The sequence below is a fragment of the Ostrinia nubilalis genome, chromosome 10, assembly GCF_963855985.1.
Source record: "Ostrinia nubilalis chromosome 10, ilOstNubi1.1, whole genome shotgun sequence".
NCBI lineage: Eukaryota > Metazoa > Arthropoda > Insecta > Lepidoptera > Crambidae > Ostrinia > Ostrinia nubilalis.
Window position 1 is genome coordinate 7,918,545 of NC_087097.1, and position 545,281 is coordinate 8,463,825.

Sequence of the window (545,281 nt, forward strand, 5' to 3'; positions counted from 1 at the left end):
TATAAGACTCCGGGTGATTTCTAACACTACAACGTCTATAACAGTTCTAAGTCGCTCCTGCTCGTTATTGTTTCTTCCACGTTTTACACGTAACCCAGTACTTGAGGATATTTGTAGCCTGCGCTGGCGACCTTCCAAAGCTGTGTTTTGCGAACTTTTCCACCATCGTCGGCTGGCGCCCGCAAAAACTACGAAACCAATCCCTGGGGAAAGTAGAGACCCAGTTTGGAAGTTAATTTTATGCTTGCATACATTTAGGGTTGATTTCGAATATGAATTCCATACATATTTTATAGTCGTCTCTATTTTTGGGTTTGGTATCTAATCTTGCGCTGCCGTGTTCAGTAAGTAAATAGTTCTTAGCATCATAAAACCTTTTGTTTCTCATGATGCTACTATACAAGTTGAATAGCATAGTAAAGCGTAAGGTCACTGGCAGAAGCTACATGCGACATGCTGAAGACAGGATAAAATCATGGGTAATAGGGGAGGCCTTACGTTCAAAAGTAGACCGCTCTAGGCATATGATGATGTTGATGATGATTTGCAATGTTTATTAGGAATTATTTATTGTTGGATAATCTGCAACTTGTGAAGTGAATAAAGGAATATCCTCATTGCTTATTAAGTACAGGTATTGCAAAACAAAATCATCAAATTTTAATTTATAGAAAAGTGCACATAATTAAAGACCCTGTTAACAGCGCAATAAATTATACGAACCAGAAAAACCATTCAAGTGCGGAACTAAGCGGCGCTATAAAAACGTAGCGTTTACAGCGGACGTGAAACCTCGCGGAACAAGACAAAGTAAGCTACAGCGCATACTCGTAGTACGCACGCCCAGCTAAGTATTTAGACATGTTAAAGCTCTGGCCACACTGTTGAATTTGGAAACACAATAATACATAGAATACTTGAAAATGCTACCTGATAGAATACTTGAAAATTTTTTGAAAATAATCTTGATACGATTTTGAATCATTTTTTCAGAACAAAGACGCAAGGAAAACGTTTCGTTTCCTTTGATTTCAAGATGATGTAGAGTCATCAGCACGTCATATTACCTTCTAGATTCTGTTAAAAAAACCTTATTACAACTTCTAAGATACTGCAGCGTTTAGCTCTATGTCATCAACAGCCCTTTAGCTCTATGTATTGCGGTCAAAATATAGGTAGCTATGGTCGCGCGTGAAAAATGCTTATCACCTAAGGGTATGAAAAATAGTTTAACATTCTCAGACCTACTTAATGTACATAATATATTTTATTTAAGAATCGGTCTAGCCCTTCCGGAGTGTCTTATTACAGACATTGCATTGTGACACGAGTATTTTATTATTAGACTAGCTGTGCCCGCCACTTCGTACGCATGAAAATATGTAGTTTGAAAAATGATAAATAAACTGCTCCGTCCCTATTGGCTGTAGGGTGATGTTATAAGGCCTTCCTCGATAAATGGGCTATACAACACAAAAAAAAATTCTAATCGGACCAGTAGTTCCTGAGATTAGCGAGTTCAATCAAAGTAACAAATTCTTCAGCTTTATAATATTAGTATACGTTCTATCTATAGTTTTCAGTGGTGCAGTCTGAGCACACCGCTACACCCACATGGAGGCAAGCTCTCATTACTGCAACAATTTGTCACGGACGCAACGAGCGTGCCCAACTTCACACTACCGCCGCTTCTTACACGTTACTTGATACGTATCCTGTTTACGTTACGAATGGAACGGACCCGTATTGATAAACGCCTAGAAAGTTGAGACCGATCTTAAATTAAGTACTCGTTAGAACGATTCGCTGCTTACATACTGTATGCTAACTTGTATTAAACCAATAGTTTACTAAACAAAAGTACATATTTACCTACCTAAATTATTCACTGAAACTCGTTAACAATGATTTGCGTCACACTGAAGTGGACTACAAGTCAGGAATGAAATGTTGACAAAATATTCACTCACTAAGTAGGTAGGTACAACACTGAATAAAAATCTTCAAGATTCTTAAACTGATTATTGCGATTATGAAAACCAAGACTTTACCAAAACCAAGGAAAAAAATGTGAGATTAGGGAAAGCGAGGTAAGAAGCTTTACTAACATTTAGTGACAAAGAAATTCGACCGAATCTACGTTGGGATTTTCTTTACTTTTGACATTATTATTTTCAGGAGCCTCTGAAACACTCAAAAAGTTATTTGACATGTGATCTAACGAACATAATTATTATTTAGGTACTAGCTTTTGCCCGCGGCTTCACCTGCGTAAAATTGAGTTTGTCACAGATCGTCATAAATTATAGCCTATGTTATTCTGGGTTATAAACAACAATACTGTAAAGTTTCATCAAAATCCGTTCAGTACTTTTTACGTGATAGAGTAACAAACATCAAGACATCCAGACATCCAAACTTCCGCATTTATCATATTAGTAGGATGAATAAAAGCACAAACCATCCGAAGGAGATCGCATCCTAAATACGGGTCTTCGTCTATTTAATTTAATCACAACATTTGGAGCAACCGTAACGCCGTAACAACGATAATTTGGCGAATAATTCTGGCGGAACAGCGATAGCGGGGGTCGATGTAATCGGTAATCGTATAACTCTGTTGTTTTAAGACGTTACCTAGATCACTGTGGATAAAACTCGATTAGAATAAACTAGATTTGCAGTTAGAAAATATTGAATTATGAATTTCCGAGCAAAAAATAAATGTATGCCTACACAGAAGTGTCTGTAGAGTTAGGCGTTGTCGGTATTGGCGATGATCGTACGTAGTACTTATAGTTCTGCTACTGCTGCTATTAGATATTACAGGAGCTTATTACAAAATGTTAAACGTTTGTTAAAACTTGTTCAAATTGACATTTAATTATGGAAATGACATTTTAAACCACTGTTCCATGCACTTACATGTTATTTTTTAATTCAATGGTTCAGATATTTTTTTTATTTGAAGGATACAAATAATATTTTAAAGACATTTTTACAGTAATGAATTCAAAATGGACGGCAGAAAAAGCAAAATGTTTACTTAAGTAAGCAAGTGTTCGGTCGTACAACTATTATACGCCAAAAGTTCCCTTTTCACAACAAAAACGGTCCGAAAGAGTCTTAACTTCGACTGAAGTAGATTAAACCCTCTGTTCCTAACTTAAACAAATAATTCCTAGACAATCTTATTGTACTGCAAAGGCTGGAGCGGCAAAAGTGCCGATCGCCCTGTCCATTTCTGCGGCAAAAAGATAAAACTCTTGGCTGCGCTACAATCGTGCAAATACATAAATTAAAGTTGACACGCTTTTAGTGAAGAAGTTTATGGAAAACTAGCCTTTTTAATTGAGATTGGATATTAATAAATAAGCAAGAATGTAGTTAGATAGTAGTGCCCACTTGCTTTGTTCGGTAATACGCGATCGAATACGCACTTTCTGCCACGAGAACAGTTTATAAAGTACTAGCGGCCCGCCTCGGCTTCGCACAGGTGCCATTGAATTTCTCGGCTTTTCTCTTCTATATTATGCATGTTTTATACTTATAAACCTTCCTCTTGAATCACTCTATTTATTAAAGAAAACCGCATCAAAATCCGTTGCGTAGTTTCAAAGATCTAAGCATACATAGAGACAGCAGCAAAAGTGACTTTGTTTTATACTATGTAGCGAAGTACTTTTGTATCATTGTAATAACTAAAATATATTTACTTGGTAAATATATAACCTGGTATAAATACTAAAAGTACAAAGTAAATAATAAAGTGAATGTGCAAACTTTCCACTTAATCAGACAACAAAGTATTCGTTTATGATAAAACCCTAACTTTAGTTTATACTGAACCATTTAAAAGTTTTTATTTTTACGCTCAGATGGTGATAAAAGCGTAAGATCAGGGATAATAACTCACAAGAATAAAGAAGGTAATGCTATTGGCTCTGTGCACGATTACAGCGCCAACTAGCGTCCACAACTTTGTGGGCTCTGTCACATTGACATTTAGGTCGTTTATTTGTGAAAAATATCGAAATAACAAATATTTTCGACTAATAAATTGTTGTGATACCACGATTTGGGTGGAAAAAAGGTTTTGAAATCATTTTGGTCATTCAAATCAAATGAGGTAAGTCCGAAAAGTGTGTTTAGCTTTGATTGTGTCAGGGTTTGTTTACTTCATTTATAGTTGTAGTTTTACAGTAAAACAAAAAGAAAAAGCTACTTTAACGGTTTCATTATACAGTGTGAGTCACGTTAAAGTGTACATATGAAAATGGATGAAACTAGACCTATTTTTATCGACAAAAAAGAGGTCAAAAAGTTTTTGAGATTTTTTTTAAATTTTTTATAGAATTTTTTTTCTTCCAATTACTTATTGTAAAGAAAACGTAATAACTTTTGAACTAAGCGGTATATCCTGAGAAAATAAAAACAGTAATAATGCTAAATAACAGGCAATACTAAAACAATACATAAAATACACAAAAAATGCCAACAAATAATAAAAAATTATACTTTTTGAAAAAAATCTGCTTAAAAATTCGTATTTTTTTGGTTATTTGATAAATTTCTCCAAAAAATGCCCCTATAACATATGGTTTTTATTACTTTTTATTATTCTCTATCGTATTACTTTTGTAAAACTAAAAATCGCATGTCTCTATCCCTATCACAACATTTGCTATGATCGTTTGAACAAAGGCCTGCCACCACATTTTTCTCCGCTACAGGTAGAGACAATTTTAATTTTAACTCAAATGCTTATTTTACTTCGAAATCTTTTGTTTTTATTTAAAATCTAACTTGTCTTTATCAAAATTACAAATCTAGAGTCACTTTCAGTTTCGTTGTTAACGAAGCGTTGAATGGCGCGCCCGGAGAGGCTTAGTTCAAACGATCATTGCAAACGTTGTGATAGGGATAGAGACATGCGATTTTTGGTTTTACGAAGGTAATACGATAGAAAATAATACAAAGTAATAAAAACCACCGGTTATAGGGGCATTTTTTGAAGAAAGGATAGTGCCAGGGTCTGGACCAAGTGCTGCCCAGAATCAACCCATAGTGCATTTTGTTCCTCAGGCCAATACTAATGTGTAAATCGAAGCGCACTGCAATCTATCCCTGGAGTTAAGAGAAAAAAAGAGTTTTGTTTTGAAATATTTACATACAAAATATCATCGATATATACGTACTACGCATAAGATTTCGCGATTTTGGCATTAAATAACACTAGCTATGTTGAACTTCACCATACTGCATCCGTACACCTTACTTTAGTGTGACTTAGACATTCTTTATAAGCGATCTAGCGCTATTGCAATATTTTAGTTAGTTGACAGAAATCATTATTTCCAAAATGAAGCAAGAAGTTTTAGTTCTCTATCCTTGCGAAAAATCAATTTATTGGTGTCTTACAATCGATTATTGAAGTTATTGTAAGCTAAAACTTCTTGCTCCATTTTGGAAATAATTAATTTCGGTCAACTAACCAAACTACTGCAACAGCGCTTGATCGCTTATAAATAATGTCGAAGTCGTACTAAAGTAAGGTGTACGGATACAGTATGGTTAAGTTCAACATAGCGAGTGTTATTTAATGCCAAAATCGCGAAATCTTATGCGTAGTAGGTATACATCGATGATATTTTGTATGTAAATAATTCCAAACAAAACTCTTTTTTTCTCTTAACTCCAGGGATAGATTTCAGTGCGCTCCGGTTTACAAATTAGTGTTAGCCTGAGGAACAAAATGCACTATAGTTTCATTCTGGGCAGCACTTGGTCCAACTTCCATACATGGATTGGCACTGTCCTTTATCAAATAACCAAAAAATCACGAATTTTTAAGCAGATTTTTTTTAAAAAGTTTAATTTTTTATTATTTTTTGGCTTTTTTGTGTATTTTATGTATTTTTTAGTATCGCCTGTTATTTATCATTATTACTGTTTTTATTTTATCAGAATATACCGCTTAGTTTAAAAGTTATTACGTTTTCTTTACAATAAGTAATTGGTAGAAAAAAAATTCTATAAAAAATTTAAAAAAAATCTCAAAAAATTTTTGACCTCTTTTTTGTCGATAAAAAAAAGTCTAGTTTCATCTATTTTCATATGTACACTTTAACGTGACTCACACTGTATAACAGTAAATATATTTAAACGTTCCTGTATCGCTAGTAATAAATTAAATATCGTTTTCAGATCGAAATGAGTATTGTTTTGAAGACCGGGTTTGTGAGTGTTACAATATCAAATTCCAACCACAAACCGTATTTAAAGGAAAGTTGTTGATATTGGCTGGACAAGTCCGAGATGTAGAAGAATTAAGAACAAAACAAGGGCAGAGTTCAATAATTCACGCTCTCATCATAAGGCAAACATCTGTGCACAACAACTACTGTGACTCATTTTTGTACTACCACGTTGTTGTCTAGTTATTTCCAAATTTTAAACGGCTATTAAACCAGCCCTATCGAAATACAGTCCACTCTTTTATTTAAGTTCCCAGTAGGATCCTTTTCATGCGATTAATTAATGATATTAAAATGTATTATGTAGAATCGCTTTGCCATTGACAGATACATCTGATGACAGAGCTTACATTATTTCTACTTTTGACCACCATGAGCGCTGCGATAGATTATGTTACCCCCACCTAGTACTTCGCACCCAGCGAATATTGATTAGCAAGTAATAAATATAAAGCTTTTTATAGACTACTTTATCGGCCAATCAGCCAGCCCTAACTTCAAAGTGTTATCACAGAATAATAATAAGTACTACGTACAGAAGTTTTACTTCGCGAAGGTATTTAAAAAAATGTATGCTCAATGTCATTAACAATATGGTGCAATTTAGCCTGTCTCAAGAGTCAAGCACCATTTTGTTGACAAACGTCAGTGATCGGCACTACGCCGAAGCTATAGGGCTGACTTCGGTAAAATGATGTGACATGAGGTGCCAAACTGCGGAAAATGGCGGAGGAAATACATGATTTAGCATGAATTATGATGAATAATGTTAACTACTTATTTACCTCTTAGTGTCTTGAGGCAAATTAAAAAAGTACATTCTGTGTTTTTATTATTATTTAGGCAGTTAAATACTGCACAGTTTTTAGTACACCATTTTCTTTATTTTCTTCCATCATACACAAGAATACGCGTGCGTGAGTCAATGTTCGCTCGTATGTGAGGCCTTGTCGAATAGTATCCTGTAGGTGGGCCATCGTGCGTGTTTTGTTTTCGATGTAAACTCGCGGAGATGAATAGGCCTGGTGTTATTGAAAGTGGTAGCTATTATTAAAATTTTAACTTGAGACTGTTTACAAACTGGAAGACGTAGTGTGACCAGGCCTCCCATTAGGTGGACTGATATGGTGAAGATCGCGAAAACACCTGGATGCGGACAGCACAGGACTGGTCGATGTGGAAATCCTTTGATTTTCAGCAGCAGCATTTCAGCCAAATGACGTCCCTGTTTCAGTAGATTTATATCAAACATTTTTACTTAAAAGATCGCCCTTAAATCTGCTGTAACTGAGATCGGGTCTCAGTTATCAACTCATTTTTAATTACAACAAACAGATAGCTCCCCTAAAAATATGTACAGTTTTCAGCACACTAGACTGTACATTCACTTGCATTATAGCACCTATTACAACCTCTTAAGGTGCTACAGTTAAGCTTGATGTTGTCGCCTGTACTTTGTTAAAATTAAACAAGCAATCTCACTGTGTACAGAACAGGCCCTGAATGGGTGCCGTGGAAATGGCCCATTGCCCCGAATGTACCAAGTTTAAACAATGATTAGAATCTGGATTTATAGTAATTTGCACTGTAATGCTAATGCTGGCGGTTTATGACCCTCTCCAAAATATGGCCCCGTTTTTAGGGTTCGATCGTCAAATCTGAAATCCATAAAGTTTTGCCGACTTTTTTATCCTTGAATAAATATTATAATTATTAATAAACAGTTTTTCAGATCTACTAGCACGTTTTTAGTTGCAAAACAACATTTTATTACTTACAATAACATAAAATGACACGAACTCAGCTTGATGTCTGTCTTTGTTACAACCATTTGTTATTCCATTGAAATACATTATTATAAAAAGTAGTTCCGGCAGTTAAGAGGTAAGATCCAGTTCCTCTGTGGTTAGGATTCCGGGTGAAACTCACTTCCACATTCGGCTTGATCATCACTTACCATCAGGTGAGATGCCACCACGAGCCTTGTGGTTAAAAAAATATTATTATTAGGCACTTTTTCGCTGCAAATTGACAGAAGCTTAAAACCCAGTTTTATGTTTATCCCAACTAATATTATAAATGCGAAAGTAACTCTGTCTGTCTGTCTGTCTGTCTGTCTGTTACGCTTTCCCGCTTAAACCTCGCAACCGATTTTGATGAAATTTGGCATAGAGATAGTTTGAGTCCCGGGAAAGAACATAGGATAGTTTTTATCCCGGTTTTTGAAACAGGGACGCGCGCGATAAAGTTTTTCTGTGACAGACAAAATTCCACGCGGGCGAAGCCGCGGGCGGAAAGCTAGTGAATAAATAATATTACAAACACACACACCTCGCATGAGGTTTTCAGTTGCGTTGTCGACGATCATTAGGTACACTTAGGTCACGTTCCAAGAAACAATTATTACCAATGATAAATATTTATGCTCTAAAATAACTAAAACTTAAATTAAGCACTGTTCATCACGAACTTGGCAGTTTTATTACTTGAAATAAATTGCTATTAATTTCATGAACTAAGGCATGCAATGAAATGCAGTCCCAAGTTTTATTGTATTTACTTTGCTTTTCATAACTTTGACTATAAAACTACAAGTGATGTACAGTCAGCGTCAAAATAATTCGTGACACCCAAAGTGGCCAAAAAATTGACAACACAACCTTAATCCAATTGTAATAAAGTCGTATTGCGAACTTTTTGGCTATTAATTTATTAACAATTTGATACTGACTGTACTTAATTATGTAGATTTTAATGTTATTTTCAGGATTGTAAGCTATCAAGGTTTGCTTATAAAATGTGTAGTAAATAATCTTGATATTGTACCTTTTTATCTACATAGTTTCGTTATACGTCATATAAATAATAAATCAATACATAATTACCAATTCCCAAATGACAGGACTACAACTAATCATAAGTGTTAGCGACGTCAAGAATAGTCGAGATTAATGTTGGCAGCATCATGTCAAATAGTTCAAATCAACTAATTAATCTGTTTCGTAATTAAGAAAATGAACATGAAATTTTCGCCAAAAAGGCAATACCGTAGCGAAAACCATCAGGCTCTCTCACTTACTCACTCGGTAGGCCTCTTTCTTGCATTGTCTGATCTCTCACTTCCACAAAATAGCTTCTCTTTCACACTTTTCTGGAAAATCTGGAATGTTCAGGAAAAAATAGAGAAGAAACGAGACGGAAATATCGGACCTCTCGCTTCGAACATTCTAGAGCGTGAGATAGCAATATGTTTTGTCCTTGTCTTGCACGGATGGTCCGTTGCGCGAGGCAATACCGTAAAGAGAGCCGTTTTAGGTTTTTTGTCAATAACTTCGCCAATTTTGGGAATTTTGTGATGAAACTTTTTGTATAATGTAGATAATTTAATTACGCATCTGTAGAAAATAAGAAACCATTGTAAAACTACCTGCCAGTTGGAGAAAATTAGCAAAATCTGTGGATTTCCCGAAGACAGGGATAGCAATAGCGTGTGAAAGCGGGACGGAGATAGCCGCTCCCCATAAATACGGAATGGACCGCTCCAGCTGGCATGTGTTGTTTTGTTCAGTTCAGAGAACAAGTGCTCCAAGCAACAAGTGATCTGAAGAAGCAAGAACTGAGAAAAGGAAGCGAATAATAAACGCGAGAAGTCTCAGCAAGTGAAATAGTGGTTTTATTCCTGCAAGTAGCACCTACTACGCCTGACATAGTAAGGGCAAGCTCTCAACGGCAGTCATCATCGTCCGGTCAGCGCTCTCGAACACACACAAACGCATACAGTCCACTGCAATCCACCACATTTTCCTGGTCCTTCGAGCCGGATCACCACATTTTCCTGGTCCTTCGAGTAGCCGGATTACGGGAATAGCGAAGATGCCTGTCACCAGGTCGGAGAAGCTACGAGGTGCCGCCGCCGCGGCTAGCGCCGCCGCCGCAGGGAGAATTACGTCGCCGCCGGTTCATGGAGGAAGTACTCCGACGGAAACCACGGATACTTCATCAACGCTGACCCCGTATCCCGCCGGGGGCGCGTCCTCACCGCGCATCGCCAGGGACCACGCCGCGCCGGCTGTTAGCACCCGGGTTATGGGAGAGCCCGGCGTGCATTTGGGAAGAGGGGAACCAGCACCGCGCTCCTACACAGAGGAGATAACCGCCGACGTCACGAAGCCACACGAAGCACTAAGGGCCCGTATCGCGGAAGCAGAGAAGAGACGTGCCGCCGCCGCCGCCGCCGCCGCCGCCGCAGCCGCCGCCGCCGCCTCCACGCCCACCGCGGCCAATGTTGCCGCCGCCACCGTCGCCGCCGCCAACGCCGCCGCCGCGACTCCCGCGACTACGGTGACCACCGTGCCGACTGTTGAAGGACAGTACGCGCCACCCACGCCGCAAGTGCATGAACAAACGCCGCGACTGTCACGAGTGAATCAGGACACGCGCTCCGTCCGCTCGTCAAGAAGAAGGGCAGAAATAGAGGCCAAATTAAGAGTGGCCCGCCAGGAACTGGAAGTTGCCAAAGCGGAATTGGAGTTGGCCCAATTGGATTCCGACATGGAAGAGGATCCAGAAGAAGTGCAGTACAGGCAAATGCAGGTCGAAAATTGGTTGGACCACTCGAACACCATCGCCGAGAGGGTCCCGCCGGAACTACAACCGATACCGCCGCCGCCGCCCGCCGCGCCGCTGCCGCCGCCGCCACAAGTTCTACCGCTGCCGCCGCCACCGCCGCCGCAAGTGTTGCCACCGCCGCCGCCACAGCCGCTACCTACGGAAGGGAGAACAGACATTCAAGAGTTAGCCATGGCCATCACCAAGCTGTCACAGAGGGCAGAGGGTGGCCTCACGAGACAACTGGTCGACCTCCCAAGTTTCAATGGCGCATGTGAAGAATGGCTCGCGTTCAGAAGGTCATATGAAGACACCGCGCGCTCCTTCACGCCGGCACAAAATTTGGCGCGACTACGAAGGTGTCTCCAGGGACACGCGAGGGAGGCAGTCAAGAGCCTCCTGTTCACCGCCGAGGATCCAGAAGAGCTGATGAAGAGCCTGGAGGTCCGGTTCGGCAGACCTGGAGCCATAGCCCTGGCGGAGTTAACCTTTGGCGTGCTATTGAGCCGCGCAAAACTGCACCCCCCAACTGCTACGGTTTTCAAATGATGTTTCAAAATGACAAAGTAGTCTTGTCTTAGATCTGAGACATAGCAGTTGACGGAGGTTGCACAGATCTGAGACAAAGCATAGGAGAGGTTAAAGAAGATGGAAAGGCTGCCAAGGGTCAACGAGTCATCAGGGGAGATCTGCATGTTTGCCAGCCGAGTCCGCAATGCCGTGGCTACCATCAGGGCACTCGGCAAGACAGAATATTTGTGCGCACCAGGGGCCGTGGAGTGTCTAATAGAGAAGATGCCGCCGACCATGAAATCTCGGTGGCTGATGTACCAACGCGAGCGCCGGACAGAGGGAAAACCAGCGCTCGAACTCATGTATGACTTCATGGAAGTTGAAGCAGATATTAACAGTGATTACGCTCCCCCGGAAGTGTCCTGGGACCAGAAGAGAAATATTATGTTCAAGAGGCCGGTTCACCATGTCCAACAAACAGAAGGACGCCGTGAAGAACCGAAGACTGACGCGAAGAAGTGCCCAGAGTGCCGTGAGGACCACTGGTTGTACGAATGTAAGAAATATAAGGAAGCCAGTGTTGAAGATAAGTGGGAAATGGCGAAGAAGGCAAGAATGTGCTTCAAATGCCTGCGCTTCAAGCACTCAAGGAACACGTGTCGGGCACAACCATGCAAGAAGTGCATGAGGTGGCATCACATCAGTCTTCACTCGGAGAAGCCCGCAGCGGCGAAAACTCAAGAGAAGCCCGCCGAAGGAGTTGTGTCGTCAGTGCACACCACGAGCTGCGGAAAGGCCTACTTGAAGATGACGCCGGTGAACCTCTACGGGCCCAAAGGGACAGCAAAAGTGCTCGCGCTCCTGGACGAAGGATCCACCGTCACGCTGCTGGATTCATCAGTGGCAAAGAAGATTGGGGCGCAAGGGAAGCCGGAAGCCATCACCATCGAGATGGTCGGGGGGAACGGTATACAGAAGAGCAACTCCCAGAAGATCAACATGAAGATCAAGGGGGTCCATTGCAGAAATAAATTCAACATGGAAGCGAGAACTATCGACAACTTGAAGCTGGTGAAACAAGGGGTCGAAGAAAGAATGCTTCAGAAGTGTAAACACTTACAGAAGATCAAGGACAAGCTGGTCTACGACAAGGAAGAACCACAACTACTGATCGGGCAAGATAACTGGGGGCTCATAGTCACACGGAGACTACGCAAAGGGAAGGCCTCCGAACCAGTTGCCTCCTTGACCAGCTTGGGATGGGTCTTACACGGATGCGACGCCGGAGGAAGTGTCCCTGTCAAGTTCGTGCACCACAGCAGGTTGATGGAAGACGAAACAGAAGCCCTGGTCCGCCGGCACTTCGAGATAGAGTCGCTCGGGGTGCAAGCACGTCGGCCATGTAATGACGCCGACAAAAGGGCACTCGACGTCCTGGAGAAGACCACGAAGAGGCTACCAAATGGACGGTTCGAGTCTGGGCTGCTGTGGAAAAATGAAAGGGAAACTCTACCGAACAACTACCATCAGGCACACCAGCGTCTCATCAACATGGAGAAGAAATTAGACAAGGACCCAGCACTAAAGACATATGAAGAACTCACCGGAGAAGAAAAGAATCCCCAAGTTGTTGCCACATTGAAGGTCATACCACAAGTCACTCCGGACCCGAAGAGATTCTCCGACTGGACTCGACTGCTACGCAGTACAGCGCGCATATTCCAGTTCATCGACCTGCTAAGAAAAAGAGTAGCGGAAAAAAGAAGTGTCCAGATCGTCAGGCACCGAAGATGGAAGAAAACACCGAGACACGTCCCCCGGGAGAAGAAAGAAGAAAAGGTCTTCTTAACGCTGGAAGATAAGTTCATACATAGGGCAGAAGAGGAGCTTATCAAGAGGAGCCAGCAGGAGAGCTTCTCCAAAGAACTTTGCTGCCTCGAAAAAGGGAGGCCATTGGAGAACTCGAGCCGACTAAAGAAGATTGACATATACCTGGATGGCCGCGGAATCCTAAAATTGAGGACGCGCACCAGGAAGATTGGTTCGGGAGAAGGACGAACCAACCCGATCATACTGGACGGGAAAAGTCAAATCTGCCGGCTCATCATAGGGTTCTATCACAAACGGTTCTACCATGGCAACTCCGCAACGATAATCAACGAAATAAGGCAGAAGTTCTGGGTACTCGGCTTGCGCAGCACCACAAGATAGATCACACATGGGTGTCAATGGTGCAGAGTCCACAAGGGAGAGCCTCAAATACCACCCACCGGAGACTTGCCGGCCGAACGATTGCAGCATCATCAACCACCCTTCACCTGCACAGCAGTAGATTACTTCGGCCCGATGCAAGTCACGATCGGGAGGAGAACTGAGAAGAGATGGGGAGCCCTGTTCACCTGCTTAACGACCCGAGCGATACACCTGGAGCTGGCTAATTCATTAAGCACCAGCTCCATGATCATGGCCCTGCGAAGAATGACTGCACGAAGAGGGACGCCGAAGATAATCTTCAGCGACAACGGGACTAACTTCGTGGGGGCCAATAGAGAATTGCAAGAGGCCGCCTCAAGGAAAGGAATCACATGGCGATTCATCCCACCTGGATGTCCGAATATGGGAGGCGCCTGGGAAAGAATGGTCCGCTCGGTAAAGACATCATTAATGACCGTTCTTAAAGAAAGATCCCCGCCAGAAGAGGTCCTGCACACGCTCCTCCTCGAAGTGGAGCATATCGTAAACTCACGTCCCCTTACCCACATCAGTATGGATCCCGAAGACGAAGAAAGCCTAACGCCGAACCACTTCCTCATCGGAAGATCCTGCGGAGCAATGGCGCCGGGCGTATTTGAAGACCACGATCTCATCGGGAAGGCGAACTGGAGGACAGCGCAGCGCTTGACGGACCACTTCTGGCAAAGGTGGCTGAAGGAATACCTGCCAACTTTGATGCCGAGGAAAATAGCCGGCCGGGAAACCGAAGACCCTCAAGTCGGCGACGTCGTATTAATAGTCGACGCGACGCTACCAAGAAACACTTGGCCACGAGGGGAAGTGCTGCGAGTGTATCCTGGACCGGACGGCAGAGTAAGAATCCTCGACGTGCGAACACCCGGAGGAGTGCTGCGGCGACCGACGCGACGAGTGGTAGTCCTGGTTCCTGCCAAGACGTCGCATCCGGAGGAAGGAGTGCTTCGCACTGCGGGGGAGAATGTTAGCGACGTCAAGAATAGTCGAGATTAATGTTGGCAGCATCATGTCAAATAGTTCAAATCAACTAATTAATCTGTTTCGTAATTAAGAAAATGAACATGAAATTTTCGCCAAAAAGGCAATACCGTAGCGAAAACCATCAGGCTCTCTCACTTACTCACTCGGTAGGCCTCTTTCTTGCATTGTCTGATCTCTCACTTCCACAAAATAGCTTCTCTTTCACACTTTTCTGGAAAATCTGGAATGTTCAGGAAAAAATAGAGAAGAAACGAGACGGAAATATCGGACCTCTCGCTTCGAACATTCTAGAGCGTGAGATAGCAATATGTTTTGTCCTTGTCTTGCACGGATGGTCCGTTGCGCGAGGCAATACCGTAAAGAGAGCCGTTTTAGGTTTTTTGTCAATAACTTCGCCAATTTTGGGAATTTTGTGATGAAACTTTTTGTATAATGTAGATAATTTAATTACGCATCTGTAGAAAATAAGAAACCATTGTAAAACTACCTGCCAGTTGGAGAAAATTAGCAAAATCTGTGGATTTCCCGAAGACAGGGATAGCAATAGCGTGTGAAAGCGGGACGGAGATAGCCGCTCCCCATAAATACGGAATGGACCGCTCCAGCTGGCATGTGTTGTTTTGTTCAGTTCAGAGAACAAGTGCTCCAAGCAACAAGTGATCTGAAGAAGCAAGAACTGAGAAAAGGAAGCGAATAATAAACGCGAGAAGTCTCAGCAAGTGAAATAGTGGTTTTATTCCTGCAAGTAGCACCTACTACGCCTGACATAGTAAGGGCAAGCTCTCAACGGCAGTCATCATCGTCCGGTCAGCGCTCTCGAACACACACAAACGCATACAGTCCACTGCAATCCACCACATTTTCCTGGTCCTTCGAGCCGGATCACCACAATAAGCTATGTCATAAGTTTCTTAAGTTCATAAGTGGTTGATAAAGCCTTTTGTGAATTAGTGATTTATGCTACATAAAATTTCAACCATGCATCCTTGTCAGAAAAATATCCTGTAAGAATGCATTATTCTAAGAATAAGTTATTTTTCCTCCTTATAATAATGATTTTAATAATGCACTAAAACTACACTCACTGTCCAATTCAGATGCAAATTCTGCCAAGATTCAAAAATCTCAGCAGCAGCTGTGAAAATAGTGAAATATAAAAAAGCCCTCCTTTATTGTAGGATCTACTTTTCCCAATGTAAATTAGGATGAAAATTCAAAAGAGCACTTAGTTTTAAACCGGAATCGGGTACTTGAAGTATTAATTGCTTTTCGTGGCTCATTGTGATTCAGGTCCGTGCGAGGAAGATGCAAATTGCGCTAAACTTTCCTACTGCTCTACTTTTCTAACGGGAATGTTAGAACTTCCAGGAAAAACAACGCTCGTGGAATAGAAGTGTCCTCATAGTTCACAATAAGTATTTTTTTATTTTCCGCAGCCAAGTGGCAGTTCAGTGGTAGTTTTTTATTTTGTTACCTAATTTCCATTTGCTAGAGTCAATTGAAATAGTAATAATAAAGAATTATGGACATTTTATTTACTGTAATTGAAATAATACTGAATTGGTGTTTTTAAGTTGGACTTGAAAAATTCGGCAATAAAGCACAGTGTTTTTCCATCGACTTATTTTTAAGGACTAAAACAACAATTAAGTAATATCGTAAAACTCTAGAAAAGCTTTTTTTCTACTTTTACTTCACTTCATAATCAGTTTTTACTCTCAAGACCGTTTATGTTTTGCTATTCTTTGTTATTCTTGCAACCATTTTCCACTCACCCTATCTCTATCTTTCGTCATCCCGTAATTACACTGCCTGCCTATGTCCTAAATACTAATAACAAATTAATAAACGGCCTCAATAACAAAATTGGTTCTATCATTCGATACGAAATGTCATTTAGTCCAAAAATTACCAATTTGCGAACAATTAGTACGAACTAATCAACATCGATGTCGTGATGAATTTTAACACTGGTCATGCGAGTTTCAATCATTAAAACGTTAACTGGTGCATAAAATCGATATAGTTTCCAATTAAGACTGAAATAGGCTCGGAATATACATCATAAATAGTCCAATCTGTATATTAATGTGTGATTAATTACTAATATGAATGATAGGAAGTATAAGAACCCTAACTATTAAATTCACCAAAAACAAGCAATAGCAAATATTAGGTAAAACAAGCAAACATTCACCAAAAACAAAAGGCAAATCGTAAAAAAAATATTTCCCATACAAAATTAACAATTAATATTATGTAACTATGGGAGTTTTACTGTCACATCATGTGATATTTTGCAACAGAAATGATAATAAAATAATAAGCCAAGGTCTTATCTTATTTCCCCCCAATCACTCAGAAGGCTACATTGTCATAATTATGCATCACAAAAACTCGTAATACACACACAGAGTTAATTAGTAAAATGCAACGCGCCTGCGAAATTGGTTTTGTGGATGTCAGCTGTATCGAACATTGCTCGTGCAGTGGAAGTAGGGACAGTATACACAAGCCCATGCAAAATTCTGCAAATATATGGGTCATCATACATAATTATCATTAACTATCTATTGCAGTCTACTGCCGGATTAAATTAAATTAAATATATCTTCCCCAAAACTCGCCATTTTACCTTGTCTTCATCTAATCGCATTCTTCTTTTGCCAAGACTGTCTGCTGCTTGCTGGACTGTCTCCACTCCACTCAAAAACTCGTTTATTCCAGAAGAAGAAATACTTTAGTATGATTATTCAGTCCGTTCGTTTCAGCCCAATGACGTCCACTGCTGGACATAGGCCTCCCCCAAGGATTTCCATAAGGACCAGTCCTTCGCTGCCCGCATCCAGGTACTTGGCGTGACCTTCACCAGATCGTCGGTCCACCTAGTGGGGGGCCTGCCCAGTGCCCAGACTACATCTTCCGCCCCGATGATTCTTCAGTATCAGATCAGTATCTCTATTGACTCCTGCAACCATTTAACCTGAGAATCTCAGTTACATTGCTTTATTAATCATGCAATGTTGCTAGAATTCCACGAATAAAACAAGTAGGTATCTTGGATATGTGTAACTTAGGCTTTTCTTGCTTGGTGTAAGAACCATAATAGTATCTTAAATATCTTAATAAATATCAAACATTACCAAGTCTTCTGTATTCTTCTATATTGTCCTGCTGGCTAATGAGAACGTAAATATTCCACTGAGCGCGCAATATTTTATTGATAGCCGACTGTACTGGCTTGACACGTTTTTATTTTAGCTTATTACTTTTACTGTTCCGCTATTTATTGAAATCTATTGACATTGTGGAAAATTCTGACCTACTTAAATGTGTATTAAAGATTTTTTTATGCAGCACAAAGCAGGTATACAGGGTGGACACGATAAGTGATCTCACTCGGTTATTTCTAAACTATAGGTACAAGATATCGAAAAACTGGTTACTGATCCTGAAAGTGCTTTACGAGCTCTTTCAAATGGTATCAGTAATAGGGTACAGAATAAAGTATCTATCCGAAAATTCAATGTTTCCAGCTTCCATACATTTAGTAAACCTACGTTTAGAATGTTTTATATGTACTGTGTAGTTTTATTTAAAAAAAAAACATGTGACCTTTCGGAACAACAATGTAAACCGTACTTAGTTATAACTTTGAATAACAAAACTAAAAATAATCCGAACATTTAACTCACTTACTGCCACCTTTCAAACAAAAAAATAATTTCACTCCACGACAGATCCCGCAGAGCGTCCGCTGTGCAAACCTCAATCTCGCAGCTCGTTATTTAAAATATTTATTTTAATAATGCGATAAAGCTTTGGGAGGAAAAGTGTAAGTGTTTTCCTTAAAACACCGCAGCCCGAGCTTTGCGGTTACAGGTAGGGGCAGGTATTTTTATACTTAGCAATTTTATCGCGAGTGCATTTTGCTATTATTTTAACCTAAGGCGTTTTGTGGATACTATTGAGTTATGATTTTCTTATAATTATTTTAATTACGGTAATCACTTACCATCAGGTGATCCGTCTGCTCGTTTGCCTCCTATCACATAAAAAAAAACTTACTTACTAAAAGGTCAGGTTAAGAATACAAAGTAGATTATTAAAAAAAAAAGTAGTAACTACTAGGGTTACAATTTCCAACCATGTGTCTTGATTCGCTGGTATACTTGAAGGGTTATTCAAAAATAGGGTCTTCACTCACTTTGATATTATGAAAATTTATAAAAATGGAGGAAACCAGAGAAAATGGGTCATCCTTGAATTTTTACACTATTACATAATTCTATCTATAGCTGGAACAAGTGAAGCTCTTTAAAGTTAACAATAGTTTGTAATATCTCAAATTTTTCCTCTTATAAAATAAAAACTACTTATTACATTAGTATGTATCATTAAATCATTGGGAAAATAATCAAAAACCAAGGTATTGTAAACTTTACGTAATCACAATCATAAATCATACCTATTTCATTAGCAATCCTTTCCCTACATTGTAGCTTCGCGACTCCCACGACAATCTGGCTTGTAATATAGTGAAATTGCATTCGTATATAACGTTCCATTCTCCCTAACGATATTAGGGATAATTCCCATGCAGGAAGAGCTAGCTTATTATATACGCAATAAACAATAAGGGTGATCGTCACGCACGTAAATTGATATTTCAGTAGGTGTACGCGACAAAAGTGCTCGTTTCCACGACACTATGCTGATGTGTTACGCTAAACTTCTGCTGTTTGCATCGCGATGGAATAGTGTGGACTAGCCTTTAAGGTACTGCTATTGATGCGTTATTTTTATTTAGTTTGGTTTGATTCACAAAAAAAAAAACAATTTCTTGGAGTAGAACCACAGTATCTGGGTTTAGAAAATTTTTGACACAACTTCATCGACACACTACCGTTTGCTATAAATCATACATTTTATTTTCTCAATTTTTGTAATGCTAGCTAGCTTATTACTCTTTTAACTAAAAAAATACAGTACACAATTATTATAGATGATGCTCAATTCGTATTTTTCTTCTACATAATAACAAGAACATAATAATACCGTCATTCTAAAAATTTCTACTTACTAGGTGCAGTAATTCGAAAAAATATTTAGCTTAGTGAGCACATATTTCAGCATACTCTCGAATTAGACAATTTTCCTCAAACAATAAGTTATTTCAATAAAAATCTAAGACAAAGAGGTAGGTCCATACAACTTTATCTTTTGATCGTAGCAACCCTCCGCTCCGTCGCCTATCCTCTTATTAAAATATATGTCCTGTAGAACCATGATATTGTGGTTCATCGCAAACTTATGGAAAATAGCGAAGCAACTGTACTCGTTCTACACTCAGCGGCACGGAATTTGGCCCAAGCCTAAACAACCAGATATGAGGCCAAATAGGTATTGTATACCTAAGTTTCGTGTGAAATGTTAACAGGACATTTGTTTTTGTTAATTTAAGAGGCTATATTCATAAAAAAATGCGTCTGTTTAACTTTTTTGACTCTAGAAACGTATTTCGTTGTTGGAGCGTAAAGAGTACGGATAAGTTTAAATTCGATATTGAATGTTGTAAGGGTTTGGCGTTTTGTTTTTTGTTTTTAAATTAATCTTAGGGTTATTCTCGATTCCATAATTTGAGAATAATGCCCATTACTCCAGCTCAAGTTGCTCAAATAGTGTTGCTTAGAAGTCAAGGGCGTATGCAGCGGGAGATGGCTGAAACTTTCAATTTATGGCATACAAACTTAAGATACACGTTAAAAAGGCATAACCAGGCCGCCTTTTACACAAGAAGACCAAGAAGTGGGGAATTAAGGTGTATGTCAGCGCGCGATGATCCGATTATCGTGCTTGCAATATCAAGAAATCGGGTTCTCACTACGTTTGAGATACGCCAGCGTTTACAAACAGCAAGCCCAGTGAATGTCAGTAAGCACACAATAAGAAGAATGATGGAGGATCATAACCTGCATACTCGAAGACCAGCTTGAGGACCAGAACTTCCCAGATACCTTCGCGAAGTGCGACTTACGTTTTCTAGAGAACATGCAAATTGGACGCAAGGCTGATGGAGTAAAGTTCTATGTATCGATGATTGCAGAGTCACCTTAAGAGCTCCAGACGGCCGTGGAAGTGTATAGAGAAGGTGCGGAGAAGAATTAATACGCAAACAGACAGTTTTCATAAAAAGTCTACTCCATTAGTCTAACGTACAATTTGCATGTTCTCTAGAAAACGTAAGTCGCACTTGGCGAAGGTATCGGAGAAGTTCTGATCCTCAAGCTGGTCTTCGAGTATGCAGGTTATGATCCTCCATCTTCCTTCTTATTGTGTGCTCACTGACATTCACTGGGCTTGCTGTTTGTAAACGCTGGCGAATGTCAAACGTAGTGAGAACCCGATTTCTAGATATTGCAAGCACGATTATCGGGTCATCGCGCGCTGACATACACCTTAACTCCCCACTTCTTGGTCTTCTTGTGTAAAAGGCGGTCTGGTCATGCCTTTTTAACGTGTATCTTAAGTTTGTATACCATAAATTGAAAGTTTCAGCCATCTCCCTCTGCATACGCCCTTGACTTCTAAGCAACATTATTTGAGCAACTTGAGCTGGAGTAATGGGCATTATTCTCAAATTATGAAATCGAGAATAACCTTAAGATTAATTTAAAAACAAAAAACAAAACGCCAAACCCTTACAACATTCAATATCAAATTTAAACTTACCCGTACTCTTTACGCTCCAACAACGAAATACGTTTCTAGAGTCAAAAAAGTTAAACAGACGCATTTTTTTTTTAAATTTAGCCTCTTAAATTAACAAAAACAAATGTCCTGTTAACATGTCACACGAAACTTAGGTATACAACACCTATTTGGCCTATTATCTGGGTGTTTAGGCTTGGGCCAAATTCCGTGCCGCTGAGTGTATTTGAAAGTATAAACGATCCAGTTGCTGTATAACCAGACGCAGGCTGCGCCTTGGTCGGGGAATTGCATTAATCGAATGACTTCCGTATGTTAATTCTATAAAATAAATAACACTTTATTACATTAATTTATAAATCAGCTGGTGCCTATTTCTTTAATTCAAGATCTTCAGTATACTCCCTTAACTGTGACTAGCTTCATGAAAAGGTTTTCAGGCGTGAATACCATCTACCTACATAAGAAGATTTTTCAAAATAGCTGAGACACTCTGCCATTCTAAATATTGCAATGTATCATCATCATCATAAACATGTATACCAAAAACTCAGCATTTTTGGCGTGACAAAAATACCAACAAACACTTTCTTTTACATTAAATAATTCTTACATGAAAGAATTTTCATACCTATCCAGCCAAAAGACATTAATGCACAAATGCTCCACGTGAAAGCCACTGCAATTTGCTAATTTTGATTTGCATGGGAACGCGCGTTTATTACTGCTATAATACATGTCTGTGGTTTTAATACAATTACTGCTGAGATAGGCATTTCCTGTACAGCACTTTCCCATTTGGGTAAAATTAAATGTCCGGTAAATTATAGCGTGCCGGACTTGATTAGTTCTTGACTGAAATGTCAACATGATATGTTACCATGGTCATGAAAGTAGTGAGATTTTCTTATAAGTTCGCGGGCCATCATTTATTGAGTAAGTAGCCAACTTTATGCGCAGTTCAAAAACTTGATTTTCTTGAGGTTTAATCTATTCAGCTTGGGCAGTTGCCGTTTACTTATATTTTTATGATCTCAAAAAATAACGCTAAAATACTTGAAAAAGTAAAAAGTACTTAGGTAAAAGTGTTTATTCAAAAAAAAACACTGAAGTACAATTTTAGATTGCGATCTTTGCGCTAACTATTAATAAACGATACCTGATATCGACCTTGACAGGACGTATTATAAAGTGTGTCAAATCTATCAAAGAAATACGTAATAAAATAAAGAAATAAAAAATTAAAATACGTAGGTTAATAAAATAAACTAATAAAGAAAAATAAGTTTCGTGTCTCCTTCAACACTTGACATTGGCAGAATCACTGCGGCAATATCCGCAGGATAGTCCAAAAAAATAAAATAAATAAGTTTCCCGATTGAATAAGTGCCGATGCGGGAATATTTCACGCGTCCTAGACTCCTCCGCAGAGCCAATCACCTTCCTCGGATCCAGACTAATAAACTAAAGATGATTAATGCTGTCTGAGAGTTTGATGAATATCAATACTCATTATTCTTGTTAGCTGTTCGCCAGTCTAACTTTGATTTCCATACTAATATTATTATAATTTGAACAAGAATATCATAATATTTAATATTATTAGCTTTATAAACTGTTTTAAATAACAATCAACTAACCGTTGATTGAAGTCTTTGCTTTTTAATAAAAAAATAAGAACTTGTTATTTTTTACTACTGTAGTTAAAATCATCATTTTTGGTATTGACTACAAAGTAGATAAGGCTGTAACTTTTTTATTTTATTGAATTTGAATATTAATTTTAAATTTTTTACAAAATATAAAAACGACGCCGGAAACAACGATCGACCTTCGTTAATTATTTCGAATTGATAAAACAATAAGTTGAACTAGAAGTATAATTTCGTCCACACGAGTATCGGGGGCGTAGCTCAGATGGTAGAGCGCTCGCTTAGCATGCGAGAGGTACCGGGATCGATACCCGGCGCCTCCAATCTTTTTTAATTTTTTTTATAAAACATTTTTATTAGAGAGATGGATTGAAGATTATTGAAATACGTATTCAAATGTAAAATAAATAATTTTGATATTTTTTTTGTAGTTACTATGTAGTTCTCAGAAGCAAAGTAGGCTGTGTAAATTAATAAAACCTCAGATAAAATAGATCTTATCTAATCGTTATCAATTTTCATGATGGTTGTCAAGTTAACTTAAAAATTGCCAAACCTCTTCGCCTTATTAATTTTTGACTACCTAACGTGCCCCTCAGAGTTAATAAAAATACAAATTAGATAAAATATTGCTTTATTTGTTAATTGTTGTACTATGTTACAAAAGTCCCTGTAATTAATGAAAAACTATGGAAAATGCTTGTTCGTAAGTCTTTAATCTCGTAGGAATAAGTATTGCACATAAAAATTTATTGTATACAAATTGAGAATGTTACTAGGTATGCAAAATCACTTGAAATCTATGTTACAGTTAAGCTTTTACATTTACAAATACATTAGTTTTTATTTCATTCAAAAATACCCAGTAGTTATGATTTTATAGGCATTCAAAGTTCGCTTAAATATTGAGTCCCGCCGACGGTCACGTGACCCCGCGTGACGTACATTCACAGCGTCCGCTCACTAGAAAACGGATATAAACATACTTAAATATTTTTTTTTTGTAAATACAAACTTATTATACATATTAACACCCAGACCCATCACAGAAATTAAAAATGAACCAAACCCAAACTTGATGCGATTGTGTCGTTTTATTGCGAATTACCTTCCAGCTCCATCATTAGACCCCGATTACTATATAGAATTAAAATACTCATCAATACAAAACGAACGAGCCCAAACTCGATGCATTTAAGTCGTTTTATTATAGAGTTCCTATGGCCACCTTCCAGCTCCATCATCAGATCAGCTCCATGTCATCATAATATTGCATGGTCATCCAAATCACATGTGTTTGCGAAATTTCAGCTTAATCGGTTGCCTGGAAGTGGGTCTTAATTCAGTTTGCAAGATTCCACCCATACAAATATGAGCCAGTCGTTGTAATATGACGTCACGCGCATAAAATGGCGGGCCGGCCGCCGCCCGCACTTTTAAAATTCAATATCTTGGAAACTAATTAACGTATCGAAATAATTCTTTCACGTGTATTTTTTATTTTTAACAGAGAATACAGAAAGCTAAAAAACAAAATTAGTGAACATTCTTCATTGACATAATTGATCACATTATCATTAGCTAGCTTAGGCAAATGCAGGTATACCAGTAATAGCTCTACCTAATATGAGGCTATGAATATCGTGGGTGCCTTCGTACGTGTTTACCGCTTCTAGGTTCATAACGTGTCTAATAACGTGATATTCATCAGCTATTCCATTTCCCCCCAACATATCGCGCGCGACTCTCGCCATATCTAACGCTTTACCACAGTTGTTTCTCTTGAGCATCGAAATCATTTCGGGGGCCGCTTTATCTTCGTCCTTCAATCGCCCCACCCGAAGGCACGCCTGGTAACCAATGTGAATCTCCGTCAGCATATCCGCCAGCTTCTTCTGTATCAATTGGTTAGAAGCGAGCGGTTTCCCAAATTGTTTTCTATCTAATGTGTACTGGCGGGCAATCCGCAAACACGACTCGGCCGATCCGAGGGAGCCCCAAGCGATCCCGTACCGCGCGTTATTGAGACATCCAAAAGGCCCCTTCAGACCGACTACGTTCGGCAATAAATTCTCCTCCGGTATAGCCACTTCGTCGAGCAATATCATCCCCGTTTCTGATGCCCGCAATGAAAATTTCCCATGGATTTTGGGCGTGTCCAAACCTTTCTTAACTTGAGATCTTTCCACGATAAAACCTCTGATTTTACCTTCCTCATCCTTTGCCCAGATGACCATTACGTCAGCAATTGGCGCGTTAGTAATCCAAGTTTTAGATCCGGATAGAATGTAGCTTTTTGATTTAGAATCGTACTTAGCTCTGGTGACTAGCCCTCCTGCATCGCTGCCAAAATTGGGTTCAGTGAGCCCAAAACATCCGACCAACTCGCCTTTAGCCATTTTAGGTAGAAATTTCTGCTTCTGCTCATCGCTGCCGTACATGTTAATTGCTCCCATTGCTAAGCTGCTCTGTACACTCATTGCCGATCTGAACGCTGAATCTACGCCATCTAGCTCTCTCGTAAGCAGGCCATACGTAACGTATGAAACTCCCGCGCATCCGTAGCCCTTAATGGTGCACCCAAGGACTCCCAACTCACCCATTTCTTTGTAAATTCCCCTGTCGAACTTTTCATGTCTGTTCGCTTCGATTATTCTCGGCAATAATTTCTCATTACAATAAGCCCTGAACGAGTCCCTGACCGCCTTTTCATCGTCCAGTAGCTGTCCTTCTAAATTCAATGGATCTTCCCAGTTGAACGCAACTTTGGCATTTCTTACGTTCGTAGTAGATAATGCTCTGATATTGTTGCTATTTTTGTACACAAATGAGAGAATTTTATTATTTAATGACACTGCCATGGTGTATCACTATCAATTGAGTCTGGTTGTTTGTGAACTTAAAACACAATCGCTCCTCTAATATTATCAGTTGTTTACGTAGTTATCACTCGTCCAAATACGTTGGTACATACATTCATGTACAAAGAATATTATGAACTAGATTTTGTGTGACCTTCAGGCACTTTTCCTTTTATTCTCACGGGATATTATGTCACAAATGTTAGAAACACTTTACGTGTGTGCGACTAACCTCACCAATGACCCAATGACAGCGGTCTAAAAGTATTTGCGGCTATGTTCACAGCACTACGTAATACCTTGTTTGTGCGATGATATCAATGTGGATTCAAAACTTGTGCGCCGATAGAATAAAGGTCAATTTCGCGTGTTATCTCTGACGGCGTATGATTTAAGTATGTTGCTATGTATTCGCGGCATTATCATTATAATAATATTCGTAGCAATGTAATGAAGATCCAATTCAATAAAGTAAAAAGATAAGGAAAATAAGTTAATGTATTTCTACGTGTTACCAAAGAGTGTCTTGAATCTTGATGTTCTTAGATTATGTTTCTTCCGAGTTCTCTTTCATGTGTTTTACTTATTTCATTTCCTAATTCGTAAATTACAGTAGTGTAACTTCCAAAATTAAATGCTTATAAATTTTTCTTTTCAGCATTTGAACATTTAATATCCTCATTAAAAACTAGCTCTGCAGTTTAATTTCGTGTAAAAATACCTCTAAACTTTTGTAGGTTGAAACAAAGTTTAAACAGCTTACTCGGTAGAGTATAGTTATTACATACTTACTTTGAAAGCGAACGGAACTTAGTTTTAAGTTTTGGTATAAACCATACTTGTTAAGTCTTGTAACTACATAGTTGTTTTTAGTGTGTATAGGTGTTTTATAAGCCGTATGTTGGAATTAAAGTGCTTAAATCATTATGTACTTATTACCCGACTGCGCCAGAAGGAGGGTTATGTTTTTCGAGTGTATGTATATACATGTATGTATGTATGTATGTATGTATGTATGTATTTTCTTTGGCACGGCCTACAGCCTAAACGGCTTGACCGATTTTCCATATGACTTACTCTATATTTAACTAAAAATATTGTTCATATTAAACTAAACAACACTGATATCTATGTTATCTTATCATATTGTGCCTCCGTAGATTTTTTTATGAAAGATTGCAACATTATTTTGCAATATACTAATAAAAACGTATGCAAACATAAATAAATGTACATTACTAAAAGTGAAATATTTCACGTTATTTCATTATTACGTTACTGAATATAATAAATATTCTTGAGTGGAACATAAACGGGCAACACGAAGAAACTTCAAACCGCATGCAGGTCCGACCCGCAACAAATTATACGTACATTACTTACACATGTAACGTTGGAAATGTCCGCAACAAAACTGGGTCATAGAATAGGTACACAGCCGGAGAACTTACATTATTTTTTATCGTGCCTACCGTACTAAATTTTAATAAAATACTGTAGGCATATCAACCTGTATCGATATGTTTTACTGAAAAAAACGTTTATGATTTTTAAATGGAATTCTACTTTTAGCACAGTCGACAGCACATTAGACTATATATATTTTTATTGTAAAATAGCCTGTATTACAAAGAAATAAGACGCCATTGTGTGTAGCTTAATGTGCTGCCATCTGCGTCTGAGAAATCTTTAAAGCAATTACTCCATAGCTCGAAAAGTATGAGATTTTCACAAAAGGCGCTTTATGCCCGTTTTCACCATCAATCCCTAATTTTTATTCCTGTTATATGTGTTTACCATAGGGGTCACTTAAAAATTAGGGATTGATGGTGAAAACGGGCATTACTGTTTTAATTTACTAGCGCAGTTTAACGTTTTTTCACTCGAAAAAATAATAAGTACTATGTACCTTTATAGCATTTGGGAATATACTGCAATATCTAAGAAGAATATACCAAATAGGTACACTGACTCTAATCAATGCAGGAAAAGTTCTTGCGGAAAACTGGTTAATTTTCCCAAAGGAAATTCCTCGACATTCCACGAAATTAAGAAACACTCGATTTGTTTTTGTTTTCAAACAGCAATTTTGTTCAAACTTTTGAATCACGTGTACAGGTACAGGGTTTTGTATTCTAGTCACATTTTCTGAAGCTGAGTTGCACCATCTTACTTTAACTTTAACACACGTCAAAAGTCAGTTCAACTCCGTACAAAAACACCGGTTATTAGCTATGGCTAGAGTAAGTTGGTGCAACTCAGCCTAAGGAGTTTCTTTCCTTAGGTGCTCTCGTATGTTAGAAGTTCAAACAATGAGTTCTGTTCTATTGTTATTCAATGCAGAACGAAACAAAAAATGCATGAAAAAGCGACACAGTGACCGAGGATTTAGCCAACGGACGGTATGTCCACTTATTTATGTCCTGGGGCAAATCCAACGCGTCATGAATGCGAACAAGGTTCCAACTGAAGCTGCAGTTTTTCTTTACAATGTTTTTTTAAAGCCTAACTAATTGGCTGCGAAGACACGCGGTGTTAGGAAAAGAAAAAGAAACAGTTGTCAGGAAGCGAGACAATGTTTATTTCTTTAGGTATTAGGCTCTTTAAATCCGAGGATAGTATTTTTTTTTCTGTAAGCACTCAAAATATTTATTATTTATAAGCGGGCAGACAAAATAAACAACATGATTGATACATGATTTAAAAAACTTACTTATACGTATGTTCCTACCTATAAGGTTACTTTCATATTTTTTATGCGTAAAAATTTTCAGTTTTGTTATTTTGCTATAGTAACAAAAGGGAAAACTATATTATCTTTGGTAACACCATAAAGTCGATGGGAAGACTTCGTTAGGTCTTATCTAAAATTAATCATTCTTCAAACCTGTGTAGCAAAATCTGATTATCTGCAATCACAGTGGATATTGTCACTTACCGCGTCTCCCTCAACAATGTAATACTAGAGGGATGTCTCTAGTGTTGCCATTTTGATGAATTTTCCCCTACATCTGGTTATTTACTCCCTTTCTACGAAAAAAAATAGTATTTACTGATTTTGCCTCTGACAGTTAATCACAAACCGTAAGCTACTTTATTTCTGGAAAAGACACTAACTTACAACATTTATTATGATTGTCATCCCTAACGATTAGGCCAAAATGTCAGCCGCACTTTTTTGTCTCAGGGTTTCTCTTGCAGCTCTTAAACTCGTACATTACAGGAAGACCTTATTTTAATTTAATCGTCTGAATTAGGGTTCATTCATCTAGGAAACATTCCAATAAATTGATAAAGTATTTTCGGGTAATATAGAACAAATAACTGGCAACACTGAATCTCTCCTATAAATTATTCACTTTCTATTTGCATGATAAACGACAGAGCTCGAAGGTGTCACACCTTTAATGGCACTCCTCAACTGTTAACCGTTACCTTTGTCCTGGTCCCTACTGATAAAGGAATACACATTAACCCGCCGACAGCCGACTTGGTGGTCGGCGGCTTTGTTCCAAAAGAATCATGGTCGGCGTCTGTTAGCCACCGACTTTTTTGGTTGATAGTTGGGCCCGATTCTAATTTTATTAAGAATCGACCGATACCAAATCGGTATAATTTGTGCACTTTCATACTCGTACCCATACCTACTGATTAACAGCTAGACCCAACTATTATATCGGCCGACATGAAGTCTGTAGTCTGCGACTAGGCTTACCCAGCGACTTTTGACAACTTGTGAATTCTGTCAAAATTGACAAAATGTCCCTTTTGACATGTCAAAAAATCTCTTTTGACATGTCAAAAAATCTCTTTTGACATGTCAAAAGTCGACGTCTCATGTCGACGGGTCGACGGGACCTGTAGACTAATACCTACTCTATCCTTTAGCACTTGTGGGCACACTCTTTAATGGCCCAGTGATTTTTCCCAGTCATATGCTAATGTCAGATTAGCATACATTTCGCTCGTACGTAGTGGCAAAAACGTTGATGGTATTAACAATGCGGTAGACGTAATTCTTTAAAGATTCGCTGAACCGAGGTTTCCATGTGGTAATGAAGAAATAAGTAATTAGAGGTACAGATGGTAAACGCTTTTAGACTTTATTTTCTAGCTTAAAGAGCTACATTAATGCTGCAGTTCATGCGAAGTTCTCATAAAATAATGTAGGATTAACTAATAGAAAATATAAAACAAAAAATGATTTTTTATATTCACCTTTTAAGGCTGAGGGCTCTAAAATGCAGTGCTTTATTTCTCAAAGTACGCATATGTAATTTATAAACAAACGCTTTCAATTTTCCCAACCCTCCCCTTCTAACACTCAAACAAACGCCAAGAGTGAAATATTTAAAAGTCTAACGGTCGCTGGCACATCTCTAACCGTGTGACGTTTCCAAATTAGGACATCACGGTAACTCCCCCGAAATATAAATGGAATTGTCGTGTAGCTCGCCGCGTTGAGATGCGAGATAATCTGAGTAGTTACACCCTGTCTACTAACTCAAGTTTTGTCGCCACCGGAGGCGGGAAGCGAGTTTCAATGACGGCTTCAAGTAGTTTATAAATATTTAATGCAATTTATGCGCTTTGAGGGAAGTTTGCGAAGCTGTTTTGATAGTAAAAGTGATGTTGGCAAACTGTGACTGAGATAGTTAGTTCGTTTTGGAACAGTTTCATTTTTGAAAAATAAGAACCTCGGATATCAAACAGTCCTCGAACAAAAGTCCGCTCAGAATTAAAATTTAATCATTGTATAATTATAATTTATTTCTTAGCATTTAGTTTCCAGACAGTTGTAGACACGTTATTTTAGCACCTCATGTCCATAGTTTTCCCAAAAGTTCAATACAAATAAAATTGCGACTATGGTGATAAAATGGTCGATGTGATAATATTCTTAGAGACGTCAAGGTGTACCTAACCTATTTCAAGAGACAAAAAACGAACTAAAATTAAAATTATATCTTCAAACAGCCAAAAATGACTTATGCATTATAAGAACTTCACTGAATACATGATGTTCTTTGAATGTATTATCTGCTAGTCCCTAATATTACTCGTAGTCCCTAATATTACTCGTAATATCTATTTTACAGATTTTACTTAACAATAAATTGACTTTACTCAACATAAATAAACGGAAAGTACTCAAGATTGAGCAAACGTCTTCCGAATAATAAAGTAATTTTGCATATGAGCTACTAAAAGTTATTTGGAAAGATAAATGACCTCTCTGCTGAGATCAATAAATCTTCATTAATTCTCTTATTCAGCTTTCGTAATTAATTCATTAACAAGTTCAACTCACAAAAGTACAATAGCTCCTTAAAGGCCGTTCTTGGGACTGCTTTTCTAATTTAGAAGTTGGACTGCGAAACAAACTGACTGTTTTAAAAATAATAATTAAATTTAATTGCTTTTACATTAATTCTTAGAACCTTTAGGTATTAGTAGCTTTGCAAAGGGATAGACATGAAAAACTGAATTTTACCTTTTTTTTATATTACAGGAGGCAAACGAGCAGACGGATCACCTAATGGTAAGTTTTTACCTGGAATATAAAAGTCTATTCTCTGGAATAACAGAATCAAGTTTATAAAAATCAAAACATACCAATACCTTAAGAAAGTCAAAACCCCAATAGGTAATTGAAGCATTTTCTTTTTCACATAAAATACAGTCAGAGTCAAATAATTCGTGAAACCCAAAGTAGCCAAAAAGTTCGCGTCACGCTTCTTTGTTACAATCACAATAAGGTTGTGTGTAACTTTTTGGCCTCTTTGGCTAGCACGAACTATTTGACGATGATACCTAGGTAATTAAGTTACTAATAGAGCAACCAGGGCAATAAACTACACTACAGATACAGTGCAGTGATACTATACTTACTTGTTTTTAACTACCACGTACAGGCAGATAACAAATGGGCACAATGCAAACTGCAAGCTTCCTCGGCTACTGTAACTCATACAATGCATTATGTGTTATGTGCGTGCACATTATCATTTGTTTTGCATTATGCTAGTTCCTGAATAGACAAAGGGAAAATATAATAATTTTAAATAACTTTACTCTAGTTCAACTAATTTACCTAATATATTTTTGTAAATACTTATTTACTTTTTGATATTAATTTAATTTATCGTGTATTTTGTTTCATTGCAGAAAAAATCAACGCCAATAGCCGAAGGAAGAGAAAAATAGAAAAAAAGAAAACGTGGAGTACCCCTTTGTATGACAGGTAATAAGAAAGTACCTAACTGACAATTTGAAATGTAAGCAATAAAACATGACATCAACATATTCATGAAACACCAGGCCAATGATGTACTATTTATCCAATGAGCACATCTCTCGCTTTTTTCCATCATCCAGCAATTTCCAGATTGTAATCAATTATCTTGGTCTGCGTCTCACAATGAAAAGCCCAATCGATAACCTTAAGAAATATGAAATAATGAAGCTTAATTTGTAACATAATAAATGCAGTCAAAAATATCCGGAGTAGGTATCATGTACATCCTAAAACGATTCGACTTATTTAAATCACAAACACATTCCGGCGCTATAACCAAACACGACACTACACAGCAAACACGGTTTTATTCAAAGCTTCATAAATTCAGAATTGTTTAGTCACCAGGTACACAGAATGGCTTTTGAAAAACATTTTCCATTGAATCCTCGATGCCGTTATGACGTGCCGCTGCGAACTTTTTGCGATGAAAAAGGCTGACCGTAGAGGGACGACTGTTGCGTTACACACAACGTCTGGGCATGCAACGTCGCATTGTCTGGAATTAATGAGTTTCAGGAACCGTTATACTAACATAGTGAAACGTTGGTGAAACGGTAGGATTTGAAGAAGAATCTTCGTTATTTAGATACAAGTTAGACATGAAATAACTGTGACCGCTGAAAACGTGATATTCTTTGAAATGTGACTAGGAGGTTTTTATAAGAGAAAAATAACTAAATTATGATTCTGTTGATATTCAAGCTGTGCATTATTATGTTCAAATACTTTTCAGTAAGTCACAAACTTGACGGAAATTATATCTCAAAAGTATTTAAAGCACAACACCAATCCAATTAACCTTTTGTCACTAAACTTTGTGGTTAACGATTTGCTTGTTTTTCTTCGTTATCTAATTAACAGGAGTCCATGACGTAGTGGAACAAAGGAGAAGACCACACATCGCCTCACTTCATAACCTCGCTCGGATCAAGCCCTTGTTTAGCGCCCGCCGAAATTGTTTCCAAATTAATATGCCGGCTTAAAACATCAGCATTTTCCCCGAAAACAAATGAACTTACACAAGTATAATTGAAGTATCTTACGCAACACCAACTGTTATTATTAATCGCGGATCCGCGTCTCGGAATAATGTTTATTCAAGCAAACACGATACGCCTTATGAAAACGGGGGAGAATTACTGTGACGACGTTTTCGTACTGATTTTCATTTCCCGCTGCGCTTTGGCGTTAATACCGAACGATCCAGAAGTTTTAATTGCAAACTCTTAATGAGGTAGGTGACAGGCTTAAAATAGGCCACTGCCTACTGGCACATAAACAAAATGAACGCAACGGTTTATTAAATCTGAAGAATTTAAGTAGGCACGAGTAGGTAAGAATTTTCATTTCGTAAATATTGGTTCCCATTTTAATATGAAATGAGTTTGCCTGGTGAACAAACAGGGCGAATTTAAAGGAGGCTCTTTTTTAAAAAGCTTAACATATCTTTTGATTATTTTTGTGCGAGATATTTTTTATGTAAAGTCAACAGAGATTAAAAGTTTTCGTTAAAAAATCGCAGTTATTACAACTAAATGGGATTTACAGTGCTTATTTAGATGTGCTGTAGGTACATAAATCGAATGATTCAAAATTGAGTTCTCGCACACTGTGAAAGGTTCATCATTCATCAGAGCAATTCTACGAAGAATTCTCGTGTCAATTTTGCATATCGACTGGTGAGATTCCGTGTAAACCCAAATTTTTGGGTCCAAAACAAAAAGTTTGCTCCGAAAGGCCCGCATTGTCCCGTCGTGCCCGAATCCGTTCCACTGCAGGCTTGTCTCATAAATAAAGCAGGGCTAAAACGTCGCCTGGTGAAACGGTCTATGCGTCCACCGCGAATAATTAGACAAATATTTGAACGAAACAGTGCTGTTTGGACAGCGAGTATGGGCGGGCGCACCGCTTTTGTCCGCCGTACTTGCGCGGTGACGACACGGCAAGACTTATGAATTCCAAATGCAGCCCTTGAATCCGTCCGTCCTCTTTAACGCAGGTTCATTTTGTTAGCTACTGTGATCTTGGCGTCTTTGTTTGATGACGTTTTTATTCACGTTGCAGCTTCTGTGATACTAATCTTCAATGGCAAATAGGTACTATAGCTAAATAAAGAGCAAAACAACAAGTGGAAAATAGCGTGAAAACTTTTATTTTCAAATACCAGCTTTTACAAGTTAAATTATACTTTATATGGCATATTCCTGCTGAGTAGGAGTAGGTAGCTTTTGCCAACTTTTTACTCGTATAACAAAAACATGAAATTATGAAATGCAGGCATGCATCATTGTTCCATTGTTGTTCCAAATATCGATTTTTTTCATTGATACTGAAATTCCAATGATATAAATTAGTGGAAATCAATGGATTGGATAAATAGAAGTCTCTACTTATGTAGAGCGTTGTTACTCATACAGAGCATCGATTATACCGTATTCGTTTAGGTACATAATAAATCAGCAGCTGGTCTAGTTAGTTAGATAATTAGATATTTAATCATGACTAGACCATTTTAATAAATTACAGATGAATAGGCCATTTTTCGTGATAATGGGATTAGTAACTTATTGTTTAACAAATTAACGATAATTGTTTTCACGTTTCATGACGCAGAAGCAAATTATTTCAGAAGTCAAATTTGTCTCTTAAACTAATTTTAATTTTCCAAGAGTTATTGAATTCGTACCAAACCCTTTGATTGTTATCAAACAAATGAGTGAAAAGTCGTTTAATATCTAAACCAAATTGACCTTTATCCTTCGGGTGTGTGAAGTCAAACAAAAGGCCTGGGTTTCGGGCCCGGAAGGCCACTAAGGGTGGGTTGCACCATCTAATTTTGACCGTAACTTTAACAATAACGGTGTTTTTGTATGGAGTTTGACAGATTTTTGACGTTTGTCAAAGTTAAAGTAAGATGGTGCAACCCAGCCTAAGAGTTATAACGAGCCCTCTCATAACTACAATTGTCGTTACGAGGGCAAAGGTTCCCGATTTGAATATTCTAAAGACCTACAATTGCCTTTGTAGAGCCTCTTATTAGTTATACGACGGCCATTAATTATCCAACCGTAATACTGATTTATTCATACGCAACTAAAATAATATTACATGGAGGCAATTTTCATTTTAAACCCTGCTCGAATGAGTTAAGGTTTCACCTGCTAAAGTTATTTCAAATGCTAAAATATTTTTCAAATGAGAGCATCCATTTTATCTTCCTTTAACCGTTTAATTAACGGATAGTAAGGTAAGTAAATTTAATTAACACACAACTTATTTCTATTACATACTTATATGCATTAGATTTTATAATAACTGTAATTATAACTGAAGGAATTGTAGCTTTTGTGGTAAATAAAAGAAATATTAAGGTTAATAACTTTCTATTCGGTTTAGAGCGCACACGAATCACAGAGTTCAAAATGGCAGTAACAATAGTGTCAACATGAAAAAACTAAACGGATTTCCGTATTGCCAACATACATAATAAAATGGTTGCGTTCCATTTATTCTAACACCCACCCCTGGAACGTAACCCCATTTTAGTTACACAATACAAATGCTTATCAGCGGTAGTACCCTTAGTTAAATTATCAGCAATCATGTTTTCACCTTTAACATAACAAAATTTAACATTTAAATTATTAACATGATCCTTCAGAAAATGATAACGAATGTCTATATGCTTAGACCTAGGTAAGTAACAGTCATTCATAGATAACTTGATCGCACTCTGGTTGTCACTGAAGATGACGAGAGGGCTGTGCGGCGGCTGGCCGAGCTCGCCGTGCAGCTGCTGCAGCCACAACGCTTCCTGCGTCGCGGAGGACATCGACATGTACTCGGCTTCGGCTGTCGACAAGGCAACAGTCTGCTGTTTATGTGACCGCCAAGAGATGGCGCCACCCTGTAACATAAAAATGTAACCTGTGCACGATTTTCGGTCGCACACATCTCCTGCCCAATCTGCATCACAATATCCTGTGATTTTCTCATTACCATCTTTGGTGTAAATCAATTTCAAATCTTTTGTGCCCTGTAGATATCGAAATATTCTCTTCACTGCAGTCCAATGCGTAGCCTTGGGATTGTTGTTGAATCTGCTCAGTGTGTTAACTGCAAATGATATATCTGGCCGGGTAACCTGAGCCAGATAAAGTAAGGAACCAATAGCTTGTTGATATGGACAGTTTATCAATGCTTCTTGTTCTTCATTTTCATTAAACTTCATACCAACTTCAATAGGTGTTTTCACAGGTTTGCAGTCCGACATTCTGAATCTTGCTAAAATTTCTTTAATATATTTCTCCTGATCTAATACAACATCACTTCCACACCTAGTGATGTGCATGCCCAAGCACTGGCTAGCTGGGCCTAGATCTTTCATTTCCAAGTGTTCTTTTAATTTTTCCTTAAATAACATCTTTGTAGACTCTTGAGCAGTAAATAAAATTAGATCATCAACCCAGACAGCTATAAATGTGTTCTGTTCTATATTGAAATAAACACATGGATCTGTTTTCGATTGTTGCATTCCCAACTCATGTAGGACTTTGTTAAGTTTGACATTCCAAAGCCTACTGGCCTGTTTTAGCCCATATATCGATTTATGTAAAATGCATACCTGAGATCCCTGTTTATACTGTTCTGGTTGCTCCATATAGATAGTTTTATCTATCTCTCCTTGCAAAAAGGCTGATACAGCATCCATTTGATCTATTTCCAGATTATATTTAGCTGCCAATGCAAACAAGTAGCGGATAGTGGTGTACCTGACAACTGGTGAGTATGTTTCTTCATAGTCTAATCCATTTCTCTGAGCATAGCCTTTTATTACAAGCCTAGCCTTGTAACTGATGATATTTCCACTCTGGTCGGTTTTCGTTTTGAATACCCACTTATAGGGTAGAGCCTTTTTCCCCGGTGGAAGGTCTGTCAAACTCCAGGTTTCATTTTTCATTAAAGAATTGTATTCTTTATCCATTGCCTTCTTCCATTCTGTGGCTTGAGGTGATGACAGAGCCTCTTCAACAGTCTGTGGATCAGATGAGTCAGTGTACAAACAAAAATAACTATTTTTGTCACTCTCTTTATTCCTTTGCCTCTGAGACCGCAATGATCTTACTGTGATGTTGCTGTTAACATCCTGCTGCCGTCTCACTGAACACGGTGGATGGTAAGTTTCATCAGAATCTCCAACATCAGTTTCATACTCACTTGAGTCTTCATGGACATCCGAGTCATTGGGCTCCGGAGTGAGTATTTCGGGATCAGAACTGTCTTTGCTGCTCTCTCTTTCCACTGTATCACAATCAACAGGGAGATTTGCATGTGTATTCACAGTTTCTATAAAAGTGACATCTCTACTTTTTACTATTTTCTTTGTTTCAGGGTCAAACAATCGGTAACCCTTCGAGTTTTCACAATAGCCAACTAGTATCATCCTTGATGATTTCTTGTCCCACTTTTGGCGTTTTTCTTTTGGAACATAGACCATAGCAACAGAGCCAAATATCTTCATGTGTGACAAGTTGGGTTTCCGTCCTTTCCAAATTTCAAAAGGAGTTTTACCTTTTAGTGCCTTTGTTGGTGACCGGTTGACAACATATGCTGCAGTCGCCACAGCTTCAGCCCACAAGCGCTTTTCCAAACCAGCATAAAATAGCATGCACCTCGCTCGCTCAACCAAGGTTCGGTTCATCCGTTCAGCGAGGCCGTTGTGCTGAGGCGTGTAGGGAGTGGACGTCTGGTGAACAATACCATGATTAGACAAAAACTTCTCAAAATTATGATTACAATATTCTTTGCCATTATCTGTGCGTACCTATAATTTTGATTTTGTGGTCCAATTCATTCTCTACCTTTGACTTGAAATCCTTAAAGGTGTCCAGAACATTCATTTTATCTTTGAGAAAGTACAAATGGACCTTTCGGGTAAAGTCGTCGATGAAAGTGATAAAGTATTTCATACCTCCATATGATATGTTCTCCATCGGGCCGCACAAATCAGAATGTATTAGTTCCAGTGGTCTTGTTGCTCTGGAACCAACATTTTTGAACGGCAGTCTGGCTTGTTTCCCTTCCAGACAGTGGGTACAGGTGACATTACTTACATTCTGAGTCAGAGTCACACCCTCAGCACAACCAGGCAGCTTCTTCACATCTGTAACATTCAGATGGCCCATACGTAAATGCCATAAGTAAACATTATTACAGTTTATGTCACTAGATGATAAGTGAGCCATTTCTCCGCTAGTGTCCATGATATACAAGTTATTATTTAATGTTGCAGTACATATGATGTCTCCTTTGATGTTTCTAATAAAACATCCTCTGTTATCAAATGTAACATTAAATCCACCTTTCACTATAGTGCTAACTGAGAGAAGATTAGCAGCTAGTCCAGGAACAAATAAAACATTTTTTACCTGAATTTTATGTTCCTTATTTACTTGAATATCTACACAACCAACTCCCTTGACAGCCAATGGTTCCCTGTTGGCAACTGTAATGTGTTTCACTGACGGCTCGGTGACATTGTACATCCAGTCTTCTCTACTTGTCATGTGCATGGATGCACCGGAGTCAATCAACCATTTATCACTGTTGTCACCAATGGTAGCTGAAAAAGCTGCAACAAAACTAGAAGTTTCTCCTTTACTACTTGTAGTTGATGGTTTCTTTGGCTGCTTACAAAACTTTGCAAAATGTCCTTGTTTGTTGCAATTAAAACATCTCGGTCCTTTTGATTTAGGTGGCTGCTCTTTGCTCTTCGTTTTCTTGGAGTTTGTATAGAATGCAGTAGATGTTGATATTTTTATTTCCTGAATAAGTTTGGATTTCACCGTGTCAGCACTAATTACTATACCAGAACTCTCCAGCCCCATGATCATGGGCTTATATTCATCAGACAGTCCAGCCAACATTAGGGTTCCGAGCCACTCATCGTTCACATCAAATCCTATGTTCCGCAGTTTGTGCGCTGTGGTCATTATCTTACTGACATAGGTTTCAACACTGTTACTCGATTCTAAAGTGGTGTTTATCAAGTCTTTAAGCAAACCAACTCTTCTTGTAAGGCCATTGTCATCAAAAGCTCTCTGTAAGCTATCCCACACCTGTTTTGCCGTTGAGCATTCCTGAACATGGACATAATTCTGGGGATCCAGTAGCAAAATTAGCTTGGCCTTCGCCTTGACATCCTTGGCAGCATCAACAGGTTTGTTATCAGGCGGTTCCACACAGCACCACAAATCCTCGTGCTCTAAATATGTTTTCATGCTGAATTTCCAGGTGGCAAAGTTCTCTCGCCTGATCAGCTTTTCGAGACTGAACATATTTGCACTCATCCTGACGCGTTTTCACCAGATTAAGCAAGCAAGCAAACGTTTTTCTGCAAACACGTTGTTGTACATAACCTCAATACGGACTTCAATTGGAATTTCACCGACTGATTGAAGATTTTCTGATTTCTTCCAGATTTACCACAACTACGCTCTGCTACCATGAAGGAATTGTAGCTTTTGTGGTAAATAAAAGAAATATTAAGGTTAATAACTTTCTATTCGGTTTAGAGCGCACACGAATCACAGAGTTCAAAATGGCAGTAACAATAGTGTCAACATGAAAAAACTAAACGGATTTCCGTATTGCCAACATACATAATAAAATGGTTGCGTTCCATTTATTCGAACAATAACGTAACGTTGTACTTATAATTAAATATAGTTTCACAGAAAAAAATACACTCAACATCAAATAAACCGCACCTTCCGCGACGTGAACTTTAAAGATTTTCTTCTGACACAATCATGGTGCCCCAACAATATTGGTGTTATTTGAAAGCCCAATAAATATCCTTAAAGAAAAACACATTTAATTTCTAAATAAATGATTATCATATACCATAAATGTGACTTGAAAAGAGACCTCACTTTGGGCTCACCTCTGGGATCAATTAGACCAAATTGTATGGTTATAAAACTAAATAATGATCACACGTGTCCTCTTTAACAGATGGATACCGATTAATCCCAACTTAACAGTTTTATAGCCATAAAAGTTGGCTCAAGCGTAATAGAATATTTTTTGAAGAAGTGACTCTGGATCCTTCTAAAGACACATTTTTGGGGTAAAAACCTTTCCTTTAATGAAATGAAGCTTAGAACTAGGCTTTTAAATGGTGTCAATATTGGTGGAAAGTGGGGATGCATACGTTTGAAAGTGCTTGTTGCGGGAGGTGCGATTTATTTGATGTTGAGTGTATTATGTCGAAGTTCATTTTATATTCGGATTTAAAAAAAACGCCATCTATGAAACTGAAAAAGAACTTTTCTGGCGCTGAAACGCTTTCACATTGTTTTACACTAAGGTTGTTGCTGTTTGCAAGTTAGTTCAGTGCCTTTATGTAAGATGGCTCTTGTGTAGACTGGTACTAATAAAATAGGTAAGTTTGTGATTTTTTATTTCGTCTTAATTTTTTTGCTTTTATTAGTACTAAAAGATTGTGCAATTATAATAAGTGCCCGTACAACAATAAAAACCACATACGCACTAACAATAAAGCTCAATAAAAGAAAAGCAAAAACATCAAGCATGTTGTTTGCGAACCAACTCAATTCATGAGCTGGATTTTTTATGAAATCTGCTCCTTTATTTCTTATAACATATTCTATCCAGTACATCGCTGTATCTAGAGCTGGCATCGGTCTATCTTTGAACCGTTTAGAAATTTCTTGTGCCTTGTTCTTATAAGAATCATCTTTTAGTACTTCATGGAGATTTTTCCTTAGCGTATCCTCATTTATGTCGCGGTACTGTAAGATTTTTCCGAAGCCTAACTTCTGGGCTTGGAGAAGATTGTTGTATTGATCGGCGTAGATAGGCACCCCTATGATAGGAACTCCGTGGAAGATGGCCTCTTGGGTCCCGATGAGACCCCCGTGTGATATGAACACTTTGACGTTTGGATGCGCTGTAACAAAAAATAAAAAAGTTTTTTTTAGCTTACAAAGCATATTACACTACTACACTACTACTACTACACTCGATATTTTAAATGGAATTCTGTCGCTTATTTAGTTGTTGTAGTTGTAGTTGTTGTAAATTGATTTCTTTCAGGATTCTTTACTTTTTGTAATATTTTTAATTAAGTATTTGCCACTAAAAACAGACAGACAGGCAAATTGAAGGCCCTTTTCCACTAGGTACACCCCCGTACAATGTCGTGAAACATTGTCTCTTTGTAAATACAAAGCTGACTCACACTTAAAATCACATGATTAGAAGAGCCATTCTTGTCGGTTTTGTAATAAACTACCTAGTTTACATAAGGACCTAAGTATACTCGTAATATACACATATTTACTTACATAAGTATACATCTAAGCTTACATACATAATAATCTGGGTAGGTACCGCCAATGCCGGTGCGATGCCAAGTCAATTTAATTATTTAAAACATAAAAGATGTTGTTAGGTGAGCTAATTAAGTAGGTAATAACTTAAGACAGAAGGTTCCTTAAGTAGGGACTGAAAAATTAACCGCCTTGATATTACATGGATCTTACAACTTTTTACGATAAAAGAACTTAGTTGCTTGACTTGGTTTTTTACAAGATATTTTTTATGGCATCAAACTTACATAAGACATCCTTTTGTGGGAACCATTTCCGTATCACCACGTTATTTGTTTTGATATCAAAATTATCATCTTCCCACTTCCAAAAAACTGTTTGCTTCAGCTCTGAGAATATTTTCACAAACGCAAGTTTCTTTTCAGGCGGCATTTCAGAGCTGCGGACATTTGAGCCGAAATTCACGTATACAACCCCATGCTTTGATTCGTCCAGGAGTTTTTGTAGATCCTGAAAAAAAAAATGTTTTTAGCGTTAAAATATCGAAGCTTGTAGGTAGGTACCTCTAAAACGACCCCATTTTGTTACTGTAATGAATTGATAGCACTTTATATACATACTAGCTTTTGCCCGCGGCTTCGCCCGCATGAATTTTTTATTTTATTATTTTATTTTTTATTTATACTTCAGCACACAAAGTAACAAATGCACTGTGGCGGACTTAATGCCGGATGGCATTCTCTGCCAGTCAACCACGGGTCATGCAGAAAGAGTAAGGCGGTGCAAAAAATTTACATTTTTGATAATAAACCTACTTACATAAGATTACATAAAATAAATAACATAATACAAATAAATATAATAGACATACACATAAATACATAAACATAATAATATTATAGATGTACACATCACTCATGTCTGAGATAGCGAGAAAATGGAGAAAAAAAGGTCATTCCTTGAAATGTTTGCGCAGAGCCTTTTTGAAAGTAAATTTGGAAGAAGGTTTGCGTAATTTGGCCGGAAGGCCGTTCCAGAGCCGTACAGCGGAGACTAAGAAAGAGTTGGAGATGAAGCCAGTGCTATGATGAGGGGTGGCAAGCTGAAGAGACTGACTAGAGCGAAGATTTCTATTGTGAGTGGAGTGGAGGTACTGAAATTTATCTTTTAAATAAGATAGAGAGTCGGGATTGAAAAGAATTGAATGAAGCATACAAAGTGAACGAAGATATCTACGCTGTCTGATAGGAAGCCAACCAAGCTGCGAGCGAAAAGGTGAGATGTGGTCAAACTTGCGGAGACCGAAGATAAATCTGATGCAGTTGTTCAAAAGGCGGTCCAGCTTGTTTAAAAGTTCCTGTGAGATGTCCGTACAGCATACATCACCATAGTCGAGGATAGGCAGGATCAGAGACTGAGCAAGTAAGATCTTAGTGCTGGAAGGGAGGAAATTTTTAAAGCGGTAGAGTGCCCGCATTGAGCCGATCACCTTCCTACTGACTTCCCTGACATGCTGGGACCAACTCAGAGTGCTGTCAATGAAGAGTCCGAGATTTTTTACGTATGGAGAGAAGTTAACGACAACTCCGTCAAAGACAACACTAGGGACCGATCCCAGATCCAGTTTAGCCAGTTGCCTGGAGCTCCCCAGCACTATCGCCTGACACTTGCCAGGATTGACCCTCACACCGAACTTCCCGGACCAATCGGCGATATTGTGTAGATCAGCATTTAGCCGCGAAACCGCATCAGATATCTCAGAAGGGTCAGCCTGCACGTAGAGTTGGAGGTCGTCAGCGTAGAGATGAAAGGATGAAGAAAGGTGAGAAGTAAGAATGTTGATGAAGACGGAAAAAAGGATAGGTGAGAGTATGCCCCCTTGAGGTACGCCGGTAGCAAGGTCCTTCCACTCCGAGTATGCTCGACCGAATCGCACCGCCTGTCTCCGACCGCGTAGATAGGATGAGAACCATTCCGCGGCCGGTGATGAGACTCCGAGGTGGAGTAGAATGGCAAGAAGGATGTCATGGTCGACCGTGTTGAAGGCGTTAGAGAAATCGATCAATACAAGAACGGTAACGCGTGACTCCTCCATGCCGGCTCTGACGTCATCAACAATTTTCAAGAGTGCAGTGGTAGTGCTGTGTCCCGGGCGGAAGCCAGACTGGAATTGGCTGAGGAGATGGTTTTCTAGAACAAATTTAGAGAATTGCTTGTGAGCAGCAGCTTCGAGGACTTTAGAGAGAAAGGGTAAAATGGAGATAGGACGAAATTGGTTTAATGCGGTAGGGTTGGAGAGTTTGGGTAAAGGGATGACATGGGCGAGTCGCCAAGTGGAAGGGAAACACCCACGATCAAATGAGGAGTTGATGATATGGTTGATAACAGGAAGTAAGTCGTCCAGGATAATGAGTATCATCGCTCTACTAACCTCATCCGGGCCAACAGCTGTTGATTTTATAGAGAGGATGAACTTTTTGGTCTCATCGACGGTGACAGGGGAGAATGAAAAGGAGCTTGGAGAAGAAATAGGAAGAGAGTTTAAGTAAGAGATCGTAGAGAGTTTGGTAGTGTCATGTGGGAGTGAAGGATGAGGAAGGGGCATTACTACAAGAAGCCTTACCAAGACCCAGTGATTTTAAGAATTTCCAGACGTCGGAGCTAGAAGAAGATAGCACACTATCATGAAAGTGACGGCGCTTCGCAGCTCTGGTCAAGTTGTTACAGCGGTTCCTGGCGTATTTGTACGCGTTCCACTTGTCAATAGAACGGTCACCCTTGAAGTTGCGGAATGCCCGGTCGCGCTTTGTCATAGCCGCACGAACCGTACTGGTAATCCAGGGGGCCGGCGGGCGTTTAACGCGAACGGATCGAAGCGGGGCATGCTCGTCAAAAAGCTGCAGTATAAGACTATTGAGCAAGCTGACCTGTGTGTCGACACAATCCGCGTGAGCGATCGCACCCCAATCGAGTGAAGATACGTCAGAGCGGAGTCTCTCGTGATTTATCCTGGCAAAGTTCCTAAGGAGTACTGTTTCAGGTTTATGTTTGGGCGTACGGAGCTTATAACAGAGGAAGATCAGGTCGTGGCGAGAAAAACCCGGTGCGAGCAACTGCCCATGCTTGGATGCGAGCTCCGGACAAGAAACAAGAATTAGATCTAACCAGGTGTCATTTTTAGTTCCGTTCAGTGGGTTTTGCGTGAAAGAGTAACAAACATGTTAATATCCAGACATCCATACAAACTTTCGCATTTTATAATATTAGTAGGATAAGATTACTGTCAATACTGACATATTACAGTCAAAAGGGCGCGTAATCCACGTCGTGAGTTGGTAGCTACTTACTCGCTGATAACCAGCTTCGTGACTTGACGACTTGTGTCATGCCACAAAAGCGGGCGCCTCAATAAAATTAAAAGTATGCTAGGTGCAAACTGTTACATGCAGAATAAAGTAATTTCTATTCTATTCTGTATTAAATATTATTACTGGGCTTATTTATTATACTCTTTTGTAGTTTTTATGTCGTCGTTTTTAAGATGCGTAATATTATGTCAGCGTTTACCTATAATACCTATTCTGTGGCGTTACGATATGACATTAATTAATTCTAAAGACGTATTGGAAACATGCAAAATCGTTATAAAACATTATAAAATAATTATCGCAGAACAGTAGTGTTCTAAATAAAGATCCATGAACAAAGCAGTCACATAATACACAACTCATTGGAGTTGATTGATAAATAGCTATCTATTAAACTAAACGCACTGGCAATTTAAACGATAACTCGCAATTTAAGAAGTTGCCGAGTCTTTGAAATTACATGTTGATTCAAAACGCCGTAAAAAAATTGTTTATAACATAAGATTATCATGATGATGCAAAAACACGTGCATAATGCCCTTCAAGATACAAAATTAAATAAATAAATTTTTACGCGGTGATGTGACCGCTTGGGATTTGATGGGCTAATAAAAATATAGTTTATTTCTTTACCTGAGGTAACTTGCTTGTGCTGCGTGTCAGATGTAATCCACCAACCTCCACAATATTCGGAAGGTAAGCAACCGGGCCGTCAAAACTGAAGTGACTGTTAATCAAGATCAACGCAGCATTTCTCTGCAGCTCATACAAACTTGGCACTGGTTGGGGTAAGTTAGGCAAGTACTTCTTCACAAATTCCTCCTGCTTCTCCAAATACCAGTACTTCCACCACACATACTCATAAACTGTGAAGTATAAGTTCCTGAGTCTCCCCCAGAAGCTGGTCGGGTCCTTAACATCCAAGAATTCTGATACGACAGTCGCCAGCTGCAAGGGATTTCGCGATACAATATTGTGCCTCATGCAGTTTCCATATGTTGTGATGAGCACTAGAGGAGCGTTGTACTTATGAGCTAATGTGAACATAGCTTCCTGGAAGAACTGCTCGCTTATCACTAGGTCGAATTTGTTGTCGTTTGCCAAGAAATGCTTCACTTGAGGCGACTGTAAGGTTACTTTTGTGTGACCCAACCCTCCACGCCATAAGATGATATCGTGGAATTCTTCTGCCGAGATATCCACCATGGTAAACACGTTTGGACGTTTCATCCCTGTAAAGATGATGTGGAAGTATTTAGCTGAATGTTTAAAACCATTATTTAAGAGGTACTACAGTTACAATTTGATTAATATTTGACAACATGAATAAATTTAATTTAAATTAATTTAATTACTGTGGTCAAATTATTTCAATTATGTTACATTCTGTCTGCAATTGAAATATTTTTTCTGGGTCATAAAAAATATTATATTTTATCTGAAAAATACAATCTGCATAAAAAAATACAAAGGCCATTGTCTTTTTATAAGTATTTATTCAACCTAAAGCCACTTCTAAATTAAAAACTGACAATTTTATATTTTGTTGTTCGTTAGAATTTCTTATAGTAGGTACAAAATAGTTTCCGTGGTTCATTAATATTAATCCATTTCTAACTTACCTGTTAATTCCCAGATTTCCTTGTCGTCCACCATTACCTGATGGTAATTAGTGAGGTTTACATCTGTTTTATGTCCAGTGATCACGGTTACATTGTGGCCTCTTTTAGCGAGTTCCAAACCAATTGGCTTCAACATAATATAATGAGATCTCGATGTAAACGGCACAACGTACAAGATATTGGCACACTCGCAACATATTGATAGAAAAATCACTCCTATGCAATACCACAACATGTTTTATTAATTAAAAAATCCTTTACAACTACTTCCCGGCAACTAACACAGTACCATTCCTCAACGCGAAGCAAACTGACTGGCCGCAGTTCAAACAATCATATATTATATGAAGCTATGTAAATATGTATAGGTACTTAGACTCGGATTTTTATTGCTTATGTAACTATGTTACATTATTAAGTACAGTTACAAAAAAAATAATAGTGTCCACGTTATATCCCAAGAGGTATAGCTATGAAATGGGCTAAAAAGTCACGATAAGCACTTTTAATCTACGATTATTAGGTATAAAATTTAACTGACGATACGATCTACAAGTACCTACCTATGTATGATTGTTATTTCCATGATTTAGTAATACATAATTAATTATTACAGATTTTTCCTTATTTTTTCTTTGAAAGGTAGGCAATATTATGTTAATAAACGTAAGATGTAAAAGCTAATTAAGTATCTATTATATCTACAAGCTACGAAGTTTACTTCGTAGACGTAGTTTACTAAATACTTCAGTCAAAACTAGTTTTTACTAGGGGAAACACGTTTTACCTAAAAACAGGTTTTAACTGTAACATAAACATCACGTTTTGAATTCACTTAGCAAGGACAAAGCCATGGTATTTCATGTTACTTATTTTGGCAAATTGATAGTGTCTAAGTTTTTATTTGAGTACAAGACAATTGATATTTACAAGAAACTTTTAAAATGTGATGAAAAAGCTCGTATGATAATTTAGCATAATGATTGTGATAATGATGAAAGGTGAGAAATAAAATTGTGTGTGCCTAATTTAATAATAAACCTAATATTTTAATATTTAAATAATTTAATAAGTAAACCTTTGAAAATCAGGTATATACTTCTTTCTCGAAAACTACGGGACGGATAGATACCTACAATTAATGTTAACCTACAATTATTTTAATGAAATATTATATGAAATGTGTTAATCGAAACAGAATAGTGATGGCACAACAGAATCGATTATTGTCGCGATTCAGAAATTGACAAATATTATATTTTAAATAATTTATTAAAATCAAAGCCACAAACAAGCAGATTACCAAGTAGGTATGTTTTATTGTACATACAATTTTAGACAACTTGGTTTGTACTTTGTAGGATGTTTTTGTAGCATAACAAAACAAGCATCGTTTTTACACACTCATAATAGCACAGCAACACAATATGAGTGAAGTTTTTTATATCGTCTAAATACAGATTGTATTATATAAATTTTGTTGATATTAGTATTTTAGTTTATTATTATAGTTTTGTATATCTTTCCTAGACTAGATTATTATGTCAATATTAGATAACTACTACTATATTTTGCTTCTCATTCAAGCTATGATTGTTTACATAGTATATTGACTGCCTACATTGTTTTCAAAGTAAACTATTCTGTCTGCTATGAGATGGTATTGGTTTTCTAATAACAAAATAAAGATTATAGATCTACTTAGCTTTTTCCCTTCTTCTTGGCTTCTGCGGTGGCTGAATTTCAGTCTTTCACAGAAGGTCTTTATCGCATGCGTTTCTAGATATAGGTACTTTCATGTCCTATTTCAGATATAAGGATACTGGAGTTTGCAAATAACCTTCTTGTAGAAAAACTCGTAGATTAAGTATGTTGACGCTGATTGTATTAGTAAATTACTTATAATCATCATCAATTCATTTCAGCCACAGGACGTCCTCTGCTTAACATAGGCCTCCCCCAGTGATTTCCACATAGCGCGACCTGCATCCAGCGCTTTCCTGCTACCTCCATGAGGTCGTCGGTCCACATTGTTTGTGGACGCCGGTCCTACGCTGCGTTTTCCGGTACGTACCGTGGCTTCCACACCTGAACCTTGCTGCCCCATCGGACATCAGTTTTTCGTTCTACGTGCCTTGCCCATTGCCATATTAGTTTACTTATATTAACTCAAACCTTCAACTTCTCATGAAATAAAACAACGCTGACTAATTTTGCTTTATTTTTCCATTTCTAAAATCTTTTTTGGGTTCAACAAAACCTTTTAAAACTCTCAATATCTTCAACGTCACAAATATGAACGAAAGTACAGTCAATAAGATAAAAGCATACACATCTAACATGTTGTATGCTATCCAGCTCATTTCTAGACCTGGATTCTTCATGTAATTTGCTCCTTTATTTCGGATGACGTATTTTATCCAATAAATTGCCGTGTCTAATGCACTCATAGGTCTATCTTTGAACCTGATAGACATTTCTTTAGCCTTTACTGTGAAGGATTCACTGGTTAATACTTCGTTAAGCGTCTTTTCAAGTGTATATTCGTTGATGTCATGGAACTGCAGTAGTTTTCCTAAGCCTGCGTGTTGTATTTGCAGTAAATTGTTGAACTGATCGCCGTATATGGGCACGCCTATTATGGGAACGCCATGGTAGAGGGCTTCTTGGGTTCCAATCAAACCCCCGTGAGATATGAACACCTTTACGTTGGGATGTGCTGAAAATATAAAAGGAAAGTTGTTAATAATATTTACCTATATTTTTTAGGTGCAAGTAAAAGAAGTAGTTTGAGCTAAAATCTTTCGTTTTCTATGACTAAATATACACTCAACATCAAATAAACCGCACCTTCTGCGACGCGAACTTTAAAGATTTTCTTCTGACACAATCATGGTACCCCAACAATATTGGTGTTATTTGAAAGCCCAATAAATATCCTTAAAGAAAAATACATTTCATTTCTAAATAAATGATTAACATTTACCATAAATGTGACTTGAAAATAGACCTAACTTTAGGTTCACCTCTGGGATCAATTAGACCAATTTTTATGGTTATAAAACCAAATAAAGATCTCGAGTGTCCTCTTTAACAGATGGATAGCGATTAATCCCAACTTAACAGTTTTATAGTCATAAAAAATGGCTATAGCGTAACTACCTATTTTTTGAAGAAGTGACTCTGGATCCTTGTAAAGACACATTTTTGGGGTAAATACCTTTCCTTTAATGAAATGAAGTTTAGAACTAGGCTTTCAAATGGTACCAATGTTGGTGGGAAGTGGGGATGCATACGTTTGATAAGTGCTTGTCGCGGGAGGTGCGATTTATTTGATGCCGAGTGTATATTTTCAAAGGTAGACTAAGGTAATGTCAAACAAAACGGACCTCTCGCGTTTTAACAACTCGTAAAAATTATGTCAACCTATTCATTAGTGGTATAATTTACTCTATTTTTGTCAAGTTATTACATAATAATACACAGTCTTCAGAAACAAGACAGTTAAAATAATTTTAGAGAAAAAACTCATCATCATTTCAGCCTCAGGATGCTTACTGCTGAACAAGGCCTCCCCCAATGATTTCCACATCGCCCGGTTGGTAGGGCTACGTAGCCTCCACTCCAGAAACTTGCGGCCCCATCGGGCATTCGAGCATCCAACAGTTCATTTTAAATGCATTATCAAGATTTCAGATAAACAATCATTGACAATTTTCTATCGATACCACATTTTAAACGCTATGCTTACCTAGCACTTCGTTCTGCGGCAACCATTTTCTTACTACGACGTTATCAGGCTTATCAATGAGCAGGTCGTCTTCCCATTTCCACAATACAGTCTGTTTTAGTCGTCTAAATACATTGAGGAACGCCTTTCTTTTTTCCTCAGGCAACATGGAGCTCTGAATGTTCGACCCAAAGGTCATGTACACCACACCATTGATTGACTCGTCCAAAATTTTCTGCAGGTCCTGTAAACATCAAGATGCCAAGTAAACCGTCTGGAATATGCCAAAACAATCTACAAATATTTTATTTGGGTGCACTGAGAGGCATAGGTACGTTTGATTCTAATGCTGCATAATTTTATTATATCGTCAAATTAAGTAACAATCGAAGCAAAAACAATTGGTTAAAATGTACCTATTTAAAAAAAAATGTTTGAGATGCAACTCTTTACACTAAAATTTTATGTTAGACTCACCTGAGGAAGTTTTGGGACTCTTGGAGACAAATGAACTCCTCCAATTTCAACAATATTAGGCAGATAAGCAGTGGGAGGATCAAAACTGAAGTGGCTGTTGATTAAAAACAATGACACATTCTGTTGTATTTCATACAGACTTGGCACTGGCTCTTTTAAATTTGGCACGTACTTCGTGGCCAGTTGATCCATCATTGGTAAATACCAGAACCTCCACCAAACGTATTCGTATACTGTGAAGTATAAATTCCTCAGTCGTCCAAAGAAACTCCCTGGTTCTGGCACCACTAAAAATTCTGACACTACAGTGGCTAGTTGTAATGGATTTCTAGTAGCAATGTTGTGCCGCATACAATTTCCGTATGATGTGATTAAAACTAAAGGCGCTTCGTACTTATGAGCTAGAATGTACATCGCTTCTTGAAAAAACTGTTCACTGATGACAACATCGAACTTGTGATCAGCTGACAAAAACTCTCTAACTTGTGTGGAGTTTAAAACTACTTCTGTAAGTGTTAGGCCACCGTTCCAGAGGAATCTGTTGTGCCTTTCTTCAGCTGATAGGTCTACTGAAGTGAAATGGCTCGGCCTTTTACCACCTGAAACGAGAAACAAAAAATCTAAAATTGGGAGTTTATGTTTATGAGTAAATAAAATAATCGGAGACACCCCATTCACTAAAACTAAGGCTGAGAAGCACGACCTAACTTTGACCCTAACTTTAACGATAGCCGGTCTTCTGATTCAAACTCGCACTTTCTTCAAATATTAACTTTATAGTCAAATATTTAGTCTAATCAAAATTCACCGTAACGGTAGTACAGATATTATCTCACTCTTTATCATTATCATAATACTTTTACTGTTTGGAGTAATATTTACAACTATCTAACCACAGATTAACTTGATTATTGGTGCAATTAATTGATCAAATATGGGTCAATTTTAATCGGTTTATCGCATTCTTAGCGTCGCACGTGTAATATAAATAAGTATTTAAACTAAATGATTTACATCATTAAGTACCCATCCATTACTCTAATTAAAAACACATTAACATTCTGAATCATATTTATACTCGTAGTTATAGATTGTATTATCTTGTGTTAACCAAAGACAATTTAAATCTAGTATTATCCAGATTACTTATACCTGCTTCAAAAGCATAATGCTAGAAAATGTAGGTACTAGGGCACTATTTAAGTTGTGAGCCTCGACAACATAACGTGTTGTTAGACGACATCTGATACTTTTAATGAAAAGTTTGACATTTTTGACTACAACCTTATTCAAAACTTTTTATCATTTGGGCACGTTTTGTATTATTAACATTGAATTGAAAATTATCTTGACTACAAGAACATGGAATTGACTTGCGGAAATTTTCGCGCGAAGATTTATTATGACTTTCGATGTGGTTAATCAATACAAAACTAAAGCGGTCAGCTAAATTTCACTCTTGGTGATAAAGATATGTCCTTTACCATTGTAAAACGCTAGTTTAAGAAGTATAATATTGTATGTCATTGGCTCACCAGTGAACTTTGCGAAAGTCGTCCAAAATGACTAATAGTGGCGGAAAAAATTGATGTTGTCAGAAAAATGGAAGAGAAACCTCGTCATGTGATATATCGTAGGATTGAGATAATCCTAGGCATTAATTCCACTAGCAGTAATAAAATATTGTATGACCATATTATGGTTAATCGGTTTTTTTCTCGCTGGATGTCACAAAATTTTTTAAACGCTCAATAGGACGCTTGTGTCGTTTAGTCCTTGGAAATGTTTGATAAATACGTTTAGGAAGCTTTAAAAGCCGTTTTTAAAATTGTGACAGTTGACGAATTAAGGATGTATGCATAATGATCCTGAAAATAAACAGCTATCGACTATGGAGGTGTTTTAAGATGAACCAATTCCAACAAAAGTCCCATGCGCTCGGAACACTTTGAAACTTACGGTCGCCTATTTTTCCGAAATATCCGATTATATAACAAAAACGTCACTAGAGAAATTTAGAATGGTTAATTCTTAATTGTAAACAGCCACTTTTTTCCAAAAGTCTTCAGTTTAATAAGGGAAACTGACCAGCATAGTCGTTTCGCCATTCGTGACGAAAATGTGAGCTTTTACGCGTCTCGTCAAACAACTGACTATTTGAACACTCAAAATATGAAATAAACAGGTCCAACGCTACAAAATTCTTGCTTGGAATCTAAACACTTCTTTTGGTACCCATTAGCCAGAAGCAACTGTCGGTGCGGTCAAAAACCATGCTTTGGAGGTGCCTCAAGCTGAGTGGAAAAAATGCTATGAAAAGTGTTTCGGACACATTAAAAAGTACATAAATCATGAAAGACAATACCAATAAACGCAACCAATACCATTTTAATAATAAAATACTTTGTTTTCATAGTTAGGCTCACAACTTAAATAGTGTCCCACGTACATGTCCCCACAGTCACCATAATATGTATACAGGATGGAATTTTGTAATGCCACCTGAAGGGAAAGTACTCTTAAAATTATAGATAGAAAATTTATACTTAAAGAAAACATTCCTTTATTTTTGAAAAGAAAGAGAACTGCATTCAAAGATTTCTGAAAATGTTTCGAAAAACACCTCTATACAATTTTCTGTAAATAATTAAAATAATTTAAGATTTCATGGTTTTCCTTTCATTTGATTTATCAAGTTTGTTAGAGAGATTTCATCCTTATACTTAACCCTAAAGATCGATGCAATAAAAATACAGGGTTAAATTTTTAACAGATTTAAGTTGGTTCGATTCCGGGGTGTAGCTAGAAAATTTTTGGAAATCTTTGAATGCAGTTCTATTTCTTTTAAAAAATAAAGGAATGTTTTCTTTGAGTAAAATTTTTTATCTACAGTACTAAGAGTACTTTCATTCCAGGTGGCATTACAAAATTCCACCCTGTGATGCTAATCTAAGTGGCACTGGCAATTGATTGACTAAAAGAGATTGTGATCAATCCTTTAGTACGGGACTATTCCCACTTCTCGTTCCCACCGCTGCAACTTCTGTGTAGCCAGGATCTACAGCTCGACCGCCAATAAACACCCAACCCAGGTATTTGACCGCAATCGCACCTGGTGTTAAGTGAGATGCAGTCTATGATAGACAGTTCTGGACAGGTTAGTCTAGAAGACACTTTGTGATCACACAAGAGAATCTTCACGTTACACCCTTTAATTAAAGCATTTCGAGCAACCAAGACCAGAGTCAGACAATTTCGTTGAGATCAAATTCTTTATTGTTTTCATTACTATATTAGATTTGAATACTTTTGCTTTTAAAAATAATGTGATAGTACATAGTTCGGACAACGACATAATCAAGCTGAAAATTGTGACATCATTTAAAGTGAATAATGAACTTTTACTATCTAGCTCGCATCAATACTTATGACTATAATTTGTATATTTTAAAGACTGTAAACCCTTGAAAAGGAGGGTGATAATAGTGACTGAGTTTCTTGCGCTGCTTCTTCTCAGCACTGGCCCATTTATTGTCCCGAAGCAATGGTAGGGTTAATACTGGGACGTGTAAAAGTGCTATTTAAAATCCTATTTGCAAAAAGAAATGAGTTTTACAGAGTTTTTTTTACTATTACTTATAATAGTACTATAGTCTGCAATAACAATATGATGTGCTGTCAAAATTACCGCAATAAAAATAATAGTTACGCAATGTTGATAAAAACGTATTTTGCAACGCAATTAAAATAAGATAATCATTATGCAGCCCAAATATTTACAGTGCAAATGGGTAATTAAATGTTTATTATGTAAACAAAATTAAACTTACTACACTTACTATCAACTGCTACATACTTATATTAACCGTTTTAACGCTAAGTAAAGACCACAAAGAATAACTTATAATTGTAATCCCCCCAAAAGTGACCATTCCTTAGAAGTTGTTTATATTCTAACAATCTTTAAAATCACCCTTAAACAAAAGACAACATTCTTTTGGCTATTCTGCAGTAAATTAGAGAGGATCATGTTCCTGCACTATCATCATCATCATCCATAGGACGTCCACTGCTGAACATAGGCCTTCCCCAAAGTCTTCCAAATTGCACGGTTCGTAGCGGCCTGCATCCAGCGCCTTCCTGCTACTTTTATCAGGTCGTCGGTCCATCTCCTGCAGTATAACTAGACTAAATGACCTAACGATGATGTTAAACTTACCCATGGCATCCCAAATTTTGTCGTCAACTAAAACTTGATGGTAATTTGACGGCGGATCCGCTTCTTTGAACACTGTTATGACTGTGACATTGTGGCCCCTTCTGGCCAATTCCAAGCCTATGGGCTTCAGCATTATGTACTGTGATTTCCCAATATACGCCATCAGGTACAAAATATTCGCTGACTGGCAGCATATTACTATATTTAAAAATACACACAACTTAAGCACGTCCCGATACATTATTTAACACTAAGCACTATTGTAAAACACTATCACAAATTCATATTATCGGTTAATTTATATCTGAACCAGTTATCTGGCTCAAGCGGTGCGGAGTAGAAGACAGCAAAACGCAGAATAGTTTTTTTTTCCTTAACACCTAGATTTTAATGACTTTTGTAATTATGATAACCTAAAGTGACCTCAGATGTACAGATCTCATTCCAGTTGAGCGTGGTTTAAGTAACGTTTAATAATATAAACGTTATATCGTGTGAAAATTCGATTGTGCGTTTAAATGTGTAACGTTTTGCTGCATGGCCCCAACAGGCGTTGCTAACGGATGCTTAATTTGAATTAATAAAACTTAATGTTTCCATCATATGATTTTCAGACGCTCATGTAGGAAAAATCTGTTGTCTGACACCTCAGAAAAATAGGATTTACCTAGTTTTTCCCACGTTGATATGTGAGTTAAAACAATACCTACGCGTGTACCTACAGGTAACTTATTTAGAGCTACAATAATTTATGTAGAGCTTACAAATATTTATTTTAATATATTTATTATATTATACCGAATTACTTACCTATACATAAGTTCCCTCCTACTCAGGGTTGCCAGGTCCAAAATCACAAAAGCCGGACTTTGTGCTTCATTTGGCCGGACATTTTACCCTAAAAGCCGGACATGTGACGGGGGGGGGGGGGGGGTTGCAATTAGTGTCAGTTCATGAGTGAGTACTATCATCATCGGTTACTATCCAACATCCTGATCAGTGCGCTTCATATGATTCTGTGGCTCGACTTTCGCCTGGCGCGGCAACCAAATAAAAAGCCGGACAGGCCGGACAAGGCAATATTTGGCCGGACAAGTCCCTAAAAAGCCAAACATGTCCGGCTAAAGCCGGACGCCTGGCAACCCTACTCCTACTGAGTACTTAGGTTTTTAAACAATATCAGATTTTTTTACTTTATTAAAACAATGAAGTCTAATGGTTCCGTATATTCAAGACAATAGAGAATCAGTCTAATTTTTTTTCTATGCAGTTTCCATCGTAACATAGGTAAAAAACTGGCTGTTCTGACTAAGCAATCGCCGGTAAGTAATTACTCGTTAGTTGACCTTTAAAAATTATCTGAAACTTACAAAAAGTTCAATGACAGGCGATATGGACACTGATATGCCTATAACCGCGTGGATATTTATATCGGTGACAGATATAATAAATTACCTACGCTTTTTTGATACGCGTTTTGAAATTGTTTAACGCACGTATAAAATGTTTTGATAATCCAACGATTATTTCACAATTTTTAATCCCAATTAATTTTATTTCGTGCTGCAATTTTTAAAATACAAGCAATATTATACCTAATCTATACTAACATTATATTATAAATGCGAAAGTAACTCTGTCTGCCTGTCTGTCTGTCTTGCTTTCACGCCTAAATCACTGAACTGAACTGATTTTGATGAAATTTGACGTAGAGATAGTTTGAGTCTCGGGAAAGGACATAGGATAGTTTTTATCCTGGTTTTTGGAACAGGGATGCGCGCAATAAAGTTTTTCTATGACAGACAAAATTACACTCGGGTGAAGCCGCGGGTGGAAAGCTAGTAAGAAATAAATCTAGATCTACATTAGCGAGCTCTATTATTTTGTGTTAAATTGCACGCATTAGGTAAACTGAAAGAGGCGTTGACTTCTCTATTACATCTCAATCTTACCCAAAATAGATTGTCTAATCTTACCAAATGGACTGTCAAACTTTATTAGCTGATAAATCGACGAAGATTTTGCTATATTTGGCCAATAGATACCTACCTATTTAGTTAGATACCAAATTACTAAAATAGACTTAGTCTGGGTTGCACCATCTTACTATAACTTTGACAAACGTCAAAAATCTGTCAAATTCCATACAAAAAACACCGGTTATCGTCAAAAGTTACGGTCAAAGTTAGGTGGTGCAACTCAGCCTTAATAATAAAATTCTAGGCTAAGTTCATAAATAAGCCGGTTGTATAAGAAGTCATAATATTGATGTTGCCTTGAACGAACATTCTAAATCAGTTTTGATTTCGCGACTTCCTTCAACGAAATGTTAGAATTGGTAAAAAAAGATAAAATATTTTTAAAGTAACCCATTTCTGAGATAACTTTGTAAGTAAAAATTGCGCCAGTTAAGCAGAGACCAATTTGGTACAATAAAATTTGCTTTTTAAGTTGATTGTACTTATTGTTTAATTTTTTGGTACCAAATAAATGCTTTTTTTTTTCTTTCTTTCTTTCTTACATTTCATATATTTCCTCTCATTTTTACCTATACCTGTTTGAGTTGCAGACAGTTTACATCAGAATTATGAGTATAAGAAATAAAACAAAATTATAGTGCGTATTAACACATTACATTTAATTGATACATTCGTTATATTTTTATAAAATATTAATATCATGGGTATCTATGACGTTTTAAACATAGATAAACTTACCTATTTTTATATCGAGGTTGTCAAAAATCAATTTAATATAAGTACATATACGTATAATAACAATTAATTTAAAATTATTACATTGGACGGATTTAGGCCAATATTATTAGAATTAAATTAGTAAAGCTATGACTTTTTACAAAATAACAAAAAGCAGCTTACTTACATCAAATTAACACTTGTTATTTTATTGTAATTTCACGTTAGACAACTTATCTCTAAAGCATACGATCAGTCTGCATTATGACTCTTTATTCGTATAAGTACTTAATAGAAAAATATGGCATAAGGCGTTTGATAAGTCAGTGTTATTAATTTCAAATATCTAATAATCTCGAATCTTCTCCAATACTTTATAGTTACTACTTCTCCGCTCTGAGTACAGCGGGGCTGATCCATTCTTGGTTTCGTACGAAAGAGGCGAGGGCCGTATTCCGTTTTCAATGTATTTCATGGACAAGGGATCTTTATAACCTCTGCTTTTAGTTACGGAATTTACTTCTCTTGATTCAATTATTTCCTTTGAACGGCCATCCCTTGAAGGAACAATTTTCTTGCTGACCGTTTCCACTGTGTCTGTGACACTGGGTCGTTCAGGGTCTCCCGATCTCGTTTGGTACCTATATGTCTCAGAATAGTTGTCGCTGCTATTACTGCCTCGGCGGATCGCAGGAGACTTTAACCTCGTCTCCAAACGAGACACGAAAGGACTAGTTTCTCTGTTTAATGAATCTGTTTTATACAACGGTATCTTTCGCTCCTCCGATATGCGATCTTTGTAATGCGGAGACGGTGTGCCATATCGTGAAGACAACCGGCTGCCATCGGATTCGTCATCGGCGTGTAGGGTCTGGTAGAGTTCAGGTGCCCGTTCTCGTAGACCCTTTAGGAATATTTTCTTCTTGTCAGCTTCCTCGTGGGATTTGTATCCATTCGTATGGCCATTCGTTATCGGTGTGGTCTTGCCGTATCTCGCACCAAAGAGCCCATCGCGTCTTCGTTCTGTTTCGCGAGACACTGCATCGGCAAGGTCTCGCTGACTCCTGTTGATTATAGATACGATTCCAGGACTCTTAAGTTGCTCTGGAGTCTCATCCAGACGGCTCAAGTGCGGGTTTGATTTATACATGGTTGAGTAGTTCCTGTTCATTCCTGAGACGTAACGCGGGTGTGTCTCCTGTTCGGGTGCTCCCATAGCAAAACTCTTACTCCTGTTGAGAGCCTTGTACGCCCGCGCCGGCTTAGCAGGTCCAGGCGGGTATCCGTTTATTTTACCGTCGGGTGAAGATGACACGTTGTTGGAAATATTCACTGCACTACTGGATCGTTTATTAGGTGTGAGTTTGTGCCAGTACTTGTTTGAACTGGGCTTTTCGGTGGTTTTCTCTTTGCGTTCGTGCAACTTCCTCGGCAGAGTCTGGGCGCTGCGCGCGTAGTCCTCCTCTGTTTCACTGTTCGGGTTCAGTCGGCTTGTGGAGTGACTGAACCGACCCAAAGTGCTCGAAAACTGGCCCCTGAAAAGTTAAAAATATCACTTAGTTTTTCGCTCATCTAATCACGTTATTGCTGGGTCGTTATGGCTAAATAACCTGGGCCCACGTACGCTCATTGTTCTCTATTGCTGTATCATAAAAACTTGTAATCTCGTCTTTTAGTAATTGGATTCAATGGGGAATCTCGTCCCACACACCTAACGACCGGGTTTTGTTTACGCGCATTAAGATACAGGTAGATATAACATGCCTTTGATCTACAACAATTTAGCATGCCGCAGCGGTGTTCATTTGCGTCTTGATTTATTGTAAAAACAGCTAGATGTGGGCGCGCAATAATTAGACGGGAACAGAAAAGATCGCTAGAAATACAAAATACAAATACGCCGTGCGTTTTAATCTGCAAAGATAATTGTATCATACTAATTTGCATGAGGCGACCGCCAGCTAAGTACACACCTGTTGTTCTCAACATTTCCTTGCAGTGAGTCACAGAGTCTGGTGACAACAAATGCTAGTTAATGAAAGAGCGATCTGAGTCAGTGGCTGGTCTAAATAAGGGCTTCTTTGTAAGAGATATTTATGCCTCTATAAGGAGTCGCCACGGACGGCCGGTTGCAAAAGGCAAGATATGCCGGAAGGTTGGTAGTAGGGCATGCATTATTCGTTCGATATTGGTATTCGAATATTTCGAATACTAAAATTTATGCTATTCGAATACTTCGAATAAAACGATTTTTTCGAATACTGCTTTTTTCAATATAATGTAAATTAAAAGAAACACTTTTTTGTCTATAATCATTTTAATAAGGATCAATTTGCTTAATACAATCATCTAACTTCAATAACTACTTGAAAAAAAAAACGCTGCTATCGAAGGTATTCGAAAAAATACTGTTCAAACGAATGAAGCCCCACATCGGTGATCTGATACCTGAACACCAATTTGGTTTCCGGGAAAGACACTCCACAACTGAACAGGTCCACAGCCTGCACACCATAAACATCGTCTCTGAAGCACTAGAAAAGAAATGATACTGCTCAGCTGCGTTCTTGGACATAGGTCAAGCCTTCGACAAGGTCTGGCATAAAGGGCTCTTGTACAAATTGAAACAGAACCTCCCATGCCCGTTCTACGAAATACTTAGGTTGTATTTGAAAGACATATGCTTTGAAGTCAGATCTGGAGACTCTGGTTCTGCCCTATGCAACATAACGTCCGGTATACCCCAGGGTAGTGCCTTGGGGCCCGTGCTATACCTATTGTTTACCGCAGACCTGCCAACAACTGCAAATACATTCACAGGAACCTTTGCTAACGAAAATGTAACAATGGCAACACACGACGATCCAGTGACGGCCTTACTCTCACTCAAATCTGTGCATGTTCATGTAACCTTCACTCTCAGAAGAAACTCCTGCCCACACCGGTTAAACTTAATGGTATCCAAATACCTCAGGCTGAGCCGCTGAGGACGTTAGGTATCTGGGCTTGCACTTGGACCGCAGGCTAACCTGGAGAAAGCATATAATATGGACAAAGAGGAAGCACCTAGATGCCAAACTAAAAAACATGATGTGGCTTATCGGAGTCCAGTCACAGCTGAACACCAGTAGTAAAATGATGGTCTACAAAACTATCCTTAAACCTATCTGGACCTACGGGATACAGCTGTGGGGAACAGCTGCCAACTCCAATCTCGACATAATCGAGCACTTTTAGACAAAAGCCGTACGTTTGATTTACCAAATGCCGTGGTATATCAGCAACAGGCTCATCTATCAGGACTTGCCATTGCCCTCAGTCAGAGAGGAAATAAAGAGCCACACATTCCGCTACAAGGATAAACTTTCAAATCATCCAAACTCATCAGTCCAACAACTTATGACCATTGAAGGCTTCCTATTCAGCAGACTGCAAAGAGTCAGGAGTATCCTTAGTAGATTTTAGGACAGTTGAGAAACCGGATGCCCACTGAGGGCAACTGAGTCACTGGACTCCTGCTGATTTATTACAAACAAAAAATCTTAGTACCACAGGAGATAACTACACCATAACACTAGCACCATTGGAAACCATATGCCTGGCACTTTAACCTTTTTCGCGAATATTGGTTGGCACTTGAAGGGATATCTGCGATTGCGCGCACTTGTCCATTCATCTAACCTTACCGCTAACTTCTTGCCTCCAGTTTTAATAGTTTTAAGTTTTATTAATAAGTTTGCGGTCAGATATTTTTAAAATTTTTTAATAGGAAAGGCGTATTCGTTTTGTTCGAAAAGACCGAATAATTACATAGAATGCTATTCGAATAATAAGTGTGGCGAATATCCGAATAATATGGATATCCGGATATCCGAATTGCATGCCCTAGTTGGTAGTTGCCGCTTGATTGATGTGACATATTGCGCGGTTTTGATTGGCATTAAGTTAACGATTTATCTTTGTCTTTACCTAGCCATAAGGCTAATAAAATAATGGCAATTCAATTATAATGTGATTGTGATAAAATGACAGACTACCCAAATGTGAGCGATTTCGGTTTATTGGGAATCTAGCCCAACAAAATACTACTTTTTACTACATTAGTGCTATTGCAAGTTCTTTTAATATGAACAAAGGATTGTATGTATTGCGCAATGAATAGGTATAAATGTTTAAATCAATATTGTGTATTTTTAATCATATTCTATGGTATATGAACTATGAATCCTATTTTCTTATAAGAACTAGTTTATCAACAAGAATTTCTAACATATAAGATAAGATCAGAAAAATATGGGTTAAATCTAAAGATGGAATAAACTCGCATATCGTTTAGAGGCAGTTGACAAATTAAAACATTAAATTTACTTAGTTATCGGACACTAATAATTATTCCCCTAACACGAAAAACTTACTTAATGTACCAAATGATATAGAATCATATTCAACAATCAATGTCTAAATATTGAGAAATATAGTAGGTGTATGTCTGTAATACTGGTAATACAACTTAGGGGCATCATCTGAACGCACCATATAAGTTTTGTTCAAATTATCTATTACACCCTGTATACCATTTTGTCTTTAATAAACTACACCAACAACACGCGTATCTTATACCAACAGAAACGAGCCATTCAATACACACAACATTATATCAACAGCACAATATTTATATTGAGCCCTAGAATATTACCTTAAGCTTATGATAATATTGGAACATGGAACATTAATTAAATTTTATGCCTCTAGCCTCAGTGTAGGCGGAGAACGGCTTCGTTGTACGACAAGATTCTATTTAAGGTCCATTCCGATTTTAATCACACTTCTATATCGATTAACGATTTGTACAACTTTAAAACGTAGTGCGAATGGTGTATTATCTTTTTTGGTATACAATAAAATGTTATGAGGATTGTGATCGGTGTGGGTGGAATATAAAGGAGCAATGTCAACTTACCGGTCTCGGTGGTCGCGGGCGTCGCCAGCGGCCGCGCGTCTCGAACTGCCCTCGTACTTGTGCTCGCGGCCGTAGATGCTGGGGGCGAAGGGGTCCTCCCCGAGGTAGTAGCGGTGTGGAGGCGCGACCGGCGGCGCCAAGTCTCCACTGTACTGCTTGTAAGTCCGCGAGGAGTGCTCCGGCGACGGCGAGCGCGAGTTCCGCCACCGCGCGCGCCTCTCCGCAGACGCCGAGCGAATCTTCCCCACCAACTTCCTGATCGAGTTCCCGATTGCCGAACCCATAGACTTCCGAGCCGGGGACGGGCGGCGACCGCTATCAGCGAAACGAGTTTTCTGATTTTGTTTCCGCTCGTCCCGATCGCGTCTACGAGGTGGGGTGCGATCCCTATCTGAACTGCCGCGACGCTCTCTCGGCGGGGAGTAATCGGGCGGAGGCTCTGTCGCTCCCTCTTCCCTGCTATCACGCGATCGCCCCGAATTCTCGTTGCGTGACGAACTTCTGTAACCACTGTCGTAACGATGCTCCTCAGACAATCGCTGCTTCAGATGACGTTTTCGCTCAGGTGCTACAGGTCTGTAGTCGTCCTCGACTGACGGCTCGCGGAAGGAGCGGTCGGCTTCTAGTGGACGGAATGGGGAACCACGTGGTGGGCTGTGCATTGTCGACGAAGATACGTAGGCGGAGTCGTCGCGCGAGGGCGGGTGACGGCGGCCGATCGGCGATGACCTCCCTTGAGGCGATTCGCGTTTCCCGTATACGTGTCTAGGGGAGGAGCCGTTTAGCCGGTCGTCGCTGGCATATGGCGAGCGCACCGTCGGAGGTGACGGCGATGAGCTTCGTGGTTCCGGCATCCTGGGTTTACTTGCACGTCTTTGGGACCAATCTGCTACTCCCTTAAAGTATCCCCCTGTCCTGTTCACTGAGGCTGGCACACGCTCGTCGGAGGGTGTCGACGATTTTGTTTTTCTTAAAACGCGGTCTCCGTACACTGGTGGCGGTGGCACTGAAGATGACGTTTTCCCGTAGTAGCCCTCGTCGTTTGCTGTTTTGTTCTTGACGTAAAACGTGGGTTCCGGGCGCTTTCCAATTTCTTCGGCAATGGAGTCGTGTGACGATCGGGAGTCGCTGCCGAAGTGGCTCTCGAGCCACTTGGACGTTTCCTTCTTGCGCGTTTCCTCTTCGATGTCGAAGTCGAGAGGGCGTTTCGTGTAGTCCTTGTCGTGGTCTGAAAGAAGGTCAACACTTAAGGTTTCGGGTATATTAAGTATATTATGGAAATGCGATCGACACGGGCGCCCGCGACGCGCCGCACGCTCGAGTGCCCGCGCGACAGCATCCTAGCGCACACTTGCTATGGCGTAACCGTTCAGTCAATAAGTTTGCCAAACCACTGAAGGTCAATGCGTTGTAAACATCGAGACATCTTTACTTAACCGCGGTGAGACAGTAGCAGAGCAAATTATTCACTGAATATTAATTTTTGGGTCACTATTGCTTTACGATGTGTCTGTATTATACTCATAGTATTATGTAACATACACACTGTATACTAAGCTATCTGAGAGGCTTGATTGTTGATTACTGATATTCAATACAATTTTTGCCTTTACTAAATTACGTAATCAGGTTATCCAGTTGCATGAGTGCCATTAGAACAGAATTTATAGGTCCGACGTATTTTTAGTTGTAAATGTTGAAATCGAGAGATGAGCACATGAAATCAGATGTGCAATAAAACAAGACAGACAAGTTGAGAAAGTTTATGTGAGCAGAAGTGGGTCCGGGCCATCGCTGCAATCATTAAACGACACACCCTTTTTTGCTCAATAAAATTAAAAACACACCAAATATACGAAATCCCAAGCAATAGGTGCTCCCGAAGCCGTGTTGTTGTGGCCAGCTTAGGTTCTTTTATTTTAATTTGTAGCCATCAGCATAACTTAGGATTTGTAAACTATAATTGGATGAGTATAAAAAGAAGATTACTTTCAAATAAAAATTAAACAACCGGAATGTGGTCTCGAATGTATATTTATCAAAGCAAGATTTGCTGGATGTTATAAATATTTATTTACAAATATGGAAGGACCTCTAGCAAAGAAGTCTTGTCTTTGGTGCGCTTTTATAATTTTATGGTGCATTTATTCATATAACAAAAAAAACTGTATTGGCAAACGTATTTTTCAATATTCTCATTGCCAAATCCTGAAACCTTCATAACTTTACTTCACGGCTACCCATAATTCGACAGTTACGTTTTCCATCGTATTTTAATTTGCCCTCATTAACAAAGGAATACCTTCAAATTATGGGTCTGACCATACAAAAGCCGATGTAAATAGAGGATTCCGACACGTCGTGCCAAAGGCGACCTCTCGGTTTGCGTAGGCCCAATGACTAGCCATAACTGGCGATGGACGCTAGTATGAAGTTGTATGTTTATGCTGGCCAGTTTGAATACGCCACAACAACAAAAACAGTTGAATTCTATTTTTTGAAATTAGAACAGCTCTAGCTTTAGGAAACGTACACCTCTAACAGATATACAAAAAACAGTTGAATTCTATTTTTTTTAATTAGAACAGCTCTAGGTTTAGGAAATGTTACAACTAACTCTGTTTACAAAAAACAGTTGAACTCTGTTATTTGAAATTAGAACAGCTCTAGGTTTTAGAAACGTCGAAAATACAGTACAAGCACCCTTTTATTATGAGAGAAAAAAAATGCTCTTGATGTTCTTGTTCTTAGCTTTTTTGGTCTAATTTGAGAGTTCGTCGAATCGTCCAAACTGGTTTGTCGCATTTTGCATAGTAAAATAAATGCGAAATTATGTGACTCCTTCTGTCTAATACCTTTTATTTGGTAGAGATATACAGATCCCTTATATTTCTAGCTAATCCTTAATAAAGTCAATTTTAAATGGATTAACAGACATGTCTGTTTTACCAATTGATTCTGGAGCCAATAGGTATGCGAATTAATTACAGGTGGCAGCCAGTTTCCTTATAAGACACCTCGCTTAGCGCCGTGGGCAGTAAGTACCTGTTCACCTGCAGTGTCTATGGTTAATAGGAGACTTAATTAAACAATTAGTTTGATTGGAAAAACACTAGTAACCTAACTGTAGTTTGTAGCTCTAACGAAGCGAATGAGTAATGACCAATGAAGAGTGAGAAACGAGTGTGATAGAACTTCATGAAAATGGTAAAAAAAATAATGAAAAATTCTACGTTCTAATAAAATTTTGCACTATTATCCGCATAAAATTTTTTTTTTGCCATCAAAATTGCACGATAACAAGATATAAGTAGGTACTTGTCCGTTTCAAAAAAGTAGCATGTTATAAGTTCTATCAGAACTTAGCTTGACCGCGAGAACTTTTAGGGAGACCATGGCAATCCTAAAGTTAAACGATTTAAAGTCGTTAGCTGAAAATTCATCATCATCATCATTACCTATTTCAGTAGTCTGACGTCCACTACTGAATATAATGCCTTCCCAAAGCCGATTGCAAAATGGTTTCGATGAAGGTAAATATCTAGTATCTTTTCTTCTAAAAATATTCCTAATTGAATGATTGAGAACGACCGTTTTATCGCAATCGATATGCAGAAATAAGCCCCAGCTACGAGTGTAGACTTGATATGACAACTATTGTGCATCTATTCAAGGCCCAAGTAAGTTTACAAGTTTGGACCCTGATTTATTTCATACTTGTTTGAATTACTGATAACGAAGTCTTTTTCAGGAATAGTAACCGAATAGAAGAAGAAATACCTACATAAATGACGTTATTGTGCTTTCCAAAATTAAGGCATATTATGATAGAGCCGGAAAACTGATTAAGAAGAAGCCTATTTTAAAAAAGCTTTGTGAATTGTCATCATGGTTTCATCATTTAGCCTTAATTTCTTAACAAAATGGTCATTCTGGTCAAGAAAGTTTGCAGTTATTACCAATTTAGGAAACCCTATATTGCGACTATCTTTACAGAGATAGTTGCGTTTGCTTAATTATGCCAGAGGATAGGCCTTAACGATTATTGAGAGCGACGCGGAAGGCATCAAGGCCGGCACTCAGCACTAAAATGGTCACATTCACGAGACCCATTAACATAATACTCGAATACTGACTAACATTTGAATATTTTAAATATCTCTTCTTATAGCGATGATACTGCGGTGTCAAATTTTCAAAACCCTTTGAATTTGATCAAACAAGACTAATGCTGAGTTGCACCAACTTACTTTAACTGTAACTTAACATAAATCGGTGTTTTTTGTATGGAGTTTGACAGATTTTTGATGTTTGCTCTAAGTTTTAGATAGTAGACGGGCAAAATGGAAATCATTGGAGGAGGCCTATGTTGGTTCAGCAGTAGGACGTCCTGTGGCTGAAATGATGATGATGATGATAAATAACTATCTAGGCCTATAAGCTGTGCTATAAGTAAGAATGCAAGTGACAATTTTCTTTAAATTAACTACTTAGTACCTACCTAAATACCTGTCCGAGTTCATCAAAATAACTTTTCAATAAAAAAATTACAATAAAAAGCTCTAAAAATTTGCCGGTGAATTATTGTAAAATCGCATCTAGGTAGGTACCTATGCTACTTACACGAAAATGAGAATATGAATGGATCTTATAATTGACCACTTCTACTGCACATAACACTTGATCGTGTAAAAGTAAAAATAGCGAGACAGTTTTATTTTTAAATTGTCTCGCAATTTTTATTACGTTCATGTTTTTTTATAAAATTAAAAATAAGTGGCGACATCTCTCGATTTCAATTAATATTAAGTGTCTTATCAACGCCATCTAGTGGCGAGTAGTAGAACCACCAGCTAAGTACAACATAGTGCTATAAAAAGCACAACAAAAAAAGCATATCAGAAACGATCTAGTTACACTACTCACCGCTGTGACGAAGACGGCGCTGTCGTCGCATGCGAACAGACAAACTATCCCAATCATCGTCCATGTTTGGTCTGCCTTCCCTCTCAGCTGTGAACAAATAATATAATTTTAGATAGGTACCTTATACTTAAAATATTCAGAATATTATTGAATGTATTGAAATTTAAAAAAAAAACTAAGCAGAACTTGCAAGAAAACGAAAACTACTTTTTACGACTGTTTAATACCGAAAAACAAAGTTAATAAAAAAGTATTATAACAATTTCGTAGATATTATAAATGAAATCATCTAAATAACACAGTTTCAAGGAAGAAGCGCTGTTATTTTTTATTCTATGATTATTACAAAGTAGGTATGTTGTATCTTCTTTGCCTCAAAGGACACCGATTCCTGTATTCTAGACTTCGAACCACCATTGAATATGGTTTCTGTATTATTTATCCATTTTATAGAGTACTAGCTTTTGCCCGCGGCTTCGGAAATTTATTTTGTCACAGATCGTCATAATTACAGCGTATATGTATTCTGGGTCATAAACAATAATACTCTAAAGTTTCATCAAAATCCGTTAAGTAGTTTTTGCGTGAAAGAGTAACAAACATGTTGACATCCAGAATTCCAGACATCCATACAAACTTTCGCGTTTAAATTATTAGTAAGGCCTCAGCCTCGAACTTAGCGGGCAGCGGGGCGGCGGCGGCGGCGGCGCGGGAGCGGCAGGATCTTATGCGTAAAATCAAATAGACCGGTTCTCGAAAACAGCGGCGCGGCAGCGGGGCGGCAGCGGGCAACGAGCGGGCAGCGGCGAGGGAGCGGGCAACGAGCGGGCAGCGCACTCCTTCTTTTGCCCACAATAAATCGAGGGTTAGGAATAAATTTGAATCGAAATAAAATTGTCGACGTTGTTCAGACATTTCGTTTGCGAATAAAAACAAATATCTCGACAACACAACCCCGAACACAACACTTCGCCGCTAAAGCGCCGCGCGAGCTGCCCGCTTGTTTCGAGAACGGGTCTGCTTTGCCCGCCCCGCTCCAGCGCCGCCGCCGCTCCCGCCCCGCTGCCCGCTAAGTTCGAGGCTGAGGCCTAAGAAGTAAGATTTTTCAGATAATACCTTCCTCAGTCCGGGTGCGGGAGTGCAGGTGAGTGGCGACCCGCACGCCTCCCGCCATCAGGTCGGTGCTCCGCTCGAGGTCCACCCGCTTCCTCCGCTCCGTTCCACCAGTCTCTTCCACCACGCTCTCGTTGCTGCGGAGTGATTTGGCCTGATGGAGAAAAAAAAATCTTTTAAGTAGCACAGCTATGGTAAGAGCAGTCTCCTGTCTCCAGTTCGATTATTGAAGTGTTTCAAGTTATCTAAAAAATAACTCTGGACGTCCCACGGGCTTCACTACAACTGTGGTGTACTCATAAAAAAAACTAATAAAACTCATTTTATTTTTAGGAGGCTTTTAAAAGGCACTTTTACTCGTCCCAGTATTCATCCTAGCACTAACCTAGCTTAATCTTAGTGCTTTTCCACCAAAACATGTGAGTTATTGGGGCCACTTAATATTATGAAAATTTATGAAAAAACAACACTGCATTTCGAAAGAAAGAAAGAAAGAAAAAATGTTTATTTGGTACTAAAATAATGATACACATTGACATTAAAAAGTGAAATAATACAATTGTTGTACCAAATTGGTCTCTGCTCAGTATGAGGCCATAACTAGAGATTGCAAATATTCGATAGTTTTCTATTTCGAATATTCGAATATTTTTTCAGTGATATTCGAATATTATTCGAATATTCGAATACTTTAAAAAAAAATAAAAAATACTCAAATTATCAATGTTTTATTGCTGGTTTTATTGCTTTAGGAACTATACTTCAACTATTTAACAATAATAGTTTTTAAATTAAAACAGTTATAAAATTCTCATCATCATCATCATTTCAGTCATAGGACGTCCACTGCTGAACATAGGCCTCTCCCAATGACTTCCACAATGACTGGTTGGCAGCGGCCTGTATCCAGAGCCTTCCCGCTACCTATATGAGGTCTTCGGTCCACCTTCGTGGGTGGACGTCCCACGCTGCGCTTTTTGGTACGTGGCCTCCACTTCAGAACCTTGCTGCCCCATCGGCCATCATTTCAGCGTACTATGTGATCTGCCCATTGCCACTTCAGCTTGCTAATCCATCGGGCTATGTCAGCGACTTTAGTTCGTTTACGGATCTCCTCATTTCTGATTCAATCTCGTAAAGAAACACTGAGCATAGCCCTCCCCATAGCACGCTGTGCAAGAGGCCACGTTTCCGAGCCGTGTGCCATCACTGGTAGAGGTAACACACACTGATTGAAGAATTTCGTCTTTAGGCACTGAGGTGTTTGGACGAAAAGATGTTGTATAGTTTCCCGAACGCTGCCCAGCCGAGTTGGATTTGACGATTTACCTTTTTCTCGAAATTTAATCTACCTAGCCGAATCGTTTGTCAGAGGAAGACATACTTGTCAACACAGCACAACAGTCTCGAGAATCGAGCTCCAACCGAAACATGGACGTTGGACCTAAGCTTCGTTTTGTCCATGTTCATCCGAAGGCCTGCCTGTTGAGAGACTCGATTAAGGTCTTCGAGCATTGTGCCGAGGTCTTCAAGCGATTCTGCCATGACCACAATATCGTCAGCAAACCGAAGCTGAGTGATATATTCGCTAATCCTTTCCATTCAAGGAGCTTGAAAGCGTCTTCCAATGCAGCGGTCAATGGTTTCGGAGATATAACATCTCGGTGCCTCACGCCTCGCTGCAGAGGAATCGCCCTCGTGCTCTGCTCCTGTACTTGGCTCGAAATGGTAGCGTTTCTGTACAGGCATTTCAGCATCTCGATATACCGATAGTCAATACGGCACCGCTAAAGAGACTGCAGCACTGCCTAAGTATCGATCGAATCAAAGGCCTTCTAATAGTCTAAGAAAAGCATCACCACGCTTCTATCCCATGCCTCTGGCGTTGTTCCTTAGAGTAAGACGGAACGAGTTTCGGTGTTCCACCCGCGTTCAGAAGCTCCTAGGTTATTCCGTCATCACCCGGTGCCTTGTTTTTCTTTAGCTGTTTGAGAGCCTTCCTAATCAATCTCGTATAGGCTGATATACGAGATGTTTTTGGTATAGTGTCGCGTTAACCTAGCTCTTGCATCTGTTGCTGAGTTATTAACAGGTTTGGAGGTACGTAGCTGTCCATAAATCTTTTCGATCTCACCCAGAACTTAACGTTACCGTCCACCGTCTTCAGCATCGTTAGCTGACTTTGCTCAATAAAGTTGTCTCTTTCAGGTAATTTGGAACCTTGGTTTCGCAAGACAACTTAGTGTTCACCAATGAAGTCGGAAGTATCAATGATTAGTTCTTTTAGTTGGTGATATGTATTTGATGCCTCCGACCACATTTGCAAACACTAAGTTGTCTTCGTTCTATCTTTTCTGTTTATTTTTGTAATATTCGAATATTCGAATACATGTTAATTCACTATTCGAATATTAAATTTGGAATCTAAATTCGAATATTCGAATATTCGAATATTCGATTGCAACCCCTAGCCATAACGTACTCGGGAGCACGTTACGGCCACTGGTATTCTGCAGAAACCATGAGAGAGGGGCACTTGGCCCACAGCGAATGTTACAACTCACAACATATTAAAATAAAGAAAGGAGAATAAGTAGGTGGGTACATTATTTGTGCTATTTTGCGCTATGGAGCATCTTATAATGAATATAATGTATAGTAATAATAATAAATATTTTATGAGAGAAAAGATATAATTATGTGTGTATAATCATTTAGATATTTATATTATATACGTTTAGGTAGGTACTTTAGATATCCTTTTGTAGAGATAATAGATGTAACTTTAACTTTACCTTGAAGGCTCTGACTGTGTCACTATTACGAATTGGTGGAGGAATGTTGTTCCAACATTTTGTTGCTAAGTACCTGAAGCTGCCACGAAAAGCAGCAGTCTTGTAAGGAGGACATATCAATCGATCTGTAATACGTGATTGGCGTTGCGTAAATTTCAATTTGTTAAACAAGTAGGGAGGACTTTCATAATTTATTACTCCAAAAAGAAGACTCGCGAAATGCATTACTCGTCGTGACTCCATGTTAAGAAGGTCACTTCTATTTAAATATGGCGTCACGTGTGCTCTGCGAGGGATCGAGAAACAATATCTGGCACAGGAGTTCTGGACGCGTTGAACAAGCTTCTTAGTCCGTCCTATAAGTTTACAAACAAATAATGTTTGTTTTATTACAAAAAAACTATACATAAAATACTATTACAGGTGTTGAATTAAGGAATAAGGCATATTATTAACACATTACATGAATATGAATAACTACGAAAATAGATATATATAAAATAACCACCATATTATGTTAAATTAAAGATGATGATAATAACTATCATAAATAGGTACAATGAATATTTATAGATTGTTCCTTACTTCTTCTTTAGATAGTTCTTCGTCGAAGAGTCTTTCTTGCTCCTTGGTGTGTCGGGTTTCAGTTACGATGGTCCCATCAGGCCGCAGGGCACGTAACTCCTCCTAAATTAATAAAAATAAAACTATTAATACACCAAAAAATGGTTGAGCTACAAGGAATCAGTGAAGAAAAAAAAGAAGAACATTTCGGTATCTACTTATTGTTTTATCTTAGATTGGTCTTCAGTAAAATTTTAGCTATGGTTAGATAAAAACGGTAAGTAACTATCTAATTTTCAAACCAGTTTTTAAATGGAAACCGTGTTAATTATACCTAGACGCTCAGTGTTCAGTGTCTAATTTTACATTTGGTTGGACTATTGTAATTAATAGCTGCGAACCGGCCAATCTGGAAATCATTCGGGTAGACCGATGCCGTGATATTCATCAGTGGGCATCCCATGGCTGAAGTAATCTTAAAGTTGACTTTTTGTAACATACCGTATCATCAGTGTTGATGGTGGTGTTGTAAGCAATAGTGTCCCTGATGACTTTGGGCGCGCGCGGCACGAGCGCCAACTGATGCTCCGTCTGCACCTTCAGAGCATCGCGGATGTCCTCCTCGGGTGTCTCATTCACAGCCGCAATCAACGCCTGCAACAAAAAGAGACAAAATATATTTTCACAGCTCACTAATAGAAACTCAAAATAGTAATAATACTGGCCGTAAAAACGAAAACACAATGACATGGCACAACCACGTCAACATGAGTTTTCATGACGTTAATAACAACAAACATGACCGAGACGGAGAGAACATTTTACAAGAAAGCAGCAAGTTACTGGGCCAATGTACCAGCAACGATCGACGGAGTACTCGGCGGTTTTGGCCACATATCAGACGCAGACCTCGACGGCTCGAAAGCCTTCCTAACTTACATTTTAAACCTCCCCAAACCGCCAAACACAAAACTGGCTTTGGATTGTGGTGCGGGCATAGGGCGAATTGCCAAAAACCTGCTGATCCCCAAATTTGAGAAGGTAGATTTGGTAGAACAAGACGAAAAGTTCGTTAGCACCGCAAAACAATTGATCGGCGAAGACAATGAGAAACTTGGAACAGTGTACCAAATCGGGCTCCAACAGTTCAAGCCGCAAAAAACTTACGACGTTATCTGGTGCCAATGGGTGCTCGGTCATCTGAACGATTACGATTTAATTGCTTTTTTGGAAAGATGCAGTGAGGCTTTGGCCGAAAACGGTGTTATTGTTATTAAGGAGAATATAACATCTTCTGACGAAATTGAATATGACGATGACGATTCGTCTGTGACACGCCCAGTCGGTTTGATGCAGAAAATATTTGAAGCAGCCAAATTAGAGATAATTAAGACTTCTGTTCAGGACAATTTCCCCGAAGAAATATATCCAGTGCATACATTTGCTTTAGTACCGATGGACTGAAACGGATGATGCAGGAAACATTATATGTATTTTGTAGATAGAGTTACTCGTTAAATAAAGGTATGAACATTGTTTCTGCTATCTTTGATCTTAAAACAAAGTTCTAAATATACATAAGCGTGACCATATGGCATACGTTACCTTCGGACATACACAGCACAATAGACGTCATGTTCTGAACGAGTGAATGTTTATCTTTGATGAAGTGGCGAATCGTGTGCAGAATTCGTGATTGTGTCGTTGAATAAAGTAGGATCTGGGACGTGCTGCGCCGGCGCAAATAAGATCACAAGTGCATTCACCGTTTTAGTAGGTACTGTAAGCTTATGAAATACTTACATCATGCTAAGATCTGAACTTTAGAGAATCTTACTGCGACAATTACTGTCGTAAGTTTAAATTATTATAATTGTTGTCTGTCTATTTCGTTTTGTCGGCATTTTCTCAGATAAGTACCTAAATGTTGTTTCATGTCGCATTTAAGAGCCATTTTACATTTTCGTGCGAATTTCTAAGATTTTGGAAGCATGAATTACTATCTTAAGCAACACCCAGAGATTATTTAATAACTGCGAAAGATAGGTCAATCCTTGGTGTTGACCATTAATGAAACGGATTTAGTAAAACTCTTTTGCTTAATTCACAGTGCCCCATCTCCCACAACCATTTTACGGAAAAATTGCCGCAGACTCATTTTCAAAGTCCTGTATCTATTATTTATGCTCATATAATAAGCTTAAAAATATATAGTAATCATCGGACATATATTCTTGTAGTCCATTAATGAAATAGATTCTTGAATTTCATTACCATTATTGAGTAAAATCTAAAAATAATTTGGCAAATTTGAAGATTAACGTCACATTTTGATCGTTGTTTTTGGTTTAAAAACACAGCAATAACTGCAATAAAAGTATCCCAAAATAAAGAATATTCATTGTAGAATTGATTTCTACAGTTATTGTTTAAATATTAGTAACCACTTTGTCAAAATATTGATGTGAATATCAGTATAAATTACAATACGCAAGCCGACATCGATTAGTATGGCGCGAGCGCCCGTCAAGGCAGGACCTGTGTCATTTTTCCCGCCGTGACGTTTACGTGCGTTCGTGTCGTGAAGCGGTGATTTGTACGGCGACCAAATGCATTTGATACTATGCCGAGAGGCTGTTTCGAGTCGGCCGGCCGAGCAGAAATTGAAATGATGAATTTTAATTTCTTTGACGGATCTGGGTGTAACTATGTATAATATGTAGGTACCATGTATTTAATTTAATAAATAAATTATAAAAAGTATATCCATTATGCTAGCACCCTTAACACAAGCATATTGGTTGCCTACTTTTGGACTAGATGGCGCTGTGAAATTGTCCAAAGATTTGTTTATTTATTTATCCGCTTTGAGTTTTGTTTCGTGAAGAAGAAAAAGAAGCGTTTTGTTTCGAGAGGGAAGCTTTGTTGTTAAATCTATACTAATAAAAGAGGAAAGATTTAATTGTTTGTTTGTTTGTTTGGAGGCAATAGGCTCCGAAAAAAAATTCTTTCACGATTTAGAATCCTAATTTTTTCTATGTAGGCTATAAAATATTTTCAAAAACTTTAGTCCAAAATCTTTGATAAAATTCGACGTTTAATAAATAAATTAGATAACATATTATTGATACTTTTTTTTCAGTACGATTTTAGTACTTGTTTTTCAGAAATTCTACGATTTAACTAAACTTCTTAAGTGTTTATATTTTATGCATAATTTATTAACTTCTAAAATATACATATATCTTATTGATAGATGACGTGCTTCGTATTTTATTAAAATTATTACCTGACTAGGTTAAAAAGGTGTGTAATGTTATTTTGGAGATAACTTGGTTCCATAGAAATATAGAGAGATGCTAAGTAATGCGCTGAGTTCGAAACTCAGTGTCGTATTAGAAATTCACACACACAAAGAAATCAAATTATGTGCTCATTATCCACTGCGGTATCAGTATTCAACGTTCGAATAATCTTTAGTACTATGCAAGCAATATAAACTGTTTACATAATGACTTCGCTACTGTCATCATTGCTTTCACAAGCAATATGTTCCAATTTGTCCCTTGTCACATTTCCCTTCAGTTTCTGTGATCTGTGCTTGTTTCTAAGTTGATATCAATGAAATATTCCTTAGTACTTTTGATTTAAATTATTTTTTTTATTTTGACACGTGTTTGAAAAATCAAGGTCAGATAACAATAAAACAACAAGTGAAAACGTAACATTGCATTGCAACTCGCAATTTCGCAATATTGATGAGAAGATTCCATTGGAAAGTCTGTATTCATTAATAGGATTCCCCTAACACCATCAAATTCAAGAGAATTCAAGAGAGTGCAGTTTCCCATCTCATGCTTATGGACCACGATTTAAAATAGTGTGGTTGCATAGAGCCTGCAACGGGCAACCGCGTGCGCAGCTGCTCATACTAATTTTCGATACAAAAGTAAGTGTTGGCGCCCTCACGAGTTTTAGCGGAGTTCTATATGGTAGCGGGAGTAGACTTAATAATGGAAATCTATGCTTCTCCGACGACCAGTTGTATGTGGAATACTCCAGAGTATGCGCACACAATAGCCTGGTGATTTTAGCACCTGAAGGAAAAACAAAAAAAACATTGTTTACAAAGAAATCTGCGGCAGGTGTAGTGTTTTAATTTTGTTTTAGAAAGATCTCATAATTTTGTAAGTATTCAAATATTTAAACATAATAATTTGTAGATTTTATGTCAAAAAATATAATCATTTAACAAAATTAATTTTCTTAGAATATTTTTATTCTATTAGAACCATTTTCCACTTCATCGCAGAAGAAGTCGCGGGCAAAAAGCTAGTATGAAATATGTAGTATTGCCCGCGGCTTCACCCGCTTGAAATTTAGTTTGTCACAGATCGTCATAAATTATAGCCTATACATTGTTATTCTGGTCGACGCCAGGGATGGATGAGCGTCGCTGTCGCTGGCGACAGGGTCTTCTGGTTCAGGGTTCATGGTGTAGGTCTCAGTCAAAATGAAATCCACTCGTAGAAATTAATAAACTCAGTGTATTCACGAAAATGATTACACACAGCACTAGAGTCGTATCGGAACTGAGTGAACCAAAGGTCTTGCGATAGGAACGTCCGACCCGAGTGATAGTTGAACACAGACTGCCTAGTACTGCTGTACTGTACTGTAAAGTTTCATCAAAATCTGTTCAGTAGTTTTTGCGTGAAAGTGTAACAAACACCCAGACATCCACACAAACTTTCGTATTTATAATATTAGTAAGACTAGTAAGAAGTAAGATAGTAAGATGAATTATTTTAGTTATTTGTTTACTTATAATAATATTTATTTATTTATTTCTTAGCTCTGTTTGATAATGGATCTGGAGGAGATGCAATTGTAAATAAGAAATTTTTGCCGGAGCAAAATAAAAATAATTATTTAAATTGATAACAATTTATTGTGGTTGACACAAAAAATTTAAAAAGAAAAAAAAAGGGATGGGTCGTTGGGCCGTTTGGTTGGTACAGACTAAAAATACTAGACTAAGATCAGCGCGCTAATATCACCACTCGGCTCAACCCCCTCCGCACCCGTCGGGCGCAGCAAGCGTCTGGCACTGCGGGACAGCCGGTGCCAAACACCTTACAGCCGGTGCCAAACAGAGCAGCCGGTACCATACACCTCCTGCTATGGAGGCAACGTCAGCAACAACAGACAGCAACAATAGACAGCAACAGCAGACAGTGCAGAGGCTCGCCACCGAGCACTGCTCAACCACACACAATCTTCCGTAATAAAATTCAGCACGTGGCAATGAGTCCACGAAATCACGGGGCTTTCGGATTTATTTCTGAATTCCCTTATTTTCGCTGAGGATGACGATGCGTGCCCTGCCCGTTTATTTGGGAATCGGCACGGTTCGGACCTCCTGGAATCGGGACACTAGGACACCACGCACACCGGAACCTCCACTCGCGAGCACGGACAACCCAGCAAAAAGGAAAGGACACTCCAAAAAGCGCCGGTCATCACCTGTGACTTGTGGTCCGAATCAAACCCAACAATAACAAACAATAAAAATGTTTCTTCATTTTTATTTTTTATTTCTATTTCTAATAAGTTATATTTGAGTCAACCAGCCTCTTATTGAATAATTTTGATATGAGAACTCACAAAACTGCTCCTCCGATTTAAATTTAATTAATTTATTTAACTTTTAGAAACAGAAGAAACGTCACTCATAGTATTCGGACCGTCTCCCGCGCGTTTCGTTTCGCTCAGAATATGTCAAATTTCTAGAACGTTCCGAACCCATGATCGATCAAGATACATTACAATGTTATTTTAATATAAACATTGAGGAAAATACTAGAAATAGCTAGAATTTAAATTAAAGAGCCTAAATATTAAGTTTTATAAAAATTTAGTGTTGAATATTTAATTTCATTATACATTTCTTCTATACTAAAAGAATGGAACGTAACGCATTGATCTGTCAAACGGAGACATTCAAAAAGTGAGGTTATTTATTGCTCCGTGTACCAAAACAATGTAATTAATTTTAATAGAAGTTAATCAAAACTCAGTGAATCACTAACAATGACACAATCAAGTGACAAAGGAAATACTGCGCACTTTGTAATATGTGACCTTACGGTCCGTTGGAATGTTTGTTTGTGGAAATCGGTAAGTATTCAATCTTGCCAAAAAAAGGTGTTACACAATGGCCACCTCCGTAACAAAACAATAGAACCCTATGGAGTTTGGGCTTGTGTGATTCGCCTTGATGTATAGTTCGTATCCAGGGTCCGATGATGGAGCTGTAAGGGGGCAGATTTTTTTTTTCACTATGTGACTGTCTTTATTTTGTACTTAATATATATTTTACATATTATACCTATTCGTGTTTCATTATGAATCGAAATATAAAAGACTTAATAAACTCTATTAAAAATTTAAATTAATTTATCAAGTTTGAATACCTCATTCTACCTTAAAATTAATAACTTAAATCAAGTCTTAATACGGTCACGGCTCAAGATTTTTTTGTCCATTTCAGCGTTCTTTTTACTCTTTTGACGTTGCGTTGACAGCTTTTACATAAATTCGCGCGGAATATTTTTGTGAAATGGCTCTTAATAGACAGTTTAATGAAAATTTTCTCTGAATGACCTACTCTTGTGTGAGACGTGTAATTTACAAAGGTATATTGTCGTACAGAGATAGATGGATTAGTACGAAAAATTTTATTGCCTTATTATAGCTTCAAAGCACGTGTCTGAACCACAGTTTACGAGGAAATTCAATGGGATTGAAAGCCGAAGCTTGCAATGATGGCGTATCGTCGATAATTAACGACAGAACGCTCGCTGATGTTCAATCAAAGAACAGTTAGTGATGGATATCGCACCGCAGTTGGTTATTAGGGCCGGGGCGTCAATCTTAGGCCGAGGCTGAGTCTCGCCCAGCAATTCAGAGGAACAGTTACAATCTAAAATTGATGGGGGTTCCAGCTTTTGTCTTGGAATGAGCCGACGTAACCGTTCCTAACATTTTAACGGTGGGCGGTTTAGATGGTGTTCCATAGTTAGTTGTCTTAATGCCTGCTCCAAAATGTACTAAATTCATAACATTATTACACTTCACTAATTAGGATTAAAGGTACAGTCCACTGTTAATAATATAAAACATAATACGCTGATGTAACCTGAAATAGATAAGCTACCATTTATGTCATTGGAATGCTACTTTAAAGATGCTACAATTGTTTGACCTCAACCGGACCTAGAAGGAAAAACGCAAGGAGAATCAAAAATGTCACGAGCTTACGTAACTTATATTCGATGTTATTTGTAGCGATGACCGAATCGAGATAAGAATGTCCCGTTTGGCATTTCGCACGATTGCAAAAACTTCGTTACCCTTTCTGAAAATAATATTTTTTGGGTGAATATCAAATGGTCAAAGGATACACAATAGTTCTTTATTTAATTGATTACAACTAGAGATTTATGCAAAATTTACGTTAATTAGACTTCAAAAACTTATTTAGGCCCGTTGCATTTGTAAGATTAAACAACTAAATCATGTCATTTCTTACATGATGTAAATTTTTCAGAAATTGAATTCTTAACTCGTTCTATGCCGGTAGGTATATTTATTATCTAATAAAACTTTGACACTAACTCGTCGACCTCGGCCTCTCAGACTTTGGTCCAGACAAAAATACGTTAAGACCTGTTGGACAGTAAAGATTCCAAGTTTGGGGTCGTCGCCCTCATAAGAACCAGAAGTTCATTTAAATCGCTGCAAGGTCGTATCTCAAGACAGATCTCAGCGGCATGTTTCATGTATTTTATCATTTCACTTTATTTATTCTTCAACTGGTCCAGTTCCAAGTTTCCAGTATCTAACAGAATTAAAAACAATTTTGCAACACGTTTCGCCCGAAACGTGATAGGTTTCGGTACATTTCAAATTGTCTTTGTTACGCAGTGTTTTTGTGGGCGAACGTGACTGGTATGAAAAGAGATCGTCTTTGCTCGTTTGTGGGTACTCTTCCACGGATCACGCATGCACCCTACTTTTGCTACCGTCGTGACGTGCGCGTGGGGTTCAGACCAGCAGAGACCTCGACTCCAGTTTTCTGTGTTTATGGTTAGGTCAACTGTTCCCTAGCGGTTTTTTTTTTCATATTGGTATTTTCATACGTAAAATAGGAGCCGAAAAAAGTTTAAGTATATCAAAATTGTTGGATCTGACCGAATTTAAATTTACCGCATTTTGGTTATTCTTGTCAAAATAACTTCAGACTCTATTAGCATCTACACACACAATAGTCTAGAAACCGAGTCACAATACCATTTTCTATGCACGATTACACGCCGAAAGAATTTTAGGCACTTATTTTATGTAGTGCTCTCCTGTTTTGACTGTAAACGATTTTACTTGAAAAATGTGAAACAAGTAAAAGTTTGCATGTTAAAAGTGTGTCGGCACTAGGGATTGCAATCGAATATTCGAATATTCGAATATTCGAATTTTAATTTCAAATTAATATTCGAATAGTAAATTAACATGTATTCGAATATTCGAATATTACAAAAATAAACAGAAAAGATAGAAAGAAGACAACTTAGTGTTTTAAATACATATCACCAACTAAAAGAACTAGTCATTGTTGCTTCCGAATGCATTTGTGAACACTAAGTTGTCTTGTTTCTATCTTTTCTGTTCATTTTTACGCAGTTGAGTTTTCTTTGTTTGTTTTTTCAATCATATTTTTATTATTCGCAACTTTGATACAAATAGTATAAAAGAGGCGATAGAGCGAAACCACGGTTCCAAATAATTTGAAAGAGACAACTCTATTGAGCAAAGTCAGCTGACTGATGCTGAAGACGGCGGTCTTACTCCATGGCACAACACCAGAGGCATGGGATAGAAGCGTGGTAGTGCTCTTTTTGGACTATGAGACGGCCTTTGTTTCGATCGAGACATAAGCAGTGCTGCAATCTCTCCGACTATCGGTTTATCGAGGTGCTGAAATGCCTGTACAGAAACGCTACCATGTCGGTCCGAGTACAGTACAATACCTCTGCGGCGAGGCGTGAGGTAGGGATATCTCCGAAACCGTTGACCGCTGCATTGGAAGACGCTTTCAAGCTCTTTGAATGGAAAGGATTCGGCATAATTACCTTTCAATAGCGAATACAACACTCAGCTTCGGTTTGCCGACGATATTGTATTGACGTTATTGTGACAAAACGAAGTTTAGGTCCAACGTCCATGTTTCGGTTGGAGCTCGATTCTGTTGACAAGTATGTCTTCCTCTGACAAACGATTCGGCTAGGAGATTAAATTTCGAGAAAAAGGAAAATCTAACTATGCGACATCTTTCCGTCCAAAATACCTCAGTGACTAAGATGAAATTCTTCAATCAGTGTGTGTTACCTTTACCAGTGATGGCACACGGCTCAGAAACGTGGCCTCTTACAATAGGCCTTATAAATTAATAAGCTCAAAATTGAACAGCGTGCTATGGGGAGGGCTATGCTCAGTGTTTCTTTAAGAGATCGAATCAGAAACGAGGAGATCCGTAAACGAACTAAAGACGCTGACATAGCCGACGGATCAGCAAGCTGAAGTGGCAATGGGCAAATCACATAGTACGCTGAAATGATGGCCGATGGGGCAGCAAGGTTCTGGAGTGGAGGCCACGTACCAAAAAGCGCAGCGTGGGACGTCCACCCACAAAGGTGGACCAAAGACCTCATATAGGTAGCGGGAAGGCGCTGGATACAGGCCGCTGCCAACCAGTCATTGTGGAAGTCATTGGGGGAGGCCTATGTTCAGCAGTGGACGTCCTATGGCTGAAATGATGATGATGATGAGAATTTTATAACTGTTTTAAAAACTATGTTGTTAAATAGTTCCTAAAGCAATAAAACCAGCAATAAAAACATTGAAATTTAAGTAATTTTTATTTTTTTTAAAGTATTCGAATATTCGAATAATATTCGAATATCACTGAAAAAATATTCGAATATTCGAAATAGAAAACTATCGAATATTTGCAATCCCTAGTCGGCACGATTCAATTGTCAACACAAAGAATCAAAGCCAAAATAAGACAAGTTACATGTTCTTCAGCCATATGAAACCATACTGTTCTATACGTTAAATAAATAAATATGTCGATATTTCAGTTTGTCCGTCCATCACTAACAACTGTCGGCGAACAGAGAGCACGTCCGCTGCGTTTGCGCATATAACGTCAAATTCCGCGACAGTACAGTCGGGTGAGACAGGAACAAATAAGTCTCTGAAGTTCTTACTTTGTAAGCAAACACAGAAACGATTAGTGAATGAGAAAATTTAGATTCTATCATACTGGAGTCAGAATTTAAACAAAAGGAAGAAAGACAAGCATTCTATCTATAGTTTAGTTAGAGGCTGCCTCTTAATTGAGGGATAGCTAATGTATTGTGTAGGTTAGGGGTATAGATTATTGAAAAAGCTCGTTGAGCCGAATCTACGCAGAACCAAAAAAGGACATACGCTTATGCATCTGAGTGTACGCAGCTGTGATGAATATCTTAATAACGCTGTTTCTTTTTGTTTTTGCGATCGGTCTGTTATTACAAGAGCGTGCGAATTTTTTTGTGAAAGGTAACGACGTGTCGATGTTCTTGTCTTTTCATAAATATGCAGGCTCATTTATCTGTTCAATCAGTTGCTGCTTTTGTTTTTCTAATAATAGCTTTTACGGCGTATTCCGTTTATTTTAGTGAAAGCAATACAACAGCACATTAAGTTAATCGGTTGATGGTGCGATTAATTTTAAGGTCATCCCAGTGTTTTTTTCGTAATTATGAAGTTAAAAACATGTAAAAACCTAATTTTAACAAAAGTATCGCAAACTTGCGCGCTCTCTCTTCGTTTCATTGCATATTAGAATTTCAGGTAAGTAAGCCTAACATCAAAAATATGTTTGTAAGTAGGTAATGTACTTTCATAAAAGCCCTTATATCCGCCACTGATGGCAAATTCAGTGCCAAGCACTTCAGGCTAAGTTAAACCTTCATAGCCCGTCATTATTGGGAATACTTTTATAATTTGTAGGTATACTAAAGTAAAAAAACCCTTTCCCCATAAATAAACACGTAAACGTCTTGTAATCGAGGTTGGTTAATTAAAACCAGAAATTAGTGGCAGATTTACGGCCGATATGAAAAGAGAAAATTGTGGAAAATTAACAAGGCCTTAAATGGAATTAAGCGCCTTTTCATCGCCATCTTGCATACAAATATCTTGGTAGAGCGAGCTAAGTTTTATAGAGACGATAATTTCTTGTTTCTACAAACGACATAGCATATCAGGCTTTACTTACATTTTTGTTCAAATATCGTACTTATTACAACGATATAAGATGCCACAGTATTTTTAACTTGATGTGCCGTCGTCTGTACTTAACACAGTGAGTTATAGTCGGTAATTGATTTGTAATTACCGTATTTTACGTATAATAAAGGCAAGCTACATAAAAATCGTAAATATTTATGCAATATTTTTTGCATATAAATATGAATAGAATAACTATTTACGATATTTAGCGAATTAGGTACGTGTTTATAATAAATAGTTTTTAGTATGTATCGTTTATCACAATAATTGGCACTAATTCAAATAATATTACAAACAAAAATAAATATTTACCTTAAGAAGGTGTTTTCCATTTTACACGCCTGTTTATTTTAATTCATCTTCACCTGTCTATAAAATTTTACAAGAAGTTTTTGAGAAGAACTTTAGTGCAGGTGTGAGGTATTTAAACATTATGTTAAGTATTTTTGCAATATGTTGTTTGCTATAATCCATGTTTCTAACTACTAAAATAAGTATAAAACTTAAATGAACATGGTTTACCAAAAGTAAGTACAATCGTGATAAAAAAAATACTAATGACAGAAATATGCTTTCTTATTCTGCACAAAATACGCGTAAACTCATTTTGGACTTGATGAAAGTTTGTTTATAACAACAATAAACTTATCTATTCAAAATAAAAGTAACTTCAATTATTAATTAAATTACATTGGTAATATTTGATTTATTATAGAATTCCAACATAGAAAGTGTGGAAAGGATTGCAATTACTCTACGATTTGCTCATTGTAATAACAAAATTACTAGACCTCGAACTTTCTAGGAAAGTACATAACAATGATATCCATTACAATAACCATGGACAGTAAATGTCTGGCCATTCTATTTCTACATAATATAGGCACACGTCCCAATATATTTCTTGTAACCCACCACTGCTTTGAGATAAAAGTACTAAAAGAAAAAGAAGCGCAATTACTGAGTTTCAGTGACTTTTTTCAGACGAGATTACGCAGTTACAACATTCTAAAGTTTAGAATCTAAACAGTTTCATCTTTTTTTTAAATAAATACCAACCTTTTTTTATTAAAAGTACCTAATAATTTAATTAGTTTGCTAGTCTGAAAAATTTTCACAGCAAAAGTTTTCATTACTTATTGCTGAAGTTGAAAAATGACTGCGAGTTCTGTGATATTATTTATTTTGTCTCTAGATTATTCAATGACATAATTAAATCTGTTCGTTTTCAATCACACAGTTGGCATTAATGAATGAACTTAAATAATCTCAAAAGTAGGGCATAATTAAAATGTTATTACGCAGGGTTGTAAAGTGATAGTTTATTAAGATTGTGTGAAAACTGGACCTAGGGCATGGTCATAAGACATTACAGATAGTTGTGAAAAGTGGAACGCTTCTGCGATAAATATTTTATTTGCTTTTCATGATGTGGTGTGGCCCAGCGTTGGTTTAGAGCTGTTAGAAAGTAGGGAATTTTATGAGCTTGTACTATTCAATGGAAGTCCTAGCTGTAGTAATATTTTTCTCAACAAACAAAATATAATTGAGGTAGTCAGTCAAATCCCATCAAAACGGTCAAATATGTTTCCGAACCTACGTACATTTTATGTTAGTGTCCGTGACTTCCACTTGGCATGGGGCACACTGAAAACCAGCGTCGTGGCCTTCCCCACTGTGGGCCACGGCATATGCTGAGTGGAGTCCCATTGCGATGGGCATCGCTGTCTGTTGCGACAGGATAGCACTGCTCAGTTCGCTTTTTATTTCCTTATAATATTTATGTGTTATTTCTGTCTTTTTTTTCCGTATACGTTCTCTGTCCTTAACTAAGTGATGTTCATCGTAATAAATGTTTCTTTCTTTTTTTACATCACTAAAATGTAAAAAAAACCTCATGTCTTTTACCAATTTTATTATGATGTGAATGTGTAGAATAAAAATTTCTTCAAAATTATTCGAGTATAAAGTAAATAAAAAACACCATAATAAGAATTGTAAAAACTATACATATTTTAGGACCCAATGTACGTATGCATGGAAGCTCTTGAAGTTTTTAGATTTTTTTGTGTTTTAAAATAACCATTTAAACACAAAGCAATTTAAGTTCAACTACACTCAGCGGCACGGAATTTGGCCCAAGCCTAAACACCCAGATGTGAGGCCAAATAGGTGTTGTATACCTAATTTTCGTGCGACATGTTAACAGAACATTTGTTTTTGTTAATTTAAGAGGCTAGATTAATAAAAAAGTGCGTCTGTTTAACTTTTTTGACTCTAGAAACGCATTTCGTTGTTGGAGCGTAAAGATTACGGGTAAGTTTAAATTCGATATTAAATGTTGTAAGGGTTTGGTGTTTTGTTTTTTGTTTTTAAATTAATCTTAAGGTTATTTTCAATTCCATAATTTGAGAATAATGCCCATTACTCCAGCTCAAGTTGCTCAAATAGTGTTGCTTAGAAGTCAAGTGCGTATGCAGCGGGAGATGGCTGAAACTTTCAATTTATGGCGTACAAACTTAAGATACACGTTAAAAAGGCATGACCAGACCGCCATTTACACAAGAAGACCAAGAAGTAAGGAATTAAGGTGTATGTCAGCGCGCGATGACCCGATTATCGTGCTTGTAATATCAAGAAATCCGGTTCTCACTACGTTTGAGATACGCCAGCGTTTAGAAACAGCAAGCCCAGTGAATATCAGTGAGCACACAATAAGAAGAAGGATGGAAGAACGTAACCTGCATACTCGAAGACCAGCTCTAGGACCAGAACTTCTCCGATACCATTGCGAAGTGCGACTTACGTTTTTTAGAGAACATGCAAATTGGACGTTAGACTAATGGAGTTAATCTCTTTATGAAAACTGTCTGTTCGCGTAGTAATTCTTCTCCGCACCTTCTCTATACACTTTCACGGCCGTCTGGAGCTCTTAAAGTGACTCTGCAATCATCGATCCATAGAACTTTACTCCATTAGCCTTGCGTCCAATTTGCATGTTCTCTAGAAAACGTCAGTCGCACTTCGCGAAGGTATCGGAGAAGTTCTGGTCCTCGAGCTGGTCTTCGAGTATGCAGGTTATGATCCTCCATCCTTCTTCTTATTGTGTGCTCACTGATATTCACTGGGCTTGCTGTTTCTAAACGCTGGCGTATCTCAAACGTAGTGAGAACCGGATTTCTTGATATTGCAAGCACGATAATCGGGTCATCGCGCGCTGACATACACCTTAATTCCCCACTTCTTGGTCTTCTTGTGTAAATGGCGGTCTGGTCATGCCTTTTTAACGTGTATCTTAAGTTTGTACGCCATAAATTGAAAGTTTCAGCCATCTCCCGCTACATACGCACTTGACTTCTAAGCAACACTATTTGAGCAACTTGAGCTGGAGTAATGGGCATTATTCTCAAATTATGGAATCGAGAATAACCCTAAGATTAATTTAAAAACAAAAAACAAAACACCAAACCCTTACAACATTTAATATCGAATTTAAACTTACCCGTAATCTTTACGCTCCAACAACGAAATGCGTTTCTAGAGTCAAAAAAGTTAAACAGACGCACTTTTTTATTAATCTAGCCTCTTAAATAAACAAAAACAAATGTTCTGTTAACATGTCACACGAAACTTAGGTATACGACACCTATTTGGCCTCATATCTGGTTGTTTAGGCTTGGGCCAAATTCCGTGCCGCTGAGTGTATGTAGTTAGTGATATGTTTACCGCTTAGCCTTGTCTATAGCATCGGTGACTATGTCCCGGCGATTAACCGACTTACAAAATAAGAGCAAATCCCAACTGAAGTCGGCAATAAAATGCACAGTAGGAGAGAACACGACAATCCACTTAGCTCCATGTGACAGCCAGCACTGAGTTACCGACTGTTGGATCAATGTCGTTGCCGACGATTGAAAAAACAACAGTGAAAAAAGTTTGTTAATTTAGTTAACCATTAAGGACCTGCCACACTGGATGCGATCTGCGGCCAGGTCAACAAAGTGAACGCAGCTCGCACCATATATGACATTGTCGGTCTGGGCAAAACAATTTGTCAGCGATCGTGACAAGGCAATCTGTCAACAATACGATTTGCGTTCTTTGCTCGTGCCCGCATGGTCCGATCGCAAAATGTATAGACCAATGTAGTTCATACATGATGCGGGCTGCGTTCACTTGACCGCAGACCGAAAAATGCATAGTGTGGCAAATCCTTTGCTTAATTAAATATTTTGAATTCGACGTAGGCCTCTATTAGTAAGGGAGGTAGGTGCGTGCGTGGTAAGGTGCGTAGTTTCCCAAAAAAGTTATCTCTGGTACTAATTTTTTATGCTGCTATTCATATTTTAATAAAATAATTTGTGTTCAAATCACAGCTCACAACACTTACAAAAACTCATATAAATATTCAGTTATTTATAAAACACATTGTAAACGAATATTTCCATGTCTCTACTAAAGAAAAACAATGCAAAATTCATTCGCATCGTAACTGATTCTCTGGCAAATGGCAAACCTGTTTAGTCCAAGAAACCTAATACTGAATACACTGTTGCATTTTATACAGGTTGTTCTAGATTTGAAAACTCTAGGCTGAATCAAAACTCTTTCTCACGAAGCCCAACACCAGGACCTTAAACCCAGTTTTTACAAGGTTTACTAAAGAAGGAACTTGTAGCTAAATAACAACGGCGATGACTTTTCCGCCATTTCTTCTTTCAGTCTCTTAATCGAACTATATTTTTTACAAACTTAGTTACCTACTATTTTACAAAAGCCATCAATACTACAAACGTAGCTACAACGACGGAAACATTTAACCCATAAATCGCTTAACTTGTAAACCATAAAACCTTCCATCTCCGCTTCCGATTGACATTAATCTTGCGGGCACCCTGTATAAAGCAGATGGCACGTTTCCGCACGTCGGACGGACGGTCATTATTTTATTAGGTGTCAACCCTCCGCGAGACTTGTCACGCTAACCGTAGACCAAGCAATTAAATGAAAAACTCACAGCAATAAATTACATCTTACAGAGAAATAGTGTGAATTTTAGATGGCAAAGACTTTTTAGTCGTATCCCAGACGCATTTATCTCGGGATAGGAATAAAATGTTGCCACAACGTTTTCTAAGCGAGAATAATTACGTCCTGTTGATGATTAATATTTTCACACTTTGTAGATAGCCATCTTGAAAGCTTCATTAAATGGGATTAGGTTGAAGTAATGTTATAGTTTGTAATAATAATAATCTTCAAATTTAATCTTCAATGCAGATATCTCTTATTTAAAAAAATACATTTTAATGTATGTACGGGTCTTAGTCTTTGTTTTGTTTTAATTTTCCACTTAAAAAATACTTAGGTACCTAGCTATTTAAGCACTAAAAACTTTAAAGACTCTCATGCCACAAAAATCACAATCAATAATTAGGTAGGTAGCCTAATAAGGCCCATTATTAAAACTCACTCGTCGTTTTCATAATAAGATTTATTACGACAGCTTTTTAAATCAGGAACAGTGAGTGTAAAAGATAGTGCCTATTAGCAACCGGACCTTATTAGGCGTCGCTATCTCACATCTAATACGCTATCTTATCTAACGATGTAAGTATTGGCTAGCTTCCCGCAACGTGCCGCAACACTAGATCCTCCTATCGATGTCGGTGGGGATGAGTAATACACACCACTACACCACGCGTACATAACATTAAAGTTAAATGGCGTACTTGCAAAATCTAATAGTTTCTCATAGGCCGCAAAGCCATTAAGTAAATAGATGCGTTATTAACGAGCCTTGTCGTGTTTAGGGTTAACAAAATAGCGAATGAAAATAAGTGGATTTTAAATGAGGAAGAAAATGTAATTGCTCAATTAAAATTTACATTTTAATGGTGTTCAATTTCAAAACAGCGATCAGCTGTTTACTCATTACATTGATGGACCCTGTATATAAATATTTACTTACTTGTAAAACATTATTTTTAAAAGACTCATTGGCATTTGCCAATCGGAATAAATTAGTTATGTCTAAAATTAAACACAATACAACACTATTTTTTAAATTATACTGCTCGCAAAAACTGGTCAAATGTGGAAATCCTACATTTAAAGTATATTTAGTTTATTCCTGTAATAATATTTTACGTCACACAAAGTAATGTAAATAAAGAAAATAATTATGTCCATCTAAAACGTATAAAAGTTAAAGTAATAAATATTGGAGGCTTGTTTGAATGGTTGGCAGCCCTAGTGTCTACCTAACATGTTAGCCCACGCCCGCCATTCGATAGTAAGCAGGATTTCATTCATATCCACAGGTTAAACGCGATATTCTAACTGATAGATACACCTTACCAACCACTAGATAAAATTGATGTTTCCTCTATAACGATTTCTCTTGAAAGTTAAATACGAAATAAAATATCTTGGTAATTTGCAATATTATGTGTACTTTATGACTCATTTAGCGTGAACGTTTCCTTTGCTCATCAGTCTCATGATTGTTTATGGTAACCATGTTTAACCTGCTCGTATACTAATATGGCAATGTTTGTATACAGTTTGTTTGTAGGAGATAATGTGTAGAACCACTGAAAAAATCTGACACACTGAAAAAGCTGTATTTACGACAATAAATAGTTTGATGTTTTGTATTAACATCACTTTAATCAGAGAAATAAAATTAATTTACCTTGACGTCTTAGTAAGAAACAAAAAGCGTATTCAAAAACTCCAAAAAAGTGCACTAATTAGTAGAAAAAAAAATTGATAAGAAAAACTGAGGAAAACATTGATGTTGACGGAGTCGGTACCAGACTGACAAAAGTGCTATGGTTAAGGTAAGGTATTTCGCACTGGCTCTAAAAAATTAAAAATCGGTCCGCGTTTTCGAATAATCGGGGAATACATAAAAAAAATATCATACCAAATTTAGATTTCCTTCTTTTTTGGACTCGGTTAATAAGAGAAAATGAACTTAACGACCATGCAACTAGGTATTCATCCATCGTGGAATGAATAAAATTCCTGGCCATCATCTGATAAACCCAACAATATACTTCGTGGCAATGGCCGGCCTTGCCAACTCAAGGCAGCGTTTAAATAAAAGGGCAGACTTTAATTTATGCGTGCATTGTAAGTCATTATTGATATATTGCAAGAATAAACACTGAAACTGGAGTTTGTCGTCAGACTTTCCAAAGTATTTAACCTTGTCTCAGAGCAAGGTACATTAAACCCAACTTACACTTAATACAAACAGAATACAGGTACTTAAATACTTAGTTAAAAATAATGACATACGAGTACGACGTTATTTGCATGTATGGCTAATTACACTAAATGGACTTTATTTTATTAATTTATAGATTTATAAAAAAAAAAAATATAAAATTACCCATAAAACATCATAAAGGGGTATTTATTAAGTAGGAAACCTCTGCTTTGTGATCTAAAAAGACAGATGGACAGTGAAGTGGTGATGTCTTAGTAATAGGGTCCCGTTTCTACCCTTTGGGTACGGAACCCTAAAAATAGAACAGTCATAAAATAAACCTATCCTATATGTTTGTAAATTGATTAATGTTGTCAACGCAACGCCTATCCAACCCAATAAAACAATGTAAAAACAAAAACAACTATCAAATCCGGCAACACTAGTGTTGTTCCATAACTCGTGCATACAACGTTATCGATAAATAGCGCCGTCGAGTAGTCATAAACACAATTAACAAAGAATCCAAAAAGCCCGGCGTTTCCTTGGAATGCCGGCACAGGTGGGGTCGGCCACGATTCTGATATCTAACTTGTGCATCGGCCTTGAGGAAGCCGCTTGCTGCTCGAGTAGGGCTACCATGCTCTAGTAGTAAATAGAACACTTTAAATAAATAAATATGATATACAAACACACCTTTATGACACCATGTTGTAGCATTGTCATCCAAAGTACGGTTACCAGTTTATTATATTATTTTTTGTTGCAAGATCGATTTTATGACAGAGACTGACAGAGAGTGTCACTTGATTAAAGATACGACAAAATTTCAACCACCAAAACAAATGAAGCTGTAAAAAGAGGAGTTTCAATTCTCAATTCAGTATTCAAAACAAAATGATAATGTTATTTCAAAACTGCGTTCTTTTAATAACCCACACAAGTCCCCAAAGGAGGTTAGTACTTAAATGTAGGTGTAATTGGCAAACTTAATGAGCTCATTAGCCAATGTATAAAATACAAACAATGCTGTTTTGAAGATGTAACCATAGTGTTCCATAATAGGTCGAAGCCGAGTTGCTTTACCTACCTATATTGTTCCCTTGATATTAAGTAATAAGTAGTACTTGTATACTTTTTTTTACAATTGACTTGACATTCATGACATTATAATATGTCAAAAAGAACTACATATTGTGTTGTGTTACAAGACTTACAAGATAGTAAGTTTCCACATGAAGCACGCCCTAACACTGGCCAATTAAAAAAAGGACTTAAAAAGAAGTCATAATAATCTATGACACTGCGCTGTGTGTTCTAAATTCAAAATGTTAAAAAACCTTTTTTTTTCTTTCTTGGCATTAAAAGAGTTCTAAATTCAAAAACTTTTTTAAAACCTAGTAGTAAGTAACCCTATGATGCGCGCGCTGACCTTTCCGCTCGACGCTGCAGCCCGCGTTATTTATGAGCAGCGAGCGCGTGATAAATCTTAGCATCGATGCCGCATCCGCGTTGTCCGCCGCAGTTTCAGCAGCCAGCGAAACGATTTGGCAATCGATTGTCGATACTTTTGTGAGTAATCGATTTTGACAGCATGCATAGAAAGCTCGGTTTGTCTAAGGTTAAGGATGTTTCTTGATAAAAATATCCGATAATTTTAATAAATACTAGTTAGCTATATTTTTTTTTTCAATTACTGAAAGACAAACATTTGGACACAATAAAAATAAGTAAAATGTAATGGCGGAGATTTTGGCTGACACTGTGTAGGTTTGTTGTCGACACGAAAAGAAGAAGAAGTAAAATGAAACTATTTTTTATTTATTTACTATAAACGACGCTTGAAACTGTAACGAAAATCAATCGATATGTGTCTAAAACTTGACTTCTTAGTACGTATCTAGTACCCCTACGTGGCGGTCGCCAAGATCTCCTATCACCCTTCAACTTTGTCCCGCTTGTGACAGCCCGAGTATCGACAATGAAACATTACCGCACCATTTGCGACCATGATTTATTGTTTCTAAACACGTACAGCCCTATTGAAACATGTACTAAGCTCCTCCTTCTTGCATTGACTTAGAGGTGAATACCGAAAACAAACTAAGGTATAGGGTACCTTACAATACAACTGGGAGTTCCACGATAGGGTGACATCGAACCAACGTGTTTAGAAAGGACCTGGCTAAAAGATACGTATCTGATTTATTAAAGCACGTACCGGTTATTAAATCATGCAAATGACCAGGAACCGTGTAGCTAACCTTTATTAGTGAATAGTGAAGTAACTTGTCCCAGTAAATTGCCGGAACGAAAAGCGATCTTTGTATTGTACAAAGAAGAAATTCCCTTGGCAGATTCTGTGCTTTGAACCTTTAGGATAACAGCGCAGATTTGAAAAGACCAGTGATCAATAAATAACTCAGTAAATTCTCGACTTCAATAAAATACAACTAACTTTAATACAGATGTTAAACGTAATTCAGAGATCCGTTAGACGTCCGTTCAGTATCCATAAAACATGTTTGAAAACGAATTTTCCATCTATTAATACCCATAAATAGAGATTTGAAAGTATAAGACAGCCTTGCAATGCAATCGCCTCTCATATTTATGAAGCTGAAACCGCCTCGACCGGTCACAGCGTTCCATAGACAAGCTATAAGTCAACTGATCTCGTTTGCAACGTGCAATTTTATCAAACTCGAATAGAAGGGAAACCTCTCATTACTAGTAGCCTACTTATGTTGCGAAGAAAAGAAAATGTTGGGATACGAAGCCGAATAGCAGGAGAAATTACTTGGCCGGACAAGGTGAGCCAGTCGCGGGTATGGCCCGTGAAAGTTATCGCTTACAAGGCACACCGCCGCTTTGATTGGCGAACAAAAACCAGTAATGCTTCCTTGCGATTATTCATAACGGCAATTGAAGTTAACTTGTATTAGCTCCGCCGCCTCGTGAAACACAAACAAGAACAATATTTACATATATTGTACTATTTTCGCCAATATTTATATGCTTGTTGAAAGCAATGATTATTGGAATATTAAATGGACGGTAACCTATGGAAATACTAATGATGTAATTAGGTATAATCAATTACGATGATAATAAGAAATAGGTAGAAGTTGCAGCAATTCTGATGTTTTACTCTCTTTACGAATTTTTTTTTGTTGTAAAGTTTCCAAATAGTAAACTTTTATTTCATTTATTTTTATAGGCATAATATAGTAATATTCCACAATCTGTTACAGATTCAACAAAACGCTCTTTAAATCTTGAATTAACGCGTCAAATTAATATTATTAAAACATTACCTACCAAATTATGCTTGCTGTCAGATCGCCATAACTGTGTGTCGTGATTGTTGATCAAAAACATTCCCACAGCGGCGACACAACAAAAACTGAAGAAGGCAAGTCCTTGACAATCGGCTGCCGATGACCGAGATGCAATAGATTAACTTTTTATTTCAAACACTCAACTTTCAATTTTACTATTTAAATTACATCACTTAAGCTTGGATGAGTGATGAAAGAATGAATTTTGACTGGCTGTTTAGATAGAGCCGAGTTAGGAAGACGATTCATCAATCAAATTGTTTTGCTGCACATTCTTTACTCGAGAGTTACTACTAATTATTTAAATAAGCACTGGTGACTTTTAAGTAGTAGCAAAAAAAACCTACCGACTATTTGTTTCCTTTTGATTTTAAAAGAATGGAACTTTTGCATTTCCAGCGATTCAAATATGAATTTATATTCGAAACGCAACGCGATTGAGCATCGGATACTCACGTACGTTCCAAGAACGCTTGGCAATGCAATTTGTTTGAGAATCTCATAGATAAGTCAAGCTTATAGACGCCTCGTTATGGGAACTTTTCACCATGCTATGCCACTTGCATTGTTAGCATCTGCAAAAAGATCTTAACGTATTTTCTCTAAGTGTTCGTTAAATTCTTCATAATTCATTTGCGTTAGAACGTGTATCAAGCCGTAGATTCTACTTCTGCGGTCTGAATCTTAAGGGTCAGACTTTATGTATGAGCCAATTTCCGTGGGACATGGCTCAATCAAACAGCCGGGTTAGAGCGGTTTTCGATTAATTTTGTCCTTACTAGGTACAACGATATGAATTTGCATGTCCACTATCCAGGTATAACAAGAGCGAACAATGATACTAATTAGAAATTGAGCAATGCACCTGACTTATAATTGCACTCTTGTAAAGATCTTCATCGAATTTTCACGCAGTTCTACAAAATCCAGATATTTGAGACATGGAATTTTGACAGGAGTTCCTGCAGAGTCACTGTATGCAAATAGTGCTTAAGTAGGTCGAAAGCTTCCTGCATGAGGCATCTGAATGGTGAAGTTATCTGTGAAAAGTCAAACCTCTGGTACCTTGTATATTTAATGTGACATTTGTATTCGATCGTATGCGCCTGGATTCCACTGGCCGCTACATTATTGCGATGGCATAAATAAAATGAAATTTTAGGCCTCCTACTTGTATGATGAATTTAACGATTTTATTACAGCTGGTAATCAAACTGGTTCGTATTTATGAATTTTCCAAGATCATAATGCTATAAAAAACAAGTTATGATCGAAGTATGATATAATAAAGGTCTTATAACTTCTCATAGTTTAATAGCAATTAACTGTTCTTTATATGATGATCTGGCAGTGATGATTGACAGCTAAGCAAAAATTAATATAATTAAATATCACGAGATGCATCATGCGCAACCTCTATTATTATAGGGCGACGTTCACACGCGCGTTTCTTTCTTCGCTTTCATAAATAATAATGTTCGAATATATGGAGCTTAAACGCATTAATAACTGTATAATTTCCATTTTATAAAAATAAATAAGGTCTTTTTTAATTTAACTAACCTAGACCTACTTATAGGGTATAGAAAAAGATTGTAACAGAATGAAATTATTTTCTCATTCTTAAGTAAAAGTAAAAAGCTAAATACTCGTACGTTATTTACTACAATAAGACACTACGTCATTCATTAAAGTAGTGTCAACTTTTTGCGCGAGACCAATATTATGAGGTTAACCTTTTTTGTCAAGTTAAGACACTGAATCTTATACAGTGGTAATTAGAGCTATTTTGCAGCATAAATGTGCCGTTGACTCCATAATAATTATTAACGTATATAGCAGCAAAACTAGCTATCAATTTGTCTTAGAAATTGCTCACATTTAAGAGTAGCGATTATACGCAAAAGCAGTCGATGCGCCAGCGTCTATAACGCTCATAACCGTTGTAAAGGAAACACAATTACTCTATATTACCGTTATGAAGCTAGCTAGTTCCTGTAAAAAATCTCGACAAAAGTTTTACAAATCCCGATAATTAGCTTACTACAAAAGTAAATAGAGCTTATAACAGCTTCATCAATAAATCCATTCTGAATTTCCCATAATTGTTAAACGTAGAAGGGCATCCAATCACGCATAGAAAACTATGAGACTGATTATGACATTACATTCAACGGCTAACATTTTTCTTCGTTTTTATTTTCAGTGTAAACAGTCACGAAATTATGTGCCATTGTCTTGGTGTCTATGTTGATTAACTAAGATTTCACGTAACAAAAGCACTTGACAGTTATACAGGGTGTTTGTTAATGAATTTACATATTGATGCTTTGTGTAGGCTTTTATTATATTGTAATCATCAAAATCCATTTAGCGTTATTCCAATATTGGCGTACATAGTAACGATGACATCATTCACAAAGTTCCTTGATTTTAATATAAAATATATTCTATACTAACACCTTAAGTTTTATGCGTATATTTTACTAGAATTGCATGTTTCAAAAACAAGGTTTATTACATTTACCTAAATTGAAAACCAATAAACATACAATATACAAATAAAAAAATCATTATGAACTTCCTGACCTAGTCAATCGTTTATATCCGTAGAACATAAACAAAATCGTTACAAAACCAATTGAAAATCATTTACTGTATAATAAAGTTCACACCCTGTATGATATGCTAATTACAAACGAACGGCGAATTCACAAGGAAGCTCTTTTAGAGTAGCTAACAGCACTTCCGATTATAAAACCTTGAGAGCAACTCGTGTGTTACCTATTCACCTATTGACGTTTTTTACGATTGTAAAGTGAATCGATTCGTATCATCGCATAATAACGGCATGGAGTAATTGAAAATAATTACTTGTTAATTAATTGATCAAATAATAAACTGTTTTATGAACAGATGTAAGTAATGATGTAAGCAAACTGTTTTTACTTGTTTACTTTCTTGAGTATAATTTTCTTTATTTATTGATCTAGTTAATCATTAAAGTTATCTAAGTAAGCTTGCTTATGGACCTTGGATCATCATAATGACTAGCTATACGATTGTAAAAGTACATTGTCAATTTAAAACGAGTATCGATTTCGCACTGAATGGGCTTTCGATTACAATCTGAGTTATCGAACCGTGTTCTAACGCGGCATCGATAAACTCCTGCTCATAATGACGCACTTCTATTCGATTTTTATTTATTTTGATAAGCTTATGATCAGCAGATCTTATGGCAGAACGAACAAACTTTCACTTTTCAATTGCGAAATCATTTATTTAAGAATATTAATTTGATACGTTGACAATTTGACGTTCGCGTACACGTAAATTAAATGAATTTGGATATCGCTGGTTACGTAAGTAAAAACAGTAAGTTTGAATTAGGTATGATTAAGTTTCATAAACAATCTGTGTTGAATTAAAATCTTTTAAACATCAGCTTTCTTTCTTCTTTTAAAGTTCAAGCATTATGACTTAAACTAGATTGCAACACCTTAAAGCTTATCATTAACAAGAACTCGCAGCATTTGAAAACCTGTGTCATAAAACGCTTTATTTATTCCACTGCGAATGACCTTTCAGAACAAGTTTGCTCAGTGATAAGCAATTAAGATGTCATTAAACCCTATCAAATGGAAAATGGCGGCATACGAGTACGATTGCAAATTGTAATGGATAATTAAATCTATCAACTTTCTTAACGGTTCACAAGTACACGTGAATGACATGCGCTACTTTTACGCTGTAATTCTTTACTAGTGCGAGCTTCATTTTGCATTCCCACGTGACAGGCTCTGACAATGGCGCGCGCGCAGGTTGCTCACCTTATAGGCTAGGAGACAGGTATAAGTTTCATCTACGCAGAGCGTAACCTTCAACCAACAATAGACATGCATACATTTAATCTGACTAATCGGATCTTGTTTCGTTTTGAAATCAATAACTAGTTTAATGCTTTTCGGTTTATTTGACGACATCATAATTATCTTGAGCAGTTATGGTGTGTAACTACTGAAATCGAATTCAATATTTCTGTAGGTACCTTATTTGTGTTAAATGTAACATAGTTTTTCGAAAACTGCAGTTTCCCAAAGACAGGACTTAGTACTTGAGCTTTCATAGTCTCCGATCCTATAGTACGATAAATTAACATTTTTACAATACCTACTAAGTTCATTATTTTAATTTCATTAATGTGTTATTTTACTGACTCAAAACCTGAGTTCGATATCTCTTTTAGCAGTCTATATGACCTTATGTCTCCCGTCTCCAGTCCTATAGCATTGTGTGATGCGCCCGCGCCGCCCCGGCCACTATCTAGCTGTGACGTCGCATAATTAGACTAGCGATCGCATCTGCCCATCTGCTGCGTAGAAGTCTTATAAGCTGAAAATGTAACAATTTTGACACAGAATACAATTGGACACATTACGTTACTCGATACAAGACAACAAATAGAACAATACATAACCTATAGTTCCAATAAAATAGTTTAAAACAATAGAACCATATAGAATAGATTATAAAACTTTTTCGATAAGTTAGAGCACTGAATTTTCAACGAATTTCGGTAGGTATAAGGTCGTGATCTTCACTCATTTTGAGTGAATTAATGTTAATCTAGACTTTTCATTTATTGACTTTATTTGCCTCTTCCTCTCGATGTCGGCTTCCTCAAAGTGAGAAAACGTATTCAGTATGAACACACCTTTAGGGTTAGTGCGTACATGAGCTAGACCTCAATCGACCGTGGGTGGCATTCAGTGAGGTCTGAAGACTGATTGACGAGAACACATTCTATGGGACTTTAATTGGCTCATTATAATCAAATGTCGAAGATGTCTAATTGTTAGAACTAACAATGGTCATTTGAGGTCACGTTGGTGAGCAACTTGAAAATTTCCCAGGGTCTTCCGCATTAAGCAAGTTCTGCTTTTGAAGACGTTAGGCAATTTAGTAAAGAGTTGTAGCGTACAAATATACAATAACTTTGAACCTTTACTTTATTTCGTAGTTACTAAACTAAGTAAGTATAATGAAAGATAGTTTTCCAAGTTTGGCCCTTCATGAGATCTGACAACTTTTTCACAGTGCGAGCCATATCTTGCAACGCTCGTTACGTTACGTCTTGGCAACATGTTACACGAAAACTTTTGTTTCATCTTAACACTCAATCACCTAATCACACATGAAGTGCAGATAAAAAATATCCGTAAATCAAAATCACTTGCACACTGTGTTATCTAAACAAGCCACACACGTTAGAATACATTAAAACTCGCCCATTGAGTAATCGTTCTCAATGAGTAAAGCCAAAACGGTGCAATGCATGACTAATGTGTGTAAATAGCCGCTATCTGCGCATCGGGGTGTGAGCGGCGTTTTTCCGAACACTGAGCCCGCTCGCTTTCGGACCCACTGTGCGTGGCGAAGGGATATGGGTTACCATTGCGTTTATTTGTATCACTCACTTAAAACGCTTAACCTGCTTTTGTTTACTAGACAATTAAACACGACCCACTCATTTATTAAAAATGCGTTAAAATTCTTGGCAGATTATAACGTCGTAACGTCAAGTATAGACTACAGAGAACGTTGTTTTAGTTACCTACATTTTCGTAATCGGTAACTATCTAGTAAAGAATAAAACACGTGATTTTTATTAGATAAACTTGAAAATTTTGCACGATCTATAAACAAAGAATATTGGAGCGGAGTAAAATACGGAATCTCGACACACAAAACATCGACGAATGCTAATACGGTACTACGAATTTTCGATACACGTTACCGTTAAAGATCGACTTGTATGCGTGCGCGCAGGTCTCGGAAACGTATGTAATCGAAGCATTTACGCGAAGTCCCGCGTATACGCCGAACAAAGAACTTTGGTAATCATAAACCTCGGATCCCTCGGTGCGCGAGTTCGACTCGAACTTGGCCGGTTTTTTTTATTTACAGATTTTAATACTTATAATTTAAAACGACCCAGCCTTTGTTTGATTAAAATAATATATTTTAATGCAGTGACCTAAAATCGAAGACTGGGTCAGTCAAATCATTGTTCAATTTAAAAATTTTGTAGCCCCTTTTTCTTCGCCTTCGTAACTCTATTGTCTAATATCCAGACAAAAACTAGCCTCAAATAATAAATTACAGTAATTGTGTAACAGTTATAATAGCAATTTCAATAAACTGTCGTCTAATGGGCCTTTCTAAATTACGGTAGATCTAATTATTTGCAAAACAATGAGCCTTGGTCATTTTCGGGTATCTTCAAGATCCGCATTTGTGCAACTGCAAAGAGGATTTAATGTAATCTCATTATACAAATGGGCCCATTCAAAGAGGATAATACCACTTGAATAAGATTTGAACAAATACAAATAACAGATTGCACGAATATCGGCTCTACAACGGTAAAGGTCGTTAAAGCGCTGCATAAAATTTTTAAATGCTGAAGTTTGGTGTCGAGGTCATTCGTCCTAAACAAATGTCAGACAAACTTGGTTTAGAATTCTGAAATGGATGCTTAGTAGTTCGCGTGACGAGCTACATCGTCTGCTGCAGTTGCAAATTCGAATCCCGCCGTGGGCGGATGATAATGTTTTTATAATCCTTTATCTACCTATGCAGTTGTTATTTCGAAAGGTTGCAAAAAAGTATAATTTAAATATGTTGGCAGCGCAAACTGTAACTTAAATGTGGTTATACATACAAAAGAGAAGATAGTAGCTGTGATAGTCAGAACAATTTACATAATGTATTAAAGTTGGTGTGTTAGCCAAAACAATTTATTTATTATTTATTGAAATTGTAATATGTAAAATCTTACACAAGAGAACGTAAACATGAAAATTGTTATGATGTGAAATGACGAACGAGCCTTTTGTGGGGAACATTTTCATTACAGAACGTAATGGAAAACCGCGTTTCACGCATGTGAACGTACACTGAGCATAACATAGATTATAATAACGGAAAGTTACAACGATACATACGGCTATAGCACTAAGGCATCATGTACAATTGTACATATTATAGGCATTTGTAACATTAATGTATAGTCTAAAATATTACCTATATGTATTATACACCGCACACCGAGTTACGACGAGTCTGGGTTCTTTCAGCAGAATACATTATTCCTTAATTTTATGAAGCAGAAAATAGAAATTATTTTCTATTAATAAATAAACTGTAGCCTTCACATCAACAGTTTGGAGACGACTTCTATGAAACTAATAGTTTAACACCGCTTTAAGTTTATGAAAATACACAGTAAACCCATAGAAGTGCACTTATTGCAATTTCTTGAATCTAAAAACGATATAAACATTTGAATGGTGATTGCAATTTGTTACGACATCTAGGAGATTTGTAGGCACCTTATCATTTTCATGTTATGCGCCATGAAAACCACATTAGTTTATACATGTATTTTTGTCGCAAAATCGCACCTATTGCAACTACGTTTGAGCACAAAGAGGGTTAGTGGCTTGAAGTGCTGTCGTCGACCTGAGATAGATTCAAGCTTTAGTATTAATTAAAATTAAAATTAAATTAAATAGACCAAGTTACTAAGCAAGTGAATATATAACGCTGCCTCCGTTAGAGTTAAACTGATCGAGAGATTCTTGGTTAGATTTCCAGGCAGGGTATACCCACTACTTCTTGTCTTCTTTGTTTGTATTTTTATCGTCTACTTCTTCCGTTGCATTGGTTTAGTTTTGTGTGTCATACAATGTGTATTTTGTCGAATACTATCAACAATTCTACATTTTTATCGCCTGCCCTAGGTGTTAAGTAACAAACAGAATGGAATGCAATCAACTATTCATAAATATCCAGATATTGCGTACTTTCGTATCTTAAAACATAGATTCGAATCTACATGTGAAACTATCTTGTTTTGATAGTTATCTACAATATACCAAAGTAATTGCTATGACGTAACACACTGTTACTCGAACAAATCTTTTTAATGGAACCAATCAGCCTCTTTCTCTCGTACAGTTAGAAGTATTAATTGATACATAGACCGAATTTAATATATTTGACCTGTACATTCTTCGGATTCTGGGGCTTTCATCGATAGGTCAGTGATGGTTTTATTTTGAGATGTGCCACTTTTGTAAATGTTTGTCGATGAATTGTGATGAAAAAATTAGTTTATCGCGGAGCTTTTAAGAATTAATGCTTGGTTACCGTTACGAACCATTCTAAATTTAACAAAACGTATCTTTAGTTTGATAAACCCCAAAGTCATCTAATAAAATAAAATTTACAAAAAGCTACAAACTTACGTAAAAAAATATGTGTATAAAAAGTGTAGATACCTAATAGCAAGTCGAACAAACAAAAGCATTCATCGATACAGGTATTTCGATATCGTACGTGATAAATACGGGGTTCCAACAAATTAAATATTTGGTTACAGTTAACCTAACAGTTGATTAGAGGTCAGTAACGTGTAACGGTATCACTGAGACGTGATTCTGTAATAGTATATTCGCAACGTGATGTTATGGAAAGCCCTAAGTAGCAATAGTATCGTATTTAATTGGTTTTTTGCTAAAAAAAACTTTTATAATTATCATGTTATGATAAAATACATTGCTGGTAATTCGCAGGATATTAGCTGCTCTAAGTATTACTTTATGATAGTCCATGCACCACATACATAATAGGTATGTATAGATAGATATGCACGTAGTTCACATCCTTTTGTTTTAGACACTCACATGTTTTGCGTCACCGCTCACCGTGGACAGTGAATGTTGTATTATTTGATCTAATTTCAACATTTCTTCTCAATCAATCAAGTAATTATCAAGTTTGTAATGTGTTTCATAACAAACAATTATCATAAAAATCTCCAATAAACTCGTTTAATCAAGCAATCTATGGTAAGAAATAATAAAACTCATGAGTAATTACTTTCTTCCGTTAATTATAGCTTTACAATAAATGCAACTAATAAATTTTGATAGCTCTATAATTTATTACGCTATCAAATCCGCACAAAAAGTTTGCATGTCTATTAAATTACATAATGAATGCGCTTTCTCTGACCTCCACTTTGTGCACGTTTCAATTAGCATCCGAAAAGTAAGTTGCCAACAAATTACTACGTATTCTTTTCTATTTACAAAAGCTTATGTAACTCCGGTTCGACGAAAACGTCTACATGCTATTTACATAAACCGCGAAACTGCTCTGTGCTAGTTTCGTGACCCTATTTGGACACTGATATATTTATAAACATTGAAGAAATGAATTAAGGCTTTTTAAATTTTCATGGTGAAATAGCGATTGAATTAAGTTATCTTAGCAGGAATGATACTAGAACCATCCAACTCTTGATATTGAACATCTATCGTGTTATAGAACCTTTAAGATGTTAAACCGATGTTGCCACAAACACAATATTCAGCAGTATGAAAATAAATAAGAATCCTATACAAATACAAATTAGCCATTAGCAAATAGATTTGTTGTGGTTCTTCAGAAAGCACAATGAAAGATACGTAGAAAAATAACATGTAAAGTAAATTAAGTTATTTTTTCCATAATTTCCGAGAAAGACATAGAACTTGAGAAACCTACAGTTCAGACCTTTCTATAGTACTTTCTCTGATATAACACGGTCACAAAAAATAACCATTGTGTGAGTTCACCTGTTCAGTTGACATGGTCAGATGGCATCATAGCGATTACAGACCGATGAAGAAGATCGAGGACTACAAAAACCAGGAAAGAAAACCATGTGAAAACAGCATTTCTCCATAATTCAATTGAAGTCTCTACGCACCAGTAATAAGGACTACTGTTTTTACTACAAGTTCAAAAACCTTTCGTCCAGCAACATTTTAAGTAACATGAATTACTATAACTTAACAAAATGAAATACCGTAACTTTAGATAATGATTCTGACTCGTGAGAATTCAATAATAACCGTCTATTACGAGTATGCTGGATTAACGGTACAAAACATGAAAGGCTTATGAACGAAAAATATATCAAATTGAGTAGCAAACTCAATCTGTCTGCCCATATCAAATGACCGGACTGAAAATAATAAAAGTACAATCAGCTTTGGGCCTTAATGACCACAAAACGTAGCCGTTCCGATCTATAATCGCTGTATCACAATTGCGTATTCGTTTTTAGCGTTTTGCTATGCGCCTGCGGTTGCCCCCCGCGTAGCAATTGTATAATGTTTTATGCCTGAGACAAATCCCAGTGCGCCGGACAAGGCGGTGAGAAGTGTGCATGTCATGATTTGTTGGAAAGTGTTGAGCATTGTAACTGGTTATGTGTGCAGTTTTGTTTTTTCTCTTGAGAATTACAGTGTCATGACTTGTCATTTGTTACATACGTTAAACGTTAGTAGGATCTACGTAAAGCCACATTAACTTTCGTCAGAGGAACTTCTAAGAAAGCCTATGCACATTATTTGAATGCATTTGTCCAACAAGTTAAAGATGATCAAAGACCCAATTCTACTCTAGCCCGCCAATCCCCCGTAAAACCAGCCGTTTAAATCAGCTTAGCGACAAAAACCTCACAAAAATTTCCGAACAAGGATGTCATCGGCGTAGAATCTAGTTGCGTACAAGCGAAACGAAAACAATACGGTTACGGTCTAACCACCGATACAGTCGCCGGCTGAAACAAAAGGCGTCGCGGTTACACCGTGAATGCTCGCTTGATTAGCCCCGCTTGAGATTAGGGAAATGGAGTAAGCTGGTTGGATTAAAGTATAACCATTTATTTTATAATACACCTGCTTTAGAAGTTTAGAACCATGTGAAACAATCTTTGGTAATTCTACATGTCCGGGATTACAGGGCTTATGTTACATAACTTCTGTAACAAAATGACCCGTCACCATCATCATTAGGTCATTTAGTCTCCAATTCAGGAGCACGACTATCTCAAATTTAACAGAGGCAAATAATGTATGTAGTAGCTCGCACTAAGCGTTTCGATGACTCTTTTATAATGCGAACAGCTAGGGACTGGAATTCGCTGCCTGCTGCTGTCTTTCCCGAAGACTATAATCCAGGCCTTTTCAAGGCGAGAGTCAATAGGCACTTACAGGGCAGATATGTACCATCCTAGACTGCATCCCACTTAACATCAGGTGCGATTGTGGTCAAATATCTGCCTTGTTATGCATAAAAAACATATTTGGTTATTTGGTTAATGGCCTACTGGCACAAAATAGGCCTATGTACGTATACGAGTCATTGTCCCTTAGTCGCTTTTTAGGTACCTACGATCTATGGGAAGAGTGGGGATGGTCCTATTTTACTCTACTGCAAGGCAAGAACAAGTCATCAAAACTAAATAACCTGTCAACCTTTTCAAATACCAAAATAAAAATATTGAATTAAACGTTTCAAAATAATGATACTATCAGCGCAAGTGTTACTGGATAGGAATGTATAATTAATGATGCGATGACAGTGAAAGTGACACTTGTTAATCAATCTGAAATGTCTTTCATGGTTAAGCATTCAGTTAACTCGTGATTGGAATCAGTGAAATGTTTACATTTAAAAAGTGTCAAGTGTAATCTTTAGTATCGTTTAAATTCCAACTTCCCATTTTGGAAATCTTCTCAATATGGAAATTATATTTTTAAAAGCATGCTGGAATTCTGTACATGAATGACAGAGGCGTGCGGTGCATTCTGTGCATTTATGCAATATAAATATACCTACTCACTTTCCTGGCAAAAATATTTTATCAAAATACGTTATTGTTAAAAACCAGCGACTTCAAAAAGCATCCATTTTATTTTCTATCTTTCAATTAAACTTATGCGATATATTGTTAGACTTAATTTTGCGCTAAACTATGGACAAGAACATCCACGGCTTAGTTCGAACACTCTTTTTTAACGCGTGATTAATGCGTAAGTAAGTTGTGTAAATAAATGATCTAATCTCTAATCTGTCACCTTAGCTTGAATAATTTGTGACACCAACCATAACGTTTGCTTCACTCCCATAACCAAGGCATAGCTGTAGGCAGTGGTCCAAATTAATTACATTTTGCTAAGGTTGGACACTATGGACAGTTAGCATGCATAATTACAAAATACCTATGTCTGGTATTATTTAGCTGTGGGCTAATATGGTTAAGTAACATAGACAAACGAATCGTGCTCGCGTAAGATTTATGATTCCGCTCCTTTTGATTGGCATATGATAAGGCATTATAATTATATGCAATAGGTACTAATACTAGTTCCTTGTGCATTGTGGTTGATTTGAAGCAGGAAGATTAGAGGGAATGTTTCCTTATATTGATAAGAGACACCGATAAATAAATAATAGTGAAAAAGGCCAATGCGTTATGCGACAGTTAATTTTTTATGCGAAGTACATTTGTATAAAATTGCGTTTATTGTGTGTAGCTTTCACTAAATAAATATACAATGTATGTATATCCACAAAGTTAGGAGATTCTATAATTCAGTGGCTATAGTTAATTTCATAACAGTAATTAAGATACTATCACGTTTTCAAATCACCTGCCTACAACCAAACAATGATTGCCTATCTCAAAATAAACAGCGATTTAATTTAACACACCGAAACAACTCTAGATTGGTAATTACCAATAGTAAATACTCTTATAATAGTTACGTAAATAGCTATTAAGTTAAAGGAATGAGTCAATAACGATTCACATACAAGCGGCCATTTGTTACATAACAAGATCGATGTCTGTCCAAGCCTGAACTGAATGTAGAAACAACGATACAACATTGTTTTATCGATAAATTGTCAACCCTAAGTATAGTATTATAAATTTCTTTATTTTTAAATTTAGTTTATGATAATAATGACTAAATAATAGTGTCAAAAACATTCATTCATTTGTAGCATAAAGGCTTTTATTTGGTATGAATTATAATTACTTTGTAATTTTACTCGGCAATATCAATGCTATTATTTACAAAATTACTACGAGTATTAACTAATACTTTCTCTCTATCTAAGTACAAAAATGTAGTAACAAAAAATAAAAAATATCGACGACACCGTTTATTCTTTCTTTTAAATCTATGTTGTGCTTTGAAAGTTAAGTTTTCTGTTGATTTTTCAATGTATTCAAAACTGACTTCGATACTGATAATCTAAATCTATATTTGGTATCGATATTATTTACTATTCGGCCATCTCTAGCAGCTGATAGTATCTCATTCAAGCACTCCTAACACCCACTGCGATGTCAATTCTATTGGAATCACTTTCACGTACGCCTACTTTTTGTAGAACAATATTGGTTTAAGCTTGTATTATGCAAAGTTGGACCTTTGTTCTTCGTCGCACAAAGATGTTACGGGCCATCAAGGATAACTATCAGTTAAGTAATGGATTAGCTAATCGTGTGAACATCCAATTAATCTGAATAGGTTAACTGATACGACATGACTGTGTTACTTAGGTATTTAGGGCAAGGAGGTATTTTTCTTAATTACTGTTTCATTGGTGAAATCAAAGCTTATTTTTTAATTTTTCTTAATTATTGTTTTTTTGGCGAAATCAATAGTTTAATTTAGTTATGTCTAGAATTTCCCTTCAGTGGTTAGATTATTTTTTATTATTCTTGCTGTAGACCCTGACATTTTTTATGGTAACAAGAGGAGAAAAAATTGCCCCTTTCTACATTCTACTTATAATAGCTCTAATTCTCGTCTCTACATTTTACAAAGTAGATCTTTTTATACTTTTAGGCAAATCTCTAACGACTAATAAGTACTTATTTGGACTAATCGCACTAAATAAATACAACATTTTACTTCATTGTACTTCAGAATCGTAAAACGTACAACAATACTACAATTTCCTTGAGGTTGAATCATATCTAGTTCAATTTAGCACCGTACTTTAAAGAACTCCGTATTATTGGAATGGCACCATACTAAAATGGCGATGTTTATCTTGTCTTATATTCAATATTATGGGAGCAGATTCCCATAACAAGCGACAGCATTATGGATACCGATAATGCGTTATCTTCTTGCTGTCAGTAGGGGGGCTAAGTCTTGAGATAATTTAGGAATGTACTGAGTTATAATGTTTGTGTCTTTACTTATTCCATTTCATGCTTATGCTTAAGCCATAGAACTATAGTTTAAAGCCTTGTGGTAAATTAAAGGCAAAAAACTTGTAAGTAATTAATAAAGTTTACAAAATTAACTTTACATAATTGCTTTGAACTTTAAAAGAGCCGATCATAATACCACATATTAATTAACTAAACATTTTACTATCACATGATACTCGTAATTGACTATTATTTAGTGTGAGATACTTTCCACTCAGATTACTTTCCCCATCCCAAGGTGAGTAAGAAAATAATATCGAAAGTCTAATGTATTTCCGTAAAACTCAAAGAAGTAAGTAAAAATAAGTTAATGTGTCAGAATTTTACTATTTGTTTGTCATAATTATAAGAGATGGAATAAATGCTAGACTCCCCGTAGACTTTTAGTCGGCCAATAGCACACAGTTTGGTCACGTTTGGTCGCCTTTTTATGAAGAATCGACAAAATTAAATACCAAAGCGGTGCGGTGTAATGTGCGCACTTCCATACTGACTGATTAACAGCCCGACCAAACAAACTATCAGCCGACAAAAAGTCTGCAGTTTACGGGAAGTTCTAACTATGTACTTCTAATTGAATTAAGCATGTAAGTTAAAGAAATAAACGTATTTGTATTTACCATTCGTTCTTTCGTTTCAGCCAAACGACGTTCACACCTGGTCAGAGGCCTCCCCCAAGGACAAAGGTGTCTACCATTAAAGAGAGGGAATAAGCTTTATACAATGTTTATATGGTCACCCTAATCCTGGCAGGTAATCATGAGCAGCCCGCAGGATGAGTATCAATAAGCACCTCGGGCCTTCGATACATCAGCGATACAATCTGCGCCGGAGTCGCCTCCAACTAAACAGTGCAATTACGTGATACCATTCGCGTAACAATCATTCGTGAGCATTACGCCGAATAATAGCGAAGAAGTAAACGGATTTAACCTTTATGATTACTAGAAGTTGTTACAAAAATGTATTAGGCTGAGTTGCACCACCTAACTTTGACGGTAACTACGAGTATAACGATAACCGATGTTTTTTGTATGGATTTTAACAGATTTTTGACGTTTGTTAAAGTAAAATAAAATGATGCTACCCAGCCTTAGTTATTAGCACATGCCATGCGGACTAACGAGTAGAAATTTCCTAAACAATTGATTGAAAATTGATATTCACGATCTAGATTCTTTTATCGAGGTATGGTATGGCATTTTATAGCCAAACGGCTTATGATTGGAATTTAGGCCCGATTTAACCAAACATTTATCAAAAATCAAAAATATTTATTCAGTTTAGACCACAAGTGGCACTTATGAACGTCAATAGAAAATAATAAAAAAAGAAAAGGTAGCCCTTATGGGGAACTTTACATATCCGAGAATAACTAGCACATTGACAGTTTCAGTACAGGAAATATGTGAAATGAAAATAACGAATAACTGACGATTTATTCTGAGATTAATATCCACCCTTAGTTAAGTTAGTAAATCGTTATTTTATGGCAGGTTGATGTGCTGTTAACTGTACAGTAAAGTACCATATAAGTTGAATTAACTCTGTAGCAACGGTTTAGAAATCTGACCTCACTCACAACTTAGTAATTTGATTGCAATTATCTTATTCCGGCAGATCGAATTACATAAAGTAACCTATGTACCTGCTCGTATCTCTTTCTTGTATGATTTCAATAAAAAACAAACAAATTGCTGAATCACATAATGTCAGTTAGGCATACGGTACATCGAAAACTTATGACTCACGTAAGTACCTACATTTCAAATTATCTGAAGAATAGCTTCTTTATTAGCAAAAAAACTAAACGAAATCCACAAAAAACCTTTCACAATGAAGAGTACGTATTTGTGATCTACATTGATTTGATATTGATTACAATTAATTGGCTAATTGAACTATGTGTTGTTACTTTAATTATTTTATCTAATACTTATTGGTACAGTGATACTTTTTATAGTTACTTTGCTTTGCTAGTTTTACAAAATAATAGCTTGTCAAGTGTTATAGGTATACTTACTATTTTAATACTGATGGTAGAGATTTAATGTGTTAAGGTTCAGTAAATTCTAACCTCAGATAATAATTCTAGAATCTTCTTCTTTAGGAAAAATTGCTTTTATCGTCATCTAAGACCACCCATTTTTATGCAATAAAGCACATTATCTTTCTATCTATCTCGATCAATGTCTCCATAAACACGGCAGCAAGAACTTGCTGTAATCCTGTTCCTAATGAGCTGTCCAAGAGAATATTTTAATCTTCCAGCTTGTTTATTAAAGTTTACGTAATCCAGTGACTTCCTCGGTCGGCGACCGGCGTCAAGGTTAGTGCCGCCAAATAACAAAATAACAAGCAATGAGAATAACAACTAATTTAACAACTAATTCCAGATCAATGAATGGAAATTATTTTTCGCCGCGCGTGGAAATGTTACGAGTTCGTTGTTCTGAATGAGCACGCTCGATAATTTAGGTTGTTTTTCTGATAATTGCTGCGAAATAAGCATCGATAGAGCCTTCTTGTATAAAAATTGTATCATACAATTGTAGTGTTGAGTCCTTAGAAAAGCATGGTTATCAATCCGTACCTAGGTAATTCCAATGTTGCCCACATGCTTGTCTTTCTCTAAATTTGATACGACGTAATAATTAAATTTATAGAGCTTCATTGACTAACTTAGAGCTTTTAAAGAAACTGAAACATTTACAGCCAACTAAATAATTTAGGGTTTCAGGACTAGAATGATAAGTTATTTAGAAAAGATCGTTTTCAAAATAAACATAACTTGTTTGAACCTTTATTTACAACTCTATCTAGCGACAACTACCCAAATTATAACAAACGTCTTCGAACAAGTTTCCTTCGTAATCCTAGAAAAGCATGACAATGTGTACGACTAATATCTCTAGGTTGCGGTCAAGTTCAAACCCGATTTATAATGAAGAAAATCATCATCTCCCATCGCAGCCTCATCTTCGAGGGGCGTAAAATCTCAACAGTTTTTATAGCTAGCGTTGCGTAACGTAATTTCGGTGGCTCGTTAGGTTAGTTCGATCTTATCGGTGTTTTTGCTGGTAGTCGTCTGTTCGCACCACGTTGTTGCGTCATCGTCCGTCACGATGCCCGACGGTCATTATCACGCTGATTCCACGTTAATGACGACCGTCATCGATGGAATGACGACGAATGAAAGTGCAGTGAAGCGGTGAGAAGTTTATTAGGACGTAAGTTGACGGTGAGTTGCTCATCAGTGTTGTAAGACACGGTTACTGTTTTGTATATTATTATGATGAAGTGTTGTAAAACATTGAACAAAAGAGCCACCACCAACAAAAGCGATTAAAGAGTCGCGAGCGCAAGATAAAATTGTAAAAAAAAAAATCTAACTTGAATTGACTACAAAGAAATAAGCAGACCAGTGCTCAAAGTGTACAATATCGTTACAGGAGTGTCTAACTAGATTGGTTAATAAATCACTAAGTACCTACTCTATTAAAATGGATGTATCAATTAAACAGCACTAGAATTTTTAACGGTGTTAAGGTTATGTATGTAGTACATACTAACCCTGTAAATATTGCGATTTCATTATTTGCATGCGTCTATAATTTGAAATTTATTATTTCCTCCGCGATTGCTTTAAATTGCTTGATTTTAGGTCAATTATTTACCTTATTAATTACCCGTTAGTTATCAATTACAATATCATGAAGGTCCGTACTTTTGCATAAATACCAAAACAAAACTTACTTATAACAAAACAGGTATTGCTTATTTTAAACCAAATAAGGGCCAAGTTGATCGAATATTCAAGATAATATTGTAGGTAGTTCACTTCACGATCATGCCATTCACGACTTGATTTAATGTAAATCAAAAGCAGGCCTTAATAATATTGTGTATGTAAGCATTTTACTAAGAACACTTTTGGGATCAATCAAAACGAATCCAGGTAATTAAGAACTTAAACTGGAAAGTTGGAGGTGCAGTTATGTATGATGAAGTTCAGGATTACAATTTTAATGTTACGAGACTTTTAACTGTACATTTTGGGTTCGTTCGTTCGTTTCAGCCGTTTTTCTTAATTTTCCAGCAATTACCTACCACTTAATAACAATGAAATTAAGGAATTAGTAAAAATGGCAGGAATTTCCTTTATCTCAACATCTGAATTCATGAATTTAAATTTAATCATAATTAGGCCAAAATCACCGTCAATGATTTCCATCAGCTACTCGTCTATACTTATAATAAATCTGTAGAGAGGTCAATTCTGTACCTACATGAAATACTATATTTTCAAAATAACTATCAGGGGGTGATTAGTGATCGATACTGATGCCAAAAATGCAATCAGTAAAATTTTTGTCTGTCTGTCTGTCTGTCTGTCCGCCTGTATGTTCCTTATAGAATCAAAAACTACTAGACGGATTTTAACGAAACTTGGTACAATTATTCTTCATACTCCTGGGCAGGTTATAGTATACTTAGGAATTCCCACGGGAACAGGAATTAGCGGGAAAATCCTTTTGTATGAAAAATCTAAACCGCTTAAGTTAGGCGCTTGAAATTTGGTATGTAGGTACCTTAGTAAACTTAAAGCTTAGTTACAACAAGGAATTCCCGAAATTCCCACGGGAACGGGAATTCGCAGGAAAATCCTTTTGTATGAAAAATCTAAACCGCTTAAGTTAGACGCTTGAAATTTGGCATATAGGTACCTTAGTAAATTTAAAGCTTAGTTACAACAAGGAATTCCCAAAATTCCCACGGGAACGGGAATTAGAGGGCAAATCCTTTTGTGTGAAAAATCTAAACCGCTCAAGTTAGACGCTCGAAATTTGGCTTGCAGGTACCTTAGTAAACTTAAAGCTTAGTTGCAACAGGATATTGCAAAATTCCCACGGGAACGGGAGTTAGCGGGAAAAAACATTTGTATGAAAAAATCTAAACCGCGTAAGATAGATGAAGGGGGTAAAACGGGATCCATGCGTACGAAGTCGCGGGCGGCCGCTAGTATAACATAAATTGCAACTATTTTAATAAGTAATTAACTAATTATCAACCCCTAGATTCGATCTGAATCATTGACCATGATTTTCTTCACGTCAAGTTAACACAATCTCTGTCAGAGTCCTAAATCTTTGATGATATAATCGAGTCCTACCTAACAAGAATCTTGGATGAGTTAATCTTTACATCACCATTAACATCTTAATTGGTTCCGTTTCTAATAAAACAGTTCCCATGATCAGCAAATCATCATCTCATCCGCTAACCTCGGTTTAGTAAACAGAAAGTGGTGAAATCCACCGGCATTTATGTTCAAACATGTTTTACTATTGCCTTGCAATTTCCAATGCATTGGTGAGTCATTGTTACGTAACACACCATGAAATTTTGCCGGTGCCATATTTGAATGGGAGTTTTATGAGTCGTTTGAATTGGAAATTATTTTCTGCTCACTGGAAAATTTTCAATCTTTATCGGTGTTATTTGATAGAGATTGAGGTATACAAAAGATGTAACTTGGTGACAAAGATTTAAATTACCAAAAAACTTACTTTCAAAGGTTTTCTTCTACTACTTTATCAAACAAAGCATAACTATCTAGAAAATTAGACTTAACGTTTAAAAATTGAATAAGTACACCTAACATCTTGGTAGTTGCTCTACATTTACGTTAATTCTCATGATCATCACTCAAACGAGATTCAAACCCACAACCGTAGCTTGCAAACTAGTTGCAAATCCTATACAAACTACTAGAACAGCCAGCCTTAATACATGTAGTAAATTTGGCGTAAGCGCAGTCAGTTATAAGTCGCCATTTGTTCTTATTAGCGGGAGCGACGACTATTTTCAGCCAGCATTAAGTTTTTTAGTCGTACCCACTGCAAACTGACCTCTGGTAGCCCATTCAGCCGTCGGTGGTGTAGTGTGCGTGGACGGGAAGCAGGGATCTTTTAATGGTTGTCGGGAACCCCCGCACCCGCCGCGGCCGGTCTGACGACTTCGCACCAAGAATGCAGCGGAGTTGCAAGTGGTTTGCTTTCGAAACAGCGTACAGAACTACAGACGTCGCAAAGATTTTGTTATTGCCCATTATTAGGTATTACAAAGCGTTTGTTTTGCGTTTACGATGACAACCGCCGTATATGGTCAGAATGCACCGTTGAAATTTAAATGCGTTTGGCGTTTATGGTTTTGGAAGTTTATGTTCTTGAATATAATGCAAAGGTTGTGGAAACTGAAATTAACGGTAAGTGAGTAGTAAAACATTTTGTGTAATACTTTAAAATTACTTAGGACTGATTTACTGCATGAATATCGATCATTGATGATACCTGTACTCACTTACATACTTCCTCCTAAATATATTATACATAAAAGTAATTGATAACAATATTATAAAACCCACTAAATCTACCGGAATGCAAGAACTATAGCAGGTAAATGATGTGCAACAGGTAGCAAGCTCTAAACATCTCCACAACTTCCTAGAAACTGTAGATAATTTACCAAAGGGTAGGACAGTTAACTTAGAGTAGACCATCCGGCCCTGCCGAGCGCAAATTACACGGCTGCAACTTATGACGGAACATTAGAAATACATTATCAGGAAACTATATTTTAGATTACTTAAAAGTTATAAAAGCTCACCTATTTAAAGTGTCGCAATTCTTAAACCAGAACTGAAATATAAATGTCACAAATAACTATTGTTAGCACCATTAAAGCACCGTTCACTAAAAGTGTGATAGTTTCGCACTAAAATGTTTCTCGGTCTTCAAAAAAGAGGAGTCCAGTGAGCGGCGCGGTGCGTTCGATCCGGACCGGCTGAGACGCGCTCTCACTGCGCTAGCTCGGCGTGCACTAACTCCTCAAGCAAGGACCGAGGCCGCACACTATCTCCTCGAATAACTTAAAGCTCCTGATAACGCACACCGAGCCATCATCTCGATATTGCGACCTAAGAAAATAAACCTTAAAATTCGCCGCTCGTATTGAAAATTTCAAACTTATTTTTAGTATGAGCGACCGTCGTTTTTTTGCCGCGGACGCGCGGTCGCCAGGCATGCGGTCGATTGATACAATCATGGCGAAAAGTAAAATGGATCTTAATAAACGACGCACCGCAAGTGCTCTAACTTAACCTTTTTATCGGGAGCTTTAGCTCGGCGGTGAGTTTAAATAAAGTGGTTTCTAAATATAAAACGCCGTATCTCGACACACCATTGGCAGGTGCGAGCCTACGCGTCTCGTTTTTTGCGAGCATCTTCCATTTTTTGTAGCGCTTTTTACTATTTTTTCAAGAGACAATTTTATAATTAAAGCTAGTGCGTTTATCGCTGTTTATCGTCGAGAGAAGTTTTACCGAGAAACTGCGGTCGCTGATATTTGTATCTATCCTATCCCACGGGGCTAGTGCTACAAAATAATAATTTGTTTTTGCCCCTCGCGTGCGTCGAGTTTATATTTTACAAACCGTGAACTTTTTTTAGGCGAGAGACGGGTGGAAATTACTCAAACGGAATACGCGGCAACAGACACGACAAGCGCTCTTGTGAATAATTAATGAAAAATAACTGTTCAAAATTATTACATCGAAAACCGATGTGAAGGAATTCCAGTTTGTTTACATTTGCTTTTCGCTACGGTCGATGCTGCACCGTGTCGTGATTGGATCATTTGCCTTTACAAATCGCAAACTATCGGGGAGGGTAATTACTTTTATTCAGGAAAGATTGTGTAAGGAATACTATGAACCTTAGGTAGAAAACGAGAGAATCTTACAAAGATTTCGTGGTAAGATTACGTATACATAAATTAATGAGTACTTATGTTAATTCGTGGAGAATTGGGTTGTCCAAGTGTAGAATAATAAAATGGCGGGCACAATTAAAGTTAACGTTCATTATCACCGTCCCACGGCCTGCGCGGGCGCACTTATGAAACGCAGCGAATGCACACTTTTGGGGTTTGTGGCGCAAGCTACAGGAAAAGTTACACAAAAGATGAACAGTGAACACGATTTTATTAGTTAAATATAGCTGTGCGAAGTAGTAAGGTCTACGTGGTTAGCAAGAGGTCTCTTCAAGTTTATAACCCTATGGGTTCAAGTCCCAGGATAGATTTAAAATACTTTATGCATTTTCCCCCAAGATATTTAAGATTTACTCCATCCGATTGTTCGAAAAATACTATTTTTATTTTAATGTCACATATTGGAAGCTTTTCAAATGATTACATCAGTTAGCAAATTCATCCATCTTATTTATGAAACAACGTCCTCATAAAAAGTTAAAACCAGCTTCCATAAAAAGCTTTATTGATAAAAGTTAGAAGAGCTTTTATAACGCGAAAAGCTTACAATTGTACCAAACGAAATGTTTAAGTCATATCACCTTTTATCTAATCTTCTATTATGTCACTAACCTTTATTTGTGTCACCCTCAGATCATAGAAGGGAATAAAGATAACCTACACTGAACTGTCCCACCAAACACATTGACAGGGGGCGGGCGCCACCATCGTTCAACTATATTATAGTTTCCAACATGGTAAGAATCGGAACCAGCGATCCGGTATTGACGGTGGCGCCCCCTGTCAATGACTTTAGATATGAAACGGGGGCGTGGCGCGTCAGCGCGTGACTCCGCGATACGACCAGAAACGAACATCGCTCGCGAAGCCAGGTTAGTCGCGATTCAGTCGTACTGAGGGAATGTTCTCTGATATTTTTTCATAATGCCGAACTGTTGTGTCGTTACGTGCAATAACAGAAGTGAAACGAAGAACTACAAGAACGATGGAGTCACTTACCACGTGTAAGTATTGCAAATCCATTGGTATTTTGCTTATAAATAAAAAAACTAAACATACCTATTTACGAACAAATTCAGTGCCGTTATCGCAATAGTTACTGCGATATCGCAATTAGTAGTGATAAAATTTTACACACGTTCTACATTGACGATTTAGTTCAGCAACCACTTTATGTCATGTTTGACTACTGCGCAATGTATTATAATTCTTTCGATATCCACTGAATTCCACTGTCTTGTGAAAATACCATGGTACGGCCGCATGTGCCGATCGTCGTAAAATAGTGGAGGGCTCGTGTTCTAATGCGGTTTCCTATTATCGATAAATAGAAGTAGATTAATATTTTCTACTTTTTTGTTTATAAATACGGTTTTTTGTGATCCATGACTAAAATTTAATTGCTTAAGTCTGATTTTTAATTCGACGGAATTTTGACAGCTGTCATTTTTGGACAATTTATTCAGATGTATTAAACCTTTTTTGCTTTGAATTTTTAGAATAAAGGTAATAAAAATATGAAATAGAATAACATCAAGTACAACTTAAAAGTATGAATTATTGTTTGTTTTGTGCATTCAATGTACCTACACTAATATTAATTAATGTACATTTTAGAGATTATACAGGGTATTAGGTAAATGGGTATATGAGGCAATGAGCCGACACTAGCCCGTGTTAACTTAAGCATATAAATGGTATGGTGAAGTCAGAAATTTGATATCATCATTTTATTTTTTTAAATTTTAATACAAAATAAAATTTATAAAATCAGATTTGTATGAAAATTAAAATAATTAAAATGATGATATCAATTTTCTGACTTCACCATAATTAAAAATCAGACTTTAAATTATAATAATATAATATTTAGTGAGAATATTTAATTTTTAGAATGTGCACAAATAAGTATACAATTAGTTTGTATGTCACTAACTTGTTCCTAGAATTTAATTTTTGTTTTGTAGTTTGGACATTAAAATAAGCTAACCTAAAGTTATTATGATCAAGGCTCGGGCGCTTGTTAATTTTTAAAACCATTATAGCCCTAAATTATTATTATTATTTATTATTATTAAATAAAATCGTTATCGTTCCTCGAAACCGGTATTCATAACTTTATTTTTCAGAACAAAGATTTCAAGAATTGATTAAACTACTTTGATCTTATTCCAGATTTCCAAAAAAATCGACTTTTAAAGAAAAATGGATGGACGCCACGGGCAGAGGTCCTAACTGGATTCCTGTCCAAAGAAGCGTGATATGTTCGGATCATTTTCAGGAAAAATGTTTTCAACCTCTTAATAAAAGCCGTAGACTTTTCGACTGGGCAATACCTACTTTGAAGATTTGTCATATTGTTTCATCGGTAAGTTTACCATTTATCAGGAGCTAGGAGTGTGCTTATTATTAAACAGTTTTATTTATTATTCTTCAATTATAACAAAGTTAGCTTTCGTATTCTGTAAAAATAAACAAATAAGTAAATTGTTGGTTTGTTGGTCGCATTGAAGTTGAAGAAATTTTTTTTTTTCTGTATCATTGTAATTTTTCCGATTTTATTTACCATAGTAAATGTATTAACATATTAAATATTTATTTATTACTCTTTCCATTATTTTTGTAATAGGATTAATTACTTATAATATTAATATCGACACTACACTGTTGCAACACTACGCCTCCTCATAGGGCCAATGAGTGTGAAAGAGAGATACGTAACGTACGTAAGCGTTGTCGCAGTCCCACTAATGCCCCATCGGCAGCGTCTTTGTCACAAGTCACAACTATAGTCATACGCAGAGAAGCGCTGGACGCAGGCCGCTACCAATCGAACAACATGGAAAGCATTGTGGGAGGCCTGTGCTGATCTCATGGTTTTGAAGTTACAGTTTTGTAACATTTATATTCGTAATTGTTACTTAGGGCATGAAGCTGAATCATTTTAATAAATATATTTTATTACATTTTACATAAATTTATCTGTTACATTTTATTCGTTTCAATATTATACTCTTATGTTTTTAGGATTGTTCAAAGCCTATGTCTACAGGCTCAAAGGCAAATCAGACTCCCGAATCAAACACTGATAATAATTTAGCGAGGAAAAATAACACAGTAAGTTTCGAAGCTTTTTAATAATGTAATAAATATATTTTATTACATTTTACATAAATTTATCTGTTACATTTTATTCGTTTCAATATTATACTCTTATGTTTTTAGGATTGTTCAAAGTCTATGTCTACAGGCTCAAAGGCAAATCAGACTCCCGAATCAAACACTGATAATAATTTAGCGAGGAATAATATCACAGTAAGTTTTGAAGCTTTTTAATCAATTTTTTAACGAATAAATTGACGGCATTTCAAATAAGTAGTTATTAATAAAAAAGAAAAGCATTTGATAGTCATACACTTCTAATTACTTTACTAAGTTATACGTTTTTTAGATTTTGAATTTACTTATTTTGTTTCAGCCGGACTTCACTTTCGTGACTTGCGATGATCAGGTACCATTTTAAACCTAGTTTTTATGTAGGTATGGTAGAAGTATAATTATGCTCTTTGACGACTTTGTGTAACTTATTAAAGCATTTTTCAGAGATTAATATTTTCGATGTAGAAAGTAGAACCTAAGGTTCTGTTGAGTTTGTTTTTATTGCGTTCAACTGTACACTTAAGTATTGTTGAATGTTTGAATTCATTACGGCTCTACTTGAGGCCCAAGTAAGGTAACTTGGACTTAATTAAGGATGAGGGAGATAAAATATATGAAAAATGGGCTTAAACTTGACAAAATGTATTTATTAACTTTTAGCAACTCGTAACCAAATACAGAACAACCGCCATGACAGTTAGAGAGAGAAGACGATATCTCTGTCTCACTCGCACCTAGACCATATTACATTGCACATTATTAACTTTTCATAACAGAGGGGGAATAAAGGTAAAGGGAAGCACAAAAGATCTGTCCCCAAACGATTTTACTCACTCGGAAATAAAACTAAAGTTCGTATTTTATTATATTACGATTTTAGTCTTTGAGACACCATACCATAATTTGTTGGTGATATGTATTTGATGCCTCTGACTGCATTTTATGTTTTAGTTCATTTTTACGCAGTTGGGTTTTTTGTTTAGGTATTCAATCATTATTTTAATAATTCAGTTTGTTAGAGTTGCGTAGGTATTTATTAATTTTTTTGTTTCAGCAACCGGACGATACTAGCGATATTTTTGAGACAGCCCTAAGATTTGAAATGCGACTGAAAATTGAAAAATATGAAAGCGTGATAAATAAACAGAGGACTAAAATTAGGACGCTTCAGAAGAAAAACCGCCGCTACCAGAAACGAATATCAGAACTTGAAGATAAAATGAAGAAACTCAATGAAAAAAAAGCAAAGAAATCCCTTCTATGATCCGAGGTGTCACCAAAGAATTTGACTGTCAAATATGCGGTGAACTTTCCAACCAACAATAATTAGTGCTTCAAATTATTCCAAACAACACCTAATTGTTACTAGACACGTGCAATTATGCTAAATAATTACATACATAAACAAACTTTTTAATATTTTATTGGTGCCTGTTTTATTAAAGTAGAATTAAATTAAATAGGTAAGGTAAGTTTAATAAGTCCTTTTAAAACATCATCTTACAAAGTTGACAGTTATTCAAACAAAATAACGCAGACATTCCATTTCTGAACCACTTCAACCGCTTCGCCTCAAATTTTGACAGTTCATGCACAGTGGTTGCGCACAATCATCTCTCCGACAAAGAAAAGAAGAAAGGCAATATAGCGATATCAAAAGAAAGCTAGACTACTGTGACAGTTTCCACGACACATCGGGGTCAGCCATTGTGGCAAGCTCATTGTGAACTCTTTAATTGCACGCATTCAATTAAATTGGTGCTAATTTGAACATTATAGCCGAGTAAGTTATTATAACAAAAAGTAGAAAACATAAGAAAATCACAGTAGTCTTGTAAGTTTACTTACGTTTAAGGCTTTTTAGGTTTATGTAAAGTTCGGTTGATGCAGTATTATCTTTAAGGTACTTAATATACGAGTGTATAAACATGCCAAAAGGTAAGTAGTGGTACTACGAATAATAGAGTCTAAAATAAGCCGCGGATAGACATTCAACTTAGGACAGACAAAGGGCTTCTCAAACAGTTTCTTAATATTTTACCAGTGAACCCAGAAAACATAATCTATACTTATAATAAATCTGTAGAGAGGTCAATTCTGTACATGAAATATATTTTCAAAATAACTATCAGGGGGTGATTAGTGATCGATACTGATGCCAAAAATGAAATCAGTAAAATTTTTGTCTGTCTGTCTGTCTGTCTGTCTGTCTGTCTGTCTGTCTGTCTGTCTGTCTGTCTGTCTGTCTGTCTGTATGTTCCTTATAGAAACAAAAACTACTCGACGGATTTTAACGAAACTTGGTACAATTATTCTTCATACTCCTGGGCAGGTTATAGGATACTTAGGAATTCCCACGGGAACGGGCATTAGCGGGAAAATCCTTTTGTATGAAAAATCTAAACCGCTTAAGTTAGACGCTTGAAATTTGGCAAGCAGGTACCTTAGTAAACTTAAAGCTTAGTTATAACAGGATATTGCAAAATTCCTACGGGAACGGGAATTAGCGAGAAAAAACATTTGTATGAAAAAATCTAAGCCACGTAAGATAGACGCTTGAAATTTGGCATGCAGGTACCTTAGTAAATTTAAAGCTTAGTTACAACAGGATATTGCAAAATTCTCACGGGAACGGGAGTTAGCGGGAAAAAACATTTGTATGAAAAAATCTAAACCGCGTAAGTTAGACGCTTGAAATTTGGCAAGCAGGTACCTTAGTAAACTTAAAGCTTAGTTATAACAGGATATTGCAAAATTCCTACGGGAACGGGAATTAGCGAGAAAAAACATTTGTATGAAAAAATCTAAGCCACGTAAGATAGACGCTTGAAATTTGGCATGCAGGTACCTTAGTAAATTTAAAGCTTAGTTACAACAGGATATTGCAAAATTCTCACGGGAACGGGAGTTAGCGGGAAAAAACATTTGTATGAAAAAATCTAAACCGCGTAAGTTAGACGCTTAAAATTTGGCATGCAGGTACCTTAGTAAACTTAAAGCTTAGTTACAACCGGATATTGCAAAATTCCCACGGGAACTGGAATTAGCGGGAAATTCCTTTTGTATGACTGACTCACTGACATACCCACGCACAGCCTAAACGGCTAAACGTAGGCACTTGAAAGGAGAATGCCCAAGTGACTATGGGAGTTGGTATCGCTATCAAATTCATTGTACATTAATCGAATAAAGCTTAATTTATAGTATGCATACAGGACTATTTGGCACAGTTATTTTTTTTTTAATAAAACTCCGGACTTTGAAGTCATTTTGGTTTAAGTGAAATGAATGGTGTCCATTGGCATAGCTACAGGTTTTACCTTAGAATACTTGTTTTATATTTGTGGATAGTTACCCTGCCTAAAAAAAAACCCTAGCTACGCCAAAGCTAGCGTTATTTGATAAGGATCAGATATAAACACAAAATAATCTTGCGTGCATACCAATGTTATTTATACCATTTTGCAAGGGGAAAGGGATTCGTGGTTAGCCCTGACTACTTAAGGACAGGAAAAAATCAAATGATACCGCGAGCTAACTACGAACAGTGCCATCTATTGACAACCGTGCGAACTACGTAGTGTCGTTACTCGGTGATAGGTGTTGCTGATTGCAGCTCATTGTTACAATACTTTTTATTAAAATCGGATTTTATTCCGGAGGTTTTACAATTTCTTACTACTTTCGCAAATCATTACAAATGAAGAAAGGAATTTACGGTGTGGTACCCTCAATGTACAATTAGATTTCGAGCGATACCACTTTTGGGCATTCTCCTTTATAAGGGACGTAGCTTAGGTACCGTAGAGGTGCACTAAGAAAGGAATTCCCGAAATTCCCACAGGAACAGGAATTACCGGGAAAATCCTTTTGTATGAAAAATCTAAACCGCTTAAGTTAGACGCTTGAAATTTGGCATGCAGGTCCCTTAATAAACTTAAAGCTTAGTTAAACAGGATATTGCGAAATTCCAACGGGAACGGGAGTTAGCGGGAAAAAACATTTGTATGAAAAAATCTAAACCGCGTAAGATAGATGAAGGGGGTAAAACGGGATCCACGCGTACGAAGTCGCGGGCGGCCGCTAGTACTTAATATTATCTTTCTAAGATTTCTTAACAGTTTTCTGTTTTAGTTTTATTAATTTTCAAAGTTGTCTCTACTATTCAGCAAAACACCAAAGACCAAACAGAGCATTTTCCTGTTTATTTGATTACAGATTCTATGATTACAGACCATTATTCTCCCTAAGAGAAATGATTTAGGTATTGACGTAGATCGATCTAGAGGTGGGCGCCGATATAAAATTGGCCGGCGGCGGCGCGCCGACTTTTTGACCTCGGCGGCGGCGGCGTCGGCGGCGTGACCTTGTTTGACCTTTGTTCATTAGGTATTTTTTTTAAATCCGGTTTTTTTAGTATCTGTCGTCAAGACTAATCAGGTGATTTGCAGTTGGTTGGGGTTTGAGCCACTAGAGCAATGGTTTACCCTAGTAAATTAGCTCTCTTGATCATATAGGTAGGTACCTACTTTGATATTTGGATAGCGGGTTTGGCTGAGATCAGGTTTTCGTGTACTTCCTAAAGGCGAGCGTAACAATGTGCCGATAAAAGTACTTTTAACATGTATTTTTGAGCTCTTTGGAGGCACATAGTAAATGTTGGATTAGCTGACTGTCGGTGGAATATTATATTCAGTTCTGTTTTATTTATATTGATGGTCTTTCAATGTCATCCTACGGTCCAGGATTTTAATGCAGGTTGATTGCAGCAATGTGTCGAGGTCCAGATTGGCCGGAGGATAAGTTTCACGTCTTAAATGATAATAATGGTGAGTCTTCGGGGCTTAATTACATGCGCCACTTGGTCAGCCAAGCAGCTGACTTTGCAACAGTCTAGTCACTTTAAGATCACAGTTACATTTGACGAATGCCGCAGCTTTCTGGTGTCTGGGCTACTTTACTAATAGATGTTATAGAGTATCGGACCAAGTACAGAGTCCTGGGGTACTCCAGCTCTGCAGCTAAAAAGAGAAGATTTTATTTATTTATACTTCAATGCCAAAAATATTAACATTAGGCGAACTTAATGCCATAAGGCATTCATTTTGTCACCGAGTTTGATTTAAAACTGCCTGTCACTGAGATAAGAATCCATCAGCAGGTAGTAGAAGTGTGCTAGAAGGTACTTTGTAATTTCATAGAGTAGTCCTTTATGATAAACCCAGCTGAAGCCGCAACGAAAGCAGACGTACAGGATTCTTTCTTTTCCAAACATTGTACTGATTATGGTTAATATGGTTTCTGCCATTTTATGATCGGGTATACTATATTACATGGGTCATACTTAGGCAAGGGAATAAACGAGCGAGAATGATCCTTTTCCATAATTTTAACAATACAAATGTCAGATTAATTGAGCGATAAGAGAATTCGTTAGGCGACTTGCCAGCCTTATGGATCATTTCCAAAGTTAAGAGACTTGCGAGGTTCTTCTAACTTAGTGTGGTCATTGTCAAGACCATGGACTTCATGGTGATCAGATCAAATGCAAGTGCTTTACGAGGGTCCATTTTAGCTATTTCTTTAGCTTAGCCATCTCTCTTAGCGTTAGTTCTTTCGTTTCAGCCGAAAGACGTCCTGCGCCGCTCGCATCCATGCACTTCTTGCGACCTTCCCCAAATCGTCGGTCCACCTAGTGGGAGGCCTGCCCACGCTACGTCTTCCGGCTCGTGGTCTCCACTCAAAAACTTTACTGCCCCAGCGGCCATCAGCTCTACGAGATATGTGCCCCGCCCACTGCCACTTGATTTTAGCGATTCTGTGGGCTATGTCAGTCACTTTGTCCTCCTGCGTCTTTCGTCCTCAATTAGCGTAGTAGGAATCAATCTTCTACTTTGAACTTGAGAAGGGTAAGCGGAAACATGGCGGTCAACTCCTCAGATAGTCAAGTACAAAAATGTCCAGAAGTAGCATACGAAAAGATGCAAAATGAGCCCTCTCAAATCACAATGGGAAGGTTATTAAGGTATAGGGTAGTAAGGGATTATCCGTGTCAATGGGTTTAATTAAATAAACCGGCTTGTCATGTAGCAAAAGTCTGAGATTTTTCTTGTCAGTTCGCACTCGCCACTCATGTATTATCGGACCTAATAAGCGAAGAACACTTTGAGGGAGGTACTTTGTTGCCTTCCAGAGGTTGTGGTTCCCATTTGCATTCCGAGACATATTTGCCAATCTCTGTGTGAATGATTCGCTTAAATTATAGTCCAATAGTGTGGGTTATCTGCCAGACGAAGGCGGGGATTTTTTTCTTGACAGCAAGAGGGACCGGCGCCTCTCGCGATCAATTATTTACTAGACCAAGCAGTAACTTGAATAATGTACTTGATTAACTGTTAATATAATTAGTATTAAGGTATTCAATCAAGTTATTAGTATATCAACGGCATTAAGTTCGCCTTGTGTACCAATTTATATGGCATTAAAGAATAAATATTATAGTTAGTTCTTCTGTTATAATATGGTTTACTGATGGGTCAAAAGTGGGTCCTAACGTAGGCTTTGGCGTGTATGGTGAGCAGCCGAAGCTAAGGCTATCTCAAAGCCTGGGTAAATTTGCCTCTATCTTTCAGGCAGAAGTCTACGCCATTATTGAATGTGCGGAAGCTAACCTGCGAAAAAATTATGCCAACCACATAATTTACATTAACTCAGACACTCAGGCCGCGCTGATGGCCTTAAACTCCATCTTAATCACCTCAAAGTTGGTAGAAAACTGCATGAGTCGACTGAATACCCTAGGAAAACGTAACAGAGTAACGCTGAGATGGGTTCCAGGTCACGCAGGAATCGTGAAACTGACCAGAGCGGGAGCGGAGGGAACACAATATGGTCCAGAACCCTTTTGTGGCATTTCCAAAAGTCTCGCTCGAATGACCCTGGAGAACATCTATTTAAACAAATCCTTTAAGGCATGGTCAGACACGCCAGGATTAACTCATTCCAAAGATCTTATATAAGCCTATGACCGAAAATGCTCTAAGCAGGTCATAGGACTGAGTAGGATCAAAATGCGCATCTTAGTTCGAGCCTTCACTGGACACTGCAGCTTAAACAAGCACTTGTCCACTATGAAAAAAAGAAAGAAAGAAAGAAAGAAAAAATATTTATTTGGTATCAAAGATATTACAATACAGATCAACAAAAGAGCAAAAAAAGAATTATTTGTACCAAATTGGTCTCTGCTCAGTATGAGGCCATAACGTACTCGGGAGCACGTTACGGCCACTGGTATTCTGCAGACACCATGAGAGAGGGGCACGTGGCCCACAGCGAACGTTACAACTCACAACATAACAAATAAAGAAAAGAGAAGAAAAGAATCAAGAGCGTGCAGGATGTGCCAAGAGGCAGATGAAACGCCACTACACATCCTCACGGACTGCGAACCTTTGATGCTCAAGCGGAGCTTACACCTGGGCAAACAAATCCTAAGCCAACAAGATGTAAAACATAATCGCCCCCCAAAAGATACTGCAATTCCTAATGGATGCAGGACTCGGAGGCGAACTGTAAGGAAAATAGCGGCGATCACAATAGATCGGTACCGGTCGCAGTTATACTAGGACTTTATTGAACTAGAATAGCCGCTCAACTCAATAAAAAATAGTTCTTCTGCGTCTGAAACACAAATTAGTACAGTATAGGAGAGGAATAAATTGCAAATAGTTTGTACAGTATCAGTATCGGCGCGCCGACAGCTGGTCGTCGGCGGCGGCGGCGTGAAAAAATTCGCGGCGGCGGCGGCGCGCCGGCGTGGCGCCCACCTCTAGATCGATCGCTTCCCCGACGACGGTAAGCGGCTAATGATCGTTATCGTATCGATCGTGGTGGGGATTTATTCTGGTTCTGGGTCGTAAATTATGTGGCTACTAGACCACTGTGGGTGTTGGGCCAACTTATTGCGGCCCTCCGGTTTTAGCACTCTGGAAGAATTTTTAAAAATGTTGACAAAAAAAGGTTAGACCATTTACTTTAGAATAAGTAGTAGAGTCTACATTTATTTCGTGTGTTAGTCTTAAGGAATTTATATTTGTTGAATGAGAGTCAATTATTGGTTAAATGGGAAGGAATGCCTCAAGGCACTAGGACCGCCAGTTATTTCTTTTAATGGGAAATAATTAAGAATATCTCACAGTCAAAGCTAATAGGTAATGTTGTTAAATTAATTGCATAACAAATTTTATTACTCAAGATATCAAAAAATAATTCATTACATACAATACTGGTCAACCTGTGTTACGATATCAAAATTCGTGCTGATATTATTGTACTCGCAGTAAGTTAGTAGGTAATTGCAGATTTTTATCCTTTGAACTGAAAGCGCTGTCATAACATATTACATATGTATAAAATTACGTCAATTATTCACCTCTAGACATATTTCACATCAGTTAGATCATTAACTTTACATAATTTAAATCAAGTTTAGAAAACCATAAATCATGTCGAGTTGAATCAACTAATCATTCCAATATACCGTTCCAAATCACATAAACTCACCGAAGACCAATTCAAATATTGGTTCACGTACGAAAACGGTTATGGATAATGTTTATTTGATTTGAAAAACACCTCAGCACATAGAATCTTGAACGTTTGGGTCTACAACACAAGTTTTTATGATCCAGTATCATAAAAAATATCACCACGTGTACAGACAATCATCAAGGTAAACAAAGCTATTTTGCAATTTATAGTTTGATGTGCTCTCGTCTGCACATTGTAATTTGAGATCGATTAAAATGGATCATGCTATTATTTAAAATTAGAATTTCCAGTGTACATGTTCAATTAAACATCTTTGCAGATGATATTACATTCGCTGATGTGCGCACACGCAACGACATCAGCAGGTGAGCCTATAATAATTCAAAAAAGCTCTAATGTAATACCAACATTATAAAATTACGAAATTTCATTGCACTAATGACGTCGAACTGATGCTTCGTGCGTTCTCTTTACGTTATAGCGACGCATAATGAAATAATAACCTGACCTAAGCCTCACAAATTAGGGTATTTATCATCGCAGAAATATTTCTTGGAACTGCTCCTAATACGAGGGAACACGTATTGGATAACGAGCATGGTAATGTGATACCAAGAAACAGTTTTGCCACGTTCGAATCGCACAACTACACATTATTCATTGTACATTATTTCAGCTAATTTGTTTTCTCGATCTGTTGGTTTAAGTCGTTTAGATAATAAACTTTGTAAGTTTTTTATGTATAGTTAATAGCGGCTCATTTAATTTTGTGTACTTGGAAAGAGCTGATTTTTTATATTTGAGATTCTCCAATAGTCAATTGGGAGATAAATCTACGGTTTTTTTGCCACTTGTCGACAATTAAAGTTACGTTCTTGCTTAAAATACTACTAAAGTTACTATTTAACCACTACCCTATGCCTTTGATGCCCCTACACGATAATTGGACGAGCTTAAATTAAGGGGAGTAAGTAAATAAAAAAAATCGTGCTTTGGGACGCTCTTTAGGGAAAGCTCTTTATGTCCAGGAGCAGTGAATTGGCATTAGCTGAAATATGATGATGAAGGGACCATCCCTCGCTCCTGTTACTCCATTGTATTTATTTGTAGTAGGTAGGTATACCATTAACAAATAAGTAAAATACAAAAATTACAAAATCATTATTCTTTGAACAAAACAGATACAAAATACATTGTTCTAACCCTGCAGATCATCGAAACGTTTCAAGTAGGCAGATCCGAGTAGTTGCGCACAAAATTGCCGCTTAGATCTCGGAAACGGCGATCGGCGCGTACGCACGGCACAAAGGAGCGGGCTGGACGCACAAACTATTGTACATCCTCACGGAATATATTGCCGGGGCACGCTTACGGGAGGCGTGGTTCTAGCACAGCACAGGTGAGCATTTTGCCGCTGCGTTTTTGTGAGATAATAATTTCGAGATTTCTGCTGCTTCCGCTTTGTGATATAATTTTAGATAAGGGATTAACTGTTTAACCCTTTTAAACTATAAAAAACCTTATGCTTTTTATTTAAAAGTTAACCAGACACAGACTTCTAGTGTACTAGAAATATCTTATTGCTTTAATATTAATATAGCATTTGAAGTGTCACACGCATACGGCATAAATAATTTGCCTTAGCCGTGCAGTGGTTTTCAGGTACTATTTTATTCAATGTTCATTCTTAACTAGGTACCAAAAGAATTAGATCCTGGCCATAATTTTAAATTCAAAGACCGCAAAACGTAAACACCACTAAACTAAAAACGATTAGCAATGTTCATGTTAACTACAGCAGTTAGCAAAACGGTTTTAATAGGCTCTACGCATCAAATTCAGCTGAATGCGACCCAGCGAGTCCGTGTCTGTGGTTGCAAGTCAGAGCCTATATTATTAAATAGACCATATCTTGCAATCTGTCGGTCCTGAATGGATAATAACGCAGGTCCAGTCGGCTTTTCTAACGCGAACGCGAGTCCGCCCCCTGCTAGCTAACCTGGCTTTGGAGGATTTGAACCAGGGATGTTATGGATATCCGTAACCGAAACGGAAACTTTCGGATATCCGAAATAAAAAACTATCCGTAACCGTAACCGGTTCAAAAGTTTCGGCTAGTTTCGGATGTAGGCAGTTTAAATTATTTTTTGTATAGCCATTATAAGTAAAGGCATCAGCCTGATTTACCTTTATAATGCCATCTAGTATAAATTTTTATTTTTTTATTTCTTTTTATTCGATGTAAAGTGTGCGGCCATGAATGAACCGTGTTGGACAACTATTGCATGTTGCATTCTAGTGCACAGATATCCGTAACCGAAACTTTCGGATATCCGAAATAAAAAAAATCAGTAACCGTAAGCGAAACCGGTAGGTATAATATTATTCCTATATCCGTAACCGTATCCATAACCGAAACTACATATCCATAACATCCCTAATTTGAACCCGGAGCTTTAACTTTAACTCTAATTGCTTACATGTTTTTGCGATTCGCCTCAATTCACGACTCGTACGCCAATGGGCGCACAGTAAAAAGTTTTATTGGAACAGGATTAGTTTAGGTCCAGGTTTAATTATATTTGATGGGAGGAAAAGACTGCTTTTAAAACGGAATTAAAGTGAGTTGAGATTAAAATTTAATAAAAATATACTAACTGGATGCATGCATATCAAGCTATTATTTTTATTGCACCATTCATGAAGTTTTATGAATGAAGTAGGTGTTGAATTAAACGAAAGATTTTATTGTAGACTGAGTCATTTTTAATAGCATCCGTGGCATTACCCGAAGATTAAAAGTAGGGGAAAGTAGTACGAGATGATCCCCTTAAGCGGGAATCGCTGTAAAATGCATATTTTTCAAGGTAAACTAAAAATAAAGACGATTACTACTAGTATATTTATCTTTCCAACTTTCCTAATACTCAAAACCAGAAATTAATTGAGGTTTCATTAAAATATTTCATTTTTTGCAAAACCTTACAAAGTGATCATCTTGTACACCCCTGTGGGTAAGATGATCCCCCAGGTAGGGGTAAGATGATTCCTATGATTCTATTCTATTCCTTTCTAATTGTATTCCTTTCTGAGTACCTAATTATGCGAAAAAACGTTTTAAAAATTAGAAAAGAAAAGCATTTACGAAATAAATATCGAAAATAACATTATTCTTCCTTAGCAGCTGCCAAAAAGCGTTTAAATAATTTAAACGCTTTTTGCCTCGAGCTTTGTTGTTTAAATCACAAATAAATTCACCAGCTTCATCACCCTCTACCCCAGCACATGCTTTATGGCCCCATTTTCCACATGAACAACATTTCATCCATCCTTCAACCTTTGGTATCGCTTGAAAACTTTTCTGTTCAGTTTAGCCACTCAGTATCATCTTCATCAGACTCAGGTGAGTTAAATGAAGTTCTCTTTCTTTTATTTGACGTCCCTTTACCTATTCCATTGCCTTTTTTGTTTTAATCTCCAGGGATCATCTCGTACATATAGGAAGGGATCATCTTGACCCAAGTCCAACTTTTTGTTAAATGTTTGCTAAAAAAATCTACAAGTACGCGGTTACGTTTTTATGGCCAAAATATTAAAATTAAACATAATAGAAAGCGTAACCAAAACAGTAAATAAATTTAACATTGTTTGAATAAAAGTAACATAAGCTCAAAGTCATGCCTATTTTAGATCAGAAGTACACAATTTTTCTTTTTTCTCGTCAAATTCGATGTATCGCTCACGCCACCATTACGATTTGACTGAGGCGGGGAGGTATCCAGAGCTATGTTTTACCAGTTAAAGAAACTAAATGACGTTAGTGGTTTCAGCACAATCGCGAAAGATCATCTTACCCCAAGGGATCAACTCGTACTACTTTCCCCTACTTCAGCTAGATCATACTTTTTCACTTAACAAAGCTTCAAATGTTAATGATACAAGTGAATAGACATTTCAATACAGCTAGATAAATGTATACATTTGTTTGGAATGATCATTAATTATTCACTTTTAATTAAAAAGTTACATCGATTAGAGCTTAATTGATAAAGTGACAGTCGCAAGGGCAAATGTAACATACATACAAGATTGATAACTGAAATATCACAGTTCACAATAAGTTCTTCAATTAACCACCATCCGTGTTGCAAGGTCTAGGGGTGTCGGATACGGACCATTCATCAAATCAAAATCAAAATCAAAATCAAAAAATATTTATTCAGTTTAGACCACAAGTGGCACTTATGAACGTCAATAGAAAATAATAAAAAAAAGAAAAGGTAGCCCTTATGGGGCACTTTACATGTCTCCTTATCTTTTGGGCCCTACCAGCGCTTCGAGACAAACATATGGCAAGTGCTGAGAAGAAACGCCGGAACAAACTCAGTCACCACTTATTGCCAGGAATTATCTAACGGTAAGAATAGTCAAATTTAAGTACATCAAATATGTGCAGACTGAACTGACCACGCATCCTTGTCATCAATATAGTCTCGAACCTTGTAGTACCCTTTGGACATAAGGGTATTTTTTATATGTATTTTAAATTTGTTTATTGGCAATTCGACAAGGTTGTGTGGTATTTTGTTAAATATGGTAATACATTTCCCCAAGAATGAATTACCTATCTTATGCAACCTGAATGATGGAACAGCAAGTTTATTCTTATGTCTTGTGTTAAATGAGTGGACGTCACTTTTCTTAGTAAATAAATGTATATGTTTACGGACATACATAATGTTATCAAATATGTATTGCGAAGCCACAGTCAATATATTGATTTCTTTAAAAACTTCTCTAAGCGAGTCACGTGGTTTAAGACCGTATATTGCTCGAACAGCTCTTTTCTGTAAAATGAAAATTGATTCTATGTCTGCTGCTGAGCCCCACAGTAAAAGACCATAAGACATAATACTATGAAAATAACTAAAATATACAAGCCTTGCTGTTTCAACATCAGTCAAGTTTCTGATCTTTCTCACCGCAAAGGCAGCTGAACTAAGTCTTCCCGCCAAGGCAGCAATATGGGGGCCCCATTGTAATTTACAGTCTAGGGTAATACCTAGAAAGACAGTAGAGTTTATCAGTTCAATGCGTTCATTATTTACTGTAATATTAGTATTAACTTGTTTGACATTAGGCATAGTGAATTTTAAACATTTAGTTTTTTTTGCGTTTAATAGCAAATTATTAGTTGTAAACCAGTCTAATACTTTGGAAAGAGCATTATTCACGTCGTCAAATATTTCCTGACGCCTGTCAGTTTTAAAAATTAAAGAAGTGTCATCAGCAAATAATACTATCTCACAAAGGTCCTTTGAATAAAAAGGTAGATCATTTATATAAATCAGAAAGAGCAATGGTCCCAGTATTGAGCCTTGGGGCACTCCCATTTTTAGGGGGGCGCCCGAAGAGTTAGTTCCGTGAATATTTACTTTTTGTAATCTGTACATAATATTACACACACACAATTTATTACAACACACATAATATTACTCTACACTGTTTTATCGATAAAATTCTAAATCCAAACTGCAGCTTCGCAAATGCAACGCAACGAACATCGATGACTTTGTTTTAAATGTTTAAAACGAAGTTTTTATTTATTATTTATTTATTAGTTATACACCAACAAAGTCGCATACAGTTCTTACATTTTAACATGGTTTTTAACCTAGTGTTTTGTGTAATGTAGCACAGTACAGCAAAATAGGATCTATTGTAACTACAACAGAAGCTTTTTTTATTTGTGTCTTCAGATTGGCACTTTGAACAATTTTTGTTAATTAAATTAATTAATAATTGCTGATGCATTCTGTTTGATGACTGACTCTATCTTGATGAATTAATCAATTTTTATGTTAAGGTGTTAAATTAAAAAGTAGTTAATTCAATTGACAGCAATATCAAAGTCACGGAATGCAACAAAATCGTGAGCATTGACTGACACTATCGATGGAAAGTATCGATATGGAATGAAAGCAGTATTTCGGCCATCCTTATTGTGCCGATTCGATAGATTCATCATCTTCACCTGAATGGTACACTAAATTGGCTCGGTCACGCGAATCACCTATTAATCTTATTTTTGCTTTTGTTCTTATCGACCGGAGCTGATGTGAACCGATTTTAGGCATGCTTAGCTATTTGCACTGTTGTATTAATAACTCTCTCTCTTTTATGAATGAGTACCATGACCTCTTTAAAATTAGTTAAATCATTTGAATTATTTTTTATAAAGTCATGTTTTGCAGTTATAGAGCAATTTTAATTCTACATTAACGTATTTATAATAATTGTTCTTCCCTATGCGATATTTATTTTTATTATTTGATACTTATAAGCAAAGGGCTCTCTTAATAAATAAAGAATAAATAGAAAGAATAATAATACATGCAATGACATGTTGATAATGTAAAGTCATCTCTTCAAAATCATTTGTGGTAAAATCAGTTATTAAGCCAGAACTCAAGCTATATGGAACAATGATTGTGGTCTAATTAAAGGCATAAATCAACATTTATTGGGTGGTAAGTTCTTGAAATTAATACCAATTCCCAATAAAATAGTTACGCAGTCACCAATAAAATGAGAAATCGTGCCTCTTAAGATTTGATAGTTCCTGTCGGTTACAAATCCTTAGACCTGGCCGGTGAGAGGGCAATTATCAAGTTTATTGTTATTTCCGAAGGTAATGAGTAATTAATCACGTAATAATAATTAACTTACTTTTTTATATTTGAAATTTTTTTAGATATCTCAAGTTCGAAAGTTTAAAAATTCGGGTTTAGTAGGAATCTCAATTTTAGGATAAATTTAGTTAGTATGATGAAATCGTTTCATTAACTAAATAAGCAACTTTCATGTTAACTTTTAGTTCACTAAAAGTATTTCTTTACCTACGCAAATAGTGGCCTTATCGGAATCTTAAAATAAAGGTCAAGGGGACTAGACGCTTCCTGTGTACATTTAATCCGAAACTATAAAAGCTTGATTCAGTTCATACAAAAAAATACCTGTAACTCAAATAACGAGGATTCAATTTTAATTTATCCACTATGTTCTATTGTGTGAAGTTATTAAGATACTTAATCATGTTTGTAGGTAGACTAATGTAGAGCAATAACAAAAAAAAAGCTACAGTTCAGTTTCCCATTCTAAAGAGTTGAAACTTTTAGCTGAAACTAACACCCGTATTCACAACCGATGCTTGCTTAAGTGAAGCAGCAAATCGTTGAATAGAGCTCTGTGATATGCATCCACGCGCACTGAGTGACCTTATAGTAATGTTTGTGAATTTGGGCGTTAATCATGTAAAGCTATAACTTAAATGCAATACATAGTTATAAGTCATTTCAAATCTATTTCACACAGTATTTGTAAGAGTTGAACCCTTCAGCTTTAACAACAGATACCGAAAGTTAACTTTAACTTTAATTACAACAAAGCGCGTGCGCAATGAAATGAGCCGTTAATACAGATTACGACTGTCTCCACTCCCACTAAAGCACCTATAAACATTGATTTATAGTCCAAATGTTGCATAACATTACACTAATACACTCTAGCTAGATTATATTATGTAGAAGAAAAGTGTAGAGAGGAGACGATAGCACATCGAGGTAAATACTATGGCATCGTAATCTAGTAGTAATAGAGGCTATTCTGCAACAAAAATACGATTAATGATACGTTCAATTTATCAAAGCTGAATAATCCTACAAGAAACCTATTTGCGATAAATCTAACTAAACCTGACTCGCCTTATGATAAACAAGTAATGCATAACTATCTTATTTATGACAAAACTGTATCACCTAAGTTACTACGACTCGAGTCTATAAATATTAGCCTACTAATAGACATCTGGACTAACACGCACAGAAAATTCATAATCTTTGACAGCGCGCAATGTACTAAAAAGTGGGGGATAATTTTTTGTAACATCACCTTGTAGAGGGTATATCTGAGATTGGATCTAAAGGTGATCACATGAATTCTTGGGCACACCGCTCGGGCTTGTAGATGCTATCTAAACATCTTAAATTATTGTCCGAAGCCTGGCTAGTGGCTACCATCTAGCTATACTAGCTGACTAGCAAATGACCCGACCACGCTTCTGGATGAGCCACATATTTCTTATCGATTTCAAATTTATTCAATGTTGTTCTTTAGCGATATTTTATTTTCAGCTCGTTAACATTTTCTGCTTGTGTTTTTAGACCGTAAATATAATAAATTGGCAGGGATGTTATGCATGCTATTTGCGGTTTGAACAACCTATCTTTGTTTTGTAACAGATTTGTGCTTATATTTTTATTTGAGCACCATTCATAACCATTTATGGTCTTATCTTTATGATAGTCTATCATTTTTATTACCAAAATAAGTTGGCGCATATTACCTAGAATGCCAAACGGCCGTTAGACTAATCAAAACCTGTCTCGACCATAGGTCAAGTGTCCACTATGACATCATTTTGACAAAAAGGTTATCCATGTTCATGCACTTCGCAAGTGTGAAACACATTCTGTGGTTCTTGGCATCTGCGTTGAAAGCTCGGCACACCTACCTAAATGCCGGCAAGATCAAATTACTGGCCAGCCCGCGAGTGCTTAGAACCTTCGTGCTCAAATTGCGGTAAATAAAAATAATAACATCTCGATAGTGTTTTTTTTTTTCAATACACTTTTGTAATGGCCAGTGGAATTTGTAGTTACGGAGGCGCATTCGATCTCATTTTGTTTTTTATTGACATGTTTTCTATGCAGGTTTGCGAACTATTGAGCAGTTCTTAAAAATACGAACCTCCTTAGATTAATCAAACCTAGATGGATAGTCTTCATACAAACGCATCGTCAAGAGTGAGGCAAAAATCTTATGTCATTAGTGTCAATTTTGTTGGGGAGTGTAGACAGTGAAGGCGATTTTCCCGAAAGTAGGGAAATTTTTAATACGTTTTTAATTATTTTATAATTAACAAAAACAAAACGCATCATGTACTTACTTATTTATTGAATTCAAAGAACCTACCTAATTACAATAAGATAAATCGACTTAAAAGTCTCGATTTCATAAAAAAGGAAGTGTATTTGTAGGGCGAACAATTGGGAAATAAATTTTCTTGTTACTGGTATCATTCCCGTATTTAATTTTTGAAAGCCAAATTCAAGCAAAATACGCGTCGAATTGTAGTACTTACTTATGAAATGTAACACTGGTCACTTTCTTTCGTTTTTCTGATGTATTTAGACACCCTTTCACAGCCCAAACCGTCATAATTAATTAAAATTCGTCGGACGTGTTTACCAATTTTTCACTTTGACAGTTCATGTGACGTTTACGGGTGAGCCATTCTGGGTCACTAAAAGCTGCCTCACCTTTCGTGCACTGACTATCTATCTAGGTTTTATTAATCTAAGCGAACCTCAAAGTACCTAAACAATAATAATACCTAATTGATTGATTGATTAGTTTTCTATAAATAATTAATTTAAACAGGCTTTAACGCGATACGCGGTTAGGTAATACTGAAAATTACTGTATCTGCCTGACATTCCTATAAATTGTCATTTCTGCGAAGAAAATCACAAAATAGGAGTGCAAAATTAGAAAAATGTTTAAATTGGAATTCAAAAAAGAAAAATCCAGTTCGTTCTTAGAGCAGGGAATAGTTATCCTCTCATTACTATAATGCCGCCTGCAGCAAATGTCTATATAAACAGAGGAAGGCATCCGCAAGGAATTATTAAGGCAGTTATGTAGCGTTCGAGAGAGGGGCTTAATTAGATCTTCAGCGGTCATTCAGCTACATTAGTTTTATGAATCTACTTTATAAATATAACGAGTCGTACAATGTATTCAATATTAGCAAGTATTAGCTCTATTCGCTTGGACTTAATTAGTTTGGTTCGATTGTAAGAAAAATAGTTAACAACAGGTACTGTCTCTATAAGCTCTGAAAATTATGAACTCTCATTTTGGAGATATAGGCAATAAGTTTATTAATTTACATCACCATCATTTTTGAAAATGACCTAAAAATTATGTTGGAATGATCTCTATTTATGTGTAAACTCTTTATGTATGAAATATGGTAATTCTTGTTAGTAATACTTATTTAAAACTAGCCCAACCCTAAAATTGGAAGACATTCCAATTACCAAACGAACGTGTCTATCGACCTATACAGAGCATACCAGCACCTCTAGGCTATGATACGATAATTAATTTCAGATCTGTTTATTAACTCGTTGTCAAGACCCAGGCAGACACAGGCACGGAACAGGTTCTAAGGCGAGTGTACCTAAGCTTAGATAATGATATAAACACACTAAGGAGTGGCGCGGGAAAATTTGATCAACCCAGCTTGCAAGGTGCTGCGCGCGAGTGATCGCAATGCCTTTGAAGTTAGAACGCAAACGCAACGGCAGCTTTGCAGCGCTTAAATCGCTTCAAGGTTACACAAATTCGACAATACACTCGGGGTGTTAGGTATAATATACCGGATATTATCCGGTCAAACAATCGTAACCTTGACTGATGCATTGTTGAACTTAAAGCAACATGATTTAGCACTTGAGTGTACTTGTTTGCATTGCGTAGTTACATCTCGTAAGCTCCGTATCAGAATACCTACTACTTATTTTTTTGCTGCTGTCTTTGTTGTCGCCATCGAGATTGAAATTAGATTTGAGATTTAGAGGATTACAAGCAAGATTACTCTATGATATTCTACATGATTGACAAGAAAGCGCTGGTAGCGCAAATATCCTTGCCCACTTGCGACACACCTGAGCCTCGCAAGAAAATATTTTTCCGCTACATAACAAATAAACAAAATATGAATTCTGAAGTTGCGTCTGCAAAAAGCTTAGCGTACACTATTGCCTAATTAAAGACTCTAATTACAAAAAAAAAAACAAATGAATTCTGAAGTTGCGTCTGCAAAAAGCGTGCACTACATACACGCAGCGCTTTCAGAGCGATGCAGCGCCCCGCGAGCCGCGTGGGCGAGGTGCCCGCGGCGTCCTATCTCCGTGAACAAATTATAATTTCAAAATCACCATCGATTTATGTGAGCGCTCATCTGAATAAAGCGCTGCCCCATTTTACGCTGTTTATCTTACTGTTGTTTCTCGATAAGAGTGTTTCGCATTTATGCGTCCGCCGTTCGGTTGTCAATTTGTAAGGTACGAGTGAGCATTATTTTATTTCTTATACTTTTTGCTATGGGTTAAACTGGACTCTATTGCGCGTCTCGGTTTGTTATTGTCGAGTAAATACAAAGTTTTGAAGCAAGAGATGATTTGAAACAAACGTTGCGAACTAAATCATGCTGTAGTACTTTCAAGGGTGCCTACTTCTATCTTATACAAGGTACTGTTAAATACTGTTTGATTTACTAGTACTATAGGGTATCACTTCCGCGATTTTAGCGTAACAATAGATAAAAAGAATGGAAAATCCATTACCATTCAATGTCATAAGTGTTGTTCACTGAGCCATGACTTATCTGTAAGAAAAAGATGCACTTGAAGTGCGTGCATCAAACAAAGGGAAACGGCAAGCTTGTTGTTACAGTTTTTAAATTACCGTACTAAATATCTTGTGTGAAATCATAACAACATTCTAGACGATTGAATCCTTTGTTAGAACAGATTTACTTTGAAAGTTCTACAAACAGTGCAACGCTTTGTCTAAATAAAGACAGATAAAATATCTAAATCTGTATTTTTTACCCGACTGCGCCAGAAGGAGGGTTATTTTTAGATTTGTTATCGCTGGCAGAAAATAAAAGACTGTGTTGATGAACAGAGGTTTCCTGTATTTCCAATAATTAAAGTAAGTTGAAAATTCACACATCGTACATGGTAGTGATAGCAATGAGCATCGCAATGGCGGGTCCTGTCATAGACCAAAGACCCAATTAGATTTGTAATCTATGACAGGACGCTGTTGTACTCTATAACTCACTTGATAATGCTACGGATATAACAGTCTTCCCCCAACAACATTTATTTCTGTTACAAAAATGTTAAGCTTTTATTTCAAGAACTAATAACTGTATCTAATCTAACATTATGCATTATCTAACATAACAAAACTAAGTATAGTACTTTCTTACTCTATTATAGGTTTAATTTAACAACTTTTCTTTTTATTCTAGTACTTCTTCGTAAAGGGACCGCTTCACTCTCTGTGTTATTTCTACCCTCATCATTAAGTAACGGTATCTGAGATTCATCTCTTCCTCCCAGAACAGAAGGTTGAGCAATACAATTATCACTGTGATCATCGCTAGTATTATCAAAATTTTGATTGTTTGCTTCAACATTAGCAGAATTATTATTAGTACTCTCAACTTTATCATTGGTTGCTTCAACCCTCTCTTCTGAGTTACAATCGGTTGGCTTATATATAAAACTACTGCTAGGGCAATTATCATTAGAAATATTATAGTCATAGTCATTTATTAGTCTAAATTGCTGTTTTGGTATCTGACTGCCGACTCCCCTTATCTGATTTATGTGTCTACGCCATCTCTCCCCAGAATCTAGTTCAACTGTATAGTGTAATGAGCCTAATTTATTCAAAATAGTACCAAATTTCCATTTTTCCCGATCACTGTAATTTCTAGCTATAACTCTGTCCCCTACCTGTAATTTTCTTAACACATTGTAATTATTTTGTCCATTATTGACGTTAGGTTTGGGTAACAATAATGACAACCGTGACCGGACTTTGTAGGAAAAAAGTAAATCAGCTGGAGATTTTTTTGTAGTAGTATGAGGGGTAATTCTGTACTGATGTAAAAAATGATTTAGTTTTTCGTGAATATTATTGTCGTTAGCTTTTAACGATCTTAACTTGTTTTTTAATATTTGAACATGTCGCTCTGCTTGCCCGTTTGTGGCTGGGTTATAAGGGGCCGATCTCTTATGAAATATTCCTCGCTGTTTTAAAAACGCAGCAAATTTTGGGTTTACGAATTGAGTTCCATTATCACTAACTAGAACTTTAGGATAGCCAAATCTAGAAAATATTTCATCTAAAGTTTTTATCGTGCTATCTGTATCGATTTTGTTAATTATGTAAATTTCTGGCCATTTCGAATAGGCATCAATTAATAAAAGGAAATATTTACCTAAAAATTTACCTGCAAAGTCAATATGAACTCGCTCAAATGGTTCTGAGGGATATTCCCAGTGGTGTTTCTCTACTTGTTTTGGGTTATTTTTTTGTTTGCAACAAGCTATACAGTTATCTACCATTAATTTAATATCATTATCTATCTCTGGCCACCAGCAAAAACTTCGAGCGAGGAGTATCATTTTGTTAATACCGAAATGGCCACTGTGTAAATCATGTAAAACTCTCTTCCTTAAATTCACCGGTATTACTACTCTTTGGCCCCTCATAATACATCCGCTTTGAACAGAAAATTCACTTTGGTCAATGTTGAATCTGTCTTTAGGAGATAGTTTTTTACCTAATAATAAATTTTCCAATAGTATTTTTAATTGCACATCATTACAAGTTTCAGCAGCTAATTCTTGTACTGTTATTGGTAGGGTTGTGATCTGATTTATTTCAATAATATCAGATTCTTCACATAAGTTTGTTTCTTTCATTTGAATTGGTAAACGTGACAACCCATCAGCATTACTATTTTCTTTAGAAGATTTATATTTTATCTCATAGTTAAAAGTTTGTAAAAATATGGCATAATGTTGCATTCGAATAGCCGACATGTGTGGTAATGGTTTGTTTGGAGCAAAAATTTGAACTAAAGGCTTATTGTCTGACAGCAAAGTGAATTTTCTGCCATATAAATATTGAAAAAATTTCTTGACTCCAAATATTATAGCATATGCTTCCTTATCAATTTGAGACCATTTTCTTTGTGTTTTACTTAATGTTTGTGATGCCATTTGTATTGGTCTTTCAGTGCCATCTGGCATGACATGTGATATAACTGCACCTACTCCTATTGGCGAAGCATCAGTTGCCAAAATAATTGGTAATTTTGTAGAATAGTGTACAAGAAAAGTGTCAGATTGCATTTCCTTTTTTATTTTTTTAAAAGCTATGTCACAGTCAATCGTCCACTCCCATTTTGTTTCAAGTCTGAGTAGTTTATGTAGTGGTTCAAGTGTTGTGGCTAGGTTCCCTAAAAATCGCCCATAATAATTTACTAACCCTAAAAACGATTTTAGTTCTGTAATGTTTTTGGGTGGTGGGGCTTTTTGTATCGCATCTATCTTAGAGGGTAACTTATGTATCCCTAGTTTACTTATTTTGTAACCGCAATATTCTATTTCTTTTTGTAAAAAGCTTGATTTAGTTAAATTAATCTTTAATCCATATTCTGCAAGTCTAGAAAACACTAATTCTAATCTCTCTAAATGAACTTTGTCATTTTCCGCAGTAATTTGAATGTCATCGATGAATACAGCTATCCCTGGTATACCTTTTAATATGTTTTCTATTTTCCTTTGCCATTTTGCAGGTGCACAGTTTAAACCATACATTAAGCGTGTACATTTATAAAGTCCTTTATGTGTGTTAAGAGTGAGATATTTTTGATCCTGTTCCCGGACTTTCCATTGTAGGTACGCACATTTTAAGTCAATTTTGGAGAATTTTTCCCCACCAGCAAGTCCCGAAAACAATTCCTCTGTAGTAGGCAGAGGGTGTTCATCAACTATTATTTGAGAATTTAAACTGACCTTAAAATCACCACAAATGCGAACCTCGCCATTTGGTTTTGGTACTGCAACAATAGGTGTGGCAAACTCACTATAATCAACCTTTAATAAAATACCTTGTCTTTCTAATCTATCTAGCTCTCTCCCTACTTTGTCTCGCAAGGCAAAAGGTACAGGCCTTGCTCTTAAAAATGTTGGCTTTGCTCCTTCTTTTAATTGAATTGACACAGGTTCTCCTTTTATTTCACCTAAACAAGAGTCATCAAATAATATGCTATATTTCTTTAATAAGCTGCCTAGTGCATGGTTGTTAGAGTCATTACTAAAATTTACTGAGTTTACCTTTAAGATATCAGTTATTCTACCTTGGAAAAAATGACGTAGCCACTGACGACCAAACAAAGGGGTGTTGTTGTCCACATCAGATACCACGAACAGCTTCAGGTTTCTCTGCTTTTCATTTTGTATCTCCACCTCTACGGTAGCAACTCCTACAACATGTAATAAATTATTAGAATAAGAACGCAACCTTATTTTTGTTTTTTCCAATTTAAGAAAAGGGAATTTTCTAAGAAACTCATTGTGTTCTATAATTGATACTGCAGCTCCACTGTCTAATTCCATATTAGTAGGTATTCCATTTATTTTTGTTTTAATAATGATTTTGTCAGAATCCACTTTATTAATACACTGTACCTGGTATTCTTCTTGTTCCTGTACTGCATTGCACTCTTTTGTCTCTCTTCTCAGTTTTAAACACGATCTCTTCAAATGTCCTTTCTTCTTGCAATAACTGCATTCCGCATCTAAATGTCGGCATTTATTTGCAAAGTGTGGCCCTCCACACCGATAGCAGACTAATGACTTACTTGTAGTAATCCTTGTGACTTTGTTTATTGTGTTAGAGGTTTCAGAGATTTTACGTGTTTCAGCCCCCACTGCAATTTGAAGTGCTGTCTCAAGGGTTAATTCCTTCACTTCAAGCAATTTTCCCTGCACACGTTTGTCTGCAATTCCGCAGGTAAACTGATTTCGTAATGCTGTTGTGAGGAATGGTCCGAATCCACATGTGGCCGCCATTTTACGTAAAGCTGCCAGGTATTCACGAGCCGATTCGCCTTCCTGTTGCTGTCTGTGATGGAATGTATAATATTCTGCAATTTCCAGGGGTTGAGGGTCAAAGTGATCTAGCAGTATCTTCTTAAGATTACTATACGTTTGTGTCCTTGGCTCCGCCGGCGACAACAAGTCGCACAACGTGTCATGTACCTCAGTACCAATATAGTGCAGAAAATAGGCCACTTTGATGTCTTCATCCTGAATTCCAAATATTGTATATGCTCCCTCTAACCTGTCCAACCACCTGCTGAATCTGGTTTGTTTCCCTTCATAAAATTCTATGAAATTAGGTGGTACGTGCGGACGATCTTGTGGGTTAACATTTTGGTTACCTTTTGATTTACTTTCTGCCATCCTCGTCGCCAGTTGTTATCGCTGGCAGAAAATAAAAGACTGTGTTGATGAACAGAGGTTTCCTGTATTTCCAATAATTAAAGTAAGTTGAAAATTCACACATCGTACATGGTAGTGATAGCAATGAGCATCGCAATGGCGGGTCCTGTCATAGACCAAAGACCCAATTAGATTTGTAATCTATGACAGGACGCTGTTGTACTCTATAACTCACTTGATAATGCTACGGATATAACAAGATTGATCTTGATTCTTAAGCTTTATAATGTCATTCTTATAATTTAGGTTTCAGACCGAGTTCAGAATGTATTGAAATAGTCTATGTGACATTTTGGCTTTTGTGGTAGATTGATATAACGCTGCTGGCTGCAGGTCGTCCTTGGTTTTTACACCATTTGTTTGTACAAATGTGTCAATAAAACCATTTTTTTTCTACACATATTTTTGCAAATCTATTATGTTATTGCTAAATAAATATTTCGCTAACAAATCACTTAATAACATTAGTAAGGGCTCATAATTTATTAATGGAAAAAACCGACATAGCGGCGCCAGCACATGCCATAATTTGGAATCTCGTCCAAGTTTTAAAATTTTATAACGACGCACTTTGCTAAAACGTATTTGATATTATCAGGTCTAATTTTATTAATAATTTTAGACTGGTTTTATTAATCTTAGATTACCATGACCTTCAGTTGCCTAACAATTGAAATGTCAAGGGCATTCATGGAGTGTTTGAGTAGTTCCTGAACTAGATCCTTATGATGTATACTTATTACTGTACTTAGTTTAAAAAAATGTTGATAAATCTATTCTGATTTAGTCAATCCGATGAGCAACAAGGAGGGTTGGTTTTCAAGTCCGAATCATTGACAACAGCCTTCTGTACATTTTACATAAAATTTTGCCTTACTGAAATCGCTGAAAGAGAACTCAAATGTAATTGAATTGATTTTAGTTAGACTCATCTACATTACAAACATTAGCTACTTTATTGTTATTCAAATCATCAGTCAATTCCATGCCAGAAAATCTATTGCACTTCAAACAATTGCTTAAGCCCCCGGTCTTTCGATTCTACCATTTAAGTGCTGCGTTTAACCGCTGGGTCACATAATTTCGCACTCGAATTCAAAATGCCAGCCACTTGCCTTCACCTCAGGGTACGACCTCCGCGTACGGAACTAAGCCACAGAGTACACACCAACTGCACTTGATACAATCATCTGGCCTACATTGATCGTCAGGTACAATATTTGGTGAGGCAATGACAGGAAAGTCGGTGTCAGGAGACGGAAACACTAAATGTATTAGCAACCACAAGCTTTTTTGGCAATCAAGGTATGTGTGAAGAATTTTTGTGGTCGCAATAGAAACGACTAGTGTGTAAGTCAGATCTTGAGAAATATTTTTTACTATATTTTTACATAGAGTCTCATAGATGTGCCTACGAAATACTACTATTTTAAGATATCAAGTCATTAGTTCAACCATTGTTTGTGAAAATATGAAAAAATAAAGTAATAAGCTCCGCACCTAATTACTAAAGTCTATAGAAAGTGGACGTGCCAAATACCAATTTATATATCTGACAGCTCATTTCCTATACCTTCGAAATGCTCTTGCAAAGCTATTGATTAATTACAAACTAAATTGGACACACGACACAGTATCTAAACATGATCGATTTTGAAACGTAATAATGTAGCAATAAGTTGTTACGATTACGTTCAAAACCAGCTATTACAGTGAATCAATGTATTGATGTAACGACGTTTTAGAGCACTCCTGTTAATACGATTGTAATAAAGGTACCGTTTTCAATTTCCTTATTGAATTCCAGAACCGTACAAACCAAACCCTCTGAGTAAACGAGTTTGAGAGCTGTGCATAGTAAGCGTTTAAAGACACGTATCATTTAGCAACGATAACACTTACTATTGAGAGTGATTAGGATTTGAGGTTAAGTATAGAGATAGCCTCGCTTAAAATGTATCCCGGTGCCACAGAAATTTTACCTTCCGAGGCGGCTCGTTCATATGTATTGCCTTATTATAAAACGCGTGCAGTTAAAAATACTTTATCTAAGTCTAGGAATAGCTCAACAATCTAGACGAGTTACGGGGAGGAACGCAATTCCCAGCCCTCCATTAGCGTCTATCATTCCCTATCTATGGCGAACGAAACCAACCTCTGACAATCAACGCGTCGTCACACCTTATGGCGAGCGATAAGTTCCGTCATGCATACTATGGAGTTAAAAGCATTCGTAAATTGCAAACAACTATTGACCTGACATTGGTTATAGAATTAATGGCTTATAGTTATGATACGTTATAGGTTTTAGTGGTTCTCTGCATGGAGATCGTGATTCATCCGCACTGAGGAGGCAATATACCTGCGTCTTACAAGTCATATAGTTGAAAGTGTTTGATACGGGTTCAACGCACTAAACTGTTTTCTAGATAGTCTGTTAATTTTGCTGTTTAGACATTGAAGAATTGGGGGAAATACACGTAAAAACTAATTTGCATTCAATGGATACGGTAGTATATTATATTGGATAAATGGTTGTCTCTACATGCTAAGTTAAGAGTACGAAAATTGATGTAACAGTAAAACAACCAACAAAATGTGCAGTCAAACGTTTGATGCAATTCAAACCTGAAAATGTTATCATGATTGATTCGACGAAATAAATAAGGCTATCTGTTACATATTAATCAAAATACAATGTTGTAATATCAGTAAATCAGCTGCTAATAACCTGAGTGTAATATGGTAATTATAAATACCGGTATTTTAACTGTCACTCTGTGGTTATGTTCTAAGTAACTTCTATGAATCGAACCACAGCATGAACAGTGGTAAGTCCAATTTGTGCTAAAATAAAGAAATGAATGACGAAACAAGTGACTTTACCTATGCATTCCAATTTGAAAATTCTATTATAAATTTCGAAAAAAGAGGAAATGTCTTGTCAGCCAGCTCTTATTGTGTTGCGTAGTTTTATAAAAAAAAAAGTACTCACGTCATGTGTAGTGTCTCCTCGGTGGAACCGTTCTTCGGTCTCCCGGACGTGATCGGTGACGTTTCTAGTGAGGACCCGATGGTCCTTGCTCTCCCGCACCTTCCCATCTGGGTTCGCCACCACGCGTGAGGAGACCAGCACCTTGGTGCCGGCTGGGGCGATCACACCGTCCAGGACCAAGCCATCGGGTTCTATTATAAAAATAATTATCATCATCATCGTCTCATTTTGTTAGCACTGCAGAAATTCTCTAATTTACAAGAAGCAAAAGGATTTGTCTTAAACACCCTCTATCCTGGACAAACTTAGGGGTGGCTGCGTGGTTCCCGTAAACGTCGTAAGATGCGACTAGAGAAATATATTTACCCAATTTTACGTCTTTTAAAAACTTGGTAAAACGTGTACATATTCGATTGCAAAATAAAATAACGTTAGGGTCATTGAAATACCTATTTTATTCCAAAATTACCAAAATCTATTGGCACTGACTCTATTTTTAGAAACCCAGTCAGTTAGCAAGAATCTGTAGTCTGTACCAATAAAAAGTTCATCATCATTCATCTTCGCGCTCCTACTAATTTTTAATTGCATTAGGCTCCCGGAAAACAAACCAAGAACCTTGCGTATAAATTACTTTTTGTTTCATATCTGTTACAAATTGCTTGTCGGACTTAAAATTACTAATGGCTTTTTAATGATGAAGATAACAACACACAGAAATAAGTATCACACATGATACAAAGCAATATTGACTAATGAGATGGAATGATCCATAAATAAAGGTAGAATTCGGTGTACAGTTAATGTTAACCATTTACATGATTGAACTGCTAATAACCAGTGTTTAACAGTTGAAGTTAATTAGCCGTCACGATTGTTTAATTAACTGAGCTTAGTAGGTAAATACAATATTAACTAAGTATAGATTTATCACATCAGCAGTGTAGTAATACTGTAATGATAAAACTCAACACAAACATTTGTAAGTTGCACCACCTTAACTTTAACCGTAACTGCAACTATAACCGGTGTTTTTGTATGGAGTTTGACAGGCTTTTCGCGTTTGTCATAGAGTACAAAAGTAAAGACTTTTTTTGTCGCGGAGGAAATGCTTTACGCACCGTCACCACTGCCGGGGGACAAGGTGGTGTGTGGGACTCCCGGTGCCCTGACAAAAGTAAAGATGGTGCAACCCCTAGTTAAAGTAAATTCGTCACAAACGTGAATAAACGCGTCAATTTTTCACGAGCAATATTGTAAAATGTGATGAATTTTCACATGCTTTTCCTTTGACTTACAGACCAAAAACTCAATGTAGATATTATTACCGTCTATCGGAGCTCCTATGGCACCGCCCACCGCACCAGAGATCGCAGCAGGCTCATCCTTAGAGACCGGATCATCGGGTACCCGGTGCTGAAAACATTAAAACTAGTTAAAAAAATCCCTCACTGTGTTGATGACTTGAAAGACGGTTTGTGATGACTGAAGAAAATCGGAATTTTGGAAGGAAATAAATATTTTTGATATACTTAGGTACCTAGGTTTAGTTTATAAAAAAAATGTGACATAGATTTAAACTATACTTTATACTTTTTAGAATACAAATATTTCTGGAGTTCAGCTAAATAAATATAGGTACCTAGGTATTCTTGGGAGTGTTAGGAGTGGGTTCAACACAATAGTCCAGTGTTCGACGGAAATTGAAGTTACCATGATTCAAGAGGACAAACCTGAATTTCAGGAACCATAAGTAGATGCAAATACATAAATAGTCTAAATTAATTTCGTAAGGCAGCAGATTTCAACAGAACCTCTAATAAATCTGATATTGCTTGCCTCAGTTTGCTGCAGATTGGTGGTGTGAGTATCCTCATTGACTGAAGTGGATATCTTGGGCCCGGAGTCCTTCAGGATCCTGCCATCTTCCAGAAGCAGCTCACGCTTGACCCGCGTCGCGATCTGACGAGTCGTCGTCACCTCGCTCGTCTTGCGAGTCACCCATTCTTCTGCAAAATAAAATAAAATATTAATAAGGAAAGCCAATTTATATCTAAATAATAATAATAATTACATAAGGACTTAATAAAATGAGGTCTCACCTTCTTTGGTTGTTGCTATCGTATCCCCAGGCTCTGCCTGCGAACAAAGAAAAATTTCATTGAAAAACTGAGTCATAATTATTTTTCCAGCGTGGAATAATGTCCAATGTGTAGGTACATAGGTTCCGAATTTTTAACCGACTTCATTATTTTACAAGAATTTTACTTTTCACTTCGTTTAGGAACCTAAATTCAGTTTGATAGTGATGACAAATAAGAAAATGGTGAAAACCTAATTAAAATTTATAAAAACAATTAATTTTTTTTTAATCTGAAAAACTTAATGTTTTCCGACCATCCAACAAAAATGTGACTAGGCTGTTTATTTTGCAATAACAACGCCATCTCTTACCGGGTAGTCAAATCTTTCAAGCGTGCTTTGAACGTGCTCTGACGGTTCGGACATGAAACGAAGTAGTACCCGCGGCCGCCGCTTGATGGCGCCATGATTACCGAGCGGGAAAACTGTCACCATGAAAATACATAAAACACTGCGCTAGGCGGGAAATTTTCACGTTATCACACGTTTGTAAAAAATATCCATTGCACTTTTTATACACTAATTTTTAGTTTTTTCATAAAGTATATTACACCTAACACACACACGCGTCACACATTTAACTGATAGTTATTGATATATTGATGTACTTCATAATATCGCAGGAAATAGTCATTAAATTGAAAATCGTGCGCTCTAACTCCTTGTTGGTAATTGACTAAAGGAAAATGAATAGTTGGCTGTAATATAAGTAATGATTGGTCGGATTATCATTGCGTTTTGGTTTGCGTTACTGTAATAACTCGATGAGTATTCTGATTGTATGCCGAGGCTTCCGCTGGGACCGTAAGTCCGACACAAAGCAAGGGTACGTAGTACAAAGAACTCTACATAAAACTTTATATACTCAAGAATATAAACAGTAATACTGTAAGACATATAAAAACTGACTGATTAATTTCTTGAAATCAATAACCTTAGGCAAGCAATTTTAACCGCCCACCGTTACGAGTTTTTTAAAAACGCCATTGGACACTATTCGTTTTATTTCCAAATATTTTCACTTTATTAACATATTTTCCTAGTCAATAAATCTGAGGAATTCAAAGTTATTATTACTAAATTCCACTGAGGCATGCATAAATCACATTTGTTATACAAACTGTAGGAAAGTTTTCCATTTTACGTGCGCTCCCGAGGGGGGAGAAAACCTAAACGTGATTGTTCGACCGATTCCGTTATGTAAGTGTATTAGTTGCCGGTTTACTATGTGGTTTTTATCGATTTACTGAATATTAAATGATTTATCGTTTCAAATCGATTTCAAATATTCATTTAGGTATTACAACTTCAACTAAGTGTTACTCTCAGTTATGGCCTGCACAAACTCACGCCCGTATTCACAACATTACTATGAGATCTCACAGTGCGCGTGGACGCACAGGGGTACACACGAACCAGTCACAGAACTCTATTCAACGCTGTGCGTTCGATTTGTTGCTTCACTTAAGCAAGCATCGTTTGTGAATACGGGCGTCAAAATACCTAAATCAAATAAATAAGCTAAGTAACTTACGATAATTTAAATCAATGATTGATATCCAAAAAAATAGGTAAATTACTCAGAAGCATTATAATAGTCATTAGTGTCTGTTCATAAGAAATATACGACTTAATAGCATACAATATTGCATAACATTGTATTAGTAAACTTACGAGTATAAAATTCAAATTAATAGCATAGCTACTCGCAAAAAAAAGTGCTTCGATTAATTAAAAAGGAAAATCCAGCAATTCCACAATCGTATAACCCTAAAAAGTCAGTCACCTGTTCCACTTGTCACATTGGAACACTCCTCACGCAGTCGTGAGTGACAAATTGTTGCGTTACATGGATTTATCGCCATGATGTCATGTGTTGACGTTATCGGATCAAGCGAGGCACATCTAACGCTAGGGATGCTGAGAATTTACTCTTACGCTACGAAGGTAACTTGCGTAACATTAATTTTGCGTATTATTAATTTACGCTGGTGTCACCACAGTTGTAGCAGTTGTAGCTGTTGTTATCAGAATCTACGCCTTTATTATTTTCATTTATAATTTTGATAACACTTTATAATCTAAAGATTTGACTGAAAAACTTGAGTGAGAGACTGCAAAACTTCATTGTAAAAGCGATTTTTAAAAGCTTAGGCTGGGTTCTTACTTTGTGGTATGGTACCTTACTTGAACTTTAACAAACGTTAAAAATCTGTCAAAATCCATACAAAAAACACCGTATATGTAGTTACGGTTAAAGTTATTTAGGTGGTGCTACCAAATGGTGTTACTCAGCCTAAATAGCAAACAATGAGTTACTTTTAAGACTTTTTATAATAGATATTTACTTTTTACTTAGGTATAAAATAGTGTAAACAAGTAAGTAAATCATTTTTACTTTTGACTTTTCCGACCATAAATGTGTACCTACATCACTATTGCCGCGAGAGGGCGCCGCAAAAACAGACGACTTGATCGATGGTTGATTGATTGGCATGATGTTCTCTGTGGTGTAGAGAAAAAACTTAACAATGACAAATTATAATCTTCATCTTTGTGTCATGAGCTAAACATCTTTTCTACCACTCAAAAAGCATTTTTGCGCGAAATTGTGAACAGCTGCGCCAGATAAAGTTTTTAATCAAAGGAATAATCTATATTTATAAAAGCGAAAGGTCACTGATTGATTTTTTTTTATGCATAACAAGGCAGTTATTTGACCACAATCGCACTCATCATTATTTGACTCACTCATCACGAAATCTCAGAAACAACAAGTGCTAGGAGTCTCAAATTTTGCCTGGGGGTTCCTTTTAGAATGAAGGTGCTCACTAAGAACGGATTTTACGAAACTCCATCCCTAAAACGGGGTCTAAGCGTACGAAATCGCGGGCGGCCGCTTGTTATTCAATATATTCAAGACTACCACAGTCTAAATAAACTGGTGAAGGTTTCAACAAATAGGTATATTTGCGCAGGTATGTTTACGGATCATTTATTCTGAATTGCTTCCGATCAAAAAATAATACTAATGTTGGATGCCTGATAAGATGTTTAATGCTCTATTGGTGCCTCTAAATTACAAAATTATTACATTATGCGCTCGGCACTGTAATTAAAAGCGCACATTGTACACAGTATGCCATCAAAAGGGCGCGACCTTGTAAGCGACACGAGGCCGGTCGTTGTACAAAGTAACTACTGCAAAGCGCGAATGCAGCGATTTAATTTGCATGTGGTAGCAGGCCTGTTCATCTCCGCGAGTTTACATCGAAAACAAAACACGCACGATGGCCCACCTACAGGATACTATTCGACAAGGCCTCACATACGAGCGAACATTGACTCACGCACGCGTATTCTTGTGTATGATGGAAGAAACAGAGAGAACAGAAGACACTGAGAGCTAAATAATTAGTTAATATTATTCATGATAATTCATGCTAAATCATGTATTTCCTCCGCCATTTTCCGCAGTTTGGCACCTCACGTCACATCATTTTACCGAAGTCAGCCCTATAGCTTCGGCGCAGTGCCGATCACTGACGTTTGTCAACAAAATGGTGCTTGACTCTTAAGACAGGCTAAATTACACCATATTGTTATTGACATTGAGCATACATTTTTTTAAATACCTTCGCGAAGTAAAACTTCTGTACGTAGTACTTATTATTATTCTGTGGTGGTAGTGACATTACTAGAATAAATACTCATAATACGAAAAAAAACTTTTGCTATCAGAGGTATGGAGGTCACATGCGGTCAAAACTCTTTGGCCAGGTCACTAAGAATTTTTTCTTTTTTCTCGTTCAGTTTCGATTGTCTTTTGTTTTTACTTGTAAATATCACTAACTAATTCAGTAATGTTATACCTAATATTTACAATATTTGATTAATCATTATCTATTAAAAAACCTGGACACAATATTATGTGACAGTCAACAGCACCTCAACAGTTTATTTCTTCTTACATTTTTGTTAATAAGTAGTATAATATTTTGAGATGCTACAGAATTATAGAGATTACCTGATGCTACGTCCACTTTCAAGAGTCATCATAAAGAAAGGAAATGCGGTAAATACACCCCAATATAAAGTAGGCACTAGCTTTACCCATCCAGCTTGATCGGAAGATGATGACAATGATAATGATCTTAATGGTACACAAGCCAAGACATGTCATATCAGTAATTACTAATTATGTTCCCTATACACAAAGGGCGCGCCCTTGCAAGCGACGCGAGGCCACTGCAAGCGATGCACACCGATGTGCATCGCTAATCGGGTCACGGCTATCGAACAATTGGCTCAGTTACAGATGAACACAATATACGACGTATCTGCATTATCTTAAAGCTGTTCACTCAGCCTTCACAACCGTGACCACTGAAAATCCGGCCTGAACTAACACAACTGTTTTAAAATTGGATTTTTTCATCCATACTACTTATTATTATTCTGTGTCTATAGCTAGAAGGATCGTGTGTTTTTTAATTTGTAAAGGACTTCGCTTTCGCAAACGAAACAAGGTTAAATTAAGCTTACATTGTTTGTAAACCATCATTGTAATCGTTCGTTAATATAAAATCACATAGTCCAAACCAATGGTCTGTTTTCCCTATACCCATGCAATAAGGGTCAAAATAGCCATCAGTGTACTTGGCAGTTATAGCCTGGGGCCAGTGCAAAAGCTTTCAATATTACCCGCCCAATTATGCGAGCTATTCAATTAATATCCCAATGTTAAGCGAAACAACGGACCTTGGCTATTAAACACCAGCGCCGCTTGCGGCGGAATCAGGAACTATCTATGTTGCACATCAATTTCGACCACACATCTAGGGCTACCACAAAATAATAATGTCCTGGACAATTTAACAGAGCAACTCAAAATTTCACTTCATATTCTGTAATCATTATGCGTAACGAACGCAAAAGAAGAGAACTACCGAAGAATTACCGCTGATACAACTATTTAATTCAGTTAATAGCAGGCCAACAATGATTCAAACTTTTCAAAATAATATTAGCTCGCTTCAGAATCCGCTGAACGAATTTAAAGTTGTGGATTGAATTAAACCACTGCATGTCTGTTTGCGCTCTACATTTCCAGCTCATAACATTATTTGTGGTTAACCTACATGGTGAGTCTGAAACAATGCGATGTTTTAGGACGGAGTTCACGTACAATACAATATTTAGACGTCCACTAATAGGGAGTATCGCCTTGTATGAACCGTTCACAATGGACGCTATCGGCCCATCTCGCCGGAGTCAGGCCTGATAGGGCCTTCGTCTACATGCTTGCTAGCAATATACACTGTTAAGGTGAAATTCTTGTCAAATAACTGTAAAATTATGTGAGAAAGGCAGAATAAAATATTACAAACACTCTTTAGAGCGTTTTGTAGTCATAAAAGAAGTGCCAAGGACATTACAGTATCAATATGTGGGAAAAATATTCTAGCGTGAACTACAAAAGGTGATGAAATAAGGTGAAAGTGCCTCTATATCTATTGATCATTTCCATTAGTTAACAGATGCTAATTTGCGAGCAAAATTAACGCATTCGTAGCGTAGTTAACATAAACGTAGATGCGTAGCGTTTAAAATCGACTACGAATCTGCTACGAGTTTGACGTGTGTCAATCACACGCGCTACATTCATCTACGAAAAATTATGATTGCATCAAACGTTTTTAAGATACCGTTTGTTACCACTTTGTAGTTAATAGATCGTATGATATCTTGTGAAGTAGTGGACAATAGGCCTAATTTAATACACCGGAGGCGGCGTTACAGCCCACAAACATCGGATCATGAGCTGACAAGCTTTTTTCATACAAGTCAATCGGGTACAGCAAACAATATAGAGTGACAAATGGATTTATGCAAGACATGACATAAGAATGAACTGACAGGTTTGGTGGGACGGATCTTCGGTCTGATCGCACATCACGCGTCAATAAGATGAATACATTGTAAAGAATAATGGATCGAGTATCCTTATCATGTATCTACAGCAAACACTTGGGGCAAACGTTTGAACCCATGTAAATGAACCTTTATGTATTGTTAAGTAAAGTCCGTCGGTGATCTTACTCTACAAATTCTGTCCAATCATTATTCGTCGCTTTGATGATATAATTTCTCGGAAAGTAACAAAATAAAACGATAAGGAATTTAACACTTATGTTTAACACTTACTGTTTACTACACAAAAAATAGATTGATGTGATGTAACAAATAATTAAATTACTTATTTTTTTGGCTCGGGTAAATTTTGCTAAAAAGATACTGATATTTTTTATTATTAATACATCATCGGTAGTGTAAGGCGATAATTAATGTGACACACCGAACGTATTTTTGTAACAGTAAAAAGTTGTTCGATTAACGAGCGTATCTCTTCCGTAAGTATTTGAAACGGCGATTTATTTTGCTTTTTTCTTCCAAAAAAACAAAGTGAAATGGCCGTACGTTCCAGTACCAGTCTAGGCCGAAAATAATATCATTTACAAAACTTGCCCCAAAGGTCGCGCACAAATATGGCCGGGTGGATGACCATAAAAGATAGCGGCAAAACGAAACTGAAATTAGCTCTGCCTTGACTGGCAAAGGTCGAGAACTTACTCCATTAACTCGAAGTCATGGGTATATTTCATTTCATAACTTTATTTAAGTATCAATCGGCACGAACCAGCGATCATAAGTATATAATTTTCTTATCAAGATAATTAATTTATGTGCCGAAGCTGAATAATATAATAACTATACATCAATAAGGGCTCTATTTCACCGGGACACCATGGCGGCGCAACCAGTCACCGCTACCAACAAAATGTATACAGCTTTGCGCAACCAAACGGACACCAGGTGAGTAACTCTCTATAGAGTTGTATACATTTTGTTGGTAGCCGGCGACATGTTGCGCCGCCATGGTGTCCCGGTGAAATATAGGGCTAATAATCATGTTAATCTTTGTGGCCCAATTATAGGACCTAGTCGAGTCAAAAAGCTTTTTTCTCACTAGATAATATTTCTTTAAGTATTAATTCCCTGTACGAAATATAAGTAGTTTTACAGGATTAATGAAAAATATGTACAAGCATGTACTTAGGTACTTGTACTACGGAACCCTTCAAGTATAGGTCTGATTCGAACTTGGTGTTTTAATGCTGCTAATTATAGCTTAAATAATCTATATAATCTAAATTATTAGAATCCAATTAGGGAAAAACAAATCGCCGATCAGTTTAATTGTATAAATAAAGTGTTCCATTTACAAGTATCAAGCCAATTTCTAGCTTCAAACTTTTCAGAGCGTATTAGTGACTTGTTTGTGGACAACAAATACTTTAATGAATAAGGAAATAATGATCAAAAGAAATCAATTCAATAATAACAGAATCGTTGACATCGTGGGTGGACGAACTGTTGGCAGTTCGTTTACATAGGTATTATTTTATTGTTATAATATTTCATACATGTTCATTTTTATTTCGTGATTATTATTTCAAACATCAATCATTAAAAAACAATGATTACGTCTCAACATATCCAAAGAGAAACTGTGGGCTAATTCAAATGCATTTGTCGAGAGTAGAAATCGTCTGTCAAATAATTTTCTAGTAATCAATTTTGAACTGATTGTTAAGGTAATACAGTTGAAAATTGAATATCAAAGCCAGACTACGCCTAATGTCAGATCAGCCGATGGTAGATGCCAAATTTCCAATATCGCGTACGAAGACGGAGAACTTTGTCAATATAGTGGTACATAAGGGTCATAATTAGTGGATGCCGACGATTTTCGCGCTGTCATCTCAACGACTGCCCACCCTTCTGATTAGAAAAGAAATCGTATCAGAATCACAATAACAATAGTGCAGAAGTGCCTAAAATAACTTCAAATCACATACAAAATGCTCGCGTTAATAACAACGTTTTATCAGTCTCATTAAACGAATCAGTATTAGTTTGACAATTACGATCTTAGCAGGCCCCCCGAGATATCTGCTTCTGCTCCTCTTACTTGCTCGCAATCAACTAAATGAGGTTGTGATAGGAACAACATTTACCTGTTAATTATGTAGGTACTTACGCCCCGTTGCCTAATTTAGATTTAAAATTGAGCGCGCTCATGCTAAAAATCATAGCAATAGGCATAAGTAGAAAATGAGCATGCTCAAGCTAAGTATCTCAATTCAGAAACCGAGTATCTATTAGTGAATAGTATGTTAGTTCAAGACATCACGTCTAATAGCAGATTCATGGAGAAGTATTAGGATATACCTCAGATCATAGAAAGAGAATAGATATGAAGTCGCGCGTAACTACAACGAGAACCAGTGTCCCCACATTTCCCCCACCACAGCTCCCACACACACATTCAACTGTGTAAAAACAAAGCGACTGAGAGTCTACGACAACATGTGCAACCGGCTTAAAAGTGCTGTGATTGGCCAGAAGGCGTGCCTTATGGCCAATCAATGGCCGCGTGACGTGACGCACACTTTGAAAAAAGCAATTAGAGAGAAGAAAGATAAAATGGAGTCGATAAGATATCGATACTTTAAATCCTCGGGGCAAGGCTCGAAATTGGTTTAAAAAATGCTTGTATGAAAACCTTTTTATTATTATACGTTATTATTATGTTCTTTAACGATTTTTGCATAAAGGAGTCAGTTCCATTTTGTATGGACGAAAAACTCAGAATCAATTATTGGGACTAAATGAAGTTACCTTATATTAATTTACCCCAACCAAAGCTCAATGTCGTTATCGATGGAGTATAGAAGTTATAGACTGACAAAGTTTGTATGAAAAGTCATGGGTTAAGTAGGTACTTGCGATTTTTACCAGTATTTACAATATTGGTAATATATTATTATTTACTTTAATAATAATAACAGGATCACTGTAATTATTATTAACTACTATCGCGCATTAACTTTTTAATTATGGCGAAATTCGTACCGCCTATGTTTATCAAAAATAATGCCTATATTAGGCTTTCAACTAGCTCTTATAGTAATTACATAGTTGACAGTTACAAATCCCTTCTACTATTGTTATTGTTTTTGTAAAAACTTAAAAATCGCAAGCAACTCATGATTTTTTCATTCAAAATTAGAAAATAGAAAATAATAATTTACTTCTATTTATCGATAATAGGAAACCGTATTAGAACACGAGCCCTGCACTATGTTACGACCGGCACATGCGGCCGTACTGTGTATTTTCACGCGTCAGTGGATATCGGAAGAAATAAAATACATTGCGCAGTAGTTACGCATGACATAAAGTGGTTGCTAACTAAATCGTCAATGTACAACGTGTTTGAATTTTTATCACCACTAATTTCGATATCGCAGTAAATGTCACGGCACTGAATTCGTTCGTAAAAATGTTTAGTTTTTTTTATTTATAAGCAAAATACCAATGGATTTGCAATACTTACATGTGGTAAATGACTTCATTGTTCCTGTAGTTCTTCGTTTCACTTATGTTATTGCACGTTACGACGCATTATCCAACAATATCGGAGAACATTTCCTCAGTACGACTGAATCGCGACTAACCTGGCGTCGCGGGCGATGTTCGTTTCTGGGCATATCGCGGAGACACGCGCCACGCCCCCGTTTCACATCTATTCCCTTCTATGATCTGAGGGATATACTTACCAAAGTACTAAAAAAAGAAAAACATGAAATATTTATTAATATTCCATTGCGTTTGTTATTGTTTATATTGGAAATGGTTTCTATTGCATAACAAAGCGGCGTCATTTCTAACCGCGCTCGAAACTGAGAGTTCTGAGGAGTAGTAACTGGCCCATTGACCGGCGGCCGACCCTTCGCGCAAGGCCGTTCACTTGCCGTACTCTACTGCTCCGTCATAGACCAGATATTGGTAGTACAGAATATACAGTCAATAAAAGATGCTTTAACTGGTAGAATACCAGTTGCGGCAATCCTTAACGCGTAAATTTTAACAATCCAAATTATGAGACAGTACGCGTCTGATTAGGACTATAACCACAGCTAGTAATTTCAAAACGTAAAATTCAAGTCTACAATGTACATTCCGTGAGTTCTGAAATCGAAATTAGACTTCCAAATTAACGAAATAATTATAGCCCCAAATAACTCTATGTTGGAACTCTACTTGTTACTTACGCGCAACTTATTTTTTAAATATCTGGTAATTTCAATCAACACGCCGGACTAACAGCAAAGAATATAGTATGTCATCAACCTCAAACGCTTCACTTTCACAATCCTCAGTATTGAGGAAAAGAGAACTAGTAATTACTTCAAAAAGCGATTATTTGATAACGAACTCTACATTAAGCACCGCTGTCAGGGTCTGCGGACTTTCTTGCCTAAGATCTACGTTATCCTATACCCTTCTGAATTTAGGTACTCTACTGCATTGAGAGGTGCACTAACCAAAGTACTACCCAACTCTAGCACTTTCGAGTACCCTGAACCGGCTTAAACGTACTTATGAATTCAATACTTCTAATCTCTACAAGTAAATTGGTCTTAGAATGATTAAATCTAAATCAAAACTAATGCAACCACTAGCAGAACGATGAAAATATTCGCATACAAAATTAAACGACTAAAGACTAAAAAGTAATCAAAGCTAAGAAAAAAGAATCTCACGATATAAACAATTAAATAAAATGCCTGTACAAATTATCCAGGAAAATAAAAATAATTACCTACAATTAATCGCACATGACGAATGATATAAATCAAATAAATTTCTCTTCGTGTTGCAAAGAATAAATCTAGAAATCAACCAATTACACTAATAATAGTAATGTACCTACTACATATTAATAGCAAAAAGACGAGTTTGCCAATCAAAATTGGGCATATCAAAAAGAAATAAAAATTACTGTTATTAGCGAATATTACATAATTTGATTGATTACATAAAAACCGCGTAAATACTTTAGCGAGGAACGAAGCATGATTTCATTTTAGCTATTCACTAGACTTGTAGAAATCATTAATAGATTAATAGATTTGCCGTAAATCATTCAGAGTTAATGACTTTGGAACTCATAAATATCATTTACCTACTCACAAGGAAAATCATTAGTTAAAAAAATACAAAAAAAAACAATGCATTCTCTGAAAGACAATCGAAATAATTGATCAATCTCCAGGAATCGGTTCAAATATTACAATGATCATACAGGTATGAATGATCATAAAGAAAAATAAACCTAATAAACAGTGGAAAGGATAGTCGTCGGACTTGAGTCCGACTCGACTCGTAAAGAAAGTGGTGCTATGTGGAGCGGTGACCGACCGTTTGACCCGGGCAAGGTCGCCGGTGTTTACCACGATGGGCCGAGTCGTGTCGTGTCCACTTGCTAAGACCCTGGCAGTACAAGCTACACACTTATAGTTGTTTATGTACAGACGATAGGACAGCATACCCCTACACTGTAGCATCTTACGCCCGTATTCACTAACATTACTATGAGGTCTCACAGTGCACGTGGATGCACAGGGTGACACAGGAATCAATCACAGAGCTCTATCCAACGCTGTGCGTTTGATTTGCCGCTTCACCTAGGCAAGCATCGTTTGTGAATACGGGCGTTATATGAATACATCACTGGTTTTTACGCCGAAATTAAAGATGGTACTGGATGAAACCAAATTATAGTTGATGATTACGAATTAAGATGATGAATCGATAATACAATGTAACATGCAGTTAATCAATTACACATTACTGATTTATTTGCGATAAATAAGTAGGTAAATACGTATCTGCTATTAATTTCAAAACTAACTAGTTTGCTCCGCATTAGTAAGTGATGATTACTAAAAATGTAGGTTAGTTGTTTATCAAACTAAATAAAATCTTGTTTGGACCAATTCTGATTAATTAAGTGAGATTGAAATGTTGGAAAAATTCATTAGCATTAATTTTAAAAAGCTGAACTATGACTAATGTTCTGGCCAATTTAAAAACAGTGTAAACTCTTGCATCATTATTACCAATAACTTATCAAGCAATGTATAAAAATAAGTAGAGCAGACCGGGTACATAGTCTTATACAATTTGGAAGCGGTTATGTACAGCACTCGTGGGCTTGTATATTAACTTAAAGTCCTCAAGTATGAATCATTGTCCATCTTATTATACGAAAACTCAATTACGAGTAGGTACATTAAGATCTGCCAAGCCGTATTGGACACAATAAAACGACCTTCCCTTTTCAGCGTTATCAAGCTGGCAAGGATCGTGCGCAAACGCATGGCGTCCAGCCCGCAACGGCAACAATGCTTTATAATGTGTTATTGTGCTCATATTATAAATAGACCCGATACGTGTCCGATCAAGCATGCTTTGTTTGATTCACGTAACGTATGCGTATGCGTGCAATGGTTACGTTTGCCCACCTCCTTTTTTTGTTTCAACATTTCCTGGTGGAGTCGATATGATCCTGTCCATTTTGTATGAAAAAGACACTAATTTGACAGCGCTTATTGTTTGTTAATTATGAAAAACTGTGAATAACGGACTTGTAAACATTTGGCTTTTTGAATAAATAAATAAAATAATATCAGTTAATAATGTTTTCAGAATAATTTTGTTTAGATCTCCAAAATATGACTACTTATACGGTGACCAAAAAAGTTCCTAAGCATACAAATTTAAAACAATCATAACTCGAAACATGGGGGTGATTCGGGAAGCCCTAGTGATGCTACGGCTTGACACTATTTAATCATTTTTGGGACATCCTGTATAATCATAGGTTCCTATTCAAAAGTTCTACAATGACCTACGCAGTCAATCAACATCGTTACACGTACTGAATGCTGTTATTAAATTGAAGTCATAGTATGGTAACTTGGTAACATATCTACAGTTGCTGAGCGACCGCGTCCAGTCGGGTCGGGTGACACGGCCGGTGAGTCAGGCAAGGCGATCCCACTTACAAGGCCCCAAACATACAGGGTGTATAATGATAGACGAAAAATTAAAATAGGTAAATCATTATTAAGATTCTTGGGTTCTGTTAAAAATAAAAGATAAATAACTAGTCTAGTAGTTAGCGAACTTGATGATATAAGAATCTTGATTTCGTTGTTCACTCGTAAATGTAGAGACGTCGCCATATCAATCTAAGATATCATCATAACTGTAGCATTCTATGTTGTTGGAATAGGTAATTTTTTAGCCTGATGTACTGGCAACTAAACAAACAGATTCCGAAGTGCCAAAATGATTGAGGCTTATAGGCTCTTCTTGAAAGAATACTCAAAACTGATTGACCTTCAAAATACGCAAATAGAAACAGAATATTTAAAATCATCTCAATCGCTTTGATTTGATCTGCGCAACACACCAAATGAAGTCCTTTCATGAATCTTAAAATATTTTTACAAATACGTTTGTAAAACCGCCGCGAAGGGGAATGACCACTTTGACGGAGATATGACATCTGTCTCAATAAAAATGCCACCAACTTCGAAGATATCGAATATCGATTGAAAACAGACACAAAAACTCGAGACAAAAACCAACAAGATTTAATGAAAAGCAATTATGTCGAGACCAATTTAAAATTTTAAGTAGCCAGAATTATAAATAAACATATCGATAATTTTGTTCGTGTAAAGGTAAATATTTTTAAAGATAGAGTGAAACTTGTAATAACAGAATGTCGCGGAGTAGCTCGTAAAGTAAATCTTAATTTAACGATAGCGACGAGATGTCGTTATCCATTGCTCTATATTCCAAGGGACAACAAGAGTGCTACTCGGATCTATCTCAATCCGAATCCAAGCTTTCGCTGATCGGTTCAGCCACGTGTTACTAGGAGCCCTTTGCCAGCAGCTTTTATAGGTATTATGACTTTCCTCATTATTACGGCTTACTACCATTTGAGCCCTGTCCCTTTTGGTGAAGAATTTTGAAATCAATTTATATCTACATAATCTAAATATCTCCCGACTCTATAATCTGAAGCAGTTTATTCCTTTTGGAATAGAAGAAACTGCTATACCAGGAAAAATCACAAATTCATGTTTGAACGTCTAGTTCATAATAACATTCATAATCATAATCATCACTTCATTTTAGCCTTGACTTCAAGAGGGAAACCCTTTCAGGTTTAAATGAAGGATGTCCCCACGTTTGGACAAACGGGCTAGGAAAGCCTGATTGTTTCCTGTTCGCATAATCATTTTTACGCCATCCACAGGAAGAATAGAGATTTTGAAGAAAATATAGACGGTATAAACTCACCAGAAGTCTCCTAGTGAGATTTCTAAGCCCTTTACCATAAAGGACGGCCGCAGCGTAGAAATGCGGTAGTTCGGAATTCACATAACGCTCCCACGACGCAAGGTGAACCGGCTATTCTTAAATCGTCGTTGTACCGAACAGTGAACGTTACGTAACGATCCGACGACAATTACTATGTGTGTACAAAAACCAAGGCACTGTTAATGAGAAAATTCAATGGAAAAACATAGAACATGCACAATAATGACACCATGACACTTCGGATCTGCAGGGAATTCAGAATTTTATTACGTGTTTTATATTACTTATTCGCTTTCCTTTCACATTACGTTCAGATATTCTGTTTTCACAAGAAAATTACATTTGGTAAGTATTGTCTATTCCTAGTGGATTTGAATAGAGCCAATCCAAAATGTTAATTGTAATGTAGAGACAATTAGTTTTTAAATGGGTTTTAAAGTCTTTAGTACTTTTGAGTTAATGACAGGTCAAACGTAATGGTAGCACTTAGTTCAGTTTTGTTTCACCAGTTAAGTTTTGTTGCTTGTTTTTGAGTTTCCCTACGTTTCTAACCACTCTGATTCACCTATCGTGAGAAACTGAAACATCGGATATTCAATCGACTTTAATTAGATCGTTCTCAATAATATAATCAAGGTCTTCACACAAAGAGAACCGTTTTACTAGATAATGATTTACCGTTTTTCTACTATTCTTAAAAATCACGTATAAATCGGTTTCGAAAATCGTTTTCGTTTCGTTTATTTTATTTTATCTGCAGAAGACACTGTAAAAATTAACAAAACAATTTTTATCACTGTATCACGAATGTGTAATCACTCGAAACAAACACAAAATTTCACACTTTTGTCATTTACACAAAACGTGTACTGCGTCGGATTTGTTCACTTTTTAAATTGCTTTTTTTATACGAATATCGTATCAAATGCATTCGCTAGAAGGCCGGTCCGTCGGATGCTGGGAATCGCGTTACACTACCAAGCTATTGTATGCAGGTGGATTGTACTATACGTCCATTTGGCTTATTATGGCCATTTTCCATTCACGCAGTGGGGCAATAGCAGCGGCGAGTCTGCGTGATGCTGTGCTGAAGGTACGAATAGTTTCGGCAACGTACGCGCAAATCCCGTGTCAAGGCGATAATGAATTAGCATAACAAATCGATGTTGATCGTTAGAGATGCGCCTAAACTAACCGTTTTGAAATTAGAAACGTTTTCACGCATTGTTGTTTCTTCATATAACTGAAACATGAATATTTCACGCCCGATCGTGTTGAAATCAACTGTTGAAACATGCATTGAACAAAATAGTGTTTAAATTAACTAACCATAAAGAATTCAAGCCAAATAATTGCAAAATAACGGAAAATGCACTTTAATTTTGTTTGAATAACTTCACGGAATTTGAGCAATTATTTTGTCTTAGTACTTACATTGAATTTTTTTATACTACTTAAACGATTGTAGCGATCTGTGGTAGCGATGATATTATCTCATTAGACATTTTTCCACTTTTATAAGCATACCACACCTCTACAATTTTGTCAAAGATTAAGACTCAAACTGTGTACAGATAAATCAAATAGGTACTTACAGAAGCAAGTGCTTCTTGGTATGTAGCGGGCTGAAGCGGGGGCGACGCGGGGGGCGTCTCGCGGGATAGAGCGGCTGCCGGCATGTCAACACATCACTACACGACACTGTAAATAAATAAAAGAAAATTAATATTTACATACAAAATCATACTGGTTACTACTGAGATCTGTAACTAAAACCGAAGAGAGGAGAATGAATCTGAATAGTTATTTTATGCAGCTTTAAATGTCTAACATGGCTCATGGCCTCATGGCTTAATGAACACCTAACAAAATATCTTTAACAAGGGCTTTTGACTTTATCACTAGGTAGTTACTCTCATAAATTGAAAAAAATTGATGAAAGTTTGTAAGCATTGGGGAAAAACCTAGATCTTTCAGGTCAAACCCTTACCTAAATCTCACTGAGACTTCAAATATATTAACACCTTCAAAGATTGTTTACGAGAAAGTAACGTCGTCTTTGATTTTTCTGCGTCTTATTTATTCTTTCTCTGTTAAACTACAAGCAATTCAAACTGATCTAAGCCCTATCAACACATTAATATTTCATAATTTCAATCATCGGATTAATATGTTTAATACGAAACCTGTTTCAAGCCAGTCCCTTCACTTATAAGTTGTTCTCGTCATAGAAATCTGAATTCATTTCGGAAGAAGGACAGGTGTGTCATAAAGATTTAGATGTGATATGTGAGAGATTGCCTACAAGTGCAAACATCCGATTGTCTTGTAGAAAGTTCGCAGCTTAGAGAAAGGTAAGGTGTGAAAAGCCACGAAGGTTGGTACTCTAATTATCATAATATTTGGACTGTTGGTTCTGAGCAACACTTAATAGAGCTCTAACCAAACAATAATTGACTGTACCTGTAAGGCACTTGAAAGGTACATAGGAATGACATTATCATACTATTAATAGCAATTTAGGCCAAAACAATCAAAAAATATTATTAAGTCGCAATATTATTTTAATTAGACTATCATCATTTTCAAAGAGAACTATACCTACGTAATTGATAAACCAAACAAGAAGACAAGGAAAAATTATCTCTTGGCATGAATGAAGTGATACGAACGATATTATGTTACTTTACGAACCCAGCAAATTCAGACAGTTTCACGTTTTACCGTGCCGTGGTAAAATGGCGTGAGTTGCTTTATGAAAATGTTGGAATGCCAAGTCATTTTTTGATTGAGAGAAGACGAATCTATTCAGTGGTTAGAATAGAGTAAGATAGCAGAAAATATGCATTTTCCTGTGCATGATAAAAATATGCATTTTCTATTTATATTTTTCATAGATGACACTACGGTCCAGCGGCCCGCACTACGCTACATCGCGTCATCCAGCAATAAAAACAATTTTATCGACACGTCCTACTTACTAACAGTAGTTAATCTAACGACATTCAGGTATGTTTTTCACGTGTGTGGTATATTTTATGAGTTATAATGTGATCGTAAGCGTAACCGTGCAGCACAGATTTTATGATGATAGTAAAGAAACGTTTCTTTTTAATAAAAACATCGAAATATAACCCACCGTTAATGTTAAAGACTCGTATAATTATTTTTAGTATTCTAACTCTTAAAAGGATCGACTGAAATAAGAAATAAATGTCTATGGTTATTTTTAAAGCTAAGCCGCCATAGTTAAATGATAGAATAATGACGAGCGCTATTATTCGTAATTTATGTCGAATAAGCAGGTAATCCCATTCGGAATGTGGGCCACCCACTGTGTAGAGACGCTCAATGAACAAGTATCGAAATAATATCGATAGATTATACGTTACTACGTAACACTGATAACAAAAGCAGAGGCGAAAATCTCCCGAGTTTGAGTTGTTATCTAATAAGTAAAGGACATTGTCAGAAACCGCCTTAGATTCCTGGGCACAGCAGTAAAGTATCAAAATTAATCTCTTACTTTTTGAATACTTAAATATTAATTAGATTGTAACGGACACTTGAGGATTAGAAAATGAAATAATAAAAGTCTTTTATATGTATTCCATAATACTATGACGACATCCGGACATTTTAGGGCGTGGCCTGCTCCATATCCTATGAAGTTCCATAATTTGTGTCGATAAAATCTATGTAAAATCGGCACAAGGCAATGCCGTACTTCATTGTTAGGAATCCATGTAATAGTGATGTTGACTGCGGTCATCATAGACAATAAGATACCGATCTTGTAAATAAAATAAATCGTCCAAATTGCTACAGTATAACTAGATTTTAATTAAAAGTTAAAAATATATTGCACGATACTACAAGAAGCTATCTAATGTGTCCAACTGGTCGAAGGTCATGAATAAAATAAAAAGAATTGTGATCATAACACTGATATACAGGGTGGAAACGTTAAGTGATCTCACTCGATTATTTCTAAACTATACAAGATATCGAAAAACTGATTACTGATTCTGAAAGTGCTTTACGAGCTCTTTCAAACGATATCAGTAATAGGTTACAGAATTAACTGGATCTATCCGAAAATTCAATGTTTTCAGCCTCCATACTAAATGTATGCCACTATGGCAGCCACACAATATTGGAAGTGTTATTTTTTTTATTTTAAATAATAAACACTTAAAATTAATTCGTGAATTGCATTCTCATTTAAAATTATTCACGGAAAACATTGGTTTTAGGCTTTACTTGCTATAATATTAACAAGACATGAGTGCTATGATTGTGGCAGTATTAAATGTATGGAAGCTGAAAACATTGATTTTCGAATAGATCCAGTTTATTTTATAACTTATTATTGGTACCATTGGATAGAGCACGTGAAGCACTTTCAGGATCAGTTACCAGTTTTTGGATATCTTGTATAGTTTTTAATATTATGAGGTTTTACTAAATGTATGAAGGCTGGAAACATTGAATTTTCAGATAGATCCAATTGATTATGTAACCTATTATTGGTACCGTTGGATAGAGCTCATGAAGCACTTTTAGGATCAGTAAGCAGTTTTTGGATATCTTGTATAGTTTAGAAATAATCGAGTGAGATCACTTATCGTTTCCACCCTGTAGACAATGACAACAATATGGGATCATCTTTAATATATCTGTAACAGTTTCAAAATCCGATGAAAAATCCAATGCCGCTTAAAGTGAGAGAAATGTCTAAAGTTCTAATAGAATTGAAAGTTTTATTCGCTCAAAATGCTTATAACAATAATTGGTAATACATTTCAAATATTAAGTACCTTTATAATGTATCGATAGAACCAAAATGATGTCCTCTCAGCTTGGAAAGGGAAAACCCAGGATTGGGGGAGCGCTTCAGGCAATTTTCAGAACATTTCATAGGTAGTAGTAAATAATATTTATTTTATTATTAAAATTGAATATTTTGATATTGATAAAATTGAATATATCTTTCGATTCAAATTCCGAATATTTTTCAATCGATAATAATAATCGAGAATTATTAATAATATTCAATTAAAAGTTGTTCAATCCCTAGTCATGCATAGACTAAGACGGTAACCATGGAGATAGTTAGTTTGGTAAGTCACGTGTTAAATGTCAAGAGTGGAAAGTAAACATAGGATTCATGTTATTTATTTACGTGCAAAATGTAAGTAAGTAAATCATAAAAGTGGAACGCCGAGCTATTTCCAAAACCCGTCCAATATTATAATACAATTTGGCTGCGACAACTACAATACAGAACATCTCCCAAATCGATGTGCATAAAATAATATAATACAATACTAGTAAGTAAGAGGTTATGATAACAATATTGCTATTAATAAGTTTATAGAATTGGTCCGCCAGGAATAATTGTTCTTACATAAAGATTTGTGTCATTTAGAACCTAGAAAGTATTTTTTCGGCACTGTTGATCTAACGGCGAACAATGTATGGAGAACGAACATTGTCCTTTACGTTATTAAGATTAATGAGAGTATTATAGTAGAGTTTGAACGTCTCAATAAGAGACGGTTCGAACTTACCCATATTTAGAAGATTTCCATCATTCTATCCCAGTTTACAAACCAATAAATAAACAGAAAAAATATTTAGATCTGGATTACCCGAGCATTCCCACTCAATTTTACTTGCCAATTACATTTATTTTATCGATACCAACGTTTATCGATAGTTTAACGCCATACAGTGACGATTAGACAGCTTGAAGTTGTAGCGACCATGTTTACAATAATCAGTAGCAGTTATTACGTAATAACGTGGTATTACTGTGGCATTATGAGGCCCGTACAGTTTTATGAGACAGAAAAGGATCTATGATCGAGAATATAATCGATAAAGGCCCACCTACCTCTATAGGTACTATCATTTGTAATTTAAATTATTTTTATAAAAACAATAACAACTTAGTTACTTTAGATGAAATACTGCACAGTAGTTTGGCAGACAAATATGTGTAAAGAATGTATTATTTTGTTTCTTTAAATCAACATAATCCCACATAGACAGGGTTAGTAGTAGTTTCGCACGATTTTCCTTCGCATGAACGTGCGAAACGTCCCACAAATTTTGTTTTTAGGGTTCCGTACCTCAAAAGGAAAAAACGGAACCCTTATAGGATCACTTTGTTGTCCGTCTGTCCGCCCGTCTGTCAAGACCCTTTTTCTCAGGAACGCGTGGAGGTATGAAGCTGAAATTTATATCAATTACTCAGGTCTACTGTCCCTTGAAGCTGTGAAAAAATCAAACTTCTAAGCCAACGCAATCAAAAGATACAGCCGTTTATGCCGCAAATTTTCGACACTTGCAAGGGAATCAAAACCTACAGGGTGCTTCCCGTGAACTCAGAATCTTGAAATTTGGTACGAAGCAACGTCTTATAGCATAGATAAAGGAAAAATTACGAAAACCATAAATTTTTAGTTACATCACATAATATATTTTTTTTTAATAATTTTAAACTTACTACCCATTTCCTCATAAACGCGTAGAGGTATTAAATTGAAATTCATACCAAATACTCAGGTCTATAATACCTTTAAGCTGTAACAAAATCAAACTTCTATGTCAACGCAATCAAAAGAAACAGCAATTTAAGCTGCATATTTTGAAACTCGCAAGTACTCGCAAGGGAATCAAAACCTAAAGGGTACTTCCAGTCGACCTAGAATCTTGAAATTTGGCATGAAGCAACGTTTTATAGCACACATAAAGGAAAAATTCCGAAAACCTTAAATTTTTAGTTACATTACAAAATATATATTTTTTAATAAATATAAACTTATTACTTTTTCCTCATGAACGCGTAGAGCTATCAAGTTGAAATTCATATCAAATACTTAGATCTAATTGCCTTTAACCCGTGAAAACCAAACCAAACCAAACCTTGAACCAGATTTCTAAATAGTGACTAAAAAACTTAGTAAATAAATAACTTTAATAAAAGAACTTTCGCAAGTCTGCTGCAAGGCTAGTATAAGTGTTTCAGTTATATTATAGATAAATGATATGTGTTAATATAAAATAAAGGATTACTTAAACGATAAAGAGATCTTTGTCTTAAATTTATGCTCCTCCATCTTTCCCCATTGTAATGTTATGAATTTCATTTTGCAATAAAAATACCATAGTTATGACTCGATTGTCGTAATGAACGAACTTTGTAAACCTTGCAGGTTTGTACGGAACCCTCGGTGCGCGAGTCCGACTCGCACTTGGCCGGTTTTTTTATAAAAAAACATATTTTTCAAGTTGTTCTATGTTCTATGATCTGGGTTAGTAAAAGTATTTTGCGTGTTTTTCATACATATTTTACAATTGTTATGACAGTAATTTTCTTTAATTACTAAGGCAAAGTTGCACCACCTAACTTTAACTTTAAACTAGATATAACCGCTGGCTTTTGTATATGGTTTGATAGACTTGACGTTACGTTTGTTAAAGTTAAAGTAAGATAGTGCAACCCAGTATTATTGTGGGCAATCTCAATCATAATCTTCATCTTTGTCTATAAGTTGGCCAAACATTGGCGTGTTGGCACTTAGCACGACATAGTACGGCGACCTTGGCAAGCGTGGCGTCTATGTGTCGGTTGTTCAAACATTACCATACTGGACGGTACCGTGACTAAGGGGGCGTCCATAAATTACGTGAGGCTTTTAGGGGGGGGAGGGGGTCAACGAAAATCTCACTAAATCTCACGTAGGGGAGAGGGGGGGTCTCGGAAAATATCACGTAATTTTTCCCGCAAGGAATAGAGTAAAATTGCCAGAAAACTGGGTTATTGAAGTAAAAAAAAAATGATTTTTTTATGATGATAATGACAATTTATTCCAAACCGTCTAATCAAATTAAACTAAAAATGCCTCCATCTGCATTTGTGAACACTAAAGATGCAGAATAAATGTCGAAATTAAGAAAATTCGAAATTAAAAAAAAACTTCATCAGCATCGCTATTGCATAATAAATTGGCCAAGTGCGTGTCGTCCCACGCGCAGTGTAGGGTTCCGTAGTTGTCTGTCGTTACCACAATATATTTCAGAAGCAAGCAATTACTTCTTCATCTAAAGTCACTTTTCATATTTTCTTGTAAGGAATTTTTACCGGTTAAGAAATTGTATAATACATGAGTCAAATGACTATTACTCTTAAACTAAGTAATCTATCTTAACCGTTATAGTTTTCCTTGAAAAAATTCTACCCTAGAAATTTTATTTTACCGTTTTGTCGGCGTGATTAATATACATACCTTCACAAAATTACAGCTCCCCAGTGCCAATAGTTTCCAAGCAAAACCCTCGGACAGACAGACAGACATATCGAAACTATAAGGGTTCCTTGTCAGGACTACGGAACCCTAAAAAATGACATTACATAAGTATGAAAATATTATGTATTCGTAGTTAAAGTAACCAATAGTCAAATTTGACAGATGTCAAATGACAAGTGGTTAAATAACAGAAAAAAATGTTTTTTTAACAATGTTTAACTTGACTTTTAGTACATTTTTTAACTATTAGTTTACATTTTATTAATATTTAACCATTAGAAGCAAAATTTAACAATTATTTATTTTAACTATGAATCAAAAAACTGGTCCTAGGTTGAAGCAATTGCTTGTCTTAAGTACTAAACGACGGGAAGCTACGGAACCCTGCACTGCGCGTGGCACGACACTGGGTTACTGATTTTTTCATATAAATCTAATATACCTACTCGAAGCATAGACATTGCAAAATAACTTAAATATCACGTGAGATTAGGGGGGTGGGGGAGGGGGTCAGGCAAAATCTCACCAAATCTCACCAAGGGGGGCGGGGGGGTCGAAAAATGGCCAAAATTGTCTCACGTAATTTATGGACGCCCCCTAACCTGGGTTGACACCGTGCGCTGTTATTCTCGAGTCCATTTAAGTACACTCCACACAAATAACGAAGAACAATAAAATAACACGACAATCTTACTACGAGACTGTCAGCTGGTCGCTTTAGGAAATCCAATGCCATATCTTCTATCTATCTTCTATATATATAAAAATGAAACCCGTTTTCCGTTGTCACGACATAGCATGAAAACGGCTTGACCGATTTGGCTGATTTTTTTTTTGTAGTTTTCTAATACTCTGTACAAGGTTTTTACGGAAAAAAATATAAAGAAAATCTCTACGCTAAGGCGGTACGAAGTTCGCCGGGTCAGCTAGTATCATATACATATGTAGATAATATCGTCACTTAAATGGCATTGGTTTCACAAGATGTGTTGTTTAAATCGTAGTAACCTATTTAGGGAAATCAACTTTAATAAACAAATGCAAAAAATATTGTTTTTAAATAAATTAAAATTTTGTAGGAACTTAATGCATGGAACGATTCCTACGCATCGAATACTAAATATGTATATCCGGACAATTTTCAAATAATTGAAAATGTATGTGCAATTGTGCATTGTGCATACTTCGACAATTAAAATCAATTTACTGCTATAACAATTAATAAAAAAAGCTCTACACAAAAAGCTCATAATATTCCTACGTGTCCAATCCAACCAAAAATTTAATTGGTGTCGTTTTTACGAAGCAATTCATTTAATTTGTGCATCACAGGTTTAGGAAGTAACACGTCGTGCCCAATTTTAGCATTCATATGTCTTGTTCAATTTACATATACACGGAATTCGAAAATCTATTATCACAAACTGGACACTGACCTGAAGGTCACAAACGGTACGTTTGGTGTACAAATATAACGTGATTTTTAACTTTTGTAGAACGTTGGAAGACTTAGATGTGAACTCTTATCAGGGAAAAGGGACTTGGTTTATAGATTTCTCAAAACCTGAGTTTAAAGCTCCTGAAAAGTAGTTAATTTAACATAAAAGTCGTATTGAAAACCCTTTAACACCTAAACGGAGTAGTATGTATTTAAAACATGTACAATTTTAAACCGTAGATACGTTTGTGTGGTAAATAAAATGACAAAAACTTTCGTAAAACCACAAATGAATTAGTAACTTAGATATTAGTGATAACTTAACTTTTATGCACATATTTTTATAAGTAAATGTTTATTTCTACTTAGTTATTACGTAAAGGTATATATAATACTATAATCTGGAATTATTTACTAGATAAATACGATTATAAAGCTCAAGGTAACGTAATTACACAAAATGCCGTTTTTGCAACGCTAGCTCCTATTAAGGTTCTGATACAAACAAGACTCCGAGTAACTATTACACCTAACAAAATTGTGAATGAACATTAATTTAGCTATGTTATTTTAAAACCATTATTATCAAAGCCAATAAGGTTGAAATCTATTTCTGTTGCTCATTGTACAGTACTAAAATAAACATATTCTCGCGTGCTACGACTTTAAAGAAGCTTTCGACAATAAGCAAGGAACTCTAGGGTTACTCCCAAAAACGTAATGTGAAGTTCGAATGTTGCCATTAATCTCACGGAAAGCGAGATTCCAGCATGAGCGACAGTGACAGATACACCGAAAACTAAGTAAGCAGAGTTTCAGAATAGCTCCTGCTCTGCTAGGCACGTTTGCAATAGACATTCCTTGACGTATAATTTCCTACTTGCATTACACTCACGCGCAGACTTACTATAATCCCTTGGAATATCTAATTAACTAAATATAACCATAAACAGGCTGCAATCACGTGCATCTTTGAGTTATATCGACGTAGCTTCCGGAGTTTGAGGCATTATTTAACACCTTATAAGGACGTATGCAATATACAAGCGTGGGTTGGGTTATCAATTCTACATGAAAATGAGACGTGATTATATTCTAGTCCTTGGTTGTAATGTTTATGATTAATATAATAGCGTGAAAAGTGTAGCTTATTAATTACATTTTTGTAAGGACTAACAGTTTTAGAGACATTTTATGTAGGTAGTAGGTACGTAGCGTGTGTCTTTCTCCTGTGTATAGTAAAAATACGCCAAATTCAAATATTTCCCATTAGCCCCAAAACCAGCGTTTGACCAACATAAAACTACTGACTATGATGACTGTGTGATGATGATGATGATGATGTCCATAATCTGACATGATTATTATTGGTACGAATCGATACGATACGATACGACATCATTAAAGTCAGCCAAAAAGCATATTTGTTTTACATTAACATCGAAATTATATCCAGAATGGGCGCTGTCCTCCATACACGACTTGGCCAAGAGTGCGCGAGTCTGAGTCACCAAGCGACGCGTGCGCATCTAAGGAAACTTGAAAGCTTTCTTTGTGGATTGCGATATGTTTGACATACATGGACACAGGTATTTCTGGCGGCATCAATTTGGAAGAGTGGCTTCGATTGTCTTATAATCAATTAATAAATCTTTATTAACCTGTCCTTTTCTGACATAGATGTAAGATTAATAAAGTGCTGATTACTGAACAATAATTAAAATCAAACATGCATGTAATTGCTATTTCATTATTTCGAAAGCTGTGCTTAATCATTGTGTAGATCTTTTCATCATCTTGATTGCATTATTATTTACGAATTGTTAAGTACATAGTTTAAACAAAACAATCTGCAAATCTCGTATGTAGCATAATACGAGTATAAGGTTTAACAATATTATCTACTGAACTAAATTTGTAGACTCCACGCGATATTACAACCTAATACTCATAGATCCTTTGGAAATGTGCCAATGCATGTACAGTTAACCAAAGTCAGACTTTAGATTGTTTCTGCAATGTCGCTCTTATTACCACTACAGACATGGTGTCTAGCTTAACGTGCCGTTACCTGTTCATATGAAGTTATGGTAACTTAATGCTTGTCAACAGACGGAAGCACGTGACCCCATTACCGACCGGGACCAACTGTACCAATTACATTTACTTTTAAATAGTGTCGGTACTGCATATGCTTATTGATTTACAAGACTGTTTGTGGATGTTTCAAAATCATTGTACCTAATTAAGGTAATCATTTAGGTGCAATTTAGAATTAACAATCTGATATACCTACAGCTACCATGTTTAGAGCTATAAAGTCGACTCTACCAAATGCTTAGACTATGCCAGAGACAAAAACCAACTCAAGCAGATAATTACAGCTTATAGGAGAGTTTGGAAACTGGAAAACCAATTTGTTTAGGTAATTACCTACTTTTTATTAATTTCATGATTATAATATAACTCCATCGCTATCTTAACCTGAGACTGGTATTTTATTGGTAATTTTAAACGCGAATATTACATATGATGTGGTTTTATTAATTGTAACAACTTCTTACGCGCATACCCTAAAAGTAATTTCGAAATGAGGATTGCCGGCTTTCCGCTAAGTTGTTTACCTGCCTCATAATAAATATGACTACAATTTATGTAACCTAGAATTAACAAACAAGTTTCCAGTAACTCAACAATTTGCATCTGTTATGAAGAAACCTTAAAAATAAGTACTCATAACTCCGAAGGATAACCTATAAATTCTTCAACTTTACAATTTCCAAGTGATTGCACTCACTTCACAAGTTTACGAGTATGAACATCGGATTTCACAATGAGTGTTCAGGTGTTGCATCAATTATGGACCAGACTGTCCCACGACTGGCGGGATACTCCGAAAAACGTTATCCAAAGTTTCAAATTCTTATATCTCTCTCACGCACAGCGAGATGCCAGCACGATCGAAAATGACAGATAGATCTGAAACCATGTAAACAGCATTTCAGAGTAGCCCCTGCTGGTTCTCACTTCCCACCGTGCGTAGGAGTGACTACCGAACGTGCGTTTGCGCAAACCGAATGGTATCCTCCCGTAAACGCAACGTTAATTGCACGATTCGACTAATTAACCGTGAAGGCTGAACGTTCTGTTTAATTTTGTACCGATTTTAAACAGCTTAAACGAATTATGTTATTACGAGTTTATCCGAATGCAAATTGATGGTCGGGAGTTGATATGTTAAAGAGATTGTTGATTCCAATTGAGAACTTCATTTACCTACGCAGTTCAAAGGTCGTCGATGCAATCGTTAGATTCATTGATGACTGCTTCATAACACTTTCCATATGGTAAGTACATTGGTCAGTTGGTTTGGTATACAACTTTACAACACCTTTCATGTATTGCGCAGTGGTTTGAACTCTTGAATCAATCACGCTAAAATAATAATCATATAGACAAATTGATATCTTAAGATGACTGATCGATTTATATCCAATTGAAGCTGAATAGATATCGAAATGATCATAATAAATATGCAATATTGGGCTTTGACCGACCTGAAGCATATTGGTGGCGCAATTGTGGCGCTTAAAAGATAAATCGGCATTCATCTACACCTCTAATTACGTATGCCGACTCAACATTCGTAAGTGCCCGATCAGTTTTCGAAATCTCGCCAAACTCGTCGATATCAGATTCTCAATCGATAAATTATTCATGAGCATTCGATCGCACAATAGGGTTTGCGGAATCAATATTTATGGACACTGGTATGAGAAAAAAATCGAAACGAGATACAGGATTGGGCCGCATTGGGCGCTCTGCCCAAATTAGAGAACCCTCTAGTGGGGAACACGAAAAACCTGATTCCATGACTAAATTTAGTTGGTTTAACTATGTTAATTGGCAAGAAAGAACCTGTTGTTTGACGGGACAATACCATGGCCCCTGGACAAATATTTAGATAATGAGCCCAAAGAGATGGTCAACGTAAATATGCGGGTCAAGTTGATTGATGAGGCTCTTATTTTGTCCATATTTTGCTGTTGTATTTAAATCATTGTTAATGAAGATGTAAATTTCCCTAAAAAGTTAGATAACTAATGTTAAAGATTAGCATAATGGCGTCGGGCGCTTTAAATAAATCAAACAATACTCATTTGTAACATGTATATCTAAATATATTTCACTCCAAAAAGTTTAACAATGAAAAAGTACAGTAACCGGTGCCAAACATTGCTGCAGTAAGTATTAGTTATTCACAGTCTAATGACACGTTAAACTCGAACAATGAAACCACAATAACAACGAGTGATATGCAGAGTGGGTGTCATCTTTTTTGCATCCAGTAACTGATTGCAAAGTGGGACAATTATGAATAAAATTTACAGCGATAATGTGGCTCCTATAAATATGTACCGGACCAGTTGAACTAGTTTTGTTCTCAGTAATAAATCGCTACATCCTTCTGTGGTTTTGTCCAATCACTCAGTTGTATGAGTGCAGCCTCACGACTCTATTGTATGCATCCACCTGATGCGTTTTGCGTGTGGTCCTCAATGAACAACCATTATGCTTATGTAATTCGTGTTCTCGGTGAGCTGTTTTGTTTTACTTAGGGACAGAAGTACCTACTTTGAGTTTTTATAATGTGCACAATTTTACCACAGTCGTACGAGTATAATCGAATTGTTTTTTTAACTAGTGGCATAAAAAATTAAATAGTATCTGACTTGTCAATTACCTAGGGTAAGCCATTCAATACGAGTAGGTACTTATTATTAATATAAAATAACACATAATAGTTTTGCCTTCATTTGTTTCATTTGTTTGTTTCAGATATCCGCGTACGAACATCTGCCAGTAGAGAGGATATCAAGAAACCAGTCGCCATCATTCATCAATAATAAAGATATAAACATACGTATATGTATACGTACGAGTATAATACGTTGCATATCGTTTTTCATAGTTTATTTCCTAACACAAAGAATGTACAAAAGACTGATTTTCACAACATTATCTGTCAATTTCCCCGTCCAAGTTATTAAAATCATAATTTTATAAAGATGAGTCATTACCACTTAATGCAACCACTCTCAAACTATAACCCCACTGCGCTGGGCTGGTTGGGTGAAGGGTCTACGCCTGACATTTGGTCCCTGGTTACATAACTCGAACCTCGTGACCCGTTCATCTGCCTGTCATTATCTTGTCAGTGCCGCACCACAATCGTCATCGCCGCTGCCGGTAAATTATCAGAAAATATTCTGTTTGACAATGAGCTTAATCTAAATTCTTCACGGATTAGACCGAATACCTGTCGCTTCACGAAAACCTTCTACGATCTCTAGGTACTTGACTTCTTGTGTTGTTTATAAACAGTTTTTGGATTAGAAAATCAGCCGCACGAAAATCAAATCATTCATATTTTCATGTAATTTTCACACGACAATACCTAAATTAGTTAATGTAATGCTACAACAAAGTCTATTCTTGGATGGTTGAGCATTTATTAATTGCATACAGGTATGGCCGGATGCCTGACTTCGTTAGCCTATGTATTATTATAACAACCAGTAAAGTTTCACCAAAATTCGTGAAATGATACTGTTTCAGGAAGAAATTATCACGAGTACGTCGACCGTTTGCGGTTATAATATTCAAAGGAATTTCCTTAATCATACCTACTATACTACTATACAATGCAAACATTTAAAATAGTTTATTCTAATTTAATGAGATTTTTTGTTGAGTTCCTCATGGTTTATTTACAAATACTCGAGCTATTTTATATCGTTAAACATTCCTTAAAAGTTTCGTCATGCTATTATGCAAACATTTTGACAAGTAGAGTCGTCATGTCGTATCTATTAATACACACAACACCAGCCTAATTTGACCTCCCTTATGCTTAAACTTATTAACACAAAGCGTTACTTCGCGGTTCTATTTAAAGTAGCCTTTAAACATTTAAGACGCCGTGGGAAAGACTTTGAAAAAGACAGGTACCATTTGTTTGTATCGGTTTTCTGACCTACTTAATGGTCAATAGTGAGTATGTAGGTCAGTAGTACTATAGAATAAGTACTAGTACTTCGGTACTTTTCGGTAAACCTTGGTATTATGTAGTACGAACACATAAACGGGAATTAACAATAAAAATAACTTAAGTCCTAGCAGCAACTAATTCCTTGATTATTATGACCAAAATGCTCATGAAAAAACTATGTAGGTATACCAATATTAAACACGAACTAATCTACACTAATATTATAAAGAGGAAAACTTTGTTTGTTTGTTTGGTTGTAATGGATAGGCTCAAAAACTACTGGACCGTTTTTAAAAATTCTTTCACCATTCGAAAGCTACATTACTCACGAGTAACATAGGCTATATTTTATTTTGAAAAAAAAAATTGTTCCGTAAAATATTTGGGTTTTTCGGAGTCCACGCGGGCGAAGCCGCTGGCGGAAAGCTAGTATAAGAATACTTAAGTATATGTAATTGTTTGTTCTGAATGTTACATTTTCAGGCCTGAAATATGATCCAACTTTGATGATTTTTGTATAGAAATAAGTAGAAGAACAATCTCGAAGGACAAAATACATGAATTAAGCTAGTGGCAGAAGCTTTTTATTAACTTTCGTGTTACATTTGTAACTGTACCTTAATCGACGAACGTAAAAGGCAAGATTACAACCAATTGAAACTGATTATGTCACAAATGCTTTTATAATTAATTTTTCATTATAAATTAAAGTAAAAAGTTCAAGGAACTCCGTTAATTATATCAATAAAAACGATAAGACCAAACAAAGAGAATCGTGTATGGTCACATCGTCCTTTGTTGTCTCACATACAAATGTGATCAATTTATTTAAGTCTCCCGAAACTTAAATGCTATTTTTTCTGTTATCAGTGACTCAGACCCTCAGATCATAGAAAGAGAATAGATATGAAGTCGCGCGTAACTACAACGAGAACCAGTGTCCCCACATTTCCCCCACCACAGCTCCCACACACACATTCAACTGTGTAAAAACAAAGCGACTGAGAGTCTACGACAACATGTGCAACCGGCTTAAAAGTGCTGTGATTGGCCAGAAGGCGTGCCTTATGGCCAATCAATGGCCGCGTGACGTGACGCACACTTTGAAAAAAGCAATTAGAGAGAAGAAAGATAAAATGGAGTCGATAAGATATCGATACTTTAAATCCTGGGGGCAAGACTCGAAATTGGTTTAAAAAATGCTTGTATGAAAACCTTTTTATTATTATACGTTATTATTATGTTCTTTAACGATTTTTGCATAAAGGAGTCAGTTCCATTTTGTATGGACGAAAAACTCAGAATCAATTATTGGGACTAAATGAAGTTACCTTATATTAATTTACCCCAACCAAAGCTCAATGTCGTTATCGATGGAGTATAGAAGTTATAGACTGACAAATTTTGTATGAAAAGTCATGGGTTAAGTAGGTACTTGCGATTTTTACCAGTATTTACAATATTGGTAATATATTATTATTTACTTTAATAATATTAACAGGATCACTGTAATTATTATTAACTACTATCGCGCATTAACTTTTTAATTATGGCGAAATTCGTACCGCCTATGTTTATCAAAAATAATGCCTATATTAGGCTTTCAACTAGCTCTTATAGTAATTACATAGTTGACAGTTACTAATCCCTTCTACTATTGTTATTGTTTTTGTAAAAACTTAAAAATCGCAAGCAACTCATGATTTTTTCATTCAAAATTAGAAAATAGAAAATAATAATTTACTTCTATTTATCGATAATAGGAAACCGTATTAGAACACGAGCCCTGCACTATGTTACGACCGGCACATGCGGCCGTACTGTGTATTTTCACGCGTCAGTGGATATCGGAAGAAATAAAATACATTGCGCAGTAGTTACGCATGACATAAAGTGGTTGCTAACTAAATCGTCAATGTACAACGTGTTTGAATTTTTATCACCACTAATTTCGATATCGCAGTAAATGTCACGGCACTGAATTCGTTCGTAAAAATGTTTAGTTTTTTTTATTTATAAGCAAAATACCAATGGATTTGCAATACTTACATGTGGTAAATGACTTCATTGTTCCTGTAGTTCTTCGTTTCACTTATGTTATTGCACGTTACGACGCATTATCCAACAATATCGGAGAACATTTCCTCAGTACGACTGAATCGCGACTAACCTGGCGTCGCGGGCGATGTTCGTTTCTGGGCATATCGCGGAGACACGCGCCACGCCCCCGTTTCACATCTATTCCCTTCTATGATCTGAGCTCAGACCAATGTAATGGGAATTCATTGCCTGAGCTTTTTGTTTTGTAAATCGGATACAATTTAACTTGTCTTCCTTGGTCAGCCATGTCGATTCAGTAAAACGAACGGTAGCTTTATTCAAGCTTCAAGTAAATCCGCCTTTAAATATTTATACTTCTAAGATTTAATGACTTTAATTGACTAACCTCATTACGACTTAGGTCACCTGTTTGTAATTCCTGTGACATTCCGTCATTGCCTTGTCAACATCGGCCTCCGTGTCGTGGAGATCTAATCCTTAATGGGTAATGTTTAAGATGTGTTTATGTTTGTGCGTGGAATTCGCGAAAAGCGTGGGTATTCTTAGGGGTCATAGTCGCAGGCGCAGCCTCGACACTGGTGCGTGACGCGCGACGAGTGTCGGACGCGAATGGTGCGTGATGCGAATATAGAACTCTGACACCTCAATGCCAAGTTAATACACGTATCCTTCATTTCTTATTCAAAAGTCTGCATCCAAAGCATGGGACTTTTCGATTCAAGGTAACACGTATGGGCCTTACAAATGACAGAATGGTACTACCTACGTGTAGTTATGATGTACGAGGTACAGTGAGAACTATATGATTCTAGAGTGTTCGTTTAACTCGATCTCTTCGACTCAATCTATAAGAATTTTTTGTAGAGTATAAGTACTCCAAAAAATTATTGTCTAGACCCTTTAGAAAGTTACACATAATACGATAGCTATAGAGGTGACGTGACACTATATTTTTTCTTAACTTTCGATCAAGCGTGATTGTGACATAATATGATGCGATACGAAATATCTTTTGCAGAAATGTATAAAATATCTTAAGTTAAGAGTCGATTAACTACATGATGTAGTAGCTTTACATTACCCTGATAACGTAAACACCTACAAAACTATATATTTGTCAAACACAAAAGACATCATCATAAACAATTTGGCCATATTATTATGTATGAAATAACACACAAAAGCAGTCAAGAATATTACGCAAAAATATGCTATTATGGAACATCGATCGAATCGAGTCTAAATGAGTGGGTTGAGTCCATAACCCTCAGATTACATCGACAGTGCGCCATTATAAACCAATAATGATCAGGGAGTCCATTGAAATTAAGAAACAAATTCTTGAAAGCGGGTTAAAATTGTCGAATTTCCCGAATCCAGTAGTACGAGTACTATAATTTTGGTACCATCAATTATTTAATTTTGCTACGCGTATCGAGTAACGAGAACTCGTTCGAGTAACTAGTAAGTTAATGTTCAATGGTACCGTCGTCAATGTTGTCTTTGAGGTAGGGTAGATAGATCAGGTTTTTATTTTATGTTTGTCTGGTCGATCTGTGAATTGTGATTGTGTGATTTTTTGTTTTTGTCCTTGCATTGGTGCACACTGGGTTGGCCATAACCATGGCCATGACATTTATCCTGTGGGTCTGGACAAGGTGCACATTATATTTGCAAGTCAGTCCAAAAGCGATCGCTAAGCCTTTTTTTCTATGGATTTTTTGACAAATTCGATTTTTGATTCATTTATAAAGGTGCATTTTGTCTAGGGGGGCTGGCGTCATGAGTCGACTCCAGTGTTGTATTCCTAATTTTTTTTTATTTTTATTTTTTTGTGTGTATTTTCTCAACATGGCAAAATTTGATAGTGGCGCCCTCTTGTCAATGTCTTGTTTAATGTTTTGTTTTTTGTATTTAAAATGTTGGTTGGAGAGGCACCCGCTGAAAACCAGCGTCGGGGCACGCGTGCATGCACGCGTGGCTCGATTAATGCTGAGCGGGCGCCTTTTTGGCACAAAATATGCGTGTACAGTTTTAAGTCCCTTTGTTCTGTTTTTCTGTTTTCTTTTGTGTCAAATAAAGTTTTTCTTATTCTTATTCTTATTCTTATTCTTATTCTTATTCTTATCAGTCCCAGATATACCCACAGCCATTTGCTTCAGTTTATCCGTGATCATGGCGCTTTTGACAGCTGGGTGCGCATGAGTAGCGCAGCAGCAAAAACAAAGACAAGGCTACAGCGCGGTCGTCTGATTGACGAAGGTCCTACCTACAATAAATTATTAACCAGATTTTTTAAATTGACCAGTCATGTTGCCAAGTCTATTTTACTGTGACACGTAAATAAATGCTCCAAATACGAGTAGTATAAAGCTAACAACGAATCTAGTCTAGTCAATCTAGTGAAGGTCGCTGGAAGCGCCTGGATGCGGGCAGCGCAGGATCGGTCATTGTGAAAATCCAAACGTCCAGTATTGAACGTGCTTTGAATTGAGTTGAAACGTGAAAGCTAAGATACTATACTAACCATAATTATTGTTGTCACCAACGAAGGTATCAATTACCTACCGTCATTTTTAATGTTTACTCTGCTTACCGCAAAGGCAGCAGCAATTACTTAAATATGCCAAAATGTGTAAACAAGTCAAGTAAAGATCTTGAAACTGTCGACCACATTCTTATTCGGTTTGTCACCAACTTGTATGAACTGTTTTGGCAGTTTTGGGCATGATCACATTTTATTTATAAGATTAACTCACGCCCGTATTCACAAACGATGCTTGCTTATATGAAGCAGCAAATCGAACGTATAGCGTTGAATAGAGGTCTGTGATTGGTTCGTGTGTCACCCTGTGCGTTCACGCGGACTGTCAGACCTCATAGTAATGTTTGGGAATACGGCCGTCAATCCGCTACGGCCTGCTGGTGTCGATATTATCAGTGGGGTGGTCCTTCAGCAACAAGGAAAGATGCAGGATGCAAGGGTAGCCTGAGATCGGGTTCAATGGCATGCGTTAATGGGAGGCTGACGTGTCGCAGTTTGCTCTATTATCATCTTTACGAGTATGATAATAAATAAAACTCATAACCCCTTTATTAATTAAAGTTACACCCTAGTTGAACTCTGGCTTAAGTTGTAATTTAGTATGGAAATATCATTTTAATCCAAGGTTCATCCTAGATGTAACTTTTTATTAATAGGGGGATAGAATAAGAACATAATATAGTCCTACCTAAATTACTATAACCGATAAAGTTAATGTACACAAGAATAGGTCCACAGGATAATCGTGCTACAATACACTTAAATGCTTAAGGGCTAAAGTGTTATTGGCTCACTGTAATCACGTCGCCTCGGCCTGGCGCGGAATGCGAACGCCAACAAACCTATTCCAGATTGTAAATAATTAACATACAGGCCATTTTGTGGCTAATTTACAACCTATTAAGATACTGTAGCTTGCGTTTTATTAAGTTATAAGTAGCGTTGAAGAACTTAATTTATGTCGTTCAGGTTTAACTTTGTTGTTTGAGATGCAGTTTTATTACGCACTGTTTTTACTTACCTACTTAGGTACCTAAATGCTTGAACTGACTGTGTTTTAAATACATATATGATCTTTTATTTATTTACAAGATACAAAAACATTCACTATTTATGTAAAAGACTCGTAAATGTGTAATTATAATTATTCACACACCATTTATAATTTGTAGAAGTATTCTCAGAAAAATATTTGTTTGAATTTAAATAAAATGAAGGTGAAATGTAAATTAGTAACTGATGGTGTATTAAATTACGAGTACAATAAGTATAGTTAATAAGTCCCCAAAAAATTGTGAAGACTCATGTAAGTACACACATAGAAGGAAAACTATACGCTTCGTTTGCACTTTGTAGGAGATTTGTCGGTCAAAATATTTGACTCCAAATTAGACGGAGGCGGAATGTATAAAAACACAACAATACTGTAATAAAATTAAATACAGATTGATGTTTATAGATAAGTTCATAGTACAGACTCTTACATTGTTGTCCAATCCGTAATTAATGTAAATGAATAATACAAAATCGTTTAGATAAATTGTTTTCTATATAGTATAGGTAATAACTTAAAGAAATCTGTTGTCCCTCACCACATTATACAAAGAAGTAATTCATTCACTTTTTTCAATTTGTCTCTACAAATGAAAAGGCAAATACGTAGTATTCTATCAGATCAACGAGCATTGATGTATTTCGGCCTGTTAAATATGAAATAAAATATTATGTTAAATACACCGCGTATCTTACGATCAAAAACACTTTATTTCTACCAGTGGCATGTATGGCATCATAATCCTAACATAATAAAATACTTCGCAATTTAATTATTGTCACTGTTTGTTTTTTTATGTTTTTCGCGACATAAAGTGACAAAAGAGCTTTACTACACTTCCCAGGTTCGATCTGTTACTAAAATCAAATGATCTTTGTTTAAAAGGTTAGAGCGTGAAAACATAACAAACTTAACAACCAGATTTACATTCGCGTGAATAATATTTATAGTAGACAATATTGTAATTCTTGGAACATTGTTTATTTACTTCATACTCCTAATTTATTGCCGATATTGAACATTACTTTGTCTCCATAGAGTTCAAAGAACTATAATCCCCAGTAAATACATGTTTCTTGGTATTTGTATTGTCATTGTACAATCGTTTGGTAACAGGTAACTAAACAGTCAGTCGTAGTCACATAGCTTTACCTGGAAGCGAGGCTTATCACGCGCGGATATGACTAAGGTAGACCAAGTGACAAGTATAGTTTTTGCCCAAATTAGCCCAGTCCGGCTCTACCAAAGCTCAACTGCGAAACGATGAGTTTAACGGATGCTTGGGTTAATCACGGGTTTTTATAATACGATTGGCTAATTCGTTCTGCGGAAAAAAAAACTGTTTATGCAACTTTGCATTGAATAATAACAGAATTACTCACTGTTATGGACCACTATAGTAAATACAATGCATTTTAGATCCGGTGTGTCTTCGCTTATTACCTACCTGTATACTAAAACCCAGTTAAATTTTTATTACATTTGAGCACAATAATACTCGTAATAACGATTACAAATAAATCATAGAGTAGTAATAGCCTATAAAATCTTATCATAAATTGCTCAGAGAAACTTAACTCGGCCAAAAAAAGATAATGTCTTTACAACAGCTCTATCTCAATAATATGAAGTCTCATAAAAATAACTAAAGGTAAATTAAATTAGAGCGCAATTCTCACTATAAATAAACTTTAACGACTGTATTACTTAATGAAGCTTTTGATATTTATGATTGAGATTTTATAATACAAGGTAAAATACCAAACACTTATTTTTTGCCCACAGAAACTTGTTTCAAAATTCAAGTATCGAGATGTTTAATTTAAAATTAACTTTAGCTCGTGTTCGACAGTTAATGAGTTGTAAATAACATTAATTTATCAAGTCATAAACCCGCAAACCAGTTAAGAAAAATGGCGGCCATAACAAACTTTATTTAATGTGTTTATGGCGGTCCCTAATTCAGGTTTGGCAATCATCATAACTTACATGACAATGATTTTAAATCGGGATCGAAATGAACACTTATTTGAAAAAGGTCCTAACTAAATAAATGGCTTTTTGGGGATGTCAATGATCCAAATTCGTTGTAAACAGTTGTAAGCGTCGATCTGCTGAGTGATTGACAATGCATGCGTGGGCGCCGCCTGACAGCCGCCGCGTGTCATTACGCCTCAATCTAATATAATAACGCCTATGCCCATGTTTTTCATTCGTTTTTTTGTCGGCGACCATGCTACATTAGTAATCATAATCTTTGGACGTATCATTAGGCAAGTCTTGTTTTTACTCTTAGATTCCATCAATTGTGGGAAGAATTTAAAACGACATTCATGTTTTTAGAACCGTTTACCTCCATATAAAGTTCAGTGCACCAAAGGACACAAATGAGTAATGTGTTGTACTGTAAGTAACTATATTTTCTAGTCCTTTTGATACTTAGTACACTTTGGGACTTGCGAAAGTACCTACTCATTAAAAGCCATCTTACCTAAAAATTAATTAAACTAGAAAAAATTACAGTAAACCCATTTTAGATAGTATGATGTGTTTGTCTAATTTATTTCAAATACCTAACTACGTGCCTGCACTGCTAGAGCGCTGCATCCTGTGATAAGGAATATTGTAGCTCAAACATTGTTACACCGTAAACGGCGTGAACCCTCTATAAAATATTTTAATCTTAAATGTTGTTTACTTTATTGATGCAGTTTCTAAAAATTCCTTTTTATTAGAAATAGAATCTGATTTTGACCTTAAAACATAAATAATGATGATGAGGTCTTAGATATAGCACGTGTTCTCAGATTCTGATACAAGTATCCTTAAATTACTTGGTTTTTACGACACCGACCTATAAAACTCTTCAATGTCGTTAAATTCTCTAACCTTCGCACACAGGAAATAATTACTGCAAATAATTATGCAAATATGTATGATAATTCGGTTTGTCCAACCTTCTAGTATGGCCACTTGCTTCTTAACTATGAGGGGACACCTACATGCGTCAACAGAATTTGCATTACTTATGAGTTATGTCATTGTTATCCAAAAGTGCCGGAAAAAGGCAAGCAAACAAACATTTGAGTATTTATGACATCATTCAGGCGTATTCTCAATAAAATATTTGGTCACATTTTATTATGTATAAGGTCATAGGTAAAATAGCTTATTATTGATTGAGCTTACTTATGTGATCATCAAAGTGCGAATAAATATTACCTATTGTAAGTTTTAAAATTAATAATATTGTACAAAATGAAAATATTGCATGAGAAGCCTATCTTATCGAAAGCTCCTGCGGAGCTTTGCGCGGGAAAAGTTTAAATAAGTTAAGCAATTTCCTAGGATCATAACATTACCTACATATTACTATGTATCACTAAAACATTAACTTTAAAAAATTACTCAAATCCATTCAATTTCGGTTTCGTAAAAGTTTTTCAAAAATCTTCTACAATTACAATAATATGTTACACAACATTATTCCAAATTATAATTGCAAAATATTATGAGAAAAACACTTCACTAACCTCTGAATATGAACTATCAGCCTTCAGGCTGAATGACACTGAAGGATGCACGTGTTTGTTTACTTTAGCTTCCAGCCACTGAAACACCTGTTAATCACTAAACTTCGGTCGATAAATTATTAAACTATATGGCACAGTCACACACACTTTAAATCTCGGATACGTCAACTTTTCATTCAGAAAAGCGAGAAAAATGTAACGGAAATAGTTTAGTGACGGAGTGGTAGGCACACGCGGTCACGAGAGAGACAGAAGACTAAACTATGTTATGGCTCGGAAACGCCGCGCGTGTGCCGGAGTGGGGCGAGGATCAACATGGAAAACCGCGTCCACGCAACCTCAGGCGGCGACCAAATTTATTTTATTCAAATTATAACCGACTATGGAACTAAAGTCCATTTCACGTAAGTCTCTAAGTCCTTATCTCAAACTGGTTTGCGTTTAGAAAATAAATTAGTGAAGTGAAGTCATCTCGAGGATCTAACGACGCGCGACGTCCGCTCCTTACGATTTAAATGGATGTTAGAGTTAACGAGTTGTAGGTAAATACTGAATCATCATTAAAAATAGACTCGATTTCCTCAATACGCTGAGATTGTAAAGATATATCGTATTGATGTGGAATGTGTCATTGCTACGGCTATGACATGTAAAGTAGTAGAAATACCTATAATAGCTACAGATGTTTCTGTACGTCATGCACACTATAGTCATTACTGCGCGTCGCCGACAATGTCAAGCGAAGAATTAAATTAAATACCTACATAAAGTAATTCCAACTTTATTTACGCTGTACGGAAGCATATTTAAATAGCTAGTTAATATGAATAATAAACCAAACAGGTAATAAAATAGATAAATTATGAAGTTTCTAAAGTATCAATAGGTAACATTTCGAAGTTCGTAAATCTGCCTTAATATCCAACGTAGCATTCTCTAAGCGACTATTATTATTTGTTAACTATTAGATATTATTGATTTAACATTGCATATGAATTATGTTTAATAGTGGTAACCCAAAAACTATAGGAAGATAACCAAATCTGATCACAAACCGCATATCAGCCCGACATAATTGATGATCAATCGAATAATACTGAAAACTGAAAATCACAACAAATAAATTGTTTTACATATAAGTTTGTCTGCAATATGTTTTTTACCTCATCTCCTCGCATCTGCACATTTATGAAGTTGCTGAAATATCTATCACTGAAGCATGCAGTTTCAAAGAGGCTAATTTCACATTTTACCATACAATAGCCTTTATAAAACTGTGAATGTCTCTTGCATTCCAATAACATTAATGCAGTTCCCTGAGGATAAGCGTATGCAGCGCAAAAACGTTTAGAGGCGAGGTATGTAATGTAGAGCCCCTCGACAAATCGGTGGGAGGACCGGCTAGGCAGGGCTGGCAAAACTTACTTTGTTTCAGAAATGAAACTTCATTATGAAACCTCTTAATGAACCAGGGTTCGATGAGGAATATCTTTGCCGATAAACATTGCGAGCTGATAAAGAATCTTTCTCTCCGATATGTACTTAAATATGCATGCCTGTGTTGGCAGTTAAAAATTGCAATAAAGCACTAAATTCATATTGTATGTATACTAAAAAAACCGGCCAATTGCGAGTCGGACTCGCACACCGAGGGTTCCGCCGTACAAACGTAGCGGTTTACAATTTATGACGTATTAAATCAAATTACTTAGGTACTAGATATCGTAGTAGTCTTTAAGTTTTGATTCCGTTGCGAGTAGTAGCGAATTTCAAAATATGCGGTATGATTATAGGTAGACCTTAGCGTTTTGAATTTTTGCGTTGATTTAGAATTTTTCACAGTTTAGAGGCAATTAGATTTAAGAAGTGTTTGATATGAATTTCAACTTTAATATCTCTACGCGTTCATGTGAAAAAGGGTAGGTAGTAAGTTTATAATTATTAAAAAAATATTTTATGTCATGTAAGCAAAAATAATATTTTAATATTTTATGTAACTTCAAATTTATCATTTTCGCAATTTTAAGTTTCATTTTATTAAAATATTTTTTTATATTATATATCTAAAAAAATGTGATTTTCGCAATTTTTCCTATATTTGCATTATATGACAATGCTTCATGCCAAATTTCAAGATTCTGAGTTTACGGGAAGTATCCTGTAGGTTTTGATTCCTTTGCGAGTGTCGAAAATTTGTTGAAAATATCGACATAATCGGCTGTAACTTTTGATTGGCTTGGCTTAGAAGTTTGATATTTTCACAGCTTAAAGGGACAATAGACCTGAGTATTTCATGTCAATTTCAGCTTGATACGTCCACGCGTTCTTGAGATAAAGGGTCTTGACAGACAGACAGACGGACAACAAAGTGATCCTATAAGGGTTCCGTTTTTTCCTTTTGAAGTACGGAACCCTAAAAACACAATGAAGAATGTTCACTAATTTTGTTTTTTAGCTTTCTGTATTCTCTGATAAAAATAAAAAAAATACACGTGAAAGAATTATTTCGATACGTCAATTAGTTTCCAAGATATTGAATTTTAAAAGTGCGGGCGGCGGCCGGCCCGCCATTTTATGCGTGTGACGTCATAGTACAGTTACTGGCTCATATTTGTATGGGTGGAATCTTGCAAGCTGAATTAAGACCCACTTCCGTACAACCGATTAAGCTGAAATTTCGCATAAACATGTGATTTGGATGACCATGCAATATTATTATGACATGGAGCTGATCTGATGATGGAGCTGGAAGGTGGCCATAGGAACTCTATAATAAAACGACTTAAATCCATCGAGTTTGGGCTCGTTTGTTTTGTATTGATGAGTACTTCAATTCTATACAGTAATCAGGGTCTGATGATGGAGCTGGAAGGTAATTCGCAATAAAACGACATAATCGCATCAAGTTTGGGTTTGGTTAAATTTTAATTTCTGTGATGGGTCTGGAATTCTGGATGTTAATATGTATACAGGGTGTTAGGTAAATGGGTATATGAGCCGACACTAGCCCATGTTAACATGGGCATATAAATGGTATGGTGAAGTCAGAAATTTGATATCATCATTTTAATTTTTTTAATTTTCATACTAAATACATTTTATAAAATCCGATTTGTATGAAAAATAAAATAATTAAAATGAAGATATCAATTTTCTGACTTCACCATACCATTTATATGACCATGTTAACATGGGCTAGTGTCGGCTCATATACCCATTTACCTAACACCCTGTATAAGTATGTATTTACAAAAAAAATGTATTTAAGTAGGTATGTTTATATCCGTTGTCTAGTGAGCGGACACTGTGAATGTACGTCACGCAGGGTCACGTGACCGTCGGCGGGACTCGATATTTAAGCGAACTTTGAATGCTTATAAAATCATAACTACTTGGTATTTTTGAATGAAATAAAAACAAATGTATTTGTATATGTAAAAGCTTAACTGTAACATAGGTTTCAAGTGATTTTGCATACCTAGTAACATTCTCAATTCAAACTTGTAAGTAGTTTTTAAAGTCTAACACACGAATAAAAAAACAAAATTATTGTTGAGGTACAGTTAAGAAGAGGAAAATTCACATTTTAAAGAGGAAAATTTTCAGACAATATGGCATAGTAATTTCAGTGTTTTAGGTTTATAGTTTAAACTACGATCAGTGTGATCAACCCTGGCTACCCATACCCGATCTTGTTTATTATCGCCGGACCCAGATGCATGTCAATGATGCGTAGGCGCAGCAGACACCACCGATGTCATAATCCAGGTGCTGCCAATAAAGTGATCCGCGATACAATCTGCTTTAAGCTACCTCTTTTATCTGACATTTTGTCACATAGGTGCATTAGGTGGGATTCTACAACAAAGTGAAACAAAAAAAGGTACATACCTATATTTCTCAGAAGTCGCGCTTGGTTTCAAGCAGCAGTATTTATTTATTATCGAAATTGAACAACGTCTATGATGTACAGCTCTGGATATGGTATCCTGAAATAAAGTTACATGTACGAGTACCTACGTACTTTAAAGAAGCATTTAGAAAAAAATATTACCTATACAGTCCTGTCTTTATCATAGTGTACGATAAAAGGAACTGAAGGGACTTAATAAATCTTATTATTATTACTCTACCACGAGATATACGTGTAAAAGTGCTTTTAAAGCCTCCTTGCACAAAGAAAATAAGTTTTATGAGTTTTTATATTTGAAAAGATAACTCTCTGATCTCCCTGAGTCTTACGAGAATTATTGGTTGTGTCTTATTTTATCGTGTAATGATCGCGTATGTTATTCACAACCCTAGTGTGTCTTTTCGAGACACCAATGGCACCATAGATTAATCCAACCAGTTTTACGAAAAATAAAGAGCATACTTTTTAAATTATTAAATATCACACAGAAATCAATAGAGCTAGTGTGAATTGGGGTTAATATTAGAAAATTATCAATGCACGAATTTATTTATGTAGGCGATCACACCAACGCTCCAAAATACGTGGTGTAGGTAAGGACATTAATAACTCACTATGACGTGGGCGAAACAAGATTGGGCCAAATAATTAACTTAGTATCTATTCAGATTAATTGTAAACTGTTCACAGAATAATGAAGGAAATAACGTCATATCGTATACCAAGCCTATGTAGTTGAATAAAATTATTTTCTCCCTAATCAAATCAAATCACTTTTATTTCAAAACTAACTTAATTCAATAGAAAATGGGCGTTTTTCCATTCACGAACGCGAAAGCGACGATATTCTAATAAGACAATCATACATAAACCTATAGATGTTTTCATTTAATTATCGTAATGTAGTCTCTCTATAATTAAGTAGTAGTAGTAACTATTATAATTACTAATAAGATTACCTTCAGTTAATATGAGTAAGTCATACCTAATCAGAACAGCATAAAAAGGATGGAAAAATACTCGCTGATTCAAAGTGAACCTTAGTAAATATTTTGTGATGACTAATCGTGGAATAAACACAGGATTTGATCTAAAGTGAACCATCGGTCACAACAAAGCCTGACATTACCTGCGGTGGCCGGGAACCAGTGAGTCAGTACGGCTCCGCGCATACGGGCGACTTACCACAGTCATCGGCGGCTGGCGACAAGCTGTTAACATGCTTTTTAATTTAACGTTTTGTAAGGAAATGTGGCGAGTAGCATCCATTGCGACTAAGTGTCCACGACACAAGCGGTTGCCACTATTGTGGGCACGATGGAAATGCCCACAACTTTATTAGACTGTCGACTGTAACGTAACATTTTCACGGTATATTGAGATCCAAAAACTGGTGTATTCTATTCTTGAGTGATTTTAAGGGCTTTATCGGAGTACCGGCGAGGCCATTAAATGCAAATCTATCAAAAATTGTAGCGCTATCCACCAACCACCATCGTCATCTTTGCGCAGTACCAAAGGAAGTGGCGCGTGCGTGACAGCCATCAGTGGCTGTGACCGAGTGATCCGTTTACGCCGAGCCTTACTGCTTGCTATGGTCATTTCGCGGCCGTCCTGTCAATCTTGATGATCTGTTGCCAGCGATAAGCATAAGAAAACATTTCATTTGCAATTTAACGATGCGCGTGTACATTTCCATGCTGATGAGAGGATATGATATTTTTAATGAAATGCCGAGCCCAAGTAAAATATGTAAACTCTATATTTACTCAAGATTTTTATCTAATTCTTCAACATAGTAAGCAGCCGTAAGTTTCAAAGAAACCATTTTATTTTGCATCGAAGTTAGTACTAAAATGTTGTATTTTTAACTGCGTGCAAAATAACTATAAATAAAATAAATATTTTATTTATTAGCAAATTAAATCACGAATACTGTAAAGAGGTAGGTACCATGTCCAATAAATAAGTAATGATTACAATGCCAAATACCTCTATCTAATTGTGCATGCTGATGATTCACAATAAAAAACTTAATTTTGGCACACGATCCGAGGTCTACCACCTACTGGGGTGTGGGTGGTATTTTTACACCCACACTGATACTATAGATTGTTTATAACAATATAATTTAACTTTTGAGTCATGCTTTTGGCAAAAAAGACGGGTCAAGTGCGAGTTATATTAATGTTCAGGTGGTTTCGCAAATTACATTCGTATTACACGCATGTTGTGTAAAAACATTCCATGAACCCCTATAATTTTAAATAGGTACTGAAAAAGTATATACTTACCTACTATTATTTATATTCACTTAACGTTTCCAAATATCTCAAAATACATCTTTCACATCTTTAAAGTATACAAAGTTTATGTCAAGAAAACCTTTTCTGTGATCTTTTTTTTTCTCAAGTCTTACGGAACTCTAAAAGCTATTGTTTAGGATCTATTATTCGGTCTATGAAAACAGACATTGAACCTATCCATCGTGTCGACTTACCGCCAACATAGGTAATTAATATTTATTTACTACATATTACAGTACTACCTACTGAAATACAGAATACTGAAGTTCTTTGGTCACGTCTCTAGAAATGAGAACTCGATGGAGATATCAGGGCCAGGTGGAAGGCAAGAGAGCACGCAGTCGATCGCCAACCCGCTGGATAGACGCCATCACAAAGGCTACTGAGTCCACCATGGTTCTGTGCACTCGCTTTAACCGTCAGAAATGGAAGCACATCGCCAGGAGAGCTACCCTCGGAGATGATATCGAACACCCCACCGTGTACCTCGTCAGTGCAACCACGACCACTCTGACAAGAGTGCCCTACTAAGAAGAGCAGTTATTAGTCACTAAAACTATGATTTAGTAGGGATTTATTAATAGAAAAGTTCGTTAGCCGTTTGTACATTTTCACGAAATGTAATGACCAATTGAATTTAATGCAGACTAAAACAAACAGTAAAAGATGTAGAGTCTATTTAGGACACTCAATGCCAAATATGCCTGCACCACTTGGGGACAATAAAATTGTTTAATACTGATACCGATTAATTCTCATTTTTGCTGTTTTTTTTTCACGAAGATTAAATACGTTCTCGTGAATTTTCAAAAATAATGCATTTTTTATTAAACCATCCCACCCGTTCTCTACCTTTAACAAATCAAACCATTGATGAATTCATTTGAATTATAAACGCTGATAAATTAGTGGTAATAATTAATCGACGCGCAAAGACACCCACGCAACTGAACGGTCGAACTTCAATGACCTTTTATCATTAATTATTGTTAAACGGCATAAAATTACAGTTAACTGGCTAGTAATTACCACCATTATAGATACACCATCGGTTACCCGCAGCCTCTGGGCAAATAGTGTTCTTTTGTTGCGCCACGTTCGACCACTTGGTATATTGGATGGTTAAATAATTCTTGTAGCTATTATGCTATTACATCGTGGTCCTTATCGATTTGTGAACAGAGACGAAATTCGTAAATTGTGTAACGTTGTAGTTGCACATACCTACGGGTAAATGATATTTATCGGTTATTGTGCTGATGTTTGGTCAGCTGACGAAAGTGAGAATTTGACAGCACACACTTGTACGTGGCGAACTGAAGCTGTCGGATTTTGTAACCTTTGCATTATTGAAATAATATTTAATTTATTAGTCTGTAATCATTATCATGTATAAAATAAGAGAAAATCTTTATTGAATATCTTTTAAGTTTTTCTTCCTTGTGTGTGAACAAGGAAGACATCTATGTATTATTTTTTTTCAACAACGATTTTATACCCTACGTTTTATGTCTCCCAAATAATACTTAAAAGTTGTCAAAAACAAAAGAAGTGTTAACATCCAGAAACCAGAAATACCGAAGTTTTTAATTAAGCGTAACTTCAAGTCGTTGTTTACACGTGACATAAGCGGTTATCGGTGTTACAAATGTTACAATAACAAACTACCATGATTCGGTAATCCAGCTGTAAGCGTTGTAATGATCAAGCGCACGCAATGCGTTAATAACCGTCTTCCTGATCATCAATCCGAGACATTTGCCGTCAGCAAGCTTCGATAGCAATTAACATCATGTAGGTAATCATCAACTTGTATTAAAGTTCATGGTTTGATCAATAATGTAAATACAATTACTTAAAATTGCTACTTGAGTAGTTACTTATTTTGTGAAGATTTTGAAATGCTTTAATCATTGCCACAACTGAGTATTCTAGTCATTTCTTATTTAGAAACATGTTTTAATCTGTCTCTATACTCTAATACTTAAATATTCATAAATAAAAGAAAAAGTTCCACTTATAAGTTCATTTCAGCGAAAGGCTTAAAAATTTTTAGTATCTATAAATCTCTAGTCAACAGAACGTACTACTCACAAGGTAAGGAAAGTTCGTAGAGCCTTATAAGCTCAGGTAGCATAGTGTTAAGTGGCCGGGCTGCCAAAACAGATTTCTGAAAAAGGCCAAGGCCTATCTAAGTACAATCACGTCGCCTACGGGCGCCAATTATAGTTTATTAGGTTTTCGCAGTCTGTTTTCATGTTTGAAATAGCAGCATAGTGGTCACACAAGGACATACTAAACTGTAGTTGTAGAAATTGTGTAGGTACTACAGTTTGTGTCATTCACAGAAAACAACGCTTAAACTCACTTGACGCTCTGTATACTACATAAGAAATACTGTATATTTCTTATGGTGAAGTAAATCTATATTTATTTGACACGAATAAAAATCATGGAGAATTTGGTGAACCCCTATCCACTATGAGTTTACGGTCATTATCCAAGTCCTAGTAACATAGACATGAGTTAACCATAAAATAAGCATGAAAAGTACAGGATACTATAATGCAAAGGCTGACCACGCGTGCCCAATGCGAATTAATGGAGGTACGTGACGATCTTTTCGTTCTGATGTAATCGAGCTGACCTCTGACTGGGGTTAACTCATTTAAGTGCCTTTAAATGTGTGTGTAAATAAATAACTTAATAAATTCTATAGTTTTGGTATTTTGAAATTTTCACCCTTCCATTCAAGCGTTGTTTTGGGCTACAAACTTAAACATACTTATCCTGTCGCCCTATTTTCTTTCCTCTTATCAGTCATTGTTTATCCACAGGTCAACATAGACCTTTCTCTATACACTAGACTTTTCTTTTCCAACAGCTGCTTTACATTTATCATCACATCTTGCTGCAGGGCGTCTCACGCTCCGCAAGACACCACTAACCGACAGAGAACAAAGGTAATCGATATTGCCCAAAGGATCAACAAGTTGAGGTGGCAGTGGGCTGGTCACAGTTGCCGTAGAACCGATGGCTGATACGACAAGTGCCTGAGATTTTCCCTGAAAATTCTGACCTAAAAATGATCTTCGGTAGATACTCGTAGCGCTAAACAATGAGTTTAAAATTTTAAATTAATACAAGTAGAACAGTGTTTTGCGATTTTATGCCCAACCCTCAACATTTATGGAGTGGACTATAATAAATTGTAGTCCTTTTGTTTCTTAATAAAAACAACGTAACACTGCGCGCTGCAACGATGTGACAATTATTACAGGACATACAATATTAAATCAATTACCCACATTGAATTTATGAATTGTAGTCCATAGCGAAAATAATTACAACAAACCCGTTACCAATTAGAAGACGACAGTTTTTGCTATAAATCAAAAAAAGATTAATTTAACGACCATTTGATTTACATGCATCGTAATTGTTGGCAATTAAGTCTCTCTATTTATGGGTATCGGCCATATTATGTAGAACTCTTGTTAATCTTCGTAGAGCTATTAAAACTACACGTATATGAGTAATTAATACGTGTTTAGCTTATATGGAAGGTGGAATGCATTGCTGATTTGTATAATAGGTATCCAGCTAGATTGGGTCTAGTCCGGTATTACCATACTGGCGTTGTAAACAAGTCAACAGTGACAGCAAATTGGAGTTCAGCTGCAGCTGGTAAAAAGGCAAAAATGAGAAAGCTACAGTATTACACGGGCCATTAAGTTGAACTTGCTGTATTCTTATGCACAATAATTGAAAACTTGATCGATTTCACGGTCACATGGTGTTAATATTCACTTAAACAATAGCGCAGTGATCTCATTACATCCCACGCTCGTAACAACAAATAATGACATAAATATCATTGAATTCTTAAGTTGCTCCTACCGTATGCATCCTAATATAGTCTGTCATAGTTGATATTAACTGTACGAAGGTCGTAGAACATGGTTAAGAATTAAAGATTTATACAATACAATCTTTCGCAGAATAATGTCAATTCATCCAAATTCTTACAGCCAAAATACTTATATGCTGCAAATTGAAAACACAATATAATTAGATTTTATTCGTAAAAACAAAATTAAATTAATGTAATATTATCTCAATATTATATTATATTGTTTTTACGAATCTAATGTAGCCCGTAATAATCCTACTCGTATTAGGTGCAACGTGGGACGCAACATGACCATAGAAGTTTCCTAAAATGTTCAATAAGCTTAATATAGCTATAACTAGTGGGACAGGTGCTCTATTTGATTTAATATCCATTTTATTAAAAGTTAAAAGTAATCAAGAATTGGTTATAACATTTTTGTTAATTAGTTTTTTCATCGGCGTTACGGTATTGTAGAGTCGTTCTCGTTAAGTATAGTCATAAAACTTAATCAAATGAAAAATTTAATAAAGCGGCTATCTATTTCAGTAGTTACAAAACAATTACATAAGTCCAGCGTTACATAAAACGTGGGATATTCGGCGATGGCTGAGCCATTCATGCATACCTCGCATATTTATTGTTCTCACTCCCACATTGTCAAGTTTACGGCCGAAATCGCGGAGGTAACGTTAAGAAATGCGTCATTTAATGAGAACGTTAAACATTAAATAATTATGTAGGTACTTGGTTTCAAATTTAATATGTAGGATTTACACGTTTTCCATCATGTTATATTTTGTCAAATAGGTAGGTATATGTTTGTAATAGGGATTTACTACCTAAATAAATTACAAACGAGTTAAGAGATGTATAATCTCAAATTACAGAATCATCAAATGAAATATAATTTTTCATGATAAGAATAAATAATGAAGTTATGTAAACTTATTTCAAGAGTGTCATGCTCTAAAATAACTGCCTACTTATTGAATGCCATATTCGTTGTTAATTTATAAAATTACTTGCAAAAGGCCTATCCAACTTGGACCTACGTCCATTCTTGTTTTTGAATAGCTCGTAACTGTACTTGCCCACTCTTACAATTGCAAGACTAATCGCGGTAGGATCGCAGGACATTTCGCGTTGGCGTGAATGCATGACTGATATTATGGACATCACGTCCTCGGCAAGAGTTGATACGCAATAAAGGCTTGACGAGGAAATGCCGGCTAAAGCTTTTATGGGGCAAAAACGCTAGCAATTTCTGCCCTTATACAGTGCCTGTTTGTAATGGAGGGAATGAGTCAAATAAATAGCACATTCAGAAAAATAGTAATACATTAAATAAATAATAATACATATCTAATAAAATATATTATCTAACGCTCCTATAACGTTAGTAAAATCATTTTATTGAATAGCAAGTATTTAAAGAAATATTTTGCTTTTGTGAAAACAGGTACTTTAGCGACAGAAAATAATTAATTAAATTAAAATTTTAAAGAGATCAGTGCTTTTCTCAATCAGCGCCATCTAGGAAATATAAATTATTACTTAGTATTTCTACTCAACGCTAGATGGCAGTGTGCCCTGAAATGAACAGCGACATCTATCAGAGTAATAAATAAACTTGTTGTTTGATTTCAAAGATAGATGGCGCTACCTATTATATTAGTTTCAAAAACCGTCGCTAGATGGCAGCACACTGAACTTTTTAATATTTCATAGGAGTATTTCTAACAATCTCTCCCAGTAATTTCACTGGTATTCAACCTAAACGATACACACAACACTTATCACATTTTGAAAGAAAGAAAGAAAAAAGTTTGTTGTTGTTGTTTTATTTCTATGATTTTAATAGATTTTAATATAATAAAAAAAAAATTTAAAAAAAATGTTTATTCCCAATAAATCTTAATACAAAATATTCTTATAACTAGCGGCTTCTGCACTAAGCATAGCTTGTATCGCAGTAGCCTTTTTAAGTTTTTACATATGTATTGATATCTTTACTTTGAGGTCTGGGAACACAAATTCAGGTAATTTATTACTGTAGTATGTCAGTACTTAGGGTACACAGACAAACTCGAAAAATTTCATTCCTGTTATTAGTTTCATTTAAGAATCTGGTTATCATAATAAAACTCATCGTGGCACCAACAACAAAATATTTATTTAACAAAGATAGATTTAATAATTTCAATCATATAAACTTAAAAAAATATACCCCATGAGTTCGTAAATAAAGGCGCGTGCGCACGGGTGACTTTTTTGTCGCCAAGGCAGTATTCTGTGTTATCCGTGATACATAGTATAATAAATTATTAACTGTTTCTTTTAAACATTTTTAAAGATAAAAATAGAGACATACCTACTGCCAGAGTGACAAAAATCACCCGCGCGCGCCATAATTTTTGTGACATAAAAATCTATAAAACTAGCATAAGTGTAGGAGGTAGATAAATTCAGAAAATTTTTTTAACCCGTTTTAGCTACCGTAAAAAATATATAAAAATGAGTACCGCTTTAAGACACCAATTTATTCATAAATGCAATTTTATATTATTATTTTACAATTTTAAGTTTAATGCATCTTTGTTTACTTATTTTTAACAGTTAGAAATTTGTTTTTCTTGTAAACAAATGAGAACAACATGGCATTGATAAAATAAGTCGACACACAAACGATGCAGAAATCGTGGAGGACAAAGGCAAGCAGATACGCCAAGTACACACTCGATAAACACGATGCGAAAGCCAATAGAAGTTGCAACCGGGCCACTCCTACATGATCGTAAGTACCTGAAACAAACAAACTTTTGCGTTGGAATATGCATTAAGCAATTTATCTTCTATCTGTGCCCGTAACTTCGTGCGAGTGGAAATCATTTTACCAGTTAAGTGGTCTAGTCCACCGATACCTAGTATCTATTTCAGACTACATCCAGTATAGGTCAAGCTACATCTAGCTAGGATCTCTATTTATCTGACACTTTATGACACTAATTTGTTCCTTAAACAGTCATTAATTAATTACATTATGCTGTTAGAGCTCTTATGAAGCAATTGCTAAATTAACCAGAAGCACTTTATAAATGTCAATAATGTATCTCGTTAACTATCAACAAAATAACTAGGTTAAACAAAGCTCCGCTGTTAACAAACGCTGGAAATATCGATATGAGGTATCGGGATTAAATTATGAAACTAAATATTGAACGGATTATGAACCGTCGAGTTACAGAGCGGATCAAACGGCGGTTGCGGCTTATTTCAATATCGGACTGAAATAACACAATGGCCACTAACAATCCGAACCGTTTACGAGCGTGTTCCATGGAATTAACATTTTAGCGGAGCAATAAAAGATCACGCAAACCTTCTGCATATTCTAAACAGCGAACGTTTTATTGGAATCAAATGTTATTACAACTTTAAAGACCATATAAAGACAATAAATGCTGTTATTTTGTTGTAGTGCATAAATAAAAAAATTAAAACAGGTGTACCATAATTTAGATTTTATTTAAGCTATGCGTCTTTTTAACGACTCCCGTTAATAAGTATCTACTTAGATACAATTATTTTATAGAAGTATATATACTATCGGGTCTAAATAATTACGAACACGAATAATTTTACAAATACTTGCAAATTAAAAAACACATTACGTCATTCGGAGATGTTGTAATACACGAGAAAACAAAGTAAGCAACTGTACAATTTGCAAATAGAATCGAACTTGTAAATTACATTCACATGTTTGAATCGTACCGACATTTCGCACTTCTCAAGAGTACAAATGTTAGCCTATTACGATAACAGTTATTCAGCTCGTGAGCTACCAAATAAGCGTAGAGGTGTAAAGCTATAGGAGTTTCGCAATATTTTTCTCGTGGTGCAGTCACGACGGCCACGACTCGCAATGATGTGCGAATTGCAATTTAGAAACTAGGGTTGCTTTCACGGCAACTAGGTACTTAGGTAGTACATAGTTATTTTCTTTAAATACTTAGGTACCTTTTCCATTATCAAGTAATTCTAAGTGTGCTTAAAGTCTGAAACTAGGTTAAATAAGTCATCGTAACACAAAAGATAATTTAATTTACCATCTAACTCTACATTTTGAGAAATCTTCCTCAAAGGATTTATACATAACTCTTTCTTGCTGTTTGACGAACGACGTACTACTTACCGCAGTTGTCTAGAAACTTATGCAGCTGTAGAAACTAAACTTTTCGAAGTGCTTGCAGTTAAAAAGTTTTGTACCTTACTCAGAAGGCAGCCAGTATTTTTTATTAGAGTGCGTCTTAATAATAACTGCACAGATGGAATTTTTGATTCCTTCTTTTGTGTATTTTTTTGTTTTTGTACATATTTTATACCTTTTAATATTAAATTTTGATATTGCTTGCATACTATTGTAACAGCCCTAAGAGTGCGGTGTGCAGTAATGCGGTGTCGTTTATTGGCATTGCAATTTGTAATCGCCTTTATAAGACACATAGTAAAGGATAATCTCTTACTAAATTCGCGGCAAAATTGAAGAACATGCCTAATTTACATGATTATATTATTATTAAGTCTTAAAACACATTCGTAATAATATCATTTTAACATTCGTGTAAGTAAACACATGAAACATACTTTTAAGTGTTTATGACTCGAAGTTTTGTTTTTTATCAGAAAAATAATAATAGATAAGGTATGTGTAACTTTTTTAAATAAATATAGTTATGCAATGCAACTGTTATCTCGTTGCAGCAATAATAATATGTTTGCAGAATTCCTATTCTTAACTCTACCTACTATCAAATTCGTTCAATGCAGCCGATTTATCTAAAGCATTGCATAGGGACTTCCATGTATTTAAGTTGTATAGGTAGGTACCTAGTCTTCTTTATTTCTCTTTGTTTTTAGACCTTACATTATTTTTAGATCTTATTTTACTATAAATATAGAACTTACTTTGTAACATAGACTTATTTCAAAATCAACAAACCAACTCACCTAAGAATATCATCAGACAATAGAACATTATTCCGTAAATGCAATTCGGTACTTCCAACGCAGACTCTTTTGGAATGATCCCAAATCCCTTGGAATACCTGCGAAAAAAAATAAGCCGAATACAAAGAGCCCAGTAGATTAAAACTCATAACCGAGCTGTAAAGGTTTTTTAAAAAAGGTGTTGCTCCCATCTACAAAACCGTACAAAATACTCGTAGTAACAACTTCTGGGCCACAAAATTAATATTTATGAACTTATTCTTGTACTAAATTCAAACGAACTAAAGCAATTTTAAGACGAAACGTTTGCGGGAGCCAAAAATCCTTGTACCTACACGTAGTAATATCAGAGTTCTATACAACAGTTGTTTAAAATGTAAATTAACGTCTGTATTAAATTTTCTTTCACAACTTAGAGCAGACTTTTTTGGAGCGAGCTTATGAAGGCAGGATTACATAATCCATAAAGGCTTGCAGTGTTTGCCTTTGAAATGCATATTTTATGAGGAAAGCTGGCGCGAACAATATCTGCATGAAGTGACTCTTTATCGAGTTTCAGGTAAAATGTAGAGTCATCTCTTGATAAGTTTTGTTATACTTTTTGTTTGAATAGGCGGTTTTACAGTAAAATTTAGACGATTTACTTAGTTCTTATTTAAATACTAACTCTGAAGTCAAGACTCTGGAACAGCTGGCATACTCCGAGAAGTCACACATGGCTTTGTACCCAGGCCGGGCCTCGGCTGCCATCTCTACATAGAGGGCGTAGGTAGACACCAGCACGCCCATGATCCCTGCTGCTATGATAGCTCGGCTGTAACCCTTAGTCGACATCTTAAAGTATTTTCCAAATATGAGGCAACCTGAAATTAAAGAATATTATTAATAAAAGCTCTGTTAACTCACATTATGCATCTTCATCATCAGAACAGAGCAGCATTTCCTACCTAGCAGGGATAGCATGTAAAGAACTCGTAATATCAAAAGAATCAAACATTTAATTACACATAAATAAAAAGCACTGTAATCTGCAATGTAATTAAGTCAGCGGTAATTGTTTAAGAATCTACAGCGAGCAGCGATTTTAAGTTTTCATTCTACCACGTTCTTATTTAATTATTATTGAGACATTTTTCTCATGAAAGCTTCGGTCGGTTTTCCATCCTTTGTTAAATAAATTTTCTCGTTTAGTCTAGAAGTTTGTTTTTGTTCGAGTAAATACTTATATTCTTCATTTGATACTTAACATTCAACTTAACACTTAATACTTAGGCAAAGCGCAATTAATACAAAGGCTTAGCAAAGCGCATTCGCATTTATGAATAATTAGATAGATTTAGATTCAATAAATAAAGTTGTGAGTCCGTAAACTCACTCAATAAAGCTCTTGCTTGTATCAGCACTTATAATATGTATTTACGACGAAGTACTCTAACTTATAACAAATCGATAACGATCGAGTAAGTAATAGAGCTTCCAAAGCAGATTTAAACTGAATCCGACATGATTGCCCTTTCGAATGGAAGCTTCTCGGAAACATGCATGCAATGTATGCTTACGAGTTATGACTTTATTTATACTGAAACGCCACTTACAGCAATAATCCTAAGCTTAGAGCGAGCTTAATATCTGTATATTGCGTTGGTTGAATGTGAAAATGGTATAAGAGATTATAAAAAAAAAAAACCGACTCCAAAAAACTAACACTAAAAAGTAGAAAAATAATTACCTACTAATTACTTATTTATTAGGACGAATTAATATTTATGTTATACCATGATTGATACTTCTGGAGTCGGTGCCAAGATTATGAAACGTGTGAATTTTGCCTGCACCGACTCCAAAAGTATCAATCATGGTATAACATAAATATTAATTCGTCCTAATAAATAAGTAATTAGTAGGTAATTATTTTTCTACTTTTTAGTGTTAGTTTTTTGGAGTCGGTTTTATTTTTTTTTATAAAAATTAACTTATTTCTTGCTTTTTAGTTAACTAATTATTACCTTGATGTTACCACTGAAGGTAGGCAGTACATTGAGACTATATTCTTAATGTCAAGTGTAAAATAATATTCCCTAAAAAATACAGGTTATCATATCGGCAACCTAAAAAGACCTTAAACCGTCAGCCTACCTTAAAAACATGAAATAATACCACTGTGGGTCTAATTGTACCTATACTATTTAAAAAAATATCCTCCAACTCCTAAGCGTTAAGGAGTTGTACCTACCATGACCAGTTCATCATGATGAGATGATGACTATCTGATGCAAACACTTGAATAAATTTAGAAACTATAGTTATCTATAAAATTAAAAGAATTATCCTCCAACTCCCAAGCATTAAGGAGTTGTACCTTCTATCATCAGCTCATCAATATGAGATGATGATTTCCAGGAGCAAATACTTGAATAAATTAAGAAAAAGTTTGAAAAACGATATACGTGCCTATAAAATTTGAGGGTTGCCCTCGATTTCCCTAGGATCCCATCATCAGATCCTGACTTGGTGACAATGGGACCACCTCAGAAGTGTACCCTATCGAACAAAAAAAGAATTTTGAAAATCGGTCCACAATTGACGGAGTAATCGGTGAACATACATAGAAAAAAAAACAAACATACATACAGTCGAACATATAACCTCCTCCTTTTTTGAAGTCGGTTAAAAATCTGCCAACTACTTCATCATAATCATAACTTATCGTTAATATTAAAAAGTGTCTGGTCACCGATGAAGTCCGCGTTTGTTTGTGAAAAGGCTGCTATACAAGTGTAATCAGTATTAGTTAGCTTTCCCAGTTTTCCCGGTACTAAAAGTAAGTAGAGCGTCTGTGTTATTATTTTAGTTTTCTATTCCATTATTAAATATTACGTTTCCGCTATGTCAATTTGTTTTGACTAACATCCACATGTAGTGCAGTACAAAAATAAAAAAATCCCTTAGGAATGTTTTATCCGAGATAATTATAATTCCAGTGCTTTTGTATTCAGAATATTTCAGAACCAAGGTGTGTGCTTCTTTTTGACGTTTTTGGTTCTGTACGCCAAATTTTTGTCCTTTGCTGCATTTTTTAATCATTCTACCTAACTCCATAATATTGTAAAAAATAATGTTATCGTAATTAATACATATCATACATTAATTGTGTCCACCGCCTAGCTAGAGGCGTAAAATATTGTCGATACTGCTTTAAATAATATTATTATGATAATTACCTTTCATACTAAAGACCATAATTATGGGATACGTAGGTACTGCTACTATTTTTATAAAGTTTCTGTGGATGTACCTACCTATCTCTAATGAGCCACGTACGTATTTAATAGGGGAATCCTATGAAATCTAGATCTAATGACTTGCCTACATAATAGTTTTTCGACACTTTTAAGCTATGTGTGTGTACCATATTATAATTGTTAAAGGCAAGTAGATTACTTAATTCGACAATGGATCACGCTTATACAACATTGTAGAGTAGGATATAACAAAGGATTTCATAATAATCAACTACCTTTACTGTAAAACACCACCTTGTAGAGATAGCAAACAAATATGTACCAAATTACCAAACGTAAATGACTTTCAATATTAAATTATTACGAAATTGCTCATGGATATTACAACGCGATTAATTATGCATTACCTACTAATTAAAACATCGAAATGGAATTATTGTGAATATTGGAAAATTAACGCGCAGTAAACAGAATTCACACAAAGCTCGTCAATTTACATTTAAAACGTTCGGACATTCAATTTAAGTTAATAATGATTTTACAGCGCTAGCCAGATATTGTTTATTAATTTCTGTTGACACTGCTTTTACACGATCCGTCCAAATGGAATTTACTGCACAATTAATGAATTCTCTGCTTCGTGGTTTATTAAAAACAATACATCGGCAGATAGTTAATAAAGCTTATTACTGGAAAGAGATGTTGACAAATGACTGTTTCATTGGTATTTATTGATTATAGATGCAGTAAATAACGATTGTTTATGAAACTTGATGCCAGCATTTTTGTTATTCAGTTCTAATCCACAAATTATAACATGATAAATCTTATTTTCAAATCACTTCGCACGCTCTCTCTATAAATCAATTTTATTTTGAAGGGGAGCCGTACGTTCGTAGACAGCCCACAAAGAAAAAAAAGTATAAAAAGTCGCTCAGCGGTGCCTACCTACTTCGTTACCCACCCCTTCGTGTACACTCGGCATTTGCTGTTTAAAATTAAAAAGAAAACAAACAGCTACTTAGCTCGCGGTCTCCGTTTTATTAGCACATGCCAGTAAAAATAATCGTATTAGCACTCGACGCCGTCCAAACATTGCAATGCACTAATAGGGTACTATTATACTTATGGTAGTTTTGTTTATGACCGTAACTTTAATAAAGCTTACTTTTATTAGCTTTTGACCGGCGTGGTCCCACCAATTTTGGTTTTGCTTCATAATAAAAATTCTTGAGACATTTGGGAAAAGTTTCTTGCCTATAAGGATATAAGCGTTAATTAAGAATTTTAATTTTATAAATAATTCAGAAATAATTATAGTCCTTAAAACTAAAACCGAAAGAAAAAAAAAGACAAAAAGCCCTACGGCAGAATAAATTAAATTAGATTGTGCAGTAAGTTCTTTACATACGAGTAACTAGGCACTTATTAAATGGAAACGTGGTAACTGTAATCGTGCTTTTATCGGTCGGAAATTTTAATTAAGTACAAAGCTGCTTACACATACTTTATAATATTATTACACTTAAAAGTAATAAACATCTCACCTTTAACACCGTGTGGAACTTATTGATAAAATAAATGCTGAGTGATACGCGGAACGCGTCTATTGATTAATTACTTTAACGCTGATAAGAACTTAATCACCGTAAAGGTGGTGCACACACACGTTTATTCTGGAAGATTCTGCGCTCTACTGATCTTATTTGTCCTCTCGTCCTACGCAGATTTTACCGAATTATTTATTCATGATCGATAGCTAAGAGATAAGTGAGATGGTGGAAAGATGTGTTCATGAGTTCACCACATTAGTCTAAGTCACTGCACCTGTTTGTAAATTTTCATACAAAATAAAGGATGATGGGCACAAATGTATGGAAAGTGGTACCCGCTCCAATAGCCATAACCAATATATATTTTAAAAGGCCTTTAGATGTAGGAAAATGTCTGCTATGGGGCCAGTTCTAATTCACGTTTTGAAAGCAGTAATTCCACTAAGTATTATAATGAAAGTATAACACAATCATCCATGTATACGAGTATGTATTATGACTACAATCTATTAATATAACTAAAAGAAGCATTGAAAAGGAAAGGATTATCTACGATGAACTACCCGAGCTATTAGCCCTTTATTCGCTTTCATCATCATCATCATGATCATTTTAGCCATAGGACGTCCAGTTGAACATAGGCCTCCCCCAATGATTTCCACAATGGCCGGTTGGTGGCGGCCTGCATCCAGCGCCATCCCGCTACCTTTATGAGGTCGTCGGTCCATCTTGTGGGTGGACTTATTGGGTCTTGTGGGTTTATTCGCTTTAGCAACCCATAATAAAACTATTAAGAAGTAATAAAACTTTAACCCCTTTATTAATAAAAGTTACACCCTAGTTGAACTCTGGCTTTAATTGTCATTTGGTATGGAAATGTCATTTTAATCCAAGGTTCTTCCTAGGTGTAACTTTTTATTAATAAGGGGGTTGTACTTCTTTAAATAAAAATATTTATTTCACAATTATCCCCATCAATAATTATAGAGTTAAGGAAGGATGCTGGAGCAGTAAACCCTTCCAGCCTCGCATAACCTAAGTACCATACGATGGACACTATTGATACTTCTTCTTCTTCTTCCTCGGTCCCTCACTGATGAGGATCGCGACCACAGATAGTGTTCATAAGCTGTGTGGACCGCACGATGCAAACTCCCGCCCACCGTCTTCCTCACCGTGTCCGACCATCTCGTCGGTGCCCTGCCCCGAGCGCGTCCCCCTTCATACTGTATGATACTTAGGTTACACAAAAAGTATCTTTATCTTCGAACGCAACCAGATCTGAGGCTGGTGGCCATAGTAAATGTTGTTCGTCTTGGTAAGACCTTTCAAATGACACTACAAACATAACTATTGGAGCCGGGTACCATTCTGCAAAAAAGTATGTATATCTTCGTACACAACCAGATCTGAGCTTGGTGGTCATAGTAAAAGTTGTTCATCTTGGTAAGACCTTTCAAACGATACTAGACACATATCTATTGGAGCCGGGTACCATTTTGCCCATTGTCCTTTTATAAAATCCGATTTGTATGAAAATTAAAATAATTAAAATGAAGATATCAATTTTCTGACTTCACCATACCATTTATATGCCCATGTTAACATGGGCTAGTGTCGGCTCATATACCCATTTACCCAACACCCAGTAGAGTTCGTTCCTGTTCGTCATGCAACTCTTTAAAATAAATCTTCTGAATTTTAATTTTGTATCATTTGAAAACCTGACTTTATTATTTTATAAAAAATAGAAAAACCCTTAATAAACTAGTTAGTTTATTTATACATTCAGTAATGGAAGTTCAGTAATTAAATATCAGCTTTGGTTCGTTCTTTTCATTCAATTAAATGATATCCACTGCTGGACAAAGGCCTCCCCCAAGAATTTCCACAACGATCGGTCCTTGACTTACTTACCATTGGCGTATGTAGGGTTATTTGCCCCTGACATGCCATATCACGGGGGGAGGGGAGTGTGACTAGTATCATCATAGCTCATGAGTGAGTTGAGTGTCAAGATCAACTATCATCTTCGAATCAGTAGCCCAACATCCTGGAGGGGGCACCAGACCATTCTTGGGGGGGCTGTGCCCACCCGGACCCCTGGTAAATACGCGCATGTGACTTATTATATTTATTTATTTGTTATTATAATAAATAAATACCTACCTAATAAATATTTTTGGGCAATATTTTCATCTAGCCCCAAGGTAGCAATTAATTTGCTTGTGTTATGGGTGCTAGCTCAACGGATAGGTATACTACTTAATGTACTTTTTTAAATACATACTTATTTTAAATAGACACCCAGACCCGTCACAGAAATTAAAATTCATCATTTCAATTTTGCCCGACCGGGAATAGAACCCGGGACCTCTTAGCATAATAGTCAGTTTCTAACCACTACAGCAAACAGTCGACTTTATTATTATTATGAACGCATGTGAATTCAAAATTCGTTCCGTACTTTTGCGTGATAGAATAACAAACAGTCGCACATAAATTAGCGCCAAATTAAGCAGAAATTAATTAAATCTCTCTATTATACCTACCACATGAGCTGAGCAAAGCATGATTTGGTAAAAAATTAGGTACAGCACACGAGATGTGCTGTATAAGGTACCTATATGTTAAGTAAAATTAATATGAAACTAGACTTAAGTTAATCAAACTAATTAATGCCCAATTATTTCAAACATTTCCTATGTTTAAATTATGTTACATAACATCCAGTCTAATCTGTGTCATTAAGTAAGGTACCTATGTACTACGTGGTATTTAATTATGCGTAATTAAATATTATTTATCTTCCTTGCAATGAACTTGTGTGTGTAACTTACATATAGGTACATACTTTTTAAAATATTTTTTAGAAACATTATTATGTCCATCCATTTAATAATAGCTGTGCCTACATTGGTAATTTAATTATTATATCAATCAATAATGACGATGACTGTATTGATATGATTTGATTCCGCTAGAAGTTAAATTTTTGTGACCCACTGATTCAAGAGTGAAATTACCTAAATATTAAACACATGAACGTATCTACATACTTCAACAATTAAATTTTAAAATAATTGAACGCAACTTTATACTAAATGTCAGATTCAATCCGTTCAAACTTCATTTCTTAAAAATCAAAATGCTCTTTTCTGTAATTTTTGATGCACTGTGTCATTTTTCGTACTCGCAGTGTACTGTGACACCAACGAACACAGGCGCAGCTGGAAAACATACTTTATAACGAGAACAAAGTCATCACAATACGGTGCCAACATAAGAATTTAAACTCAGCAATATCTCTAAAACAATTTTATTTTTCTTAAAATACAAGTACTTTACTTATTTTAATTAAATGCACGATATTTTAATACTTTAATGAAGTTATTTTACTTTAAATAAAAAATCTACTTACCTAAATAAAACTACGGGCAATCCTGAATTGAACGATGATAAAACGAGACGGCGTTATTTGTTAGAGCAGTAAGAGCGAGCGCCACATTGCCAATGACGCCCCATATCGCGGAATGTAGGTTTCGTTGTGTTGGTAGCACTGGTTTAGTTCACCATCGCGACCGCAACGTAGCGTTAGCGTCGTGCAACACCTTTCATTGTATTGACTATTGACTGATTCTGAACACTGAGAATAATGTATAAAGTTAATTTATCATATTATTGCCTTAGTTCTTGTTGAAATCTATCTTACTATGTTTTAGTTTAAGTGTAATCATGCCTCCGTTTACGAGAATGTGAAAGAAGACAGCCAGTCGGGTGCTACGCGGCCATTTTACTTGCAATGCGGCAACGGTGTACGATCCGCCATTGGAAACGGCCTGTGTCTTTTTCTGTGTGCAAGATTTTTATTTTGTCGAATATCGTGGCATAGAAACAACGGATAACCATGTGTGATAAAAGTGTTGTGCGGACTTTTGTGTAGTGAAGCACGGTGGTCGGGTGATTCGAATAATGTGCGAACGATGGAAAACGAAGTGAAGCAGCGCAATCAGAGAAATAGGCGAAGGGAGCGGGCACAGCGCATGCAAGCACAGCGAGAGAGCAAAGTTAAGGATGGGGACAGTGGCGAGGACGAGTCTCCGGCGAGAGAGAAGCCGCCTCGTCCTCCGGCCAGGCGGAAGAAGTCGCGGGAGCCGCTGGGAGAAGAGGATATCATTGATGGTTTCGCCATAATGGCATTTCGCACCTACGAAGATCTAGAGGTGAGCAGTAACCGTAGCACTACCAGCATGCAGTTATTTAAACGATTATTATTACATTGTAGACCGTATTACCACATCCCATAAACTATGTTGTTTACAATATCCTATGTGTAGTCCCGTTGAACGGCATCAATATCAGACTCATTTAAGAAAAAACGGGAAAGATTATGTTCATTATAATTATGCACCATTCAAGCCAAGGTTATTTCGAAACGAAATCCGAGGAGTAGGTGTTATTACTTTACTGCACAGCATGTTACATAGTACCTAGTACGGTAAACGTACATAACTTACTAATACCTAATTAGATTCTATGAATTATAGTGCTTTCATATATTTAATTACGCTTTGAAGTTAGTTTCTTCTTTACTTAATACCTACTCATTACAAAAACGGCGCTCTATAATCGCTTTGGACGTCGCCTCGGAAGTGCATTGACCCATTGAATGAACCCTGAGCAAATGGCTTAAAAAATCAGTGATAATAATAATGAATTATATTATTTTTCTGTGTGAAACTAATAGTATGTTATTAGTAAATTAAGCAGCACTTCCTAGTTACACGTTAGTATTATGTGCGGTAGGTATTGTTAGCGCGTATTGTATAGGTATTATGTAGTGAGCAGCTGACGACGGGCGCGCCGAGCGCGGGCCGCTCGCCGCACCGAGTGCAGTCGCGGTCTCCCACAAAGTGTAAATTTGGTCTAAGTGGCTTTCGCTCGTTTGTGCTCATTTATTGCTCCGTCCTCAAATGGCAATATGTTGTGCACGTTGAAGTCTCGTATGTGCACAATAAAACTACATTCTGCGCTATCGTTTTAAATTATGGCGACAGGCTTGCCGTTTGTGGCTCGTTGGTGCGGCGGTCGCGTATATTATAGGTCCGAACAGGTTCCTTTGCTCCTATTTAATTCACAACATGCGGTCTGCAACGCTTATGCAATTTCTACTTACAATGGCTGAAAGTTAATTTCTACGCGAAACAGGTTTTTTGTAGCAATGACGACATATGGTGACTGATGAATTGAATGGCGTAAATAAACTAAAGTTACTATCATCCACAGACCACAGAGTAGCTTCACCAAAATGTGGTGGTGTGTGGGTCTACTACACACATTTTAGTTTCGTTGATTAACTGGTGATTTAAGTAACAATGCAAAATATTTATGCAGCCTAATAAATAATCACATCCACTCGACTTTTAAAGCTATGGTCCTACTTACTTACTTCAAAGTAATCTGAGAACAAAGACTAAGCTTCTAGGAGTAGCAGATAGGTGTAAAACGGTGATACGACAAGAAATAAGCCTTTATGTTTAAAAAATAATGAGGTTCGGCGTAAAAACAGGAAAAGTAGGTTGGTATGTTATTATGAAACTGTAAAATAGTTACTCTAAAAAGTATATTTATTTTATGAATAAATAAAATACGCAAGTGATTCATAAAATACAAAATACATATTTATGAAACAGTTATTTTTCGTCCATAGTTTGTTTTGTAGTATTTATTCCAATACAATAATTTTAGCTATGTAGTATAGTATTCCGTACAATAATTTAGCTATGTTCCTTAAACTGTATCTTTGTTGTATGATTATTTCTTTGCCTTATAATCAGATAAATCATTGTATAATACACAAACACAGTGAAGCATAACGTAGCCCCGCCATTTGACACCCGCGGGGCTGTGAACACTATCGGCAGTATTTTATTTACGGTGTTTGACGTTTTTCCCACGGTGCATTCGTCCATCCGTGTCTCTTCCGCTCGGTGACCAGTGACCACTCTAAAATAATACTTTTCGTAATACAATAATTTTACAGTTAAAATAATAATTATGTAATTTAATAAACGCGATAAACAGCGTTATTCTTAGCTTATCCAAAATACCGCGTTATGACGCTGTACGAAAAAAAGAATAAAGTATGCTCAACTAACTTAATTTGAAAAGTTTGACAATGCCCCTTCTACCTGATAAGCGTCCGAAAAAGATTGGATGTGGCATTTAGAAGTTAGCGAGCGTGAAATATTGCGGACATCGGATTTTGGAGCAGTGAATCCAAAATGAATAATATTTTTACCTATCTTGTATCCTGTTTTAAAGAAGTTAAGGTTAGATACAAGTCTTACTACTAAACAAATAGGATTAACTTTTATTAACACGATTTACGAAAAGAATCTTTACAAAGTAGCTAAGATAAATAATGTGTAAAATAAAACGCATCTATCCAAAACGCCGCAATATAAAATATGGAACGGCTAGCGAAACAATTTCACATAATGTAGAGAGTCGAAGATCAACGATTAAGTGTGTAAATAAACCACCCTAGACACCAGACACCCCTATGACTATGGCCCATTCCGTCGGCTTCTCCCCAGAGCACGTTGTTAGCACGTCGTGACATAAATACTTACCTGACCTAACTTTAAACCACTTCGTTTCGCTTCTACTACAGTTACTTTCCGAATTTTATTACGCCACTTAGATTTTCAACGCCCAAGTAGGCGTCGAAAGTTGAAGAGTTATGAGTAATACTTTTGCGCTACATTTAGGAAGTACTCAAAGTTTGAAGCTGTCAGATGTTTTACTTTATATACTCAATCAATATTATGTTTCGGTTTTCATTTTTTGCTTCTCACTTCAGGAACTAACGCAACTTGTAATCGTGGTTGGTACAGGTACAGGCACACACATGTAATTACAATGACGATAACTGCGTATGCGTAATATAAATATTTATTGAAATAACAAAGTTGCATATCTATTCTAATTTGAGGTGGATTAAGTATTTAAATTTATTTAAAAACTTTACTTTCAATAATAAAAAAAAGAATTAAATTGAGATCACACGATCAGCTAATGATGCACAAAAGACGCTACATTTTCCTTATTTTCATCCATATAAATTTACTTACGTACAGACATAAAATACGATCTTATTACAAAACACGTGGAGAAAATAATGGAATATTTACATACGGGAAATCTCTCTGTCACCAGAGCTTCAACTAACACTTCTGTCTGGTGCATTTACTCAAAGAATATTGTAGAAAATTTGCTTTTGTCTTGGCGGTTACGCTCGCCTCGCCCGCCGGGGCCGCACTTTCGCCCGCAGGGTAAAGTTTTGTTTACCATATGGTTTAAAACACGTTCTTTTGGCTTTGGGTCTTTAAAAAAGACTTGCTGTCGGTAAGGATTATATTTTTAAGCTGAATATTTGCTCGTCTACTTAGAGTTTCAAAAAACAAATCTCTTTCTCATTAAAAATAAATGACGAACAGGCAATTTTTATCCTCGCTAATTACCTGTACCTATTTGATTAATTAAAAGATAATGTTTGTTTGACGAACTAATGAGTGTTGTTCTTTTTTAAAGGATAGTTAAATAACCTTTTCTTTTTCACTTTAAACTTCAGAATTAATTTGCTTTTCAATCAGTTAAAAAAACAAAACTAATAAGTTCTTGAAATGTAGAGCACACATTTCAGTCAACTACTGTACACACTACATAAAACCCTAAATAAATTGCATGGAAGAAAATCTAGTTTATACTTACTTGTCTACCTACCGTTTTATTGACTTTTATTTCTTATTCCACCACATCCCGCTCCATTTTCCTTGGCGCCGGAGTTAAGCTTCGATGTTCAATGCATTTGACAGCAATATTTACTTGAGGCGGATCTTTACCGCTATCGTGAACTCCGCTTCCTTTGATAAAGTCCCTGCAAATGCGAACTTGCTTAGCTGGTTGGAAAACTTCCTACCGTAATTGATTTACCTGAAAAATAGCAAGAAGCGACTGTAACATTGTTTTATTTTTTATAGGTCTTCCTTTATTTTGGAAGTGGTGTTCACGATACAATGTTTTGTATATCTGCAGTTTGAATTGCATCCAATGATCATCATGATCAATCAATCGATATTCGTCTTGTATGAATTACTCCCGAGATTATCCATGTTCCATAAAGCAATGGTCTATAACTGACTCGCAACAAATACTTGGGTTACACTGTGTAACTTACACATACAAATCTAAGCAAAAGGAATAGAAAGATTTACGAATCAATTTAAGCTTGCAGTCCATATCCAATTGATTACTTTTTAACAGGGTTCGAAAATATCCGATATTTATTATAAATATCAAAATATCGGATATTTATGATATATATCCGATATACAGGGTGTTTGGCGCATCGTGTGCCAAAATGATTTGGCGGATAGAATGGGTCATTTCCTATATTTTCAGCCCCCATAACACGTTCCATGCCAGGCGGCTACTTTTAAATTAATTTTTTTAGTAATTTCACCAAAATACCCAAATCGCATCATTTAATTTCGATTTAAAAAAAAACTACTAGGCGCAGCCCTAAAGTAAATATTTTGTTTTGACGTGCATTAATGTAGGGTTGCATCAAATCTAAATTTACTGGCAAATATCATCTAGTTTTTTTTAAATTCAGCTTTGAAGTTTTCCGAAAAGTTAAAAATGGACTGAACATTTAAGTTTACATGGGTATAATTTTTTTTTTAAAAGAGATAGCGATCTTCGGATTTTATCAAAACTTCTCTAGTCTATCCTCATTCAAACGGTATACTAATCTTGTTTAAACAATAACAACAACTTCACAAATTCCTTAAATTAGTGCATTGACTCTACTCGGACTGATTTGCGAAATTTGTGTTTATAGCCCCTTTATGTTTGAATAGCACGTTTAACACCTACAGGTAAAAAATATTTATCTTATGCAATGTAAAAACCTTTTCCCAATCGTTTTTCAATGTGGATTTCTTGAATTTAAAGACGAAAATAATGATGAATTATAATAATGAAATATAATAAGAAGAAGATGTCTTGAGTGTATACGTTGCCGAGGCGGACAAAAATTATTTATCTTATGCAATGTAAAAACCTTTTCCCTATCGTTTTTCAATGTGGATTTCTTGAAATTAAAGACGAAAATAATTATTTTGATCGTTTATTAATTATTACAAATTTTGTTCAAAATGTCCGCCTCGGCAACGTATACACTCAAGACATCTTCTTCTTATTATATTTCATTATTATAATTCATCATTATTTTCGTCTTTAAATTCAAGAAATCCACATTGAAAAACGATTGGGAAAAGGTTTTTACATTGCATAAGATAAATATTTTTTACCTGTAGGTGTTAAACGTGCTATTCAAACATAAAGGGGCTATAAACACAAATTTCGCAAATCAGTCCGAGTAGAGTCAATGCACTAATTTAAGGAATTTGTGAAGTTGTTGTTATTGTTTAAACAAGATTAGTATACCGTTTGAATGAGGATAGACTAGAGAAGTTTTGGTAAAATCCTAAGATCGCTATCTCTTTTAAAAAAAAAATTATACCCATGTAAACTTAAATGTTCAGTCCATTTTTAACTTTTCGGAAAACTTCAAAGCTGAATTTAAAAAAAACTAGATGATATTTGCCAGTAAATTTAGATTTGATGCAACCCTACATTAATGCACGTCAAAACAAAATATTTACTTTAGGGCTGCGCCTAGTAGTTTTTTTTTAAATCGAAATTAAATGATGCGATTTGGGTATTTTGGTGAAATTACTAAAAAAATTAATTTAAAAGTAGCCGCCTGGCATGGAACGTGTTATGGGGGCTGAAAATATAGGAAATGACCCATTCTATCCACCAAATCATTTTGGCACACGATGCGCCAAACACCCTGTATATCAACTTTGATATATATCAATTTTGTATGAAAGCCATAGTATTATTTTATTGTATTATTCATGAATACTATTGCATATGTGTTACATAAACATGTTTTTAATGTTTTTAAAACTTAAAATCAGACAAATAAAGCAAAAACTTAAAATATCTTTGAAATACGGCAAAATCAACTAAAAAAATAAAAATCTTATGTCAAAAAGTACAAATACAGTAACAAATTTTAAAAGTTGATATATATCATCAAAACCGGCTTGATATATATCGGATATATATCCGATATATATCTTGATATATATCCCTTGATATATATCCTCGAACCCTGCTTTTTAAATTCAAAATAAACCATATTCGACCATAATATCTACGCTAAATACTTGGCATAAAGTGCTTGCAAAATGCTACCAAAATATTTATGTACACGCTAATGGATAACAACAACAAATAAATCCTTCAGTGGCAAAGAAAAAATACCTACTTACAAAACGACGAAATACAAATAATGATCTTGTTATTGCCAATAAAAGGTATCTCAGTCATAATAATAACTGAAGAAATAGATTCGGGGGAGAAACCTATTCAAGAATATTCTGCAAACCAAGTTATTCGGTTTCCAATTCAGATGGGGTGAAAATGATTACAAAGCCCTTCAAATAGCACTTTATCGTTATCGAATTCTGATTACCTACCCATTATGGTTGTTTTAAATTCTGATATGCCGCTTCTTTATTGAATAAAATCATTTGTTTTATTCTTTCCATTACGAATTACATATTACGGACTATGCAGTAGCAGTAATACTATTTTGTTTGATAACGAACAATATTAACATCGTTGAGGATAAAGTGCTTCGTATTACGAAATGTACCGATATAATGTAAAAAAATGTAGGCATATTTTATAATCAATTCGTGTTTTAATGAATAAAATAGTACATTGATCCTCGGAACAAAGCACTACAATAAGATTTGTTTACCTACGTTTTTATTAAATTTTATAAGTAAGGTTGCAGATCGTAGTAGAGTCGTGGTAACCTATATTTTGGCCTGTAATTAAAACATAGGTAACTAGAAAAAAAAACTCGTTTTAACAAATAAAAGAATGTTATTGCCGTTCTGATTTTACTGTTAAATGTATTACCCACTTCAGAAGCTCGTTATAAGATGTGCCAAGTGCCCCAAGTGGCGAAAATCGCGATGTCGGTGGAGAGCGGCGCCCGACGTCAGGGATAGGTTGTGGGGCGCTCGCGGCGTATCTCGGCGATCTGCCCACGATCGACCGAGGTGCCCTCTACTCCTCGGCCATCGCGATCAAACAATCTGATGAGAGCCCCTCAGAATTAAATGTGAACATGTCCCAGTAGCCGTCTCCCTTCCATACTCAATTCTCAATGACGTGACGAGAGAGCACTCAACAACCTCTTATCGGATTTAACGTTTTTTAAGCGTAACTAATATCATACAACGTTTCGACCTCTTATCGCCGGAGGCAATAATAATAGCATTGTGTTTTTACAACGAAAGGGAAACGTTACTAATTCGCTACATACATACTATGAAGTAAGATGTTTTGATTTAACAAAAGCTAATGTAATTTTTTATGATTTTAGGAAATATCGATGTTATTAATTTACTGCATTTCTTATCCTATTTCGTGAATATGTAGAGATCCTTGTTACATTTTTCAATGGAAATTAGACAGGGTACAACATAATATTTGTAAAATTTTCTATGCAATCCTTATGGCCTCAATAACATCTTCAATTTTATTTTTATCACTCGAAATCTAATTTTGTTCTAGAAATCTACTTCTGTAATATATTTCTGCTATCACAACATTTCTTCTAATATAGCAGGCGGCCTTAATATATTATTTGATTCACGAAGAAGTAACTGCATATTAGCGAACATTAGTGTTCGTTGCGGGGACATAACATAAACATTAGTAATATTACTCCATTAAAGTTGAATACTCGCCGAGCCGCTGCAAATTTTACCGAGAAGTTAGCGGCAAGTATTATGGATTGTAAAATTAAGCATTTCCGTTCCTATACCGTATATCTTTCTATGAATAGTAATTATTGTTTTTAAAAATACATTTATCAAAACGATAAATATTAATAAGTCTATTAGCGACGTTATTAACGTCTCTGTTACGACGCCACCACTCTCGCGTCTAATATTCAAGATATTGAATGCTTGACAGTGAAAGTTATGTTTAAAGCTACATACGTCCTTATTACAGCGGAGGCATAATTGCATAACCATCAGCTAGCAGTAGCAGCTAGTTTTAAAGTTAATTCAATCATTATTCCGGCCGCGAATCATGTCTCACGAGAATTAACTGCAGTTCCGAGGAATGTTAAATAATTGCCTCATTTTACTTACGGCTACCGCTATTGAATTAGAAATTATTCTAACTTAGCCTTTAATAGTCACGATTTAAACAAATTATACATGTTTGTATTTCGTTATTAATAGTCAGATGATATGGATACTTAACGCCCGTAAACATATTATGATGTTGGTGTTAAATACAGATGTAACAATTAATTAATTAATGCATTTACTAATCTTTAATTTATTAATTTCGAAACACCTAGAGTTAATATTTTGATCGAATGTGTGATAATATGAGTTTGTTTAGGCCAATATAAAGAAAACTGAAAGTGTTTACAAGTAACATTACGTAGGTATATTATTATTGGAAATACTTTCACTTCTGACACGCTACGATTTTAGTTAATAATATACTTACAATACTACAACACACACTTGTGTATTATTGTTACGTTAAGTTTGTTGTAAAAATTAAATTCAGTTTATTTGAATGTAGTTTTTAGGCTATTGTTTTAAGTAAGAGACAAGAGTTAAACTTTTAAATATTTCGGCACCAAAACAAAACATTAGTTATAAGAAAATAGTAATTGTATTCATGGAACGCAGACGTTCAGAATACGACGTTTGTTTTTCATTTAGTCTCACCAAAATTTATTAATTTTACAAAATCACTCAGTCAAAATATTAACTTGGCCGACATGTACCAAACTAAATCGAAAAAACCTTAGCGCATAAAACTATTGAAAAGTTGAAAAGTAGTTTTAACGCTGGCATGTTGGAGCAAATGTTTGTGTGGATACAGCCTTACCCCCACCGCGTGGGGTGGGCGAGGAGACAGGTAATCGGTTCGTGACACGCGACGAGCGCCGCGACAGCCGTTTACAAACATTTCGATTACGTCCCTCATATTTGTTTCCACGCGCCACTATTTTTCCCTCGCTCAATTAAATTGTAAGTTGTCATGAGACTTACTTAATTGCTTTTACGTTTTCTTCGCTCTATGATTTATGGTCGACTTTAAGTATTAATCTACTTTGAGAACTTTCAGAAGCTTTTATTGGAAAAGTATTTTTAGAACTGTGGACTAAATGAATGAATCATTGTTGTAATTATTATTACCACAAAATAAATAATGGTTGTTATTACTGACAACTGTGTTGTATTGTAAGCTCTTGAGTGTATTTTTTGCTTTACCTGCAAGCAGTTAAACTGGCCTTTATAAGACTCTTTTGTTGATAAGTTTTTGTCAAGAGTTTTTGCTGTGCGCCGACAGAAGTATTGTTTTTTATAATGCTTTTTTGCTATCTTGTTTCTGAACTTTAATTTTCTCATGCTTGCCATAATTGTTTTTGAATAACATTTGTTTCTTCTGTTTTCCATTTTTTTATTTTATAATGTTCATTAAAAGTCTTTTTAAGTTAATAAATTTATAGAGGGTTAGTAGTAGTTTCGCACGATTTTCCTTCGCACGAATGTGCGAAACGTCCCCTTTCAATAATATGTTTTTTAGTAGGCGTTTCGCCCGGATGTGTTAAAAGTATTCAAATCGCGTGCGAATCGACTCTTTTTTGAACTAGTAGTATGCGATTACTAGTTCTCAAAGGGGTCGATTCGCACCCGTTTTTAATACTTTTGATAAAACCGGGCGAAACGCGTACTAAAAAAAAATATTATTGAAAGGGGACGTTTCGCACATTCGTGCGAAACTGTTATAACGATACAGCACTTGACGGCTGTAATATTTTAAAGAATGAATACATATTACAATATACTAATTTATATTTATGAGATGCTATAACTATGACAGTTATACTATCACGTCAGATTAATGCGCAGGCAAATTAATTTAACCGCTCTGAGATCACTTGGTGCAGGATAATCGTTCATTACTATGCAGTTCAGTGTTCTAATCCTCAGCGCGCTAACCTCGCTAGCTTGTCTGATGACTTAATTAATGACCCGCCGTGTCGTTAATTAAACAGCTCAGGCAAATTGAAGTTCACGCCTGCGCCTGCGGCTGCCTCCAGATTAAAAACAAAATGCAATTTGGAACGCGTCGTCCTCGTTCAACCTTTACTGGGATTTTAGCTCACATTACCGGCTGTAGAGCGTTAATTCCATAAATAATAGGACAGGCGCGAGGCGTAACAATAAAGAACATAGGTAATGTGGAATGCAGTACAGGACTACAGGTACAATGGCTAAACAGAAACAGTTAATTCACTCAGTTGTTCTTTATAAAATATGACAACTAAATTCATAGTATTTTTCTGCGTAAGTTATTGTTGATAATTAATATTGTAAAAATAAGTTGATAATGATAATTTAGATATATTATTAACATTTTAACTTATTCTTATTGGAAACCTTATGGTTTCTAGTTACATTACAGCATTAATTGCATACTAATCAAGCATTGGATGACTATAAATTAGTCGAAGGGATTCTGCTGAATCACTGAGGTCATTGAATGCCCTTGCATTCCGTTGTAATAACGGAGATTCACATAGCCGCTGCATTAAATGTTTCCGTATTGAAGCGATATGGAGTGGACTTATAATGACAAATTGCTTGAACAACCTATTATGACGTTATTACTCTTATAATAGTGGTATCAATGCTGTCACATTAGTGATTAATTCGTTGTTGGTGAAGCAATTACACCAAATGACCGACCGTTGTCGGCGGGCCGAGCGCCGAGGTGTGACCACTTTGTGGCGTAGGTAGACGATTATTACCTCCCGGCCCACTGAGTTATTGACCGATGCTAATTATTTGACGGCGTCTTGTAAACATACGTCGTGAGGTTATACCGCGATAATTTGTTAATCGATTCACTTAAAGTCACGACTCATTCCTACAGCAATAATTGCCTTTTCTGTTCATTGTAGATTATCAACATTGATTTGTTTGCCCTTAATCTAGTTGGGTGGAGTCCTTCAATAAAGTTAATGAGGCGCATGTTACAGTCAAAACAATGTTATGCACCTAGAATTAGTTTCCTTTTTCCTACGGGACGCTGCCCGCCCACCGAGCCACGCGCCGTCGGCAGAAAAATAGCTCGCCAGATTCTGTGAATTCGTGATAACTTTTTTATGAGACTGAAATGAATTGTATAAAATCTTCGGCGAAAATCACATAAACTCGAGAGAATTTGCTTTCGTCGCAGTCCGAAAGTGATTTATTCGTTGTTTCCTTTTATTTATTTAGGCAGTCATTTTCTCTGTTGTTTTTAGTAATGGGTTTTGTATTTGTTTGTATGCTATTGTAACAATAAGGTATCAAAAAAGATGGTAACGAACAAATTGTAATTTTGTAATTGTAATATCCGAATAATAAAGCTTTCGATTATAATCAAAAGCAACGCATCAAATAATTATTTAATGCGTGCATGTTATTTTAGACCGGAAACTCATGTTCACACAAAGTTCTTCCGTGAATAATACAGAACAAAATTGTATTTTTTAACATCTTTCCTGAGCGGCATGCTTTTATTTCACCTCTTGTCTATTAATACGTCGTTAATGTTTACAAAGCGTGTGAGTTATCGCTTGTGCGGCGCGGGACATGGTTTATTGTTATTATTTATTCACATTAGGCGGCGGTCACGGCAACACGTGTACTGACACGGGCCACTTAACCACAGTATATATATGAGCTAAAGCAGTACGGAAACTTAGCCCTTTCGGCGAGTTAAATACCTACACTTCAACTGAGTGTTAGGGTTGGCACTCTTAATCTTTATAAAATTAATAAGGTTCTTACTAACTTATTTATTAAAACGTTTATTTAGGTTTTTTAACTATCAAATACCTAATGGAATAAATTAATTGACTAAGTAGTTAACAAAAAAAATACAACGTTAATTAGGTTCTATAATGATCGAATACATAATCGAATAAATTGATTACCTACTATTAGAGGCCAGTAGAAGATCTATTCTCAATTCTCATATAAATAAAATACCGGATACTTACTTTCACATACCTATTGCCTCATTTTAAATAGGTACAGTTCATCACTTAGTACAAAAGCGTGCGGAGCAAATTACTTTATCAAATAGAACACATAAATTGTTAAAAAGCGTAATTACGTAATTTAAAAAGAACTATTACAAAATCAGATGAAAGCACTTTATTTAAAAAGTAATATTTAATCATTTTTACAATTCAGAATTATTACGAAGTTTCAAAAATGAAAGTTCTGGTTTTGAAGATGCCGAGTTCAAGCAGCCGTATACTACGCAATACACTCGTGGCATGTTTTTAAAAATACAGCGGACAGGGCCCCAAGTCCGCTAATTTACAAATGGCTCAATTGAATCGTAATCGAATCTCAATAGAATTATTTGACACTTTTGGTATTCTGCTATTAAAAAAAGACCAATGATTTTCCAATGGCATTCCATTGAACTGCCATTGGACTATTTGGTAGTCTGCTCTTCAATCGTGTTACAATCGTAAATCGATTGTGGGCTAAAATGGTATTCTACTATTATTTTGACGTTTGTTTGACATTTGGTCCAATGAACTCTCAATGGCAATTTTGCTATTGAAGTACGATTGAGCAACAATAGGTGTTTCTGTGGTGTTTGTATGATTTTTGTGTTCGTGTTTCGTTTAAAAATTAATTATGAGACCATCAGTGGCATGTTTACGCATTTTAGCTTTGACTTATACCCGATAAGTATCGAAGATGGATCGGTGATTGCCCTAACAAGATTTACCTGAATCGGAACATTTGTAAAAACATTGCGACTCGGAAAGGCGGAAGTGAGGGTCCTGACGGAGATCATCATCAACATCACTGTTGAACATAGCAAAGGAAATCATCGGGAGAGGCCCCATGATTTCCATAATGACCAGTCAGTAGCAGCCTGCACCCAGCGCCTGCCTGCTGCCTTTACGAGGTCGTCGCTCCACCTTGTCCTACACTGCAACTTTCAGTACCTGGCCTCCACTTCAAAACCTTACTGCCCCATCGGCCGTCAGTTCTGCGTCCTCATTTCTTACATACTTTTATTGTATGGTATTGGAAATACCTACGTTATTACTTGATGTTATAGGTTCTATAGATTTTGGATTCCCGGAGTGTAGGCTGCATAGATGGCACTCATATGGCTATCCTGAGCCTGGTCATACATGAGGAACAATATTATAACAGAAAGGGACATAATTACCTTAATATTACGGTTGTAACTAAATGACTTCATCATCATCATTTCAGACATCCACTGTTGAACATAGGCCTTCCCCTTATGTATAATTATGTGACTTATAAAGTCATAGTCATAATGTTTTATTGCATCATGTTGGTTGGTACATAAAATTAGGTCTTAAATACAATACAATCCCGGAAACATGAGCCATGTTAGGGAATCACAACATCTAAATAATTAATTTATTATAGGTAGCTAAACTTTATCTTAATTGAATACAATTGCTAATTATCTTTTAAAATTATTGAGATCATAAAATTATTTATAATAATAAAAAGATTTATTTAAAAGCCATTTTTTTAATTTTCTAACAAAATAATAATTATCTTCTTTAATATTTGTTTTTTCTTTTTGTTTCTTTCAGTATCTTAATAAACACTTTTAAATTGACATGGTGATATGTGCCTGAGCGTACCAGATGTAATTTTGTAAAAGGTTTGGCTATCCTATCGCTGTGTCTTAGGTTTATTAAAATTTATGTATGCAAGTAATTTCTACTAGTATTTAAGTATATTAATCTGTAAGTCTAGATACTATCATGTCACTACCTTGTTTAATATACCAATCAATTTTGTATACGCATTCTTATAAGATACACCATACAAGAATGCATAGTAAATTCAGTGCGAACTGCTCCTGAATCAAATATACCTACTATTGCTATTTCTATTTATTTATATTAACTGGCTGACAGTGGTGACTGAGTTTGTTGCGGCACTTCTTCTCAGAACTTGCCAAATGTTGATCTTGAAGCGCTGGTAGGGTAAAAAGTTTATGAGACATGTACAGGCTCCTCAAGAGAAAAATATTTGACGATTTGTAAATACTATTAATTAGTTCTTTCTCTCTTTCTTTCTAGTAGTTAATTCTAAACAAATAAAGAAATTTTGACTTTGACTTCTTTCTTGAGAATACAAATCATTTTCTTGAGCTTATTCAATGAAGATTTTTTTCTAACAAATTTACACTAAAACATTCCTACATTAAGCTACATTGAGGCAAGTGTCAGAATATTAAGTCTCATGAAATGAGATCTGCGACTGTCCATATATCTGTGATGTAAACAAATTCTATTGCATCTTTTTTGTAATATAAACTTAATTAACTTCTGTAGGTACTATTACCCCAAAGAATTATCCCATAGTTTAGCCAAGCATTAGCATAAGCAGGCATAGTAGACACTGGTAGCAGTTATTAGATCCATGCAGTATTTGAACTTCTTATGAATTTTGAGAGTCAGTATAATAGCAATCTATGTGTGGTATCCAATTAATATTTGAATCTATTTCTATTCTTAATACTCAATAAGCTTATTGCTTCCTTATTAGTAATTTAAGTGTCTAAGTAGGTAGGTAGGTACTTATAGGTGTTACAACAATGTGACCATGTGTGACTTTATTAGACGAATTTTATACGATTGTTATTAAATGTAATATTTGTATCAAGTGGTTGTTTTTGCCTTGATTTAATTAAGATTTATGTGATTCTGAACATAACATCCTGCGTGTGAAGCATTACACATTAAAATCAACATATTAGATTGTTGAATACACACTTATACACTTTTACAGATTACTTCAGACATAAAAAGTAATTGTGCTTATACCTACTGGTTTAAAATTGTGATTTTTATTCAAAATATCATTAAATTCAAACCAAAATTGAAATTGGCCTAAATAAATTTGATGATTTTCATAACATTGACATGTCAGTTGACAGATGCTTTTTTAATTATTGACTTTGTCCCATGTAATTACAGCCAATGTGTTAGAAATGAATGGTTTTAAATGACTCTAGATCAATTTTTATCGACAAACCGCTTCATTTTCATTAGTTTACTTTGTAATAGAATCACAGAAAATAAAAAAAACGTATATTTAAAACAATAGAATAGTTCATTCACTCATTTTGTCCCTTGGTAGATTTTGAAAGGATTTTAATGGCAACACCATTATCTATTCAATTACGATCCCATTACAATTACATTACGACTTCATTGATATTGTGTACAAGTTTTAGCAGAATACCAAATTTGTCTCAATCGTAATGGAATCGTAATTGAATATCAATTGAATAACAATAGCTTGTCATTTACTTAAAAATAGCAGACTTGGGGCCCAGTGCATGCAATAAAATTATTATTAAAAACACAACGCGCGCGACACTCGCGACGGATGGACTGCGAGGTTCGCTTAGAGCTCGTGTAAAGCGTGCGTCTGTGTGCGTGAGTCTGATTTCGAGCGTTTGTATGAAGCTTCCGTACTGTTTGATTTATCTACTGTGACTTAACTCCTGATTGTATCTTACTAATTTGTTTAGTCAATAACATTTTCGCCTTGATCTATTGCCCTTTTCCGATTACGCTTTCCATCTTTATATGCCTTGACTGTCATGTTACTTACTCTATTGTTTTATGAACGCGATTTCGTGAAAATGCATGGTGATTATCGTTTTGTTTTATTTTTTGAAACCTCCCAGTCATAAAACTGTTCAAGTTCCTTTTATTTGATAGCCCTCTCGATCGATTGATAAATCGAGCATTTAGCTGATTGAATATTTGTCAAAGGTACCGGAATCAGTTTTTATTGCACGATCTTACAAGCGGCAGCATCTGCCGTTTAGTTCAGTCACCGTGTCGGTGGCATGGAATATCGCATAATGGTTATGGTAATGGCACCCCTGTTCATCCCCGGGGCGTTGAGCCACCCCGCGCCCTCGCCCCAAGCGAACGCTGGACATTTTTTTTGTACTGATTCAAAAATGTGTCAGTGGGGACCCTTGTTTGCGCTACTCCCTTGGTGGTCACGTGTTATCATCACCCCTCTAAAATTTAATTGGGATCTTTTAAACCAACCGGCTACTGATTGTAGGGTAAAAGGTTGAAATCTATTTTCCGGATCCATCAGGCTTAACCACTTATTAAATCATGTTTACATTTTTATCAGATTTGTTTCTTTTCTTTTATGATTCTTTATTAAAGATACGTCTATTTAGGTAAAGAGGTTTTTTTTCTGTGGCTTTATTAGAATAAAGCTCCGAGGTGTGTGTTGCTATTTGAGGTAAATTACATTTTTGTTTCACCAAGAAAATATCCTCATGCGTTGGCATTTACGTCAGGCCTGATTTTTTATTCATTATGTAATGTTATTTCGGCTAAACACCACTTACTTGATGAGGGTGAGGGTTGTGTTCCTATGATTACGCAATTTCGGCGTTGTCACGTAAAATGGCTCGTTAAAGTCTCTTGAGTGCGCAAGACTTAACGAAACCTCGATACAATAGAATTAATTAGGTTGCTGAGCATTGTATGTAATAAGAATTTCAATTGTTGACACCGTGAAGAAATTGGATCTTTTTTATTTATTAAAACTATACCATTTTAAAAGAAACTTAACATCCGCATTAAAAATATGTAATATGTTATAATTTACTAAGGTGCAAAACTTGTTTTGAAAGTTTCGTTGTATTTTATTAAAAAAAAGTTTCATGAGTAACACCACTTCAGTCAGTTAAATTAGTTTCCTTAATCCCCGACTTATCTCTAGCGTGTTTACAAGATTCAATCGCTATAAATATTATAACATGACAAGCTTAAGTAAGTATTAATTAGTGTTAATTGACAAACATTTCACTGAATTTTAAATATTTGTATCTGTTTAGTGTTTACCGATTGATTTATTGATATAAAACTTTCTTTCAACGAAGTTATTTATTGCTGGCGAATGTTTCTTTATCTAGTCAAGTAGTCGGCGAGGTTTACAAGTTCTTTACGGCTCCGTAACATGCAAAGCTCCTAAACGAGAAGCTAGTTAGGTACTTAGTACGTTCTCGCGTCTCGAATCTCATGCATAGTCAGCCAAACGGACGGGACTAAGTATGATTAAGTGGGACCATAATATCAAAAACTTAGACTGGAAAATTCGTGCGCTTCTCAACGACCCTAGAATGCTAGCAAGTTTATAGTGGAAGTAGATGAGTTAGTCGGCCGCCACCCTCAGTTCATTTAGCTAAATTATCGTGTTGCTGAAGAAATCGTTTCGAGACGGGATGAAAATGTAGAGACATTTCTCACGTTTCTAACAACTTATTCCCTCTGGTCTTTACAAATGCATTTAACTGCGATGTTTACAGCTAAATTAAATGTGAAGTAACTGTAGTAGCTGTTTAATGTTCATCTTAATTTATCTCATTCCCTGTGCACTATAGTCTATCCAATATAGCTTGATTAGAATGACAGCTGCCATCAAAAGTAACGACATAACTTTGTAGTAGCGATCAATGAGAGCTAAATATTGGCGGACAAGAAATAATTCACGTTTGACCTACAAACAATATTTTCGACGATATGCTTCCAATAAAAATGTTAATTTCGTGTAAATGCAGCGTTAAATTACACCAATAAGTAGTAATTCGAAATTATAAAAATCAAGCTAGAGTATTAACGACGTGTCTACAAGGTTATCTCGAGTTACAAAAATGTTAGTGATGGGACATATCGACAAATGTCATATTAAATTAAAACTAATTTTTTAACATATTTTTTTTTTTTTTTTTTTTTTTCCCTTTTTATATCTGCAATCGACTTAGGTCATAATCAGATGTTTTGTCTTGCTTTTTTGTTTGTGTTCATGAGGAGGGGTATTCCAGTAAATTCTCTCCCTCGGTTTTTACTAATTCACGTAGCAATCTAGTCCAGCCTTCCAATATTCAGTCCAAGCCACTAGCATCTTTGGTCCAACTGTAATATTTGCCATCTTTTCAGTCTTGTGGTGGTCTTGTGGGTTTGTTCCACAATTTCTCTAGCAAGTTGGTTTGTGTGATGTTTTAGCCTTTCCTTATATTTGGTACAGTATTTGCTCACCTCCTCCCTGACTGTCGGCATCTCCAAGTACTCGTGTATCTCTACATTTCTAGCGAACCATGGTGAATTTGAGATTGCCCTCAGTGTTTTATTCTGAAACCTTTGGAGGATTTCAAGGTTGGAATTACTGGCAGATCCCCAGAGTTGAATCCCATAAGTCCATATAGGCTTTATTATGCATTTATAGACCAGCATTTTGTTGTTTAAACTGAGGGATGATTGTCTCCCAATCAGCCAGTAGAACTTCTTAAATTGTAAATCTGCTTCTTTTCTCTTTGTTTTTATATGGGTTGCCCAGGTTAACCTCCGGTCTAGATGGAGTCCCAGGTATCTTACACAATTTTCTGTAGGCAGTTGTTGCCCCCGTAGCGTTACAGCTGGGCAGTCTCCTTTGCGGAGTGTGAACGTTATTTGTAGAGATTTAGTAACATTTGGCTTTATTCTCCACTTTTCCAGCCATTCGTCAATTTCATACAGGTGATTTTGTAGTTTTTCTGATGCCAAAGCCGGATCTTTATGACTTGCAAGACATGTGGTGTCATCTGCATATGTCGCTGTTACTACATCTGTAGTGCATGGTAGGTCCGCTGTGTATATAGAATATAGCACAGGGCCGAGCACAGATCCCTGTGGCACAGACGCCCCAATATCATACAGAACGGATACTTCTTCGCCAAATTTAACTTGGAACTTTCTGTCTTGTAGGTAGGACTTAAGCACCATATAATATGAATTAGGTAGAAAACTTTTTAGCTTATACAAAAGACCTTTGTGCCAAACCCTATCGAATGCCTGCTGGATGTCCAGGAACACCGCAGCACAGTATTCTTTCTGCTCCAGTGATTGTCTTATCTTGTTCACTATACGATGTACTTGTTCCACTGTGCTATGTCGCTCCCTGAACCCAAATTGGTGATCTGGTATTATGGCTTCTTCTTCTAATATTGGTTTAAGTCTTTGCAAGAATATTGTCTCTGTATTCTGTATTCTATATTGTTAAATAAAAAAAAATATTTAACATATTTAACAATTTTTTTTTCTAACTAAATTTTTAACATATTTAAGTCAAGTTATACGTTTTTCTAAATGTTTACTATTAAAAACCAAAAAACATTTCATTCTTAAATAATCAAACATCGAAAATCAATCACCGGTAATTTTTTGGGTATTCATAGCACCGTTGTTCTAGAAGAGATGCCCACCGCCCTCTAGCGAGAGGAAAAAACCACTGAAGAACACTGATGATAATGACTACGACTATCATTTTTTCGAAAACTTATCGATACATCTATGTGAACCGTACGAAACATACCCAACACTAATCACATTCGTTTGACAGCTGTCATTCTAATCAAGCTATATTGGATAGACTTATAGTAGGATATTTAAACATTTTTGAGGCATAATTTTAAGATCATTTCTTTGTTGTTTACAGGCTGCAGTAAAATGTGCTTCTTCACCTCGTACCAACGCGCTGTCAACAAAGCCTCGGCTGCCATTGGCAGCTTTGGCGGCAGACGCGGCACGCATACACCCGCCAAACAACGTCAACTCTCATGTAAGTACCGTAGAATGAGTCAAACACTCACATTAAGAGAGCATGCTTTAGAAAATTAAGTTAGCTATCAAAAGTAATTAAAACAAGAAAAGACACTATCAAATAAACAGGGTTCGAGGATATATATCAAGGGATATATATCAAGATATATATCGGATATATATCCGATATATATCAAGCCGGTTTTGATGATATATATCAACTTTTAAAATTTGTTACTGTATTTGTACTTTTTGACATAAAATTTTTATTTTTTTAGTCGATTTTGCCGTATTTCAAAGATATTTTATGTTTTTGCTTTATTTGTCTGATTTTAAGTTTTAAAAACATGTTTATGTAACACATTATGCAATAGTATTCATGAATAATACAATAAAATAATACTATGGCTTTCATACAAAATTGATATATATCAAAGTTGATATATATCATAAATATCCGATATTTTGATATTTATAATAAATATCGGATATTTTCGAACCCTGCAAATAAATCACCAATGACAGGAAGGAAATCAGACGCTTTTTTTCCATTCTCAGCCTTTGTATAGAAAATAAGGTTATTCCTAAAGTTGCATATTGTCACCAATCTCGAAAATAAAGAAAATGAATTAAGACTACTCAAGTATATTTCCAAAATAATGCTTTTAAAGCACCCGCAACAGACTGTCGTGATGTTCAGTGGGTAAATATTTGCGTGTCTGGATGGAGGCGTAACAAAAACGTTCCACCGCACGTTCCATCAGTACTAAACGTTAATGCGCCGGGTGATCTCACACGTCTAAATGCAGCTAGTCTAAATCCGTGAGCCATCGCCGTACCTCTTCCGGGCTTTGCTTTCTCGCATAAAATGTACGCAAACTGCCAGTCGGTTGTCAACGCGCCTCGGCTCATCTCTGAACAGGCTGCTAAAACAACACGCGTGAAATCAAACTGTTTGCTCATCTCGAGCCGTTTACCGCAAACCATTAACCGCTTTAGAACAAAGACGAAAGTAATCAATCCCTCATTTTAACAAACACAAGAGCTTAAATAGTTAATTATGGAACCAATTATACCTAGTACCGGCCATCATTATTGCTGGAATTATTTATAGGGATTATAATTTCTCGCGAAACATGGATTTAAACGCAATCAGTGAACTGGTACATACACATATTTACCGCAAATGCATTTGATTTTCAATTATACCAGTTCGATCGTTAACTGCGTGAATGCTTAAACTGTATAAACAGTCGACTGTAAACTTTAAAACAACAAAACAGTATTTCCGCAAGTATCCTTTTAATAGTTAGCGAGTTAAAAGTAGAACTTAACTGTGAAGTATTCTGAACAAGCGGGTCGTTGTTTTAATACGACTCCTTGATTGCGGCGAAAGTAGTAAGACGGAAGTGAATCACAATGCACTCGGATCTCGCAAAGCCGGCGAGGACGAGATGCGGATAGCCGGAGCGTGCACTCGACGCGATATTAAAGCAAAATGCGGGAGAGCACGACTCGAGGTGGTGCCGTTATTTATCCTCTGCCTTTTAAAATTTTCGCAAAACCTTAAACGCAAAGACTTTTTTACAAAACGACGTCGTAGCCTATTATGGGATTGATTTGTGAATTCTTTTAATGTTCAGACTGCTTCTAAAAGTCTCATTTAAAATTATCAAGTCAAAACACTAGTGCAATTATTTTCAATTTGTATTCAGTATGGCCGTAGAGAGCTTTAAAATTCCTCGGAGAAAGAACTCTGTTCGAGCGATATGCATCTAAATTTTTTATGCATGAATATCTTTATTATTTACATTATGCACGCTCTGACCTAGTCATGCTCAGAATCTAATTTCCTCTTTTCACCATGCACAAGGTTAATATTTAAATTATAACATGTTTTAAATTAGATTTTTATTGATATCCAAGCTTTTATAAATAACTTTGCGATCTAACAAATCAGATAACGTCTATCCTCATCGGATCATCGGATTACGGAGATTGTAAAATTAATTAGTGTGCTCGAATTTTGTGAAAGATAATCGGCTGTGCTGACTTCCTATCACATCGCGGAATTATTAAACGAGCGGCGGACCGTGTGCGGCCAGCGGATTTCAGCCCAATATTGGCCGTCATGAAAGCTTTATTTGGTTAACACGTCGCCTATGGCGCGGCTTCCTCTGACATTTAGTACTTTAATTCACTTTTTCAAGCCGGATATTTTTAGCTTCGATGTTTTTTCAGCTCTGAAAAACCATTGAAAAAACGGAAACCTTATAAACTCACTCACATGCCTGCGTGCAAATATTAGTTAAAGAAGATTCTACAGAATATTTTCAAACAGATTTCATTCCTTATTCATTTTTATTGAGATTTGGATAGCGAAAGGAAGCATACATGAAAACTTTTATGTAAACATTCTCTTTAGATCGCACCTGCTCACTAAAATATGACACCATCCTCCCTCTGTATTACTTTATCGCCCGTTTTATATCTCTCTTCTCATCACAAACTCGTAAAGGGAAATCGGAAGATGTTAAGAATATCCAAAATATAATATTATTCGCTTGAGCAGTTCTGTTTTGTGAAGTGTACGCTCAACTCTAAATAGGTTCACATTTATTCCCAATGCGAAAGGAGCACTCTTGGCGGAATGCGAGCAGTTTACCCTCTGTGCTCCCCCGTGCATTTCGACAGTTCGCCGCCAGCCAAGATATGTCGCAATCCCATCCAATTTGCCTCCCGCCGCTCCTACTGCTCGAATAAAGCGGAAAATCTTGCTCCGACTACGAAAGAATAAATTATGCCGACTTCAATATCAAACGGTCTAACCGAAGGGCACATGTGTTCAATGTTTATTTGTATCTACCTCAATTGCAAATCGATGCTGGTGTTCAAAAGCAATTTAATTTGTTTTCTATCGAGCTTTCATCTTTTGAAAGCTTAATGATAAAACTGTATTCTTGTTACCTCGTGTTATTCGAAAGTCTGTTTGAAATGAAAGGTGAGCACTGAGCATAGAGCAATTGTGTATGAACTAAGCTTTTACATCAAACCTAAAGCTGTGAGGCGTGGCGTTCACTCACTTCCTACTCTTGTTCGGCACTTGTTCGGTATGGTATGGATTCCTTACATTCACCAACTGAATCGCACCTTAAACAATATAAGGCAAGGAATGAGCACGATCGTTTGGCACGCGCTGGGAGCCCGCCGCCACTGCGGTGTCGGCTAATAGCTCTTCGCAGATTCAATTTGCCGTCGAATAGAATATAGCCTCCCGGTGCGCCGTACGCGATCATTAAGTTACGTCCTCGTCTCCAGGAGCGGGTGAAATTCGCTTCAAACATCTACCGCAACTAATTCAAGAAGCAGATACTGCTCGGGAGTTCTATTCAAATATTATGAACCATTTTAATAATCATGCAACTGACTTAATATTTGCTGTGATTTCGTAAAGAAAATTACATAGAACAGTATATAGAATTTTCGCCGGCGACGGTGTTGAAAAAAATATGTTTACTTATACGTTGATTGCTACCTTGCTATAAAAGTGGTTGTGGTAAACACAGATTGCTTTCGACAGAAGCCGCATCCTTATTGTGTCTGCGGAAAAGCTGGCGTGTCGCCACAGAACCGACACTGCTGCCGCCGCCAAATGTTTTTTATTCCTCTGCTCGGGCCGATATTGCCGTTTGCTTACGTCTCCCTAGACTTACATGTCTATGGAGCGGGAAACGCCACCCTCCTCGGTGACCAGACAGACGGACCTCCGAGGTCTTTTATTTTTACCTGTCCCATTGAAATATCGCTTAGTGTTTTGTTGGTAGATTTGTTTGCCATTTATTGTTGGAGATCAACAAAAGTAAAATTATTACGTACTGGGTGAACATCACTTCTTGGTCTTTGTACGTTACGTTTTGTTAAATGTTTATAATTATGAACATTTTCAATTTGCATATTAATGTACAAAATTGTTACCTGCTTTGTGAACTATTGATATTGTTCATTGAGGGTAGGCTAATTGAAATGAAAGCAATACGCAGCTCCCATTAAATTCTCTTTGTTCTCAGTAAATGAAATCCATTAATACATATTATGAACTTTCGAATCGCTATCGTTTCGAATAAATTCACTTATTTGTTAATTAATACTGCCTGTAATTATAAAATAGTATTCATTCACTACGACGAAAATGAAGTGAACGCAATGTTGATAGTAATGAATACTTTATTTATTGCTCGGTAACTCGGTACCTATACGTACTTGCGTGCAACCAAATCGACTATGACAAATTGCTTCTTAAAATCAGGACCGGTGAAATAAATTTATATTGGAAACGTTGATAAACTACATTATTCGTAATACAGTACGGCCATGTAATATAAGAGGGCGCTACAAGTAGTCGAACGTCTTGCTCGTAGCTTCTGTGGAAAATCCTAAAACCGCGATAAAAGAAATCCTTGAGTTCTTAGCACAACACATTTCAGTACATGTAACTTCGTTTTAAAACAACTGAAAAAAATTGTTAACATTTCCAAAGAAATAAAGAATTATTTGAAAGCATTTCATAATAATAAACTTCACGCATAACAACCGGTAAATTATCGTGTTTAGTTACAATACGTGTTGTGAAATTAGCGTAGCCAACTTAAGTTTGTAGGTACGCAAATGACATTATTTACTACACGTAGTGTTGATACTAAGTACTAACTATGTAGGTAGTCTGCATGCAGTCGTGACGGAGGCACTAATGCAATAATGCTTAGTTTACCATGTGTTGCAATTAAGTAGTAGTATCTAATTTTTGCATCATTTTTGATAATTGTAAATCTTTTTCCATTTTTATCTGTGCATGTGTTTTTAATAAAAGTAAGATCTTCAAGAGGAAACTAGATACTTTAAGCTGCCAAAACAGACATATCATATGCCAAGATGTGCAGGTTATTAGTAAGAGTGTTAAACTCACAATTTTATTTTGCTGTCCCCAAATTAGCCCCTTCTAAGGAACTAGTAACCAAAACAAAATTTTTGGTCATAGGAAAGCGAGACATAAGGCAGCATACCTACTAATTGATAATCGGTACGAGAACGTGACCAGTGGTACGCTGTGGAAATGTTAATTCAATCACAGTTCCATTCGTTCGACGTTGCAGCACCATATTAATCCGAGAGCGGTCTGTCGCGAAATTCCATTTGGAAATGCCGCGAGCTAGCGTCGCTTGATGTTGGAGCTGAATCAGATTGATCTACTGTGATTGTATGCGCTCAGTTTACGGGAATACCTGACATTTATTTTTGGAATCCGTATTCCGGTATAGCTCACCCCTCCAATTCATCATTTTAAAAATTCATTCCTGCTTAAAAATTCATCGAACGGAAGAATTAACCTCTCTTCGGTAATTACACATTCCCGGTTCATGTTAACCATATAGTAATTCAGTGCCCAGTAATTAGAACAAGGCTCTGGCATCGCTGACAACTTCCAACAAGGGAGTAACGTGCCATGACATAAATAAATTATGCAACGCGCCACTTAACGACACCGCACCCTGTCTGCCACCTCGCTGCCGCGCTCCTCGCCGCGATCTACGTCTCTAACGATACTGATAAATAATCGCCTAGATTGCGCCACTTATCTCCTCCCGTAAGATTTATCACCGGTTGTAAATAAATAAGCGATAGGAACACTGAAATCTTAACATAAACTAACCGGATATACTGGCCGGCGCGCGGCGCTGCAATATACAGATAATTGCGGTACATAAATGTCTTTGATTGCATGAAAATTATTATTCCACACCGTATCGATATTCAGCTTCTTTCGCATGGAGTATACCTGTATTCATGAAAAATGTAATTGAATGATTTATCTGGTCGGTCACGTTTCGTTGCCATATGGAGTTCTCATGAATAAGTAATGTTCGGCCGCGGTCGTTGTTTCAATTAGCGGTTGTGTCGCCAGTCGGGCACGCCGCACGACCGCCCCCGCCCGCCTGTGCTCCGACATCGAGCAACCCGCCAGCAGCGCTATTGTCATAAAGGAACGATTCACTGGCCCGCACAATGCACCACGATGACCCAATATTAGCCACTGATGTGACAAAAAACAATTTGATGATAATAGCCACCGATAATATCAAGTTCTATAAAAATCCAATTACAGCTTTTGCCTAAAATAATTGTATGTAGAACTTTAATAAAACTTTTGAAATGAGTAAACATTTTATGACTTCTACAGAATCATTAAAAAAAAACTTAATAAAACCAACTAGCATCTGACTGCCAGTCGTCGCGGAGACGTTTGTAGTTTGCCTCTGAAATGTATTTAGGCGGTGGGACAAAGCTCATTAGCAAGCGTCCCGTATTTGGCGAGAAAGTCCCACGAAAGTCCATTATAATTGGAGCGAACTGTAATGAGCGAAAGTAATTATGTGGTAACATCCGGCCTTACAACCCTGCGCGGCACAACCCGTGCCGGATTAGAGGGATCTTGCTCGCCTACACGCCACGGATTAAATTGATATGTGCGACTCCGATCCACTCGTTTATCTATGTAAAGGGTCGGAAAGCGATCCCTTTTATTAGAAACGGGGACATAATCGTACGCGTATGTCTTATTGTAGTCTATTAGAGGGTTACGGAAGCATTCAACTTTTATTGTCTCTTCAAGTCGTCTACTTATGATGACAGCATAACAGGGGATTGTTATTGTGTCTTTATAGAGTTACAACTGCGGCACTCTCCCGAAAAAAGACATTACTTAATTCACTTTAAAAGAAGCTCAACATTCAATGCAAGCGTGATAAAATCGCTGTTTAAGTGTGCGGATCGCAGGGCTTTTCGAGATTTGGTTCCGGTCGACGACCACTCCCGGAACCAACGCCATTTATTTAAATTTAAACTGGCTTCGAATAATGGCCCCTACAGTCATAGAGCGACTTGACCGGAATTTTTAAATTGTTGGGCCATGCCGAGTAGCACGTTTTGTAATGGAATCAGGACTCTATTTTATAGACATGCATTGGTATTTGGCAATGTAAGTACGACATGTTAAAACTATCAAAACATTATTTAAAAACAGAGACTCGACCTGTGTAAATAAAATACATAAAGCACAGCATAAAAATGTGCTACGTTGCGGCATACTAATAAAAATGGATTTAGCTAGGTAGCAAATATGCTACGAAGTAGTTATTAAAATTCATGACAGCATCAATGATAGATACTTCAACATCTAAATCACAGATTACCTAATAGCTCTTACGTCTGAATGTTGAATTATTGATATAATCATTCACATAAATTTGACTTGTCTTGTGATTCATTTTTATTATCCATTAAATGAAAGCCAAATCAAATTGGACGCGAAGTTCTCTCAAGTAATAATAACGTGGAAGTTCATTGAGCGAGGGCGGTGGGAGAGTTATCCATTTACAGAGAAGTTATTCTCATTTTATTTTCCTTTACCCGTCCAAAGAGCGCTCATCGCTGAGCATCACAGCCGCTTCCCCCGCTTGAGCGCTCCTTTCGAACCCTACCGTAAAATAGACGCGAAATGTGATAAATGGAAAACTCTTTTTATTGTCGGGCCCCGGGCATGTTACGTTATGGGTCGGCTCTTTTCGCCCCGCTCGCCCTTACTTTCCCAGCCTGTCTTATCAAGTTTTCTTATATCCTAGTTACCGCTCAATTTTGGGAGCCCTGTGTAAAAGCTTTTTCTCATCTTTTGTCTATTGCAATAGAATTTGACTTAAGTAAGCACTACGCGCTCCTAACAATTCTTTACCTACTACGAAGGGTTTGGATACATTACGTGTAGGTATTCGCGTAAAGAAATTACTAAATAATGGTGTATTTATTTCCTTTCGTAGGGCATTACGCTGCTTCAAGACGCTGGCACGTCGGATGATAGTGGACGGGCATCAGAAAGGCTCACGGGGAGTTCGGTCGCACCTCGCGATCCTGACTCTTCCCGTGATCGCCTTAGCGACGTAAGTGCCGCTTACATTTTATTTCATACTCTTCGATAGTATTATCACCTATCACAAACCCTTCTTCAAAAATAAAAGCTTTAGCTTTAACTGGACCTATGATGACGAATGTTTGTAACTAAGACGAAATGTGCTTTATGACAATTACTGTGCATTAAACTGCCTTTCAGTTATTTCTGTATTCATTCATTAAAAAAAAACAATGTTATGTCATACCCCAATCCCTGACACACTGAGGTGCATGTGTTAAAATGTCACTTAATGTTGTATTTATTTGTAATGGTTGTTAGATAGAAAAACAACGCGCAAGAATGTTGTCTTCTATTTCGTTGCTACTTTTCCCGCCTCACCCGTCGGTCTATTTGAAGCAGATTATAATAATCTGTTCGAATATAATGTTTGTTTACTTACAAAACAAATCTTGACTCGAGGGCAAGGCGGGATAGTCTTCACCTCCCTAGTCACTCCACTCATGTGTTCGCTTTCTCTCTCCTGCCTACAGGCCAGTAGCCGCTGTAGTTCCGGAAAAGGCTATATCGTGAGTATACTCATTGTTGTCCTTGTCTAGAGTGCGACTTCCTCCGGCATGTCTCCCACGACCGCTTACTCTCTCTTGAACGTCAGGCACTGCATGGCCCGGATTTTGTTTATTCTTCATATTAACATTATAACTGTCTATAGGAGATTTGTGTAATGGCTATAATTTTCGATTACCGTGTGCAAATTTACTCTGATCACGAAACACACAGACCCTGTTCGATATTCGGCGCGTATCGCAGCTAAATCACGAGATTTGTCGAGGCGGTGCCGCTCCGTACTACATAACATTACCTGAGCCCGCCCTGAATACTTCATGTTCTGTATTTATTTGAAATTGTAATATCTCAGCCGGATCCCTTGTTGTTTCCCTCGGCGCGAACTTGCCTCGTAAATATCTTGTAACGTATTCGTCGATTTATGATACGATGATAGTCTTTTTCTCCCACATGAATTGGACATTGCTTTAGATTGTTTACGGTATTATAATGTTTTATCCATGAGCATATTTGATATGAACAAATTACTTTCCTGTGTATGTTTATCTCTCCTTATCATGTCAGTTTTTTCGGTGTGATAAGAAGAGTATTTCTTTATTACAACTTGGACCTCATGTTAGTTTTCAAAATTTGCAGTAAGCGGTATTCCATTTATTACTTATTCTTTACCTACATATTTCAAATTGTTTGTCTATTGTATAGATAGTTTAAACTAATTATGTTTTTAATTAAGTCGATGAAATCTAAAATCTATTCGTGCGAAGAACATAATTCAGACATTTTTTTAAAATACACTTTACCTGTAAGAATTCGAGATTGGTGTACAGTTGAATGCATTTTTATTAATTTGTCTTGCTAAATCTCTTGTAATTTTACAGCAGTAATAAAAATATATGAACACAAATCAACGTATAATTATAACACGACAGAAGTCAGTCCACATAATTAATAACAAAGACTTAAGACGGATGTGAATAGTATTTTACAATTACATATTGCGATTCTTCTACTTGTCTAATTTTTCGGCATTATAAAATAATAAACATTTATCTTTGATCTGACTCAGTTCGAAAATAATCGGCCTTTGAAACTGAGCATGCGACATCTGTCGGTCGTACTTTATGAGCATATAAAACATTTAAAAAGTATGATACAAGTAGTCGTTCAAAAGCTTGGAATTACATGAATTTTGCTTCACCCGGTGTGGGCCCATTAATTTATCAACTTGCATTATCACTAGAAACAATAATAACATTATACAGATCTAACATTTTAGCGATTTATTCATCGTAGTTAATTGCATGCAAATGATGATGCAAATACTTATACTTACCATTTTTATCGAATGTGTTCAATTTAATTAATCTGTGGCTTTCTTCTTTTGCAGTGTGATAGTGAAGGCGACGACGATAAGGCAAGTATTTTTATCAAATTAGTATTACTTTGCTTCTCATGCAGGCATTGTTTAAAGATTTGCGTCATAAGTTCAAAAATATACAAGTTCAAAGTGCAAAATTCTTCAATCTCTAATATCAGCGGTATGTTTCCCACACGATATACGATTCGCGTAAATTAATTAAAGCCAGTCCCCGACTCCTCGGCTCTTTGTGAGTTGGAAAAGTTGAAACAGAGCGTTGGAAATAAATGTCCGTGTAATGTAAGTGGCGAAGTTGTTCGTTCCCGGTTTATTACCGACCGGACTAGCTCGCAGTCGCAGTGATTAATCTCGCGGGGGAGACGCGCTGTCCTCCGCACCTGTTTACAAATTGTTTAGTTAGCCTAGTCTATCTCTAATTGGATTGTATCTGCCCGTGCGCTTAACAGCTCGAAACGTTCATTAAACGGATCTATTATCTACGGGCATCTGCCTCGTTTATTGCTATTTATTGTATTGCTGCTGAATACGTTAGTAATTTACTGATTCCTAACAAATGGTTGTTCATTTTATGTAGGTAATGTATAACTTATACATCGCAAATAATCATTAACTTTCATGTAGAGTTATTTAATTATTCTCAGTGAGTATTCTTTATATCATATTTTTTATTCCGATTATTATGAGACTCGGATTTTTAAAACTAATATTTGTTACAAAAGGCAACTGCTGGTTTAATATGGATTTAGCTAGAGATAAAATGAACACAGTTGAAGTGTACGAATAGGAGTCTCTTTGTGCTCGGACTGTACACGCTGGAGGGGGGCTTAACTAACTCGTCAACAGGTTGTGAAATGCGAGTCAAAAGCCGCCGGAGTTGAGCTTGCAGCGCTCTGGCGCGTGCAGCAAAGAGCTCTGATTACGCGCTGCCCCTCTGTTCCTTAATTACTAGATTGGCGCAGTCTGCAAGTGCCCGTAATTAAATACATTACACCGCCTTTGCCGTGCCTAACAACTTGAAAGTCGACGCTAAACCCAGATGATTTTCTTACCGTATATGTCACAGTACTCATTATGTAAATAACTAGCTACACTTACAAGTTCTAGTAATTGAAATAAGTGCCCTCACTATAAAGAGATGATAGAGTATTAATAAGAAGTGATAAAAGTGCAGTCTTAAGCAAACTTGAGTACAATCACTGGCAGCAGTCGTGCAAATCCAAAAGCTTTAAAGACTGATAGCATTGTTCGGGAGCACCCGCAACCCGAGCTCGTCCACGTTCCCCTTAATCTAATTATCTGGCCGCTTCGCTGCCGACTCCGTCTGAAACACCCCACCCTCTATCTCACAATTTCTCCCCGCCGAGAAAACGTTTAAGTATAAAAGTATTTTATTAAGCAATCCATCCCGCAACGTTGAATGGAATACCAGATTTTAAATGAGTTTCAGACGTCAAAGTTTTCGTATGTAAATGCTTTTACCTTACTCGCTATGGATAAGGAAATTTGCCTCGCATCTCGTGGGAAATCGCGATAAACTCCGCAATAATTTTACATTTCACGCGTTAGTACCAAAACCAAAGATCAGACAGCTAAACGATATTAGAGGCGTCTTTGATGATAAACACGTTAATATAATGGTAATTCTGTATCGTTAGGCGCTTTGGATATGCTTACGCTTATTTTAATTACCATGTCGGTTCTGTCGGTGACTAAATAATAATGGTGATAATGTTATAACAATATTGTTTAGGTTTTCCCCGAAATGTTATCCCGTTCGTACACCGCTACACGCCTCTGTAGTTTGATAAATTTACAAATGTTTAATAGAACATTGATCCTTAAATATAATTGAATTAGAAGTTGAGTGGCACAATAATGCCAGTAAATGGATATCTGAGGAGGAAATCAGTCTCAGCTCCGCTGTTATACCGTAGTCGATTAATTAAATTACTCCGGGAGAGCTTGGCGAGAGGCGCTGAGCGATTCACAACTACCTAGAGTTGAGCGGAAGCGGGCAATCCTGACTTGTTAGAGATAATTTAAACTCCCAAGGAATTTCACCTACACGTATTTCGCCGTTAAACAAGATCACTTGCATTGCCTCTGCATAGTTTTCGACGATATTTTCCAGCTGTCGAAAGTCAGTGAATTGCTCTTTTGATCGTCACTCGTCAGTGTACTACGTTCGTAATATCCTTTAAAGTAGTGACCGACCGAATATTCGTTTTCGTTTTCGTTTTCGGCCATTTTCGGCCAAAAAATAGACATTCGGCCATATTTTCGTTTTCGGCCAAAAACCAGCCGAAGCTTCGGCCAAACCGAATATCAGAAATACGTGAATAAGATGGTGTCGTTTATCGTTCCGATATCTTCGGGAGTGAATCTGGTGCACTCATGGTTCCAATCAGACTTGAACGGACGCGGTATTGTCACACTCTTTTGAAGTTGTGAAGTGAGGTTACGTTGTAAAGGGTGTCCAGCGAGAATTTTCCAAGTTCAAAATTGAATACAAATAAAACCAAAGAGTTTTTATTAAGTTTAATTGTTTCAAAATAGAGTCTAATGCGGATTTGAAATACGTCATGAGTCACTGGTCGGGAGCCTACAGAGCGTTCGCAGTTGAGCATTATTAGAGTATTTGAAATGTATTGTCGAATGATCAATGAATGTCTGATACCACAACTGCAACTGCATCCCGGTCAACTACGTAACTCTATTTCAGCAAAAAGGTGTCTCACCACACACGGAGAGTACCTCGATGGAGACACTGAGGACTATTTTTTTTTTCAAATAAATGATCAGCAAGTACTGGGATATACCCTAGCCGCCTCGGTCACCAGATCTCACACCATGCGACTTTTTCTTGTGGAGATATCTCAAGTCAAAAGTTTACAGCAAACAATCCTTAAATAATTCAGGTTCTGTAAGAAAATATCCGCCGTGAAGTTGCAGGAAAATTATTAACGCGATTTGCTCTCGCATAGTTGCGAATGTAAGGGTCCGGCTGTGAGAGTGCCTATAGTAAAACGGGCATCATTTAAAAGACATTGCCTATAAAAAATTAAATCCGCAATGTTAAACTTCAGTTTGCATTAGTAATAAATAATAAAAAATCATTAATTTATTTGTTGAATACATTTTTGAAGTTGAAAAATTCCCACTGGATAAAGGGTGCTTTATTTCTTCTTCACTTCCCAATATTTCAATATACACCGGAATTAATTCTACTAAGAATTCATAATTAATTTTTTTGTGTCTTAATGCCGGTATTCTATAATCAATCCTTATCAAAATCAACTGTAAAACGTCATTATGTTTTTGGTCAAAACATTAACGGTTTTCAAAGTTTTTACATAATTTCAGATTGAAATTTGAGAGTTGAAGGTCATTTTCGTTTTCGTTTTCGGCCGAAAATGAGACTGCAGCCGAAGCTTCGTTTTCGTTTACGTTTTCGGCTGAAAATCCATATTCGGTCGGACACTACTTTAAAGTGCAAGCGTGTGAGCTACAGCTCGCTACATTCAGAGAGCGCTACACTAACTCGATCCTATTCCACTTGGGCTATTTGCACTCCGGGTTCAATTATGCCTCCACTTTGATATGCAAATCCGGTCGCTTTCGGCTAATTACGTAGACGCTTCCGTTGCACTGCACTTGACAACGTCAACCTGGCGTGTTTCACATTGGATTACTTACCATAATAACCAAAACATCAGTCATTTTTTGCATTTGTGATAAGTTACTTTAGTATTTGTGTCTGAAAACTTGTACATATTCTTACTTACTATTCAATGTTAAAAATGTCACCGTTTTTTCAGAACGTCACAAACCAAAATTGGTGCCGGAAATGGTGTAATACTTTGTCATTTCCGTAAGATTTGTTTATGCAAATTAAGCACGAACCGTCTTTTGCATATTGCATTGATCTGGCACTCTGAAAACAGTGGTGTTTATGAATAGTAAAACATGAATCTCGGCAAACTCCCCGGGCACAGTAAACTCTGTTATTAGCTTAGCAGTAACGGGAGTCAGCAACTGGCAATGCAGCCACTCAAACGTCCCACCCCTGAGTAGGGCTATCTTCTAAGTAAATTTTAGTATTCGCTGGCATAATATTTGCACAAGCATTTCAATCTGTACTCAATTTTAAAAGCCGTCTACGAAGTTTGTGGAACCTGCCTACGTTTTATTTCTTTTTGGTTGTTTTAACGTTAATTTGGTAGTTTATTTCTTTTTCTAATGTGTGAGTGATATTAGTACACAAAGACTGCTTTTCTCTGTTCAGCCCACAATTTGGTCTTACTATATTATGTAAAAACTTAACTTGTTCAGCTAGTTCTATTTTAGTACAACGCTGCTTTTGTAACAGGCTGCATGCAAACAAAAATGATAAACATCCAAACGGTAACCCTTACCGCAGCCGCATTCTGTCCGAGGCCCGGGAAGCGCACTCGTAACTCGCAGCTTACGGCGAGTGCAACTAGCATGCCCACGTTATTTATTGGACTCGCCGCGATAACAGCGCACGCGTCATTATAACACCTCGCTTTAAGCTCTCTCGACGCCATAACTTTATCGCGCATTTTTCCTGCGTAAACACGCATTAGTAAACACGTATATCTTTTCAAGAGCTTTTTAAAATGCTAAAAGCTTCGGGGCTTGGTGACTTTTAAACGCTTGACATGTGATTTTTCTTCGCTTGAGATAATTCGTAGTATAGAACTGACTCTACCATCTGACTGTGTGGGTAATAACATGGCGGGTATATTCTAGATAAATCTGTCCGATTAAGCATATTTTTCGATATTTGACCCGGATTGAAGGTTGTGTGTAAATGCTCATCATCATTCATCTGGTAGGCATATCACTTCTGGTCGATTAGAGCAGGGGCGGCGGGAGCACAATCTGTGCGCATTCGGCGCCCAGGGTTAGGGGGAGGCTCCTCGCGGCACATTAATAAGCTCATGAATACTGATCGGGTGCCAAGCCCCTATCAACACCGGCTAGTGCTACACACAATTTTATGTCGAACATTGTAAAAAAAAATCAACAACATTACAGAAGAAATATCATTTTATTCACAAACAATTCTTCTCTTCATAAAAGGGATACAAAATGAAATAAAAGATTGAAATTTTAAAAATGTAGTGTCAGTACTAACAAGAAAAATTACAACCTCGGCTAAAATATTTTCCAAAGCTGCAATGTCGGGCGCCTCTTGCTTGGCAAGGTTTACCTTACGCAAACCTGCCTCGGTTAATTGAAAGAGCTTCTTTCGTTTGGCGTAATATTTTATGGCACGGAGTCTGTCGGCCGCGCCGCGGTGGAAGTATTTCTTCTCTCTCAAACACGCACTAATTTTCCCGTAGCACCCTCTCACTCCACTGGCGCTTACGACTCTTTATAGAACTCGTTTCGAAAGCAACAAGAAAATAATTTAATCTACTTCACGGAATCGGAATATAAATTTGTTTTCAACATTATCTTAATCGCTACTTCTATTTTATCATCTTTCGGTGTTGGCTTATTTCTCGGAATGGTATTCTTTTTGTTTCATTTCTTTCAAATGAAAAAATCTTATTTGGATAAAAGTTAAATTAGCATTCATACGATTTTGGAGTAGCTTTTATATCTTCGTTCGTATTTAATTCGTACGTATTCTAACAATGATTACCCAAAGGATAACGACGTAGACATAGATGCGTTGTTGGTATTATTGTACAAGTTAAGAGGGTATAATAATTAGCGTTAAAGTCAGAGGGTCGAGTGTGTGGTATAGCGTACCCACGTGAACCGCAATAAATCGCTCGCACCCACGGGCCACGACGCTGCGGCACGCAAGATAAGGGACACCGCAACACCATTAACTACTACAATGTCACAGCTCCACCGATCAACCGCGTAAACCCTCCCACGACACGCTTTATGACTTCTCGCACCTACTAACTAGCGCTTTAATCCAATACTGTTGGCGCTAACTGCTACGGTATCGTCGTACAACTTGTTTTGGTTTACCTAAGCATCCCATAAACCACAAGTAGATATGAACAATTATAATAAACTAACATAACTACGTGATTAACATAATGTTTCTAGAATGTTCCACTTTTGTCTTGTAAACGAGCATAAAGTGAAAGAACAAATTGCGAGTTTCCCCAGTATTTTCCTCGCTCGGAAAAATATATGTTTTATTAAAGCTCGGCATTTCCGAGAGCGAGGCAACCCTCTTGGCGGGTGGCGCCGGGCGCGGGGATGGGGCCGCGGCGGCACGCCAGTGTATAACAGACAGTAGAGGGATATAAAACATATTTACGCGCCTATAAAGTACTCTCGTACGCTCGCTCTCCACCATTTTCTTTTGTTCCTCGCTCGCAGCCAATGATAATGCTTTCTCCCGTTCGGTTAAACTTATTTCTCCGCCGTCTTATCTGGCTTTTCTTCGGCACTTTTATTTATAACCGAAGTGGTGAAATGTAACAACGTGAAATAAACGATTACGGTATCCTTTTGCCTTTTGACACTTTGTCTTTTTGTTGCGGTGTCGTGTGGTTGCTTTACGTGAATGTTTGATTTACTAAGTTAGGGATTGAGTTATTGTGGCACTCTGTTTTGTTACGAATAATAAAACTTTATCAATTGATAGTCATAATAATCTGAAAATTGTGTTTTACAAATTATGAGCTTTGTAATTCTTGGAGCTTTCAAAAGCCCGTTAACCTTTAAATATTTTACAGTTAATCTGAAGATCTGAAAATTAGCGTTTAATATTATTTGGCGGAAACCAATATATTTTTCACGAATTTCATGGCTGGAGAGCTTTCGGGCCGCTTCCACGTAAAATGGAATTAGCCATAAAACTTTTCAAAAGAGGGATTTCCGAAAACAGTAGAATTTTCAGTTCCAGCAAAATAAATTGAACAGTTCAGGCGTGAGTGAACGAGCATACAATCCAAACATTTCTTCAAACTTCCAAATATTAAATCGGATGAAAGACGTAAACTGCTCTGCTTTGCTCTAGGGTTTTTTCTTTGTTTATGTTCAAACATGACTAAGAATGTACTACTAATAAAGCTGTCTTGCAGCTCTATTTAAAAGAAGTCAATGCATTTTCTTTTTTATAACACTAATACAAAAATTTGAATGATCCATCCACCACAAAAACTGTAATATTTCATTTGCTCGGAGTGGTTTAATATCAAATTGAGCGCCACGATAAGTACTGGATTGCTGTAGTAAAAAGTCAAGGACGTACTTAACGCTTTTTAGAGCGAGTAGAACGGAAACCAGAGCGTTAACAGCAAAGCGAGGAGCGTCTTAATCTTGTGCGACAGTACGGCTCGGAGCAGAAACTCCTTGCGTAGGTGAGAGGGTGTAATAACAAGAGGACGGGATCGTCTCCGCCCGCCGCGCCTCCTCCCGTCATCCCGTCGTCGCCCGCAGGCTTACCCGCTTGCAAACTTCTACGGAGATTCGTATTACTCCACTCTTGAGCTCTACTCTAACCGGCTTGACTCGCATAAAACCTAACACGCCACGATGCAAACTGAACCTTAAACACACACGCTTACAACTTCAGCTTATTGTTTACGAGATATTTAGCTGTTTGTGTCCTTTAAGTGAAATATTTAGTCTTACGAACCGGGACAGGATAACAGAATGGTCCACAGCTCCATTTAAAGAAGAATGCTTCCGTTGCATTCACGAGATAATCTCTCGTTTATTTGACTCGCAAAAGTCCTATGCTTTTTGTAGATGACACAAACATTGTGAGAGCTAAAAACATTGTTGCCACTTTCGCAGCGTGTAGGACAAAGGCGCGACGTCAAAGGGCCGTAATTATCCGTAGGCGGGCGAGTGTTAGCACTCGACGCCGAGGTCGAGATATCTCTCGACGGATCAGCAGCTCACTGGGATGCACTCTGCGATTCCGTTTGTCAGTGCACAGTGCGCCCGGCTGCGGTCTGAGCTCTCGCTCTGATAAACGCATGTCAGCGTGCCTTGAATACGGAGCGCATTTAACCACTGTGGCAGCTCAGGCTCAGTGCACAACATGCCTTGAGGATTTACGAAATGAAACCCTGTCCATGCTTAAGCCGATCGATTGCACGCGGCTTTGGATATTAATTGATGGAGTTGTTTCAAGTAGGATTTACGTCAATCATTTACGTTGAAGCTTCTGATTTACTAGTTAACTCTGGCGCTACTGCGCGAATATCACAAGTTTTGGATAAGACCAGCATAAAAACATGTGAGGACACTTATCTTTAGAAAAACAGTTTATTCTTTATGTATGACGTTAATCATTCGGCTAATATCCTTTGTTTCCAGTTGATAAATAACAGTAATATTAAAAGGGCCTCAAACGATAATTTTCTTCATAAAATAAGTTAACTAAAAATATCCAGCAAGAAATATCACGACATAGGCGGGCATAGAATAAATTAAATCAGCATTAGATATGAAATATTTAAAGCATGTAATAGGTTTGGTAATGATGATGGAGGGCGGGCGGCGCATGCGACGCGATATGTAGATAAGCCAGCCGGCTATTTGCACATCGTCGTCGACCGCGCGCGCGACCCGGGCCCGTAATTAGCCGCCCGCAAAGTTAGCCGGAATGTTACACGAACACCCCACGATTCCACCGATACACATACCGTACATAATTTATACAAGTCCCAACGGGCGGCAGGCTTTGTTCGTTTTGCTCCAGCCACTTAAATAGCATTTTCACCGAGGGAACAAGCGAGTCATTTACTGAAAAAATGCTCCGTCGGACGATCTCTGTTCCGGAGAAGGAATGGACCGCTTTTTATACTAATCTGATTGGACCGCGCTGAATTAGAGTCAATAAGGCATTGCTCTACTTATTGGAGAGCTTCAAAACTAACTCGTGTTCTTAACCAGACTCATTACTTGTTTGTATAAACAACTTTGTTCAAACTTGAACGTATGGTATTTATTTACCATCCGGATAGTTGAACAACAAGTTGAGGTTTTGTGGGCAGCACCCGCCACCCGAGCAGGTGTTAGTGCAAAGTTGTTGGCGAGCGTGCCGTCCCTCACTGATTACTTCTCGACTTCCGATTGCCTCTTTCTTAGTTTCGATTGCCTCGAGTATCATTGCACGTTTTCCTATTAGCAAAAAGGTTTTATTCACTCTCAGGTTTGTGATCACGAACAAGGGTCGGTTTCGGTTGCTTGTTAAACGTAAAAGGATCTGTTCTGTAATGTTTGTTTTTTCTTTTGTGTACGGGTGGCTGTTGTCGAAGTTTGATTTTAAGTAGCATTAACAAAGATTTGAAAAGGTTTTGTTTGGCTGTTTTTGTTGCCTTTTTATTAAAACGATACAATGATTGGGTACTTGTGTGTGGTATCTTATTATTGTATTGTTGACAAATTATGCCGCTTTATTTATAAACAAGTCAACCATACTAAATAATTATCTGCCATTCCGTAACCTCTACCGCTCTGGTGTCATTAATTATTCGCGGACCTTGCGACAACAACCAATTTATATATTCCGTCTGGAGTGAAATTGCAGGGGATTATTATAAAGTAATCTAAGTTAGGCGACCCGCAGTGAGGGAGTTGACAGGTGTTTGAGTACACCGCTTGAGTCGTTCCGCATTCAACCCGCTAAGTGTAAGACGGACTCGGTGGAGCGTGTGGTTTCGGGAGCTCTTTGAACTTGCCCATTAATTGCACACTACGATGTGATTATCTTGCCTTATTCAATCTGCCGATACTGACGCTAACCGGCTGCTTTAAAAAGAAGCTGATTTAATTTTATTGTTGTTATAAATATTTAACACTACTGCGCTACGATAGATATCTATTTACTGGCTTATTAAACATAGAGCTAGTTATACGAATCCATGTAAAAATATTTTTACCATTCTGTACAATTTGCTCATAATCCGTATTTTTCGTTGTATATTTATGTGATACGGTCATGTTTTATTTATCAATATTTTGTAGTCTAAATCTAGTTAGACTAACATACTATAAATAAAATCAGTAACATCGATTAAATCATTACATTACAACTTTCAAATAATTACATATTATTATATTACCGTAAAGTTTATGATGCATACTTCTTAGACACGCAATCATAAAATCGTCTAACTAAATAACAATCGTCCGTTGAAGTAAGTGCAATAAATGCATTCAGTAATTATAGTCCCGCTCCTTAACTGGCAGAATCTAGTAAAAAGTAAACGGTTTCAGTCTTGGCTACAGGGCTGACTAGCTGTTAATGGCGGCTTAACTCGTCGTAATAATAGGCTGTGTAAATAAAGCACGGTATCGTATGAAAGTCGCAAGTGTCCCGAAGCCGTCTGCCAGTCGGTCTCTAATTGGTTATCGGCGCACGCCTCGCACCTCGGCCGTCGCCGTCACTTCGCTCCTGTCATAATAAATAAGTAATCTGTCCGGTAATGCTTCCCAGTCTGCGCACGCTCTATAATTTACTCCATCATTTCACATTGGTCAGCTACGGATTTTTATGTTGTCTATCGTGATTGGAAAAGGAGTTGAGAACTATTTCAAGCTTTTTAAACTCGTTTAACCACACGTTTTCAGGGTTAACAAATATAAAAAGGCATAATTTCTTATGTACATCTTAAATTGCATGCTTGAAGTGATTAGTAAAACATGCACATAAAATGGTGCATTTAAATTCATTCTGTGAGTTAATTAATTTAAATGAAGTTGGCTAATTTAAAATTATCTGAATATTTATTTCAATTAGACTTTAGTTGCACTTAGTGACGTTCATTTTATTGATTTAAAACTTATTTGCACTTTGAATAGAGCACTAAAGACGAACTTAATTCCATAATATGGAATTAAATGATATTCTCTTCCAGTCCACCTTAATTAATTAAGTTTCTATAATATCGTAAAGATTATAACCAGAGCGGTTGATCTAATTCAATTAGTTGTCGAAAATGCATAAAGATATTAAAATGGGCTTTTAATGGATATCGGAGCGAGCGGAACCGGTTCTGGAGGCGCAAGCGATCATGTAATATCGGCGGAGAACATTCCCGCGAGCTCATTGAAGTGGTTTTTGTCCCCTTCTCATGTTTATCTTTTTGCCGTACTGCTATTGAACCGGAGCCTATCGCTTACATCGCCACCTTGTGTATCGAATTATCGAATATATTAAGGCTTGGTATTTCTGCTAAAGAAGGTATTTCGCGCTGTCAAAATCTGCGCGCGCAATTCTTCGCCGAAGACAGCGCGCCAAAGAGCTCTCGCGGCTACACAGTATAGAAATACGCAGTTTAGAAATACGCAGTTGGTTAGGTTAGGTTGACTTCCTTCCGTTCAAGCGTCACACTCACAGCACTTTCTAATACAAATCATATCCAATTGATACAAATTAAAACAACTTTCAAAATTTTTGGGAATATATTTTAGAATCGAATAAATATAGAATATAACTGCCAAAGTAAACACGGTTCAAAGAGGCGTGGCGTCACCCGACCTTCCGGAAGTTCCGCGCCGGCTAAAAGAATTTCAAGATTACGTCACCCGACCTATCGGTAGATCCTCGGGAGCTTGAGCGATTGGAAAAACATTTTATGATCAGTTACTCGTAGTAGCGATTATTTAGAGCTTGGATAATAAATTATAGTTGTTGCAATTCACAAAGCTTTCCATGTGGTTAATTACATTAATCAGTACACGCATCAATTTTGTTCAGTCTTTTTGTTTATTAATAAATAAAAATATCATACTAAAATTGCATACATATTTGTTTGTATTGGTCTGGGTGTTTTCTTTCCATAATTTATGTATAACGTATGTACGGGGCTCTGTATCGAAAATCACTATGAGCAATAAGCATCACACACGGTTACCTGGAGTGCACTACTACTAGTAATACTACACACTACTAATAGCAAAATTCGTTCAAATTATAGTTTTAAAGTTATTAGGAAAAAACAGATTTTGCTGGGGTAACGTTTCAAACATTACCCTGGCAAATTTTTTTTTTAAAGTCGTTCTATCCCGGAACCAAATACATGGATAGATAGCTCTTGTTGCGTAGTAATTTGTCCACGAATAGCAAAATTTGTTCGTGTTCCGGTTCTCAAGTTGTTTAGAATTTTGCTGGGGTAATGTTTTGTGATGTCCCAGATCTCGTAAATGGCTCAACGCAGAAGTTTGAAAAAAATACCAATGATAGACCTTGATATGTCCAAATTAGTTCAAACATTAGTCATTGATTTGAATGATAAACACCAGTGTAATTAAAAGATTTCGAAAATCAGATAAAACGGATTTGTGAGTAAACCAGTACTCTTACAATCGAATAAAAAGGTGTAGCATGTACCCTTGGTACACCTTTATAACCACAGTAAATATAAATGATGTGGCTTTGCGCAAAAGAGAGATTTCAAGAAATCTAATTTATTTTAACAGTCTTACTTTCGTGGCCGAATACGCGATTCCCTTATAACAAGGGAACATGGCATACAATTGATACAATGGACAAATTAAAATGTTCCTTGAATAAGCTATCCTGTTAATTTCAGTTTTACATTACGACTTATAAGAAAGTTATCGAACTGCAAAAAAATATCAGGAATTCTTCTATAAGCCGACCAAATTATAAAGGTTACAAAAAAGCGACCGTTCCATACATAAGGCTTGCCATCTTAAATGAACGGTATATTAACGAGGTTTCGTCAGTACAGTTGCGAGCAAAGGTTTTTGTGTAGTGTAGTTGAGTTGAGAGGTCAGATTATTGAAATAATAAAACGAACATTTTATTTTTTAAATACATTTTAAAAATAATTTACATTACAGATAACAATGAGAGGATGACATTGCAAGGTGGTGCCAGTCCAGTCTTAAATCCGTTGATATATGCTGCATCTGCCATGTTTTTGGCTAAAAGATTCTTCTATCTTGCAGTTTAGACTTTTATTACAGACCTCAGACAGTATTTTTGGAAAACTTTTACGCATGGTGGAAGAAGGGACGCTCTAGAGACTCAAGTCTAGAAGGAGTCACATGAACTCCAAGTTTTAAATCCGTTGACATCTGCTGCATCTGCCATCTTTTTGGCTAGAAGATTCTTCTATCTTGCAGCTTAGACCTTTAGCTACAGACCTTAGACAGTATTTTTGAAACATTCTTACGCATGGTGGAGGAAGGGACGCTCTAGAGCAGTGGTTCTTAACCGGTGGTCCGCGGACCACTGGTGGTCCCTGGAGGCATTCCAAGTGGTCCACGATGTGCACTTGCACACCTTGGTCAAAACCACTTTTAACTGATTTTTGCAGTCAAACTGGTTTTGACCGATTATGAGGTGGTCCCTGACAAGACAGAAATTTGGTAAAATGGTCCCTCATGACTTAAAGGTTAAGAACCACTGCTCTAGAAACTCAAAACTACAAGGATACACATGAACTCCAGTTTTAAATCCGTTGATATCTGCTGCATCTGCCATGTTTATGGCTATAAGATTCTTCTATCTTACGGCTTAGACCTTTAGCTACAGACCTTAGACAGTATTTTTGTGAAATTTCTTACGCATGGTTGAGGAAGGGACGCTCTAGACACTCAAGTCTACAAGGAGTCACATGAACTCCAGTTTTAAATCCGTTGACATCTGCTGCATCTGCCATCTTTTTGGCTAGAAGATTCTTCTATCTTGCAGCTTAGACCTTTAGCTACAGACCTTAGACAGTATTTTTTATTATTTATTTGTGTCAGTGTGCTCTTCTAAAGAGTGTAAGACGATTGTATGTAGGTACTATTAAAATGTAATTTTAACTCATTGGTTTTGTCTCATATTTGAGGAATGTACTATGTATCATGAGTAGAGTCTTCGTTTAAAAGGATGCGAACGATTTAAATTTCAATAGGTAGACAAAATTGATAATTTTTAATTATCAAAAATTTAAGCTTTCTCCAGTAACACTGATATTATTATACTGTGACTCATCAAAGTCATCATTGTCAAAAATATTGACAAATCGCGAACTGTCACGGCCAAAAAACTGACACGCGTCCGTCCTCCGTAAGCGCCACCGCGCGACTGATTGAGATTGTCCAAGCCGTCATGGACGATTTTTTCCACATTTTTTAACATAGTAACTAAATAAGACGCAATATAAAAATTTCATCCGTTAAAAGCCCTCAAGTTATTTCTGAACTTTAGTTTAGTAAAAGATTTAGAATCTCAAATCGCTTATTTTAAAAATAAAACCATAAATAGAAAACGAATAGAGGTAACTTTGGGAATTTATTCTATCGAGTCAACTTCATCAAATCGTGTTTCCATCCGTTAATAGCCCTAGAAAATATCCTCAACTATGCCCAATAAAAATCTTAGCCTTTAATTTTACTGTTTAGTACCTCAAAAATGAAAAATGAAAACCTCATTTTCGCCATTTTCTCTGCTACCCGGCCTTAAGCGAGCGGGTTACCTGTCTACTTTCCATATCTATAATCTCAATTAAGGTGTCCTTGCTGTAATGTGCTAGCCATTTTATACCTACCTTTTCATAATTTTAAAGTGCGTATCTGAATAACTGAATTTGAAATATTAACCCTATTATACCAACTATTACAGTATCTTAGAGCACTTCTGGAGATGGGTTACCCTAAATGTACGTGAATTAGTCTGATCCTCAGCTATTCCAACTGCTGCTACCGGCAAACCTTGGGTATATTTCCAATCCAGAGGATGTCCTAAGACCGACTGTCTCACTTGCCTTTTGCTATACCGATTACTTCATTTCGGATAACTTCAGGAATACCGAGAAAATTCATCGTCAGCGTTCTTAGCTTACTGTTTATTTATTTCATCAAAATTGTACAAATTAATTGTAACTGAATTATCTGCGTCAATCCTCACTTTGGTATCCGTAAATGTCGGTAAATTAAACCTGGGCTTTTTCTTTGAGTGTGGCGATAAATAACTTTCCTTATCGATGCCGACACGCCGCTATCGCTCCCATCTCCTCCGACACCTACGCCTACGAACACAACTGCCATTTAAGGCAATTTGTCGCCACCAAATTGTTAATCCACAACATGTTTCTAATCCGATTACTATTTGGTTTACTGTTTCGTCAAATTAAATAGCTATTAACAACTCCATGTCAGTTTCTAATTTTGTTTTATGACTGCTCGTAAACTGTACGCGAATAACGTGTAAGAAGACAGATCATTATTTTATATGGACCCTAAAGTACTATTCTACGGCACTTTAGCGTTCGTCGTGTTGGATTATTCCCCTCTTTATACCCGCGAGAGATGCGTCGACCACTTTGTTGTTTTATACTTCGTCTCGCAGCGACTTTATGCATCGCCTCATTGCTCTTGGTCGTTTCGCTTAGTTTCCCCTCTATTTTAGACTCACGTTACTATGTAAATTTATTTTCGAACAAGCGATCCGTTAGCGACTATCTATCCTCGGTCCCTGCCTTCTACTCGACTGTGAAAAAGGCACTGTAAAACAGAGAAAATTGCTTGTTTCAAATCATGAAAGCTCTTAAATTTGAATAAGCGATCTTTTTATATCAAGAAGCTTATGAATAATAAAACATGAATCTTGATTTGCTCCGTACTCTACTAAGCTGATGCACTGATGGAAATTATATCTAAATCTTAAAAACTCTTACCACCACTTTTGTCAAAAGAAACCTCTAAACTGAAATATACCGCTTCCCTCCGAAAACATCTTACTTAACAATTTAGAATCATCGTTCCATTTGCGACTACAGAATAATCAAACCGACAAATCCTATTCAGTGTGTAAATAAAGTCCTAAGTCGCATAAACAGAGCAATTTGTTTGATTATTCGGCACAAGCAACGGCCATTGTGAGAAACGTAGTAATAACGCGAACCAAAGTCGGCGCCCTCGACAAACGCTCAGAAACAAACTACATTTTTATACAGGGAGCAAACAAAATGAGTTAGCGGTAGGTACCGTTGCGTCGCTTTCCCTGTATTCCTAGCGAGAGAGCTCGAAAATTCGCTTTAATACCTTTGTTCTACAGCGCTTTACAGCTCTCATGTTGCTCGGAAATATTTTCAGAGCTCAGATTTACTTTATGTGTGAATATTTTCCGCTTCATTCTTTTAGAGATTGAGTAGGTACAATATAGCTTTACGTTATTTATTCGTTTCAGGAAACAGATTATTTTCAGACCGTGTGTCTTTTGTATGCTTTGAATAAAAAGCAAATAAACACTGGCATAGAAGTATTTAAGGGGATTGTATTATATTATCATTATTATTATCAAAACCTCTTTTAATACGCCTGATATACGAGTAGTAAGTCCGTTTAGTGATCTTAGGTTTACGATACACTGAAGTCTGAACATGATGAAATTAAACTTTCATAATCATACACTGTCATACACCAGTTTAATTAGCACCTGTGTTAACAGAAATCATAATAACATTAACCATAAAGTCTGCAAACAAAAGGCAAATTAATGAATTCAATAAATCAAGTTCACTAAGTGTTAAAAGATGGGCATGATCATTTTCATTGTGAAATTAAATAAAATAGGTAGAAATTCCCGGTCGAGTTTATTCATTACTTTCCGCCGCAGGCAGGGGTGGTAACCCACCCCACTCCACTCGCTTTATGGATATAACCTCGACAAAATACCCCTAAAATTGCAGTGTTTTTATTACGTTCCCTCTTTATCTTTTTCGGTTTGTTGCTCGTTTTTTATGACGTTATTTTTATTAACGGAATTAGGTATGTAATAGTCAAATCTAAGTTGATGCCGATGACAACAACCACTTTCTACTTGATTTATTGCTCTATAGTTTCTAAGGGCATGGGTTTCCAACTTAACCAATCATATAGCAACCAAGGTAAATTGCTGCCTACTGGGTCTTATTGCCTATTGTCTTGTTTATAATAGCCTGTTCAAAATTTTGAAAAAATTGGCATCCTCATTTACCAAAACGCTTGAGTATCCAGATAAATCACCATAGAGTTTGTATTTCCTCTCTAAATCCTCAAATAAGCAAAGTATTGTGATCCCATAGGATAAATAATGCTCATCCAAAAAGACGAGAAGCAGTAGCACATGTTCCGATGGACAGACCTCCGACATGCTCGAGGGCGAGAGTTTAAAATACGATGTAGATAAAATACAAGTTGCCGGTAGTCGTGTCGGCAGCTCCCCGAACAACTTGTAATTAATTATGGCTTATTATGACGCTCACTTTTGTTTATCTTTGATTATAAACTCTACTTTTTATCGTGCTTGTAGCATACTCTACAAGTTTATTAGTCGAATAAATAAAATGCTGATATTTATTTGATTTGAATTAATATGTTTATTTTTCCTACATTTCAAAGCTCAGTCATAAAAACTGCTGTATTTTGCCTACATTTATAAACTATTGCTAATCACCACTTAAAACAGTTAGCGATGACACATTGAAATATCTGGTGTGATTTTTCTGTATCATTAAATGAAAACATTGTTTAGATGCCAAATAGTTTGCGAGACCGATAAAACAAAGCGGCTGGCAAACAACCAAGTCGCGCCGTGCGACACGAGTGGATGGGCGCGCGATTTGCGATACGAAACGCTGGCTGCGGCCGCTGCGCATCGCACCGCAATCGCGCGATGCTCTTGCGCGAATCGTGCGATGCGACCGCGTGCTTAGCGCAGATTTGCACGGATACATTTTAAATGGAGCCGACAGATCGCTATTACACTCCCTTTGAGAGCACGGAATGCGTTATGTATGACGCGCAATTCAATTTCATGCACAAAGCTCGCGTCGAAACTCTGCCTCTTTGACCGAATCCACTTATGTAATATCGCTTTGTTGCCGTGAGTTTCAAGTTAACAACCTATGCAAGTTGATATTTGGAAACAGATGGCATGATGACACGTCGGCTCGCTACAAGTGTCGGAATACGAAAAGTCAATTGCATAAAATTAAATGCGTGCCAAATGTTTGACATCTTGTCTTTGCAATGTTTATGACTTTCTACTGTAAAAATGTGACGCGTTAGAGATTTAATGCAACCAGCGCGTGACATGTGACAGATAAATCGCATGTCAGCAAGTAGTTTGGTCGTGGTAGGAACAGGATTGTTGGCAAAGTGTGCGCACATGCCGCGGAATGTCGAGACCTGTCCACCTGGCTCGTGGCTCGTGGGCGCGCTCGTCACCGGCCACCCTTTGATGTCAGCCCGGAACGCGCCGATGATACAAGCAACTGATAAATAAACAAAAACAACACGAGCCGGAATGCAATTAACCTACATAATTAAGTGTTGCTGCTAATTGTTTTCTCTACTCTGTATTGTATTGACTGCGTTACGTGTATTCACACATCAGTTGTCAGTACACAGCAGGCTGATTCACAATTCGATTTATTTATACTGTGGCCTAAATGCCGGTTTTATTTTACTAATATATTTTAAACCTTGCATCATTAACTTTTAGCAGCCATACTAAGCGTAAATTATGTCTTAAAGCCAAAAACAGCTCGTAATTACAATCATAAAAGCTCTTATTGTACACACATATGTCGAGTCGAGTGAACATTGCATCGGCATTAAACACGAGACCAAAACCTGCACGTACAAATTCAGAAGTATATTTAGTGCGGCGGGTTAAGTTTATTAATTAATTAAAGCCGGAGTAGGTGAGGCTCGATTAGCAGAATAAATTGCGCTTGCGGTGGACTCAATCCCGGCGCGCCGCGCTCGCGACAACAAAGCGATCGCCCTCGTCCGCCGTAATGCTAACTCATTATTTATTCACATCTATAACGAGATTGTCAGTGCTGTGCACCCTGCACCAACCGCTCCTCCAAACCCGCTTATTTCGTCTCGTTACTCGACGACCGACGCTATATTTGCTTCCACTAGCTATTTTTACTCGAATTATACTTTTTGCCGCGCAAGTTCTAAAGTTATTATGGTTTCCTTTTAAGCTCTCTTTAAAATTACGAAACTTGTTCGACTCGATGCGTCTTGCTGACTTGATGCACTTTAATAGTTTTAAAGTGGCTTTGATAAATGAAATTACTCATTCTTTAAAAATATGCTGTAGTTAAGCGACGTCTGTAAAGTAGTGTAATTCAATTCAAGACCTTGTAAAAGATGAATCTGAACTAGTGGACACAAAATGTAGAGACTCTCCCATCTTATATTTTGCTTTCATATTTTTTCCTATTTCTATGATAACATAACTCATAGTACTTTACCAGTATCAAATTTATAGTGAACACTCGATAAAAAGATGTTCCCACTAAACACGTTGTAAAATCGTCACATTGCACTCGCAAAAAGCCACATGAAAACAATGTTACACTAGAGAATTTTTATTCAAAAGATATGAAAAGCGGCAGAGCACTTGCAAACGGCTAGATAATGCCGTCAGATACTCGGCGCAGTCGTTGAAAATTTTATGTCGCCTCTCGCTGCATCCTCGACTGCATCACCCCCCCGCATCCGTAATTCTGCACCCTCTTTAAGTGCTGTTGCCATCGACTTGTGTTATGCAATATTCATATGCTCGCGGTTATTACCTTACATTAATTTCATATTTTGCTTGTGGATGTAGTTTAAATATTTACACCATACGTTTAAATTTATGTAGAGTCTGTAATAGATTTGTAAAATAAATAAATCCGACAGTTCAAAAATTTTCTTTCAAAAAGTTATAGCATGTTACAGCCATTTTCGAAAACTTTAAAAGCTGAACAAATTCCTTCAAATCTGTCGCGCACGCTGAGTGAGATTACTACAGCTTTGTAGAGCGCGAGAGCAGCGGGCTCCCTTTGTGCCGTTGACGCTCCTCCATTTTTCCGCCTTCCCTCACTTCTTTGCCACAAATACTGATTGCGGCTCGCACGCCGCACTACACTCACCACTATTATGGTGAACCTATGGTACTTCATAGCTCTTTTTATTCAAATGTTTGTGTGACAGCTGTAACCGTGCGTTAGTTTGAATACAATAAGGAAGAACGTATTTTTTTAAGCTATACTCCATTCATTAATGCTGACCCCGAGTCTTGACAAAAAGTTTACTAACTTTTTATCGATTTCTTAGCACATGTCGTTTGTTTTCCTACTAAAATTCCTGAAAAAACTATAAGCGTTTACTTATTTATTTATAAAAAACTTAAAAACAATATTTTGTTTTTGGTAGGTCCCCAAATCTCCTCAACAGAACAGTAAAATGTGACTGCATCATCCTCATTACAATTCAACCTTTGTAGACACGAGTCAGAAATACATTAGTATGTCTTTTGCGTTACTCGTTGCCTTTTTGTTTGTGGGTATATGTATGCTCTCAGTCATTCGTAAGTGACACTTTCGGGCGCTTTCTCTTTTTGTAGACATTTAAAGTATAATTTAAATAATACTACATTTCCAGAGGGTATGTTTATATGTGAAAGCTTATACAATATACATTTACATAAAACGCCGCCGCAATATTTGCAAAATGAACGCAAGCAATACAAAAACGCAATCCAACAATACGTTTACCACAAATTGAATGAGGCTCGAAATAAATCCTGCGGTCGTTGTCTGACTCCCAATATCTCCCTTTCGTATTTCACCCCTGTTTGGCAATTCAGCTGACAAAAATTGTCCAAAAGTTCCAATATTTGCGTTCTGCGTAATCAACGCCGGGAGCACCTACCTGTATTGTATTGCGCTCAACGAAACCTAATTGGTGCTAGAATTATTAAAAGTACTACGACATCGTAACTCGGTTCATTGTTGACATAACAAATCTATAAAAGCCATGCACGCCATGCCGACGAAACTGGTTGCACCATTAATCATATTTCTGGATTCTGGGTCAGCGAAAAAATATGTATGAAACTGTGCAAATTAAATGCATATAATATAACGTACACAATAAAATACAGACGGTATAATGGAATTGCCAGAATTGTTTCAATTTAAAATAATAGCTTTACATAGCTGTACGTGAAAAATCATATTTTATTTATTACTTTTAAAAATTCCCCACTCATTTTTATTGCTTTTGCTACCGAAAGTGGGAAAACGAGAGAAAAAAATAAACAGTGCACTGACGTTCGCTAGCATATTTCCGGCTCGCTGCCGCTCGGAACGTTTCAATTTTACAAAATAACTTTTACTCTCCGACTCCTGACAAACGATCAACTCTGTGTTTTAGTTTCAAAATTAAAATCAATTGAAGTCCTCCGCTGTGGCTGTCTGCCTTGAATTGTGTAAATTGTGTGCGACTGTATCAACACAAAGGTACATAAGGATTTTAATACTGTTTTTAATCATTAATAAATAAACATTTCATGGCAAAAGATAATTTATTTATTTAATTAATAACAATCTTAGCTCTAACATTACAGGTTACCCCAATGCGATAATGTACACAAATAGTCAAATATAATTTAAACTAAATAAATATTTAAGCCCTTGTGTAATTTATTTTCTTAATTTATATTAAGTAGGTATATCGATAAATATTAAAATATACGTTACCTTGGGATGAGTTGATTAAGTTTAAACAGATCTGCTATCAATTTACTGCCTTAATTAATTTTAATGTTATCAAATTTCCCTTAAAATGACGGCGCGATACGGTTCTGGAATACTAATTTCATATCCAATATTCAGTTCGGCTCGTGATGCCTCCTTAATATAACTAATTGGCTGTTAACATAAGATTAACACGATTAAATTCAAATGGATTACGGCTGTTTCAATGCCAAGTAAAATAATACCACTTCCATGCTCAACCGAGTTTAATTGGTAATTACTAAAAACTTCAAAGCATCTTATAACACAGAAGTGAAGTGAATCTTCTTTTTGAAATCGGATGAAATTATGTTAAATGCTAATAAATAAAACGAGATTATCCTGTTTTAAAATGTACATCGTATTTTCGCGCTCGTACAAAAAGATCTCGCAAGAGAGTTCTTACAGCAAAATATCGAGTCTTGTAAACGTCGAGCCCGAGCTCTTGAGCTCTCTTTGATCCGGGACTTTTTGTCACTGTTTGTACAAAAAGATTCATATCGTTTTAATTTCCCCTCGGTATTACACGTTAATATTTTACGTGAGATCACAATTCGCCGCAAAATAATCAGCTCCTCTTTGGAAAAATTCACATAAATTCGCTCTTTGTATTTGTGAAGATTCTTATAGACGTGTAGAGTCTGTCTCCGAAGACAGGGCAGGATTTATCTTGCTATCTCTACCGCTTCACTGTTACCCTCCGAAAATAAGGGGTCGTCTTTTATCCGATCTTTTCTTCCTTTCTGAATAAACGATTCCAAATTAATATTTCTGTAGGGAGCGTTTTTATTGCCATTCTTTTGTAATTCTATTGTTCATTTATTGCACATATGATTTATTTCAAGACGGTTGTTGTGTTTCGTTACTTGAACGTTACTTTTTGTTTTATAAATTATGGAGGATGTTTTCTTATCTTTGCTCGCGTGTGTAATACAGATTTCTGTAAAAAAGAGCCTATGTTCGGTACTAAAATAAAGTAGCTTTTTTCAGTAATAAAAATCGTATCAATGTAAGAAATACTATCGTACATTCTTGCAATCACTATTTAATATTAATTATTTATTAATGTGCTGACAGAGGTAAATAAAGGATTAGCTTATGTTTGAATTGTTTAACGAACGTAAGGCCAGTGTTGGTTTTGTAATTAATTTTAGTGGGGGCAACAAAGAGCCGATGTTTGCGCAAACGTAACTGAACGTGGCCTGTTTACTGCTCGCCCAGCTTGTAATGGTTACCGTACAACGGCTGCATTTATCGCAGTCGTAAAGCAATAAGTTATAAAACGAATATAAATAAATCGCTTTATGACGCTTTTACTGCTTTTCACAAATGTGTTATTGCTACAAACGGACGCTGCCAATAGTATACATGCTTATAAATGGAAACACATTATGAGTAACGGCCAACTTATAGTTTTGATAGAGATGTTGACCTTTCTTTCTTTAGCAAATGAAACACGTAGGCTGATTATGCCTATTAACGACTGCTATAAATATCAGCACTCCAATGTTAATAATTTAGCCTTTTGGAATATTGAAATAATCAAATAGCTTGTTAGCATTTCACAATCATTAGTGTTTTATTGTTAGCTGTTAATTATGTCTTAATAACTCGCGGCGCTGCGGGCGCTCTACGCAGCCCACTTGAAAATTGAAACGCTCAGATATTTTACATAATATTCATTACCAGTTTGTTCAGAACAGCCACCGTTTATTGCTGTTATTTATTGCGCACTATAATGTGAATTGGATGAAATATTTTATCTAGTAATTTGATATTGACATGTATTTTAGGATACTACTAAGTTGTGCAAAAAATAATAATTTGGTAAAAATAAATCAAAAATGGAGTCCAAAACTCTACAATTTTAATACACGTATTTAAACACCCTAAACACCCTGCAAATTATTCCATAGTCTTTTAAAATACTTAAACAACAGATCGCCCAGTTACAAGCCTTGTTTGATGACTTTCGCGTTTAGCCATATCAGGCACATCGCTCTACATGTATTAGCTTTCAAAATCCGTTGCATCAAGAAATACTCAACAAGGCGTTTCGTTGGGCGGGCGGCGCGTGCGCGAGAGGGGGCCGGCGGCAGCGGGCGACGACCGCGCGGCGCGGCACTCTCGCCACGGCCGCTGGGCCGGTCACTGCGTTATTCGTCTCTATCGCATTCTTTGTCTTTACGATCGTCCCGCGATCTTTCGTTATTTTTGTTTCGCGCGCACACGCTTGCGGACCCGGTCGACCTGGATTACAGTGCACTAGGATTGCAGTGTATGACATCTGGATACATACAAACATACGAAAAAGTGAACAACAACAGTTTTGTGACCATTTGTATTCAATAAACAAAAGTGTTACGTTTTGTTGTGAACGTTGCTGAGTGTGCGCATATTGCCTGTGTTGAATGTTTATGTGGGACTGTCGCTACTGCTACGAAAGTGAAATAGTTTTAATACAGGAAAAAAGTTAGTTACCATAGTGAGGATCAAAGATTCGCCTAAAAGCAATGCTGAAGGTAACAACAAGAAAGAAAGCAAGAAAAAAAGTTCAAAACAAAAGACGGAGAATACCGCCACGGTGACAAACAAAAATGAAAAAACCTCCAGTGCCCCAAAAGGAGATAAGGAGGTTCAGAAGCGATCACCAGCGAAACCTCAGTCAGAACAACAGGTACTGGCAAAAGTATAGTTTCTGGTTGTATTACACCTACTTTTTATTTTGAAATGTACCTAACGCATGTCGGACTATAACCAAGAACAATTTCTCAATATGAAGTTCCTTGTTTATCCTACCAACCAAAAAGGTTAGAATTAAAATTGACAAACTGTCTGATTATTTGGCGAGCTTATGAATCTTATCAATGTGCATTTGTGCAACCTAACCTAGTCGGGATAAAGTTGTGCATACGTTCTATTGACTCAAATCCTCCTGTCACGGATCCTGAAAATGCGAATTTGGCTGAACCCGGCATAGCCATTTTTGAGCACGTGTCTTCCCGGCTCCTGCTGTCAGAGTTATGAAAATTATATTCTGTCTAGTAGTCGATTATTTTATAATCAAAATTTATGCGTGATACTTGCCAAATATGTATATTACATCTAATTAAATCACACAGATACCTATTTAAATCATGTTAAACATAACTTTGCCAAGCGTGTTTCATAAAAATTAAGAGGTCAATGTATTTATCTATACTAATATTATAAATGCGAAAGTAACTCTGTCTATCTCGCTTTCACGCCTAAACCACTGAACCGATTTTGATTAAATTTGGCATAGAGAAATACCACTGGTATTAGATGTTGGGATTGGATCGGAATAGATCGATAGTTTGAGTCCCGAGAAAGGACATAGGATAGTTTTTATCCCGGTTTTTGAGACAGGGACGCGCGCGATAAAGTTTTTCTGTGACACAAAATTCCACGCGGGCGAAGCCGCGGGCGGAATGCTAGTTATTTAAAATGTTTGAAAAAGAGCTTAAACAGGTAGTTTCATGGAAGTTTGTGCTACCTCTCTCTAAATGTGAAATAAACTAGAGCATTACGACAAAGCACATTGACTGATACGCTTGTGTACACACTGTGGATACAGGTACCATTGTAGATCGTAAAGGAGTATAATTTACACGTACTCACATTAAAAAGTAATGGAATCATTATAGCGCTCGGTCACGATACATATCCGAAACGCAACACGCGTCGCTTTTACTGCTAATACACTATAATTCAGTTCCAATGTTTATGGAGGCAATGCAAACGGCGTAATAGTTTCTATTCTAACACCCGGTTGTTAACTTTATTTTTATTACACGTCATATCTGGGTTAATAAGCGCTTTTCAACTGTTGCTAGAAGGTTTTAGCTGCGTTAAAGCAAATAACACAAATAACAATCCATTATATTCATTCACTTACGAAGTTTACTCGTATGTTGCAAAGCAACATTACTTCACATTTCAGTAAGAAAATGATATTTCTGCAAATATTATAAAACTATTAAACTCACTTGAACTGTACGTATTGATTAATCACATAATAAAAACTATTTTTTTATTTCCAATCAATATGCTTAGAAACAATAATCAATATGCTTAGAAGTTGATAAATAGTATGTAATCTGAAAAAACCCCAAAACAAATTGATTAATCATGATAAATTATTGATATTTTTTTATTCCATTCATTATTTTACGATAAATTAAAATCTATTGGTAGATAAATTAAGCTATATTTTAAACCTGCCATATTTTGCTATTCTTAACATAATGCTGACGATACATAAATGTTATTTATGATAATTTTATGTAAGCTACGAAGTTATCCGTTAATTCTATTAAAATATACACGAAGCCGGTCCAAGTAAGTAATTATGAATATTATAAGCAATTAATCTGATAAGATTATCGTAGGTATCGTTAATTCTTAAAATTATAGACTAATTAGGTAGATATTTATTTCTCACGACTGCCGTGATAATACAAGATAAATATCTACAGCCAACGCCTCTACAATAAATTACATACGCGCTATCAATATAAAAGAAAAATGAGGAAAATTTTAAATGTGTATGTATATCATCTGCCGTGAAATATGCACGAACTAGAAACTTCAACGCGTTAGACAACATTTAAATTATGTTTCTGTTAGTCGACATTGCGAACTCCACTCGAGAAAATAAAATATCGTTTTGTCATGTTCTTATGTCTCATGATGTCAACGTGGAACAAAAAATTCAGGTCATGATAATACCCAAACTTTAAAAAATAAGTGAAAATATTTATGTAATTTCCTAACTACTCATAAACTTAATTATACTTATGTGAATTTAAGAATACAATTATTATTTTTTGCATAGTTTGTCTGATGTAAAAAACAAAATAATTTTGTTTAGTTAATTGTTAGTTATCAACAGTATAATAAAATCATTAATCATAATTACTTATTCCGTTTAGTGAGATGCCTAACTGACTGACGACTGAATGTTAAAACGGAATTCTACTAATATATTACAGTAGCGCCATAAATAATTCATGACATACGACGAAGCTGATGTGATAATATACTCACACGACTTCACGCATTATTATAACCCCTTACACAAACCTCGAAATATGATGTTGCTATTTGATAGTACTTATCTTCAGTATTGTTAGAAGTAAACTACATCTGTGATCTGGCTAGTGTCAAACGACTAGTGAAAAAGAGATTTTAATTAAATTAGTGTAGTTAATTTAATAACCCAGTTTTTGTAATAAAAAAACCTGCCACGTTACAAAATCACCGCGGGCTATGATCGGGACGTCGTCGTTTGAACTTTACTTCTGGACGAAAGTCTCCTTGAATTTTAAGACCGATCCTATTAAAAGTTTGTGGGAGTATTAGAATTTCGAATGAGGGGCGAAAAGCTATCACGCCATTTTTTCCGGATCTCCCCGCTTCTACGGGGTGGACGCGGAGGTGGGCCCCGAGGCGCGGATCTCGAGATTATGCTTCGCTATCTGTTTTGAATTCGTAATTTCAACATAATTAATTCAGACTTTTCTAACTTAATTTATTTTAAAGTTATTAACTGCTACTAAATGCTCAGACATAAATAAGAATGGCACAAAGCTGTTACGACGGAAATCCCAAATAATTTTATTACCAACAGAACTGTAAAATGCTTTACATTCTCATGAATAATGGCCTGAACCGAAATACTACTAGTCAAAGCCTATGTTGTTTTGAAAATAAACGTTTTGTTTTGTGTTAATATTCTTAGTCTTATTTTGACACCGTTGACTAATGCGGTCGTTTATTTTTATAGCTAGATTATTTATTTAGAGACGTGCGTTTCTGGTCGGAGGTGGGCTCAAACGTACTATTATTACTTGCCGACATGACATCAGTCATCGCGCTAATATCTCACTGATTATTATCCATTTTATGTAACGATGTTTTGACCTGCTGCCAACACACATTGGCGATGATTGACGGCTCCTATTTTCTGTGCGGAAACGGTAGCCCCCTCCAAGTCCTCGTTAAAAAAGTAGCACTTGTTAACAAAATGATCCAGTTACATGATACTCAATGTAATCTTGTCAGGTAACGTCTGTTATCAAAAGAAAAAAAAACATTCCGTGTCCGCGGCACCTTTGAATGTCCTTTATGCATCGTGGACCGGACGCGAAGCCGCCGCTTGGTCGGCACGCGCGGTCCATACTTGATTTATCACTCCATTGTTGCGGAGCGACGACCCACCCCCACCGGATAAGGCTAAACATTCAATTGCCGGAACGCTCCCAAAACGATTTGTTCCTTCAATACGATCGATTGACTATTTCATCCGGTCACTTCGGTATTTAGCGGAATCTCTGCGATTCCTGAATTTGATTGTTTGATCCAATCTGTTAGACAGTAATCAATCACCTTTACGAGTAACTTCAAACTATATCTTCTCTAAACGTTATTACTTGCTGAAAGCAAAACAAAGTTTTACACTTTTACCATTCAAAATAGAATTACTTTAAAACAAAATATGTGACAGCACCTTGGCCTCAGTCCGGTTAGGATTGGAGAGACAATGCTACTTAAACTGCTCGTCGTAAACGGTGCGGTTCCCCGGCTAGTTTTATTGAGCCATTCTCTCGCTCGCTCGTAAATATCTCCAAGTAATTACTTACCATTCCCCTTCAAACACTTGGGAGTCTATTGCAGTAAAATGAATAAAAAAATACTCTGCTTCTTGCTTTCTCGCGTTAATTTTTTTCCTCCTTTGTCAAGATATATTGCTATCGAGGAATGTTAATTGTGCATACGTTACACGTGTAGTGTTTGTTTTTACATTTTACATCACTCGTTTATAACATCCAACACTTCAAGAGTATTTAGGAATTATTGAAAACATTTTACTGAAATAGTTCGTTTCTTTGTAGTGACACCAATATGTCAACGCTTCCTTGTTACGGGTACCTACCTACTAGTATGTTGTTTCCTACGTTTCATTTGAACACCTATTAGTCAACACTTTGACGTGTGACCCTCGGGTTTCGACAAATGTTAGCAACTTGTCATAACGTTGTTAACTGCCATGATGGATAATGGATCAATCTGTCATGATTGAGGATAATAGGTTTGATAAACTAAGCTTTGCTTATCAAGGCTTTTATATTTATTAGCATGAAATTTTTGGTAGATCGGACCACCGCTACATAATGGGGAAACATGGAAAACTTTTTTACCCTTCGCCCTCTTTTTCCTGTAATCTTATTCTTGTAAACAAATGTACAAATGGGAAAGTATCATCACGGAATGAATAGTAAAGTCATTTATTTTATTTTCGATGTTACACTTTACATAGTATTTTATTTAAACGCTATTCGGTGCTAATTTGTAATTAACACAATAATGGCAACACTAATCGATTAATCGCACTGTTATATTTACGACTGTTTCCATTTGCAGACTATCATTAAGTATTCACCCTCCGCCCGCAGTGTATATTATCTACGAAGCGCATTTACGATTTAATGGACCTATCGAGAACTTATTAGTAAAGCCTTCACATTCTGCTAACACTTATAACTATAAGAATGATGGCATCCCACTATAGTTCGGTTATAATTCTCTTTGGCAATGGTTTATGTGTCGGACGCGATTTCATCTTCCATCTGTTGAATACTAAAAACCTGTGGGTGGTTATTGTGTTAGGTTTGAACAATAGACACATATTTAGAATGTTAATAAGTACACAATACAAGCCGGTCGGTACTGCCGGTACTATACACGATTTACAGTTAAAAAATTTCACGCTCATCAATATTTTAAACATATTCAAGTGTCATTAATGTACAAAAGCATACCGCAAAGCTATTTTGAATTTATCTATCCGGCCCCTTGCTTTGTAGAAAACATTATTTCTTTACATTGAACATGGTCACAAATTCTTAATAATATGTATGTAAATAGCTATTGGTAAATCTATTGAAATAAATACAAAAAGTTCAAGCTACAGCTCTGATCAAAATGTCCAGAAATAGGCTTAACTAAAAATATTTTTTCTTTGTTTCAGGCGAGTCCAGAGAGCAGTAGAAATGCCTCACCAAGATATCATGACGTGTCCATGGATGATGTAAGTGGTTTATTAATTTATTATTATTATTCATTAATTTCTTCATAGTAATTGGAATTTTTGCAAGATATTTTTTATCAATGTTATGTTTTGGATTAAATGACATTCCTTGATGCCCGTCTTCATCACGTTTCAGGCGTCAGACGCAGGTTCTTTGTTCCGGGTGGCGGGCGCGGGCGGTGGTGGCGGCGGCAAAAACGAACTGGTGGCGCGGGGCGGCAGCGGCGGCGCGCTAGCCCTGTCGCGCGCGCCGGTCGGCGGCAGCGCCAGCCCCGCGCCCGCGCCGCTCCCCCAGCCCGCGCCCTCGCCGGCGCCCGCCGCCTTGCCGCCGCCCGCGCTTCCACCGCCGCCGTTCCGGGCCGACACGCCGCTGAGGCCCAACGGTGCTCACATACCCGCGATCGATGGCCAGGCCGCCACGCAAATACCGGCGCGGCCGGTCGGCGCCGCCGGGCCCGACACGCCCGAACGTCCCGCGAGCAACAACAAGCTGCAGCCCGGCGCCCGCGCCGCTGCCGACAGCCCGACGCCGGCGCCGCCCGCGCCGCCGGCTCCGTCGCCGCTCTTCCCCTCGCATTCAGCGTATCAGTCGCACGCCGCAGCGGCGATGCCCGACTACCGGCTCACGAACCACGAGACGCGGACCGGGCCGCCGGAGCAGCCGCCGGCGCCGCTGGACCTGATCGCTCACCACGCGACGCGGCCGCCGCCCGGCGCGCCCGCCTCCGCGCAGGCGGCGCATCCTAGTCTTCAGAGTCGAGTGCCCCACTCGCAGCCTCACCCCTTGATGCCCGGCCACGACGTCCGAAACGCGGCGACGGCGGCCCCGGCTCACACCTCCGTTCCTACCTCCTATTCCAACCGCGTCAATGGAGTGCCTCAAAGTGTCCCTCCGCATTCGCTCTCCACGCCGCCCTCCAACACCAGCTGTCTTCCTATTCAATCCATGCCCGGACGGGCCATTTCTCCGGCCGCGCCCACCTCCCGCCCCTATCCAACTCCGTCGATCGGGTCTAGTCATATAAACACAAGTATGAGTTCCAATATTCACGGTCATCCGATGCCTTATCAGAGCCAGCCGAGCTTACAGAAACATTCCGTTCAGTCGGCGTACACGAATAGGCCTCCGCATCTCGCACCGTTCAGTGTTGCGAGCCACCTAACGTCCAGTCATATTCAATCTTCGACGTCGAGCCAAACGACTGTTGCGCAAATAAGCCACCCTCTTAGTAGCCATTCCATTTTGAACCATACGAGCCATCTCTCTATGAGTAACTCCAGTCCGCTGATGGCAACGTCTACACCAAACCATATCGGTCCGCCTCTTTCTTTGTCTTCTACCACTAGTACAATTTCAAGTTACACCACGAGCCTTAAACACCCAGGTCTAAGTATGCCGCCTCATGCGGCTCCCCTGGCACCCCCTGCGTCCATACACACACCAATTAATCACGTGGAAACAACACCCGCTGTCAGTATCGCTCCTGCGATAATTCCTCCCGTGTGTAGTAGTAGTAATAGTACCCATACGTTAGCTCCCCCCGTAGTAGATTCTAGGCAACCTGTCGTGTCTTCGAGTGAACTGCCGTCTCGGACTGAAAGTCCTGCGGTCAGTTCAACTCTCGCTTCTAATGGATTCCCGCCTCCCGTTGTCTATTCTGGAACTACTTACCCGCCTCTCTACGCGCCTTATGCCACCACACTTCAACACAGTCCCTACCTCCCACCCGCAGCGGCTTCCCCAAGGAACACAGATACGGTGAGCTTTTATTTTTATATGAAACAATTTTCCTTTACTTAATGACCCATGTATTATTATTATGCAGTTCTTTAATGTGCTACAATTTTAAAAAGAAAATTAAATATTCTCTTCTTTTTTTTCAGCGAACAAGTTTATCAGCATCGCCTCTTGTGGCGCCGAAGACGCCGAAAGGCGTGCGACCGCACACTCCGGGCTCTACCGGCGGCGCTGGCTCCGCCCCTGCGCACGCGCCGCTCTCCTACTCGCCCCGCGGACACAGCCCTAATAGGGAACGAGAAAGTTTCAGGTTAGTACTCCGACTGCTCCACTTGCAAACTCCTTATTATTCATCACTTAACCTTAATTAACATTTCCGACAGGCAACGAAAGACGGTATGATTTACAGATTGCTATTGTTTCAATTTGATTGACACTCCAATGACATGTTCAAGGAAAAATATCCTATCTTGAAAGTTTTACATGAACTAAAAACATTGACAGCTTCTTTCGTCCATTGAGGAATAACTTATATTTTCACTCTTAATACTGATGAGTGATGACAGTCCAATTATTAGATACATGACACAATTCACAATTTCTAATTGGAAAATTGTTAAATTCGGGTTTTTAGGCATTGTGCAAATTGATAACAAATTCGAATCGTTGTGTGCGCATTAAAATTTTGTGCATCAGCGCTGTGCTTCAGCAAACGGCAAAAAATATTACATAGATTCAGATTGCAAACAAGACAAATAAAAGTGAGAAGGTTGGGAGCCGCTGATGTATTGGGACGGTAGTAAAAACCCTCGGTGGCTTGATTCCAGCAGCAACATCAGCAGTCTGTCGCGCAGCACGCCCGCGCCGGCGCCGCCCGCGTCGCACGCGCCCGCGCTCGTCGCGCCGCTGTCCGCGCCGCTCGCCGCGCCGCTCGCGGTCAGTCTCTTACTCTATACTCTAGCTGGCGTCGCCTGCGCTGTAACGAACGGTGCGTTGCATCGCCGTTTATTAAACGCTTGACCACTGAACACTGGATAACCTTGTTACAAAAATAAATTCTTTCCCGGAATGGATAGATGAAAAAAGCGACCTATGTTTTATAATGTTTAGACTTTTTCAATATTGCTTTCAAGCTTTTTTTGTAATAAGGTTTAACTGTTTGAATATCACGGATTTAAAAAACTGACACTTTTGTGCTGAAAAGTTCTCGTTTCTTAGTCCTGCACTGCATGAGTGATCATTGAAATGGTGCGGAACAGGAAAAAACGATCAGTCTTTTAGATATATCAAGTTCATAGCTAATCATAAATTAAAAATACCGTAACCATTACTTCCAGGCACCTTTGTCATCGGGGCTGAGCGCGCCTCTCAGCAGTTCCCTAGTCCCACCGCTGGGCGCTCCGCTGGCGGCGCCCACGCCCACGCCGGCTGCGCCCACGCCCTCTCACCTGACGCATTCCCTCGCGCCGGTGCCCACGGTGCCAAGCATCAGCTCCAGTGCCAAACCGCCCGCCCACTGGGGGGTAACGTGAGTATACGATCGGATACAGCTACTGTTTGACATTGATGTATGTCAATGTCAAACAATTATCGCCTTTTTTACGTGCAAATTGTTATGCAGTAAATTTTTCATTACTACAAAGTTGAAGCAAGTCGTAAATATTTAAACTTTGTTTCACTTACGCGAGTAATATATTACTTCGACATCAAGATTTGCAACAAGCTTGACTAACATAAGTTTTCCTATTCGACAAACATAATCTACTAGAGTTGACAAAGGCCAAAAGTTGTAAGGTATGGCTATGATTATGATGGTCATGTTTTTTCAAGCAGGCATGTCATAGAATAGAATGAATTTGCATTAAAAGGGGTAACAATAATAGCAATTAAACAGTTTATGTAGTTCTTTTACACGGTTATGTGATGGGCATGTTCCTTCCAGCAGGCCCGCAGGCCCGGAGCGATCGAGCGGGTTCGCGCCTGCGCCGCCGTTGTTCGGCGCGCCGCTCGCGCCGCCTAACCCCAACCCCTTCTCGGCGGAGTCGCTCTTCCAATCTAGTGAGTATTATACATCGTTATGGCGAGGTTACATTATGCCGAAAATTGATCGAGACTTGGGCTGAGTTGCACCACCTAACTTTAACGGTAACTATAACGATAGCCGGTGCTTTTTGAATGGAGTTTGACAGACTTTTGACGTTTGTTAAAGTTACAGTAAGAAGGTGCAACCCAGCCATAGGGTGTTACATTCTCCCGTTTCTTCTCGGTCAATTTCCCGCTTAGTGTTACTGAGTCATTATACGAGACGAGATACAATAAGCTCAATAAGACGACATTCTTTGACAACCAGGAACATAACATAGATGCTAAAACTAGATTACAAAAAATTTACCATGATGACTCGTCGCACAATGTAATTTAAAATGGTCTACATTTCAAACCTTGTTGAAAAATTATAGACCCATCTCACTTCTGAGCCATGTCTACAAGCTGTTTTCGAGAGTCATCACGAATCGTCTCGCACGCAGGCTCGACGACTTCCAGCCTCCCGAACAAGCCGGTTTCCGAAAAGGCTTTAGTACCATAGACCACATACATACGCTACGGCAGATTATACAGAAGACCGAGGAGTATAATCAGCCACTTTGTCTGGCGTTTGTGGACTATGAAAAAGCCTTCGACTCGATCGAGACCTGGGCAGTGCAACAGTCTCTCCAACGGTGCCAAATTGACTATAGATACATCGAAGCGCTGAAGGGCTTGTACGAAAACGCCACAATGTCGGTCCGCCTCCAGGATCAGAACTCGAAACCTATCCAGTTGCAGCGAGGGGTGAGACAGGGAGATGTCATATCTCCGAAACTGTTCACCACCGCCCTGGAAGATGTTTTCAAGCTTCTGGACTGGAGCGGATTCGGCATAAATATCAACGGCGAGTATATCACCCACCTTCGTTTCGCGGACGATATCGTAGTCATGGCTGAGACCGTGGAGGACCTAAACACAATGCTCGATGGCCTCAGTAGAGCCTCTCAACAAGTGGGTCTTAAAATGAACATGGACAAGACAAAAATTATGTCAAATGCCCGTGTTGTACCCACTCCTCTGAAGGTTGGAGACACTACACTCGAACTTGTTGACAATTATGTATACCTGGGACAAACAGTCCAGTTAGGTAGGTCCAACTTCGAGAAAGAGGTTAATCGTCGAATCCAACTCGGCTGGGCAGCGTTCGGGAAGCTTCGCGAAATTCTCACGTCCGAAATACCGCAGTGTCTCAAGTCAAAAGTATTTGACCAGTGTGTGTTGCCAGTGATGGTGTATGGCTCTGAGACGTGGTCGCTTACTATGGGCCTCATAAGAAGGCTCAAGGTCACCCAAAGAGCGATGGAGCGTGCTATGCTCGGAGTTTCCCTGCGTGATCGAATCAGAAATGAGGAGATCCGTAGGAGAACCAGAGTGACTGACATAGCCCGCAGAATCGCTAAAATCAAGTGGCAGTGGGCGGGGCACATAGCTCGAAGAGCTGATGGCCGCTGGGGCAGGAAAGTTCTTGAGTGGCGACCACGAGCTGGAAGACGTAGCGTGGGCAGGCCTCCCACTAGGTGGACCGACGATCTGGTAAAGGTCGCGGGAAGTACCTGGATGCAAGCGGCGCAGGACCGGTCTTTGTGGAAATCCTTGGGGGAGGCCTTTGTCCAGCAGTGGACGTCTTTCGGCTGAAACGAACGAACGAACGAACGACATTTCAAAGATAACTCAAACAATAATTACATTTTTACTACATACTCATAATTTGAATTGCCATTCACTAAAGTTTAGTGACGAAACCAACCAATATTGCTATAGTCTGTGGATATTTTATGAGATAAGGAAGATACACCTACTAAATTATTTTTACAACCTTTGTTTCCATGAACTCTTCACGTGTCTACACGTGTTGCAAATTAGCATTTGTATTCGCATTGCCTTGATAATTAAAACAGTCCCATCTCTTAATAGAAAGAGAAATATGAGCTCTTTTTATCACAACTAAAGCAGTCAATTGAAATTGTCAAAACGCTGATGTACGCTCACCGTCAGCGCTGTCAGCCGAAATGTATGAAGCGTCGGCGCCGAGCGATCAGCGTCACTCAGGAACGTTCCCTTCAATTACTCAATTACATACATATTGATCTGTCGACGCCGACGATCAGCGAGCGATTCTAAGGCTTGATTTCCTCCTACGCTGACGTCGGTCGCGTACATCGGTCGAGCGTACGAATAAACACAATGTTCTATGAAGCACTGCAACGCCGTCGTCAGCGGCAGATGATTACATAGAACTAGTGTGTAATCGTGCGCGCCGCTGACGTCGGTCACCGATGTCAGCCTAAAAGGAAATCAAGCCTAATCCTTGATTTCCTCCTACGCTGACGTCGGTCGCGTACATCGGTCGAGCGTACGAATAAACACAATGTTCTATGAAGCACCGCACTGCCGCCGTCGTCAGCGGCAGATGATTATTATGATAATGACATAGAACTAGTGTGTAATCGTGCGCGCCGCTGACGTCGGTCACCGATGTCAGCTTAAAAGGAAATCAAGCCTAAAACTCGTGCCATTCCCCAGGCCCGGGCGCAGACCTGCTGCGGCGCGAGCTCGACAACCGTTTCCTGGCGGCGGCGGGCGCGGCGGGCGGCGTGCGCACCGAGCTGCACCACCACCAGCACCAGCACACGCACGTGCACCAGCACCCGCCGCACGCGCCCCACCAGCCCCACGCGCCCCACCCGCCCCACGCGCCCCACCCGCCCCACGCGCCGCCGCCGCCCCACCCGCATCACCAGCTGTTAGTGCCGCATGCGCCACTCGTGAGTTCTTTTTGTCTTTTCGGAAATGAAAATTAAATGTTTTAATCAACGACATCAAGAAGATAACACAAAAAACTCATTTATGTATTTAGTTGTATTTACTAGCTTTCCGCCCGCGGCTTCGCCCGCGTGGAATTTTGTCTGTCACAGAAAACTTTATCGCACGCGTCCCTGTTTCCAAAACCGGGATAAAAACTATCCTATGTCCTTTCCCGGGACTCGAAGCTATCTCTATGCCAAATTTCATCAAAATGGGTTCAGTGGTTTAGGCGTGAAAACGAGACAAACAAACAGAGTTACTTTCGCATTTATATAGATAGAAACCAACAGCGATACAAAGAAAATATTAGTTATAAAATTTAGATAGATAGCTAATAATAGGTCTTTCCCTTTTTATAAAAGTATATTGTTGTTTGAAAAAAGGTGTGAGATCCATCACAAAAACTATGTATGTATTATGTTTTGTTTCGTATTCACATAAAAATACTTCAAATGTTAAAGGCATTGTTAGTTATTTGACCTTGTCTTGGTGCGTGCAAAGTAATATCAATACGCAGCCCGTGAAATTGGTGGTATGTTGACATGCTCAGAGACTTAAATAAGAAATGTGGCCTTCCATGACCTACTTTACAACGTGTATGTGACAATTTTAATGGCACTTGTTGGCCCACTTACACAAATTGAATCATATTTTATATACAGGTAGATTTCTAATTGCTTGAAATAATATTTATGGAATTCCAATGTGTACTTGGACAGGCTTGTTCTAGAGTTTTAATTAAGTTTAGGCTGAAGACTATTATAGAACTAATTGGTGAAAGCAATAAAACAATTTTAGCGGTGCCTTTTTTAATTGTAATTTTAACAGTTTGATGGCAATTAGTTTAAAAGTCTTGACATGCAATTAGATACGTCGTTATCCGTACGCACGCTGATGGGTTATTTATTTGTTTTTTTTTTTTTAATTCGAAAGTCGACTTGTGTGTGCTACTAAAACGATGATAAATAATTATGCTGTTTCTTCATTGTTCATTACTTTACACCTCGATACGATGAATAAATGGGTCGAATCATACTTTTTATCAGAGCACCAATTAACTAGAACTTCATAAAGAGATAGATTAGAACAGTAGTAAATACTGTACGAATAGGTAATTCACTCGTCTCTAATCAATAAATATAAAATGGGTTGTCAAAACGCGATTTCCCCCCATAGATTTTAGAAAGAAATAAAGAAAGAAAGAAAGAAAAGTAGTAAAGCGATAGGAAATTACAGTATCATTTTACAGTTAATTGAGAACTAAATGGGTTATCCGGGGTAAATAACAGTGAATATATAAATTAATAGTTGCCTCGCAACTATTAATTTATATATCTAAGAAACTAACCAACTATATTCGTGTTTCAGTTCAAAGACATGGGCAAGATGCCGTCGCTATACCGCACGGGGCTAGGGCTCGGCTACCCGTACTCGTCCAGCCTGCTGCATCCCGCGGCGCCCTACGTGCCGCCCGCGCCGCTGTCCAGCTACGCGCCTAAGGTACGACTTGACTGATATCACCTTTAACTATCCACAATACAGGGTGGAAACGATAAGTGATCTCACTCGATTATTTCTAAACTAATACAAGATATAAAAAAAACTAGTTACTGATCCTGAAAGTGCTTCATTAGCTCTATCAAACGATGTCAATAATAGGTTACAGAATAAACTGGCTCTATCTGAAAATTCAATGTTTCCAGCTTCCATACATGTGGTACAGCCACATAATATTAAAAACTACAGAAGATATCGTAAAACTGGTTACTGATCCTCACTTGACTGATTACTGAGATCACTTATCATTTCCACCCTGTACAATTACACTAATAAAAACAAAACTACAATTATACTATAGCCTGACCAGGAACATAAAAACCCTCGCCATGTTGCGGAAAACTAATGGTACTAATTTCTTTTAATGGCAACAGTAACTGAAAACTTCATTGACATGTCACCTTGCATGTCAGTCTATTGCTGTCAAAGTGTAAACAAACTTTATTTTAAATGTGCGCAATTGGTTTTATGAATTAAATTGCTAAAATATTTTTATAGTCGTGAAAGAAAAGTGGTTCACAATGTGTTAAAGTATTTGTCGAAGAGAAATACTAAGGGTTCCGACAATATTTTCATTGAATAATGTTTCCGACAAAGGTTGTCAAATTGACTGACATGTTTATCGTATAGTACAGTCCACTACGAAAATTAGCTGTGGTTTGTTTCAACTACCTATTTTAAAATTTTTTGTCACTTTCTAAGTGTTGAATTTTATGGGATTGGGAAAGAAGTACCGAGTTTGAAGCGTTCATGAGCAGACATTGCAGTTGAATATTCAAGTTCTGAATTTGATTATTGATGAATAATAAAATAAATTCTACTAGCTCGATTGATGGTTTCATTTAATTTATTTAAATCAGGTTACTTAAAATAATATTTTTTCGTTAATTTATGAAAATATCAAATTAGCACGTAATCCTGAATCCTGATACATAAAGTTAGCCTATTAATTTAACACAGGTACGACTGTACTCAGTGTTGCACTATCAAATGCAATTGACGCGCCTCTATGCCAGGGTTTTTATGTTCCTGGTCAGGCTATACTTGAGGTAAAGTCAACGTCAAATAGTTCGCGTCACCCAAAGTAGCCAAAAAGCTCGCAATACTTTTTTACAATTGGAATAAGGTTGCATTGTCAACTTTTTGGCAACTTTGGGTGTTACGAACTATTTGACGCTGACTGTGCCTTCCTAACTGAGGCCCGGTTCCCACCAAAGCCAAACCAGATTTCGTTAATTACACTAAACCTCTCCTCTCAGCTTTGGTTCGGAAATCTATCGTTAATAAAAATCTTATACCAACAATACTGTAACCCAACCAGGTGTCACGAATTAATAAGTAATTTACAATAACTATACTACAACACGATTCAAACATCATGTTGTGTGGAACTCTATTCCACATTTACAGATTTAAGCTTGTATTAGATTGTTCTATTCGTGCCAGCTTGTTGTATTAATATCATCTCGTCTTTTTCTCTCTTTCTCTTCATGTAAAATTTGTTAAAATTAGGGGGTTCCTTCGCCTTCGCCTAAATTTATGAGCATAGAGCGCGTTGAAGGACTTCTAACTGGTTTCTATCCTGTTATGTCTGATTAGTAGATATAGCAATGTAGACTTAGAATTATTCATTGTCCCATCATTGTATGACAATTTAGTTCTAATACTATATTTTTGTGAGTCAGTTAAATTGAATTCAGGTATTCTTGCATGAGGTCTTATAATTTCTAATACAATATTTTAAAAAATAATGCAACTTCCTGCAATTTTACTTAGTTGACTTCAATATTAATGGTTATAGCTAATTCATTCTGTGTAATAAAATCTTCCTCTCTCACGTTACTTTAACTTAGACTGTCTAGCTTTTAGCTTATAATACCTATGTTTTATGTTGCACTTTCATTAACCCTGCAACGCATCATGTTAACAGCCCGTAGTGTCAGCAGCAAGCGACTCCGCCACTAAACCACCACCACGCCCCGCTACCGCGGTAGGTTTCCTCTTCAGCATTAAGTCCGTAATGCATGCCCATTATTGAATTATTAATATTTTGTTAAACTATTAAACGGATCGATCGAATTTAAATTACCGCACTCGCGAGACGAGACAAACGATAACAATAAACATTTCGTCACCACAGAAAACCGGAAAATGGAACGCCATGCACGTCAGGATCGCGTGGGAGATCTACAACCACCAGCAGAAGGAGAAGTCGGGGACGAGCACCGCGCCCGGCGCCGCCGCCGACAAGGAGAAGCTGCGCGCCTTCCCCGCGCCCGCGCCGCCCCCGCCCGCCTACCGCTCGCCCTACGACCTGCCGCCCGCGCCCTACCTGCACCACCCGCACCTCGGCGTGCGCTACGACGAGCGCGCCGGGCTCGTGGGCGCGCCGCTCGCGCCGCCCGCGCCCGACCGCCTGCGCGTCTCCGGCGTGTCGCCCTTCGGCCGCTACGCGCCCGCCTTCCCCGCCGCGCCCGCCGCCTTCCCGCTGCCCTACGGCCGCGACCTGGCGCTGTCCTCCTCGCTGCACGCCGTGCACCACCCGCCGCTGCCGCTGCACGACGCCTGGCGCCCGCGCGTGCCCGTCTCCGCCGCCGCCGCCGCCGAGGCGCGCCGCGAGCACGAGGAGCGCGAGCGCGCGCGCCGCGAGCGGGACGAGCGCGAGCGCCGGGACCGCGACGAGCGCGAGCGCCGCAAGGCCCGCGAGCGGGAGCGCGACCTGGAGCGCGCGCGCACGCGCTCGCCGCTGCGCAACGGCGCGCCCGAGCCCGAGCGCAAGGACGAGCGCAAGGAGCCGCCGCGGCCGCCGCCCGCGCTGCCGGCGTACGCGCCGCCGCCGTGGGACCCGTACCGGCCGTTCGACCCGCTGCAGCACATGCGCTTCGCGCCGCTGGTGGAGGCGGCCATCCGCGCGGAGGAGGACCGCGCCAAGATGCTGAGCGCGTACGCGCACCACCAGCAGCTGAAGGCGGGCCCGCTGCTGCACCGCGGGCTGCACGCGGGGCTGCCGCTGGCGCACGGCGCGCTGTCGCACGCGCCGCTGGCGCCGCCCCTGGCGCCGCTGGCCCCGCTGGCGCCGCTGGACCTGCTCAAGAAGGAGGAGCCGCGATGATAGCGCCCGCCGCGAGCGCCGTCTCCGTCTGTACATAGAGTAGTGTAAACGACGTCGCGAGTGAGAGTACGACTAAAGTAATGTATATCGTTTCGCATTATCGGTTTAGAGAATTATTTATTGTAAGTCGCTCGCCGCACGACGCTCGCTAGTCTGCCCGGGCGCGGCATGTGCAATATCGGCGAGGACTGGGCGCGTCGCCGCCGGCCTGTACACTACTGCTTGTTTATTTACTTGAAAATATCTATCGAGTTGTTATTGTGACCATTATTAGTTAATTATACATCAAATTGCTGATTATGTGAAGGATAGGATTATCAGAATCGCTATCGATATAATTATACATATTTATATATACTTATAAATAAATGTAAATATTAGTATGTAAATTAGTGTTATAATATAGAATTGGTTTATTTAACGTCAATACAAAAGAAAAATCCCATAAATTATTATTGTATTGGGAGTTATAATTTACACTTCCGTTAAAAATCTCATAATGGTTTTTCGATTGTACCAGTGGAGTTTTATTTATTTATTTATACTCCTTAAATAGTGAAAGTGATCAGTTAAACTAAAAGAATACAATCTGTTATAAATAGTGGTTGATATTTCATTTTAATGCATTTAAAGTATGTGATATTATTGTAACATGAAATACATTTTGTCTGACTTCAAAGTAGTGTCTGTTGTCAAGTATTATAGATCTAATTATTACGACAGTATGTTGAAATTTTAATAAAAAATATCCGTATATTAGCTACATTTTTTTTAAAATGTGAGCAATAAAAATCTAAAATTAACTAAGTTTGGCTATTGATTTAAAAAGTTGTTATTTACTCTTATGTGCCATTAAATTCCTATTGAAACCGTTGAGTCAGACAAAATTGAATTAGAATCAGTTGTAATAAGGCACATCAAGATGATTGTCATTTAAATCTCGAAAAGGATGTCAGAAAATTGTATCATAGTTTACAAAATCATTCTGTATACTAAAAGGTAATGAAAGCTTGGTGCGATTCAGAAAATACCATTAAAACTTTTGATTTTTATACCAATAAGATTTTTTTTCACATCCATTCCCTTCGTTAGTTACGTTTATCTTAGGGGTTGCATCGTGAGAACGTTTTAGCGCCCACCAGTTGGCGCCAACACGGTAATCCGTGGCGCCAATGTAGAGTAGGGTCAATTTCATTTGCTAGTGGCGCCAACTAGTGAGCGCTAAAATGATCTCTGAAGCAGTAGGAAGAAAATTGAATTTGCACTCTCCAGGATGGCACCACTGTACACACGACCACACGTTAACTATCCATTTCCGTTTTTGCTCTCGCTCTCATCAAAAGGTGATTCTTTGCGATAGAACGAGATGACATGACAGTTAACACTGTCGCCGATGGTACAGTAGGGTCATGTCAATCGCCAGTGGTACAGTCAGCGTCAAATAGTTCGTGACACCCAGTGGCCAAAAAGTTGACAACACTAGTTCACAACCTTAGGCCGGCATAACACGGACCGCTTGAAGCAGTCAGGGTCGACAGCTTCAAGCTGCGACTGTAGTGCACAGTGAACTGCTGAGTTCTATGGACGCACATACACGAACCGCTCGAGCAGTTGCAACTGATTCGGGCGGTCGACAGCACGGTGAATTTTCATCGTGCGGTCAAGCAGTCGCCAGCCATACACTGACTGCTCGAGCTGTCGACAGCTCTCGCGCAGTTACCTCCGCCCACTTTTTTCATTCCACGGCGCGCGCGCTTGTGATTTGTTTAGCAGTTAATACCAACTGCTCGAGCAGTTATCACTGGCAGCTTCAAGCTGTTGACTCTTGACTACAAGAGTGGTCCGTGTATGTTGATCAAATGATCACTAACTGCTCGAGCTGTCCGTGTATGGCGGGCCTAATTCCAATAGTGAATATGCAAGGTTTTTTTATTTCTCACATTTCAGTATCTTTGGCATTATCAATTCAATCAGTGCTTTTCTTTAATTTCAAAATTTTCAAAAGATACCTAAATTATGTATAGAAGCTAGTTAGAGATCTTATGACGTCATTGGCAAAGATAAAGATATTTATTTACATAACCATGTGTGATGGCCATATTACAAAGCAACATGATTTGGTCTTACAGTTTTAACAGGTGATAGGTACAACATGATACAACACTAATATTCCCAGTCGCCCCCGCGGGGATTGCCACCGAAGGCAAATGGGAATTTAAATTCCCAGTCGCCACCGGCGGTGGACTGGGAAGTAATTGCCCCCACTTCAGTTTCGCTGTACATTACTTTCTCCATTGTAGAGAATAAAAGGATGAGGTTCACATGTTTCATTCTAGGTCAGCTTAGCAACATGAGATGATGAGTACCAGACGCAAATACTTCAATAATTTTAGAAAATATATAAAACACATTATGCTGCAACTTCTCCTCCCTCATAAGCCAATTTCTCGAATCGGTCCGGGCGTCTCCCGAGTAATTGCGTAACATACATACAAAAAAAAAACAACATACAGTCGAATTGAGAACCTCCTTATTTGAAGTCGGTTGAAAATGTTTATTCATAATATTTACATTATTTTTATGTATTTAGATACGCCACAGATAATATAATGATACGCATTATTTAAAAGGCATTGAAGTAATATTACTACGTATAGAACAGACATCGCGAACAAAATATGTACAGTGCGGGATGCGGGGCGGGAATTTGAAGGACAGCTGTCAGTCAAATCCATGACTATCAAGTTTCTTAATTATGGCGATAAAATCTGCACCTGAAAATGTCGTACTTCATTGATAGGATTGCACGAATAGTGACGTTCCTGCGGTCGCCTCATCAAAGACATTGTGAATCGATTGTGAAAATAAACAAATCGGCTAAATTGTGTTAAATTTTCATGGTGCTCAATAGCAAAAAGGTTCAGCTACTTACATTATTTTATTTTATTATATTGTGCGTTTCCTGTAATGTAATCTAAGCTCCCCTCCCTTAAACTAAAATTAGCCCTCCTAGACAAGTGACAAAACGTAGCAGTTGAAACATTCGAAATCATTTCGCTCTGCCGTTTTTTGGTGTTAGTTACTTCACTCTGTGATGCGATTTTAAAATTACAACTGGCGATTCCGAATTCACAACTGAGGGGACTGAGGCTAATCGTGTTACTTGTGCTACAAGTGCGTATGGGCTTCATACTGATGCTTAAGCCATTAATTATTTTTCTTCCCGATTAAAATCTAATGTAATCGATAATCGCCTTGAGAATCGTTAACTGGTATTTTCTAATTCGATAAAAAAATTACCCATCTCTAGTTAAAAACTGTCATCCAACAGCGCACGATATATTATGAGTTATAGATAATGATACCGTTACAGAGGCGACACTTCGTTTACGTTTAGTTTCTGCCTATGGAATTGGATACTGTAAGGAAACATCGTCATCATCATTTTAGCTACTGGACGTCCACTGCTGAACAAAGGCCTCCTCTAATGATTTCCACATCGCCCAGTTGATAGTGGCCTGCACCCAGCGTCTTCCTGCTATCTTCAGTCAGTCCATCTTGAGATTTTAGAAAAATTCCCACTCGTCACGGTAGGAACAAAGCTAGGGATGACCCACGCCTTTATTCCAGAACCAATAAAATAACTGAAAGTCAGAAACTTTCAGTTATTTTATTGTCTCTATTGTTAACTATCTCAGTGGTTGAGTACACGTATAATAGCTGTGAGGTAGAAGTTACGGGACTATTCCCACCTCTCCTTTTCACCGCTGCATCTCCTGGGTAGCTAGCACCTAGACTAGTTGATTTAAAGCCAAGGTATATCAGTTTTTAGGTAATGACTTAGTGCATCTAAAAATGTAAAACTTTCTAGTTTTTTGTAACATTGAAAAATCTAAAAAGAAGCATCATTTTTTTTACGTTCAAGTGTTTCTAAGAAATTTAAATGGAAGCTTTTGATGACAACGTATTGCTTACTTTTTCAGCTGTCGAACGAATCACTTTTATACTCATAGGTCCTGTACATCGGTAGATTTGGTAAATAAATGAATCCATCCGGACTCAGAAACCAAAAAAATTAATATAGCTGTAATTTTTTAATACTGGATTTGTCGATTAAATTGATCATTTATTGCGCCCTAACGGGTCGGACACTGGTGACCAGACACACTGTACAATTATTATAATTTTAGCCTATCTCGTGAGCTAGGTGTCAATAATTAGGGTGATTTACTAACTAACCAGTCGCATACGAACAACAGCAGTGAGATTCAAACAAGTTTGATCCATGATGCCGCACGACTATTGTGTGAGCCCACCCGTAACCCAAGCTTATTTAGCTTGACACAAGGGGCTGGACGGGACTATTAGTAATTTGTACAATACAAAGTGCTTATAATCTTTAAAAAAATCTTTTTATTGCTGTATTTAACCTTCCTTTCGTATACTAATTTATGCGTCAGTGTCAAGTCTGCGAATTTTATTCTTTGAAATTTTCGTAAAATGGCTGCCGCCGCGGTGACGCCTTGTAATTAACAAATTAAAATTAAATTAGTGTTTTAAAGTGCATAAATGTACAACTTAATGGTAAAAAGTCATTCCTTGATTTTTACTTAATATGTATCTGGAGTTATTTGAACAGTATTTTCGTCTATAGGATGGCATATTTCAAAAAACAAAACTGCACTCAAGCGTGTTGTCACAGCAACCGCTGAGCACATACTAATTGAATTTCGGTCCATGGACCTGTTTGCGTGCCAGAAACAGTCTAGTTGACATGTCTTCTCTAGTACGTAGTACATTATAACTCAATGTTAAAAGGTAAAATAACAAAGTCTATGTTGGAAACTTTATTTTGATTTGAATGTTATCATCTAATTAATTACATAGATGCAGGTTTAGAATAAATTTCCTTATTAATATATTATTCACAAGAAAGAAAGCCCTGTATAGCAAAACTGAAGTGGGGGCAATGACTTCTCAGTCACCGCCGGTGGCGACTGGGAATTTTTATTCCCATTTGTCTCCGGTGGCAATCCCCGCGGGGGCGACTGGGAATATAGGGTTAGAAACGACACGCAGAGTCCCATACAAGTTACTACGGGCGGGTGATATTTGACGTCACGCTTGTAACTTTAAACTTTTTTGTTTCAAGTCCGATTTTAATGCCAGTTTTTCAGAAATTCTATGATTTAACTAAGGTGTTCATTAATTAATTGTTCCAAGCTCGTCACAACTTTTCTAAATGTGTGCCATGGAGCTTATCTTAGTATCAAGTGACATAGGGAATCTTACGGTCCCCTCTCATACTACGAGTGTCATGTGGTGCATAAATTGTTGCCTACTATTATAACCTAAGTAAAATCTATTTTAGACATAAAATAAAACAGTAGTGATGCTTAAATTACATTATATTTCTATTGCTTTAGGGATATTGAGACATTACTAATATAAATAATGAAAGAAGAGCTACTCATATTACTTGATTTATTTCCATTTGAATTATTACTTCCTGTACCAGATTTGTATAGTCTTCATTCTTTTGACCTTTTTCTGTAGTTGGAGAACACCATAAAGCAAAGCTTCAGCTGTTGGTGGACAGCCTGGTACATAAATATCAACAGGTACGATTCGATCACAACCCCTGAAACAAATGTACAGAAATTATATTTCGAGTAGTAAAGCAGTCTGCTTTAAAAGCAGAAGAATAATAATTCTTATTTTCAATATCCAGGATAAGTTTTATTGAAGTCAAGGCTGTGGACATAACAACATGGTACTTTTCTATCAAACTTAGTTTATTTTTATTTTTGAGAAACTGATCAGAATCTTGGCTAATGGGTTGGGTAAAAGGAAGAAAGTGGCTTACCTTACAACTGAATAAGAGTAATGGTAGTAACCACCACCGTTTGCACAGCTACCCATAGATATAACCCATCGTGGATCAGGCATTTGGTCATACACTTTTCTGAGAGCAGGGGCCATTTTGTTGGTAAGTGTGCCAGCAACAATCATTACATCTGATTGACGTGGAGATGCACGGAAAACTACACCATATCTGTAAAAAATGTATACTTTGTATTTCAGTCTTGATCACATGTTGCTTTCTTTGCATTGGGGTTTGGGCGTGTTTTTCTTGAAGTGGAGTTGAGCAAATGGAATAATAGTAGTAAGCAAACGGAATAATAGCAGTAGTCATATTTTTCACGCGCAACACTGGCTACACATCAAATATGGACCTTTACAAAATAAATAATTAGTTGGAGCCTATAGAGGCTAATATTGAGAGGTTGTAGCACTCAAAATCAATAATAGTATCACAGTCCTAGTGTTTTTCTTATAAAACTAGGGTTCTAGCACTAGTGGTGTTTACTTTAAAACTTAGATTTAAGTGTTTGTACTTACTACCTACCTGTCCATATCGTAACGTGGAGCAGCAAAGTGCATCATCTCTACGGCACAACAAGCAAGCCCAAAGGTCATAGGCCAAATAGAACCTTTTCTTCCCCAATTCAGTAAATCATCAAGACGCGCTACAGCATATTCAGCCATATTTGTGGCATCTTGAAAAGGAGAGTACAAGCGCTTTTCGTTGGGCTTTGGTGCAGGCAAATGTGTTTGCCTCACTTGATCTAATACCGGGGCAAATGCTCCTTTCTTTAACACCGAGAGCGCAGTGCTAGGAACCGAAGCTCCTAAGGTTTTGATTGCCAACATTTTAACCTGCAAGAAAATTTATGTCAATAATAACAACTGCGTATGTTTTAATAAAACTATTTACCAGGTATTCACAAAACACAATTTAGAAGAGACACTTACAAATTTATTGCATTTATGGGGAAGAAAATGATTAAAATACACTTAAAACTTACGGCAAAACGTATTTGTAAAATTTACGTAATTGTGAGGACATTTACGAAGATATTTTTTTATTTGACACATAACAATACAAACTTTGATACAAACTACAGTAAATTATTTTAATTAACAACCAGTGAACTATTATAATACGTTTATGAAAAAATTAAATTGATTTATTAAAGCTTTGAAATTAATTAAAATTACCTTGCAATATGCCAAAGTTTATCAGATCCTACAAAATTTTACTATCGTCACAAACAGTCACAAAAGCATGTCTGTCTACTACATAATCTGTGCACAAAAAGGAAAGGCCCTATTGACCTTCTTAAAAATTTCATACAAGATCGACACATTCTGGCAAAATTTTCATGCCAACTATCTAAAGCGTGCTCGGTAAATACACGATTTGGAAAAGAAACATGACTGCAATAAAGGAAGCTTTTTAGAATATCTCGAGTAAAAAAACATACGGCCATGCTCTTTTCCCAAATCGTGTATGTGCCAAGCACGTTTATTTTATAGGTATGCCCGGCCCATGGTATTTAATGAATGACTGACATCTGCTGTCCTGTCAAGCAAGAGATGTCATTTTTGACAATAATCAGCTGTGGTGTTGTTGTTGCACAGCAGGTTGTTTGTTTGTTGGTTTCTTTTCTGTGCCTCTGTTTCGTCCTCAGCTTGCTTGCAGTGCTTTGTGCGTCAACCACGATTTGCGCTCAAACAACTCAAGTAATAGCTAACAAAACAATAAAAAGAAACACGATTATCAATCGTATTTCCATAAGATTGATATGTCCAATTTGAAAAAGGTAAGTAGGTACATGCATTTAATAAAATGTCCTCTTGTTTGTGTATTAAGTACAAATTATTCTGTGATTAAAACTCGATGTAGTAGATAGGAGTGTTGTTAATCTGATATGCACTTGCTTCCTGAAAACATTTTCATTTACAGGAACGAAAGTGGTTCAAGCCTACATTTGATTTCGATGAAAATGAGCCACCTCAGCGTAAGAAACCTCGCAAAGAAACTTCTAAATCATCCCAATCACCTTCGAAAAATGTGGTAAGACATAAGTTTGCTGAATCATTGTAATCAATAAGTTGCTGCTGTGCAGCAGATAGTTTACTTCACAGATATGGATTATCCATATCTGTGCTTTACTTACATCACTTGACCCTTGTAGTACAAGTTAATTCTTCTACTTGCAGTAGAATTTTTGAAATATGGCGTTACATATACATTTTAAAATGTAATAAATTCGTTTTATTTTGCTGCAGAACACTTTCATTTCAACTACTAACAACAATACCAACTTATTGCAAGTGAACCACAAAGATTGGATGAAAAACTTTGATCCAGTATTACCTGAAGATTTGGCTGTTCACAATAAAAAAGTACAAGAAGTCGAAGAGTGGCTAAGAGCTGCTTGTGCCCATAATAACAGTGATGTGTTACTTCTAACTGGTCCTGTGGGTTGTGGGAAAACAATAACTGTCCATACTATAGCAAAGAAAAATAATATTAAAGTAACAGAATGGATAACTCCTCTTGATATTGATATACCTTCAGACAATGGTTTGTGATAATATTAATAATGATAAACAACATTTAAATTATCAACTACCTAAACACTACTCTGATGTATTTATTTTTCAGGAGAATTTGAATACAGAGAGAAGCAGTCCACAAAGTTTCTAGACTTCATTATTAATGCTGCCAATTTTACATCTCTATTAGATAATAATCAGAATAAGCTAGTTTTGGTAGAGGACTTTCCAAACACATTTTTAAGAACTCCTACAGAATTCTCAGATGTACTCCTGTAAGTCATATAAGAAATTTTATTTTCTGAATTATTTAAAATTTGTTTGGATGCTGCTTCTGTAAACAGTAAGTTTTTCTCATCTCATAATCATGAAATTATTTTCTTTCAGGCAATACAAACACAGAGCGAAGTCACCTCTAGTGATGATATGTTCTGAATCCCATACAGATGGCAAAAATACTTCAATCAGTTTATTTACACCAAGTCTTAAAGAACAATTTCAAATCAATCATATATCGTAAGTATACAAGTTAACATACTAATTTATGGCTTAAAATTGATCTAACATCTTTCCACTTTAACTTAATACATATTTATATTTTAGGTTCAACAGTGTCTCGGTGACAGGATTAAGGTCAGCTCTTAAAAGAGTGTCAGAAATAATAAGCAAAAAGTACACTTCAGTTTACAATGTACCAACAGCAGACATGATTGAGTGTGTAGTCAACTCTTCAGCTGGAGATGTCAGATCTGCAGTTTTAAATTTACATTTTGCATCTTTAAAAGGTAATGAAAATTAATAAAACAGAATTAAATATATTATAATATAGAATGCCTACTCTTTCAATCTGCATTGGGTTTGTTCATATGTACAGTGAAGTAAACTAAATAATGAATTAATTTTATTTCACAGGAAGTAGTTGTAAGTTAGAAACTAGCATGATTATTGAGAAGGAAAGTAAAAGTAAAGCACCTAAGAAGAAAAAAACAGCTTCCAGTAAATTTATGTCCTTGGGCAAAGACCAAACAGTAAGCATTTTACATGGTGTTGGAAGAGTGTTAAATCCAAAAGGTAATGGAAAAAAACATGTAGAAGAATCAAGAAAGTACTTTTTTACCAGTTTCCCAAATGACTAACCATTTACCTTTTATTTCAGTTGTTGTAGATAACGGTAAACAAAGGCTGTCTCATTCACCGTGCGACGTTGTTGAGCAGTTCTTGAGCAATCCAATTTCGTTTGTTAATTTCCTAGAAGAAAACTACCTACCGCACTTTTCCAGCGCAGATCAGGTGGAAAAAGCTGCATCTATTCTCAGTGATTCTGACTACATGCTTGCTGAGTGGAGGGTATAGTATATATTTTTTCTTGAATTTTGTAGAATTCGATAAAAATAGAAATTATATTCTAACTATACTATATCATTGCTATTTACCAAAATCCGTCCAGTAGTTTTCGTGTAAAGTATATTCTCAAACAATCATATTGTAAAAAACCACTTGAGTGTATTGCTTGTGGGTTGTTTGTGTATGCTCCACTACATTGTGATGTGGGTGATTTCCTGGGTGATTATAAATAACAGGTGATTAAAGTGGAATAGACCTTCAATATCACTTTGTTCGTTTACAGGAAAAGATGTGTCAAGAATATGGCTTATACACAGCAGTAGCTGGGCTAATGTTGGCCAACAAAAATCCAGTGTCTGCTTGGAATCCAGTCAGAGGACCAAAGAATATGAAAATTCAGTATCCGTGAGTAATATCTTTCAAAGAATTATGTTTGATTGCCATATTTAATTGAAAATTAACATGTATATTTGTATGATTTTCAGAACACCTCAAGAATTTCCTTCATTAGATCAAAACTTTCTTTATAAAGGAAAAGTGTTGGTTACAGACTATCAAACATACTGTAAGATTATTGGTGATAAAACATAATTTTGTTGAGCATTTTCTATTGTTATTATTTATAGTGTAAAATGTTTTTGAAATAGATTCTTCAAAGTAACTACATGTGTTTTTATGCTCATTAGAATAACTTAAATATTAATATTAATTATAATAATAAAGGGGACAGGATTTTGTGATCTGGGATTGAAATAAAAAGATAAAGTTCTCATTACAATTATTTATTAACAAAGTCAGTGTCCATAAGACTACAAATGGAATCGTGTGACGTTTACAAAGCACTTCACTGTTCGGTCTATCGCCGGACTCGCGTCCGCGTCACTCCGCACCACTCAGTTCCCGTTTTGCAAGCTTTTATAACAAGAAACATCTCGTTAGATCACGGTATTCGGGTTAGGCTAGATGACAAAATTTCAATTTTCTGTCCGTTAGACAGATACCTAATTCGAAAATATTAAACTCGTATTTTTTTTTATAATTAAATAATAACAGTGCTACATCGAGTTGAAATGGCGCGTTACGTCACGCCTATGTAGATTTTTTACTTAGAAGTGACGTCACGCGACATTTCAACTCAATATAAAATTCTGTAATAATTATTCGATTATGAAAAATAAAATAAAAAATACGTGTCCAATATTTTTTTATTGTCTGTCTGACGCTAAATAGAATTTCGATTTCATTACCCAGTCATCATCCTCTACAAAAGTATACTCACCTGGCCAAAGCGCTAAGTACTAAGTTTAGGAAACGGGGGTCGGTCATACTTACCTCCCGTGGTTTCCGGAACGTGTAACGTATAACGTGTATGTGTGTGAGCGTGAGTGCGTGAGGTGTAGCGTGTAGCGTGTGCGGCGGGGGCTTAGCGGGAAGAGGAGGAGGAGGACCTGGACCTGCGGCGGCGCGGCGCGGCGCGCGGGGAGCGCGAGCGCGAGCGGCGGCGGCGCGGCGGCGAGCGGCGGCGCGGCGGCGGGCTGCGCCGCCGGTACCTGCACCACGGAACACATTAGCACCATCCTTGAGGCGTAGCGTAGTGTGAGTTTACATCAAACGCATTCGATATCGACTGCGTTAAAAAATATATGAGGGCTTATTGAAAGTTTACATCAAACGTCGTCACTAGCAAGCGCGTAAAAAATATAATGAAGATTTTAGTTCTTGAAAGTTTCCGCTAGGGGCGCTGCATAATCCGTCTATAGTTCCAAAATACTGAACCTGAACTGTCCTATCCATGACATTGACAGTGGGGCGCCACCGTCAATACCGGATCGCTGGTTCCGATTTTTGCCATGTTGAAAACCATATAGTTGAACGATGGTAGCGCCCCCCTGTCATTGAGTTTGGTGGGACAGTTCAGCGTGGGTCATCTATATTTTAATTGTCACTTTTTTACGCAGTAGTTAACACGAATGCGTTTGACGTAATTACACACTATGCCCCCTTGTCTATTGATAATACGGCTGGGCCCATCTTGAAGCATTCGAGTCTAAAATTAAATTCGTAAATAGTAAGACACAATATCTTGTGCAGACCCAAGCCTAGGCGTAGTGCACGTCGATCCATTGGGATTTTTTGTCCTTTACCTTTATTTCCCTATCATCTGCAAAAATCCTATCCAGAACACACTAAATGGTAACACAAGAACTAAAATGTGTGACAGCAAAAACAAAATAAAATTGCAATTTGCGTGATGGGTAACGCAAAATACGACGCGTCGGCGCATAGCCTAGACTACTGGAAGAACCATTCACATTAGACATTTTTTATTTAAAACGTACTGAAAAATATTTATAACATGTCACGGGCGTCAGTCAAGCCGTTTATGCAATACCCCTAGTATTGCTTATACGCCCTTATGGCTTGACGCCCGCGATGTATGTTAAGAAGATAGGCTTTTTCAATTAGCACGGGCTTAAAAGCCTATTTATGAAACTTAAAGCAGTTTATTTACCGTGGCGGCGAGTGGCGACGAGGCGGCGCGTGTCGCGGCGGCGGCGGGCGCGGCGACGGCCGGCGCGGCCGCGACGGCACCAGCACGGGCGCCGCCGTGATCTCCTGCCCGTCGATTTGACCTGGCGATAATCAAACATATTAAATAAAGTTTTTTACAAAAGATACGAGAGAAACTGCTTAAAAACACTTGCAGTTACACTTCTGGAAAGAAATCTTACAAAACAAAATGTCGTGGAAAGGCAATTTAGCAATATTTGTCAATACCAAGAATGTAATGTTGGGTTATGAAGTGTAAAAAGCATAAACCCTGCACGTCTCAAAGGAGAGGTTTGAGTGGGACTAAAATAAAAGTTTTTTTTTAACCAGACATAAGCTGAGATTCCAGACAACAATGTGAAAGTCATTGTCTCATGCCTCATTAGGATGACCTAATCAGTACTTAGGCGTACAAAGGTTGAAATAAATATTATTATACTGCAGTTATTATCTACATACCTCCATCCATGTGCTTCATGGCATTTTCTGCTTCATCCGGATTGGTGAACTCCACATATGCATGTCCACGTCCATTATGAGGATGCAGTCTGTCCATAGGGAACTCGACAGTTTTCACTGTGCCGTAAGTTGAAAATATTTCATGTATATGGTCTCTTGTTACATTTAGCGTTAGACGACCGATGTGTATACGTGTAGGGCGTGGTGGCGGTGAGCGTTCACGTTTTTTTCTGCCCGGAGACCTGGAAAGTTATTTTTATAAGATTAGATGGGTTGAATAAATTCAAAAGCATATACATTTGAAATGGTTAATAACTGCGTATCTGTTAGATCACAATATTATTATGTTGTCTTGGAACAATATTTAAATAAAGATAAATAGAAACAGCAACCAATTCAACAACAAAGACAACCATAACAACTGTGACAGTTACCTTTCATGTTTGTCCTTGCTCTTGGCATCATTAGATGGCGCTGATATTTTCTTTTTGTCATTCAATGGTGAGCGATCCCTTAGCTTTTCCCTGTCCTTGTCAGGTTCCCCACGGCGATCCTTGAGTGGACTTTTGTGTGGAGATAGCCTAAAAATTTATAAACATAGGAGCTTACATATTATCAGAGTTCTAGTGTTGACACATACTTTTTTTTTCTTTTTTAGAACCTTTTGATTTTTTTGACTTAGTAACACTTCGAAGAAATCATTCATTAGTACATTCACATACAAAATTATACTATTGGTAATACCTAAGTTTATAGTTCAAATCAAGACAAACTAAGAGCTGAAAAACCTGTGATTAAAATTTTACAAATTAATTACACCTTTTACAATTAACAGAAACAATACCTAATTTGATAAAAATTGGTTAAATAACTGAAGCATAAAAATATAGTATTATACACTTGAATTGTACGTACTTCTTCTTCAACCTGGAGCGATCGTTGTTGCTGCTGCTGGAGCTGGACGAGCTGGACGACGACGACGAGCGCGATGAGCTGCCCGAGCTGCTTGACGACGAGCGCGACGAAGACCGCGACGAACTGCTCTCCGATGAGCTGCGATTGATACAATTACATGATACATCATAGCATGAAAATTAACCGATCAAATGGTGAGATTTCCAATACACCCCAAAACTATTACGCCTAGTGTCATGACGTGCACATAGTTCAACAGTGGTGATCCAATGAGCCATGATTTAGGCAAAACTGTAAAAATATTTAAAAGATAGAATTTTTTTACATAAATTTGTGAACAATTCATCTTGATATTATAATGTGAAAGTGTATGACTCATGGAAAAATCGTTTGTGAAGTTTATTGTTTACACATTACTAAATCATAGAATTAACAATAGGCTATAATTTAAAAAAAAAAAAAAACATAAAACCCATAATAATATAGAGTTGAAACAGAAATCGCTATTGTTGGACTATTAGTGAAGTAACGGATAAACAAATCAATATGATAATACCACGGTATAGGATAGTAGCAGCTCGACGGTAATGGCTGTACGCGGTATAACCTATACGTGGTGTTTTAGACTTGATTTCATAATAAAACTTGGACAATTACCTGCCACTGGTATCGCTACTACTTGATCCCGAGTCTCCTTTCTTCTTTTTTGCCTCCTTTGGCTTCTTTTTATCCTTATCCGATGTCGCAGTAGGCGACTTATTCCGAGCCCTGGAATAAGATAATTTAACAATTATTGTAACTTCACAACACGGAAATAACACCATTTTTATATTGAACACGACATTTACATTTTAAACTCTTTTCTTGTAACAAATACGCATTAAATTATATCTTTTAATACAATACAAGTCTTGCGGCGTCCTTTTTCGCGAGCGAGCAAGCAATATAAAACCCAGTGTTGCCAGTCGGGTCTTTCCAAAAAGAACCAGAAATATAAAAAAAAGTAACCTTTTTGAATAAAAAGTAACCTTCATACGGGGGGGGGGGGGTGCGGGGGGGGTGCGGAGCGATTGTGTAAGGTTGTTCATGGATGGAAAATGAATACAATTGATCATCAATCGTTTACCTAAATTCGAAATTTTGACCATTCCAATCATGAAGACCGAAAAGTGACCGGTCGTATAAAACCGTTTCATGGATTTGCGTTTCATTATCGAATAACATTCGCTAAAACTCATTGTCTTTAACAAATAATAAATCAAATTCATGTTTAAATGCAGTTTATGACATCATTTTTAAATTGTCACTATTAATATTTTTAACTGAATAACCTGTAAAAGTTAATTCTACAATTTCTGAAAAATCACCTAAAAGTAACCTTTTCATTAGTGTAACCTAAAAGTAACCAATGCAGTTCAAAAGTAACCAAAAAGGTTACAAAAGTAACCTTCTGGCAACACTGATAAAACCATAGACAAATCCTTAGCTCGTTACGTCATTTTTGACAGCAACACAGTACTACCAACACACCGAAAAAAAAAATAGGGTTGTGCCGTTGAGTGAGCAGTGCCCACTTAATCACACTAAATTGCAATAGTAATATAATCGTATCATTTTCTTATTTTAAACATGTTTTAGTAAAAATTGAATGTTTTTCAGTGATAACTCCGAAGACTCATGAATCTAGACTTATAAAAATGTGTAAGATAAAAAGATCTATTTTACAAATTTCGAAACGATATTTGCGTGTTGAACTATTCAAGTTCGGCATATATACAGGGTGGAAACGATAAGTGATCTCACTCGATTATTTCTAAACTATACAAGATATCAAAAAACTAGTTACTGATCCTGAAAGTGCTTCACAAGCTCTATCCAATGGTATCAATAATAGGTTAAAGAATAAACTGGATCTACCCAAAATTTCAATGTTTCCAGTTTCCATACATTTAGCCTACTACTACCACAGTCATGACACTCATCTCTTGACAATATTATAGCAAGTAAAGCCTAAAAACCAATGTTTTCCATGAATAATTTTAAATAAGAATACAATTTACGAGTTTATTTTAAGGAGTTATTATTAATAAATAAAAAAAAAATACACTTCTAATATTGTGTGTCTGGTATAATTTTAGTATGGAAGCTGGAAACATTGAATTTTCAGATAGATCCAGTTTATTCTGTAACCTATTATTGGTAACATTTGAAAGAGCTTATGAAGCATTTTCAGGATCAGTAACCAGTTTTTCAATATCTTGTATAGTTTGGAAATAATTGAATGAGATCACTTAACGTTTCCACCCTGTATACCAACTTTGTGGCATTAAAGTACTTACCTACAATAAATATGATGCTTAAATTGTGTAAGCACTTACGAACGCAAATTACCAGAAGTTATTTGTTTAATTTGCTTCAGACTTGCAGCCTAATACAAAAATAGCAGAACTACTTAGAAGTTACAATATTGTATTTTTATTTACCTATTTATTATGTATAAACGCAAACCGTGAAAGACAAGAAACTATGCAAGAAACCCTAGAAACTTTACAAGAAACAAATACTTATTTTTTGTTTTACAACCTTTTTAGTCTTCATAGATTTAAAAACCATCCACACAACTTGTTTTTTCGCGCGCTTTATAGCTATAGCCAACATTATAAAAAATAGCCCGCGTTTTATTCGTGTTGCTGAAAAGTCGCCAATGTATAGAAAATGAGTAATTTTTTTATTTACCTAGTAGGTATAACAATCTGTGATGAACAATGAACATTATTGAATTGATATTATTGCGATGGAAAAAAAAACTTTCTCCAATGTGTCCGTAACACACAGGGAATGTGTAGTAAGTGTAATTTGATTCTGTTCATAATAGTAAAATAGAATAATTAAAATGAATTGTGCCTACACATTATGTGTAACACTACAGTATAGCTGGGCATTAACTCGTTAATCCGTTAATCGTTAATTAACGAAGTTAACATTTCTATTAACGGATTAACTTTTAAGTTAACTTTAAAAAATGTTAACGGACTCGTTAACTTCCGTTAAATTATCCTAAGTCCGTTAATCCGTTAATCCAGTACCTACTATTTACCAAAAGCACGCTGAAAAACGCTAGAAAAACGCGTTCTGACAAGTACTTTCGGGCTTCCAGAACTTCCAGAACCCAATACAACAGTTTTTGTAACCAGATCACTAACGACACTTAGTCTTGTTAGTAGGGTGTGTGTGGGACAACTCTTGCAACTGAATTTAAGACCAGTTTTCCTCAACCGATTGAGCTGTAATTTGGTATACTTATGTAAGTACGATGACAATGCAATGTTATGGTACCATTGAGCTGGTCTGATGATGGAGTCATGAGGTGGCCATAGGAACTCCTAAATGAAACGGCGGCATCGCATCGAATTTGGGTTCGTTAGATTTGTCTTTTCGAGCACTTTAGTACTAGATGATGTCCAGGGTCCTGATGATGGAGTTAGGAGGTGGTCATAGGAATTCCTATACGAAACGGTGGAAACTTATCGAGTTTGAATTTGCTAGATTTGTCTTTTCGAGCACTTTGGTCAATTTAGCACCAAATTGTAATTGAACCAAGGCTCTGAGATTGAGATACTACTAAAAAGTGTAAAATAAAATTATAATAATTAATAAACTTTTTTAAAAACAAGCTTTTATTCTGAAATGCAGTTGTACTAAAACGAAAAAAATAATTGTACTAATGCAAGGTTCAAATAATTTCGAAAGCTTGTAGCGCAAACAAAAAAACCGGCCAAGTGCGTGTCGGACTCACGCACAAAGGGTTCCGTACCATTGATTTATGAAATTATTATTTTTTTAATTTAAGTTATTTGTATTAAATCGATTTACGAGGTATTAAAAAAACTACTTACTAGATCTCGTTCAAAACAATTTTCGTTGGTAGGTAGTTTTTATAGTAATGTACATCATAATAATATGTTTTTTTAGATTTTTCATTTTCTTATTTTAGAAGTTAGAGGGGGGGGGGGGGGGGTGTACCAACTTTTTTCCACTTTGGAAGCGTCCGTCACGCAAACTATTCGGTTTAGAAAAAAAAAATTTAGAAACCTCGAGTATAGCTCTTATAGTTTCGGAAAAAAATGGCTGTGACATACGGACGGACAGACGGACAAACAGACATGACGAATCTATAAGGGTTCCGTTTTTTGCCATTTGGCTACGGAACCCTAAAAAAGAGGAATAAATTCCATGCGCGATACAAGCTTTTGAAATTATTTGAACCTTGCATACAGTTATTTTTTTCGTTTTATTATCATGTGTTAACGGATTAACGATTAACGTTAACTTGCGTTAAATCTTATGAAATGTAACGTTTTAACGTTTAACGAAGTTAATTTTTTTATTAACGGTTTAACGATTAACGAAGTTAACTATTTGATTAACGGTGCCCAGCTATGCACTACACATACCTAACAAAGGTTCGTTGAAATACGTATAAATCAACAGAGTTGTGTATTGGCCTAATGAATGATATCCCTTCTTTTACATACCTAGTTGGTTATCTAGTTATCTAGGTGTGACCAGATTTATATTCATATACCTACGAGTAGATATACTTACCTACTATAATATGTATACTTACTGGTATACGTACTAATTAATTTAATTTGTATTTCCCAAATAACAGGTCATGAGTCAAATCTGTTGGTGTGGCGCCGCGCCGCGGGCACGGGCATACTTAGCTGTCTAATCAGCCTCCCTTCAAATGTTTATGCAACAAATAAAGTTGTACAATTTTAGAAGCCTTGCACGAAGCAGGTGCAAGAAGCTAACCTGCAAGGTAAATATTTATGTAAATAATGTAAAACACCAAAGTAAGATAAATACTTACTTAATATATTTTTTAAGAAAGCTTGAACATTCGTGATGATTTAAGTAGGTACTTTGTAAGTAGGTACAAGCGACTCCAATTATTTGGTTGGTCCAGAGAACTAAAGCACGGTAATACTATCTATACAGTATTCCAACTCGGCCATATTTTTTAAATAAATGTCAACAGCCGCGCGGTACGTCACCCTATGACAACATGCGATAGGGCTGCCCACCTGCAGACCCTATTTTCACTACATCTGCCTACTAAGAATTTCTATCTAGTTTTGTGAATGTATTTTGTGATTGTAATTTTTTATTTTATTTTGACAAACAAAATACTTTGTGAATGAAATTGGATAAAAATGCATGTTGTCTTGTCATTAGTAGATTTAACTAAAAAAATATACAGGGTGTTACTTTGCATTCTTGCCATATTTACAGAGGTTACTATATTACTGATACTGAACACAAATCCGTAAAAAAATAATGCCCGAAAAATATTTTTTTTAATCTTGAGTATTTTATTTTATCGACAATCTGTTAAACACATCACTAATTATCGTAACGCATGCACATCACTTGTTGGCGATGGCGATGAAGACTTTTTTACTTTTTATTGTATTTTTAAATATCTATTGCAATCTATTGTCTTAAAAATGTCTTTTTGACACTTGTAAAAAACTGAGAAATCCATCAATCACAAATCACGTTATAAATAATACAAAAATGTCTGAAGTGTATTCAAACAACGAATAATTTAATTCAAAATGGTGCTTGGAGTGTCTGCAAGACGTCTTAGACGAAATGCTTGATGACGTACCCTTAGCGTTACACCAAATGCTCTACTACCAGCAGGATGGTGCTCCCCCACAATAAGAACGTCAGGTGCGCGAATAATACGTTTGGTGAACAGTGGATTGGACGAGGGGTCCAGTAGCTTGGCCACCACGATCCTCGGACCTGACACCAATGGATTTTTGGAGTGACTTGAAACGACTGGTATGCGCAGAAGAGATAAACAGTGTAAACGCGTTACATGAAAGGATGGTTTTAGTGAAACTGTGAGACAAAACGTTTATGTGTTGCGAAAACTAAAGCGAAAAACCTACGCTTCGCCGTGCTATACTGTGCCTTCATCAGAACGGAGGACACTTTGAACACTTGCTTCGCAGTACGTAAACTTTGTAAGTAGGAACTTATCAATAAATAATTAATTGTGAATAAGGTGATTTCATTTCATACTTAATTTATTAATTTGTAAAAATAGGGTACAATGTTAAAATTAATTAAAACCCTAATAATTATTACGTATTTTTGACGGTCCTAAGCCCGTAAAGTAGAAAGGAAAATCTGAAATCAACTGAAGAGTATTTTAAAATAATTATTATGACTGGATAAAAAGGCTGGTACCCAGAGCCATAAAACAACAGATTATTAAGAACTAGGCCACGCCCACTAGGTTTATTCCACTTGCACCTGTAGAACTTGCGAGACAAAATGGGTTTATTCCAATTTGTACTGAAAAACCAAATTTACTAAAATCTTAGTGTACTTTCTTTATGGGAGTATCTTGTTTATCTTAAATAATAGGTATTGTTCCCTACTTTTATCTCTGTGAATATGGCAAGAATGCAAAGTAACACGGTGTATTTGTGTTAAGATTTAGTGACAAATCTTATAAATTTGCGACCGTAAAATGTATGCGCCTCGACTGAGGCGTACAAAATGCTTGATTTATTATACAGGGTGTTAGGTAAATGGGTTTATAAGCAGTCACTGGCCCAGGTTAACGTGTGCATATAAATGGTATGGTGAAGTCAGAAAATTGATATCAGCATTTTAATAATTTTAATTTTCATACAAATCTGATTTTAATAATTTTATTTTGTATGAAAATTAAAAAAAAATATGATATCACTGACTACACCAACCATACCATTTACATACAATGTTAACATGGTCTAGTGTCGGCTTATAAGCCCATTTACCTAACACCCTGTATAAATAGTTTACTTGTAATTATTTTTATTAAAATAAACACACTGTTTACAAAACAACACATCGTCAGTTTATTACTGTGACACATTCGCGACACCCCCGACTTTTGCATGTCGAGCGCATACCGAGATTTGAATTTCGAAGGAAAGCTCGCGTTTCGTCCGTTTATATGAAGTTACAATACTGTATGATAGTATTACCGTGACTAAAGATACCTACTTACTTTATTGTAATTTTCAGGCTGGATGTGATTTGACTATAATGGGCCATTATTAATGGCTTACAAAAATACGAAAAAAATGAAGAAGTATACCTATGTTTAGATTGTTTTGATACGAAAGCCGTATTCCATTGGTAATATTTTATTGAATACATTTTTTCTTAGTTTTTATAATACAGATCCACGTACATACAAACAATCTGTTTAATATCTACACGTGAATATTGAGGCAACTTGCAATCCTCCCAAGTAGGTACGAACATATCATATTATAGTTTTGACGCTGGTTTTTATATTCTTGGACATTAACCCCCTTACTAATAAAACTTACACGCTCGTTGAACAGTGTTTTAAAGTGACGTTTAGTATGGAAATGTCATTTTAAAACAGTGTTCAACAACTGTGTAACTTTTTATTAGTAAGGGGGTTACAGTATGCGCCGTTCGGTCCCAAACTAAGCAAAGCTTTTATTATGGGTAATATGTACTTTCATTTATAAACCATCCAGAACAATACAAATATCTAGATATGTTCATGCACACAAATGTTTTATTATGGGAAAATCGACCTCGCGACCTCTGGAATGGTACACTAGTCCGGTGCGCGAACCGCTACACAAAAAGGCCGTTGATTTATAACTTACAAGCCTTCTGTATCTTGATCCATTGTTGTACATTAATGCCAGTTTTCACCATCAATCCCTAATTTTTAAGTGACCCCTATGGTAACATTTATCAGGAATTTTGTTTTCATAGGGGTCACTTAAAAATTAGGGATTGATGGTGAAAACCGGCATAACAATCTCAATTAATATTAACAATCTTCTAATGTTAAAAGTCAAAGCGTGATACAATTTAGAAGTTTTTAACCAAAACAAAGATCTTTAACTTTATCATTCTACAGGACATGCTAATAACAACATTAATTTTGAATGGCGTCTAAAGTACTTCATAAACCTAGGTACCTACTATTAACTATTTGAGGAAAGTTGATTGAAACAACATACAATGCGCGTTAATAGGGTACAATCACCATAAATGTGCAACCTGTATCACCACTTACTCGCAAGTACAAGAATTACTGGCAAGAACAGAAAATCACTCGTCACAGGCAGCGGTTGAGTGGCCGAAATGATATCCATAAGCACCATGCTGTGCGACATAGCCGCCGCATTACCACCACTGGGTCGCGCTTGTCGCTTTACGACGGCCCTCCCCTCACCGACCTTTTCGCTTCCTATAAACTGAAATAACTACGTCACACACCACTCAACTCCAAGAATTACCTACCCAGTCAACTTCGTCCTTGCTTAGGCATTACGTTTTAAGGACAGAGTGTTAAACAATAAAACTGGTTACATTAATGCCCGTCACTAATAGAACTCTCTGACGAGGGATAAAAGGAAAGCTTTGTTACATTTTCAAATACCTAGTTACCTACATACTATACTTTCTTTTCATATCTTAAATATTTTAAAATCAAAGTAGCAGTAATAAAACGATATAAAACGCATTTGGTTTACGATTACATAGCAATCTTGCTGTGTCGCTAGGGGTGCAGGGGTGTTACTTAAAATCTTCCCTTCTCTTCTCTATTACTTACAATGAAAAGTTGGGCAACAGCTAATATAATTTCATCACGACTCTACTTTTACTTACAATGAAAAGTTGGGCAACAGCTAATATAATTTCATCACGACTCTACTTTTGAAAGGATGTAGGTACTTTCATAATAGGAATTAGGAACCTAACTCTCGCACTTAGCCTAGGCGCAGACCACCGATTTTTAGTTGGCCGATAGTTGGATATCGGGCTGTTGCTCAGTATGGAGATGTATGAAAGTGCGCACATTACACCGATTTGGTATCGGCCGATTCTTCATACAAATAAGAATCGGGCCCAACTATCTGCCAACCAAAAGTCGGTGGTCTGCGCCTAGGCTTACAGTTATTCTCAATAAGGCACATGACACAAAATATTTTGTAATTTACTACAGCGAAATAGATAACAAAGGGTTATAAGTTTATTTTACTAGGCATCTAATGAGGGAAACATGTCTATTCACACGGTATTACTTACCCACGCATGTCGGCCTGATTGTTCTAATCCTTGATAGCGGACATTTATGGTTTTATATTAGCTATGAAAGTTCATAAAGTATTTTATAGATAGTCAGCTTAATATCACCGCGTGTGGAAAACATCAAATATTTATACATGTCATTGGTAACGCTACCTACGAGTAATGGAACTGCAACAACTGTTTATTACAGTTCCAATTGATGCAGTCACAGACCACAGTATGTGCTTCCTATTTATTGGCTATAAAAATGTATTGTTACATTAAGACCATAAAAGGTTTTATGAGAAGAAATATTTAACCTAACAGCTTTAGGTGACAAGATAACGCCCCGAAAATATATATTAATTTCCACCACGTTTTCTTGATATAAAGAAGCGTGGGTTAGCTACTTGTACCTTCTAAAATAGGTATTAAATAGGCCGAATTCGCATGCGGCTAGTTTAGTGGCGCAACCCACGTGTGTACTTCGATTTGTGGGTGTATGTCATTGTGTGGATAAAAAATGGTTTTATAATCACTCAAGCCTGTAGCAAGTGTAAGTTTGGAGCATCAATAGGCAGTGGGCACAGCGGGGATGCCGCCCTCCCGTGCTAAAAATTGTTAGAATGAACTTTTATCGAAATGGTTTGCATGTGTAACATAAAATTCAAACAAAAAATGATTATGTATTCGGGTCAAATGATTATACCTTCATGGTGGTAAATTCGTTTAAAATCTAGAGAGTGGTGGATCTTACGAAACTAATTTTCAGACGTTTTTCTAAGGGATATAACTTGAGAATATTAATTTATTAGCTGTGTTAAGCCTTTGAAAATGCCTTAGCTCACCGCGTACCTAATACATGCTTAAGGTTTCAGTATTGCTATTTTGGTAATATTGGTACCTAAATACCTAAGCTAGATATATCTCGGACTAAAAAGTTAATTTATATTTAGATACCGAATTTATTAGCCTTTAAAAACTAATACATTTTATAGGTTTAAAAAAATAAAGCTTCTCTGCAGTCTCTCTCTATCCTATACAAACATATCACTTGAATTTAATTTGCAAAAATGAGTAGAGTGATTTTTACTGGTCAATGAACTTTATCTATATATATAAAAGAAAGTCGTGTTAGTTACTCCACTTATAACTCAAGAATGGCTGAACCGATTTAGCTGAAAATTGTCAGGGAGGTAGTTTAGAGCCAGGAGAAGGACATAGGATACTTTTTATCCCGTTCGAAATTAAAAAAAAAGTCTGCTTCTTTATTGCCATTAAGGCGGAACAAAGTTCGCCGGGTCAGCTAGTTTACAATAAACAGAATTTTTTTTAAACTAAGGCAAACCTAACTCTAAACAAAATAAAAATACAGGGTGGAAACGATAAGTGATCTCACTCGATTATTTCTAAACTATGTACAAGATATAGAAAAACTGGTTACTGATCCTGAAAGTGCTTCACGAGCTCTATCCAACGGTACCAATAATAGGTTACAAAATAAACTGGATCTATCCGAAAATTCAACGTTTCCAGCTTCCATACAATTAGTAAAACCACTTAATACTAAAAACTATACAAGCTATCTAAAAACTGGTTACTGATCCTGAAAGTACTTCACGAGCTTTATCCAACGGTACCAATAATAAGTTGCAAAATAAACTCGATCTATCCGAAAATTCAATGTTTCCAACTTCCATACATTTAGTACTGCCACAGTCATGGCACTCATGTCTTGATAATATTATAACAAGTAAAGCCTAGAACCAATGTTTTCCATGAATAATTTAAAATAAGAATGCAATTTACGAGTTAATTTTAAGTGTTTATTATTTAATTTAAAAAAATAACACTTTATATTGTGTGGCTGGCATACATTTAGTATGGAGGCTGAAAACATTGAATTTTCGGATAGATCCAGTAATTCTGTAACCTATTATTGATACAGTTAGAAAGAGCTCGTGAAGCAGTTTCAGGATCAGTAACCAGTTTTTCGTTAACTTGTGTAGTTTAGAAATAATCGAGTGAGATCACTTATCGTTTCCACCCTGTATAAACTTATTCTACTCAAAAATAAAAGTGTGTCCGTGAGGCAAAGAGGCGAGGATGCTGGCTGCATTTCGTCGCTGAATGGCAATACTAAGCCTTTGTGCAAGGAAAGTTTTGGCTAAAAGCTAAAACAATTTTATTGAACCACGGTTAACCTGCTAAACCATTATATAAATATTTATAAGTTGCACGACCGTGTTATTGTATTGTTATTTCATGAACAAAACTTACGTCAAGTATCGGTGGAAGGCTAGCACATGTTGGGCGGCAAGTATAAAGGCTAGGGCGGATCGCCGCCCGCCCTAAACATCCTTCAGTGTTCGCGCGCGAAACTACTCTCCAGAACTCAGGTCAAATTATTAGTTTGAAATAAATTAGAAAAGTGCATTTTAATATCGAAATTAAAATCGTGAATTTTGCAATTATATTTGGTAAGTTAAAAAAAAAAAATGCTGGTTATATGTATTATTTCTTAGTCTTTTTTAATTAATTATTTTGGTTAATATAATATATGCTTAGTTAATTTACGTTTTTACAAGAAATTCAAGATTAAATTCAAATTAAAATATTTAAATAAGTTCTGCAATATTACAAAATGTAGATGACAATAATGATAGGAACCAATTTCTTAAATTTCAATCATCTCTTCCAATCTCAGTTCCCTTTAGGATTAATTAAGATAAATATAGAGATTTATTTAAAGTATTATGTTTAAGTTTTTAGCAGGAAGAATAATGCGATTGTTTTCTTTCTCCGAGATAAGTAACCTGTCATATGTCTGTTGATAGGGCAAGGCTTATAGGATGAAAGGAAATAGACACACTCAATTCTCTAAATCCCTTAAAATGTTGTTATACGAGTATCATTTTAACAGTAAATGTGTAGGTATAATATGTGGAACCTGCGTTATACATATTCGAATTATTTATTGCGTTTCAAGTTATTGGACAGTGTTTAAAACTTGTTTCAATCTTAAATATAAAAAAATACCAATTTAAAGGTAAAGTTTCGTTCTCTAAAAGTACACATAAAAATAGCACATTCCTATTTCTTTAGTCCTATTAGAGACTTTTTATTCTATCACATGATCGATAGTCACAAGAAAAACAGTAAGTTTGAATGTTACAATAATTGAGAAGTTATTCCTACAAGCCTTTAGCTTTAATTGTTAATTATTGCAACATAGGAGATGAACTTAATTGAAGTGGTATCCTTCAGCATGCTGTTTTCCCGGCCGAGGACATATCGAGATTAGCTAATGTTTTAGACCACTTTATAAACCTTTAAAAACAATGTTTTGCAGTCCATTATACAATCCTAGTTTCAACTTTTAAAAGCATAGAAGTGTTTACGCATAGAATTTTGTAGATTTTAGCACTTATGTCTTTTATATCAGGCAGATTAATCACCAATGTACATTCACAGCTGCTGATCGTGTGATGTTCAAAGGAAGATGATGTGTCGGCCCGTCCCTCTGATGCTGGTGGCGCTTACCACCGCGCTCGCCGCCCCCGCCACTATGTATGATGACTATCCAGTAAGTACAATAAGTAGCCTGTTTCTGAATTCTAAAAATCTCAGGGCATAATACATGTTTTTTTTTACCTTTATCCTTTAGGAAAGGGAAGGTGCCTATACTTTTATATACTTGGCGGCTTAACTGGACACTATACTAGTATATTTACGAATAATGGTTAGATTACTCTTGTTAGTATCTAGTTGGATATTTTCAGGTAAAAATAATGATGAATTATTGTTATTAATTTAAAACGTATATTCCTGTTAAGCCCGTAAGTAACTTACCCAAATGCCAACGAACTAGGCATCAATATTAAATCTAATAAACCCAATATGTAAATATTCTGTTATTTCACGTGTTTAGGACAGACGGACGTTGTTATGATGGCTTACCAAAACTTTGTGGAACTCCGCAGAACTTCTATAGTTGTAATCTCTGCGTTGCCCACGCTTTATTCCTAAATGAAAGTATCGCACCCTATCCCAACGACTTATAGTTCGTCAATTCATCATTTCTTAAGATTGTGGCTAAGTAGGTATATTTTTTTGACTCTATTCGTTTTTTGTCCAATTACACGAGCGAAAGTGACAACAGATCACCTATAAGTTTGTCGGTACTGTAACCGATAATGAGATAAAATTATGAAGTTTGATGCTAAAAGAATAATTCTTTTTTACTTTGATCAATTTCCAAAAAAAGTTACATGTTCTTAGTAGGAACCAGTGTAGAGGTCAGGGACCAATAACACAACTTAGAGTATTGGCACGTGTTACAGCATGTGCGAGAGACGCATGTTTGTTTAGGAAACTAAGCATATTATATTTAAAAGTTGTGGTTTAACAAAGATATTAATAGGGAAAACGTGACGATGGTAGTAGAGATAGGTACTTTCTTATTGTCTACTCTGTTTTTAACTATTGTGGTTATTCACCCCTACGGCCCTTGAATATCTTTCTATTGTCACACATAGCCATACTAACGCCCGTATTCACAAACGATGCTTGCTTAAGTGAAGCACCAAATCGAACGCACGGCGTTGAATAGAGCTCTATGATTGGTTCGTCGTGTGTCACCCTGTGCGTCCACGCGCACTGTGAGACCTCATAGTAATGTTTGTGAATACGGGCGTAAGATATTGTTGATAAGTAGGCGTAAGATGTTGGAGCAATATTGGCATTGGACAAACATTAGATTTATCGTAACCTCCTAGTTCTTCTTTTGTCCAGTACCTACCCAACGCCAACAAGACCAATTGTGTGAATCATATTAAGTACCTTAATAAAATTAAAAGTAAGATTCTTTTGTGGATAAGGACACTCAAAGACCAAAACAAGCGCCATGCAGCGCAGATGGCATAATAATGACCTCTTCATTCGTGATAATCTTAATGGCAGTGACGTTATGACCTCTTATGAGACGGGCCTAGAAACAGTGAACTTGTTGCAGAAAATATTGCGAGACATCAAATAATTATTTGTGACATCAACTAGAAAAAGCTATCTTTACGAAATCGAATATGTACTCGTATGCGTACAACAGTTTTGTTTTAAATAAATAAAGAATATTATAGATATGGTTATAAATGTTTAATGGGTTATTGAAATAAATCCATTCATTGTTTATTTTAAGGAAATCTTTGTTTCATTATCATGCGTGTTACGACTCGCGTACCCACTATTATTAAAACATCATCGACATACCTACCTATATTTTCTTCTTTCACAGGTAGTAGTCCCACAGAAGAGAGCAGCCCTAGTGTTGGACAGACTCCTGATCGCGCTACAGAAGGCTCTACACGACAGCCCGCCGCGCTACGAGCGGCCGATCGTAGAAGGGCCCCGCACTGCAGCGTTGCGCATCGCCGATGATGAAATGGTGAATATTACAAAAATCATAAATCTTTATCTGTCGTGATATTTTTCAATTGTTTATTATTAAGTACTGTCTTCTTCTTGTCCTTCTTTCGTTCGGGTCTGTTTGCTTTTCTGTTTTTTTTTTATTAGTCTTGTTTTATTGAATAAATATTATTTTATCCCTGCACTTCAAAACATTTCTGAGAAACTACAACACAAAATTAACACGGTTCAATGATTAATACCATACTACTATATTATAATCATTACATAAACATAATAATTTATAATATTCACTTATGGCCTTTACTTAACAATAGAAAGAAAGATTTTACTATTTATTTAATGTAATAAAAGTCACTATTGAGGTAGAGCTTGTAAGGCAACTAGACCAAGGAAATCTATTGAAGTGAACTCGAAGTTTGTTTTTATATGGTTACTACGACCTCCTCATTTATGAAGCTTATTTGGTTGCATTCAATATTTGCAATATACAGAGACAGGTTGGCGAAAACAGTGAATATAGTTATTACAATAGAGGTACAGTTAATTGAAAACCAGTGGCGTTTCCTGAAAATTCTGAAATAACACTAGCCACTGTAATTCAGATAGGGACAATGACATTTCCCATTGACCAATAAAAAATAAAAATCATTTAGTATTATCAGACAATGCAGTCCATATTTTGGTTAGTAACAATGATCTTAGAAGTACATATGTAGGTAGGTTAAACTACGAACTGACACGAAATAACGATAAACCGTTACTGACAAAACGGCGCGTAGTCCACGTCGTGCGTTGGTACCCGCTGAAAACCAGCTTCGTGACTTGACGACTTGCCTTTTCAGCATCCCTCAATAAAATTAAATATGTATGCGCACCTAAATGTTACATGCTGAATAAAGTAATTCTATGTTAGTGAAATAAAAACAAAATAAAAGCCTACATCCTACATTTTCAGGAAGAAAGCACGATGAGTTTATTGGTAATTTTTTTGCCAACATGTTCCTTTAAATGCTTTATATTTTTATTTGGCTACCTCCTAATGCTATACCTAAGCCTCAAGTATACGACTAAACTCACAAACTCACATTTTATCCATTTCATATTAATAAAACTTTCGTTTTCAAAGGTACTTTTTCGGTAAGTTTAGGAAAATAAAATTTGGGTTCACATCGCAGCAACTTTAATCTGTTTATTAATAAGTAAGAGCCAGCAGTGATGTTAAGTGTGCGCTTAAGCTGAGACGCAGACGATTTAGCAGTAACTATTCTTTCTATAATCCAGAAAACGATCGAGTGCCTGCCTAAACCTGAATTAAAGATCAATGCGTGTTATACCCTCTACCCTTTTTTTTTAAAGATTATTAGTAATTTGTTATTACACAAATTACTAATACTTACTCCCGTTAGCTCCTCGTACTAAGCTAAATGTGCTTGTATCAGAGTGAGCTCACCACAATAGTCGAGCGGCGGCGGGGACCGAACCCGCGTTCCCCGGATCACGAGTCGGCCAGTCCGACCCCTTCACCGTTCGGCTATCGTGGCTTCACATTTGCATTCACTCTGGGATCATACATAGTCCAGTCATTTAAGCTTAAATTAGGTAAGAATCTCGGAATTAGAGATACCCAGCTGTAAGTCTGTAAATACTTGTATATTGACACCCTAAAAGTTGTCTCAAAACCTACATATGGTAGGGTGTAAGCAACTATTAAATTTTAAGGTCAAAGGTCACAAAAATCGTTTTTTTGCGCTTTTTTTGGAAATATCTCATTTCCTATGGGTTTTTTGCTATTTGTATTTATTATTTATCAATATTGTAGAATACTAAATTCTCTACAAATTTTGTTTAAAAAAATTTTTTATACGGTGAACCGTTTTCGAGATAGAGGGCGGAGAGCGCGCGGTCACTGCATCACTTCAGGTCAACTTAAGCGGTTTAGGTTTTTCATACAAAAGGATTTTCCCGCTAATTCCCGTGGGAATTTCGGTAATTACTTGTTGTAAATAAGCTTTAAGTTTACTAAGGTACCTACATGCCAAATTTCAAGCGTCTAACTTCCGTTAAGCGTTTAGATTTTTCATACAAAAGGATTTTCCCGCTAATTCCTGTTCTCGTGGGAATTCCTAAGTAAACTATAACCTGCCCAGGTGTATGAAGAATAATTGTACCAAGTTTCGTTAAAATCCGTCGAGTAGTTTTTGTTTCTATAAGGAACATACAGACGGACAGACAGACAGACAAAAATTTTACTGATTGCATTTTTGGCATCAGTATCGATCACTAATCACCCCCTGATAGTTATTTTGAAAATATATTTCATGTATAGAATTCTGTCCGTCTGTATGTTCCTTATAGAAACAAAAACTACTCGACGGATTTTAACGAAACTTGGTACAATTATTCTTCATACACCTGGGCAGGTTATAGTATACTTAGGAATTCCCACGGGAACAGGAATTAGCGGGAAAATCCTTTTGTATGAAAAATCTAAACGCTTAACGGAAGTTAGACGCTTGAAATTTGGCATGTAGGTACCTTAGTAAACTCAAAGCTTAGTTACAACAAGGAATTCCCGAAATTCCCACAGGAATTAGCAGGAAAATCCTTTTGTATGAAAAATCTAAACCGCTTAAGTAGACCTGAAGTGATGCAGTGACCGCGCGCTCTCCGCCCTCTATCTCGAAAACGGTTCACCGTATAAAAAAAGTTTTTAAACAAAATTTGTAGAGAATTTAGTATTCTACAATATTGATAATAAATACAAATAGCAAAAAACCCACAGGAAATGAGATATTTCTAAAAAAAGCGCAAATAACCGATTTTTGTGACCGTTGACCTTGAAATTTAATAGTTGCCTACACCCTACCATATGTAGGTTTTGAGACAACTTTTAGGGTGTCAATATACACGTATTTACAGACTTACAGCTGGGTATCTCGAATTCCGAGGTGAACTTACTATAATGACTGGACTAACAGTGTGAGTCACGTTAAAGTGTACATATGAAAATAGGTGAAACTAGACCCTTTTTTGTCGACAAAAAAGTGGTCAAAAATTTTTGGAGATTTTAAAAAAAAAATTATAGATTTTTTTTTTCTTCCAGTTACTTATTGTAAAGAAATCGTAATAACTTTTAAACTAAGAGGTATATCCTGATAAAATAAAAACAGTAATAATGGTAAATAACAGGCAATACTAAAAAATACATAAAATACTCAGAAAATGCCAACAAATAATAAAAAATGATACTTTTAAAAAAAATCTGCTTTAAATTCGTGTTTTTTTGGTTATTTGACAAATTTCTCCAAAAAATGCCCCTATAACAGGTAGTTTTTATTACTTTGTATTATTCTCTATCGTATTGTCTTTGTAAAACCAAAAATCGCATGTCTCTATCCCTATCACAACGTTTGCAATGATCATTTGAACTAAGCATCTCCGGGCGCGCATTTCAACGCTTCGTTTACAACGAAACTGAAAATGGCTCTAGATACGTAATTTTGATAAAGACAAGTTAGATTTCAAATAAAAACAAAAGATTTCGAAGTAAAATAAGCATTTTAGTTAAAATTAAAATTGTCCCTACCTGTAGCGGAGAATAATGTTGTGGCAGGTCTTTGTTCAAACAATCATAGCAAATGTTGTGATAGGGATAGAGACATGTTATTTTTGGTTTTACAAAGGTAATACTATAGAGAATAATACAAAGTAATAAAAACTACCTGTTATAGGGACATTTTTTGGAGAAATTTATCAAATAACCAAAAAAACACGAATTTAAAAGCAGATTTTTTTCAAAAAGTATCATTTTTTATTATTTGTTGGCATTTTCATGGTATTTTATGTATTTTTTTAGTATCGTCTGTTGTGTAGCATAATTACTGTTTATTTTATCAGGATATACCTCTTAGTTTAAAAGTTATAACGTTTTCTTTACAATAAGTAATTTTAAGAAAAAAAAATCTATAAAAAATAAAAAAAAAATCTAAAAAATTTTTTTACCTCTTTTTTGCCGATAAAAATAGGTTTAGTTTCACCTAATTTCATATGTACACTTTAACGTGACTCACACTGTATTTGCTTGATGCTCTTCTTTCTCTCTTCTCTCTGATTATTGTCGCCTCTCGCTTGCCTGTGAGCTTACGCCGATGGTCGCTTTGCAGACCGGGGTCAGCGCGGGCGGCGAGCGCGATGAGTGGTTGGGGCCCGAGGATCTGCGCGTTGCGCCGCTGCGTGTGCCCGCACACGACTACAGCGATATGGTAATTATTGTTGGAAATGACAAATTTAACACCACCCTTCCTTATTACCACCCATCGCCAGCATTAAACTTAGGCTTAGGCGGACTGTCACGATCACCGGATAAACTAAGGGCGCTTTCGAATTGGGCGTTTTTAACGGACGTTTATCGTTCGTTCGAAAATTTTATGACAACAGCTTTGCAATAAAAATGTCAATCACCTACCAACAGTTATAGTGCGCGGTCTTCCAAACGCACGACTACGTCCGTTTCAAAACGCCTAATTTGGAAGCGCCCTAACTTATGGTACTGTGCCCGCCAGAACGATGCGTCTCGCTTCCCTTGATTGATATTTATGTTGCATAGTTGCCTTATATGCAGCGTTCTGAACGAATTCGGGTGTCTGTTATCAGTAGTCCCTTATAAATAAGAAATTAAATTTTAAGATATCCAGTTACATTGGTCACGGAGAAATTGGTATTTTTAGGTTAGACTGAGTTGCACCTTAACCTTACTATAACCATGAAACCGGTGTTTTTGTCTGAGTTTGACAGACTTTTAACGTTTTTTATAGTCAAAGTAAATTGATGCAACCCAGCCTTAGTGTGAAAAACTTAATAAACCGCTGAAAAGGTCATAGATGAAAATAATGTACCTAGTTACATTTAATTTATGAGTTACTACAGCAACGATGGCATGGTAACCGGAGCAGGCATTGTAATAAATGGCGCGAGAATACTAGCGATAATCACTTTGAGTAAGATTATGTTTTTTAAAACATCTTTATTCTGCAGAACGAAAAGTGATTCTCATTTAGGTAAATTCTGACGAAATAAGATTGGTGGTCAATAGTAGGTAATAGTAATTTGAAATTTATAACAACGGGGTTTGTTGAGTTGCGTGATATCTATGATTAGGGTTGCCGCCAGATTATTGACAGTTTGACGGACACGCATTCTGATTGAATACATATGATAGGCATTACCATTTCATAAAATATGTCATATTCCCGAAATAGACGAATACTTACATAACGTAAAGTTATAAGTTTGATCAATTTTAAATTGCTACTTACCTGTATATTTGTTAGGTCAATATACCATCTATACAAAGAATAATTGATTTGATAAATTGTTTAAAGAGCCCCGTAGTTCAGGCAGAGTAGAATAGGGCCACCTATATGCTATAAGGCCTCGCCAACCCAATCTCGCCAGCGCAGAGATGGGTCGGCCAAATCCTCAATTCGATGACCTGTACCTCTAGCATGAACAACTTTCGTCTTCGAATCGTTTGCGTACTCGATAAAATTCGATACTCAATCTTCGAATTAAACGATAACGTGAAAATTTTGATTTTCAAAATAAGTTTCGTGCAACCACATCTCATACTAAGTTCACTTTACGACACGTTCACAAGGGCGCTGTTGTAGTTTTCTTACTAAATCTTTCGTGCTAGCCGTACTGATGATGAGTTTATTCTACAAACCTGCCTGTAAAGAGTTCTTACAGTGGAGACTAAACGACTTGTTTGATGAATTAAAATTATTTGTTTATAGACCGGCCTGCAAAGGCGCGGGCAGTCCGCCGGCGCGCCCGGCGTCCGAGGCAGGGTGCTGCGGTGCTACTTCAACGCTATCACCTGCTTCTAACACACGTCCAAGTGTAGTTCCTACTTTATATTCATTATTGTATTTACCAATAAACTTGTATTGCAAAGAGACGTATAATGTAACAATTTTTTTCATCGGAGATTAAATGTTATCTACGTATCACTCTGTATTTGACATACCAAATTATACGAATAAATTCCAGTTAAGGTAAGAGTTCATTTCTATCCTTCTATCCGATATAAAGTTAAAAAAAAAACACGAGCGAGATGATGAAAATTATATTACCCAAAACCACATCTCCATTAATTACTAATATTTTATGAATAAGGTTACGTTTTATTTTGTTGTTATTAAAATGTTTCGCCACTTAATAATGTTTTATTCGCCATATTTGTTTGCTTAATTCAATGAATTCATTCGTTGCAACATTTTATGTGACACAATGTTGATCGTGCGATACAATATCCGGCTTCCTCTCACAAATGTAGGAAATCAAAGCGGATGTTAGTTACGGTGTGCAAGCACGACATATTTTCAATTTTAAAGCTTTTAATAAAAAGTTCTTTAAATGCAAAGCAATTACGAAGTAAGACAAAAAAGTAATGATGAATATTACGACCCAGAGATGCATGATAAAAATCCAAGATTCGCAGTTAAATTAGAAAGTTAACATTGATGAAAACGACATTAAATTCATGTGAAAATTTACGTAATTATGTAAAATTTTTTATCGGCATATAAACAGCATCAAAATGTCGTTAAATATTAAAATCCTTTATTTTATCTAGACGTAGATATACGAACTTTAACAAGTAAATAAATAACGACATAAAGTCATAGTTTGTTAAAATAGGGGTTGATTTAGTAGATCCTAAGATATATTTTACACTTAACGCGTATCTTACGGAGATATACAACAAAGCGAAGTTTCTCTATAAATAATGAGTGCTCGTTTACCATAGCATATATTATGATTTCTACCTAGCTGTTGCTTTAGGTCCGGTAATGAAAATTCATGAAGGGAACTTTGTTATTATAAATATTATTAAATACCTGTACCCCTGAAGCGACATGATACTAATATTAGACACAACATACAACAAGTTTAATGTTATTGTTGATTGATACCTAAGCTATAAATTAAGGAAATGGAATATTAATTATAAACTTTTTTTTGTAATTTACTTCAGTTCTGTGTCAGTAAATAGGTCTGATAATGCTTACATATAATTTCCGTGTATACCTACTATCAAGTTCAATAAAAAGTAACGTATCTACCTAGTTAGGAAAGTTTGGCTTAATAACAAAAGGAAAGTTTATAGAGTCAGTCAGAATAACTATCGTAGAGATATTTTTATTTTTACGAATAATAATAAAAATACAGTAAGGTTCTCATTTATTTGCGCGTGTGTTCCATATGCTTTTGGAAATGAAAAAGTACAACGATACGCCGACCGGTGGCTCTGTACCCTGATATTATGATACAACTGTCTCGTATCGTATATTTTCAGTAATTTTTCAGTGTAATATTTTTGTAAAGTGATATTTTTTTTTTTTTGCGATACAAGCCTGTCTACACCAGAATTTTATTCTGCTTGTTTTTAAGATAGGGTGGTTATAGCGGACACTTTTGCTTGGTACTCGCAGTTACAGAATGTAAGTTTCAGCATTACGGACAGATGGCGGTATGTAATACTCGTATATTTGAAATACGCTTATAATGTCGTCATACCATCAAGTAAAAGGACAGAAAAGGATGGAGATAACATAATTATGCCTTTTTTATGAGATTAGGGCTTTAGAGTTGTAGCATGTAGAATTAGAAGCTTTGCTCTACCTGAGATCTGATAAAGCATTGGATTGATGACGTGTTTATGCGCCCTGAAAAGCGCCTACTTATTATAAAGAATTTGTTTTCCATTTTTCTTGTATTTTTCATACTTATCTATTAGTCATTCAGTTAATAAACCATTTTTATAATTACAGAGTTCAATTATAAAAATATCGTAAAGCCAGTTTATAACCCATTTTACAATGTTCCAAAAATAGATAAAACGGGATCACCTGGGATCACTCGTAATCAAATCCACGTGCGCAAATGTTTCAGCATTCTTACTTTGTATGTGATAAGCCATGGATAAAATTAAAAACTCAGTTTTCCGTTGATTTTCTCATAAATCAATGCAAATTTTCGTTACATTATTCATCACTGGAGTATCGATTTTCAAATAGGCATTTTAATGGAGGCCTCTTTGTGTAGGACAATGTGGTAATCTGCAAGTTGTCACGCGGCCGCGCGGCTCGACAGGCTTTCTGCGCGAACAAAAGTCGCCGGCGGAACAGCGCAGGCACAGAGCCATTCTATTGGACACGCCTTTTATTTGAAAACTTATAAAGAAACGGTTTGTTGCATAAGATGGAAACTGGGAACTACGGAGAAAAAGTTAATGTGCAAACAAATTGGTTACAATTACACTATACATGAAATTTCAGATGATTCCAACATTCAAATGGAAAGAAAGCCACTCTTAGTTAATCGTAAATTAATGAAATGGAAAATAAAACATTTCAAGTTTCAGAATCAAGTTTATTAATAAATACTATGTTGAATTTGAAAACGAATGAATACGAACGAAGGTTCATTAATTATTTTGCACTAGAAAGTAACTGTGCAGTAAATAATTTGGTCTCGGCTGTACTAAAGGAAAACTCGGTGAATAGCTAATTACAGGCCAAAATAGCTGCAGCTAGACGAAATTGTAGTCTACCCTTGCATTTTCAACTAGCGTGTAACTCTATACGAGTATTGTACTTAATAATTAACCTCATGCTAATAATTGCTTTAGTTACAACTGTTTAAATGGGAATTGACAACATTTATATTACGAGTATGTCTAATATATTCCACGCTAAAACGTGTTAAGTAAGATAAACTAATGACGTACCTTCTTCAGGAGATTGATTGGGTATTTCATCTCAGGAATCGTGTTCCAATTTATATCATATACTAGCGGCCGCCCGCGACTTCGTACGCGTGGATCCCGTTTTACCCCCTTCATCTATCTTACGCGGTTTAGATTTTTTCATAAAAATGTTTTTTCCCGCTAACTCCCGTTCCCGTGGGAATTTTGCAATATCCTGTTGTAACTAAGCTTTAAGTTTACTAAGATACCTGCATGCCAAATTTCAAGCGTCTAACTTAAGCAGTTTAGATTTTTTCATACAAATGTTTTTTTCCCGATGACTCCCGATCCCGTGGGAATTTTGCAATATCCTGTTGTAACTAAGCTTTAAGTTTACTAAGATACTTGCATGCCAAATTTCAAGCGTCTAACTTAAGCGGTTTAGATTTTTTCATACAAATGTTTTTTTCCCGCTAACTCCCGTTCCCGTGGGAATTTTGCATTATCCTGTTGTAACTAAGCTTTAAATTTACTAAGATACCTGCATGACAAATTTAAAGTGTCTAACTTAAGCGGTTTAGATTTTTCATACAAAAGGATTTTCCCGCTAATTCCCGTTCCCGTGGGAATTCCTAAGTATCCTATAACCTGCCCAGGAGTACGAAGAATAATTGTACCAAATTTCGTTAAAATCCGTCGAGTAGTTTTTGTTTCTATAAGGAACATACAGACGGACAGACAGACAGACAGACAGACAGACAGACAGACAGACAAAAATTTTACTGATTGCATTTTTGGTATCAGTATCGATCACTAATCACCCCCTGATAGTTATTTTGAAAATATATTTCATGTACAGAATTGACCTCTCTACAGATTTATTATAAGTATAGATTTAGTATATTTATGTTGATGTTCAAAACCAAAAATAATATCCAACATTGTTGGCAAGTCTTCCTAATGTATTCATCCTAATAGAATTACGTACAGTGATTGATTAGTACCCACATCCACACCCTCAGTGTAAAAGTTTGGAGAAAAGAATTGACAGTAATGGGTTTTTCATTAGCACATAAAGCCTTCAAATAAGTATGATAATGTACTTACTTATATCCATTTTCTAAGTTTGCCTTTGTACCGTAATCGGTGCGTGTTATATCTAACATTTTTGGCTCTATCAAGAGATTGTAGAAACCTCGTAGGCGTCTGACAAGACTCAATCGAACCGACATAATAATTAATAATTCTCGTTTGTCTATTTCGGGATTGATATTTAAATGTGCGCTATAAAAATAGCTTTTAGCAATTTCTTTCCTTCCCAATAATGCTAAAGATGATACACTACTTATTTGGCAAAAGGTTGCTGATGAATGGTGACTTTAAGTATGCTAGGAATGATCTCTTTCCGAAACAAACCAAAAGTAGCAGTTTATTCCTATAGTATTTTTACTATAGGAAACTTTGTCTGCAAGCGATACATACTGTTATAAAAAGCCTAATTGCATGAATTCAACTAGTCTAACTAGAATTATATTTGAAGAACAGACCTAATATACTCGTAATATACAAGATAAATGAGGCAAGCCCTGAAATACGAATAAAGCATTTAGTTTCGTTCGATATTTGAAACTTTCCCAGTCACGATCCTGGAGCAGTAGTTGACAGCTTGTGGGAAGAAGTTCCTCGATTATGCCTTTTGTATGGTGCCCAAATCAAGGATAATAAGGTTAATTAATGGCGATGTTACCGTATGAAAGAGAGGCTGGTGCGTGACGCTACACCAACGCGAATATGAATAAAGTCTTGAATAGACCGCTGCAGTAATTTATATTTAAAAAATATAAATTATAGAGCTCAAAATTAATGCAATTTAAGTTAAATTTGGGTTCAGTACGCCTCCTGCTGAAAATATTACGACGATTTTTATTTAAAATGAAATAAAAATCGTCTGTACCTGCAGAGTTAAAACGTACAAACGCTTGTCTTAATGCCCTGCCACATTCCTTAGCAGTCCTATTTAAATTAATTTAAAAAAGTCTCAAATGTGTACGCAGCTTTAATCTGACCTTTGTAGTTCGTAACATGTAACAAAGTTATACCGTGCATTTATCAACTTTTAGGGTTATTATACCGTTCTATAAGTCAATTTGAAATAATTTGTAACATTAATAACATTATGAAACATACATAACAATATTCATTCCCTGGTTTACCCTCTCTGGAATAGAATCTATTATTATTCTAATTGTCTAGGTAAGTAATGCTATTCCAATTGGCTGTGTCGTAACAAACATCTGTCTGGAATTGCTTATTAAGGTATACCTTTTATAACTAACAAGTTAGATGACATAATGAGAGCATTTTCTATCAATTGCTTGTTAAATGTCTCCTGAAATTTCAGTCGACTGCTCTGTTCTACACAAAGTGCAATTTGCAAACGCTAAGTTTGTTTGCTGTCTAGCCTTTGAACTCCGGAAAATATGATTAACGTAGTTCCTACTTCTGCGTAATAATAAAATTCGATTGTAGGTCGTGGTAGATTTAATTCAATTTAAATTTTAAGTAGGCCTACCTGTAAACTTTGATGATTACCTTATTAATGATCAAAAATGCACAGTCAAAGGTTTTTGCGAATCAGAAACTAATTCATGAGTTTAAGCTGTAAAATATTTAGAAGACACTACTTATTTTTCATTTATACAACCGCTAAAGGACTTGTCTTTAGATTCTCAAACTTATTCATTTGGTTAATTTGTGATACTTAAATCCTATCTCTACCTACGACTCATTCACCATTCATTATAAGCCCTCATGCAAGCTCAGCGGAGTAATTCCGCAGCGTTCACAAATTGTGCTTGCTCCTGGTGTGATCTGCCTAAACAGGCAGGGTGCGAGTGGCGTCCCGCTGGCATGCCAAATATAATCAGGCCAAGGGCACCTTCCCGTCATTTGATGGTGTTTGTTGTGGCACTTTCACGTGGATATAATTTTGCAAAATATTACTAAATAATTTTCTTCCCCATCTTAATTTCACACATATTCAGAAATGAATCCTTTCTTCTACGACCGTCGCATTTCTGACTCAATAGCCATTGGGAAAATCGTGTAGAGTAAATATTAAAGCAATTTTTTTTTCTAGATGTTTTCGTGGTTTAAGATTATTTAGACAATTAACACTGGTAGTTTATGCAGGATAAAAGATTTTGATTTCAGCCATGAGGATTATGTTCCTGCAAAAATATGATTTACTGGAACATAACAAACAATAATATGGAATTTCCCAAAATACACGAAGATATTTACGAGAGTTCGCGCACGTGTTTTGTTTCCACATTTACATAATCCGATTGTTCTGGAGATAGTGATCACAAGGCAGGTGTTACTGTAAGGAACGTTGACTAAATGTTAATGATACTCATGTTAGTATATGTCATATATAGTTTGTTATGTATTCCAAAGGTGTTTATCAATGTAGAAGCATATACCATTGATGAAAATTAAATGTAACTCGTATAGTTATGTCTGGTAGTTTCTTGTATGCTATGTATAATTAATACGAATGCGAATGTAATAAAGACACAAAACACCTGCAATTATACAAGTAGATACCTACTTTCGTGTGAAATGATGAGTTAGAAAAGGGTAAATCAATGCCCAAAGCCAAACCTAAATCTTGATCGGATACCATCAGCAGATACATTTCTTTCTTTCTTTGCTAGTACCTACTACAAAGGATTTAAAAGCAGACAAACAAAAACCGGACATCCGGAAAACTGAAAGTTCAGTGAACATTCGCTGTGATTTCTAGGACTGGTCGGATTACCATCGTTTATTCAGCTAACGAGGAAAAGCTCGCGTAATTTCAGTGCAATTGAGAATGTAACGAAACGTGAATACCATTGCCTTTGATGTTCGTCAGTTATTACAGACTACTCGTATAAGAGAGAAATTAGTAAACTTTTATTCTCATTTCTAAGTACTACCTTACTTATTGGTTTTAATTTTAGGCTAGTATTCTGAAACAAGAATTAAAACTCGCTCTGGGCTCGAGGTATAAATAAAACTGTTCATTGGTATAATGGTGTGGTACAGTTATTATAGGCAGTTTCTACTCCGTTCTACATCATTTAAAAATTTAGTCATTTTATTTCGTAAATGAATATAGTCCTATAGTAAGTAGGTACTGAGGTATATGAAAGTACTAAATCAGTTAAATTATGTATATCGTATTACCGCTATGTTTTATTAATAACAGAAACCTCGCCGAACAAACAAACCACAGGAGGTCAATAAAAATTGCCGACATCAAAAAGCCCCATTTATGTATTTGATTGCCATAAAATATTATTCACGAAATGTGATTTGTTCCTTTTTATGTTACCTACTTATGTTTATCCTATCAAAAACATTTTCATGTACAATGTTATCAAGACTAACCGTAATGGCTCGAATCTCGCACTACGAAAATAACTAAATCTCATATATGTATGTATAGCCAAGCTTCTATACTCTACACGCCCTAACTATACACTTTAGTAAATTTCAGCTTTTTAGTGACTAACTAGCCATAATTTTTTTTTAATTACCATTATTTTGCAAGACAAGGTTCATTAGATTGTGATTAATTTATGGCGTAAGCTCAGTTACGAGACGACCAGCGAATCGGTTATCAATTATCCAGGTAAGGGAACCTGTAAGGGCGACACTGGATCGCAGCGCTGATTGAGTGAGGCGATACTGCGTCGCTGCACCGTGCAACGTGACGCTTTAGGCCACGGCTACACAGACCTAGACAGGACAGGGTAAAAAAGGTTTATTTTTGTGGTCTCTGGTAAGTGCAAGTTATTGGTCTTTGAAGGATGGTAAACGGACACCATACTTTGTAGAATCTGGATTAGATCTGAGTTCTTGCAAAAAAATAAGGCGGTACACGATGACACGAAAACTATAACCTATAATGATGTGGAGATAAGTATTGTCCATCTTTAAATTCCTAACAACAGTGCTTCTTTCTCAAGAGGTCACATAATTACTAAGGTCTAACTCTGGTATAATAAAATGCAATAGATAAATTGAAAGAAAAGAAAACTTCGAAAAATGACAAAAGTGTGATTTTTTACATTATGGGTAGAGCTGCAATAAAAACGAGAAGTTATAATGGAAATGGTTAAGTGATAAGAAACTAATGTCTTACGCATGTTACGGAAAGATTTGCGGCTTTGACCCAAGTAATTTAACATTCTTTCTGTAAATCACTTGAGTCCTTTTGCGTGCGATGTGTCCTACAGGGCAGTGCGAACTGAATAAAAAGTAGTAAAACTTTTAATCAGACCCGAAACTACTTAATATTCGCAGCAGTTTATGTAACCTTTTGTATTTTCTTTCCTGCAGTGTAGATGAGTAAATGACACACGTAGATACATTAAAATACAAAAAAAACTTACGGATAAACGGAAAGCTAAGAGAGCCTCCTATTCTATGGACTAGGTACTAACGTATAATAAAACTTTGATGAATCAAAAATAAATCTCCCATCATATAATGTGTACAAAAACGGCTCTAAATCCAGTATTACGTTACGAGCACAAGGGTATGTTACAAAAATATAACGGCCCAATTAAAATTTTCCATTGGCAAATAGGTACCTGGTGACGTGTTATTTGGTGCGTACGAACAAATATATTTGTTGTTTGATTTAGTTATTCCGACTAACACGTTTGTGAATAATAATACAGAAAATTGTAATGTTGGTTTGTGAACATAATACCGCTTTGTTTAATCGTAGGGAACTACTTTAACGACTGTAGGCTAGGGTAGCTACAGGAAATCGTACATATTGACAATGTTTTGTGTTTTGTAGAAAAGTCTTGATTGCCGCTTCTAATGCAACGTTTTGTAATTCTGCTCTAGGTACTTATACTCGCAGCTGTAATACAATATGATTATAATAGTTCGCACATTCTAAAAACTTCAAAATAATTTTCTTCACAGAAATTAAAGGCTGTGGGCTTATCTAGTATGTTATCATAATTACTGTGTAATGCCCAAGGGGTGTCAGTTTAAACAAGTTCCATTGCGTGCCAATGCTTCTGGATTGGGTTTCTGCCAAACCTAAATATTCGACCTTCGTTTCGTAATTGACTCCAATCCCAATGGGAAACTTTGATTATCCTTTTCTTTGAAGACAGCTGAGGTGTTTGATCAATAGGATCGGTTGCCAATTCGTTTGGATAACTAACTAGATGATTTCTGAGTAGTGCTTTGATACCTTTTGAGTGGACGATCAACGAGTTAATAATTAGGAGTGAGGAGGATAAATGGTGAAATATTAATCATACATTAAAGCTGAAATATTTAGACATCATTACTTTCTTTTACGATAAAGATGTACGCATGTTATGTTTTTCATTAGTGTGCGAAATGCGATAAAACCGCGAACCCTAATCGACATCTCCCAGAAATCCCACCAATAATATTGGCTGTTAACGTTTTCAACGGGAACGCGAGGAGATCCCGTCCACGCACATATTAAACACAATTTCAGTTACAATAAGTAACTTATATTGTAAAAATACGATCACTGCACATATTTAGCATCGGCAACTTGTACCTTTAAATTTTTTTACATTTTCTACAGCGAAATCTGAAGTAGAACCACTTGTTTTATCGAAGTACTAAATTGATTTCGAAAATTCTTTCACACGTGCTACATTATTCCAAGTGTCATATTTTTCCACAACATATGGCAGAAGCCGTAAACAATAGCTAGTTGGTGTTATACAGACTCTACCTAAAGCACTTACTTGTAATGATTTTCAGTGATAAATAATATCTATAGTACTGATTTTTCGATATTGGTTTTGAAAATTGAAGAATATCTGCGATTGTCGAGACGAAGCGGGTAAATGTTGAAGCAAGTGTGAAGATTGCCATAGCAACGCCGCGCTCGCACATCGCTGCTCGCGCCCTACCCACACGATGCATATTATGCGATCCGCCCGCCCTCGACGTAGCTTAGATAACTGCACGAGTGCCTTTACACTTCCAATGCTATACTCTACCTGTAGCGTTATTTTTAATTTCGTTATATAGTTATCAATAAACACGACTGAAAATGATCATACATTTTTAAGAGGCATTTAATATCTCCTGAAAAAGTGAAAAAGGTAGGTAGTTCAATTCTAGCTTCTCTCAATAGAAAGCTAATATTACACGGCTACATTTGAATCTTATGATCAAGAACAGTATTGAAAAATACAAAAACGAACAGGAGTAAAGGCGGATGTCAAATGTTACAGCAGCTAACTCATATATTGAATCCTGAACGTAATAAAGATTCTTATGATGGGCAAAGGTAAAATACGTAATACTAAGTTAAAATTCTGTGCTAATAGCACCAAAGAGCCATAAAAAAAGTAGATATAAATCACTTTTTTCAATCAACATTTCAATTTAAATGACACTAATTATTAAATATTGTATTAAGTTTTATCACAACAGCATTCGAGCGTCATTTTTATTGTTTTGGAATGGGTATGAATTAGGTATGTCTTATCTAGCGAGATCAGTCTGTAATAATATATGATCAAACGAACTTCACAAGTGAAATTCGATCAATATTATATGATTCGCTTCATCCGAAGATATGATATAATTACAACGTAGTCCCCCTGTTTACCAGGCAACCTTCACACAGATTTTAGAGATTCAAATAAAAAAGTATTTAACTGACTACCCGCTTACTTCCGGTTTACTCAGTCTGCCGTCGCCATGTCGGCGCGCTGTTCATTTTTCAGAGTGTATGTTATTTCAAAACTTTCCTTAGTAGGGTGATGATAAAACTTTAGGGAGGGTGGGTGATCATATCTTCGGATGAAGCGAATCATATAATATTGATCGAATTTCACTTGTGAAGTTCGTTTGATCATATATTATATTTCTTCGCTTCATCCTTCAGATATGATTAGGGTTTCTGCTCGAGCTTTCTCGAACTCGAGAAAACTCGAGAAATTTGGCTTCATTCGAGACGAGAAAAAAATTACCGGAGCTCGAGAATTCTCGAGTTTCGATTTTGAAGCTTTAATATTCTTGAAAGCCTATTATCTTAAATACAAAAGTAAGGTTTAAATTATTTAATAGGTCAATGTTGCTTTAAGACTGGCCTAGTCTTTCCTTTTTTAACTGATTTGATTTGCAAGTAATGATCTCAATCGAAACTAAGTAATAATAATGTTCACCAACGAGTATGATAAATATATTTATTATGTATGTTTAACTCTGACTGATTTAAAGACTGAAAAACTTGTTAACTAGACAGTTACCTTACCTAACAGACGTTAGGTTAGGTACTCGTGCCTCCTCGTAAAATTTATTCAAGTCCATATCTGTAAGAAAATTAAAAAGTTTTTTTTTGTTCATAAAAAAAACTATTTATCATAATTTTGCTATTTGGACTTGTGTTCTTTAGAAAACAAGTGATTCAATTGTATCCAGATTTTTATTGTTATTTATCCTTAAAGTACACGAGACTTTATGACTTTTGTTATGATTATTAGTAAATATTAATTATGAAAGAAGATTTGATTTTTTGTTTCTTTCCTTACCAAAATAAGTGGTACTAAATTCTAATATTGATTGTTGTGCATAAAAGTAGGTATAGGGTCATTCCATGACAAATGTTACCGAGGGTGAAAAACTAAATATGTTCTTTTCGCATTAAATCTGATGAATTTTGAAAGTAAACATTCCAAATTATAATGTGCAACAAAAAAAAATTAAAGAAACAAGTAATTTTTAAGTTATTAGTCTTCAAAGTGTATACTTAAGTCAACTGTCTGAATGATCATTTTCTCTCTAATTATTAGTAATTCGATTTAAAAAAAACTATCAATCTGTGAACCGTTTTGCTACTATATGATTTGAGGGTATTTATCATAGTATTGGTAGATAGCGTCATAGTCCCAAAAAAAAGGATAATCATCAAGTATTAAGTGTGTTTTCTTGTTACTTCGGCGATGTAACACCCGAAACAAAAAAACAGGTATTTGCTTTATTATTGTACCTTACACATGGATTAGGATAACAATATTTGGTAAAAGTAAGGTCATGGTAGTAATGATTTCAAATACTAGGGTGATTGCTATAGTAATTGGCCTGTACATAGTTATTGGCCACCTTGGCTAAAATAAAAATAAACAAGCATATGTACGTTATTAAGAGTGGAAAAGAGACACAAATACTTTCTCTGAGCAATACGCTGTCCAATGTAGTATGTCAGAGTAAGAACAGATGGCACTCTAAACAGCAGAAGCTTTCTTTCGACAACGAGTCGTCCGAGTAGCCGCATGCTTGTCAAAATTTTAAGGTAAATATTTATGAATATTGTTCGTAATTTAATTGTTTTTGCTTGTTATAGTAAATTTACTGTTTTTTTTTGTAAAGAGATAAATGGTAGCTTACGTAGATAGATTAAGTTACTTTGTTTTGGAATAAAATAACTTTAAAATTAGACCGGCCAATAACTATACCACGTTTCAATTTATTTCAGTTATTGGCCATGGGTGGCCAATAATTAAATTTTACTTTTATTGCATTTTTATCCAAGATTAAGTTAATTTAACCCTTAAATATTTGCTATTAAAATGCTAACGTCCTAACCTATTAGGATCAGTAATTAGCCGGGGGGCCAATTACTGACACTTATGCACGGCCAATAACTATTTTTATTGATTTACTTTACCTAGATTGTTACAAGATGCCGTAGGTAACACAGTATACTAAGGTTGGTATAAGTAGTTGGAACAGAAACACTTAATCAGTTTAAAAAAATAAAACAAATAATACCTGAAATGCAAAACAATGATTTTTTTTTATTCTCTATCGTTTGTGGGACTATTTATTATAAGCAAAATGGATTGGGAGCGGAAGTTACAGATGAACCTGAACCTATAAGTCGGGAGAAAGAATCAACATTGAGTGAAATAGGAGAACTTCAAACTAGAGATAAAGAAAGAGAGACAAAAGACCCTAAAACTGGGACCCAAGAAGATGAGATAGGTACTTGTAGACGAACGAGAACGACGAGATGAACCGTTACCGTAACCAGAATATCAGAGGATTCTGGAAGAAAAAGCTAAAGAAAAAGAAATCCTCGAGAAAGAAAAAAGGTAACGGAAAATTGAAAGAGAACATAAAAGAGAGGACAGAAAACGGAAAGCTGAAGAAAAGAAAACTGCTAAAATAAAAAAAAGTAAGAATAATGTATCTGTATCCAATCAAATCTGTAATATTTGCAAAAAGCTTATAAAAAATAGACTTTTGGTATGCTCTGAATGTCACCGTGTCTTTCATAAATCTTGTGCAACAGCATATTCCTGAAGAAGAAGGAGACAGTTATCTTTGTCACAATTGTTACAATGTTACTGAATGTACTGACGATGATGAGATAGATGAAGAAATCGATAAGAGTGATACTGATGACGAATTCTTAGCTAATCTTAAGGAAAGACAAAATGAGTTAGGATTACAAAGCGTGAAGTTTCAGTGATTTTTATGAGTTTTTTTCGGTGGCTAATAACTGTACTTCTAGGAGCCAATTACTGTGATTTTGGGGCCAATAGCTAAATTTAATGTGATCTCTGATATTTTTAAAATTATCATTGTAATTCTTATCGTATAACACCAAATAGGTACTAGCTTAAATAGCAGCAATATTGTTTTCTCATAATAAAATATAAAAAGTAAACAAAAGTCGAGTTTTTGTTACTTTTTACACAAGTTAACTTACACAACGCTCTTAAAGGGCCAATAACTGTAGCAATCACCCTAACTAATATCTGAGCATGATACTAATTATGTGTGTTTTTTTCTTGATTAAAAACTGTAACACCCGAAACGTTTCGGGTATTACATTTTTATTTATATGTCGATAATGTGTGTATATTGCTTGGAGAAGTGAAAAAGTATTACTGTGAGAGTCCTTTGACCTCCAACTAGCGCTGGCATAGGAAAAGGAGTCATATTTCTCAATTTAAGACTTTTTTGAAATGTCGACTTAACACTAAAATTAAGGTATTGCTAAAAAGTGTCGATGTTTGACATTTCCAATAAATATCGTAATAAGAAATTAAAGTAATGCTATTTCAAGCCAAAAACAATAGAAAAAGCAATATTCTGAGGAAAAATAAAACTAGAACTTTGTGTATTTAAAAAAAAAAGCTGCTTCGTAATTTGAAACCAGAATTCGCTCTATTTGTGTTTATTTGATGTACTCCTTATTTTGTAGTACCTAGAGACTAATAAAACACCGATTTTATCGATAAAACGAGTTGAATTTTCGTACTCGTAACACCCGAAACAGAACCATTGTAACACCCGAAACAAAGATAAAATTTATAAAAAAATAGTAAAACGTTTTATTTAAAAGTGATTGTATGTTACACGGTTTGTAAATGTCATACTTTAGAAGTCCTGTAAGTTTTAGGTATGGTTCCTTAAGAAAATTCGCTAAATTTTGAGTAAATGCAGCAACAGTCAGAACATAGAGGCAAAATCTCGTAACGCCCGAAACGCACACTTTTCGACTCATATTTTCGTTATCTTACATTTTAAGCTGTACAAACTTTATTATTTAGATAAAACAACTAAAAACGGACTGATTAAGGCACTAACATTATTAAAATACTATTTCAAAATACATGAAATTGTTGAATATGTGTGTACGAACGTAACACCCGAAACGATGGAATGACCCTATATCAGATTAAAAAAACCTGTTTTTATTAAATTTCAACCGATTTCATCAGTTTTCATTAAAAGACTCGAGACCCGAGAAAACTCGAGACTTTGGCCTCGAGAATTCTCGAAACTCGAGAAAAAAAATTAGTCGAGAAATCAGAAACCCTAGATATGATATAATTACAACGTAGATGTTAAGAGAAGAAAGTTTTGGAAAGAAACACATTTTATGATCTTAATGTGATTTTTATTCACATAACATTAGAAAAACATAATGTAATCATGTGAACTAAAACAATTTTCAATCTTAGGTGAAAATATTCTATGATTAATGAAAAACAATTTCTCAAATCATAATTAGATAACCTTAGTTATAATTATAATAAACTTATGATTATTTATTACTTAGAGTAGGGTCTAATCAGTCTTTTATTGATGTTCTGACGATAAACAAACTGATCGGGCGAACTCTCCCTCATTAACAATGGTTCGGTTGTAAAAATGAGCGAAGGAATTGGATGAACTAGTCCAACCTGCGGTTTTACGTATAGTTTCTATACTGACGCCAGTTAATCGTGCGGCTGAGGTGGACGCGTGTCGCGTGCTGTGTGCGCCGAACACGCTGGTATCGACGCCGCTTTCCGACAGGACCTGTTTTACCCATCTGCTGATGGTCTGTGTAGTAGCTGGTTTGTGTGGTCTTTTATAGGTTAACAAAAGATTATTAGCATCCTCAGATCTTATGTTTCTAGTCATAGAAATATAGTCTGAGAGTGCGGTGGCTGGACAGATATTAGTATTTTCATTAAAATACGGCAAAAATAATACTGGTTGGTCCCTTCCGGGTGCAGATGTTTTTATAATATCTGTTATGTTAATTTTAATTCCACTTTCCGAAAATAAAATATTGTTTAGCTTAATAAGCGAAAGTGTCTGCATTCTATGAGCGGTACAGATAGCAAGTAGAATAGCGAGTTTTTTAGTGATCTTCTCTAATGATAGTGCATTGTTAGGGGACCATGTTGAGATGTAATTTAAGACCAACTGAGGATTCCATGTATTGGTATACTTGGGCCTAGTAGGTTTTAGTTTGTATGCTCCCTTGAGAAGACGCTTCACACAGGCATCTGAACCGATATTATTTCCTATTAAAGCTGATAAGGCAGAGCGGTGCGAGTTTAAACTACCATAACCACAACCATTATTAAATTGTGTTGTTAAAAAAGAGAGGATTGTCTTTTTTGATGGTTTGAATATATCTTTGTTGTTAACTATGCAAAAGTGCCACCAAAGTTTTAATGAGGTGCCGTACTGTTTTATGGTACTGTCGGAAAACGATGCCAACATCAGTGTTGCCGACTCTGTACAGACGCCTCGGCGGATGAACGACTGCCGCAGAGCCTCGCGACACCCAGGGTAAGTTTCTTGTGTAACGGATGATAATCTCTGAAATGAGATTGTAAAAGGTATTTATTTGGGTTTAAATAAAGCACGTCTGAAACTATTAACTTTTGCAGCAAAGGGAACCAAGGCTGTGATGGCCAGTGAGGATAAACTAAAATACCGTTTGCTCTGTCATCGATTATTTTTCTAAGGCATTTTAAAATAACAGAAAAAGGTGGAAATGCGTAGAAAAAATCGGCTTGCCAGTTTAAAGTAAAAGCGTCTACTGATTCTGCATCTGGATCTGGTTTCCATGACACAAATCGATTACATTTTGCATTGTCTCGCGATGCGAACAAATCTATTGCTGGTTGACCAAAATTTTGCGTTATATTTTGGAATGCCTGATCAGAAAGAGTCCATTCGGTGTCTGGATTAACAGTTCTAGATGCAGTATCGGCGCAATTTTCTTTTGTATTTACATAAGATGAAAATACCCAAATCCCACGCGCTTCACACCATTGCCATAGTGATCTTGTCAACGCACTAAGATGGGGGTATTGTATACCCCCCATTCGGTTGATATAACTAATAGCGGTTGTGTTGTCAATACGAAGTAATATTGCACAGTTGGACAAATCACTAGCAAAAGATTTTAGGCCTAGAAATGCGGCCATCAGCTCTAAGTAATTTATATGCCGAATTTTTTCTGTGTCTTTCCACTTACCGCGTCTTGTTTTGTTATTACAGACAGCGCCCCAACCTGATCGAGAAGCGTCAGTATAAATTTCAATACAAAAATTTGGGTGTGTCATAAAGTTGGAAGTGGAGTCAATATTTGATGACCACCAGTGTAAATCTTGGAGTATTACGTCGGGTAAATTTATTTTTAATTCATAGTCGTCAGATTTCAGTAACGCCAAATACTTTTGTCGTTCTAAGATTTTTGTGTAGATCCATCCGTATTTAACGGCTGGGCAAGCGGAAACTAGAACTCCTATGAGTTGAGCATATTCACGTATAGAACATGACGGTAATTTAGAAAATTTGGTTACCAACTCTGCAATTTTACTTCGCTTGTCTTGAGGAAGACTTATTGATAAGTCTCGTGAGTTGAAGATAAATCCTAGGAATTTACAAGATTGTTGTGGTGACAAACAACTCTTATCATAATTGACTATGAAGCCTAGGCAGTTAAGTAATCTTAGCGTTTCGTTTACGTTATTAACGCACTGCTCATAGGTATCGCCAATACATAGTATATCGTCCAAATAAAAGACGGATTTGTGCCCTCGATATCTTAGGTAACCCATAACTTCTCGCATAATCTTAGTGAAAACTCGAGGAGCCACGCAAAGACCAAAAGGCAAAGCACAGAATTGGTATGTTATTGTTTTAGATGAATTATGAGGCTGAAATTGAAATTTTAAATATTTTCGATCTGAAGGATTTATAGGCATTAGAAAATATGCGTCCTTTAGGTCGATGGTGGCTAGGTATCCGTTGTGTGGTATTAATTTGCAGGCAGTGCGGTAATCCTCCATTTTAAAATGATCGGTACGAACAAATTTATTTAAGGGTTTCAAGTTTAAAATAAATCGCTTGTCCCCGTTAGGTTTTGGGGTCAGAAATATTTTGGATACAAATTGATTCTGAGTGTTTTTGCATTCAATTATTGCACCTAATTTTTTTAAATTATTTATAGCATAGCTATTTTTTCGGAGTATGAAAAAGTATTTTGAGGAGTATCGCACTGCCTAACAGGTGATTCAAAAGGTATAGTATAGCCATTTTTGATCCAATCGAGTACAACCTTGTTGCTCGTGATTTTTTGCCAACAATCAAAGAAATAGGTAAGTCTACCCGCATGTACCTGCGCTAGTGGTGACTCTGAGCCGGGACACGCGCTTTCTCCTGGGGAGTTGCACGTTGCGGCTGCGTCGTCGACGCTACATATGGGCGCCGAGGTGCTGACGTCGTCTGCTTCCTGTAGCCTCCCCGTCCGCCCCTGCTCGCTGGCGGGTATCGAGGAGGCGCGGTCCAGTTTCCCTGATAGGGCCCAGGTCGACTGCTTGACGACGAAGCCGCAGACTTTTGAGGTTTCGATGCCGACTTTTTGATTTGAAGGCCCTGTTTTTCTATTGCCTTTGCAGCTTTTATTTTGTCCGATAATGAGGATCCAAATAATGTTTCATCTCTTTCAGATTCATTAATCATATGCAGGATAGATTTGTCTAAACTGGGTGTGATAAGCTTTACCCGGTTCTTTGACATTAAGTTGTGAGAATCGCACAAAAGTCGGCAGCCGTTACTAAGATGTTTCATCGCTAGGATCTTATTGTCACTTTTTAAGAGGATATCCAGGCCTCTGTTGATGGCCGTGATCCCAAGACCAAGTTGTTGTTGAGAAGTGGCAAGTGTTTTATCGCGGTTGCGAACCATATCTGGGACGGCAGCGGAAATCTCCGCGTTCAATTTTGGCGCCTGTAGAAGTCTACAATTATCCGGAACTAAATAGTCCTTTAATACTTTGTCTTTGCTATCTTTTGGCATTCCTTTTTTCAGTAAAGGAAGCCATAATTTTGATAAATTATCATGGATATTTTCTCCATACTCGGGTGTATCTGACGTGAATTCACCAAGAGCCGATAAAAGTTCAGGGTCCAGCTCGTTCTCGACCGAGGGCTCGGCTTGCGTGCTGGGACCCGGTTGGTCATTATTCGAGTCGACGTTGTCGATAGGTTCCTGCACAGTGGCTGGTACTAATATTTCCGATGCCATAGTTATTTGTTCCGGTTCCGGAATAATATCATTCTCGTCGTCGATGGTTCGTACGGGAGGTTCAAAATCTAAAATTAAATTAGCAATTTTAAATATATGTCCAAAAAATAAATAAAAAGGCCTTATGTAGGTAGGCGATAAAAATAACTCGAAAAACTATACATTGGTTTTTCGGTTTTGAATTTGCAGATGAACGATACATTTATTTTAAATGCAACATATTTTCTGCTTGGTTGTCATCGTTCAAGACTCGCAGTCTAGCCCGATGCAGAAATAAGGTCGTTATTTATCTACTTTGCGTTTTGGTAAATGTCAAAGTTATTGACCCGCAGTCAATCCCAGAGCATTCCAAAGCGAAGCAAAAAAGTTATTCAATAAACACTATTCACTAATTAAAGATAACGACCAATTTAAAAAGTAATAACTTTGCTTACCTTCATCATTCGATTCCGATGATAAATTCAAAGGAGGAATTGATATGTTTTGACGATATTCACGTTCCTCTAATTTTCTTATTTTCCTTGCGTAATGTTCAATACGTTCCCGCGCACTTCTTTTGGGCATGATGAGCGGGCTTGAGGTGTACGTGCGAACGTTACCGAGTACAACACAGGAATGAACAGCGCGCCGACATGGCGACGGCAGACTGAGTAAACCGGAAGTAAGCGGGTAGTCAGTTAAATACTTTTTTATTTGAATCTCTAAAATCTGTGTGAAGGTTGCCTGGTAAACAGGGGGACTACGTTGTAATTATATCATATCTGAAGGATGAAGCGAAGAAATATAATTTAAGTACTGTATATTTCTAAGTTAAAAATTCTTGGTGTTATATTTTCCTTTGCCCTATAGCACCCAATTTAGAAAATTTTGTATAACCATAAATTAAATACTAGTACCTAATCTAAAACTGAAAAGCTTAGGGTATTGTAGAGATTTCAACTGAAATGATCCGTGAGAAGATTAGACATTGTGATAGTCTCGTTTCATCGTACATTTCTACCCTCGCTTTATTCCGGTGACTGATTTGAGTCAAATTGAAATTCTATTGTCAAGGAGCTCCTGCATCTCGCGCACATTTATGAGTATAGATCGTAGGTAATACGCAACAAATAGAAATGTAAAAAAAAAACATACGGGTCGAATTGAGAACCTCCTCCTTTTTTGAAGTCGGTTGAAAAATATAAGAAAGTTAAATTCCGTAGTTTCATTCTTTTAATTAAATAATGCAACATTCTGAATTTGCATTCATAATGTCGATTGAACTTTTTTTATATTTGAAATGCTCGTTGGCTCCTCTGTGGTACATTTATGTAGAGATTTTATATTCCCAATAATAAAAATCCTGTTTCACCTCATCAGCTATTCCTTTGTAATCAGCACCAGACATACTAATCAAGCGATACTAAATTCAAAGTTCAATAGATTTCCAATTTGGCTTACCTACTTATTATTCTAAAGCGTTACGGTATTCGGATTTTTGTTACAATAATAATATACATTTCTGATAAATATGTAAATTTTTAAATAGACCACCTTCACCTTTGCTCTTAATAAAAGTTTAAAAAAAGATATTGAAATAAAAATTACCCTCACTCAACCACCAAGCTTCCCTTAGTTTGGCAGCAATGAGGAGCAATACGGATGATTATAATTACAACTCCTACTCTATACTCATATCAAGGGTGCCATAAAGGCGTGTATTATGATGAATGTAGAGGGAACGTAAACCTCCTTGCGGTGAAACGGCATCAAGCTGTGTAGTTTTAGATGTGTGCACCCTTTTAAAGCACTTAGTAAAACCCATTATAAATTATTGCGGTTGCTGTTTGTAACTGTTAGTGCTTTGTTTTATTGCTGTACAGACAAATAAGTGCTGTGTCAGTTGTAAAATACATTAGAGATATTTTTACAATTACTTTTAATAAAAATATTGAATTAGGTTTAAACTAAAGTCGGTACTAGAAAAGCAATACATACTAGGAATATAATACCTGAATCTACATTACATGAGTATGTGCCTACTTATTAGGTTTCATATCATGAGCTTTTATTACTTCACATAGATTCCTGCAGGAAGCAATCTGCTTTACTCCATATTTTCAATAACCGTTACAAACATAGTGTGTAGGTATACCTTACTATATACTTATTACGTATTCAATATACGCAACGTGTAGGTATCATAAAAGTAATCTTAGAGAGAATTTCACGTAACGCCGAACAGCAAATTCTTGTGGTTGTAGTTAACTTTGTAATTCCAATAGATAAAATACTTAATGCATTATACATATAAGACGCTTTTGATCAACGTCAGGAAAAGAGAAATAAGGAAAGTCACGAATGTCAATGTTTACCAAAAAAAGTTCCTTAAACTAACACAGACCCGTATTTAGAAATGACACTAAAGTATGAAGCTGTTTATTATTTAAAACTTAACATAAAAAATTTTTATAAAAAAAAAAAAACCGACTCCAAAAAACAAACACTAAAAAGTAGAAAAATAATTACCTACTAATTACTTATTTATTAGGACGAATTAATATTTATGTTATACCATGATTGATACTTTTGGAGTCGGTGCAGGCAAACTTTACACGTTTCATAATCTTGGCACCGACTCCAGAAGTATCAATCATGGTATAACATAAATATTAATTCGTCCTAATAAATAAGTAATTAGTAGGTAATTATTTTTCTACTTTTTAGTGTTTGTTTTTTTTAGTCGGTTTTTTTTTTTTTATAAAAATTTACTTATTTCTTGCTTTTTAGTTAACTAATTATTACCTTGATGTTACCACTGAAGGTAGGCAGTACATTGAGACTATATTCTTCATGTCAAGTGTAAAATAATATTCCCTACAAAATACAGGTTATCATATCGGCAACCTAAAAAGACCTTAAACCGTCAGCCTACCTTAAAAACATGAAAGAATACAACTGTGGGTCTAATTGTACCTATAATATTTAAAAAATTATCCTCCAACTCCTAAGCGTTAAGGAGTTGTACCTACCCTGACCAGTTCATCATGATGAGATGATGACTATCTGATGCAAACACTTGAATAAATTTAGAAACTATAGTTATCTATAAAATTAAAAGAATTATCCTCAACAACAAACTCCTAAGCATTAAGGAGTTATACCTTCTATCATCAGCTCATCAATATGAGATGATGATTTCCAGAAGCAAATACTTGAATAACTTAAGAAAAAGTTTGAAATACAATATACGTGCCTATAAAATTTGAGGGTTGCCCTCGATTTCCCTAGGATCCCATCATCAGATCCTGTCTTGGTGACAATGGGACCACCTCAGAAGTGTACCCTATCGAACAAAAAAAGAATTTTGAAAATCGGTCCACAATTGACGGAGTAATCGGTGAACATACATAGAAAAAAAAAACATACATACAGTCGAACATATAACCTCCTCCTTTTTTGAAGTCGGTTAAAGAATTAAAAAAGGTTTCTTAAATGGCATTTTCTCTCAGACAACATTTCGGGAAAGGAGTGCGTTTAATTTATAGTTTTGTAGGTAAGAGTAGATAAATGCTCCAAATTTTAACGTTCAGCCACTTCACTTTACTGCATGTAATTTGGTGCCAAATAAAAAACTTTTCTTTCTTTCTTTCGCTAATTTTAATTTATGCTCGAGATTTGAATGTTGAGCTTCGTTTTGCAGTGTGTCATTAGGTAATCTTCAATGATCTAACAGGTAGGTGAGCGTTAGAATTGTGTGCCGAAAATTCCGAACACTACTCCTTCACATCTCTACTCCCACTTCTACATAACGTTCATAATTTTGTACTTATTTGTAAGTGCTTTTTGTACCTACATTTTTATTACACTGACAATAAAAGTATATTCTAACTAATGTCGCACCCTACCATAATGCTATAAAAATATGAATAATGGGCCAGTAAATAAAATAAAATATATTAATGAGAGTGTAAAGACAGTGTTAGTTATGTCTTTTCCAATTTTATACAACATTCGTAGGCTGCAATGCTTTTAGTCTAACATCTTTCAGGTGTGTTTAAAATAGTATCTAATAGGTATGTTTCCTTTCAAAATTGACTCTTTTTCACTGGATCCCAATTTGGTATCGAACAAGGAATCTCTGAGTCTAGAGAGATAAATGCTAATCATTCGACCATAGAGTCGTTATGACGTAGAGTGTATGGCAATATCATGTTTCCACAAACCCATTACTAAATATGACATAGACAAATTTTATAATGCTTTGTCAGTGAGTTTAGTGAAGGACCTCAAGTAAATTCACAACCCGTTAAATATGGGTTTATAGGAATTTTCTGAAGTATTTACAGGAATTTTCGATTTTTCCGAAGAATTGGTACTTTTGTAATTTGTTACCTAGCAACGAAATTTTTTGATAATAAGCTGTATTTAATCAAAAATTTAACAAGGCCCGTATTATGTGAAAATTAAATCTGTGATTGGTCAATTTTCAATATATAGTCAAATCACAGAATTAAATATATTCTTGAGTGTAGATTGATACTTTAGTGTTTACGTGCGTACGGAGCTTAGGCTTTGACTTCTATCTACATTTCACTTACCGATCCGTAGTTTATCTCCAATCACTTGACATTGTAGTCAAACTAAGATCTACGCTTGTGGAAAATTCATCAGAACGTATTAAGATGTTGATGTTTGAATAACACGCAAACTTTGCCTTATAGACAAGCGCAGAGCAATGAACTACCAGTCATTTCTTGTAAAAGGTTCGTTACCTTTCAAGTCGGTAATCTCATCGGTTGGACGATTATTCTTCGAAATGATGTAGATGTTTACAGAGTTTACATTATAAATGAGTGCTTAATTCGTGTTAAGTTCAAACGTATTTGAATCAAAAGCTTAATATAATTTTTAACAGGATAATTAGTCCGATATTATCACATCACATATGTATAATACGGAATAAAAATTAAAATCTGATATTTTAGTATAGATCTCGGCTCTAGCTAACAGAAGGATAATGGAAATAGTAAGTCCAACAGATAGCCTATAACGACATATTAAATAAATATAGCCTTCAATGTGGCACGTGTATCGCTCAGGCACTGAAGACCACATGAAATGGATTAAAACGCAAACCAATCAGCTCGTGGTTGACTCAAAGGATATTTTTTCATTTTAAACCTGAGTGTACCTACCTTCATTATCGAACGTCCGGGGTACTTGACAGCAAACGATGTCCAGCTTGCGAGCGATAAATTTTACTTTTACTCGAATTAATTTACTTTGTATCTTAAGATTTATATTTAAATTCAAATTTCATTTTAACGAACCCACTAAAACAAAAACAGTCATTGCAAAAATTCTGACGTAATATCTGTATAGTATAGGTACCTTAGTAAATTGGAATTTTAGGGTATTCTTTTCGAATAAATGAGAAAAACCAATACACCGAAGTAGGTAATTTAATTTAAATGCAAATTATCCTTTTTGCAAAAATACAAAGATTATACACCAAAAAATGTAACCTTCCCTTTCCGGTAAAACAATTTTATATTTTATGCATAATTTCCGGTTTCATGAATTTGTAAGCACAAGTTACATTCTGAGAAACGTTAATGCCGTGGTTTTGGTTATAAATAGTGTAATAAGGATGTGAGGATGTAAGTACCTCTATCTATAAATAGGTAGTTTACTTCTGATAGTTTAAATTTAAAAATGTATACAGAACCGTCATGACTAAGCAGAGCAACTTCTCCGCGTAGAAGTCGAAAATCGTATGCGCCTATTAATTTTTAAATTCGAAAGTTTGTGAGTAACTATGGATGCAGGATGTATGTATGTTTGTTACATTGTGACGCTTTCACGCAAAAGCTGCTGACCGAATTTTAATGATACTTGTATCGCGGCAAAACATTTGTATAGACTAACTTTGGTGGCGACGCGGGCTACAAAAGCTATACAGTGTGAGTCACGTTAAAGTGTACATATGAAAATAGATGAAACTAGACCTGTTTTTATCGACAAAAAAGAGGTCAAAAAATTTTTGAGATTTTTTTTTAATTTTTTATAGAATTTTTTTTCTTCCAATTACTTATTGTAAAGAAAACGTAATAACTTTTAAACTAAGCGGTAGATCCTGATAAAATAAAAACAGTAATAATGCTAAATAACAGGCGATACTAAAAAAATACATAAAATACACAAAAAAGGCCAACAAATAATAAAAAATGATACTTTTTGAAAAAAAATCTGCTTTAAAATTCGTGTTTTTTTTGGTTATTTGATAAATTTCTCCAAAAAATGCCCCTATAACCGGTGGTTTTTATTATTTTTTATTATTCTCAACCGTATTATCTTTGTAAAACCAAAAATCGCATGTCTCTATCCCTATCACAACATTTGTTATGATCGTTTGAACAAAGGCCTGCCACAACATTATTCTCCGCTACAGCTAGAGACAATTTTAATTTTAACTAAAATGCTTATTTTACTTCGAAATCTTTTGTTTTTATTTGAAATCTAACTTGTCTTTATCAAAATTACAAATCTAGAGCCATTTTCAGTTTTGTTGTTAACGAAGCGTTGAATGGCGCGCCCGGAGAGGCTTAGTTCAAACGATCATTGCAAACGTTGTGATAGGGATAGAGACATGCGATTTTTGGTTTTACCAAGGTAATACGATAGAAAATAATACAAAGTAATAAAAACCACCGGTTATAGGGGCATTTTTTGGAGAAATTTATCAAATAACCAAAAAAACACGAATTTTAAAGCAGATTTTTTTCAAAAAGTATCATTTTTTAGTATTTTTTGGCCTTTTTTGTGTATTTTATGTATTTTTTTAGTATTGCCTGTTATTTAGCATTATTACTGTTTTTATTTTATCAGGATCTACCGCTTAGTTTAAAAGTTATTACGTTTTCTTTACAATAAGTAATTGCAAGAAAAAAAATTCTATAAAAAATTTAAAAAAAATCTCAAAAAATTTTTGACCTCTTTTTTGTCGATAAAAATAGGTTTAGTTTCATCTATTTTCATATGTACACTTTAACGTGACTCACACTGTATATGTATAGATTTAATATGTTATCACTCAAACAAAATGGCAATTGCGTTCTTCAGCCGTATCGGAAGTGACGAGGATTGGTAGCTCTTTGACCCACGTAGTCGTTGACGTTTCTACGACGCAGTTACATGGAATTTTCCGGCATAAAACGATGTAATAAAAAAAACATTTGATCGACATCAGATAGAATTGACATGTCCTAGTACTGGCTGGGGATCTATGAATAATTTTAGTGAGGCAAGAATTTATGATCTACATTGTTAATTACAAATCGCATCAAGTAACGCTTGCCTCTTCCTTCATACAAAATAACATTATTTCAAAATAGCTGTATGTACTATTAAAGGCCGGTAGATCTATTCTCATAAATAAAACACTGGATACTTATCTTTCACATTATATTGCCTTATTTTAAATACAATTCATCACTTAGCACAAAAGCGCGCGGAGTCGTCTCCGCGCGTCCCTCTATTCTGACGTTTGATTCTCGTGTGACATTGACGTATTGTCAATGTCACTATGACAGCATCTCATTGGCTATAACGATACCGCTATTTTAACGTTTTATATTTTTCACAATTAACAGTTCGGCCTTCCTGCAATTCCTTCGCCCTCGAAGGTCTGCTCATGGCACACTTGACGCCTCGTATTAGGATCCAGCTGAGCACCTGGCTAGATCCACTCTGCCATCTCCATCACCATTCGCACCACACGCTGACCACCTTTGGTTCTGCTGAAACGAGAAATCATCACACAATACATCTATATCATCGTCACACGGTACATCTATATCATCACACAGTACATCTATATCATCATCACACAGTACATCTATGTCATCATTACACAGCACATCCACATCATCTAGAAGCTCAGCGTGCTCCTCAATCAGTAGCGCCACGCCAATGGTCATACAGACGCTACCACAATTATCTTTTCGTTCAATATTTTAGAATCAGCTGCTTCAATAATGACAATAATGTCGATCACACACATGCCATCTTAATCTAGGCACCATAGCTCATATGCCCAAAATGTTACCACCGAAGAAACTCATCCTTTGATGCCCAATTAGGCCTTTATCCAAGGTTTCTATCAGGTTTGTTCAACCACCACAAAAATACAACTTATTGGTTCCGATAAACTCCAAATCATAGAACTGTAACCCATTCTACTTCCAAGAATGGAAAGAACCCTCACTGTTGATGAGCAGTGGACTGCATGTTCGTGGGCTAGGAACCGGCATAAATCTTGAAGGCAGAGTACTTGTTGTAAACAGCTTTATTTCTGAGTTCTTCACTTTTTCTTTTCGACCACTTTGATTTCTTAACTCGCTTCTTATCTGAATTAAACTAGTCAGCTGGAATGCCCTGCTCCTTATCTTATACTCTTCCCTTTCTCTCGCGATATTGCCAACTCTGTCTCTCATGTTCTGGAATATTCAAAGCGAGAGGTCCGATGTGACCGTCTCGTTATCCTCGATCTTCCCAGTGACGAGATGCAGTGTTGCTCGATTGTCACGTCATCGTCCTTGCCTTCTTGCCGTGGCCATCCAGACTTCGGTCTTCTAAGGAACGACGGCCCTTGGAACAACTCATCCTCTTCCGATGTAGGCACGTATCCCGCTCTCGACGCCACGTCGGCTACGTTCAAGTGAGTGGGTACTCAAACGCTACTCCGACAGCCTTGTCTCCTCGGTGATCTCTTCAAGTCGATGCGCTCCGTAGGGTGTATAGCGGCGGCTTCCGTTCCGCAGCCAATGCAGCACAGTTTAGGAGTCACTCCAGTAGATAGTGTCTTCTACAGGCAGCCGATGCACTTCCGTTCATGCTGCTCGTAGCTCCAACCTCGATATCGTTTGTGTCTTCACTGGAGCCACTTTGGCACGCGCAGCTACCAGCACAACTTCCGCGTCCTTCCTGTCGTTGTAAGTGAGGTGCCAATACGCAACGGCGGCGTAGGCTTCCTCGCCTGCATCGCAGAAGATGTGCAGCTCTCGGAGTTTCATTTATCTCCCCCCCCGTAGTAGTATCGAGGAATACGCAGTCTCTTCATAATCTGCAGGTCTGACAGCCATTTCTCGAAGTATGCTGCGACGTCTTCCAGCACGGGCTCGTCCCATCCGGTCTTGAGGCGCCACTGCTTTTCAGGAGCTTCTAGGGGTCGCTCCTTCCTTCGCGGCGCGCCTGCCGCTCGGGACGACTGCTAGCAACCTGTCGTTGTTGCTGTTCCAGTTCCGGACATGGAAGACCGCCTTCCTGTGGTCTTCGTCCACTTGAAAAATCACTTCTTTGCTTGCTCGACGTCGTTGAAGCTTTCCACGAAGTCACCACTACAGCGCCCGGCGTATGCCTTTCTCAGTAGGTTCTCCATTTGCTCATGATACTGCCTCTTCTCTTCGGTATTATTCAGAATTAATTTAGAACATTGTGAACTCCTAATGACGTAATTTTAATGAAGTTATACAATGCAATACAATTAAAATAAATACTATTGGACCTAAATGATTTATGGGATTGGTTATGGTTCTTTTAACATTTTCTCTTTAAACCCACACAGATTAGGCCATTCCACACAGTTTGCGCCTCGCCACACAGCCCTATGATGTCGCTACACAAGCCAAAACATCATAGTTCATGATGTCTCCCACACAAGACACGACATCTTCACAATTCCTGATGTCACACAGACATCCCACTCAGAATGACAATGTCCACACAGTTTCAAGACAATGCCACATGTCCTCCTCACACAGCTATCAGGACATCCATCTCACACAAAATGACAAAGTCCACCCAGTTTCATGACAATGCCCACTGGTGTATGATCCTCACATAGTACATCATACCCCTATTATTATTATTATTTTCAAACCATTCCCATAATCACAACATTCTCTTTATTTAAATAATAAAATATTTCAATGTAAACTCTAAAATATGAATAACACAACTACATAAATCATCATCAATAATAATGCCAGTAATAAACAGTGAAACAATTTATGCTTAACATTGTGTCTTAGTGAACACAAATTTGCTTCACACACAAATGCAACTTTATCATAATAATCTTACTGTTATTGTTGTGTTGACAGCAATACACTTCCAACTATTATCTTTGGAAACTGCACATACTTCCATGAACTTACCATCCTCAAATAGGAACAAGCATTCATGAAAATATCCAAGAACTTTAATTTAACAAGTACAATACTTCTCTTCTCATGCTTGGCCAAAATTCACCCACAATGCAACTGACTTCATATTCAAGTATCTGTTGTTAACCCAGTCATTACAGGGAAGCACACAACACAATCATCACCAATATAAACTTTATTTGATCACTGCTAGTACTTTGCTCCATTGATACCATTATTAAAAAAAAACATAACCCTCCTTCTGGCGCAGTCGGGTAAATAGCTAACTTTTGCACAGTACAGCAGTATACCACACAATAGGCCAATGCTAATGACCAATGATAAGCATTTATTTCTATTCCAACACATCACTCTCTTATTCACCATTATTAATAATAACTTTTTGCTTAAGACTGTTAGCGGCAGTTGGGAAGTTCTAAAGTCTAGCAGTAGACTGTAGCCAATTCATTATTACAATCTGTTCACACTCAAGTTAATTGTATGCAATTTCATGCCAATGACAAGAATAAGCACAGTTAAACAACCAAGCCGCAGTGGCACTGCTAGTCTCAGCTCAACCCTTGCAATAAAACATTAATTCAACTCACCAAATATCACAGCCGATTCCTTTTGTATTACATTTTCACTCACCAAATATCACAGCTGATGTCCTTTTGTATTGCATTACCTTCTGTCCAACTCCAAATCATTTATGTGAAGTACCCTTGTTCAGTGTTCAGCTTCACTCAGGTATTGTGCTTGACTGATTTGCTCACCACAGGGCCAACCCGCAGACAGATAAGTCACCATATCTAAAACTCAAGTCAAATCTAAAAATATGCACACACAACATGCTACAACCAGTAACCTTTTTATTAAACAGCTAATAAATAACCTCAAGATTAAAATCATTTTCACTATGTGGGAAGAATAACCAACAATAATGGCTGGTACACAAGAATACTCTTTAAGTTAAATGTACCACATTCTATATCTTTTTTTTTTTTAATTATAATAATTGGATAAATTTTAATCACCCACACTAATTTTCAATTTTAGTGATACAACCCAAATCATTACTGGCAGCAGAAATTAATTGATAAGTTGGAAAAGTTCAATATTAACATTATCTTTACTCAAAATATAGCATCATGTAACATAATAATAATTATGTTTCACAATAATTGAAGTATCAATCACTATAAGAGTACCAAAAATACACCACATGTTCAACGGCATGACTGGCTGCTTTACTTAATTTCAATTTACAAATTAAGCTATTTAATAGATTTTATCTCATCTTATAGTGCTCAACATCAAGAAAGAAACATCATGATACTAAAACTGGTTTACACAACACAGACCTTAGCTTCAATTTACTTGAATAAAACTAATTATTAATTCTTCTCCAAAATAATGCCAAGAGGTTACTCGGGCATGATCACCAAACTTATTTAATTTATCTGACCAAATTCTATCTATTCTTTATAGATTTTAAATCTCAACCAGTTATTCTTTGCAGAATGTAAACATGAACAAATGAACACCGTTCAATTTAATTTGATTTACTAAAATAGTTTATTGGACATTGCAATTAAAGTGAGCACATACCATAGCTTTCACACACATTCCTGGCATTATCAGTAAAGACTGACAATACCTATAACATTTGATGCATCATTCACTTCCATGCATTATTTTGCTCAAAAAGGAAATGTGTTAATATAGTTGCTGTTGGAATAATCGATAATAATAATAAATCGTACCTGCTCTGGGGCCATCGTTAGTCAAATTGTTCACCACTTACGTGACCACAAGCCAAGTTACGGAGGGAGTATCTTCATAATTTGCGTCCATCATTTCTCGTACTTAAATACTTTTCTGCATCTCACACCTTTGTCAGCGTGGTTTCCTTGACATTCTCTCTTCATCATATTCAATTTTAATCATAGAATCGTGGGCGTTTTGTGATAACATTCGTGACAAATAACACGAAACATTGGTCACCTGGAACACTTTGAAATCACGTTACTATCATAGGTTTCAGATCTCACTTCTGAACTATTAAAGGCCGGTAGATCTATTCTCATAAATAAAACACTGGATACTTATCTTTCACATTATATTGCCTTATTTTAAATACAATTCATCACTTAGCACAAAAGCGCGCGGAGTCGTCTCCGCGCGTCCCTCTATTCTGACGTTTGATTCTCGTGTGACATTGACGTATTGTCAATGTCACTATGACAGCATCTCATTGGCTATAACGATACCGCTATTTTAACGTTTTATATTTTTCACAATTAACAGTACCTATAATGCCTACGTACGAAATTAATTGTACCGACTCGTTGGCCTAACCACGTTGGCGTATCGTATTATGGTGTTTTTAGCTTTGCGAATCAGGAATTAGTAAAAATATCAAGCTTAAAAATGATATAAGTACAATATAGATGTATGTACATACAATGTACAGCTTGCAAGATCGCAGACAACTCTTGGATCATATACTTCTGCACAAGATCATAAACGGCGCGGTGAACTGTCCAAAGTTGTTGGAATCCATCAACCTAAATGCCCCTTTCAAGTTACCTCGACGCGCAAGATACGTACCCTTTTTTGTGCAGGGTTCCAAGAGCAACCTGGGTCACCATGCCACCATGAATAGGCTTCAGAGGCAATATAATAGGTGCAGCAAGGAGGGAGATATAGATATCTTTTCTGACTCGCTGGGGAAATTTAAGAAAAAAATACAACTCTCATTTGCACATGTGTCCGTTTAGCCAAGATCTGCCAGTTAAATTTGAGGTTTAAAATTGTTCTGAATAGAAATAAATTAAATTGAATATTGTGTCAAAATCAGCTGTACGTTTATGTTTCACATTCTGTCAAAGTCCACTTTTGCATGCCGTGGCAGCCTGTAATTAAGATAGCATCTAGTCCTAAGACAAAATTATGTATGTAAACCCCTTTGCTTGAATTTGTGCCTGTCTTGTTGGTTGTCCTAATTAAATAAATAAATATAAAAATTACAGATATAAACAATTTACTTAGACGAGAGTCAGCATAAAAGATTTATTATTATTTTTAATTTGACAAATGTGAATGTTTAGTTGTAAATAAATGTCAATAAACTTGTATCGCGTACTACAAAATTTCGTCAAGACATGTGCTCCACTCTACTGTACTGCAAAACCAATTAACAGTGTGTTCTTAAGCAAATAAATATTCATTATATTCGGAATCTATTAACATAATAATCTTAATACGCACGTACGAGTATGTTACACAGTATATTATTTATTCGTAATACAGCAATCTGCTGCCGTATTTGCCGTAAGTGTTATTATCCCCATCAGTCAATCCTAGTATCAGTCTGTAACACATTTTCCATGAAATTAATCACACAAGTGATTGTGCAAACGATGAGGGATTACTGGAAGCAATAATATTGCTTATATTTGTCATCGTTATCTAAATTGTTTGCTGAAGCTAATCGTCCTCCATTCGTATCCTGGTTGTTACTAAAATTATCTTGACGGTGATATGGTCCAAAACTGTTGATCTATTGTTCACATACAAGCTGGTTAATGGACTAACCTTGTATTAATGTCAGTTTAGGAAGTAAGCTAATAAAAAAGTATGAACTTCCATAGCAGGTACATACCTAATGATAAATGTAATTTCAGCCTACATAGAATAAAATGTAAAAGACGGGTTGCATTAAAAAATCTGAAAATATGATTCAAAATACAGGGTGCAAGAGACAGATCCTTACAGATCGCAAAAAGAAATATCAAAAATATAGATTTATATCCAAATCTATCACCAAACTCTATAATTCACGTCAACATACATACTCGTATTATGGTGCCAAAGTGACTTACAATGCCCAGTTTATGAGTTCGGTCATAAAAAGTTAATGTACTTACTGTCACCAACCGTATTTGCATTACTACGCTAGGACACTCCAAGGAAAATTAAAAATATTGTCTTAAAACGCGGGAACAGCGTGATTTTTCTGAATTATCTTAGAATAATAGTCTTAATTAGAGTTAATTAGAGGTAACACGGTCCCTTTTACCCTACATTTATTTTTTATTCGTTGTGTCAACATGAAAAATGTTTTTAATCAATCCGTGTGTGGTTCAAATAGCTCAAAATTCTGCATGAATTTGGATGTGCTGTGCCTGCTGTGTGACCTAATTGTATGCATTGTCATGCTTCCCACATACGAAACAGTTCCTGAAGGTCTGACCACACGTTGTTTTACAATACAAATGTATGAGCATTCGAGTTCACCTTGATAGAAAATAGCCTATAAACTCATACTTTTGCACTAATGTAGGATCTAAAATTATTATTAAAGCTGAACTAAATTGATAAATATCTTATTTGAAAATAGCGATGTAATATTTCAGGTAGCTCGGTACTACAATGATGATGGTTAATGTAAGCGCGGGCGTCAAATTAAGTTTGTCACAGGAAGACCGATTTAATTGACACTTTTCGTAATTTGGTCAATTAACTCATGTTTAAATACCTAATGTTTAAATAATAATACTGTAAAGTTTAATCAAAATCCGTTCAATAGTTTTTGTGTGACAGGATAACTAACATCCATCCGTCGATTCTTTCACATTTTGAATTTTTAAAGTAGGAAGTAGGTAGGTATGGACTAACACAGTTCGATGCTAACTAAGGAAAGCTCGGAAACTTAACGCATATAAAGTTGCACAAACAAAATGTTTCTACTTTGTTTGTATACACAGTTTTTTGTAGGTACCTACGTGGACCAGATAAAAATATTTCTTAATTTCCAATCTGATCGACATTAATTTTAAAAACAGATGAGAAAAGATTTAAAAAATATTTATCTCAAATTAACATTACGTCAAAGTAACACAACATAAGGCTTTATTTTTCACTAGCTTTCCGCCCGCGGCTTCGCCCGCGTGGAATTTTGTCTGTCACAGAAAAACTTTATCGCGCGCGTCCCTGTTTCAAAAACCGGGATAAAAACTATTCTATGTTCTTTCCCGGGACTCAAACTATCTCTATGCCAAATTTCATCAAAATCGGTTGCGAGGTTTAAGCGGGAAAGCGTAACAGACAGACAGACAGACAGAGTTACTTTCGCATTTATAATATTAGTTGGGATTTTCACAACAATGCCTTACCTAAATAGAAAATCTAAATAAAGGGAAAATTCATATCTCCGTATAAGTACACGTTTTGCCGGTAAAATGTATAATTTTCGGTCGATATGACCTATAAATTTAAAGTAATGTAAAACAATATGTTGGGCGCATTCATTATTTTCTTTTTGCTGGAAAACAAATTCTTTATTAACTATTCTGCATTTTTATTTTACATCGTGTGATAAGTACCTACCAAACCTTATTTTTTATAAGAAATTGATAAAGAAGAATATTTAATGACTCATTTATTGTAACCGATATTTTAACACGATTACTGACGGGAATTTTTTAAATGAATGTGACCAAAAGTACTCGTAACTTTTATAAATGTAAATAAACATAAATAAAAGGCTTTGAAATATTAACGCAACGTTTACGGTAGCATTTATAACGCCTCAATAATATTGCTACGAATTTCGTAGCACGTAGCACGTAACGCGTAGGGCGGGCGTAGCAGGGTTTCGTAGAAGCCGTCAGCGTCACCTACGCGCTACGGAGTCTATAGCTCGCTGAGGCTCGCGCGGTCAGGTATATAAGCAGCGGCGGTCCATACAACCGCTCATTTGCTTTCGAAAAGCATCAGCAGAGGGCACAGAAGCTTAGCTGAGCTGTCAGAGACTTCGCGCCTTCACAACCACAAATAAGGTAAGTCGTTATAAGTCATTATTTTATTATTTTATAAAAAAATAAACACATAAACATTAATTTAAAAAAATTAAGATATCTTATTTTATTCATAAGGTGCAACATTTTTAAATTAAAAGAGCTTTCAAGTTATTACATTTAATTTGAAAAATTTTTGGTAACGATATTACTTATTGTATTTCTACCAATATAAATACTAATGTCAGTTGTTAAAGTAAAATTTATAGAAATCAGAACTTTTTAATCGTCTATGATTGACTTTTATGCTCTTCTAGCTAAACCTTTTTCAAATAAGTTGACGTGCGCTTTTTTCGCCAAGTCACGGCAATATTGATATTTAATTAATTAACTTCTTAGTCATAGGTGAGGCAAATATGAAGAGTATATTTACTAATTTCCGCAGTACCCTTGACTCAACAGAATTGGCGGTCATTGCCAATAAGGCCTGTACGAACAGCTACTTATTTTATTTGATACCAACGCTATGAAAGTATTATTATTTAATAATAAAAAAATCTTGTTATTTGGCTATTATACATAATGTAATGTTTTGAGTTATGATTTTTATCGGCAGAAAAACAAATTTTAAACCGATTTCTTAATTATCTCAAAAGTTTATATCACTCATTTACAAATGAAAACGTCATGATACTAAATACACATTAATAAATTAGGTCCCTTGGGTGAGTCTGCCGCCATACCACTCCAAACTTATACGCAGGATGTCCGGAGCATGTTTAATGCGTTTGGGGGCTACTTGTTGAGTGAAACTCAAGTGGACTAGTCTAGCTCTAACACAAACTTTCTCGCTACTTTAGATTGTGTTTCATTTTCAACAACCAATCAATATTACTTATTCATACTCTTATCTTGTAACCACCAGATCTTCCTTATATGACCTCATTCTAAGAAGTTGTTCGTTTTACGTGACAGTTAGGAGAAACTTTTAGGTCGAAGTTAAGTCATTACAGTAGTTTTTACATAATTTATCTACACCATTTGGATACCAAACTATGTTTTCATCAACAAACTATATAAAAACTTCTTTGCGAAAACAAATTGGGACAAAAGATTTTGATTTGTTTGATTTAACAAAATTCACAACATTTTTGAAATTGAAACTACGAAACTGTGTGATAAGAAATATTGTTTCTTACTATATTGAGATTTATAAATTATGGAAAGCATCTAATCCATTAATTATAATTTTTAATGACTTGCTTCAGCCACAAACATGCGGAAAGCCTCATAGTAAAGAAAAATCCAATCAAATACATACGCAACGTATTGAACTTTTTGAACTCGTTTCAAATATAAATAAAATCATCTGAAAACACGAACCAACCGATTGCAAAGGCAGTGTTAATCCAATTTACATTTGGAAAGTAATTTATACGGTATTTACTCAAATGTTAGATGGGAAAAGATACACTCAAACGAATTACGTTCAGAGCTAGACTTCAAAGTTTGTCACACATACACTCGCATGTAGGTAGGTATATCAAGTATCAAATACTTTCCGTGAATGATTACTGAATTGAGATGATTAAAAAAAACTTTATTTGATTGAAACAAAAAATATACCTAATTTATAAGTAAGCCTTGCTTGTCTTTATTACTTATACCATTTTGTAAACGAATAAAATCAGTCAAGAATCTACATTACACTAATACATTACATTGTCTTATAGACGTAAAGTATTTATTTGGCAATAGTAAGCCTTCGCCTAAGTTCAATATTAAGTTAAGTAATATTTGAGTGAAAGTTACTTAGTAGAGTCGAAAATTTACCGCGATCAACCACACCACTCTAACACTAATGCGTTAAAATGCGTTATAGTAAATAAATAATTAGTAAAATTACAACATTAAAAAGACGTAGATACTTAACTTATTAAAAGGTAGCGCTTTACTAAGTTATCGAAGATAAGCTACTTATTGCGGTCAGCAGGGAGGTATCCATTTCCAAGCTCATTCCCTATTGGAACTCCTTTGTAGCTAATATACTTCTGGCTAACAAATGGTTATTACATTTATTGAAATTTAGGAAAAATGACATGCAACCAAACAAGTACGGGAGGCTCGAATTGGAAACAATTTTTCTAAAAGCAAGTACCTACAGGGTGCCAAATACATATTTCATTTGAAGCTAAGCTTCCGATGTCACTAAAGATTCGACAGGACGTTGGTTCGATCCCTTTCGATCGCTTGACTTTTGTGTTGGTTATACACTATATTACCACAAAATACATTATACTTGTTTCCATGAATATTGTAACTACGTGGACCTATGTATGAACCTTTCAGGACTCGCGGAAGTTGTTTTTAATTGCTTGACAAGAGTATACGAGTATTACTTATTTCAGGCAAATACAGTCACTGAAACGTATAATTAACACGATCAAAACATAAAAAAGCAATATGGCAACTAGTAAATTCATATAGCAAGTAGTTACTCATAAATGCATTATTGAGAATATTAATTAGCCGTTAAACGGCAAGGCTAACTTTATTAATAATAACTAAAAGTTAGTTCACTGGGAGTCTACTGCTCTTTCAAACAAGCATTAAATATGCAGTAAACTTAGATTTCAATCTCCATTGAATAAGCTGCAATCTCTAAAGACTTAATATAATAAATTCTGAAGCTTATCTAAATAACACTGAATGGTTCTCAATTACAACAGAAATTATTATTACTCTCATTGAAAATGAACTCCAATGAAAATAGTAGCTCCACGTAAAATATTGTACACTCGAAACATAGTCAAGTATTTTAATTTAATAGTTAATTTTCAAATGTACCTACTCGTATCTAGGTACAACATAGGTAGGTACTTCATCTTCTAGATCATATCGTACATGTTTTTGCAACTCTGAAGTTTAAAGTAAAAGCTCTGAAAAACAGCGGACGTGATCTGCCGAAGCGTGATGTGAGCGTGGTGTGAATTTTTCATACGATGATAGGATGACAGGACACGACGCGCCACGCCACGATTACCCTTACTAGTTGCGAATAAAGTGAATGTGCATAGATTTACAATCTAAAATATGATCTCTTGTAGTCGGTGTTTGCTGAAAAATTTAACTACCATACCTACTGATTATTAAGGATTACTTTAAGAGTCTGATTAATTAAGAGTCGCATCTCAAAATACTTTTTTATAAATATCTGGGGGCACGGCAGTGCCCCCACCAAGTCGAGCAAAAAAGCGGCACGGCCGTACCATCCTTTTCTCGAAGCAATTCAGGCCATTTTCGACTGCCTGTAACTTCGTTGTGGATAAAACTAGAAGGCTGAATTTTCATTAGCTATGCAGGCATTGTAAAGACACGGTATATTTAAAATTTCATTCAATTTGAACCAGTAGTTTAAGAATCATAACGGGTCAAAGTTACTTAATTTTGTCACTCACTGACTGACTCACTGACTGACTCACCGATCATCAAAATTCTAAGGCACTTCTAGCAGACCTAGAAGCTTCAAATTTGGAATATGTATAAGTAGTGTTTGGTGTATGAATCAAGGAAAAACTAAAATATTTGGGGGCACGGTAGTGCAACCGCCAATTCGAGTAAAATTTTTCAATTTCGGTCCAGTTTTCTAGATACATAACTGCTGTCTACAAAATACAAAAAGAAATGAGATTTGGGGGCACGGTAGTGCAATCGCCAAGTCGAGTAAAATTTTTCAATTTCGGTCCAGTTTTCTAGATACATAACTGCTGTCTACAAAATACAAAAACAAAAAGAAATGAGATCCCATCAAAAACAATACTTGTCAAAAAAACCAAGTCTCGCAACTCAGTTGTTCTACGGTAAAAAGTTGTGAGATCCATGTAATACCAAGTCCAGGCCAGGAAATCTTTAACGTTTTACATAAATATATTGACTTGGCCATCGCATGAAAACACGTGTAAATTAAATTATTTAGTGCGATGGCCAAGTCAATAATTTATGTAAAACGTTAAAGATTTCCTGGCCTGGACTTGGTATTACATGGATCTCACAACTTTTTACCGTAGAACAACTGAGTTGCGAGACTTGGTTTTTTTGACAAGTATTGTTTTTGATGGGATCAATCTGACTAGGTACCATTTAAAATCTGAAATTCATCAAAGTTGGCTAAATTAATGAGGTGGTTTTATGTACTTAATCAGTGACTCGAGGTTTTATTTAATTCAAACATTATGCAAAATAGATATTATCATATGTATAATGGTCTAAGCTTTTTCCTTTTACTGAAACAAAAGTTAAAGAAAGTTGTAGGGTCAATTTTGAATCAGGTTAAGCCTTTTAAAGCGCATAAAAATCAGTCCGATCGACTCGAACAAAAAAATTGACTCGCCAAAGGCTTATAAAAGTCTGATACCAGCTTTCTATAAGCCCTGACAGAGAACAAAGAGCCTTACAACTTTACAGTAGGAAACCTGTATTTTAACATTCCTTAAACTCTGTTTAAAATAATGGCAACTGAAGAATAGGAAACAATTCATTATACTAAACAGCTTTTAAAATTGATTGCGAAGTAAGCAATGTTGCACCACGTCATTAGCGATCTATTTGAGGACGCATTGGATGGACGCATATTTGACGTTAACTTGGTTACCTTGCGATCCGTTTCGCTCTCTGGTTCTAAATGTAACGCAAAATTGTTTGTGACGGTTTGGAGTTCAAAACTCTCCTACTCCTTTAGAAAAAATATATAAATATGTTACCTAATTTGCTTCCGTATATGTATAACTTAAAAGGTACCAAGCATACGCCAGGCCAGAAAGTTGTAACCAATAAATAAAAATACAACATAGTAAAGGCCTAAATAAACTTTCATGACGGTACAGAAAACGAACTAATATAAATTCAACGCCACAAAAAAGGTACCTTGTTCGGAACAACAATATTAAATCGGCACTTACAAAGTCAATAATGTGTTAAAATCGTGGGACAGACGTGTTTTTCTTTATTTCATTAAATTAGTTAAGGCCTAAAATAACACTATGTTCTAAAGTTTAGGCTTAAATTTTAATTTATGGAGGTACCGAACGGTAAAAGATTTATGTTAACGAGTATCCTATAATTTTTACAGCACATTGAATATGTATTTACGCCCAATAAATATGAATAGAAAAGTGAAATTTAAGGCAGATTTTCTTCTACACTAAAATATTTATAGTTTATGCCAGAATGATATATGGATTGTTACTTCCTTGCTTTCTCTGCTTCGTTCGGTTTAGTAAAGTTATCCACAACTTATAAAATGTAGCTATAGGTATTTCAAGAGATTATGTAAACTTATTGTGGTGTTATGCGCCTTGTTTGCAATAGTTCTTTTTGTCTGTTCGAAGTCTTATTAAAGAAAAATCAAGGAAATAAATAAATAATAAATAATAAATATCCTTGGACATTTTACACTGCGCCTCTAGTCCCAAACTAAGCAAAGCTTGTACTATGGGTACTAGACGACGGGATAAACATACTTATATACTTTTTTTTTTTTAAATACATACATATTATACATAGAAAACACCCAGACCCGTCACAGAAATTAAAATTCATCATTTCAATTTCTGCCCGGCCGGGAATCGAACCCGGGACCTCTCGGCATAGTAGTCCGTTCTGAACCACTACACCAAACGGCCGACATTCAAGACAGTCAGTCAGACACAAATCAAAACAAACTAGTTAGGTAAGAAGGCTCTATCTCATCATCATCATCATCATCTCAGCCATAGGACGTCCACTGCTGAACATAGGCCTCCCCCAATGCTTTCCATGTTGCCCGGTTGATAGCGGCCTGCGTCCAGCGCTTTCCTGCTACCTTTATGACGTCGTCGGTCCACTTTGTGGGTGAACGTCCCACGCTGCGTTTTCCGCTCTACCTAAAGAGGTATTAAAATCAGATAGGAACTCTAAAAGCATAATGAGATTGAAAATCCAATAAGCTTTGTCACTTTGATAATAATCAATTTTTGTTAAAGCCACTTGTAATTAGTAAAACTAAAACTCATTAAAACTCATTTATTTCTGTAAATAGGCTCAAAAAAAGCACTTTTACACGTCCCAGTATTAACCCTACCACTGCTTCAGGACAATAAATGGGCCAGTGCTGAGAAGAAGCAGCGCAAGAAACTCAGTCACTATTGTCAGCCTCTTTTTCAAAGGTTTACATGCTTTAAAATGTACAAAGTTATAAATATTTATGCGAGCTAGGCAGTAACGTATCCCAAACATTTTTATCTTTTATATAATTATCGACTTTATAGTAGCCCTTTTTCATTAAGGTACTTTTAATATGTGCTTTGAATTTATGAATGGGTAGTTCTACAACAGTTTGTGGTAATTTATTAAAGAATTTAATACATTTTCCCATAAATGAATTACCAATCTTATGCAATCTGAAATTTGGAACGGCAAGTTTATTTTTGTTTCTTGTATTAAAGTTATGCAAATCGCTCTTTTTCGTGAATTGCTCTATATTTTTGCGGACATATAAAAGGTTTTCATAAATGAACTGTGAAGCTACTGTCAGTATGTTTATTTCCTTAAAAAAATCTTTCAAGGAAAATCGGGGTCCAAGGTTATAAATGGCCCGCACTGCTCTCTTCTGCAGAACAAACACAGTTTCAATGTCCGCGGCTGAGCCCCACAACAATATGCCGTATGACATTATACTATGAAAATAGCTAAAATATACTAGCCTTGCCGTTTCAATGTCAGTCGAACTGAGCCTTTTTGACAAAGTTTCAATATGAACCCCATTGAAGTTTAGCATCTAAAGTGATTCCCAGGAATGTTGTGGAATTTATGCTATTTAATGGTTCATTCTTCACCATTAATTGCGTGGAAACCTGCCTCACATTAGGTAAGGTAAATTTAATGCACTTAGTTTTGTTTGCATTTAACAATAAGTTGTTAACAGTGAACCAATGTAGAACCTGTGAGAGTGTGTTATTAATATCGTCAAAATTTACTTTACCTCTATCAACTTTGAAAATGAGAGATGTGTCATCAGCAAATAACACAATATCACACAGATCTTTTACAAAGTAAGGAAGCTATGTTTTAACTTCAGAACATGAACCTACGGTAAAGTTTGTCCCATTAAAAAACGTTGCATCAAGATGGAGTAGTTTGAGCGAGACGGGTATTACTTTATGCATCCAATTCGTTCGGCTGATCGCCTTTGCATATTAATATGTCTACCCCGCCCCTTACATATTATGAAAGCGTGTCATGTCTGCCGCGTGTCAGGCTAACGCGTGTTCGATGAAGACGCTGACAAGTGAAATAAAATTGTATCCTTTTATATCGACGAGAGAAAGCTTAACAGATTACATACAATTTTCTGAAATCGCACATAAAGATCTTTTGCAAGATTGTAAGAATCATGAGCCCAGTAAAAGTTGCTATGAATCACATAATTAATGTAAACAGTTCTAATTAACCTCGTTACGTGTCTGTCTGTCAGTCAAAAGTGTCTACATACTAGGAGGTAGTTTGTAACTAGCTCTTATGAGAATTAAGCGGAATTCTTTGGCAACTGAATCGTCTTTTTCGGAACACTTACAATTTGCTAAAAGTTTACTTATTAATAAAGAACTAATATTTTAGTAACTACCAACCTAGTTAAAATAATTTTGTTAAGCTAATTTATTATCATAATTGAGAATTCTTTTGTTATTCAACACACAAAACTTGATTTTGAGGAATGCTTTATAATGTCACCAACACAGATTCTGGTTCTGAATACTGATTCAAACATTAGGCACTTTTTGTGTTTAAAATACTGTCGCGACGAGTCGACAATGTATACTTATTAGAGATAAATAATCTAATACCTACTCCAAATTTTGTACAATGTATTTGAAACCAATTATTTCCGCTATAATATCAGTTTTCCATAAATGGGATATTGGAAAGTGGAAACGTTACGGCGTTAGGAATTTCTATTCGCTAAAGTACTCGTAGTAATATTTCAATATGAAAGTAGCCCTATTGTTAAACTTTTCCGACATCCTGAATCAATGTCCTGAGTCCCCGACCCTTGGTCAATTGGTTTGGGTAAACACGTATAAATAACAGCTCGTATATCAAATTATTGTCAAGGCGATTCTTAACCCTTAGGCGTGATTCGCGAGTTTTATACACAGTCCGCTGGGACCTCACGAAGATATACAACGATGAAAGCCCACAGCTTTACCTCCTACATTCAACGTTTTGGAAGTGTAAATATAACAGCAAATGGGATATTCCTGTTGGGAAAATTATTAGAAAGAAAACTTTTGATTGATGTTGGATTGATGAATGATGATTAAACATACTCGTATTTAATCATCGTTATGTACGTATAGCAGAAAAAACTTAAAAAAGGGTTTCACAAATGTTTGACCTTAATCATTTGTTGAATGATTTGTAAATCAGCTATATTACACACTGAACTATGTATTATGTTAACTGTTTTAGTATATAACTTATGTTATAAAACTAATTATTTTGGTTAATATGAAAATTATTGAATTTTGAATACCTACCAATATTATAAAATATGGTCTGATAAACTCCTTGAATTTAGTAAACCAGGCTCCGATATGTTGAAGCTTTCAAAAGTGTTTTAAATGAAGATAGAATTTTTACGAACAATAAAAAGTAAAAAAACTAAAACCCAACTACGACAAAAAACGACGCTGAAAAAGTATAAAACAAGATTTTCAGAATACTGAACTGAACAAAGTTGCTAATGTTGTTGCAAGTAAATGGACACAGTAGACTCTACCAAGATGCCTTCGTTGTAAATTGACAATAATGTCATACAATACTATTCTGAAGTATGCAATATTCACTATGTAAAGATAAATTTTCATGATTGGAAAACCGCAGTCACACGTTGTCAAAGTGCTACGGTAGGTATGTAACGTGTGACTACGCCTTTCCAAACATGAAAATTTATCTTTACATAGTGAATATTGCATACTTCAGAATAGTATTGTATGACATTATTGTCAATTTACAACGAAGGCATCTTGGTAGAGTCTACTGTGTCCATTTACTTGCAACAACATTAGCAACTTTGTTCAGTTCAGTATTCTGAAAATCTTGTTTTATACTTTTTCAGCGTCGTTTTTTGTCGTAGTTGGGTTTTAGTTTTTTTACTTTTTATTTTTATTTGTACTATTTTGGTGTTAAAGTGTATTTGTGGCGCATAATATTAACAAAAGTTAAATTGATGAACTAAAAACTAGGTAGTTGACATACGACATCTCTTTTGACTTATATATCGGCGTATAGTAATATGTAGAGATATCCTATTTTTTACTATTTCGTAGCGCGTGGATCGTAGCGCGTATAGCAACGGTTTCCCCGTATGAAGCTCCCAGTATTTTTCGTAGTAGCGACGCACATTTGCGTCGATGGCAGCGAATGGGTCATGAATTAGTGGATGAGGTCGTTAGTATAAATATATTGGATGTTTCATATATTAAGAGGACCTGGGAAGATTTCTTAATCTATCTAATTCTGCTAACGATCGACTGTCATGTGGATTTTTAAGTAATTTATTATGATCCAAGGCACTTATAAACAATCCCTCTATGGTTTTGACTCTACTGAGAGCGACATAGGCCTGTCCTTTAGCAAACAATGACTTTCCTAGATCGATAACTGCTTTATCTAGAGTACAACCTTGTAATTTATGTACAGTACAACCCCAAGAAAGAATCAGCGGGAGCATTTTACGTTGAATTTTCCCAGACCCCCTCAAGCCGTCAAATTCAGTGAGACAAGGCTCGATTCTGATAAGTCCGTTAATATCTGCTTTTATGGATGTGTCGTCAAATTGTATGAGAACAGCGCTTGGCTGTTCTCCCTGTTCCAACTGATCGCGCCGAAGAGCAGGCCATTCGAAGGCCTTCACCACTCCCATCGCTCCGTTTACCAAACCCTGGTTTACATTCAAATTTCTACGAAGCATTACTCGGGAGCCGATACCCAGTTTGATGCTATTTATTATACCCCCAGTCCTATTGGGGTCACTAGGTAAATGCTCAGGTTTCGGGGTCTGTCCGTATGTCTTCGATTCAGTGGATGTATCTATTGCTGTGATGGTGTACATTTTAGTAAGTAATGTTAAACGTTCCGACATCTTGGTGTTATATGACTCTACCTGTTTCAACGTGGGATATATATGTACTATTTCATCATAATCGTTTGTTTCATTAGTTATTTTTCTTGTGTCTAACGTGGCCAGTTGTTCTAAGGTTAGTTTGCCTACTCTGATATTGTTCAAAAGATCAACGAAGGTGTTATCGTTGGCTTGGCGCATATTTTGGCTCAATTCACAGAAATCAAACATCCTCCACAAATGTGGTTCATGTACAAGATGTTCCGGCTGCTTGAAGCAATACGCGCCCCCAAGTGTAGCAGCAACCGGGGGTAGCTGCATGAGATCGCCAAAAGCTAGAACGTTAACACCTCCGAAGACACGGTCGTTCTGTTTAAGCTCTTGTAGTCTCAGGTGAATATTTCTTAGTGTAGAATAGGGCACCATTGATACCTCGTCTATTATAACCCACTCAATATTTTTCCATTTATTTCTTTCCCTTTGCAGACGATCTCCGGTCAGCGGTCTCAATGTAACTGTTTGGCCCTTTTCAATAGGCAATACAAATGTACTATGTAAAGTGCATCCTCCGACCAGTCGGGCAGCAACGCCGGTTGGTGCCGTGACTGTAACACTTGTATTTGAGGATAGTCTCCGAATTTGTTCAACTAGCAGTTTCAGAGTGAAACTCTTGCCGCTTCCAGCTCCGCCAGTAATGAACATTAGGAGTGTTCTTTGTTGGTCATTATTAGTATTTGTTCGTAATTTGTCACTTACTTTGGCGAATAACTGCTTTTGATCGTGGTTTAAGGAATTGACTCCTCTCAAGAAATCCTCATCAGACATAGTGTTTACTACCACATTGTCTTCAAAATCATCTTCTTGAATAACAATATCATGAAATGGTGGTTGTAATATCGACGTCTGATGATTCGTGCCGCTATCATTGGCACACAAGTCAGCTGCTTGTTCAGCAGCTAGTCGTCGAAGGGCATCTTGTATTTCGTTTTCCCAACGGGATAATAGCTCATTATCATACCTAGAATGAAGTGGTCTTAAAAGACCACGTTTCGCCAAGAAAGCATCTTTAACATTGTCGTACCCCTCTAACAGCTCACTTTCACTACGGAAAGGGCAATGCGTAACTAGCAAACTGTAATAGTATGCTTCAGGGTCCGAGTCAGCGGTGTAATATCGAGTTTGTAGAACTGCTGGCCGTGATCGTTTCTTCATTCTACCCATTCTATTCAGCAAATTTATTATTGGTCCTTGGTTTTCAGTTTCTTGCTCATAAGCATCAGCATCTCCATCATCATCGTCTTGATAAGCAATAGAAGTTATCGGCTCATAATTGACAGCGAACTCACCGAGACTCAATTCTTCTAAGTTCCGTGGTCGACTTTCATATCGTTCGAATATATTTCTGCAAGGCTCAACTGTATCCGAATCAAAACGTAACATCCTGTACCTGAGCTCAGGCTTGCATGTGTTAACGAATGTTGACTTCCTGGAGCTGTCGCGTAACTTCAGGTGGCACAGCCTGTACGCACACTCCGGCGCTGACACTTGACGATGGTTCAGCAAACAATTCTGAACAGCAAATATCTGCCGGCCAAAATTTCCTCCCCTTTCTCTAACTCTACAGAGAGCTTCTGCTATTGCGGCTTGCAGGTTCGCTGGTTCCGATTTCGCGATATATTTAGCGATGTAATACGCAACGCCAAGAGCTGAAACCACAGGCTGTATGTCAATATTAGCACTCCACAATCGTAGTAGTGCTGCATTGTAATTATTAATCATAGCTTCTTCCAAGCGTCTCTTTAATATATAAAATTTTCCACCATTTGAAGTTGCTTGGTTGTCGTCCAATATTACTGTTCTTTCTGAGCTTCGTTTTGGAAACCCAAATCTACACGAATTTGGACTTCTACGACTGTAACATGTATGTGTGTGTCTGTGGGTTTGAAGTCTGGTGACGAGATCTTTTAATTCTGAATCATTTTCAGGTATTTCGCAGGTAATTATATTTTCAAGCAGATTAATTCCTTCTGGCGAATTGAAATCGGGCATATCGTTACACCAAACGATCATATGAATATGTGGAGATCCCCTTAATTGAAATTCAACCCGCCACCAGAAATCAACCAGTTCATGACCCAATATATAATTAGATTTGCTTTTTAATACTCGCATAAGGGCATTAAATCTGAACATAAACTGGCGCGACAGGGTTACTGGATACGATTCCACTAATCTTAGCTTTTCATCGTAAGTCAGATCGTCGATAGGATAATCAGGCCTACCATCTGCCACCAAGAGAGCTTTTAACATGTCCCGCCAATTCAAATCATTACATGATAATGTAAGATAGAAATGGGGTGGCCCTAAGTTTCTGACCATGGCCATTAGCTCTGTAAAAGCCCTGTGCCAGTAGGAAGAAGTCCCTCGAATGTTTCTCATACATAAATGTATATTTTGTATAAGATCCTCCGGCTGAATCCCATCTTGTCGAAGTCTTCCACATACAGATACATTCTGGCGTGCTCTTAACAATTCTACTGCAGACAGAGCATAAAATAGGTATTCTATTGTTTGGAATCGTTTGTCGCTTCCCATAACTCTAGTCTGAAAGTAGTCTAATGGGGTTATTTTGTGTTGTCTTTCTTCATGTAATCCATTATTTCCATCAGGGAAGAGTTTAACCTCAGATCATAGAAAGAGAATAGATATGAAGTCGCGCGTAACTACAACGAGAACCAGTGTCCCCACATTTCCCCCACCACAGCTCCCACACACACATTCAACTGTGTAAAAACAAAGCGACTGAGAGTCTACGACAACATGTGCAACCGGCTTAAAAGTGCTGTGATTGGCCAGAGGGCAAGCCTTATGGCCAATCAATGGCCGCGTGACGTGACGCACACTTTGAAAACTAGTGAGAGAACAAAGACAAAATGGAGTCGACAAGATATCGATACTTTAAATCGCTAGGGGGAAGGCTCGAAACTGATTTCACAAAATGCTTATGTATGAAAACCTTTTTATTATTATACGTTATTATTAACTACTATCACGCATTTACTTTTTAATTATGGCGATCTGCGTACTGCATATGTTTATCAAAAATAATGCCTATATTAGGCTTAGAACTAGCTCTTATAGTAATTACATAGTTGACAGTTACTAATTACTTCTACTGTTATTTTTTTTTTGTAAAATCTTATAATCGCAAGTAACACATCATTTTTTTATTTAAAATTACAAAATAGAAAATTATAATTTACTTCTATTTATCGATAATAGGAAACCGCATTAGAACACGAGCACGGCACTATGTTACGACCGGCACATGCGGCCGTACTGTGTATTTTCACACGACAGTGGATATCGGAAGAAATTAAATACATTGCGCAGTAGTTGAGCATGACATAAAGTGGTTGCTAACTAAATCGTCAATGTACAAGTGTGTTAGAATTTTTATCACCACTGATTTCGATATCGCAGTAACTGTTACGGCACTGAATTCGTTCGTAAAAATGTTTACTTTTTTTTATTTATAAGCAAAATACCAATGGATTTGCAATACTTACATGTAGTAAATGACTCCATTGTTCCTGTAGTTCTTCGTTTCACTTGTTTTATTGCACGTAACGACGCATTATCCAAAATATCGGAGAACATTTCCTTAGTACGACTGAATCGCGACTAACCTAGCTACGCGGCCGATGTTCGTTTCTGGGCATATCGAGGAGACACGCGCCACGCCCCCGTTTCACATCTATTCCCTTCTATGATCTGAGAGTTTAACCCATGCTAATTCCTCGGCTCTTTTTTCTACAAGGAGGCTTATGGGAGGAGCTGTCTTTCTCCGAATATCGTGAACTGGGAGGGGTGTATCGTTGCCTACAGGATTATTTATGACATCAGTTATATTAGGTATCTGGTACTCGTTAGCCATCAACATTGTGACGTTTATTTGGCCATTATTGGTGAAGGAACTGGCAGTGATGTCATCGTTACCTTGACCATTAACGAAGTCGTGTTCGTTATCGGTGGTTTCATGTAGACGTACGTTTGATGGTGACATGTTGTTGACAGATACGTTTACAGACGTTATGCAATACTGGAGGTTTCTGCGTCCTCTTGTCAGAAGAACAACAGGTAGGTGCTCAGCGAGAGATTCAATAGTACTGAACATCATTAGCATTGCACAACCTCTAGTTTTCGCGACAAATCCTTTAGGTCCCCTTGAATGGGAATCAAACAGGTAATACGTCGAATCATGTTTAATTACCGAGATTGATATTTCTGTTTCTGCGGTAATGATGCCTGCGTTTTTCTCGATAGTCAGGAAAAAGTGGCGTAGACCTTCTATTAAGCTCGAAAAATATCCTTCTAGAACTTCTACTGTTGGGTTAATTAGTCCTGTTATACAATCTATATCAAAATCAAGTGTATAAGACATATTCGCGATGACTAACTCCGGAAGCAATTCTTCGGTGTTTAAATAATTCGGTTGGATTGGCAAGGCCCTTAGACACTGAGAGTAATATGCATCTCCAAATATTAACACCCGATCAATGTCCGATGCGTCCCATTGCGACAGATCTTTGGTAGAAGAATAAGCTATAGCAGCAGCTGCATTTGCAGTGCATTGTTTCCCCCTGCTGTCTGAAGAAAACATGTCACTTCCTTGATTAAAAGTCCCTCTAAGAATTTTGCGTTCTGAATTAATGACTTTAAAATGTTGATGTGGCTCTCGGTTGTGATTAACTGTTGTTGTCGGTATTTCAATTATATGTTCATCATTCATTGAATTTTGTAGGTGTTCAAAGTTAAGAGTAACGCCTCTATAGAGATGATTGTTGTTTACAAGCCAATTTAAAGCTGCACGCAGGTTGTCTAGATTGACTCTATATTCCCTGACCCTATCAACATTTTCTAATGTTTCGATGACAACAGTGAGACCACACTGTTCAATTGCCAGTGGTAGTTGTTCCGTGATTTCTTCAATTTGTTGAGCAAATAACACAGCCTGCCCTTTAAACCCTTTTTGTCCGAAACGTCCCCCCAGTTTTATTATTTTAACAAACGGTACAATCCTCGATACAAGCCTTATTTCAACTTCAGATAAAGCTACTAATTGTTGAGGAGGTTCCGGAACCGTCATTTTATTCCAGAAAGCCGTTGACGGAACTTTATTACGACTTATAGAATTAGCACATCGATTACAGGCCGTTATTCTTTCTGGAGTGTTAGGTGGGAAAAGATTATTAGATGTTATATTTTTTACTTGATTTTTGTATTGTGTTTTTTTACAAATATGACATGTTTTGTCCGATACCTCTGAAATAGCCCTGTCAAACTCATCCTTATCTGTTTCGAATAAAATTCTGCGAGCTCGGTAGGTTCTAGATGTACGTATCTGCATGGATTGAAGTCGTATCTCTCTTGATGTTGGAGTTTCGTTAGCACGAATTTCTGAAGCATGATTGCTCATCGACTCAAGTCGTGATTGCCTAGTAGACGGGGATTCTAGATCACGCATTTCAGAGGCATGATTACTCATGTATTCAAGTCTCGATTGTCTAGATGAAGATGACTCTTGATCACGCACTTGGGAGGCATGATTACTCATCTTTCCAAGTCTCGATTGTCTAGATGAAGGAGACTCTTGATCACGCACTTGGGAGGCATGATTACTCATCTTTCCAAGTCTCGATTGTCTAGATGAAGGAGACTCTTGATCACGCACTTGGGAGGCATGATTACTCATCTTTCCAAGTCTCGATTGTCTAGATGAAGGAGACTCTTGATCACGCACTTGGGAGGCATGATTACTCATGTTTTCTAAACGTGATTGTCTAGTCGACGGAGACTCTAGATTACGTACTTGAGAAGCATGATCTTTCATTGACTTGAGTCGAAGTTTTTTGGAAGTGGGAGTTTCCAAGCTTCGGGTTTGGGAAGCATGTGTCTTTAATGAATAAAGTCGCTGTGATCGAGAATTTTGAGATTCTTGCGATCTTATCTGAGCAACGTAGTTTTTCGCTTTATGTAAACGTATAAGTTTTTTTTGAGAAGCTTCTTTCTTACGAAGAGTTTCAGCCCGTTTTTTAGCATTCAAACGATCTTCCAGTTTAGAGTGTACGGACTGCGTTTGCCTACGATTTTTCTCATAATCTTTATGTTTTATTCTTCTAGATTCAGTAATATCTTGTGATTCATTTTTACTCGTCTCAGAAATGCGTGAAGCTTTTTTTGTTTTCCTTGATAAAGCCATTTTTTATAAACAAAGTAATGCAACTAAATATTAATATTTATAACTCTATTTATTTACACTAGATTTACTAACCTAACCTAACCTAACTTAGACTTAATTTACCTAACCTAACCTAACTTAGACTTAATTCTTGAAATTTATTTATTTATTTAATTGGACAAAATTTTAACAGTTATCGAAGTAGGATGGCTGTGGTTGCTTCCCTGCGTTACCGGGTACACAACGACACAACGAATAGGCAGATAGATACACACGCACATATAACAACATAAGCCCGAAGGCATATAGTGCAGAGGACATTTTTTATGGGAGTTTTAGCCAGTTATCAAACTGTTTCCGCCTTCACCGCGTGGAGGTACTCCCAGCTTATGTCGTTTTCACTAGTGCATTAAATATTCTATTAACGTTCACACTGTTCTACATTACATAAAGCGATTCACAGTTCCCGTGATCCGCGCTTTACTCTTATCGCTCATATTTAACATCATTAAAGCATTCTTGTAATTATGTACAAGCATAAAGTACTCGTGAAGCTCTTTTAAGTGATACCAAACACGGTATATTTAATTTTATATTAACATAGAACTTTTTGTCTGCTAGAGACAAGCTTTGGCTCGCTTCAAATTTGGTGACAAGCTTTATAGCTCATAACCAACAGAATTCAAGGCCCTTCTAATGGTACTGCAGTGGTCTTATTCTGATAAGTAGTAAAGAAGCTATGAACGAAAAGATGTGAATTATATGCAATTAGCCCATGAATACAGGTAAAGTCACAAGCAAATGCTAGTAATATATATATATTCAAAATGTACAAGTAAAGCGCTTTCAAATGATACCAAACACGGCATATTTATCTTAACTTTATTTTTTTACTCTGTATGTTTTGTCCGCTAGAGGGCGCCACATTAGATTTTGTGAAACCCCATATAGCCTATAACCAGCGGACAATTAAGACGCTTCTAATGATATGTCATTTGTCGAATTCTGATAAGTAGTTTAGAAGTTACGAGGGAACACATGAACATACATACATACATACATACATACATAGCCTGTCAAAATCATAACCCTCCTTTTGCTTTGCCGTAGTCGGGTAAAAATATGAATGATAAACTACAGAAGTCAGAAGAAGCAAAAAGGAGCTAAATGAAATTAATACTGAAATTAATTGTTATAAGCAATAATTTATTTCCGAGAACAATAAATTTTAAATAAGTTAGATAAAAGTAGCTCTATTTACGAGTATAGTTCCAAAATACTGAACTGTCCTATGCATGACATTGACAGTGGGGCGCCACCGTCAATACCGGATAGCTGGTTCCGATTTTTGCCATGTTGGAAACCATATAGTTGAACGATGGTAGCGCCCCCCTGTCATTGAGTTTGGTAGGACAGTTCAGCGTGGGTCATCTATAAGGCGATCCGACCGTTGATGTTGCTTAATTTAGAAACTACGTGTCAATTATAACAGGCGCACCTCTGACGCCCACTCGCAATCGTAACTAAACTCAAAGCAGTCATTATTGTTGATTACGGCGTATAATTCGAGGAATTGACTGCCACAAACATGTTTTCTGTATTCAACTATTGGCAAAGTAAACCAACAAACAATACGCGTCGCCATAGTCTCTATAAAAACCCCATTAACGTTAATTAATTAATACTCTGACAAAACAAAACTCACAAACCCTTGCTAAGGACTGCCAGTTAATTTCTGGTACCGAATGAGCCTTCCGTCTATTGTTATTAAAATTTCAAATACAAATAAAATAACCCTAGACATACTCTCAACTGAAATTCAACATCCTGAACCTTTTGACTCGTACTCACGAGAGTTTTGTATAAAATAAGGGAATAAAATTGAATAATTAAGGCCAATTTTGGAATAAGTATGTGCACTAAAAGGTTGCGAATTATGAAGATCTTTTCCGAATATCTACACAACTCTGGGGAATTTGCTTACTGAAATTTTAATAACTCAATGAGATCTTGTTTTTTTTAATACGTCGTTGATAAAATTAGCCAATAAAATACACGTAATAAGTAACAAAAACATTCAGGTCCTAGTAAAAGTATAATTTAGACTCTCGCATGACCCAGTACCTAACAGACCTTAAACTTACCGTCCAGAAATATAGAATATTTGATCTTTTAGTTTTATCTGTAGACATTACAATAATATTTTCCAACAATGAAGCGACTCAGTTGAGTAGATAGATAATTCAATTATATTAGCTCTAAAAAGCATTCAGTAAAACACATTTTAACAAAGAGTTAAAGGGTTAGTTAAATACAACATTTGAGATGAGGCATTTGGTAAAAGTAGTGTTCCAGTAAAGGATGGTACGGCAGTGTTTGCTTCGCGCTCGACTTGGCGGGGGTACAGCCGTGCCCCCAGATTTATAAAAATACTCATTAAGCGATTACATTTATTTCAAGTTTAAATGTAAACAAGTATACTGTATTGGTTTCACGCGTGCAATTTATAAGCGTTATTCTGAGCTTGTTTTCCTGTGTTCAGTAATTTATTTTGCTGTGTAAATGACACCTTGACACCGCCGAAGGAGATGTGGCGAAATAAAACCATGCGGGGGTCGTTGTGCCTGTCGCCAGCAGGACCTGGCCCCCGCGAATGTCCACATAAGGCCTTACGCACGACATTTATTGAGTCACACGCAGGTGTTCCCTTGACTTTTGTTTGAATCTGTAACTAAAGAAACATTTTTTACAATAATTTATTCCTGTTAACCCTACCAAGTATGCTTGTGTTAGCATCGGGTTCACTTGTATAAATGGTTCAGTAGGTAATAGAACTAGCGACTCTTGAATCTGGATACCATAGGTTACCGAAATCTTTAGACTAATGTCATTTTATTTGCAAAATTTCACTTAGATGTTGCTCGCTTCTTATGTGAACAATTCCATTTGAGAAATTATTTGTAGCTTTAAAATCGTAACACTTATTTTGGTGCTTTATATTAAAATGACCTCATTAAAGTTAATCTAACTTAAATTTTAAAAAGCGATTCGTGACGTCAATGCGTGAGCCAAAGGGTTCGGACGGGTCCATGCAATCAAAAGGCAATTAAACGGGTTACCAACACACCAATTAAGTTATTAAGTTGATATTAGACGATTAGAATACGTTATTACAGGATTAACTATTACAAATAGGTATTGTTATGAGTGTCATTTCAAAAATTACATGGGAATTAAGAGATTGTTTAATCGTAAATTCCCGGTCAGCGTGGGGAGTGTAGGCAAAATCCTCTATTTGTCTCTGCTAAATTGAGAGGGTTGTGCTCCTGCAGTGGAGACCAAATGAACTGATGACGTTAAATGATGATGATCGTAGAGCTTTTTATAAAAGTTTATTTTTGACAAACAAGAGCCAAAATTACATTTTATATTTACATAATTAGTCCATTTCTTCTCGACCGGTGTATTAACCCGTTTATATTTCACGAGACTTAATTTTTCTTTCTCCTTATTAACCGTTTTTATGTTTCAGCTAATGAAATTATAGTCAAGTACCCTTAAACCTACAAAAAAGAATTATGAAGATACTTTCAGAGCGTAAACGGTGTTTTAAGTTTTTTTTAATGAAGAACATGGCTTGGTTTTTAGGGTTACACAAAAGGTGTTGCCAGGGTCCGCCGTTAATATCAATTTATTTTTACAGCCGCCACAATGAAAGTCTCCGCGCCCTACACTACCAGCGCCGTGTTGATGATAGCCACCCTCGCATTGCTGTTTGTGTCAGTTTTCGCTGCCCCTATGGTAAGAGCTAAAAATAATAACTTAATTAGTGAGTATATCTGGCAACGCACAAACCGTGTTATGCCAAATAAGAGAAAAAAGTAAAAAAAAAAACTCTACCATTACCGTGACTCTACATTAAAACAGTTATTTTTTCAAATATGTTTTTTTCGCTACTTTCTTCGTCACCTGCTCTATTCAGGGAATATTCGACTGTTCTAAATAGATAAAAACTATTTGATAATGAACTGTTGTAAATAAACACAGTTATGCAAACGTATTTCACGATGTCACATTAATTTAAAGATGAGAAGAAGTTCTAAGCGTGCCTGTCTGTCTTAGTTTGCAACTCTTTGTCTATTTACCTCATTGGCAGCACAATAAAATTGTCTTCAGCAGCTGTTTGCCTTTTCTTTATACAGGCTGATGGAAAGAAGATCTAGTTACCTACTGAGAAAAAAACAGAACATAATACAAATTGAACTAAATAATTCGACCATTCAACATAGTTTTTTTAGTAATATAAAACATCCAGTAAGTACTTACGTAAGCCACAACTAAAAATATTTTCAATCAATCAATCAATTGTTTATTGAGTTTATAACAAAAATAAATAGAAAATGTAAACTAATAATACACATGTATTTTGGTAACTTAATTAGTTACTGAAAATAATTCGACTGGTAAAAGGCTGTTGTTGATTAATTATCTGGTTGACCGAAATTTGCATTTCAAACAAATTCAGTGGCTTAGAACAATGCGTTAAATAGAGTCACTGTATATTAACTAACTATTCAACGCCAAAATATAGGTCGCTAGTGCCTCAGTGACCTTAGTGACACTCTTAATTAAATACAGAGTTGTGAAAAATCTTTCATGACCTGCACAACTTTCTTTCATGTCTACAGACTATTATTAATCATAGGTTTTATCAATAGTCAGTGTAATTACTTAATAATTAATTATATGTGCTCTTTCATCTGGTTTTTTTGATTTTGTTGAAATATTTAGTAAACGAGGCGAATGCTACTTGACTCTTGTGAGCAACATAAATTAACAGAAAGTATATTGAGTTTGAGAAAATAAATTAAAATGTATGATGGTAAGGGTAATTAATTAACTAATAAGATTTTATACTAACTTTTCTTTATAGCTATGATTTAGAGCAGGTATTGAAGAAACGGTTTCTTTTTCTATTTTCTATACCCCTTAGTACTTTTTCTCGTTTATCGAAGACTATGTCGAACAACTCGAACTCTTTTCATTTTCGATGATGAATCTCTCACATTATTTATTTTCCGGCTTCAAAAATATATTTTCATAACAGGAATCAGAGGAAGAGCAATCAGAAAATTCTTTGGTCCGTGCGGATAACGACGGAGGCCTGTCAGCCCCCTGGGACGCCATCGACGCCGCGGCACTACGCAAGCTCCTCATGCAACTCGACGCTGAAGACAGGTAAAAAAACATATAACGTAAGTGCGCCTATTAACGACCCCCCAAAATTTGTAGTCTATTACCGCCCTATTTTTCTTTCTTTCATGAAAGACATAATAACAGGTTCCAGAAAACACGTTACCTAAAAAATATCTAGATATGTTTATTGACTATCACAACGATTAAAGTTTGTGTTCGTAAATAACCAGTAAACGGAGTTATTTGACATTAAATGGGACGCGCCCGCAACGGGCGCATTTTTCATACTGACGCGCTCCCAGCTACTTAAGGTGCACCTTGTTATTAATTAGCGATTTTAACACATTTAAAATGAGTATACCAACACGTTTTTGCATAACAATATTAATTCGTACTTTAGTTTCCTTAATAAAACTTCAATATAGCCCTCTCGCTGTATTTTTGTCGCTTAAATACAATTTTAAATAAGGGCGGTAATAGAAACACTTTTAATAATTTGGTTCCTAATAACGACCCATGGCGTTGTTAGAATTTTGATAACGTTTTTTATTTTAGTATTTATATCTTTAATTACGCATTTAACCTCCATTTTGTTATCTTTATCGATTCATAAGAATATTTCACATAATTAAATCAATTAACGCCATATGTTAACTGTCATAAGTTTGGCATAAAACTGGAATGAACATTAAAGAATATCTGTAATAATGTATGACAATAGATTTTATAAAAACCTGTTAAATTCTAATTAGTACCTATTTGATATAAAATAAAACCTAATAAAAATGTCACTTCACTGATCACGTCTTCATTAAAGTAGATATTTTAGCTGGTTACTGTTTTTTTTTACGGTCGCTAATAGAATAAAGTAATATTCATACTTAATTCTATTACCGCCTCATAACTATAACGCCACCTGCGAAGACTTATAAGCCTTTATTTTGTATATAACTAACATTTATGACATGACACCAAACCAATCATGCGTTATCACAACTACTATGTAACTTTTTTGGATCTTTTGAATAATAAAAAAATAATTTAAAATAATTATACAGACAGAGTCCAATTGTTCATAGTTTAAATTAAAATACACAATTACACACAATTAAAATCAATCAAAAACTAATTAAAAATTATAGTCAAATTAAAAATAGAAATAAAATATTAAATGAAAATTAAATTTTATTAAAACTCAAATACAGTTTAAATTATTTTACTATTTCTGCTTGATTATTTATTTATTTTCGAGAAGCGTGCCTTTTCTCTTTTAATAATAAAAAAAAATAACTAGAAAAAAAAAACAAATTTAACTAAAACTAAAAGCAAAACAAATTTAACTTGAAAAAATCAAGTGGTTCCCGAGCCTCTGAGTGGGAATCGAACCCGTGCCTCTTGGAATATACCCAATTGAAGAGCAATATTCTTAGCGGTCGGTAATAGAAACAGAAAAAACGTTAATAGAAACACACCTCGTCTATAGGTCGGTAATAGAAACAACTGCTTTTTCAGATTAAATTGCTATTTATTAATTATTGTGTGATTGTATACTCATTGTTACTACTTGAATTCAAAGATTACTTCATCATTGTTAAAAATAAATTAAAGTGTCTTTTCTATCACCACGTCTTATATCTAATTTTCTAACGTTTATCCGAAGACAGCTTAAACTGGCGGTAATAGGCGCATTTACGTTAACAATACTTTCTTCAATAACAACAGAATGTCCTGAGAGAAACTCGCAATCTTCCGCTAAGTTTGTCAACGTTTAGAAGAGACGTGGTAAAAATCTCCCAAAAAAAAACCAAGAAATTACTAAGGAAACTGAGTATCGAAAAAAAATTCGTAACCGGCGCAAACTCTAGTTCTACAAAAGCCAAGTACTTAGACCATAAAAAACTATGTTTTTGTTTTTATTGTGTGTACTCAATCTGTACACCTATAGATGAACAAAATTCTAACTTACTAATTCTTCCTTCACCGCGCCTACACTGCGCTGCAAAACTCGTAGGATGTTACTTTCGAGCGGGCTCCCCTCGTTGAAACTAACAAGTATAGGGTAAAAGAATGAAATAAATAAGAAGGAAAAGAAAACTACAAATATTAAGTTTAAAATTTGTTTCGATTTATTTTTTGCCTTTCTACGGATCCATTACTTGCAAATTCGCAATGTTATCAAGTTACATATCTCATCAACTATTCGACATATCGAACGCCAACTCAGTACATGAAAACCCTATTACACCTTATCGATGCCCTTATCTGGCTTGTCATCCCCATAATCTTTGAAACTGTCTCAAAATAGGATTCCTGTTATTAGATAATTGTGGCTGTGTCATATAGAGTCGGTAGTTAGGTATACTTAGTGCAAAATTTAGTAACCTTATTTAAAACACGTAATACATATTATGTATTTCTAGAAACAGTTACAGGATCTCGATTCGAATTTGAATACTTTTAACAAAAACCGCCAGAAGATTGTTAAACTAAACTGACCATTGATGTACTTAAAATAAGCTGTCTTTAGGTTCTTATTGTTTCATTATATTTTAGTCAAAAGTTGCTTTGAGAAACCTTTTTCAAGAACAATGGAGCGTGTACTTTATTGGTTTGGACAAACCATTTTTAATTAGCTCCTTTTATATTATAAAAAATTGCTTAAACTAATAGGTCTGGAACCGCTGATCCGATTCTGAAAATTTTCTGAACAAGGTACTCGTACATTTTCAGATAGAATTAGTTTACTTGCTAACAATACCGCGAAAAACAACAAAAGCTATTTTCTTTTGTCTTAAACGAATCTCATTTTTTGACTACACTGCCCACTTTTACGTCGCAAAGTTCTTTTTCAGAGTTCCGTAGGTAACTAAGCCAAAGTACCCTTTTTCTAAGACTCCAATGTCTGACCATTTTACCGTCTTTTTACTTATGTAATAATATTAAGTAGAGACTTGAAATTTTTACACAATGGCCGATATGAGAAAAAATAAACATAAATGTGTTCATCGGTATTTTTACGGAACCCTTAATATGAAAATCTGATTCGCACTGGGACTGGTTCATACGTAGGTATTACACGTAATCTCTTGTGTTACACATAAAGTACCTATATCCATTAGCTTTCTTTACGCAGATTGGAAAGAGTGAACCCACAGATAAACCAATTTACAGCAGAATGCTTCCAAAGACTCGATGACATAAAGTAACAAACGTATGTTAAGACGGTCTTAACGGACGACGGTAAGGTTGTTACCGTTAGAACTTCTAGTTAGCTAATACAGGAGGTGACACCTACTTACATGTACAGTACGATTACCCTCCACGCAGCCGGCGAGAACTTATAAACCGATCCTGATTTTGCTAACAACTAAACTTTAGATTGTTTTTGTTAAAGAAGTTTCACGTCTGTAAGTTATTTGAATATTATTCTACTTGTATATTACTACAAAACGTCTTCTCTATGCACGACTTTACACAGTTTTATCTACTTATCATCCAGTATACAGATAGTTGAGCTTCTTACACATATAGGCGAGAGCTAGATTTAGGTTGGATTTTGTTAATAAGCATTTTAGTTCAAGACTTAATTTTGGATGCGTTTATCAATGTGCACTAAGTCCCTTGGCTCATACCAGCTTACTACAAAATCGCACGCTTGGGGTGTAGCTTGGGGCAACTAACTGCATTTGTTACAACGTTTTAACTGCTGGTATTAGTACATTATATGGTATTATATGGCTTGTTAGTTTCCTCTGGAAACCTTGCTTTAACGAAATTACAAATGAATATTCTTTCACGAAGGTAGGTTTAATATGCTTCTAAATAACTTATTTGGAGTTACTTTATTTACGTATTTTTTATTTTTAACCACAAAACGGTGTCAAAAACACTTACTGAATATCCTCCCTCTATTTAGGTCTGTTAAAATTACAAAATTTTATAAACTGAATCATACATAGTCTGAAATTGATATTATATCAATATCTTCGATATTATATTCGTAGCAATGCAGCTACATTGCTCGCTACGAGATTGTACTCGTAGCTACGAGAAGCTACGAAATTCGCTACGTTTCGTAGCACAGTCATTTTATTTACAATCTGTAGTAATATTCTACTGAGATATTGCGACGAAGAACCACTATATTCTCTACTGGCTGGATCCTTAAAGTACAAAAAAGGATACGAAGGGTCACCCAAAATCAAATCATCCCTAAGAGGTACGCATAGGTATAAAAGTGAAGGGATTACCCTTGCATGCATTCACTCGCCGACTTTTATGAAGTTGAAATTTCAAATAGTGAGTTGGTAAGTTATCAAAATAAATATTATAGGCTACTTATAATAATTTGTAATGAAAAAATATTACACCAACATTCCCCAAACACCACTTGTTTATTTCCAAGTGCGTATTAACAAATAGCTACGGCATTCGTAACCAATTTTAGTAAATTGTACGTAGTGCAGTTAATACCTGTAAGTACAGCGGTGGGAGCCCGAGTTGACAGTAGCGAAGCTGACACCTCGGTTAAACTGGCTCTGTGATTAGCTCCGGAGCCGGAGGTGGCACAATTACAAACTAACTAGACAGTGTGCCTTGTGCCTTACTTTCAGCCTAATTTATCTGTCTACCTACTGGACATTTTATTTATCTTAGTTGGGAAACTGCCGAACTTGAATAATTGGTGACGTGTCTATCGTTTTACCTTATTTAACCAGTCATTTAGAGTCCTAGTCTACAGCTATGTTCTACTTTTCTATTCACTTCGGAGAAAAAAATACGAAACTCTACATAATAAATGGCGACACAAATATTTCAGAACAGTATACAATCAAATACCCACGGTGTCTTAAGTGCAGCTATAAACTTGTAAGGGTAAAAGTTTTATGGGATCGACAACATAAAACAAAAGGGTTTTCAGTCACTTTAAGAAAGCACTCTAACGAAGGCTAAGCCGCTCTTTGTTTGGTACATGCAGATTCAGAGAATATGCGATATTCGCAGAATCCAGTTTCTATTTTGTGGATAGATGCAAAACTAGAAAAGAACTTTTATTTGGATTCGTATAAAGATTTTATAGGTTACAGCGAAATCGGAATCATTAAACTTGTGATTATCATGAAAATAAACATTTAAAGAATTCCAAAAACTAAGATTAGGCTACTAGATACATGTCATGTGAGATTACAATCACAAAGCTTGAAATATTGTTACGTTTGAGATAGTGTACATGAAAGCTTTCTTGATTACGATCCATGTACTTGTGTACCAACTTTCGCCAACTAGGGACGGTACCTTCGTAGAAAATTTCGATCAAATTACTAACATTATAATATTATTCATATTAAAATGTCACGAGGTTTCAAAGTTACGTCCTAAAAGTTAAATTATTAAATACGTATAATAGCTATACAAATTCATATTCGTAGTAAAACTAAAGCACGATTGGTTCCATAATTAACTTACAAGGGCCGGGAACATTCGAGGCCGTTGTACGGATTGCAAACTACGTGCGATTTCAATTTTAACGAGTTTCATTCGGGTTTGTTCCGCTATGCTCATAGTTCATAAATTGAAACGTGTCCTTTGATAAATAATAACTTTGGTGCGGAGCTTTTAATTATTTTTCTACATAAACATATTTTGTTTTTGACATTCAATAATGAGTCAGGTGTACCATCAGATGCATTAAAGGTATGAATTCACCTGATAAAACCACTTCTAGGGAAGACTACCGTGATTCCTACAGCTTAATATTTTTAAATTAGCCTTTAACCAAGATAATTAAAATACACAAGTAAAAATACTACAATGGAATTTTCGCATAAATAGATAATTATAATGATATTATGACTATTTATTATTCAAAATAGATAAAATATTAGGTACTCGTATGTAACACTCGGACAACAAAGTAGAACAATCCTTCATTTGCACGGTGCTGTGTAGTAGCGAAAGCTCTACACTCATGTTTTTATTGCACAACATGTTACCTAATTCAAACTAATTAAGGTAAAGTTCAGCTTTTTAGTTTCCTTTCCTCTAATTTGCTTACACTCTAGATTTATATTAAATATAATGGCAGCCAATTCGTTTAACTCGCGAATGTGAATAAAAATACATGAAGTGAAATCAGAACCCTTCAAATTATTTGCGGTGCATAATCTGTATTGTAGCCGCTACATCATTATCAGGTGGTTTAGTTTTCATTACAGAAGCACTCTCTAATTAACCAGAGGCAAATACACACTACACACTGTGGCCAGGTTGGGGAAGCCTGATACATTATAAGTACAATGTAAAGTCCGCGCAGAAGCTTTCAATGTTTCTATCAAATTGAGTCAAATATGTAACGATAATGAATCTATTAATTTATTTCTTGAAATGACACAAGGACACAGACTCTGATTGAGTCCATTTTAGTTTTATTATTTCACTCTTTCAGCGCGAATGCTCTACATAATGTTGTAGCGGTAGTTTTACTATTTCAATGTCTCCAGGATGAGCCGCGTGAGCCGCTCGTGGCCGCAGGCGGAGCCGCGCGGCTGGGGCCTGCGGACGCTGGACGGGCGGCTGGCGCGCCCCTGGCGGGCCGACAAGCGCCAGGTGCGCTTCCGCCAGTGCTACTTCAACCCCATCTCGTGCTTCCGCAAGTGAACGCCACGACGACCCCAGCTCACTCCACAATAGCGGATTGTTTTCGTTCAGCTAGTCAGGACTGCAATTGATTCCTCAACGTTGTTCTTGAATAAACTTAGTGCTTGGTTATTTTCTTCTTATTGAAACTAGCAATAATAATCATGCAACAATCCTTAAATAAATAAATAAACAGTTCGCAACAATTTTAATTCGCAATACAAAGATCTCTAATTTAAAATCGTTAATTAAGTTATTTACTTATAACAATATGTGTATTAATTGTGTAAATAAATTGACTAAAAACTCTACCCAAGAAATTTTCTCTACTCGACCTCATGAAAGACTTCTCTCGCTTAACAAGTAAAGTATTTGTGTAGGGTTTAAATTATAATAGTAAGTAATCTTACTCTACGACACGTACATATTTGTATAGACCTAATTAGACTCCTGGTTAGTTATTATAGAGCTTCACGCTACACTTTCACTTATATTCAATACAATTTTCCAGTTCAAGAAGTTCATTTTTGTTACACGAATTAACTGCCTTATAAGTATTTTTAAAATATCGACATCAGTTTCTGTGAGTACTAAAAGAAAAGAAAATATTTTATTAATCTAATGTTATGTATAACTAGCACACATCCTAGAAAATGTAGTAAAATATATTATAATAAACGTCGTAAAGTATTATCATACCAAATACCAAAAATAGATGATGATAGCATTGTCATTATAGATAAGCGTTATAACGTTTAAAGACATTGATTTAAACGAAGTTATCAATGAATAAAACTAATTGTTTGTCTAAATCTGTAGTTTTATTTATTCCCAGAAGAAAACCAAAAAATATGATAAAAGGTACACGACTGATACACAACTTGAACCTAATTTTGTTGAAGAGTATGTTTAAATGTTTTCGCTCAATTTATTTTTAAGACAATTACACCAAATAAGGGTTTAAAGGTTTAATTTTCCTAATCCTAAACAAATTCGTTTCCCGAATCACCGTTCTACGGTGTTTAGTGGTCTCACTATGCGGCCTGCCATTATTAAATTACATTTTCTGAAATGAAGAGAGTTAATCTTACTACGAGAATTAATCTAGGTAAATTAGGTAATCTCCATATAATCACGAGGTAAACTAGGTAGAGCTCTATAAACATTGCAGCAAGATCTATTTTGGAATATTCTTATATTTAAAAGTAAGGCAATCTAAGGAAATAAAGAATAAGAATACCGCATTCTTATTCTCCGACGACTTACCACTTGAAGTACGCTTTGTCGACCTCTTACATCTTACAGTCGTTGTAGAAGGCTTTGTTCAGCTGATGGAATAGTTTCTCCAATAGACTATGACATAGTAAGTACATATGTATTTATTCTTGCAAAAATAAGCTCATTCTAATGTGGACACCGAATAGTCTATTTACCTCTCATTGAGTGAGTTAATTCAGTCTGATGGATGGATAGTAGTGGATTAGGTAGGTAATAGAGTGACAAATAATTTAGGTTTAATGGCAATGCTACCAGGCCTTTGGTCACTATTACAGACGACAGCGATTGGGGTGACATTATTTTTATCTTGTAAGAGTAGGCGCTCACCGTTGATTTTTCGTCGGCCGATAGTTTAGTCGGGCAGTTGATCAGCATGGGCATGTATGGGAGTGCGCACACTACGCCGATTCGATTTGGCCGATTCTTTATACAATTTAAAATCGGGCACAACTATCGACCAACTAAAAATCAACGGTGTGCGCCTACTCTAAATAATACTAGTTTATTTTGGGTATATTTAACCGACTTCAACAAAAGGAGGTTCTCAATTCGGTTGGTATCTTTTTTTAGTTATAAGGTTCAGACAGTACAGACACTGCTTCCTGATATCTTTCTGATCCATAATAGCAATGTGATCTCATGCCACTAACGATAATTGTAAATATTGTGCAACGAAGCTTGCAAGTCAGTTAATGTAATAGGACTTAAAATTGTGACGAGAGCTTTCAAAGACATCTGTGTATTTCGCTGGAAGATTTCCTTTGATATTTGGCATTTCTTGAACTCACATTTTTAAGTAGAGCGGATACATACACCTGCACATATTATGAGAGAATACAAAAATATGCAGGTATGTTAAGTATTTACAAGAACTTCTTTACTGCGAAGAATTACTATTTCATACTGACATACATACAATACCTAAAACTTTTTAGATTAAAATGCGATATAATACGAAACTAAAATTGATTAATTTGAAAACAATTTATCTTGCACCGTTTTACTATAAATGCAAATGATCCAATCACCTTGGTTAACCAGCATAAAAGGCAGGATAACATTAGCAACACAAATGGCGCCATTGAGCCAGTTAGTAAAACCAGTAAGCCACCAAATACAGATTACGCGAACGGCTGCAAAATTACGCGTGAACCTTGAAGAAATCCCTAAGGAAACGTGGTTACGTATATGCAATTTTAATATTACTATCTTTACCTTATTTAAGTGGATACTTATCCTAAAAATACAATATCCCTTAACGTCCTTAGCCTACTAAATGACTGATTGATTGGTAGGCTTTAGGTAGAGCCGTCATTTTGTTGTAAAAATACTTACTGTAAATCAAAACTTTTAGGCTCAGAATACAGAACAAACCAGAAGGAGTGTTCGATAACATTTCTACGCGGCAACTTGTGTCCAAAATACTTCCCCTCCCGCGCCCCTCTACCCCCTTTAGTGTTACTAGCGCCGTGTGACACCCCCATTTTTGGGGTAAAATTATGTAATTTTTTAAAGAGATGTTAAACAAGTAAAAAATAAGTAAGTGAAATAAAGAAAAAAAAAATAAGTACACACGGCCACAGTGTTAACTATCCATTTCCGTTTTTGCTCTCGCTCTTATCAAATGGTGATTCTTTGCGATAGAACGAGACGACATGACTGGCCATAGGCATAGATAGTACCTACCTACCTATGAATTTAATTTTTACTCCGAAGTAACTAAGTGTAGATGATTATTTATTTCTATTAAATAGTGTAATATACTATATGTAGGTATAATATGTTATTTAAAAGTCAATTACAAAAGTCGAATATACATTTTAGAATGCCAAGTAAAACAAAAAAGAAACTTAAGGTTCTTTATTATGTAAACATATCGACAACAAAACATTTGTTTACGGCGCAGTAGTGCTTTTAGTTTAACTTTTCTTGGAGTCAAAAACAGAATCCAAATCAAAAACATCACCAATACTTGAATTTGATTGCGAGGCAACTCTGGCTGTGTATCCTGAAAGAAAATCAGAGTAAGTATGTAAGCAATAATTAATTACTTAAAATTATTATTAAATATACAAATATTGCTGCTGCTGATCTGTTGATACCAATGCCTTACTTTTGAATAAATGGGAAAGTATGAAATTCACGATAGTAATTTATTATCTCCTCATTATTAGGGAGTAATATTATAAATTAATTCAATATATTAAAATCAAATCAAAATCAAAAATATTTATTCAGTTTAGACCACAAGTGGCACTTATAATTTAATTAATCAGGTTGTCATGTCATGGATGAAATTACACTAAAAACTAATTAAAACAAAAAGGATGGGGAAAATATTCCATTATTCTGTGGTAACGCTGAAAAAATTAACGCGTGAATTTTTTATAGACAAATGTAATTCAATATAAAAAAGTAGGGTAAAATATTCCGTTGACCTGTGGCAACACTTACAAAATACAACCGTGATTTTTTTTGAAAATTATTATTTAATTAAAATGAATTGGAAATGTGCTACTTACGGATAAAACATGATCCCTTGCACTTTCTTCGTAATTCCAGTAGCATTCTTACATGTTGGAACGGCACAAGACGGCATAATTTAATTATAAAGTGTCAATCTGACGGATATGTAAACAATGCGCGCGCCGGCCATTGACTAATTGCTCTAAAGTCAAATTAGTGCGATTTGGAGTAATTTATATGATACACATTTACGCCCGTTGACGGTTTCTGGTTTGTTCCGTATTCTGAGCTTTTAGGGTATTACATGTCCCAAAGGTGGATGTGTTTTGTCCCACAAGATAACCACAGGAAGTGAATATCAAAGCGCCATAAACATAAAAAACATATCCCCTGTTTCTTTCCCAGTAATGAAGTTAATGGAGACTCAAGGTTAGTGGCGCGTTCCCCATAACAGTATAAACTATAGTAATGTGGGCCCTTTGAGAGTTAATCTTATTTTGCACGACGAAGGACCATGCTTCTATACGTGTTTATTTGCTTTCAATATAAATAAAAAATAAGGCTTTAAGTTAAAACTTTAAATAGTCCCTGTGAAGCTTTTACAGCATAGTACGTTAAGTCCTGTTTTTAATACCAGATGATTGTGATGTATTTTTTTATTAGTCGGGTAAGTAGGTTTGTAATAGATATTATTTCTACTACAATATCTAAAATAGCTAAAATAATCCTGGATATTATGTTACTAAACTCATTAGCCAAAGTCGGCCAAGAAAACTTGCTAATGAATAGCCCTTTCAGATTTCATGACTGAAAATAATGTTCATTGTTATTGAATTAACACTCCATGCTTTTACCGGTCCGAGGGGCGATGGCTTAATTTCCTGTGTATTGGTTAATGGTGATAAATAGTTATTTAGTTTCGACATTATTTATTTAAGTACCTAACAGGTATTGGTAATTAATGTATTTTATTAAAAAGGGTTTGAAGTTAAAATTAACTCTACACTTTCTGTTCAATGAAAAACATACACACTCGAAAACATAACCCTCCTTCCGGCGCAATCGTAAATATAAGCCAAAAATATGATAAGTTAAACCGTTTTAAGATGTTTTCAGTCCAAAGGAGCTTTTAATTTAAGCTAACCATAATGATATGGTGTGTGGACGCACGTGAGCTCAAACGGTTGGTTGATAGATAGGTAATTTACTTTCATTACTATATTCTAATCACAAGGGATCTAATAAGAGATCACAAAACAAAAGGCAAGTGTATAATCCGTATGAATATCTTTTCACAATTTATTTAGTCTGCCTACAAATTAATCTTTTAATTAACAGGTAGCTGCTACCTAAATGTAGAGAAACATTAGGCAAATTGAGAGTTACAAGACAGTGTTAAAAGCATTAACATAATGGAACCACGATCAGCCTGCGGGGAATGAAATAGATACTTACTTACTCATATTCATATAATATAGATTTATATTCATAGGAGTATACTTAATTCTGTATTGTACTGACTAGATGTATGCATTTGTTTTTTCAGAGATCTAATATGATACTTAGGTATATTGCAAATAGAACCTTCAAAACTATAAAGATGAAAGATGAATGATCACATAAATAAGCAAGTTAAGAATATTGTTCGGTAATTGCCCGTAAGTAGGTACATGACATGACCTTTCCAAAAATTCACCCTTATAATTCTCCGATCGAACAAGGGCATCAAGACAAGCCAATTTCCAATTCTTGTCCGTCAAATGTGAACTCCTTTGTTCATTTATTTGATCAATTGGAGCGAGTATACAGGTAATAAAATATAAAACAAAAGTACCCCGGTAATGCAGCGATAATACCGGTCAACCGGTGGTAAATACGAGTATAAGTTAATTTTAAGCCTTAGGAAACTCTTCAAGCGTACTTTCGTATAGCCTCCTCCTTTAAGACATGAATGTATTGTCTTTTGAGAACATACAAATTTTGTATGTTCCCTACAGTACTGTTACAAAAACGGGGGATGGTTACAAATACCCCAATGTATTGTTTAGTCAAAACAGACTTTATTGTCCTTTATTTCAGCATGATCTAGTAACCTACATTTACGTGCATGTCTACCATTATACCGTATCTTTGTCTTGTATATTACAGTCATTTGCAGCATCCCGGGCGCAGTTACGCTGGTCTTAGTGGTCTCAGGCGACAGCAGCAACATGAACCTCGGCAGAAGTTAATAAACTCTTTCACCTTCCTTGAACTTAAGTACAATTTTATTTTCCTTGACTTAGAATAGGCAGGCTGCAGCTCTATGGTTCATTTCTACATTACTACTAACTTACTACAATATAGAGTCAAGTTATATTATGCAATTTCGAGGAATAAGTAGCAAGTCAAAATTCAAAATGTACTAAATAGTTAGCAAAGTTCACATTTGATTATTTCAGAAAAATGGGGTGCGATTTTTTTCAAATTTTTTATAGCATTTTAAACATTTCTCCCTACTTGCGTACGAAATTCCACGTCCCATATAAGGTAGGTAGGTATTACAGTTATTATTTCAAATTAGCTGGCATGAGTATCAGTATAAACCAAAACATGATTAAGTATGTCGTTTTCTCAGCGGGTTAGAATCATTTCAATGGCGTAGCTTCTTAGGTAAACAAATTATTTTCTTATTACAAAGTAAATATTTCTTCTTGTGTAACGAGGCAACAACAGACAAGGAATTTTTGCGGTTATCCTAAGAAGGCCTAGTCAGACGGAAGCCAATTAACAACACAGACGCTATCGTGCGTGCTATAAAGATACTTAGTTAGGTACCTACTTATGTAAGTATTCATAATTGCATTAAATCACAAAATATCTGAAAATAATAGCAAATCCTAAAATAGTAGCATTTATGTTTTTGTTGAATGTTTGCAATAGGTAGCAAAATACCATCACCGCAAGTAAATTAATAAGTAAATTGAAATCCCCCGCTGCGATTCTTTGTCATCTTGCCTTTATTGTCTAATCTCGGAAACTACTGCGGGGATTACGGTTTTCATGAATAGATGAGACTGGTTCACCGGGAAGAATTGTGAAGATATTTGTTTATTCTCGTAGGTTGGAGCGGTCCGCAGTCTGCTATTTATACTAAGAGGAGCTTATAAAAAGGCAATCCAATCCATGCGTATAGGATTAATCCTACTGACTAATAAGTTATATCTGCTATGACAAGTCGTAAGTAGGTAAACCTTTTAAATTCTTTAGATAAAAAATAAATCATATTTTTTTTAGATTGGATGCCCTGTACCACCGACTCATAACTTTTAATTAACGTAGTGACCACGGGGTGGAAACGCCATAGAGTTTGACAGCTCCATAGAGAGTGAATTTTTTTGACAGTTCCGAGAGGAAGTGACTTTTTTAATAGTTGTCCTTTGTCTTTTGCGTGTCTGGAATCAAGTTAGTAAACATTTTCGAATTACAACTTCAACTTTTATTTATAAATTATTTTATTGAATCTATTTGCATTCTATAAATGAAATGATTATTTAAAAGTATATTAATTCAAAGTCGTAATTTTTACTTTAATCAATTTAGTTCCGTCTCAAGACTCTCAAGACTACAACTGTGACATTATTAAAAAAAAAACGTCAAAAATTTTCATCGAAAAAACGTGTTTTTCTTTAAACCAATTTTATCTAATTAAAATCAATATTAATAAGAACTACATGTGCATGGATTGCCAGTTGGATTGATGTTTGTTTTAAGAAGAAATTTCTCTCAAGTAAGCTACCCACTCGAGAAAGGTTATTGCAGCTTGCAGCAACATCATGTTTTATCAAGTATTGAACCACACAAAGGATTAAATCTTCATTACAATATCATTCATAACTCCATTTAAATCAATGGAAACTAAATATGGATCGTTTCATGGAGTAACAACATACTTTGGAGTTTGGACCCAAAATACAATACACGTAGGTACCTACATTGCAGGCATAGATTGCAGGACACAGTGAATGATACGTGTTTTATACAGTGAATCTAAGTACCTATTTGTTTCAGGTTAATATCGAACTTATAAGGTGTTAAGCTGCAATTACAATAAAAGTGCTTGCTATGGAATCACCGGTGCTCATCATTATTGTCAACTGTTACTTAAAATCCAGATGAACCAACCCTTACTTCCTATTCAAATAAGTTTAGAAGAAACCTATATAAGCAATAAAACCAGACCAAGAATGCTTGATTACAAACGATGAACTCATTTCATTTGCAGGTTATGCCATGACATAAATGCATTAAATTAGGAAGATTTGTATTGGATGAATTACCCAGATAACAATTAAAACAACTTCTGTTGATAAGAACATTTGGTAAGTACCTTTAAAATTTAAAACACCCTCAAAATGATTCTAACCCTATCCTCTGACGCTTTTCGACTAGGATCAAATAGAAAGACCTAAAAGTTAATTATTTAATTACAGATTGGTGGAATCCAGATTCTGTGAATGTACATGTAATTGATTGACAAGTACACATTTGACAAGGTAAATTTTAGGAATTTATTTTACTTAACAAAGTAGTGCAAATCTAGAAACAAAACAGACAGTAGGTAGGTATGATAGATAAGACAGATCACTTGTTTATCTGCTGTACTCTTTATAATATTAGTGTAGAATGTAGATGATGTAGGAGATTACAGTCTTACGGTGACATGTGCATCTTTTTGGTCTAAATTTACAAATATTTCATAATATTTTACAGGTGGTGAGAAACGTGTAGATCTGGCCTGCTTACAGTGGCTATTGGATTGGACAGAACTAAAGTGAGAGTGAACGTGTGAATTTATGGAGAACATTAAACTATTTTACTATAAGTTTTAACCCTTAGACTGCGGAATAAAAATAACTGTCATGGCGCCGACTGCGGGGCTCCCGTGGGGTCGGCCGCCACTTGAGCGACTCGGTTTACAAAAACAATGATTTCTCAGAAACTACTGAGAGTTTGGGCATATTGTTTATATCAACGAGTTCGTCTTGAAACAACCAAGCTCGCTATTGAATAATCTAACCAGCAGATGCTTTACAATTTTTACAATTTTGAGATAAAATTGCAACTTTTTATTTTTCCTGGATTTTTGTAAACAAACCTTAGGATTTATTAAATGAAACGTTCTTTCATATTTAACTTACCCAATCAACACGAAACAATAGTTAAATGTAAAAAATAAGCTCCCATACACTTTTTTTACACGAAGAGCTTGAGAACATTCAGCCAAGGCCGACGCGCACCAAGGAGATCGCGAGAAGGATTGTCAAAACAACAAAAAAATGTATGGCGCCGGGTCGGCTGCTGTTATTATCGCGATCCTTGTTCTACCTGCAGTGTTTTGTTTCATTCTCGCACGGCTGCGTTCACAAGTTCTTAAAAAATCATGCAAAAACTGGGACCCTAGCTGAGGGAACATAATATGTCTGCTACGCAGTCGACGCCATTTTGACAGAAGACATATAATGTTTTTTTCGCAGATCAAAGGATAACGCAACTTATTTTGTATGAGTTGCATACAAATGTCAAGCCGTGAGTACATTATGTAAAAACTAAAACAATGTACTGTAATCTTTTAAAATCCAATAGTTTTAATGCTTATTGATTTTCGTAAACAAAATATTTCATGTTATATTTCATCAATAAAGTTTCATTTGATACTTCAATAGTTTTATTTTTACCGCAATACATGAAAAGGAACGGATCATAAAAAAGTATGATAGGTATATTTAATCTGTGGGCGGCAGACGCCATATTGTATTCAGCGCCACCTACTGGACAATCTAGCTCGGTACCAGTTTGTTTATCGTTCAACCAATACTAGGGCCGTTTCCTATCTGTCTTTAGACATACTCTCTAATCTGTGGTAGTGACATTGGTCACATGGAGTGTTATCCACGCCACGTGAGGATATTATGTTACGTATATTTAGTCTTTGCGTGTCTTCCATTTTCTCATACAGTACCTACCTACTCGTAGATTAGAATTTTAGTGTTTCTTATTTCATACTTAGGTATGTGTATGTACCTACGTATATTGGAAATAGTCGCGAGATAGCAATAGAAAATGCTGACCATTTCAATAAATGGCCAATTGGCAAAGTATTTTCACAATAATATGTAGAAGATACATTATTACATAGAGTGCTTCTGCTTTGGCCAAAAACTTGAGACGTTTTGCGCACTTACCTCCCTAGTCCTCGCCAAGGTATTTTGTCTTTGAGGGAGAAATATGCAAATAAGTAAATATTTGCATATTTCTCCTAGGTATAGTTATACTTAAAGATCATGTACGTATTAAAACACTATTTATTCATGCATCTTCATCTTCAGTAAATTTCATTTATTTATTTAAAGATTTTATTATAGACGACAGTAAATTGGTGGGAATCACTTTTATTATAAAAAAGGTACGATAAACACTCTGTTTATAGTAGTTAAGCATTATATGATAAGCATGTCATCCTCCCTCAGTAGACTCAGTACAGTAGCAGAGCCCCGATTACGGTAACTTTTACCGTCTACAATCCAGACACGCTTCTCGATTCTGCGATACGATTGGTCGTTCAACAGCGTGCGTCAGCTGTTTTGACCAATCGTATCGCAGAATCACAAACGCGTCTGGATTGTAGACGTTAATAAAAGTTACCGTAATCGGGGCTCAGGACAGCTTAAAACAGATTTTATATGGTCATGGCCATATTATTTCACTAGATTCATGGCTTCGTTTTCCTATATTAACGACGCGAAGGAGAGCCTTAACGCCATCTATGATAAACACAAGCAAACAAACCATTTTGGTCTGTATTCTCTTGCTCGACTCTTGCAAATTAAAAAAAATATTTGACAGCTAATGTTACAGTGGTGGTAACTCCGTTTCCGGTAGTTATTAGCGTTCTCCTCATAGTAGGTTTACCAATAGAAAAACTGTTTGCGTCCACTATTGGCCAATAACAACAAGAATTATGACTTTGTAAAATATTCCTGTGGATTTCTGGCCAATGACTGAGCTCAAAACTTTGTTTGTGAGAGTGAGAAACTCAAGTTGAAAGCTTTCTACCAAAAGTTCCAAAAGAACAAAAAAGTTTGTTGTCTACCTGCCAAAACAACCGGTGCAGCGTGTTTTTTGGTCAAAAGAAGTGAATTTCCATATAACAGAGCTCATAGTGTTATTTAGATATTAAGAAACTACTTGTCGGACGAAAATGGGGGATGAAACTGATAATACTCAAACACAAACTCAAAATTCTCAACTACAATGGAGCCAAAATAATACTCCAGCATTTATACCAAACATTTGGGGAAGATTACACCCAACAAAACCAACCTCGAGTGGTAAATATTGTTGGAATGCTAGCAATAATCCTGAATACATAGGTAAGTTATTTAATCGTTTTGGACATTTTTTTACATCTGTTTTTCACTTGAACAAAAGTTCATCTGTAAATCTGTGTTTCAGACTTAATCCAACCGGAGTTCTCTTTAGGTAGATCTTTGAACTGCAACTTTGTGATAAAAAAGAATATTGTAAAAGACAACATCATAAAAAGTGTCAGCAAACAACAATTTATCATAAAAAGAGATCTTTCGTAAGTATTCATGAAATGATTTTTTAGTAGACAAAATTTCAATACTTAATTAAACTTAAAATTATACTGTTTATAGGGAACCACTGTGTCCAGCAATAATAACAGATTTGTCACACAATGGGACTTTTATAAATGGGGAAAATATTGGAAAAGGAAATAGCAGAGTGTTAGATGACAATGATGAAATAGCCATCACACACACATTTGTTAAAGGTAAAATATGTTCTAAGATATCTTTAGTTCCGTTGTTCAAACCACAAAGTTTATTTGAGTATTTTTTCAGTGTTTGTATTCAAGGACTTGCTAAAAAATGAACAAGATCAAGTTCCTAAGGAGATATCACAAAAATACTACATTTCAAGGACACTGGGCCAAGGAGCTTGTGGAATTGTCAAATTAGTTTACGATAAAGTAAGTCAAGTAGCAGTTTTATTTTTGTAATAATTCTTTGCTTTACTTTGCAAGCTTTACTAGATATGGACATATAGGAGATAATATGGGAATTATGGGTAATTACTTAAAATGTTATTATGTTATAGACACGGTGCACTAAACATGCAATGAAAATAATAAAAAAGAGCAGATTGACAAATGGACAAATGAATCATTTAAATGACCCAGAAAAAATTATGAATGAAATCATAATTATGAAAGCATTACGGCATGTAAGTCATTCAATGTATAATAGTCTACATAATCAATTATTGTAAATAATTATGCCAGAATTGTCAATAATGTTATTTTTCAGCCATGTATTATTTCAACTGAAGAGGTATTTGATTCCAAAGATACAGTGTATATTGTCCTGGAGCTAATGCAAGGAGGAGAACTTTTTGACAGAATTACCAAACAAGGACACTTATCTGAATGTCTGACTCGGTTCCTCTTCCGACAAATGGTACTGGCTGTCAAGTACCTGCACTCTCAAGGCATCACTCACAGAGACCTAAAAGTAAGTCTGTTATTACTGCAATTAACATTGACAAAGAAACATAAATATCCCTAGCAATGTAATGTGATTATTATGTTAATAATTTTGAGGATGCTGAGACTCATTAATCATCCATACTACAGTAGAAATCCAATGTTTACAATCTATTATTATGAAGCTTTCATTTTTAAAACTATAATTTTTTTAGCCTGAGAATGTGCTATTGGAGAGTAAGCATGATGAGACACTAGTCAAAATAACTGACTTTGGCTTAAGCAAATTCGTTGGAGAAGATAGTTTCATGAAGACCATGTGTGGGACCCCTCTTTACTTGGCCCCAGAAGTTCTGAAAGCAAATGGCCAAAAATGCTATGGCCCTGAAGTTGATGTGTGGAGCTTGGGAGTGATATTTTTCGTGTGGTGAGTATATTATGCTTTTGGTTTGATATTATTGGGCTTTAAGAAGACCAATGAAGACAAATTTTTAATTAATCATTCTTTTTTTAGCCTTGTGGGTTATTTGCCATTCTCTTCAGAATACAAAGATTTATCACTGAGGGAACAGATATTGACTGGAAAGTATTGTTTCTCACCATCACACTGGAAGAATATAAGTTTGCAGGCCAAACTTCTAATGAAAAGAATGCTCACTGTTCAAGTTGATAGAAGAATTACACTTGATCAAATTCTCAACCATGCTTGGATGCAGGTAACATATTAATCTATTCCTGTATTGGTTCATTGTAGGGTATGAATTATGTTTTTTGCTTACATGCAATTCATGGAATGGTGAACATGTTTTACAATTTGTCTGTCTTTATTCCTTTCTAGGATGCAGATGTGATAATACGAGTAGAGAAAATGCTGTCAAATGTTGCTCAAATGAAAAGTTTTAATGCACTGACAATATCATCCACATCTGATGAAGAAAATTACAGCAACAATAATGTTAACAATGTTACTGTGATAAGGCTGGTAGCAGCTAACAAACGAGCCCTGAGTGATAGCTTCAGCTCCTCTGAACCCATCCCCAAGAGATTTAGGGTAGCTATATACTCGGACAGATGTGATGACACTAGCTCAGCCAACAGCTACTGTTCGGAATAATTAATTATCTAATTCTTGTTCACAAGCATTTGAAATGACTTGATTTAATTCTACTTTGAACTTGACAGTTATAAAAGAATTGATAAATATTCTTGAATGATTAGACTGAAACTGGATCCCAATAACGAAAATGCATGTTGCATTTTCGTAAACTTAACAAATGTGTACCGAATTCTAAGACCCGATGCTTACAATGTCTTACAAAAATCATAGTGATAAAACTTTGATTATTTTAAATTTCAGTGAAGATTGCACTATTCTTTGATTTATTTGAATTTTTTTTTCATTAACCCTTATTCAAATGCGAGCTGGTATGCATTTTTTTTACAAAGTTGAAGTGGATTTTGGGTAATTGTGGGTCACTTATTTCATATTTTTGATCAAAATTTATTAAAAAATAGGGGAAGGGTAGTTTTTTGGGTGGTAAATAATTTACCATTATCCATTCATGACTACAAATTATTCAATGTTGGTGGTAAAATAGTTACCATTGTCCGTTTTGGTTTATTTTTGGTTCTTGACTAGTGACTTCCTCTTGGTTCTACCTATATTTTATTAAATATTTTGGGAATTAAATAAGATTGTTTTTATAAAAATAATATTTACTAATATTGGTCATTATGCTTACAATTATTATGCTTACCTTGAGTCTGAAACTAACAATAAATTCACTAATTACGTAATGTCAAAACGTTACGTAAACAATTATCAAAATAACTTAAAATTTCTCCAAATATTTATTTAGTTTTATTTGTGCACATACAAAAAACAACAGTTATTTTTATATATCATCAAACTTTTGTCAAGACGGGATCGGACAGTGGTAAACTATTTACCACTTCTTTAAAACGTCTAAACTATATGAATAAATCAATTGCAGACGCTGCCTATAAGTGAGACTATACAATAAATGTTATAGTTTAGGATTTTGAATCGAAAAAACACTTATCAGAATTTTCGTTGAACAAAGTTTCAAAAATACCAAAAACGCGCGCTAAAAACTTGAAATTTTTCACACCAAAACCGTTTGGTTGACTTTGACATTACCTGACAGTGACAAATGACGTTGAAAAGTTGTAAGATGGCATAGATAAGTAAACAAATATATTTACGATATCTTTAAGTATCACCATATCGAAAATTAGGATCCTTTTTTAAAAGTAAACGAAGTGGTAATATATCTACCTTTATTTGAATAAGGGTTAATAATTATTTGCTTTCTAAGGGCGTCGAGTGTCGACATTTTGTCCATTTCAATGCTGCTAACAAAGTTATTTTAGTAGTAGTGGTAGTAGATTTAAAATGTGTCTATCCCCTTATGGGTATTTTACACTGCCAGTCAGTAGAAATTACTACATAAAATGATTATTGATACTACTCTATTTTATCGCAGCAGCTTACTTTGAGACTGCTTTAATTTTAAGTCTAGTTGAATCAATGTCATTATGTTAAGTCGTTAGACATGGTTACCTGATTGTTATCTTAATTTAGTTTTAATGAATAGTTTTAGCCCAGTATTTGATGAATCTGAATTTCCACAGTGCATTTTAAAAGTTGATTATGCAAGCAATGTGATATTGTAACAATTGTGAATTTTATTAATGTTGCAGATTGAATGTTGTCATTACGTACTTCTAAGAATTACATTTTAAATATTTTTATTGTTGATTATAAATTGTAATATGAATGAGAAAACCATATTCAATTTCTTTGTTCTTGTTCAATTGTTATTATTGACTACATTCTCGTGTCTGAGAATTATTGTTTAATATTTACCTCAATTGTGAGATTTTTAATCCCACCGCTTTGAAAACTGAGTTTAAGTTCGAGTGTTAACTATGTCCGAATTCAATAAATGAGACAAATGCTTATTAATTAAAAATAAATTATATTTTCTTTCAATTCCTTGACACTATACACGATATTTACAAAACAAATTGTAATTTATATCATTACATAAAATAATCTAGGCAAACATTACATAATTCAGTCTTGACTCATATTATTCAATACAGTTTAACTACAAAATCTAGATTTTCGAATTAGCACAATTTAGATTAAGTTGCCTCTTTCAGTCAAATGCAGTAAATGAATATGTACCACCATCGAATTCGTTCATTCATTTATTAGTATTTTAGTACTGATTAACAATTTAAGTAGTAGTTACTTAGTACAATTATTTTAGACACTCATAGGAACCTTGACCGAATTGTTTATAAATATTTATTTGTTAAACTGTATGAATATTTCTAAAGAGTTATTCAAAAAGTAATCTAGGAAATTATTATAATTTGACGTTAATATTGCAATCAAAATTAATAAAAAAAAAGATAAATGATAAAATAATAAATCAACATAAATAAATCGAATTAATTAAATTTGCAGAAAAAAACAAATACTATTGGCAACAGCATACAATTCCTGAAATTTCTGTACTTCAATAATTGTTCAGAGGACCGAATGTGCCTGATATGCGTCACGCCTTCTCTACGCTAGTCACTAAAATCATGTATTACATAATTTGTAGGCACTTCTTATCTAAATAGGTAACAGTAGGACTGTGATGCCTAGTTCCTAAACCCTTACATAAAATTTAAATTAATTGTTACTTCACACAATCACCATTCATCATAACCCGCCCAACGCCGTACAATGCTTTTCAAATATCAGTCTTCGTAAATATTCACAATCAACTCCTACGTAACCAGTAACTATGACTTGTTCCCGATAGGTTGATCGTTCATCAATAAATCAATAATGTTGGTAGAGAACATGTCTGTTACAGTTATGCGACTGAAACATCAGATTCTTCTCCCGCGCGTGCGTGTGCAGTTCCCACAGGTCTAAACGACGAAATACTTGAAATGCTTTAGTTGCTTGCGTTTTCCTCTTGCGCTGAGCTGTGTGACGGTTCCGCTGTTTGTGCCTCGGCTTCTGCAAACAAAAACAGGCTATATGAGTACTAAACTTATAATAGTAGATCTTAGCAGAGTCCGTGCACAACAAGCTTATTGTTTTTATAAGCAACTCACCTACGGACTAAATAACTTTTGCGAACGAAACTGAAACAATGTGAATAGGCTTTCAAGTAGAGTTTATTATAATAGCCTAAATAATGTGAGTTGTTCGTGATTGAAAAAGCAGTCTAGGTGCATCATACTTGAGAAAACAAAGTTTCTAAATAGGACCTTTACGTTGTATTATAGTGTAGTTACGCTTCGATAGCTCATGCTGAGTTTGAAATATTTGAAGAGAAGTAACAAAACATGCGACACAAGCTATTAACAAGCGTGATAATGTTTTGTGGTTAGATAATGTTTTCGATGAGTATTAAGTTACCTGCAATCGCTCTGTCAACTCTGCGCTTGTCTCTGACGATGTAAATAGCTGTGAGAAGGAAGAACACTCCTCCTATGACTTCGACGAAGCAGGTGGTGAACAGAGCGTATTGTAGCGCTCGGAACTGGACGCTTTCTGTGGGCGGTTCCAGGTATGTCATTGACAGAGACCGCTTTAGACTCTCCGAAATCTGCAAAAGATACAATTCGTTAGCAACAAATAAAGGAACTCAACAACCCTTTAACACAAATGTATTCACCGGCATGTGAAGTCCTGTCCATCCAGTGAAGGTAATTTAGTAACAGGGAAGGTTACTTTACTCAATTGCCAGGGAGAATTTCTTAAGAAACATTTTTGTAACATTATGTTGCCAATAGATATTACAGTTTAAATCCAAATTACTTACCACACCAACTAAGTATGGGCTGCCAGCATCACCTAACATATGCGATATTAATATCTGGAAAGCCTCCGCAGTAGACCGACGAGGCGGGATGACAACATACTGGAAAACAAATTATAAGTTTTAAAACGACTTTCTAAAGTAAAAGAGATATATTTTATATTAGCCCACCATACCATACATATAAAAAAACCGTCTGATATCTGATAGTAGTAGTACCTAGGTATTTATTGATTAAATAAAAATACCGTATCAAAAACATGATGATAGATTTGGCAAAGTTTCACTTGTTTTTAATATTTTACCTTATAGGTAGGTATTCCCAAAAAATAATGTAGAAGAAAATTAGTAGGCTAGTCCTATCCTTTTCACATGCAATAGAATTTGTTAAGGACAAGGACGGGTGAAGTAAAAAAAATATTTCAAACTTTGGCGCGCTTTATTCACACTAGCGCCATCTGTACCAATATTTGCATATCATTCCCTACATTGCAAAAGCTATCAGAACTCAGACAAGTCAAACAACGTATTTAGTGGACATGCCAACAGATGTCGCTATTTTTAGAATAATTGAATTCAGTCCTCTCGGCCCGAGTTTCGCAAACTTACGAAGATTCAAGATCGTAATCTACAATATTCCAATGAGAACAACAGGGAGAAACTAGATTATCGGTACGGTCTCAGTACTAGGCAATAGTGAGCCATGAATATGCGCTAATGGGTGACTGAATTCAATTCATGCGAAGGAAGCGGTAACGAAAAAACACAAACTACAAAATGATCATGCTAATCATGCAACGTCCACCACAACTAAGCGTAATGCAACAAAGGAAAACGAAAAAAACAAAAAACGTTCGCCCGTCGAAACGGGGCTCGCGGTCAGCGTCTTACCAGCGACATATCGGCCACTATTGCCCAGTTGAGATTCAAAGCGACTTCGCCAATGAACATGAGGGCGAAGGGTGCGTAGAAGCTGCCGTCGGCGAGGAGCATGCCGAGCCCCATGGCGGGCGCGGACAGCAGCAGGCCGGCGCCGCAGATGACGGGGTGCGCGCGCGGGAAGCGCTTCACCAGCGACGTGCCCAGCCACGCGCCCAGCGGCACGCCCAGCAGCCCCGACAGCATCGTGATCACGCCGAAGATTAGCGACACCCTTCGTGCAACAGCAGCCGTCAGCCGGGATCGAGCGGGATGCGGGCGACTTCCATTCACAGTTGACAGCACATCACAGACTATACATTTTTGTTGCACTTAGGCTAAGGCTGGGTTGCACCATCTTACTTTGTCTTTAACAAACGTCAAGTCTGTCAATCTCCATACAAAAATCACCGGTTATGGTTATAGTTACTATTAAGCAACATGGTGCAACTCAGCCTTTATTGCAACATAAGATACACAATATTTAGCCTGATGTGCTGTCGTCCGTAGCTCTAGACATGCTGTTCAGAACTGAGATAATGCGCACTATGTTTGTTACTGCTATCACAAGCACATCTAGTTGACTGCAAACTGCTCACAAAGTATGTTCGCCAAACTGCATTTACATAATTTAATGAGAATGAAGACTATTAAAATGTTCAAGCTTCATAGATTACGTGCGAATTTCGTTTACGTAAATGAGTTATTTTAGGTCTGCGGTGTGACATAATTTTTATTCTGAACAGTTTGTCTAGTTAGTTAGAAGTATTTGGGCGAAGGGAACATCAAGCCAGAGGTAAACAACAGTTTAGACTGCATACTTAACTGTTATACTGTGTACAAATTAAACAAAATCTCAAACTAAATTGACACTCGCTGGCATAGCTGGGCATTAACTCGTTAATCCGTTAATCGTTAATTAACGAAGTTAACATTTCTATTAACGGATTAACTTTTAAGTAAACTTTAAAAAATGTTAACGGACTCGTTAACTTCCGTTAAATTATCCTAAGTCCGTTAATCGTTAATCCAGTACTATTTAAAAAAAAGATACAGCAGGCACGCTGAAAAACGCTAGAAAAACGCGTTCTGACAAGTACGTTCGGGCTTCCAGAACTTCCAGAACCCAAAACAACAGTTTTTGTAACCATATCACTAACGACACTTGTGTGGGACAACTCTTGCAACTGATTCTAAGACCAGTTTTCCTCAACCGATTGAGCTGAAATTTGGTATACTTAAGTAGGTACGATGACAATGCTATGTTATGGTACCATTGAGCTGGTTTGATGATGGAGTCATGAGGTGGCCATAGGAACTCCTAAATGAAACGGCGGCGTTGCATCGAATTTGTGTTCGTTGGATTTGTCTTTTCGGGTACTTTAGTACTAGATAATGTCCAGGGTCCTGATGATGGAGTCAGGAGGTGGCCATAGGAATTCCTAAACGAAACGGTGGAAACTTATCGAGTTTGGGTTTGCTGGATTTGTCTTTTCGATCACTTTGGTGCTAAATTGTATTGTAATTGAACCAATAAGGCTCTGAGATTGAGATACTACTAAAAAGTGTAAAATAAAATTATAATAATTAAAAAACTTTTTTAAAAACAAGCTTTTATTCTGAAATGCAGTTGTACTGAAACGAAAAAAATAATTGTACTTATGCAAGGTTCAAATAATTTCGAAAGCTTGTAGCGCAAACATAAAAGAGGAATAAATTCCATGCGCGATACAAGCTTTCGAAATTATTTGAACCTTGCATACAATTATTCTTTTCGTTTTATTATCATGTGTTAACGGATTAACGATTAACGTTAACTTGCGTTAAATCTTGCGAAATGTAACGTTTTAACGTTTAACGAAGTTAATTTTCTTATTAACGGTTTAACGATTAACGAAGTTAACTATTTGATTAACGGTGCCCAGCTATGCTCGCTGGTAATGTAATAAATCGGCTCAATTGAAATCACATAGGTTATTATTATTTCTAGTACCTATTTTCTTTTTTTAATGAATAGCAATCTGTCTTCAACTCTTCACAATGTATTCAGTCAATATGTCATGTAAGTAATCATTAAATATTACACAATAGAAGTAGGTACATATTTTTTCCAATTAAGTTCTCAGACCATCTTAATTAGTTGCACCTGCTGACATGACAACCACTGGCAGGTGGCGATTATTATTGTCGCGTGCGTGACCACGGAACCAATAATTTATATTTATTAAGACACGCCCCACAGGTGTTAATTTTTGGTGTAATTTTTTAATAAGCATGTTATTTTCCATTTACTGTTGTTAATTAACTGCTTCTATGTGACTATCTAATTTTAACAGTAATAAAGCAATATTTTTTATAATTATTTGTTGCATTCTACCTCTGGCTTGTTGTCGCTTGGCTCAAACGCCACGCCCCATCCTCGCCGCTTACTTTTCGCAATCACAGTCTTAATCGCATGCATTCGCTCGCGTTATCGCGACCGAATCCATAACCTTATTATTGTTTACAGTTATTAATAACATATAATTTATCGATAGATACTCGTACATTTTCATAGGTATCGCTTCATGCTTTATGCTATGATGCGGTAAAATAAAATATATAAATAAATAAATAACATTAAACATGGATGTTTCGTTCAGTAAGTATAAGCGGCATTCTCTATATGGCAGCACGGTGAGATGATTTCATGTAAATGAGACATGACACATTATGTAAATTAGCGTCTTGCATTCTCGTATTATTCTCATTGGAACACGTAATTTGCAACTCGGGCCGATGGACGATTTCTGTTCGTATGCTCACGCGAGACTCCTTCGGACTAATTTCAGCGTTTAACAAAATGCTTAGACTAATATTCATGATTCCGTTCTCAATTGTTGTTCTGAAACAATTATGTAAATCTCGAAAGTGCTAATAGCTGGCACAAATCGAGCTGTATAATTCAAAAAATTGTGCAACTAGAACGGGAATTGGATTTCAAATTGAATATTCGTCCAGTCGGGAGTGTGACGTGAGCAGCCAGCAGAAAGCGCTCACCAGCACGATGTCCGCGACGATAGACCACGTCAGGTTGAGCGTGATCATGCCGAGGAATATGAGGCAGTAGGTGAGCGCCACGTGCGCGCTGATGGCGATGAGGGCGAAGTAGACGAGCGGCGCGGACGCGAGCAGCGCGCAGCCGCAGATCACCGGGTCGCAGTCCTCGCACACGGCGCGCAGGCGCTGCGCCAGCCACGAGCCCAGCGGCACGCCCGTCGCGCCCGCGCCCATACACACCAGCCCGAACTTGTACGACACGCTGGCCGCCAAACAACTAATTAGAACTGGTCCAGGATGACGCGATATTACTCGCGCGATCGTGAGGTGATAGATTCATACTTTCTGTCCATTTCATGCAGTTGCGCGTTTTTTTCATAGACGGAACGCGTCATCTGGACCAGCTCTTAGACACTTGAGCCGCTATTTCGACGCGTCAACTCGCATTTTGACACCGCACGCACACGTTTAATAAAATTGTTATGATGCTAAGTTAGCTTGAACATCTAATCTAAACTTTCAAATGTATGAGTGACTATAGGCCGAATGGAAAAAAATAGCAAGGAAAATTGAGGCGTCATTATTAGGCGCCTATATCTATTATAAAATAATTCAGCTAATATAAATGCAAGGTACGTATTAAATGTGTTATTTATGAAATCAAGAACTGCCGGCATTAATTAGTATTAACTAGCAGTTCTAATTTAACAATTACTTACACAAACGTAATTAGGCTTACTTGTAGAAAGAAAGCTGTATCGCACGCAAGGACGCTAGAACACAGCACTTGGAACAAATAAGATATTAAGACCGTATCAAATTTTAATCACTAGAGAAACTATCCATCCGAAGTATAAATTGTTGCGCGGTATAAAATATGATTGTTTGTTCTTATTTTTACAACGTATTTTTGTTGTATTAATTGAGTGGCATGTTGCGACAAAATACGAGCATATGAACGCGCTGAAAAAACGCCCAGTCTGTATCCGCCTTCAGATACCGTTATAATATTTAAAATTTTAATATAATACTTATAAAACCGCCATGTTCTCATTACTACATAAATTATTGGGATTAATCTAAAATTCTACTGTACTAACATGAGTGGGAATCGATTCAATGCATGCGTTAGAGAATACCTGATCGTTTGTTTCAATTAATGTGTGCGTGAGTTTCATCCATCATATTAAATTATTACCTGCCCTAACAGAATAGGGACTTCTCCCTTCGATGCAAAATGTACGTACATGTCGGAACAACATTGAATTATTATTATTTATGGGGGAGCTATTGTAGTTGGGATCAAGCTCACCTCTCGAGGGTTATGTCGACATCGTTCTGCATTTTGAGCCCCAGGTATATGAACTGGGGGCCCCACCAGGCGAGGGCGCCGGTCACAAACGCCACGCAAGTGAAGGCCAGTGTCGACAACATGAACGATGGACTGGAAACAAAGATAGGCATGATTAACCAACTAATTCAGAACCAAAATATTATTGCAGTGTTTTTCTGTGATTCATAGAGCTGCTGTCATTATGACCCCATGCATGATTCACTGAAGGTAAACCTGAGATAATTCGTAATTTGTTTTGCGGTATCCTAGATATACTGTAACAAAGATAACGTAGGCTAATCTTCAAAGTGACTCAAACCGAGATTAAGAGTCTTTTCTCTTCTACTATTCCAGTGGAAGCCTATTAAATAACAGTCCCATAACATTTCGGGGCTAGCAGCAAAAGAACTTAAGACTTAATTGTATCACGACATCGAGCCGGGGGCCTATATGGTAAAAATAATTTTAAAATAAATTTAGATTATTCAGGTCAATACCCGACCGGGAATCGAACCCAGGACGCCTTGCGTAATTATAAACGAGTTTCCGCGATACACGCCACTGCGCAAATCGTGGTCGTCATAATTTTCTTCGTGCACTTCAACGTATGTCTGTTGCTATGCACGTGGTTGTGGCTTCCGAAGTGAACACACGAAACTAAAAAATGTTAAGAGCATAATCATTCATTGGGGCATTACTTTTATCCACAAATGTATATTTTAAAATAAATTTTAACGGGGAGACGGGTTTTTCAACCGACTTCAAAAAAGGAGGAGGTTCTCAATTCGACCCGTATGTTTTTTTTTTTTTTTTTTTTTTCTATGTTTGTTACGCGATAACTCCGCCAATTATGAACCGATTTGAACAAATCTTTTTTCGGCGTATAGGTAATATCTCAAGGGTGGTCCCATTTAAATTTAATAATAAAAAAAACAACCCCCAAGGGTGGAAAATTGGGGATGAACTTTTTTATACGCAATATCTCCGCCGATACGACTCCAGAAGTATCAATCATGGTATACCTACATAAATATTAATAATTAATTCGTCCTAATAAATAAGTAGGTAATTAGTAATTATTTTTCTACGTTTTAGTGTAGGTTTTTTGGAGTCGGTTTTATTTTATCGCGTCTTTTCGTTCGTCTCGCTCCATTAAATTTTCACAATGTGGAGCTGTGGGTGCAGAATGTGCAGGCACCATATCTGTCTTACGCTTTATCGCTTTTCTTGATGAGTTTAGTAAAATAAAATAATAATGATCGAGTATTTGAAAGACCGATCACCAACGCGTGTTGTTAACTATGTTTATTTTCTAAATACTGAACTGAAATAAAATGAAATAAAGTTTGATTTTACATTCTAGACAGGTAATTGACACTTGAACTGTCGGTTACTTGATTTTAATTGCTTAAAATTCTTTTTGTACATGAAAATATAACAATTCGTTCAGTGATATACGGGTAGGTTACCTCACGCACGTGGCAATGTCATACGACCGTATAACTACACTAATAGAGTTATAACTACCGGTCAATTGACATGCTTTTATGAGCTGTAAAAACGTGACCCTCCCATTTTCGTATGGCAAAGAAAAACTGTGATGTCACATTTTCCCCACTTACTAATTTATTGATTTCAAAGGTACTAAAACGTAGAATAGTTTGATAACTAATTGGGTTATTAAAGCTAGTAGAATTATGTGTTTTCCCTTGGAATTATTAGGTTAGTCTGCCAACTATTATTGATACGGTAAAGAAGAAAATTAATTCAATAGTTCGCACTAAGCGTTTCGTAACCCTTTTATAATGCGAACAGCTGGGGAGTGGAATTTGTTGTCTGCTGTCTTTTTTGTTGGGCCTCTTCAAGACGAGAGTGAAAGGCACTTACGGGCAGGTATACTTAACATCCTAAACTGCATTGACGAGATGTCAAGTGGCTGTGTATAAATAAAGAAGAGTACTCACTTTCTGACAAGCGACCTTCAACAAGGGTCCTTCATAATGACCCATATGATGAACGCGACCGCTACGGCGCCCAGGAACGGGGTCACGCGAAGCCCCACGCAAGGTAATCGTTGAGTTAACAATGTCTATAAAGAAGATACTCACTTTCTTACAAGCGACCGCAAGTCGTCGCTGTAGGAGCTGGGCTTCATGTGGCTGTCCTCAGCGGCACCGCGCTCCGGGTCCCTCATGACCCATATGATGAGCGCGACCGCTTCGGCGCCCAGGAACGGGATCCCGCGAAGCCCCACGCAAGGTAACCGTTGAGCTTAGTGTCCATATAAATAAGAGTACTCACTTTCTGACAAGCGACCGCAAGTCATCGCTATAGGAGCTGGGCTTCATGTGGCTGTCCTCAGCGGCGCCGCGCTCCGGGTCCCTCATGACCCATATGATGAGCGCGACCGCCACGGCGCCCAGGAACGGGGTCACGCGAAGCCCCACGCGCCAGTTGTCGGCCGCCGCGCCCGCCTCCGACCCCACGATGTAGCCCATACCACTGGAAAATACAGCCTTTCAGTTGTTTTTTTTTCTTCTTTTGTTTGTTTATTGGCAACCCACACCTCTTCGATCAATACCGAGGGATAAGTTTGCTATTTTAGCTGCTACTTTAATTGTTTCTTTTCGTTTTCATTATCTCTTTTGTTCTTCCATATTCCTTGAAAACTTGTCTAACATTTAATTATTATTTATTTATTTCCTACTCTCACTAGTCAAAGTTCAAATAATCATAATATATGACAGAGAAAGAAAGTCCTTTAATTTTATTACCTTACTAAACGTGAGAGACAGGACAATAGGTAATACAATAGTCAAATGAAACGGGTGCGTGACAGTTTATATAAGTTTATATGATATAAATTCATTTCAATAACGTTCATATTGTATAATAAACGTATGTTATAATAACACTTGATATAATTTTTTAACATATAATGTTTACTTCATATAATAAATCATTTCTAATAATATCATTTCAGATACCAATCACAACGCATAAAGACATTTGATATAAACCTTACTTAATCTTAGACTCATTTGATGTAATTTTGTTTAATATAAATATTATTTCACATAACCATTACTTGTAATAAATATTATTTGTTATACTCTTTAATTGATATAATTTCTGATAGATATAACTTTAAGTAGGTATGTTCTTCTTTAGCTTGACTTATAAATGACTTTAGTGACAAAAACGAATCGCCGTAAGACCGACTCCACGTAGTCTTGTCTGCCCTACCCCTAGAGTGTAATTTAGAAGCGCGTAGGCACGGAGGGGCGAGGCGGCCCGCGGGCTGAGGAGCAGGTGGCTGGAAGCGAGGCGCCGCGGCTGAGGCTGGCCGGCGAAGCCGGCCAGCAAGCCGAAGACGCGGTGTCGAGCGAAAGCCATCTGCGACGATTAGCACGCGAGGGACCGCCAGAGCCCCGCAGTGCCGGAGCCGTGACAGAAGTCTCAAGTTTTTAGTCAAATTTGCATGCTGCATGCCTGCTTGCTTGCTTGCCTGCTTGCTTGCTTGCTTGCTTGCTTGCCTGCTTGCTTGCCTGCTTGCTAGCTTGCTTGCCTGCTTGCTTGCATGCATGCTAGCTTGCTTGCTCGCTTGCTGCATGCAATGCTTATTATAACAAATGAACTTTATATAAAATTATTATTGTTATATGATTTAAGTTTTATACGAAAAGAATTTTATCTCATTTGATTGTTCGACATTTTATTTTTATATGATTTGAATGTTATTTGTTTTAAATAGTATACATTGTAAGTTTTATAGAAAATATTCATTACTTATATCAAACCATTTTATATCAGTTTAATAGTTATTTGTCTTAAAATTATTCGTTTTAAAATTATATTATTCGTTTATTATAGTAAATAATTATTATATTAAACGATTTTATATAATTTGATGTTATATCCTCTAAGTATTATATGATATGTAGTTATATCATACATTACACACCCAAATGAAACATCTCATTCGTGCACTGAAAACACTGCCAATTTATAATAATCAGACAACACAAAACTTATTCTTCTCTCAGATGGATGTATTATTGACGATTGACACTACCCCTTGTGTACACTACCTGTGAAGCGTTTCTTTATGATAAAACCAATGTTAAAGGGGTATTTATTCCACCAAACGCTTAATAATAATAAAAACCTTTAAGAATGAGTGATCTGTGATAATAATGATACCTACCTGGTCATGGTTCCTAATTTATAGCTGATAATAATGTAACAAACTATTAAAACCTATTCTTAATTTTTTAATTAATAAAATTTTGTTTGTTTTACGATTTTCCTCCGTTCCAAAAAGAAGGAAGGAAAATCATAAAATATTTAACCATTTTATCAACGGTATAGTTGGTATAGTACTACGGTTACTACATGACATAATGATCACACCATACTTCCTGATTAATTGGGGAAATAATATCGTACAATTTATTAATTTACCTCTTTGGTTTGTCTGGATTTGATCGATGGAATTGAAAATGCTACGGTGAATAGGTACGCGGCTAGCAATCTGTGAAAACGCTCTTTTGTATTCAAACTGAAGACCTTGGCTAGGTATGTAATTCATCATCATCAGGTCATTGAGACTTCACTGCAGGACTCCTGCAGTGGCGTATCCTGCAGCATGAGCAGTACAAATTACCAGAAAATGTACCTTACACTCCCTGCGCTGGCCAAACAGGTTAGGGAGGTCTGATGTTTGAATGTTTGTCCCTAAGTCGCCTTTTATGGAAGAATGGGTGTGGTTTATTCTACTCTATAGATCAGAACCACACGGCAACCATAAGTCATTAAAATATTGTAATCACCTTCCCACTGGTATGGCGAAGTAGAAAAATGCGAGCATTTTTGTGCGCACGTTTCCCACAAACAGATCGCTGATGATCGTTGGGGCGATGGTGCTGTAGGACGCTTCGCCGATGCCCACCAGACCGCGGAACACCGCGAACCACGCGTAATTCTGCAAGCAAAAACATCATTCTATTATCTCCTCAATACTAGCACATACCTAACTGTCTACGCTTGCGCAAGAGCAAAACATCTTGAACAGTCGTTCCTATCATTATTGAAAAATGCATGGTAAGTGATAAGCTGGATAAATGACTGAGAACTCTCCCTCGTAAATTACTCATTCAGCCTGGTATTTTAAAGTCGTTCCTATCTTATCAGTTTTTGCATAGTTTCGTCATTATGGTTTTTCTTATCATAATATGCAATGGACACAAACACAATTCACAACAAAGAATGTTGAATTGAATAGATCACAGATTAGACAGAGTCACTTGAATAGCTACTGTGATATGATTATGTGCCTAAGTAATTTAACTTTAGTTGGTCACGTAGAAGATGTAGCTGATAGCTCAAAACTAGCCAACTAGTTTAATCTGATAGACTCTCAACGTGAGATCTCATGTCTGTCATCTATCCACCGTTCCATTGCCCTCAACAAATCTAAGAAAATTGTGCTCTAGCGCTAACCTTTGACCAACGATTCGGTACGTACCGGAATGAAGGAGCCCACGAAAGTGGTGAGACTCCATAACGCCACTCCGAAAGCCATGATGGCTCTCCTCGAGTAGCGGTCGCCGAGGTAGCCGAAGATCGGCGCGAACACCATGTACGCGACGACGAATACCGTCTGCAGCAGACCGGCGTAGTCATCGCCGATATTGAACTCTTTCTTCACATCGGCTAATACCCCTGCAATAAACATTAATATATAAATCACAATTCCTAATAATCAAATAAATAAAATTTCAATGACAATGACATACTATTTTATTTAATGCAATATTCAATTCATATTTACAATTTAATTCATTTAATGTAATAATTTGAAGCTACCGAAACTCATCAATCAAGAATAGGTTAGGATTTCGATTTTTTTTGCAAGTGTAGCAAACTAAAAGCTTATTTTCAAATACCTAGTTTACATCCTATTAGGTTTTATTTATGTGGCTTCAGGAGAAATCGCACTGAGCTCATATTTAACGGTTTACAGCCCACACGGCAAAATGACCGCTAGCTATTGTCGAACGAGGACAGCTAGGCACAAGGAGGACATTATTAAATAACTATTTATTCCTACTACGACTACAATCTATTTACGTATTGTGTCAGAAAGTAGCATTAAAATACTTTGATCCATATTGCGGATTTGCGAAAATACAGGGAAAGATGGGTTAGATTGGGTTTGAATTATGACTGTTCTTAATCAAGTTCTAAATTAAAGTAAAGACAATTCGGCCAAATGAAATTAGCTGCCAACAAACTGACCCAATGATCATACCCGTCGTCTACTTAGAAAAAGTTAAAACAAGAGCTAAATACAAACAAACTGGAATGTTCCACACGGAAACCTTTTTGTAAAGGTAGACCACGTTATTATCATGTGAACGCAAGCAAAGGTTAAACTTCGGTCAATATACGGCAAGATAAAAATACATACAGCGAATATTGACAATATTGACGGAAGGGTGCGGTTCGCGAACACTTGCTTGCCAATGCCCGATAATACTGAGTAAACAACCTACAGGAAGAAGATCGAAGGTAAAATATTAGGTCGATTATGTTAAAGTGTTGTCCCTAACTGATATAAAGAACAGCCCAAAACACGGCAATACGATGCGATGATTATTCTTCCGAATAGGTCCACAGTGTCCTGTGCGTTGTTGACAAACAAATTTGTTTTGGTCTTGAAGTAAGAAGCACTGTTACTTATAAATATTTACCATCAGTAGCCAAGGAAGCACATGATTAAACTACAAATAAACAGTTTGGCAACGAGACTAGGCGTTGATGACGTTTATCGATACTTCCAATTCCAAAACCAGTCAATAAATTCTATTATTAGAAAATGTTTTAGGAGTTTAGATAAAAATATCAACAGAGAACATTCATTCATTCCCTAAAATCCTATTCTATGAAATTAATTCCCCATAAAAACCCATCTTATCATTTTGACACCTCAATAAATCAAATCTTTTATTACTCCGGTTGAGTTTTGTCCCTATTGTTTGCTCCCGTCGTTATTTGTAGGCCCCAGGCAGACAGTATTTATTTAGTTGTTTTTTGTATCTTCTTCTTTATGAACGTCCATTCTATAGTCCCTCAATACAGCATTTTTATTATAAGCAACCCTGCTTATCTAAGGTATATCTACTAAATATGTAGATATTGGAACTATTAAATGATAATGTCAGCTCATTGTTATAATTATTAATATTAATGAAATTTGCATTTTGCATGGATTTGCTATTGCATTTTGATACGGAAGTCGGGGAAAACAACAATCTGCACTTACGTCATCTTTACGAAATACAGATGTTATTTTTGTTCCATCATCTTTATTCGTCCACGGTCAGTTCACGGTCGGGTCTTTAACCTGTACTAGAATTAGTAATACAATTACCTATTTGTGGCTCTACAATAAAAACGAGCTTAGTATTTTTATTCTCTTATATTTATTCTTAACCTAATTTATTTTTATAACTATGTTAGTTGAAACCAATGCTTATCAAAGGTTTTATTTCTGTAGCTTTTCGTATACTTCAAACATTGTTGTTAAATCCTTAAATCTAAAAGATATGATAGGTGGGATTACTGTATTATTATTAAAAACGCCATTATCTGAAGATCTGTCTGTGTACCGCCGAGGAACGGTGACTCGGTGACCTTCAAAATCGGTAGGCGTGCGATCGCGTGGCGCGAGTTCTTGGCTACGTCATCAGCAGATTTACATTGTGTGTCGTAGCGTATCGTGGGGGCAGCACGGTCGTCGGTGCAAGAGCGGTTAGCGTAGAGCCGGCTACATCACGCCATTCCTATCGGCCAATCAGAATTGAGGTAATGCCGCGCGAAACATTACACTGTCTGCTGTTGTCTCGTGACGGTGCAGATTGTATGTAGATAGCTAACATTTGCTGGTATTGACGATAATGATATTCTGTATTCTCATCTTCGAGACTGCGAAGTCCAATGGGTTGGGATTACTTTCTTCTACCTAGTCTACCTTATTCTTATCTATTCTTATCATGATAACTACAATATAGCTATACTATTCAATATAATTTATCCTTTCTCCAAGTTCACGTACCCATTATTATGTTTGATTAGATAAATGTAGTTCCTATCTACTTATGTTCCTTGTTACGATATTTCTATTAATACCACAAATCCAGCTATTTCCCATTTGGAAGAGGATGTCAAATTCAATCATGTTTGTAATGAGATTTCCGAAGCAGAAACATCGGTCATTACCGGTGGAAAATTAAATACACGCCCTCGTTTCCTTTGCACTTGTATTGATAAAAGAGGGTGAATTGTTGACTAACTTCTGCGTGTGACAGATAATCTCAAGGGATGGAGATTTGGTTGAGGGTTGGGTAAAGCAACAACTTCATGGACAAAATCATAGACAAATCAAGCCCAGACTAAAAACCATTCAGCATTTGGGTGACGAAATATCGAAGGGGGATGTAATTATTACTATTGGTTAAGAAATTAAATGAAATCCCTTCCGTAACCAGAGCTCAGCAAATCGATTCAAGCTAAACATCATCGTGATTCGTGATTTCCAATCCTATTTTGTACTGCTGGGCTCACACGCTACTCTAGCAGACAATATAGGTTCATAAAATATTAATGATACTCTACATTAAGTTATGGACGATATCGTATTTATCCAGAGATTAAAGTTGTAATGTAATAAATATAATATCCAATGATGCTTTACTTATCTATATTATATGGGATGATAATATGATGAGAAAATGTGCAATAACACCAAGAATGTTGTTAAAAACTTGCATGTCGTATTCGCATGTATTTTTAGTGTAGATACAGAATCAGTAGAACATCTGCCAAGTGTACAAATAGAGTTACGGTGTAGTGAAAAGACAGTAAGTGTGTCAAGATCGATACATAAGAGACACGATAATAAATCATACAACACGACAAATAAATTCTTAAGGCAATGTAGATCGTTACTTAACCACGAAAACACGGTCTCTCCACTTAGAGGTTATTAAAATTCGTAGTGAGAAGACGCAGCGTAAAATCAACCGTAGAATTAGTAATGAAATTCACAGTTTTTGTAAACAATTTGAACACGTTCAGCTAAAGAATTTTGTAAATTTCAAAAGCTTGCGAATAAAGTATCAGCCCATGCGGTTGTTGTGTAATCCGAAGAGTGACTTTTACTAGAAACGTGTAACTGGATCTGCATTGTGGTGTCGCATTCCCGCAATAAGCATTTTTCTGTGGGAGTCATAACACTTCATTCAGGAATTGCAATTCATTCATTACAGTGTGAAAATAGTACTATACCAAGAAATATAATTCCAGAATTTAAATGAAATCGGTTCTTAAAGAGACAAAAACCTACATGAGAACATTATTATGTCCTGTAACAGCAATCTTCAGTATCGGTCAAGAACACGATCGTTTCAGATAAAGAGTTTAAATTGATTTTAATGGTAACTGGCATTTAATTTAATTGACGTACACGCGTTAACCCCTCACCCACGCGGGCCACGTTTGTTTGCTCACCACAACAGGGGTCTTGTTTTTAAACAAAGGGGCAAAGAAGAAATTGGATGATTTTTCTAACAATGACTTGTTAAGGAAATACATTTTGGTTATTTTACCTAGCCCATTGTTAACCGATAGAATGCCGTTTTGAGACACGTAAGATTCTCATTCTCTTGGGTATGTAAAAATAGATTCAAGATAGGTTATAAAAGAGTTATATCCGGGACGGTTGAATGAGAATCATCTTAGGGGTGAATATACTCTGAAGCGATGTCTTATAATCTTTTGAAGGTATTTTTAAACTGAATCGAGGTAGGTAGGTTTTTTTTTAATATTACCACTGAAATGTTACATAATATAGAAAACCGTAAGCTATTGTTTTAAGGCAATGTGAAATTGAAGAAGCAAGTAATTAAGGTGACTGTAGGTAGATTGTAGGGGGTAAAAAAATTAAAAGTTCAAATAGATAGCTTGGAGTTGAACCGGATGGTCGTTATCAACGGCGCCGTCTGAGGTTGCAAAAAACGTCAAAGAATATTCGAGAATGAAGTATTGTTACTGTGCCGATGGTAAATGGATGTAATCACTGTGTAACCGCTGTTCATTTTCTCACAGCGCCGCTGAGTAGCGAAAGGTGCTTTTACTTTCTCTCTGACAGTTGATAGGTAGAGTACCTACTACCTACTATCAAAAGTAATATTCGATAATTATTTGAGAAATTTGTAGATCAATATCGATTGAGTTATGCTAATACATATCTGAGACCAGTATTATGTAACCGACGATTAAAACTAGATTTAATCTAAATGGCAGATTCTTTTTGTTTCTCTGAGTATTCTTGTTTCTACAGTTAATGCTGGAAATTCGTTTAATATCTTCATTGTTTGAAGTTTTGAGTTTGACCTAGGTAATTCAGGTGTATCGCGATTCAAAAGTGTAGGTTCGTTCATGTTTATAAAATATTTTTTCAATAGTATTTTTTACCCATGAATAAAAAGCATTGTCAATCTTGTTGGCCTCTAGGCCTCTATGCCTCTATCTAGGTAGGATCGCCGGAAGAATGTTAGTAATGTAGGATCTCACTCACATAATTTTATACCGTAAGTAGGTAGATATTATCTCTTGGTAACACACAGAAGTTTCTAACAAACAATGCTAACAAACGTCGTCTTAGTTGCAGACAAAATATTGTAATACAAGGGTCAACTAACTTATCTTAAAACCATGTTAACGTTTTCGTATTATTAATATTCCATGTTTATCTCCTCACTTCTCGCTTACAAACTTTTTGAACGGTTGAGGAGACTTCAAAAAGTATAAAAGACCGCATAATCTACCACCCTCGCTACCTACGGTTAATTTGGTAGTCCATTAAAGTGTTTGGTGTAAAAAAAGATGTGTCGTGAAGTTGTGAGTGGGTTGGTTGTGACTGTGAGTGTGTATTCTGGGTCAGCGACAAGTGCATCAACCTCTTTCTTTTGATGAAGCATCCGAGGCCGCGGAGTAAACTAACCATTAACCATTACCACCGCGTTGCCGCGGTTATTAGCGTTCAAATTGATACAAGTGTGTATTTATCATTATCACTGCTCACACTAATATCTAATATTGCTATCTGTTAAGGTCATGGACCTATAAAAAAAGGCGGACGGAACTCGCGCTACAGGGTAAATCCGCGAAACAGTAAAAAACTTATGTTCCGATCGATAAAAAAAAAACTGTTGTAGTTCTGGTAAATTAAACTTCTGAATAACGATTCATACAAGTTTCCACATAAGGCGCCATGATCCATATTGATTAAATACTGGGTAGATCCGCCGATTTTATTCCGCGGGATTTATTTTACGTTTTTTGAAAAACTTAACAGGGATGCGTGCAAACTAGCTTAAACTGAAAGGTTAAGCAATAAGCTTTTTAGATCAGTGTGAGGCCCTTAGATTCAATCGTGATTTAAGAAGTAACAAGCGTCCAAATATTTTTTCACAAAATGGTAATGACGTTTTCCTAATGGTAATGATTTTATTAAAATGGTAATGATCTTATGTTAATGGTGATGACGAAATATATTTTATAGTAATACATTAAATTAAAATTACTTAAAAACTAAAATTTAAATATAATTGTTTAGCTAAACACCAATTTTATCTATGTTATTTTCCTAGCTAAGCACGTACCTATTAAAGAATGGGTTGGAAATAAAAATAAATGTATTCAATATTTTAATGAATTTATTGAATTTGGAACAATACGGACATTAGTTAAATTTTTTTTACGTTCCTAATATTATTCAGAATCAGAAAAAATATATATTTACACCAATGAGGATTTTGATTGAAAAATATGCCTAGGTACTCTTACTTAGACTTACACAATAGTCAACATACAAGAAATGAATAAAAAAACGTCTTTTCGTAAACTAATAAAAAACCTTCTCATTTAAAAACAAAGCTTAAAGAACAATGGGACAAAACGTCCCCAGAACTGTAGCACTAGTAACTTTAATACCTACCTTGTATGATAGACCATGCTAATACCCGACCGATCTCTCTAGCTACAATCACGGCAAAGGTCCTTGACAGTGTGCTTGACTCTCTACTAGATAAATATTTAAAATCACATAATGCTCAATTCGGGTTTAAGCCTGGACTGTCGACCGAGAGCGCCATCCTTAGTCTTAAGCACACTGTCAGGTACTACACGGATCAGGGGACTTCCATTTACGCATGCTTCCTCGACCTCTCCAAGGCGTTCGATCTTGTGTCTTATGACATCCTTTGGGATAAGATGAGGAGGCAGGGCGTCCCGTCAGAAGTATCACAAATATTCCATTATTAGTATGCTAACCAGATTAACAGCGTAAGATGGGCTAACGTTTTTTCTGAGGAGTATGGGTTGCAGTGCGGGGTGAGACAGGGTGGGCTGACGTCTCCCAGGCTTTTCAACCTATACGTAAATGACCTCATTGTTGCCCTTAGCAGTATGCGTATTGGATGCTGGGTAGATGGTGTTTGTATCAACAACATAAGCTACGCTGATGATATGGTACTGCTGGCGCCAACAATGGGGGCTCTCAGAAAGATGGTGGGTGTGTGTGAAGCGTATGCTAAATGCCATGGCTTATTTGTATAATGTGAAGAAGAGCGAATACATGGTATTTAAGGCCGCCAGTAAATGTCCAAACGTGGTACCCGACCTCTTGCTGAATGGGGTAAAGTTAAACAGAGTCACTAAATTTATCTCGGACACTACGTTACTGATGACCTTAAAGATCATGTTGATATCGAGAGGGAACGAAGGGCGCTGGCAGTAAGGTGTAATATGTTGGCTCGCAGGTTTGCCCGATGTAATGACCATGTCAAGATCACTCTGTTTAAAGCATACTGTCAGAGTCTATACACGGGAAACCTATGGACCACGTACTCGCAGAAATCGCTTGGCGTCCTTCGGGTCCAATATAACAACGGTTTCAGGGTGCTGTTGGGCTTGCCTCGCTTCTGCAGTGCTTCGGAAATGTTTGCTCAGTCGCATACTGACGGCTTCTTTGCTGTCCTATGCAAGAAGACTGCCTCGTTGCTCAGTAGGATACGGGCGAGCCCCAACAGTATCCTGAAGACCGTGGCGGAGAGGTACGACTCTCCTATTATCCGACATTTCCTTCGGCTACTTCTTACCGAACGGGTTGGATAATTAGTGGTATGTTATAATAAGTAAATTACTAACATAGTTGTATAAGGCACCCATTTAGGTACCCCTACTAACCATGTGGATCATTGTTATCTTTAAATGAATAAATTGAATTGAATACTATAATTTTATTATATGACAGCTCAAGTGTGACATGTCTCAGAAAAGTTATATCAAAAATAAAAATTCATAAGCAACCCTGAAAAAATACATACAAAATCACTTTTGACCAATTTCAAAGGGCACGACAGCTTGACCCCGGGACAATTCGACCCCTGTGACAACTCGACCCCTGCTACAACTCAAACCCTGCGACAACTTGATTTTTTTCAACACTCAACACTTTTAACTTACTTCAAAATAATGGTTTCACGACTGCTGGACAGTGGCGGCGTAGCATGGGTTGGCACCCGGGGCATAGCACAGCACAGCATCCCCCGTCATAAGTCCTTAATGTAAGTAAGTTGGGTATACATATAGTGGGGAGGTAAGACACCCCAAAATGGTCTGGTGCACCCCCTCTTTTGGGTTACCGATTGAATGAATGAAAGGTGTTAGTTCGAATGAGCTATATGATACTAATCGCAACACCCCCCCCCCCCCCCCCCAATGAGTACTAATCTGCGTGACTTTTGTCACCCCCTGATGAGTACCCCCCCCCCCCCTTACGCCGCTAGTGGCTGGACCCTACGACTGCTTAACCCTACGACCACTCGAACCCTCCGACAACTTGTACTTGTGACCCTGTGACAAGTCGAACACTGTGACACGTCAACCCCTGCGACTACTCTGAGCATTTATTGTAGATACAGTTCAGGCATTGATTGATGGAGCTAAATGGTTTACAATAAGTATCATAGTTGAATATTTTGGACTTGTCGTAGGGGTCGAGTTGTCCGGGTCAAGTTTTTGTAGGGTCGAGCTTCGTTTAAAGTAGGTTAAAATTAATTTAATCTTGTTATCGCAGGGGTCGAGTTGTCACAGGGGTCCAGTTGTCGAACTGTCGTAGGGAACCTACGACAGTTCGACCCCGATGACAACTATGATACTTATTGTAAACCATTTAGCTCCATCAATCAATGCCTGAACAGAATCTAGAATAAATGCTCAGAGTAGTCGCAGGGGTTGACGTGTCGCAGTGTTCGACTTGTCACAGGGGTCGAGTTGTAATAGAGATCGACTTGTCGCAAAATAAAATCAAAAATATTTATTCAGTTTAGACCACAAGTGGCACTTATGAACGTCAATAGAAAATAATAAAAAAAGAAAAAGGTAGCCCTTATGGGGCACTTTACATGTCTCCTTATCTTTTGGGCCCTACCAGCGCTTCGAGACAAACATATGGCAAGTGCTGAGAAGAAACGCCGGAACAAACTCAGTCACCACTTATTGCCAGGAATTATGTAACGGTAAGAATAGTCAAATTTAAGTACATCAAATATGTGCAGACTGAACTGACCACGCATCCTTGTCATCAATATAGTCTCGAACCTTGTAGTACCCTTTGGACATAAGGGTATTTTTTATATGTATCTTAAATTTGTTTATTGGCAATTCGACAAGGTTGTGTGGTATTTTGTTAAATATGGTAATACATTTCCCCAAGAATGAATTACCTATCTTATGCAACCTAAATGATGGAACAGCAAGTTTATTCTTATGTCTCGTGTTAAATGAGTGGACGTCACTTTTCTTAGTAAATAAATGTATATGTTTACGGACATACATAATGTTATCAAATATGTATTGCGAAGCCACAGTCAATATATTGATTTCTTTAAAAACTTCTCTAAGCGAGTCACGTGGTTTAAGACCGTATATTGCCCGAACAGCTCTTTTCTGTAAAATGAAAATTGATTCTATGTCTGCTGCTGAGCCCCACAGTAAAAGACCATAAGACATAATACTATGAAAATAACTAAAATATACAAGCCTTGCTGTTTCAACATCAGTCAAGTTTCTGATCTTTCTCACCGCAAAGGCAGCTGAACTAAGTCTTCCCGCCAAGGCAGCAATATGGGGGCCCCATTGTAATTTACAGTCTAGGGTAATACCTAGAAAGACAGTAGAGTTTATCAGTTCAATGCGTTCATTATTTACTGTAATATTAGTATTAACTTGTTTGACATTAGGCATAGTGAATTTTAAACATTTGGTTTTTTTTGCGTTTAATAGCAAATTATTAGTTGTAAACCAGTCTAATACTTTGGAAAGAGCATTATTCACGTCGTCAAATATTTCCTGACGCCTGTCAGTTTTAAAAATTAAAGAAGTGTCATCAGCAAATAATACTATCTCACAAAGGTCCTTCGAATAAAAAGGATCGAGGTGTCCAGGTCGAGTTTTCTTAACGCTCAAGCAGTCGTGATACCGTTTGAAGTAGGTCAAAAGTAATTTAATCGAGTTGTCGCAGGGGTCAAGTTGTCGGAGGGTTCGAGTGGTCGTAGGGTTCAGCTGTCGTATGGTCCAGCAGTCGTGAAACCATTTGAAGTAAGTCAAAAGTGTTGAGTGTTGAAAAAAATCAAGTTGTCGCAGGGTTTGAGTTGTCGCAGGGGTCGAGTTGTCACAGGAGTCGAATTGTCCCGGGGTCAAGCTGTCGTGATACCCATTGAAGTCGGTCAAAAGTGATTTTGTATGTATTTTTTCAGGGTTGCTTATGGATTCTTATTTTAGATATAACTTTTTTCTGAGACATGCATGTCACACTTGAGCTGTCATATTATAATAAAATTATAGTATTATCATGTACTATCATATTATAAGGTAGGTATTAAAGTGCTACAGTTCTGGGGACGTTTTGTCCCATTGTTCTTTTAGGAAACCATTCATAGTCATCATTACCATATACAAAGTGTCATCACCATAAGCCTAAATGATATGGTAATGATGTTAATGGTAATGACGAAAACGATTTTAAAATTATATAAAAATAATTGTCACCACTATTGGGACACCTCAATATCGCCATTTTTTTATTGTAATCACATGCTACAAAGTGCTAATTATTAGAAAAATATCGATATATAAAACTTACCAAATCGCACAAAATGGGAATGACGCGAGCCGATGACAAACTGCGAGTGTCTCTCGTTTTCGGAGTTTAAAAAGTCTCGGAGCTGCGTAAATTTTACGTGCATTCTGTTCTGGGGTAAATCCGCGAAACAGTAAAAAACTTATGTTCCGATCGATAAAAAAAAAACTGTTGTAGTTCTGGTAAATTAAACTTCTGAATAACGATTCATACAAGTTTCCACATAAGGCGCCATGATCCATATTGATTAAATACTTCAAGTTATTTCGATAATCAAGAAAACACGCACTAAACGTCATTACCATCACAGTAAAAATACTGACCTTTGCCGTTGTCTTTTAATTTTTTTTACTTTACCTATACACAGACCAGATTTTGATTATAAATTTAAAATGTACATATTTACCGTGACAAAATAACAAAATTATATTGAAATCGTATTAGCCAATAAAATGGAATCATGAATTGAAATATTGTCACGAGAAATCGTCATAGCCATCGCGGCAGCATCAAAGGTTCTTTAATGTGGCCGCGACGCGACTTATCCCCGCTTGTGTCCGCGCGTCCCACTCTTCAATTCGTTGCTCGTAACAGAACAGAATGCACGTAAAATTTACGCAGCTCCGAGACTTTTTAAACTCCGAAAACGAGAGACACTCGCAGTTTGTCATCGGCTCGCGTCATTCCCATTTTGTGCGATTTGGTAAGTTTTATATATCGATATTTTTCTAATAATTAGCACTTTGTAGCATGTGATTACAATAAAAAAATGGCGATATTGAGGTGTCCCAATAGTGGTGACAATTATTTTTATATAATTTTAAAATCGTTTTCGTCATTACCATTAACATCATTACCATATCATTTAGGCTTATGGTGATGACACTTTGTATATGGTAATGATGACTATGAATGGTTTCCTAAAAGAACAATGGGACAAAACGTCCCCAGAACTGTAGCACTTTAATACCTACCTTATAATATGATAGTACATGATAATACTATAATTTTATTATAATATGACAGCTCAAGTGTGACATGCATGTCTCAGAAAAAAGTTATATCTAAAATAAGAATCCATAAGCAACCCTGAAAAAATACATACAAAATCACTTTTGACCGACTTCAATGGGTATCACGACAGCTTGACCCCGGGACAATTCGACTCCTGTGACAACTCGACCCCTGCGACAACTCAAACCCTGCGACAACTTGATTTTTTTCAACACTCAACACTTTTGACTTACTTCAAATGGTTTCACGACTGCTGGACCATACGACAGCTGAACCCTACGACCACTCGAACCCTCCGACAACTTGACCCCTGCGACAACTCGATTAAATTACTTTTGACCTACTTCAAACGGTATCACGACTGCTTGAGCGTTAAGAAAACTCGACCTGGACACCTCGATCCTTGCGACAAGTCGATCTCTATTACAACTCGACCCCTGTGACAAGTCGAACACTGCGACACGTCAACCCCTGCGACTACTCTGAGCATTTATTCTAGATTCTGTTCAGGCATTGATTGATGGAGCTAAATGGTTTACAATAAGTATCATAGTTGTCATCGGGGTCGAACTGTCGTAGGTTCCCTACGACAGTTCGACAACTGGACCCCTGTGACAACTCGACCCCTGCGATAACAAGATTAAATTAATTTTAACCTACTTTAAACGAAGCTCGACCCTACAAAAACTTGACCCGGACAACTCGACCCCTACGACAAGTCCAAAATATTCAACTATGATACTTATTGTAAACCATTTAGCTCCATCAATCAATGCCTGAACTGTATCTACAATAAATGCTCAGAGTAGTCGCAGGGGTTGACGTGTCACAGTGTTCGACTTGTCACAGGGTCACAAGTACAAGTTGTCGGAGGGTTCGAGTGGTCGTAGGGTTAAGCAGTCGTAGGGTCCAGCCACTAGCGGCGTAAGGGGGGGGCGGTCCGCCCCGGGTGCCACTCATCAGGGGGTGACAAAAGTCACGCAGATTAGTACTCACTGGCGCTAGTATAACGAGGATATGCCATGATTGGGGGGGGGGGGGGTGTTGCGATTAGTATCATATAGCTCATTCGAACTAACACCTTTCATTCATTCAATCGGTAACCCAAAAGAGGGGGTGCACCAGACCATTTTGGGGTGTCTTACCTCCCCACTATATGTATACCCAACTTACTTACATTAAGGACTTATGACGGGGGATGCTGTGCTGTGCTATGCCCCGGGTGCCAACCCATGCTACGCCGCCACTGTCCAGCAGTCGTGAAACCATTATTTTGAAGTAAGTTAAAAGTGTTGAGTGTTGAAAAAAATCAAGTTGTCGCAGGGTTTGAGTTGTAGCAGGGGTCGAGTTGTCACAGGGGTCGAATTGTCCCGGGGTCAAGCTGTCGTGCCCTTTGAAGTTGGTCAAAAGTGATTTTGTATGTATTTTTTCAGGGTTGCTTATGAATTTTTATTTTTGATATAACTTTTCTGAGACATGTCACACTTGAGCTGTCATATAATAAAATTATAGTATTCAATTCAATTTATTCATTTAAAGATAACAATGATCCACATGGTTAGTAAATGGGTGCCTTATACAACTATGTTAGTAATTTACTTATTATAACATACCACTAATTATCCAACCCGTTCGGTAAGAAGTAGCCGAAGGAAATGTCGGATAATAGGAGAGTCGTACCTCTCCGCCACGGTCTTCAGGATACTGTTGGGGCTCGCCCGTATCCTACTGAGCAACGAGGCAGTCTTCTTGCATAGGACAGCAAAGAAGCCGTCAGTATGCGACTGAGCAAACATTTCCGAAGCACTGCAGAAGCGAGGCAAGCCCAACAGCACCCTGAAACCGTTGTTATATTGGACCCGAAGGACGCCAAGCGATTTCTGCGAGTACGTGGTCCATAGGTTTCCCGTGTATAGACTCTGACAGTATGCTTTAAACAGAGTGATCTTGACATGGTCATTATATCGGGCAAACCTGCGAGCCAACATATTACACCTTACTGCCAGCGCCCTTCGTTCCCTCTCGATATCAACATGATCTTTAAGGTCATCAGTAACGTAGTGTCCGAGATATTTAAATTTAGTGACTCTGTTTAACTTTACCCCATTCAGCAAGAGGTCGGGTACCACGTTTGGGCATTTACTGGCGGCCTTAAATACCATGTATTCGCTCTTCTTCACATTATACAAATAAGCCATGGCATTTAGCATACGCTTCACACACACCCACCATCTTTCTGAGAGCCCCCATTGTTGGCGCCAGCAGTACCATATCATCAGCGTAGCTTATGTTGTTGATACAAACACCATCTACCCAGCATCCGATACGCATACTGCTAAGGGCAACAATGAGGTCATTTACGTATAGGTTGAAAAGCCTGAGAGACGTCAGCCCACCCTGTCTCACCCCGCACTGCAACCCATACTCCTCAGAAAAAACGTTAGCCCATCTTACGCTGTTAATCTGGTTAGCATACTAATAATGGAATATTTGTGATACTTCTGACGGGACGCCCTGCCTCCTCATCTTATCCCAAAGGATGTCATAAGACACAAGATCGAACGCCTTGGAGAGGTCGAGGAAGCATGCGTAAATGGAAGTCCCCTGATCCGTGTAGTACCTGACAGTGTGCTTAAGACTAAGGATGGCGCTCTCGGTCGACAGTCCAGGCTTAAACCCGAATTGAGCATTATGTGATTTTAAATATTTATCTAGTAGAGAGTCAAGCACACTGTCAAGGACCTTTGCCGTGATTGTAGCTAGAGAGATCGGTCGGGTATTAGCATGGTCTATCATACAAGGTAGGTATTAAAGTGCTACAGTTCTGGGGACGTTTTGTCCCATTGTTCTTTAAGCTTTGTTTTTAAATGAGAAGGTTTTTTATTAGTTTACGAAAAGACGTTTTTTTATTCATTTCTTGTATGTTGACTATTGTGTAAGTCTAAGTAAGAGTACCTAGGCATATTTTTCAATCAAAATCCTCATTGGTGTAAATATATATTTTTTCTGATTCTGAATAATATTAGGAACGTAAAAAAAATTTAACTAATGTCCGTATTGTTCCAAATTCAATAAATTCATTAAAATATTGAATACATTTATTTTTATTTCCAACCCATTCTTTAATAGGTACGTGCTTAGCTAGGAAAATAACATAGATAAAATTGGTGTTTAGCTAAACAATTATATTTAAATTTTAGTTTTTAAGTAATTTTAATTTAATGTATTACTATAAAATACAGGGTGACAGGTAAAGCGATACATTCCTTGAAAGGGGTTAAAGTAGAGCTTATTTGCAGTCATTTAAGTCATATGACACCATGTCCGAAACTTGTTCATTTCCAAGTTATTCAAGATTTAAGTATTTTTTAAAAAATCTCCAGTTTTTATGTTAAAATGTACCCTTGTAATGAAGAATACCGAATAATGTTAACTTTTTTGTTGTATTCGTATAGCTAAATAATAAGATTGACATTTTAAATTAAAATTTGCAAGAAAGAATCGTCATTACTCAAGTAAAAGCTAAAAAACCATGTATCATTTTGCAAAAAAAATATGTTTTAGGTAATTAAACGAAGAATTTCCAACAAAAAATGTATGGAATGTTGTGTACAAATTACAGAATTTAGTACCTTGATTCATTAGCTATTCAAAAAGGTACAGGTGTTTAACAAACACTACATAATTATTTTTTTATTTGAATTTAAACGTCTAGTAAGATACTTTCATAAAAAAATAAATAAATAAAAAAGTCACACTAACAACTATTCTTGGGTCTCAATAAATGAAAAACTTAGTATTTTAATAATAATTGTATCACCTAATTTTATTTGGGTACATTATTTTAAGTCCTGCTCAAACTGTGAGCCCCGTCTTCTAATACAAGCTCGTAGTCTGTTTCTCACTTTTGTTTTTGTGACTCTTGTTGTCAAACTGCTGAATCTTGAGCTGCCCTCTGAATGCGCTCACGAAGCTCTTGCTCGTTGTTTACGGGGGTTACATACAAGAGATACTTCATGTGACCCCATAAATAAAAATCGCTAGGGGTCAGATCCGGACTTCTGGCTGGCCAAGGAATGGGTCCACTGCACCCAATCCAACGAAGTGGATATTGTTGATACATCCATTGGCGTACACTGAGCCGAAAGTGTGCTGTGTGTGTGAAAGCTTCGTGAGCGCATTCAGAGGGCAGCTCAAGATATTCAGCAAAGTTTGACAACAAGAGTCACAAAAACAGAAGTGAGAAACAGACTACGAGCTTGTATTAGAAGACGGGGCTCACAGTTTGAGCAGGACATAAAATAATGTACCCAAATAAAATTAGGTGATACAATTATTATTAAAATACTAAGTTTTTCATTTATTGAGACCCAAGAATAGTTGTTAGTGTGACTTTTTTATTTATTTATTTTTCTATGAAAGTATCTTACTAGACGTTTAAATTTAAATAAAAAAATAATTATGTAGTGTTTGTTAAACACCTGTACCTTTTTGAATAGCTAATGAATCAAGGAACTAAATTCTGTAATTTGTACACAACATTCCATACATTTTTTCTTGGAAATTCTTCGTTTAATTACCTAAAACATATTTTTTTTGCAAAATGATACATGGTTTTTTAGCTTTTACTTGAGTAATGACGATTCTTTCTTGCAAATTTTAATTTAAAATGTCAATCTTATTATTTAGCTATACGAATACAACAAAAAAGTTAACATTATTCGGTATTCTTCATTACAAGGGTACATTTTAACATAAAAACTGGAGATTTTTTAAAAAATACTTAAATCTTGAATAACTTGGAAATGAACAAGTTTCGGACATGGTGTCATATGACTTAAATGACTGCAAATAAGCTCTACTTTAACCCCTTTCAAGGAATGTATCGCTTTACCTGTCACCCTGTATATTTCGTCATCACCATTAACATAAGATCATTACCATTTTAATAAAATCATTACCATTAGGAAAACGTCATTACCATTTTGTGAAAAAATATTTGGACGCTTGTTACTTCTAAAATCACGATTGAATCTAAGGGCCTCACACTGATCTAAAAAGCTTATTGCTTAACCTTTCAGTTTAAGCTAGTTTGCACGCATCCCTGTTAAGTTTTTCAAAAAACGTAAAATAAATCCCGCGGAATAAAATCGGCGGATCTACCCTCTGTTACGAGCAACGAATTGAAGAGTGGGACGCGCGGACACAAGCGGGGATAAGTCGCGTCGCGGCCACATTAAAGAACCTTTGATGCTGCCGCGATGGCTATGACGATTTCTCGTGACAATATTTCAATTCATGATTCCATTTTATTGGCTAATACGATTTCAATATAATTTTGTTATTTTGTCACGGTAAATATGTACATTTTAAATTTATAATCAAAATCTGGTCTGTGTATAGGTAAAGTAAAAAAAATTAAAAGACAACGGCAAAGGTCAGTATTTTTACTGTGATGGTAATGACGTTTAGTGCGTGTTTTCTTCTTTATCGAAATAACTTGAAGTATTTAATCAATATGGATCATGGCGCCTTATGTGGAAACTTGTATGAATCGTTATTCAGAAGTTTAATTTACCAGAACTACAACAGTTTTTTTTTTATCGATCGGAACATAAGTTTTTTACTGTTTCGCGGATTTACCCTACTTCAAGTTATTTCGATAATCAAGAAAACACGCACTAAACGTCATTACCATCACAGTAAAAGTACTGACCTTTGCCGTTGTCTTTTAATTTTTTTTACTTTACCTATACACAGACCAGATTTTGATTATAAATTTAAAATGTACATATTTACCGTGACAAAATAACAAAATTATATTGAAATCGTATTAGCCAATAAAATGGAATCATGAATTGAAATATTGTCACGAGAAATCGTCATAGCCATCGCGGCAGCATCAAAGGTTCTTTAATGCGGCTGCGACGCGACTTATCCCCGCTTGTGTCCGCGCGTCCCACTCTTCAATTCGTTGCTCGTAACAGAGGGTAGATCCGCCGATTTTATTCCGCGGGATTTATTTTACGTTTTTTGAAAAACTTAACAGGGATGCGTGCAAACTAGCTTAAACTGAAAGGTTAAGCAATAAGCTTTTTAGATCAGTGTGAGGCCCTTAGATTCAATCGTGATTTTAGAAGTAACAAGCGTCCAAATATTTTTTCACAAAATGGTAATGACGTTTTCCTAATGGTAATGATTTTATTAAAATGGTAATGATCTTATGTTAATGGTGATGACGAAATATATTTTATAGTAATACATTAAATTAAAATTACTTAAAAACTAAAATTTAAATATAATTGTTTAGCTAAACACCAATTTTATCTATGTTATTTTCCTAGCTAAGCACGTACCTATTAAAGAATGGGTTGGAAATAAAAATAAATGTATTCAATATTTTAATGAATTTATTGAATTTGGAACAATACGGACATTAGTTAATTTTTTTTACGTTCCTAATATTATTCAGAATCAGAAAAAATATATATTTACACCAATGAGGATTTTGATTGAAAAATATGCCTAGGTACTCTTACTTAGACTTACACAATAGTCAACATACAAGAAATGAATAAAAAAACGTCTTTTCGTAAACTAATAAAAAACCTTCTCATTTAAAAACAAAGCTTAAAGAACAATGGGACAAAACGTCCCCAGAACTGTAGCACTTTAATACCTACCTTGTATGATAGACCATGCTAATACCCGACCGATCTCTCTAGCTACAATCACGGCAAAGGTCCTTGACAGTGTGCTTGACTCTCTACTAGATAAATATTTAAAATCACATAATGCTCAATTCGGGTTTAAGCCTGGACTGTCGACCGAGAGCGCCATCCTTAGTCTTAAGCACACTGTCAGGTACTACACGGATCAGGGGACTTCCATTTACGCATGCTTCCTCGACCTCTCCAAGGCGTTCGATCTTGTGTCTTATGACATCCTTTGGGATAAGATGAGGAGGCAGGGCGTCCCGTCAGAAGTATCACAAATATTCCATTATTAGTATGCTAACCAGATTAACAGCGTAAGATGGGCTAACGTTTTTTCTGAGGAGTATGGGTTGCAGTGCGGGGTGAGACAGGGTGGGCTGACGTCTCCCAGGCTTTTCAACCTATACGTAAATGACCTCATTGTTGCCCTTAGCAGTATGCGTATCGGATGCTGGGTAGATGGTGTTTGTATCAACAACATAAGCTACGCTGATGATATGGTACTGCTGGCGCCAACAATGGGGGCTCTCAGAAAGATGGTGGGTGTGTGTGAAGCGTATGCTAAATGCCATGGCTTATTTGTATAATGTGAAGAAGAGCGAATACATGGTATTTAAGGCCGCCAGTAAATGTCCAAACGTGGTACCCGACCTCTTGCTGAATGGGGTAAAGTTAAACAGAGTCACTAAATTTAAATATCTCGGACACTACGTTACTGATGACCTTAAAGATCATGTTGATATCGAGAGGGAACGAAGGGCGCTGGCAGTAAGGTGTAATATGTTGGCTCGCAGGTTTGCCCGATGTAATGACCATGTCAAGATCACTCTGTTTAAAGCATACTGTCAGAGTCTATACACGGGAAACCTATGGACCACGTACTCGCAGAAATCGCTTGGCGTCCTTCGGGTCCAATATAACAACGGTTTCAGGGTGCTGTTGGGCTTGCCTCGCTTCTGCAGTGCTTCGGAAATGTTTGCTCAGTCGCATACTGACGGCTTCTTTGCTGTCCTATGCAAGAAGACTGCCTCGTTGCTCAGTAGGATACGGGCGAGCCCCAACAGTATCCTGAAGACCGTGGCGGAGAGGTACGACTCTCCTATTATCCGACATTTCCTTCGGCTACTTCTTACCGAACGGGTTGGATAATTAGTGGTATGTTATAATAAGTAAATTACTAACATAGTTGTATAAGGCACCCATTTACTAACCATGTGGATCATTGTTATCTTTAAATGAATAAATTGAATTGAATACTATAATTTTATTATATGACAGCTCAAGTGTGACATGTCTCAGAAAAGTTATATCAAAAATAAAAATTCATAAGCAACCCTGAAAAAATACATACAAAATCACTTTTGACCAACTTCAAAGGGCACGACAGCTTGACCCCGGGACAATTCGACCCCTGTGACAACTCGACCCCTGCTACAACTCAAACCCTGCGACAACTTGATTTTTTTCAACACTCAACACTTTTAACTTACTTCAAAATAATGGTTTCACGACTGCTGGACAGTGGCGGCGTAGCATGGGTTGGCACCCGGGGCATAGCACAGCACAGCATCCCCCGTCATAAGTCCTTAATGTAAGTAAGTTGGGTATACATATAGTGGGGAGGTAAGACACCCCAAAATGGTCTGGTGCACCCCCTCTTTTGGGTTACCGATTGAATGAATGAAAGGTGTTAGTTCGAATGAGCTATATGATACTAATCGCAACACCCCCCCCCCCCCCCCCCCCAATCATGGCATATCCTCGTTATACTAGCGCCAGTGAGTACTAATCTGCGTGACTTTTGTCACCCCCTGATGAGTGGCACCCGGGGCGGACCGCCCCCCCTTACGCCGCTAGAGGCTGGACCCTACGACTGCTTAACCCTACGACCACTCGAACCCTCCGACAACTTGTACTTGTGACCCTGTGACAAGTCGAACACTGTGACACGTCAACCCCTGCGACTACTCTGAGCATTTATTGTAGATACAGTTCAGGCATTGATTGATGGAGCTAAATGGTTTACAATAAGTATCATAGTTGAATATTTTGGACTTGTCGTAGGGGTCGAGTTGTCCGGGTCAAGTTTTTGTAGGGTCGAGCTTCGTTTAAAGTAGGTTAAAATTAATTTAATCCTGTTATCGCAGGGGTCGACTTGTCACAGGGGTCCAGTTGTCGAACTGTCGTAGGGTACCTACGACAGTTCGACCCCGATGACAACTATGATACTTATTGTAAACCATTTAGCTCCATCAATCAATGCCTGAACAGAATCTAGAATAAATGCTCAGAGTAGTCGCAGGGGTTGACGTGTCGCAGTGTTCGACTTGTCACAGGGGTCGAGTTGTAATAGAGATCGACTTGTCGCAAGGATCGAGGTGTCCAGGTCGAGTTTTCTTAACGCTCAAGCAGTCGTGATACCGTTTGAAGTAGGTCAAAAGTAATTTAATCGAGTTGTCGCAGGGGTCAAGTTGTCGGAAGGTTCGAGTGGTCGTAGGGTTCAGCTGTCGTATGGTCCAGCAGTCGTGAAACCATTTGAAGTAAGTCAAAAGTGTTGAGTGTTGAAAAAAATCAAGTTGTCGCAGGGTTTGAGTTGTCGCAGGGGTCGAGTTGTCACAGGAGTCGAATTGTCCCGGGGTCAAGCTGTCGTGATACCCATTGAAGTCGGTCAAAAGTGATTTTGTATGTATTTTTTCAGGGTTGCTTATGGATTCTTATTTTAGATATAACTTTTTTCTGAGACATGCATGTCACACTTGAGCTGTCATATTATAATAAAATTATAGTATTATCATGTACTATCATATTATAAGGTAGGTATTAAAGTGCTACAGTTCTGGGGACGTTTTGTCCCATTGTTCTTTTAGGAAACCATTCATAGTCATCATTACCATATACAAAGTGTCATCACCATAAGCCTAAATGATATGGTAATGATGTTAATGGTAATGACGAAAACGATTTTAAAATTATATAAAAATAATTGTCACCACTATTGGGACACCTCAATATCGCCATTTTTTTATTGTAATCACATGCTACAAAGTGCTAATTATTAGAAAAATATCGATATATAAAACTTACCAAATCGCACAAAATGGGAATGACGCGAGCCGATGACAAACTGCGAGTGTCTCTCGTTTTCGGAGTTTAAAAAGTCTCGGAGCTGCGTAAATTTTACGTGCATTCTGTTCTGTTACGAGCAACGAATTGAAGAGTGGGACGCGCGGACACAAGCGGGGATAAGTCGCGTCGCGGCCACATTAAAGAACCTTTGATGCTGCCGCGATGGCTATGACGATTTCTCGTGACAATATTTCAATTCATGATTCCATTTTATTGGCTAATACGATTTCAATATAATTTTGTTATTTTGTCACGGTAAATATGTACATTTTAAATTTATAATCAAAATCTGGTCTGTGTATAGGTAAAGTAAAAAAAATTAAAAGACAACGGCAAAGGTCAGTATTTTTACTGTGATGGTAATGACGTTTAGTGCGTGTTTTCTTGATTATCGAAATAACTTGAAGTATTTAATCAATATGGATCAAGGCGCCTTATGTGGAAACTTGTATGAATCGTTATTCAGAAGTTTAATTTACCAGAACTACAACAGTTTTTTTTTTATCGATCGGAACATAAGTTTTTTACTGTTTCGCGGATTTACCCCAGAACAGAATGCACGTAAAATTTACGCAGCTCCGAGACTTTTTAAACTCCGAAAACGAGAGACACTCGCAGTTTGTCATCGGCTCGCGTCATTCCCATTTTGTGCGATTTAGTAAGTTTAATATATCGATATTTTTCTAATAATTAGCACTTTGTAGCATGTGATTACAATAAAAAAATGGCGATATTGAGGTGTCCCAATAGTGGTGACAATTATTTTTATATAATTTTAAAATCGTTTTCGTCATTACCATTAACATCATTACCATATCATTTAGGCTTATGGTGATGACACTTTGTATATGGTAATGATGACTATGAATGGTTTCCTAAAAGAACAATGTAACAAAACGTCCCCAGAACTGTAGCACTTTAATACCTACCTTATAATACTATAATTTTATTATATGACAGCTCAAGTGTGACATGCGTGTCTCAGAAAAAAGTTATATCTAAAATAAAAATCCATAAGCAACCCTGAAAAAATACATACAAAATCACTTTTGACCAACTTCAATGGGTATCACGACAGCTTAACCCCGGGACAATTCGACTCCTGTGACAACTCGACCCCTGCGACAACTCAAACCCTGCGACAACTTGATTTTTTTCAACACTCAACACTTTTGACTTACTTCAAATGGTTTCACGACTGCTGGACAGTGGCGGCGTAGCATGGGTTGGCACCCGGGGCATAGCACAGCACAGCACCCCCCGTCATAAGTCCTTAATGTAAGTAAGTTGGGTATACATATAGCGGGGAGGTAAGACACCCCAAAATGGTCCTCCCTTACGCCGCTGGTGGCTGGACCCTACGACTGCTTAACCCTACGACCACTCGAACCCTCCGACAACTTATACTTGTGACCCTGTGACAAGTCGAACACTGCGACATTCTGTTCAGGCATTGATTGATGGAGCTAAATGGTTTACAATAAGTATCATAGTTGTCATCGGGGTCAACTGGACCTCTGTGACAACTCGACCCCTGTGATAACTCGATTAAATTAATTTTAACCTACTTTAAACGAAGGTCGACCCTACAAAAACTTGACCCGGACAACTCGACCCCTACGACAAGTCCAAAATATTCAACTATGATACTTATTGTAAACCATTTAGCTCCATCAATCAATGCCTGAACTGTATCTACAATAAATGCTCAGAGTAGTCGCAGGGGTTGACGTGTCGCAGTGTTCGACTTGTCACAGGGTCACAAGTGTAAGTTGTCGGAGGGTTCGAGTGGTCGTAGGGTTAAGCAGTCGTAGGGTCCAGCCACCAGCGGCGTAAGGGAGGACCATTTTGGGGTGTCTTACCTCCCCGCTATATGTATACCCAACTTACTTACATTAAGGACTTATGACGGGGGGTGCTGTGCTGTGCTATGCCCCGGGTGCCAACCCATGCTACGCCGCCACTGTCCAGCAGTCGTGAAACCATTTGAAGTAAGTTAAAAGTGTTGAGTTTTGAAAAAAATCAAGTTGTCGCAGGGTTTGAGTTGTAGCAGGGGTCGAATTGTCCCTGGGTCAAGCTGTCGTGCCCTTTGAAGTTGGTCAAAAGTGATTTTGTATGTATTTTTTCAGGGTTGCTTATGAATTTTTATTTTTGATATAACTTTTCTGAGACATGTCACACTTGAGCTGTCATAATTATAATAAAATTATAGTATTCCATTCAATTTATTCATTTAAAGATAACAATGATCCACATGGTTAGTAAATGGGTGCCTTATACAACTATGTTAGTAATTTACTTATTATAACATACCACTAATTATCCAACCCGTTCGGTAAGAAGTAGCCGAAGGAAATGTCGGATAATAGGAGAGTCGTACCTCTCCGCCACGGTCTTCAGGATACTGTTGGGGCTCGCCCGTATCCTACTGAGCAACGAGGCAGTCTTCTTGCATAGGACAGCAAAGAAGCCGTCAGTGTGCGACTGAGCAAACATTTGAAGCGAGGCAAGCCCAACAGCATCCTGAAACCGTTGTTATATTGGACCCGAAGGACGCTAAGCGATTTCTGCGAGTACGTGGTCCACAGGTTTCCCGTGTATAGACTCTGACAGTATGCTTTAAACAGAGTGATCTTGACATGGTCATTACATCGGGCAAACCTGCGAGCCAACATATTACACCTTACTGCCAGCGCCCTTCGTTCCCTCTCGATATCAACATGATCTTTAAGGTCATCAGTAACGTAGTGTCCGAGATATTTAAATTTAGTGGCTCTGTTTAACTTTACCCCATTAAGCAAGAGGTCGGGTACCACGTTTGGACATTTACTGGCGGCCTTAAATACCATGTATTCGCTCTTCTTCACAATATACAATAAGCCATGGCATTTAGCATACACTTCACACACACCCACCATCTTTCTGAGAGCCCCCATTGTTGGCGCCAGCAGTACCATATCATCAGCGTAGCTTATGTTGTTGATACAAACACCATCTACCCAGCATCCGATACGCATACTGCTAAGGGCAACAATGAGGTCATTTACGTATAGGTTGAAAAGCCTGGGAGACGTCAGCCCACCCTGTCTCACCCCGCACTGCAACCCATACTCCTCAGAAAAAACGTTAGCCCATCTTACGCTGTTAATCTGGTTAGCATACCAATAATGGAATATTTGTGATACTTCTGACGGGATGCCCTGCCTCCTCATCTTATCCCAAAGGATGTCATAAGACACAAGATCGAACGCCTTGGAGAGGTCGAGGAAGCATGCGTAAATGAGAGTCCCCTGATCCGTGTAGTACCTGACAGTGTGCTTAAGACTAAGGATGGCGCTCTCGGTCGACAGTCCAGGCTTAAACCCGAATTGAGCATCATGTGATTTTAAATATTTATCTAGTAGAGAGTCAAGCACACTGTCAAGGACCTTTGCCGTGATTGTAGCTAGAGAGATCGGTCGGGTATTAGCATGGTCTATCATATAAGGTAGGTATTAAAGTGCTACAGTTCTGGGGACGTTTTGTCCCATTGTTCTTTAAGCTTTGTTTTTAAATGAGAAGGTTTTTTATTAGTTTACGAAAAGACGTTTTTTTATTCATTTCTTGTATGTTGACTATTGTGTAAGTCTAAGTAAGAGTAGCTTGGCATATTTTTCAATCAAAATCCTCATTGGTGTAAATATATATTTTTTCTGATTCTGAATAATATTAGGAACGTAAAAAAATTTTAACTAATGTCCGTATTGTTCCAAATTCAATAAATTCATTAAATTATTGAATACATTTACTTTTATTTCCAACCCATTCTTTAATAGGTACGTGCTTAGCTAGGAAAATAACATAGATAAAATTGGTGTTTAGCTGAACAATTATATCTAAATTTTAGTTTTCAAGTTATTTTAATTTAATGTATTACTATAAAATTATATTTCGTCATCACCATTAACATAAGATCATTACCATTTTAATAAAATCATTACCATTGGGAAAACGTCATTACCATTTTGTGAAAAAATATTTGGACGCTTGTTACTTCTAAAATAACGATTGAATCTAAGGGCCTCACACTGATCTAAAAAGCTCATTGCTTAACCTTTCAGTTTAAGCTAGTTTGCACGCATTCCTGTAAAGTTTTTCAAAAAACGTAAAATAAATCTCGCGGAATCAAATCGGCGGATCCACCCTACAACAAAACTGTGACGCAAAATTTTGGCGTTTGTCTATTGTGTGAGTGAATTTAGGGATGCCATGTTAGCCAAAACATTTTACCCATTTATTTTAAGAAAAACATAGATCGGCAGATGTTACTTGGAAATGTAGACAGAATTATTCCGTGCCATTTTAAAAGGATGAAAGGTGAATGCGTTGAGGTAGGCGCGAAATTTTCAATGTTCAAATTTTCTTACATTTTTTGCAAGTCAGTGTGTCAGGGTATGTACATAATGTTGATCAAAAATGATTCACGCAGTTACAAATTACGAATCTTGTGTATATTATAATCATAATCTTATGCATCATCAATATATTATTATTATCTCTGATAGATTTTTTTTAACATACAACCTGACACTGACTTGCAATCAATGTAAGAAAATTTGAATTTCGCAGTTCCACATTTTTGGGAAGGATCAAATTTGCCTGAAAATATATCCCATTAAAACACAATTATATTATTACTAGCTTTCCGCCCGCGGCTTCGCCCGCGTGGAATTTTGTCTGTCACAGAAAAACTTTATCGCGCGCGTCCCTGTTTCAAAAACCGGGATAAAAACTATCCTATGTTCTTTCCCGGGACTCAAACTATCTCTATGCCAAATTTCATCAAAATCGGTTGCGAGGTTTAAGCGGGAAAGCGTAACAGACAGACAGACAGACAGAGTTACTTTCGCATTTATAATATTAGTTGGGATGATAAATTATTTTATTTCCATAGTATCCGTAATAAATAACTAAAAAGTCCTAAAATTATTATTAATTTCCCATATTTCGGGTAATTTTCCCACGTAAATAACTGAGAACACTGGTCTTTGACGTATTATTTTTTCGAGTGAATGACGTTTGATTTCAATTAATTTCAATTAATTTCAATATTTTAATGTCGGGAAATAAGTGATTGGATTATTATTTTGCCTGTGAAATGTGATTCCTTAATTTTTGTTTGTTCGAACAGAACGGTTTTTACACAATTTCATCACACAAGACATGTCGTATTCGTGTTGTTTTTTCGCTGCTTAAATGTGTCAACTGTGTGAAGTTTGCACTCGAAGTGGTGTATCAGGGTGTGAATGTGTGCGTGCCGGCCTATACGTACAGGCAAGCTGGTGTATCCTAATGTCACAGTATTTTGTTGATGAGAATCCGTCCGACTTTTTTTATAGGTCCATGGTTAAGGTTTACTTGAGACGACACAATTCCGTTAAATGTTGTAACCGCGCCCGTGCTTATCGCAGATACCTTTAGGTACTCGCACCTGCCAACTTATCTGAAAGTTATTTTTGCGTGAAAAATGCCTACTTGAAAACTTGGTCAATAGAAGATATTGATGTCGTTTTAACTTTAATGTCAAGAAATTAAATAAAAACTTTAATAACTGACACATTTGTTGGATCCAGAATAACGCATTGCAGCCAAATTATTTAGTTAAAGTTCCAAATTATTATTCAAGGTATTGTATTTTATATGCATTGGCAAATCTAAGAATCAGGATCCCACTGTCAGATTTTTCATACTAAATGTAAATTGATGTTTAAGTTGAATTTATTGGTCTTTAATGGCCGTTTCTCATCGAATCAAGAAATAGCGTTGCCGGTGAATTACGAGCTTTATGACTGTGGTATAAGATGTGATATTGTTTGGCGTGCAAAAGCGTTACTAATTTGCCCCAAGTGCAGTCTTGATGGGCACTCGAGCTGCCCGATGCCGGTGCGCGGCCGCGATAAGGCGTACCTTATGCAAGCAGCTGCATTCGATCACGTCAATACGATCAAAGACAACACTGTTATAATGAGTGCATTTGACCTGTGCAAAAGCTACTAACAGCGTTTCAGGAAAAGCGCTTCAAGGAATAATTATAATAAATGAGTGGTAGTGTAGAGACCGTCGATTTCTTGACCTCAATAAAAAAGATTGGCAATATCGGCTCGCTAACATGTCTGGCAATTTATTTAATTCTACTTCTACTATTTAATTTATCCATACAACACTTGTAGGTATAATAACAGCATCAACAAATAAACAAGTATCAAAAAAGTATTAATACTGTAAATCATTTAGAAAAATAATCCACACCCAAAAATACAGACCACCCATCGAAAAAATTTTATACGCCGCTTAAGCGCGGTCAATAAAGAGAAAAGTGGGACAGAATGTTCGTTTGAATCCCTGCTTAGATAAGGATGTTAAGTGCCTGGCCCCGGGTATACGCCCTGGGAATCCATTACGTAATTTTAAACACCTGATGCACATGGGATTCAGGGATTATATCTTCACATTTATAAATCTCTCTAATCCTGCCAGCTATGAGCAATATTTGTGAACACATAAATCTACCACTGATCCTGTTTGATCCAGGCATTATTACGAGCGACCACGCTCCATCGATTAATAAAGGGAATAAAATGATAATTAAAAATAAACCATAGGGTCCAAGGAAGCTACGAAGGTCTTTAAATTAAGCGTTTAAATTATACAAGACGAATATGATAGTATGATAGCATGTAAATCGATGCAAGGAACCGATAAATAAAAGTTTTAAAGAATGTGTAGTTACACAATACATTAGCCATAGTAAAAATAAACTATCGTCTAGTAGCTAGATTCTGACTGCGTAAGAGGTGCACGCCTTAATTCTATTTTTACCAACTTTGAATCGTCATAGAGTAATAATAAATGTTCTCCATTCACCCGGTCTGGATGTATCTAAAGAATTAGCTGTAAATAACCGTGCATAATGTCCCAGGAGGACAGGACCAATAATACTAACCAAAATATTGTTGGGTACAGGCGCGTCACCCTCGCGCCGCATATTTAACCCCTCACTGAGCGTGGCGAAGACCACGCAGTGTAAGTTTCCCATGTTTTATTCATTAAACGATGTGCACAAAGCACACGCGCTAACCCTGTGATGATTTAGTGTACAGAATGGGGATATAAAACCCTTTTTAGGGTTCCGTAGGAGGCAACAAGAATCGGTTATTATTATAACTTGTAGATTCTTGGTTTAGAGTAAGTAGGTAGGTACTTGATATAAATAGCAAACACTAGATACTAAAAAGTAAATTGTGGCATAAAATGGAGATGGTTCAAACTTCTTCATTCCATAATGTTGGGTCGGATCAGTAGCGGCGTAAGGGGGGGGCGGTGGGGGCGGTCCGCCCCGGGTGCCATGCATCAGGGGGTGACACAAGTCGCGCAGATTAGTACTCACTGGCACATCTGCATGGCAAGTCTGCGGTCTATATCATGATAAAGGGGGGGGGGTGCGATTGTCTTTCAATCTTCGAATCGGTAGGTAAAACCCCAAAATCCTGGGGGGTAAGTACCAGGGGGTGCCTTAGGACTTATGACGGGGGGGGGGGGGGGGTGATCGCCCCGGGTGCCAACCCATGCTACGCCGCCACTGGGTCGGATGTCCTTGCGTGTTTCCTAAATATTGGATAGGTGCCATGAATTCAGAGGTTTACACGAATAACATAATAAATAATGTATTATTAATTAAATTAAAAAACGTAGGCTATAAAGTTTAGTTTAAACAGCCTCTCTAACTAGACACGCATATTGTAACGGGTGACTGCGGAAGGCGGAACTAGGGTTGCCAGGTGTCCGGCTTTTTAGGCTTTTTATGTGGCTGCCGTGCCCAGTCAAAAGCACACATGCGCGTATTGATAGATCATATGAGGTTATGAGCTAGCTATTATATTGCACCCCCCCCCCCCCCGTGACATGGCAAAAAAGGCGTGTCCGGCTTTTAGTGTCAAATGTCCGGCCAAATTAAACACCAAGTCCGGCTTTTGTGGTGTTTGGACCTGGCAACCCTAGGCGGAACCCTCTACGCGTTACACGACACGCACTTTGTCAGTTTTAACTTTAAAAAGTTTTTTTTTAATCTATTTGTTTAGTAAATAAGAAATAACTTATTATTGTTGTTAACATTTAAAAAATACTCTTTCCATGATGAAAAGCAATTTACCTACTTTATGATGACGTTTTTCATTGCGATACCTACTTAATACAACTACTAAATCTGCTATCTGCTAAGCTTGTTACCAAGCAAGACTCATTAAATGTGTCTTAAAAAAATATTGTTTGTAACATAACATCTACCAGTAAAGTCGTACTTTCATCGTTTTATTTCATTGAACGTGTGAAGGTTGTACTCGACGTCATACTAGCGACTGTGTTCATAAGCAAACATTAACCTAGTAGTACGGCAGACGTCAAGATTTTTTATAACAATATTAAACACATGTAAGTATTCAGTTACGGAACTTACGGACAATGGCAAATCAGATGTAAGCGACATGCGCTTTACCTCGAAACAGCACTTATTGGCGACGAAATAATTGTACTTTTGGAGTACAGCTGTTAGTGTTGTGTACACTTGATGTGACAGCGAGAGAACTAATTTGAACAATATCGTCTCTGGCTTTTACCACTGCAACAATCTTGAAAATATTTTGGACTTGAAGGTTGGCGAATCCCCGGGGAAAGCCGATCTATCTTGGGAGTGTGTACTTATATCACAAACGTTACGTGATAGCTGATAGCCCCTCGCCAAACGAAATCCGAAGAGAAAGAGAGTAAGAGAAAAATTGACATCAGCCAGAATCGTTCGCCAGATATTGAAAAAAAAAAAAGCGTTTACGAATTAAATCATCAAGAAAATAAAAGGAATGGACAAACGAACTCCATGAAAAAACGAAAGGCGAGGCTGATATAAAAAAAACTACAGATAAACCAGAAGAATAGAGTATTACCGAACGCTTTTCCAGATAAACTTTATTTAGTCAGATAATGACAACAATCTAATGACGACGTCATTTTTCTTTTAACCTATTAATTCACGGTACAAAGATTATCATAAGAGTCAAGGTTCATTTATTTAGAAGCCCACATCACCCGACGATGCAATGGTACGATGATGACAAATCATTTTTTAATTTATCATTCGTCATCTCGTTTACCATATCGATAGACGTTTTGTCTTGCATGAATCATAATACTCGTATTTTCTTGTGTGTTTAAAACGTTATCACTCAAACGATTCAGTAAATTAGCGCAATTCGCGACCTTCCTCAACCGGTAGGCTTAATAAATAAAACAGAGATGAATCTTATAACAGATAAATTATCGTAGGTATTACTTAGTTTTAAACACTATCGTCATAATACTACGATATGATTATGTGATACAACGGCCACAGTCGACATGCATGCACAGTAATATCCTATTTTTAGCCTAGTAATTTGCTCTGTACTATTATTAGCTTGGCTAACAAATTACTATAAATAAACTACGATAAGTTACCGAATGTCATTAAACTTTATTGGGTATATTATCACCGTGTTAGCACAAAAAATAACAAAAGGTAAACTCATGTATGTACCTCGCTTTGCATACCTCTCTCGCTCGCACGCTCGGCCGTCGCGCTAGGGTTGTCTTGTCATGTGTTGCGTTTATTTCGTTATGATAGAAAAATGTTACTCTTAATACTATGCAAGAAAGACAATAACAGATATCCACGTATACTTATTTATATTTAGTACGTTATTATAGTAATAGTTTGCAAACAAATACACGAGAAAGAAGTAGTATTTAGTTGAGTGGTTGACACTATTATCCAACTAATATTATAAATGCGAAAGTTTGGATGTCTGGATGTTTGTAGCTCTTTCACGCAAAACCTACTGAACGGATTTTGATGTAACTTTACAGTATTATTGTTTATAACCCTGAATAACATATAGGCTATAATTTATGACGATCTGTGACAAACTAAATTTCACGCGGATGAAGCCGCGGGCAAAAACTAGTTATCCAATAATTCCTAAAACCTCTCTAAAACAAATCGATATTCCTAATAATTGAGTTGGCTTTCAATTTCAATTGAAATTCAAATAAATAACTTACTTACCTCCCCGAATCAACTGGTAATTTAAAAAATGAAAATTCGGTATTTAATTATGAGTTTAAGCAACCAAATACCGAACAATTATAATACGACTTAAACGACTTTTTCTGTTCACTTATTTTCGTCAATTTCGCAAAACAATATTATCACAGGCGGTTGACCGGCGCGTGACTCAAGCGAACCACAGCGAACGTGTGGCGAACGTCTGTCGCGTCGCGCCACGTCGCGCTCGCATTCGTCCAAGACAGTCTTGCTAGAGCGGTGTCTATGTGTGCGTGGCTCGAGCGCGTTTAGTATGGAGTTTGTCTTCTGTTATATTTTGTGGTGTTAGTTTCAAATCAAGACCTGAGAAAAAAAATCCTTGTTAAACTAATTATTCTAATGGCCTAAAAAATTATGCACGGGCTATCAACATCAGCATCATCAACGAACGATTAAAACCAACTTTGGGCAGCTGACAATTTTCCACTTCCTTGTAAATATTTTTTCGCTACAGCAGCTTGCTTGTAGCAAATTAGTCCTTTGATTACTTAAAGATTTTAATCAAGATAACGTCCCCGTAGTCCCCGACAACTTTAGTGCGGTGGCAACTTGTTGATCGGTCCCAAGGGAAATTAACCCCTCGACAAAAACTTCCATAAACCAATATCATTTGTTTTATGACGTGGCTAGGGATGGATAAATAAAACGCCTACTACCCTACCCTAGTCATCAGAACGATTGTTTATGAGAGCATTGCAATATGTATGCGGCTTGCACTTCTATTAGTGGAAAGCCTTACTACAAACAATCTATGAATAAATTGTTGCTAAGTAATAGAATGTTACGTAAACTAAAATCGATTAGGTACCTACATTCTTTGGATTCCCACCCAATGAATGTGGTCGATGTGAAGTCAGTGGTTTGGAAAATGTAACACGCACGTTGTATTGTAGTATTGAAGCGCGCACCGCACGTGAGCAGACATTGGAGATTAGTTCTCTGATTACGTGACATCGGCCCTTCCCAAGCGTTCAAGTCTTTCTCCGCATTGAAACAAACAACCATTTAGAAGACATTTATGGGCATAAGTAATGTAAGTGACAAAATACTAGCTTTTGACTGTGTGGCTCCTTATACATCATGATTCTGATGCGTAAGCTAAAAGCTCAGGATTTTGTAGAGTCGCGCACGCCGCCCACACAGTCGCAAGTCGCAACTTTCGGAACTGTAAATTCTCTAAAAACCTACTTGGGTGGGTAGTGGTACTGAGTGTTAATAGAAACTTAGTTGTTCCGGAACTTCTGGATTACCTTTTATTATCAGAGTCAATTACAATTTATAGGTAGGTAGGATCTACGTGTAGGTAGAGGTTAGTGTTACGACATTAAAAGCACTTAAAAGTTACTTGCACAAGTTGCACATTAAAAGGTAGAAAAGCCTACGATTGAATAAATTTAACGCAAAGGTTTTACGCGTTTTAAACGAACCATAAAATGTTATTCAATTCGATTTCAATTATTATGGTTCTTTTACGACGCGGGGACTCTTCGTACGATTGATAAGTCCCCTGGCCCACGCACCTTTCAATCCTATTAGCGGTCGGTTCGTGCTTGAGAACAATTTAACGGCTGCCCGTGAATGCACCATCACGTCACATAGGCAAGTCACCCGTCAAACAATGGGCCACATACCAAGCAGTGTGGAATAGTGGACAAATACGGAACCCAGAGTTGAAAAACTTAAAGGATTTTGTAGATTAAACGAAAATTTCGTAACTGTAGCTTAAACTTAGGTTAATTCCAGTTACTACAAAGATTAGATAATAAATCAAAGAGAAAAGCGAAGTTTGATAAAAGCAACTTAATCCGTTTATCAACACGATAATCGGCATAACAACATTCATTGTCTGGTAGGGTAATTGCGCCGGTTTTCCGTCCAGCTCCTGTTTTCGTCCATAAGACCGACTTACCACAAACAAATACGGAAAATTAGAATACAAACCTAGCTTTCCGTGCAAGTTTGGACTTGTTACAATCTATAATATCTAAGTAACAGTTCTGCCTGCATGAAAATGTAATTTGACAAGTAATAACTCCAAAAAAATCTACGGAAGTTGCTGCTGCACACAGGTGAATGGAAAACGTCGTCAAGTTAGAAAAAAAACGTGCCGGTAGGGAACTTTCATGATATGTTTAATTACTGTTTTAGCTACTTTACGTAATGTTTTTGGCACGTATGTCTAATTATTAGCATAATAAACACTATTTTAAGGGTTTATTAAAGTTTTTGTATAGAAATCTTAGATAATTAAGTGGACTAATACTAGCATAAAAATTTTGCAAGATTTTGGTTTTCGTCCACGTGGACGGAAACCCTGACACCTAGTTAATATTTTTAATAATCATTTTACTTCAATGGACCTACAAAATACAATGCTTTTTCTTCCAATATGATCTTTATTGCTATTACATTAAACATTTTAGTTTACGTCCACTTTTTAACAGTGATAAACCCATAAAAACCGTTAAAAAGATGTGGACGAAAACAAAAAACAGCTTTAAACGTTGTTGTGTTTTCGTCCATGACGTCATGAGCAAGCACTGGGGTGGACGAAAACCAAAATTAGCTATTCCTGTAGATTAGTTTTTGTCCATTTATCCTTCGACCTATTGCAATATTTTCCTAAATTTAGGTAAGAACTTATTTAAATGTTTTTGATATCATTTGAAAGCTAACAAAATTACCTTTCAAATGATATACCACAATCCATAGTTACTGTATTGTAGAATTGGTTTTAAGTTAATAATTCAACTGCACCCTTTTTTCTACACAGTGGTCGAAAACTAGCGTACACTAGGACGAAAACTGATTTTTTTGGACGAAAACTAGTGAAATCGCCTCTTTTGCATAAAATATTTTTTATAAAAAAACCCGTGGTATTTACTTATTGTCATATAATATTAACATAAAGTAGACTATATAAGGACTAAAATGACATATGATACATATGAGTAAGGGTATTTTAAGATATTCATTTCGCATCACAAAGTTGGCAACTCCGATAATTGGACGAAAACTAACGCACTTACCCTACCTATGTTGCGTGCAGTTGCAATGCAACACAAGTTGTTATTTTTGTAGCGTAATGTAACAACAGAACTAATTAACTAAAAAGATAGGTAGGTGTACTTTAATGCACGGACCGGACACTGATGTTTTTCTGTCATTACAGCATGATTGGCTTGCTAAGCAAAATTTACTATCAATGGAAGCTTTAGTGTTTTATCATGATAAGATATTAAAATCAAACAATATCGCGCTAAAGTACTTACCTAAAACAGCGACTGACGCAATCTTTCCACCTATTGAATTTTGGATAATAATAATATCATAATCAGCATCGGATGTTCCACGGCGACGGACCCCGAGGTAGGAGGAGAATTTTGAGACACTACTGGCGAACGAAGTCCAAGTAAGGACAAAACTAGGACTTGATACGTGCGGGTTAATATTTGGGGACTATTCCAGGAAATTTTGGACATTCCATCAAAACAGGGTAGATTTTTATTACCACTGTAACTTCTATAGTTTGTTTTTAAGAAGCGATAGGTACTGTCTGAATTAAATATTAATAACCAACCATTATCAATGTAAGTATTTTGATATCATGGTGAGTTTTATTTAAAAATACGCACGTGCCGATTTAATAACTATGGATTAAACTGGGTCTTCAATCTATAAACATAACATATCTAACAATAGGATACATGCCATTGTTGTCTATTAATGTAGGGTAAGAATACAAAATTTTAATTATTTTTATGTTTTGTGTTGTGTTACTTGTGCTTGACCCCATGAGAGTAGTCACGGATTAACCAGGGTTAATAGCAGCAAGACAGAAGTTAATATCTTGTACCTACATCAGACATGACAATGATGGTGGGTGTGAGTACACTACTATCACTTATTAGCCAGTTTGAAGTAATGTATCACTAAAATCCGCGTTGGTAACGCGGTATCCTAAGTTAATCAGAAACGCAGCGCAACGCGACTTGATGCTACGCAATGCGACATGACGCTACGCAACGCTCTACACCACGCTACACAATGTGATTAATGTACACATAGCCGTAGCCACTGTAGTCAGCCAATGAATACCGATCGTTTGGTGGCGCGGTCGCTGACGTAGCACGCCGGGATAGCACGTTCGAGCGCCAGCCGCCAACGCGCATCTATTTTGTGGCGCTCGCTTTAGTTCGCCGCACATAAAAACGATACAATAACATGAACTCGGAAATGTTTTTTTTTTTTCGTTTTTCATTGCCAGTGTTCTTATTTATTGAAGCATAATAAACTGTTCATAATTACATAAGTATTGGTTTTATAGGGGGAATCATAAGATTAAAATTAATACAGACATTGAGAGCACTATTACCACTGATGTAAGGAGAAATTAGCTTTTTAACAATTTTTCTGTCACGATTTTAGAATAAGGCCAGTAAGGCTAAAAATAATATTAAACAAATATAGGTAAGTACTTACATAAACATTAAATAACTCTAAACCTAATTAATTATATAAATAATAATCAAGTCATAACACATGTAGGTAGTCATAATAAAGTGTAATTGCATGTCTGGCTGGATGCTTCCACATTCCATTTTCAAGATAGTGATTTGCACCTCTGACCTCATTGGTCATTACATACATGCCTCTAATCAGGAAGAGGTACTAGTGTAACATGAAAATATCTAAATATGAAAATAGTTGGACTTGGTGAAATTGCAGCTCACTCATCCATCATAATGATATCAGTTTAAAATAATTCATTGCATGCAATCAGATAAAATTTAAAACAGAAAAACATTTAGAGTGAATATTTTACAGTTGGATCCCAATAAGAATTTTCAACTCAATATTTATTTAGAACTCAGATTCATCTTTACAAAGCTTATAAAAGTGGTGAGATTGGTAAAAAATAAACCATAAATATGTATAATGCCACAGATAGTACCTATTATGATATTATAACCATGGTAAAGAAGCAAACTTGTAGTCATTAAAAACACTTCTATTAACACCTTTTTTTGATTAGATGAAATCTGAAATTATTGGAACCAACTAACCAGCAGCTTAGTTATATTGTGACTAATTAATGTTCCTTAATAACAACTCCATTTAAAATTGTGTACAAATTAAATGTTAGATGTTCGTAATCAAAGTAACATCTTTTCTTGAAATTTGTTAGAAGATTAGATTCAATTAGTTGATAATTATATGATGTGTTACACTTTTTCAGCATTTAGTTTATTGACATCTCTTCACAGCAAGTATCAAAATTAGGTTAATGTTTAGATTTTTTCTTCTAATTTACGAGTGGTTTCAACTGACTTTATTTTAGTAACTTGTGAAATACATAACTAGCTTGTTATTTTTAATGAATAAGTCAAGGTAACCAGACAATTTACGTAACCAGGTAACTAGCAGAGTAGTGCAAATAAATGAGCGGTCACTTACCTGCCAGGGTAAATCTGTCCATGTAGTTGATGAGATTGACGAAGCACAGTATTCCGACAGTCATGTATTCGACGAAGGTGACATCCCTCAAACTTTCGCTTCTCCTCGCCTGCTTCTCTTGCAGCAACGCCGTCGCCGACTCATTATCACTGTTAATAACTAGCTGCTGATTCGAAGTATTCGGAGATATGCCACTCTGGTCCATCGTGCCTACCTACACTGCACAAGGGCACACAATATTCTGTCTGTTTATTGATAGCGACTGCAACTTTCAGATTATGAAATCGACCCCCGAAATTTTGTAAAATTGCACAGAATTATAAAACGAATTCACTCACTGTATTATTCTACACAAACTTAAGTAAACTAGGCAATAACACGGCCTAAATGAAATTATAACAATTATATGTCCATATTTCCATAAAAATTATTCAAGAAATTTTAAAAACGAGACATGACGTTGGCACGTCGTGACAGATGACACTCGTATGTGTGAATGAATTTATGAATGACGTGGGTGGGTGAGTAGTAAAGACAACTGACCTCTAATCCATATCTGTGCAACTGACGTACCACGACACCGAATGAATGGAATTGGGAAAAGAATGAATGAATACGACTACATAGTCATGCACCATTATCGATCGTTATACTATCGAGTTTATTTTTACATTAATTTTGTACCTAGGCGCTAGAGGGGGGTCCCTAGACTAGACAATGCACTTTTTGATTGAGTCAAATGTAATTTCTGTCATAAGCTCCATACAAAAAAAGACTTTTCAACCATTTTTCGATTATAATATGCACTTTGTCTAGACCAGCGGTTCCCGAAAGGTGGTCCGCGGAACCCTGGGGTTCCGTGGAAAGGCCGCAAGGGTTCCGTAAAAAATATTATCCCACGTTTCGTGACCGACGTTGTTCGCGCGCACCGACTTGTTTACGCACAAGGGAGTGGTAGGGCGTGCGGGCGGAGTAGTACGGGGGTTCCGCTAGGAAAAGTATAATCAATTAGAGTTCCTTGGCAAAAAAAATTTGGGAAACCCTGGTCTAGACCCACCATCAGGCGCGGATCCACCGTTGTGGGCACTGTGGGCATGCCCACAACCCTAATTTGCTTGTTTTAATTATGATCTATTGATAAGATCGATCTGGACGCAGACCGCTGCCAATCGATCAACATGGAAAGCATTGGGGGAGGCCTATGTTCAGCAGTGGACGTCCTATGGCTGAAATGATGATGATGATGATGATGATAAGATCGATAGGCATGCATGTATGTCCGGGCATGTAGTGATCCAACTCTCACTTTGCTCATTTTTGGTGGCTGTGCCCACAACCTTTTTTGACGGCTGGATCCGCGCCTGCCCACCATTGAGTTAGTGGTTCAGTACCTACTTATCTTTTTATTCGATTCGATGTTTTTATTCAATTAGTTTGACTAAAATTGTTCTTAAATGAACTATTTTGATTTTTGAAAGATAATTTTTAGTTAGATGTGGCAAACGGCTTCATGCACCGTTGTATCCTGTTCACCGTAGGGTAAAGGTAGGGTAAAGTAGGACTAGCGGAACATTATTGACGTGTCGTCAGACACCATGGAACAGCCAGAACTGATTAGAGTGCTTGCTAATCTATGTATTCTTCTGCCCACTTTATATTTTTTTAGATTAATAATTACGTACGGATCTCCTTATATATTTTTCTGATCTTGTGAAGGATACTCGGTTTGAGCATAGCATTGACTAGTTCAAATTGAGCTACATTCTTTATTTTCTCACATAGTTACATGTACAAAATAATGTACATGCATTTCATTATTTTTCTCCGTATCCCCAGAATTGTCATAATATTAAGACCATTTGAACGAGATTATTGTGTAATACAAAAAAACTTAGACGAAAAATACGTGTTTATAATGACATTTCCATAATAAATGTCAATTTAAACAAGTGTTCAACGTCTGTTTAACTTTTTGTAATAAATCCACAATGTTTTTATTTAACAAATTTACCACCTGAGCCCCGATTACGGTAATTTTTAACGTCTCCAATCCAGACGCGCTTCATCGATTCTGCGATACGATTGGTCAAAACAGCTGACGTACGCTGGTTCTGTAACTATTGCCTGTACAGTGTGTCCGGCCTTATAGTGATCAAACTTTAACGGCGTAATCTATGGACAATTTTATCGATGAAAATACTTCAAATTTGGGGCTTGACCCATTTCTCGCAAAATTACGAGGATTTAAGTTTTTAATTTTTAGTTTTCACCTCTTCCTTCAAAAACAAGTGAAAACGTGGGTAACTTAACATTAATAAGCAAATATTTTATATCATGCGATAGCCAATAAAATTAATATAACTACCTTAAAGTTTGATCACTACATGCCCGGACACATTGTATAGTGAACAGACACTGCTAATTTCAAGATAAAGGCTATCGAGATAAAATTTATGTTGCATCATCACTAGAAAAAATATCCATCAATCTCATCATTCGTTCATTCATTCATTAGTTGATTTTTGTTTCGCGTAGACTTGCGTCTTGCGGCAAACAAAATCTTATAAATTTTTATATTTCGTAAATATGGTGAATCAATTATTTATAGTAATTTTAATAGTATGTTTAAGTGGTAGCATAGCTAAGAAATATAATAATGAAGAAAAACCGGATTGGGCTAAGAAAGATATTCGTGATTTCTCTGACGCTGACATGGAACGGTAATTTTAGATAAATTTATGTAAATATTTGCCCGATAAAAGTCATAATTACATAGCTATCTGTGTACATTATCGTATTTCTTTAATTGACAGTCTCTTCGATCAGTGGGAGGAAGATGAGGAACCGCTGCCTGAGGATGAGTTACCAGAATATTTGCGGAAACCACCTTCCATAGACATGACTAAATTGGACATGAGTAGTCCAGAATCGGTTCTACAAGCCACTAAAAAAGGTCAAACGTTGATGATGTTTGTTACAGTAGCTAATAAACCATCTAAAGCTAGAACGGAAGAGTTGACCAAAATATGGCAGGCTGGTTTATGGAGTAACCATATACAGACAGATAGGTAAGGGATTATACATTGATACTTTTTTCCTTGTTCTTAGGTACCTGTTTTCTTTTGTGTATTTGATAATTAATTTATTTTTAGGTATCTCATTGATGATGACCGAGCAATTTTCATGTTCAAAGATGGATCTCAAGCCTGGGCTGCCAAAGAGTACTTTTTGGAACAAGATGAATTGAAAGATGTTCAACTTGAGAGCCAAACGTATAATGGCAAAAACCCTGATGTTCGGAACAAAGCTGTCCGAGACGAGTTATAGATCTGTAAACATTCCTAGTCTCACATTCTCTAGTTTTAAAATGTTCGCCGATTGGTGATGCTTCCAACTCCATGATTTTATTGTCTATTTTTTATGTGTTTTGTCCATTACAGGAATACAGTGTTCTAAGTTGTAATTTAAAAATATTATGGAAATATTTATGAAATAAAAAAAATATACAGATTTGGATTTTTTATTTTTGTTTGAAACAGTTTGAATAAAAAGTAATAACCTCGTAAGCCCGGATGTGCCACAGAAGGAACTAAAACTTTGTAGTCAGTAACGCCGAGACATTTTCGGAGGTGATTTCGAAGTATCGCCGGATGTGCCTTCAGAGGAACTAAAACTTTAGCGATAAATTTAAGTTCAAAAATTCGCGCCTATCGAAAAAAAAGAGTGATAGTCTATGGCTTAAAGTATTCAAAATCAGGTATCCGAACTAATTAAAATAAAAAAAACAAAATGTCACTGTCAAATTATCATTTTTCTTTGACAAGGTGGTTCGTCCGAGAAGACGTGATGTGCGATTAATTTTTTTTCTTCACGTAAACGTAGTTTAATTGCAATACTGACCAGTATAATTTAAGTTAAGACACTGCTAAACAAGCAAAAAAATTATTTTTCCCAATTTGAACTAGTTTTGTAAGATTTTTTTTCGTTTGAAAATAATAGTTCTTTGCAAGGAACATTCGGTCTTGATGGTGAAAGTTTTATTTTTGTATATTTTTTCTATTGAGATGGGATTGAGTATTGGACTTTTAAAATTATGATATGATTGAGAAAATTTACCATGAGAACGTTCTGATTTTTAGTTTAGTAAATATTATCATCAACAGCCCTTTACAGTCCACTGCTGGACTATGAGCCTCCTCCACTATAGTGGAGGGTTTTGCCATAATCTCCACGCTAGGCAGGCGGGTTGGAGATCGCAGTTTAAAAGATTGATGTTTTTCAGAGAGCGCTGCTGCCCATTCTCTGTTTGATGTGTAGTCCCTAAGTCGCCTCTTACGACACCCGCGGGAAGAGTAGGGGTTGGTGACAAATGTATTCTACTCTGCCGTCACCACACGGCTTAAGTAAATATTATAATTAACATGAATATTCACTTTACTTCTTATACATTCTAACCTATCATTAGTGTATGTTATAAAACCGATAGTACTTTTAAAAGTACTAATTATGAAACATTAAATAAAATTAAAACCGTTGTACCTTTTCAGTTACATTTATTAATATCATTATTGTATCTTTATGTAGTATTAATTTATTAAGAAGGTTACATTTATGTTTTACTTTAAAGTATAAAATACAATTTATTTACTTTTCCTTTTTAAAGTCTGTAATACCGAATGTTCTTTTATGAGAAAACATTTTTTTATTATTTTTCACCTAAAATGAGCTCTATGCACTATTATATAGGGCCCCTGAAAATATGAATGCAAAAGAAAATCTCTAACGTACAATTTTTTTTACTCGAAGTGCTCGGCGTTTACTACTACAAATTATTCGTTCTTCTGAAAGCACATTCGGCGATACTTAGAAGTCGACAAAATTTACTCTTCGGTCTTACGAGGATAAGGCTTCTTTGAACATGGTTATTACAATCATTACATAACTAACAACACTGCACACGTTCATTTATAACAGTTTACACTTCATTGAATGGATTTCAAGTGTACTACTTCAGACTGCAGTATTGTTAGAAACATTGAAATCTGGTCGCAGCATACTTTTAGAAAGCATCTGTGGCACGGAAATGTTCTTCATCAATAGTAGAGTAGATATGGCCTTCGCCACACATCCATTCCAGAATATTCCTAAAATTGAAAAGGGACATTTATCATTATTTATGTATTGATATATTTTCAGAAATTCTATTCTACTGTTTAAAAATTAAGTCACTAAACAAAATCTATGAATAAATAATGTATTATGAACTTACTCAAATTCAATTTGAGCCATTCGGTCTTTCAGTGTAGCGTACATGTCTTGTTTACTGATTCCTTGCTCTAGAGTTGAGCTTCTAATTAAGTTGAAGACCATCATCTGTCGTGGATTCAATCCATTCACTGAGCCAGTGTTCTCATTTATTCCAACCATGGAGTTGGCTGGTAATCCACTTGTAAATGTTGGATTGTTAGTTGCAACTTTTTCCTGAAATTTTTGGGATTATAATTTACATTACAATTAACTTTCTTTTAATTAATATTAATTAAATACATACTTTCTTAGAATCTGCCTCCATTTTCACTTTATTGTTGATGCACTGAAGATAATGGAAAGTTATTGCATTGACATCAGTTACTGGCATAATTTTGAATGCCATCAGAACCTTTTTGCCTTTGTTTGTTTTAACATTTCCAAAAATCTGGACATAATCATTTACTTGAACCTTTGGTGTGGACTTATCCTGTAAGTACAAAGTAGGTAAAATAAACATGAATTATAAAATTGTATCAGATAGTCAAAAGCCCAACACAAGTGGGGCCACAAATAAGAGAGATACAGATTAATTGAATGAAACTGTTAAAATGTGGAATGTAAAGCTATAATAAATCAGATAGTCAAACTAAATCGTAGAGACAACAGCTTACATCTTCTTCCATTGCTTCTTGATCAATCCATAAGACTGCTCGCATTCTCCCTGTAATATCCTGAATAGTATATGTAATCTTGGAGCTCTGCATACGAATATTTCTAATACGAGCAAGTATTGACACAATTTGGATTTCAGTGCCCCAAATCTTAACTCCATCATCTCCACAGTGCAAGGCCTGTCTGATAACTATAGGTGCTGTACGTGAAACTCTTCGGCTCTGGAAAGAAGATAATAATTTATGTAAAAATTCAAGATATTCAATGTGATTGTAAACACTATACATACAGTTTTTTGGGCTTGACCAGGAGTGGTAGTGGCACCAAATTGACCTGGCGAGTTTAAAAACCCTCCTCCAACGACCGATTGATCTAGAATTAGATAAACAACTTGGTTAACATGTGGGGAACTTAACATTCTCGCATTGCGTACAAAACATTATATTTGACTAACCATTCCACATTTTGGTTAGTAACTTATTTTGTCAAGATCAAACCTAGGTCACAACACTCAGTTTTAAACAAATTGTATTGTTTTAATGCGTAATCTTGAACAAAAAAATAAGTCCGCCAAAACTTCACAAAATACCGGCTCAAATTGTCAGTCAATCATGTCATTAGTGTCAAAGTACAACTTTTTTACATAAATATTTGTCGAAGATGATATAATTTATCTAGGACCATTCTAAATTCTAATTTGAAAAATCCATTTTACAGAGAATGTTCTTTTGGGCCGTGCGTGTTTTCTTACCTAATTGAAGAAACTTCACCATTTAAAAGGTTCATTCATCCATGTGATGAAGCCACAGATATGGATAGATGCAGCATGTGAAAAAATTTGTATGAAAGCCGAGCGTGCCACTTTTTAAACGTCATTAGCAGTGGGTAGACACTTCTCATACAAAAACTAGTCTCTATATGTAGCAATTGATATACAACCTTATCCCTTAAGCAATAAAGTGCATTTTGGATTGATTTCACTATAGCAGGGGAACCCGCGGATCAATACCACCATACTAAAAATAATTGTTAGTGTCCTTATGTTGGTAGTATTGTTAGTTTGACAAATGAAAAAAAATGTCTGTCAATTGAGTTTGAGTTTTTAACCGGCGAATTGATTCGTGTGAAGTTATTTTCTCAGATTTGGTGCAATATTACTGTAAATAAACTTTTCTGTCGTTTACGTTGAGTTGATTAAGTTCCTCCGTATCGGGCGTGATAAAGTTTGCTGTTCAGTGTTATGTTTTTTGTGAGATAGAGACTCTTTTAAATAAGCTGTGTTTCAACTTCTACAGAAGTTTAAACTCTTATTTACTTTTCTGTTTAATGGGTATGTTATCTACTTACTTGAAATATTACATCTATTACAAATCTATTTTTCATTAAAAACAACCCTATGTGATGAAAATGTAAATGTACTTTCAAAACTGGTAAATGCATGAACCAGGGCATTGACACTGGTTGGAGAGAAATTATAGGCTTTGTTTAATTAATACCTATTTCATTTTAGGCTTCTACTGATAATGGAGAGTAGAAACAACAAGAAGTGCGTTATTTGTAATAAGAGGCGAAGTCGTGGTGGATCACCCTTACTTTTGAGTAGGTTTCCTCTGGATTCTGACCGGTGAGTTTCTAATAACACTCATTTATTACAAGATAATTTTACTGATTGTGTAAACTTAAAGGCTGGGATTAATATTTTTAATCATACAGTAAATAACCATAACCAATTTTTAATTTCAGTATTTTGTTTCGTACTCTGCAAATGAATTGCATAACAATACTAAAAGAAATTAGTTGATGAATAAATTTCAGTTTGTTATTCTTTTTCTTTTCTAATAGGTATTTCTTATTTCAGTTGTCGAATGTGGGTTAAAAATGCTGGCTTAGAAGACTTAGCATATGTACCTATTGAAAAGTTACACCAACTGAAGTTTGTTTGTGGTGGGCACTTCACTCCTGAATCCTTCAATGCCAAAGGAACTCGGCTGAAGAACTCAGCTATTCCAACACTGGAATTGAGCAATCCCATCTTGCCAGATGAAGTTTTGACAGAGTTTCCTCTTCATGTAAAAGACTCCAATAAAGAAAACCTCAAGACAGGTATGATGATGACTTCAATTATTTTTTTTAAATTTAATTTACTATCTATCAATTTTTCTTTAGATGTCTTAATTAATTTTCTTTGGTTTCCAAAACAAACCAACCGAATGCAATTTAACAAGGTTCTTTCTTTGTAACCACAAACATGTGTTGTATGCTTATCAATAAATAATATATAATTTCAATTATTAATTATATCTATACTTTGTTACAGTTCTTTATGATCATTCATATTGCATTCCAAAGAAGTCAAATCCAGTTGAACGAGGTATGTTTATCTAAAATTATACTAATAATATAAAAAGGAAATATTTAATTGTTTGTTTGTATTTGATCGGCTCCGTAACTCGAGCCAAGATAGCCTAAAGTGCGGGTTAGAACCCCACAGCTTGAATATTGTAGTAAACCCACTCGTAACACAATTTAGCTTAGAATGTGTGTTGAGTTAGAGGGACTTTAGTAATTTGTGTAATACAAATTCTTCTGGACAAAGGCAATGGACGTCATTTGGCTGAAACGAACGAACGAACGAACAAATTCTTCAAAAAAAGTACCGGACCAATTTGAAAAATTTTAGGCAATCTACATTAATGCCACCCTGGATGCGTTCTGCAGTCTGCAGTCAGGTCAAAATGAACTTATATGTACAACATTCTAGGTTTCTGTACATTTTATATTAATGCGATTTGACCGTGCGGATACGAACAAAGAACGCAAAGCACACGTGACTGATTGCCTTATCACGACCACTTACAGATTGTCTTGACATACCCGCAGACCGCATCCAGAATGCAGAACATTAAAACCTCTAAATGCCTTTAATTTAATATTATGTCATTGTTATTGAAGGTGGGCCCACGCTTCATATTTTATGAGAAGAGCTATCATTATCCTGTCTTTGCATTTTTTTAAAACTTGATAATGATTGATTGATTTGGAAATAATATGTTTCATAAAACAACAAAATAAATTTTAAACTAATTTGCATATTTATAATATTTCAGATGATAAAAACATTTGCCATCAAGATGCACAGGCAGAAATATTAGTCCACAGTTATAAAAGACCTAAGAAAAACATTGAAATGAAAGGTAAGATAAAACATACCTAATTTAAAAAACTAAGTAAAATTGCTGATTAATTAACCAATATTCAATTCAATTTGCTTTAATGTTGTTTTTTTTACTAATGGAAATGTTTTTATTACAGACACTTCATCAACATTTACAATTAAAGAGAAGAGGCTTTGGCGACAGTTACAAAATGCAAAAAAAAACAATAAGGAATATAGCGAAGGTAGTTGCAGAAGAACACAACAGAAATTTTTTAAATATTAAAAAACTGAATAGTACCATTGTAAATCCAACATTCAAAACTAAGATGAGGGTGAAGTATGCTGCGCATGCTCTGAGTAATACCGTGGCAGCTATTTTAAAAATGATGGCATGGAAAGAAGTTTCTGATTGCAATGATACAGCATTTGTGATTGAACAGTTAGATAAACTATTTGATTGTACAAATGGTCCATCATCTTTAAATGACGTAAAGAAAGGGATCCGGGAAAATGTTTCCACATCAAGTAATCACATTGAGTCTTGGACCTTTTATACTGATAAGTTAAAAACCATAAAATTTATAACAGCAGAAAACACGATACTAAAAAATGTTAAATGCGTAAAGGGATATCAAATATCTATCAAATCCTTAAACGATATTTAATTTTGGGAAAAGTTAAAGAATGAAGGGTGTAAATATATGAACCTTAGACAGTTTAACCAAGACTCTCTGGAAAACTTATTTGGAATCATTAGGCAACACAGTGTAACCAATAGAAATCCCACTATCACGCACTTTACTGCAGCGCTTAAAACAAGCATGGTTACTGGGCTGAAAGTGCCTCATAGCAGAAGTGCTAATTGTGAAGCAGACAACAATAAACATATGCTGGAATATAAAGACATTTTAAAAACTAATTTAAAAACAACAGAAATAAAAATTAATGTTCAAGATTCCACAGACACTGAATTTTATCCTGTGTTGTCTATCCCGGACCCTGAAAACTTAGAACAGCCCATTGAAAATTTGTGTAGCCTTGAAAACCAACCAGTAGTATATGTAAGCGGGTATTTAGCTGCCAAACTATTACAGAACAGTTCTTGTTTAATTTGTGAAGAGTGTTTGAGCGTGAAAACTCCTGTTGACAATGATTTGTATGCATATATATCTCTTCGCGAATGGTGGCATGATAAAAAAAGTATCGTTTATCCAACAATTCAATTATGTACCACCGTAAATGAAGCTAAACAATTTTATCATGACCATATTGCCGACCAGATATATATGGAAAATGTTGGAAAATTCATTTTCTTAATGTTGAGTACAAATTGTAATTTTAGTTGGTTTAAATGTCAACAACATAATAAATAAATTTATGATAAGATGTTTAAAATATTAAGTTACCTTTTTCTAAGAAAAAGTTGTAAAATCATTAATGACAGCTTCATAAAAAGTGAAAACAATTTTGCTGACAAAAGTAAAAAAGCACAGCAACAAAGCATTGAAAAGTAATCTTAGGGCTGAGGTTCGATCAGCTGATAAGAAAATTAAAGATGTTTATAAATAAAAATCCTATTTTTTCTTAGAAAAAGTTGTGAAAATAAAAGTTTACAAAATTATCATTTCTGTACTTTGTTATAATTTTCAATAATTCCTCATGCCTACAACTGCTATGTCATGTTCAATACTTATTGTAATATACCTATTTTATTTCGAAATAAATAATTTACGTTACAAAACTTCGTTTTACTTACACATAGTATAAAATAAAAATAGTAATCATTAAAATATTGAAGGTTCCTATACTAGATATCGATATGCAATTACAACCCTAGCAAAGTATCGATAATCGATAAGTTATTACGAACGTCACTAATACTGTCAGAAAATAAGGCATTATGTTGGTAGCTCCGCCTGTAGTTTGTGCGGTTGGTAAAGATTTGCGGGTCGTTCTCTAAAATGCATATGTGTGCGTGAGCTCAAAAATTATCTATGGAGTGCCGTCTCTTACTCTTTTATGCTCTTTGGTCATTAGTGTCATTTTAGCGAATTTTAGTGATTGCCGCAACGTAAAAATAATCGTACCATCGTACTGCATTCTCAAAATCATCGAAAGATATCGTGTGACTCGATTCGACATTTAATTAATTCCGATAAAACTGATAATTTTTGTTAAATACAAAACCAAAAACATCTTTATTTACCTTTTTAAAATAAATTAATTCTTACAAATCGTCAAATCTCGTTATTTTTTTACCCTACCAGCGTTTCAAGACAAAAATTTGTAAGTGCATGAATACATAGATCAGTGTGTGTCTTATTGTTATGAGTAAGTACTGTTCCTTGGGATCGGTATGAGTGCACCACATACAGGGACCATGGTTTTAACTCTTAAGAGTACATCGCAGGATATGTATTAAAAACAATGCTACTTTATACTTCTTCTACTGCTACTTTATTCTAATTAATTATTTGTTACTTGTGCTGTTAATTACAATTCTCAATCCGTAAATAATTTCTTCTTTTTACCATGTTCGTACTACTGTCCTCGTAAAATCATCGTAACCGATTGTTGTAATCGGATTACATGAACATCACTCGACCATGTATGTCCATTTGGACATATCGGAATGGCACGCTTTGTCGATCAACTTGCTGTATCTACTCTAATCCATATCTGTGGATGAAGCTATTATAAAATTATAAAAAAACTTCATGGGTTCATCGTAGTATTTATTAAATCTTTGGAACTCGTACTTAACGTATCGTATTATAATCGTATTGAACGTATCTCAAGGATAATTTTTGCCTGAAAGCACAAGAAAAAAAAAACTGTTAGTCAAACCCTGTCTCATCTGTGTTAGTCAGTCAAAATTGATAAACCAGGGTACGGAAACTTCCATACTACGATTAAACTTGCTTCCAAACAGCGACTTCAGTCGATAAATTCCAATACTTTTTTTTTTTTTTTTTCTTCTTTATGGCTCTCGCGGATTGCGTTTAGCCACGACGGGGTTCTTGATTTTTGCGTTCAGTTTTGCCATAAGTTTTGCGGACATTGCGTTTAGACAGGGTGGGATTGGGTTAAAGTTAAAAGGTAGGGAAACGAATCAATTACGGAAGGAAACGGAACAAAGGATGGTTTTCATAGGATCAATTTAGGTGTGATATAAGTACAAAATAATAAAAATAAAATAATATTTACATAAGTACAATATACATTACTATTTACAATTTTATATTATTATGGGTAATAAATTCGGCTAGGATATTATAAACATCAATGTTATTGGTATATAATAGGCAAGTGATGGATGTAGGTAAAGGAATTTTAATGGCTAAAAGAGAACTAATAAAAGAGGAACGATCATATAGGCAACAGTAAAAAAATATGTGATTTAAGTCTCCGACGCCAGAACCACAAGTGCACGAATCATAATCAAGTACATGAATTTTAGCCAAGTGTGCTGGAGTGCACACGTGACCAAGTCGCATTCTAGTTAAAATGGTAGTAACTGTTTTGGAAAGATTAATTTTAACAAACCATGGTTTACAAAGGATGGATGGTTGAATGAGCTTGTAATGTTTCCCCTTAGATTGGCTAGTGAACTCCCAATTCTCATCCCAGGCAGATTTGAGATAAGCTTTGGGAAGGGCTGCCGTTAAGTCATGGCAATAATTTGTGTACGGATGTATCTCCACACTCAACCGCTTCATTGGCCAGCTTATCAGCTTTATCATTTCCTGGAATATTGGTATGACTAGGAATCCACGCAAAATTAATTAAATGACTGTTAAGACTACATTTGTGAAGTAATTTCCTGCATTCTGTAATAATAGGATAATTAGTATTGTTCTTAAATGGAAATTTATGTAATGCCTGCAAAGCACTTTTAGAGTCACAAAATATTACAGTTGTGTTTAATTTCATAAGGAGAGCATACTCTAAAGCCTTAAACAGTCCAAAACATTCTCCTGTAAAGACTGATGATTCTGGACGGAGTTTTATTTTCTGGACAATATGATATTGTTTATGGTATGCGCCAACGCCAACATGACCCGTTGGAGAGTGCTTAGATGCATCGCAATAGATATGATGCCAATCGCCCCAGTGTTCGTCTACGATCTGATTGAACTTAATGTTAGCATTGTAGTCATCCTTATGTATGTCTAGGTTGAAATGAATTGTCGGAGTAAGAATAAGGGATTCAAAATTTACAGAAAATATCGGAAGAAAGGAGGTTCTGTGGACTGGGGCTTGGATTGATATAAATTTACGAAAACTAATAATCACACAAGGAGGAGATTTACGTGACCAATAAGAGGAAGTATCAATTAAATCATTAAGTCTGTTGAGTTTGCTATATATAGGATGGTCAGCAAATTGAAGTACACGGAAAAGATACTTGTCACATAAATATTGGCGGCGTAATTTCAATGGGGGCTCAACACATTCAGCTTGCAAGGCATTGATTGGACTCGATTTCATAGCACCAGCTATAATCCTTAGCGCTTTAGATTGAATCGCATCCAATTTACTTAAACAAACTAAATTACAAGGCTCTAGATAGAAACTGCCATAGTCAAGTACACTTCTTATAATAGCATTGTATAAAAGTCTTAATGACGCTGGGTGAGCACCCCACCAGACTCCAGAAACACATCTTAAAATATTTAAAAGCTTTTCAGATTTTGCAGCAATGCTATAACAATGAGGAAGCAATACTTTTTAACTACCCTAAAACGCTTTAGATGTCGCTGCTCCTGTTTCCTTCATATTTTCATTTTTTTCTTAATTAAAATATATTTCAGAATATTGTTAATTACAATTTGAAAACTTTTTTTAAAATGAAATTAATTTGTTTTAATTTAAAACTGAACGGTGACATTTTTTGTTATAATTTACATAATAGAGTAGTAGAAATTACTATTTAACATATGGCAACATTGTTTTTCCTCCAAAATGGCCGGTGTTGTTTTTGTTATGTTAAATGCATTCTTGTTTTCTTAGCCATCATTTAAGTTTTCTGTGGCCCTATTAAAGTATTGAAGAGTCGTCGAGTCAAATTCAAGTTCATTCCTTCGTACCTGCTGCTGTTCTGGTTCATCGGAGTTTTGTTCGTTCCTTCGTGAATCGCGAAGAAACTTTCTGATAAGTTCACAAGTGATCTGAGTTTTCTCAATGTGCAAATGCTTTTTTAGTGTTGTTGAAAACTTTGCGAAAAGACGCTTTTGGTGTATAATATTATGTGTGTTCATAAATAAAGTAAAATTATTAAATTCAAAAGTTTTTGTTTACTTATTTGCATTTCCATGTGCAATGTAGAATTTTTCCAAATCCATTGTTTTGAAAATAATACAATACGTATACACCATAAAGATAAATATTTTCAAAATAATGGATTTGAAAAAATTCTACATTGTACATCATAAAAACAATAATTCTTTGAAGGTTATGAGGGCCTATGTGTGCGTGAACTGTGTGTATGTGTGCGTGGACTTTATGTATGTATGTGTGCGTGTACTATGTATGTATGTGAGCGTTACGTACGTAGGTTAAGTACAGGGAATTTAACACCAGGCTGTCAATTAGTAGGCTCAAAAATTTGACAGAGAGGGTTCTCTATTTCCTATGTATTACTTTTCTTTCCTATGTATTACTTTTCTCTATGTGATAAACAGTCAACTGTCAAAACGGCACCAACAACAAACAAAATCCATCAGCATTTTACTTGATTTTACATAAAATAAAACAAGTTTGATTAGATTCGACAATATGTTTCATAAAGGCAAATATTATGTTACTTTTAAACGAGGTTTTGACGAACACAAAAAGGATATCATCGTTGTTGTCGATAAAGTTTTTGAAAAGGATTGTGTGGTTCGTAAGTTTCTTATTAGTGAAATGCTAACAAGTATTAATTAGATAGTTAACGAGCTTTTTATTATATTTCAGAAAATTACTCTATCAGATGAAGAAGACCCTGCATTTTTAAGCGTTCTTACGATTACTCGCAGTGATTATGAAGAGTTAAAGAAGCAACAGGGTCTTTTGATTGACTTCGATAATTTTCCATCACAACTAGTTAGATTATTACAACTAAGTGCTTCAAATAATATGTAAGTAGTCATACATTTTAATACCCATTTGACAAATTCATGGTTATCTAATCTAATAGTTTTTTTAAAGGTTTTTACAGATGCAGCAAACAAACCCGATCCAGTACTTTTTTGAGATTGTGGAGCATAATGAATTCAAACGATTAGTACACTTGTCATTACGGACGGGCCCGGCTACAGATGCGGATATCAAGCAACATATGGCTGAAACAATTAACAATTTAAAAGTTAGTTTAACTTATGATTATTTGTGACTAAGCATTGATAACTAAAATTGTATGATTAACTAATAATTTAATTAACAATCCAACTTTCAGAAATCCTTATCAGCTCACAAAAATGCAGTTACAAGTAGTGATGCACTTTGGAACGATAAATGTATAAATTTGGAACGGAAAGTTCATGACTTGTCTCATGCTTTAAATAAAATGGAGGATGATAAAGCTAGGAAAGAAATGGAGTTTCAAGATCTAATTAAACAGGAGAAAGAAAGATTATTTCAGGTAGATTATGCACATTTTCTGAGTAACCTAACTGAATTTTAAGTAGTTTAAGAAGTCTTGTTTAAAATGTTGGTTTCCTGTTGGGTGTATAATAATCGCCATTATTTTCTAAAAGTAAATAATTGTTGGACTATACTGGTAGGCAAAGCTTAGTTTTATTTGCTCTGACTGTCAAGTCTCCTTAAAATGGAATGACTGTTATCTAGGAAAGACAGCAATGGCAAAAGAATGCTGAATTAAATTCAAACAATCAGCTTGCTGTAACCCAAGACAACTTGAACAGAAAAGATAGACAAATTGATGAATTGAACTCAATTTGCAAACAACTCAAGGAAAATATTCTACATCTGGAAAATCAGTTGAGGTTTGTAGTTATTTTCAAATGCATTACTATTTTTTGGTTTTATATCTTTTATTTTAAATTATAAAAATTATTTTATGATAATTACAGTGACAAATCTCAACGTTTGAATGTATTAGAAACTGAAGTACAGAAAACTCACATAGAAGTAGCTACGATGAAAGCAAAAAATGTATCTTTAGAAAGAGACATTTCAGATAAAGAAAAGTTGTGTGCACAATTGAGTAGTAAATGTGTCTATATGGATCAGGTAATAAAATTAAACACCCTCAAATAATAACATGTTTTCTATGTAATAAGTACTTATGTATTTACAAAGAAAAGTATTTGAGTATGTTAATATCCGTTGTCTAGTACCCATAGTACAAGCTTTGCTTAGTTTGGGACTAGAAGCACAGTGTAAAATGTCCAAGGATATTTAAATTTAAATCTATCTATTTGATGACACTATTTCTTACAGACTATAAAAGACAATGCAGACACCATAAAGGAGTTGAACACATCTCTTCAAATCATAAAGAAGGAAAAGGTTTGTAAGAGATAATATATTTAAGAAGCTTTTTGTGGTATAGTCTGCGCGGAAAGCTAGGCACCGCCTGAGGTAGGTGCGCGGTGACACGGGGGAGGGCGCGCCATTGAGAAGATTTGCGCTTTGTCAACGGCATAGTGTCTCACCGCGCACCTACCTCAGGCGGTGCCTAGCTCTTTCGCGCGGACTATACAATATCCTTACCTGCATTTTCTCAAGGGTTTATACCTAGCTCATATGACTGATAATTTCCCTATCTTAATAACTCGATAATTATACGAAAATGAATTAAATATTATTATTAATGAATATTTTCAGGCCATGCTGGAAGAACGTTTGGCACTAAGTGAGTCATTGGCAAACAAAAACAATGAAGCAGCACATTCTACATCAGAACAGCTCTTGAAGGCCAATCAAATAATTTCAAAACAGAACTGTGACCTCATAGAAATGAAGGAAAAGGTATAAAAACAATAATCTGAAAAATAAGTAGGCTAACCTCGGCGCGCGCCTTTGGCGTGCGAAGACAGAACTTAAACAATAAACTATGTATTTGTTGTAGGGTTTTATTCATGGTTATAATGGTAAGAAGTATTTTACAAGTTACATTTTTGTCCACAGTTGCTATGTAGAACTGCCATTGCATTGGAACAAGAAAAAGTTATTGAGAAGTACACAAAAGAGATGGAAGATTTAAAATCAGAAATTGACTCCACCAATCGGACTATGCTGAAATTAAAAGAAGAACTTAATGCTCTAGTTGAAAAATATCAATCTAATGAGCAAGCCCTCAAAGATCGAGATGAAACAATAAAAAATAATAATATGGGTAAAATAATCATATTATTTATTTATTTCCACCTTTGTTTACAAAAATAATATTTACAATTTTTATTTTAGTTATTCAATGGCTGCATAAAAAAATGGAAGACAGTTGTGCGCCGGCCGATGGAATTCATCAAAAGTATAGACATGGTATACACACCGCAACTAGTTCCACCCCTTACTTTTTACCAAGAAGCAGTCAAAATAATGTGTCTGAGATGTCTGACATGTCTATAAATTTTTATGCGAATTCAAAGTAAGTTTTATTTTCTAGGTAAAAGTAAATTTTAAAGTTTAATTTTTAAGTCATTTTAAGTTTTTTGTAAGTAGATAAAATTACTTACTAGTTATCTAAAAAAAATGTAAAATAATGCAGCTAAATGTATAATTTATATAAATTTCAGATCAAATATAGAAGAAAGTCCAGGTCCCCAAGTTCAAGAAAACAGTGGAAAAATAGGTCTCGATCCAAGATATTTAAAGCCTGCAACAGAAGACACCAATAAAAATGTTCCAAAAGGTATTTAAACAGTTTGATATAATTTTAATTACTTAAATTACATTTACATTTGATTTTAGAAATGAATCTATTGTTAAATAAATCATGTCTTTATTTTCAGACACTACTTCCAAGCAAAAAAATACGGACATGACCGCAAATAATATTAGAGGAAAAGAAAACAAAATAGTCACTTTACCGAAAGTTGATTATAGAGAAAAGAAAACGTCTAGAGCTTCAACCTACAAAGCGACGCCAGTATCTGCTTATTTTCCTTGAGTAATTACATGATCAAGTTGTAACGTATTTTCGGACAGAAAATATTAGCCAGTTGCTGGCGTAATTTTCTACCTACTACTGTATAGGAATAGGGTGGATAAGGATGTAAATAATTTACAGTGGACAGCAAATCAGAATTCACATTGTATAGCCTGACCAGGAACATAAAAACCCTCGCCATGTTGCGGAAAACTAATGGTACTAATTTCTTTTAATGGCAACAGTAACTGAAAACTTCATTGACATGTCACCTTGCATGTCAGTCTATTGCTGTCAAAGTGTAAACAAACTTTATTTTAAATGTGCGCAATTGGTTTTATGAATTAAATTGCTAAAATATTTTTATAGTCGTGAAAGAAAAGTGGTTCACAATGTGTTAAAGTATTTGTCGAAGAGAAATACTAAGGGTTCGGACAATATTTTCATTGAATAATGTTTTCGACAAAGGTTGTCAAATTGACTGACATGCTTATCGTATAGTACAGTCCACTATGAAAATTAGCTGTGGTTTGTTTCAACTACCTATTTTAAAAATTTTGTCACTTTCTAAGTGTTGAAGTACTGAGTTTGAAGCGTTCATGAGCAGACATTGCAGTTGAATATTCAAGTTCTGAATTTGATTATTGATGAATAATAAGATAAATCTACTAGCTCGATTGATGGTTTCATTTAATTTATTTAAATCAGGTTACCTATAATAATATTTTTTCGTTAATTTATGAAAATATCAAATTAGCCCGTAATCCTGAATCCTGATACATAAAGTTAGCCTATTAATTTAACACAGGTACGACTGTACTCAGTGTTGCACTATCAAATGCAATTGACGCGCCTCTATGCCAGGGTTTTTATGTTCCTGGTCAGGCTATAGTTGCAATATCGCACCTATTGCAACTATAATAAATACCATTATGTAGGATGTTATAGGTTGCGCAAAGAAAGTTGAGGCGAACACATACTCAGACTGATTTAATATTTAACTAAAGAACACAAATCAGTCAGAATAATTATGCAAGATTTCAGCGCGACAAGCGTATGCAGATAGAAATCTTTGTTTGTGTTAATCGCCTCATTTTCGCTGCGCGATCTATAGCGTGCCTATAGCTTGCTTAAAATAATATTATTGTTAGACCAATATAGTATATTAAGTTACTGTCACTCTGGTTCTTATTTTTTCTACCTTTGAGACGAAATTTTAAAACGAAAAGGCAATAATCCACGTATGCTACTGGCACTGAAGGACACTACAAATTATGTAGAGCCAAGAGGATGAGGAACGTAGACGCGTCTGCAACCGCTTATACAGGGTGGAATACTCTCTTAATACTGTAGATAGAAAATTTTACTCAAAGGAAACATTCCTTAATTTAGGAAAAGAAAAAGAACTGCATTCAAAGATTTCTAAAAAATTGCTTGCCACACCCGGGAATCGAACCAACTAAAATCTGTTAAAAATTACACCTTTATTTTTATTGCATCGATCGTTAGGGTTAAGTATAAGGATAAAATCTCTCTAACAAACTTGATAAATCAAATGAAAGGAAAACCATGAAGTCTTAAGTTATTTTAGTTATGTACAGGAAATTGTATATTAGGGTAAAAAAAAATCGAAAATTTTTTGAAAACCTTTGAATGCAGTTCTTTTTCTTTTCAAAAATAAAGAAATATTTTCTTTCAGTAAAATTTTCTTTCTACAGTATTAAGAGTACTTTCCCTCCAGGTGGCATTACAAAATTCCACCCTGTATATACTTTTATTATGTTGTATCTTCTCCCATCACTTAAATATGAAAAAAGAAACAAATAGAATTATTTCGTTTTTATCGTATCTCTATCGTTCTCCACAGACCAAGAATTTGATACGATGCTGTGCATGGGGTGAAAAGTATCGAATTGTATCACCTCACTAGCAGTCAGGTCAGCCCCCCTAGACAAAACGCACTTTTTGATCGAATCGAAAATCGAATCCGTCAAAACTCCATACAAAAAAGGGGCTTTTCGACCACTTTTCGACTGGTTTGCGATTATAATTTGCACTTTGTCTAGACCCACAGGTTCAGTCACTCAGTTTTATTAATCTGTGCAATGTGGTTGATGGTTGATTCTGTGGGTTGATTTTTGTTTGAGTGATTCACCTCGCAGAAAGTCAGAAATATTTTCTAAAATTTTGCATTTTGAACTGAAGCAATGACAATTAGTTGAAAATGAAAGAAATTATAATTTCATACAACGTTTAAATCAAAACAATCATCGCTTTGATTGATTTTAATTATTTTCAACTGTGGATTGTGTTTGTGTTGAACAAGATGCCATTCGATTTTTTGTGTTGTGTTAGACCTGGAGTGGAAGACGTGGTTGAGCTGGATTATTCACATCAGTCTCTATCAGACGTTCCTTCGGACGTGTTTGTTTACGAGAGGACCCTCGAAACTCTGTATTGTCAAAGCAACCGTATCACTGAACTACCACGCCAACTTTTCATGTGCCATGGTTTAAAGTATTTAGACCTTAGTGATAATGATCTCCAAGCCATACCAACTGCCATATCATCCCTGGTAAATCTTCAACATTTTAACATCAGCAGAAATACTCTAACTGTTATTCCAGAAACTATGAAAGCTCTGAAGTATTTAATGTTTTTAGACCTGAGCGTGAATCCATTGGAAAAACTTCCAGATGCTATTACCAATTTGATTGCATTACAAGAACTATATCTTAATGATACCTACCTAGAGTACCTTCCAGGCAACTTTGGTCGTCTAGCCAGTTTACGCATACTTGAACTGAGAGATAATTATCTAATGATTTTGCCAAAGTCTCTTTCAAGATCAACAGAATTACTGAGATTAGATATTGGACAAAATGAAATTCAACAGTTTCCAGAAGTTATTGGAAGATTTTTAAAACTAAGAGAATTGTGGCTAGACAGTAACAGTTTGACAAATATTCCAGCAGCTATAAAACCATTGGAATGTTTGATTCATTTGGAGGCCAGTAACAATATGATAGAAGAAATAGCCCCTGAGATTGGTTACTGCACACAGCTAGTAGATCTGAGTTTATCAATTAACAGTTTGACTCAACTTCCCGACAGCATTGGGCAATTGAGCAACTTAACAACTTTGAAACTAGACAATAACAGATTATATTGCTTACCAGACAGCCTTGGACAGCTAGCTAACTTAGAAGAACTGATGCTTATGTGTAATTATTTAGAAAAAATACCTTCTTCTATTGGTCTCCTAAGAAAATTACAATACCTGAATGTTGATGAAAATATGCTAAGAGCTATTCCTCCTGAAATTGGAAGTTGTACAAAGCTGTCAGTTTTATCAGTACGGGCAAATAAAATTAATAAAATCCCTCCAGAAATTGGCCATTTATCTTCGTTAAGAGTTTTAAACTTGGTGAGAAATTCACTGAGCTATCTTCCCCAATCTTTGTTAAATTGTGATAATTTAGTGGCCCTTTGGCTGTCTGAAAATCAAAGTAAACCTTTAGTGCCTATGCATTCTGAAGTAGACCCTCATACTTATGAGCAAGTCCTTACGTGTTTCCTCTTCCCCCAAGTGCCTTTAACTCCTATGGAAATCAAGCCTGACATTGAGAAACCTGAAAGCTCAGAAGCGCAAACATCCGCAAGACACATAAGTTTTGTAGATATGAAAGCTACAACTAAAATTCCTGAAAAGCCTGGACAATTACGAAGGGCACCTACCCCATACCCTAAGGAGCTGAGAGCCCTGGCTAAACATGCTAGAAATATTCATAAAGATGGTGCTCAAGATGTATCTCCACCCATGCAAAATACAGTGCATATCAAAGCTGCCAAAATAACCCCCACATTGCAACAAAGATTTGCATCAGACAATAAAAAGCAAACAGAAAATACAGCCAAAGATAATGTAGATGGTGCTAATCAAGATCAAATGAAAATGTCAGTGTATGATAATCTTCCTACTGAGAATGCTTATGACCGACCTTTGGATCTTGCATATGAACAAGATAAAACATATAAGAGCGTAGATCATGCTTTATATCCTGAGAATAATGGAACTGTTAAAAATGAACACAAGGGAGAAATATCAGATCACTATATTTTAAATCAAAGATATACTGCTGCAAAACCAAATGATTATATGGATAGGTCAACTGTTTCTATACCTCAAAATATATATGGAGCACATGTCGATCACAAGAATTATCAAGTTCCTAATGAGAGTAATTACCGTAGCAGTTTAGATGACTCTAGAGGGCGCTTTCAAAGATTAAGCCTTAGCTCTCAAGATAGACATTCTAATAATGATACTATGCTTCCACCACATTTTGATGATAGACCATACAATCCTAGAACTGGTATGGAAAATATTCACAAATTTGAACCCATGTATTCCAAAAAAGATCACATGGCTTGCAATCCTGTACCTGATGGAAATTATCATGAGAGTGTTTATGATGGTGATAACTATGCACATGCAAAAGAGAAAATATATGGACAGAGAAATTATGATACATACAACTATCTTCCCCATGGCAGTTGTGAATTAAGTCCAAGAGTACACACTGTCAGTCAAGTGGTCAGCTCTACTACTATGCCAAATTTAAGCAAATATAATAACATGTATGCTATACCTGGAATGGATAGTCGTCAATACCCAACTTCTACACCAAATGCAAACATGTACAATGTATCAACGTCTAGCCCCACATATGTATCGTCTCAATCGCCAGAGCTCTACTCACCAACTGGGCATACAAATACAACTAATCCATATCGAATGACGGACACTCCGCTCATATCTGATGATGGCAGTTATAGTCATGTGCATTCTCCAACAAGTCAGAATATGTTTGACTTGTATGACGTTCTACCAGCTGCTTCCAATACCCCCAGTATTATTAGTCACAGACATAGCCCTAGTGGATTATCTGAACCAGTGTACGGCCGTGGTCAGCCCCCCCCATATCACATTGCAGCTCCATACACTAAACATGCACAATATTTTAATGGGACTGGAGGATAGTGGTGAAAACGAAAGAAAACCTTCAAGTTTTCTTCCAAGTGTACAGTCTTATGAACATTATTAGTACCTACATGATATGACATATTCACTGGAGTTTCCAATGCTAGTTTTTCCACAGTATTTATGATTTTTTTTGGAAATTTCAATGTTATACCTATTTTATCCCGAAAATTGCGGGACCATACATGAACCGGAAGTCTTGGATTGGATACTCTCTCATATACCTACTAGGCGTGTTCCAGAATGACATGTTAAAACTATTTTCTAACATAAAACTAGTTCCAAGAGACTGGTTAATCTCTTATCAAGGCATATAATGTAATAAATTCTGGAATACTATATTACCATAGATCACATTGTTTGTGACACCATACTTTGCCTAAGTATTTTCATGTCATTACTAATATGTTTTATATTGTGCAATTTAAATGTGATATGTATAATAATAATGTTGAATGTAATTTTAAGGTGCTAAGTGATGGATTATAAAGTTGGGTTACCTATTACAATATTTTATGAAAGGGTTGAATTTATAAAAGGGATAAAATTAGGCATTCAAAATGATTAAATGACATTTAGGGGAGCAGCATGTTAAATATGCACTACTTATAATGTAAAATTTTTGTAGGTACTACTCATGTACGACTTGTAACAACCATGTTGTATTATAAAAATACTTTTTATGAAATTAGGTAAATGTTGAATAAAATATTGTGTAGTGCAAAGCTTGTTTGACAAAATATACCTACCTAATAATATATTATATTATTATTATTTAAATTTTAAATGGACATAATGTCGATCCACATTTAGTTTATTTTTAAAAAGCTTTAATTATTTTTAGTTCTTTATTATAAAGTTACATGCATGTTGAACATTACTATAAAATTAGATTTCCATACTAAATGTCATTTAAAACTAGTGTTCAATGTGCGTGTAACTTTTATTACAAAGGGGATTAGCATATAAATCATCTACGCTGTGTTGATCATTCATTGATCAACAAAGTGTATTATAATATTACATATTACAAACTAATTATTAAACTTATTTTTGGATGATTTTGTTATTTTTGTATTGTAAGTACCTATATCGGTACCATTTTTTTATCTTTAAAAATAAGTAAGTACTACTAATATACTGAGGGGTAGGTTCATATTATATTCTGCAATAATTTTTCATAATATACCTACCTACTAGGGCATGGAATACCGGAATAAGTTTTATACCGGTATTGATACCGGTATTGAAATTTCAATTACCGGTATACCGAAATTTCGGTATTTTTTCGGTATTTCTTGAGATACTGCTATTTACTGTTTAAATGTTTCCAAGAACGATTAGTAAGTCTCGTTTGCGAAAAGTTATTAATAGGCCAGTAGAATAAGATGTGAAAATTGTAAAAGCTTCATTTGTTGCTCATTAAGACTATCCTAAGTTTTCGACTTCGACGGAGGTGTGGTGGGGCCCCCCGAAAGGGGCATTTTTCCGGTTTTATGGTTATATCGTATAACTAAAGGACTTGCAGTATAGAAAATTGATCTTCATGGCCGGTGAAGGGCATTTAATCCTGCATTGAATAAGACGAAATTCATATATTTTAGACAAACCGTTTTCGTGCTTATCTTCGACAAAGTAAAAAATATGCGTATAATTAATGACCCTCTCTAAGTTCAATGGCTCGTCACCCGCTGGCTCCCAAGCCTTGAAAAGGGCCACCTTAAGCAGCGTATTCCTGTCAAGCCTCGCGAGTTGGATTCGCCTATCCTTATTCATCCCAGCCGTTCCTTTACTACGGTTGCTGCGCCTCTTCCTTGCTCTCTCTTGAACGACTTTCGTGTTATCTACTGTGGCTGCCCCTCTTCCTTGCACCCTCCTGTACGACTGCGTTGCCTATTCTTATGCCTGGTCCAAGGTTCGACTCCAATAATCAACAACAACAGTTTCATATTAAAACGCTGAAGAGTTTGTTTGTTTGAATGCACTAATCTCAGGTACTACTAGTTTGATTTAAATAATTATTTTTGTGTGGGATAGCTCGTAAATTGAGGAAGGCTATAGGATATTATACGATCACGCTACGTCTAATAGGGGCGAAGGAGTAAAGAAAAATGTTGCAAGCGCGGGAAATAGTATTCAAACTATTTTCACGCGTACAAAGTTTATTTCGTGGCGTCGAACCTTGGACCAGGTATACGGCTAGGCAACGCAGTCGTGCAGTAGGGTGCAAGGAAGAGGAGTAGCCATAGTAGATAACACAAAGTCGTTCCAGAGAGTGCTAGGAAGAGTTTCAGCAACCGTAGTTAAGGATCGGCTGGGAACAAGGATAGGCAAATCCAACTCGTGTGGCTTGACAGGGATACGCTGGTTAAGACGGCCCTTTTCAAGATTTGGGAGCCGTGTGGTGACGAGCCATTGGACGTAGAGTGGGTCATTAATTAATACGTATATTTTCGTGCTTATTAAGATGCTCGTGCTCGCTTCAATGATATCAGCAGAACTGACTTGACTCAATCGATTATTGGAATCGATATGATGATTCGAATCATTATCATCTGAATTCTGAATCAATATTAAAAATAAGTATAAAAATAAAAAGAGATGGTGTAAAACCTATCAATGACTTTCCATTAGTTGAAAAACTGCCGATATTGCAAAATTATTTCACTTTTTTCGAAAAACCGAAATACCAATATTTTCCCCTTAAATACCGGTATCAAAATACCGAAAATTTTGACCGGTATACCGGTATTTCGGTATACCGGTATTTCGGTATACCGGTATACCGGTATCCATGCCCTACTACCTACTAAAATAGTAGGTACTAATTCTGTTCTGTGTGCTTGTTTGTGTTTCGTTTTATCCATTGTTATTTACGAATAGGTACTACGTAAAATAATGATATGATGGAAGTCACAAAGGGTTCAAAATAGCACTCGGACTTATCTATGAGTCTTTTCTATGGTCGTACCTCAATACTATTAATCTTATCGTATTAATATCATCCTATCAAGCGTCTAGTGTCACAAATATTTAATGCCTGTAGTATCAATTTTACCTATTCTAGGTACGTACCCAATTTGGAAATCGTAAATTCATGAGTGATAAATATTTCTAGTTTCATTTATACAATATAACTTAATAAAAACTTCTATAGATGACAAGTTATTAAATTCGAGTCTACTCTGGAACAGTACTTAATTTTAAATGGCATTTAGATTTAGACCCGTATTCATAAACATTACTTTGTCTCATAGTGCGCGTGGACGCACATGGTCACACACGAACCAATCACATAGCTTTATTCAACGCTGTGCGTTCGATTTGCTGCTTTACTTAAGCAAGTATCGTTTGTGAATACGGGTGTTAGTTAGTATCTCAGTAGCGACTAGAACAAAGTATGACATAGTTTGAATCGACGGGATAAAAAGTTTATTGGGCGCCATTTTCATTTAATAGCAAACATATAAAATGAAAACGCAGTGAAAATAATTAAGTATAATGTAAAACACCGCAATGAGTACTTTGTTTAATGAAGTGGTGTTATAAATAACTAAATTTTGTGAGGCAAAGGTACTGCCGTCCGCCGATTATACTTACTTATCAGATCGCTTATTTCTACCATCAACTAAATTATCAATATTTGTCGTTTAAAATTGCGAATATTATAAAGTATTTAAATAAGTTTAATGTGTAACTATGGATAACTACATTTTATAATGATATATTTTTGTATAATAACATTTTATTGCATTTATTTATTCTTTTTATAATATCTCATTAGAATCCACCGCTACCTATTTTTCTTTTCATACATATCTTCATAATCATTAAGGCATATAACATCTCCGTCAAGATATAGATATACTTAAATAAAAATATTTTTTTTACAATCGTCGTATAAAAACTATAATTCTGGTATTTACTTGATATGTACGTAATAAATTACTTGAAAAAATCTAGTCATATTAATAATTACTTACTATAATTATTTAAGTTAATGAGTACTAATATAATGTTTCTAACACTGGGACCACTTATATGACAAAATTGATATTTCTTCTATAAATGAAAAGAAACCTCCTGGTCACTTTTATTTAAAATATATAAATTTAAAAAAGAAAGTTGTATAATGTATAAACTTTTCGAATATTTTTTAAAGTAAATTATAAAAGAATTTAACTCTGTTGGCACTTTACTGACATCTTGTATGAGTATGATGATGTTGTTAAGTCATAATAATTGTATAAAAAGAACACTTCATAAAGTGTATGTTTGTATTTTTATTGAAATATGTATTTGATAAAAATATGTTACGCACTTGTAACTACTCACTTAAATATTATGTATTATTGCGTGTGGGTATTCAATATAACACTACCATATACGTACTTTGATTGTTTAAAACAATTAAATACATAACATAAAATTTTTAATAATAATCTGTTATTAATAAGTAGTAGGTAACTTACCAAAACGCTACATTTACTTACTCAAGACTGAAAATTAAAACATATCATTTTAATTTGTATTTTCTTGTTATCATATTTTTTTGTAATTCTGTATAATATTTTAGAATTTATTAATTGAACATCACATTACTTACATTGAATATTCTTAATCTTTGTATTTCACGAATAGTTATAATTACGTACTATCTAATTAAGACATTTGTGTTATTATACAACATTTTTTTAATTCAGAATTTTAGGTTTTTGAGCAAATTGCTTATTTACGTAACCTCAAATGATCGAACCGTCTCTCTTTTTTTAATTGAACTATTTTAAGTGTTTTAAGGGTCTATTCCACTTTGATCACCTGGCTTTGATCACCCAGGTGATCAAAGTGGACTTCCAGCGACAATTGAATGTCCTACAAAAATTTGATAGGTATGTGACTATTCAGAGGAGGTATGATTTATTTATAGGTGATCAAAGGACACTAAAATAATAATTTATCTGGAGTCCACTTTGATCACCCAGGACATCGTATCCGTGGGTGATCAAAGACAGGTGATCAAAGTGGAATAGACCGTTTTAAGCCGTCATAGTTTTTGTCAAAAAAAGGTGCTTACCTAACTAAAAATTAAAATGTCTTTGTGGCCCTGCTCCAACTGTTGTGTTTAAGTTAATAATTTGTATAATATTTTCATATATTTTTTACTCCAATATTGCGAAATTTTTACATTTACAAGAAGTAAACGTAAACTTCCGAAGGCAGTTTTGAATGAAAGTGGCAATCAAGCTTTACATTACTTATAAGAAGATCTAGGCAATTATAATGTTGAGATGAATCTGCCAGATCCAGTAAATCGGAATTTAATATGTAATACACCATGTGGATTACTTATTTCACGTATGTTTATTTATAAATTGAACGCAAACTTATAAGCTGTTCAACCGAAACAATAAGAAATAATAACTAATAAATTTTTAGTTTATTAGATGACAAAATTTCAATTATTTGTCCGTCAGACAGATAATTAGAAAATATTACTCATATTTTTTATTTTCTTTCATAATTAAATATTAACAGTGCTACATCGAGTTGAAATGGCGCGATACGTCACGATTGAGTACAATTTTTACTCAAAAGTGACGTCACGCGACATTTCAACTCAATATCTGTAATTATTCGATTATGGAAAAAAATAAAAAAATTTGAGTCTAATATTTTCTAATTATCTGTCTGACGGACTAAATAGAATTTCGATTTCATTACCCAGTCATCATCCCTATTATAACTTTATACTGAATTTATAATAGATATTATTTATTTTGGGTTTAAAGATACAAATTGTATTAAAATATGTAAGTGTAGGTATTAGTTTTAAAATACGACTAACTTTACAAATTGTAGAATTAATCCCCGAAATAGCTAAGATTTGACAGACATTTCATGTGCCATCAGGATAGTTTAATGTAAATATAAGTTTGCCATGGAAGTTGCATTAAACAATATTGAAATTAACAAATTATAATTTAATTATGTAGAAAATATGAATCATAGTATTGATTCATGTATGTATAATCACAAAATAGTGGTCTGGTTTTAACATGTTTTATACACATAGTAATGTCTTCTAAATAACGTTGTACCTATTTGAAATAAGCTTGTACATAAACGAATTAGTCAGTGAGATTTTTAAGTTATTTAATTTTATAATAAATCCCCTTAACTTGTCTTTATCTAAATGTTTTGCTTAGTTACTCTCACAAATTGGTTTAATCCAAGACGTAGACGGAATATTGTTTTTTATTGGCTACTATATGTAGTTAATTTTACTTGCAAGAATAAAGATTTTTATTATTTTCATGGGGTAAATATTCTTTCATCAATATTAAATGAAGGAAGCCTATTTTAATGCAGAACTGTCCATTAATTTGATTGCAATACCTGTGTAATAAGGAATTGATTGGAGGGAATAAAATAAGTTAACTATAAATACAGAGTTTAATAAATGGTTAACAGTTAATTAGACGAGGGCTAAATTTGAACGGGGCCTAAAGTATTTTCCCAAGTGAAAAGAAAGTTATCTTTATGTAATTTTTGTATTAACATTTGTTTTTGACAAATTATAACTCGATTTTAGTTAATTAACTTCAATTTATGATGTACTTAATATAAAGTAGCATGACAGTTTTTAATTAGGTTTTATGTATATTAATGAACTAGCTTTCCGCCCGCGGCTTCGCCCGCGTGGAATTTTGTCTGTCACAGAAAAACTTTATCGCGCGCGTCCCTGTTTCAAAAACCGGGATAAAAACTATCCTATGTTCTTTCCCGGGACTCAAACTATCTCTATGCCAAATTTCATCAAAATCGGTTGCGAGGTTTAAGCGGGAAAGCGTAACAGACAGACAGACAGACAGACAGACAGACAGAGTTACTTTCGCATTTATAATATTAGTTGGGATGATAAAATATAGAAAATTAATAAATAAAATGTTACAAATTTATAATAATGTTTTTAATTTTATACCTAGCTTATTCGTGTCATGCTCTGGGGCGGGACCACCTTAACGTAGGTACATATAATATATACGAAAGAAATGTATAAAATATGTATATAATTGTAGACTTAGTTAAAAAAAATGTATATCTATAGTTTTGTTGTAAACATTAATTCAAAGTGGTCCCGCCGGAGAGCATACTCCCTAGCGGGACCACCTAGAAGATTTCGTTACTGAAGGTTTCTGAATTCGTTTATAAGCCCATTAAAATGTATATTAAATGTATACAAATCTGCTATACTCAATTTTTTATTTGATTTAGTATAAACCGATTTACGGCAAATTTAAAATTTCCTTTCGGAACATTTAGGGGAGACTGGCCCAAAGCGGGCACCTTAAGGTAAAATAGGAAAAAAACATACAGATTATGCAAAACGAAATAAGTTTTTATGACATAAGCTCAAAGTGGCACAGCGTGCTATGGAGAGGGCTATGCTCGGTGTTTCTTTACGAGATCATCGTTACATTCCCTCTAATATGGTCGAGTGAAGCGATGGCTGGTTCACTCGTCATGTCTGTGAACAGGCGCTGCTTTCGGGGACTGGTCAATCCAAGTTATTCAAATTTATTAATGCGAGTCATTTCTACTAGTATTTAAGTATCTTAATCTGTAAGTCTAGATATTAGCACGTTACTACCTTGTTTAATATACCACGCAATTTTGTATACCCATTCTTGTAAGATACACCATACAAGAATGCGTGGTAAATTCAGTGAACTGCTCCTGAATCAAATGTACCTACTACTGCTTTTTCTATTTATTTATATTAACCGGCAGACAGTGGTGACTGACTGAGTTTGTTGCGGCGCTTCTTCTCAGCACTTGCCAAATGTTGGTCTCGAAGCGCTGGTATAAAAAGATTATGAGACATGTAGAGGCTCCTTAAGAACAAAATGACGATTTGTAAGAACTATTTATTAGTCTAAACAAATAAAGAAATTTTGACTTTGACTTTGAGATCGAATCAGAAATGAAGAGATCCGTAAACGAACTAAGTAAAGTCGCTGACATAGCCCGACGGATTAGCAAGCTGAAGTGGCAATGGGCAGGGCACATAGGACGCAGAGCTGACATGCAACTTTGAGCTTGTTTATAAGGCCCATGTTGCGTCTTACCCAGTTTCGATTGGGAGCTAGATTCTCAAGATTGTTGACAATATGTCTACCTCGCACAAAAGATTCAGCTACGTAGATTCAATTTCGAGAAAGAGGTCAATCGTCGCATCCAACTCGGCTGGGCAGCATTCAGTAAACTACGCAACATCTTTTCATTCAAAATATCTCAGTACCTAAAGACGAAAGTCTACAACCAGGTGTGCGTGTGCTAACAATGATGATAATAGGTACGGCTCAGAAACGTGTCCTCTCACTATGGGCTGTTGATTAGATACAAATATTGCCTTTAAAGTTGGTAAAAAAGGGAGTAAAATTAAAATAGGGGATGAAATTTTTTGTGGAAATTCCATTTCACATAGTATTCATGCTCATGAGATTCGCTTCACTCACTCACTTCTCATTTCACATGTGTTTTTTTCTTGGTGCCCGCTTTGGGCCAGTCTCCCCTAAATGTTCCGAAAGGAAATTTTAAATTTGCCGTAAATCGGTTTATACTAAATCAAATAAAAAATTGAGTATAGCAGATTTGTATACATTTAATATACATTTTTATGGTCTTATAAACGAATTCAGAAACCTTCAGTAACGAAATCTTCTAGGTGGTCCCGCTAGGGAGTATGCTCTCCGGCGGGACCACTTTGAATTAATGTTTACAACAAAACTATAGATACACATTTTTTTTAACTAAGTCTACAATTATATACATATTTTATACATTTCTTTCGTATATATTATATGTACCTACGTTAAGGTGGTCCCGCCCCAGAGCATGACACGCTTATTCCCATCTACTGATGTAGTGTTCATTATCCCTTTGCAAAAAAACCGCGCCTACTTTTCTGTAACCACTGAAATAGTTATTTTAAAACCCTTCAACATTTTCCAACTTTTATTCCCTTCTTTAGCTCTACATCAGTGGTTACAAAATGAGTTCACTTCTTCCAGGTCAATGCATCTTCCGTGTGACGAACAACAGGTTGTCGTTATAATTTTGCTAGAGTTCAGTGAGAAAAACTAAAAAATCGTACTCTTTACACCTTCGCTGCCAGCCTAAAAATGGCACTGTTCCGTTCGGGCCATGGGGGACAATGATGGGCGACACTTTAACTTTCCGTTCGGGCCGCGTCGGACAATGATGACCGCGAGTCAGACCTATGTTTAAACCTCTGTATTGAGCCGATGGACAGCATTTCTTCAATAATTCTCATATAAGCTGACCCGCGCGGCTCCCAAGATTAGTGTACGTCACTTGGTTCTCAGGTAAAGTTCGGACTTAGAAGAAAAAATGTGGATAACGGTAGCGCAATGAAACATGGTAATTATACAATGCATTTTTGCAAATTTATCAACTTTTTAGCAAGATAATAACGGTTTATTAATTAAAACATATCGTTTACTTATTTTATATAATTTATAATATGCAGGACAATAAAAAAAAATCACTTTCATTGTTGAACAACCACTTTGTATCAAGGGTTGGTACAGGTACTAAGTTCTTTGTACAGCTACAAAACTTATGCCATTTAAAACCTTATTAGTGGCATAAATTATTGTACTTATTAGATGCTTACACCTAGCAGGATTGTCGAGAAAAATAGATTTGTTTAATGTATGAAAAAACATTTTTTCTCTTATCGATACTCTATTCTAGAACTTTTTTTTATTATTCATGTAGGTCAAATTATTGGCATGTTAAATCAGCTATGTCATTATAATTATTTTTAATTTTAAGTATATTTTTAAATATTATTTGTAGATATACTGACAATTCAATATTGTTTTGAAAAAAGAACCGATCGAAAGTGACACTACAGTGATGGATGAAAAATTCTAAATACAGTCAAACAATTTCTAAAACGTCAAGTCGCAAAAATTGGATTAATAACCCAGTTGTTAGTAGCACCTTCCTGTAAATTTCATAATTATATGGCTGTCCAACGAGGCAAAAATGGGAACTAATGGTTCAGTATTGATAGTAGCGCCTTCCTGGCAATGCCATAGCTGGGACGGCTCAGTTTTGGACAACTTTTATACGAATTATTGATCAATTCAATTTTTTAAATAAAATTTAAACCTTTTTTAATTAAAACAATTTGAAAAAAATCACTTTTAGCGTTCCTTTTACGGTATCATCGATTTATTTATTATTATTTTTAATCACTATTTAAGACTTATCCTGCTAGTTTCGTTTCTCATTTTATACCTTATATTATTCCTATTTATGCGTAATATAATATATCAAAAACCTACCAATGTACAACTCTTTATTTTTTTGGTTGTTCTCCTTTTTTTTTGGATGCGAGCGGGGATGGTCGACAACATGACCGCGTGGCCTTACGGAACGGATTTTCGAATTTTCGCTCGCTGGGGCCATGGGGGTCAATGATGTCCGACGCTTAATAATTCGATGTAGAGACTCAAAAACAACTATATGTTAATAAAATCCTTTATTTATGTTTATAATGTAACGATTTAACAAAAAAAAACAATCGACGAAAATTGAAAAAAAATGAAATTTTTACTTGGCCTGGTAGGAAAGTGCAGTGTCGGACAACATTGACCGCGTTGGCGTTCAATGTGTTATGTGATTGCTTTTCTAAAATGCCTATCAATAAAATAATAAATTTAATTATAATTACATTATAATTTAGATACCTTAATAGTCTGGATGCTGCCGTTGGCTCCATATCATAAATATTATAGCATAAGAGCGTCGGACTCGCACACGAAAGGTTCCGTACACAGATAAGGATAGATGCAGCATGTGTCAAAATTTGTATGAAGCCGAGCGTGCCACTTTTTAAACGTCATTAGTGTCATTTTAGCGAATTTTAGTGATTGCCGCAACGTAAAAGTAATCGTATCATCGTACTGCATTCGCAAAGTCATCGACTGATATCGTGTGACTCGATTCAAAAATTAATTAAATCCGATAAAACTGATATTTTGTTAAATTTATAGCTAGTCTGACTGTGGATTAAAATAATTATGTAGCGGTAGACGTTATTCTACAATTCTACATTATTAATTTGCAAATAATATTTTTGTTGTGCCTAATGTTTATGAAAGTAATGATCGTTATTCCATTATGTTAAATAGTACTACTAGTAATTCATACTTAATTCCATACTTTTAAATATCCTAGTAAGTAAATGACCTACTTTCATAAAATAAAGACTATTTTACTCAAGCTTTTTATTTTTAATAAATGTAAAAATGCGTAGTTTTGCATGCAAAAACGTATTGACGTTTTTTTTCATAAAGCTAAGTCAGGTACCTAGTTTTGAAGATATTTCTAAACGACAAAATCTCGGGCGTCGTATACATAGTAGTAATAGTGTATACTGCGATCACTGACATAACTTCTTGATTTGTATATTTCGACGTTATACAGTGCACTCTGTCTTCCGCGATCACTGATCTAACTTGTTTTATAATTCTTCTTCTGCTACTTTATTCTAATTGATTACATATTTGTTACTCGTTGCTGTTAATTACAATTCTCAATCCGTAAATAATTTCTTCTCTCTACCGTGTTCGTACTACTGTCCTCGTAAAATCATCGTATCCGATTGTTGTAATCGGATTACATGAACATCACTCGACCATGTATGTCCATTTGGACATATCGGAATGGCACGCTTTGACTAGCAACTTGCTGTATCTACTCTAATCCATATCTGTGGTTCCGTACTATCATTAATTTTTAACAGGGCCAACATGATTTCTTCTACTGTTTACTGGCAAAACCCAGTGCGATCTAATAATTAAATTACTTCTTTTTTCAATCCGTAGTCTCTTTTACGCATATTTCCTAGGTATATTTGTTTGTCTTTTCGCGATCAAAACGACTAGGTGTAGGAACATAACAGCCACGATCGACCGGTTACCCCTGATTTAATATTATGATTAACCTACGCGTTTAAATTATGTAGGTAGAGTTTTTGTTATATTTGTCGTTTTTAGTGACCTAGAATTTTTTTACATTTCAATTTTGGTAAGTGTTATGTTCGAGCCTGCTGACAAGATAATGCTGTTAAAGATAGTAGTGGTGGACATACACATACACGTACAAGTCGGAATTTTAGCACAGTTCTATTGGCGCCATTGAATGAATATCGAACTTGGGTACAACCATCTTAAGTATGAGGTTACCCCTCTACCTACCCTACTATTTTAGAATTCTGTGGGAAAACTGATCCCATTGTAGTGGAATTTTAATTTGTTATCTCCATTTACATTTCCTGCGTGCATCTACTACCCACATAGGATGATGTAAACAAGGTTGTATGGAATCGATTAGTTGCGCGCGCAAGCTCTTCAGTCGTGTCGTGCTGCCACTGGCAGTATTGCAAAAATCGTCAGCTGGCTCATAATAACCAGGTATTTACGTATTTATTCTATGTAATTAAATTAAACTTTTTGTTTTCTCTCTAAGATTAATTATGTAACTATTGTTCGGAGTAGAGATAATTACAGCACATGATTTACTACAGCTTACAGAAAGAAAGGCTCTGAAAATCGATTTTCATAAGAGTGTATCAGTGTTGAAAATGTTTTTGAATCGTCAAAAACTAGAGCCAATGAAGCGGTTCTTAAAATAAATCACGTGGAATATTGACAGGTTCTATAAACACATCTTACTACTCCATGAAATAAACAAGTGAGGTTGTTGCTCGTATACATAGAGGAATTAACGACTATGCTCGTATATTCCGTTCTTTCTAGTCTTGATGATAGTTAATGTTGTTTCTTTAGAAATCAAGAATCAAAGAAATCTACTACCTATATCAAAGGGTGGCAACAACATAGATAAAATACTTTCTAATGAAGTAGGTACCTATAAATTAATACTTACCTCTGTTTTCCAGGCAAGATGCCGGGGGCCCGACACAAAATCTTGGGGCATGTGCTCTCGGGGTTCTGCCACAAGATGAATCGGCGTAAGCCCCTGCACGGGGACTCTTTGGACACGCCGCTCAACCGCTGCCTCACCACATTCGACATTACTCTTCTTGGTAAGTTCAACCTCTGTCAAGTTAATCACGGGTTAATAAGCTTAAAAACGAACTTGCGAGACGTAATTTTGATCAAATTAAAAAAAAAAAATGAACTGTATAAGTATAATCTTCTGAAATGTCTGATGGATTTCAAATTTTACCCCGTTGTCATTAGCATGCATGCTTTGTCACTAATAATGATTTATCATCTTACTAAATTCCAATAAAGACACATCTTTACTTGCCTGGCCATACCTTACCAACTTGTTGAAGGACATCTTACACAACGTTTCTTCGATAAGTTCTGAAGTTCTATTCTACATTTTAAAGTTAGCAGACAATTATACTTACTTATGTTCACCAATATTGCTTAAATTCCATTTTAGGTGTTGGGCACATGGTGGGCGCAGGCATATACGTGCTGACGGGCACCGTCGCCCGTCACATGGCGGGCCCGGCCACTGCTCTCAGCTTCCTCCTGGCTGGCGTGACCTCCACACTGGCAGCGCTGTGCTACGCTGAGTTTGGAACCAGAATCCCGAGAGCTGGTAGCGCTTACGCGTACACCTACGTCAGCATCGGAGAGTTTTGGGCCTTCATCATTGGGTGGAACATCGTTCTGGAATATATGATAGGTAGGCGATCTTACCCACAAAAGTTAACATTTATCAGCAGCGTAATCATGATGCTCGTTTAGACACTTAACAACTTGGTATTTACTTTCAGGTGCCGCCTCTGTTGCGAGGGCGTGGTCTGGCTATTTGGATGCAATGCTGGACGGTGCTATAAGTAATGCGACAATATCGATAACTGGAGAACTTCACGAGACACTTCTCAGCAGATACCCAGATGTTTTAGCATTTCTTATATGCATTGTAGCTTCATTGATATTAGCTGTCGGAGTCAAAACGTCGGCCTACATAAATAATGGCCTCACAATTCTCAATCTTTTAGTGATATCGCTTGTTATATTTTTAGGTTTCTATTACGCTGATATTAGCAATTGGTCTCCGAAGAACGGTGGTTTCATGCCGTATGGGTTTAGTGGAGTCTTAGCAGGAGCTGCTACTTGTTTTTACGCCTTTGTCGGTTTCGATAGTATTTCTGCTTCGAGCGAGGAGGCAAAAGATCCATCCCGATCTATTCCGATCGCCACTATTCTCTCCATGGCGGTCGTGGCGTTTGGGTACATTCTGGTTGCCATAGCTCTAACATTGATGGTACCCTATAAGAGTATCAATCCTGAGGCTGCTTTGCCAGCAGCTCTAGGGGCAGTTCACGCTGATTGGGCGAAGTATGCCGTCGCCGTCGGTGCAGTTTGTGGTATGACCACCACGTTACTGGGATCACTGTTTGCTTTACCAAGATGTTTGTATGCCATGTCAGCCGATGGGTTGCTCTTTGGATTTCTTAGTGACGTTAACAACAAGTCCCAAATTCCCATTTCTAATCTTATCATCTCTGGATTCTCATCTGCTATCATTGCTTTATTGTTCGACTTGGAGAAGTTGGTAGAGTTCATGTCAATAGGAACATTGCTGGCTTATACGATTGTTAGCGCTGCCGTCATCATTTTGCGGTACCGGCCTATTCCTTCGGTAGATGACAAAAGCTTTGGCGTGCCTCAGCTGGACTCGCCAATCGATCGCGAGGATAGCTCAGCTACTGGCACCCCAGCAACCGATGGAGGATCATCATCATCTGAGGTAATAAAAAATCATAAACCTTATAACATGCGTATTAAAACTCAAGCAAACGCAAACTAACTGGGTTGACATTTTGATATTTTTGATAAATTAATTAAATTGAGAGGTCTATGCCTAAAGAGGCCCTTACGACTCATAAAGTAATCAATATTGTGGTTTGTTAGATTTGATATCCGAAAAACATCTTATGCCAACAAACAACAATCGGTAATCGATTGGTACATTTAAAAAACAGTGATTGATTGAAATAGCATTGATATGATAACAAATCAACAAATAGTGTAGAAAAGACAACAAAAGAATTAGGTGAAGGTACTTACCTACCTTTTGGATTGACAACTGGATGTTCTTCACGTTTTAGATGTTCGAAGCGCTTACTGTGGGGCGTCTGAGGCCCCAATACGCGTGGCTCGAGCCTTTGGCCGGTGGCCGAGCCCCGGGGGCGGCGGTGTCGGGCTGCGTGTACACGTTTACAGCCGCGGCCGCCGCTCTGTGCGCCCACAACCACTTCTTGGCTGAACCCGCGGGTCTCTGGGCCCTGTTGCCAGACTTCGTGCTTTACCTGATCATTATTGCTTGTAAGTTGGGTTTTTGATTATATTATAATAGGATGAATAGCTCTTCGTGCTCGTGATATACTCCTAACGATGATTTTAGATGTCACAATGTAAGAGCTTATCGCGTAAAATAGATAAAATGGAGCGCATCCCAGGCCTACAGGACTACTAAAGTTACTTTGGGCAGTTAGGCTGTTGTAGAGATATCCTGAGTAGAACCAACAAAGTTGAAACTAGAAGTGTTAAAAAAACGTTACAATTACTTACCTCATCTCGTTCCCACCACTGCAACACAATCTCGGCATTGTCCTTGCAGCCAGATTTTGTTCTTCATTTTCATCACTTCGTTAGTAATATTTTCATCTGTGTTTCTATGACGTAGCTGCCAGAGCCTAAAAATCTTCAATGTGTTTTTCAGGCCTGGTAATCATCAAAGCCCACCAGCAGAGCCCGACGCGCCTGCCGTTCCGCGTGCCATGGGTGCCTTTTCTGCCAGCTGCCAGCGTTCTCCTTAACGTTGAACTGATGGTCAACCTGGGCGCTCTGACTTGGGCGCGGTTCGCTATTTGGATGACTTTTGGTTAGTATTCAAGACACTTAATTTTAAGTCAGTTCAGTGTGCAACATAACCGATCGGTTTCTCATGCTAATAAATGGTCTTTAGTCTAGGCGCAGACCATCGATTTTTCGTCGGCCGATAGTTTAGTCGGGCAGTTGATCAGTATGGGCATGTATGGAAGTGCGCACATTACGCCGATTCGATTTGGCCGGTTCTTCATACAAATTAAATTCGGACCCAACTATCGCCCATATAAAAATCGGTGGTCTGCGCCTAGTCTTACCAGTCTTACGTTTCCTTCACGTTTTAAGGCTTTGTTAGTTAGTTATTACTTGTACATTGTAGCCTTTTTCGAACGTAAAAACAAAGAAATTCATATCTAAAGTATGGTATCTATTCGATCCGAAGTGAAATGAAGATTCTTCTATGCATTGGCGGATTAAGTTTCTTTGTGGTCTTCGAGTATCTTTTGAGAATACTACGATCGAAATTTCCACGCACCTGCCTTTTCTGAACACATAAATTCTCTTTCCAGGCCTGCTCCTGTATTTCCTATACGGCATCCACCACAGCAAGCTAGGCGAGGGTGTGACCGGTCTACTCTCCCGATCAGGCAGCGGCGGTGGCCATAGCGGTGGTTGGGGAGCAGTTGAGAAGACCAGCGCCCTCGCCCGTAGAGTCGGTCGCTTGGGTCGCGCTAGCAAGAGCGACGACCGCAAACCCATCATATGCGACGAGGAACTCGACAGGCGGGACCCGTGATTCTAAACCCAGGTGATAGGTGTACCGCTTTATGTAAACTGCCTTTTGAATGACGTTTCTTTGAAGCCTACGATACATTATGGCCAACATAATCTTGTAGGCGGTGTACAAAAAAGGGTTAAAACTAACACCGAGTTGACTATGCGTCTAGTGATGTGCACGAAACATTTGATCCTATATAGGCATAACGAATCATATTGGATAAAACATAGCCCCTACTAGTGTATCGTAGGCTGAATGAAAACTTTTATCATTTACGTATCCAATTTATAAGGGCTGCACAGCGTTTATCCGAAAATTACTTGCAGCTATAGCTTTCGATGCGCATAAGATGAGGTTGCCAAAAACTTTTTATAGGTTTGTCAGGCGAATAAGGATAACTCCTTGTTCAGATTTAGGGAGTTTTATGTGTTCTTGTAATAACACCAGTGTGTTTTAAAAATAAACTGCCGTATGTATGTTCCTACAGTGTTCATTGCAAGTAATATTTAATCGCGTTTTAGTAAATTATTTTTAAACATCGACTCTACCGACACAGTTTAGAAAATAATGGCAATATAAAATAACAGAGCAATAAATAGATTTATTACTTATTCGTTTGTGTATGAATTATCTATCGGAACTTAAACAAATGATAAAATAGATGCGGTAATAAATAACTGGTTTTGATTTGATTTACTCTGTTTCAAATGAAAAATAAGTCAAGTTTTAAGTATAACTTGAATAGAGCGAAAGCTGTTAACATATTTTCGCTTTATTTCTGCTAGTATTATTATTTTTATGAATTTAGTCTATTTATTTATTCCTTCCACCAAAGTAACTAGCTATCTCTTTAAAAGTTTAGTAAAGTAGATATAGGGCGTGCACTAAAAGCGGTAGATCTACTAACTGACGAAGGCATGATCTAATTAGGTACTGGCGACTTAACGCACGTGGTAAATGAAACTTTTAATATTCGAGATCTAGTCATATTTAAATCTTTATTTTTGTAATTATAATTAAAATCAACCCGAAAAATATGATATATTAAAACTAATTAAAGGTATTTCAAAGTATTATTTTCAAAATAAGATGTAATGGTTTAGTATTTAATACTTCTTGGGTATACTATAAAATTGGTTATCGATTAATTTAACACATAGATTTTAATGTACCTGTTATGATACTCGTATAAAGTTTATTATTTCTGATAAGAAAACATTAATGTCATAGTTGCAAGTTTATGACCAGAAAATAGAAATACTGCCTATAGCTGGGTTTTTAGACAAATATACTCGATTTTTTGGAACCTCTAAATTACTTTGTTGTTTACCTAATACTTATATTATGCTTTTTCTATTTCAACGCATTTCTCCTTTACACTTTTTTATAAATTTACATTCAACTTACTATTTCAAATTAGTAAAAAGAAAGGCCAAAGCTCGTTTTAGAAAATATATATTTATTTTCAACAAAACTTTTATTTCTGTTTGAAATGTCAATTAATTTGGTAGGAAGAACAAAATAAAATTTCAATCCATCGTTTTCGGTAAAACATACATGTTTTTATACAGAAAATTATACAGTTTTTTTTTCAAACGATAAACTTGTGTGTCCGTCATGTATTCGTATAGAGCCTAAGAATAAAGTATCAACACTAACACACTAATTACAAAAATATTTGTAGTCGACAGCACAATTTTAAGATTTCAAACGGACAACATTTGTGCACAAATACTTGTGAAATTAACATTCAAATACATGTTTATGTTAGAGTAAACGATAATGACCTAAAATCAATAATTTCTTTATAAAAAGATGTCGTATATTTTTTTTATTTAAATGAAGTCTGTAAAATATGAGTTAAAAGATATTTTGAATTTTTTTGAGATGTTTTGTATACTTTATTAAAAATGTAAAAACTTCCAATCTTGATCACTTATCGTTTACATTATCATAGTACTGTTATTTCTTCCAAGTTGAGCTGCAGGCAGCATTGTTTGTGTTTACTGTATGTAGTCTATACTGCTGTTAACAAATCGTTTTAGATTTACTGCTTCTGTTTAGTTAATTGCAAACTTGTTGATGTCGCATTATCCGATGACATTTATTGTGTGATGATTACCAAATTGTTAATAGTAACCGGATTATAGCATTGTTATAAAACTATTATACATACAGTAAGTGTTGATGTGTACATAAAGTATAATGAGTAAATTATTGCTATCTCTTTTATTTATACCCCGACCTTTAAATTATTTTATGAAACAATAATGCTCCATAACTTGAACTTGATATAACAAATATAAACAATTGAAACTATATAAATTACATTATTATTTCCTTAATAGACTGTTAATAAATTATCACAATGACACACTTATATCTATTGGCCTTTTCTAACATTCTAGCCGGTAAGAAAACTAGTATTAGTAAGTATAGGTAAAGTGGAGATGGCAATTACACTACCATTATTGTTTACAAACCGCGACTACACAACCTGTATTCATAAGTCTGACTGGGAAGTCGTACTACCGTAGTTATCATCGAATGATACACTACTAACTCTACTACTGCTTCTGTCGCCAATTCCAGAACCTTCGGAACTTTATTTCTATCTAAATCTTTCGCATGCATTTATCATAGAAAGTCTGTAACGCACATCCAAACTGACAAACTTTACCTCTTTAAAATATTTGTGTAGATAATACTATACATACAATTACATATTGTAAAAATATCAAGACAATCAATGCTGATAAAATACCCTGTCAAGATGAAAATGACAAGGCTATTTATTTGCTTTAAAATTTGAAATACATAATTAGGCCTACCACACTGGATTACAACAAAAACTAGAGACACGCGGCAGTGATAACACTGCTTTACAGGCAAGCGTGAGGTGCCAATCTCCGCAAAGCGTTTACAGTTTATCCAAGTTTCACAAAATTCTAAATTAAAGCTTAACGGTGTAGTACTGTACTGGTAAAGGTAATTGGGCCCGTCTATCGCGTAATTATAGCGCGATGAATGAGGTATTTCAGTGTTTATTTTTTTTTGTATTTAAAATTGCATTTTTGTGTTAGTATGAAACAACAGCTCAATGTATGAAACAGGAGAAAAACAGATGCGGTGTCAAGATTATTACTCGTGTTTTTATTAGCACGCGTCTCAGTTTCATTAACACCGTGTAACGATCCGACTATCAAAATTATGAAGGTTTAAGCGTCCATATTTTTGAATATTGGGACCTTTGCGAACTGTCAGTGAGCATACAAAACGTATTGCCCAGTGCCTGTAGACAATGTAACAATCATCATCATCATCATCAACAGCTCTTTACAGTCCACTGTTGGACTATGAGCCTCCTCCACTATAGTGGAGGGTTTTGCCATAATCTCCACGCTAGGCAGGCGGGTTGGAGATCGCAGTTTAAAAGCCGTGTGGTGACGGCAGAGTAGAATACATTTGTCACCAACCCCTACTCTTCCCGCGGGTGTCGTAAGAGGCGACTTAGGGACTACACATCAAACAGAGAATGGGCAGCAGCGCTCTCTGAAAAACATCAATCTTTTAAACTGCGATCTCCAATGTAACAATGTCCAAAGTGAAATTTCGCTAGGCTACAAAATTTTAGCGTCACAGTATAAAACCTCTTGGTACTTTAGCAGTTACTCAAGTAAAGATTGCGGGTGGTGACGTCACGGCCGTGGCAATAGCATTTTTACCCTTTGCTAAAAATAATTATCAATTACATCGTACTTTAAACTTTATTGCCTGGTTTTAAGCTTCTAAAGTAGTTCATTTTCTTGAACTCTTTGACCATCGGTTCGAAGTTACACTGTCCAGAGGCAATTTAACTTTATCCTAGAACAAAAACAAATTGGAATGGTAAAGGTAAGTGGGTCAGTCTTATCTGTGGGTGCGGCCGATTTGCCAGGCGGAGGGGGGCAGCCGTTGGAGCCGGTTTATGGTGGGCCGGCCCCATTGCAGCCAGAGAAAGCCTACCACTAGGCAAAGCACCGTCTCTATGTAAAACCCGTCGATGCGGATTTTGCATTTACCGCCGCCGCTTGTGCATACCTGGAAGTAAAATTTTAGAAACCTTTACATCATACATAAGTCACGGGTTCGATTCTCACTTAAGCTAATCGATGCAAGACATAAAAAATAATCTATTTGAATAATGATGGAAGAAAACACTAAGCAGTAAACATTACCATGTTTTATGGTTATTTGAACAGTTGATTAAAATGTCACGGACTCACGAATACTCCCCTAACAACTTTTATGATACAATCACAACTATATTTTATAGCATAGTTGACGTATCAAACGATTTTGAAATGGTGGCAAAAATCGGAACTAATAACACAGCATTGATAGTAGCGCCCTCCTGTCAATCTCATAACTGGGACGGTTCAGTGTTGGACAACTATAGAGATAATGCCAATAAACACTGGCAGGTGTGATTTAATTTTTAAAAGAGACTAAACAAATGAATACTGATAAACATGAAACTGAGATACTTGTGTAAAGAAATAAAAACACAAAACAGAATAGAATATTAAATAATATTCTATTCTAGTTAGAATACTTATAAATTTCTGTAATTGCATATAAACAAGCATTGAATTTATAAACAAACTTACATCAGTCTCCAACTCTGTAGCGCACGTGTTATCGCTCAACTCCGGCGCAGTGCAAGTCTTGAAGGTGAGATGGTCGATGGCCCACAGCGCCAGGGTGTTGGGCCAGTTGGTTCCCAGGTTCGACACCGTGTTGAGCAGCGTCATGTAAGTCCCGCCCACTGTCGGGTCTGACACTTTCGCGTAGAATGCCATTACTGCCACGAACATGCAGTAGAGACATGTCTGCGAATGTTTATGGACTGTTGTAATGATTGATACACAAGAATACCTACTCTTATCCACAAGCGCAGGACGATATTTGCATGTATTGTGTAAGCATCAATGTAACAATTTCTGGTAAACCAAATGAAATAAATAAATTACATATAGGGTTGTCCCTATTTAGGTCGCGGGTTCGATCCACCACACAATATAAACGTGTGCATGAATGAACATCGCATGTTTTAAGTCTGGGAGTTTTCTATTGTAATATTGATGATAATTATTAAATGGCTCTACTATGTAAAAGTGTCCAAGAATTATTGTGTCGGAAATGGATTTGAAGTCTAAACTTATTATTATTCTGGGGGCGTAGTGTGAGTTTACATCAATAAAAAATGTAAGAAAATTTTAGTTCTTGAAAGTTTCCGCTAGGGGCGTTGTACAATCCGTCATACATTTAATGTCACTTTTTTACGCAGTCGATATCGAATGCGTTTTACGTAAACTCACACTACGCCCACTATGGTCTAACTAAGCGAAATTAGAGCAGGAAAACAGTGTTCAATGTGAAGGAAAAAAACATAATAGTAATAGTAACTACAATGCCGACATGATTAGTTTTTTTTTCGGTATGTTTACCTAAAGACAACTTGAAAACATGTTGCAGGAATGTGAACAATAATGGTTGATTATAGCCAAGTTTCCAGCGCGTGTTTTGCCCTACACAATCAACAAAATTGCCTACAAAAAATGTTGAATGTTGACATGTTTTTGTTGATTGTGTAGGACAAAACACGCGATGGAGACCCGGCTTAATACACGGATATTTAGAATTCTTTTTTAACTTCTTACCTGATGAAACACGTATAGCGCCATCAGAACGAACAGGTATGAGTAGGAAGGGCCCGAGTCTCCAAGAAGACTGGGAGTGAGCGCCACCAGAAGTGCCACTAGTGGGCCGACTAACAGCCGCAGTGGGAACGCTCGTAACCACAAGTGTAGTGGCGCGGGTCCTGTTGTGTGTTTTGCTAGGACCTGATAAATTAAAAACATTTATTAAAGTACAACTAGCAGCGATACAAAAGGTCGATACGACTGTCGAGTTGACAATATATTCTATCTCTTCCCATCTTGTGTATTTGTCGTTATGTCTCGTTCTCCCGCCAAATTATGCCAAAGTCAGACGGGTTCACCCATGACATTGGGTTTGTTTACATTTTGTATCGCTTCTCGTTGGCCGTAGTTTAGTTAAATATGAGCTACTCTGATATATTACATGAACAGGCAACAGCTCATTAGACTAATTTATGTTGCAAAATCGCCTCTATTACAACTGAATAAGATGCCAAAATGCTTGATAAGCTCCATACACATTTTAAAAGGGTACATACCACTGGCATGATGATTTGAACTGGCACTAATGGTACAGCAAGTAATGCCAAATCTTCTCGAGGCACTCCTGCCTCAACTAATTTAAGTCCTGATACTGCATCACTTGCACAGAATCCTAGCTGAAATTATAATTTTTGTCAATCGCTTATAGATATGGCATAACAATAATTTAAATTCTCACTTTCAATTTAATTACCTTCGCAGTAAATAGCACCAATGCCAAAGTTTGTACAGCTGGCAGTTTTACGATTGTATACAATTGTTTATATGCAGTCACAATGTCACTCATTCCTTTAACTTGGCTTTCTCTGTTGTTAGGTGCATCATTGGCCTCATGTTTAAAAACAGCGATAAATGTAGTAGTAATAAAGAATATCCATCCCCAGAAAAATAGGAAACTAGCAAGAGTGACAATGCCAGTCTCTTCAGGAGTTGAACGTAGGTATTTGTTGCAGAAATAGGGAGATTCTAGGGCCAAGAATAATACGTAGCCAAGGAAATAGCCAGCTGTCTGACCTACAGTGTTGCATGTTGAGGCATGACCAACATTACATCTGGAAATAGAAAAATAATATTGTGTATGGTAAACTTAATAGATTTTCTTAGCTAAAAGTGGAAGTGAATCTAAAAAAATATAACTTACCTTTTTAACATCGTAAGAGCCCAACCATCAACAGCAATATCTTGAGTGGCAGCCAAGAAGTTCAAAAACATGAATGAAGCAGTGAGGAGTGTCATTGATGGTGCTTGGCTTTTGGAGCCGAGCCACTCCGTTACGTTGCTGGACATGATCATCATAACAACTCCTATTAGGTACTGCACGGGGACTAGCCATGTTTTGCGCCGCCCAAATTTGGGCCAGAATAGAGCATCTACTATAGGTGCCCACAGTAACTTTATGCTGAATGGCCAGTACACTAAACTGAACTCAGCCTGAAAATGAAATATTTAAATAATTACAATTTTTTTGACATTTTTGATAATAAATTACTAATAGTAAATTAAGTTTTCAATTGTTTTTCATGCAATAATGACTGTGATTTTATTATAATCATTAAAAATACATTTGCATTTAAAAAATGGGCAGTCCAAATGAAAATAATAGCTCAAAGTACTTGTGTTTTTTTTAATATACCTATTTTTTTTACAGTATATAAAGTGAAAATGTTGTCAGAGGGAAGCATCATTAACAAGTTACTCAGTCATTATTATTAAGTAGTAATGATTAACAAAAATGGAAACTTGTAAATCAAAATAATGTGATAAAACTAATATTAAGTTCTCACCTGCTGTGTGTATGTTATGCCGCGATTTTGAAGCAGCATAGGGACTGCCGCGGCTAGTCCCAAGGGTATGCCTTGTAGAGTATATAAAAATAGTAAAACCGCTATATTCACTTCATCACCTTTGATGTTACTCGGTCCACTTTCTGCCATGGTGTCACCATTCTCAATTAATTCTTCTTTTTCCGGCGAGTTTTTACGTTTAGTTAAAGGCATGATTAATGCGCGTAAAGCCTGAAATAATAATTAGGATAATACCTATAAAACCACCTGCCAACACAACAAAATAATACACGTCAGTAAAATAATTCTACACTTTTCTAAAACACACACCTTAATTTTTACCGCTGTGCTCTGAATTAAAGGCGTTTACTTTTTATACATTAGTTCAAAAAAGTTAGTCAATTGGTGTTCCTTGGTTCAAATTCAATTTTATTCGTTTCGGCAATTAAAAAATATTAATTTTGCAACACGAAATACAACCAAACATGAGAAGAAAACGAGTAGAATTGGAATGAATGAATGAATGAAAAACTAATGACTGACAGTGTCAACGTCACTGTGACACTATAAAATATAGACAAGATTTGTTTTTTTTTAAAGCATTCACTAGAGATGCTCTCATTTTAATATCGGTAAAATATCGACATAAATCAAGACCTAGAGGACTTCAAAATCTACCGATTTACGCCTCAAAAAAGTTCAGTGAAACATTATTCAATCTATTTTAGAACGGATTTAAAGTAATTTTTTTTATCCATTGAAAATTGATTATTTGGTTTCGATTTAATCGTATTATCGGTCTACCGATATTATATCGTTGGCCGTTGCCTGACAACTGTCAGTGTCAGTCTTTTTTTTTTACTACATTACTACCAGTGTTGCCAGAAGGTTACTTTTGTAACCTTTCAGGTTACTTTTGAACTGCATTGGTTACTTTTAGGTTACACTAATGAAAAGGTTACTTTTAGGTGATTTTTCAGAAATTGTAGAATTAACTTTTACAGGTTATTCAGTAAAAATATTAATAGTGACAATTTAAAAATTATGTCATAAACTGCATTTAAACATGAATTTGATTTATTATTTGTTAAGACAATGAGTTTTAGCAAATGTTTTTTTGATAATAAAACGCAAATCCATGAAACGGTTTTATACGACCGGTCACTTTTCGGTCTTCATGGAATGGTCAAAATTTCGAATTTAGGTAAACATGAACCATCCATGAACAACCTTACACAATCGCTCCCCCCCCCCCCCCCCCCGTATGAAGGTTACTTTTTATTCAAAAAGGTTACATTTTTTTATATTTCTGGTAATTTCTGACAAGACCCGACTGGCAACACTGATTACTACAGCTGTTTGTTGTTGTCCCCACAGTTGTCCTATGATTTTTCAAGATTTGGATAAATCATTATTTATTTTCTAATGAAATAAAAAGGTAAAACTGAAAGTTTTCATATTAGGTGTCCAATACTGTATTTCGTTACTCAAACAATATGATGCGCCAGTGTTTTTTGAGGTGTCTTCTGGATACTCATGCACCGATCAAGCTAATACACAATGTGGAAACAGTTATAGGTCGCAGTAAAGCTACTAAAATCAAAGATTCTTCTTGCTCGAGGCAACAGGGTAAGCTATATTTTACAGTTACTTGGTTTAAAGTTACTGTTTACAACTTGTATAGGTTATGTTTATGTATCTGTTTTAAATGTAGGTACTTGTTCCTCTTTTACAGTAAGCCTCAAAGCTGATTGTATAGAATGTTCAGTTGAGCTCACGCAGTTGGGTGTAAATCCGTCAGGGTTAGATGGGTTTGCTCTGAAAAAGAATGTTCCATACAAAGTGGGCCATGGCAGCAAAGTTGAGGTCCTTCTAAATAACTATATACATATCATTGAGTTCGATCCACCTCCCGAAGACGGTGAAAAACCGAAACACAGCAGCAAAAGGAAATTAGATGATGAAGAAACAACTACTGCACAAAGTAAGAAAATGAAAGCAGAAAACTTAGACACTGGTTCAGAACATATTGAAGAAGCATTGGAAGACACTTGGGATGAAATAGATAGGGGTGAACTCTACATATTCACTGCAAAGGGGGTTAAACCAAGTAAAAAGATAGCAGCTTTTGATATGGATGGCACTTTAATCAAGACAAAGTCAGGCAAAGTTCATCCAGTAGATATAAATGATTGGCAAATAGCTTTCCCTACTGTAGCACACAAGTTAAAAGAACTATTAACACAAGACTACAAAATAGTAATCCTTAGCAATCAAGCTCCAATAGGAAATGGTAGAGTTAAAATTAAAGATTTTAAGAAGAAAATTGAGGGTATTACTACAAAACTCGATGTCCCTATTCAGGCATACATAGCAACTGGAAAAGGGTTTTATAGGAAACCTGCTACGGGAATGTGGAAAATATTAACTGAACGGGTATGGTATATTATTGTATGAATTAAATTAATTAGTATTAAGGTATTTCTTAATAATTTCTTTTTCATTTTAGAAAAATGGTGGCCTAGAAATAGTTAAAGAAGATTGTTTCTACTGTGGTGATGCAGCTGGACGCACAGCAAATTGGGCACCTGGCAAGAAGAAAGACCATTCCATGGCAGATAAACTTATGGCTGAAAACCTGGGCTTAAAGTTTTATACCCCAGAGCAGTTTTTCCTAGGCCATTCTATTGCAAATGTGCCGATGAGCAAACCTGAATTTATTCCCAAAGATGTTAAATCAGAGCCATTTAATGACAATCTGATAAGTACTAAAAAGGAGGTGAGGAAAATTCACCATCTAGTTCTTTATTTTTTCATATTTATATTCATTAATGGGGCCTTAATATTTAGTCTTTTTAAAAGGCACTAAACTATTAGTTAAAAAGTTCATACATATGTAAACACTAAATATGTCTTTTGATGTTCCAATTCTAACCTTTTATAATGGTGAGTCACTTGAAAACACAAGAATCTGAAGTAACTTTTCTGACATCAAGACTCAAAACAATTGAACACTAAAGATGTGTGTGTTATTAGCAGAGTTACAGCATAGTCATTGAAAGGTATGCCAAGTATGTTACATCATTATGTGATGGTCCATTGAGTAGAAGCTTGGAGGAGTCTTTATCATCTTCAGAAATCTAAGTTTCTTAATATGAATATTCTTTTTAGATTCTCGTCTTTGTGGGGTACCCTGGCAGTGGCAAATCATTCCTGGCTAAGCAAATAGAAAAAAAGTCGAATCACCAATATGTGGCCGTATGCAGAGACGTTCTTGGTAGTTGGCAGAAGTGTGCTGCTGAAGCTACAAAACTTTTAGAGGTGGGTGTTTCATGATAATTGCGATTACTTACGTATAAACGACTTATTTTTTTTTGATCGACAAAATGGACTGCTTTGAATAAAGTCCTCATGGTGTCTTTCTGGAAATAAATAACTTTACACATGTCTAAACATTCTTAAATACAATTTTCAGAGAGGAAAAAGTGTAATCGTGGACAGTACTAACCCAGATATCGAGTCGCGGTCTCGCTGGACTTCTCTCGCGAAACAAATGAAGGTGGAGTGCCGATGCGCCAAGATGGCCGCCACGAAGGCGCACGCGCAACACAACAACAAGTTCAGGGAGCTCATGAAGATCAACCACGTTCCAGTCAATGACATCGTCTTTCATACTTACAAGTGAGTATTTGTATTTTTTAGGTCCATGTACTTACTCAAATTTTGTACACCTATCCATGGAAAATGTGACACTCTACAGAAGTGAAAGTGTTTACTGGTATATGTTTAACATACTATTGATGACTAAACAACTTTATGGATTTTAATATTTAATTGTTGAAGTCTTAATTTCTATCTTACTCTAAGCATCTATGCTTTGGCTTTTAAATAACATAAATCTCATTGTTTCAGGAATAAATTCACGGATCCCACGCCAAGTGAAGGCTTCACAGAAATAATTGAAGTCAAGTTCAATCCATGTTTTGAAGATCAAGAAGCAGAAAAAATATATAGGATGTATTTATTAGAAAAGTGAGGTATAGTAATTTAAACAACTGTTATATTTAATGATTCAGCATTTATTTTTATTGCAAAAAGACATGGGCTTACGACACTTGATGATTTGTAACAGCTTTATTCTAATTGTTATTAATAAATTTCTTTAATTATTAGGCCGACTTTGAATAATTCCGTTCTTTATATTACCAAAATAGACTGATTAAAAGGACCTACTTATTAACTAGCAAAGTTTTCTATTAAGGCGACTTGATAAAAATACGTAATAAGTTGTTAAAATGTAAAGCACGTAAGCGGTGCTCATATATCGCGTATGGCGGATGGACGGATACCTTAAAACATTTATTTAATGTATCACATTCACTACAACCAAAAACATTTAAATTCAAAACGTTTGGGTGGCACCAAGCTAGCAAAGTTAAAAACTGTTTAACCTCTGTTAGATATTAACTATAATATTAGTTATTACGAAATATCCAACAGCAGTAAAACAAGGCTTACCCACTAAGTTTCTACATTACATCTGCCTCTCACTAATGGATATTATCACAAGATCACCACTTTTCCTTATATTTAGGTTATTTACTACGAACATCAATTGAATGTAGATCAAATTACACCTATGTAGGTACTATTGAGCAAAACGAAAAACCATTACTGACTGATTGTTTCATCTGAATCATGTTGAATTATTATTGGTATTAGAATTTTGTTTTAGTGCACAATCTAGCACTTAAATGCATTTTGCATACTGATTCGAAACACACATTCGACTATCAGGTTTTGTAACATCGTTCTAACAAAATATGATCTTTCACATACCACTACTCTATCATTAGAATTATTTTCACGCAATTGCTGTCCTATATTGTCCATTACGTAAATGATATTCTGAATTTAGCTTAAAACTTTTTCAAAATCAAGCATAGATTCAAAGCTGTGATTGGTTCAATTTCACCGTTCTCAATCAGAAGACTTGAGTCCATATTTCAGTGTCATTTCATACCACAAACCATTATATTATTGACTCTACATAACTTAAAACAATCCAATCAATCACATCACTACAGCACGTAGTCTTTCTTTCACAAATGATCCCTTACGCGATGATCACGATGGCCTGGGTCCCGTGTCATTCGTCATCGTACGCCTCCTCGTCATCGGCATCAATTAGATTGTCCAGACTCGAATCCGAGTCATCCTCATGTCATCTGGAAATTAGACGCTTATTATTAAAGATTCAGAAGCTGTAAGTTAGGTAATTTAGTAGGTACGAATTGCCTAAGGTGGGAATCGAACCCACGACCTTTCGCTTTCCGGGCGACTGCTCTTCCATTTGAGCTACACTTTTTTTTTTCAAGTAAGTAAAAATCGAGAGGCGTTTCTTAAGGCCAGAAAATTGTAATAAGATCATTAAGGTATCACCTTCATTCGTATAAGGTACCTAATCAGTAGGTAGGCCGGAAGTGCAACAGGCCAATTTGTTTTTATTTCCAAATAGCACCTATTTTCTACATAAGACAACGATGTTTAGCTTGATGTGCCATCATTCATATTAGAAAATGCTTGAAGTTCACCTACCTACAGAAAATATGGATGATAATCTACATGTATATTATTACCATGATCTAGCTTATAGGAACAGAAACAGAAAGTGACATACAAGTACTTTTATCTCCCTATAAAAACTCGAGCGAGAAGAATCATATTAGCTTTGTTTTCTATGAGATGTACCAAGATGATGATGAAGTAGTAGGTTCCTATGTTAATAATACTGGCGGAACTAATTGTTTGATAGAAAACAGTTAATATTCAATGGTACCTGACGAAATTTCTGCCATGATGTCGGTTTGGACTCGGTCAATGTAGCCCTTGTGTCTCAGGGAAAGCTAAACTGTCTTTGAACCAGGAATGAAGCTAAAGTTAAACAGGACGAAAAACAAATTTGAAAACCAAAAGAACGAAGGTAAAATATAATTAAAACCATAAAACTAACATATTTTCTGAATCTGGTGTTTAAAGATCGAAATAGATTTTATTACTCTGAACAGCCTTTCCATTAGCTAAATAATGTATTTGAAAGGAAGACTGCACGTCTCGCTACTATTTGTGGCCATTATCTAAGAGCCTATTCATTTTACCGATAACATCTTACTACACTGTGACATCGCAGCTACCAAAAGTCACTTCATTATGGCTTTGAGACCACAGGTTTTTGTTATTACAATCATCCAGGCGAGATAGAGACCTGCTTAGCTTGCATGCCGTGATTTCATGCACCTCTTAAGTCCGGTCGCCGAGCAGATAGAATTTCGTCCAATGACCCCAAGCTATCCATCCTTATCGCTCGCGCGTATATTGCTGTCGCGACTGTGCGACGAGCGGCCGCAGTGCGTGTGCGACCGGACTTTAAACCAATCTCTTTGTTTGAAAAGGCTCTTAGGTAACTAGGTATGTAGATAAATGAAATTTCCACAAACGGCGCAATATTTACCTGGCTATGTAGACAGTATCGATGTGCGCGAGCCGGGCACCCGTGAGCGGCACGGCGGCGGTGACGGGCGACAGCTTGCGGCGCTCCAGGGCGCTACGGGCCTGCCGCACTGCCAGGTCGCCGCACCAGCGCTCGCAGCGGGCGTATATCACCACGCCTGGAAGACATTGAATAGTTGCTATGAGTGAACTATCATCATCATCATTATTTCAGCCATAGGACGTCCACTGCTGAACATAAGCCTCCCCCAATTACTTCCATACTTAATGACAGCGACGTCCAGCGCCTTCCTGCTACCTTTATGAGGTCGTCGGTCCACCTTGCGGGTGGAGTGAACTATGAGTTCACGGAATACACCGATAATTAACTCTAACACAACTTTTCTGCTCATCCAAAAGAGTACGTCCACTGCTGCACAAGGCTTTTCCCCCAAAAACGATCGGACTGTAATTGCCACTTGAGAGTTATGAATTCGGTATTTTTGAATAGATCCTAAATCTATTCAAAAGTACCGAATTCATTAATCCTACCAGCTCCAGCAAAGAGCGTGATGGCCGGCCAGGAGTCGAGCAGGAGTGGTGTAAGGAACAGCAGCGCGATCAGCATTGCCACAGGCCCCTGAATGCTTTGAGTTTTCCTCAAGCCCAGGTTGTGAGCTGGCTGCCACGCGGTAATGAAGGTTCCGCACAGCCATACTGCAAAAAGAAATAAGTATTGTAAGTAGATACAGTTATGTTAAGGTAGAAAGGAGCACGGGGCAAGAAACACCTATAGGCAAAACTGATGAGATCTCTCTCTACTCTCTAGGCTAGGCATACTTTGGAAAGCGAGTGTGAAGAATGAATTGACTTCAATACCTATCAATCGACCATTCCGCTATACCTGTGTACTAATAAAGTACTTAATCATACTGGTATATGTAGATGTAGAATCGTACAGGGTGGAAACGATAAGACAGTAATCTCACTGCTGGAACGAGCTGAAACATTGAATGTTCGGATAGATCTAGTTTATACTGTTTAATAGAGCTCATGAAGCACTTTTAGAACCATCAACCAGTTTTTCGATATCTTGTACGGTTAAGAAATACTTAATTGAGTGAGATCATTTATCGTTTCCACCCTATAAGTATAAATCATGGTTTTGGGATGTAGCAAGTATACAGGTAAGCTGTGGAATCTTGTGTAAAGATACGATTTTGCAACAAGAAATGTATAGTCTGATGTGCATTGTGCAGTTTACTGTACCTATTTACATAAACCACTTACAAGGTACGCCAGTCGCAAACATAGGCACCCTGATGGCCTCATTGCAGAAAGCGGTCGCTATGAAGGCGTCTGCCAGCACTTGGACCACGGCCCCTACTGCGGACCATCGCGCGCCCCGCACGCTGGGCGGGGTGGGCATGCTGGCTTCGGGAACCGCTGTTACCACCTGGAAGGAATGGAAAACAATCAGATGGGAGTTTGAAAATCTTTTGGAGATCCTTTACCTCGTAAAAAAGATCCTTTTGTCGAGGAAAAAATATATGAAATTGCTTGGAAGTTATAGCAGAACCTTATGAGAATGATTTCGTTGAGTAAATATCGAATGGTTTCTAGGTTCTCTGCTTTACATGAAAATATTCTGCAGACAGCAACAGCATGTCAACCTATCTAATGTAAAATATCTTATGATCTCATAACTTATAACTTTGAACATAGAGTTCGCAATCAGTTGAAGAATCTATCATTTTGGGTGTCAGTTGCTGGCGCTGCATACAGGCCGCTACCAACCAGGCCATGTGAAATCATTGGGGGAGGCCTATGTTCAGCAGTGGAAGTCCTGTGGCTGAAATGATGATGATTAAGAACTACATATATACACCTAGTTGAGTGGATTGAAAGGTACCATTATTGTACTTACTTGAATCCTATCTCTATACTCCTTCACTACCGCATCGATATCGGTAGAGTCATCTCCTGAAGACAGTTCACCCTCACTAGCTTCGACGTCCGACACTACATCTTCCACTTCAACAGTAGGCAAGTCCCTGATTCCACTGCTACAGCTGGTCGCTTGGTCTATTTCTTCTGTTGGACATCCAGAGTACTCGTCAAGTAGAAGACACTCGCGTTCCTCTGTTTCTGTAAAAATAATAGAAGTGTGTAGGTATAATAATCAAATTCTCATGAAGCAGCCGTGCAGGTGAAAATTAAAAAGATTTTCAAGTTAGGTTTACCTTTTGCAGTCACTTTAGACTTGATGCTCTCCAAAGTCTTAGTGTGGCGTATTGCTGATGGTATAAACCACAGACCTCGCTTGGGTTTTGAGCTGCTTGACTTCATGGCTCGGGAACTGCCCTCGGTACCAAGACGTTTGTACTCCACGTCTGGAATTATATAGGTAAAAGATTATCAGTTAACATTGGAAACACCTATTGGTTACAAAGAAAATTGGCCAAGCAAAAGAAGTATTTTGTACCCACCTCCAGCTTCCTTCTGCTCGGCCGTGGGCACGCAGCGCATGATGATGAAGTGGAACGCCTGCACTGTGATGCCAAGCAGGTGGCTTGCATTCATCAGGGTAATCATATGCGATAGTGGACACGCAAACGCCAGGATGGCTGCCAAACTCCCTGAAACAGAAAGTTTAAAGTCTGGTGAAGACGAAGAAATTAAGGTTTAAATTTCTTCCTACAGTGTAAATTAAAATGAAATCTTACCGGCTGTAAATACAGCTAGAACTGGACTACCAGTGGTAGTGCTTTCGTAAGTCATGGATCTGGTCAGCACCTTCCACTCCGGTGAAGCCAGGGCCACAAGCACAGTAAATAGCAGAGGGCAGAGTTCAGTGAGGGCTAGGCAAACACCAGCGACTGTGACAGCAGCCAGGACTGGGCACACCCATCCAGCTGACCTGGCTTCTAGTAACGTTGTGACTGGTAGCGCGGCGTCAATGCTATGCCTGTAAGAAAAACAAATATGTAATTATAATAAAACTTTTTACTTTATTCAGTATAGCCTTTGAAAGACTTTCGACAGCAACTTCGCTTTCATTGTCAACTATTCACGGTTATATTCTACGTCTTATTCATATGGGTGTAACACACTATTTAGCTAGAGGCTGACACACGAGAACGCACAGGGTGACACACGAACCAATCACAGAGCTCTATTCAGCGCTGTGCGTTGGATTTGCTGCTTCAATACGGGCGTTATTACGTTAGGTTATGCATAATATAATCATAATATTGCACATAAGAGTCTACTTACGATTTTAACATATTGGTGTACAAAAAGCACAGACCCGCAAGAACGACCGTTGGCATACCAATACGAAGTATCAAATTCTTCTTCAGAGAACCACTTTCCTTAGGAGGTAAAACTACACTAAAAGCGTAAGATATTGGCGCACCAGCAGCAAACATCTGAAAATAAGAATTACCTAGTTGTGCAAAAAATATTTTCATAATTTTAAAAAATATTTACTAGGTACTAGTGTAATGCTGTAGTTTTTCTTACCTCATTAATTGTTATAGGTATAGGAATATTAATATTCGCAATATCCAAATTCATAAGGCCGACAATGGCAAAGAATTGGCTAAATATGTACAGAAGAATCAGCAACATAAACGTGAACATCATACTTTCCTGTAAAGAAATTAGATTCGCATTAACATTGTGTGTCACAAACGGATGATTTAATATACTATTTTACTGGAATATTATGACGGGGCATAACGAACTTATTTTGAAATTGACTCTGGAATTTCTTACGGATGTTGAACTCATTAAATTTCACAAATTCGCAGTTATGCCTAAATCTGGTTTCAGTTATTGATGTGGGCTTTTTAATTAAAATAAGATAATTTATTTTAGGAGTGACTTAAAAAAGCAAGGTAACATATTTAAAGTTAATGTATTGATAGTTATGTAAATAGTAATAACTTACCTCCAGTCCACACATGAACATAGCGCAAACCACCATCACGACGGTGACCCCCAATACATCAGGCCAGGGTTCTCCCAGGGCTCTAGTCTCGTACCCAAACAGCCATCGCCTGGTCCGACCGGCGGTCACGTGGTCAGCCGTGGCGCTGAGGATCCTGGCGCAGATAGCCACGGCCACCAGGTGAGACAGAAACGTCATCCACATCGCCATGAAGTCGGCGAAAGAGCGCAGGTTGCGCTCGCGTCGGCCTCTAGACGTTTTCGACGGTGGTAGTATTTCGGCCAGCTTCTTCAGGTCCTTGCATGTAAAAGCTGAAAATTGAATTATTTAAATGGTTTCGTAGCAGTCGTAGAAAGCTTTTCACCGTAGCATTAATTTTCGAAGCGTTCGTAGCGATGCATTTCTTTTCGTAGCACTCGTAGTAGGGATTTTCTTTCGTAGCGTATATCGTGCTCTCGCGAAATATTTCGTACCTTTTATTTCATTTAGTTAACATATGTTTTTGTTTAAATTCGAAGGTATTTGTTCCGTAAGTTAGTTACCAGAAAAAAAAAAGAAAAGCGCGCCCAGTGTCCATAGCGCGCCGCATGCTTCGCCGTAGCCGATCGAGTTCAATACGTTGCTTATTGTTTATCTTACTCACTGGCAACAGTGATGAAGGCAGCTAGCAGCAGTACCGCAGGCACGGCACAGTAGCTGGAGTTGGCGGCTGCCAGCGGTGCCAGCAATAGCGCGCGCAGCGTCCATCGCGCGCCGCACGCCTCGCCGTAGCCGCGCGAGTTCAATGCATTGTTATGTTACTCACTGGCAACAGTGATGAAGGCAGCTAGCAGCAGTACCGCAGGCACGGCACAGTAGTAGCGGCTGCCAGTGGTGCCAGCAATAGCGCGCCCAGCGTTCATCGCGCGCCGCACGCCTCGCCGTAGTCGCGCGAGTTCAATGCATTGTTATGTTACTCACTGGCAACAGTGATGAAGGCAGCTAGCAGCAGTACCGCAGGCACTGCACAGTAGCTGGAGTTGGCGGCTGCCAGCGGTGCCAGCAATAGTGCGCCCAGCGTCCATCGCGCGCCGCACGCTTCACCGTATCCGAGCGAGTTCAATGCATTGTTATGTTACTCACTGGCAACAGTGATGAAGGCAGCTAGCAGCAGTACCGCAGGCACGGCACAGTAGTAGCGGCTGCCAGTGGTGCCAGCAATAGCGCGCCCAGCGTCCATCGCGCGCCGCACGCCTCGCCGTAGCCGCGTGAGTTCAATGCATTGTTATGTTACTCACTGGCAACAGTGATGAAGGCAGCTAGCAGCAGTACCGCAGGCACTGCACAGTAGCTGGAGTTGGCGGCTGCCAGCGATGCCAGCAATAGTGCGCCCAGCGTCCATCGCGCGCCGCACGCTTCACCGTATCCGAGCGAGTTCAATGCATTGTTATGTTACTCACTGGCAACAGTGATGAAGGCAGCTAGCAGCAGTACCGCAGGCACGGCACAGTAGTAGCGGCTGCCAGTGGTGCCAGCAATAGCGCGCCCAGCGTCCATCGCGCGCCGCACGCCTCGCCGTAGCCCAGCGAGTTCAATGCATTGCTTAATGTTTATCTTACTCACTGGTAACAGTGATGAATGCAGCTAGCAGCAGTACCGCAGGTACTGTACAGTAGCTGGAGTTGGCGGCTGCCAGCGGTGCCAGTAATAGCGCGCCTAGCGTCCATCGCGCGCCGCACGCCTCGCCGTAGCCGAGCGAGTTCAATGCGTTGCTCATTGTTTATGTTACTCACTGGCAACAGTGATGAATGCAGCTAGCAGCAGCACCGCAGGCACTGCACAGTAGCTGGAGTTAGCGGCCGCTAGCGGTGCCAGCAGAAGCGCGCCTAGCGTCCATCGCGCGCCGCACGCTTCGCCGTAGCCGAGCGAGTTCAATGCGTTGCTTATTGTTTATCTTACTCACTGGCAACAGTGATGAAAGCAGCTAGCAGCAGCACCGCAGGCACTGCACAGTAGCTAGAGTTGGCGGCTGCCAGCGGTGCCAGCAATAGCGCGCCCAGCGTCCATCGCGCGCCGCACGCTTCGCCGTAGCCGAGCGAGTTCAATGCGTTGCTCATTTTGATGCAGGTGTGCTGCTCACGTCGTTCACTCGTCATCTTTATTGTTCTGTTTGAAAAAAATACCAACAAAAAGTAATTTACTTTCTCTATTGCCTACTCTATCAGTATCCTCAGCATTCTAGCCTAGAGGTATACATAGGTGTAACAAGATATTTTCTACTACTTTAATATAATAAACTATTCACAATATCCAGATTTTATAAAAACATTTTTTGAGAATTATAAACAAACCTATTTATAGCAGGAAGAACTGCTACCTAAAAATCCGTCTGCGAAACATCTCGTTTGATAAAAAGAAAAAGAGTCTTCAACCCGACTTTCTTATTAGCTGCTACTATTACTCAAAGGGGACAAGATTACTGTAATCACCATTTTGTAAAAGTGGTGTAATATTACAGGCTTAAAGAAACTAAACAGGCGTAAGCTTTAAAGGATAGCCGGTTTACATAAAAGGAAAATTCTTTATCGGGTATTTACGTACCATGTTTATGTTAAATACATTTATTGAACCTATAAATACCTAGTTAATGTGTGTGGAAAGTAGGTAATTCAAGCCACATAATTGACACAATAAATAATTTACTCAAATATCAATCGAAATTAAATTAGGAAAATTATTAAGTACTTACCATGGTTACGAAAAAACTATTCACTTTCACCACATTACTGATGTTTTTCTCTAATCCAATATTGAATTTACTTTGTTAACACCATTATTTTGAGAGAAATGCGTCGTTTCTGTTTATTTAAGTCCCGAAATCGTAAGGGCTGTTAAAAAATTTGCCATCTTCGGTAAATAAGGTCGTGTTTCCATGTTTATGCGACAAACTCGAGGAGCGCGGCGATATATCGACGTCCTACTTGTTCAGGTCCTGATCGATACCGCTTACTCCGGGGTGACCACTCTCGAATACACTTGATAGATTGGGCGGGAAAACGGGTAGGAAATGAAAACTTTTTCAAAGAGAGCTTTTTCCAAGTGTGTATAGTTTTACGAAGCAGTTTAACTCATCAAAGGACTATATTGACTTGTTATAATTGTATCTACGAAAATGCAGTTTCATTGAACAATTTTAAGAAAACAGTTTTCAGGAATATCTTTCCTTTAAAATCTGACCAATAAGCCAGGATCGATGAACTGATTTTGAAGATTAGGTCATCTAATAGAAAATAACAACTATTAAGTAAGTAGGTTTACATGTAAGTACAACTTTGAAATAGATGGAACCAACTGTGTGGACACATGGAAACAGCTATGGGATTAGGAAAATTGATGAAACTGAAGAAAATTTTAGCTGATTCGAACGAAAGCTGCTATCACCTGTACCTACATGCTGTCGCATGTCAAGCTAAACAAAACGTATAGTTAGCATGATGTTTGAAATTATGTAATGAGCATGCGACTCTATATTGTTATTCCAAGTGCTTTAGCTAACTGTTTACTAATTCAAATGTCCAGTCTTCAGAATTTTCAATACCTGTTGTGCTCACCCTACAAACGATTGACAGTATGGCTTCCTATTAAACGGTTTGTTGACTAGTAACACCTCGAATGTCTGTGAAACATAGTTACACAATATTCATCTATCTTACATAATAATCTAAGATCCTAATTCGAACAGAAGAGAAACAATTGAACAAAATGTACGAGTATCTTATATTATTTTTATGATTGTACTTTTATTAACTTGTTAACTAATTTGTCAACGTTACGTAGTGATATTATTTTCAAAAACTATTTATTTATAAATACTTACCATAGATTTTGTTTATTTCAGCTATAGAAAATTTTATAAAATAATCCTTTAACACCGCGCGTGCCAACTAAGTAGGGAATCATCGCATAATGGGCACAAGTCAACGGATCTTAAATACTTTTTTGTAAATACATAAGTAGGTATTAATTTAGAGAAAACACTCAATAATAGCCCGAGTAATGCACCATCTGCGTCCCGTCTGCACATTAAAACGAGTGCGCAATAAAACGGTTGAGTCGTTCAAAATTGAAATTGGACTGTCTTGGGACCTGACACCAAAATTAAAGACAAGATTCCCTAATTTAATCAACTGATTTAATCAGTATAGGTACCAGACCACGACATAGCAACGTGGGTTGGTATAGCGTCTTAGACTATATTTTACTAGCTTTCCGCCCGCGGCTTCGCCCGTGTTGAATTTTGTCTGTCACAGAAAAACTTTATCGCGCGCGTCCCTGTTACAAAAACCGGGATAAAAACTATTCTATGTCCTTTCCCGGGACTCAAACTATCCCTATGCCAAATTTCATCGAAATCGGTTCAGTGGTTTAAGCGTGAAAGCAAGACAGACAGACAGACAGACAGACAGACAGACAGACAGAGTTACTTTCGCATTTATAATAATAGTATAGAAGTATAGATGTAGATACGTAGGCACGCAATGACTGCATAATGTCCGAGACTATATGGGTTTCAAGATTTAATCCAATTATGATCTGACTCAATGCTCTTCTCTGCAGTTCGCGGAAGAATTACTCGCGCCACTGTCACATTAGACAGACAAACAAACTAATTGAGGCAAGGCAGGCGTAATACGGATACTGTGCTCTGGAAATTTCTAGTTACATTCTAATTAGTTAATGTTCGACATCATTGTTTAAAAATACAACCATCTTAATTCGGACCTGATCTAACCTGGTAAGTTTTGGTCTTTTAACTGGGTTTTGAAATATTGAGACTCCTATTTTATGCTCATGGGTTTTTAATTAAAAGCCTTTTTGTTAAATTACTTAATTTTCAAGTCACTTGCAATTTATTTGCTAACTCTATTTTTTTCAGTCTGTAAAAACGCGTTCCAAAATATTTCCGTGGGTGTTGAATGTTAAATCTCTAGAACGTCTTACGGTAGTTGTTAATTTGTTATTACTGTTATTACATAAGCAAGTAATTACTAAATCTAGTGGGCTTTCTACACCATAAGTGAAAAGAGAAAAATCCAAACAAAGATTGTAAATATTCAATTCATTGTCTTTATCAAAAGCCCATATAACTTTCAGCCTATCATGAAGTTCTGTAACATTTAGTTCCATTATCTGAGTAGGTTTTGCAATACTTAGTTCTTGTCATTCCACACAGTTGCAGTGCCTTACAGACTATTCCGATCTAGTTAGTTCTAAACTTCATGGCAAGCGTGGGGGAAGTTTTGTATTTCATGAACTAACTAACAAGATTGACGAGTGGGTTTTAATGCACCATACATGTTTGAAATTAATATCATTTTACCGGTTAGGTATATCCTGGTCTCTTTAACTTTGGCCGACGAAGGATTTATTACATTATGATGGCATGTGCTTAACTCGTGCCTAGTTAGCAATTTCCTTTAAAAATTGCAAATAATTTCAACTTTTTTAATAGTAAGTATTTGACCAGACATTCTAAAATATCGGTGTAAGGTAAAGTCTACTGATTTGTTACACTATCCTACCTTATATTGATAGTGTAGGCGCTCAAAGACATGTTATTTTATTCGTATTAATAACTTACAGCTATAGCTAGAACTAGTTAATTTATTACATCTTGAAACGTTAGGTAACAAAGAGAACATTTCTATAGATTACTTAGTGTTGCTTGCAAAAGTGATATGCCCACAAAAGAAGATGTCAACGACGGGAATAACGCTGATGCTTTGTTCTGCATAGATAACTGTACTGTATAAATTCACCAGTGAAGTGTACAGTGTGTGATCAGTGATAAATCTGCGGTAGCGAATCGGTTGACTGGCCTTCCGGAAGAGGAAATCCCCAGATCAATTGAGAAGGCGCACATATCGCAGAGGAATCCTATCACGTACTTGCACTACCTCCTGGAACGAACCAACACCAAGCTTCATCTGCCACCGTCAACTACGTGCCAGATCACTAAGCTACGAACTACTTACGAAACTTCATCCAACTTCTACAACTACAATCAACTAACTACTTCAACATCATCATGCTGGAACTACAACAACAGTGTTTCAACAACATCAAAACTCTCTGCTCTAACTACAAGAAAGACAGCGAAAACCGAAAAAACCAAGAATACTTACTTAAACGACTGGAGTCTCTCGAGGCACAGTGGAGCGACTTCAGTGCACGACATAAAATACTACTAGAAACGTTCGAAGACAAGAACATCAACTACTTCACCGAAAACATCTACGAAAATACGAAACAACTTTACGATACTACTAGAACAAGCATGGAAAGCTTACTGAAAAAACTATCTGAGCCCAAGTCTCTGGAATTCGACCTATCAGGAATGCTGGAGGAGAGCTCGGATGAAACTTCATCTTCAAACTCACTGCTGGAAAAACAAATGTGTAACTTCAAGGCTCTTGACCGTGCTATGTCCAAAATTGACCTCAAAACTATCACCGAGAAATGGGAGCTTCAAGACCATCTCTCTATACTTAAATCTAAGTGGCAAGACATTGACAAACTACATTGGGAATTGGAAGCTAAGTACAAGGGCTCTAACGACAAATACTACAACATATTTGTCGAAATGGAAGACAAGTATGACGACATCCGACGAGTTTTAAACTCAAGAATATGGTCGACTGTGCATTACGAAACATCAGCGCCGAAAATGGAAATACCTGAATTTTCTGGCAACTATACTCAATGGATTTCCTTTAAAGATCTTTTCATGGAAACCATTCACAACAATCCAATGATAAACAACGCTCAGAAGATGCAGCATCTCAAATCTAAACTGAGAGGCGAGGCAGAACGCATAGTGCAGCATCTCAGTATCAGTGCCGACAACTACAACTCATGCTGGAAGATACTAACGCAACGCTATGGAAACCGACGCCTTCAGTTTACATCTTTCATCAACACCATGCTCAACTTGCCTACTATACAAAATCCTGATAGCTACAACTTGAAAAACATGCACGACGTCATCACTGAATGTTTGAATGGAATCACAAACATTGGCATTGACACGACTACGTGGGACCCACTTATTGTCCACCTGATGTCACTAAAACTCGACAGAAGTACTTACTCGGAATACATGAAAGAACTACAAGACCACAGAGAATTGCAGCCACTAAACGACTTTCTATACTTTCTCGAGTGCAAGTTCATGGCGTACGAGTCCATGAAAAACACCAAAAAAGAAGCTTTTGGTACTCAAAATCAGAAGCATACTTTTACGAAGACTTCAACTTCAAACAGAAACATTCCATCGTGGAATACTAGCGAGAGAAACTATTCATTCAAGAAATACAACAACGAACCTAAGAAAACTTATTACACTACTTATGGAAAGTGCCCAAACTGTAACGAGAATCACGTGTTGATGCAATGTCCAAAGTTCATCGACATGAACCCCACTCAACGCAATAACACTGTTGCAAAACTGCATTTGTGCGAAAACTGCTTATACAGGCACGGCAACGACAAATGCAATTCTACAAAAACTTGCAAAGAATGCAATATGCGACACCACACTTTATTGCACAACTCTACAAAGAAATATTCACCAACAACTAAAACATCAAACGAAACTACCTCAAAACCACGACCTTCAACTTCTTCTCAACCATCTTCCAATCATCTATCGACTGAAGATGTGGAGATCTTACTGCCGACTGTACAGCTGCAAGTGATGTCTGCAAACGGCACTCAAATTAAACTTCGGGCTTTACTAGATCAAGGCTCGCAAGTGAACTTAATTACTGAAAGGGCGGCGCAACTGCTACGTCTGCCTAGAAAGCGTCTGAACGCAACCATAACAGGAGTAGGATCTGTTTCTGGAGACTGCAAAGGACGTCCAAATCTGTCTTGCAAGTCCATTTACTCCAGTTACGTCGTTTGAGGTACAAGCCCTCGTAATGAAAAAGCTCACTAACAACTTGCCAAACTCGTCATTTGAGCCAAATGAATGGCCACACTTAGAAAACTTGAAGCTCGCAGATCCAGACTTCCACATGTCGCGCCCTATTGACCTACTGCTAGGAGCCGACGTATACTCCGACATCTTACTAGACGGAGTACTCAAAGGAAGTCAACAATCACCGATTGCACAACAAACACAACTGGGATGGATTCTGTGCGGCAAACTGAAAACTTTAAACTGTCACGTGACCCTCATCGATCTCAACGAAATATCGAAATACTGGGAAAGCGAAGACATCGTCCAAGACGACAATGACCTGTCTAAGGATGACTTCTGTGAAAAACACTACTCAAACACCGTGCAACGTCACTCAAACGGGAAGTACATCGTTGAAATGCCACTTCTATCTAACTATGAAGAAAAAATGGGAAACTCAAGATCTATCGCTCTCTCACAATACTTACAACTGGAGAGACGATTTGAGAGAAACCATAAACTTGCTCAAATGTACCGAGACTTTATCAACGAGTACATTGAACTTGGTCACATGACGCCGTCGTCATCGATACCTACATACCTACCGCAACATTACTTACCGCATCATGGCGTTTTACGTGAACAATCAACAACTACCAAACTGAGAGTCGTGTTCAACGCTTCTCAAAAAACTACAAGTGGCTTCAGTCTCAACCAACTACAAGAAAAGGGCCCAAATCTACAAAAAGATATTCAGGCGCTTATCTTAAAATGGAGGTCATACAAATATGCATACACCGCGGACATAGAGAAAATGTACCGCTGCATAGAAATAACTCCAGATCAACAACAACTACAAAAAATTATTTGGCGTGACTCACCAACTGAAAAGCTCCGAGAGTATGAACTGTGTACCGTGACTTATGGGATGAAATGTGCTCCGTGGCTTGCTATGAGAACTCTCAAACAACTTGCAATGGACGACGGTCACAAACACCCAGAAGCAGCACGCATACTTCAAGATGAATTTTACGTGGACGACCTTGTCAGTGGTCACAACGTACTCGATGACGCAATCAAACTTCAAAAATCGCTAATCGAACTACTAAAACTGGGCGGCATGAACCTGAGAAAATGGTCAGCGAACGACCCCATTCTACTAAATAACTTAACTGAAGATCAAATTTCATCGCGTAACAACTTCGACTTCAAACACGATGAATCACTGAAAACACTTGGCCTCGGCTGGAACCCCACTACTGACAAATTCTCTTTTAATTGGGAACTGGGAGACAACGTGAAAGCTGTTCTTACAAAGAGGACATTACTATCAGAAATATCAAAACTTTATGATCCCCTGGGATGGCTCTCACCTGTCACCATTACGGCAAAACTACTGTTCCAGAAAGTATGGACGGCCAAGTTAGGGTGGGACGAAGCTCTACCCTCCGACATTCAAGACGATTGGGTCAAACTTAGAAGTGAACTTCCGCTAGTCCAAGATGTCAAACTTGACAGATGGCTAGGGGGCCAGCAATCAAACATCGAACTACTTGGCTTCTCAGATGCAAGCGAGAAGGCTTATTCATGCGTCATCTACAGTTATGTCGCTAACCCTGAAGGCCCTCCAACTATAAAATTACTCACTGCAAAGACTAGGGTTGCCCCTTTGACACAAAAAACAACACTGCCAAGAATGGAATTATGTGGTGCACTACTACTTTCACAACTTGTACAGAAAATAAAAGAAGCCTTCAAAGGACACACGATTAACGTCCGAGCATGGTGTGACTCTCAAGTTGTTCTCGCCTGGCTGCAAGGAGACGTATCCAGATGGGAGAGATACGTGGCCAACCGGGTCAACAAAATCAAGCAAGTTATTCCATCAACAAACTGGCAGTACATTAAGTCAGAACAAAATCCAGCAGATTGTGCTTCTCGAGGACTGTACCCCAGCAAACTAATAAACTTTGAGCTGTGGTGGAAAGGTCCCGAGTTCCTTCAAAATGTTGAAACTGAAAAGTCAATGAAAAACCTTACTTGTTTATACACTACAAATACTGAACTTAAAACCAAGAAGGTGGAAGCCCTGAAAACAAATCAAGAACATTTTATTGAAAACTTAATAAATAAATGCAGTTCATTGACACGTGTAACAAGAGTCACGGCGTGGATACTGCGCTTTATTACAAACGCGCGCCGTACGACAAAACTTGACACCAAACACTTGACTACTACAGAAATATCAGCTGCTAATGAGCAAATAATTAAATTCGTGCAACGTACAGAGTTCGATAACGAGTACAGACAACTGATGAAACAAGATGTTATTTCGAACAAAAGTTGCATGTTCAAACTTAACCCCTTCTTAGACGACAAAGGGATTATACGTGTCGGCGGCCGTATCAACAACTCCAACTTACCATTTGAAATGAAACATCCCGCCATCATCCCGCGGAATGGACGTTTTACTGGTCTACTTATCGATCAAGCTCACTTTACAACACTTCACGGAGGTGCTCGATTGACGTTGGCTCATCTAAGACAACGCTACTGGATTGTTGGCGGAAATCGGGCAGTTAAAGCAAAATTACGTCATTGCATACGGTGTCATCGACACAAAACAACTGAAAGCCAACAGATTATGGCCGACCTACCACAACAACGTGTAACACCTTCCCGGCCGTTCACGCACACCGGGGTCGACTTCACTGGTCACGTGGACATCAAACTGAACAAGGGAAGAGGCGTTAAAACTTCAAAAGGATACATAGCTATCTTTGTTTGTATGGCAACTAAAGCCGTACATATAGAGCTGGTATCAGATCTCAGTACTGAAACTTTCATTGCCGCCTTCCAAAGGATGTGTGCTCGACGTGGCACTCCAAAACATGTCTACTCGGACTGCGGCACCAACTTTGTCGGCGCATCTAAAGTATTGCGAAAGGAATCCGAACAATTCCATCTACAACTTTCTTCAGAGTTTTTCGACCACATTGGACACCTGGAGGTAGATTGGCACTTCAACGCACCAGCCTGGCCTACAGCAGGAGGCCTCTGGGAGGCTGCTGTGAGATCCATGAAGTACCACCTACGACGTGTACTCGGAGATCAGAAACTGACCTTCGAAGAGTTTCAAACTTTACTATCACAGATCGAAGCGTGCATGAACTCCAGACCTCTGTGTCCACTAACTGAAGATCCTGAAGAATTTCAAAACTTTTTAACTCCGGGACACTTCCTCACCGGTGGCCCTGTGATGTCACTGCCGATCTCCGACCACAACAACTTACGTCGGCGATGGCAACTTAGATTGGCAGTATCGCTAACACCTTGTTTGGAGTTTTGGATCAACAATTCGCTGACAAGTACCAAAAGGACATTGAAACCTTACAAAACAATGAAAACTATTTACTTACTCTGGTAAAAAATCAAACTTCGATTGTAGAACTCGAAAACAAGGTGCTAAAGAAAACTGAAGACAACATAAATCGCCAAGTCTCCATGATGGAAGGCTACATGAACCAAACTGACACCAACTTAGCCAAGATCGAATCAACTATGGAAGCCATGATGGCCACTAGTTACTTCAACTCAGCGTCACTGACGGCATATTTACTCATTAAAAATATGCGAGTTATGCAAGACATGCTATTCGACACACTCACTGACGTCTATAAAGGACATATGGACGTGCACTTACTTACTCCAGTAAACCTGATTGACCAACTTAATGACATTTCTGGAAAATTGCCGAAATCATTAACCTTACCTGTGGAAAACATAAGAGAAGACATCAAAACAATCTACAAACTACTGTACGCGAAAGCAAGAGTTACTTCAGATTACTTTTTGTTTGAAGTTCACATTCCACTCACTTCAGACGAAGATTTCCTCATCTACAAGATGATTCCACTGCCTGTCAAGACTGAAAAGGGTACAACAATTATAAACTTGCAATCTCAATACATTGCTGTCAACTTCCACAAGAACACCTACATATCTGTTACAGAAACTGATTTGAAGTTGTGTACTCAAGTCAAAACAGATAATTACTTATGTTATAAAAATGTGCCTATTTTCAACTTGCATAACTACAATGCTCCGTGCGAGGCTAAGTTATTGAGTCACAGCTCGGGGACAACTTGTGACGTCAGGCCAGCGTCGTGCAATGACGCCTGGATCGAATTACACGAACCGAACAGCTGGCTGGCCGTTTGCTGCGAAGCTTGCACTTTGCGCACGGTTTGCAACTTTGACGTGACGTCGCACTCTATGACGTCATCTGGAATAGTAAACCTAGCGCAAGGATGTGTATTACAATCCAAGGACTTCACTATTCACTCGCACAATGAATACAACAGCAAAATTATTAACATCGACCACTACTCCGAAATCCCAACTCTCAACTCTACGGCAAACAACATTATCCAATTAACTCGACATAATGTGTCATGGAAAGTACTCCGAGAAACACATGATACTGAACTTCAAGAAATTGACGAGCGACTACATTCTCTGCACGAAAACGAAGTTTTAACCACATCCATTTCCAATCACGACATTCATCAATACACCATATGCTATGCACTCCTCAGTGCAGCAATAATTGGAATGAGTGTATGGATTACCAGAAAACTTGTCAACTATTACCGTATCAAGCACAACGGCATAACAACTCATACAAATGAAGCATTTGAACTGGAAGAAATAAAGACACACTACGGGGTGGGTCAAGAACACACAGCCCCAGCCCAGCCGCCGGCGCCGCGCCCCCGCGAGTCCCGGCCTCCAACGCCTGCTACTGCGGCACCAACGAAGAACCACGTTACTTTTACTTTTGACGATTAGTATTTAAAAAATTGTTTGCTTTGTAATGGCATATCTTAATCTTGATAGTTATATTTCCTAGTTCATCTTATTTTCTTTTCGGGTTGCCAATATGTACGGGCAAGCCATCGTACATTGCACTTACTTTTACGCTTACGTTTGCGTCCTACTTTTTTGGCGCGCGTTAGTTACTATTTTAAGTATTTTTCTTTATTATAACTCAGTACGTCAACAACCATCCCACGTAACACTACTACTCAAGAAAAGATTTGCCACGATAACTCTGTCAGTATTTTACTACAATATAAACTTTAAACTTTGGAGATCTTTTCTTCTCGACGTGCTCTTCAACTCGACTTCAACTAACTTCAACTCTACTTAGATAAATGTATGGCCCTACAAACCATACAATAACAGAATGAAAGAGATTAGCTATGTTCATTCAAATAATATTAATAAAAGGCTGTTCAACAGTTTCATTAATGCTTAATTACTCCGGCGCCGAAGGATGTCAACGTTTGTTTTGAATTGATGACTAAAAGGCCAGAACGCTGAAATGTTTAATTGAAATTTTAAATTCGTTGTATTTGCATTTTTATGCTTTGAAGCAACTAATAATTTCGCTTATAAAAGCGATTTAATTAATGTTCACTAGAAGTTATTTTAAGAAGGGTTTAGGCGCCGTATTATTTGCCGATACCTTCTTACTCGTACTCAAATAACACTTGATAGAAAATTGTTGCTAAACGATTTTAGCAAAACCCGAGTTTATAAAAACTTCTGCCTTCATCTAACACAGAAAAACCGCTATTTAGGTTTTTCTTGGTAAAAATTTACGATTTTTAGAAAAAGTATCTCCCAAAGCAGTATCTTACAGATATAATTGACCATAGGCGGTATTAGAGCAGAACAACGCGATGTTAAGTGTTGTAGTTGAAAACCTAATCACTTTAATTGCCTTATTGACTAATTATCCAATTTAATTATGTCGCTATCCGCTCTGCTCCGTCTACATGACCTCATTGTCCCTTGTCTTTTGCAGCGCGGCGCGAGAAGAAAGCGCGTGGGCGCGTTCCCATATAAATGGATGGGATGACTGTCTATCCAGGCATTACTCATGAAAGCCTGCGGGAAACTCGACGTGGATAGCCGTCGGCCGGTTGTGGACACAAGTGCAACAGTAATTTGTTATTTGAACAGTGAAAATGAAGTTTCAAAGCGCGTGTTTACTTTTCGCGATCGCTTTATGTTTTGTTGTGATCTGTGAGGCTTACCCTTTTCGATCTGGCAACATAGACTACGTGAGTATTGTTTTAAAAATGATTGTAATTAATCACGATGCATCATAAAGATTGATTGACTAATTGAGTATTACCTAATCACAATAAACAGACAGCTCACTAAAAAGCTTTCAAAAGGTTATGTAGAGTTAAATCGAACGCCTCAAATTAATAGGCCATCAATTTAAATTGAATAGTCGTTACTTAGCAATGAAATGCTGCTAAATATTATGTAGCTGTTTCTCGTATTGTATCAATAATGTTTCCTACGTTTTAACAGTCAATTAATTTTATGCATTTCAGTAAGCTACATTAAATTTTTTGTAATATTTCACGAATATTGAAGAAAAATAGGTGTTTACTGGGAATATTAGATACATCATCTAGGATAGTAGCTATACTAGGCGAGACGAGATTTAATGCCTTCCAAAAGTGGTATACAAACACAAATAAAGCACATCATGATGATCCTTTTTTCACCTGCAAAACCCTCTTTTCTCTTGGAGGAATCGAGAAACATCCCAACATCCCTTACCTATTGCCTAACGCGTTAAAAATATAACTTTTTGTTACCAGTTGGAGGCTCTTCGCCGAATGCAGCAGATACCCCAATGGCACTGCATGAGGTACCGGCGACTGCAGCTCCACGGCCACTGCAGCCGGTGGCTGCTGCTCCGACGGACCTGATACCCCAAGGTATTGAAGACAAGAGGATCTACTAAGGTTATACGGCTGTAACCCATTTCTCATACTAGTTTCAAGTTAGAATACTTCTTCCGACGTCATCTAAAAAACTCTATCGTGCATTTTTCGTAAAATTAACTTACCTACTTGTGTCTTAAAAATCAAGAGAGATAAATAAACATTTAAAGAGAGTTACGTTCGTACCAAATAGTAGATTCTTTCTAAAATTTCACTTTTACAAAGTATTTCTATTAGATTAGGTAACTATTTTCGGAATTAAATTAATGGGCGGATTCTTTCTTGTCTATTTCAACTTGTTAAACTCACCATTTCATTATCGTTCTAAGACTAAAGTGACATCAGAATTCTGATCTACATTTCAGTTGTTTTATAATTATTTTGTACCTGATAGTGTAATGAACCTTCCATACTACATTATACTTTACCTAAAGGTTTTAAAATAATAACGTATTTTCTGACTTTGTATGTAAAGGGGCTGAAAAACTCAATAACATAAGTCTTTTAAAAGCCACACACAATGTAAGGATATCAAGTTATTTCTTGGTTTTAAAAGGAATTTCAAGAATATTTTAAATTAATGTTGATACAATGCTTACTTAAATACCAAAGTTTTTATAAATGTAGTTTGAGTAAAAAATAAATAAATAAATAAATAAATAAATATTTAAACATATTTTAAGTAACATTACATATCTACGTAGATTTAGTTACATTACTAAATTACCTACCATAAGTTGAAACGATAGAATTTGTAAGTACTTATAACATCATCATCAGTATTACTGTTAATATACGCTTTTAATTAGAGATAGACAATTATATTCATATAATAAATGATATTACATATTCATAATTTGTTTTATTTTTGTCACTAACGCATTTAGGCTTAGGTACATAATTGATAGAGATATCAAAACAAGCTAGCAAGAGTTAGGTATATTTACTTATCTAAAATGTCGAACTAGGTAAGTGTTTTTTTTTCCAATAATTAACCATTAACCAGTAACAGTGTTAAGAATACCGTGAAAGATGACAAAATACTATCCTAGTGCGTGTAGTGTTAACCAAACGTCCCTTTATTACTACGAGAGTAAAGGTCGAGATCAAACCGTGTTAGGAAGATAGTGAGCTTGCATCAGAGTAACTGCGGGCTTCCTGCGAGAACTGGGCCGTGTCCAGCGGAGACCTCTGCCTAATCGGTGGTGGACTGGTCATTTGGTCAATGCAACGGGCCGCGCGGTCGCACCGCGGTCAACGTGAGACCACTATTTCGTAACATGACTCATGGGCGTTCTCCGACACAAGACGCTCGATGACGTTGCAAAAAAGCGAATATTAACATCATAGCACCTTCAATAAGTAAATTATTGCCAATCCCAAGCATTCGCAAGAAACGAGTGTTTTTCTTTATAAAATACTAGCTGACCCGGCGAACTTTGTTCCGCCTTAATGGCAATAAATAAGCAGACTTTTTTTTTTAAATTTCGAACGGGATAAAAAGTATCCTATGTCCTTCTCCTGGCTCTAAACTACCTCCCTGACAATTTTCAGCTAAATCGGTTCAGCCGTTCTTGAGTTATAAGTGGAGTAACTAACACGACTTTCTTTTATATATATACAGGGTGTTAGGTAAATGGGTATATGAGCCGACAATAGCCCATGTTAACATGGTCATATAAATGGTATGGTGAAGTCAGAAATTTGATATCAACATTTATTTTTTTTTAATTTTCATACAAAATAAATTTTATAACATCCGATTTGTATGAAAATTAAAATAATTAAAATGAAGATATCAATTTTCTGCCTTCACCATACCATTTATATGATCATGTTAACATGGGCTAGTGTCGGCTCATATACCCATTTACCTAACACCCTGTATATAGATGTAGAGCACTTCATTTGTTATTATTTAGATTTCAGAGGTAGTAACAACCTCAAATTTCCCACTCCACTGTTTTCATATGGGCCTTTTGGAATTCCCTCCAAAGCATTTACATCCTCAATTCTAATGTTCGTGCCAGATGCAGTATTCTGCAGTTTATTCACTGCATTTGGTTTGCGTTTTTGCCTCTCCATCCAAATGTCGTTCGCAAAACGAATTGTGAAGTAAAATATCAACTCCACAAAACTTAGAAGGCTGGCTCCAACGAAGAGTCCAGTCGTGCCACCTATAGACACTGAAATAAAGTATTTGAATGTTAGATTATCTGTGTTACACACCTGAATTGTAGGTAAATGAGTTACCATGGCTTTACTAACCAACTAAATCTAAACGACTTCGTACTACGTTCCTCTTGAATCTTTCAGTTGGCAAATATGCTAAGGTTAGTTCTATTTCTGCTTTCTTCTTATTGCCTTTCCCGTTCCTGAAAAAGTAGGTACATTACATAAAGTGTCTATTCTTCCATTCATTGCGTTGCGAACATAGAGAGCGATTGCAAAATTCTTGGATGCTTTACTGGTCAAATGCCTCCCACTCTTAGTTTATATTAAGCGACCCTGAAATACAAGAATGTCCTAGTTTGGTCATCAGTTCACACGATAGTTACTGTGATAAAAGTAACAATAAAGCATAGTTTTGTGACCGGTAATCAGATAAGTCAACAAGCTACAAGGTGCTACAAATTATCTTACGGAGTGTCGCCATCCTTGACGACGGTGATCTCTGTCTCATTGCAGGAGGGCAGGCAGTCACAAGTCAGGCCTGGCCGACTGGCCCAGTGAGGCTTGAGTGTGGTCAGGTGGCTCGCCAAGCCATGGAGACAGGCCATACCAGATATGTTGCAGTGTTCTGCTGGCGCTGTAAGATTTTTAACGCGACGTAAACTGAGATAGTTAAGAAACTATACTTAGGTGTAGGTATGTTTTCCCACAGAAATAAATTAAGTAGGTAGGTAATTTTATAAACTGACCGGTTACTAACTTAGGTAATCTTATACATAATCTCATTACCAACCAACTGTTTGTTCTTTGTGGATTGTAGATTGTAGGTACAGCGCTTAAATTTAATCGCGTCTCTGTGCCATCTGGTCAACATAAAAATATAATCAAGAACAAAATACGCCCCTTTTCCACAAATTAATATAGTCATAACTAAGGTGTATTTTTAAAAATTTAATTATCCATAATTTTTGATAAGGTGATAAATACTTTTAGGTAAATAAAATCTTTGTGTAATTTAACACAAAAGTAGAGTTCTTGTGTTCTTTCGTTGACCTATTACCGTAATAAGCAGCCAGCTACATTGTGCATCTTGTTATGTAATGGTTCTCGTACTTTACGTTCGCGAAAGATCTTGTCATCTCTATTGTTTCAAGCGTGAACACAGAGATAAATAAAACTATGTACTTAACCTACATTTTCGCTTTTGCCCTTTTCCATTATTTGTAGGGCTCAATGAATGACTTTGAACTGGATTACCTAGTAAGACAAGTTAAACAATGCTCATTGAGAACCACCCACTCTATCGAAGTTAATTTTATTTGTATAGGAAATCATTCGTATCGGGATATTTTGTCGATACTTAAAATAAATATTAACTAAAATCCTGTTGGATTGCCAAGCCGGTTGTGATTATTTTACAAAACTTTAACTCAATTGTTAGGGTAGTTCCTGTGGAAGTCAAAGTTTGATACACACTGGAGTTTGATCAATTAGAACTGGACAGGAAGGACAAACTAGTTACGTGAAAGTGATAGTAGCTACTGCCACTAGCCATCTGACCTCCATCTGCTGTCTACTTATATGTGTTGAAGGATCTACCTTCTAGGAAGATGCTGGCGAGCATCTAGTTTTTTCACGCGACATTTTAACCATGTTTTTATTGATTGGATTCACGGCACGGCTCTGTCCAAATTATAATAAGTGATGTCTACAGGTAGGTGATTTTTAAGTTCCTATACCCACTAGTGCCCAGCATGAAGTGGTCGTTGCAGTGGCATATCTCCATCTGTGCGCGCTTGCGGCAAAGCACCGTGCAGGCGCTGTAGGAGTAGTGAGGGTACAGCCCATCCTCGTTCTCGTGGTAGAACCGACAAGCCCGCTGCTTTGACGTCGTCTCCACCACAAGAGGGTCGTTCTCGATGTTTCTCACAGTTACCAGGCGCCTGGAATTGATACAGAAGGTCTACAGAAGGACAAACTACTTACAAATTATACACGAGTGCTTTCGAGAGAATGGTAGATAATATTTACCGATATTTATGACCAGGATGAACTTTAAGAGTAGAATATTGAAGAGTCGTGATACTAGGAACCTCTTCTGGGCCTATGGTATACACCTAGAATATTAAATTACCAATTAGCGAAGTTCAAAGACACACTCATTGCATCATAAAATCGTGCAGTAATGTAATAAGGAAGCTCTAAAATTTTCAAGGTGAACTGTAATCTTAATGTGTTAATAATGACTATTGACCGTGATATTTTAATTGTAAGTGCAATTTAATTACTGTGATTGCTTACCGTAGTTGGGACTAATATTTGAAATTTGATCACTCCTCGTTTATGCACCCTGTTGCTTACCATTGGAAACGGTTTTGGGTTTCTGTAATATTATGACATTGTAATTTAATAACTCTATAACAAGTCAAAGAAGGTCACAAACCATAGTTACTTACTTGACCTGAATAGAGTTCAGTATGAAACAGGGGCCTAAATCAGTGTCGAGAGGCTGAAAATATTCGCAGCAGCTGAACGGTCTGTCGTTGTAAGAACAGTTCCTGATGATTGTAGGGCAGTCACTGCGCACTAGTTTCGCATAGTAGCTGTAATTAGATTTGGGGCAGAGAGGGTCTGGTTCGTGCATGTTGTAACAGATTTCGATGAGGCTGTAGCTGACGCCGCGGAAGAAAGCGATGTCTTTAAGGGCGTCTTCTAGGTCCAAAAGGTGATCAGGTGGCCAGATACTAGAATGCAATACATTCAATTGACCTATAACTGTCGATGATACGATTCAAAATGCTTTGACTAATAGTTTTTACTTACGTGTCGGAAACATTGTAAACTTTATCATCATTAGCCGACTCGCAGATAGCAACCGTTGGCATCTCAGTGTTCCACTCGGTGTACGTGGTCTCCACGCCAAAGCTGATGGGGTTGATGATGAAGGCATCCCAGGCTGCGATGATGAGCACTGCCGACCCGTACCATGACAGTATCACGAGCACTAACCAAACCAATCTGCCAACATTTCAACTTTACCTATGTATTACGGCCTTATTCGTCAGAAAAGTCGTACTCCTGTAGTTACTTAACTTATAATAATACTTAGGCTGAGTTGCACCACCTTACTTTAACGGTAACTATGACGATAACCGGTGCTTTTTGTATGGAGTTTGACAGATTTTTGACGTTTGTCAAAGTTAAAGTAAGATAGTGCAACTCACCCTTAGGTATGTACGAGTATCATGCAAAAAATATACCCCCTTACTAATAAAAAGTTACACAGTTGTTGAACACTGTTTTAAAGTGTCATTTCCTTACAAAATGTCACTTTGAAACACTGTTCAACGAGCCTGTAAGTTTTATTAGTAAGGGAATAAAGTCTAAGTAGAGACTGTACGAGTACCTATAGTGGTTTAGTGGTAGAGTTAGTTTAGTTTATTAATATTTTTCCTTATATTTTAAGAAATAAGGCTGATTTTACCTTTCAATCCAGTGCTTCGTATCGTCAGCAATAAAATGGACGCCAGCAAAAGTACAATTTGAACAATAGTCCTTAATGAAATCCGAGCAGGTAGGCATTTCGTGGTCTGTAATTTTCACACTTACGAAATAAGCGTCGAATTCTCGGGTAGCTCATGACTAATAGCACAAATATTACAACCTTGCCTGTATATAAAATGGATTTTAATTCGTGTGTTGTGCAAAAGTTGTGAATATTTGATACGATAATAATAAATAATTGTGCAATGTCATGATTATGCAGCCGCGAATGCCAATGGCTGAAGGTTACAAAGCGATACAATGAATTTTAGATGATAGTTTTATTGTTTATTTTGAATATTTTTATAGCAACAAAAATAATAGAAATATTAAACTAACTATTTACATGTTTGTATTTTATTTTGTAAGATGTGATATGAAGTGTTTTTGTCTCTAAAGCGTTATTAAAGTAGTAGGTACATTTTATTTAATATTGCACATCAAAAGTATAGCTCGAACGTCGTAACATTTTGATAACATAATTTAAATTCTAAATAATATTATACATTTTTACATTCGTTATTGCACTACTAAATACAGGTTTAGCTTACTAGCGAACTTAACGCCCGGAGGCAACCATGTCTATCAACCGCCGATACATTATATCACCTACATAAACTTGAATATTTACATCTTTTTACTCTTTAGGTAATTCAAGAGTATTAAGTTTAGCCCTCAAATTGGCACTGGCTAAAGTAATAATCGAAGTTTTAATTTCAAATAGCGAGTAAACCTTAAATTAATACTAGAATATGACTAACTATGCGCTTGCTTATAAATGTTGCAATAGTTCAGGGTGCGCAAAATGTGGAGGTTCGAAGAAGTGATGATCCACATTTTGATAGGGGATTGGACGATTCTGCAGTCGCCCTGCTATGGGGTGATACTTTGGCTTCCTGGAGAGGAGGCCGGCGTGGGTCAGGATCTTGTAGATTTCCAGGCGGGGGACATTGTCAGCCTCTCTTTGGAATACCTAGAATTACAAAAAAGAATCACCTTTTAATACTAAATAGCGTGCACTGCATGTAACGTGTACTGCACACGACTTGTTTTCCCTAGATCACCGGTATAGGAAATTGACTGGTTCAGATTCAGAGTTATGCTTATACTTAATTGTAGAGTCAACAAATGTAACTTAATTTTCAGATATTGCCGATTTATGTCTGTCCAAAATATAAATACACTAGATAAGTTACCGATAAATCTCAATTAGCTTGTTAAATAATGTGTGTGACTAACCATTGTCTCCTATTTATTACATAACTCCGCATAAGTAGCTCACTTAAAATGATTCTGATCTACATACGTCCATCAGTCTACGTTTAAATCTTACGGGTCAAGTCAGTATTACGTGAATGATGTATCGTTCTTTTATGACAAATTGTTACTAGTGAGTGAACCAACTGTATCGAAAGATAACAAAAATATGAAGGTTCCGGATAATTAGGATTAAACCCTCAACACATTTGTCATAAAAACTACTGAGACTTTTGTTTGATATTAGTTTTGCTGTAGTAAAAACTTACTAAGATTTTACAATCTCTAGTTTTTAGTTTTTCGAAGATAAAGTGTAAGTACATTTTAAAGTTTCTAATTCCTAAAATACTAGGTACTTCTAAATGTTTAATTCTTAACAACAAATGTGCCAAGAGCATTCATCAAGTACTCAACATCTCATCAGTGAAGAAGTGAAGCTCTCAAATTCAATATCATTGTGGGTTAGGATTGAATAGTGAGTTAATTTTCTTACAATCATGCTTACAAGTTTTGAAGTGTATGCCACTTTCAACGCGTACTTGATGATGGAATGTTTTATGAAATTCTTGCACAAGTCTTCACTAAGTGGTGGCCTTGGACTTCTTAGTAACACATGAATGGAAAAGGTACAGCTATAATTACCTTCGCTCCGGTAAGTGAGATGTTATGACTACACGCACGAGCCATGCTGCTTCTTCTAACAGTAGCACTATGATTAGACTATTTAAAATAATTTTACTGTATTTTATTGAAAAAGCGGCTGACAAAGGTGACTGAGTTTCTTCCGCCACTTCTTCTCAGCACCAGCCCATGTGTTGTCCCAAAGTGGTGGTAGGGCAAGCTATATTTGGAACGTGTATAAATGCCCTACAAAGGGCCTATGTACTGAATAAACTGTTTGAATTTGTGACTGCGAAGGTAGGGTAAGTACACGTTTGCTTCAGTATAGGTTCTATAATATTAAAGGTATATTTAAAGACATTTTATTTAATGTTTTCAGACAATTGTCCTTAGACGACCCCCATTTAAACGTTTTAATTGCCGGATATTTTAAGTGTATTGACGTAAAATTAATTTTCCTTAATAAATAAAAAGCCATGTATCATGCGCATGTCCCAAATTAGTAGTGGTAGAGCTCTCGTATTTGGAGTAACTATAAAGATCTGCATTCGTTTACTATTCGTAGGCTTGATTGATTCAATTAACTTAATGAGTGGACACATCAATCCGTCACTGAGTGTGATTTTCACCACATGGCTTAACTCTAACGGAATTAACCCTCAACCCAAAGTACAAAACAGATAAGAAAAAACAAATAGGTTACCAGTTTTTCACCCTTATGTAATAGGCTGGTGAGCGGCAGGATCTCTTGGAGGTGGGGGTTGTGGAGCGCGTGGCTTCTCAAGTGGGGGGGCAGTGTCTCTTCCTGGTGACGAACTGCCACGACAGCTGGGTGGGGAGGGTAGCACCACGCTGGGGTAGCGATGGAGAGCAGCAGCAGAATCAATCTCATCGTTGTTTGTCTCTGGAGATGGCGACAGAAACATGCATTAGAGAACTCCTACTAACTAGTGGTCTACAGCAGGACTATAATACAAGTTAATAAATGACGTTTAAAATTGTATGTAAGTGGAATTGGGTAAAGAGGAAAGTGTTACTTAAGAGTAGGATAGGTATTACTAGTATTACAGGAGGCGTTTTCTCGTAAAAAGTGTGAAAAAGAGGAATTTTATATCTGAATGATTAAGTCAATTAAGGAAAATTGTATATTTTTCGATAAGAAAAATAATTTTGACCGTACAAAGCGCTATAGATTTGTCACAGCACAGACCATTGCGGTCGAAGCCGCAGGCAGAAAGTTAACTTTGAATAAATAAATAATAATTATTAACTAAAGAAAAGACATCAACGATAAGTTCGTTTGTCGTTCGTCTTATGGCTGATTTATTTGTACCTATAGACTATAGAGATCTAATTGCGTCATCATATTATCAGTATGTATTAGTTATTGATGCAGACTTTTACCGTCTATGAACTGATGTGCAAGATTAACAACTCCTAACAATCACAGATGTGTGTAGCATTAGCATATTACTAGTATTTTGACACAGTAACATTTGCGTGCCCAGTAGACACTTTCAATCGACTTTGTTTGGTATCCAACATAAATAAAACCAATTCTTCGGTGCCATTGTTTTCTAAAAGTACCTATGTATAAGCCGTGTTTAGACGTTCGATTTTGAATCGAGATTGTGATCGCTATGCCCAAATTACTTTCAAACAGTATACTCGTAATGTGCTACTTTACGTAAACGTAAATTATAAGTACTGAAATTATTGAACGTATTCTTTTGAAAATAAATACTTTTGCTGAATAGAAATTTATTTTCTAGTGATAAGTATTTATGTAATAAATAAACACTCTGTAATATTTATTTTCCTGCTTAACCACGTTGTAAGACATGTTTAGATTAATTGGTCTCTCTTATAAAAGCTTCCTGTTAATAATTTCCAAGGATTTTCAACCGACTTCAAAAAAGGAGGAGGTTCTCAATTCGACCCGTATGTTTTTTTTTTTTTTCTATGTTTGTTACGCGATAACTCCGCCAATTATGAACCGATTTGAACAAATCTTTTTTCTGCGTATAGGTAATACCTCAAGGGTGGTCCCATTTAAATTTAATAATAGAAAAAACAATCCCCAAGGGTGGAAAATTGGGGATGAACTTTTTTATACGCAATATCTCCGCCGATTATAAATCAATTTGAACGATTATTGTTGAATAGGTATTATCAAAAGGGTGGTTTAATGCGAATTTGAAGAAAATATTTCACCCCCAAGGGTGGAAAATTGGGGATGAACTTTTTTATACGCAATATTTTCAATTTTTAGTTTTTTTTTGTGTTCACGCATTTGAAGTCGGTTTTATTTTTTTAAAAAGTTAATTATCGTTACAGATTTTGTTTTACTGAAAAATAATTATTTTTGCTTAATTGGCAATTCAATTTAGATACCTACCTAAACGTTAGTAAAAAAATGTGACGTAGAATCTATTTTTCAACCGACTTCAAAAAAGGAGGAGGTTCTCAATTCGACCCGTACGTTTTTTTTTTTTTTTATTTTTTTTTTTCTATGTTTGTTACGCGATAACTCCGCCAATTATGAACCGATTTGAACAAATCTTTTTTCGGCGTATAGGTAATACCTCAAGGGTGGTCCCATTTAAATTTAATAATAAAAAAAACAACCCCCAGGGGTGGAAAATTGGGGATGAACTTTTTTATACGCAATATCTCCGTCGATTATAAACCAATTTGAACGATTATTTTTTTGTTGAAAGGTATTATCAAAAGGGTGGTTTCATGCGAATTTGAAGAAAATATTTCACCCCCAAGGGTGGAAAATTGGGGATGAACTTTTTTATACGCAATATCTCCGCCGATTATGAACCAATTTTTTTTGGTCTCAATGTACTGCCTACCTTCAGTGGTAACATCAAGGTAATAATTAGTTAACTAAAAAGCAAGAAATAAGTAAAATTTTATAAAAAAAAAAAAAAACCGACTCCAAAAAACCTACACTAAAAAGTAGAAAAATAATTACTAATTACCTACTTATTTATTAGGACGAATTATTAATATTTATGTAGGTATACCATGATTGATACTTTTGGAGTCGGTGCAGGCAAACTTTGCATGTTTCATAATCTTGGCACCGACTCCAGAATTATCAATCATGGTATACCTACATAAATATTATTTACATTCAAAAATTAAGTAGGTTTAGTAATTACTTGCACATGTACTGTTGTATTAATTAAAAATACGTAGGCCTACTTATTAACGTTAGTAATAGGTTAAAAAGGTACCTATATTACGAGGAGTTATTTTGACGTTAAACGGTGATGATCGTGATGTTATCAGTCACGATAATCATGATTACAGCAAATTGTGATGATTTTATCTGCACTGCAGGATGACGAAGCATTGACCTATTTATCTTTAAGTGTTGTACCCATCTCAGAGAACTATTTAGCCTTCTTAGAGCTTGATAAGGTAATAACATTATTAGACACTGCTCCAGTTATGGTACTGATGGACATTGATAAAGACGATGGATAAAATAATGTTGTCAGATACAATTTTTGAAGGACAAGCTACTTATGGTGCTCTAGCTCGTGGAATCCTCCTAGGTAGGAGGGCTCCACGGTCTTTTGAGACCGCGATCTCAAAAGGGCAGGTGATAAGAACATCCTGTTACCTACATCGTATAGTTAAGTATTCTCAAAGAGCTTTCATAATTAGAAGTTTTAAGATTTAAATAATATACTACTCGTACAGTGAATCATCATAGGTTCATATTAGTTAAGTATTTCATTATCTTTAATTAATTCAGAGTTAAACGTCTTATCTAATAAAAGCTTCTCAAAGAAGCTTTCATAAGAAGTTTTAAAATTCAAATATAATTATCATATTTTAAAACAATAGAGGCAAAAAACCGATTAGCAAACTCATCTTACACTTGACCTGATTCGCAGATGGGAAATGCGTGCGCTTAGACCGGACAATGCGCCCGCGCAAGGCCAAACAAACGGACTTTCAAACTCCCGCGCGTTATTATAATAACATTGGTCAATGTTCGAGAACGTTCTTCTACACTTCTTCCTCGAGGCACTTTGGATATGAGTATAATTAGTAAATAACATAATGTAGAGCAATCTATTTATTAAGCAATCAGCACATAATTCGACTGAATTGAATATGGATGCTAAGCTATGGATTTGTTTCAAAACTCATTATTTATGTTATTATTTAAATTGTTTTAGATCTACTTAACATATACTTAGATGAAAGCAATAAAGAGACGGTTAAATATTAGATCGGTGAAAACTTGGATTTTGCAAGCTTTTTAACTGGATATTTTATATAACTACCTGCTTATGTGCATTCAATATTACTTATAACAGCGACATCGTTTGGTAATATTATATGAATCAATATGGTAAAATCTTACACCACTTTCAATTGCATGAAATACCTATACACGATTCGTGCTAGTTATTATGATACTTAACTTAGACTTGGCATTAAGCTCGCCTTTTTGTACTGATCATTGTGTGTGCAATAAAGTCCTTAAATAAATAAATAATTTCTATTTTGGCGAGTTTATTCATAATACTATAATTACAAATTTAATTTTCAAATTACTTTAGGTCCACACGTTGAAAGATATCGAAAAAATGGTGCATAAATAAATTCTGACTATTATCAAACCTTTAATCTGGGTTATAAACAATAACACTGTAAAGTTTTATCAAAATCTGCGTGAAAGAGTAACAAACATGTTGACATCCAGACATCCATACTTTACGCATTTATAAAGTAAGATTAATAAAAGTAACACCCTAGTTGAACTCTGTCTTAAATTATAATTTGGTATGGAAATGTAATTTTAATCCAGAGTTCATACTGTGTAACTTTTTATTAATAACGTGGATAGCGTTGTCATGGTCGCGGGTATGGAGCGATAATAAAATTTATTGTAAAAGAATACAACTGCATATTCGTAACAAGAAAATGTAACTTACCGTTTATTTCAGGACACAAGGAAATCCGTAACGCACTTGTTCAACCACCACAAAAAAAACACACACACACCACTAAACCAAAACGTCAGTTCACACAAAAGGCAAAACGGTTGTGGTCCAATTTTTTGTTATCATTAACAAATGTGAGGCGTATCCTTGGATGCAGTTAATTTGAATTGCGTCCGCGCACGGTTTGGTGCGGATCCGAGGCGAAGAGAGCGGCGCGCGGCCACCACCACCGACAATGTTGCAAAGGCAACATCGGTTGGAGCACTTGTTTACTATCGTCACATGAGATGCTTTTGGCAATCGTGACGATGAACTGTGCAACATAGAAGTTTTGGGGTTTTGCTTAATGAGCATTTGAAGTGTTTATGTTCTACTCGCTGCTATAAAATTGTCTTCAGTACCTGGTAGGCCTAGACATGTTAAAATGTAATTTGTGACGACATATTTTTTTTTAGAATCACTATCACTTTATAATATACTCTTGTTTTACTTCCTTAATTTGTTACATAATTCTGAAAGTTTTCAGATTTATTAGTTTATTTTTTCTGTAATTCAATAGCCACATTATACAAGATATTATGTTAAAATGATGAGAGCTTACCTAATCACTTTCATTGTGTCTATAAATAAATAATTTAGCATAATTTTGGACACTAATGTGCTGATATAAAAACTAAGGCAAATTGTAGAGCTATGTGCTTCTGACTGCATTTTATAGTGGTGGCATTATCCAATAAAAATGCACATAAAATATAATTACTTAAAATTATATTACTCTGATGACCATACCCTAAAGGTTTTCAGTCAGCAATTCCATATAGACCGACATAAACATGGTTGAGTCAGCAACGTAGCTGTCATGGCGTCCCAAGCTGACTAACTGACCATGCATGTCTGAGATAAATGCAAACGAGCTCCATAAACAGTAAAGGGACGGCCCTTGGTGTCATTATTCAATGATTATGTGTACCACGCACTATTGGATTATGTACAAATACAGCAATTTTGGAGGGTTGTAGGTAGATTATAGTCTCTTTACTCAGTCTTCTTCATTCAATAGCTTGACATGGCATCTTACAACAACAAAGGAGTGGTGTTATGAATTATGATAATCTAGATAATGTAGACTAATACCGATTAGTTTACGCAAACCCACGTGACTGAATAGACAGTAGTACAGTCAACGTCAATAGAAACTATCGTATTTGTGAAGATTTGCATTAAAAATTCTGGAATGTTACTCCATGTTACTTCGCATTCAAAATAGGTCTAATGAAGACGATGAATGACATAAGACTCCTATAGGCGATTGAGCATCGCTCAAATAACAACGCTGAAATATCGAATCCAAATATAGCTTAGGTATAACTCGTAATTATATAAAGGGATTTTTCTGTTTGTATCCTACATGGGAATCAAATCCAGGACTGTATGCCAGATCAAGAGTCTTTCCTTATAACGTACACGTCTTTCTAGACGAGTCAATGAATTTGAAAGTTTGCCAATTTTTGGACGGACTGTACCAGGGGAAAGGCTGCAGCCTCTCTATCAACTGGTTCTAAGATGGGATGCGGATTATCACCAGCCAGAAACTGCAATATTATGCGTTGCTCACGTAACAGTCTTGTACGTTCGCCATTTATAGACGGGCAGCATTAGGTCAATGATTGGACTTTAGACATTGCGATTGGAATTTGGACTTTGGACATCCTCTCACAATGTCCAAAGTCCATTACCCAATCTAAGACTTGTTGTATATGTAGTGTTGAAGTAAATTGTGCCTGATCATTGTTAATCGTAAAAACTTTACATCTGAAGCTCAATACTATTGTGTTGATACATAACATTAATTGAATAACTACTCATTGCAATTTGGACTTATCGTAAAGAGTGTGAACATTATTTATTGATTAGCCAATATTAATCAAAACACGTTATGTAAAATATTGCAAATGCTTTTTTTCGCTACATAGTGCCACACAGTAATCAAATTAAGTTTTAATTATTGCACGGTCTATAAATCAATATGTGAATTATGATTACCTATATGAGACCTATGGGTCTCACTACCTAATCAACAATGCTTAGACGTAACGTATGCACATGGGCGTGCTTTCAAGTGACACAGGTAAGATACATGACAAATTCCGGCGCGTGCGCGGAATTATCCACTTTTGATCACTTTTGTAATGCACGGATAAATAGATTTTTATTGCACACCACACATAACTGAGAAATAAAAGTAAATACAAAATTGAATGGCCACAATTAAGGCGGTCTTATCGCTAAGAGGCGGTATCTCAGACAAGCCAGGGAGAAGACATTGTTTGAGATAAAGGGGGAAGGTGTAAGTATAACTCGGAATTATTTATTTATTGATTGGGTTGGTAAGTACATGCGAGCAATTTGTTATGTGTGATTCGAGAAGCAAGACTAAAACTCTCACCACAATAGTCTTATCGTAATAAATCCCGTATCACAAATCTTACGAGAACACATCTTATAACTACCAAGTAGGTAGGTACGGTGTGTAACACAAGTGAATGCGAGTAGTGTCGGAGATGGTCAGAATCAGATAGTTTGGTAATGCGCGGTGTTGCAAGCGTTGCAAGCCGGCTGGTCATGTGATCTTACCTTTCCACTCCACGAGTATTCCACGTTGTTAGGCCCGGCTTACACGGAAGTTAATACAAAGGTAGAAATAAATTAGATTGGACGCATCTTTTGGCAATTGCTGAATTTTTTTGAAAATTAAATGACGACATCGTCAGATCGTCAGTCTATATGCCATGATTTGCCGCAGTAGCTGAAACTACGTTTTTTTTTTTTTTTTTTTTTTTATGTGATAGGAGGCAAACGAGCAGACGGATCACCTGATGGTAAGCAATTGCCGTCGCCCATGTACACCCGCAACATCAGTGAAGTCACAAGTGCGCTGCCAACCTTTTAAATCGTAACGTTTTCGTATAAAAGCGTAGAAATGCACTCAAATGTTTTTAGAGTTATTTAAACACAACTTTGTCGGCCGTTTGGTGTAGTGGTTCAGAACGGACTATTATGCCGAGAGGTCCCGGGTTCGATTCCCGGCCGGGCAGAAATTGAAATGATGAATTTTAATTTCTGTGACGGGTCTGGGTGTGACTATGTATAATATTTATGTATTTATAAAAAAAAAGTATATAAGTAGTATATCCGTTAAGCTAGCACCTAGCACCCATAACACAAGCATTAAGTTGCTTACTTTGGGGCTACCTGGCGCTTTGTGAAATTGTCCAAAGATTTATTTATTATTTATTATTAAACACAGTTTATAAGTATCAACTTTCCACAATAAGTAGGTAATACAGTACTTATAATTATTCTGTGGTAATAGGTACCTACAAATTCTAATCACATAAAAAGTAAGTAGAAATGTTGTGAAAGCACAAAAGAATGAAAACAAAAGATGTTTCACAATAATGAAGAAATGTCCATAAAGTTTCCCTTTTCATTGTTTCATGATTCTTTAATAAAAAATAAGTTTGTCTAGTATTTTTAGTTTCAATTATAAACGCTAGCCAGAGTAAATAAAGCAATAGAATAAAACACGAGAAGAAACGATCAATCACAGCAATTAACCGTATGTCGATGTTTGATGCTATCACGAAATAGAATATTTAACAACAGTCATTTGTAGCTGTACGAAGGGTACTCTTAACATTGAGATTTTGATCAGTTTGCTAGAGCACTAGACTAAATAAACAGGCCAATATGGAGGGCTATGCGTCTAACTCTCCATATTACGCGTACAGGCGCTACCAAAGGAAAAAGGAACCGTCGAAGGTTCAAATTGTAAAAGAGAGTTTTAAAACAATAAGCAAAGAGTATTGTACCGAGTCGTCCATCTGCGGTCTCAAACATCTCGTAAACGAGAACACTCCCTACATCGAAAGGTACGCAATTCTCTCACAAACTAGTTACGAGAAATTGGTCACTCGTAGAGTGAACTTGTCCAGAGGATTACTAGACTTGTTTGTTGCAATTACGTCGTAAATCAGTCCGTATTACCTAACGCTAGTTATATCACTCGAGCTGCAAAACAATTTGAGTGTTTTTCGCGTTCACATCAATTAATCGCGCAAGAGAAATTATTGTTGTTACGATACATTGTTACATTTCGCAGAATCATCTGGAAAATTACCCTAATTGGTGCGCTGGCTGGTTCCGTGTCTTTGGTCTGGATGACGTTCATGAAGTATCACTGGGCTCCTTTGGTCACCACCCAACTGCCTGAAGGGGTATCCGTGAATAAGATAATCTTCCCAGCAGTTGGTATTTGCTCCAACAACAGGATAAGTAAACGAGCCGTAGAAGAACTTGCAAAAAACTTGTACGTGTTCTTTCAAAAGCGTACTTAAGTACGTTATTTAGGAATGGTCGACAGCACATCAATCTGATCACTGTGGCATGTTATGTGGTTTTAATACGAGTAATTAACGCTATGCTAGCGAAAGATTTACACATTTTATATCCTAATTTAAATTAATTTCGTATTACGAATTTATGTCACATTTCTAGACTCAAGGAAGAAAGAAACAAGAACTATACGGAAAAACAAATGCTATCAATGTTGTTTGGTTTGGGCCAACTGTACGACTTCGCGATCGAGAACAAGGAATATACACCTCTTCAACTACACGAAGCTTTGGGAAATTATGACGTCAATACTCTACTTAGAAATGTGAGTTTTTAAAAGTACATACAATATTTTATCTGGTTCGTAAAGTTATCTAAAAATCGTCTGATATTAAAATAGAGAGGTTTTGCACTAACGAGATGAGATGAGGATGGAACATTTTAATAGGTGTGTCTCTACATAACACGTAGGAGTGGTTAAATAGAGTAATAATAAATAACACTGCACAACAAAATTGCAACTTTTGGCTGATGATTGACTTTCATTACATGATGTTTACTAATTTGACGTCGCTGATTCTGAATCTGCCGTCCATTTTTTCGTAGCAGCTCTTGTTTACGTGTTATAGCTTTCACTCAAAAATTGCTAAATTTCAGTCTTAAATCGCCGACAGTTCAAAAAATACTATGTTTTCTTTGTATATTTTAATATGGTAGCATTAAGAAGTGTTTGTGTGAATGATCTAAATCAATTTTGTTTCATTTGCGGAGAGGATATGTTTAAATAATCCGCTTAAATGTGACAAAGTTCGTAAAATTGGCTTAAAAAAATTAGTTTGGGGACCCAGTGGAAATGAAAGATAAGCCTTGAATTCCGCAAAAGGCGTGGAAAAGATGCGTTGAGTTTTTACGTTTATAAACAAATAAGAATATGTTTAGATTTAGGTACGAAACCGCTATGATCTGAAAGGAACCCTTGAACCATCGCGACGAATGTTATTTTTATTTTTGAACAAAAAAGGTATTAACCAAAAAATATTGAACTAAATGGTAATTCCTTGCATACGTTTGGCATGTAGACGTCTTTTCAACCCTAAGAAGTCACCTGAACCTCATGTTGATACTTCACATGAGGATTTTGAGGCGAAAACTGTCAGTGTGGTAGAGACTTTGAATGTGACCCGAAATTTTCAAAACCATGTAGCCAAGACGGTTTAAACGATCGTTTTAGAGATTTAGGATCTTCAAGTCTTCCGAAAAGACATGGAATGAGTTATTTTGGCATTTTAATTTTTTTTTTTGGAAAATCCAAATAAATCTTACTATTCTTACACATCGAACAACGTATGAGTCACTTACAAACATGTTTTTTTGGTTGGATGTAATATAAACATCGAATTGCACTCTCTTCGCAATCACCTGAACAATTTTATCACAACTCTTAAGGATCTAAGTGAAGAACATGGCGAGCAAATCCACCAGGGCCTTCGTACGATAGAGGGACGCTATCAGGGCCACTGGAATGCACACATGATGGCTGACTGCTGTTGAATCATGCAGAAGAGCTGTCTGCCTTCAGCGTCAGCAAGGAAGTCAAATAAAAGAAAGTTTTTTCAACTTAACAACTTCATAAAATAGGATCATCTCTAAAAAAAGAGTGTTTTTTTACAAATAGACCCAAGTGTCATATTTTTTTAACCAGAGCTGATACAGACATTTCAATCACAGATTTGAAATCGTCATTAAAAATTGGACTAATATCATGTAACATAACCCAATCATCAGAAATGCTGTTGTGCAGTGTAATAATTGATCACGAAAAGAAACTTAAGAGTAATAACTGTAACATTATAACTGGAGTAAAATAACAGGGTCAAAAGTAACATAATATTTTACGTTCACTAGTTTCAAACGTAACTAAATAGGTTAGTATCTTTTATCAGGACTACTTAGATACTTACCACAGCAAAGCTTGGATATTTTTTGACAATATTAGGGCATAAATAAAAATGGATAAGCATAGTAGCTACTTAAGACATTCCTTTGGTGATTATAACTTTTTATTGTAGAGATAGAAAGCCTTTATTGTCGTGTAGGACTTAAATCCTTCGATTCCAGTAATTACATGTTTCGTGCGGTGTAAAATAGAGTTTAGACTTTTATGAATACAATTTTATATGTATATTATCTACAGCTAACTCCCAAATGCGAAGACATCTTGGTCAGATGCGCCTGGAACGAGATCCCGAAGAACTGCTCGGAACTGTTCGACTTCCGCCTCACAATGAACGGCTACTGCTGCACTTTCAACTACTTGAGGCATTCTGATATATTTTTTAAAGAGTTCGGTATATTTTCATTACTTTATAAACTTAATCACATAAACTTCTCATTATACTAAACTTACGCCCGTATTCACAAACTACTATAAGATCTCAAAGTGCGCGTGGACGCACAGGGTGATACACGAACTAATCACAGAGCTCTATTCAACACTGTGAGTTCGATTTGCTGCTTCACTTAAGCAAGCTTCGTTTGTGAATACAGGCGAGTCTAGTACTTGGTTGCTTCGTCAGCTATATTTATATTATTTGCCTTACTGCAGTTATTTTTAAACAAGATGAAGAAAATAATTAAATAAAATAAACCTTTTAGGTTGTATGTTCACACGCACACTGTAGATTTTAGATTAGTTACACTACGTTTGACAACATTTAATTTAATAAATTACGTATTCCACATTTCAGTGCAACAAACTCTACACGAAGTATCAACATGTATCAATATGGTAATAAATCATCATTCGACTTCGATCTGGGGCTGAAGGTTCTGCTGAGACTAACCGAAAGCGATGATTTTTATTACAATATGCCTTTGCAAGGAGCTCAGGTAGAAAACATGAATTTAAAGACTGAAAATAGAGAAAAATAAGTTTTTTGAAACAAAAACCATTCAGGTTTCCTCTTTTTGTAACTTGAAACCTTTATTTTTTCTACCAATTTAGCTTAGTTAAGTTTAAAGACTAACGATACGATGACGAGGGGGTTCTACAGGGTGGCCCAGAAGAAAGTTCACTTTTGAAAATTCAAGGAAACGAAAACTGTTCATTTTTGTAGAACTTTAACTATTGCAATTTAAAGGAAATTTTGTGCAATTTATTTTAAAATTTACTTTCTTTCATAAATTTTATCGTACATGTGATTCCCTTGACGTTTACAACATTCGGTCAACATACATCAAAATTTTGGAAAACTTTCGTTAGAGTTACCTCGAAATGGATTCAGGATGGATGAATGCTGCAGAGTTTTTGGATTATTAGAGTATACTCTGCTCATAAGGTAACCCCACAAAAAGAAGTCTGCTGGAATGAGATTAGCGCTTCTTAGAGGCAGTGAGATTTCACCCCTGCTTAATTGGTTAGTTTCATTGAAAGGATGATTAATTTTTGAGAGCGCTATACTGGTAGGCTGAAAAGCTTTTTGATTTCAAAGCTGCAAGATTCGCAAGGCTATGACCGGAGCACTTGGTTTCATCAAGATGGGGCTACGTGTCACACTTCAAATGAGAGCATTTAGATGGTAAGAGACATGTTCCCACAAAAAAATAATTTTAGGCAGGGGTGACATCTCCTGGCCCCCAGGAAGCCCTGATCTCATTCCAGAAAATTCTTTTCTGTGGTGTTACATTAAGAATAGAGTGTACTTTTATAATCCAACAATCATGCAGCAACTGAAGCTAAGCATTCGGAAAAAAATTGAAAATAGATTTCGAGGTTATTCTAACGAACGCATTTCAAGATTTTGATGTATGTTGATCGAATGTTGTAAGCGTCAAGGAAATCTCCTGGGCGATGTAATTAAATAAAGTTAAATTTAAAAATAAATTGCATTAAATTTCCTTTAAATTTCAATAGTAAAAGTTCTATAAAAATGTACAGTTTTTGTTTCCTAGAATTTTCAAAAGTGAACTTTCTTCTGGGCCACCTGTTACTTGAAATTTTCGTGCCCAACAATAATTTCAGTTTTCATAATAACAAATGAATTTAATTTCAGTTGCAATTTTCGGACGCCTATGACTTTCCTGATGCGCCAAGTGGTAGTTTTGCGATGCAAATTATAAATCCCAGTGTTCAGGTAATGTTTTCAGATTTCAGATCTCAATATTTTTGTAATAATATTGTATTTTTTATTGCTCTTCCTCCAAATAAATCTCAATTTACATATTACTAGCATGCGCTATGAGTTATACCTGCTCCAGATCAGACGATACTTAACAAAATAGAATACGTGAAGGTACTATAATCTATCAAGTCCTGAAATACCTACGAAGGACCCTGCTCACTAACGTGGAAAACTGCTCGTATGAGTAAACAAACACCCGCACACCGTGAAGGGTAGCCTACTCACCTGGAATCAATGTATTGTCTTATTAGATACCCTCTAAATTCAATAGACACTGTATCGGGAGACATGTTTAGATTTGATTAGGGTTGTCCGTTCTTTACTTAGGTAGGTTTCAAAGATTTCATTGATTGCGAGGAAGGTATTGATTTATGTAAGGTACACCTATGCGTGTATTTCTGTATTTAAGAGCATCAGAGCATTTATTCAACCTAAAGATATACTGCTACTGAGATAAAGTAAGATAGATTTAGCAAGTGAAAGTAGATAGAGTTCTTTTTATCCACACCTATCAGACTTATTGAATTTTACTTTCATACAAAGTCGATTCTTAACTTCGAACTCCTCCTATATTCTTCTGATTAATTTCATTGCGGCTTAATTGGTTGGGTTTTTATTAGCGGTCATGATCCGACTACACAGGATTCACAAGAGTTGCAACGGTGGGAATGAGAGTCCCATTTCATAAAACAAAACTTTATATTATATACTTTACATTATACTTACCTAATAAAATGCCTTCAGATGTGGGTGTCAGTAACAGCCAGCTTCACGGAAGCGTCCAGGGACATTCAGCACGTGCCAGTGAAGTTGCGCCAGTGTCTCTTCTACGACGAGTCTCCGTACCTTCCTTTCTACACCCATAGCGACTGCATGTTGAAGTGCCGCATGCTGTTCCTCCTGGAAAATTGTAACTGCACCCCCTTTAATATGCCCAAGATGATACATGCTCGGACTTGCGACATGCGGGATGTGGCTTGCTTGAGGATGTACTACGGTGAGTAGACCCTAGGTATTTTTAAAGTAATAGGGACAAATCCACGCGTTTTCTGCCACCTTTACCAGGTAGTGGGTCCAGCGGGGGAGTGGTAGTGGAAACTCTAGGCCTAAATAAGTGGATGAGAGTTACATCTTATGAAATAAAACGTAGCAGAAAAGATCATGAGAAATGTTCAATTTTCAGCTCAGTCAATAACAGTCCGACCAAACGTGGAAGAGGTTCCTCCAGAGTTGGAGCTGGACAACGTGGGTGGAGGGATAAACTGCCCCATGTGCTACCCGACCTGCTCGAAGACAGCCTACAATTATTACTTCAACAATATCAACATATACCCGGAGATGCTCAACAGTGTTCCAGATAGCGACAGAGACGATTGGCTGTAAGAACCTGCTTTTCCTAGTTTTTACTTTTATACGGTAATGTGAACTATAAACGGCATAAGTATTTTCCTAACTTTCTTTATCTGCAATAACAAATGAAATCAAAAAGTTAAGATAAATAAATAATACAAAGTAATTTTATACAAAGTTTTATAATAAATAATACAAAACTAGCGGTTTATCGGCGGATTTCGAAAGTTCTAAACGCACAGCTGTTGATAGGTCCCTCATTACGGAACGCTGCTTTCTCGATCTTCGACTTGGGACTTCCCACCTTTTGCAACCACGCCTTCATATCCTCGATAGCTCCTTGGGGACCCTGCAGTTGCCCAATAACGGTTCCTTGAGCTGTATTCATTACCCATCCTTTCAATCCAAGTTCGGTTGCCTTCCTTTGGGTGTGTTTCCTAAAGTAAACACCTTGCACCTTGCCGAACACTTCGAAATCAGCGGTCGTAAGCCCCGCTTTCTTGTTGACGGTGGCCATGTTATAAAAATACGGAAAGCTAAGCAATTTTATAAAATCCGACAGACACAATTTCACATTTTTGTCATTTTGTTTCGTATAAACAAAAGGCATCGGCTCGGCGGGCACACAAAGGTTCTACTGTAGAGGTTGTCATGGAACTAACAAACAACTTTGTGTTTGTTACGAACAGTTACGAAGCAGTTTCCCCGCGCGTAACTTTTCCCGTTTTATTGCATTCATTGGATTGGAAGTTGGACATATTTTTCAATTTTATGGATCTAGTTATGTTATGCGTCATGCTATTAAAATTGTTTTCTTAGGGGTAGGTAGAGTTTTATAGAGTTCGATAAACGATCGTTGATTACATTAAATACCCACAGTTTTAGATTAAATTACACTGTAGTTTATGGACTACAAGACTGGTCACACAAAGTCGTATTACCTACATATGCTTTAGATTGGATTACGACTTGTTTTACGATACGATTATTCCAGGACAAAACTTGCTAGTTCTGAAGCATGCTAACATTCTAAGTTGGAACAAAGTTGCGAGACAAAACGAGCATAATATGCCTGGGTATACTCATGTCATGCAAAGTCAACGTAATGTATTATTCTAATATTGTTGTGTGTATTGCAGACAAGGCGCGAACTACACCGGAACTTCGATTGTACACGTCAAGTACGGGAGGGAAGTCGCCGACTGCTACGGCCAAAACGTTATCATGAAGTGGTTCGATTTGATTAGTATGTATTTCTATTCTATTTCTACATTACATATCTAAGCTGTGACTTAACAAAATAAATCTTTAGAATTACTAAAATAACACAGAAGCTCTAGAAACTAAAATAAAGTTTTCCTTGCTTTCTGGTTTTAGTAAGTAAAAATTAAATAAATTAATCAATTTCGCTAACTTATCATCAAAAAATATTTTAATTGTTACAGGTAATATTGGTTCAACGTGTGGTTTCCTGACAGGCTTTAGTTTTGTATCGGTCCTGGAATTCATCTACTTCTTCACCGTAAAACTCTTCCGCGAAGTAGAGTCCCGTAGGAAGAAGAATCGCAAAGTTACCTTCGACAGACCCACTCCTGCCCAATTCGAGAAGAACATCAGCAGATACAGACCGATTTATTGGAACGAACTCAGAGGGACCAATGTGCAGAGTAGTAAAGACAACAGAGATTTTGGGCACATGTAAAGGTACTTTAGATTTCGTGTTGCACAATTATGAAGCAAAGGTGTGTTTTCTATAGTAAACTGTATTGTTCGAGGATAATAACGAAATATTAGTCGCAATAAAACACAATCGGCACAAATAATCAAAACACCTGTTCAGTTCTCATTGTGATTACGATCTCTATTAGATTTCACTGGACATTTGTTCATTATCGTAAGCTGTTTGTAACTATTATGTATGACACGAAACCCTTCATATAAATAAAGAGCATAGCAATAATGTGGTCCGTGTTTTGATTTACCTCATGAGTGCGTCATGTCGTCAAAGGAATCTTTTAAGAGGTCTGTAGAGATATGGTGGAATGGTATAAAAAGTTTGCCAGAAACTACGTCCATTCATGGCTTTAGGTTTGTGGCTGACACCAAAAGACATTGGACCGAAAGGTAAAAAAAACAAATGACTAACAATACCAACCTATTTTACTCGAAACGAAAATCTACTACATTCATTTGTTATTTTAGGATTTTCTGGTTGCTCTTCGTAGCACTGTCTTGGTATGCGTCTTTTCTATTGATTGTGGCTCAATATGATGCGTTCCAAAACAATCCGATTTCTTTCGTGGTGGAGACCACATACAAAGATTGGAATACCGAGTTTCCATCGGTAGCCGTCTGCGAAAACGACAACACCAAACGTATCGAAGAAATATCAGATGAGTAAGTTAGTTACATAGATGTATGAGACGGATTTGTGAATTCAATCAATCGCTAATGGTTTTTAAATAAGTTGATTTGAACTTAGGTTATGGGGAACAGAACACGATTTCAATATGGAGGAAGTACTGAAAGAACTGGCTTATTTTAAGGGCATAACATATTATACTTCTGAATTTTGTGGACTGGAAAATCCTCTGCCGGACTGTCCTCAGAGCAATCTTATTCAATACGCTAACATGGTAAGATATTAATAATTAAGATTGTATGTTACTTTTGATATATAGTATAAAACATACAAAGAATATATTTATTTGTACAAATTAAGGTCAGAAGTAAATGTGAAGACACGCTTACGAACTGCTCATGGAATGGACGCAGGTTTCGGTGTTGCGATTACTTTAGACCTATGGATACCGAACTCGGCAGGTGCTATGCTATTAATACGATTCAAGGAAGGTAATAAGTTCTATTATCGCTTATCAAAATAAATAACTGTGAGCTAAACTCCTTTTGGAGTGGTGTCTCCAGCTGCTGTTCTACTTAGAACAAATTAACTTGTGATTCTAGAGAAAAGAATCCTCCAAAACTGCCGATGATCAGTAATAGAACTACAGGACCTGGGATGATAAAGTTCGACTTGATGGTGACAGCCAACATCTACGTACTCAACGAGGAGGACGTCCCTTCACTCACCACCATGAGCTCTGACGTCATGTCCATTGGCCCAGAAATGACGCAAAGGTGGTTTAAACTTCATTGCTTGCTAATAGTTCTGATTGAAAACCTAACAAAACCATAATACTGAAACTGACAATGGATTGTTTCAAAGCACTGAAACTATTTAATGTATATCTTCAAACAAAAATTTTATTTTTAGACGTCTAATCACAATACGCAACATTGACAACGACGCGAGCGCTCGCCTCATCGCTCCAGAAAAACGAAAATGTCGGTACACTGACGAGAATTCTCTTGATGTATACCGCCACTACTCATACACTGCCTGTACAGTGCAGTGCAGGAAAAATGCACAGTTACGAGTCTGTAACTGCACGAACTTTTTTATGCCTAAAGTGCCGGACCATCAGAAATGCAACGTCTCTGGTGTCATATGCCTGAATGACCAAGTCAACATTCTGTCTGTGAGTAGATTCCGTTCTAATTAACGTCTTTCATGTTTATTTACCTACTAATCTTTCGATAACTTTTATTCAAAGTTCACATTTTGTCTGGCCGTGATTAATAACTACTATCGGTCAAACGAACAAACTGTGCCGAAATATTGTGACCTTTATGGATCAGAAAGTTAAGAGAAACCTTTTTACTGATATTGATAAATCGATTAATATTTTTTTTCAATAAATTCAGGTTCTAAAAGCGAAATGGTCATCCCGCGCCGGTTTATACTGCAACTGCTTGCCATCTTGTACAGAGGCGGAGATAACCATCGTGAAGGACTTCAAGACCACCACTTCTGAGAACTTCGCTACAGTGGAAATAGGCTTGGCCATGTTACCAAGCGAGAAGTACAAGAGGAACGTTGTGCGCGGGGCTTTGGACTTAGTTGGTAAGGAATAGGGTGCACATTTGATCCATCATCATCTCTGTTTTTAAAAAGCTCTATGGTTCATGCTGAAAAATAGACCAAAGAAGTATGGACTTCTAGTTTATGTGATATTGCTACAACAGACGACTACTTATTACAGAGTTAGTTAGGACCTTTATTTTCACCTGTCCCTTATTTACTAAAGCAATTTCTTAAGGCCGGGTAGCAGAGAAAATGGCGAAAATGAGGTTTTCATTTTTCATTTTTGAGGTACTAAACAGTAAAATTAAAGGCTAAGATTTTTATTGGGCATAGTTGAGGATATTTTCTAGGGCTATTAACGGATGGAAACACGATTTGATGAAGTTGACTCGATAGAATAAATTCCCAAAGTTACCTCTATTCGTTTTCTAATTATGGTTTTATTTTTAAAATAAGCGATTTGAGATTCTAAATCTTTTACTAAACTAAAGTTCAGAAATAACTTGAGGGCTTTTAACGGATGGAATTTTTATATTGCGTCTTATTTAGTTACTATGTTAAAAAATGTGGAAAAAATCGTCCATGACGGCTTGGACAATCTCAATCAGTCGCGCGGTGGCGCTTACGGAGGACGGACGCGTGTCAGTTTTTTGGACGTGACAGTTCGCGATTTGTCAATATTTTTGACAATGATGACTTTGATGAGTCACAGTATAATAATATCAGTGTTACTGGAGAAAGCTAAAATATTTGATAATTAAGAATTATCAATTTTGTCTACCTATTGAAATTTAAATCGTTCGCATCCTTTTAAACGAAGACTCTACTCATGATACATAGTAAATTCCTTAAATATGAGACAAAACCAATGAGTTAAAATTACATATTAATAGTACCTACATACAATCATCTTACACTTATTAGAAGAGCACACTGATACAAATAAATAATAAAAAATTAGGTCAGAGGGTCAAATAT

General features: G+C 36.6%; 29 protein-coding genes, 3 long non-coding RNA genes and 1 other non-coding gene across 44 annotated transcripts; 17 read left to right on the forward strand and 16 right to left on the reverse strand.

Moving 5' to 3' along the window:
• Positions 1–23,222: 23,222 nt before the first annotated feature.
• Trnaa-agc (transfer RNA alanine (anticodon AGC)) lies at positions 23,223–23,295 on the forward strand. Its single transcript has one exon. It is a non-coding gene; the product is annotated as a tRNA-Ala (tRNA).
• A 1,230-nt stretch (positions 23,296–24,525) lies between these two features.
• LOC135075786 (glutaryl-CoA dehydrogenase, mitochondrial) lies at positions 24,526–26,095 on the reverse strand. The gene has a single exon (XM_063970269.1). The coding sequence runs from the start codon at positions 25,831–25,833 to the stop codon at positions 24,559–24,561; it is 1,275 nt and encodes a 424-aa protein (XP_063826339.1). The 5' UTR covers positions 25,834–26,095; the 3' UTR covers positions 24,526–24,558.
• A 14,308-nt stretch (positions 26,096–40,403) lies between these two features.
• On the reverse strand, positions 40,404–46,896 carry LOC135075093 (UDP-glycosyltransferase UGT5-like). Its single transcript, XM_063969430.1, has 4 exons — positions 46,481–46,896; positions 45,492–46,090; positions 41,778–42,000; positions 40,404–41,108 (listed from the first exon to the last, which is right to left on the reverse strand). Exons 1-4 carry the CDS (start codon positions 46,713–46,715, stop codon positions 40,597–40,599), a joined length of 1,569 nt encoding a protein of 522 aa, XP_063825500.1. The 5' UTR covers positions 46,716–46,896; the 3' UTR covers positions 40,404–40,596.
• A 1,788-nt stretch (positions 46,897–48,684) lies between these two features.
• Positions 48,685–55,270, reverse strand: LOC135075560 (UDP-glycosyltransferase UGT5-like). The gene is made up of 4 exons (XM_063969981.1): positions 54,907–55,270; positions 50,688–51,286; positions 50,232–50,454; positions 48,685–49,199 (listed from the first exon to the last, which is right to left on the reverse strand). The coding sequence occupies exons 1-4, from the start codon at positions 55,145–55,147 to the stop codon at positions 48,688–48,690; spliced, it is 1,575 nt and encodes a 524-aa protein (XP_063826051.1). The 5' UTR covers positions 55,148–55,270; the 3' UTR covers positions 48,685–48,687.
• Positions 55,271–57,523: 2,253 nt separating this feature from the next.
• LOC135075097 (serine/arginine repetitive matrix protein 1) lies at positions 57,524–188,550 on the reverse strand. 3 transcript variants are annotated; one of them, XM_063969436.1, is made up of 12 exons: positions 188,277–188,550; positions 164,871–164,976; positions 148,923–148,959; positions 148,660–148,829; positions 148,149–148,236; positions 146,821–147,011; positions 72,462–72,614; positions 71,982–72,083; positions 68,605–68,755; positions 67,489–67,575; positions 62,563–63,790; positions 57,524–59,137 (listed from the first exon to the last, which is right to left on the reverse strand). In XM_063969436.1, the coding sequence occupies exons 2-12, from the start codon at positions 164,952–164,954 to the stop codon at positions 57,949–57,951; spliced, it is 3,480 nt and encodes a 1,159-aa protein (XP_063825506.1). In that variant the 5' UTR covers positions 164,955–164,976; positions 188,277–188,550; the 3' UTR covers positions 57,524–57,948. The 3 variants fall into 3 exon arrangements, with proteins under 3 accessions (XP_063825506.1, XP_063825505.1, XP_063825504.1); XM_063969435.1 differs by lacking the exons at positions 164,871–164,976; positions 188,277–188,550 and adding exons at positions 149,275–149,638; positions 164,120–164,241; XM_063969434.1 differs by lacking the exons at positions 164,871–164,976; positions 188,277–188,550 and adding an exon at positions 149,275–149,654.
• On the forward strand, positions 72,751–73,496 carry LOC135075107 (N-terminal Xaa-Pro-Lys N-methyltransferase 1-like). The gene has a single exon (XM_063969446.1). The coding sequence runs from the start codon at positions 72,759–72,761 to the stop codon at positions 73,422–73,424; it is 666 nt and encodes a 221-aa protein (XP_063825516.1). The 5' UTR covers positions 72,751–72,758; the 3' UTR covers positions 73,425–73,496.
• Positions 116,551–120,462, forward strand: LOC135075103 (THAP domain-containing protein 1-like). Its single transcript, XM_063969441.1, has 6 exons — positions 116,551–116,897; positions 118,069–118,261; positions 118,921–119,010; positions 119,119–119,208; positions 119,372–119,404; positions 120,107–120,462. Exons 1-6 carry the CDS (start codon positions 116,818–116,820, stop codon positions 120,314–120,316), a joined length of 696 nt encoding a protein of 231 aa, XP_063825511.1. The 5' UTR covers positions 116,551–116,817; the 3' UTR covers positions 120,317–120,462.
• LOC135075098 (uncharacterized protein K02A2.6-like) lies at positions 139,393–144,017 on the reverse strand. Its single transcript, XM_063969437.1, has 2 exons — positions 143,010–144,017; positions 139,393–142,804 (listed from the first exon to the last, which is right to left on the reverse strand). Exons 1-2 carry the CDS (start codon positions 143,131–143,133, stop codon positions 139,734–139,736), a joined length of 3,195 nt encoding a protein of 1,064 aa, XP_063825507.1. The 5' UTR covers positions 143,134–144,017; the 3' UTR covers positions 139,393–139,733.
• An 11,993-nt stretch (positions 188,551–200,543) lies between the features above and the next one.
• Positions 200,544–211,715, reverse strand: LOC135075095 (vitamin K epoxide reductase complex subunit 1-like protein 1). 2 transcript variants are annotated; one of them, XM_063969431.1, is made up of 4 exons: positions 211,617–211,715; positions 204,068–204,263; positions 203,401–203,498; positions 200,544–201,192 (listed from the first exon to the last, which is right to left on the reverse strand). In XM_063969431.1, exons 2-4 carry the CDS (start codon positions 204,232–204,234, stop codon positions 200,990–200,992), a joined length of 468 nt encoding a protein of 155 aa, XP_063825501.1. In that variant the 5' UTR covers positions 204,235–204,263; positions 211,617–211,715; the 3' UTR covers positions 200,544–200,989. The 2 variants fall into 2 exon arrangements, with proteins under 2 accessions (XP_063825501.1, XP_063825502.1); XM_063969432.1 differs by lacking the exon at positions 211,617–211,715 and adding an exon at positions 208,190–208,276.
• A 64-nt stretch (positions 211,716–211,779) lies between these two features.
• Positions 211,780–282,939, forward strand: LOC135075426 (proline-rich protein 36-like). Its single transcript, XM_063969868.1, has 14 exons — positions 211,780–212,418; positions 231,979–232,101; positions 239,951–240,070; positions 240,573–240,608; positions 241,994–242,020; positions 271,580–271,639; positions 271,776–273,398; positions 273,524–273,687; positions 274,208–274,313; positions 274,715–274,905; positions 275,320–275,435; positions 277,989–278,230; positions 279,639–279,770; positions 281,968–282,939. Exons 1-14 carry the CDS (start codon positions 212,179–212,181, stop codon positions 282,937–282,939), a joined length of 4,152 nt encoding a protein of 1,383 aa, XP_063825938.1. The 5' UTR covers positions 211,780–212,178.
• Positions 282,940–288,329: 5,390 nt separating this feature from the next.
• On the reverse strand, positions 288,330–290,099 carry LOC135075108 (NADH-quinone oxidoreductase subunit B 2-like). 3 transcript variants are annotated; one of them, XM_063969450.1, is made up of 4 exons: positions 290,002–290,099; positions 289,349–289,659; positions 288,806–288,994; positions 288,330–288,580 (listed from the first exon to the last, which is right to left on the reverse strand). In XM_063969450.1, the coding sequence occupies exons 2-4, from the start codon at positions 289,651–289,653 to the stop codon at positions 288,442–288,444; spliced, it is 633 nt and encodes a 210-aa protein (XP_063825520.1). In that variant the 5' UTR covers positions 289,654–289,659; positions 290,002–290,099; the 3' UTR covers positions 288,330–288,441. The 3 variants fall into 3 exon arrangements, with proteins under 3 accessions (XP_063825520.1, XP_063825518.1, XP_063825517.1); XM_063969448.1 differs by lacking the exon at positions 290,002–290,099 and adding an exon at positions 289,809–289,907; XM_063969447.1 differs by lacking the exon at positions 290,002–290,099 and adding an exon at positions 289,756–289,863.
• Positions 290,100–290,308: 209 nt separating this feature from the next.
• Positions 290,309–293,350, forward strand: LOC135075101 (cell cycle checkpoint protein RAD17). The gene is made up of 10 exons (XM_063969439.1): positions 290,309–290,606; positions 290,750–290,860; positions 291,076–291,373; positions 291,455–291,620; positions 291,733–291,861; positions 291,949–292,130; positions 292,258–292,416; positions 292,502–292,692; positions 292,973–293,094; positions 293,175–293,350. The coding sequence occupies exons 1-10, from the start codon at positions 290,589–290,591 to the stop codon at positions 293,278–293,280; spliced, it is 1,482 nt and encodes a 493-aa protein (XP_063825509.1). The 5' UTR covers positions 290,309–290,588; the 3' UTR covers positions 293,281–293,350.
• Positions 293,351–293,455: 105 nt separating this feature from the next.
• Positions 293,456–297,559, reverse strand: LOC135075561 (RNA-binding protein with serine-rich domain 1-A-like). Its single transcript, XM_063969982.1, has 7 exons — positions 297,462–297,559; positions 297,271–297,381; positions 296,614–296,751; positions 296,133–296,279; positions 295,699–295,940; positions 295,202–295,322; positions 293,456–294,239 (listed from the first exon to the last, which is right to left on the reverse strand). Coding segments are annotated over exons 1-7 (888 nt in total). The 5' UTR covers positions 297,464–297,559; the 3' UTR covers positions 293,456–294,112.
• Positions 297,560–308,119: 10,560 nt separating this feature from the next.
• On the forward strand, positions 308,120–317,225 carry LOC135075562 (uncharacterized). Of its 2 annotated transcripts, XM_063969983.1 has the most exons (5): positions 308,120–308,228; positions 309,223–309,334; positions 311,042–311,191; positions 315,339–315,437; positions 316,971–317,225. In XM_063969983.1, the coding sequence occupies exons 2-5, from the start codon at positions 309,251–309,253 to the stop codon at positions 317,061–317,063; spliced, it is 426 nt and encodes a 141-aa protein (XP_063826053.1). In that variant the 5' UTR covers positions 308,120–308,228; positions 309,223–309,250; the 3' UTR covers positions 317,064–317,225. The 2 variants fall into 2 exon arrangements, with proteins under 2 accessions (XP_063826053.1, XP_063826054.1); XM_063969984.1 differs by lacking the exon at positions 315,339–315,437.
• A 27,654-nt stretch (positions 317,226–344,879) lies between these two features.
• LOC135075427 (uncharacterized) lies at positions 344,880–364,026 on the reverse strand. Its single transcript, XM_063969869.1, has 4 exons — positions 361,555–364,026; positions 348,628–348,743; positions 345,171–345,312; positions 344,880–345,077 (listed from the first exon to the last, which is right to left on the reverse strand). Exons 1-4 carry the CDS (start codon positions 364,024–364,026, stop codon positions 344,880–344,882), a joined length of 2,928 nt encoding a protein of 975 aa, XP_063825939.1.
• LOC135075110 (allatostatin) lies at positions 351,772–380,862 on the forward strand. The gene is made up of 4 exons (XM_063969452.1): positions 351,772–351,860; positions 371,922–372,019; positions 373,326–373,456; positions 379,915–380,862. Exons 2-4 carry the CDS (start codon positions 371,930–371,932, stop codon positions 380,069–380,071), a joined length of 378 nt encoding a protein of 125 aa, XP_063825522.1. The 5' UTR covers positions 351,772–351,860; positions 371,922–371,929; the 3' UTR covers positions 380,072–380,862.
• Positions 380,863–387,572: 6,710 nt separating this feature from the next.
• On the forward strand, positions 387,573–388,655 carry LOC135075563 (uncharacterized). Of its 2 annotated transcripts, XR_010258055.1 has the most exons (5): positions 387,573–387,756; positions 387,845–387,910; positions 388,059–388,155; positions 388,267–388,329; positions 388,547–388,655. It is a non-coding gene; the product is annotated as an uncharacterized LOC135075563 (long non-coding RNA). The 2 variants fall into 2 exon arrangements; XR_010258054.1 differs by having other exon boundaries at positions 387,845–388,155.
• A 2,074-nt stretch (positions 388,656–390,729) lies between these two features.
• On the forward strand, positions 390,730–393,859 carry LOC135075564 (ovarian-specific serine/threonine-protein kinase Lok). The gene is made up of 9 exons (XM_063969985.1): positions 390,730–391,206; positions 391,289–391,418; positions 391,495–391,631; positions 391,702–391,829; positions 391,958–392,083; positions 392,167–392,370; positions 392,558–392,769; positions 392,857–393,058; positions 393,181–393,859. The coding sequence occupies exons 1-9, from the start codon at positions 391,035–391,037 to the stop codon at positions 393,454–393,456; spliced, it is 1,587 nt and encodes a 528-aa protein (XP_063826055.1). The 5' UTR covers positions 390,730–391,034; the 3' UTR covers positions 393,457–393,859.
• A 1,465-nt stretch (positions 393,860–395,324) lies between these two features.
• Positions 395,325–445,767, reverse strand: LOC135075116 (protein spinster). 3 transcript variants are annotated; one of them, XM_063969458.1, is made up of 10 exons: positions 445,243–445,767; positions 408,016–408,212; positions 407,321–407,472; positions 404,790–404,990; positions 402,468–402,599; positions 398,090–398,351; positions 397,202–397,300; positions 396,796–396,985; positions 396,489–396,518; positions 395,325–396,390 (listed from the first exon to the last, which is right to left on the reverse strand). In XM_063969458.1, exons 1-9 carry the CDS (start codon positions 445,445–445,447, stop codon positions 396,496–396,498), a joined length of 1,461 nt encoding a protein of 486 aa, XP_063825528.1. In that variant the 5' UTR covers positions 445,448–445,767; the 3' UTR covers positions 395,325–396,390; positions 396,489–396,495. The 3 variants fall into 3 exon arrangements, with proteins under 3 accessions (XP_063825528.1, XP_063825527.1, XP_063825526.1); XM_063969457.1 differs by lacking the exons at positions 396,489–396,518; positions 398,090–398,351 and adding an exon at positions 401,156–401,417 and having other exon boundaries at positions 445,243–445,765; XM_063969456.1 differs by lacking the exon at positions 396,489–396,518 and having other exon boundaries at positions 445,243–445,764.
• A 1,983-nt stretch (positions 445,768–447,750) lies between these two features.
• Positions 447,751–448,752, forward strand: LOC135075115 (LDLR chaperone boca). Its single transcript, XM_063969454.1, has 3 exons — positions 447,751–447,962; positions 448,056–448,310; positions 448,395–448,752. Exons 1-3 carry the CDS (start codon positions 447,829–447,831, stop codon positions 448,567–448,569), a joined length of 564 nt encoding a protein of 187 aa, XP_063825524.1. The 5' UTR covers positions 447,751–447,828; the 3' UTR covers positions 448,570–448,752.
• On the reverse strand, positions 448,751–451,783 carry LOC135075114 (replication protein A 32 kDa subunit). The gene is made up of 6 exons (XM_063969453.1): positions 451,619–451,783; positions 451,454–451,536; positions 451,164–451,385; positions 450,794–450,979; positions 450,512–450,723; positions 448,751–450,386 (listed from the first exon to the last, which is right to left on the reverse strand). The coding sequence occupies exons 1-6, from the start codon at positions 451,626–451,628 to the stop codon at positions 450,302–450,304; spliced, it is 798 nt and encodes a 265-aa protein (XP_063825523.1). The 5' UTR covers positions 451,629–451,783; the 3' UTR covers positions 448,751–450,301.
• Positions 451,784–452,016: 233 nt separating this feature from the next.
• On the forward strand, positions 452,017–453,711 carry LOC135075566 (THAP domain-containing protein 5-like). The gene is made up of 3 exons (XM_063969986.1): positions 452,017–452,788; positions 453,023–453,267; positions 453,482–453,711. Exons 1-3 carry the CDS (start codon positions 452,688–452,690, stop codon positions 453,547–453,549), a joined length of 414 nt encoding a protein of 137 aa, XP_063826056.1. The 5' UTR covers positions 452,017–452,687; the 3' UTR covers positions 453,550–453,711.
• A 6,294-nt stretch (positions 453,712–460,005) lies between these two features.
• LOC135075117 (spindle assembly abnormal protein 6 homolog) lies at positions 460,006–463,581 on the forward strand. The gene is made up of 12 exons (XM_063969459.1): positions 460,006–460,204; positions 460,280–460,443; positions 460,514–460,670; positions 460,761–460,946; positions 461,153–461,310; positions 461,398–461,557; positions 461,768–461,836; positions 462,155–462,298; positions 462,458–462,665; positions 462,737–462,917; positions 463,066–463,181; positions 463,282–463,581. Exons 1-12 carry the CDS (start codon positions 460,100–460,102, stop codon positions 463,437–463,439), a joined length of 1,806 nt encoding a protein of 601 aa, XP_063825529.1. The 5' UTR covers positions 460,006–460,099; the 3' UTR covers positions 463,440–463,581.
• A 1,978-nt stretch (positions 463,582–465,559) lies between these two features.
• LOC135075118 (protein lap1) lies at positions 465,560–469,225 on the forward strand. Its single transcript, XM_063969460.1, has one exon. It carries the CDS (start codon positions 465,745–465,747, stop codon positions 468,460–468,462), a length of 2,718 nt encoding a protein of 905 aa, XP_063825530.1. The 5' UTR covers positions 465,560–465,744; the 3' UTR covers positions 468,463–469,225.
• Positions 469,226–480,901: 11,676 nt separating this feature from the next.
• On the forward strand, positions 480,902–487,376 carry LOC135075119 (cationic amino acid transporter 4). Its single transcript, XM_063969461.1, has 7 exons — positions 480,902–480,974; positions 481,463–481,609; positions 481,978–482,226; positions 482,318–483,297; positions 483,659–483,875; positions 484,273–484,434; positions 484,949–487,376. Exons 2-7 carry the CDS (start codon positions 481,468–481,470, stop codon positions 485,173–485,175), a joined length of 1,977 nt encoding a protein of 658 aa, XP_063825531.1. The 5' UTR covers positions 480,902–480,974; positions 481,463–481,467; the 3' UTR covers positions 485,176–487,376.
• Positions 486,596–493,202, reverse strand: LOC135075120 (acetyl-coenzyme A transporter 1). Its single transcript, XM_063969462.1, has 8 exons — positions 493,016–493,202; positions 492,686–492,916; positions 492,043–492,332; positions 491,596–491,953; positions 491,399–491,518; positions 490,860–491,042; positions 489,807–490,028; positions 486,596–489,237 (listed from the first exon to the last, which is right to left on the reverse strand). The coding sequence occupies exons 2-8, from the start codon at positions 492,896–492,898 to the stop codon at positions 489,067–489,069; spliced, it is 1,557 nt and encodes a 518-aa protein (XP_063825532.1). The 5' UTR covers positions 492,899–492,916; positions 493,016–493,202; the 3' UTR covers positions 486,596–489,066.
• An 818-nt stretch (positions 493,203–494,020) lies between these two features.
• LOC135075128 (uncharacterized protein F21D5.5) lies at positions 494,021–496,857 on the forward strand. 2 transcript variants are annotated; one of them, XM_063969473.1, is made up of 6 exons: positions 494,021–494,314; positions 494,400–495,121; positions 495,195–495,464; positions 495,857–496,006; positions 496,161–496,366; positions 496,598–496,857. In XM_063969473.1, exons 1-6 carry the CDS (start codon positions 494,182–494,184, stop codon positions 496,719–496,721), a joined length of 1,605 nt encoding a protein of 534 aa, XP_063825543.1. In that variant the 5' UTR covers positions 494,021–494,181; the 3' UTR covers positions 496,722–496,857. The 2 variants fall into 2 exon arrangements, with proteins under 2 accessions (XP_063825543.1, XP_063825544.1); XM_063969474.1 differs by having other exon boundaries at positions 494,421–495,121.
• Positions 496,744–499,261, reverse strand: LOC135075132 (uncharacterized). Its single transcript, XR_010257969.1, has 3 exons — positions 499,197–499,261; positions 498,525–498,619; positions 496,744–497,913 (listed from the first exon to the last, which is right to left on the reverse strand). It is a non-coding gene; the product is annotated as an uncharacterized LOC135075132 (long non-coding RNA).
• A 9-nt stretch (positions 499,262–499,270) lies between these two features.
• LOC135075428 (uncharacterized) lies at positions 499,271–506,096 on the reverse strand (the record flags this gene model as incomplete). The annotated part of the gene is made up of 12 exons (XM_063969870.1): positions 505,858–506,096; positions 505,072–505,274; positions 503,130–503,440; positions 502,700–502,828; positions 502,451–502,605; positions 501,901–502,142; positions 501,664–501,813; positions 501,418–501,567; positions 501,102–501,322; positions 500,465–500,630; positions 499,727–499,891; positions 499,271–499,353 (listed from the first exon to the last, which is right to left on the reverse strand). Coding segments are annotated over exons 2-12 (1,965 nt in total), but the record flags the coding sequence as incomplete, so codon positions are not given.
• Positions 506,097–507,735: 1,639 nt separating this feature from the next.
• LOC135075567 (uncharacterized) lies at positions 507,736–518,739 on the forward strand. Of its 2 annotated transcripts, none has more exons than XR_010258056.1 (3): positions 507,736–507,903; positions 516,944–517,202; positions 517,758–518,739. It is a non-coding gene; the product is annotated as an uncharacterized LOC135075567 (long non-coding RNA). The 2 variants fall into 2 exon arrangements; XR_010258057.1 differs by lacking the exon at positions 507,736–507,903 and adding an exon at positions 508,601–508,619.
• A 1,033-nt stretch (positions 518,740–519,772) lies between these two features.
• LOC135075429 (sodium channel protein Nach) lies at positions 519,773–523,870 on the reverse strand. Its single transcript, XM_063969871.1, has 9 exons — positions 523,540–523,870; positions 522,879–523,073; positions 522,512–522,799; positions 522,357–522,438; positions 522,087–522,172; positions 521,799–521,998; positions 520,527–520,692; positions 520,152–520,258; positions 519,773–520,069 (listed from the first exon to the last, which is right to left on the reverse strand). The coding sequence occupies exons 1-9, from the start codon at positions 523,635–523,637 to the stop codon at positions 519,798–519,800; spliced, it is 1,494 nt and encodes a 497-aa protein (XP_063825941.1). The 5' UTR covers positions 523,638–523,870; the 3' UTR covers positions 519,773–519,797.
• A 15,893-nt stretch (positions 523,871–539,763) lies between these two features.
• On the forward strand, positions 539,764–542,338 carry LOC135075123 (pickpocket protein 28-like). Its single transcript, XM_063969465.1, has 4 exons — positions 539,764–540,025; positions 540,212–540,407; positions 541,518–541,624; positions 541,824–542,338. Exons 1-4 carry the CDS (start codon positions 539,773–539,775, stop codon positions 542,078–542,080), a joined length of 813 nt encoding a protein of 270 aa, XP_063825535.1. The 5' UTR covers positions 539,764–539,772; the 3' UTR covers positions 542,081–542,338.
• LOC135075124 (acylphosphatase-1-like) lies at positions 540,548–541,003 on the reverse strand. Its single transcript, XM_063969466.1, has one exon. It carries the CDS (start codon positions 540,986–540,988, stop codon positions 540,587–540,589), a length of 402 nt encoding a protein of 133 aa, XP_063825536.1. The 5' UTR covers positions 540,989–541,003; the 3' UTR covers positions 540,548–540,586.
• Positions 542,339–545,281: the final 2,943 nt, after the last annotated feature.

Coding starts and splice junctions, on each gene's coding strand:
- LOC135075103 (XM_063969441.1), top strand. CDS start 116,818: ATGCCGAACTGTTGTGTCGTTACGTGCAATAACAGAAGTGAAACGAAG. Junction 118,262..118,920: donor TTTGTCATATTGTTTCATCG/GTAAGTTTACCA, acceptor TTATGTTTTTAG/GATTGTTCAAAGCCTATGTC. Junction 119,011..119,118: donor TAGCGAGGAAAAATAACACA/GTAAGTTTCGAA, acceptor TTATGTTTTTAG/GATTGTTCAAAGTCTATGTC.
- LOC135075427 (XM_063969869.1), bottom strand. CDS start 364,026: ATGCCCGATTTCAATTCGCCAGAAGGAATTAATCTGCTTGAAAATATA. Junction 345,313..348,627: donor GGAACCCTGCACAAAAAAGG/GTACGTATCTTG, acceptor TTACGTCATTAG/GAGTTCACAATGTTCTAAAT. Junction 345,078..345,170: donor GCTTCAACGACGTCGAGCAA/GCAAAGAAGTGA, acceptor GGTTGCTAGCAG/TCGTCCCGAGCGGCAGGCGC.
- LOC135075562 (XM_063969983.1), top strand. CDS start 309,251: ATGATGTGTCGGCCCGTCCCTCTGATGCTGGTGGCGCTTACCACCGCG. Junction 311,192..315,338: donor GCATCGCCGATGATGAAATG/GTGAATATTACA, acceptor GTCGCTTTGCAG/ACCGGGGTCAGCGCGGGCGG. Junction 315,438..316,970: donor CACACGACTACAGCGATATG/GTAATTATTGTT, acceptor ATTTGTTTATAG/ACCGGCCTGCAAAGGCGCGG.
- LOC135075429 (XM_063969871.1), bottom strand. CDS start 523,637: ATGCCTACCTGCTCGGATTTCATTAAGGACTATTGTTCAAATTGTACT. Junction 522,800..522,878: donor GTTTACAATGTTTCCGACAC/GTAAGTAAAAAC, acceptor ATTGCATTCTAG/TATCTGGCCACCTGATCACC. Junction 520,693..521,798: donor CCACTTCATGCTGGGCACTA/GTGGGTATAGGA, acceptor AAAATCTTACAG/CGCCAGCAGAACACTGCAAC.
- LOC135075093 (XM_063969430.1), bottom strand. CDS start 46,715: ATGTTGTGGTATTGCATAGGAGTGATTTTTCTATCAATATGTTGCGAG. Junction 42,001..45,491: donor GCACAAGCAAGTTACCTCAG/GTAAAGAAATAA, acceptor TTTTTTTTTCAG/GATCTACAAAAACTCCTGGA. Junction 41,109..41,777: donor CCCACAAAAGGATGTCTTAT/GTAAGTTTGATG, acceptor TTTTTGTTACAG/CGCATCCAAACGTCAAAGTG.
- LOC135075564 (XM_063969985.1), top strand. CDS start 391,035: ATGGGGGATGAAACTGATAATACTCAAACACAAACTCAAAATTCTCAA. Junction 391,207..391,288: donor CAATAATCCTGAATACATAG/GTAAGTTATTTA, acceptor TCTGTGTTTCAG/ACTTAATCCAACCGGAGTTC. Junction 392,770..392,856: donor GGAGTGATATTTTTCGTGTG/GTGAGTATATTA, acceptor TTCTTTTTTTAG/CCTTGTGGGTTATTTGCCAT.
- LOC135075097 (XM_063969435.1), bottom strand. CDS start 149,397: ATGGTGACAGTTTTCCCGCTCGGTAATCATGGCGCCATCAAGCGGCGG. Junction 147,012..148,148: donor CATAGGAGCTCCGATAGACG/GTAATAATATCT, acceptor TTTTTATAATAG/AACCCGATGGCTTGGTCCTG. Junction 72,615..146,820: donor GAGGAGACACTACACATGAC/GTGAGTACTTTT, acceptor TTTTTGTTGCAG/GCGTTGATTGCGGCTGTGAA.
- LOC135075116 (XM_063969457.1), bottom strand. CDS start 445,447: ATGGACCAGAGTGGCATATCTCCGAATACTTCGAATCAGCAGCTAGTT. Junction 407,473..408,015: donor TCGTGGGCTCCTTCATTCCG/GTACGTACCGAA, acceptor TTTTGCTTGCAG/AATTACGCGTGGTTCGCGGT. Junction 404,991..407,320: donor TTCGCCATACCAGTGGGAAG/GTGATTACAATA, acceptor TGTATTTTCCAG/TGGTATGGGCTACATCGTGG.
- LOC135075786 (XM_063970269.1), bottom strand. CDS start 25,833: ATGGCAGTGTCATTAAATAATAAAATTCTCTCATTTGTGTACAAAAAT.
- LOC135075426 (XM_063969868.1), top strand. CDS start 212,179: ATGGAAAACGAAGTGAAGCAGCGCAATCAGAGAAATAGGCGAAGGGAG. Junction 278,231..279,638: donor TAGTGCCGCATGCGCCACTC/GTGAGTTCTTTT, acceptor TTCGTGTTTCAG/TTCAAAGACATGGGCAAGAT. Junction 279,771..281,967: donor TGTCCAGCTACGCGCCTAAG/GTACGACTTGAC, acceptor TCGTCACCACAG/AAAACCGGAAAATGGAACGC.
- LOC135075095 (XM_063969431.1), bottom strand. CDS start 204,234: ATGTCGACTAAGGGTTACAGCCGAGCTATCATAGCAGCAGGGATCATG. Junction 203,499..204,067: donor TCCAGAGTCTTGACTTCAGA/GTTAGTATTTAA, acceptor TTTTTTTCGCAG/GTATTCCAAGGGATTTGGGA. Junction 201,193..203,400: donor TTGTCTGATGATATTCTTAG/GTGAGTTGGTTT, acceptor TGTTTGTTTCAG/GTACTTACGATCATGTAGGA.
- LOC135075124 (XM_063969466.1), bottom strand. CDS start 540,988: ATGCCTTTTGTTTATACGAAACAAAATGACAAAAATGTGAAATTGTGT.
- LOC135075123 (XM_063969465.1), top strand. CDS start 539,773: ATGTGGGTGTCAGTAACAGCCAGCTTCACGGAAGCGTCCAGGGACATT. Junction 540,026..540,211: donor TTGCTTGAGGATGTACTACG/GTGAGTAGACCC, acceptor TTCAATTTTCAG/CTCAGTCAATAACAGTCCGA. Junction 541,625..541,823: donor GAAGTGGTTCGATTTGATTA/GTATGTATTTCT, acceptor TAATTGTTACAG/GTAATATTGGTTCAACGTGT.
- LOC135075110 (XM_063969452.1), top strand. CDS start 371,930: ATGAAAGTCTCCGCGCCCTACACTACCAGCGCCGTGTTGATGATAGCC. Junction 372,020..373,325: donor CAGTTTTCGCTGCCCCTATG/GTAAGAGCTAAA, acceptor TTTTCATAACAG/GAATCAGAGGAAGAGCAATC. Junction 373,457..379,914: donor CAACTCGACGCTGAAGACAG/GTAAAAAAACAT, acceptor CAATGTCTCCAG/GATGAGCCGCGTGAGCCGCT.
- LOC135075118 (XM_063969460.1), top strand. CDS start 465,745: ATGCCATTCGATTTTTTGTGTTGTGTTAGACCTGGAGTGGAAGACGTG.
- LOC135075561 (XM_063969982.1), bottom strand. Junction 296,752..297,270: donor AGTAGCGATACCAGTGGCAG/GTAATTGTCCAA, acceptor TATCAATCGCAG/CTCATCGGAGAGCAGTTCGT. Junction 295,323..295,698: donor CATGAAGCACATGGATGGAG/GTATGTAGATAA, acceptor GATTATCGCCAG/GTCAAATCGACGGGCAGGAG.
- LOC135075107 (XM_063969446.1), top strand. CDS start 72,759: ATGACCGAGACGGAGAGAACATTTTACAAGAAAGCAGCAAGTTACTGG.
- LOC135075101 (XM_063969439.1), top strand. Junction 290,861..291,075: donor AATCACCTTCGAAAAATGTG/GTAAGACATAAG, acceptor ATTTTGCTGCAG/AACACTTTCATTTCAACTAC. Junction 291,374..291,454: donor TGATATACCTTCAGACAATG/GTTTGTGATAAT, acceptor TTTATTTTTCAG/GAGAATTTGAATACAGAGAG.
- LOC135075560 (XM_063969981.1), bottom strand. CDS start 55,147: ATGTATCGGGACGTGCTTAAGTTGTGTGTATTTTTAAATATAGTAATA. Junction 50,455..50,687: donor GAGTCCCAAAACTTCCTCAG/GTGAGTCTAACA, acceptor TGATGTTTACAG/GACCTGCAGAAAATTTTGGA. Junction 49,200..50,231: donor GCCGCAGAACGAAGTGCTAG/GTAAGCATAGCG, acceptor TTATATTTTCAG/CACATCCCAACGTAAAGGTG.
- LOC135075128 (XM_063969473.1), top strand. CDS start 494,182: ATGATGCGCCAGTGTTTTTTGAGGTGTCTTCTGGATACTCATGCACCG. Junction 495,122..495,194: donor GGAAAATATTAACTGAACGG/GTATGGTATATT, acceptor TTTTCATTTTAG/AAAAATGGTGGCCTAGAAAT. Junction 496,007..496,160: donor AAGCTACAAAACTTTTAGAG/GTGGGTGTTTCA, acceptor TACAATTTTCAG/AGAGGAAAAAGTGTAATCGT.
- LOC135075119 (XM_063969461.1), top strand. CDS start 481,468: ATGCCGGGGGCCCGACACAAAATCTTGGGGCATGTGCTCTCGGGGTTC. Junction 483,298..483,658: donor GAGGATCATCATCATCTGAG/GTAATAAAAAAT, acceptor TTCACGTTTTAG/ATGTTCGAAGCGCTTACTGT. Junction 483,876..484,272: donor TTACCTGATCATTATTGCTT/GTAAGTTGGGTT, acceptor TGTGTTTTTCAG/GCCTGGTAATCATCAAAGCC.
- LOC135075108 (XM_063969450.1), bottom strand. CDS start 289,653: ATGTTGGCAATCAAAACCTTAGGAGCTTCGGTTCCTAGCACTGCGCTC. Junction 288,995..289,348: donor CCACGTTACGATATGGACAG/GTAGGTAGTAAG, acceptor CATTTTTTACAG/ATATGGTGTAGTTTTCCGTG. Junction 288,581..288,805: donor TACTCTTATTCAGTTGTAAG/GTAAGCCACTTT, acceptor CATTTGTTTCAG/GGGTTGTGATCGAATCGTAC.
- LOC135075114 (XM_063969453.1), bottom strand. Junction 450,724..450,793: donor TGGAGGCAGATTCTAAGAAA/GTATGTATTTAA, acceptor CAAAAATTTCAG/GAAAAAGTTGCAACTAACAA. Junction 450,387..450,511: donor ATGGCTCAAATTGAATTTGA/GTAAGTTCATAA, acceptor TTTCAATTTTAG/GAATATTCTGGAATGGATGT.
- LOC135075098 (XM_063969437.1), bottom strand. CDS start 143,133: ATGCCGACATTTAGATGCGGAATGCAGTTATTGCAAGAAGAAAGGACA. Junction 142,805..143,009: donor AGGAACAAGAAGAATACCAG/GTACAGTGTATT, acceptor TACATGTTGTAG/GAGTTGCTACCGTAGAGGTG.
- LOC135075117 (XM_063969459.1), top strand. CDS start 460,100: ATGTTTCATAAAGGCAAATATTATGTTACTTTTAAACGAGGTTTTGAC. Junction 461,311..461,397: donor CATCTGGAAAATCAGTTGAG/GTTTGTAGTTAT, acceptor TGATAATTACAG/TGACAAATCTCAACGTTTGA. Junction 462,918..463,065: donor AATTTTTATGCGAATTCAAA/GTAAGTTTTATT, acceptor TATAAATTTCAG/ATCAAATATAGAAGAAAGTC.
- LOC135075115 (XM_063969454.1), top strand. CDS start 447,829: ATGGTGAATCAATTATTTATAGTAATTTTAATAGTATGTTTAAGTGGT. Junction 447,963..448,055: donor TCTGACGCTGACATGGAACG/GTAATTTTAGAT, acceptor TTTAATTGACAG/TCTCTTCGATCAGTGGGAGG. Junction 448,311..448,394: donor AACCATATACAGACAGATAG/GTAAGGGATTAT, acceptor ATTTATTTTTAG/GTATCTCATTGATGATGACC.
- LOC135075120 (XM_063969462.1), bottom strand. CDS start 492,898: ATGCCTTTAACTAAACGTAAAAACTCGCCGGAAAAAGAAGAATTAATT. Junction 491,519..491,595: donor TGGTGCTATTTACTGCGAAG/GTAATTAAATTG, acceptor TTATAATTTCAG/CTAGGATTCTGTGCAAGTGA. Junction 490,029..490,859: donor CGCTATACGTGTTTCATCAG/GTAAGAAGTTAA, acceptor AAACATTCGCAG/ACATGTCTCTACTGCATGTT.
- LOC135075566 (XM_063969986.1), top strand. CDS start 452,688: ATGGAGAGTAGAAACAACAAGAAGTGCGTTATTTGTAATAAGAGGCGA. Junction 452,789..453,022: donor TTTCCTCTGGATTCTGACCG/GTGAGTTTCTAA, acceptor TTCTTATTTCAG/TTGTCGAATGTGGGTTAAAA. Junction 453,268..453,481: donor TAAAGAAAACCTCAAGACAG/GTATGATGATGA, acceptor ACTTTGTTACAG/TTCTTTATGATCATTCATAT.